At 42.9% G+C, this 513,273-nt stretch overlaps 7 protein-coding genes across 10 annotated transcripts; 3 read left to right on the forward strand and 4 right to left on the reverse strand.

The window, feature by feature from the left end:
- Positions 1-133,079: 133,079 nt before the first annotated feature.
- Positions 133,080-373,465, reverse strand: PKHD1 (PKHD1 ciliary IPT domain containing fibrocystin/polyductin). Its single transcript, XM_059469299.1, has 66 exons — positions 373,323-373,465; positions 372,639-372,745; positions 371,527-371,604; positions 370,482-370,626; positions 368,684-368,783; positions 366,543-366,600; positions 365,593-365,671; positions 363,355-363,429; positions 362,603-362,667; positions 361,939-361,978; positions 361,049-361,119; positions 359,012-359,113; positions 357,617-357,712; positions 356,389-356,524; positions 355,436-355,550; positions 354,332-354,607; positions 353,785-353,871; positions 353,056-353,149; positions 352,070-352,212; positions 351,302-351,432; positions 350,336-350,520; positions 349,690-349,828; positions 347,454-347,608; positions 346,665-346,849; positions 345,595-345,717; positions 343,951-344,056; positions 342,804-343,082; positions 339,483-339,613; positions 338,845-338,980; positions 335,367-335,562; positions 333,440-333,507; positions 329,857-331,470; positions 329,544-329,687; positions 321,444-321,627; positions 315,725-315,875; positions 292,849-292,999; positions 281,612-281,824; positions 268,185-268,392; positions 266,884-267,029; positions 264,889-265,083; positions 263,830-263,955; positions 261,106-261,239; positions 256,072-256,184; positions 255,130-255,220; positions 253,887-254,021; positions 250,613-250,748; positions 249,146-249,392; positions 239,331-239,508; positions 238,484-238,679; positions 229,959-230,024; positions 228,064-228,183; positions 220,494-220,631; positions 212,677-212,790; positions 211,970-212,057; positions 208,265-208,419; positions 206,295-206,447; positions 205,045-205,923; positions 203,577-203,739; positions 201,477-201,637; positions 161,249-162,254; positions 147,868-148,003; positions 147,249-147,336; positions 143,375-143,482; positions 139,622-139,777; positions 138,975-139,109; positions 133,080-134,036 (listed from the first exon to the last, which is right to left on the reverse strand). Exons 2-66 carry the CDS (start codon positions 372,697-372,699, stop codon positions 133,684-133,686), a joined length of 12,036 nt encoding a protein of 4,011 aa, XP_059325282.1. The 5' UTR covers positions 372,700-372,745; positions 373,323-373,465; the 3' UTR covers positions 133,080-133,683.
- A 23,477-nt stretch (positions 373,466-396,942) lies between these two features.
- Positions 396,943-410,556, forward strand: LOC132070705 (interleukin-17A-like). Its single transcript, XM_059467691.1, has 4 exons — positions 396,943-396,952; positions 398,315-398,405; positions 409,363-409,602; positions 410,319-410,556. The coding sequence occupies exons 1-4, from the start codon at positions 396,943-396,945 to the stop codon at positions 410,554-410,556; spliced, it is 579 nt and encodes a 192-aa protein (XP_059323674.1).
- An 8,761-nt stretch (positions 410,557-419,317) lies between these two features.
- Positions 419,318-423,151, reverse strand: LOC132071466 (interleukin-17F-like). The gene is made up of 3 exons (XM_059469062.1): positions 423,128-423,151; positions 422,043-422,263; positions 419,318-419,555 (listed from the first exon to the last, which is right to left on the reverse strand). Exons 1-3 carry the CDS (start codon positions 423,149-423,151, stop codon positions 419,318-419,320), a joined length of 483 nt encoding a protein of 160 aa, XP_059325045.1.
- Positions 423,152-428,251: 5,100 nt separating this feature from the next.
- On the reverse strand, positions 428,252-439,671 carry MCM3 (minichromosome maintenance complex component 3). 2 transcript variants are annotated; one of them, XM_059468326.1, is made up of 17 exons: positions 439,456-439,671; positions 438,838-438,950; positions 438,034-438,242; positions 437,350-437,480; positions 436,933-437,171; positions 436,129-436,237; positions 435,368-435,521; positions 434,147-434,278; positions 432,850-433,058; positions 431,708-431,882; positions 431,485-431,611; positions 430,636-430,786; positions 430,367-430,507; positions 430,045-430,151; positions 429,601-429,680; positions 428,992-429,067; positions 428,252-428,757 (listed from the first exon to the last, which is right to left on the reverse strand). In XM_059468326.1, the coding sequence occupies exons 1-17, from the start codon at positions 439,534-439,536 to the stop codon at positions 428,559-428,561; spliced, it is 2,433 nt and encodes an 810-aa protein (XP_059324309.1). In that variant the 5' UTR covers positions 439,537-439,671; the 3' UTR covers positions 428,252-428,558. The 2 variants fall into 2 exon arrangements, with proteins under 2 accessions (XP_059324309.1, XP_059324308.1); XM_059468325.1 differs by having other exon boundaries at positions 429,601-429,683.
- Positions 439,672-448,220: 8,549 nt separating this feature from the next.
- Positions 448,221-463,178, forward strand: PAQR8 (progestin and adipoQ receptor family member 8). Of its 2 annotated transcripts, none has more exons than XM_059468979.1 (2): positions 448,221-448,274; positions 458,344-463,178. In XM_059468979.1, exon 2 carries the CDS (start codon positions 458,380-458,382, stop codon positions 459,436-459,438), a length of 1,059 nt encoding a protein of 352 aa, XP_059324962.1. In that variant the 5' UTR covers positions 448,221-448,274; positions 458,344-458,379; the 3' UTR covers positions 459,439-463,178. The 2 variants fall into 2 exon arrangements, with proteins under 2 accessions (XP_059324962.1, XP_059324963.1); XM_059468980.1 differs by lacking the exon at positions 448,221-448,274 and adding an exon at positions 449,149-449,204.
- Positions 463,179-467,983: 4,805 nt separating this feature from the next.
- On the forward strand, positions 467,984-485,208 carry EFHC1 (EF-hand domain containing 1). Its single transcript, XM_059468951.1, has 11 exons — positions 467,984-468,106; positions 473,019-473,240; positions 474,892-475,179; positions 476,931-477,080; positions 478,143-478,335; positions 478,567-478,787; positions 479,461-479,601; positions 480,764-480,977; positions 481,313-481,460; positions 482,270-482,471; positions 484,900-485,208. The coding sequence occupies exons 1-11, from the start codon at positions 467,984-467,986 to the stop codon at positions 485,023-485,025; spliced, it is 2,028 nt and encodes a 675-aa protein (XP_059324934.1). The 3' UTR covers positions 485,026-485,208.
- Positions 485,209-486,620: 1,412 nt separating this feature from the next.
- On the reverse strand, positions 486,621-507,140 carry TRAM2 (translocation associated membrane protein 2). Of its 2 annotated transcripts, none has more exons than XM_059468891.1 (11): positions 506,931-507,140; positions 499,677-499,740; positions 496,972-497,081; positions 496,646-496,762; positions 495,046-495,104; positions 494,423-494,507; positions 494,269-494,339; positions 493,509-493,613; positions 493,224-493,382; positions 491,658-491,763; positions 486,621-491,036 (listed from the first exon to the last, which is right to left on the reverse strand). In XM_059468891.1, exons 1-11 carry the CDS (start codon positions 507,048-507,050, stop codon positions 491,013-491,015), a joined length of 1,020 nt encoding a protein of 339 aa, XP_059324874.1. In that variant the 5' UTR covers positions 507,051-507,140; the 3' UTR covers positions 486,621-491,012. The 2 variants fall into 2 exon arrangements, with proteins under 2 accessions (XP_059324874.1, XP_059324873.1); XM_059468890.1 differs by having other exon boundaries at positions 491,658-491,830.
- Positions 507,141-513,273: the final 6,133 nt, after the last annotated feature.

Here is a 513,273-nt window from a genome sequence, read left to right on the forward strand (position 1 = left end):
GAGGTGTCCCTGCCCATGGCAGGGAGTTGAAATGAGATGAGCTTCAAGGTTCCTTCCAATCCAAACCACTCTCTGATCCTCAGATTTGGTGGGATGAGATTCTGGAGCAGCCTGACCTTACCAAAAACCTGTGGACCATTCTCATAGTAGTACTGCCCAACACCAGCAGTGGATTAAAAGTGAAGAACAGCATGGACTCTTCTGACTGTGTAAGCCTATGTAAGAGCTGGTACCAATAATGTGCCTGTGGGTGAATTACAGCTGTTTATTGTGGACATTATTCCTGATATTGTGTCAAGAAGTGCTCCTTTTTGCTCCTTTTAATGTGTAAGAGCCACAAAGTAATCAAAATTTCTCCAAAGATTTTGCATCCTACAAAGTTTAAACTCTCATCTTATTTCACAGTGCGTAAGCTTTTTTTCCTTTAAAAAAACCCAACCAACTCTTTCTATAAATGAATGCAAAGCACAGTAAATATTTGAAAGAATGTCAATGCATGGAAATTATTTACCTTGCAATTCATATGTGGTAGCTGGAAGAAAATTCTCAGAATTTCTGTAAGGAATTTTCAGAGAGGTGGTAAGGCCATACCTTTTCACAACCACAACTTTTTATAGAAAGAATTCATAATTTATCCATTTACACAAATATGCAGGAGAGATCCATGAAGCTATCAAATAATTCTTCAGTGCATTCCCACTTACTAATGTGTTACCCAGGCAATGTCATAGGCAAGACATGAAAAGTACTTTTATTAAAGTCAAACACTTTATTGGAGGATCCAAATATTAAAAGTAATCAGCAATACTTTTCCTGGCTCTGAAAACAGCTTAAACTAATGTTAGTGGAAACACCTCTGTCACTGAATCACTGGACCAGATGGATCACTCAGCAACTGTCCAGGTACTAAACTTTTATGTAGAGCACTAAAACCACAGGGGATGCAGAGCAAGAGATATAAATTATGAATAATTTTATTTCCCTATACAGATAATTAAATATAAATAGCTCTGATGACTCCAGTGCTGTACCTAGATGGCTCACACCAGATGAGCATCCAGAGTCTTCTTACACCTGAGGAAAAAAATCTGAGTCAGCTCTCTCTGACTTGACTGTGAGACCTCAGGTCTAATACAGCAGGTTTAAATCCAGATTAGCTCTGTGTAAAATGGGATCCAAACTGGCTGTGGCTGAGGGATTTACCTCATGGTCCAGTTGAGTTTGATTTGCCCACAATGCCTCTGTTTCTTAAAATATTAATGGAAATGGAAAGAGAAGATTCTTGCTGTTCTTAACTGCAACCACTAATGAAAACAACAGTGGAGAGAAGTGCCAAGGCTGAGGGATAAAGCTTCTGGGATAAGACATGACAGTTATTATTAATCTACACAATATTTGTGATTTGTTCCTATTACTACAGGTTCTGTGATGTTTCCGTTTTGCTTTGTGCTGCATTTCCTTAGCAAGAACATCCTTCTCCAGAATAGAAGTTATTTAACTCACATGGATTCCACTTAATGTCCTCCATAGGTGCAACACTGGATGGAAACTCACCTGGAAGTTGACATTTTAGCTATCACTGCACTGAGGATAATATTCATAACTGAGGATTATCTGCCAATACATTTGTTTTTCTATCCACATGCTGGTTTTTTTCCTAAAGAGGGAAATTTTCCTCAACAACAGCATATGCTGCTTAGTGATGGTCAAAAGTCCAAAAGATCTTGACTTCCTGTAGTAAGATTGAAAGATATTAGCCACACTCAGATAAAGAAATTGTAAGACAAATTCTTAATATTTTTCCCTCTAAATAGAACGTGCAGTATATTAGCCATTCCATAAGATCCTACAGGGAAGGTGCAGAGAGATTAAGCTGAACATTTATACCACCCAAAAAAGAGACTTGAACAGACATGGAGGCTGGTCTCTTCTCCCAGGGTATGAGACTGATATATGACATCAAATACTTAGATTTGTCTTGGAATTTTAGTTGCAAACACTGGTTACACATAGTAATCATTATAAGGATGTTATTCTGTCTATCTCTGTGCTCTAGATAGAACTAAGTTTTGTGTATTTCTTTTACTTTCTGAGAAGCTTTTTTACAATCAATATTCATTCAACCAAGTGCTCTTATAATAAAGGGAAGGGGTGGATAAGTGTTGGATAAGTGTGGATAATACCTAAATGAGATACTTTATAACTAGAGTCACTTGAATTCTCTAATTAATTTATTTAAAACTTCCCATTTCCATTGAGGGAGTTGTATTAGATCCTCAACTTGACCTTTCTCTGCTTTACATTTTGCCCTCCTTCTGTTACCCTCACACTAATCCTGGTGGCTGATCCCCTCTTTTGTCGCACTGTCACAGGTTTATGGAATCATCAGACATGCCCAAAACTCTCCTTTCTCCCACCTCCCAATAATCTTAAACATTGATAGGATTTCACACAAGCTTTTCCAATAGATGTCTTCAAATGCTGCTGAATTTCAGCCATGCTGTGAAGGCTTTTCCCTGCCTTTCAGGGTGGAACGCACTCAATCCATCCTATTTTTTACGATGTGCTGTTGTCCCTTTCAGACCCTGCTGGAGGATCTCAATGCGTGGCACAGCTCCTCTGAATGAGCCTGTTGTCTGAGGGGGAGAGACAATGGGCCTTATTTAATGAGATTAGTTACAATAGGAAAAACAGCTAAAAGGAAGAAAAAAAAAAGGAAAAAGGAAAAAAAAAAAGAAGCAGCAGTTATAGCAATTGGAGTGACTGTTAAACCATTCTTTTATGCAAGCTTGGCACCAGCCATACCTTTTCCTGGACATTTGCCAACATCCTTCACAGTTTAGACTCAGTCGTTGATTTTTTTTTTTGTTACAATTTCCGCTCGACTTTACAGTTGCATGGCCCATGGTGTAATTCATTTCCGCTGTGAAAATGCTCCAGTATATTAACACTTCTGCCTGCTTGTAACTTGATCAAAGCCCACGTATCTGCTTTAATTTACTCTTAACGGTGGCTTTTTTCTTTTTTTTTTTTTTCTTTTAGGTAAGGTAGATTTATTTCAAGCTGTGTCACCGCTGAGAATGGGAACCTTGTTTTCAGCAGAGAACCAACAGCAAATCCACTTAGGGAATATGTTCAGATATGGAGGAACAACTGCAAATGCAGCTGTCCCACGAAAATATCCTGGTGCTCTTGTCAAGGACATGGGCACCTTTCAGAAGGTGATTTTTTCTGTACTGCTACCTCTAAGCAGCTGTCTATGTCACTGGGTGGGAAAAGCAATATTTATATATAACTTGATAATTGGCATTGGGAGTAGTTACAACTAATTTATTTCCTTTTCCTCAGTTTTCTTGGAGAAAACAGGCTGAAGCCTTTAGTGAGAAGCCCAGTAGTCAAGTGCCTCCTCTTTGAAACAGGACATGGATAGACTCAGAACTACAGGGAAAAATCAGTGGGTTCACTCCGATGGTGAGAGACACAACTTTCAGCTAATAAAAAAAAATTAAGCAAATAGAGAATCTTCCCAGAATATGAAAATTATGAAATTTAGCACTTCCAGGATGAAGGTTGCCAGCTTACAACTACTCCTTAAGAAAATTTTTTTGAAGATCTGATAGCATGGAATCACAGATTCAGAGAAAGGTTTGGGTTGGAAGATATTTTATCAGTGTATTCTCTCATTCCACTCCCTCTACCATGGGCAGGGACATCTTCCAATAGACCACATTGCTCCATGATCCATTCAATCTGGCCTTGAGCACTTACAGGGATGGGGCAGCCACAGCTTCTCTGGGAAATTTGTACCAGGGCTTCACCACCCTCACAGCCAAGAATTCCTTCCCACTATCCCATCTATCCCTGCCCTGCGGCAGTGGGAAGTCATTCCCTTGTCCTGTCCCTCCATCCCTTGTCCCCAGTCCCTCTCCAGCTCTCCTGGAGCCCCTTGAGGCCCTGGAAGGGTCACTAAAATGTCCCTTTGACCTTCTCCTTTCCAGGCAGGACACCCCCAGCTCTCAGCCTGTCTCCAGGGCAGAGGGGCTCCAGCACTCAGAGCATCTTTGTGTTCTCCCCTGCACTGGCTCCAACAGCACGTTGTAGTTTGGTTTCCATAAAAAAAACCAACAACCTGAATTATTTCTCAGTCCAGGTGATCACCTAAAGTTCAAAACCTAGAAACAACAACAAAATCAGACTCGTATTTCTACATCACATAATTTTTAATGGACTCTGCAGTTTCTTTTTCCTTCCTCTGATCTGCACTCTGGCAGCAAAAATCCACCCACAGGAATCAACCCCAGCTCCCATTGACAGAGGTATCCAGCAGCAAGAGTTGGCTGCAGCTCTCTACCACCACATCAAAACCCTCCTGCTGAACTGCTCATGAGGTTTTCCCTTGTCTCCATGTACTTTACAGTCTTCCAGTCCCAGGCTGCCCAGCCCTGAGACCAAGGAGCTGGGAAAAGCAGACAAGGATCTACAGTCTTGCAGGAGACATGAGGGGCTGAATCATGCTGAGTTCAGACTAAACCACTGGATAATTGCACTGTCTTATTACTGAGCAGTTTCCAAAAACTTACAGTTTGGCCAAATCTGGGAAGGTTTCACATGAACAACATTCCTGATCTTGTTTTAAGTGATTCCTCAAGCAGGACTAATAATATCTTCATGATTCTTTCTTCTTGTTCTTTTGAATAGTAAGGTCTTTTAGTATAAACATTTCAGAAGATTAAAAAATAAAAAAATCAGACTCTCTACCCTTCAAGAGGAAAAAGGCTAAAACCAAAATTAAAAGCAAGCAGCTGGATGTAAACTCTGGACAAATAATTTTCTAGCCAAATATTTTGACTTTGGCACAAATACAAATAAATAATTGTAGATTTTTATATTAGAGTGCAATCTAATATGATTCCCATCTACGCTTATCCTAAAAACTGAGAAATGTCTCAGATTCTTATTCACTTACATTAAAGACTACATCTCTTTCAAGTATTGGTAAGATGTGGAGAAGACAGCTAGAATTAGGTCTTAATTCCCATAGGTGGTGAATCTGTCCCTGAACAGATAAATTATCTTAAGGTACCTCCTTGGGTTGATTAAGGTGGGTTGTTGACTGTGGTTTATTAGAATCACAGAATCATGGAGTGCTTTATGTTGGAATGGATCTTAAAACACCTTGTTCTACCCCCTGCCGTGGGCAGGGACACCTTCCACTATCCCAGGTTACTCCAAGCCCTCTCCAGCCTGGCCTTGGACACTTCCAGGGATGGGGCACCCACAGCTTCTGTGGGCAATCTGTGCCAGGTCCTCATAATCCTCTGAGTAAAGAATTTCCTCCTAAAATCCTGTATAAACCTACCCTCAGTCTGAAGCCATTCTCCTCTGGCCTATTACTCCATGTTCCTGAAAACAGACTGTCTTCACCTTTCCTGTCAGCTCCTTCAGGTACTGGAAGGGCACATTCAGGTCACCCTGAAGCTTTCTCTTCTCCCAGCCAAAGAATCCCAATTCTCACAGCCTTTCCTCATAGTAGAGGTGATCCATCCTTCTGAAATTCTCAGTGGTCGTGTCAGGTCCATGTCCTTTTGTGTTGGGATCCCGGGGCTGGGGGCAGCTCTGCAGGTGGGGTCTCACCTGCCCAGGGCAGAGGAGAAGATTCCCCCCTCCCCTGGTTCCCATAGCAGGTGGGTTTCTGGGTTCCAGAGCACAGATAGGGCATGGCCAGCTCTCACCCACCAGCACCTCCAAACATCCCAAATACCCCAAGTCCTCCTTGACACTTCAGCTCTTGATTCATTCCCCATCCTGCAGAGGACTTATCCTGATATTGCCTGGTGCATTTTTAAAGTTGCATCTTGGGGAATTCGTAGGTGACACCCACAAGCTGCTCATATGACCGACAACTGTATGGCTGCAAAGAAGGAGGGACACTGGGAGAAAATAAAAATCTGTATTTCTGTGCAGTCACCATGTAAATATGAATTGGAGCGTTAATATGATGGTACCATAAGGACATTAATTCAGCATAGTAAACTTGTTCCATTGCATTGTTATTTTTATTTTATATCTCCCTTTATTGTTTTATTGCCTTTTTTTTTGTTGGCAGCATTAGAAAGCACCCACAGAGGGGTAGTTTGCATTGCAGGCAGTGCCACTCTGGTCCTTGATGCAAATAAAGGACATGAACACACAAGGAAGAAAGTTTAATCAGCGCATCATCGTGAGAAATGTGCATTTCTCAGCTTGCCCCTGAAATCTCACTCAGCTCCAGGGGTAGCAATTTTGGTTAGCTCCAGGGAAACGGGGAGACAGTTATTTTTCCCACTGCTGTTCAGCATCTGCCCGCGGTCAGGCAAAAGGGAAGAGCGTGAATTTACGCTTCCGGTTGGTTTGAACAGAAATAATGAAACTGTCAACGAGTTATGAAAAAGGGGGAAATCTGTGCAGGGCTATTTGTGCTCATCTAACCTCATCTCTTTATTCAATCAGTGAAAGAAGAACTGATGGGGAAAAAAAAAAAAGGTGGTTAGAAACACCTGGAGAGAATATGAAGGTGTAGGAAGTATTTGAGGGTGGTGAGGCCCTGGCACAGGGTGCCCAGAGAAGCTGTGGCTTCCCCTGAATCCCTGGAAGTGTCCAAGGCCAGGCTGGGTGGGGCTTGGAACAACCCGGGATAGAGGAAGATGTCCCTGCCCATGGCAGGGTATGAAATGAGATCACCTTTAAGGTCCCTTCCAACCCAAACCACTGTATCATGCTGGGCTCAGATATTTCCAGGGATGGGGCAGCCACAACTTTTCTGGGCCTCACCAGTCTCAGAAGAAAGAATTTATTCCTCAGTTACAATCCAACCCTGTGGTCTGTGGGTTTGAAGCCATTCTTCCATGTCTTGTCACTTCAGGTCCTTGTTCAAAGTCCCTCTCCAGTTCTCTTGGATCCCCTTTAGGCACTGGAAGATGCTCTAAGATCTCCCTGCAACCTTCTCTTCTCCAGGCTGAACAACCCCAAGTCTCTTTTTTTTCAATCAGATCTGACTTAAACCCTCAGTGTTTGTTTTGGTTTTTTTTTTCCCCAGAACTAAACCCTCACATTTTAATTCCAAAGCCCTACTCCTCAGCTTTACCCATGCAATTAACTGCTTAAATTAGTTCCTTAGGAAAGTATCATGTTTTCTGGGTTTCTTGAAAAAAAACCCACATTTTCAAATTTATGGTTTTTTAGAGACTAAAAAATAAAATAAGAGAAGATACTGGAAAAAACCCAAAAAACCCAACAAAACCCAAACCTCTACCCAAATGAAACCAAAATCTTCACATTGTGGAATTAGACAGTGTGAGTCAGTGCACTTTTGTCCAGTACATCTGTCTCAGTTCTAAAGAGCTAAAATACTGAATTTTCCATTTTCATGAAGAATGAAAACCATTTTGCAGCTAAGGCAGGACAGTGACTGTCATGTCAGCTGCCAGTGCTGTGAGCCTGTGCCTGAAAACCCATTATGGAAATCAGTCCCAATAAATTATTTGCTTTGACTTTTCCCATCTCATACAAAGTAACTGTTCATTGTCCAACTAATAAAAGAGAGAGAGATTTAGAAAGCCCTGAATAACCAGTAATTAGCTTTCTATTTCCTGTTATAAAAATTGAATGCAGGAAAGAACTGAGTCATTCCTACCATTTTCAAGGAAGGAATTGTAATTTCTCTTATAGATCCTCCCACAAAGTTGTAATTAATTTTAGCATCCAGACTGTAAATGATGGCCAGGATAGCCATCATCATGGAAGCCAAGAGGATGTAGGAAATGGGAGGAGGAAATGGAAATACTTCTTGGTTTTGATTGAGATTATGAGTTCTACAGACCGAAAATCCAGTGAACCAAACAACTTTTAAAAACCCCCAAAAAACCCAAAACAAACAAATAAAAAAAAATTCCTCCAAAAAATTAAGGAAAAGAAAAATCTAAGCAAATGTGGAAGCAAGATAGTTCCTCCAAGAGGCATCTATCTACCCTCAACTTTGGCAGGCAAGGAAATCATTAATAGAAACAACAAGAGAGCATTCATTGTTGTACAGCCATGTAGCTTAGTGGCTCTGTGCTGCATGGAGAGAGAGACTGATGCTGAAAAAACCACCACAAAACACTTCTAATATTTCCTTCCTCCATAGTAGAAACCATCTGAAATTAATGAGTCTTATTAATATAAATTGCACCACGCTGTCAGACATAAATATCCCAATACCAAAGGGGCCCATTACCATTAACATCAGAAATGATCAACAAATAAAACTGTTAATGCCACAATATTTACTGGACAAATTGACTACACTCCAAGATAGGCTTATGATCGTGTCTTGCTGTTCGATTTCATTTCCCTGCAAGATGCACTAATGCACGTTGTTATGTGCAGCTGTGGCCGCTTTCCATAAAAAATATCTGTTTTCTATTGAGAGGTGTAGAGCTCGACTTAATCACTGCTATTTTCTCCCCCTCGTGAAAATGGAACATTTTGGTCCCTTCAAAACTGATAGGGGAAAATCGGGGATTTTTATTAGAAAGGATAGGAACAAGATTGAAGTTCGGTTCTCAAGAGGAAAAAAATAAAAAGAAGAAGCAAAACAAAAACACCAGACTAATGACTTAAGTCAATCACAAACAGATGTTCTCCTAAAGAGCTAATAAATTTTTTTCCTGATTTTTTTTTCCATCAGAAATGCAAAACAGCAGCCTTGGAGTAAAATATCAGGTTTTTCTGCTGACATTTTCTCAAATTTGAATTTTTAAAAGACACCAGATTTTTAACAAAAAAGGTCTAGTTTATCACCAGTAAAAAAAAAAAAAAAACAGAATCAATTTTTCAAATATAGCATTAATATGAAAAAACTCACATAAATATATTTAAAAGTCTATGAAAAAAATAAAGACATCCATTTTTAACTTTTTTAGGGTTTGCATAACTTTTCCTCTGCTTTCCAAACAAATGAATTTCAACTTTTAAGATATCCTTCAAAAGTTCAAGATGTAGTTCTACTTAATCAGAATGTCACTGTGGAGTGATTCTGATTGGAAAAAAAAAAATCAGAAAAAAAATCTATATTTGTCTAGGAGAACCAGCCCTGTTCTACCCTATTTCTGGCTTTAAACACCTAATTCCCATTAACTTTCCTAGGGTTTTGGAAGTTCTAGCCTCCTTTAACAAACCTCAAGTCTGTGAATGTGACTGATTCCCTAATTTTATCATTAAAACACCAGGCATACATTCCAAGCAACTCATCTGGGCTCCCTTAATGGTTGATAGAGGAGGATGTGCACATCCAGAAGGAAATTTGTCCCATCTGGAGAGACACATCTAAGAGATGTGGGGCAAATTTTCTTCTGAAGAAGTCTGTCTCTCCTTCCACTATAGCAGCTGTTGAGTTAATGCCATTTGATTTGATGAAATCAATCTTTAATAAAACGTAAATAATAAAGCATCACTATGGGCCCAAAATTTTTGGCATTCCAATTATTTAAAAAAGAGTAAATCCAGCCAAAACAATCCTAAGATCCATACCTGTAGAGCAGCCAAGCAGAATGCCTGCATTTTGCTGGTCTTTAAGTCAATAAATAATTTTTGTCCACCATAAATTCAAGAACTTCAGTTTTCCATAGGAGATATCTGAGTATAGAGTAAACAGATAGCACAGAGCTACACTGGATTGTCTTCAGCTTCATATGTTGCATATTTCAACAGAGCCAGGGTTAATTCTGGGAGTCAGAGCACCTGGCACAGCAGTGTTTATATCCACACACACAGCCACCATCACCCTCAAATCCAAATTGCTGATGGGCAGTGCTCCAGTGCTGTTGCCCAAACCATTTGTGTGAGTTTTTCTATAAAAACACAGCTAAACACAATCCAGTGCCTGTGCTAAGGATTTAATGTGAGGAGATACACTGTGCCACTGACCTGCTGCTGCAGGTTTGCTAATTCAAACGCAGCCTCAGAGTCTAAAAAGCTGCATCAAACGACTCATCTGTAGCAGCACAATCAAGGAAGCCTTGACACAGTTATTAACACAGTGATCCACAGCCAGGGGTGAGAGGATTGCTTGACAGAGCCTTGCTGGTGGAACAGAGTGTTCCCAGGCATCATCCTACCCATGTTTGATTGCACACTACAAATATTGCCTTTCCCAGCCTATGGGCCTTACTGCAATTCATACTAATAACAATCATTGTATTCTTTCTTCTCTTTTATCCACCTCATTTTAAACAACTTAGTCTCTCCACTTTGTGTGCCTGCTGCATGGTGTAATTACTGAAGGTCACAGCAAAAGCCTGGAGCAGAAGGAAGAGATAACTCAACTGGTGGGGCCCCCAATTGACATCAGTTGACCTAATTTTCTTGAAGTCAATGAAGCTGGCAACAGTTGAGGGTTTAGCTCATTTTTCCTAATTGTTTCTGCTTTAATCACAACTGCCTCTTTCCTTAAGGACCATCACAGCTGGAAGCTCAGAAAAAAAAAAAATAACCTCATCAAACAATGATTGTAATAAAGCAGTCGGTACCTGTTCTGCTGGTTTGTAGGAAAAGTTTATGCATACACTGAGTTGACTCGAGCTGGTGGAGCTGGGCAGTAGCCAGGTGTGAAATGCTGTGTGCTGTCCTGGATTTATCCAGTGTAGGAATACAGCACCTTTCTCCAGATCATACTGCCAGACAGTCTTGACAGCCAGGAAGAATATCAGTACATGGGGCAGATTATTTAGCAATGGAAGTCCATGAAAATATGGTTATTGAGGCAAAAATTATAAGCTCTTTAATAAAGCAGCTAGCAAAAAATCATGAAAGATAAGTTAATTCAGACTTTAGAAATCATAGAAGATAGGACAGTTTGGGTGGACAGGATCTTAAAATTAATTTCATTCCATCCTCTGCTGTGGGCAGGGACACCTTCCACTAGACCAGTTTGCTCCAAGCCCTGTCCAATCTGGCCTTGGACACTTCCAAGGATGGGAATAAATAAAAAACACAAGTTGTACCTGTGTCTTATTAATTATTCTAAAACTTACATTCCCAGAAGATGGGAATATATATGCAAAGAATAAATAGAATTTAACCTTTTTCATGTTTTGCTCTCTTTACCTGAGGATCAATTGCAGATCACTCCCAATATGAGAGTGCTGTCAATGAACATTCAGGTCCAACAGAACTCAATGTAATCATTCTCAGTAAACCCCCTTAACACTCAGGTCACTGTCTGTGCTTTCTGGCTGACTTCCATATCTTCTGTTGAACAAGATTTTTCTTGGTTTTTGGGATTATTTTTTTGCTTTATATTAATTTCTTCTTTTTCTCCAGAAATATTCATATTCCCCTCATCTTTACTTTTGTTAGATCCTCTTTCCTAGTAAGATCCTAGATATGGAATGTGATGTATATGAACATAAATTTGAATGCATGCATGTATAGTTATATACATATATATGCTGTGCTTAATCCTTTGCAATTAAGCTTGGTGATAATTGTTTTTGTGCATTAGTCATAATCACTTTTTAAGCAGCAAAGCCTATTATTGCTGTAGTGTGTGTTTCAGATGCCCTGCAGATTTGAGTCATTTTGGGTAATGCAGCTGTGTGTGGTAAAAAGATTTTACAATGCCTATAAAATTTTGCCTCATGACATGTTCAGCAAGTGAATCTGTGGCACCGTGAAAGAGTTTCAGTGGTTTTATTAAATACTGGGTACCATCACATTATGAATTGTTTAAACAAGACCCATCCTAAGAGTTTAGAAAGTGTGGAGGTTGGGGTGGGAGTTCATGAGGAGCAAATGGTTTCTGTAGGGTGAGTTCACTTTGTCTTTTTTCTGGGTTTTGGATGTGTCAGGCTGGCCCATCTTTCCTTACATGTTGCTGAGTACAAAGTCCCCCTCCTTAGAGGCAAACACTCTTGTTCCTGTTGCTGAAATACCTGCTGGTTAAAACAGCAAATGAAAATCATGGTCCACACACACAATGTCTCTGAGGAAAAGAAGAAGTTTAACTACCTCAGTGCATTGCTTGAGACAATTCCTTCCATGTCTCTGAAATGCTGTAATGCAAACCACCAAGCTGTGAGTGTGCAGCACTTCATGGAACTCTGGAATGGTTTGGGTTGGAAGGGACCTCAAAGACCAACGAGTTCCAACCTTCCTTCCATGGCCAGGGACTCCATCCACCAGATCAGATTCCTCCAAGCCCTGTCCAACCTGCCCTTGAGCACTTCCAGAGACGGGGCAGCCACAACTTCTCTGGACAGCAAGTGCCAGGGCCTCACCACCCTGACAAGGAAAATTTTCTTCCTAATATCTCATCTAAATATTTCTTCTTACATTTTAAAGTCAAATTATCCTTGCTCTATCAAAGTAACTTTTCTTCTGTTCCCTCCCTATTTGCAACTCACAGTCAACACAAGAACATGGGAAAAAGGCAAAATTTTACTAGCCAGAGTTTCAAGTAATTTAGAAGTTACTGAAATGGGATGATTGTGCCATTTATTAAACACTCCAAACCTTGGTGGAGACAAGAGGTGGCTGACACAAACACTCTGTGACCATTATCAGGTGTTACAAGGACTGCGCCTTTAGAGATCATTCAACATCATGTCCTAAATAAACCCACAGGCACAATTATTGAAAAGAAATGGGTTGCCATCACTTAATTAGTTTCAGTTGAGCTGGGATAGAGACACTTTCTGTTGTAGTGCGTTTTTAAGTTTCTCATGTGTTCCCCCATTTTATGTATCATTCCCCTTGTGTCCTTGTAAAATGGTTCTTCCCTCCCCAGTTTTCCCGCCACAGCTCTCCTGACAGTTATGTTACTATGGTTACCCCTGCCCCCTTCAGTTGTCAATCGCTCAAGTTATGTAACTTCCCCTCCCTTATTTTACCATATAAGTAAGTTTTTCCTCCTCCCTGGGCTCAGTCAATCACCCCCCACTCCTCCCAGCTTTCGAGAACCTTCTTCTCTTTGGGGGATGTAATTGGCTGGGGTCCCGGGGCTCCTCTCTAACCTTGTGTTTATTGGATATGTTTGCATGTCAGTTATGTTGTGCATTTCCCTATATGTTTTCCTATTTGCTAGCGGGGTTTCCCTCCTTTCTCCGCCCCTTGCCTTTAAAACCTCGCCTCTCCCCTTGCTCGAGGCCATTTTGCTGGTCGGTGCCCTCCCTCCGTTGGTGCCTGCCACCCTTCAATAAACCGACGTTAACCCCCAGCAAGTGGTCTCTCTCTTTCCTCGTCTCGTCCAGCGCATATAATACAGTCCGCGATTCGGCCCAGCCCGAGGCCACGACGCCAAGGGGGGCTGATCTCAGATGCAGCGGAGGCGTCGGCCCTTTCCCCTCTAGCTAGCCGGATTTTGAGCCGCTTACGCGTTCGCGCAACTTTCTACAGTGAACTTTTACCTTCACCAGCCATTTCCACTTTCTTCTTCAGATCACATTCCTTTTGAATATCTTCCTCCAGCAGAAGGATTCCCTGAGCCGAAGGATTCTCTTTCCTGAAAACCGCACTCTTCCACTGTATCCCTGCAAGCATTTGGGAGGGCATAGATCACAGTATCAGAAAACTCTTAATTTTGGTCTTTCCTTAGTTCATCATGCCTTGCTGACTGCTGCAAAAGAGTGAAAACTGATCCAACACCTCCTTGTTCTCCCAAATTACGACCAAATTTTCATAAAAGAAATAACCAATTTTTAAAAGAGACAAGTCTGTAAAGAAGTTTTCATTAGATATTTGATAAAAAGTAGGCACATTTCCTTTGGAAAACTCTACTTTTATTTTTCCATTTGCATGGCTATTCTCAGTCTTTTTCTCCTCCATGGTGTACTTGACAAGTGTAGAGGAATCTCCCTGAACAGTCTACCTCCATCTGCAGTATCCTGCACAGCAATTTAATCTTCTCAAGAAGAAGAAAGCTTGCAAAAAATCCATTTTTTTAAAAATAAAAATCTAGTTTTTAATTTTCCTGCCTGATTTCATAAATAGTTGGACAGCTTGAGGTCCTTGCCTCTTACCCTGTCCCTGTTCCCTGGGAGCAGAGCCTGACCCCCCCTGGCTGTCCCCTCCTGTCAGGAGCTGTGCAGAGCCACAAGGTCCCCCCTGAGCCTCCTTTTCTCCAGGCTGAGCCCCTTTCCAGCTCCCTCAGCCCCTCCTGGTGCTCCAGCCCCTTCCCCAGCTCCATTCCCTTCCCTGGAGATGCTCCTGGGCCCTGAACTGGACACAGGACTCAAGGTGTGGCCTCACCAGTGCCCAGCACAGAAGGACAATCCTTATACTGGACCTGCTGGCCACACTGTTTTTTTCCACATGCAGACAATGCAGCTCACAAGTGAATTAAAATCAAGGCACTAGACTTTTCCATCCTTGCCAATCACAAGACCAGACTCTTGAATAATTACAAATCATTTTTTGTAACATTCACAAGTGAAAAAAGGGTTAAAAATACTTCCCCCCCCACCTTCTGATTGTTCAAGCTTTGATTAATCTACAGTCTCCAGTGAAACAGATCACATTAAAAAGTTTCCATTCACCAGCCATTTTTACTTTAGCCTATTTTAGATCCCCTGGAGTTTTATGAAATATGAAATCCACTGACTACAAGCTCTGCTTCTTCCTGCTCTCAACGTATCCTTTTCCTTTTCTGGCTCTGTGCTGGTACAAATGCTGCAATCTCTGAAATCCAAATAGGATTCATTGCAGAACTAATATCCAGATCTCATGGATCTGTCCGTTCTTCATCCCATGCCTCTTTTCTGCTGCCCATGAAGGTGGTGACACAACCTGAAGACAATTCCCATTCCTGACCTCAATCCTGGGACACCAGGACAGGTTTAAGGCTCCACCAGCCAGCAGTGCTGCTCAGCAAAGTTTGCAGACCACTGCTTTGCCGGGGAATTAAAAGAAAAAAACACCATGTGCACTGCTGTCAACACCTTGGCAATATCAGCCTTCCCTCAATTACTTTTGCTTACAAATTACTCCTAATTTTGTTCTTTAAAGCTAGTTAAGAACAAGTGCTGGTAGGATTGATGGGGAACTAACTGCATGATTAAGTAATTACATTTTTAAAGCTTGCCTTACACTACGACTAATGATTTGTCACACGGTTGCAGAAACCCAAGATAATGAATGGGAAATGTTTACAGGTAGTTTGTTTCTTCCAAGTCTTTTATCATATTGTGACTGCTGCCTTATCTGCTTATGATTCCCAAAGAAAGAAAATCTATCACATAATCTCAAAATTTCTGAGCAACTTGTTAGACCTTTGATCACATGTACCATTTATTATGTGATTTGTTCTATGATCAGAATTAATTGGTGTTAGAAAAGACTAAATTGGTTTTGGATAAAATAATTTTCTGTCAGAAAATGGGGGGTTTCACTGAATTCTAACATACTGTTGATGAATAGTAATTCAACAAAATCCAGCACATCAAGAATAATTTGACACTGTTTCAATAGTTTCAAATTTAATAATTTTGTCTGTTTTTCTTCAATATGTCATTCATCTGAAAAAAAAAAGACATTTCAGGCTGTGTATATATAGAATTTTAATAAGGTTTTATTAATTTTCTAAAAGAAAATGCTTCATCAATTCCATCTTCTAAGACTTTTCTGAATTTTTTGGCTTTTTTTTTCCTACTCAACTGGAACAAATGAAAATAAAGACAGTGCTTATAAACAAATGTTTCAGGCTTTGATCAGCTGTAACCATGATCTGATTTGATAGCCAGCTGAATTAATTTGATGAAATGTTGACTATTATTTACAATGTAGGAGCATTTGGAGGCTTCAGATGCAATTTTTCCACATCTGAACAAGGCATGGCACCATTCCTGATGGGCTGGTCCAGAGCCCTGAGATGTCAGTGGAAATACTCCTACAGATTTCTGTAGACTTGGAATTTGACTCAGAATGAAAATGGATCTCTCCATGGATCAAGCAGCTGAGATGTCAATGGAAATACTCCTACAGACTTCTGTAGACTTGGAATTTGACTCAGAAAGAAAATAGATCTCTCCATGGATCAAGCAGCTAAGATCCAGGGAGAAAAGGTGAAGGAAAAGAAAGGGACTCACCCAAGGTCAGACAAAAATATTCTGGTTACCCCCATCCATAGAATCCCAGAATCCCAGAATGGTTTGGGTTGGAAGGGACCTTAAAGCTCATCTTGTTCCACCCTCTGCCATGAGCAGGGACACCTTCTACTAGACCAGGTTGTTCCAAGACCCATCCAACCTGTCCCTGAAAGTTATTTGAATTTTGGGGATTTTTGTCTGGTTGGTTGTTTGCTTTTTAAACCACATCAAATCACTAAGGCAACAACAGCATAAGAGTTTTACCATTTGGGGCTCTCTCCAGTCTATATTTTACTCATCATCTGTAATTTGTCCTGGGCAATGTCTGCTTGCTCAGAGAAAAATAAGAATAATGGGTTTGAATCTACTTTGGGGCACTTTGGTCACAGAGGAAAGAAGGATTTTGGAATCCACTTGGCTTTCAGGCTTGGAGGAGTGTTTTTGGTGTATTCTAGCTGGAACCATGGGAGAAGTGGGAGCCTTTTTATTTTCCAGGGCCGCCCTCACACCTCACTGCCTTCATGCCAATCCTGACATCCAACCTGGCACAGGCAGAGGCAGCAGGGAGGTCATGATTCATCTCCTGCTTCTTGAACTTCAGGGTCTTTAGAGTTTGTCCAACATCAGCACTCCCAGTCAGGCTGAGTGATCCATGAAAAGATGAGAAGGTTTATATTTTTATTGTAATCTCAGCATGTTTAAACCATTTCTACTCTACAGTGAGGCTATTCCCATGAGACACAGACTAGAGATGCCTGCTCTAGGTGAGATTTTATTGCACTTAGGAAAGTGCAAGGAAGAGATTGTTCCTGGCCCAGAGAGTTGAAGAGCTACCCAAAATCATGGCAGGAGGAAGGACAAAAGGGTTTTCAATGCAATAAGTCTGAAAAACAAAAGGGACACAAACTTTAGATATCTCATGGAATGTTTTTAATTTTTATACTCAGAAAATACTGAAAATATTCACTTGCTGTGAAAAGGTAACTGATTTCATCCTTGTACATGTAGCAGTAATTAGCTGATAGCAGTGGTCACAACAGTTCTTTGTTGGTGTTGCCAGTAAAATAAAGTATCAGTCTTAAAATAGTTCATATAAACCTACTTCTAGCCAGAAAAAGGAATGTAAAAAAAAAAAATCCAACAAATAAAATTATGCTAATAATATTGTGAGAAGACACAAAAACTACTTTGGATGTTGAGCAGAAATGGATGTGCACATGGATTTTTTGCTGCTTTTTTCCTCCCTTGTACGTTTTAAAATTTTTTTCCCTTCCTAGCAGTTACTCTTCCAAACACAAAGGACAACTAAACTGACATCAAGTAAAGTTAGTATTCTGCTGTCATTTCTCTGGACATCATCTGTGACAGTTGCGCTCGCGGTGATTCGGTCCCTCACACGTCACTGTTTTCATGTCAGCTCTCTGTTTCACGTCGCAGAAATCCCTTCTGTCAGCTCCCATTCAGTTTGATAGGTCATGCTTACACCTGCAAGCTGGGGCAGTGCCTCCCTGACAGGATCTGTCACAGCACAGCAGTCACCACGCTCAGCCAAACAGCAACTTTGCTCAGCGGCAAGTTTGTTATGACGACTTTTAGGATTTGAGGTTTTTCTTTTTTTTTTTCTTTTTTAATTCTTTATCTTTTTCCCTTTTTCCTTCTCCCTCCTCTCTGCCAGTGACACACACTGGGAAGTACAGGAGAAATGACAGCTTTCATCAGTGGGAGAAAGCAGAGATTTTCCTGGCCAATTCAGGCCAAGGGGATGGTTTGCTTTTCCTGGATTCTCTGCACCAAGCCCATTACAGGATGTCACAACAGTTAAAATATTCCTTGGATGTGCAAACCTCAGGAATCATTTAAATACATCTCCTTGTATTCCTAAGCTATATAGCTCGAGGAACCATTAAACTTAGAGATGGCAAAAGCCTCTGAGGTCAATGCTCTGTCCACTGCTGACAACTCCGGATTGCTCTCTCTGTGCACTGATGGGAATGTCCTCCAGACCTCTGTCCACTCACATTTAACTGCATGGAGGATGCCACTGGATTTTCAATCACTCCTATAGATCTCACTCTTGGAAAACCTCCATCATTATTCAATCCCCATTTTCTATTTTATCCTGCAACAGGTCTTGGTAGGTTCTTGGACGAGAGGAAGCTGCACAAATTAGAGGATGAAGAGGTATGAGATCCAGGATTTTGGCCTTTTCACTTTTTCCTAAACAGAGTCATTTTATTAAAGCAAAAAATGTATCTCTTGGTACATCACTGTGATTAGTAGAGTTACTAAGTACTGCCCCTTTATGGGGTTACATCCTGTTTATTTTACCAGAAGTAAATACATATTTTGCCTTCTAGCTGTCAAAACACAACCCTCATCATGATCATAGAGGTCTCAATAAACTCAGGTGGTTGGACATTTCTTGTACAAATTATGGTCTTAGTTTGTGGGGTGGAAAAGTTCCTGCCTTTTGTGCCCAATGTACTGACAAATATCTCCAGAAAACTGAATCCCTAGAAACAATGGTGGAACTTTATTCCCACCATACTAGAAAAAATGGCTCTATATAAAGGGGTCACATGATTTAATGAGGATAATACAACTGTAATATCACAAATTTCATATATAGCATGAAGGCAACCTTAGAATATGTGAGTATTCAAGATTTCAGAGGGATTCAACATAATTCTTCCCCTTATGTCTTCAGAATTTTATAGATAATTTGACTGTACAGGCAAAGTACATTATTATACTTGGAAGGGGATATTACTTCTTATCTACCACAAACATCCAAGGTGAATACATGGTATGAAACCACACTCACCATTACTTTGCACTGAATTTTGGAAGAGGCTGTCCAGGAAAATAGTGGAGTCACTTTTCCTGAAAGTGCTCAAAAAATGTGTAGATGTGGAGCTGAGGGACATGATTTAGTGGTGGATCTGGCAATACTGGGTTAATGATTGGACTTGATGGCCTTAGAGTTTTCCAACCTTAATGATTTCGTGATTCTATGATTTTGGTTACATTACTTGCTGTCTGTGCTCTCAGGTGAGATAAAGAAAACAAAAAAAGGAAAAACATCCAGGACTGTTTTCTTTGTACACCTAGCATTAATATTTAACAACTGCTCAACTTAAATAAAATAACAGTGCTTAAATACCACAGATAAATTTGAGCTGTGAGATGGGTTTTCCTGTAGAAAACAGAATTTTTTTTTCTCTTTTCTTCCAGGACAAATTCAGGTGATCTAAAATTGGGCAAGAGAGGTGTTGAGATTTAAAAGGAAATGGAAACAGGTTGAAGATTTAGAGATGCAGCTAAACTATGAGAAACATGGGGATTGTCTCCAGAAGATGTTTAAAGAGTGTGATGTTCCTGAGGTAGAGGTTATGCTTTAAGGATCAGTAGCCTATTAAAAGTGGGAAATACTTGATCTGATAAAATAAATAGACTATCAAGACCATAGGCTGTATGACGCAGAGAAAACTGGCTTTGTACTGAGGACAGTTTCTGGATAATTTGAGGTGAACTTTCATTTCCAGTGAGGTAAATGGCTCTTTCATTAGGTTTGAGCAAATCACCAGAAATATGATCACATCACACGGAGTAGAACATCCAGGGGAATACGGAGGAGATACTAGAGTAGTCTTTTTCTAGTATCAGTGACTGTGTGGACTTGGTACTTGAAATAAGATGATTTAGATGTTGTATGCATTGGAATTGTTTCAATTTTTTTGAATCTGTCATGGAGCCACGTGCTGCTGTTGATTGCTGCATTTCTAGAGCCAAGGTTAAGAAACCTGCAAAACCATCACTGCTTCAAAGCAATGCGAATTTTGTGAATCTCTCCTCATTCCATACAACCATGTATCACAGCACCCTGATCCAGACAAGAACACTTAAAATGGAAGGATTTAGATGCTATATGACTCAGACTTTTTTTCATCAGTCCTGGGCATGTATTTGTTCCTGCCCTGGCAGAGGTAACCCATGGGTCAGTCCCCACAGAGCTGCATCTCCTCTTTCACAGGGCACCTTCCTCCAGATGTGTTTCCAATCATGTCATCTTCCACATTTCTCCTTCATTTCTCTCCATATTTCTCCAAAATCCTTCCCTCATCTATCTCTATCCATCTCACCCATACCTCCTTTGGGGCTATGAGCATCCAGATCCAGTTGAAAATATCCCTGCTTATTCCAGGGCAGTTGGGCTAGATGACCTTTAATGAAACTTTCCACAAAAAAAAAGCATTCTATGTTTCCATGATCTTATGATTACCTGCATTAATTTTGTTCTTTCTGTTAATTTTTGGATTGTGAATTTTTTGGGGCAAAAATTTTCCAATGTAGAGATAACTGAGAGAGCTGGTGTGAAGTCTGAAAACTCTTTGGCCCTGCCTGCCTATTAACAGTCAAACCTTGTCATTGCATCCTCCTGCCCCAATTGCAAAGGCTTCAGGCTCAAATACCCGTTTTCTACAAATGTGTGTGTTTGGAATTCTTCTTCCAGTGGCTTCTTGTGAATTGGTCTCTTGTTGAACACTCTTCAGCCTCCCACAGCATCCTCAGAACAAAAATTAGCAATGCAAACCTGAATGAAAATATATTTCCAATTTTATTTGACAATCTAAAAGACAAAACTTAGGTTAAAAAAAGCAAACCAAAAAACAGGGGAAATCAAATATGGAAGATAAGGTAATATTAAAAACCTGAGCTGAGTTTAATGTCTGTTAACTATTCATGATGAAGATGTAGCTTCTCTGTATATCTCAACATTTTTGGCAGACTGAAGCCAGATTTCATAGGGAATCTCAGCACTGAAGTGCTGTAAAAATACAGACACACAGAACAGAGAAACACCTCAAGAAGTGATACACAATGAGGGGGAAATAGCATTTTCCTTTCACTGGGAATGTTAGCTTCCATAAAAGAAATAATTCTCTGGACCTTTACCAAGTGATTTTTCAATTTCAGTGTATAATTTCTTTATTTACCATTACACTGATTATCCATACTTAGACTAATGATCAAATAGCTCTCAAGTCCAAGATATTTGGCTAAGGCAGCCCGCGGGATTTTTCTTTTCCTTTTCAGTTCTTTTTTTCCTCCTTTTATTCCAAATTTTTAGGGTGATTATAGGGTGTGTAAGATCGTTAAAGGATTGGCAGCAAGCACAAAACTCAAATCTTTTATCCAGAGGCTAGAGGAAATGTGGGTTGCCAACATGCAATTCCTTCATTGTCCCACCAGTGTCCTGAATTAATGGAGGAACCATGCTCTTACTCCACTGAAGGAAGAATTCAGGCTTCTCTGCTTCCCAGAGACTCAGTTTAGGATAAGAACTATTAATCATGTATTTAACTCAAAATATTTGGCTAATACTTATCAACCTTAATGCTAGAAAAGCCAAAAAGCTGCAGTAAGAAGTAGCTCTGGCATGTTTTTTTATTATTCCTTATATCCAGGATTAACTTGAAAGAAAGTTGCTACATAATCATCTGAGAAGCAGCTGAACTTTAAATCAGAAAACAAATTGGAATCCTACTTTCTGATACAGGGTATACTGGGACAGAACCACCCAGAAATTTAGGTTTTCTGATTCCTTCACCCTTAAGACCATGTTCAAATTCACAGTTCATGAGAAAAATGAGCCAGAATGACAGATATTAAATTTACTAACAGAGTTTAAATAACTACAGCTTGAGCAGCTGAAAAGCAAGTTTCCTGGAGCAACCATGGAAGTGGATCCCACCACCCCTGTCTGGAGACCAGGGAGTTATTTAGTCTCTCTATCTGCTGGCTTTTAGATGATATATCCAGATTATTAATAAGTTTTATTTTTACCATGGCCACCACCTTTACAAGGTTACAGGTCATTTTTGTTTGTATTTTTTTTACCTTATTTCAATAAAATAAATAAGGAAAAAACCAAAATTTAACTGAATGAGTAGCACACACACATAGCTTTGGTGTAACAGCAGAATTATTGCTCTCTCCTCAACATTTTGAGGTCTTCCTTCTCTCATTAATACAACCAGAAATTAATCTGAAAGTCTGAGAAAAATCACACCTTAAACTGGGGAAATCCTGAATATGAGTTTCATTTTTCTGTGGATTTTACCTGATGTTTATAATCTCATTCCCAGTGCTTGGAAGATATTTGCCAGTAGTTTAGCACTCCAGCCACCTGGACTTTTCCTTAACTGCTCTCCTGAAGAACTTTAAGTCATATTCCCAAAAAGAGAAGCCTGCATGTGTCTGTAAGCAATTGTTTCTTACAATATATAGAGTTTTGTATTTGTGATTGAAATATGAAATTTAAAACTCAAAAATATTGGGAACAGAAAGGTAATCAGTATCTTTAATGTCAGGGGGAAAATCTTTGTTCTGCTGCCCACAGGATGAGCCAGGCTGTCTCATCTGAAATAATCTACATTTGAGAGCTGACTGTGGCCCAGTTCTGCACTTTTCCCTGGCAAAGATCCATGCAGGTGTCACAGGAAATCCCACCTGCAAAGAAAGCACAGGACATACCTGATATCCAGCCAGAGAAACCAGGCACAAGCTACCAAAGGCACTTTTGTCCACTTATCTTTTTTAAAAATGTGCAACTTCCTTCTCTTTCATCTTTGGGTTTTTCTGGTTTGATCACTTAAGAATCTTTCAACTCACTTTTTTTTTTTTTTTTTTTTTTTTTCCTCCTCACTGTACACTTGTTTTCCAGGATCATGAAAGAAGGGTCACACTGTGCATAATTCTGATTTATCCATTTTCTTTTCATAACACCTTTTATGTCAACCCCATTTTCTGGTTGAGTGAGTGTTGAAAGAGAAGTTTGGACAAAAAAAAAAGGTGAAAAATTATGTAAAATTTTTTTCTTTTGGTGAACAGGTAAAGACAAAATTTTAACTTCTGTAAAGAAATCTAAAGACCATATTAAACTCACCAACAACCAGTTCTGTAATCTGTAGCCATAAAGAAATTTAAAGTGATGGACTATATTTTAAGTCTCTTTTTTTTTGAGGATTTCAGGCCACGCATCCTTTATGAAGTTCATCTGAACTTTCAGCAACTGCAGTACAAGGCACCAAATGGAGAAATATTTTAAATGCAGAATCACAGGATTATTCATGTGGAAAAGATCTCCAAGAACACCAACTCTGACCATCAACCCAGCACCACTATATTCACACTAAACAATTTTCCCAAATGTTTTTAGAACGCTTCCATGGATGGTGACTCCACTATTTCCCTGGCCAACATTGTTTCTGCTGACCCACCCTCTGGAGAGGAAAGGGAAATGCAAGGAAATCGGGAAAAAAGAAAAAGGTGGGGGTTTTGGTTGTTGTTTTTAGTGAAAACCAAATATTCCAGAGTCTTCCCTACACTCCAGGCCCTCCTGCATCACCTGTCTCAGCAGAGATGTTGGTCTCTTTTGCCTAAATGACTGAGGATGGCTCATGTGCTCCTTACCATGTGTTGCCTGCAAACGGCCCTTCCTCCAACCCAACCCTGAGCAATTTGTCTCAAATGTCTATTGTCTGTTCAAACACAGGAAAATCAGCTCCTCAGATCTCAGCTGATGCCTTACTCAGTTATTGGATGCATGTGGGGTTTTTAAAGCATCCCACATTCCTTCTGGGATGCTGCTCCAACACCAGTGGTTTTCCTGGCAGCCCCCAAGCCCTGTGCCTTCCTCCCCTGACCCACTTGGCCCCGCTGGCTTTTGGTGCCATGGTGTCAACTGGTGCATGGATGGGGAGGGAGGCAGGTGGTGCCAGTGCTGACACAGGGGAGCACCTTCCTGGAGGGCTCCTGCTGCTTCAAATCCCATCAGAGCCTGAAACCCACCCCCTCCAGCAAGGGTCTGATTCCACTTGTGAGCAGGAACCATGCCATTCTAACAGATGGGCTCCGCTGCAACAGCCAAGAAAACATGTATATTCATAAAAAAAAAAAAAAAAAACCCGAAAAAAATTTTAAAAAAAGGGTACTGAGGGCATGAAAGCCGGCCAAAAACATCAACATCTCTCCATGTCTTCTCTTGAGCGTACAAATCCATGGTTAAGGGGATGTGTGGGCGCTGAGCTGAATTCATTAAAAAAAATTAAAACAAAATGCCTGGCCACGTAGAAAGAGATTTCAGAGCATTAGGAAATGGGCACAGTGCCCTGAGAGAGAGGAAAACGGAAAGAGAAAAGCAATATTCAGGAATGAACCGAGCCAGAAAAACACATGGGGTCTGTCTGGTAGTTCCCAGAGCCTGAGACTTGTCTGGGTGCTCAGTTCATGAATTTGGTTTGTGGACAAGGAGGAGGGGGAAGTAGAGCCCTGTCTCTGGGCTTTATTTTTTTTTTCCCCCATTCAATCTATTTCTCCTTTAGTAGGCCAAAATTAAAACAAGGAAACAAATAAAACACTCAAACTCAAGACCTTTAGGCTGATCTAACATTTAGGGCTCACACAGTTCTGTCCTTCAGGTGGATTTTGGTCAGGAAACTGTGAGGTCACGAGTGAGAAGAACAAGGAGAACAGATGAGAATGAATGGAGAACTTTAAAAGGGATTGTGAACACAGGTGAGGAACCCACCTTACCTGGAATACCAGCTGGGAAGCTCTTCCTGACACCAAATAACCACAACAGGCCAGCATAAGCCAGGTCTGAGTATAAGAAAGCCAGAAAGGTGCTGAGCCTACCATCATGGAAAATATTTTATTTAAGGGACACACACTGAAAACCAGGTTCATTGAGGCTGCTGAGATGGAAAGAAGGTCTGGTCAAATGGAAACATGAATTTCTCTTGCACATCCCATCCTTGCTGGCAGCAGAAGGAGCAAACCAACCTTCTCCTCTCCTTTCTTTACCAGCAACGCATAGAATCTCAAAGTTTGGAAAAGACCTCTAACACCACAAAGAGGAGACTTTAAACTCAGCTTTACTCAGCCCTTTATCCCCACAACAGGGTCAAACCTCTCAGAAGGGTGGTACATCCTTCATAAACAGCAGAGAGAGATTAAATGTCTGTTTTGGAGCTTGGAACTGCACCCAGATTTTCTACTTCCTTGCAGATTTTGCTGTTCCTGGAACAATAGGATGGTGTGGGACAGGCCTGTGCTTTTGAAACTGTTCCAGCTCACACAAAACAGTTAAAGAAAGGCCTGCAAGCCAGCTCTCTCACTGGACTGTGCTGTGCTAATGTAAGAGCTAGGGCTTTATATTCCTTAAGTTAATTCATATTTCATTGCCTTATGAAAAGCTGAATTAATTCAGCTTTACCATGAAATGTGAGTGAAGTCTTCATTTAAAGGCACCATGGGCCTATTCAGAAAGTAGAAGGACCTGAACCTTTTCCTATATCACTTTGTGGTTTTCAAAGGAAACAAGGAGTCAACAAGAAAGTTAGAGGAACATGAGGTAATGTTCTGGGCCCAGGAGAGTGCTAAAGACAGAAATATTTGCTAAGATCTCAAATTCCTATAAACTGAAATAGAAGAGAATTAGAACCAATGTTCTCCTGGAAATGCTCCTGAATCACACAAAGATCTCTAAAAATCTCAGCCTGAACAACTTGCGTGGTCCAAGGAAGAATGAAATGTTCTTTAAGACCATTACAACCCAAACTGTTCCCTGATTCTGTGAGGTTATTCTAAAGCAAGCCAGGAATTTTGGCACATGCCCTGCAGTTGGGTAAATCACAATTCCAAAACCTGGTGTCAGAGAGTAAGGACCTGTGCACCCACAGCTGATCAGACAGGAGATTCTTTGATGCAGGGAACAGTAGCAGATGAGGCAGATGGTGGGAAAAAAGGCAGAAAAGGGACTAGAAAATGTAGGGGAAAATGTAGAAAAGTGAGAAGAAAGGCTTCAGGGAGACCTTACAGAAACCATCCATGACCTAGGGGGAGTTTTGGAGAGTGATGGAAGAGGGACTTTCCACAAGGGTATGGAATGATAGGACAAGGGGGAATGGCCTTAACCTGAAGGAGGCTACATTTAGATTAAATCTTAAGAAGAAATTGTTCCCTGTGAGGGTGGGGAGGCCTTGGCACAGGGTGTCCAAAGCAGCTGTGGCTGCTCCAGGATCCCTGGAAGTGTCCAAGGCCAGGCTGGACAGGGCTTGGAGCAACCTGGGATGGTGGAAGGTGACTCTGCCCATAGCAGGGGGTGGAAAGTAGATGATTTTTAAGGTTCCTTCCAACACAAAATATTCTGTGATTCTGTGACTCTTGGTAGTGGGGTTTTGTCAGTGCTCTGCATAGGTTCTGAGCTTCCAAAGCTCCTCTCTGTTCAGCAAAAATCTGTTGACTTCTCCTAGTCTTTGATCTTTAACCTGTGTGCAGATACACCAGTGCAAATCTTTGTTCTTTTCTTCCAATGAGCTCAAAATCCACTATTGTTCATGGTGCCAGAAGTTAATTCTCCCTCCCTGCCATGCAGCAGTTATTATAATTATTATTATTATCATCATTATTCCCACTGTTACCTCGCTTCTCCTAACAAACAACAATAATAACAAAAATAATGGTAATAATAAGACAAAAAAAAAATCAAAATTTGGATTCTGCCCTTTCTAATTACAAATCACCACCTGTGGTAAAATTATTGAAAAACAGATGAGCATTTCATTGCAGCAATAGCCTTAAAACAAGCAGCAGTTCCAACTGCCAGTGTGATGTATAGACACGGCGCAGGGCAGATGAGGGATTAATTAGGTCTGTCCCTGCACATTGCCAGGGGAGCACTTCTGTAGAGGTGATTGAAAACTAGAAAGAGTGGCATTAGTCTTCATTGTTGGTTAAAGGCAACAAAAATAAAGATGCAATTGAGTTGACAAAGCTTCCAGGTATGTGGCTGAGTCATTTGGAGGTGTCAAAATGATCAAACCATAATTAATTAGCTAAAGTGCTATATTTAATTCCTCAAATTTAATGAAGATTTCTGCAGCCAAAAACAACCAGCAGCACCATTTGTTTGTGAAGGGAAGGAGGGGAGTGCACAAAGTGGATGACGCCAAAATTTAATGGTGCCTTTATAATCAAGCCCATGTTCTTAATCTTATTGTCATTTTCTGTACAGACATAGAAACACAGTGCTGTTGTATGCATTCATATTAGAACTGCAATTAGGAAGCCAGAAGTGACAGAGAAACCAAATATGTATTATTTCCAAGCAATAAAACAGAAGACAGAAAAAAAAAAATCATTTTTTTGGTTTTTTTTTTTTTTTTTTTTTTTTAATATTGGCCTCCAGGATTGCCACTGTAAAGACACACAAGACCTCAATGGCAGGTAGTCTAAGTCTGTATCTCAGGAATTTAATGCAGCTTGTTCCAGAGGAAAGAAACTTGAGATTTATGAGTAAAGAGAACTGCAAGAGCAAAATGTGAGTTTAACTCCCAGTTCTGCCACAAATGTGAACGGCCAAAACCTTGGATTTGGGCTGAGGGAAGCTCTGCCTGAAACACTCAGGCAGCTCTCTCTGAGTATACACCTGTTCCGCACTGGGGAAGGTTTATTTCTCTTTAGCTTTGTTACCTATCACTACAACCTCTAATGCACCCTGGTCCTATCAGGTACTTAAACCTGCAGAGACACCCCAAAATGTTCTGTGTCATACTGCCCATGAAAACAGATACCAAGAGCTCTGGAAGAGACATTCTCCTAGGCCATGCTCGTTGAAACACACACACACACACACACACACACACACACACAGGCTGATGCCTCTATGTGCTTCTCAAACTGAAAGTCCCTTTTCCAGGGTACTGATTGCAGGATTTATGCAGGAATGGCTGTTCTCAGTGACAAGAGAGCCAGAATATTTAATCTTATTTTGATTAGACAGAATGAGAAGGTAGAGTAGAACTCTACTTCTACTCAAGTCTGGAGTAGAGATGCTCCAGAGAGACCTTAGAGCCTCTTCCAGCACCTAAAGGGGTTCCAAGAGAGCTGGAGAGGGGCTTGGGACAAAGGTTTGGAGGGACAGGGCTCCTCTGTGGCTGGGATAAACTGTGTGGCACAATCTGCACATTACTGTGGTGTTCAGCAACACATTCCTGCTGCTGGCATCCCCAACCTGGTAGAAGCCAGAAGGGTGGGAAGATTCCTTCTCCCACAAAGGAATTGCAGGATTAGCTGACAGCCAAGGCCTTAGCAGGAAGGCCGGTTAATGTATTGTTTCATCTACAACATAAAATGTAAGCAATGTTTCCCTCTTACCCAGCAGCTGTTACCTCAAACATAAGCTGTTAAAAATCCCTCATTATTCCATGCAGCCAGGCCAGGCCCATTTCCTGTGCAGTTGTCATCTCCTTAATATATTATGACATTACAGACTTTATTAGTATATTTGCAGTGCCTTTTTATTTTTTATTAGCTAATGGGCTGTTTGCTTACACCATATTTGCTTAGTCTTTCAGAGCTCAGCCAATAAAATGGCCAAACATGATCCCATCTGGAAGCCATTAAAGATCAATAGAGATGGAATCTGAAGAAGAAAGAATGGTGGAGGAAAAAAAAAAAGAAAAAAGAAAAATCTACTATCAAAACAATTGTGAATAAAAACCTGTCAGCTTCTGTTCTCAAATCCGGATGTGCTAAAGCTCATCACAATCCCAACGTGACAAAAAGCACCATGGTCTTGTTAACATCAGGAACAACTAATCTAGTTTAAAGGAATCATAAATATGATTAAAGCTCATGGTTTCCTTGATTCTTTGGGAAAATGGAAACCTTTCTAGCACACGTTGCTTTCTTCTGAAGTGCTGGGCTCTTTGTGGGGAAACAGCTCAGAGGACAAACTGCTTCTGTGACAGAAATCCAAGTTATGGTGACACATCTCTCTGCCACTTTCATGGTGATATCAAAACACCTGCAGGTGTCAACATGACAAGATTGTGCCCAAAATGAGGAAATTTCATTGTGAAATGCACATAATGGCAGCCAGATAGGTAAAGTGGTGTCTGACTCCAAAGAATATTAACTCTGAATCTTCGGTACTTAAATATTTTGGAAAATACACAGGTCTAGGAAGGTTTTGAAGAGTCTCTGTAGTAGATGAGGTGCTTGGCTCCAATAAGGCAGTCACCACATAGAAAGGAAGAGAGGATTTGAGGTTTTGCAGGAGCAAAGGGGAATGTGAACTCCATTCTTCCACAGGCTCATCCCTGACCCAGAACAAAAATCAGCCCTGAGCGTGGCACCCAGTGAGGGACCTGTGCTCAGGGCTGGCATTTGCCTGTGGTGTGAGCATTGAGTGTTTCAGCCACTCAAGAAGGATGTGTCTGTTCTGGCCATGCCTCAATCTCTGGTGCCAGGGCACTTGGAACAGGGAAATCAGAGGTGCCCACCCTCACCTGGGCTGTGCATGCTCCCCTCTGCCTCCCGACGCCTCCAGCAGATCCGTGTCTGCTTTCATCACTTTGCAGCCTCAGAGAGGAGCAGACATTTCCAGGGCTTGACCCACCTGACCTGCTTTAGAAACGTGCCTGGGGATGAGGCAAACTGCATCCCAGAAGGACCTTCCCCCCTCCTGCCTCTCTGGAGGCATTTGGGATGATTCAGTCCGATGCAAATCCCTGCTCTGGTGACAAGTGCCACCCAGCCAGCACCTGTGTGGGCAATGGCTGCAGCCATACCAGAAACTAAACACTGCCAGAACATGAGCTAATGGTCACCACCTTCCTCTGATCACATGATTTATTTCCCTTAACCTCTAAACAAGTGTGGCTACTTCCAGAATATCTGCTAAGGAATTCTTCAGCCAGAGAGCAGATGCCTAAATCTGTCCCTAGCTTGGAGATCTTTGAGTCTGTGTAGGAGAAAAGAAATTGGCCCAGAGTTTAGAACTCATCCTGTTGCAGAAATGTTTGCTCCAGGGAGTTTTTTCTCAGTGAGGACTGCAGAGAGGCTTGAGAAGAGGAAGGTCTGGGAGAACCTTTTCTCTGTGTACAGCTGCATAATATGGGAGAACAAATTATAAAAATCATGGAATTGCAGAATAATTTGGGTCGGAAGAGATCTCCAAGAAGAAACCTGAAATTTTATACCTAAAATTTGGTATTTAAAGGAAAAGATTTTCTGTTGGCTATCTATTGCCTGTAAAAAAAAAAAAAAATTGAAAGAGAGGACACTCCGGACAACTCTTCAAGTTTTCAGCTACTTAAAGAAAACCCTTCTTTGCACTGGATACAAGAGCTGTCTTAGCATTAAGACATTTTGAAGTGTATTGGAGACAGAGTGAAGTCTGCATTTGAAATCATTATATTCAAATAATTCAAAGGTTGGAGTTGGTCTTCTTCTTTGTCTTCTCCCACCATAATAGTTCTATGATTCTATTCTATGATCTGCCCAGGAAGACACAGGATTCAAAGGGTAATGAAAGGCAGGATTGCATTTAAAAATGGGAAAAAGTGCAGGAGATTAATGTGTCAATGCTTAGGTACCAAAGCAATGGCCACTTTAGGCAGGAAAAGCAGATAACCGCTAGATTTCACAGGAATTTCTTTGGTAGCTGAGGCCACCAAGCTGTCCAGATAAAAGGAAGCATCTGGGAACATTTGGGATTTGGCAGCACCAGGAGAAGCAACACACAGTTTAAAAATACTGCCCCTCAATGGGAGAAAATGTATTTCTATTAAGGGACCAGAATTGCTCTACGCCTGTTGGAATTTTTGCTTGTGCACAGGAATTTAGCTCCAGGTTCATGTCTGTCACTAAAATTGACAACTGCCTATGGCTCTCTACAATTGAAACGTAGATCTTAAATTTCACATCATTATCCAAATAAAATATATCTGCCAAGGGGGACTGGTATTACACAGTTAGAGAACTGTGATACCAGTTGTCTGATTAACATATTGAGAGGAATATAAGAATTTCTCACCTATTTTCCAGAGGGAGACTAACTGGGGAGCTTGTGGTAAAGAGACTAATTGAACATCCTCCCTCTGCTCACTATGGGGATGCCCAGAAATATGTGTGCTGTGTGTAAGCAGGTTTTCCCTCTGCATATTACATTTGCTTTTTAGGACAGTAAAGGAACAAAATTATTAATTTTTTTTTTTTTACCTCTTTTACTAAAAAGAGTTAGCCAGATTTTCATGTTGGAAAGTGTATGACTTTTCACAGAAAGGTTTCTCATGGCTGCATAAAAGAGCAAAGAGATTAAACAGAGAAGTTGCTTTCAGAATGAAGAAGTTCTTTTTTTAGGAGATATAAATGAAGCACAGATCAGAGAAAACCTGTCCAAGCTTCATTCAGACAATGATTTATTAACAGCAGAGACAGATGTGAATTTACACATTACAGGCAGAGTCCAGTTCAGACCTGGATCCACATTTTGTGTGTGACTAAGGTCAGGATTTTGGATCAGTTCATCAAAGCAGCTGACCAGGGAGGATGCTTCAGATCCAAACCTGCCTCTGAAGTTCTTCCAGGGCTTGTGTCTGATACATTCATGACATATCAGAGAGAGCTGCTTTCATCTCTTCTGTTTTGCCAGGACTTAAGAAATAAAAAACTGGGTCTGAGGACTCAGAAACAGAGGAGAGTGTTGCTGTGAGTCAGCTGAGCCACAGTAAGAGATTCTGTGCACATTCTTAGCCCATGACATATTTGAGCTAATGAGAATCATGTTACCTTCTGGAGAAATAAGTTAAAGCTGGCACAAATTACCTGCAGAATTGCCACAGATGAAAAATATGCCCACAGACCATTGACACCCATAGGCTGATGTATGATCCCTTGTATCTCAGCCTAGAGCCAAAAGATCCATTCCAGGTTTATTCCACCTTGGACCGTAAATATAATTTGACCCATACCAGCCCTGTGCAGGTATAGCTCTTCTACTTTCAGCCTTCTAAAAAGTACAGAATGCCACAAAAATACTGCAGCCAGTAGGTCAAAAGAAGGGATTGTTTCCCATTCTTCCTCACTCTTTGGCTCTCATGAATAGTCTGAATATTCTGCGTCCGGTCATCTGAATAGTCTGCCCAATTCTGTGCTTCTTTGTGGAAGAGAGAGATTGAAAACTGGAGGAAGTCCAAGAACTACTGCTGCTCACACAGTTACAGAGCTGGAACATGCAGATATGTATGAAAAGATGGGGAGAGAAATATGCTTATCTTGACAACAGAAAACTAAATGGGATTCTGGTTGTTGCTTTTGACTACCCAGGGTGGTTTTTTAGAAATTATTAAATCTTTTTTTCCCCCTTTGGAGGTGTTACGATTCTCCTCCTTGCTGTTTTTGAAGATAGGAGTGACATTTGCTTTCTAATAGTCCTCAGGAACCTTCCAGAGCTGCTGCCACCTTTCCAAGAAAACTCAAAGTGTTCTTGCAATGACCTTGTCCAGATACCTCAGCACTCACAGGTGCATCCCATCAGCTCCTATGGACACGAGTATGTTCAGTCTGTTTAAATGTTCCCAAACTTGATCCTCCTCCACTGAAGGTGAGTTTCCTTGCTTTGGAATTTCCCCTGCTGTCGGGGCTCTGAGATTCATGAAAGGCAGTCTGATTAGTAAATACAGATGGAGAAGGCATAGAGTACTTCATCTTTTTTAGTGTTCTTTGTCACCAGGTCCTCAACCCCATTCAAAAGCAAACCAAAATTTCCTCTGTGCATCCTTTTGCTCCATATGTGCTTGCAGAAGTTTTCCCTGCTGCACTTCACCTGTGAAATCAGCTCAAGGAGGATTTTTGCTTTACTACCCTTGTCCCTGCACTTGGACATTGTCACTTGTCCTAGATCACCCCACCCTGCTTCCAGCTCTTACATGCTTCCTTCTGAGGTTTTCTGAGCCTTCAGTTTGAGGTTTTTTTGAGAACTCCTTGTTCATCCATTTAGGCCTTCTGCCACCTTAGAGGTGGAATATTTTCAGCTGGAAGAGACTGATCATCTAGTCTACCTGGGAATCAGGGATGATCAAAACTTCAAACATGTTGTTAAGGGCACTGTCCAAATGCCACTTAAACCCTGACAGACTGGAATATCAGCAACTTCTGGAAGTCTCTTCCATGTTTGATCACCCTCTAGGTAAAGAAATGCTTCCAAATGACCAGTCTAGAATTACCCTGGTACAAATTTCAACCATTCCCAGGTGTCTTATCTCCTAGCTAGAAGACCATACATATGGATGAGAATGTCCAAAATCATGCTGAGTCAGGCAGACTCAGCAATCCTTGGGCAAGAAACTCAGGAATAAAGTGGACAGTCAATGAACAAGTCTTGCTTTTGTGTACTGCATTGCTCAGACTGATCTCAGTCCACCCTAACTCATTTACAGTCTGTATCTAAGAGGGATGCTCTAAATTGGATGTGGCTCAGAGAAAAGTCTAACAGTGGGATAATTAAGAGCTTCATTTTGTCTAATGGTCTGCAAAGAAGATTGCAGTAAGGTTTTAATTTAGAATCTGTTTCTTTTAAATAAAATATAAGGTTTTAAGTAAACCTTTATTGTAACAGAGAAATATGCTAGAGAAGTCTGGTGGGAAGATGCTGAAGTTAGACAAGGGAAAAATAAGAAGAGGGCTCCAATGCTTATCATGGCCAAGACACGACAAAAACATCAAAAGGGTTCCATGAATGCCTCCATTTTTGGTGTTTTCATATAAAGAAAGACTGGCTCACCAAGGGATATGATTTAGCCAGAAATGGATAATTAGCTCAAAACAGATGTTAATAGGTAAAACTTTATCACCTGTTTTACACAGAAAATTAGATTCAACAATCAAATGTGGGTGCTTTTTTTTCCCCTGGCTATAAAAATATGTGATTGCTTCCAGAGTCAGAACATTGCTCATATAAGGGGATTTCGTGTAGTTTGCAGAGGAAAAACATTGGAAAATGAGTAGACACATGAAAACCTGCCATTATAGAAGCTCCAATAATGAGCTACTCATGTCCTGCAGGAAGCTGTAGTTTCCCTGAGTAAAGGAATATCTCAATATATATCAAACAGAACCTATCACCATGTTTTCTGAGACCTTGCAAATGAATACTGTTCCTGATCTCTAGTGATGCCATAAGCCCTAGAAAGGCCCTTGTGCTCTTCTGACTTGGTTGCCTTGCACAGAGAGGCACATCATCCACACTCACAAGAGGATGTGAACATTGAGCAGTTTTGTGATGAAAAAAAAAAGAGTTTAATAGTGTGGTCCATTCTGCACAGTAATGCTAGAAAATGCTGCTTTGTGGTTTCTATTGGTGATTTGGGTCTCATTTTTTAAGTCCTTATTAGAATAAAAAAAGAAGTACTGGGAAAGGAAAAGAAAAAGGCAAAGAGAGAAAATGTCCTGTTATGCTGAGCCCCTTTTCATGATAATTTAGTCTCAGAAAGAGTAATTTCCCATCAGAGGCACAGCAAATCCTGAGTCACTACAAATCTTGATTCACTGCCATTTATCTTCTGCACCAGAAGGACACAACTGTGGTTGGACACTCACAGTGTCAAAATGCTTAACAAATTATTCTGATGTTTTTAATCTCTTCAACAGCTTCTTCGTCTTTCAACACTTCATTTTGTAGGGAAGAATCAGGAAATTTTCCCATCTGTTGTGAAAGTGAAATGATTTCAACCTGCAAATTATTTCAGACTTGGTGGAAGAACAGAGACTGTGACCTGCTGTTAATGTGCCAGTATTTGACATTTCCTCCTTGCTCCATGATGCTTTATAGGGTATTACCATTATTTTTGTTATTTTTTAAATGATGGAATGTATTCTTGATTATGTTTGCAAATAGAAATTAAATTATATAAGTTTATGCATCAAAATATTCATAGTATTTAGAGTGTAACAAACACTTTTAGCAGTTGAAGTTGGAACTAGATGATCTTAAATGTCCCTTCCAACCCAAAATATTCCGTGATTCTACGATACAAGTGTTCATATCTTATAAAGAAAGAAGAGACATCTTCAAAAATGTGATTTCTGTGCCACAAAATGCCCAGAGCAACAGCAGGCCAAAACCAAAATGTAAAGTTTGAGCCAAATCTTATCTAATTTAAGGTATCTCTAATGAAGGTCTGAATCTTTCACATATGAGTGAAACACCAGAGATTCTCACTGTACATAAAGGATTAATACAGACTGCAACTCTACCTCATGGGAAAATAAAAAACTAATTTTTTTTTTGTTTTATTTTTCAATATCTTGCAACTTTGCGTGATAGAATCTTCTTGAGCATCTGCAGGAATGCAGCAGAATGCTAATAATAAATTAAATAATGTGTCTAAAATATGTATCTCCTGACAAATGAAAGAACATTACAATATTTTCATCTGGGGCTAAAATGGAAACTCAAAACCACCAGAATCAGTCAGAATTAATCAGTACAGAAAAAAAAGCAGTTCCTAGATGCTGCTATGATGGCTCATTCCAGGAAAATGGGCAGCACCTCACTGTCCTTTCTGAGGACCCATTATTACTTGCAGATTCGATGGCATTAGGGCATGTTCAGGTGAAAATTATCCCTACTCTGAAGTCCTACCATTTTTAGCCTTACCATTTTTTTTCTGAGAGGTTTTCAACCTGGTCTTGGAAAGATCACTGAGGGTGGACAAAAACTCCTCAGGAATTACATGAGCAGTTGCAGCACTCATCCTACAAATGATTCACAGGAAGAAAACTATTTTGCAAATATTGAATGTTTTCTCTTCATTCTTTGGGGTTTTTCCTGGTTTTTGTTTTGTTTTGGGTTTTTTGTTTGTTTGTTTTTTTGTTCATTTGGGTTTTTGGTTTGGTTTTTTTTTTTTTTTTTTGGTTTTGGTGTTTTTGGTTTGGTTTTTTTTTTTGAGAAATCAGGAACAGTGCATGAATGACACTTTGCCCTGTTTCCATTCTGGAAGTTGGCTCCCATTTTAAATACCAAGGGAAAAGCATCCTACAACTCAGGACATTGCACTATATTGCCTTATAAAAGAAAATTAATTGGTTGTTAGGAGCCAAACTGCTTATCCCAGCTAGAGGATACTTTCTCTTAGAAGGTTTTCCTCTAAGTCAGGTCCTCAGCTGGTATAAATCTGAGAAGTCTGTTCAAATTAATATAGTTACACAGATTTACATGATCCAACTGCTTGATTTCAGCTAAACTGCTCCTGTCAGAAGGCAATTTTTGGTCTGAGGTTATAAATCCTTGACCCACACTGAGGCAAGCAGAGGAGAATCAAAACCAATCATTCTTTTTCTCTTTTTTCACTTTATGTGCAAGGCAGGAAAAGAAAAAAACAACAAAATGAGATCTACAATTAAATACATATAGTCCACGAGGAGGTTTACAAAAAGAAATGAGTGAGATGGATAGAAAGAGAAACAGAGCACACATTGAAACTGTGTGCCCTATTTGCTGAATGTAGCCTTTGTGAAGCCTGATGGATCAGAAAAGAACTGGAAGCTGCAGTGCTCTGTTTATCCAAAAATAAAATATTGCATAGGTCAAGCAAGCACAATGCAATTCCTCCTCCCTTTCACTGGAGCTCAGCCTTGACCTGAAAAGCCAACTCTCTAATGTGCTGAAAGCCTTTCAGGTTTCCACTGCGGGAAGGGACTGACAGCTTTCCTGAGCCATGCCAGGAATAGGATGGATGCACAAAAATTAATCAAGATCCAATTTAGCAAGAGCTTGGGCACACATGTAACTCCCTTTACCCTCCAAAGTAGGCACTCACTTATACAAATTACTAAATTAGTGTGAATTTAAAAAAAAAAATCCCAGACTGAGAGAAATCTTGTGGGAGAAGATTCCCAGTTACATTATGCAGAAATATACCCAAAATTAATTTGAATCAGTTTTATCCTCTCCTGTACGTTTTAAACATCTATAAAAATTGGTAAAAATACTCCTCCAGCAGAGAGGAGGAAAATTAAAATTAAGTTTAAAGCCTCTGACAATCATCAAGGTCCTCACTTTTATCAAAAATGATGCATGTGTATATGTATATTTAGTGAAAGGTCAGCCAATGCAGGAGCCAAACTGAGCCATTTTTAACTCAAAACAAATTTTGAAGTTATTTATAACCTTCTGATGGCAAGAAAAAAGTAACAATTCTCAGGAAACTTTGCTGGGACCATCTCACTCTCTTCTCTTAGATATGTTTACAGTTATCTTGCCAGAACACATGGTTGTTCATTCATTCTTGTCTGATCAAACTCAGTTTCAATCTGACCTTCAGAATGACAGGCTGATACATCCCTTTCACTGGGGACTGAAATCCCTGATCTCTCAGAAAAATGGCAAGCAGAGAGGATGCTACCAACAGGTGAATCTCAAAAGTTTCAGAATTTCCTTCAGGTAAATCTCAAAAAAATGCCTGGTTAATCTAAAAATTAGATACAAACACAGCAATGAGTACAGTAGTGCCAACATATCTACCACTGTGAATCACTATGAATCACATATCCCACTAACTGTGGGAAGAGGGAGACAGCTGAACCCCATCCCAAATATCCAAGTGGTTCCCTTGGATTTGAGAATTGATCCACTGTGATTCCTGTGAGCTGGAAACACCATCCCTGTAGGGATTTAAAGGATGTGTGCTTGTGGCACTTGGGGACATGGTTTAGTGGTGGCTTGGGCAGAGCTGGCTAAACTAAATGTGAAACTTTTTTTCTAACCTAAACAATTCCATTAGTCTATAACTCCATAAAAGGCCCTGAGGTCCTTCCTAGTTTGTTGCACTTGTGTATCTGTTTCTCTAATTTCGACAATTTCATGAGCATGAAATACATAAAGTACATAAAAAATAACAAAGACTTATTTGTTACATTTGTCTTGAAATGTATTTTATTTAGGAATATAGGGCGGGAAAAGGTATTGTTGAAGTACTTTGTATAATTCATTTGGTTTTCTTTAAAAAGTTTCAGTTCTCTTTCCACTAAGCAAATCTTGGCTATCTTCATGCAGACTGAAAAAAAGCCCTGAAACTCTAAAACTAAAATTTTAACTTAGGAAATTTAACTTAAGAAAAAAGGCTAAGAATGTATTGATATTTTTAATTTATTACATTAAAACGCATTTGTATTTGCACCTTCTTAACCTGCTGGTGTTTTACAACAGATCATTGCAGTGTAGAATCAGAGTCACAGAATGGTTTGGGTTGGAAGGCACCTTCTGCCATGTGCAGGGATATCTTGCACTAGAGCAGTGTAAGATTCTCTAGTGTAACATTTCTTACATTGATGTTCTGGGGAAGGATTTAGGAGAGTCAGCCCCAATCTGTAGTGATCCTCCATCCTTTTTCCCTCTCCATTCCTCACCTGGCATTTATTCTCTAACAGGATGTGGTGACAGTAACATTGGTGAGTAAAGACCTGCAAAAGATGTAAGCCCTTTGAAAAACTGAGAAACAGCAGTTACAAAATCCAGTGCTAGTTTTTTTTATGGGAAAATCTTCACATTATTTTGATTTTTCCTGTGTTTCTACTAAAGTCAAGGTCATCTGTTTACAATAAAGAAAAAAAAAGACAACAAAAATAGAGAAATAGTGTTAAGTGCAAATCCAATCCTTGCCAGGCACAACTCCTTGTGCAGCCACTGAAATCTTACCTGTGCCCATCTTGTGAAATGCTGATCCCTAAATCCAGAGGCAATCACTGAGACACAAAGCTCCTCCACTGGAACGCAAACAGGGACAGACAATTAGTGCAGGATGATGGAATCAGAGGGGTCACGTGTTTCCCAAGCCTGATGCTGCTTTTTCTATAAAAAGTTGGAAAACTTGCTCAGTGATTGCAATGAGTGAAGGACTTTGAGGGTGTTGGTGTTGGGCATGGGGAAGGCTGGGCTCAGGATGCACAGACAACATTTCCAAAGCCTGTGCCGAACAGTGAAGCCCCAAACGCACCCCAGGGATCAAACATCTTCTTGAGGTATGGCTGGACCTTGTGATCTTTAGAGATCTTTTCCAGTATTAGTGATTCTGTGATTCTGAAGGACACATTTCTGTAATAATTACAAAAACAAGCAAAGACAAAATTAGGGAAACTTTAAAACTAAAGAACATAAACTCCTCAGTTTATTTTCTCTACAGAACATCCCAGCAACAAATTTTCTATTTCTTTTGGTCAGGATTTTTAAAAACCATTAACAAATCCAGTGGCCAAACCACATATTCAAATCCTCAAATTAATTACCCCAAAATATCAGATTAACATCTCTATGGGTGCCTGATCTTCAGCAGATAAGATTTTTCCTCCTTGAGCTCCTGAATATGAAACTTGCACCCTGCAGCCATGGAGAGCAGCCTAGAGACAGCTCTGCAGTGGAGAAAATTGCACCGTCCTTTGTTCCACAAACACTTAAAATGGGAATAATGCACCTTTTGTTTTAATATTTTTAATTTTCGCAATATGCATGGACAGAAATTGTTAAGTGAAAAGGTAAAGCAAACAAAACTCTGTACAGGAATAAAAAGGATGTTTAAAGGGAAAAAAAGGGTTAAAACTTCACAAGCATGAAATGATGAATTCTAATATCTCTCTAACATCTTCAATCACCCCAGAAATCAAAACTCAGGGATGTGCATCCGTGCACAAAGGCTGGAAACTCTTTGGATCCGCTCCTGCTCCTGATCACAGGAGTTTCTCTCCTCTGACCGCGCAGGATGGGGCCCTTTCATTATCTTCCAACCAGCCGATAATTAGCAAGTTTCGTAACAATCCCGTCAGATGAGCAGCCTGGGGAAAGGGAAAGGAATCTATTATGTGGCCAGAGCCTTCTGTCTGCCCGATCTCTTAAGCAGATTGGAGCGGCGCTCCAGCGCCCCAGGTGAAGGCGGCGCGGGGCTCCTGGGGGTTATCGAACCTGCCAGGGCTCGGGGCTCAGCAAAGCCTTCCGCAGGGAAAGGTCCTCCCAAGTATCTCCGGGATTATCCCTCCCTGCACCCGCACATCATCTGGCTTTAAACTTCAGCCCCTCTGGCGAAGCGCTGGCTCCGAGCGCCGCTCCATCCTCTCCTTATCCTTCAGTCCCGGCTTTTCCCCGCTCATCCCCTCCCCATCCCTCTCCATCCTCTCCTTATCCTTCAGTCCCGGCTTTTCCCCGCTCATCCCCTCCCCATCCCTCTTCATCCTCTCCTTATCCTTTAGTCCCGGTTTTTCCCCGCTCACCCCCTCTCCACCCCTCCTTTTCCTTCAGTCTCTGCTTTTCCCCTCTCACCCCCTTCCCACCCCTCTTTATCCTTTAGTCCCGGTTTTTCCCCTCTCACCCCCTCCCCGTTCCTCCCCATTCCGCCCCATGCCTCCCCATCCCTCTTTATCCTTCACGTCCAGTTTTTCCCCTCTCGCCCCCTCCCCATCCCTCCCCATCCCTCCCCATCCCTCCTTATCCTTCACGCCCGGTTTTTCCCCGCTCCCGAGCAGCCACGGGCTGCGGCCGGCACCGCTGCCAAGCACCGGGCTGGATTAGCTGGGAGCCAATAGCTGGGGGTCAGGATTAAGAGGCCAGCGTGCACTTTAATACAAGCTGCCTATAATTAATGGCATTATTAATAGCTTGACTGAAAAATTCATTAAAAAATCCATTAAAAATAAATACCCTTTTACAAAAGGCATCGCCTTGGGTAAGAAAAACAGAAAAAAAGATAAAGGAAAATTGATTGGTGGTTTTCAGTTTGCAGAAAGACAGACCATAGTTCAAGCTGATTAAAATTGAACATTTTAGATTAAGCACCCTTGCCAAAATATTCTCTGTAGTTACCCAATATGAAAATATTATGAGATGTCACATTTTACATTTTTTATATGTGAAGGTTTCAGCATGAGGCACATCTACCACGTGCACACGCACTCAGATGTGCCCATGCTCATACTTAGAGGTAACTTCTTTCCTGAGATATTTTTTCTCCCTCAGGAGCATCAGGACTCCTCCTGCAACAGAGGGTAACTGTAAGAGATAAACTCTGAGACTCCACTGCAGAGAGAGTTTTCAAATGCTGCAGAGCTCCCTGCCAGCACATATCTTCACCTCTCCCTTTCTAGACCTAATAGTTGCATCTAAGGAAAAAAAAATAGAAAAAAAAAAGATCAAATATAAAATGTGTGTCCTTTTGATGCAGGTGTGTGTTTCTCTTCAGATTTCACTTCCCAGTGCTCATCATTTTGAGTATGCAGAACAGGGAGTTAAAAAAGCAGCTAAAACTGATTGTCATATATGCTAAGGCCTCCTAATGTCTCTCTACTATTGCAAAAGGCCAATAAGAGTGAGCAAAAGGATATTTTATGCAATTTTTTTACTCCTTTTTACATTGCCTGAGTGGTGTAGAGCAGACTCATGCTTGGGACTTTGAACTTTTGTGTCCAAATCTTTGTTCTCCAGAATGAATCTCACAAAGATATGGGTGAGACTACAAAGTAACTGTAGTGTTTCTCTTAACTCCAGCACTAAAACTGGAAAGCCTGTGAAGGTAGACACTGATTTATGACCCATAGGTGAAGACCATGCTAGGACACCAACATGGCCCATTTCTAAAGCATCAGTTTGTATCTTATAACCTCTAGGTTATGTCACAGAGTTACAGAATGGTTTAGGTTGGGAGGCACCTTAAAGCTCATCCCTGCCATAGCCAGGGACAGCTTCCACTGTCCCAGGTTGTTCCAAGCCCCATCCAACCTGGCCTTGAACACTTCCAGGGATGGGGCATTTACTGTATTTAAAGAAGAAGGAAAATGTTTGAAGGATTATACCAGATTTAGTGTCTAAACAGTGATTGACAGCCACTAAAAGCAGATGCAGGAGTGAAAAGGGAGCTCTGACAGGACAATCTCCTAATCCCCAAGAATCACAGCTTTGTTTAAAGCAGCCAAATCATCAACATAGAGCAGGATCCCCTTTCTCTCCCCCTAAACAGGAGCTGGTTAAGGATGTAAAACCCAATCACTGCTTCGTCTGCCAACTTGGTTGCTGCTTCCAGCACCCAAGCTCTGCAGTTGGCACAACCTCTGCCAGCCCATAACACAAAAAGTTCACTTTCCATCACTGTTATAGCGCAGACACAGAGGGTGACTCATGTGAGAGCGTCTCGCTTGCTGTTACCATCCATTGGAGATCCAGAGTGGAGTATCAGTGAACTCCCTCACACTTCAGCCCAGGAAAGCAGAAATCTCTCTCCTTGGCTCTGTGCTCCCTCTTGGCTCCTCCCGTTGCCAGCTGTTAGGTTTAATGGCCATCAAACCGTTTGTGCCTCCGAATTAAAAGTCTCCTGGAGGCGATGTCAGATCCCGCCTTTCCTCCGGAGGAACGCAGCCATTCCCTGCTCCCATGGCCCTTGTGCTGCCTAATGAATATGGGAAAGTTCTTTTTGAGGCTGCAGCACTGGGGCTTTCCTGCCCTTAACTATGTGTAACAACAAGGAAAAATTTCACTCCACGAGTAGATTTTCCTAGAAGATATTCTGAGAGATAAATGCTGTAAGATCCCATAACTGGGCTGGTGTTTGTTGGTGAGTTACTCTGGTTCTTTGATCAATGCTGTTATTTTACAATGTTACAGAAGAGCATGGAGTGGGGGCTGCCAAAAAATGTGCCTCCTCTCAATTATATTAATAATTAATTTAATTATTTTTTAATATTAGGTGTTGAAACATTTGGTGAAACATCTCAGAACTGGGTGTTCAGGAACTATGTGCACTATGGACACTATGAACTCACCCCTAAGATAAAACAATCACAAACTGGACTACATCCCATGTTTTTGTATCTGCATAATTTACAGATTTGTAATCACAAGACTATTTCAAAAACTATTTATCAAAATATCCACTGAAATCTAAAAGTTTCACAGAAAGAAATCTATTTGACCTTTTTTTAAGCGAAAAAATATCCATCATTTTAAAACCCATCAACATTAAAGTTTTCATTTTCAGTTTTCACTTCACACCTTCCAGTAAAGTAAAATAGATTCTCTGTTATTTTTTTTTAATCTAAATATTGGGAAATTATCTATAATTTAGAATTTTCATCCTTGTTTTAAGCACAAAAATCTTCAAACACTTACTCATCATCATATTCTATCTCATTTTGTTTCCTTAAACATCCTGGTCTCGGGTCATTTGGAATGTGAATTTAACCTGAGGACAAAATTTTCCTCTGCAATAAATCATCACAAATCCTGTTCATTCCCAGTAAAAGGCAACCAAGTTGATTTTGGTTTGGTATCACAATCCAAGCAAATTATTTCTGCTTTCAGTGAGGTGCAACCACCTCTAGTGGCAGAAATCAGTCACCTGCTGAAAGGCTGTGGCAAAGCCACACAGTTTTAGGGGTAAAAAAAAGAAATTATGGAAAAAGGGTATTAGGAAGGAAATCTTCCCTATGAGGGTGGAGAGGGTCTGGCCAGGCTGCCCAGAGAAGCTGTGGCTGCTCCTGGATCCCTGAAAGTGTCCAAGGCCAGGCTGGACAGGGCTTGGAGCAACCTGGGATAGTGGAAGGGAGTTGTGGTTTGAATGAGATGATTTTTAATGCCCTTCCCAACACAAATCATTCTGTGATTCTATAAGAGTGATAATTTAAAGCTAGTTCTCCATATCAGTTAAAATTTGGTAGTTTTTCTTCTATCATAAAAAGAGGTACTGGGCATTTTCTAAATTGAAGGGTTGCAGGGGTGAACATCTGCCTCAAAACCAACCTTCAAAAATCATCAGCTCCTGGTCCATTACCAGCATATAGAGAAGAGTGTTTCCACTGAAGCTTGACTATGCTGATCTGAGCTCCTCTGTCATCCCAGCATCTCTGTGCTTTCAGAATCCAGTCACATTTAGACTGGTATTTAGCTCAGGTATCTCTGCATGACGTTTCAGATCTTGGTTTCCCCCATAATTCTTTCATTTATCCTGGTTTCCTTATTTTATCAAACATTAGTGTTTGATAAACACTCCCTAAGTTATCAAACATTAGGAGTGATATTCATTTGACTGAAGGTAGATCATTACAATTTAAATTTTTGTGCCAAGATCATTCACAGAAAATCCTCTCCCTAGTCAAAATTAGAAAAAAATACTCCAGAAATGTGTATTTTCTCATTCTGAAGTGCATATCTAAAATGTGAAGATAAATTACCTTTTGAAAGTGGCTGTTCCTAACCATTAAACATAGTAAGTTTTCCGATGGATTAGTTCTGATCAGCTATATGAAATATCACATCTCAAAGTGGAATGAAATTAATTGAACTTCATCTATAAGAAATTTAAAAATCTATATTATAAAAATTAATCTTCAGTATGATTTATGGCAGATTGCATGGAGAAAAATATATTATGTAGACTACTTTGATAGAAATTTTATAAACTATAACAAATTACTGAAAGAAATTAAATGTAATTTAGATTTACCTTGTGTTGGCTTTGAATTTAGGGCTGTGTGATTTGATATTAGAGGGTAACACAGGTGCCTGAATCCAGGCCAGCAATTCTGGTAGTGGTCCAGTAGAGCATCTGCAACATCCACACAGAAACAGAAGATTTGATGAGAGAGACCTGAGCCTAAAAACCAGGTGCAACACCTTGGCACAAAGGTGTTGATGCATCTAAATATCCTATTTCAGTTAGAAGTTGAATTAAAAAAACCCTTACTTTACCTCTCTGAAAGAAGTGAATTGCAGAGGATGAGAATGAGTGGGCAGAACTCCAGGTGCGGATAACAGCTGTATCCAGCCAATTCCAGGCTGTGGGTGTCTTAAAAGTGATCATCTCACAGAAGGTACTGCTAAAATTAACCTTTTTGGCAATGAGAGCCTTCACCTACCCAACCTGAGGTGAAACATTTGCTTGGTTGCTGTTAAAGCCCCAGGGCACAGTGAAATAAGGAGTGTGTACCCGTGAAAAGCGTTGGGTACCGGAAGAGATTAGCACTGATAGTATGGAAAAGAAATAAAATGCAAGTTTTAAGAAGGGATTTGAAGAGTTTTCAGGAGGCTTCACCTGTCATGGTTAATATCTACTGCAGCCCTCTGATCATGAGGGCCAGGAAACTTCTCAGGTCCGTGTCCATAATGAGATCTTGAAATAGTGGCTTGAAATAAAATGGAGAAATGTAATCGCCTTTGTTTATCACAAAGAAAGGATTTGATAAGGATCTGTGAGATCATACCAAGGGAAATGGGCCACATTTCATCTGGACAAGGAAGAAAAGCAAAATAAAAATTATACCTGTGGAGATTCTTACCTACAAAGACTGCACGAGGTGGGGTTTAGCAAAATGAAGCCAATGGGTGGAGCACCTGCCGGGCTGAATTTTGGCTTGTTTCACACCTTTACATTTCTTTAGCAGCTTATTCCTGGTTAGTCTGTCTCCAAAATAGTTTCCCCCAAAAATGGTCGTGCTCATTTCCCTCTCTGATGCTCCAGAGGGGAAGCACAAGTGGCAGAAGGAATGGAGAAAAGGGACCTTGGTGTCAGGGGAAGGTGTCAAGTTGTGGGGCTCATCTGCTCTTTCCTGCCCTAGAGCAGCCCTTGACTCTTTCACAAAATATCTTCATACCATGATGCTGCAGACAGCACAGCCCAGAAAAAGGGATGTTCCTTGGTCTTTATGCACCAGAAATCACTGAAATGAATTCTCCAACCTGTTTATAGGACAGGCTGGTGAAGGACCTGCCATGGGCCTTGCCTCGTCTGAATAACATTTCATAAAATCCATTATTCCATCTATTGTTCTCTCTGATCAACATCCACTGCACATGAACTAAATTGAGTTCGGGAATGAATATTAGGAAAATTTTCTTCCCTGGAAGGGTGGTCAGGCATTGCAACAGGCTGCCCAGGAGAGTGGTGGAGACACCATCTGTAGAAATGTTCAAAATTGTTGATGTGTTTAGGAACATGGATTGGTGGTGGACCTGCTGTGGTGATGGTTGGACACAAAGACCTTAGAGGTCTTTTCCAGCTGCCACAATTCTGTGATCCTAAAAATCGCCACCAAAAAAAGCACCAGAATGGACTCCAGCCTGGCTGCTCTTTGAGTGACTTTTCTCAGGACTAGGGATAATCCCCTAAATAAATTCTTTCATTTTTTAAAAAAGAAACTAATCTTGTCGCTGACAGCGACATTTCATTTTAATAATTTCTTCTTGCTAGGAGATCTTTGAAAACTAAAAATATCTTTTTTCCTTTTCTTTCTTTTTCTCTTTTCTCTTTTCTCTTTTCTCTTTTCTTTTCTTTTCTTTTCTTTTCTTTTCTTTTCTTTTCTTTTCTTTTCTTTTCTTTTCTTTTCTTTTCTTTTCTTTTCTTCTCTTTTCTCTTCTCTTTTCTTTTTCTTCCAAGTGCACATCAACTCCTTCTTCTGGAGGACTCCAAACCTGGAGATTTAATCAGTAGGGTGGGGACTCTTACAACGTTACCCACTGGCTAAATAAGCCACTTTCAGTTTGTGCACACAGATTTGATACTTTTCCAGCATCAGATAACATCTCAAAAAGATTTCTTTTATCTTTATCCTTGTTCAAACAAGATGTCTGGGTGGTAATGTTTCCGTTCTCTCTCAGCCCACAGAGTCCTAACAATAACACACTTCACATGGGTTAATCAAACTGAGATAATAGTGTCATAACTGAGCCAAAATTCTGGAAATCTCATAGAGCAGCAAGAGAAACACGAATTCATTGAAATTTTCCTGTGCCAAAGCAATGAACACAACTGGAATAGTACTGTTGAGAGTATCTACACAAAAATGCAGAGACTACAGGCAGGTTTTTCTTTCAGGGAAGTGGTTCTCTATTATTTTTAAGATAATCAGCTTTATTTTCTCCAAATGAACTTATATTCCCATTTACTAACAACATGGATAACTTGATGAACCTAAACTTTTAAATTCTGGAAGATTAAAATTCCTTTGAATTGGGAATTACTGCCCATTATAGTTCCCCATTTAAATGCTATTTCACCCCTTCAGCTTCACTTGCTATCTCAGTGCATCTCAAGAAAGTTTCGTTCAGTTCCTAAATACTCACTGTTCAAGCCTTGACAATTACACTCAGAATATTTGCATGTTGTTATTATGTTTCTGTTAACCATCTATGAGCAAAGCTTTATGTATTCTACCCTTGTACTTGCCCCTAATAATACCATAATTCCCAGCTTTGATCTCCTTGTTCTTGGAATAATTCTTGCGTCTTGTCAGCACCTTTTTATTTTGATGATGTTGACAATAAAATATTTTTCCAGGTGAATTTGCTGGCACTTACCTAGAGTTCTTCCCTTCCTGAACTGGGATATAACATGCTCCTGTATGCAAACTTTAGGATTGTAGCAAGAACTCTTATCTTACTCAGTTTTACAGCCCAGTACCTCTCAGGATTGCCAAAAGGAGATCATCTGCACTGGGAAATTTAAGTGAGACAAGGCTGCTCAGAGCTAGGACTAAATCCCTGACTCCTGAGCCTCTCATCACCCAGCTGGTTTTCCTACCTGTGTAGGTAAAGGTTCTCTGACTTCTGAAAAAGTGAAGTTTTTTTCCTTTTAATACTTAGAGGCAGCTCACAAAAAATATGAAGAGCAACTTCTGACAAGAGCATGGCATGACAGGATGAGATTTAGTGGCTTAAACCTAAAAAAAAAAAAAAAAAAAAAAAAGGAGATAAGGAGATTTATGAGATATTAGGAATATTATGTCCCAGCACAGGTTGCCCAGAGAAGCCAGAGAAGCTGTGTCTTCCTCATCCTTGGAAGTGTCCAAGGCCAGGTTGAATGGAATTTGGAGCAACCTGGGATAGTGGAAGGTGTCCTGGCCGTGGCAGGAGATTGGAACTGGATGAGCTTTCAATTCCCTTCCAACACAAACAGGTCCATGATCCAATGATTACACAAAAAGGAATGCAAAGAGAAAGAAGGACAAGGCTCCTTAAGGAGGAAACAATTAATTTATGTTGGTGGTGGTTGGAAATGCCCTTTGTGTTATGATTTTAACTAAAATTAAGATATGAAAGTCATGTCAATGCCTTATTCTTCTGCTCCACAATACTGGTCACCTTTTCACTCTACAGTCAGGTTTGGATAATTGAGGAAATCCACATGGCTACGGTACATTCATGGCACGTCTAATTAGAACAATAGAAATTGAACTAAAAGCAAATTATTTCCACAAGTAGCAACAATTTTATTTTTTTGATGCATATTCCTCTCAGCTGTCTGCCCAAGCACTTTGTAGTCTGCTCTTTTCAGGCCTCCATCAGCAGCTGAGAGACATTAGTGTAGCTGCATGTGTGCTACTCTGTATGCAAAAGATATCTATGAGTATTAACTAAATTTGCAAGAGGAATTAGGATCAGTAATAAATGCTTTAGCAAAGAGGCTTTTGGGAATAAAAAATATATCTTCAGGCAAAATTCTCATAAACTAGACATCATCTTTGATTTACAGTTTATAGTATTTTCTTGCCTGCGTCCAACATTCCCAGCTTCAGTGCTCCTGTTCTGCTTGGTGTGATTGACTGTGTAGGGTGGGAGGGCAGCTCTGGAGGATGAAAAGTTAAGTCAATGCAGTCATGAACCTAGGGAAATAAAGAACATAAACTTCAGTTTGTACTAACCCAACCAGGCTGAAACCCACTGGATTCCCTCACTGATCCTAATACACAAATACTGTGCCAATGATAACCAATTCAGTGGCAGAACACAGGCTTTTGGTTGAAAGAGCAAAATAAGGCCATGTGTGCAAGGAGGAGGCAGAGATGAATGTTTCTGGGATGCTCCCGTCCCATTCTACACAAAACCAGCTCTCAGTCTCAGGCCCACTGGGAGCTTCACCTCAATTTTGAGAGCTGGGCTGTAGTTGTCCACTTCTGCTTCTGCAGATTCAGAGAGCATGAGGCCAGAAGGGGCCATTAGAATTCTCTTGCCTGATATCCTGTGTAATAAGTGGATTATTATGATCTCCCCTGTCCTTAAAGTCTTTGGATCACATTGTCTCATACCTTGGCTTTTGAAGAATTATCCCCAAAAGGATTTTTTCCTTTTTTTTCCGTTTTAATTTTAAACGAGCCTATTAATGGAGATTCCACCAGTGACAGGTTGTTTAAAAGTCACTTTAGGACTATTTTCTCCCCTTCTGGTAGTCAGCTTCTACATTCCTTTAATTAATTTAATTCCATTGCTCATGGCAATGTCCACACCCTAAATAATTCTTCACCTTCTTTGGCATTTAAACCTTTCAAATGACTGTAGGCAATTTTTCTATATCTTTTTAGTCATTTCCTAGCCAAGCTACATGGATATTAGTTTTTCAGATCTGTCCTCATAAGACAGCCCTCCCCAGCCTGTGCAGTGATGTCTCAGCCTTGTTCTTCACTACCACACAGGCAGAGCTCTGAGTTCTCTTCCTGAGTTAACCCATCCAGCCCAAACAAGGTGTGGGCAAAATTCCCAACTTGACAAGTCCATCAAAGCTGCCACTGACTTCACTCAGTGTTGGAGCAGGAGTTAAAATTTGTGTGGTTCCTTTTGGTGAATGATACAAGGAAATGAGTTACAAGCTTTGTAACGTTATCTCTGAAAGCATTTTCTTTTCTATGTCCTGACACAACCCCATGGCTATTTTTCAGATCACTTTTATTTCAAGTAATTTTGCCCTATTTTTTTTTTGCCTGAGTTTCACTTAGCACACAATCTTTTTACATGAATTGGTGGGTTTTTATTTTTTATTCAGGGTGTTTTACCTTGTGTTTTTCAAGTTGAATTTTATTTCACATCTCTTGCCAGTGTATTCCCTGTGTGCCCCTCTGTATTATTCCTCTTTCCCCTAAGGTGACCTCTCCATCCCTGCTATGTTCTCACTAAGATGAGGTTTTATTGTGCCCCTCAGTTTCTAACTGAGTGTCCTGATTTCAAAGTGGTATCAACTGATTATATTTTGCAAATGCAATTATAACCAGCTATTTACAATAACCTTCCTTCCAAGCAATAATGACTTCCAACTTTTATTTTGCTGTGTGGTATAAGCAAGAGGATCTCACTAGGACAGCTGTACCATTCTCCACATTATTCAAAGGAATTCTAGTTTTCATTAACTTCTTGCTGAGGGTTTTCATTACATTTTCAGCCCATACAATAGACTTATTAGTCAAGCCAGTGCAAACTATTGTGCTGAATTAGATTTTGAGTCTAATACTTTGCAATTACCTATTCTACAGTAATACATAAAATATTGTTAGGGTCATATCAGTATCTCTCTGTACCTTACTGTCCATTCATACTATATACACTGATATATTATATATATTTTAATATGTTCAAATCAAATATATTATTTACATCTTCATATATATAAATATATTATATATAATATATAATATATTCATAATAATATAATATATAAAATAATTAGATAATATATAATTTATTATATAATATATAAAATAATATACACTAATATAATATATATTATATATTTTTATTTATTTAATATATATTATATTATTTACATCTTCAGAAATATATAATATAATATATAATATATAATATAATATAATATATAATATATAATATAATATAATATATAATATATAATATATTATATATTATATATTATATATTATATATAATATATAATATATAATATATAATATATAATATATAAAATATTATATATTATATATTATATATTATATATTATATATTATATATTATATATTATATATTATATATTATATATTATATATATTATGTATAATATATATAATATATATAATGCATATAATATATATAAATATATACATATACATATAAATATATACACATATAAATATGTGTGTGTGATGTGTTTTGGTTTATACATACCTTAGTAAGACACTAAGTATGCCTGTAAACCACTCAGTAGCCAAGAGAAAGTGTCTGAAAAACTTCAATTTAGTCACTCAATGTGAAGAGTGAAATTCAAGTGGAAAAATCAAAACCAGTGAGAAGATGCATGATTAAGTTTATCTCCAAGAGAATTTTTCAAAATAAAACTTCAATGAATTTACAAAAGTGCAGGTAGTTACTGAATAAGATGGTGAGTATTAAAATGTAAAGTGTTGATTGTGAATAGGGTAGAAAATTCCATCAGCTGGGGCTTAAATACTGTTTCTGTGACAATGAGAATACAGGAGGGACATGTGTTTGCCATCGCCATCTCGTCATGGATGATCCAATTTAACTGCCTCAAAGTGCATAGACTCTGTCATCCTCAATTCCCTGGAGCATCCAAGGCATTCTTATGGGACTGACAGATAGATCCAGGATCAATACAAACCTTATGATTCTTCAGAGTGGCGCAGCCCTGCAACTTTAAGCTTGTATTTGATGTACAAGAGTATGCACCCAGGTGTAACCTTGGTTTCTGCTCCATCACAAGGGGAGATGGCGCTGGATGGCCCCAGATGGCTGCTCAGAGCAGATGTGGCTGCCCTGGAAGTGTTCAAGGCCAGGTTGGACAGGGTTTGCAGCAACCTGGGATAGAGGAAGTGTCCCTGTCCATAGCAGAGGATTGGAATGAGATCATCTTTAAGGTCCCTTCCACCCCAAGCCCTTCTGTGATTCTGTGATTCTAAGATATCCCCCCTCTGTTCCTTTAAATCAATTTCATGAGATAGATTTCCTTAGGAAACAAAACTCCTCTACCAATGTATGTTATAATTCAAATTTTAAGTGGGTGCCTACCTGTCAGTCTGTCCATTTCCTAACTACACCTGTAAGGAAATCTATAAAATCCATCCTGACAGTGGCTGCTCACTGCTTGTTTTTTGGTGATATGGAGGAGCTGTTGTACAGGATTAGCCAATTCATCCAAAATCAGGGAGGAAGCCTGTGCTAGAGCTTGAAACAGCTTGCAGGTCAAAACTGATTTTCTCCCCCTGTGTGGACAGAGAGAAATTAGCTTAGAAGAGGAAAAAAACCAAAACGAACAAACTATTGCAAGGCAGTAAAATTAAGCTGAAATCAAACTTTAACCCTTGATGCTTTTGAGTAGAGATCACTGCCAAGGACCATTTGCCAGGGCTGCATTTCTCTGTTTTAATGAACTTGGGCTGAGAGTTGAGAGTATTGCAGGATGCAAAGCATTCCAACATCGCAATGCATTTATGAAAGCAAATAAAGCTTCCAAAATAATTTTGGTGATTTTGGTGCTGTCTGTATTTTGGCACACTCCAGAGAGATGTTCTCTGTGCTGAGACCAGCTGTCATGAGAATTCCTGCACCAAACTCTTTAATCTTCTGGACCTCTGAAACCATGGATGACCATAACAAGAATTCTTGTGGGAAGGATCCATGACCAATTCCACCCCCTGAGCCAGGCCCAAACATTTTGGGGGACAGTTCTAGATGGCCAGAGACACCTTAAAGACTGAACTGTAGACAAAACTGAGTACTAGTGCCTGACAATGTTATGAAGTGTTAAATTCACCTGTGTAGCTTCTGGGTCAGCTCAGATATTTGCTTGATTGTTGAAAAACAATCTTATTGCTGACATGAATTTTAATTATGCATTTTCTAAGTTGAATGATAATGATTACAAATACTCATTTTGTAATAAATAAGAAATAAATAAATAGAAAGAGAGAGAATAATGTTGAAATTGAAGTGTAAAAACATGCTATTTTAACATTATTGGATTAAAATATTTATTTCCCTATTCTATGCAATTTTTCATGTTAAAGTGATCTTTATTTTATGTAAAATGTAAAGTTTGGATTTAAAAACTCCATCACACACACACAAACCCAAACACAAAAATTAGAACTACATAACTAGACAAAATATCCAGATATTACTTAAAGTGATTGGGAAATCAAGTAGAAAGATGTGAAAGTAGGATTTTCAGAAGCACCTACATGATTTGGGAGCATAAGCCTCATGTAAAGACAAATGGCTTTATCTATCAGAGAGTCTTGCCCAAAGTTATTCAACAGACCAGTGACATATCAGGAGGACCTTTGATATGAGTGCATATTTAGTTTCATAATTTCTTTATCGTTTGTCTGACCTACTGTGTCCTAATGTTCCTCTCCACCAGCTTGGTCCTTATTCAGGGAAATTCCAGTTTATTTAATGTTTCTGCATAACCCAGTGGCCATCCACCGCAAACACATCACAGGCCACAGACTCCACACACCTGACCTGGCATTTGCTGCAGCCCACAGATCCTCAGTGCAATCCATACAGGACATTTGGCACTGCTCTGCCTTGCCAAATCCACCTCAGGGTTAAGCTTCATATGTTCTCTTTTGCATCAGTTCCTTTAAAGATGGTGCTTTCTTTAATGAGCTGTCAGAGCTGAGCATTTCTCCGCAGTTAAACGGTACCAAGCTTCCCCTGGATTTATTCATGCCCATAATTAGGGAGCACAGCCCTGTCCCCAGCTGCAAGCTGGGAGTCAGTGGCAGGTGAGGTGCATGGGGAGCTGGGAGTGTCAGAGCCATCAGGTCACCCTGAATGTGGCCATTTAAAAAAAAAATCCTCCACAGAAAAGTGAGGATTTGTCACACCAGTCTGAACTGATGACCCCTCAAACGCCTCTGGCAACATTCAGTTCCTGATTTTTAGGTAAAAGGAAAGCAAAAATACAAAGGTGTCCCACATGTTGAGTTCCCAATTTAAGTCAATGTTTCTTTCATCCTTGTCCCAGGATGGGGGGAAAGAGAATTTTTCTTTTATTCTTCTATTGCAATTTTTATTATCTCACTTAGGGTGAGAGACAATTTTCATAGAATCATCACAGAATGACAGAATGGTTTGTGTTGGAAGGGACCTCAAAATTCATCCAGTTCCAATCCACTGCTATAGGTAGGACACCTTCCACTATCCCAGGTTGCTCCAAGCCCTGCCCAACCTGACCTTGGACACTTCCAAGGATGAGACATCCAAAAAATAAGCTTTAAATTGTCCATTGGAACTTTTTATTTTCAAAAAGAAAAGGTACATCAAAAAAATAAAAGAATCCCTGACAGTTGTTTTTCAATATGTAATAAAATTTTATAAAATATTCTGATAATACCTTCCATGAGGATTTAAATAGGATTGCTCCGACAAGTCAGCATTTTAAGGAGAAGGTGGCTTTTGATATCAAGGTTTGTTTATATTTCAGGAAAAAGAGAACCAGCTCTAATCATACTTTATCTGCTTCTCCTTTTTAAGCTGCTGTCTTTTGGGTAGAGAGATCATTTTTACAAAGAGTTTTTACAGCAGACCCACTAGGCATTATTAGAATCAAACTGATGATATTCCTCCTTAGGGCTAAAGAAATGGAGATAAGAGAAGTAAATACAATATTCAAGGTAATTTTTAATAAAACTGAAAAAGAAAAAAGTCTGTGCTTTCTTCAAATTTAGATGATTCTCTTGATCCTGAAAATAAATGCAACAATTTGCCAACCAAACTGATTTTCCAAAGCACTCAGGGTAGAACCAGTAATTTTATAATAGGATGAGTTTGCAGGTTTAACCACAAAGAAATAGCCATTTCCTTTTCCTGCAGAAGTTGATATGAAAAGAGGGTAGATAGCATGAATAATTATGATGGCTTGAAGAATATGTTTTGAAACTGCTTCAGAGTGAAAATTAGCTTTTTTGAGTAGATGGACATTTTCACAGTAAGTGTTCAGGGAAGGGGCTTGAATGATGCAAAGCATTTTTATTTTATTTTTTATTTTATTTTATTATATTTTGTAATAGATTTTTTTTCTTTTTTGCCCAACAGGGCACTATATACATATACAAGTATTCCAATGTATCTATCAAACTCAAAACCAGTAATAATTCAGTCTGCTCAATTGCTTTAATCCAAGGATATAGTGAAGTTCCTGATCTGTCTGGTTATTATCCAAGATGCAGGCTAAATCTTCAGAAGGCTAAAAAAATCCATAAGTCTTCGACCCCTCTAAAACTTACCGGGAAAAAACAGAAATTCTAATGGTTCCAGGAATAGCTATGGATTAGTGTGCTGAACTGTTTCATTTTAACAGATCTAAATTATTTCTTCTTTTCAATCTTTCCTTTTAATAGAAATTGCTTTAAAAGTCAAAACTGAAAATATCTGTTGACCAAAAAAAGCCCCTTTTAAAAAATTTAGTAATGTCCAAGTGGGCTATTTTTGTACTTCTTGACTTCTTGTACATACCTACAGTTCTTTCACTTTTCTTTAATATTAAACTAGCTATTTTTTTTTATTTGAGAAAACCTGTGGATTCAACAATCAGCCAGACCCTTCCAAAGATTTCGTTGAAAATTTTCAACCCCTTTCTGTTTATTCACTGCCCTGCTACACTAATGGCTTGCTGCCCTGTAATCCTGACACAGGGGCAGTTTTTCCCAGGATAGACACAAAGCCCATGGGAATCTGCACATGTTTGAGCTCCTGCAGCCTTTTAATCTGCAAGTGGCACCATTAACCCCAATAAAAGCGTTCACAGGCATGTGCCACAGTGCCCACTGCTCCTGCCCTTTGTTCCCAGTGCTCATCCTGCGAACTGAAAAGGAAAACTTGGCTAATAACCTGACTAAAATTGGAGCCAGCATCAAATGTGACCCCTTTTTCTCTCAAATTTGGGGAAACTTACATTTAAGGTGAGGGTCCTGAGCTCACAATTTCACTTCTAAAGCAGCTGTGAGAAGGAGAGCTGCCTCCCAAGGGCACTGAACCTTCTCCCTTCTGTCCCTGTGTCCCCCATGGCTGCAGAGAACAGCTTGGATCATGGAACCATGGAATGCTTTGGGTTTGAAGGGACCCTAAAGATTGACCAGAGCCAACCCCCTGCCATGGGTGGGGACACCTTCCACTATCCCAGGTTGTTCCCATCCAGCCTGGCCTTCCAGGGATGGGACAGCCACAGCTTCCCTGGGCAACCTGTGCCAGGGCCTGAACACCCTCACAGGGAAAAAATTCTTCTTAATATCTAGGAATATTTGATATATTTAACTTCTGTCTAGCTAATGCTGGAAGGATTAATCCCACATTATTTCTTTATTCTGGTTTGTATCTGAACTCAGGCTTGGAGTTCTTCCAGTGACACCCACAGGCTTTGCCTTGCATCTATCCACCACAGCCACCATTAAAACAAAAGATCAACACTTAAACCCTTTCTTTATTTCCCACTGTCACTTCAGATGCAGCTTGCCCCTTGTAAGAAGAGGAAATGCCAAAAGTGTCACAGTAAATGCAATTACCAGCGTCTGCTTAATGTTTGGGGCTCGAGCCCTTTTGTTTGTTTGTTTTCCTCTTTCAGCTCTCACATTTACTTCTCCAGAGAAAAGCCTGGCGTATTTAAAAAACCATGAGTGAGACGATCCCAGAGAAAGAGCTGCTGCCACAATGAAGCAGAAGTTAAGTGACACCAAAGTCCCCTTGTCTGGCAGGCACATGCACACCCGGAGTCCCATCTGCTGGGCCCCGATAACTCATTTGCAGGGGGCACGACGAATGGCTGGGCTCGGAGCAGACGGAATCAGCTGCAGCACACGTGCCTCTTGCTCTCTAATTCTTTATTGTTATTCCCTGAACTCTGGTGGCCCCAAGCAGCAGGAGACAGGGACACATGTAACAGCTCTCACCCTCTGGCCCAGATACCATACCAACCCTTTTTTTTTTTTTTTTTTTTTTTTTTTTGTGCGTGTGTTAGGCTACAAACACTTCCCAGGACTCTCATTCGCCGTGGCAGAGCTGTTCCGAGAATTCGGCTGACACTCACATGGAGCTCGTTTTCTGTTCCTTTCAGCAGTGCCCCTGCTCAGGAGCGGGAAGCACTCACATCCAGGCTTTCAGTGAATAAACCTTTAGCAAAACTCCACCAGGAAAAAAAAAAAGAAAAAAAAAGGGAAAAGTCCAGCAAATCCACCATTGTATCAGAGCAGCAGCAATCGGGAGCCAAGCAGGAATTTTTTCCCAAGTAACAAGGAGGTACTGCCCACACTTGGCTTATCTGGGCAGTAATTTACATACATAACTCTCTGTGAAGAAGAGGTATCCGCTCTCTTTGACCTCAGTAAATCAAAAACAGACAGGTCACAACTTTAACTTATTTCTTGGGATACCAATCCACCGACACACAGAACTGTATGAAGCACATGCATAATACATAACCCAGCTCTGGTGCCGACCATCTGACTTCTTTTAACCCCCCTGGTTTTTGTATTTTAATGGTGCTGAATTTAGACCTGTCATTCCAGGTTCTTTTCGTGTGTGTTGAATGTATTTGGCCAGAGTTTGTTCTCTGCCTTTCCAATGAGGTCAGTAAGTAACTCAGTGTTTACACAGATGTTTCACAGAATAGAATCCATTGTTAATATGTAAATTGCATACGAGTGCCTGCCACTGAGTGTATATATTTATAGCTGGATAGTTGCAGGTAAATAGAGATATATGGATCTGCATATATATAGAGACAGAGATAGGTAAAGATATAGATATATAATTTGCATATAAAGACACAGAAATTCCCAGAATTATGTATAAGATTTGAATTACTATATAGATACTACATATATTACGAATTACATAGGTATATACCTACCCTATAGGTATACAGAGATATATATACACATATATACATATATTGGAAGACATCCTTATCACATGTGGCTACTATTATTTACTGTCTGTCATCATATGGTGATAAGATATTGCTTCTGTTCAAATGGGTGTAAATATCCTTCAGCAGCTCCAGGCTTCTGATTTAGCAGGGAAGAGAGATGGTTCTGGTGTCAGCATTAGGAGCCTGCTTTCTTGTCTGCCTGAAGACAAGTGCAGCCCTGCACCAAGCAAATTTCATTGCTTCTTCAAATTATTTTTAAATAATAAGAAGTACTGTGGTTTCTATTATTATTATTATTATTATTATTATTATTACAGGCCTTCTGCAACAAGACTCCCTGGAAAATGAAGGAGCAGTGATGAGACTGACTACATCATGTCTTGACTTTACAATTTGATGGTTTAAAAAAGTCTGAAAGAAAAAAAAATGCTTTTCCTTTAACACAAATTGTTCAGACTTTGCCCCTTTAAAAAATCATAGAAAGTCCTGAACTGGAAGGAACCCACAAGGATGATTGAGTTCCACTCCTGGGCCTGCACAGGACAGCCCTAACAATACCATGTGGCTGAAAGAGTTGTGCAAATACTGTTGGAGTTCTGGCAGCCTTGAGGCTGTGACCATTCTCTGGGGAGCCTGCTCACTTTTGGGATGACCCTGGAATCTCCAGTCCCAAACTGAAGATATTTCAGAAAAATTGTGTTCAAACTATGAGAGGTAGAGTCACCACATATCCCTGTGAAATATAATTACCCTTAAACTTAATGGAATAAGAGGTTAAAATTAAATACATTATCCTCATATTTTTGCACAGGAATGTTAATCATGGAATCAAAGAATGGTTTGGGTTGGAAGGGACCCTGAAATTCATCTAGCTTCAACCCCCTGCCATGGGCAGGAATGCTTCTGAAGAGAGATACATCAGGGCTGTGTCTGTGCTTGTAGGTAAGTGAGGATCTCATTTTACCTTTCATGTCCTCCTACAAACTGCTTTTACTGCTTTCCCCTCACTCTGCTTCACTCCTCTTCCTCTAAAGACCCCACATCTTGTCTATAAAGCCCCTGGCCCTTTCAATCCCACAGTGACCTGCATCAAGAAAGTCCTTGAAGGTGCATCCCACCTCACATTCCCAAGAGAAGTTCACTGCTAACAAATCAGTTTCCAATTAAATCTTCAGCCAATATCTCAGCTGGGTTTTTATAAAGATGTGCTAAAGTGTTTCCTCCTACAAACATCACAGAAAAGCTCTGTTCTTTTTACCCTGTTAACTCAGAAGTGCAGAAGGAAGGAAAGTTTTGACACTGGGGATGACATTTTCAGCACAGAGTGGCCTTTGCTCCAGCCCTTGCTCCCAGCATTGTTTCTCTGTTACATGAAATAACTATTTAATGCAAAATAAAGAATCCTTTGAACAGGGGCAGGAGCCCACACCCAGCTCATGTGATAAACCCATGAGTCACATTGCTCCTTGCTCCTGCTCTGGCCATCCCGGGGAACAGCTCACCCTTCCCTGCACGGAAGCAGTTTGAAATTCCCAGCCTCCATCACTGCCACGAAGCTGCAACAAGCCCAGTGTGGGTGGATGATGCTGAATTGATCTCAGAGCTCAAACTGCTGCTTGCCTGGGTGCAGTGCACGTGGCCTCCTGACCTAATTCTGCTCATGGTTTGCAGGCAGGATGTGCTGCTCCTTCCTCAGACCCTGTCTGCCTGGAGGAAGACTGATTTCCCCAAGCTCAATCTAACCAGGATAAAAAAACTGCACGGGAGACACAAATGTAACCTCTCCCAGAAAAGGATGGATCTTCTGGCATCTCTGGATGTTGTTTATTATACAGGCCATGGAATTAAGCATCCTCAAAGCCACGAAATAAAGCTTGTTCAGGTGAAAATAGTAAATGAGGGTTTAAAGGCAAGGAGGGAGTAGCTTTAATATTTAAAGACCGGACACGAGGTAGAGTAAATGAGAAAACTGTTTGCAGGGAGGGGGAACAAGCAGATGGGAGACAGCCTGTATCAATACACCACCAATGGGACTAAGGGCAGTCATGATTATTTAAGATTTTCAAGGGCAAAATAAATAACCCAATCAATTTTTTGTTAATGAAAAATTGGTAAAATATGACTGCTCCTTACACAGAGGTAAGAAGGGAGCATAACCCCACATATTTGACATGATCACAGGAGTCCCCACCATTTCTTCATCCTTAGCTGAATTTCAGTTTTAATCCTTGGCTCAGGGATGACAGAGGAGAATGGAAAGGATGTAAACAGAGCTAACAAATACCACAAAAATAATAAAAGGATAAGAACTGGTGTATAAATAAGACACATATATTTGTCTTTTATTTTTGAAGAAATAGTTGAAAATGAGACTTTCTAATGGGTTTTAAAGGCAAACCTGTTTAATTTACAAAAGAAGGCATTTTACATGTAATTACTCCATGGTATTTGGTATAATTTTCCATTACTGTAGCAAAATACCTCTGCATATGTAGGGCTAATTTATGGATGAACAATCCCTGGAAGTGTCCAAGACCAGGCTGGATGGGTCTTGAAGCAACCTGGGATAGTGGAAGGTGTCCCTGCTCATGGAATGAGAGGAGCTTCAAGGTCCCTTCCAACCCAAATCATTCTGTAATTCTGTATTTCAATGATAAACTTCACTCCCATAAACACTGCTTATGTCATACTGCACTTGAAGCAATTCCAACAGTTCATAATCAGTTTCATTCACCAGTCATTAGATTATTCGCATTATTTCTTACTATTTTCCTGGATTTCACAATTCTTTTTTGTCTCTTTTTTTTAAATTTTTTTTTCCCCCATGTACTCAAAGTATTAAAATTGTGCGTGTCTTTGGCTTCAGCTTGCATGTTTCATTTAAAAAAATGTCACTTGTGTGTTGTTCAGGATGAAATAACGCTGTGTGATGGTGTTCAAACCAGACCTTCTGTGGCATCTCCTTCATTAAAGGCCTTTACAAATGGGTGAGAGGATGAGCTCTGAGAAACAACACAGGTAGAGCTGATCCTGCCCTGGGGCTGGGCCATGGAAGAGGTGACCACTTGAGGTCCCTTCCAGCCTTAGGAGTCTATGTTTCATTATTCTGATGCAGCAAATTGCTGTGCCCCATTAAAATGACATAACACACATTGCTGAAGGTCCCAAGAGAGCTCATTAGAGTGAGGTGAGATTTTGGTTTAACCCTCTTTTTATTTCAGCGTAGAAACCAACCGAAAAATAGCTTGCAACCAACAATTCAGAAGCACAGAGATAAACTTATATCCCATACCTGCTGTAGTAGATTCATCTTAAAATCATCCACTTTGCAATCTCCTTCTGGAACATCTTACACTGACTCCAGTTAGAATCTGGTCACTGGAGAAGGTGAAGCTGTGTAAGTTTCTAACTGAGATTAGGGTTTTACTTCTCTATTTCTGTAAGATCCAATTCTGAAAACCACTATGTGTTCATAGACTAAGCTACCTATTAAACTTCAGGTGGGCCAAGCCGGGTTATCAGACTCTGAGTATTCACTATTCCTAGAGTGTCTCTAGAAAATTATTTGAAGAGGTGATCTTTGAGAATCCACAGACAAGTGGGGAGGGATGGGGGTAGAAGATTAAGTGGAGGGAGTTTACGAGTCCACCAAAAATGGTGCAGACTGGAGAAGCTACCCTTAGTGAAATTCTACTATAATTGCACCCTTAGAAGGAAAAATAGAAAGGTTTTATTATATTCACTGAGTGGTTTTAGTGCTGGCCAGAGGTAGAAATGAGCCTTTACTGTAAGAGCTGACTGAATTTAGTTTGGAGTTTGGAGATGATCGTATTTTATTAACTTTATTTTTTTTTCCCTAGACACTGATAAAAAACTATAGAGAGCAGATCTCAGCACTCCTTTGTACAGCTAGTAACAAGATAAAGGCACATAGTTTAAGGAATTCTCAAAAATAGAGAAAACAATCCAGACTGCCTGGACATGCACTGAGGCTCATTGCTGCTGGCACTCTCTTCTAAGAGGTTATAGGGGACAAAATCTGAATTGATCATTCCTGAATTTGTCAGTTTGTAGCCAAATTCAAAGGGAAAGAGCAGTGACTCTGTGAGTGGGAAAGTAAAAATGTTCATGAATTCTTTGGGTGGGTTATGAAAAATTCAGGCATTGGAACAGGCTGCCCAGGGTAGAGCCACCATCTCTCAAAGTGTTCAAAAATGTGTGGATGTGGCATTTGGGGACATGGGTTAGAGGTCACTTCGGCAGTGCTGGATGAGTGGTTGAACTTGATAATTTTAGAGACCTTTTCCAACCTTAAAAATTCCATTATTCTAAATATTCAAAAGCTTCTGCCTAATTTAAACCACCATACATATATACACATACATGTAATACTTGTTTTATTTCTCAAATCAAGCTCAGGTCAACTCACTGTTACCAGGCATAGATGATGCTAAATTGAATAATTTTCCTGCAGCTAATGGGATTCTTCATGATCCTAAACTTCTTACCAGCAGCCTCAGGCATGGCTAACCAGTAAGGAGACATCTATTTCCCTCCTCTTTCTTTTATACATTTAAACAAATAAAAATTTAAATTACAGAATCCAGAGTGGCTTTCCCCTCACCTCCAGACTTCAATCTTCCTTTCCCTCCCATATTTTTTTTTCCCATTGCTCTTTAATTTACATGTGATATTATAGATGGACTTGCATCTCTTCTGTTGGTGGTATCCTGCACCTTTGGGAATCAAGGACTCCTTGTGGAAGAACTGTGGAGATAAATCAGAGGATTTCACTTCCTTCCAGTAGGTTTGCTTTCACTGTGCAAGGACACCAAGGCTACCATAGAAATTCCAGGAGCCCACCAGAAGGTGCCAAACATTCAACCCTAGAGCTCTTCTGCCCATAACCCTTTGACATCACAGGATCATTCTTGGGTATGAAACCTCAGCACATCCTGGCCTCCCACCCCTTCCTGGGATTTCTGTTCTCTGCAAAATCAGTCACTTCTTTGTTCAGCAACAGATGGGACCCTGTACCCAGTTTCAATCCTTGTGGCAGATTAGATGACACATGGAGATTAAAAGTGAAAAGTTATTCAGGCTAGAGTGGCTAAAACTTGATATTTCCAGCTAAACTCCCAAATGACTCAGAAGAACCATGATCTCCTAGGCAAGATGGAGATCTCAGACCCAAGAACCAAAATCATTTATCTATCTGGGACAGAAGAAAGACTGAGTTCATTTTCATTGTGCCTTCATTGCTTGTCCCATTGCCTGAGATATGGCTACAAACCCAAATCACAGCTGCCAGAGCCCTCTGAGCAGCTTTGACTTCACCCTTTGATTAAAATATTAAAAAATATTTAAATGTTGCTTCCCTTGTGAACAATGTACCTGGTACTTAGTGGGAAGGGAAGGGTGAGATGTTGGGGAAAACTTGGATAAAAAGTATTTGATAGATTATGAATTTCTCCATCACAAATATCTCCTATTATCTTCTACCAATTTTAATACACTGAAGAGGACAACTGTAACTGAGAAGCAATCCCCAGTGATCCCAGAAGATCTGAAATCTTCAGATATACTAATAATCCTGCATGAAGCTCATTTCTTTCTTCAGTGACTGCAAGAACAGGCCCAAATTAATGAAATTGTAAAGACAAAATGAGAAATGGAGGAGTTGAAGAACTTAAGCCAGAACAGAAGGATATTACATTTAGGAGATATCTGAAATGAAATAAGAAGGTATTTGAGAAGAAAGAGTAAGGTTCTATCACAGGTGGAGAAACTAAGGGAATGAAAAGGTCCGAGTGAGGATAGGGAGAAACTAGACAGGGAAAAAACAGAAAGTTTTTCTCTGTTTCTAAATCTACTTTATTTTATTTGGCAGAAGGACTTCTGTTTTCCATTGGTGTAAAGGTATGCAATGAAAACTGGGAGATTCATTCCACCTCATTACAAGCACAATTAGGCACCTCTTTCATATTACCTCATATTTTATATAGTCATGGGCCATTCTTGGCAGAGTTTATGCCATTCAGACCATACAATTAGAAATATGTCATTTGAATAATGGAGAGTCAAACTTACCTTCTAAGTATCTCCCATCATTTTGGAATAAGAAGTCATGAGAAAATTCTAATTTCTCTTTGTAATAATATCCAGAACCTATTTTTGTTTTCTTATCAAAGCTATTTAAAATCATGAACTTCCCTGTATGATAATTTACTTCATAACACTTCTATTTCTCCTTTAAGGTTTTTATTATTAATGAGAATGCATTTTTTATGGCACAGAATGCTGATATCTTTACTTATAAAGACAGTAGGAAAGTGTCATTTGATCATCTAATGACCTCTGGTGGATGAATCTAATTGACTCACAAACACATAATGTTTCACACCGGCTTTAACTTATATTGATTGCATTACTGCAGGGCTGTGCAGCTTCTCCAGGCTGCAGAAATACCCAGCCTTTAAAAATAATCCCATCCCAACCCAGGAAGAAATGTTGCAAGTCTCAAGTGTCTCATGAGCTAATACCATAAAAACCTCTAATATTACTCATTGGGTCTAACTTTGACCAATTTTCTTCTTGCGATCATGTGAGGAATGGCCTTAAACTGAAAAATCAGGTTGAGATTAGACATGAGGAAGAAATTCTTCCCTGTGAGGGTGGTGAGACCCTGGCACAGATTTCCCAGAGAAGCTGTGGCTGCTCCATCCCTGGAAGAATCCAAGGCCAGGCTGGACAGGGTTTGGAACAACCTGGGGTGATGGAAGGTGTCCCTGCCCATGGCAGGGAGTTGGAACTGGATGAGCTTAAACTCCCTTCAAACCCAAACCATTCCATGATTTTATGATCTTAAAGGTTCCTTCTGTGTGCATTTCACAGCAGACAGGGGAGATGCTCCTCTTTTCCTCCTATGCACACCTGTCTGGCTGTATTTTTACACCACACACTCTGTATCTGATGACAAATACTTCTATTGATGTGTACTAGTTACACTGTGGGATAATAAGGAAACCCAGGGAAGATATCCTTGCAAAATTACACTATGGAATGCATAAGCACCTATTACTACTGAGCAGGAGACAAAGTAATGAAAAGAAACATAAAGGAAGCAGAAATTCTTTCCAGTTACACTTTGTTTGCTAAACATTTGAGGAGGCCGTAGAAGCTTTTTCATCTCAGGTATTGCTAAGTATTCCTTAAAAGCGGAGACATAAAAACAAACCAGAAAAAAAGAAAAAACTGTGGACTTACTTTGCATTTATAGCAAGATTCCCTTATTTCATTCAGTCTGCCTGAGACTTCCTTTAAAAGGCTATAAAAATATATCACCTACTTTAATGTGGGTTTATTTTTAGCTGCTAAAACATATGAAGTGAGACTATGCCCAGCTCCTCCACTAGTTCTGTTTTATTAATCTTTCCTCCCTTCAGTGTTTCCACCAAGTAGGGGTTATTACCTGAACATGAGTTGTGCTCACAGAGGGAGTTGTGAGGCTGCAGATCCTGGGTGTGTTTGCTGCTGGTGGTGTGACCTAGAGGGGTGAGAGCACATATGGACCTGAGCAGCTTCTAGTACCTTCTAGGGAAGTTCTTTACATACAGCAGAGACCTTTTCGTCAAGAATTCCATAGCCAAACCCCCTGCAGATTAACCTGAAGGGTGCCTGCTATCCCAGCTCCACCATTAAAGGTCTTGAACGAGATTTCCACCTTGCTTGAATCGTCAGAGTAAAGTTTGAGTTGTCAGACTGAGCAGTAAACTTACTCTCCCTGTGCTGCACTTTCACCTTGTAATGAGATTCATCCCAGCTCTTTCTGTCCCCAAACTGAGGGACATCCTGCATGGAGCAAATCCTTCCCTCATCCAAATGACTTCTCTCCCCCTCGCCTCTGTTCCTTGTTTTTATTCCCGCACACAACCCTGGCACCAGCAAAAGACTCTCTTGGACAGAAAACAAAATCCTTTAACAATTCCACCAATGCAGAAGCCTCACTGGGGAGGAAATGGGAAACCTCTTCCCCTTCACTCTCGCTACCAGCGGCTGAATCAATGGAGGTCATTATATTCCTTGCCCAAGATGTCAAGGGGTCAGGAAAGAGCAGCTTTGTTGAGGAGTCGCTCCAGCCTGATATTATGGATTTGAACTATGAAAACAGAGCTGGATTGTGAGAACCCATGTGAGATTATTTAAGGCAAGATAAAGTCATTTTGATCATTGCTATTGCAAGTGGGCTTTGGATCAAGAAGGGCACCCCTCTAGTCAGAGCTCTGGAGAGGATTAGTGCTGAGCAGGGCAGGAGGAGGGAGCAGGAGCCGTGATAAGACAGAGCAGCCAGAGCTCTGGGTGATGAAAATTCACCTCCAGGGCTGGACATGGATTACCAGGTGATCCCATTTGGATTCCCCAAACAGTGTTTTCGCACAAAAGTTTGAGATTAATGGGACTGAGGGACTTAAAATGGAGTTTTTACAAACCCCAGGAAACTTCTGAGTTGTATTAGGGAAACAGTGATCCTTTAGGCCAGGGCAGTCACACTTTGGGCATTAGGAGAGGAAGTTGTGATTCCTCTTGTTCCTTTAACTCCCTGCCTTGGACTCCCAAGCCAATGCATCAGCTACTTCTGCAGCACAGGACTTGCTGCTCGCAGAGGGTCACCTCTGTCCTGACACCTCTCCTGGACAAATAAATCACTTGGACGGAGTTGTGCAGGACTGAGTTATTGAGTTGTCAATAGAGATTCAGTTTTTCTCTCCTTCCTTCCTTCCTTCCTTCCTTCCTTCCTTCCTTCCTTCCTTCCTTCCTTCCTTCCTTCCTTCCTTCCTTCCTTCCTTCCTTCCTTCCTTCCTTCCTTCCTTCCTTCCTTCCTTCCTTCCTTCCGACACTTCCTTCCGACACTTCCTTCCGACACTTCCTTCCGACACTTCCTTCCGACACTTCCTTCCGACACTTCCTTCCGACACTTCCTTCCGACACTTCCTTCCGACACTTCCTTCCTTCCGACACTTCCTTCCGACACTTCCTTCCGACACTTCCTTCCTTCCGACACTTCCTTCCGACACTTCCTTCCGACACTTCCTTCCTTCCTTCCTTCCTTCCTTCCTTCCTTCCTTCCTTCCGACACTTCCTTCCGACACTTCCTTCCGACACTTCCTTCCTTCCGACACTTCCTTCCTTCCTTCCTTCCTTCCTTCCTTCCTTCCTTCCTTCCTTCCTTCCTTCCTTCCTTCCTTCCTTCCTTCCTTCCAACACTTCCTTCCTTCCTTCCTTCCTTCCTTCCTTCCTTCCTTCCTTCCTTCCTTCCTTCCTTCCTTCCGACACTTCCTTCCGACACTTCCTTCCGACACTTCCTTCCGACACTTCCTTCCTTCCTTCCGACACTTCCTTCCTTCCTTCCTTCCCTCCTTCCTTCCTTCCTTCCTTCCTTCCTTCCTTCCTTCCTTCCTTCCTTCCTTCCTTCCTTCCGACACTTCCTTCCTTCCTTCCTTCCTTCCTTCCTTCCGACACTTCCTTCCGACACTTCCTTCCGACACTTCCTTCCTTCCTTCCTTCCTTCCTTCCTTCCTTCCTTCCTTCCTTCCTTCCTTCCTTCCTTCCTTCCTTCCTTCCTTCCTTCCTTCCTTCCTTCCTTCCTTCCTTCCGACACTTCCTTCCTTCCTTCCTTCCTTCCTTCCTTCCTTCCTTCCTTCCTTCCTTCCGACACTTCCTTCCGACACTTCCTTCCGACACTTCCTTCCTTCCTTCCGACACTTCCTTCCGACACTTCCTTCCGACACTTCCTTCCGACACTTCCTTCCGACACTTCCTTCCGACACTTCCTTCCTTCCGACACTTCCTTCCTTCCGACACTTCCTTCCGACACTTCCTTCCGACACTTCCTTCCGACACTTCCTTCCTTCCTTCCGACACTTCCTTCCGACACTTCCTTCCGACACTTCCTTCCTTCCTTCCTTCCTTCCTTCCTTCCTTCCTTCCTTCCTTCCGACATTTCCTTCCGACACTTCCTTCCGACACTTCCTTCCGACACTTCCTTCCGACACTTCCTTCCTTCCTTCCGACACTTCCTTCCTTCCTTCCTTCCTTCCTTCCGACACTTCCTTCCTTCCGACACCTCCTTCCGACACCCTTTTCCGACACTTCCTTCGTTCCTTCCTTCCTTCCTTCCTTCCTTCCTTCCTTCCGACACTTCCTTTCTTCCGACACTTCCTTCCGACACTTCCTTCCTTCCTTCCTTCCTTCCTTCCTTCCTTCCTTCCTTCCTTCCTTCCTTCCGACACTTCCTTCCGACACTTCCTTCCGACACTTCCTTCCTTCCGACACTTCCTTCCTTCCGACACTTCCTTCCTTCCGACACTTCCTTCCTTCCTTCCGACACTTCCTTCCTTCCTTCCAACACTTCCTTCCTTCCTTCCTTCCTTCCTTCCTTCCTTCCTTCCTTCCTTCCTTCCTTCCTTCCGACACTTCCTTCCGACACTTCCTTCCGACACTTCCTTCCGACACTTCCTTCCTTCCTTCCTTCCCTCCTTCCTTCCTTCCTTCCTTCCTTCCTTCCTTCCTTCCTTCCTTCCTTCCTTCCTTCCTTCCTTCCTTCCTTCCTTCCTTCCGACACTTCCTTCCTTCCTTCCTTCCTTCCTTCCTTCCGACACTTCCTTCCTTCCTTCCTTCCTTCCTTCCGACACTTCCTTCCGACACTTCCTTCCGACACTTCCTTCCTTCCTTCCTTCCTTCCTTCCTTCCTTCCTTCCTTCCTTCCTTCCTTCCTTCCTTCCTTCCTTCCTTCCTTCCGACACTTCCTTCCGACACTTCCTTCCGACACTTCCTTCCGACACTTCCTTCCGACACTTCCTTCCGACACTTCCTTCCGACACTTCCTTCCTTCCGACACTTCCTTCCTTCCGACACTTCCTTCCGACACTTCCTTCGTTCCTTCCTTCCTTCCTTCCTTCCTTCCTTCCTTCCGACACTTCCTTCCGACACTTCCTTCCGACACTTCCTTCCTTCCTTCCTTCCTTCCTTCCTTCCTTCCTTCCTTCCTTCCTTCCTTCCTTCCGACACTTCCTTCCGACACTTCCTTCCGACACTTCCTTCCGACACTTCCTTCCTTCCTTCCGACACTTCCTTCCTTCCTTCCTTCCTTCCGACACTTCCTTCCTTCCGACACCTCCTTCCGACACCCTTTTCCGACACTTCCTTCGTTCCTTCCTTCCTTCCTTCCTTCCTTCCTTCCTTCCGACACTTCCTTTCTTCCGACACTTCCTTCCGACACTTCCTTCCTTCCTTCCTTCCTTCCTTCCTTCCTTCCTTCCTTCCTTCCTTCCGACACTTCCTTCCGACACTTCCTTCCGACACTTCCTTCCTTCCTTCCTTCCTTCCTTCCTTCCTTCCTTCCTTCCTTCCTTCCTTCCTTCCGACACTTCCTTCCGACACTTCCTTCCGACACTTCCTTCCGACACTTCCTTCCGACACTTCCTTCCGACACTTCCTTCCGACACTTCCTTCCTTCCTTCCTTCCTTCCTTCCTTCCTTCCTTCCGACACTTCCTTTCTTCCGACACTTCCTTCCGACACTTCCTTCCTTCCTTCCGACACTTCCTTCCGACACTTCCTTCCTTCCTTCCTTCCTTCCTTCCTTCCTTCCTTCCTTCCTTCCTTCCGACACTTCCTTCCGACACTTCCTTCCTTCCTTCCTTCCTTCCTTCCTTCCTTCCTTCCTTCCTTCCTTCCTTCCTTCCGACACTTCCTTCCGACACTTCCTTCCGACACTTCCTTCCGACACTTCCTTCCGACACTTCCTTCCTTCCTTCCTTCCTTCCTTCCTTCCTTCCTTCCTTCCGACACTTCCTTTCTTCCGACACTTCCTTCCGACACTTCCTTCCTTCCTTCCGACACTTCCTTCCGACACTTCCTTCCTTCCTTCCTTCCTTCCTTCCTTCCTTCCTTCCTTCCTTCCTTCCTTCCTTCCTTCCTTCCTTCCTTCCTTCCTTCCTTCCGACACTTCCTTCCTTCCTTCCTTCCTTCCTTCCTTCCTTCCTTCCTTCCTTCCTTCCTTCCTTCCTTCCTTCCTTCCGACACTTCCTTCCGACACTTCCTTCCGACACTTCCTTCCTTCCTTCCTTCCTTCCTTCCTTCCTTCCTTCCTTCCTTCCTTCCTTCCTTCCTTCCTTCCTTCCGACACTTCCTTCCTTCCTTCCTTCCTTCCTTCCTTCCTTCCTTCCTTCCTTCCTTCCTTCCTTCCTTCCTTCCTTCCTTCCTTCCTTCCTTCCTTCCTTCCTTCCTTCCTTCCTTCCTTCCTTCCTTCCTTCCGACACCTCCTTCCGACACCCTCTTCCGACACTTCCTTCCGACACTTCCTTCCTTCCCCAATCCCTTGCTTCTCATCTTCTTTTAATTCTATCTTTGGTAAAAGTTCAAACCAACTGAAATTCCAAGCCAGAAAAATTACTTACAAAATGGAGATACTTTTTCATCCTCTTTCTTTTTAGAAGCCTCAGAGCTGGACATATCTTCCCAAGACTAGCTCCAGTTTGAGTCATCAGCATTTTACAATAATAAAAAAAAAAGAAAAACATTTCCTCAATAATTCCAGGCTTCCTCTCATTTGGATTACTTTAACTTGCCTCCAAAGTTGGTGGGAAGTTACATGATCTTATGAGAATATATTTGGGCTTACCAGTGCTTGAATTTTTCTCTTCAACTGGAAAACAGGTGAATTTGCTCTCATAACTCTCTTCTGTGGAGGATGCAGAGGAAAGCATGCCTGGATTCATCGTCTATTTCTTTCAGTACCAAACAGCAGCAAAACTTGCTGGTACCTGATCTCCTCATTTACCATCCTTTGAGTTTTTCAGTTTCCCTTTAATGTATCCCGCTAAGATACTCAAAATCTGGGGTTGATGACAACCAAAGCCAGGACAGCAGGATGGCTGCACCATCCTCTTTGGGCACAGAGCAGCAGCTTCTCCCAAGCAGAATTTGGGAGTGTGACCACAACCTGTGGCAGATGCCAGGCAAAGCGTGGAGTGACATTCTTGCTTTCAGCTCCTGCCATTTAGCTGAAAAATGGGAGTTTATTTGGCCATGGCAGACCTGATCCTGTGTTGGATCCCTGTCTCAACTTCAACCTGAATAGTTTTAGGAGAACTGAGACATTTTCTATATTGTTTAGAGAAAGTTGTTCTGATTTTATTAAAGTGCTAAACTCAGAGGGAAAGCAACAAATTGTGATGATCTTTGTTTGACGGTTGATGGTATTTTTCCATTATTTGGTTTTCTAAAAGAGGGGTTGTACAGTGGTTGCAAGTACTTAAAATTCTTTGAGAGCTCTGGATAGATTTTTTTTTTTAATCCAGCATGTCAAAGCACCCAAGCCCAGAAGTTAGGCCCTGAGGTACTTCTAAAAATGCCATTAGACCTCCAATTTATACCTTTAGGCATCTCATTGCCTTTAAAAATGTTGTCCCTGGTGCCAGTGAGAATTGGAGCTTCTGCATATCAGGCTCTGGTGCACAAAATCTGCAGAAGTTAAAGGGATTTTTACTGAAGGAATAAAACCCATAAATATCGAAAGATATCACCTGTCAATTTAATCTCAAATCACTAAAAAAAACCCAATCACAGTCACTGGTTTTCTGTTTCTTTGTTTCACTTTCCAAAATTCCTATAATTTTATGCAAGTACCTCTTAGGGTGGAGATTGGTTCTCCTAAACAAAGAATCTGATATTTTTTTCTTAACTGTACAAAATATGCAATTGAAAAAAAGTGAGCAGTTGGACTGTGGAGAAAAATGAGACTACATCTGTAGGATTTTGTTCTGTTTTTAGTATCAAATCACCAAACCCATTACATTATTTATCCTACAGGCTTGTGCTGCAAACATTGAATACAATTCATACCCTAGGAAAAGAAATGTGTGCTTTTTAATTGTCCCTGATTTGAGCAACCATTAATTTCATTAGTCCCTCATTTTATTTTATTTTTTTAACTTAATATGGGAAATCAAACCAGTTTATTTTAAAGCACAGCTATGAGCCACTGATTTTTTAAAATTCTAAAAACTGTGAATTGCACTATACATATGCCTATGCATATGCATATACCTACCCACACATAAACCAAAACTGTATAATTTATATTAAAAACGTGCATGTGCACACACAAACAGGAAAATATTTTCTTTTCTCTCACTGTAGAATCCAAACCTCAAAAAAATAGGAGTTTGTATGAATCAAGGGCTTTCAAAAAAATAAATCCAGGTGAATGAATAAATCTATTCTTCTGTCCTGTGTTTAAAATATCTTGGGTTTGTCATAGGCTATATTTCAAACTACTGAGTCGTAAAATTAATCTTTTTCTTACAGTGATTTTTATTTGGTTTGGTCCTTTATTTCACCTACTGAGAAACTCTGAGTACACTGTAGGTGAAAGGATAAGTTTCAGTGTACATTTGTGGGATGTAGAGGGGAGACTCAGGCAGACCACACAATTCATTTGCATTAACTCCAAGTTTTCTAAGGGGGAAAAACAATTCTTTGTACAATGGTATTATGCCATGTGGCATATTCTGAACCCTTAAATCTCTATTTAGGAAGAAACAGTCAAGCTAGGAAATAAATTCTTTAATTTTTGGATAGATCTCTGTATGTTATTGGTATGTAAAGCTGCTGGGCTCTTACAGTGTGGTTACATCTCCTTCATGTTACATACAAGTTAACTTTAATCTGCATATATTTTGGAAAAAGTGCATGTATGCCCAGGCAGGGACACTGAAATAACATCACTGGTGGTGACTGGGATTGATAACAACCAAATTATTTAGTTGATCTCAGCTACTTCATGGTTTGGTCCTGCACCAAGCACCTTGGTCCTTCCTGTCATCAGTGCTTAAGTGTTGTACCAAAATCTGATAATTTCATCTTTTCCCTTGGTGTTGGACCACTTCAGAATTTCCCTTCCTAGCTGAAGATTCTCCTCTTTTGAGATCCCCTGCAGCCAAAATATTAAATACCAGCAGTGCCTGTCAGAGCCAAACAATTCCTGCTGGGTTTGCAGAGTCAGAAGAAAACCAGGTGGAGTATTTTGGATGTTTTAGCCTGATTTCATCTCACTCAGATAATCTGACCCTCTCAGGATGTTTATTTTGTCTTCTCACAACAGTGCATTTGTCCAGGATTTTAGGTGACACAGAAACTCTTGGAAGGATAAAAATAGGCTGTGCAGGGATGTCAGCTTTGTCCTTTGTCCTTCCAAAGGGTTAAATCCTAGAAAAAAAATAGGGAAAAAAAAAAAAAAAAAAAGAGAGAGGGAGAGGAAGAGAAAAAAAAAAAAAAAGGTTAGTGTTTTCTGTCCATAAAAGAGAGTATTCTGCTCTGAAACCGAATTGGTCATGCATTCTTCCCCGTTTCCTGGCAGGAGGAGAGTGACTGCAGCACCTGCCCGCGCTCCGCGCTCCGTCCCGCCCGCTGGATCTGTCCCTTATTACCCTGCACTGGCCTGCAGGACCAAAGCAGCTTTGAGATGCCGATTTCCCTTAGTTAGCTCCATATGAAATTCCTCCTGGAGCATAGCTGGAAGTTGTTGGGGTTTTTTTTGGGTTTTTTTTTTTTGTTTTTTTTTTAATAATTTTTTTCTAGGACAAAACTGCTCATGCTGAGCAGAGGGTCTGGATACCAGACAATTCGGATGGGGGTGAATGGACAATGCTCTGCTTCATTTTGTTCCCTCTCACATCTCCCCTCCAGCAAATGCCATCAACATTTGTAAAAGGAAATTTTTTTGCTTTTGCTGGAGAGATACTTTCACACTTAAAAAAAGAATTCTCCTCACTAATTTCTGTATAATGTTTTGGATTAATCTGTTTTTCATGTTTCTTCCTCTTATTTACCTCTAGTCTCTATTCCCTAGCTCAGTCTTTGCATCTGGGCTGAGAAATGTTGACAAAATGATCCAATTTCTCATGCTGGAAAAGAAAACTCCAATAAAACTGATATATCTCTGATTTGGTCTCAAATTTAGGGTGGAAGATCAAATGGTTAATGCCAAAAATATCTGAAAAAAAATCCACTTTTTACCATCTAAATGACAAGAATATTTTTTAAAAAACAAATTATTTTCTACAAAACAGATATACAAAGACCTTCCACTTCTAAATGAAAGTGCTTCTTTTCCTGTGCATTTCCTTACTGAAGCTTTGTGACCTAAGAAAGATTTTTTACAAGAGCAGGTCCTAAAGGAATTTCTAAAAAGGGATCTTTTATTTATACTCCTTGAAGATTGTTTTGCTTTGTTTTTGCATGATGCAGAGTAACTTTCCTGGGACCAAAGAATTTCCCCAGTGAATGGTCCAGAGCCTGAACTCTCCCAGAGCCCAAGAGGAGAAAGATTAAAAGTTTTGGTTGGCAGTAAGGTCCCATTTTCCCTATGTCACAACTCACCCTAGGAGAGTTTTTGGGGAAGCAAGTGGTGAGATCTGCAGGTGACGTGGATTAGGTGATGTGGTTGCAGTCTACCACAAAACTAGACTGGCCTGAATATTTCTCACTTCCTACTCTTGCTTAAGTCACTCTCATCCTTCCTCCACCCCAGACTATGCTCATGGCAATAGGAGGAGATAAATCTATCTCCTGGCAGAGACAGGTGAGGTTATGAATTTTAAGGACCACTTGTGGAAAAGAAAAATTCGTGTCATTCCCTCTGAAGGATGACAACTCCACTGATCCACAGTCATATAAAACTAAAAGGAAGAGATAGTCTTTATGTTAGTATTGATGGCCCATTTTTATTTTGCTTTTTCTTAAAAAAAAAATAGATAAATAAAGGACATTTTTAGGTGTAGAAAATATGACTAATTCCCTTAAGTATATCAGAAATTCAGCTTGCTCTTTCTTCATGGCTGAAAGTAGTAGTTATGGAAAGTGCTGTAAAGTAAGACAATCTCAAGGGAAATAAATTTGTATTTCTAGAAAAAGAGTTATGAAAAGACATATTTATCACATTCTTATGATGTGTGTGACTCACCAGGGCTAAAAAAATTCTTTGGCCACTGTTGACTGAAAAGGGCTGGGGGAATATTGTGTAGTGTCTCACTAGAAGAGGACTGAAGGTTTTCAACTGCTTGTTTGCCAGGAGAAATGGGGGAGCAGAAAGCTGGCTGCAGGTGGATCCCATTAACCCTGGAATAATACATGTCAACAAGCAACAATTCTGGGAATTTTCAAATATCTACCCAGTCTCTCAGCTGCATTTCTCCATCCTGCCCTGAATTTGTGTGCTGTGCTTTTATCTCCTGGACACTGTAAGAAATTTAGGAGAGAGATTCTCTCTATATCTGGGTGCCACATCCTTGTCCACCACAATATTCCCAAGACTTTTTCAGGCTCATATTGAGTGAAACAAAATAATAAAGTTGAAATGTTAATTTAAATTTTCCTCTTGACAGATGAGTCAAGAAGAACACACGATTGCATTGTCCTCTGGAATATCCATCTTCAGGGATCACCTCTGGCCTTTTATCTGTATTTTCTTGGCTGTTTTTTTCCCAATGAGTGAGCGAGTGCACACACCCCACCAACCCCACCAATGCTATTGAATTTTTCTGTGCTTGAGGGGCACTTTCTCTGATGAGATCCAGTTGTGTCCATTTTGGTGCTGCCAAGCCCTTAGCAATCTGTTTAGATTAATGAAAGGTGCTCCTTGTAACCAAATCCCCTTTCCTGGGGGTAACCCATTCTCCACCTCCAGAACCATCCCCAGGAACACGCCAGGCTGAAAGATAGACGGTTCTTAAATAACTTCATCCTTGCTGCTCAGATTTATATCTATGAACAGATGTTAATTATAAGGAAAGCAATAGTTGAAATGCAGATGGTATAGAAAATGTCTGTGCACGTTCAATCTGTGTTGCTTTTCATAATACCAAACACTGTTCCCATTGAAATGCTGGGTCTGTAGGAAAACGTTGCGAGGTTTTAAACAGAACACCCCTACCCCCTTGTGGCATAATGGCATTTCTGGAATGGAAATAAACCTGCATGAAAATTGCTTCCCCTGGTCCTCTAAAGCACCTTAATCGGGTGAGGGAGCAACTCTGGAAAGCTGCTCCCTTCCCTGCTTACACTGAGCTCTGCAGATCTCAGCCCAAGTATTCAGTTCCCTACAGCAGGAACTGAAACTTTTGCTAAAGAAATCAAAATAAACCAAAGCTAAAGGCTGGTGTTTTTTGGCTTTTGTCTCCTTATTTATTTTCTTTTCTGTTGAGCTTTAAGTGCCAGTCCCTGCTGCTGAACCAGCTCAGCTTTTTGCCCACTCTTTTGCAGGGTGTTATGGCGCATCGTGTTTCCAGGGCATGGCATGTGGTGGAAGGTTGGTTCAGGATGAATTCAGATGGCTGATATTTTCACACGCAGCAAGGTCACAGTGAGCAGTAAAAGTCATCCCAAACAGATTTCAGCACAGATGCCCAAACTGGCCAGATTAGGCCACTCCTTCCCTGTGCAATGGCAGAGTCACTTTATCTGCCTGGAAGTGAACCATCCTTATTATTCCATAATGGTTACATTAATAGGATAAACACTGTGGAGTAGAGATTCTATTAAATATGAACATTTATCTCAAAACTTGATCAGAAATTTTCTTTCTCTTGGCTATACATATTGAATGTAGAAACTCATGGAGGGAATGCTTTTTTTTAGTTTAAAATCAGTTAGAGCCATTTTTAATTTGTCCACAACAAAGAGTTGAGCATGTCTATTGTCAAGGCAGAGCTTTCAACAGTGACAACTAATTTAGGACACCTTCATGCCTTGTTTCTGAGTTTAAAGAGGTCAATTTTGACTTTCTGAGCAGTGTAAAACCATATTTCTTCGGCTACAAGGGAACCTGTAGATGGGTCCTTTGAATTTTTGAACAACATCACCCAAAACCTTCTAACTGTGAACATTCAAATGCTTTTTTACAACATTTCCTTAACAAAGAATTTGTAACACTTGTTTATAACGATTTTTCTTTTCTCATTTTCTAAAATTTTATTTAAGCATCACATTATGCATGTGGTACTACTGAGGATCTAGGAGTAATTTCAGATGGCAATTAGACATTGGTCTTAACAGATTTTGAGTTTGGTGTCTTCCAAAAGCTTCCTGTCCAAAGCATCATGAGAGCTCAGACCTATTTCATGCAATTATCGGTTATTTGGTTTTTCCACTTGCAAATAAAAGATTTAGGGCATCATTTTTATATGGGCTACACTAAATGCTCAGAAACCAGAAGGCAAATAAAATGGACCTGGAACCTACTCCACTATTAAGGGTTGTGAAATCTGCTCCTCATTTGGGATTTAAAATGACCTCATGCTTTTTGAGGCCTGACTCCTCAGAATGCTTGAACTTTCAGATATTGCACTTTACTTGCCCTCCTGAAGGCCGTCTTTCAAGAAAGATGAGCTTTGATTTTGTATTAGGGTATATTTTTCCTTTCTTTATAAATTATCCAAAGAACATTCCATTCTTCCTTCTAAAAATCTTTCTGAAAATTGAATTAGAGAAAATCTGAAATTTTTCTGCTTATGTTGGCACTGGTGTTTAGACAAGTAAATGCTTTTTTTTTTCCCCCAAATGTGCATCCAAAAACTGATCACAGATAGTGATCTGGTGATTAAGCATATTTGTGGTTCAGTTCAGAAAGGAATTACTGCAAAAAAAGCAAACTGTGCATTTTAACTTATGGTCACATCTCCAAATTGTTTTCCCCGCGTTGTCTTACCAGCTCTGTGCTGGTTTATGGCACAGCTCGTTGCCCTCCAAAGCTGGAGTCACCCTGACCTCTGCTGTACGATTTACTGGGTGGCTTCAGGTACACAAGTCCCTACAAAAAAATCCCTTCAAAGAATGCACATTAACCCACAAGCCCTGTTTGTTAAGATGCCTGGCCTTGCCCATCTGACTCCTGAGATTTTTCAGCTTGTCACTCTTCTCAAAACATGTTTCACCCCATTCAGGTGACTTCCTCTGTCTGGTGTCCACTGCTCAGCATCTCAGCTGCCCAAAGAGGTGACACAGCCACGTGCTTGGAGCTGAGATGGACAACCTTATTTCCTAATAAAATAAATTAAAGGTTCAATGGAACAACCTAAAGTCATGATTTGCTATTCTTTAAATCCTTATGAAGCAGCAGCATGACAGACAAACCAACTCTTTATTTTCAGAAGGAGAAAAGGGTTAATTTCATGCAGTAATTTATTTGGATCTGGTTAACATGTCCCTGTTTCAAGCACTGCTCTGCAGTATTACACAGCTGCTCCAGAGGTGACTGAATTGCACTGATGGATGACTTGATACTTTTACATATTGGGTTAAATAGCTTCCCATTTCTTTTAGCATGAAATATGAGAAGGTAAAGCGGCAGATTTTTCTCTGCTGCTTTATTCAGTAAACTGGTTCGGCAGCAAGGATGTAGGTAAATCAAATATTTCTAACATTGTTTGAGAACATGTCTCCCATTGATTTCAAAAACATCTCTAGGGATAGTTTCTTAAATTAAACTTAACAATAGCATGCATCAGTTAAGATCTATTAGATCCAGGAGATGATAACACTTATTAAAATGATGAGTTTCATGCTTGCACTGTTTATAAAGTTTAAACATAATTTTTCCAATTAACCTGCCCTCCTTCTTAGCAGCACTGAAGCATTTAATAATGAAGATAATGAATGAGAAGTTCCTTTGAAGTAGTCACAGGAATGTTCCTATTAGTTATTCTGACATGTAAATAGCACCTCCTGTTCTTCTTCACTCTCTGTGTGACCCGTAGCTGGGGCTCCTGGAGTGGAGAAAAAGCCATGAGAAGAGACACAAAAAGACTTCAGACAGTGCTCCTGCCTCTTTGTTTGCTGGAAAGGCTCTACCAAGCAACAGAACAAGAAGAAATTGCCTCAATTGCCTCAAGTTTAAACCAGAGGAGGTTTAAATTGGATATTAGGAACATTTTTTTTCACCAAAAGGATGGTCAGGCATTGGAAAAGACTGCCTAGGGCAATGGTGGAGTCACTGTCCCTGGAGGGATTTAAAAGCCATGTGGACACGGTTTAATGGTGACCATGGCAGCTTTGAGAGAAGAGTTGGACTGGATGATCTTAGGGGCTTTTCCAACCTCAATAACTCCATGATGTTTGGAGACAGGGACAGGGATTCCTTGCAGAATCAGCTCTATATTCAAGCAGAGTAATAACCAAAAAGTTTCTCATCTAATTCAGATGTGGTGCTAAGGTTGGCAATGAACAAAGATGAATCTCAAGGGGAATCAAGACTGCAGGACCTAAAATCAAGTCCTTCTTCAGCTGGACTTGATGATCATTGCAGGTCACCTCTTCTCTTCTCTTCTCTTCTCTTCTCTTCTCTTCTCTTCTCTTCTCTTCTCTTCTCTTCTCTTCTCTTCTCTTCTCTTCTCTTCTCTTCTCTTTTCTCTGTGATTACATTATTAATATTATTGTGTGTTTTTCTTTACAAATAAATACATGGTTACTTTCCTTTTTAAAATATATATCAGTAAAGGGGAAAAAAATTGGCAGGATGGATGTGCCCAGAGAAGGCAAAGAAGGAGGGGCTGAGTGACGCAGAGGAAAGTGAGGGAGCAGAAATAGAACCACATTGAAAATAGGAAGAAAATGGAGGGCTTAGGAAGGTTGGATTGTCCAGCAAGACATTGAACATGTTTTAGGAAGGACAAGGCTTTGTTATTTGCCTGCACCCAGAAATGTGCTTCACACAGGTCAATCATATACTCTCAAGTTAAAAGATTGCAGATTGGAAGAGAAGGGAAAAAGGCCATTGTAGCTAACAAAGAGAAGGAAACTGACACATGGAAAGAGGCAGGAAGAGCAGGACTGCATTAGTTTTGCAGAAAAGGCTTTGAAGGAGTAATATCACAGAGGAGAGAAGAGAATAAGAAGGCCAAAAGGGAGAAAAGCTATTTAAACAAACAGACAAAGCTGGCAAAAGAACAACTGCTTACAAACAAGCAAACAATCATTTTAGGCTGAAAATTAGGTTCCCAACCACCAAGGAAATGAAACTCTGGAACAACATTTTAGTAAGATCACTAGGACACAGCTAAAATCAGGCTGAAGATGGGACCTGATAAAGATATGAAGGCACCATATGATCTGCTCAGCAAGATTATGATCCCAGCAGCCCATTCCAGCTCTGTGTTCCTTTTATTTACACTTCTTCTGTCCTGATAGACAAAACAGCAGCTTGTGAATACATATAATTTTATCAAAAGGAACCGAATTCATCAGTCAAAGGAACTAAATGCATGAGTCAAAACTGCCCTGAGGTGGTTTTAACTTGAGCAACTAACTTTTGAAGGGCCCAGCTCTTCTCTCGTGGTTGTAGAATTCTTGCTGACATCCTTAGGAGGCCCATGTGTGACCAGATTGCTGAATATGAACTGGAAATTGGCAGAATGGATCAGAGAGGAAAATTTAGCCCTCAGCGATTGCTTTGCATCTTGCTGACCTTGGCAAATGTACAGCTATTTTTCCCAAGTAAGATAAGATGTTTTTTCACCATCTTCTCCAGCAAATAAGGCACAAAGATGGGAAGATGTCGTCAGAGACTTCCTAACTCCTCATTGCTTGCACATATTTGTAGAACATTTTCATTTAAGACAAAACAGAAAGAAAAATAAAAAAAAAGATTATATTCTTGACTCTGGGTGGCTTTGGGCAAGACATTCAGTGATTTAAATACTAGAAAGGATAAGCAGGCCCAATTCTCTGCTAGCTCTGGTGGTCATCCGCTGGGAAGAACTGGTGGTGAATGTTATAGTAGCTTCTTTGGGCTAGGTCTCATAAGCTTTTGGATGTCTATAACACACTAAAGATAGCTCAGCTACCCTTGGAGGTATAAAAATTAGCAGGATGGCTTCTGCTGTAGTGTTGGAAACAAAAAGGTTTAATAAAAGGCAAAATAACAAACAGAGAAAAACTGAGCTAGGTGCTAGAAGTTCTTGTTTTTAGTAAAACACCTCACAAAAGTGATTAATTTCTTTGTTCTCTTCTTTTTCTAGTGAATTGCCTAAGTGGGACTTTTTGGCTTCTGTCAAATCCTTAAGTTTGAAGTGAAGTCCCCTAGGCTTATGAGGTGACTTTTTCACCTAATTGAGGAGAGAAACTTCTGACCTTCTTTCCTTTTTGAGAGGACAAAATATAGTTTTGTCACTCCATCAACAAGAGGCACACTCCTATAGGTGAACATGGCCAGAGATGAAAGTTGGGACAGCAGTGATTCAGTAAGGCTGCAGGATCCGGAAGAAGGCTGGGATGGGTGGTCCCAGAGTCAGAACAGTGGATTTCTGGACAACAAACTATGTCAGTAAAAAGTGCTGTACAGACTCCCCTGCAAGTAGGCAGAGAAGAGGGAGCTGCTGTGTGAAGCTGCCATACTTTAAAGAAAATTCACCAAAGAGCTCTGGAATAAATGTTCTGTGTGTGCAAGAAGAGAAAGAAATTCACCAGGACTGCTTGGCTAATCAAGGAACTCCTTGATGAGCTAAAATGCTAGAAGGGAGCACACACAAAGCAAAAATAAGGAAGAGAAAAAAAGGAGGAGCATCAAAGCTCTGTTTGTGCTCTTAGGGATGAAAGGAAAAGACCAAAGCCCAGCTGGCATTAAGACAGAGAAGAATAACAGCAGAGAGGAGGGAATCCACAGGTGTGCCAGTGGCAGAGGGAAGTTCAGGGGAAATGCAAGTCCACTGCTGGATGCAGGAGAAAATCTGATTTATTATCAGCAGAGAGGAAAAGGCTGAAGTGCAAAAGGCCTTTTCAGGATCAGTTTCAGAAGCCCAGAAGGTTCCAGACCTTTGGGTGGGTTGACACAGCTTGGCAGGGAGAGGGGCAGCCAGGAGTGAGGAAGGAATAGACAAGGCACTAGTTAGGGGAGCTCAATTAAACCCATGTGATCAGGTCAATACACTTGAGGATACTAAGAGTGTCAGCTGATGTGGCTGGGTGAGGTCTCTGTCTATCATTTATGAACTATTATGGCTCCTAAGTGGAGGTATTGATGACTGGAAAAGACTGATGGGAAAATATTTTTCCCATCCTCAAGAAAGACACTAAGGAGAAGCCAAAGAGTTACGAGCCAGTCAAGGCAGTCTGCAGGTGAATATCAGCTCTTCTCCCTGTGTCCAGTGATAAGAGGCTGGGAATGATTCATTGCTGCACCAGGGGAGGTTTAGATTGGACACTGGAGAATCTTTTCCAAGAGAGAGGTCAAACACTGGAACAGGCTTCCTGAAGAGGTGGTTGACACCCTAAGCCTGTCAACATTTGCACAAGGGCATTATCAACATGCTTCAATTTTTGGTCAGCCCTGATACTGTCAGGATGGATGAGCTGGATGATTATTGAAAAATCTTTCCAATGTAAATATTCTATTCTATTCTATTCTATTCTATTCTATTCTATTCTATTCTATTCTAGTCTAGTCTAGTCTAGTCTCTTTAATTAATCTGCTGAAGTAACTTCTGGGACATCAAGTCTAGTTTGGGACTTCTGTTCCAGTTCTACACAGAGAAATTAAATACAGGCTTTAAAGAAAATGACGAGCAAGGAGACTTTGCAGAGGCAGCTCTTATTCAGAATGGTAAAATGGAGTCTAAGAGCAACCTAAAACCAACCCATACTGACTTGGTAAGTAGCTACAAACAAAAAAGACTAAAACATTTCTCCATTGTCTTTAAACACAACAGTCAAGGCCACAGATTGCAGATTGAAAGGTTCAGACTGGGTGTCAGGAAAAGGTTTTCATTATGAGGTTTTTCAGCATTGGAAATGAGGCCTGTAGACCTCATAGAAGTTCCTTCCTCAGAAGATTTTAAGATTTGTTGGAAAAAACTCTGGCTGAACATGACCTAGTGGTTGTGATAGTTGGTCCAGGTGGGCCTCCAGACAACACTTCTGCCTTCTTCTCTGTGATTCTGGGAACCCTCTGTCCCACAGTTTCCATGTCTCTAAGATGGTAATAAAGACTTTGACCTCATTTAGAAAACATTTAAATAGATACTGAAAAAAACAAGTGGAAGACCTTAATATTAAACTAAACAACTTCATGTATCAATATCACTAAATTCAATGTTATCTTTCAATTCAATATATGTCTTCTTAATTTTTTTTAAAGTATAAATCAACATTCATGAGAATGTTTCAGGATGACTCAGACTTTGAGGATGCAGAACGTGGTATTTTGGCAATTTCAACAATTTCATTCCCAGGAAATTTTAAATAGAATTTTTTTCCCAAAATTTCAAAATGAGAACAATGTTAAGAGGTCAATCCCAGGCTTCCTTTCCAGTCAGTAAAGAAAGAGATTTTACCAGAGTGTGATTCATCTGACCTATTTTAGGCACCTTCTCTAAGCTGAGATGAATCACTTCTAGTGCCAATTGCTTTGCAATGACTCTAAAAGGAGTCAAGGGTGACCATCTCCTGTGGTGAAGCCTGCAGTTAAATGCACATATCTTGCCCAAATAGAAGCATTCTAACTGAATAATAATATGTATTTTCAGTTAGGTTAATACATTCAGCAAAATAGTGATGAGTTTTATGGGGTAAGATTCCTGATATTTGCGTTGAAATCTTCTCAATTCTGGACATTGTGATGTTTCAAAAATGTTAAAGGATGAAACCGCCAAGATTTGGAAATGTCTAAGATAATCACCACTCACACTGAATGTTACCAGCTGAAGGAAAACAGGAATTTAGGACATTCATTTTCACCTTACTTTAGCAAAGAATTGGTTTCCAGAGGTCCCTTCCAATGTAGAGTATCCATTATTTTGTGATTCTGTTATTAACCTTTCTGAATTTACTCTGCTTTGTTTGGTTTTGCTTTTATAGTCATTTAAGCCTCCACAATATCTCAATGCAATGACTCCTATGTGATTAGGTTTTATGCAAAGCAAACAAAAACTGAAAAACAAGTAAAAAAAAAAAAAAGTGAAACATTCTCTTTCTGTTAAATCTTCTCTCTGATTAATTAATTGGACATTTTCTGTCTCTGCTCACTATCGCACTCTGTCAAAAATGAGGAGAGCTATACAGAATATATCAATATTGCTGGCACTGACTGTTACCAGGAAAGTTAATTTGGAACAGTTTTTTTAACCAAACAATAAAATATGTTTTTTTTTAATTTTTTGTTGCATTTATTCACAAAAAAAAGAGACAAAATCTCAAGAAACACAAGAACAATAATAACAATAAAGTAAGAAAAACTAATTCCCCAAAACTGATTTAAATCAACCAGAAGTAGTTTATTTAAATTTCGTATTTTTACAGGATACACCATGGTTTTAATGGATATTTCCAAATGAAACATGGAACTTCGCTTTAAAGGCTTTTGAAACAGGAGGAGCTGGCAATAAGAAACAGAATCAACATTTTTTGGGAATGAAAACTTTGTCAAAAGAAAAATATTCTCATAGTAAGGAATTTTCACTGTATAATGAGGAAAAAAAGTGTCCAAAATTTGACAGTCAGCAGTAGTTGTTAGGCATTAAAAAATCCAGCACATCATTAATAACTTTCTCCCTTCCAAAGCCTTTTTCCATTTTCGAATAATTCTGTTATGCGGAAAATATATATTTTATAATATATCTTAAAAAAATATATAATAATTTTATTTTGCAATCAGAAATGGAAGAAACAAATCCCTAATGAATCTCTGATTACATCGAGCAGCATCTTCAGGAGCAGCAGAGAGCGGCTGAGCAGGGAGCTGTGCCGCAGCCAGATACTGAAAAACCAAATTAACGCTAATTATACCGGGGCTTGCTGCGGAGCGAGCAGTGTGACTTCACCCGGGGAAGGAGGCAGCGCTTTCACTAGGTGGCACAGTTCTGACACATTTACACATCATTACCCAGTGCTAATGTCACCTCGCAGGGCGCGGGGCCGCGGGAGCCAGGGGCTCTCCGAGCATCACTCAGCGATGTGTGATCTGTGAGTGGAAACTGCATCCCGGCTCCCGACGGGCACCAGATCCAAGCTGAGCTCTGTCAGCCAGCCTTGAAATTAACAGCAAGGAGTTGAGTGTTTCATAGAAATGGGGCTTCAATCTCGGCGCAGCTGGGAGGTGAAGGGGGAAAAGGGAAAAGCGTTCGCTGGCTTTGCGCGTCCGCGATCGTCATCGTGAAATCGTGGGATGGTTTGGGTTGGAAGGGAGCTTAAAGATCATCTCATTCTAAGCCTCTTCCATAGGCAGGGACATCTTCTACTAGACCAGGCTGATCAAAGCTGCATCCAGCCTGCCTTGGACACCTCTGATGGTCAGTTTGGGTGAGCTGACTGTTAGAATCAAAGAATCATTTGGGTTGGAAAAGATCTTTAAGGTCAGTGAGGGAAAACATCCCCCAACACTGCCAAGCCCGTCCCTAGCCCATGTCCCCATGTGCCACATCTACACAGCTTTTAAATCCCTCCAGGAATATTGACTCCACCACTGACCTGGCAGCCTCTTCCAACGCTTGAGCATACTTCCAGTGGAGGAATTATTTATTCCTAATGTTCAATCTTTCCTGGCAAAACTTGAGGCCATTTTCTCCTCTTCTGATGCTTGTTTCTTGGGAGAAGATTGCCATGATACTCATGCTTGACAGGAGAAACATCAGTGGGTAAAGCAGGGACATAAAGAAGCAGTTTTGGCCTAGTAAGGAAGTACAAGCTCAGAACAGAACCATGGGAATATCATAGAATCATACAATCATATCACAGAATCACAGAATCCCTGCAGCTGTTGGACCATGAAAACTTAGAAACATCAGTTTCTTTAGGTAGCAATAACCAGGCAAAGGATACACCTGTTCCATCCACCTCTGATTCTCAAACTCATTTGTCAAAGTTAACTTTTACATCTCAACCATGTCATTAAAACTAGTGAGATGTGAGCTCCTGCTACCAACCGCATTTGGCCTGATCTGTCAATCTGCTGGTCAGTCTTTATGTAAAGGGATGGCATTTTAACATTTTATCAAAGGCTGATGAATGATTAATAGCAGGAATAAGTGTGCTTTGGATGTAAGGCTTCTGAATTATAAATGGTTATAAGTGCAGTAATAGAGGATATTAGAGAGGGTGGTGTGCCCAATATTTACCCACTGGGCATAGCAAAAATGAGCTAATCTTTATTAAAGATGACCTATTAATCAGCAATGACTCTTAACAAAAGAAACTTCTTAATAAAAGTATTTCTATGTAAATTTGTAAAATTTCTAGAAACATCTTACAAAACAAAGTTCTGACAATTGTGGACAGAAATTTTCATTCCCACCAGCAAGTAAACCATTGCAGAGCTTAGGCTTTCAGTCAAGACTGCCAGCAACAACCGAAACTTTTTATTTTTTTAAAAGCTGTATTTTATTAAATAACTTTTCAGGAGATCACCAGTAGGTTGTAAGGGGCTGATGCCTCCAAGCTGCCAGCTTACATTTAAAGTTCCTCTCTAACTAATGCTCTGCCCAGGGCTGTTACCCAATTAACAGGAATTTATAGGGAAGGTTTGCTATGCAATGACTCTGCTCGAGGCCATTACATGGTATCCTACCACCTCTAGACCTAAGGGTAGGAATGGATAAAACTTTAGGTTTTGATTCCAAATGTGTATACCACCACAAGTGGCCAGTTCAGGGTTTTGTATTCCCCCATACATACAGCAGAGATGGTCAGATGCCTCCAAAAGGCAATCCAGAAGGAGCATGTGCTGGTGCCAGAGAAGTTAACAGCAGGTTAAGCTGTGTTCTGCTCTAAAGCCCAGCTCAGGAATGCGTGTTAGAAATCACTGACCTTTGTACTCAATGTAGAGACATTAATGAGCAAAGCTTGGGTTGGGATTTTGGTAAGGAGAACCCTCTGGTCAACCTGAGATTAACATTACTGCAATCACATCTCCTGTGAACATGTTGCAATCTGCAAACCCTGGAATATTTTCTCTAGAGAATAAAATTCACTTACCCCATTAAAACTGGGCCAAAATATGGCCAAAACACAGATTTAGGATTGTGGATGAAGTTCATCTGCCTACAGCTGAGGTTGTCACAGACAGAATTCTGCATATCATCTGTGGAGAGGTGTAACACTTCTTGGGTGTGGTCATCTGCAGAAGAAGGGGTCACCTGCAGGAGAAGGGATCATCTGAAGATGAAAGAGCTGAGAAGTAGCCCTTTGTTTATAAAGGTAATCATAAGTTTATAAAGGACAATGAGCTCAAAAGCAGAAGTCTTCTCTAAAAGTAGATGGGATGACATTTACAGAGAAAAACAGAGAGATGTGATAATGCTCATTCATGCTCTCTTAGATAGTCCCAAGAAAGCAAATATTTGGTGGGGCAGAACTAAAATATAGTCCCCACCAACTGAATGCTCAAACTGTGCTCTCACGTGTGAGTTGGGGCTACCAACCACAATTCACTCTGGTGGCCTCAATAACCTCCACAGGTTCATATCTCCAGTGCTGCTAATTCAGAGTTGGACCCTGAACAGGGAATATCTGGGTGTTTTTTAGCTCTGGGACATGCATAACCACTTGATCAAATCACAGCCAGGAGCTTGGAAAGAGAAATCTCCAAATTAATCCCCATCCTAAATCTCAGAAAGATTTTTTAATGAGAATTCATTATTAAGATTTAAATGTGTGCTTTGTGTACATGACACTTGTTATTAACTACATGTGAATGTGCTTGCTCACATGTGTGCAGGTATGCATCTATGTATATTAAATGCTTAAAATGAATTTATATATTTATATATATGTATATATTTGAGGTCAGAACATCTTTTTGAGCAATGCTGATGCAGCTCCAAGCACAACAGGGTTCCAGGTCATTAGTGCCTACATGTGATCACAGCAAAAACATTAAATACCAGCAGTGGCTGAGTTTTCAGAAAGATGAGCAGTGCTTAGATCACAAGCTGCTTTTATTTAAACAGTCAAAGTAATTTTTATTTTTATCTTTTATACCAGCACAAGGATTTGTTTTAATTCATCTCTCTCTTGTAGCTGCCTGCCTCTTCACGTTCTTCCCTACCTGTCTTCAAGTTGTTGTGTTTTGGGTTTTTTTCTCCTCTCTTAATCAAAATTAGAAAGAGATTGTGTGTGCCTGTTAAAAAAGAGGGGCTTGGCTAAAAATAGTTCCCCAAGACAGGATATATTACAGCAAACTGCTTTTGCCTCTGGATGTTAGTGGAGTTTCCTTTGTTGTCTTCTTTGATTGTTTCATTTATATGGCAGGTTAGACAACAGCATACTCCTATTATTGCCTTTTCTCAGCGGTGAATTTTCTTTTATTTATTTATTTTTAAGGCTTGGAGCCCCTGAGGACAGTCACTCCCTAACCACAGCTGGTGACAGGAGGAGGGTTTTTCGTGCGTTCGATACTTAGAGCTGAGAGCTGACTGGTGAGCAGATTAACAGCAAGGCTATTAAGTGGGATACAGTCTCCATTTTTAAATTGCCTAGGCCTTTAATAAAAGAAGGAGAGAGAGGGAAAGGGAGACAGAGAGAAGTCTTAATAGTATAACATCTTCTGTATGCTCGCAATCCATTTCGCCAGATGCTAAATTACTTTCTTTCCCTCCCCCCTCCGTGCATCCACCCCACTTTCCTGCGTCTGGTGTCTGATGTTCTGTCTCACTGCTGGGAAAGGAGTCCTGGAATCCAATTGCAGAGGTGCTCTGGTAAAAGGGAAGATTAGTGATCCAGGATTCTGCAGGAGAGTGTCTACGTGACTCCAAATTTCTCAGTCCCTGGGCTGTTTCAGAATAATTTTTTTTTTTATTTCCAGGAAGCTTTGCACCATTAGCTGCTTTGTGGCCTCCCAATACTCTTCTGGCTGATGCTGTCAGAGCAGGAAGTGAGGATGAGCAGATCTCTAAGAGAGAGGGAAGAATTTGAGACCAAACTTTCTCAGGGCAGTCAAATTGATTACTCAGGAATATATAGAGGAAGCTGGCTCCCCGGACTGAAGTTAGAATAATTGTCAATTAACATTTGTTTCCAATTAATCACAGAAGCACAGAATACCAGAATGAAAGGGACCTCAAGGAACATTTGGTCCCACCTTTCTTATCCCTCATCTTTTCTATGTGAATCCTTGTAAAAAAGAGCCTCCGCCTCCTTCGTAATGCCTTTTAAATACAGGAACATGGTGATAAGTTCCTCCCTAAGCCATCTTTCCTCCAGGCTGAACAAATCCAGCTCTCTCAGCCTTCCCTCATACAGAAAAATTCCCAGTTCTTTCTTTATGTCACTTCTATGGACCCTCTCCAGCCTGAACACATTGTTCTCCATGGTGGGGACCAGAACTAAACACAGTATTTTAGGTTTGGCTCGAAAAGCACTGAGAATAGTGGGATAATGACTTCTTTATCTCTATTGGTGATGTCCTTGTTGATGCTGCCCAGCATCTTCTTGGCTTTCTGTGCTTCAGCAACACCTTGTTCACCCCTTGGAACTTGCTGTCCACCAGGACTCCCAGGTCTCTTTCCACAAAACTGTTCCCCAGATGAGTGGATCCCATCCTGTGCTGTACTCCTGGATTATGTTTTCGCAGGATCTGACACTTGTTGAACTTCCTAAGGTTCTTGTGAGCCTGCACTTCCAGCCTATCCAGGTCTTCCTGCAGGGCAGCTCTTCCTTCCCAAGTGTTCATTTCCCCACTCAGTTTAGTATCATCAGGAAACCTCTGGGTACCCTCAATCCCATCATCCAGATCATTTGTGGAGACATCAAACAGTGCAGGGAGCAATAGTGTGCCCTGGAGCACTCCACCTGGATGGATTTAAGGTGCCTTCTAACCCAAGCCATTCTGTGATTCCATGATTCTGTGATTCCATGATCTCCACAGCTTCTCAAAGCTTATGGAGAGTGACCTCCCAAGGATGTCAGCCACCTCCCCAAACACCCTCAGGTGAATATTGTCAGGGCCCATCGATTTGTAAGGGTTTAGCTCCTCTAATAAGTGTTGACGTAGTCACTGTCACCGATCCTGAGCATTTATTTAACCAGCTACAGAGCAGAGACATCAAAAGAAACTTAGGAAATACTCCAAAATTGCAACTTAGTGTCAGCCCTTCCATAAAGTCTTTCTTATCTTTTCGTGCATATTCTGTAAGATTTTCAGTGATGGATATTCCACAGCCTTCCCAGACACTCCTTTCCAATGTTTCATAGTCGTTACATTCAGAAATGCTTTCAGTCCATTTTTGAGGGGAAAAAAAGGGGTCCGTTCTTAACCCAGCTCTTGAAAAAATTTAGAGCATAATTTCTTTCCAGTGGGAAATGAATAAATACAATTAATTTTTTAAATTGCTGAGCTGTTAATATTTTTTCTACATAAAATCTCTGTTTTTGACAGAAGCACATGGATTTTTCTTAGTGTTACTCCATTTCAGAATGTTTCCACACTGAAAATTTGAATGAAAAGTACATTTACTTTGCTTTCCTCATCTCTGCTGTTTTAATGAGTGTTGGGAGACGGAAAAAGAGACTCCTATACTTATTTATGTACCAACATTTGCCCACAGAAATAAATCCTGATCGTGCAGCAAGGATTTCTGAAGTGGAAATTTCAAAGGGGTGTGTTCCAACAGAAACAATTCCTCCTTTTCTGCTGGCTTTACAACAAACCAATGTGCAGTCACACCCCAGCCCTGCAAGTACTGACACATAAGCCTGATTTCAAAAAGGATGGAGATCATGTGTCTTGAAAGAAGTGACTCTCAGGCACACAATAAAGCACATTCAAAAGTCTGAACAGGATCAAAAACTCGAGCAGTTATATCCTGGCATCCCTTAGGACCAAATTTGATCATCTTCACTTCCATTTACTAAGTGCTTTGCTCAGCAAGAAATATTACAGGTATTCCAGTCAAGTCTAGTCTCATCACAGTGCATTTGAAAGCCTTCCAGTGTTCTGTAGTGCATATGAATAACATCAATCAATTTTTGTTCTCTCAAAACTCCTCTGCTGGAAGAAGCATGAGCTCAGGGTGTGTTTTGTTTTGTAATTCTTCAAAAATACTTGCACGTGCACATGCAGACACCTGCAGGTTTGTGCTGCAGAACTTAAAGCAGAGCCCCACACTGCTGATTTCAGTGGGAAAAAAAGGTGAGGTTTAGGGTGACCTTGGGTATCTTTGGGAGTTTAATCCAGATTTTGAGGACAGCACCCCTAAAGCTCAGCTTCCACTGGATTAAATGTAAAATTTAGGAAAAAAGGAAAGCTTTTATGTAACACCAGTGGCTGTGATAATGGAAAAAATATGTCTTTGGGTTCACAACTGTACTGCGCTTTTTTTATGCTGCTGGACCATCATTTTGCTCAAAGAGGGGAAAAATAAGGAGCCTCTTGTAAGATTTTGTAAATCACCACCACAATATCCAAAATTTTCCTTTGAAGTACTATCACAAATGACCTGATTTAGGGATACATTGATGACCTTAATTGCAATATTTCCTAGCTTGAGTGTCTCATTTCTCAGCCTGTGTGATTTCTTATGTCTCTTTCCTTTTTTTGTGTGAAGATGGGCTGGCATTCAGTGCTGATGCAATTGTGTCTGTGGGTCACTTTAGAAGAGAAAGAAAGAGAGCAAAACAGTATTTAACTTTTAAAAAGAAGCCTGTTTTCTCCTGCTTCTGAGCCAACATTTTAAGCAGGAAGAATCAAAATGTCTCTACTCAGATGGTGCCACTGGCAAAAGTGACCAATATGAAGCATTGCCTCTCAATATCCCATCTATCCCAGCCCTCTAGCAGTAGTAAGCCATTCCCTGTGTCCTGTCCCTCCATCCCTTGTTCCCAGTCCCTCTCCAGCTCTCCTGGAGCCCCTTTAGGCCCTGGAAGGGGCTCTGAGCTCTCCCTGGATCCTTCTCTTCCCCAGGTGAGCACCCCCAGCTCTCCCAGCCTGGCTCCAGAGCAGAGGGGCTCCAGCTCTCAGAGCATTTTCCAATAGCCTGGGACCCTGACGTCACTTTGCAGCTGGGAAGAGGAAAATCTCTGTGTGTCACAAGCTGCAGCAGAAAACAGCACGGCCACAAGCAGCCCACTCCAGCCTGGGACAGCCCTGGCAGAGTGACTTAATGAAGCAATGTGAAATATGAAAGGGGCAGGAGACCCTCTTCTTCTTGTTGGTGCATCTGACAGAGAAAGAAAGACTGGCTCAGGCTTCTGAGGAAACTTCTAGGGTATGGTGGGATTTTTTCCAGTAGACGCTGGAATATCATCTCTCAGCACCACCCTTTATTCCATGCCTAAAGTTACAATCTGAACTGAAACAGCACCACAAGTTTACATCTTTAAAGAGCTGTGCATTGTTAGTGAAAATTCAATCAACATCACAGCTCTGAAAAACAAAGGGAGGGAGGAAAAGGAGTGTCCTGACAAAGTCACTTCTCTGAGAGCTCAGTAGAAGCTGATGGAGCCCAGCCTGCTTTAAATGACAAAAGTTGGGGGAGCTATCAGCCAGAAACACACTCCTGGTACTGCCAGCCAGGTTCAAGCCTCTTCCCCCTTCCTCATCACAGAGCCTTTGTCCTCTTGCCAGAAGCCTGCCCGCAGGCAACATCCAGCTTTCTAATAAAGCAGCTCCTTTGTCAATGACAGCAATGATTATCTCCTACAGCTGCCCGTGGTGTTGCATTTTGTAACACAATTTGGCCGCCTTTGGCCCGGGTTAGTTCTATTTAACGTACTGCAGGGGGTTCACTGTTTGATCTCTAATTGATATAATTGACTGGGAATAATCAGGGCAGCTTTATAGATTTTTATTGATAGCTAATTTTCCTTCATCCATTGTTTAATTTGATAAGACTATAACCTAATTTATTGCCACTCTGATAGGGATCCATTACCCTTTTGACAAATGCTTCTGGGGCCCACTTGTCAGCAACTGATTTGAAAGAGCTGTTAAGCCTACAGAGCCCATCATTAGTTAATGGCAGTTTAGAAAGCTAATGGCATTATAAATTAAGATCAATAAGTACATGGAAATTACAGTTGTTCAGCAAGACACCACTGTATTATTAAACAAACATAATCCTGTACCTTTGGTTAACGCACACACAGGGAGCTTCCAAGTGAGTTTCAAAGCCAAATAAAGCCAGGTGATTAGCAAAGGAAGAGCCCTTCTCTGGTGCTGGAATTGCCAGATTAATTCCTAAAGGATATTTGCAAGAAAAGAAAAAGCCAGCACCGCTTTATTTTGCTGTATAAGCAACCCGAGGCTTCAAAACACCCTTGCACAAAACAATACCCCTCTCACTTCCTCGGGTTTTGATCTGCTCCAACAACACTTTCAAATGCATAATACAAAATCAGCAAAGGAGAGGCTCCTGGATTTATCCCAGGGATAAAGAAAAGCAAACACAGCATCTCTTGATACTTTTACATAGCTTCGTCTTAATACCTCAGCAGGCTTGATTGGCATTGAGTGGTGTTTGATCACTTTGGGCCAAAGCAGGATGAGGATGTTGAGATTTTTCTCAGCAAGGCACCATGATCTAATTAATACAGCAAAGAATGGGATGTCAAAAAACCTGGAGTCAGTTTTTTGGGTTCACCATTTTGTATGTGCAGGACGGTGTATAAATGACCTAATCTCCCATCCCAATTTGCAAGCTCAGTCTCTCCCAGATGCCCAGACTGAGTATTTGGAATTGAGGAGCAAGGCTGCTCCTTCTGGGTGCCTAAACTGAGTGTTTGGGGTTTAGGACCAAGGCTTCTCCTTCTGGGCTCAGATAAACTTCAGCCTCAGCCGTGTTTTTAGGCCTTGGCATCACTCAATGCTCTCATGGACTCTGGCTGCAGACCAGAAAAGGAAAACTGAGGTTGTTCCATGCTTAAATATCTCTCCTGCCCTCTGAGAGAGCCTGATGTTTTCAACACAGGGATATCTGAACCTATCTTGGAGCAGATGCTCGCTGGAATCCAATCCTGGGTGATTCTAATTTTTATCACAGTGCATTCATCTTACTTGGCACAAGCTTTGCTTTGCTTAATGTACACAGTGCAAACTGTAGAAGGGCCTAAGAGAATCCAATGTCCATTCCTTTGGAACGGGAATTCTCTGTTAAATGGGTGGGATAGACGGCTGAGGGTGGCTTGCAGCTTCTGCCATCCACTTTTAATCTTCAGCTAAAGGTTTGGCAGGGCTCTCAGGTACCTGAATTTAGTGGGATGAGTGTGATCACATTTGTGGTGTGTCCATCCACTCAGCTATAACATCTCCACATGGAGGACTGGGGATGGACCAGCAGCTATCCCAGCATTTGAGTCAGCCAAAGTTTTCCAACAGATGGGGAAAGCAGGTCAGTGCTGCTCAGCCCAGTCCAGGATTTGTCTGGATTCCACTTTGAACCCAAGGCTAGTTTGGAGACTGCTCTGATGATTAGGTGGCTGGTGAGATGGCCCTGATGCCAGCCACTCTTTGATTCACCAACAGTGGATTGGTCTGGTGAGTTCCTGTTTGTCGTCCCATTTTGCCGCTAACTGGATGCTTGGGGTCTTTTATAAGCCTGAAATCTCTTTTAATGCCATTTCAATTCTTATAAAAATCTGAAGATCTGGCTGGAAGAAGCTTCTAATTTGCTTCAGAGTAGGTGAGGACAGAATAATGTCCCTTGCTGCACCACAACCCTTGTCCTGATCACTGCCCCTTTTTTGTCATCCCAACCCCATTCAGCCTTGACAGGTAGGTAAATCTCAGTGATCTGGATAAAAACTCCCAATATATTGAGGTCCTTCTGACTGTATAATTTCATTTTTAAGAAGACTGAGATAAGACAAAGTCCTAAACTTGTCAACAGCTCATCCATATTGACAGAAAATTTGGCTGATTTACAGATAGCCAGCTTATTGGGTAGAAAGACTATTGGGAATTTTAGTTGTTTCCTTAATGAAATAATGGCCTTTCAGTCAGAAGTTATTTACAATGGCTGCACTCCTCACAATAGGAATGAAATGTTATGATTTTGTTTGTCCTGAGATTACTTTGCAAAAGTCAATATTGTGTTATGTCAAAGTGTTGACACAAAATTAAAATTTATTTCCTAAAGTGAAATTCGGCTGACATTACTCAAGAATCTCAAAATTCAGAGACAGCTTTAGACAACTTTTTGAGTCAGGAGGAAAACATGGGGAATGTCCCTGTTTGTTTATAGTCTGGGCACACAGGATTGGATGTGTAGATTGAATCAATTCAGGCTGAAGTCCTAACACTGAATGCTGTAGCCATTTCAAGGGTATTTCACTTAGGTCTGGTTTATTCCCATTCCCATTTAAAAGTAAAAAAATATCAGGAACACTCCTAGAGATTAGTTCTGGTTTGAAAATAACCTGCTTGTGCATGCAGAGGTTAAATGAACCAATGAATTTTGGTGAACTGAAGTACATTAAGTGGAGATAATCAAGACAGTCACAGCAAAAGGGAACTCCACCTTTATATATATATATATATATATATATATATATATATAATATATATATAAAAAATATATATAGTTATATAGGTAGTTATATATAGTTTTACATATATATGTATATATATATAGTTATATATTCTGATACTTATTATTATTTTAGGCACTCCCAGATAGTAATCTGCTTCAAAATTTCTCTCTTAAAAAGTTTTATTTCTTCCCACTAGCTACAGGAAAAACTCAATTAACTATATCAGGCTTAAGCAATTATTTGACACCTGTATTATAGCAGATAAATATCTGTATTTATCTGGTAGAAATGGTGAAAACAAATCCTCTTCAGGGTTTTCTTCAGCCAATGTTAAAACACCTGTAGTGAAATATAGATGTGCCCTTGATGCTAAGCATGCAAGGCAGAGACAGAATGGGTAAGAAAAGGAGAAAATTTAATTAGTCCATCACTCAAAGTGAATGAAAACATAACAAATGTGGGAATTCAGAACTGGCAGCTGCTTTTGAAACATTCTCTTCCCCATTCAATGGTATAAATTGGTACATATATTATAAATATATATATTGAAAATATATTACAGGAAATCTAAAAAGTTTGAACATGGTGATCTAGTCGCTGGTCTTGAAAGTCATTCAGTGTAAAACTGGAATTTTGATAGATTTTTACCAGGTGGATATCATGAGCACCATCAGGTGAGTTTTCACTGCTAAATCTTAGAAATACAGAATTATTTATGCTGGAAAAAACCTCTAGGATTATTAAGTCCAATCATTAACTCAGCACTGCCAAGTCCACCACTAAACAATAACCCAAGTGCAACATCTATGGAGAGCCATGCCCTTACTGTAACCTTCCAGGAACTAACAGGGGTTTATAAGAAAGAGGAGGAGAAACTTTTAGCAGGGTGTGTCGTGCAAGGACAAGGGGTGATGGTTTTAAGCTAATACAGAGTTGATTTAGTCTAGATATGAAGAAAAATGCAGTGAGGGTGCTGAAACATTGGCATGGGTTGCCCAGAGAGGTGGTGGATGCCCCATCCCTGGAAACATTAGTCAGGTTGGAAGGAGCTCTAGGTAACCTGGCCTAGTGGAAGGTATCCCTGCTGATGCCAGGGGGTTGGACTAGATGACCCTTAAATGTCCCTTCCAACCCAAACCATTTAATGATTCTACAGTATTTGCTTCTCCCAATCAGTGTCACAGCAGTAAAATGCAATGCCAGGTAACCTCCATCCTCTGATGCTTCTCCTGGACCCAAGGCAATAAACTGGCCCCAAGACAGTAAAAATATGACTGTCAATTTATCCCCTAATGAAACAGTGCCAAGGCAAGAGCCACAGGGTGTAGCAGGGAATGGTGGTGGAGGGAGGAACTAAACTGTCTGCTCACTTGAAATAAAGCAGGTGAGATTACAAGACTCATGTACAATTCTCCATGGTCCCTAAAGTCTCTTGCAAAAAGGTAGAAATGAACTAATTTATTAGTAAAATCACATCAGGGGCAGTAATTTCATGTTAGTGAATTTACATGTAATAACATTAGATTTCCAGCCCTCCATATCAGCACACTGTGGCCCTCTTGGATGATGAATGAGCTGCCTAAAGAAAGATGATAGTTTGATTGTTTTCACAGTGAACGGATCAGCATTTTAATTTCTTGCCTCTGTGTTTATTGCTTATTTGGCCCCTTGCTCATCTTGTAAAAACTTGGCTAAATGGAAATGAATAAATGTAATTACTGCGGGTGACAGTGGTAATCTGTGTGGGTTTTTCATATTGCCTTTGCCAACGTTAATCTAATCACTAGACAATATGTGTCACTGCACAAATACACTGACAGAAAGCAGAGTCCTCTGTCAGTGCCAAGGATATGGAGGCTAGAAGGAGTCCCTGCTGGTGGGGATCTGTTGCTCGGACAATTCTTTAATACTCTGACCTGCAGATTAAGCATATCATCACTTTTATATGTGCCCTACATCCTGCTCAGGAGGGACAGCAGCAGAAGAAACCAGTTCTGAAATTGAAAGCAAGCTTTTCCCAAGTGTTTTTGCTATTTGGATCTCTCCAAGAGTTTTGACAGTGTCTCTGTGTGTTATGGTCACATCTCAGGTGGTATTTGCCTCCTTCTCTGCTCAGAAGCTTGGCTGTGTATAAATCTGTCTCATCCTAGGTATGGATGGCATAGGCTTTGAAAAGCCAGGACTCAAGGATTGGGAGAGTATTTTTTTCACAAAAAGAGGTAAAAAAATGTGCATGAGAATAACAGTTCTGTTGCCTAAGGCTTTGTTGGGCAGTAGCCTGAGGAAAAACATCTGTTACCTGACAGAGTGCAAGGATGTGAATTTATGGGGATATCATCTTCATATTATTATTAGGCAACAAGGATTCATGGGGATTAACTTATTTTCCAGATATTGCGTAAGAAGTGAGATTCAGCTCTAGGTCCAAACATCTACTTTTAAATACATATACACCTGCACAGGTGTATAGATATGATCTGTGTGTTGAAGCTCCCATTCTAGTCAAAGGAAGTCACAATGGAAGTCCACAAATGGATTTCAACTGCCCTTGTTTTTATTATATAATGCCATTTTAAATATCTGAGAGATATCATCATGGGCCCAGAAGACACAACACAGGACTTAAGGGACACCTCTACCCTTCTCAGGAGACAGCTGTCATCTGTAAGGACAACCTCAACCTACATTTGGGCAACAGAGACCAGAGAGTTATCCAGTTTCTCAGTGTTTATTTTGGGATAAGCTGAACTGCTTTCTCAACTTCATATTGGTCTTTTTGGACTACAGTGAGTCAGTAAGTTTGTAATTGTCACTTACAAGGCCATTTGTGCTGTATCACACCACTCCAGCTGGCATCCAGCTGATAGTCCTGAAGGGTGAGAAAACTCCTGGGTTGAGATGAAGACAGCCAAAAGCAAAGATTTTGCTCACAAGCAAAGCAAAACAAGGAATTCATTCACATTTCCCATCCACAGAGAGATGCTCAGCCATTTCCAGGAAAGCTGGGCTCCATCACCTGTAACTGTTACTTGGAAGGACAAACACCATAATTCTGAACATTCCCCACCCTCCCTCCTTCTTCACCCAGACTTCATTGATGAGCATGGCACCAAGCTGGTCTGGAATGTTGGGTCAGTTGGGCTCAGCTGTCCCAGCTGTGTTCCTTCCCAAATTCTTTTGGACACCCTGACTACTCACTGGTGGGGCAGTCTGAGGAACAGTATTGACCTTGTTGAAGGTGCTGCTCAGCAGTAATTAAACCGTCCCTGCAGTATCAGCACTGCTTAGGTCACAAATCCAAAACTCAGCCCATTCCATATTCTATGTGGATCATTTATGACTGGTCTTAGCACTGTGCGTGTCCAGCACAGTGGATTGAAGGAAGATGGATTGCATGGGAAGCAGGAAGACCCAAACCTGTTCATGGGTGCCAACTGAAAGATTTATGGAGGTTGAACAAAAAATAAATAGTGTTAATCATGTGAGCACAACCTCAAAACATCAGGAAACATCAGGAAGTTCCATGCTGTGCACAATTCCTCTCTGTCCTATCATCATAGACACTGATGATGTCCCCAGTGTTGTCCAAAAATTGTATGAAAATTGGGCTTCCATGTAGAAAAATTATAATCAGAACACTCATGAAAAGAACTAGAGAATGCTGGCACTTACTGCAATTGTAATTCCAAACCCAAGGTGATTTGGTGAAGCAATTCTCCAAGTTAATGATACATGATCTTAATAACTTTATCTCTTGCTTATCTCAAGTGAGATGGATAGCATAACATAACAACACAACACCCTGTAAAAATTCATTCCTAGGAACAGGATCTGTGATTGGTTCTTTACTTAGTGTGAAAGAACAGGGAACCAAAATTAATGTAACAGATCTTGGACATTCTAAATATCTGCAACTGGCTCTTTCATGTCCTATTCCCCAAACTGCCACATGTACACAAAACACATGCAAGATAAGGCTCCAATCTGAATTTACAGAAGTCACAAAGGCCACACCTGTACTAGTAAATAAAACTTTTCCAGGACACTCTCTGCTCTGGAGCCATTTGGCATTGTCTGGATGGGACTCTGTGATTAAATTCTTTTAGACTTCCAGAATAATGTGATCACACCCAGACTGCCCACTGCGAATCATTTTATCTCAGAATGGCTTGGGTTGGAAGGATCCTTAAAGACCATCTGGTTCCAACCCACCTGCCATGGGTAGAGAAATGGTTCATAGCTGATGCTAGCTCCTAAAATATATCTAGAAATTGACTAAGAAGGTCTCAGTTCCTTGTCTAAGCTACATTGGCAGCAGTTCCAGCTCCACCATGGTGGTGACCACTGCAGATGCACCGAGAGAGGTGCACAATACGATTTCTTTACTGCCTGATAAGAAGAATCAGAAGCAATTCTGGGATCTGAACTTTGGCTGTCTAGGAATTGTTTTAACCATTACATTACCACCTTGTACCAAAGTTCAGCCAAAGGCTCCTGCCTTTCTTTGCCTCTTCTCTGTTACCTCTGATATCTGCAATTGTGCACTTCTTAACCACCCTCCTTAAATACAGTCACTTAACGTCTTTAAGCGGAAAGAGTGCAGAATTTCATTGGATATTAGGAGGAAATTCTTCCCTGTGAGGTGGGGAGGCCCTGGCACAGGTTGCCCAGAGAAGTTGTTGGCATCCAATCCCTGGAAGTGTTGAAGGCCAGGTTGGTCATGGCTTGGAGCAAACTGGGATAATGGAAGGTGTCCCTGTCCATGGCAGGGGGTTGGAATGAGATGATCCCTAAGGTCCTTAATTACCCAAACCATCCTGTGATTCTATGATTTTTACACTTCTATCACTATCTTTTTCTGCTTTCTGTAGGTCAGCACTGCCTGGAAGAAGCTCCACGTACATCAGCATCTTCAGTACCACCACTGTGGATGTTTCTGAGAGCGTTCCTCAGGTTTCCCAGCTCATTTCTGCACCTCCCAGCGCTTTAAGGCTGACAGCCATTGTTGGCAGAGCCAGAAGTTCACATCTTTGCCAGATTTACAGCTCTGCTCAGAATCCCTCCACACAACACCTAAAGGTTATGCTGCCACTCAACCTCTCCTTCTACTATTTCACTACAGCTCTTATCCTCGCTTGGGTTTGTTTGACTTACTTAGATTGTTTTGTACTTTCTTCTGGCTATCCACAGTTTATGCATCAATTTAACTAAATCAGTTTAGAAAACAATTTAGTTAAATCAGTGCAAACCCCTTGGGTAGAACCAGATGGAGAATACCTTTAATTGATTTAATGTGAGTCAGAATTTTTTTCGTTGATTTGCCCTATTTTCTTGTTGACATGAATCAGCAATACCCCACCATCAATGTGAACTTGGTCTCTCACTTGTATAAAGTGGGGAATTTGTCCATGAGAAAACAGATCCATCCAAATTCAAATTACCAAGGTATTTGAATATAAGTTTTCTCTTTTGCTGTCTTCTCTGATTAAAATAGTCCATATTTTTAAAATACAATGATTCATAAAAAAGAGGTGTGTAGGGGCCTGAATATATGTATTGTTATAAAGGAGTCCTTGTGAATATATATATATGTAGTGAGAGTCCTATGTATTAGATAGGTGGGTCCTGTTGCTCTGGATGAGCTACAGCTGTGGGATCCTTGGTTGGGTAGCAGCTGTAGCTCATGAAGGGCTCTGGGATAAAAGGGGGTTGGGTCGAGAGCCCAGGAGGAGCCCCTATGGAAGCCATGAGGAACTGTGCTGCAGAGAGGAGCTGCATAATAGGACCATCAAGAAGGTATGGACTTTAAGATGGGACTCCAGAAATATGAAATACAATAAGATAACAACAACAATTGGTGACCCCGACGTGATAAAGAACATGCAGCCAAGGAGAAGGTATGGAATCCCCCGGACAGCCGAGAGCTGTGGCAGCCGGAGAGCTGGGACAGTGGAAGATAGGACAGCTGAGAGCTGTGGCAGCCTGAGAGCTGGGACAGATATGGATATTGTAACTGTGTAATGGAGAAATTGTTAAAAGAAAAGGGGGGAAATGTAGGGGCCTGAATATATGTATTAGGTATGGAATCCCCCGGACAGCCGAGAGCTGTGGCAGCCTGGGAGCTGGGACAGATATGGATATTGTAACTGTGTAATTGAGAAATTGTTAAAAGAAAAGGGGGGAAATGTAGGGGCCTGAATATATGTATTGTTATAAAGGAGTCCTTGTGAATATATATATATGTAGTGAGAGTCCTATGTATTAGATAGGTGGGTCCTGTTGCTCTGGATGAGCTACAGCTGTGGGATCCTTGGTTGGGTAGCAGCTGTAGCTCATGAAGGGCTCTGGGATAAAAGGGGGTTGGGTCGAGAGCCCAGGAGGAGCCCCTATGGAAGCCATGAGGAACTGTGCTGCAGAGAGGAGCTGCATAATAGGACCAGCAAGAAGGTATGGACTTTAAGATGGGACTCCAGAAATATGAAATACAATAAGATAACAACAACAGAGGTGAGAGGAGCAAGGGGCTCTGGAGAATTGCAATGGCATAGAAGGCCAACACTGCAAATACAGTGCATGCCACAAGTGACTTGGAAGCTGTAACAATTCTTCTAATAAAAAAAGTTGGAAAATTTATTCCATTTCACACTGCCACCATTCCTAAACCCCTCCATTAACCAGGCTGTGAGGAAAACTTAGGACTAAATACACAACAGGGCTGCAAGGACCTTCCTGCAAGTTTCTCCTGAGCAGAAGTTGAGGGAAGCTGGAGTGGGAAAGGAATTCACTTCACTATTCCTGTCCCATCTGTGGACAGAGATCCTTGTATCCCATGTTCTATCTGTCATGGACACTAAATTATTCTGTATGAAGAGACAGTCAATAATTCCAAAATAATTGAATGTGGGAGTTTAAATTGCAGTCATCTGCACATCAATCTAAAGGAGCCTAAACTTTGTTGTTTCACCCAATGTTAAACTGAATGAAACAAAACTGAATTAAAGCCACTTTATTTCTGAATGAGAGAGTCCACACGGTGTTTTAATTTAGTTGAACTAATCCACTTCTAAAATTAATTCAGATTAATTTTCCTCAGTATCCCTGAGCAGATCTGCAAAGCTGCCTGAGGGAGTTGGGAGCAATTTCCCTGTACATGGAAATTGAACGAAATAGGCTTCAGTCCAATGGCAACTCCACAATAGTGCCTTGTTTCAGCACTGTTGTTCCAGAATTAAATAAAGAATCATTCCAGATTATCTGTTGCGCTCTACGCCCTCATCCTGCCTTCCCTCACAATAATTTCCTTAATCCCAACGACATGCAAATTGAACCAAATCCCCCATTAAATTCCTCTCTACAAAATTAAATGACAACATGGCAGAGCAATTTAGGTTCGAGTAATTTTTATGGGAAAAATTCCTTCCAAAATGCAAATAAACATGTCTTCACCCTGCTCAGGAGGGCTTTGAATTTCAGTGGATCTGGGGCCAATTGGAACCCTGAAATCAGCCAAAGTGAAACTCCTCAGTGTAGCTTATGTTGAGGTAAATGTAGTGAGACAAGTATGTGTTAAAAACAAAGAAACAAAAAGGAAATCAAACTGACTTTTAAGAGTTGTAATACTCTGGTTTTTATTAGTACAAGAGAGAGTTTGCATATATTCACCAAAGTAGTACATTGACAGGAACATTTTCTTTGTATATAAAATTGCAATTAAGTCCATGTTTTTATTTCAATTTAATTTCTTCCTGATTTCTTATGGTTTCTTAAATATTTCCTTTTTTTATGTTTTAGAAAAAACTAACAGCAAAATTACATTTTTGCATCTCATTTTTATAGCAAAAAATTTCTTAGCTTTTTCTTCTCTAGAAATTCTCTTTTTGAGACGATAAAGCCATTTAAACTTTTGGGGATAAACTTAGAGTACAGCCCATAAGAATCCTGAAGCGTGTGAAAAACAATGTTCAGCACTTTGTACTAACACGGTGCTGCAACTTGTGAACTCCTGATAGAATTCTCACTTTGAGGCAGCCAGTTTTGGAAAATCAATAATCAGGCAGCAGAAGGACTTGCAGGCACAAAACAGAGCTTTTTTTTTTCAACACTGGAAAACAGATTTTACTGCTGAACTTCTTCACGAAAAGCAGTGACTTTGGGTCATAGTCATCAATGATTCAGGTGAAAGTATTTATCATGTTTTCTTCACTCCTCCTTTCTCTTAACATTATTATTTTTCCTTGTTAATTTTATAAAATGGACATATTTAAAACAGGAAGGTTTCAGATGCCTCTTGCAATCTGGATGAGGAAAAGCTGCATGTTCCACTTGGATCGTCTGGAGGGACAGTTGTGAGAGAGACAGTACAGAAGGGAGCTTGTTACAGCAAATAAACGGATACTAGAATGTAAATTCCTCTAATCTAGTCATTATCTTTTTCTGAGATAGAGCTGTTAGAGCAGTGGGTGGAAAAATATCTATTTTTGTAAAATGTCCTGTTGGTGGCAGCAGTTACAGTGTGTTTAATCCAGCAGCAAAAATAAAAACCTGTTCTAGCCAGGTAACATGAGAGTTTGCAGGCAGAAAGGTGATCTCAGGTGACAATCTCAAAAAACTGATGACTTTGTTCTGGCTTCAGCAGTTCAATTTACACTAAAAAACAAGGAAAGGAGGGGGGGGGTGGGGGGACCAAAATAAAAAGCTGTCCCAGGAACACTGCAAGGCAAAATTTTGGGTAAGAGTAAGAGCTGGCAAAGTTGGGCAAATAAAAGATAATGTGAGAGCCTGGTCTGGGGGAAGTGATGGACAGTTATGATTCAGAGGGAGAAAGAGCAGGAGATAGGGCTGGAAACAAACATCACTGAGTTTAAGGAGTAAATACCATCCTATTACCTACCTTTCAATCAGAGGGGAAAAAGAACTTCCAGAGAATAAGTAAAAATTTTTCCTCTTTCCCATTTTTCTTGAGACATCAGATTTTAGAAGCAGAATTTTTCATACTTTGCTGCCGATTTCAAATGTTTCTGGGTTTAGACCCCCAGCTGGGGTCACTTTCAAAAGTGGCTGCCATCTTTAAATCTGATGAGCATACAGTTATTAAAGCTGAAGGATCCTAAAAATGATGTAGAGATTGAGAGAAATAATTAGCAGTGTCTGTAGTTATAGGACAATGGACAGCAGTTTAAAACCGAAAATCATTGGGTTTAGATTGGAGATAAAAAATAAATTATATTATGAGGGTGAAGAGTCACTGGCACAGGTTTCCAAGAGCAGTTGTTGCTGCTCCATCCCTGGAAGTGTTCAAGGCCAGGTTGGATGAGGCTTGGAGCAGGTTGGGATGGAAGATGTCCCTGGCCATGGCAGGGAGTTGGGTCTACATGATCTTTAAAGTCCCTTCTAACCCAACCCATTCTGTTATTTCATGGTCTATAATATCAGTCACTGCATGTCCTTCCTACTAATTCTGAGTCAGAAACCTCACCACTGATGGTGCTTTTGATTCACTGGCTCCCTTAATTTCAAAATATGTTGAGTAATCCAATTACAATTTTTCTTTCATCAGCACCTCCTCTCAGAGGCCTGGGATTTTCCAGTCCAAAGAGGAGACTGGAGAGTGCAAGAATAAAGGAGTTTGGAAGAACAAACAGATAATCTTGTATACTAGAGGTACAGTTATGAGGTAGTCTACACCATTTTATGGATTAGGAGCAGATCCTGATGATTTATTAGACTGCTGACACAACTTCCTGTGGGTTAGTTTTCTAATGCCAGTTTCTACCTTGTAGGGGGAATTTGTGCACTGGGGACAGTACGGGGGATCTGGAAGGGAGAGTGGAAAGATTTTGTACCTGCAAGGTGCAAATCTTTTTGCACAGCCAACACTCAGCTGTGTAATCTGACTTTTCTTAAACAAACATTCAGGAGTGCAAAGTTTTCAACATTTTCAGGGAGCTCCCAAGCTCCCCTTTGCCCAGCAAAGCTGGATTCTCTCCCTTACAGGCAGCAGCAAAGTTCCTTGGAAGAAAATGAGAAGAAAACAAAACAGACAAACCTCCAAGTCCCCAAGGGAATGAACAGAAATAAACACAGCCAATGTGGAAATCAGTGTTGATTCCTGCCATCAGATTCTCACTCTGTTTGACCTCAGGAGCAGCACTGACATGTACCAGAGGGCAGGGAGTAGGAAAAAAAATAGGTGGGACACGTGACACGTGCAGTGGGGACATCTGATGTGTTTTAAAAAGCTCTGTGAAGTTGTGGATATAAAGTACCTCCGAATAGTTATACTAAACTATTATTTAGGTAAGCAATAGAAGTGGAATATCTTCCAGTATGTCAGGCTTTAATTAACCAGGAACTTGAAGGAGCATCCCGATTTTTTCATTCAGGGATTTTAACTACCCATTGTTAAATTTCCAGATATCTAGGGCCCGAGATTATAGATATTTTTTTCCAGTTTTGATAGAACTAATAAATTAAGACTCAGATTAATGTCATCACATTTTATCTGCCTTAAACTCAGCCATCTGATCTCAGCTAATTCCCAAAGAGGACAGAGGTGTCTCCAACCGGCAAATTGTGTCATCTGTGATTCACATCTGTCCCAAGAGAGTAAAACTTGAGACCAGAAGCAACAGTAGTTGTCTTTATCTGGTGGCTACCTGGTTGCAGGGTGTTATTTTTCCTCCCCCTTCCCAGCTAATTCAGTTTGTAAAGTCTTATTAACACATGATGTCATCCCTTCCATAATCCAGGTTGCTCTCTTCTCCTTCTCTAATTCCATGCTGCATCTCCCAGATTTGATGTGATGGAACTGCCAATTGCACTTTTTGCTTTTCCAGGAGAGGAGCTTGCAGTACATTCAGAGATGCAGATATCTCTTGTAAACACTGTTGAAAGAGAGGAAAACAAATCTTAATTTTGAAAGGTGTCATGTCTGTATTTGCAAAGCAAAATACTTCAGATTTGAAGCTTAGGTTAAAAAAAATGGTGTTTCCAATGGTCAGGAAAAAATATCTGTCCATCTTGACCAAGACACATATGAAAGTTCCAAATGTCAAAGTGTGGGTCAAGGCACAGAGACATTCTTGTGTCTTAAACAAGCAGATAAATGGATGAACTGAGGAGAGGAGCATCATCTGTCCCATTAGCCGTCAGCTGCTGATCGCCCCAGGCCAAGGCAACATATTGGAGGACTTTTGTTATATTTTCTTTTTCACTTGGCTAGTTCTGTTTCAGTCAGTGGTTCAGACTAATTACTAGAAAATAAATAATAAAATATGTAAGAGCCTCAGCAGGAGTGAATATCTCTGCATACAGAAAGAACCAGTTCAGGTCTCAACAAACTCGCCACAGAGCCAGGAAATTTAGCAATAAAGTGAACAAGAACAATGAAAATGTACTTAACTTTGTTCTGCTTTTTATTCACTTGATCAGTGTCTGGACAGAGTTACCACCTTCAGTCTCAAAGAAAACAAGTGGTGTTTTTGTTGCCTTGGGCTCCATTTCTTGTTTTTTCCACAAGTGGCAGAGCAGTGCAGTGATGGTAGAAGAACAAAAGATATTCAGACGTAAATGAGTGATGGCATTAAACTTGGCTCACTTTAGTTTGTGCTAAAAATTAGGACGTCAGACCAAATTTCTTCTCCAGCACCTCTTTATGGTCAGTGGAAAGAAACAGACACTCTCAGAGCAATTTTTCTAACCCATTTTTGACACATATTTTAAAAAGGGATCAGTTGTCCTGTCCAAGAACTTTCAATTCTCATTATTGATTTTAGAAGATCTCTAGAAGTGTGTAATGAATAAACAATAGAACAAATTCAGGAAAAATGCTGATGACTGAAGTTTCTAGAAAAGTTATGATATAGAAAGTGTCAGAATTGAGAACTTTGGGAAATTTTCACTGGGACATATTTATCATTTGATATGTGGAAAATGAGCCTATATATATTTATAGGAGAGAATGGAACTTATCTGGGCCAAAATATAAATAAAAAGTTTGGTAAATTATGCATAAACTAATGCTACTTTCCTTTCACTTTATGATGATGGGTTATATTCAGTTCCTGTTAGAGTTGTTGTGATTTCCTTTTTTGATGGACATTCAATATGCTTAAATAATGCAAGTAACTCTTTGTGTCTGTGCTACAGCTCTCTCATTTGATTCTCATGCCTTGGCCCACCTAAACTGATTTCTAAACATGGAATAGGTATTGTAACTGTAGACACTTTGGTTCTAAAGAATAATTTATAAATTGAATAGTTGTGATGGCTGATTACCTGCATGATTCAAGACATAAATCCAATAAAAACAAAGCTGTTTCCAAAGCTGTGGATTTCTCACTAACATAGGTGGAACCAGGGGCTTGAGTCTACCATCATCAGCAGGACCAAGAATAGTTAAGAAGGTGGTGATTTGGGTATCTTGGCCAAGTGCCACCTGATTATGAGCCTCTGTTACACCCAAAGCTGCTCACCAGCAAGCAGCTGATGTTATTTTCAGCTGGAAAAATTGAATGAAGGAACGTTAGCAGACATTTGAGGGAATTAATCAGATCATTAAAATCTGGCATTAAATGGCATTGTACCATAACAATGAAAGTTTCCTTTCCAGAACGTGTTTGTAAAGACTTAAACATTTTTTAGTTTAATCACAGAATTGCAGAATCATTTAGGTTGGAAATGACCTCCAAGATCATTGAGTCCAGCCTGTGACCATCCCCACCTTGTCACAGAGCCAGGAGCACTGAGTGCCACCTCCAGTCATTCCTTGGACAGCTCCAGGGATAATGACTCCACCACATCCATGGGCAGCCTTTTGCAATCCCTAACAGCTCTTTCCATTAAAAATTTCTTCCTGATGTCCAACCTGAGCCTCCAGCTTGAGGCTGTTTCCTTTTCTCCTGTCTATTGTTCCTTGGAAGAAAAGTCCGACACCCACCTTGTTGCAGCTTCTTTTCATGACTCTGTTTAGCCTTCAAACATTACTGTGAACAAGCAAAATATTTTTATTTACTTCATTCATATTCAGAACAACATTCAGGAGACCAGTAGGCTAATTTATTTATTTTTCCCATGGTACTCATCCAATTAAAAGTGTATTTTTTTAAATTTTCTTTTTCCAGCACTGCTGTTTAAGTGAAAAGTTTTTAAACACTCCTGCAGATCTTAACTAATTTCAGCACATGGAAATGTGGGGACTAAAGAAAGTAAATTGAGTTTCTAGTCTTGGAAAAAATAAACACATGGCCTTATACAGTATATGTTTGTGGTCGAGAGAGCTTAAAAGACAGGAAAATAACTCTCTCTAGGATGGACACCTCATTAATGTTCCAAAACCAAGAATGTTTGGTCAGTCTTATTTGAATCAGAATTGGATTCTTACTCAAGAGTAATTGATAGAAAGAGTGATATTAAAAGCTTCTAAAAATGTTTACAGAAGTTTCATAAGACTTCAACAAATATATTTTCAGTCATCTTTTAAAGTAATTTTCATCTTGTTTCTTAACATTATTTGATGGTCTCAAAAGAAATTAGATCATATTTGGAGGACTAGAGACTAGCAAGCCTTGCTCTTGCTTGAAGCTGCCTGGTAACAGAGAGCAGAAGTTTATTATGTGATATTTTCATTAAAATAAATCTTTCTGTGAAAATTTAAAATCATCTTTAAGCTGTGTACTTATTTTATATTGGAATAAAGAAAGAGCACATGTAAAAAGGAGCACTGTGGGTGAGACATAGGTAGAAGCACAGAGAGATGAACAGAAGAGAGAGACACAGAAGCACAGAGAGATGAACTTCAATATTTAGACAATTTTTGAAAATGAGTTAAGATGTTTTTAACATCTTTTTAATCATCTCACTTGGAGTCTAATTTTCAGCCAAATCCTTCAAATCTGGATTTATATACATGAGAAGTCAAAGCAATGAAGATAAAGATGATCGTAAAAGTTACAAGCCTTTGTCATTTACCAGAACTTGATTACCTGAAGCTACAACTCATCAAAGACTTCTAAGCTGATGGAAGGTAGATTTAGGCTAGATGTTTTTCCCTGTGAGGGTGGTGAGGCCCTGGCACAGGGTGCCCAGAGAAGCTGCGGCTGCCCCTGGATCCCTGGAAGTGTCCAAGGCCAGGCTGGATGGGGCTTGGGGCCACCTGGGATGGTGGAAGTTGTCCCTGCCCATACAGGAGGTTGAAATGAGATTTAACGTCCCTTCCAAACCAAACAATTCTAAGATTTAGTGAAAAAAAAAAGCCAATAAAAATCAAAATAAACAACCAACCAAACAAAAAACAACAACAACAACAAAAAACCACAAAAATCCCCAACCAAACAAAAGCAATCAATTTGCAAAGATTTTGATCCATGTTTTCACCCATGTTTCATACCAGAGACTATCAAGTGGAGACAGAGAAGGAGCAAAGACAATGAGAGTTTTGACTGCTAGAGCTGTATTTCTACCAATAAACTAAACTTGACTTGCACCCCACGTAGTCACCATCAATTCTCATTTCAGTCACCGTGAAAAATGTTGTCAGGGAGTAATTTAGCCCAGGCCAGTGGTGCATCACTCTCTGGAGAAGCCTATCCCTTCCCATGGATTATGGAGGGAGCCCAGGACTACCTTGCATCTAAACTGGAGCTGCAGTCAAACTCCATGAATGAGGACCACAATGTGCCAGCAAGCTGCAGTCTTTGAGGGCTTAGTCCTGCCACTGTCATCAGAATCAATTATATTACTGAATAAATAAATTAAATGCTGTTTAACCCCAACAGAAAGATAGAAAAAGGTCCTTTGTGAGAAGGAGACTGGAATGAATGTTTTTTCCATAGGAAAATCATGGCTGGACTCCAAGCTGTTTTATAAGTCTGATTTGTGTTTCCTCACATGTTCTTCTGGTACATTCATCTGCTTATTTGTTTAACGAATGTGGTGCTGGTGAGAGATGCTGGATTGATGCCTTGGGGAGAACAAAGTCCTTTATTTGTCCCCAGGCATGCTAGAGCAGTGCTCCACACCCACATGGCTTCCCTCTGACCTGAAAGGACCACCTTTAAGGGGCAAAAAGTAGTTTAGTTTCCCGGGCCTTTTGAAACTTGCCCTTTCCTCTGGATCTACCAGCAAGGGATGTAGGGTCATTGGAGCTTATTTTTACAGACAAGGGCACACTGTCAAGGGTTTCGGTTCACATCCAAAGCTTGCTCGTAAATTTTGTTGGCCTTGAAACCTCAAATAGCAGGATTTAAATTTTTTTTTTAAAGGCAGCTGCTGGCTAGGCTGGCAGTACTTTTTTATCAGTCTTCTCTGATCCTATTTCAATTCAGGAAATTATAAACGTCATGAAAATAATAATAATAATGATAATAATAATGATAATAATAAAGAATTTATGGCAAGAATGTTAAAACTCACTCCACAGTTGTCTAGACCTCATTTCCTCATACAAACTTCAGTAAAAAGAAAATATTTTATGCCACACTTTGCTCTTAGCCAGGCTCCTTCTTCTTTATCTCTCGGCACAGTTCATTGTCTTGAAGGTTATTTGCTAAAGTTAGCACACACCTCTGGCTGTTCTCCTTCACTTGTGACATTGAAGACCTCATGTAATATTTCAGACCATCAACAAATCATTTTTCAGGCAAATATTTACAATTGACAACACCCCAATGCTCCCTTGAAAAAGCTTCTGCAGGAGAGAGGGAGGAGGAAGGAGAAAGAGAACAAAAGAAAGAGAGAAAGGTGGATAAACTTCCTAAACCATCTTTGACAGATTTTAGGAAAATATTTTTTTTAATTTTCTTTATCATTGGCTAAAGATTGTTGAAGCATGGAATTCTGTCTTTGACAAATTTTTGGAAAACATTATATTTTTAAATTTTCTTTATCATTGGCTAAAGATTGTTGAAACATGGGATGCTGTCAGTCTGAAGTGCCTGTGGGTGAAATCTTTTCTGAACATGGGTTCCAGGCTCTGCTTTGTAATTTGGTTCTATAAAGGGTTTTTATCTTGAGATTTGGAGAGTCCCCATTTCATCCAAAGGAAAAATTCCCAACAGAGGGAAGCAGGAACAGAGTCCTAAAAATTTTCTTTCTTGAGTGAAAACCACCTAGGCTCCACCAATGTGGATTCCCCTCCTCTGGCATCTCTTCTTCAAAGGAGGGGAGGCTGCTTTGAAAACAATATCCCGAATCTCCTGCTGGGTATGAGATAAACACACTCACTATGGGTCTTTTTCAGTACCTTGGGTTGCTGAGGAACTCCTGATTATAAGCATGTGCTGGTTCCTACTCTCTCTGTATGAACAGGTCTGAGGGCTTGGAAATCCAGAGCTCCATGGGTGAATCTGTTCCAAGTGGTATCTACAAAATCTCATTATAAAACTGCAAAATCAGAGCTGCTGTGCCTTCCCCTCTTAATGTACTTCTTTACTGAATGTGTCAGGAAACATCTTCCATTTTAATATTTGATAAATAAAAAGAGATAGGAGTGCTGCAAAATACTTGATACCACTCATTAACAAATCTAGGGCATCCTCCTCAAATTATCACCCTGTACCCTCCCATCATCTTTTCTCTTTCCACCTCACCCCCAAAAAACGATCAGGAAATTTTCCACAGGAAATTGCTGTTATTTCTGTTATCATTATTGTTATTTCTTCCCCCTCCCTCCTTCCAATCAAGAGTGAAAACCCAAAGGATGGCAAAGACTGATTTCCCAGGAAATCCAGCATTTTGGGTGTCCTGCCATTGATGCTGCATTCTTAATACCAACCCATCCAAATGTGTTATCATTAAAACTTCATGGCCACCATTTTATTTATTTATTTATTAGCAGCACCAGCACCCCCTCTGCTCAGCAGAGCTTCCTGCCTTTCCGATTTCAGCAGCGCCTGACCCCATTTCAGTCAATTTTCCATATCCTGCCTGTCTCGTATCCGCCGAGGGAACACACTGATGCTGTGTTTATGTTAATTTTATGCTCTCTGAGTTGTGTCTGTTATTCAAAGCAGTTGAAGCAGTTATTGCCAGTAATCTTATTTCTGCACGAGCCCCGGGGGCAGAGCAAGCCTCGGAGCCGGTCCTGCAGACCGTGTCAGAGCCATCACAGCCTGCTGGTAAATGGCAGCTCTTTCCTGCAGAATCTGATATCAGTTACTCGGCAAACACAGTAATAAAATGAAACAAATCAGATTTTCAAGTAAATAAACCAGACTTCAATTGCAGCAACAATGGTCAGGACAACAGGATTTTAATAAGTGATGCTATACAGGGGAAAATATCAGAGTGCTGCAGCCCTTCTTCTTCCTGCAATCCCCCTGATCCAGCCCAAAATTATCTGGCTGAACCTTTGCAGAATGAAAGCAAACAAAAAAGAATACTACCAGGGTGGAGCCTGCTTTCCCCACTGGTTAAAGGGGAACTCACTGATGGCATGTGTGGAAATTCCCCTGCCAAGGTGCTCTGAGCTGTCGTGTTGGGCAACAGAAGCAGAACATGAATTTTTATTCCTGATTTTCTGCTCCATAATATCCATGGGTTGTTGCACAAGACCAAGGGAAAGGTGTTGACCTTTTGTTTGGAAAAGCCAAGAGTAATTCATGGTTTTGCCACCATTTTATTGGGCATGAGTAGTTTAAGGATGCGTTTTGCAGGGTCTATCACATTTTCAATAAGGCTTTACAACAAACAAACTCACCCCCTTCCTTGGTGCCTTCCTATAAGACAGACAGCTAGCAGATAGAAAAGGTGTTTTATTCTAAAACAGCAGTTTGACAAAAACTTGAAATTCTGCATTTTCAGATAGCCTTGCCTTGGAAAGTATTTAAAATTTTGTCAGGAAGCCAATAGCTGGGGAAAAAAATTGAATTCTGGCCAATATTCAGTTGCCAAAAATGGAAGCCATTTTTCTCATAAGAACATTTCCTATAGAAAACGCCAATTTAAGAAGCATTTTTCAACAAGAAGACATTTCAAATGGAACATTTTCATGTTTTTCTACTGCCATCAACAGCACTCAGCTTTTATTGTGCAGCTTAAGGCCATGTTTGCAGCATACTGTGCTCTTAAGAAACTTGCCCAGTTTCATTGAGTCCTCTATAACAGCAGGAGCTCTCATATATAAATTTATATATACATATATACATAAATGAAACACAAAATTCTGGATTTAATGTCTCCATGCTGTAGTTTCTCATCTGTCAAAACTGATTATTAATACTTCTATTTCAATACTCAAATAATATTTCAACTTTTTCTGGAAGTGTCTGTCTTCTCTTCTCTACGTTACCTGAATAGCAGAAGTTTTAATCTGATATCACTTTCTCCTCATATTTTGTAAATCTGATGTAAGCTTTTGGAACTTTACTTTTTTCTTTGAAATCACACAAAACAGAAGGAAACATTCAGATCATCCCCACCCTCCTCCTGGAGTAATCCTGCTGATATGCCTGATGGTAAATTAAATATTCCCTGACTGATCACTATCCCTAAAGTGAATTCATGATGTTTAGCCACATCCATTAAAAAAGATCTTTGTCCCCCCTTTGTGGACCCTCACAAAATGCATGTTTAAAAATTTTCCTGGTCCAGGAACTGTGATCTTTAAAAGTCAGGGAAACTTTCTCTAACTATTTAATTTCATAGAACACACATAGCCCATGCTTTTTGCTCTTCCCCAGTCCATAATTTTTGAGGGTAATATTTTTGTCTTCAGCCATGTTTGGATCAATTTCTTATGGAGGTAATAGGCTTTGCACATCCAAAGAAGAACAATGGAGCTGGGGAAGGGGCTGGAGCACCAGGAGGGGATGAGGGAGCTGGGAAAGGGGCTCAGCCTGGAGAAAAGAAAACTCAGGGGGGACCTTGTGGCTCTGCACAACTCCCTGACAGGAGTGGACAGCCAGGGGGGTCAGGCTCTGCTCACAGGGAACAGGGACAGGACAAGAGGAAATGGCCTCAAGTTGTCTCAGGGGAGATTTAGATTTGATTTGGGGGAAAAAAATAAATATATATATATGTTTTCTATGTATGCCTGCATAAATCTGGACTAAAATTAATTTGATAGTCTTCATCAACGTTATTTCTTCTAAAGAAAATAAAACTCATCATGACATTGATAAGAGCAGAATTGGGCCACTTAAACTTTCTACATCAATCTTTGACATCATTCTTAAAGGAGGTGATGTCTGAAAACAAGCAAATACATCTGTGTTCCTGCCTCCCATATTACTTTTTTGGCGATTCATATAATTTATAATGAAATTTAGAAAAAAAATTCCTTCTGAATCTTCTTGTAATTTTTCCATTAATAACATTTGCATGTGTAAAAAAATATAAATACAAATACAGCTTTGAAAACATTTTCAAATATCTATTGGCAGGAAATTACTTTTTAATATTAATAGAAAATTGCTAGATTTATGGTCTCAAAAAAACCCCTGAGCTTTTTGTTTCTTTACATATTTGTTTTGATTCTTTGGAAGCATTTTAGGCTAGGAAAATGGGTATTTATTTTGTGTCCTTCTTCTCACAATTCAAGTTAAGGTGTCCTGCTGTGCAATACTGAGGATGGTGGTCACTGCTTACCTGACAGGCAGTGGCAGTTTGGACACTTGGCACCTAAACTAAAGGACAGATCTTCAAAATTCAAAGAATCCTGGGTTGTTTTGGGTTAGAAGGGACCTTAAAGGGCATCAAGTTCCAACCCAAGTGCCAAGGGTAAGGTCATTTTCCACTAGATCCTCATAGCATGGAAAGTTGCTCCAAGAAGTGGGATAGAGGATCCCAATCAACTTAACTGAGCTGAAGCCAACAGCTGTCAGGAGAGTCTTAAACCACCAGGCTATTCAGGATTTATCTTTTCTTGTTGAGACAATGTTTGGCTTTTTGACTAATGAAGCTTCACCAGAACAGAAACTTTTCTGGAACAGAAAAGGAAGGGCCAATTTGTATGTACAGGTTTGACATCCCTAAATTCCTTCTGTAGCTAAGGGAAAGAAACCAAGGTGCCAATTGATCTCCATTGTAAAATATGTGTCTAATCTTGGTGGAATTAGCAAACCCTTGCAGATGTTCTCTACAGCATCCTCATGCTTCAACCCCTACTTGGGATCTGAGAGAATGGAGTCACTCGTGTGCCTGACACTGGTACTAATCCAGATCTCCTTTTTCCTTCTGAGACAAAAAGTGAATCTCATAATTTCAAAGATAAATAGGCTAATTTTCCTATTACTTCTCAGTTACTTGTTGCATCAAAGATATCACCTTGTTTTAAACAGATGGTTTAAATTGCATATATTTTCCTTTTTCTCAGTAAGGTTCTTTTATTATATTATGAATTTCCATGGCAGAAAGGAAGTTTTTGAGTAATAGAATCACAGAATATCCTGAGTTGGAAGGGACCCACAAGGGTCATCAGGTCCAGCTCCTGGCCCTGCACAGTCACCCCAACAATATCACCCTGTGTCTGAGAGCATTGCCCATATGACAGGCCAGCCAGCTTCACTGTTTTCAAAAATTAGCCTCTTCAGAGCATTGTTTCCTTGTCCCAAAGACATTTAGGGCAGTTGTCTTCCAAGAACTTTCTCTTCTGTCCATTGTGGATGTCCCATTATACCTTAAGTTTTCACAATTGGAATAAACAGGTGAATTGCACCACCAATGTAACCATCGTCAGAGTCAAACAAAGGGGAAAAAATTCCCAATCCTGAAATTTTAACTCATCTTTTCATATGGAATCTGGATTAACATTCCTGGCTTACTCCAAAGAACCTCAATTATTTCAATTGCACAGACATCAGCGAGAGTACTGTTTATTTCCTTATGAATGAAATCAGACCAGGGCTTGGAAGAACCTGCTCTAGTGGAAAATGTCTGTGCCCAAGGCAGGGAACTGGAACTAGAAGGTCTGTAAAGTCCCTTCCAACCCAAACCATTCTATGTTTGCATGGTTCTAACATGGGAGCTTTAAAAATCAGGCGTTCACCTTTAGGTCCAAATAGCTACATGTCCTTCTCAGAAACAAGAAAATGGAAAATGAAAAAGATAAAACACCCTGCTAATGTTAAAAATGATAATAACTTAAGAAGAGACAGAGATTTTATCTTTTATTGAATCCCATAAAAATACATCATTTTGCTCACTTTCTTCCTCTCCAAAGGGTTTGTTATTTGCCATGGACTGAACATTACTAGACAGAGGATTATTAAATATTGTTTCCTTCCTGTTTCTTCTTAATTTGGCTGGAGGTGCAGAGATCCAAGTGAATTGGAGCATTAAATTCCTAAAAAGAAAGCACACCCTTATTTCCCTCTGATGAGGCAGAGGACACACATGTGCACACACAAATACACACATGCACATGTGCACACAGACGCACTATTTTAACTCCCAAATATTGTGCTGAAACCTTTCTCCCTCACATATAGGCTTGAGAAGAATTTAGTGCTAAATAAATGCTGCCTCAAACCAGGCAAGATAAAACATAAATCATTGCATTAAAAACCTCTAACAAGTCTATCTGCTTTTTGAAATGACTGGGAGATGAAAGAGAGGAGTCTCATTTAAGAAGGCCCAGCGGAACAGTTCTGCATTTATATAGCTGTTATCAAAAGCAATTCATTTGGAGATCAAATAGACTGACAGATAGGACAAGCAGGGGATCACTACTGCCTTCAGGCAGCCAAAAGCAAGGATGGTTTCCCAGTACCATCACTAATATTGGGTCTAGTCAATGCTCATGTCTATTATGGCTCGCAGTAACAGCCAGCTGAATGTTAATATTCACTCCTTACACTCCAGTTCGGTGCTGATTTGTAGCTGAGGGAGTAAATAGCCTACACCCCTTTCTCTGAGGTTTTTTTCCTTCTCTTTCTCTGGTAGGAGTAGCTCCTTTTGTAATCATTTTGTGTGTGCTGCAGATTTAGTTCTTACAAAGGCATGGCCATTGAAAATTAAAAAAACAAGATGATGGACTTTGCAGTGTCCCACTAACAGTGTGCTGTGCATGGACAGCACCTCTCTTCCTTGTGTGCTGGAGTCTTTCTGCTGTTTATTGGCAAAAAAATCCCAATTCTGTTGTCTCCTTTCAAAAGGACAAGAAAAGCACAGCATCAGCCCAAGGCTGGCTGCAGTTCCTCCAGTGCAGCAATTCAGCACATCATAAGGAAAACCTATAATTTCCTCCCCAAAATCACCATCCTTACCAGTGGGGTAGGCATGAAGACATTTTGATTTTAGCCTTCTAAAATATATTTACAATGCTAAATAAGTGAGGGTGAAGGAGTTTTACGTTTGCTACCTGGTTTTTATCTGGTTTTACCTGATTTTTACCTTTTAAGTTCTTTACCTGGTTTTAAGCTCAGGTAGCTCAGAAATGGTTTGTGGTTACACAGTTTAGCATAATTTTTTTTTTTTGTCTAGTGTAAGGTGTCTCCATCCATGGCAGGGGGTGGAATCAGATGAGCTTTAAGGTCCTTTCCAACCCAAATCATCCTATGATTCTATGAAATCTCCTTGAAATGAAACTGTCTCATCCACAGTGCATCACAGTTACAGCTTCTGAGGATCCCGAGAGATGCCTCCATGGCCCTGGAACATGAATATTATTTTCTGTTGGGTCTGTTGGTTTTTTTTAAAGGGTGGTCTGCCTTATGGCCACAGCGATGTTTTTAATTGCCTCATGCTGAGAATACGTGCTGCATGCCTTGGGGTGTAGTGGGAAAGGAATTTAGGATTCTGCAAAGTATAAATGGCCGAGGATACTGATAACAGATTCTTCCCAAAAAAATGTGGCCATCATTACACTCTAGCCTTTTATGACAGAGCTGGACAAGGGATTTGGGAACCACACAGAGAGTAAGATGCAATTGCCTTGGAAAGTGAGATTTCAGCTTTCTGACTGTGCAAAATAACAAGCCAGAATCAGCACAAATGCATAAAAATAATAATTTGGAACGTGGCATGATAATGAATAGAGCATGTGAGGATGATGATTTCCAACTTCTTTGCTATGTCTTATGATTAATCTTTTATTATTATTTTCTCCTTTTCATTTATTTTACATTGTAAGATGCAGCCATCACTCTATGGGAAGCACTGGAGACTTGTCCAAGTTGTAATTCAATGTGTTCTACAGGAGGAAAAAGCAAACAGGCAAGCTGGATAATTTTTCCAGGATAAAAGAGAGCTGGGAGTTGTGGAAGGAGAAGGAGACTAATGAATTAAGAACAAGAGAAAAAGGTGGGGAGGAAAATATGTGAAATGGAGTACAATAGGTAAGGTAGAAGATAATACACTAATTCAGGTTTTAGGGCTTAATATTAAACAATATATACAGGCACTGAACAATCTTTAAAAATTAGCTTTTAAGTCCTCCAAAACGTCCTGCTTCCAGGTCACAGTTCCCTACAAATTGAATAGACTAATGTGTCCTGGAAAGGGATGTACAGAGGGGGAAGAGGGAGCACAGTTGAAGAGGAAAGGCCATTCACTGTCTCTCAGTAAAAGGACTATGAATAAAATAAATAGCTCAAGAGACAGCTTTGAAACATTCAAAAGCACTGTTTTATCAAAGGACACTTCAGCAAACTAATGCATCCTTTGCTGTATGATATCAAGAAGACACTCAAAACTTGTATGGGTTATAAAAAAACAGCAGGATAAATAAATGGCGAGAAATCATCAAGGAATGTTAAATAGAAATGAGCTTCTTCTGCGCTGCAAGTCATAGGAGAATAGGAGAATACACCAGGGACACACCAGCCTTTACTGTCCTGCTTGGTTTATTATTCGCTTGGCACTCTGGACACTTTTAGTCACTAGGCTAAGTGGATTTTTGATGTGGACTAGCCAAGTTTTTCTTATGTCTCCATCACAAGACATCTCTTTCCTGCTCTCTGCTGGGTCTTGCTCTTTGTTCCACAGCCCAACTGCCCTGCAGATTGTTTTCCTGCAGAGCTCTTGATCTGCTGACCTGAGAGCCTATTCATAGGTTAGAAAAAATCAAAACCAACACCATCAACAAAACAAAGTCGTGGTCCCTCTAGTGCAGCCAGCTCCATGGTGAGGAAATCCAGCACAGCACTTGGATGCCAAACAAGATGGGATGAAACACTAATTATGGTAAAACTTTGCAAAAAAGGCTATCTGCCCCCGTGAGAGCCCAAGCCTCCAAGCTAGTCTCTCGTGGAACAAAAGTAAGTTGTCAGATTTGAATAATTTCCCTGCATGTAGATAAATCCTCACATTTCTGTGTCCCTCCCCCCTCCGCCTTCCTCGTCCCCCCTCTCTTCAGTTTTGCAAACAAGGAAAGAAACACTAGGAGCTATTTCACTGGATAACCATGCAAATGAAACAGGAGATTTAAATGTTTTAGCAAGGAGATCAGAGACACAGTTGGAAACAGCTGTGAGGGGCATTGGGATGATTATAAGGGAATAGGATGGGTGCATTATTTGGCTTGGTGACTTCATTAGTGATATTTGGCATCAGATGCTTGGTCAGTGTGAATCCAGAGAGCTCCTCTGTGCCTGCTTAACCCCTCTGAGGATTCACTTATTTGTCCTGAATATGGATTTCTACATTTTTCTATTTTATTTTTTCTCCACTGTGCTGGTCTCCAGGCAGTGTTTTGAGAATAGGAATTCAAGCCATGAGGAGATGGAACAAAACTCAGGGTTTATCTGTTGCCTTGAAGATTCTGAGGATTTATTAGAGACAAAACCTTGGGGTTTGCTTCAACTTGCCCACCAGTACATGAAATGTGGGGATACAGCATCTTTACACAGACTAACACCCTAAATTCCCATTCTCTTGTCATTCAAATTTATAGCTAATAATGTATCAGGTGTGTCTTTTTGACTTCACAGCAATACCTGTGCAATATTCAATGGGAATTGTCACTTATAAATTTCATGGTCTCTTTTAAATATTTCCTGAAATAAAATAAAAGTGTGCTAGGAGTTTTTCTTTGGTTTTAGCTATTTTTCCAGAGATATGGAAGTGTTGTTGTTCTCCAGAAGCTCAAGACCCACCTGTAGATTTATTCTTTTTCAAATGGAAGAATCTACAGCAAAAAGTAGAACTATGGTTCATTCTAAAAAAACACTCAGTGTTTTGGGGTTTTTTTTTTCCCTTTTTGTGGAAGATGGGGAGAAATAAGCAATTATTTTGGACATCCAGCTTGACAATATATCTCCAAAAATGCAGCCATTTCTGCCCACGAATATAAATAAATAAAAAAAAAATGTGGTCCTTTTGAAAATGGTTTAATTTTGGGCTTGGCAGTGCTGGATTAACAGCTGGACTTGATTTCAGGGGGCATTTCCAGCCTGAATGATTCTATGACCTACATGGAACAGGAAAGGAAGACAGACAAAACACTTCTTTCCATGCACCCAGTGGACACACAAAGTTCAGATGAAGAAATCAAAGCAATTACACCTGCATTCAGCAGGCACAATATGAGTGGAAATACTCCTGTCAGAAACAGCAAACTTCTTTTTCATAAAAGGATATTTCTACCTTTCTTTCCCAGTCAAACCAAGAGTGCATGTCTCAGGCATCTAGAGCAAGAAGAATTTTTGTCAGGAAAACAGACAATTTTGGTCGATGTTCCTTAAAAATGTATCAGTTTCCAGAGGATCATTAAAAGCTTAAGGCACTGCATTTTCCAAAGATAATTTTAAAACAAATGTGCTTGAGGAAGAAAACCTAAAACTTGGTTAAATATTTAATTTTTAATTTTTAATTTTAAAAAATAGGTCAAAATATTTGTCATACTATAGGGATCATTTCATCATCATTTAGAGATCTAACATGAGATGTCAGTAACTTCTATCATAATTCTGCTTGTCAGGGAAATGTCAGAAAGGAAAAATCTTACTTGCAACTCCAAGTGCCACATTTTCACAAATTTTAAATCTCTTCAAGGATGGGTACTCCACCACTGCCCTGGGCAGCAGTGCCTGGGCTGGATAAGTGTTTTGGTGAAGAAATTTTTCCTACATGCAATGCAAATCTCTCCTGGTGAAACTTGAGGCTATTTCCTCTTCTCATGTCACTCAAAGTGATTGACCCCCACCTATCTCCAACCCCCTTTCACAATCCCAGTTCCTCCTGCCTTTCCTCATAAAACTTGTTCTCCAGACCCTTCACCTGCTGTAGAGACAAATATATCACACTCAACGCCTTTCTTCTACAGAGAAATTTAAATTTGGGTGCTAAGCAGAAGTCTGAAATGCTGATTATTGCTCTCACCCCACAACTGTGGGTTTTTTCTGCCCTTCTTGCCTGTGCCTATGGGCAAACAGATGCATTTCAGCTCTACTTGCACTGCTCACACCAAACCACGGGGCTGATTTAATTTATATCTGTAAGATAACGTGAACATTATGGTTTGGAAAACACATTTAAGTTGCATTTTCAGTGCTGAAAGACTGCACAGGCCAGCATTAAAGGTGTTTTGACCTAAGCAGAGCTTAGTCCAAGCAGGCAAGGTGTGAATGGGGCAAGTCCTGAAGCTTTCAAAGGTGCCAGGTCATGGAGATGCAAGCTCAGGAAGCAGCACTGAGAGATCTGTATAATTATACATCAAATTTCACAGCCCTTTGAAGAGCAGGAATAGGCACAACATGTATAAAACATGCAATGCTCATGGCCGTGGATCTGCTGGAAGGTCTTGCTAGGGACCGTTGTTAGCCCAAAATAAATCCACTTTCGCCACTGCAAGGTACAGGAGAGTTTTTCACGAGGTGTAAAAGAGGCAGAATTTTATCTCTGTGAGTGCCTTGATCAGTGACCTCACCAGCAGCAGTAGTGAGTCCTTGTAATGCACCATTGTGTGCAAAGAAAGGGTCCACGTTCTCAGCCCTGAGTGCTTTCGTTTCACAAAACCCTGCTCACAACATAACTGCAGGCTGGAGCCATGAATTCATTTTCTCTTATTTGCATGAATTTTCCACAGAGTCCTTCAGAAGGTATCGTACTCAGCACTTCCCAGAGGAAATTATGTGTATGAAATTCATGAGAAATCCCTCTTTCTCTAGAGTATTAGTAGACATCTCTCTATTATGCAACCCAGGAATATTATAAACCAATAAATAAACCTTGAGATTAAGGATATTTGCCTCACCAAAGCAAACATCCTGAGAGGTGTGAGGAGAATATGTACAGTGGTTTTAAAGGATAGTCTTGTTGGTTTGGGATTTTTTTTTTATTTCTGAAATATCTATGGTGATTAAGATCAGAGCAGTACTGGCTTAGCCTCAGCAGCAATCTTAGCAGAGGAATATGATTCTAATCTGTAATCATCCTTGTAACACGCCTCTTATTAAGCAATATTAATGAGCTTATATGTGTCATGTCTTGGTAGAGCAGAGGAGAAATTTGGTGGCTTAGTGCAAGTGATCCTTTCCATTTTTTGTCCATTTGTACAGAGTAGAACTGGAGCTCATCTGAAAAGCAAGTTTACACCTGGACTCAAGGTTTTCAATCTGGCCTTTAAAATGATCCATACAGAACATACTATCCTCACAAGCTTTGCAAGAGTTAAAAGTTATTTGAAGCAGAATTTTTGGAGTTATTAAACTGTACTCTATGATTTAATGATTTTGTGGCTTTGAAAGAGAGTTTGTATGAATAGAAGCAGTAAATTAACCACATTTACCTTTTAGACCCTGTAAACTACGTGTCTGAACCTCATAGACTTGGATGGACTTTGGGTACTGCTGCACCCATTATTTTTCACTGGAAACTTCTCTCACATTGAGGGGAATGCTTGTAGGAGCAGATCCTGAGATTCATTAGAAAAACAAGGCTTACGTTCCTGACCATGGAGTCAGAGCTTTCAAAAATTACTTTTCCCCATCTTTGCACCATGGCACAACCCAGCAGGAAAGACTGAATTGTATGGGAATTTTATTGATATTGGAGGGTTGAAACACTCTGAATGAATAAAGAGGATGGAGGTGTCAGAGGTGTTCCCTGCTGTCCTGCTTCCTTTCCTGAGCTCTCTCCTGTCTTCCCCTTGCTGTCACAGGATGTGGCATTGCCACCTGTAACAACTGTCCCAGGATGAGGGGCGAGCTTGTACACATTCTCTCTTTCTGCTTTCTAAGTCCCGCACCATTCATGTTTTGATTTTCAGCTGGTTTAAAATTCCTTTTTTTTCTGCCAAGCAAAGTGTTTTCCTCATCTGTATTTCTTCTGTGAACCCTATACAAAATTCTAAACAATTTCTGCCACTGCAGACACCTAAACCAAAAGCAGTGACATTTCTAGAATAAAAGCAACCTCTTTTAATTTAAAGTCTTTCTGTCTGTGGAGCAGAATAACATTAGCTCCTTTGTAAGATCTTTATCTTGACAAAAATAGTTGTTAGTGATTATCTACAATGATGAGAAGCTGTTCTCAGTCACCAGCTGTCAGGACAGAAACTCTGCCTAGTAAATGCAGGCATATCCTTAAATATAATTTTATAATTTTTCTAACAAAATGTACCACATTTCATAGAATCCTGGAATGTTTGGGGTTGGAAGGGACTTTAGGGATCCCATTCCAGCTCCCTGCCATGTGCAGGGACATCTTTCACTAGACCAGGCTGTTCCAAGCCCTGTCCAACCTGGTCTTGAACAATTCCAGGGATGGGATACCCACACATGGCTGATCCTCTGGTCACACAACATAAGCAATCTGTCCTCTAACATTATTTATCATTCTCTGAGAGATGGAAAATCCATCACCAATTGTATAAACGGCAACTTTTAGTTAAATTTTTTTTATTTATAGATAACTGATCCCTCTGTGACCAGACTACAAACAGACCTGCTCAGCAGTGACTTCTGTAAACACATTTTGATCCTCTCAGCCTATTTTTAATCCACTTAAGGTGCATCATGTTAATTTTGTGCTTTTTTTCCCTAGTTCTGTAATCAAGAGGTCATAGTGTTGCAAGTCAAATTCCTCACAGATGCCTATTGCTTGAATACTGCTGTCTTTATCAACTGAACTTGTAATCTCATCAGAAAAAGAGCTCTCAATTTAGTTTGGCAGGACCTATTTTCCATAAGCCTGTGTTGACTGGCATTCCCTATATGTCCCTTCTTTATTTCTGAGGATAGGGGACTCCAGGGTATGAGGGAAGAGGCTTTACCACAGCACACACATCCACAGCTTCAAATTCAAGCACCAATTGTCAGCTTGTCTCCTGGAGACTCTGGCAGCCCGAAATGGCCCTGGAGTTATTTTATGCTTTGCTCTCTCCAAATCAAGACTGTCCTGTCTGGAAATCCAAGGAGGCCTTTCTCAGTCTCTATATAAATAATTCTTTCATACAGCCAACGTTATTAGTCATAGTGTGCAATGGGTTCTGTATGAGAATGGTGAGGAAGCCCAGTGGCAGTGTGAAATGAGTGATCTCCGTGTGGATGGAGCCGCAGCCGAGCCCCAAAGCCGCCTCCCTGCAGGCAGGAGAATTTAACTCCGTGAGGCGGAGGAGGGATTGTGATAGTGGGGAACTGACAATTTGTGTGACATGACAGCTCCTCTGCACTGACTGCACTTCTCCTTTCCTTTTTTCATTCCCTTTAACCCTCAACATCTCACAAATGAAGCTAATTTAGGTGCTCCTATTATTTCTATTTCTATTTCTGCTTTTATTTCTATTATCAGTTTTCTTATAAATCTATTTCTATCTCTATATCTATCCCTATTACTATCACTATTACCATCTTTCTCTGATGCTATCACTACTATTATTTCTATTTCCATTATTATTTCTATTTCTTTCTTTTTCCATTTCTATTTCTATTTCTGCTTTTTACTTCTATTTCTTTTTCTAAATCTATTTCTACTCTATATCTATCCTTATTACTACCACTATTACTATAATTTCTCCAACATATCACTACTATTTCAATTTCTATTTCTATTTCTATTTCTGTTTCTATTTCTATTTCTATTTCTATTTCTATTTCTATTTCTATTTCTATTCCTATTCCTATTCTTATTTAATTTCTATTTTTTATTTCTATTTTTTATTTCTATTTCTTATTTCTGTTTCTTATTTCTATTTCTACTTTTTACTTCTATCTGTTTTTCTAAATCTATCTCTATATCTATCCCTATTACTATCACTATTATTATCATTTTCTCCCCCATATCACTATTATTTCTATTTCTACTTCTATTTCTTTTTCTATTTCTATATTTCTATTTATATTTCATTTGTATTTCTTATTTCTATTTCTTATTTGTATTTCTACTTTTTACTTCGATTTCTTTTTCTAAATCTATCTCTATCCCTATTACTTCCACTATTACTATCATTTTCTCCAAAATATCACTATTATTTCTATTTCTATTTCTATTTCTATTTCTATTTCTATTTCTATTTCTATTTCTATTTCTATTTCAATTTCTTATTTCTATTTCTACTTTTACTATTTCTAAATCTAATTCTGTTCCTATCTCTATTATTATCACTATTACTACTACCACTGTTACCTTTTTGTTCAAGGATGGTTTCAATGGCAACTGGGAAGCCAGGACGGAGCTGCACTTTTGGAAAATAATTAATTAGAAAGAGCCTCAGTGCAGCCTGGAGCCTGAGTGGGCAGAGTGGGCTGAGGGAGGGGGCAAGGCTGCATTAGCATTCTCATTTTGCACGTGAGGAGCTGAGGGGCAGAGACATTAAATGAGTGGCCTAAGGTCAGAGAGGGGAATTGGTGGCAGGATGCAGACTTGAACTGAGGACAGCTGATATCCAGCCTAATTCATAAGCTGCAAGTCTTGCCCTGCATCACTTTTTCAGTGTTGCTTGTCTTCATTTTCCTCTCTGAAACAGGCTTAGATAACCAAAATGCTGTAGTGAATCTGTCTCAGGACAGATAGCCAAAGGAAATGGCTGGGTTTTTTCTGATTTCTTTTCTATTTGCTCCTAATGCAAGCTTGAGTGAGTTAACTCTTCCCTACTTCGTGTCATCTATCCCTGATTCATGAACAACAGTATGGCTTTCCTTTCTAAAGATGCTGGTAAAGGCATGAGTCTACTATTTCTCTGGGAAGGGAGAATTTGAATGTAAAATAGAATAACAGAGATGTCAAAATTTTTAAATAAAAATATTTAAAACAATTGTTTTTAAGTAATTCAGATTTGTTTAGATTTTTTTTTCCAGATTTTTGGGGACTATATATACCGTCAGCCTCCTTGAAATGAGGTGCTGTAGGCATTTTTTGGAGGATCTGCAAGATGGTGATCTGACTGACCTGGTTGGCTCCTGGGTCTATGAGAAGGCTGAAGCCCTGAATTCCTGTAAACTCTTAGGACTGCTTTAGGTGGGAAAACCAGGCAATTCCAGGACCCCCACCTCCAAGATAACCTGGTACTGGATGAGATCCCTCTAATAGAGGCAATGGAAGAGCAGACAACAGCTTTCAGTGGGTAAAATGCCCACAGGACCTCTACTTTTGCAGCACTCCTGCACTTTTTCCATCAGAAAATAACTCATGCTGAGTTTCAGACTGATCAGCGAAAGACTCCAGTGGAACTAAGAGCTGAGCTGGGTTAAGATGAAAATGAGTGCTGGACAAGGCTGGAAGTCAACCATGTCATTTAAGTTATTGCAGAGAAACAGGCACAGGGTGATTCAGCCTGAATGCATGAAAAATGAAGAGCAGCACCCTCCTGGATCCACATCTGATATTACCCACAAACAAGAGAGAGTTAAGTCAGTCTAGACACATAACTTTTAGTATTTAGGGGTAAGGAGCATAGATGAAGGGTAGGTGGGTTAGTAATCAGTAGCTTCAATAATAATATTCACAGAATCAAGGAGTCATGGAATGGATTGGGTTGGAAGGAACCCTAAAGCTCATCTCATGCCATGGGCAGGGACACCTTCCACTAGATGAGCTTGTTCAAAACCGTGTCCAACTTGGCCTTTAACACTTCCAGGGATGGGGAGTCCACAACCTCTCTGGACACATTCTCCAGTACCACTTCTTGGGAGTAAAGAAAAATTAGAGTTGTGTGCAGGGTTTATCTCCTGTATATATTGTCTCCATCCCAATGTCAAACTCTGCAGAAATAAATAGCCATCAATATCTTCACCATTATCAAAGGAAACCAATTATTTTATGCTCTGCCTGTGAATGCCAAGACCCAAATCAGCCATGATTTTGCTCATCAGAAGTTTCCTTTGCTGACAGTTTTGCTTCTCACAGTGGTGCAAAAGCCTCATCTTCAAAGAAATAGAGGTACTAAGACCCACAGCAATGAAATTGTGACGCTGCTCACTTGGGAATAGTGTTTCAGTCACCAGGACATCATATAGTCTATATAATCTACCATGCAATTGTACATTAAACAAGTGGATACTGAATCATCTCTGGACTAGAAAGCTCCTAAGCCTAGTGGTGGACATGAAGATAAAAAGTCCCACTGGGCAAGCCTTATAAGGGAGTTGTAATTTTTCTTTCAGCTAATCACCATTTGTGTGTCTGAAAACAGAAGAAAGCACAAGGCAGAACAGAACAAAACACAGTATCCCTCTCCCTGCAATGCACAGCTTTTCTCTGGGATTAAAATAGGGTTTGCATTTTAAATTTTCATTTACTAAACAGAAAAATATTTTACTAGGATGGAATGGTATTAAGGAGAAATGATTCTTTGTGTGCCCTCAGGCCTGGTGAAGACAGGATTTGATTTGCTGTGTTAGGCTGGAATCTGGATTGATACACAGAGATGAGAAGGTGTTTAATAAAATTTACATTTCATTTTCTCACTTGACACCAGTCTCCTGTCACTCACCAAATGAAGGGAATACGACAAATAACTTTTGTCAGCACCTAGACACGGAGAGACAGTCAGGGGAGGGAGAGAAAGGGTGGGATATTTTTAACATCACTCTCTTTGATGGCTGCAAGACTTGGCACCAGCTTCATCTTTAATGTACTTTGGAACAGAGAGGTGCATCAGGAGAAAAAGCACAAATTAATCCAACCCACAGGTATGGGAAATGATCCACTGGGAAATGACCCTCACCCAAAGCAGCAGGGAATTTTGGTGGTGCCCTGAGCTCAGCTTGTGTGCAGCTCCTGTCTCTGACAGACCCAGGCTGACCTGGCTGGAGTCCATCCTTCACAGAGCTTCTCCAAAGACCCTTTCTCACCCCTCTGTCTTGGCTGTGCCACTGCTTTCTGTTCCTCTTCTTTCCCAAAATTAAAATAATTGGGTTTATTATTTAGCCCTTTCATCCTTGTTTGGTTTTTTTTCCACCTGACTCTGGGTTTCTGGTTGAGGACCAAAGGTCAAGGTCCCAGTCAGCACCCACATGCCACAGGTTTAACTGTACAAATCAAGAGGGTTTTTTGCAGGAGGATTGAGTATAAATATTCTCCTTCTTTTCCTGTATTACCCTTTATCTGTTTAACTGATTTTTAAGTCAGGTGCCTGAATCCCACAGGACTCCCACAGGACTTGGAAAGTGATGAAGAATGTGTGGTACCTCTGGAAAGCAAAGTGAATAAGTATTACTCCCTATTTGTTATGAAAAAAAAAAAAACCCTGGAAAATACCAGGCAGAACATTAAAAATAAAAGCAGAATTTGCTTTTACTTTCTTTGTTTTTATATTCCCTTCTTTTTTTTTTTTCTTTTTTTTTCCCCACAGGATATAGATAATTCAGTTTAACATTCTATTGGTGCTACAATTCTATAAAATGTTCAGGGATAATAAGTCATTAGGAGCAACCAACAATCCCAGAAGTCTCTTTTTGCTAAAAATAAAATCCAGGGAGGACTAATTTAATATTTCTCTTTTTCTTATATTTGTTCCCAAGTATCCAACACTGGCAGCCCTCAGGTCTAATACAATATGGAAATTGTTCAGGGGCTGACTTTGCTTATGTGCAGCCTTCTGCCATGGCCTTACTTCAAAACTACTTTTATTTTCCTCTTTGTTCCTTCTTTCCCATCGTTTTTGTCCTCTTTGTGAAAGAGGAAAGAAAAGAAAAAGAGAGCAAAAGGAAAGCATAAATGACCCTCCTCCAACAGACATTTCAACTTCCATTCAAAAATAAAACTTTCTCTGTGTCTTTTTATTTTTCTTTCTGGAAAACTCACTAATGGCAGAGTCATTGTGGTTCGCTTTCTGTTCTATGAAAACTGAAAATTTTGAAATGCTTTGGTGAGAGAAGAGAAGGTTGTTGGCAGCTCCTTGGCAGCTCCAGCCCTGCACACAGAGGTTTGAGCCAGGGAAAAGGGGCTCTGGTACTTCTCAAAAGTTCTTCCAAGGTTGGCCTTAGACTTCTTGGAGCTTCAGTGTCCCCCACTGCAGCCCATCATGTCACCCAATATAGGAAATTTTGTACCTCAGGTAGCACCTACCTCCTGTCCCCATTACCCCAGAAACAGAGTCTTTATATACACCATGGAAATCCCAATTTGTTCGTGTGTTCCAGAATCTTGGAATTATCCTTTGGATATCTGGTTTTTGCTCTTGCAAAATAATGCTGCCCGACAAATTATCGGCATTTCTCATATTTCAGTAGGTAGAAAGCTGGAATTATTTCACATTCTGGCAAATGCATAATGATTGCAAAAATTGTATATAAAAACCTGTTTATCTGGATAATCAGTGTGTCCATAATCACTCTTGGAGTGTTGCAGCTTCCTTGATCCACTAAAGGTTTCCTCTCACAGTTCCTAGGCCAGTGAAGATATTTTTGAGTGCAATTCATTGTTAGTAAGGTTATTCTTTGCAGAGTCAGGAGCTCAGAGAAAAACCTTCTGACTGGACTCTTGCCTCCTTTATTTGCCATTTATACCTCTCATGCTATAGAAATAAATGCCATAATAAATACTATAATAAATAGGGACTGGAAGTTATACCATATAGAGATGATCAAAAGCTTTATAATCTCATTGCTGTTATTTGGTTTTTCTTTCTTTTTTTTTTAATTTTGTCTTAGGCACACAATTCCTTCAACCCAGACTGTAATTAATTTTACTACATCACCAGTTATCTCTGCTCCCTAACCAGGCTTGTCATTTTAATTTTTCACAGGCTTTCTTTTTCCTATCCATGTGCCCGTTCCTGTATCTTCGTGAAGTCTCATCAGCTCTGGCCCAAAGCCTTAGGCAAATTTGTCTGTAATGCACTCCTCTACTTCAGACATAAGAGGAAAAAACATCACCCCCACAAAATAGGGAGTAAAAAAGGAAGGAGAATAATTTTGACCATGCATTGTCTAGCAATTCAGAAATCCTGGAGAGCTTGGTTAAAAGTGAGGCATCCTTTCAGCTATATTCTTATTTATATCAATAAAGGAACTCAGAGGTACTGTAGACGGGACTACAGAAAAAGATTATCAGGCGGAAATCCCAAATCCAGCAAAATTAATGAAATTTTTGCCATTGGCTTCAGTAGAGCCAAACTTGTCAAATATCACTGACATTTAACATGACTGTCCAAGAAAACTTTGGGTCTCAGAGGATGGATCTCCACAGGAAGATCCAGAGATTTTTTTATTAACTTTTCCTGTACTTGGAAGGCTTCTTTCACATCCGGTGTGGGGAAGCTACACTTTGTTAAATCCAAGTAGATTTGCTGGAAATATTTTGTGTCCCTCACAGAGCTGGTCTGAGTCTGGGTTGTGTTGGAGCTTGAATCTCTACCACAATATCCCCATGGACTCCTTCCAAAATCCAAGCTGAAATCCTGCTTGCTGTCTATTTATGTCCTCCCAAAAGTTGGACTTTGACAGCGTCTGAATGTCCTGAGCTGAGCCAAGGACTTGGATAAGCCCAGGTCTGTGAAGGCACCACATCCCATGGGATATCATGGATAACCCACACACCACACTGTGGATTCTTCATCTGCCTCCTCCCACTGCATCCCTACCCTGGCCCCACCCTGGGTTTTGGAATGCAGAATGTCACAAGTTTATCAATAAAACACCCACACAAAGGTGGAAACAACTGTTGTGCTAATTATAGTGTAAGGATTAACAAGAACTCAAAGCAAAAGTTGAGCAGGATCACCGAAAGTATTGACCACAACACAGCAATGACAAGTGTCCCTCAGGACAAGCTGGCATTCAAAATACCAGAAAATTAGGTGTTTGGTTTGAGATTTGAGATGTTTCTTCTCCTCTTTCCTTGCCCAGGACATTCTGTAGCAGCTTTGATGGGGCTGTTCACAGAACCACAGAATGGGTTGGGTTGGAAGGGCCTTAAAGACCACCCTGTTCCACCCCCTACAATGGATGGGGACACCTTCCTCTGTCCCAGGGCGCTCCAAGCCCCATCCAGCCTGGCCTTGGACACTTCCAGGGATCCAGGGGCAGCCAAAACTCCCATCTAATCACACAGCTCCTTTAACTCAGTCTCATGGAAAACAAATAAGGAAAACATTTTAAAATAAATCTGGATCTCCCTCTGCCACAAAGCAGAAGGATCCCATTTCATCCAATTGCTGTTGCACTCAGCATAAACCAAATTATTTTAGAAAAAGGTCTTTCTCTCTGATCACTACAGAGTTGTGTTTTCCTTTTTCTTTTTTCTTTTTTCTTTTCTTTTCTTTTCTTTTCTTTTCTTTTTTTTTCTTTTCTTTTCTTTTCTTTTCTTTTCTTTTCTTTTCTTTTCTTTTCTTTTCTTTTCTTTTCTTTTCTTTTCTTTTCTTTTCTTTTCTTTTCTTTCCTTTTCTTTCCTTTTCTTTTCTTTTCCTGATACACAAGATTCCCTAAATGTGTTATTCAGGCTTTGCTGCATCTTTGCACTCATTTTTCACCATGTTTTTTTCACTTTCTGCCTACTTCTTTCCCATGTGCTACCACTCACTCTGTTGAAAATGCTGCAATTAAAGCCTTTTAGCCCTGTTAATTCTATTAGAGGTCCAGCTGTACAAGACATTACTTATTCTGCAAACAAAGTATGGATAAATTCAAGGATTATGAACTAAAGGATTAATTTAAACCCTTAACTATTTCCAGCATATCTGACTTTTTCCCCTAAAAAAATTCTTTGTATTGTATTTTCATATAACTAATTCAATGATATTTTCTGTCATTTCGACATATGTAATAATATATTGTTTTCTTTTTTACTGGTTGGATGTGATGGAGTAATTTACTAGAAGTAGGAACACTGAAGGGAAATAGAATTCATGGAATGGAGGAATTGTGTTTCTGTAGTGAGGCTCTCCTACCATGAGAAATCATCTGAAACTGGATATCAGCTGTGGAGAAAAAGAAGGGTTTGATGTCAAGAAATTTATGTCTTTGAAAGCTATAACTTTTTATTCAGACCCTGAATCATGAGCAGTAGGGATCTACCCACTAATAATATTTTGGCCTCTGCAGAAAATAATGCATTAAATGGCTTTTCTATACCATGGAAGAGGTCAGAAAAGTTGATCCACTGCACTTAATAAGATCTTCATCCACAAGTGTCTTAATCAAAAAAAACTCCTCTTCACTCAACAAGAAGCCTGACTCCGTGTGCAGTCAGTCTAATTTTGCCCCAAAATTATGATTATAAAGACAGCACAGTGCAGAAGCCAAAGATGGTGAATCTATTTTTGTGCCCGGGAAACAGAACAGCTTGATCAGAATCTGCACCTTAACTCCTTCAGCCTGAGTAGAACTGGTTTGTGGATTATTTGAGTGTTTTCCAAATGAAGGTTTCTCACCTTCTCTTCCGCTGCTGATCTGGTCAGACACCTCATCTTCCTGATTAAGTAGTTTTTTTTGCAAAGGAGTGTAAATTTTATCTGGTCCCACCAGGGCACCTTGCAACCAAGAGTTTTATGGTACAGAGAAGGCATAATAAAGTTCCTCATCTTCCAGCTCAGTAAAGCAAAGCACAGAGGAATAAACTGAAGAATATCAGCATTATTATTATTATTATTATCATCCATAAAGAGTAGTGTTCATAACAAGTCAGTGATTTAAAGGTGTCAGAAAACAATGCCATGGTGAAGATTTACTCAGTAAAACACTTTAATCTAAAAAAACAAACAAGCAAACAAACAAAAATCAGAAACAAAACAAAACAAAACAAAACAGGTTTAATTAGAGCACTATGGAAGAACTTACTCAAGCCGCAACGAAAGCTGAAAAAATGTAAAAAAGGGAAAATATTTGTGCACATTCTAGGGTTCTTTGAATGAAACTAAAAGCATGGCTGGAAGAAATGGAAAACTTATATATATTTACATATATTGATATTCACCAGCAATACTCAAGACCGTAAGACTACATCCATGCTACAACATCGCAGTGTCAGAAACCCTGTTGAGTTGTTAGGCTGATCCCTGACTGCTTTTGATGTCATAAATGCTCCCCAACACAACTCCTGAAGAGAGTTTTGGAGGAGTCAGGAGAGCTGTTCTCAAGGGGCGGTTTGGAGGCACCCAGCCCATTTTGGAAGCCAAGAAAGCTCAGCATCAATGAGCCTCACAGTTGGCTGCAGGCTCATTTGCCCACATGGTGGCCATCCCAACACCTGTAGGGTTTTCTCTGAGCACAAAAGCAAAAAGCTCATCACCAAAGTGACCACGGTGGTTCATCCCCTCCCATTCCTGCCTCACCCCTCTGCTGCCACCATGGCCACACATTCTCTGACATCATTCTGGGCTTGGGGCATCCTGTTGTGTTTCTCTCCTTCCCGGCTGTACCCAGCTGAAGGTTGGGGCATTTCCTCCTGGCTGGAGCAGCCTGGCACTGCTGGCTGCTGAAGCTCCTCAGAGGCACCCGGAGCTCTTCTTCCATGGGGCTGTTGGTGTCTGGCACTTTTCCTGGCTGAGGGAAAGGTGTGTCTGTCCCCAATCTTGGGTTGCATGGTGCTTGGCTTCCTTGCTGACTTGGCTTCACAGGGATGCAGGTTCAGCTCCTCTGCATGTCCTGTGGCAGCTCCCACTGCTCCACTTCCTTCCATCTCTGTGAAAACAAGGCTTGTTTGTTTCTCACAATAATTATGAGACACCACCTTCATGTATATTATCCTTTTATACCTTTATTGTGTGTTAAAGGCATCAATAAATTTTAAAATTTTTTCCCCCGTTTTACATGGGCAGACAATGATAGGACAAGGGGGAAGAGTTTTAAATTGAACAGGAGAGATTCAGATTAGACATTAGGAAAAAATTCTTCCCTGTGAGGGTGGTGGGCCACTGGCACAGGTTGCCCAGGGAAGCTGTGGCTGCCTCATCTCTGGAAATTTTGGATGGGGCTTGGAACAACCTGGGATAGTGGAAGGTGTGCCTGCCCAGGGTGGTAGGAAGTAGGTGATAATTAAAGTCCCTTCCAACCCAAACTATGATTAATTAAAAAGCAGTTACTGTTACAGAAATCATTTCAATGGCCATAGATTTCAGTTTGACAGAAATAAATTTTCAAAGCCAAACAACCATTAGCTATTTCCACAAACAAATAAAAAGGAACAAACTCAGCTGGTTTGTGCTTATTGACACACTAACAGCTGCTAGAGCATCTCTAACATTCAGAAAATTTTCAATAAGTGTTTAATAATCAATTTTACAGAATACATTTTTTAGTAAGCTATGTACTGCTAAGACTGATAATATTTTAATACTACACACCCGTAAAATGCATCATCCCTTTCTGAAATAGGCTGTAACTTAGGGTAGAACTTTGTATTTCTGACATTTGAGTCCTACTCAAGGCAGAGCCTGTAACCTGCAATGCTGTTTTTAAAAATTACATAGAAAAAAATGAAGGAAAAAGTAAATATACACTATACATTTTTCATGTGGAAGCATTTACATCCTTATCTATCAAATGGTTGTCAATAACAGAGGCAGGGTCGCTTGTAGTGACATAGCAGATAATTTCTGATCTGACAGAATATGCCATGATTGGCAGCATAATTTGTAGCTTCATGTGGATGCTAAAAACATTTATAATTTTCTTGCAATCCTCTCCTTCCCCCCATGAAAAAAAAATGCCATCAGCCTACACCCAAACCTTTAATACTCATTCCAAATCCAGAACTAGTCCTGTTCAATGTGTCCTGTGTGAGTGAATAAAATCAGATTTTTAGTCCATTTATCAGCACACACATTGTAGGTCCTTAGCACAAATAATGCCAGAAAATGTGTAATTACCATTTTTTATGGTTTAGGTTTGTCCTTTCAGTTTAACCCTTAACAGCCTGTGACATTCAGCCTCATGGCTGCTCAGACCTTTTGCTCAGATTTATTCTCTTCTGCATTTCCTGCAATTCATTGGTTGGAACTGTATTTTCTGAATCATAGAATATCTCAAATTGGAAGAGACCCATAAAGGATCATTGAGTACCACCCCTGCTTCTCACAAAAACACCTAAAATTAAATTATATTTCAGAAAGGTTGTGCAGACACTCCTTGACCAACCTGAACTCTGACAGCCCTGGCAATAACTTCATGCTTGGGCTCTGTTAAAGAGTATTGTTGTTTTTTTCAACTTGTACACTCATCAATTTAAATTCCAGGGTTGTACCTCTTGGAAATCCACCAGAAAGCTGTTTCCAAAATTCCAGCACTCAGACATATTATTATGTTTAGCACTTTTCCTTCTTAAGCTGGCTTTAACTTCAGGTAGTCAGCTGATTTAAGGTATAAAATACATACCTCACCAGGTTCAATTTTCCTCTTTAGACACATAAACAAGATAATAAGGTCATGATCTCTTATACCAAAGCTGCATGTTAGTTCTGGAGATTTATTGACTCTCTCATCTTCAAAGGTGCCATTATCAACAGTGGAAAAAAGGTTTCTCAGGCAAGTTTGAATCACTGGAGAAGGCTACAAGTTTACTGTGTAGAAGCAGTTTCAAGGATGAAGTACTGCCTTGAGATTCCTGATTTTTAAACATTAAATACAAACTATTCAATATCATGAAAGCATATGATTAACTGGATTAAGTACCAGCTAACAGAGCTCAGGCAGAAATTATATATGGGAAATAATTCTCAGGGATATGTGGCAGTACCAGGCTCTACCACTGAAATGGAAGGTATTCAGTGTTTCCACTGGTGATTTGGAATTTAAACTGGAATTGATTCTGATGAAATTTTCTAAAACAAAGGGATAATGGCAAACTGGTAGAAAGGAAGGAGGAGGAGCTGATCTGAGCAAGGTAGGAGCCACAAGGGAAGACCCAATTTACAGATTGGGATTACATTTTCAGGAACACACAGTGATTTCTGGCTAAAACACCCAAGGAGTTCAGAATAAGAATCAGTCAGGTGCCATTTTGAAAAGGTTCAGGGAAAGGACAGAAGATTGAAGCTGGAAATGTAAATTGTAGGAGTATACAAGCACTTGGTTGAACCACCAGAATAAACTGCAAAAAGCAAAAAGCAACAATATGTTCCTGCACCTCCAGGTGTGTTCTGTTAACAGTGCCTTAGTCCTTCAAAAGTTCTTCAATTCAAGAGAGAGATAATTACAAGAAGCTAAGGAGATATTTCATGTTAGACCAAGGTTGGGCAAGGCAATATCTTGATTCCTTCTCCCTGCTGTACTGCATAACTGTGAATATTGGTTTCTTCCTCATCTTCATCCTCAGCTGTTACTTTTGGTACAATATTCAGGACCCTTGATCCACTGGACTTTGCACTCCACAAGCACCCACCAATGAGAAAATCTCTGTTTTGCAAGTCTTACTGTGGTGATTAACAACTAAAGGCCCTGAACACAATTGTGTTAGAAAAGCAGTACTTCTTATGAGGGGAAGAGCTACAAAGCAGAAACTAAACAAAAATAGTGCAGCTTTGATTTCTTCTCTCTCTCTCCAAAACCAACAGCACTTTAAATAGGGGGGAATCAAACATTAGACTTTTCCAAGTCATATGTATTAAATTCACTTAAGATATTGTTATCCTTGTTTAGATTTGAACATATTGGGGAATCTTTTTTGTCTTGCAACTATTCCTAAAAGACTCTAAGTGGCTGGATTGCCTTTTTCTGACAAAAAAAAATTCTTCCCATGAATTATTTACACGATGGCTCCAATCAATGCTGTACCTGTCAGCCTCCCCAGCCAAAATGAAAGTTCACTATGTAAAGGTGCCAAGGGAGAGTGGCAGCCTCCCACTGCGAGTTTATAGACAGAACTAAGTCAGCACGCATTATGTGTCAGAGCCAACATCAGACAGAATCAGATCCTTTGATCTCAGACCTCCACAGGAAGCTTAGATCTCAGACAAATTAGATAAAAAATGAATTTATAGCAGATATGTGTCCTAAGGCACACAGCTGAATGCTGTGTTTTGGAAGAGTATGGCAAATATCAAAACACATAAACTGCAGAATTTCCTCTCTCCTTCTCTCTCTCCCTCTGCTTTTGTGATAGACACTAATTAAAAGGAGATAAAACTCCATCTCGCCTCTTCCTGCCTCTTATGTAATCCACAGGCTTCGGTAAAGAGGAGGAAAAAGAAATTCCCAAAACAGAGCAAATGGGGGGTTCATCAGGGTTACCCGAATGCCCTTAGATCTGTGCTGTTGGCAGGTGAGATAAAAAAAAAGCCCTCAACTAGTGTAAGAACATTTCACACTTGCAGAAAAGGGAAGCCGGTGCTTTGTGCTGCCAGCCACATGCCCCCGGGGCTGTCTGCTTTTCTGTGACCTCAGAAGGAGTCGGGTTTGATCAGAAGATGATGAAAGGACAAGACTGAGGAGGTGTTGGGGAAGGGGTTGTTGGTGGCAGGACCCTGGAGAATAAAATAGGACATAGGGTGGGGTGGGTGGGAGTGGAGCTGCTTTGGTTGGACTCACAGAACTGTGCAGATGAGCCCTGGGTGGGTTTCTCACCTCCAGTGTAACTCACAGTCCTTCACAGCCTGCAAACCTGCCCAGAGCTTTTGATCCACCTGCAGCACCTGGAGATGTGGGCAGGGAGGAGCCCTGGGGACACCAGGAGTATTGGTCCCTGCCCTACTCCAAAAACACTGGGAGAAATCATGGGCTCATTGGATCATAGAATATCCTGGATTGTGGGGAAGGAACCCAAGAGGATCACTGAAGTCCAGGCCCTGTCCCTGCACAGGACACCCCAAGGATCACAGCGTGAGCATAAGGGGGATTATGCTGCTGCCTTCAGTGCAGCTGGGAATTCACTCCATCTGTATTAGAGATGAAATGACAAACAGAAAAAAATCAGGAAGGAGAAATAGGAGGCAATAAAGAGATAGACCTTTTGAGAATGTGCCATTGATAGTGGGGCCCTGGAAAATGTTAAAGATAGACTCTGAAAATGTTAGGCTTTGTGTTTTGCCAGATCATTGCACCTGCGTAAGCAGTAGGATAAATGATATAATTGCTAGATGTGATGATTGTTTAGTAATTAAATATAATTATTGTATAATCATAAGAAGAATCATGAGAAACTATGTTAGAAATTTAAGGGGGCCATGAGGAGCCATGCTTGGCTGAAATCTATGTATACAATAGAACAATATAAGTTTAAAAATTAACATGAAAGTTATATAACGATAGAATATAAAAACGTGTTCATCCCAAATGCATGTCGGAGTCAGATTTGTGTTGGTAACCTCTGACACCCAGAGCTCTTCAATAAAAGCACCTACATATAATCATTTTCATGGTTATGTGTTTCTGAACACTAACACCATTGGTCCTATACAAACCTATAAAATCATAGAATCATTAAAAGTTGAAAAAAACTCTCTTAGATCATTGCATCCAAGGCACAATCACTTTATCAAACTTCTCCCTGGCTGCCACATCCCACACATTTTTTAAACACTTGCAGTGATGGTGACTCCATCACTTCCCAGGGAACATCTGAACATGTTAAAAGACATAAACTGACTCTTTTGGTGTCCAATAATTTATGAATTGCAGTCTCACCTCCTGCTACAGCCACTCCACTTTTACTGGGTCCTTGACTGCAGCAAGGCTTGGTGGGAGCTGCAGGAGGCTGTGCTTGTTCATTGGGTCTTTTGATCCTGTCCCGTGGGAGATGAGGCTGTTCAGTCCTCGTTTCTGCAATGAAACACACAATCACATCACCCTCAGTGCATCTCCGCTCAGCAGAAATTATTAATTTCAGCAAAAATTGAAAATTTGTTGAATATATAGTAGAAAATTGCTTGAATATATATATGGCCCTAAATGCTGGGTCCGCTCACCTTTGAACACTTGCAGGGATGGTGACTCCACCACTATCCTGAGCAACCTGTTCCAGTTCTTAACAATTCTTTCCAAGAAGAAACTTTCTGTAATATCTGCCTGGACTCAGAAACCTTTTATAGGCATAAATCTGTATAACCTTGAACTATCACAGAATTATAGAATATTTTGAGTTGGAAGGGAACCACATTGATTATTGAAGCCCAAATCTTGTCTGCATAAACTACAACCAAATCCTAATTACTGAATATCCCACAGCTTTTTCTGAGTTCTGTACTCTGAAACCCATTGTGGCCACTCTGGGGATTTGTTAAATGAAACAAGGATTCTGCAAGTATAAAGTTTTGTGGATATTTCCAACTTACTGTGGCTTTTGCTCTTCTTGAACCAGCAGAATGAAAGAACAATGGTGAATGCAGATGCTGCTGAACCGAGTATGACAACCAGGATCATGCTGGCCCTGGCTCTCATGGGCACAGGGAAGGTGGCAAATGGCTGGGACAGCACAGTGAACTTCACCCCTGAGAATTTAAAGCAGTTGGTTTATTACAAAAGCAATGACAGCAATTTCACAGCTAAAACAACACCCTATAGCTTTTTAACAGGGTAAAGATACATTCAGGGACAAACCACACATCCATCTATCTCCAGACAGATCCAACATTAATGGACAATATTTATTTAGGACTTAGTACCAGGACAACCCAAATATGCAACAATTTTTCTACAAGGTAAGTTTCAAGGTTTCAGTGCTTTCTGGAGCATAAACAGTTTCTTTGCATTCAACAGTACTTAATATTTCTCCTATGAATTTGTCTAGCTGACATAAACCTCAGAAAATACATTCACAATGCATCTGCTTTTGAGGCCAGACAGATCAGGCCCATACAGGAAACATGCACATTTTCTGCAACAGAAACTGGTTGTGATAAGACAGTTCTTAATACTGATTTTTTTTTTTCAGGCTATACCTGAATCATATCAATAGAAGTTAGAGGGAATCCAGAAATATTGACCAGCATGAAGATTAAATCCATGATGCAGAAAACTCCCAGTGAACTTGTGAATATTTTCCACCATGCTGATAATGAGCATTATAAATAAAAAATGTCAGTGTCCCTGCTGTTACAGTAAATCTTTCGTCTCTTGAAAGACAGAAGCTCTGGGTAATGCTCTGCACCCAGAAATTCTAAACTTTTCTGTAAATGGCAGAATCAAGCCAGGCACTGCTCATAACCTCTGTGTTCAAGAGTTCATTGGGTCTCAGATCTGAGCTGAAAGGACTGGAAGAGGATTAGTGCTGCCCTTTTGAAATAGAGAGAGGTTTTGATTCCCTAAATTATTTCCAAAACAAGTTCTGAATGCAGATGTGCTGGGCAAGGACAGGAGCTTAGGAAAACTGTCTCTGGTACTCTCTGTAGACCACCTTGAAGGATGTGGGTTAGCACATCAACTCCTTATGTGTCTTACTACCTGACTCATTATTGGTCCTAACCCCACAATTCTAAACATTTTGATGGATGGATGTTTCTTTTATTTGAGTTCCACTTTTAATAAAATCTAAAAGCCTTTTTTTTTTTTTCATAAATTCATTTAAAAAATCCGAAATGCTGTAAGATAGAGGCTTGGAGACCAGGGCAAGTAGCTGTAGGTACTTTTAGCAGAAACTAATTAGATTTGTGTCAGTGTTGTCCACCTGAACGAAGCTGAGCTGCATCAGAACAAGGTGGGAAGCATGTTCCAATTGGGAGAAATCTGCCTGCAGGTACAAACACATATGAACTTCAGCTGAGAGAAGAAATCTCTCAGGTATCAAGGACTCTGCACAGACAGGTGTTTAAAGGTGTTTTGCACTACTCTAATAGTCCGTGAGTAGGATGCTGTTGGTTTAAATGGAAAGTGGATGTATCAAACCCATTGGGATCCATATCAGGGAAGGGAATATTACTGTAAAACAAGGAGCAGGATGATGCAGTAGGGCTATGAATAGTCTACTCTCCCCAGGAGCTACCACTAAAACATTTGGGATTATTGCATTTGACATCAGCTGCACCTCCTGAGCTGTCTCCAAACAGTGAATTATGCCAGGCTAGGTGCACAGAGCAACTGGTTCATGGAGATGTATCACAAACATCTACTATTTGATTGTTTAATTCCTTAAAGTGAACCTCTGCAGTAAGAATCTGGAAGTGCAAAAACCTTTATGCTGTCTCCAGCATGGCTCCCAATTACAAGGAGCAAAAGGGATTGTGCCTTTGGTGTGTACTTTTGCAATGCACATTAAAAATGTAGAATAATCTGATTTACACAGGTGATACCTGCACAGGTACCTGTACACATTGGTACCTCTAAACATCCTCCATGGGGAGGAATGGCTTTAAGATGAAAGAGGGCAGATTTAAATTAGATATTAAGCACAGGCACAGGTTGCCCAGAGAAGCTGTGGCTGTTCCATACCTGGAAGTGTTGAAGGTCAGCCTGGATGGAGCTTTGAGCATCCTGGTCTACTGAAAAGTGTCCCTTCCCAACACAGGGGAGTTAAAACTCAATTATCTTGAAGATCCCTTCCAATCCAAACTATTCTGTGATTCTTTTCTTAATGCCTAGTAACTCTCTGACTGGTAAATATTTCAGAGAAGGGATCTCTGACCTTTGTTCAGAAAAAAGATTTTGGGATTCCCTTGAAACAGGTTTCTAAACACAATGCATTAAGCTGTGCTTCCAGCCTAAAGATTCAGATCTTGTGAGGTGCTGACTTTCCATCTGCTCTCGCTGATTAGAAGGTAGTGGGAGCTGCATGTGTTTGGCAGCTCAAAATACACAAAACATCCCCCCTTGGAAGGCCCACTTCTAAGTATTCCATGCACCTCAATTCTTCCTTTGCCAAGCCATGGGAAGCACTGGATTTGGATGAGCCACTTTTGGCAGCCTAAATGTTTGCAAACTTCTTTTTTGATTTCTAAGATTTTTTCAATACCCACTTCCACCTGGCCACTTCACCAGTCAGATGTACTTGTTTCCTCTGTTTTTGTCTGGATGAGGCAAGACATGAGAGATAGATAGATAGATAGATAGATAGATAGATAGATAGATAGATAGATAGATAGATAGATAGATAGATAGATAGATAGATAGATAGATAGATAGATAATATGGGTATATCTTCTACAATGGTATTTATCTGAAGAGATATCCATGCATATATATCTATACATAAAGAGAGATGGATGGATGGATGTAATACCATAATAGAGACTTTACACATGGTCTTACAACATTTATATCTTAATATGTCCTTGGACTGTGTGCCAGACCTGTTCCTGCTTCTTCATATTCTTGCCTCAGTCATCCTGAGACAAGAAACCAACACTTTGACCCCTCTATTCCTTCAGAAACAGGTTTACAGATAATGTCAGGCCCCCAAACAATTGCAGAGGTGCTTCTCTTGTGCAGACATCTTGAGGATTTTCCAAGGCAGACTTCACAGGGTGCCTTGTCCCCCTCAGCTGGCATTTCCAAGGAGGCATAAGCACACCTGCCTCCTTTTTACTAAGCTGCTCAGGGGCCTCTGAAGGTGTGAACATCATCTCCACAAGCTCTCAGGAAAGCCCTGGCAGAGCCCAGTCCTGGAGTCATGCTCTGAATGTGCATAACCACCTATAAAGGTGACCAGGTGCAGGCAGTCAGGAAAAGGCACTATGAAAATAGCCAGGAGCACAGATCGAAAAATTCTGAATATAAACAGAGAAAAAAAGAGGGAATGAGAGGTTGCAATTTATAGGAAAAAGTTTGCTCAGGCAACTTAACTGATTTTAAGTTTCTGATTTCTTGGGATACATACAAGGGAATCCAGGGAGAAAGAGGCACCTTTATCTGACAATACTTCTCTGTACTTGTTCCTTAGATTTGAGAGACCTTGCATGAATAGCAGAGGAATCATCCAGCTCTCCTGCTGCCTGGGGAATGCCAACTTGGATGTGAAACAGAACTCAGGCTATTTAGAGGTTTGGCATAGCTCCACCCATTCAAACAAAGTTTAACTCCTTTTTTATAAATTCAGGCCACCTGTAGGGCTTTGATTTTAACCCATCAAAGGATACACAGAATACAGGGTTTACCTGGAGGTGATGTCACTGTGAACACAAGTCTCCAGTTTGTTCCTGAGCTGGAGACAGCCAGATTGGAAAAACTTGCACATCCCTCTATGACCTGCACTTGGGTGAGCCCTGGAGAGTCAGAAAAAATCATATTGCAATGAACAGCAAGCAGGTAAGTGCCACTTAAGGAACTCAGGGAGTCCTCATGACTTTAAGGGACCTCAGAAAGCCTAAATTCATTATCCATCTTAATCATAAACATTGTGTCTAACTCCAGAAATTTTCACACAGTGATGCTCAGAAAACAAATTTCAGAAGGATTGGAGGGCTTCAGCTTCTAAATATTTGTTCTTTAAGCTCATTGTGAAATGGCATTTTCTGTGTGTTATGGGGGTATAATGTGAATGCAGCAGTTAAAGGGATCAAACAAAGGTAACAGGAGCTATAGAGATGCACCAGGAAGTTCCAAATGTCCATTTTTAAATTTAACTCATGTCTTGTGTGACTAAGTATTCACCAAGGTTAGGAGAGTGATAATAAGAGTGTCCCAAGGGGATGGTCTCAAGAAGTCAACCCCTGTAACTAAGGGACAAGCTGAATATTCAATTATTTTATGACTTATCTTTCAGGTATAGTCTCTCCTGTCCTATTGTTAAGTCTTTTGGAATTTTTCTCCTGCTCTGTCAGATGCTTTGAAAGGTATTTGGCCCTGGAAAATATCTGTGGTGACTGCCCTGGGACAGTACAGGAGACACTGTCAGCTGGAAATCTGGCAGGGAAAAACTCCATGGGGAGCATTAAAATGAAACCCAGAAAACAGTATTTCTCCTTGACATTACCTCTTGTTGTGATCTATCAGGGAATCCATTCTGACTCAACATTTGCCCTTGCCATGATTGTTATTTCTGTAGGCTCTTTTAAAAAGTTGTAATTTACTTTGCAACTGGATCCCCATTTTACTGTGTGTATCTTTGAGCAGCAGCCAAGGCCTGGCCTTTGAGTGATGCTGGCCAGGTCTGGTCTGCATTCAGACTCTTGGGGTGAAAGGGGTGGAATCCTAAAGGCTGACAAATTTCCAAATGTTGGTTCAGGTGGGGGTGAGATGCCAGAACTTCCTCAGGATGCTGGACTGGCTCCAGTGATCACAAACACAGACTTTTGCCTGCTGAAAGACAACATGTCATAACTATTTGCTTTATGAAGCAGGTGGCTTTGGCATTTTATTGCAGTTAAGCAGCACAGGTGAAGGTACATAAAGCTGAATGTGGGCAGGACATTTATACTCTGCCATTCTCATGTCCAGGATATTGAACAATGTGGTGAATTAGCAAATGCTGAACTATTGCCAGAAATTGCCCAAGACAAGGTCTTAGGCAAAACCATGACACATATTAATTATTCAGCAACATAAATGATAAAATTTCTCCTCTCTGTTAATCTGGTACAATTTAATTTGTTCATATCCCAATTAGTTTTGACTACATATATGGGGATTTTTCAATTTCTGTACAATATCTAGCACATCAAACCACCAATTTCATTACAAGTCTCCAGGTTCAGCAGTGAAAGATAAATAATCAGTGATTTATACTGTGAATAGATTTGATGGAGATATGGGAATGTAGATTTCGTTTATTGCTCCAGCCGTATCCTGGTTCATCCATCTACCACTCATATGATCCTCCTTATGATCCATCCTTATATTATGTTGCCAGGCATGATCACACAACATTTGTTCATTTTATTGACAGATCATTCATATCTGGACTGATGGATTCATGGCTGTCACTGCAACAGCAGTGCAGTATTATTAAAGGTTGCAAAGTGCTTTAATGTCAGATAATCAGAAAATTCCTAGATCTCTGCATATGGACTTGAAAAAGTTTTTCTGCAGGAAGACAAATCCTGAAATGCTTCTTAGTGACCCGAGGAGGAAATACTGTGCTGAGATTTGTGTCAAGGATTTGAACTTTGACTACCTGCCCTGATTGTCTCACAGGCTGTTAAAGCATTTCTCATTGATATGAAGGTTTCTCAGGAAAAAAACTGATTTTCACCTCAGTGCTGATTATTGTCCAACTTTGCTCAAGACAGTGTCTGCACAGTCTACCAAGATTTCTTGGCTCTCTTACTGTCTGTAATGCAGATTTTAACAGAGAGTCTTGTCCAAATACTTTATAATTGCCATTTCTAGTGTGTGAAGAAGCCTGGAGTTCTGTACTGTACTTCTCAACAGAGACTAGCTCAGCTTTCAGGCACATATGCTTCAAAACTCAGAATGCTACAGATATATATGGGAGTCTTCCCAAAGATCTCTCAGGCAAGCTGGTATTTAACGTAGAAGCAGAGCTAATTTGGAGCTAAACTGCCTTCCACGAGGCACTTTGGCTGCTGTCAGCTGCAGCAGCCTCAGTGTGCTAGACGGGACCCATTTCCATTAAATGCTGCTTTCATGTGCTTCAAAAGACGAGTGCAATAAGGATGTTTGTCAAAGGGAAAACTGCAGCAAACTATTACATGCAGAACATCTGTACTGTGCTGCTCTTCCGTTGCTGCAGTTTATTGACAATAAATTTGATGCATGTATCTTTTAGAGAATGTGAAGTGTCTTTCTTTTCAGTGACTTTTTCTTTTTCTTTTTCTTTTTCTTTTTCTTTTTCTTTTTCTTTTTCTTTTTCTTTTTCTTTTTCTTTTTCTTTTTCTTTTTCTTTTTCTTTTTCTTTCTTTTTCTTTTTTTTCTCTCTTTCTTTCTCTCTTTCTCTCTTTCTCTCTTTCTCTCTCTCCTCTCTCTCTCTCTCTCTCTTTTTTTCTTTCTCCCCATGTCCCTTCCTTCCTTCCTTCCTTCCTTCCGCCGCTTCCTTCCTCCCACTGTCATTCCTCATCCAATAATCTGTGGCTAATATAAACCTAAGAAGTTTTGGAACGTGGCGTGAAAAGCAGTAGAAAACACCAAAGGATTTCTCTAACCTGTAATCCTGGAACTATCTTGTGGTAGGAAGGATTTATAATTAACAGAAACAGGGACTGAAAGGGTGAGAAACTGATCTACAGCATAAATGCTACTTATCTTCTCTCAATATGAACTTTTCAACTCAAAAATAGCACACAAATGGCTTTAAGGTGAACAAAATACTTTCTCTGCAATAGGGAACCTAACTTTTCATTGTGTGTGCTTCTTTCTTATATTTAAATATTTTAGAAATTAAACTAATATGTCTATAATCATTATAATTTCCAACTTCTAATTTAGCAGCATATGACCATCCACAGGTGTTTGGTTCAGCACTCTACTTAAAAAAGGTTCTATGTCTAAGCATATTCCCACAACCTAGAGGGAAATCCTCACATGTTTAGAGTTTTCATGAGTCTTCCATGAGTTCATGTGTTCTGATAAATGAGGAACAGAAGGGAAACATTTAGATCCCCCATGAAAAAAAAAAAAAACAAAACAACAATTTCAGATTATATTATGTTAGTGATAATCTATAGGCAGTTGTTTCTGTCTGAACTTGGCCAGATCCTTTGGGATAAAAAAGGTGTTGTGGACTCTTAAGAAAACATTCCAGTTAACATAAATTGAAAATCAGTGTTAGGATTTCTAATTCTTCATTCTTTCTTTTCTTGACCCCAGGTATGTCTTTTCAGGACAAACTATAGGATATGCTTCCTTTAAGCTACCAGACCACAAAATACTTTTAAAAAAGTAAAAGCTTTTTTTTTTTCCCCTGTAGCACATGACTGGGCAGTTCACCAAACTCCTACTGCAACCTTCTATTTTCAGCCCAAAGACTGGTTTTCAACTGCAGTGTTTCTCAGGGACAGCTCCTAAAGTTTTCACCAGCATTTTGCATAGCTGCTTTGCCATAACCCTTGCTACAGGAAAACACATCCAAACCTTTCAGCACAGCCTCAGAGGAGTCCTTGAGATGAGCTGATACAACCCAGGGCTCTGCAGGAGGCCCCAGTTTGTCAATTCTTTCACCCTGGGAGGAAGAACAGAAGAGAAGAATTAAGATCTTGTCTGCTCAGCAAGACCAAAGAAAGCTTTGATGGTTTTAACAATGGTAGTATTTTTATATATATATATATATGCCCCCTGTCTGAGGGTGGATTGCACTTATGTGTCACATGCTACAAGTGCCACAAAGGTCACCATAACTTTTCAAGGTGAGGCCACATCACAGAATGGGTCGGGTTGGAAGGGATCACAGTGGCTCATCTGGTCCAGCCTCCCTGCTCCAGCAGGGTCATCCCAGAGCACAGGGCATGTCTCCAGACATTTATGGAATATCCCCAGTGAGGAGACTCCACAGCCTCTCTGGAAAATCTGTTCAATGCTTGGTCACTGCCTAGGAAAGAAATTCTGCCTCATGTCCAGGGGCGACTTGCTGGGATCATTTCCTGCCCGTTCCTCTGGTGCCATTGCTGGAGAACCTGCTCCATGCCAAATATCTCAAATGTCAAAATAGTACTGAATTAAATAGAGTCTCCATACACAGGGAGGCAAATTCTACCTTTCTGTCCAGGAAAATGATTTTTGGCTGTACAGGAAGCTGCTTCTCAATTTCTCCATCTGAAGGCTGCACCTGAACAGAGATGCTGTAGGGTCTCCTGTATAAGCATGTTTCTGAATGTTGTCTGCTTCCATTTCTTTCACATGAAAAGGAATGGGAAAGGAAAAAAAAAAAAAAGGAAAAAAAAAGGAAAATCAGAAATAAAGTTCTAGATATTATTTCTGTTCCGATTTTCTACCTACCTACTATGTTTACCGTATCATAACCCTTTGATTCCTTGGGTGAGAGCAACATGTATGGAAACAGGAGAGTTCTCACTTCCAAGCAGAAAACAGCACCAAAGTATGAAAAAATCCTTTTGTTTAAATCCCCAGTTTACAGATGGAAAAGTGGGAAGTTAACAAAGTCATTTATGTCCCAGGTATCATGTTGGAAGTATGTGGCAAAGACAGGGATTTCATGGATTCATGAACCCAATGCCTTAGCCCTAAAGTCAACACTGAAGTGCACTGAGAGCAGTGGAGCCTGCAAATGTTCCCTGTCCAGCAGAAGATTTTCACTGACAACCTTTGAGCTCCACTAAGAACAAAGTCTTGGTTCCTCTACACAAACACACCAATTACAGGGCTTTGCTGCATTTGCTTTTGCTGCCATCACCTTCCCATTCTGCAAAGTCTGCAGACTGAAATAAAGCAGTTACACACACTCCCTTGAAAGACATTGGTTTTTCCAAGCCTGAAATTTAAATTAGAACATCCCAGGAGAGTGCTTTTGCATTTGAATAAAGAATCAACACTTCATTCTGAGCCTGGATCATTTCATTCCCTTTCCCAGTGCTTTGTGCCATTTAGTATCTCATATATATATATATAATTTTTATATATATATATATATATATATAAAGCTTTAATCTGCAATTGCAATGAAGTGGCTGGGGGGTTGGTATTGTCTTGAAATGAAAGAAGAAAAGATATTCATTGATCTCTTGTGTTTGCTTAAAGGTGTTTACAAACACAAGATATATGGAGCTTAAGTTTCCTTTGCTTTTAACTCTTTTTTTCTAGTTTTGATGGTTGTGGATGTTTCTTCAGAGTATTACTCTGTATTACAAATGAGAAACTGTTCATACTGAGCTGATGGAAAATACTGGTCTGAACTACAGCTGCTGGAAAGACCAACTAAGGTTTTAAGGATATGTGCAGACTCAAAAGGTAGCTCAAGGATTGAAGCTTTAGTTCTTATCTTGCTTCTTTATCTTGTATTTTTGTTGGTGGGAAAGCCTCAAAGACAAAGTTAGGTTTGAAATTCATGTCAGGGGCATCAATAAGGGGCTGTTATCCACCTTCTTCCAAAAATGTGCATTTAACTGTGTGACCAAACACCAAGTCATATACAGCACACCAAGTCATTCCTGTTTTCAAGCTAAAGAGCTGCAGTTTTCTGTGAGCTCCCTGGCTCCAGCTGAGCACAGAGAGGTTTAGGTAAGTCTTGGCATTGTTTCTGTAAGGCCCAAATCTTTTTTTTCTCACCTCAGCTTCTTTAACAAATAAGAAAATGCCCTGAATTCACACCTCAGTTTCTACATGCTAAAACTGTGTGTAGAGGAAGGCTGCTGCAAAATGTGGATCTAGGAAGTACTTCTCACTCTCTAGGGTGAGTAGAGTAATAAAATTATAAAATCACAGAGTCATAGAATCATAGAAAATTTGAATTAGAAGGGACCTTAAAGATTATCCAGTTCAACCCCCTGCCATGGACAGGGACACCTTCCACTAGTGGAGGTTGTTCCAAGTCCCATCCAGTCTGACCTGAGACACTTCCAGGGATGGGGCAACCACAGCTTCTCTGGGCAACCTGTACAACCCTCACAGTAAAAAATTTCTTCTCAACATCTAATCAAATCTCTCCTCTTTTAATTTAGAACCATTCCTCCTTGTTCTTTCACTCTCTGGTAAAATAACAGAGAAGAAAACAGAACGAAGCAAAACTAGACATGGATACTTAAAATGGAAGTGTAAAAATGAATGTCTGTTTGTGGGTAATTTGAACTTGGTTAACTCAGCATGGAATGTGGTGTTTATATCCCACATGGTTCAACCTGACTCGTGCTGTGAGGGAGCCCCAGCCTTAGGGCACAGCCCTGGACACAGCAAGCTATATTCCTTAAAATTATGTCAGCGTGGAGGAGGAGAAAGGAGCATCCTGCTGATTCATGCTGGAAGGAAAATAGGCCTTTCCTCGCACAGTTTTGTCCTAGGGAGGTGGAGGTAGATGAGTGCTCATAGCCCAGCAAGGACCAGAGCAAGACCTGCCTTTGCCTCATCCTGTGGCCATGAAGGATGTGCTGTTTGCCACTGTCCTGGAGTCTCTTGCTGGGCAGGAGCAGGCTGATTGGTAATTCCCTGCTGACCGGGAGCAGCTCTGATGCTCAGTGCCCTGCAGCTCTTCTAGATGTGGGCACAGCAGGCTGGGGATGCCTCAGTCAACAGGGACACCAGGCACCCCTGATCCTGTCACCATCAGAGTCTGCTGAACAGGCTGAGGCTCCACAGAAGAGCAAATGCCTGTCCTTTAGCAGCAGGGAAGTTTGAGAGCAGAAACTGGAGGATCTGCTGCAGGTATCATGGATTAATTGAGAACCTTGGTGGAGAGGTTTGGGCCAGAGGAAATGAAGTATCCCTGAAATCAAGGAGAATTTGTCATTATATTTACAATTTTAATAATAACTGTAATCATAAAATATAAAATCATAGAATGATTTTGGCTGGAAGGGACCTTGAGAATAACCTTGTTCCAACCCCCTGCGATGGGCAGGGACACCTTCCACTATCCCAGGTTACTCCAAGCCCTGTTCAACCTGACCTTGAACACCTCCAGGGATGGGGCAGCCACAGCTTCTCTGGGCAATCTGTGCCAGGGTCTCACACCCTCACAGGGAGGAATTTCTTCCTGATATTTAATCTAATGTATATAGTAATATCATTATTAGTATAGTTATTTTGTCATAAATATGTCTACAACAATAATAGTAATGGGAAGAAGAAGAAGAAGAAGAACAAGAAGAAGAAGAAGAAGAAGAAGAAGAAGAAGAAGAAAAAGAAGAAAAAGAAGAAGTAGTAGTACTATTATCAATTGACTTCAAGGGGAAGGAGATCAGGATGAGAGCCTGGATCAAGGGTCCACTAAAGTCAATGGAAAAACTAGAAAACTAAATTATGCCAAAAAGCAAGACTTGGCACTGACACCTGATCACCTCTACAATTAAACTGTCAGTCTCTCTTAAGCCGTAGTTCAGGTCCAATGGCAAAGTCAAGAACAACTCCCAAATGGTGTGGGAGCTAGTACAGTCAGAAAATATTTTCACTTGGAAGTTTGGATGAGGCCATGCTGAAATATGTCAGCTGGCCTTGGTGCCAAAAACCAGCCCCTGGCATATTTAATTTCCTAATAGACACTGAAATTAATTGAACAGTTGTCTGGTATGTCTGCAATGCGCCGTAAAATCAATGTATCCTTGGAAGAGGAAGGAAATTGGGAAGAATTTAGGGAATAATATGACTAAATGAATCATGATCCAGCTGAAAAGACATTTCTTTGTTGTTGAAAAGGTGGGGATGGCTGGTGACTGCAAGCAATTCAAGAAAGGGAGGTTCAGCAAGGACAGGGCATAGACAAGCTGAGGACTTGTGGCAGACAAAGTAGGTACATATTCCCTGGAAATATTGTGAGGAACTCAGAGTTTTTGGATGAGAATGGGTTCTGATGTCATGGGATGATGAAATAAGCCAGACCTCTGCCCTCTCAGGCGCACTGTTGGAGCTTTGTCACCCCCTGCAGATCTTGTCACTAATTAATACAGATGGGGAAGAGCAATATGAGCATCAGAAGACAATGAGGAGTCTGAGGTCATTCCTATTTTAAGCAAAAAAAGGTATTTGAAGGATGACTTTTATTTCCACCAATTCCCATATTTTCCCATATTATGGACAGAAATCAAAGAGAATCATGGAGCCCATCTCCTGGCTCTGCACAGGACAGACCCAACAATCCCATCCTGTGCCTGAGAGAATTGTCCAAGCACTTCTTGAACTCTGCCAGGTTTGGTGCTGTTGCCACTGCCCTGGGGAGTCTGTTCAGTGCCCAGCCACCCTCTGGATGAAGAAACTTTTCCTCGCATCGAACCTAGACATCCCGTGGCACATTTTCATGTCATTCCCTCAGGTCCTGTCACTGGTCACCACAGAGCAGAGACCAGTGCAGGCCTTCTTCTTCCCCTCCTAAGGAAATTGTAACTGCAATGAGGTCCCCTCCCAGTCTCCTCTTCTCCAGGCTGAGCAAACCTAGTGACCTCAGCCTCTCCTCTTAAGACTTCCCCTCCTGGCCCTTCTTTCATTAGAAGAATGAATCTGATGAAGGGTTTAGATGTGGGATCACCAGAGGCCTTTAGAAGGAGAGGGACAGAGCAGATGCATCAGATAGGAGAGAAACATACTCCAGATTCATTAGTGACTTCCATTAATAGCTGTAGATCAGTGTAAATACCCCTGATTACAAAGCCAGTGGCAAGGAGCTAAGCCAGGCCTCCTCCATAACACAGTCCCCAAGTTTACTGTCAGAGAAATGTCTTTTATTAAAAGTAAACAGCACCACGCCGGAGGTCAGAGCTTTGCCGTGCTGCGTATCCCAAGGTAATACCACTTTAAGCTCCACATAAACTCTTAAACAGTTTCTATCCTAAAACCAGACCGTAGGTGGTACAGTTTTTTACGATATGTTATAATAGTGCAATAAATCTGTTAGCTTAAAATCGAATCTCCGTGGCCTTTTAGAGAAATCATCATTAAATGCAAGGCCCTGTTAATGATGCCATCCCAGTGAAATTGTTTAATCTGCTAGGGGGGTGGAAGGTCACCAAATGAATTTTTTATAATACATCAACTTGACACGCAATAGGGAAAACTGTAATAGATAAAAGCAAAGGAAAAGGGCACTGTCTTCTTCTGATAGGTCAATAGCAGCCAAGAGAGTCACTCATCCACTTTTCCTTCACTACCGTGCTCCTTTTCCATTTAATATGGACACCCAATTAATACCTCAGCACCATAGACAACCTCATTTTAGGTGAATTATAGCAATTTCTTCCCCCTTCTCCGAAATGAAAGTGATCACAATACATCATAGCATTGTGCGAATTAACGTTAATTGATTCGAGTTACCAAGCATTGATGGGCCACTTCTATAATCTGGTCCTTATTGGGAGCTGGAAGGGATGGAGGGAAGATTAGATTGCATCCCCCGTTGCTTTGACGACGGCGGTCACCTGATGGCTTGTTAGACAGTTGTACGCTTCTATTGCCGGCCCCAGTGGGGTCGTCAGTAAACTGGAGTGATGTCCAAACATCATTACACGCTGCTCCGATATTAAAGCAAAGGGATTAGCACCTTATTGCAGGCAACCTGGATTTGTCATTGTGCTGTCGTTATCCAATTTCCAGATGATAATGTGACTGTGGCCTGCGGGCACGAGGTCCTACAGCCAAACCAAGGTGCCTGTGTATGTACACACATATATATATCTATATCTATATTTTTTTTTTTTTTAATACATATACACACACACACTCATATATACCCACTCACACTACCCCACAAACACCCAGCACCCCAAGCCATTTAACCCTTTGCTCACCAGATTCCTGCTAACAAAGCATGTGGAAGAATTTTTCCCCCCTTTCCCATCAGACGCGCAGTGGACGCCAAGAGCGCGATGCGACAGCAGAATGAGCTGGCCTGGGAGATGACACGGCCGTCACTCACTCGAGTGTCACAGCAGACAAGCTCTGCTGATAGAGGTGACACCACTCACATGTTAAAAAGGTGAAGTGGGGACAGGATTGGTCCCTTGGAGACGTGGCCAGCAGCTCCTCTCTGCTGGCGCCTGTGTCGTGTAAATCATCGCTTATGTTGCAGATCCTGTTCGTTGTTAGGAGAGGAAATAAATTCATATGTGACACAAGCAAGACAGGTTTTGTTTGACAGCCCTGAGGTACCAGTGCTGGGATCAGATCTCTTTACAGTGCTTGAGAAGAATGACAGGGACACTGCTGGATCTCCTGCATGTATCAGGACAATGTTAATTTCTGAGGGAGCACTGGAATAGGGAATAACTTCCCTTGAACCGATCCTCTTCATTTTTAACTGAGATGTATTAACACAAACCCTTCAGTTTCAAAGATCAAGACTGGTGTGCGGGATATGTGGCAATTTATTTCTCCTTCTTCCCTTAGATGCAAAGTCCTGTGCTCCTTTTCCCAAATCTCTCCTGCCCTCTCCACCTTCCCCTTCCTCTGCTTTCTCCTGCTATCACTGCACCTTTCCTACCTCCTGCTCCTTTCCTGCAGAGGAGCCAGCTGAGTTTTGGAAAGCCATTGTCAGAGCAAGCAACCAGAGCTATATGGAGGGTAGGACTCCTAATTGCCTGAATCTTGTAATTCACAGCTGTCACCTTTGAGTGGGAATGACAAATTCTTGGATACGTTCACCAGGTACACTAGATACTAACAGAAATTTAGTTTAAAATTTAAGGCTTAGGGGTGAAATGTGTCTTGGTGATTGACCCTCTTAACCCTACACTGTCAGAATGGTTCCTGCCCAGGAAAGCAGTGGTGGAAAACTGTAATTTTATTTATCTACTATTATTAGAGGGCCAATGTGAAGATCCATGGATGGTAGTTTGGAGATTTGTTGGAAAACTTGCAAGGGAAGTGCTGGCTTCACACAAGGCTCATACACGAAGGGCTGCTTTTGGTATTTTCCCCTTCAAAACCAAACAGTCTTATGGACAGACATCATATTTTGTGCTTGTTTGGAACAGTCTGAATGAAAAACATTTACATTTAAGCAGCAATTCAGTTACTCTATTGACCATGGACTTAGGTCAAAACATACCTCCTTAGTTTTCCTTCCTTGTTTTAAATATGAAGGAAAAAAAAAGTTAAAACAGTAGATCTGGGGCCTAATCTCTACATAATTAAAGACATTTTGTGGCACCATCATCCCTGGTATGGCTGGGTCTTCTTTACATTGACAATTAAGTTTTGATGCCAAATTTCAATTCTACCAGAAGCAAAAAATTAGAAACAGACTAAAATTTCACTATTGATAAGACGGATAAATATTCTATTGACACCGAATCCCTTCACATAAACTCTTTTTACATCCATTGTCGCCACTTTCACTGTGGGAAGATGTGTCTGAGTCTCGAAGTTCCCAATGACCATCTACTTCTTCCAGCCCATCCCATAACTAAGTTTTCCACTAAGAAAAGAATTACGAATTGACAATAAAAAATTCATATTGATTCCAAAAGTACTTTTGGTCAGGCAGTTTTATTTGACATGACACTTTTCGTTCAAGTTTTAACCCCCACTTCATACTCATGATATTTCTTATCCCATCACACCCATAAAGAACCCATTACAGAACCAGAATTTTCTCTGATGGAAAACCCTCTAGGTTTTTCATGTGGACTTTCCAACCTTTTTACTAGACTGTAAAAGAGATGTTGGCCACCTCAACTAACCCCAAACTATTAAGTAAATAAATAAATAAATAAAATTCATGATATAATTTTGGCCGTGTGTGGAAAAAATATAGAAAATAGTCTTGAATGGAAATGTGAAATGTTCTCTTTCCAGTTCTATTGCAAGGCTCTTCCAGTTCATTATCTGAGAAGGAACCTGCTTCTATTTTTAAGTGCAAATTTACCTCTCAATGCCTTATATGCTTTTGTTCCTGTGCTGTCATTGTCCATTACTATCAAGATATTCCTGACTGGTATTTACTTTTGCAACATATTTTCACAGATAGAAAGATATCTTCCTGATTTGCTTTGCCAAATTAAACAAACTCTTTACTAAATGGTTTTATGATGCTCTTCCTTATTTCTTAAAATAAACTCCGTTTCCATCATAAATGATCATCATAAATCTCCTTCCTTTTACTTGAACTGATTTTGTCCTTTTTTGTACATCAGCTGTGAGTGACTGGCATATTTTACACAAGAATATGCTCTCTACACTGAATATTTAACCTAAGTCTAATTCTGTGAATATCTAACCTAAAATTAAATAAGTTTAAATTAAAGGAGATTTTAAGCTTACTTTAAGCTCCTGAGTATCATCGCTTCCACACCTTCACACACTTGAGGAGTGCAGCAAATAAAACTTTGAAATAACCTCAGGTGTTACAATATCTGCACTTCTTGACATGGAGATTTTTACCATCCTGCCTTTGCCTGCTCACTGGAGGAAAAGAGGAAATGCAGGAAAAGAGCTGTCAAGTCTTTCTTTTTTATAAAACCCTGTGCAATTCCACAGAGCAGCCTGCCTAAAATCTTCACAAAAGTTACCAAATCCAAGAACTTTGGGGTTAGGAGGGGTCAGAATTCATCTAGTTTGAGCTCCATTCCTGCTGCCTGCATATGTGCCACGTGACACAGGGAATTAGTTGTAATATCTCATTTAGTGCTCTGCATGGGAATTGCCATTGGAATGAGCCATTCTTTGATAATTTGCTTCCCTTTTATTCCTTGCTGTGAGCCTCAAATTTCCTGCAAAAGCACCATTTTTCATACGCTACCTCAAACATAACTCTCAACAAAAACCAAATTCAGTTTGTGTCCAGTTAGAGGTCAATTAAGAAGGAGCAAAGCACCCTGAAGTAGAGTGAGAATAGGGACTAAATGGATTCTGGACAACTGCCCAGAATTATATTCCTGATTTTGTATAAAGGCACCTGCACAAAGATACACAATATATTTATCATTGTGCTTCCTATTCTGTCTTATTTATATTGATATTAGGAAGATTTTGCAAACCAGGGATTTCTATCTGTAAATATATCACAGTATCTATTATACACAGGCATTTTACTGGAAGATAAACTGTGTGATAGGCATCTCTGACTCTCCAGCTGTGCAAGACTATAGCAGTCACAGCAATCACCTCTGTCTTCTCTTGACAAATTAATGAGCCGTGCTTGAAGTGACCCTAACAAAGGAGTTAAATTAAAATCATGTATATAAGCACTTCAAATCATAACAGACAAGCCATATTTTTTAAAGGCTTGGCAGTGTGATATACAGACCTACTGACTAATACCTTACCACAGCCGGGCTTCCAAGGCTCCCCTTCAGCCTCACTGTCCTGGGCTGCAAATAAGCCTCCAGACTGTGCTGATTAAAGATCTTTTTGTAGTTGTGGTTGTGTTACAAAACCATAAAATTATTATGGTTGGGAAATACTTCTAATACTATTTATGCAGCCATTAACTCAGCACCACTGTGTTGACCTCCCAACCATGTCCCCAAATGTCCCATTCATTCACCTCTTGAGCACTTCCAGGGGTGGTGACTCCACTCCTGCCCTGGCAAGCCTGTCCCAATGCCTGACCACTCTTTCAGTGAATGATTTTTTCCCCTAATATCCAACATAAACCTCCCCTGATGGGAGTTTTTTGCAACTTGAGGCTGTTCTCTCTTTTCCTGTTGCTTGTTACCTGGGAGAAGAGATCAACCTTCCCCTGGCTCCAACCTCCTTTCTGAGAGAAAAGGTCTCTCTGAAATTGAGAGTTGTTGAGAATGATAATGATGCAGGACAATTCACTGCTCTGAAAGCCCAAGGAGATGGGCCTGGCAGGAGTGCAGGTTCTGTGTATTTCTGATGGTCCAACTGGGTTTCGCATGACTCAGGTATGAAAATATTCCCTTTTTCCTTCCACAGAAAAATACACTGGAATTCTTTGTCTGACTTGTAATTCCAGCCCAATTATCTGTGCCTGTGCCAGCATGTGCTGCTTAAATGGAGACAGATAGACACTGGGGACAGTACATGTCCCAACAGGAAAACCCTGATTTCATTTCACAGGTTATCTGTGGCTTTATTGCATCGGAAATGTCAGCCATGAGTAATTCCAGAAAAGCTATGACTGATGGGGAGCAATAAATAACAGTGCAGAGGAGCCCGAGCAGCTGAGGGTGGGTGAGTTCTGAGCCAGTCCTGTGATCTGGTGATGTGAATGTTCTCTTCAATAAAGATCCCAGGTCTTCCCATAACTGGGACAGGGAATCCAAGGCTTTTAGCACTGCTCTTGCGTCTGTAGTAAAACATCCTCCATCCTAGGCAACTCTCCTGGTCCATGCTGCTTGGAATCTTTTCACAGAGTGTGCACAGACAGGAAGACAAAACACAGCTGGGACAGCAGTCCCAGCGTGGAGATGTCATTTCTGCCTGAAAAAAAGGCAGCCTTGAGGTTTCCTTGCTGGCACACAGAAGATGGTGCTTCCCTCCTTCAGAGGGTCTCTTGGGATCATGTCTTGGGATCATGTAAATAATGGAATGCTTTGAGCAGGAAGGGATCTTAAAGATGATCCAGTTCCACCCCTTCCACTAGTTCAGGTTGCTCCAAGACCCATCCAGCCTGGCCTTGGACATTTCCAGGGATCCAGAGGCAGCTCAGCTTCTCTGGGCAACCTGTACCAGGGCCTCACAGCCGCTGTAACATTTCCCACATCATTTTCCTGCTGTCCCATTTTGCAGTGTCCTTCAGCGTAATACGAACAGCCCCACTCACAACAGTGATGTTGGTTCAGCTGATCCAAAATGCAGTATATCTTCAGAATTGGCCCTGATTTAAGATCTGATCTTGCACTTAAGAATTCCTCATTGAGCTTAATGCAACACCACAAAAAAAACCAACAAAACCCCAAAACCAAAAGCACAAGAGCAAAGCAAAACAAAACAAAACAAAACAAAACAAAACAACCCACCCAACCCAAAAGAAAACAAAAATAATATCCTGCCCCCTAAAAAAAACAAACTCGCAAACAAACAAGCAAACAAAAACCACCTACAGCTGAAACCAACAAACCAAAATGAAAACAACAAAACAAGGATTCCTACAGTCACAGACCATTGTCCTCCTTCTGGCTGCTTTTCCACCATGAACCACACAAGGTCTACTAGAAAAGTTAAGCATGTGAACAGTTTGTATCACTGGCAGACATCAGGATGGTCCATGGGTCAGCAGTAAATGGGAAAGGATGTGGTATTAATTTCAGAGGGTAATTCTTAGACAAATCCAATTTCTTTCTTGCATAGATGGAATATATGGAATATACTTATACTTGGATAAGCCTCAGTAGTGCACAACATCAAAAAATAACATTATGCAATATCAAGAGAGTACACAATAAGATGGCCAAACATCAAATCCTCCGTCCCCTATTAAAAACAGATGGGATATTACCTTTTTCATATTACCCATATGCTTTTAATACAGTTTCAGGATCTGATGCTGAAATACACTGCTGTCTGCTCCCATCCCAGCCCCACTCTTCACAGCCTCCTCTGCAGATAAGGGCTGACATCTGGGCTGTGCAAATAGCGGCTGTAAGAGGCTAAAAAGAGCAAGATGGGGACAGAGGAAGGAGGGAGAGAAAGGGCTCCTTGTTGCTGTAGAGGAGAAGGAAAAAAGACCTTTAAAAAGTGAGTCTTGGTATTGAATATCAATAAAATTTAGTATGTACAAAACTGACCAAAAACTCTGCGACTGGCAGGACTCAAAAGGGAGATCCAGGGGGAAATTATTGTAAAGCAAAAGAGTATCCTGTGTTCTTTTGTCAAAATGAGATGCAGATCTGTTGCTGTATCTGCATGGAGATACAAATATAAAGTCACTACTGATAAAATGCATGGGAGTTTTTGTGGCTGATAAATTACCAGCAGAAAAGTCAAGCATACGGGCCCACATCATGTGGGATGTAGGACCTGGGCAAACAAAGAGAACTGGGTCTGGAGAGTCAGAACTGAAAAGTTTGCTCACTACAGTGAGCAAGCAGAAGACCAGGAAGCTCTCCTGTTTCTGTGGGAGAATGGGCTAATGGAATCATTGAATTGTGCCAGTAGAAAAGAGGATTTAATACCATTTAATACCATTTAATACTTTTGCATTTGGCATCAATTCTATACAACCATAGAATACTGGGTTGGAAGAGACCTCAATGATCCTGTGGTCCAACCTTTCTTGGAAAAATCATGGTTTTGTCAAGGTGGCTCAGCACCCTGTGCAGTTGAATCTTAAAAATGTCCAAAGTTGGGGAATCCGCCAAGAAGGAAACCTTGACTTTCAGTCATACCCACTTCCAAACAGATTCAGAAAACAGAGAGAAAGAAAGAAAGAAAGAAAGAAAGAAAGAAAGAAAGAAAGAAAGAAAGAAAGAAAGAAAGAAAGAAAGAAAGAAAGAAAGAAAGAAAGAAAGAAAGAAAGAAAGAAAGAAAGAAAGAAAGAAAGAAAGAAAGAAAGAAAGAAAGAAAGAAAAAGAAAGACTTGCCAGAACCCAAATATTTTGATTTTTTTTCCGAAGCAGACAGTGAGGTGATTTGATTACTTTGAAGGTATATGGAGGAGGAGGAGGAAAAGTCAATGCCCAGAAAGCTACTGATGTAAAAGTGGAGGAAAGAAACCAGGTTCTCTCATGGGAATCTGGAGGTAGAGGCTGACAGGAGGAAATTAGCAAGTATTTGTGACAGAAAGAAAAAGAATAGGATCCAACACCTGGGCACATGTTCAGGTAGTATTGGATGTGTCCAGCTACTGAATCATTGAGACCAGATGGATTTCTAGAATTTTAGGTAAAAATAATCAATACTTAGAGTCGACACTAAGGCATCAATGTGAAGAGTAGTGGCTTCTATCCTGCAGGCCTTAAATTTTAAAAGTATATGAATAAATGTTTAGATCTTCAAGATAGTTAAGGCAACAACCCACCTTTAATAATGCACCCCTGCTGCCACATCAATTTATAAACATTCATAGATTTAATTATTTAGAATTTAAGAGCTATGATGGCCTGAATTAACCCAATTCTCCATAGTTTCAAGGCAGACTTCCAGGAACTCTGTTCCTCATTTAAGGCACCACTGACATCTCTGCATTCGAGAGGCACATGAGCACCAACAGAAAAACAAGGTAATTGATGCTTGGGAATCCAGCTAGAACTTGGGCATAGCTCTGACATCACAGAATCATGGAATGGTCTGGGTTGGAAGGGATCTTAAAGGTGATTTTTTTCTACCCCATGCCATGGGTAGGGATACCTTCCAAAAGAGCAGGTTACACCAAGCCTTGTCCAACTTGGCCTTGGACACTTTCAGGAATGGGGCAGCCACAGTTTCTCTGGACAAGTAATGAAAATTTTATAACATGTTTCAGCATGGTTAGTCATATTTCAGTCAATGGAGAAATTAATAAGTACATCAAGTGGACAAAGTACCTCACTACAGTTTAATCAGTATCTGGTGGTGATTCGTCTGCTACTTACCTACTGTTACCTTCTCTTGGGGACAGCAAAACAGACTGAGTCACCATTAAGGTGTCAACTGGCAAGCCAAGGCCACTCTGAAGTTCTCCGGTCTGATGAGTGTTGATAATTGTTCTGGCCAAACTCTTTAGGCTGTCACTTGTCAGCTCATTTCTTGGATGACCTGGAAGATCACCAAGCTCAATGATCAGCACTCTGGATGGACCAGCCCCGTCAGGTGGATGCAGAGCCCGGGTGCTCCCTGGTTGTGTCCCCTCTTCCTGTGGGCTGTATCTGCTCTGAAATGCTGTGCAAAATGCCATGTTAGGGCAGTGATATCTCTTTTTGCTGGCATTGGCTGAGATTACCTGCAAAGTGCTTTCACTTCCCAGCACATTATAGACCACTCTGACTTGGTCATGACCAATCTTCAAGAAATCAGCCAATCGATGTGCTATGGTTGCCTCACCCTCCTCCCCAGCAGCCTCAGTTACCGTGAAAGCCACAAGAAGGGAAAGGCCAGCAACTATTTCCACAGGTTTCTTCTCGTGGAGGAGAACATAGAGAAGGTTGTCCTCAAAGCTGAAGTAATTGGCCCCTGCCCCTGAGTTCAGTGAAAAAGAAGATGGGGTCGGAGAGACATAATTCCCTTGGATGAAAACACGAAGGCTGAGTGGTTCAGAGAAGAACATGGCAAGGGGCAGCCTGGTTGTGTTTTGGCCACTGAGGAGGTAGAGTCTGAAAGCCAGAGGTGCCAGGTCTGGGAAGCAAACTGTGGTGATTTTGGTGGAGGGCAGAACAGAGAAGAAAGCAGAACAATGCTCTGCAGGGTGGCACAAAGAATGCGAGGTCTCATCAGTGAAGGTGTCCATAAAGCTGCCAGTCATTGTAACCACTGGGAACAGTCTCTGGCTGTCCACACTGGAATCCAAGTTTTCTAAGATGACAAGTGCATGATCTGTCTGTTTGCAGAAGTAGCCTTGTACTGAGGGCTTGAAGAGACACTTGCTGTCATCTCTGTAAATTCCTGGAAGAGAATAAAGGGAGATGGGGGAAAAAAAAATTAATTGTTTCAAACATCATCTCAATTTTTTAATAGGTCCTTATTTTCCCATTCCAAATTAAAAGTCACTTTGCCTGTGTTAAAATTTTACACAGTTTTAAGAGAAGCCTGGACACTGAGAGGTATTAAATAGGTAGAAACTGCATCTACCTCTAGATGCCTTGGAATTGAAGATTGCTGAGGACTGAAAACAAATGACAGAGAAGCAACACATGTACCTACCTTGTTTTTTCAACATATAAAACTACAGCATCCATTGAAAGAGCACACATGCAAGACAGACTTTTTGTCTGACCCAGCACTTTGTCCCTATGTCCTTGTGCCTTCTACATTTTTCCTGGTCCCAAGCCTGTAGCAGAGTAATGAATCAGGGCATGACTGCAAGTCTTTGCAAAGATAATTTAACCCTACAAAATGCTGTCTCATCCCACTCACAGAGACTGCACTTCAAACAGAAAACACTAGAAAGGACCAGAACATCATTAATCTACTCCAGTGGTGAACCACCTCATCAAGTGAGAAGCTGGAAGAAACCATCAGATTCAGATACCTACAAATATAGGAGACTCTCACACATGTTACAAATGTCCAAACTCCCACTGCAGTCAGTTGAGATCTGGAATTTCAACCATTTGCTCACAGGCAGGTGTCTAGATTTGTTTGAGATGTCTTGAGGTACCAGAGATATGTGACACAGGGTCTATAGAAGACATATGCCTTGCAAGGACACCCCACAGCACCAGAAATCACACTAAACACACATTTGTGTAACTGAAACACACTGAATTTCCCAGCCATCTCTTCAAAGCAGTTTAAAACAATGGAATTCACCCTAAAATACTTCTATTTAGTCATCTGGATTGCATTTTACAATCCTATAATTTTATTAACCATAGGTGGGATCCTGTCACTTAAACACAAGTGCAGAATGTCACCTGGACTTCTTTTGGTAGCTGCAACATCTGTAGGTGTAACACACAATGAATGGAAGTGCAAAAGCCACTTCTGGTAACACTTTGTTCTTTCACTTAATGTAAAAGAACCATAGGCTCACAGAATGGTTTGGGTTGTAAGGTTGGACCTTAATTATCATCTAGTTCCAACCCTCCTGCAAAGGGCCACCTTCCACTAGACCAGGTTGCTCAGGCCCCCATCCTACCTATCCCTGAACACTTCCAGGGATGGGGAATTCACAGCTTCTCTGGGCATCCAATGTCTCAACATCCTCACAGTAAAGAATTTCGTTGCAATATCAAATTTAACCCTACCCCTGTTAGTTTTGTGCCATTCCCCCTTGTGCTGCCACTCCATACCTTTGTCAAAATCCTGAATGGTGCTATAAGTTTATAGTGTGCTCCATCTAACTAAATACAGTCTCTGCTTTAAGATGAGAGAAATTGTGCCTCAAGCTGTAATGATGAGATCACCACTGATTATAAAGAGAGAATAAAAGTAAATGAGTTCAGATACAGGCACCAAAAACATAAACATTTCTGCCTGGAGCATCTTAGAAAAAATATGTAGGTTTCTGTTTTTCCTTCCTCTCTTCATAATAAAATCAAAGGAGGAACTTGCTGCTGTAGTCAGCTAGAATTCTCCTTCCCTCACCTAGCCTGCTCCTTCCTTAGTCAGCTGTGCTCACAAATGTGTTGGGCAAAGCGTGGCCAGTGTCCAAACCAGCTCTGTGCTCCTCATTCAGCACATGGGCACATGCATTCAGTTCACATAAAAAATAAGGGACAGCAACATCCTTAAGAGTCACAAACTTCTGGATGAATAAGAGGATATTAGGGCTAAAAGACATCACTTATCAAGGACACATTATGTGAAAATTTCTGCTAGATAAAAGTAGCAGACTTCTAAAAAATAAATTAACTATGAGAAGTGTTAGATGGGCTCTGAGCAACGTGGTGCAGTGGAAGGTGTCCCTGTCTACCTGGGGATGATCTTTAAGGTTACTTCCAACTCAAGCCATTCTGTGATTCCATTAAATAATTCTGGGCTCTGCCTTTAGTTGCATCTCAAAGCCAGGATCCTGTGCATTATGTATTTCCAGGGGAATCATCATGTGCAGCCTGTGGCTTGTGAACATTACCCAGAATGAGCTCTCCCTCTGCACGTCCCTGAGGGAAGCAACGGAATTACATAAATGTTGAGCTCTGCTCAGGGAGGATGTCCAAATGAGATGGGATCTGTACAATCCCCCCTATTTTTAGACACCAGCTTACAAATTTGCTTCCCTTTTCTTACTTTTCCCTGTTTTTTGGTGGTTTTTTTTTTTTTTTTTTTTTTTTTTTGCTTTTCAGTGTATTCTGCTGTCAGTTTGTGCTGGAGGCAAAAAAGAGAGTGAGGGACAGCTCTGTTCAGAACAGAAGTGGAAATGCTGTGCTCAGAGACACTGGAATTGTCCCGGAGCGCTGGGAGAACGCACTGTGCCGCCAGCAGCCTGCCCACAAAGGCTGACACATCTCATCCACGGCTCTCCTGGAAACACCCCATCTCCCCCTGGTGACATTTCTCATGTCTACAAATGGGATTTGATGATACTTCATGATTTCTCAGAACTTTCCTTGGCCCCGCCTGCCTTGCAAAGGGGGCTGGCTTGGTTTCCTGCACACACACACACCCGTGCACACACACACGCATCACTGCTTGTCTTCTTCCAAATGGCCTTATCTGCCAGTCACAATTTCTGCAGCCTGCAATTTCGATCACTTTTAAATGAAACCCATGCTGGCCTTAGTAATCATAATGTCATTTACAATTTACCACAAAACACGTTTATTCGGTTAGTAGCACATTGGAGAAAGAGAACTCCATATGAACTCGCCGCTGAAGCCCTAATCTGATTATTTCCTCATGAAAATCCAAGCAGGGGTGCTTGTAAGAGGGGGTCGGAGAGGAGAAGAAAAAAGTGAGTCCTGGCCACAGCTGACTCTGATAATCAATGAGAACAGATAAGTGACGCGGCGTGTCACGGCCAGCAGCTAATCTGCCTCAGGGCTTTCCTCTAAAAAAGGCCAGAGTGGACAGGACTTAATAAATACTGAGTGACCACTGAATATTGAGCTGACATGTGCTATTTACATCGGTGATGAACAATAGCAGTGATAAATTCCAGAAGCATCCCCCTGCCATGGGTGAAATTGGATTACACAGGTTCTATTTGTATGTGTTTGCACACACACACACACACACACACACACGTGTGTGTGAGAGAGGGAGAAAAAAAATTGGGAAAAAAGAGTCAGCTATAGTCCTTAGACATGTGTGGGAAATTTGAAGATACTCATATAATGTTGAATTTCATGCTGCGATCTTGTGTACCCAGGCAGAGGAAGGGGACATGTGTGCTTTGGGCTCATGAATTCGCCTGTTTTTCCTGCTCCACACAAGAAGAGAGAGAACTGATACATGGAATGTGCATGTGTTTGTTCACCCTCTGCAGATAATTCCTCCACCTCAGCGAGCAGACTTTGCTTTCTGCAGGTTCCACCCATCATCAAGGCAAATTTATTATTTATTTATATACATAAACACACCAGCACATATATCTAGATGAGATTTTAGCAACTCAGGTTGCTTCTAGGGCTCCTGACAAATATTAACTTTGTGTCAATATTTGTCCTTCCTGTCGTGAAATGAGGATTTTCCACCTCATTTCACATTTGAAAAGAATAATGCGCCGAGGGGGCCCTCTTTGCTTAGGGAAAAAACCTCCACCGCTGCCACCATCACCACATCATATCCTTTATTTAGAAAAATGGAGAGAGGTGGAAGGAGAGAAAAGCATTTTTTAAAATAGATGTTCTGACTTAAAGGCACATAGAGTCCTATACAAGTCTCCTGGCTTTTCCCTTGTTCCCCAATGCCAAATAAATAAAATAAAATAAATTCTACATTTAAAATTGAATGAAATACATCAACATTAATGATTTTCCCCTTCAGGTTAACACCACCATTTGCTTCAATAATTTTTACCCATTTCGTGATAGATTCCACAATTCATGGTACAGGGGAAAATAGAGACTCTTTCTGACAAAAACAAAAGGCAATGTCAGTTTTTTATCAAAATAAAATAAATCTCCCACAATTTTCTTTCCATCTGACTGCATTTGCCCGTCAGTTATTTCTAATTTAACTACAATTATAGCTACAAAAATACAAAAGCAAGGAGGGGAGGAAGGGGGAGAGGAGAGATAAATGGGACACTGTTTAGAAATTGCAATGCATTGGCCTTGGGCTGGCCAGCACATATCTTTGCTGAGAGGGAAATATTCATCAGCATTAACTGTTCCTTTTGACCTGCTGACATTCAAATGGGAAATAAAGGGGGAAAAAAAGGGCCCAGGAACAGCACCTTGGAAATCCAGAAAAGGTAAATTATTCTGAGTTCAGTTGCAGAGGAAGGCACAGTGGTACAAATGTTTCTTATGTGTTTGTTTACAAATGTGCTGGGTTTGGTTCAGGCAGAGTTAATTTTCTTTGCAGTAGCTGTTTTGGGCTGTGTTTTGGATTTGTGCTGAAAATGGTGTTAACAGCACAGAGATGTTTTCATTATTGCTGAGAGGGGCTTGCACAGAGTTGAAGCCTTTTCTGCTCCTCACCCCACCAGTGAATGGGCTGGGGGTGCACTAGGATTTGGGAGGGGACACAGCCAGAACAGCTGACCCACAGAATATCCCAGACCATGTGGGTTCATGCTTAGCCTATAAAGCTGGGGTAAGAAGAAGGAAGGGGAGGACATTTGGAGTGATGGCATTTATTTTCCCAAGTCACTGCAACCTGTGGTGGAGTCCCACTGGAGTGGCTGAACACCTCCCTGCCCATGGGAAGTGGTGAATGGATTATTTGTTTTGCTTTGCTTGCTTACACAACTTTTACTTCCCTTGTTTAAAGGTCTTTATCTCAACCCCCAGGTTCTCTCCCTTTTATCCTTCCAGTTCTCTCTCCCATCCCACCAGGGCTGAGTGATTGAGGGGCTCTGTGAGGCTGAGTTGCCAGCTGGGGTTAAACCATGGGAACACACACACAAATAAATATGTACTCATAGCAGGGACCATGTAAATAAAAATAGAATGACTGCTTTAGGCTGTTAATTCTTTCTTTTAAAGAAAATTATCTTGGAAGGAAATGAGTCTCATAACATCAGTCTGTGTGGGGGTTTTATACTCTCCTGTTTACCGTTCTTCTATAAAAAACTTTGACCCCCCCAAGCCAATTTTAGCCACATTTGTGAACTCAAAAATACTGTGTTCCTTCAAGGTTTGTAAAACTAGGTGCCCAAGAAGAGAAAAGCCAGTTATTTGTGCTTCCTTTGAATGAAGCTCTGTCATAAAACTCTCTTCTTACACATCCTGAGATCTGCATTCACCCTTCCCTTTCACATGCAAATCCAAAGAAAAACAGGTGTAATACATGAAATATTTGTTCTTGCATTCATTGTGTGCTTTGCTATGGCCACACATATTGAAACTAATTATTCTCTTAAAATCAAGTGTTATTTGCCACTTTCATATAGTTACACATATTTAGGTTTGCATCAACACTTGAGAGCTCCCCACGCCTGAGAGGGAAGGCACACATTACAGATGACAATATATCTGTCCCAGTCATGAACAAAAAATTACAGTTTTACAGTTCCCAGAGACTATAATAATAATAATAATAATAATAATTCATTCTTGACCTCAAAGCATCAGTTTTAAAAAGAGAGACCAGCAAATCTCTGAGGTCAGAATGCTCTCCAACAGGGATCAAAAAGAGTATGGGAACCATTTGTATAGCAATGTTCACTCAAAATGCTCCTCAAGCTTTCACTGATTTACAGGTCAGGAACCTCTTGAGTCAGAGAGATCTTTGTTGGTCTTTGTATTTGAGAGAAAACACCAAACCTGTCTTAGAAACCCATGAAAAGTTGGGGGGAGAATAATAACCCAGCCAGGAGAAAATATCTTGATCCCTCTCAAAGGAGGTGGGTGAGTAAATCTGGAAGGGCCCTTTAGAGATTGTGCCCAGACCAGGCTGGATAACGGGATTTTCCTTTTAATTCCACAAATCTTCTGGATTACAAGGTGCCACACTTGGAAATACTTGTGTCCAGAAGAATCAGCAGGAACTGAGCTTCTAGAGCATTTTATCCATCAAAACTTATAAAATAACCAGTGCCAAGTCAGGTTCTAGTCCCTGAGGCCATCTGACACAGCCCTGCCATAGAATTAAAGCAATGGACCCTCCAGAAGACAGTGATCACCTCCAAACTGAATTTTTGAACTGGCTCCTGACTCGTGATAATTTTTGGAAAGCACCCAGGAGTTATTTTGGGCACTTCTGTGTTGGCTGGGACAAAAGTGGGTTTGGAGCTGTACTCTTGGTGCAATAAGAAGCTCCAGTGTCCATACCCCAGTGCTGCTGGACTGGGCAGAGACCCATTCCTGCTACTGTCAGCACTGGCCCAGAGCCGCTTGTGCATAATTTTACTAAATCAGAAAGACAGAATTTGGAACTATTTTTTTCTGTATTATGATTAATGACTTGGGAACTTTGGTCATTTTAGTGATCCTGACAACACAAAGGTCCCCATAATGCTTATTTCAGGAGCAAATGCAATGCTGTGACAAAAGTGTTACCAGATATTTTATTGTGCATGGAGGCAAAATTGGTTAAACAGTGTGGACTGGAACTTTTAGATGATCTCATGAAGCAGGTAAGACAAACAAACTATTCTCACAAACCTCTTGAAGTGATTAACCACCATCCAAAAAGCCATCTCTATGTAAGATGAGTCCTGTCTCCCAGAAAAGACAAATAAAAATACAAAGAGAGTAATTTTTTCATCCCTATTATTTCACCTTTGAAAAACATAATGTTCCACAAGTATCAGTTCTTTTCTTGTGTCACTAGCAAAGCTTTTCCCATTTTCCTCCCCTTGAAGATAATCCTGATTTCCTTTAGGTATTTTTAAGAGGAGTTTACTCTTCTCTTGATCAGCAACCTCACTGACTGAAGCTTTAGTCACACCCATACGTGTGGCTCAAAATAAAGATGAGGAGCAGCAAACAGCAGAGCTGTTGCTGACACAGTTCCAGTCACCATCTCTCTGGTCTAGGAATGATAAAATTACCACCACCACCACCACCACCACCACCTGAAAGCAGAACAGCAGTTTTGTCAGATGCCAGACCTAAAAATGAATGTGGCTGTGCCACGCACTGCTCTGAGCTGTGGATATAATGAGTTTTGAATGGGAAGTCCCGGACACAATAAATCTGTGCCATATGTGACCATTTCCTGTGTCAGTTCCTTTCTCATAACCAGTGGAGGCTTCTCCCTCCCCCTCACTTTCCCTTTCATGACCCCACACCAGGGCTCTGAAATCTTTCAGGGTTGCTTTTGGGCCCCAGGCCTTTCCACAGCAGTTGCATAAATAAATGAGTTTGACAGCAAACATCATAATGGTTACGGTAATTTGTGCTCCACACAAGTGCTTGTGCTACTCGCAGGAGAAACGGGAGAGGAAAGAGCTTTTTTTGTTACCACAAACAAAAGTATGTTCTCTGACAAGTGATGAAAGAATTAGTCAAATAAACTTGAACTCTATTCAGACCATCGTGTTATGGATGGGGAGGTTCTCAGCTTCGCTCTCCTTCCTTGGCCTGCAGTCACTGCAAAGACAAATCATCCTTTTCTTCTGCAAAAATAAAGTTAGGGCATAAAATGAACTGCCTCAAAATAAAATTTTCAGGGAACTCCACTTTACTGCTATTATTATTATCATTTCTTCCCAATTAGAACAGTTCTTTGGTCCTGGGAACATGCTCACAAAGAGACTGAGTGATTTTCCACTAGAAGCTGGCTAGAAGGAAAATGCCAAATATCTGCAGTTTCTGGAAGTATTTGGGTTAGAAATAAGCTTTAAAATGACAATAATTTCTGTAAGAAATAGGTTGAGAGGGCAGAAAAGAAGCTTCCATTTGTTCTATTTTCTCCCTTTTTCATTGACAAACAACATTTTGACTAAATACCAAACTTTTACTAAGTTTTTAACTTTCCCTGAGAAATTAAAATTTATTTGGTCTGTGTAGATTTTTTTTTTTGTCTGTAAACCCTATTATTAAAAGCCATTTTTCCCCAGCAATGCCATTTAATAAAACATATTTCATATATCCCGATTTCAGCCCAGACATTTCAGTTAGCATAGTAAAAGGCATAATTAGTTTATAGAATTTTTATAACAATTGTTAGGAAGGAAGGCTGGTTTCCCATATCCAATACAGAGATAACAAAATAAAAGTATTAGTATTTTAACAAGGGAGGCTTAGGTTGGAAATCTGAAGATCATCTTTCTGGTAAAAAAAAAATATGTAAGTAGCAAGAGCTTGAAACCAATTGTTTAGGAATCTGGGAGGACTAATATAAGTGAAGGATTTTTTCAGCAGGTTATATTAATTTCTTTTTTGGAACATTGCAATTACAGATTTATAGTAATTACTTTAGAGTGCTTCTTTTCTTTTCTTTTCTTTTCTTTTCTTTTCTTTTCTTTTCTTTTCTTTTCTTTTCTTTTCTTTTCTTTTCTTTTCTTTTATTTTCTTTTCTTTTCTTTTCTTTTCTTTTCTTTTCTTTTCTTTTCTTTTCTTTTCTTTTCTTTTCTTTTCTTTTCTTTTCTTTTCTTTTCTTTTCTTCTTTCTTTCCCCATCTAAGTTATAAAAATATGTTAAAATCTTACTTGCACCTGCCTTGGCTGGAGGTTCAGCCCAAGAGCCTGTGCTCATAACAGAAAGGTTCACAAGCACAAGAGTCCCTGTGACATTATTAGGATGATTTTCAGCAATATTAGTCCTGTATGGGCTGCGGACTTGAATCTTAAAGCAGAAGGATTTCATTATGGGTACAGACAGCTATATTATGCCATGACATATTTATGACAATGAACAGTAATGGGAGGCAAGCATTTTAAGCCTTGGGAGTCGAAATTAATCTGAGAGCACGGTGCAGAATCTGAACACCTATGAAAACATATTGCAGAGCTAAAATTTGAGACACAAAGGCTACAGTCATTATCTGAGCACATAGAAGGGATTCATCACATTAATTCTAGCTGCCTAAATGTTAAGCATCTAGTCTAAGCTAATTGTCTGGTCTAAGCTGTTCATCTAGACAATAATCATTAGAAAGGGGGAGAAGAGAGGCTTTTAGAGGGTCATTCATTCCTGCTTTTCTTTGGATGGATTGCATCACTTCTGGAGGTATCTGTCTCTGCTGGCTATGTGTGGGACCTAGACACATATTTTGGGCTGGAGGCCTGTCTTTAGAATCGGAGAATCACCAAATCATTAAGTTTAGAAAAGATCTCTGAGATCATCAAGTCCAACCTTTGGCCAATCACCACCTTGCCATTAAACCACAGCACTAAGTGCCAGGGCCATTGGGTAAAATGAGCCCAAGCACTAATGATGATGCTAATGAGGCTTGTGGAACAGCCAGGCCAATCCATGTTCATGTTCTGAAATAAGAGGGAAATGATAGCTCTGTACACACTTCTAAATAACCATCTTCTTCAGTTTTGAATGACAGGAAAGAGAGAAAGGAGGGAGATGAAGTAACTACCATCAAATTAAAAATTAGAAAGAAACTCCCCTATCCCTGACAGAGACATAAACAAGCTACAAACACAGTTTGAGGAAGACCCTGAAAAAGACCAAACTCTGCATTTGGCTTTTGTAGTTCTGGTGACCAAGCCATGGCATCCTCCCACATGTGCCAGGTGCAGTCACCCTGAAAACCAAGGATCTCTCTGCTCCTGAACAGTGCACCCAACAAAGGAAACAGAGGGGGCCCTCAGCAAAATACCTTGGAATGCCCAAAATTAGAGAACTTATCCAAAAAGAGTTGAGCAAATAGAACAACTCCCTAAAAAAATATTTCTAACCTCTAGAACAAACATGGATGCAGGAACAGAACCACACTGGTTTCAAACACCACTTCCAAAAAATCAAATGTCTGTCAGCATAACCCTAAAATACCATGCTTAGAATGAATCTTGGGAGAAAAAAAGTAGGTTGGAAGGGATTTCCAGATGTCATATATTTCAAACTTCTACTCAGAGCAAGGCTAACTATAAAGTTACATCAGACTTTTGAGGGCTTTATCACAAATCATACCATATATACATTTTAGGTTTTAGCTTTCATAGGACAAAACTCCCAGGTTAGAGTATGTCCAGAGGAGCTGCCAGGGTTGAAAATTACTTGGAGAATATCTGTGACCCAATGACATGTTCATTCAGAACTTCAGATACTTTCAAGATGGTTTGAAGAAGCTTTGAGGGTTGATTTTGCAAAGAATTTTTATACTCATGTAGTCCAAATCCTGGTCCTTGTCCCATCCCAAGCCTTCTGGACTGCTCCAACAGGAAGGGAGTACATTTGGAGCTGGAACATCTCTTGTGCTTTACCAGACAGTGTTCTTCAAGTTCATATAAAGGTGAATGGACAGAGTCACACTCATCCTCGTTGTGTGGGATGGTGCCCATGGAGAAAAATAATAAATGTATTGGTTAAGCACTGAAATCACCCACAGTCCTGATTGCTCTGCTCTAAGTAGTAAGGATCACTTCCTTTCTATTTTATTCCAGACTTACTAGAGAGCTGTTTGAAATTTCAGACAGCCCTTGGAGTTATTTTGGCCAGGGAGTATATTTAAAACTCATTGTGCCTAATGTTGTCTTTCTACAATTGAGAAGTAATCAGGAAAGACGTGAAAATAAATAGACAAGTGAGAGGCAAAATGAAATATGAAGTGGCTAGAAAAGAGTCTGCTCTCTAATGTATTTTTTCAGCTTATTATTGTAAAAGCCCAGAGCAAAAGAGTAGCTTTGAAGAGTCTTTTGTTAATAGTGGAGACGTTGTCTTTATATTTTTCTTAACTTTTTTATTTATTAACCATGCTGCACAGGGCACTTCCATAAGTGATGGCCAAGTTTCAGGTTTCAGGGACTTGTTTAGTCTGAAAACATCCCCAGCTGCAATGGGAAGCAGAAAAGAGATGTAACAACCCATTGCATGGTGTTAGAAGGAAGCAAAACCGAAGCCCATTTGTTCTCTGCTTTTCCTTGTAATTTCTGGTGGTTGAGCTTGCAGAGGTTTGGATGTCCCTGTTTGGATGGTTAAAATGCATTCCCAGCACGCCACTTCCTCAGGTGGTCGAGCTGATGACAGCATGAGGCCAATGTAAAACAGCTGATGTCTTGACCCTATCTGAAAATAAAATTACAGAGCTTCATTCCTGCACTGGGCAGTCCTCCAGATCATTGTGGAAAATAGAAAATAAATGTTATTGAGGGCACTTACCCTATGCTCAAGCCCTAAATGATGACAGTTGATAACATTTTTGAGACTCTTGGTGTTAGGGCACTATGTGTTTGTTTATCATTGCTGTCATTATGGGGCTAAGTATAAAAGTATTCAATTTCTTCAAAACCTCATCAAGGCTGTCAGGTCAGAAAATATTATCTGTGCACAGGAAACCAGAGACGTGCATTGGGCAGATTTTCTTCTTTGAGAGTTTTTAGAGTTTTAGTTTACCAGGAAAAAAAATTTAAAAAGCACTGATACTGTGTTAGATAGGCAGAACAATTCAGCATTCTCCAAGGCTTCTTAGTTCAGGCACCCTGCTGGAATTTAAAGGATGCCCTTCATGTATAATAGTTTACGTTATCTAACTTTTATGAAGAGAATTGTCAGCATGGACAATTTTGGTCTGGCTTTTTTTTGGTATAACACCTGCATTGCCAGATACACCCATCAGACAAGCCCAAGTACAGTTTTTACTTGTTTGTTCCATGTCATCAGAAATATCAGAACACATTTAATTTTCTTGACACACCAGTTGCAAAGCTCAGTTGAAAAGCTGTCAGCAAGAATCTCCACAAGAATTTCTGCTGGTTTGGGCCATCAGGGAGTGTCTTTCAGTGCCATGAAGAGTCAAGATGCTTTGGAGAGCCTTCAAAGAGCCCATCTGGCACGGTTTGTTCAATTTTCCCAAGTCTCATGTGGCAGTCACAGGGCACAGCAGGCTGAAGACTTGTAGGTTGTGTTTGTGTCCCACTAGGATGGAAAGGCTCATTCCACAGTCAGAGTACACAAAGTGCTCAGAGCTAAGTACCGAGGCTAATCCAGCAGGTAGAAAACTGGAGCAATCTACTTCCAAAGCTGTATTGCCTTATCAAGGCAATCTGGGCTACAACCACTCTCCATGAAAGCCACAGAAATTCTCTTTACATGTAATTCCCCTTTCCAACTCAAATCCTTCCCAAAAGGGTGGTACTTTATGTCAAGCACGTGTTGTCAGTTGTCAAAAATAGATTCACATTTTCTTGCATGGTTTGTTTCCCTGGAGTCACAAAATGGTAAATAATTCTGGCAACACTACATACAGTAACCTGAACATCCAGCCAGAAGGATGTGCTGTGGGAAGCAACCCTGTGCTGCCAAGAACATTGAGGAGGGGAGGAATATAAGGGAATCTTGACATTTTTTCCATTTCACTCTCCATGTCTTACAGGGAGCAGGAGCTCAGACAGAGAGGCCTCAGAAGTAGAGGTCTGAATTTAATAAAGCTGTCTGGGGGGAGGAGGCAGGGGAGAGAAGATCATGGAGATAAGAGAGAAAGGAAGGCAGGAAAAGAAAGGACGTTACAGCTGGCTGGTGATGGCTGTGCCCTTTCAGACTCAAGTGGGGGGAAGTGAAATATTTGTGTAAGAGGCAGGACACCAGGTCATTATGGAAAGAATGGGAAATTATTAAAAAAAAAAAAGAATATTTTGTGGTTTGGACATATATTTCCATGCCACTGTAATGAGGATAGGCCAAAGGCAAGGGAAGGCAAGGATAATGGCAAGATGCTGCAAGGTAATTAATAGGACTGCTGATTTCATCACAGTTTTGGGGATTATTGAAATGACCCTTTAAATTCAGTGCAGCTACACTTACAGTATGCAAGACAGACTCCTCTTTAGGAGAAAAAATTCTTTCAAATTAACAATTCCACAGATTAGCAAATTCACAGGGTCTATTTGCTTCCCCACTTCTGCAACCTTTCTCCTGTTTCACCTGGAAGAATAAAAGTTAATTGAGGGGAGCAGGGAGGAGGAAGCTCATCTCATCCCCACTGGCACAGCCTTCTCCATCAAGGTACCAAGTTGACTTCCTTAAAGAAAAAAAATAGCAAATACACTGCCAAAGCTCCCATCTAGGGATGTTTTCTTTTCTTTTCCATAAGATTCTGTTTGTTAGAATCTTACACAAAAAAAAAGACACCAGAGGGAAAATAAATGCAAATACATTTTTAATGCATGCATTTAATTTTCAGAACATGGTGGGCACTTCAGTGCCGGGTGCTGGAACTGCAAGGGAGAATTTATCTAATCAGTCCTCCGTGTCCCTGCTTCATTGACATAATATGGTCCTGCCGATTAAAGCACTCAAATCTCTGCCTTTTCCTTCTCTTTCATACTAAAATTATTGATGTGCTTTGTACAATGTGTAATTGCCATTATTGTATATGTGCCTGGAGCATGTGCAGAGCTGAAATTGAAATAAATAAGCAAACAAAAATCACACGATAGCGAGTCTCTGATGGTATGGTGGGGGTTGGTGCCGTGGTTTCACAAGCTGAAAATAGGATTTCATACTGCTGTGACTGGTTTTGATAAAGTGAGATTTGATAAGACTGGAAGAAAGGCTGCTGTGATCCTCCAGCCTGACCTCTTCTTTTCTTACAGCACAGACCCCCAGTAAACACCCAAATCAAAGTGCCTCTTTTAGCATTCTGGGTCTGAGCCTCACCATCCAGGGATTTCACCAGAGCAGCCCTGATTTGCATCACCTGAGGATCTTGCCCAGTATCACACACTCACTTTTGCTCCATCTCTTTCTCTCCCTCTCATGGACACGCAGTAGATTTGTTCTTTACATTTAATTTATGCAAGCAAGGCACAGAATACATTTCAGTAATGCCAATTAGATACGCACTAATTTCTTCTCTGTGAAATAGCAGTAAGTAATTAATCAGAATTTTGATCACAACTCAGTTGGCAATTCTAATTGCACTTGTCATTTCCACAGCAAATACAGAATCATTATCTTTTTCGCCAAGTCCTCTCTTCCTAATCGTCCAGGGGTGCTAGAAGCAAAACATTTCCAAGAACTAGATATTGTATCTATCAACCAGCAGCCTTAATACCTTTGGACTGAGGGTTAGAGGGTTCAGTCCATGGCTGTGTTTTATTTCAAGCTTCATCATAATTTTAAAGGGAATAGCTGGTGGCAGGCTGGCTGCTTGCCTGGGGCAGGTGGGGGGATTCTGCCTCATGAAATTATGAGGAAGGATAAAAGCTAGCAGCTCACTCCATTAAAAACCTTCTGGGAGGGCTCTAGAGATGCCTGACCTTTGCAGGAGCATCCAGCAGGCATCCCAGGGACATGTGGACGCTGATCAGGTCTGTGCCACCACAGCCCATGCGACATCTCGGAGGCACCACATCCATGTCCCACCTCCAGGCACTTCCAGCCACCCCAGGAGCAAACAGGATGATCAGGGGAGATCAATGCCCCGTGTTTCACCAAAGCAGTGCTTCCATGGCTGTTTAGAGATCATCCTGGTGGTTTGTGCAAGCTGACAGTGCTAGTCTGGAGTGAGAATGGGTTGGGATTGTCTGCCTGGATGGTGTTGTGGCTGGGGGGGCAGTGGAGGTAGGACTCTCCTTTGCTATGCTGCAAAAAGCTGTCAGTGAGATCCTCCTCAGATGGCTTAGATGAAAGAAGAGAGCAGGAAGAGAAAGGGAGATTTACCTTTTAGGAGCTGAGCCCTACAGAGACCTACACCAGATCCAACTTCCAATTCCAGCATGGCAATTCACCTCCTCCTCCTGCTGGAAATAAGGGTTTCCAAGGACCTGCACCTACAGACCAGTTTAATATTCAGATTCTTCATATAATTCAAGCCCAGGTAGTTAATATTTTCCCAGGTAATGCCAAATTTTATACAGTAAATTTGGGAACAACCACTAAAACTGAGATCTCAATTCTGTCAACTTAATAACAAGTGAAAAAATGTTTAAGAGAAGTATAAAGGCACTTAATGAAAAAAGGCTCTGCATGGAGTATATTGTGAACCAGGATAGTTCTGGCTCTACCCTTACATACAATTTGAGCAAGCAGCACCAATGAAAATTGGCAATTTGAACGCTGCCCAAGCATCTCCTGTACTCTCCACATTTTTCTCCTTCCTGCTCTAAGCAGCACAAATCACTGAAAGAACTGGAAGGCATCACTCAGCCCTGTCCTTTGCTTCCTCAGGGTTTATTTTGCCTATGCTCTTGTTTTTATTACATATTTGAGAGATCAATAAGAAGGATTTGAGGGGAACAGTAACCTGACAGTCCTTCTACTCGCAGAGACCAAACGTCTCTCATAGAAGGGGGAATAACTCTCAACATCAGTGATGCCAGTGTGGAATGAAGAGGGTCAGAACACCTCAGAGCTTAGCTATGAATATGGAAGCCAGGAACAATGTCTGAGATCTTGATGGGCTGAATTTCTTTCATAGCAGACAGAAAAAACCCAGCATAAACATCTGAACTGCCACAGAGACTTTTCTTGGTCTGGGATTGGGGCAGGGATGGCATGTTAAACATACTGTCCATGATGAAAAGTGTCAAAAGCTTGAATCATATATTTTCCACTTTCTGGGCCACAGTGGACCACAGACATTTTCCATTAGTCTTTAAAAGAGGTACACTGAGGCTATGTCCACACTTATGAAGGTTTATGCCTTAGATCTAGTACTCAATCACAAATATTTCACATTCTTAGAACATTTGGCATGTTTTTTTGTCTAGATCAGCTAGCACTGACCAAAACTGTGTCTAGGAACTGTCTGAGGCTTCATGTGATTTGTGACCATCCCAGTTTGAGTGCAATCAATCTGGTCTGGAGCAAAAGGGATTTTAATGATTTTGTAAATGGCCATACTAAGAGTTGGCCATGGGCAGAGATACCTTCCACTAGACCAGGTTGTCTAAAACCCCATCCAACCTGACCTGGAACACTTCCAGGGATGAGGATATGTTCAATTTCAAGCCACTCAGGAGCATGGGAGGCATTGATAGAGCTAAAAATGAGGTTGCCATCGTCAGATTTTTCTTTGCCAGCTCTCCATACTCAGAGTCAGCAATGACTTTGCTGACTATCTAAATAGTGATGAGATACCCTAAAAAGGCAAAAAATAACAAAAACTTTTCAAAAAAACCTAACACATAAACTGCACAAGAGAAAAGATGACTTTTAATTCACTATAGTCAAAGTTGCTTAATCACCTCAGAATTGGAAAATGAAAAAGAAACAGCAGCTCTTGGAACTTGAGCATCTTTGAAGACTGAGTGAACCCACACAGCACAGATTTATGAAGACAACAGATCATGTCCCAGATTAGTTACAGCAGCCAAAAGGGAAAAATAAGATCTTTAAAACCAGAGGCAGTGGGATACAATCAGACTAGTGCAAAAAAAAAAAAAAAAATCGGCTTCAACACAGATATTTAAGTAATGGATGGTCCTGAAGAGACATTCTGGCTACATCTTCACCAGTAAATTAAATGTGCCCAGGAGGATTCCCAGACACCGAGGCCAGCTGACATGATCTGGTTGCATTCATCTTCTAAACCAGCTCAGCTTCAAAAATAGGATGAATTCATCCACTAGACCAGCTGGGAATGTTCCTTGGCACACACAAACTCCCAAACTGCACCTAAGAACACCAGAATTACTTGGGAGAGTATTACTTGGCTAGGACTAAAGCATGCAAGGGGCTGTGGTAAACATATTGCAGGGCAGTGGATTGCACCTCTGTGTTATTTTATTTATGTTAACATGGACATCACCCCTGTCCATCTGAACTTCTTCCCCTGGAGAGTGCTCCTGTGTGCACAATTTCACCTGCAAAATTCAACAGAGGGCAGAGATCACACCAGGCAGGTGTATCCCAAACCAGGCATCCCAAGCTTATGGAAATGGACAGAGAAACCTGCCCAGATTACTTCTGGGCCTGTTTGAGAGAAGAGTTCACACCCAGCAGAAAAGACCAAGCAGATGTTGTGTGAAATATTTGGCCTTCTTTTGGCATTGTTGAAGGTTTCTGAACATCATCACGCCTTGGAAATTCAGAGTCGCACAATGGTTTGGGTTGAAGGGACCTCTAAATATTGTTTAGTTCCAGCCCCCTGCTATGGGCATGCACACCTTCCACTAGAACACTGACATTTGTACCAGAAAAATATTTAAAAGGAAAAAAACCCAAACATTTATGGTTATTATTAAAATCACTACTAATGGGGCAGCAAATCAAGTTGTTGGTGTGTGCCTTCTGTTTATTACCAGGACAGGCTTTGAACTCGAGAGGAAGTGAAGGAAGGGACAACTAAGTCACCTCCTGGCTGTTATTTCCCTGCTGGAAATAGGCAATAGATTGACAACAGCTGAGGAGAAACCTACCTACCCACTGCAACCTTAATTAATACAAGGAGGATGGGCTTGGGAAGACTGGAGTCACCCCAGGAGCAAATGGGAATGATTTCCTGTCTCTACTCAGCTTGTGTCTCTGTAGGTTGATGCAGCTGGACTGAACTCTGGTCTTCAACAGCCAGTCCTAATCTATTATTTCAGTGAGGTTCTGGCCACATTTAAGTGTGGGAAATAGTCTGATATTTGGTGGTGCCACCAAATCAGCTCACCACTCATGGGCATCTCCCTAATCTAGACGCTCTGGCAAACAGTGGATGAAAAATGTGTCCATGAAAAATGTGTCCCTAAAAAATGTGTCACAATCACAAAAAAGCTGTGTAAATCCTCTCACAGACACACTGAGCAAACACAAAAGAAAGAGTGGGAATAGGTTAGGAGTGGCTACACCACCAGAACTCTACCACCAGTGCTTTTTGGAGACAACTCTCTGTAGTGTGCCCTTGCCTTGGAAGAGCACTTACGAATCTTAGTTAAACCTCTTGTTGCACATTTAACCATATGACACAGTGTGCAAAGAAACCTTTGCTCTGAGCACAGGTTCAGAGACACACAGGGCTGACCCACAGCAGACTCCATCAGTGCTGGGATGAGTCAGAATCACACAGAGTAAACGTAAATGTGCCCATACAGAGTAGGATAACAGGAACGTGAGGTCAGACTCTTCAGGAGGAACCTCAGTCCAATGTCATGGACACTACCTCAGCCAGCAACACACAGGGAAAAGGGCACAAACACATCACAGACTCCTAGAATGATGGAATCATAGAACTGGTCAGGTTGGAAAAGACCTCCAGGATCATCAAGTCCAACCTTCAACCAAACACCACCATGCCCAGTAAACCATATCATGAACCACTTCCCTGCCAAGGTGGTGGCAAAGATGAGGAAAGAGGCAGACACTGCTGCTCAGTCAGAGACCTGCCCTCAGCAAGGACCAGGAAGGTATTTTGCCTATTTGTTGAATCTCCCTTCCTATTTGGAGGTGATTTTTTTCTTTTGTGAACAGGAATCCTTTGCACATTCACAACAGAGAAGGCTGAAATTATTGGGGCTTCTCATTTGAGAGTTTCTTTGCATCTCCCATGCATAGTGCTCATGCCAGTGTTTGGATTTTCAGTGACAAGTCACCTAGATCAGGCTCGATATTACCCTTTATCAGGTGACTTGGGAGCAATACACACACCTGAAAAGTGAGTGGAATGTTGATCTGATGCCTCCTGGCCTAAGGATGTGGGGACATGCAGGGGCACAGCCAGAGCCAGGCTGGGTGACTCCAGAGCACGGTGCCATTACAAATAGCGCTTTGCCTGGAGGCCCATCCAGCTGAATTAGAAAAAAAAAGAACCATTAATTAACTTGACTTAAGAGAAGGCTGATGCAGGGCAATGTGACCTTTTCTCTATGTCACATGCCACACGGATTTTAGCTTCCCTATGATGCTTTGTCACTGCCAGTCCTTGTTTTTTAGATCACTGGATTGCAGGCGGGTGACGGTGACCAAAAGGATTGTGGCAGCAGGAAGAAAGGAAGACACAGCTCCACTATTCCATGATCTGTACTCCAAAGGGGCAGAATCCTGTTATGCATCTGCCATTATTATCTTACAATCTAATAAATATAAATATAAATATAAGTATATGCATATGTATATGTATATGTATATGTATATGTATACACACATTTTATTTCAGGTATTACAAATGCATAACATGCCATGTGTATATTCATTTAAAATACACATTTAAGGGGTGTATCAAAGGTTAAGGTTAAAGTTTTTTTTTACAGAAAAACTAAGAGAGATATTGGTTTTACAAAAATGCAGAATACAATTGTTTAATATTGCTTAATTTTTGCATAAATGTGTTTGCAGCAGAAGGGGCTTTATGTAGTTTTTACCAATCAGTTCAATGCATTGCTAAAATAGCCCAAACTACCTAAAATTTGATACTGAATTAGTCCAGTGGTTGTGGGGGAAGCTATAGCAGTAAAGTCATGGAGTTACAGCCTAGTTTGGGTGGAGAGGGACCTTAAAGAAGATTTCATTCTGATCCCCTGCCATGGGCAGGGACATCTTCCACTGTCCCAGGTTGCTCCAAGCCCCATCCAACCTGGCCTTGGACATTTCCAGGGATCCAGGGGCAGCCACAGTTTCTCTGGACAACCTGTGCCAGGCCTCCCCACCCTCTCAAAGAATTTTGTCCTAATATCTAATCTAAACCTCCCCACTTTCAGTCAGAAAGAAGTGAGTGTCTCTCTTCCAGATCTCACCAGAAAATCCAACCCCAATGCCTTGTGCCATCCTCAGAAAGACACGGTTTTGCAGTACTACATTTTCACCAGCAAGATTATGAAGGAGTCTTACAAAACCAATTCAGAGAACATCCTCATGGGATATATTCTCCATGCAATGCTTTCCCCTAGCTCTGGCTTTTTATCTAGCTCATACATTTATGTGTTTTGACATGAGGGTCTGAGCCTGAGCATGGCTCCTTCAGCTGAGCGAAATCAAAACCTTGCACAGGAAATTTATGCATCTTAGACATCAGTTTTCGGGAGAGAGAGATTGTTTCAGATAGACAAGATGAATCTTTTGAGTTTACCCTGAATGTCTCTTTGGAAAAGCAAGCTATTGCAACCCTATGCAATAGCATATTCAGAATACATCTACACCTTCTCCTTGGCACAGTGCAAGACCCACAGCCCACAGCAGCAATAAACCAGGAATCACAGGTCCTAGAAAAAAGGCAAAACCTGTTTTCAGAGCACATATGATTCTCTGAGCTTCAGTTTGCTTGAAATCTTTGCAGACCATGAAGGACCCATGGATCTGTTGGCAGTGGGTGACCTCAGGTATTTCTACTCTGCCATCATGTACCTGTGTGGTCTCTGTGGAGTGAAAGTTGGATGGATCTGGGAGCTCACTGCATCCTGAGTTTCTCCACAGAACCTTCTTTGAGAGCTGTGTCAACACAGACATTAAGATCAGTGGTGCAGGGTTTCATCCTCTGACTGAGATTTTTTTGACTGCACTGTAGAAAAAGAAAATACAAGGGAAAATACTTCTCAGATTCTGTTGGATAACATTGGCAAGGAAAGGAATGTCAATGTTATACCCACATATAGCTCATGTAGAGCACAAAACCTCAGAACGGCTTAAAAAATGCTTTTCCATGTCCCATTAAATCAATGTGGCTTAAAGTATTGAAGGTTGGTTTTGAAACTCCTCTCAAAGAAATATAAGCTTTTATCACAGTGAAAACACTCCCATCTTACTAAACAAACATGATGTGATCAGCAGTGGACCTCAGAAAATCCTCTCACATCTCATTATCCCACAGTTTAGATTAGGGCTTTTATAGCTTGACTTCCTAATTCAACCACAGGATCAGCTCTGCTCCCCTCTGCCACAGTGCTGAAATATTATTTCTGTAACATGAAGAACAGTGCAAAGGAATAGAACATGTTCTCATGGCTGCAAGTTAATTTTGGTTTAACCTTCAGTGCTTGCCATTGCACTCTGGTTGGTTAAATAGCAACACCAAGTAAACCAGAAATAAACTTTTACTCAAGCAAAAAAGCCTCCTGAAGGTGCTGGCTGCATCATTTCCTGCAACACAAAGGGTTTTCTTATCATTCTTGTTGGCAAGATGTCATTTCCATGCAAAGATGGACTCTGTTGAACCTATTTACCAAGGAATACCTGTGAAATTTGAAACTGAATTATGAGGACTTTCACCCTGAGCGCACAGGAAGATGGAGAGCAAAGCTCTGTGTTGGTTTGGAATTTTTATCTTTTTATTCCTTTCCTCTCCAAACTCGAGCCTCAGCCTCTCAAAGAAAGACACCTGAAAAAGACACTTGGCTTTTGAAAAGACTTCAGCACATCTGAATCCCACTGCAGCAATATAATTTCCTTAAGCAGCTCCCAAACTGTGAACATAAAAGGATACAAATTCAACACCCTCAAAATAAGAAGAATAAGATAATAACCCTGAACAATGAGAAAATTGCACAAGTTCACTTTCCATGTCAGTATGCATTTCCCTTTAAGAATTTCCATTTCCCTTTGAGCAATTCTATTATTCACACATAGCATTTCTAATCATTCTTTCAAGTGTTTCTATGTAACTTATCAGGGTTTAATGAATGCCAGAATAAGCACTAGAGGGAAAATCCACATAACTGGACACTAACCCAAAGGTTTTAACAAGACCTCTACATTTTTCTCTTTTTAATATAATCTTTATTCAAGCACTTGCTGCTTTGATCAGAAATATGGCTTTTTTATTGGTATTATTATTGACTTTTTCCCACCCACCCTCTTGCTTAAATCACCATCCCATAACCTGTGAGCCTTCCAGGGTTGCAGTGAAGAGTTATTGGTTACAAAGGGCTTCTTTGAAAACAACATCTACATAAAATCAGTAAAAGCTAACAAACAAACTTCTGTACTGATTTCTACTGAATGGGGACCCACACTCATTTTACAGAGAACAAAAAAAAAACAACCAGAAAATATCCAAAATTGGAAAATGTTAGAGAACACAAGTGACTTGTTCAGTCTGCAATAATTTATGGAGGTACTTGCTATCAATCAGAATTCCTAGGGATCACTTTGTGCCCAGAAGTGGTCACTCACACAAATTCTGGGACATTTTGCCACTGGAGGTTTGAATGGCTAAAAAGATTGGGTGAGACAGGATACATAAACCAATAGTACAGGAATTTCCTTTACCTTCAGGTCAAACTAACCTGAATTAATGGCTGCTTTGGGAAACGGGGTATAAGAAAAGACGTCAGTCTATAAATGCTGATTATTCTTCCCAAAGCAACCACTGCCTCCAACATTACACTAAAAACACAATAAAATTTGAATCTGATTTTTTAAGCCATTCCTGGAGTTCTGCAGGATTCCTGTCTGCAGGCAGGAATCTTCCTGCTGTTGTAGGCAGCCCTGCACTTGTATTTCATCTCTGACTGGTCTGGGGTTCTTTTCTTTGGGGTGCTCTTCAGGCATACATGGAGTCAGAGCTTTTCCAGGGGGACTTAGCCTTTCCAAGAGCAAGGGATGTTTTTTGTTACGTGTTGTCACTGACTTCGTTAGGGATTTCTTCTTCCTTCAGACACAAATTTGAATGGCTGAGGAAATTTGTACCCTTGGGGTCTGGGGAGGGAAAGGAGAAATCAGATTTCCCTCCATGCACAAGGATCCAAAGCAACCACTTGAAGCTGGGCAGAATAGTTTCTCTGAAGCTGATTTAGATGTCTTACTCAGTGGTTTCAAAGAGTAAGGGGGACATCATATCATTTTCCTGCAATGAAAAAATTATTTCAACTGATTCTACTTACAGCTCTAATAACTTGCAATAACTTTCAGGGAAACTTAATAACAGCTTTCCAGTATCAAAAAGGGGATTAGGAGAAGTACTTTTTAAAAGGGCATACAGAGATAGGAAGTAGATTTAGATTAGATATTAGAAAGAAATTATTTAGAGGGTGGTGAGGCCCTGGCACAGGGTGCCCAGAGAAGCTGTGGTTGCTCCATCCCTGGAAGTGTCCAAGGATGGACAGGGCTTGGCAGCCTGGGCTGGTGGAAGATGTCCCTGTCCATGGCAGGTGCTGGAGCTGGGTGATTTTTAAGGTCCCTTCTAATCCATTACTCCAAGAACTAGAAAAGTCCTCAACAAGTGGCACAGCCTATTCCTCCACCACAGCAAGGACAGGTCAGCCTGCCTTCATTCCTGACACATCCTGCTGGGACTTTATCTCAAAGCTCCCTCTCCAGAAAAGAAAGCAGTGGTGTCCATCTCCTAAGGCACAGAGACCAGGGACAGCCCAGCCCTGCTCCAATGTGAGCTGTGCTTTTAATTGTGGTCAATCCTCAGAGTGAGACATGGACAGAAAATTTAATTAATTTATCACGAGTTGGATCAGGAGATACAAGAAGAGCCAAGGACTCTCACAGCTATTAGGGGAAATTTTGTCAAGTATTCTCTCCAACTATTTATCCAATAGAACTGTTTCTCCTATTTCTTTCATATTTATTTTTTGGTGCAACCTTGAACCTACTTGGTGCTTTTGATCAGCTAATTCTATAATCTGTCTGAGGAATAATTTCTGCACTGAAAAGGTGGTCAGGCATTGGAAAAGATGAGCCAGGGAGTGGTGGAATCACCATCCTTGAAAGTGTTCAGTGTTTGGGACATGGTTCAGTGGTGGACTTGGCAGTGCTGGTTGGACTTGATGATCTCAGAGGACTTTTCCAACCTAAAGGACTCTGTGATTCTGCAAATCCCACAGAGGAGAATAAAATATTATTCTTGCAATATGGATCCCATAGGGATGTGACTTCATTTTCAATCCAGTAACTGAGCATGGGAAGCAGACAATAAGAAGGGCTTACCCTGGTTTTGCAATGTGCTTATTAATTTCAGAAAAACCACCGCAGGAACAAAGTTTATTAGTGAGTAGGAGGATGTTTCAGGAACAGAGCCTGACTGAAAATAATCGGCTCCCTTTAATTAATTACATACAGTTTTATTGCATAACTGATGGTTTTAAACCTTGGCCAATTAACTTGTCAAACACAGAAGTTAAATTCTATATTGGTCTCTTAAGAAAGATCTATGCCAAAGTTTTAATTCAAGTTGCCTTATCCAAGAATGAGAAAATAGGGCCTTTTGAAACAAGAATTATTGAGTAGTTACCCAGATTTGAAAAAAAGAATAGGAAAGACAAAGGCAAAAAAAAAAAAAAGCAAGGACACAGAAGTCCAATATATTGCACAGATGCATGACTTCTATTGTGGGACAAATTGAAGTGTCTAGGTTACCCTGTCTTGACAACTTATTTTCTAAGACAAGATGAGGTGCTGTTGTTAATTTAGCATGCCTACAAGAAAGAAAAAAAAAAAAGAAAAAACCTCACACCTTTTCATTGAAAAGTTCTTGAAAAGCACCTTATGATGCTGTGGTAGCTCTCACTGATTGTGTGTGTCTTATCCCAGCAACTGGAGAATGTGGAATGATTTTATAATTGCATATATTCATAAATATATTTCCATTTATCATAACATAGTTATATATTTGTATATTGAAAGGAATATAAATTTTTACATGTTAAGTTAATAAACATGTTCTTGGCATGATCTAAAACTGAGTGTTCAACATAACTACCCCAGATGAAAATATTTATTTTGCAGTTTCTTACACATAATGTCAGTTAATAAATTTTCTTTTTTCCAAAGCACTGAGCTGTTTCTCCAAAAATTCACTCAGAAATTAATATGTTCTTTTCAACTAATTATTTTAACTAAGCATTATACTCATGCTACATATCCTGAGAACCCAGTGGTGCACATAGTGTCAACCACATGTGCTTTGAACTCTGGTAAAGTGATGACATCTATATCAAAGCTATGCTTTATAAATGAAGAAATTGCATGTTTTGTCTCAGTAATTATTTTGTGAAATGAAGCTTTTGCGTGTAGCAACCTCTTGGCCCGAGCTTTCAACACTTTAACTTTATTAAGATGAAATGTTCTATTAAGTTGTGTCCTGAGAGCAATATGCTCAAAACTGGGATGGATAGTTGTGCACTTCCTGCTGATTTTTGGTGTGCATGTCAGAATCCTAGAATGCTGGAATGCTTGGGATTAGAGGGGACATTGAAGATCATCCAGTTCCACCCCCTGCCATGGGCAGGGATGCCTTCCACTAGCCCAGGTTGCTCCAATTCTCATCCAGACTGGCCTTGCATGCAGACTGGATCCTTCCAGGGATCCAGGGGCATCCACAGCTTCTCTGGACAACCTTGGCCAGGGCCTCACTACCACCATGGCTGAAGAACATCACCCAGAGACCACCTACACCAGAGCCCTGTCCAACCTGACCTTTTCTAGGATTGAAGCATTCACCATCTCTCTGGACAATGTGTTGCCAGTGTTTCACCACCCTCATTGCAAAAACTTCTCCCTTATATCTAATCTGGGTTGACCACCTTCTAATTTAAAACCATCAACCCTTGTCCTCTTGCAGCAGGACCTGATAAATTATCTGCCCCCATTTTTCTTAAAAGCTCCCTTCAATACAGAAAGGCCAAAATAAGGTCTCCCCACAGCCTTCTCTATTGTTCAAATGTGTGTTAGAACACAGCCCTAAGTCATGTCCAGAGCAACTTCATTTTGGGCCAAATGAGTCAAAATTGCTTGTTTCTTAGTGTGATCATGAAAACTGTCAAAGCAAAGACTGTCAAAATTTAAAAGCACGAAGAGGAGAGCAAGGCAAGCTAAGGTCACAGAGGCAACATCTAAGTGCTTGCCTGACTTAGTAATGCCATAGGAACACTGATAATTAACAGTTTGTAATTTTTCCCAGTGGTTCACAGGGGACTCAAACTAGTTTGGAATCACACCATACCAGATGCCACATAGACATTTCTGTAGTTCCTGACTCTGAAATGTCAGGAGTCATTACAAACTAACGAGTGGAAGGAAAAAATAAGAATTATCCTAATTTCACAGGGTAATCAAGTGATTTTTTTACTGTGAGGGTTCTGAGGCCCTGGGACAGGGTGCCCAGAGAAGCTGTGGCTGCCCCATCCCTGGAAGTGTCCAAGGCCAGGCTGGACAGGGCTTGGAACAGCCTGGGATAGTGGAAGGTGTCCCTGCCCATGGCAGGAGGTGGAAAGAGCTGATCTTAAAAGTACCTTCCAACACAAACAATTCTGTGGTTCCATTCACTCTCTGGGACGTCTCCTCAAAATTCAGACACCTTTAGCAGTGCTGCTCTTGTGTGTCAATGACAGTGACAATGACAAAGCTCCTGGTTCGGAGCTGCCTCCTGTCCTGCCAGCCCAGAACATGGACAGACAAACAAGAGTTTGCTTGGAAGAAGCCACGCCAACATGGCCAACGTGTGATGGTCCCCACAAGAACCTGTCTTTCAGTTGTACTTTTACATCCCTGACATCAAAGAACAGGGAGAAAATTCCCCTGCTTTTCCTGTAGCTCTTTTGCAGCACCGATTCAGCATGGAAAAATTAAAGATGCTTTATCTGAAACATCCACAAAGGAAATCCTGTGTTTCTGATGAACCTGACTTCCTCAATTTCCTGTTTGCTGCACAGCTGTCTGCATTGGATGGGTCTCAGGGACATTTTTTTGGACATATTTGTGTACCTCAGTTGGAAGCCAGGTTCCTAGAGCTGGAACATAAGAGTCTATAATCTTTTAAAAAAAAAAAATTAAAAATCACAGTGAAAACAGAAAGAATGAAAAGAAAACAAACCAATAAAGAATCTATCCTGTCATAACATTTGAGGTCCTGGTATTTGCTGGCCTTGGAGTAGGTTCAAGATAAATGAAGGAAATGTGTATTTCATTAAATGCTAATATTTGGAAGATAAGAGGAAAAAATGATGAAATGCTCCCAAGAACAGTTGTGAGGGCAGTGCCTGTGTGAGTATAAACACAAATGTTTGCATACACACAAACAAGACCATCGTGATTCACTCTGAACCAGAGCAGGGCTATGTAGGAAGAATTACAGGGAAAGGAAAAAAGATATCTATTTTCCCAGGTTATTGCTCCTCATACTCATGGCAAGAGATTTTGCACTTCTTATTCTCCATCTCTTTTCAGAACTGTAATTAAAACCTTCCACAAAATGGGGGTTTTTGGGTTTTGGGGTTTTTTTGCAAGTGTAACTTGATCTTATAAATAATCATTGAGTCCCACACAGGCACACACACAAAAATCTCCATCCTACACAAGCTAAACTGTGCTAGGTGCTTTAATAATAAGGCTGGTGAACCAACACCCAGCCAGCTTTTTCCCAGTGTATGTCATACTTGTTGCTGGTAAAACTTTGAGGTCTCTTCTCCATTCCACCCCAGAGGACTCTGTAATCCCTTGGCTCCTGCCCAGCCCAGTCTGTAAAGTCAGGACACAACACATGTTTGCCTCCTGGGGACACAGCCTTGGGCAGCAACCAGGGTCACCAAGTGCCCAGAATTCTTTTGTTAATCAGCAGATGCAATGAAAGAGAGCTAGAATGTGGGATTTGAGGCTCCAAATACTCAGGAGAGCATTTGATGTCTGTGCTTCAAACAGTGCAGAAGAGCAGGAGCTGAAATTTTCACAAGTGATAGACAAGGCTTAAATCTTTCAAAGAACATGAGAAAATAATGAATCTAAGCAATATATTTTCATAAATAGTTCTGGACACAGTTTTTCACAAGTACTGTAAATAGAAAATAACTTACTGACCACAGAATAGTTTCCCTGATAACCCTCAACCGCTACTGTAAGGCCATAAGTTCTAAAGTTTAGAGATTTGTTTTTAACACACACCAAAAGAAAGCTTCATTTTGTTCATTGCAGCTGAACCATTTCTGAGCAAACTTTCAGACAAAATCTTTCCCCAGGCATAAATCTATCAGGGAAAAAGAAAGGCATCTAGTGTAGCAAATAACATTAAAGTGTAGAGTATAAAATAAAATATAAAAGTAGAAGCAAGTAAAAAGAAAGAACAAGTAATATGATGGAATGTTACGGTATAGGCTGTCAAACTGTGATTGCATGGAATCAGTGGAACTCTTGGATCAAAGCCATTGATCCATGGCAGCCTCCTTGCAGGTGGACAACACCTGCCAAAGAACTGATTAAATGCCTTGGTCTAGGTTTCAGGTAAGGCCAAACAGCAGCAAGAAGACAATTTGGTTACTGGTTGGGAAGGCTGTGGAGGTTTGGCTTTGGAAAAGACCTCTGAGATAAGTGCAACTGTAAATGTAATGCCACAAAATGTAATGCCACAAAATGAACACCTTTCAATGCCACAGCAGGGGAGAACCAGGAGGTAAAGAACAGCTCCATGCCAAGTGGAACCAGTGCTGCACTACACAGCTGGGGCTGGATCCCCAGCTCTGAACCAGTGTGGAAAAGTTTTTTTCCTTTAGTTGAGACACAAACGTGGAGTTTCACTCCAGAGAACATTTCTTGGTAGCCAAAGGACTCCAAATGGATAACCCACTTTGGGGGACAGAAACGTTCACCAGAGAGTTTTTCTTCACAGATCCAACCTTTTTAACGCCTGTAGGAATCTATTACCTTGAGGACTTATCACTCTATTACTTTTATTCAAAATTGAAAATGCATTTAAAAGGACTGGGAGGGAAATAACGCACAGATATATCTGCACATACACTGCATGATTACATAAATCTCCTGCTTGAAGAAACCCAAATTAAAAAAAAGAGACAGAAACATGATGCATACACACCAATGAAGTTACTGTTAGCCAGATTTCCTAATATGTTCTGCAAAACTCAGGAATGTGATCCACTGGGTGTGAATCCAGTAGATCTCTGCAGTGTTCATTCAAAAATGTGAACCTCAGTCTGCCCAACACCCTCTAAAATGGGTGAGAAAGCTGCTTTTCCATCCACAGGCCTTGATCAGTCCGACAAAGAGAGGAAAAGAGAGCTATCCCTTGGTACTTGTGCCTGCTTCTCTTTCAAATGGAATTAATGGTGGTTTAATGGGGTATGAAAGGATGTTTTACTGGAAACAATGAGGAACAATTGTCTAGCTCACGTTTCATTTCACAGGTCATTATTGCATTAAGAAGTAAATCGACCAAGTCCGGTAAATAACAGTCTGTGTTTTGCCCAAAGCTTCAAACCAACAATCTTAGCAGTCACCAACTAATATCTTTGTCATTTTTAACCCTTGCAGGGATCTGCTGGGGGCTAAACAATTATAGTCTTCACCCACCCCTAGCAGGTAAGCATTATTCATTTTATTTCTCATCCCTTCTTCCTGCAAACCCCATGAGGCTGGGTTGGATTTTTTTTTTTTTTTGCATTGTTGTTTTGTTTATTAGCCAACCTAGCCAACTGTGTGTCTGGTGGCCTTGAAAAACAACACATATTTTAGTGACTGCCACAGGCATCTTTAAACAGGCTGCTTCCTCTGCAAAATTAATTGTTGCAAAATGCGGTGCTTCCCCTGTAAACCTCTGCAAACTCCCACTCAGCAGTTTGGTTGTATTATAAATATGTCTCTAAGATCTAAAGGAAATAATATAGTTATGCTTGCAGGATGAAATACACATTTCTTTTTTTCTGTTTTTCTTTTTTTTTTTTTTTTAATTGCTTAACCACAACCATCTTGCCTCCTTAAAGGCAGCAAGCCTGGAGAGGGTGTTCCATGTAGATGCTGTCCTTGGTTCCATCGTAGCTCTGGAGCAACTCACTTCTCCACTTCCTCTGTTTCTCCTGACACATTCTGGCTTGACTGTTAATACCAGCAGCTTCTGCAGCAGCTGCACCAAAGGCAGCATGGGCAGCAGATCAAGGGAGGTGACTTTGCCCCACTCAGGCAAGACCTCACCTGCAGAGTTGCTTCCAGCCCTGGATTTCCAGCACAGGAAGGACATAGAGGTGTTGGAGCAAGTCCAGAGAGGGCACCAGGATGATCAGAGTGATAGAACGTCTCTTCTATGAGGAAAGGCTGAGGGAATTAGGATTGTTCAGCCTGGAGAACAAAAAGCTTTGGGATTATCTAATTGGGGCCTTCCAGTACTTGTAGTGAGTCAACAAGAAAGAATGAGAAAGAATATTTACAAGAGCATGTATTGACAAGACAAGGCGGGGATGGGGGGGATAGAGTCAAATTGAAATACAGTAAGTTTAGATTGGATATTAGGAAGAAATTCTTCCTTGTGAGGGTGGTGAGGCCCTGGCACAGGTTGCCCAGAGAAGCTGCAGCTGCCTCTGGATCTCTGGAAATGTCCAAGGCCAGGTTGGATGGGGCTTGGAGCAACCTGGGATAGTGGAAGACGTTCCTGCCCATGGCAGGGGGTGGAACGAGGTGATCTTTAAGGTCCCTTCCAACCCAAATTGTTCTGTGATTCTTCCAGAAGATGCTGGAAATTTCTGGGTGGTAAATTGTAGGAATAAAACCCAAAGACTGACTCAGATTTGTGTGCATCACCAAAGCAGGAATGATAAATAAGAATGGAACAGTTCCTTGAGAGAATACGAAGGATGTCTGAGCTTTGAGGAGAGGTCCCAGATAAGGAATAGATTCACAGAATGGTTTGGGTTGGAATGAACTTTCAAGATCAGCTTGTTCCAACCACCTGCCAAGAACAGGAACACCATTCCTTATTCCAGGTTGCTCACAGCCTTATCCAGCCTGGCCTTGAACACTTCCAGGGATGGGGCAGCCACAGCTTCTCTGGGCAACCTGTGCCAGTTTTAGTTCACTGGTGCTGTAAACTCTTCTCACATCCTGGACACCATTTTCTACGGGTCTCTACACTTACATATTGCACAGAATTTCAGGCTTATTGGTATTCCACAAGAACAGGCAGACTGAATGTCGAGGACTAAGCATATGGGTTGAGAGACAATCCCTTTCCTCCTCAGTGATCATTCTGTCTTCATCAGAAGCATTTAGAGAGTCCTAATTACCCAGACCTCCTACAGTGCTCTGGCCTTTGGACCCATGTATCACTGTCAGACCTCAAAGATTCCTGCAGACTACAAATATCCTCTCAGAATTTTTTAAATAGGTGCTGAGAGATTTATTTGAAGTTATTTGACCCATCCTCCACCTGCTCAGGAAAAGGTCATCTGTATCTGATTATCTAAGAATGCTACCATTGATGAGGACTCTGCAACTCACTCAGGCAAGCTATGCCCATGTTTCTCTGTCTTTATCCCAACATTTCCTCCCAACACATAAATTTATCCTGATGATACTTCAGACCATTATTTCTGATTCCACAGACTTTGAGAGCAGTTTATTTCTCTCCAATCCCCAGCAGTCTCATGTTTTTGAAGGCTGTTCCTAAACCTCTCTTCCACCTTTTCTCAAGAGCAAGCCACCCAGCTTTTCCAGCCTTTCCTTGTATCTCCTGTTTTCCACATGCCTAATAATTCTTTTGACATTTAACTCTCAGGTTCCTAAATAAATCCATCAGTAGTGAGTCCATCAGTTATTCAGGTTTCATGGACCACCAATGCTTCATGAATCGCAGTTTAAGAAACACTACACTGAAAGAGAAGCCTCATTGTGTCAATGATAAAAAACCTTTTGTTTGTGTTGCAGACAACATTTATATTTTATTATACATTTATATTTATTTATATTATACATTTATATTATATTATAGAAAGGGAGAGAAGTGGACTTCAAATCCATAACTAGAATCCTAAATAAATGTGATGTGGTGTTTTGGGGGTACTGAGCCTCCAGGAAAGCAAACAGGCTCTCCAAGATCTCACAAACTCTAAAAATGGTGGCATTTTTAAAAATAGCTCCTTAAATACAGGAGTTGAGTATGTAAAATGGAAAACCTGCTCTTTTATCCTCAGGGATTAAGGCTAAAAGGGGAAGCCAAGAATTTCTGATAGCAAGAGTAGGCACAAACTATTTGTTGGCACATCTTCAAAAAGGATTGCTATCCTAAGGGGCAAGGTTATCTCCCATTGTCAGGGACCTGACTTCATAATCAGTTTTTCTAAAATTCATTTGGATAATCATTCCTAATAGATATGTATACATATTTTACATTTTATGCAGCTGAGCATCAGTGCATGACTGTTTGAAAGAACCTGAGGAATTTAGAAAAGAGGCAGAAAGGGTGGCACAAAAAGCTAAACTCCATTTACAGCAATAAATGTGCAAAATGGTTGGGTTTGCCCAAGGTTTTTTTGGCTTCATCAGGAGAAAAGAATTTGATACCATTGTTTGATGGGGACAAGGAAATAGGGTTTGATAGGCTTATACAATTACATATATACAGATATATAATCTGTGTGTGTACATACATTGCTCTATGCTGATCTGTGGAAAATGAACAGTGCCATTCATCCCACACATCCTGCATTCAGAACTAAAGAAAAAGAAAACCCTGAAAAAGGAAAATAGCCTTTTATTAGAATCTGAAATGCAGCTGACTGTGAGAGAAAGTAATTTAGAGTATTTCAAAATGGACATGAGGCATGGCCACCTCAGCCCCACTGCTGACCTGGTTGCTACATCCCCAACAGTGCCCAGTTCCTCCCTGATTTAACAAAAGAAATCATGTAGAGGAGTGGTTTTTCCTTGGCAGAGCTGTGTCCTACGGAAATCTCATGGTGGCATCCAGATCACAGAATCACAGACTGGCTTGTGCTGTAAGACACCAAGAAGTTCATCTTGTTCCACCCCCTGCCATGGGCAGGGACACCTTCCACTATCCCAGGTTGCTCCAAGCCCTGTCCTATCTGGCTTTGGACACTTCCAGAGGGATGGGGAAGCCAGAACTTCTCTGGGTAACCTGTGCCAGGGCCTCAGCACCTTCATAGAGAAGAATTTCTTCCATACCTCTAATTTAAACATTCCCTCTGTCAGTTTAAAGCCATTCCTTGCTCTGTCTTCTATCCCAACTGGTGTATTCTCCACCCATAGAATTGTTCCTCACTCTGCTGTACTGAAGTTGGCACAGCTGATTCTTTAATTCCGTGTGTTCCACCATCTCACTGCAATGAGCCACCACACAGACATCAAAGATATAAAAATAACTTAATTTCCCTTTGGATTACTTTAAACTTTGTTCTCCCATGAGCATTATGAAAATCCTCCCAACTTTATTCTCTGCTTTGGTCTCAACTTAATTAAAGTCTGCTGAAATCTTTACCAGAGATGTGTTTTCAGGAAAATTAAGGATTACAAGCATTTTCTGATCATATTAGGTTTGGTTTTTATGAAAGAATAGCTTGTAAGAGCTCTTTTAATGTCCTCCATTCCTACTTCCAACCCATTTTGCATGGGCCATTTATTGCAGAAAAAGCAAATTTCTATTTGTGAACACCAACAGCAAAAAGCTCCAGAGAAAAATAATGCTGATATTGCATTGTTTCATTCCTTGCAGATCTACCAAACCTGCATTTTCTTCTCACACATCTTTAATTACTGACTACAATTATGCATAGCTAGTGTGGCTAATCATATTCCTTGGAATATTAAATATTTATGGTGCAACATTTTCACCCAGCTTTAGCCCTAACTTTTACTGCCAGCCTGTGTCTCAAAATTCTATGCCTTCTCAACTATTATTTGAGTTTTTTATTCAATAATTAAAAGTACCAGAAGAAGGAAAATAGTACAAAAATCTTCAACCCATAATCTAAGTTATTGTTTCTTACCTACATCTGACATTTTATCATATTTCTGATGAAATTAGCAAAGTTCTGTATATCTATCTATTACTTTTAACTTCAATATTACAATTCAAAGAGTTTTTTACAATAGTTTTTTATAAAATTGAGTGTTGAATGTCTCCATAACTTGCTTCAGAACAGCATTTACAAATTAAACACTTTCCTCTTTATGATTTAGAAAATGTACTGATTATCTCTAGAGAGTAAGCAAGAGTACTGAGCAATTTCACACCTTTAGATTTGTCCAGATTGAAAATGACACAGGAAAATATAATCTCAGTGATTTGCTGGTCAGATAAAAAGTTTTGTTGTCCACAACACATTGATCCTCTCACCAACAGATTAACATGAAAGCTGAGTCAATAAAAAAAATTCTCTGGGTTTTTTTAAGAATAATTGAAAAAAAAAAATACCCAAACCAACTGCAAATTTTTGTTTGTTTCTTTATAACTGTAGTCAGTATTTAAATGTTTAGTGATGTCCCAAAATATAGTCCAGGAATATTTTTTTTTAGTAAAAAGTGCTATGTAAAATACACTTTGGGTTTATTCTAGTCCATGCAACCATAAATTTCCACTTGCCTTAACAAGGTGGTATGGTTTTAGATTCAGAGTTTGGCTGTCAGGGTTCTGGAAGGAAAATTTTTAATTCAATGACTGACCTTGGGCAAGTTACAAATACTCTCCTCTTCCTGGAAAACTTGTGTCAAAATAAATGCCCATCTCACAGAGGTATTACAGACCTAAATTTCACTGATTCTTCTACTGTATCCAAAGAACTTACAAGGAGTTGTCACGTTGTAAAGGAGAGAATAAATCCAATTATTCACACAAAATGCAAGGTGCATATGTTTACAAAAGAAAAAAAAGTTGCATGAATACACATCAAATAGGCCGGGGCTTCATCATCTCCCAGTAAATCAGAATCAGAGAGGACTGAAGGAAGGACACAAAGTTGGTGAAAAGGCTGGGGAACCTCTCCTATGGCTGAAGGATTAGGTGTGTTCTCCCTGGAGGAGACAAGGCTCAGGAGAGAATTCTATCACAATATTCCAGTACTTACAGGGAAGCTACAAAAAGGATAAAGCTCTTTCTTCACAAGGAGACACATGGGCAAGACAATGGGCTGCAGGTACTGCTTGCACCAGGAAAGGTCTCATCTCACTATAAGAAATAATTTTATTTCACAGTGATAGCAATCACTGGGTGTTGTAGTTGTCCCATCCCTGGAAGCCTCCAAGTACAGGTTGGACAGGGCTTGGAGCAAGCTGGGATGGTGGAAGATGTACCTGCCCATGGCAGGGGTATGGAACAAGGTGATCTTGAAGGTCCCCTCCAAGCCAAACCATTCTGTGATTCTATGATTTATTGGAACAACCTACCCAGGGACATGGTGGAGTTTCCATCACATCCTCATTTTGAGGTTTCCAAAATGCAGTTGGACAGGGTGACAGATAATGTTCCTTTCTCACAAAAGGGTGGACCAGATGAGCTTTTGAGTCCACTTCCAACCTGATCTCTTTCATGATTTTATGATTATTCAGTCCAAATTGCCTTAAATTATGCCTAGAATGTATCTGTCAGCAGGAAGAAAACATCAGTCTGCAGGCTCAAGACTAAAGCTGGAAAGCCTTGGTTTCATCTCTCCATTTCTGTGTATTCTCCATGTAATGAGTCAATCTCTCCTTGCTCAGTTGAGGGGACATTATTAAACTCTGGCAGAAGTTGTCCCTGCCCATGACAAGAGATGGAATCAGATGACCTTTGATGTCCTTTCCAACCGAAACCATTCCAAAATTCTATCACAATGCTGGAGACAACAGAAGTGGGGACAACTGGATCTTCTGCCAGTTTCAGGTCCTCAGCTACGTTTCCACCAAGGGAAGACAATGAACTTTGATGGCTCTGAGAGTCATCCCAGATAACAGATTTAGGAACTGTGATAAGAGAGTCCTATGAACACTGCAAAAAGCCAGCAACTGGCTGATCCTTTAACTACACAAGGATGGTTGTATCAGCTGCCCTTCATGGAGCTAGGGGTTTAACCTGGGCATAAGAATCAGTTGAATACACAAACTGTTCACTTATCCTAAATTCCCCAACAAGACACTCCTGTTTATAGCTAATTCTGCTGTTTATAGCTTATGATTCTGGTATTTCCTCTATCATGGAACCATTTAGTGCTCCAGGCCTGGCCCCAAGCTCTTTTGCAAGAGGCTTGCTCTAGACATGAGTTTTAGGAGAAAAACATTTTGTCATCCAAAAATGGCAGCTCAAAGAGATTTAAATAATTACAAATTCATGTTAAACTCATTAAATTGTTTTGGATAATTCAAAAAATGGTACTTTGAAAGTTCCTCATAAATTATTTAGGGAGGAGGGTGTTGGAAAACATTTAATTTTAAACTTTCGCAGCATTATATTTAAAAGACAAAAAAATGACTAAAAAGGACTCTCGCATTAAAAAGTAATTATGCTTTGTTGGACTCAAACCCACTTTTGTTGTTACTCCTTTTTTCTTGCAGTAGAAATAATAATGGAAACAAAAATGTTGGCTCTGTTCCCTCCTGTTTTGTTCTTTTTTTCTAAATTTCTGCGGTTTATCCAGAAAACTAAAATTTCATTTTGAAGTGAACAATTCTGCTTCTTCAGAGAGCCACAATAAAAAGCTTGGTCTATAAACAAAGAGCAAACTCAGTGGGTAAAAGTTTGAGAAAACAAAGGAGGGAAAAAAGTGGGTATAGAAATAATAAATTTCATAAATTCTATATCAATTACATCTTCAATAAAAGATATCATGTGAATCCAGGAACATCAATATAATTCTGAATGATCCCTTGAGCCTCAGTTATGGCTCTCACAACCTCTTCCCTGTGATATTCCTTATTTTGATAAAACATCTCCATGGCTTTTTTGTCCCTGAAGTCTACTGAATGTTTTGGTTTGCTCCCCACAGAGTCATCAGAGTATCTGAAAATGGCTGAGGGACAGAAATTTCAATCTGATTGGCCAAACTGGAAGCTTGAAGTGAACATAAATATTTATATTTATCATAGAATCATACAATCACAGACTGGTTTGGGTTGGAAGGGATCTGAAAGATCATCCCATTCCAATGCCCCTTCCAAGCCATTCCATGATTCTATAATTCTGTGACAACACCACCTTCTTCACAGGCCTTGAAGCATTGTCAAAGCAAAGGGGAATCTGTCCCTACAGAATCATTAAAGCTGGAAAAGACCTCCAAGGTCATCAAGCCCATAAAGAATGAGTGAATGCCACCACGCTCACTAAACCATATCACAAAGGGCCACATCTTGGTTTTCTTTCTTCTTCCTTTCATAATTTCATTTTAATAATTCGAGGGATGGTGGCCTCAACCCTGTCCTGGGAAGCCTGTTTTAATGTCTGACCACCCTTTCTGGAAAGAAATTTTTCATAATATCCAACCTGAATTTTCCCTTGTGCTACTTGAGAGTATTTCCCCCCGACCTATCACTAATTTCCTGGGAGAAAAGGCCAATCCTTCTTTTCAGGGAGTTGTAGAGAGTCCCCCTGAGCCTTCTTTTCTCCAGATTAAGGAACCTCAGCTCCCACAGCTGTTCCTCATGGGATTTATATTCCAGACCCTTCCCCAGCTCCTTTCCCTTCTGTGGACACACTCCAGCCCCTCAATGTCTTTTTCTTGCAGTGATGAGCTCAAAACTGAACATGAGACTCAAGGTTTGGCCTTATCAATGCCCAGCACAGGGGGGATGATAATTGCTCTGGTCCTGCTGGCAGGAGATGAGTGGGAACAGGAAAGTTGAGCTTTTTCTCCAATTTGTCTATTCTGGGAGCCTGCATTGCACTGTGAAAAATATTCAGTGCTACAACTTGCCAGAAAGAGAAGGAGAGAAGGGAAGAAGACGACCACGAATTTACCTTATCATCAAGTTGTGCCTTTCCAAATGTCAGCCTCAAGACAAAAGGAACCATAGGTCAGAATGAGAAATGCAGAGGAATTTAACACACATTTGTGAAGGGAAGGGGAAAAAAAATCCCTATTCAGATTTGGGCAGGAAAAAGAAAACACAGCAATTTTGTCATAGCTTCAGAGGAAGGCAACATTTATTATATGCTGTTACCTCAGTTTCACAAGGAGATGAACCCTATGGAGTACCCTCAGTGCACTTTAGATGGTGGGGATTCCTCTTATGCCTATGACTGTGTGTTAGGATGTGCTAAAAATGGTAGGAATCTGAATAAAATCCAGGTTTTGTATGCAAATTTATTCATTAATATGCAGGTGCTAAGTGGTAATAGTACTAGAGCATTAGTGCTTGGATGTGATTCATAATTAGGGTGGAAAAGGTACAATAAAAATCAGTGTTTGCATCTACACAACACATAAATCAACCCTGTAAGCAGCCAGCTAGAGCGGGATCCTTAGAGGAAAAGCCTTGCACATTTTGTTTAAAGATTAAAGTTCTTCTTGTGTTTAATCAGTTTTAGAGTGTGAAGGAAAACAGGATTAATTACAGTCCCTCCCATCAGTCTCCCATACCAGCAGAGTTACAAACGAGGCATCTCTACAGCAAAATGGCCACCATCAGCAGCAGGCACAGGGAATGCTAATTGTAATTAAAGAGTTTATTTGGAATCAGAGAGCTGAGTTTTAATCAGGATGAGAATGGAGCCTTGCTGTGGGAGCCTTCAGAAAGTGGTTACTGAGCAGAATGGGCCTTTTTTAAACAGAGAGGGGTCGTCAAACTTCTGGAGTGGGTTTTCAGCTTGATTATCTCCTCAGTGGGATGCAGATGAAAATCCTTGAAGGGCCAATTATTGGTATTGTTTTGCAGTTTTGAGGTGTTTTTATGGCATGTGCCCCTCAATGCTCTCAGAGGACTTTGCAAGGGGCAGGTAGAATCACCAGTCATGGAATGGTTTGGGTTGGAAGGGATCTCAAAGATCATGTCATTTCACCCCTTGCCATGAACAGGGACACCTTCCACTGTCCCAGGCTGCTCCAAGCACTCTCCAACTTGGCCTTAGACAATTCCAGGGATCCAAGGGCAGACACAACTTCTCTAGGCAACCTGTGCCAGGGTCTCAGCACCCTCACAGGGAAAAAAAAATTTTTACTATCCAATCTAGTGAGTCAGACACTAAAGAGGCTAAGGATGTGGGGTGAAATGACACTGCAAGGAGGCAGAGTGGCACTGGTGGGCACAGACCTGTACACTGAGTAACCCCAGCCTTCTACAGCACAATTCACTACATCCTGCCTGGAGAGGAATCACACACATTGGGACTACCATGACCTCAGCCTCAGCTGCAGGTCTCAGTGAAAGTCACATCTCATGGCTCAAGTTTCTGCATGACTTTGCAAACACTCCCTCCAGCATAGGCACTTACCAGCTTCTGAGTAGAACTGTGTCCATTCAAACTCTGACTTGGGGAAGACAGAGACAGGTGGCTCCAGGTGCAGGACACCTCCATCCAAATCCTTGAAAAGGGCTTTCCTTGAGCCTTTGCATCTCTTTTCAGGCAGCGTGGTGTCTTTAGAGGTTTGTACACTGGTAAGTAGGAAAGGTAACATTATTATTAGTGGCTTGGAACAGCCAGAAAAGCCTATAAATTTCTATGTAAGCCATTAACTACTGGCTGCCAGAGGAAGGTACCCATAACAGGACAGGGGTGTTGAGAGAAACTCATCTCACTGAGACAAATATGAGTTGAGATTAATAATTTCCTAAACAAGGCTCTATATTGACAATAGAAGGAGGTCAGTGTGTTTAAATAACATGTCTAATTTTTGAAACACTAACATGTAGTGAGCTGAATTGCAGATTGACAAAAGGTTCAACACAGCTTAAAGGAACTGGTGAACTGAGCATCTCACACCCATGGCAGAATTCAATACAATAAAAAGACTTGTACTCCAGCAAAGTCCTTGGAGATATTTTCAGATTACTACACATTAAACCTTGAAGAAAATGCAGAATTATTTGGTCTCAGGCTGAGAAAAACCAATTTCTGGTACCTTGAATGGGGCAAACAGGTATAGGCAGAGATTTGCAGTAAGGGCAGAGGAACAAAAATGCCAATTCCCCCAGACAGCCAAGCTCAAAAGAGGCAGAGAACAAAGACTCCTCTGATCCTGACAGTTCAGCTCTTGACCATCTCTCAGCACATCCAGCATTTCTGCTGGTTAGGTCTACCAGTAGGACAAGCAAAGTTCTTCATGGATTTGCTATATTCTCTGATGTTTCTATTTCCTTTCTTGCTCCAAGGCAATGCTCATCTTCTCTTTGACAGGACAAATCCATCAAGATTTCCCTTCAGGATGCTGAAGCAGAACCATGCAGCCACATCCTGGATCAAGCTCAGCAGCTGCAAAGGTGGATTAAATAAACGCATGCAGATCTTGCATGAGGAGCACTGGGGGATGTAACCACTCTCAGAGGCTCAGCATCCCAAGGAAGCATTCAGTGACCCACGTGCATTCCTCACATTTGAAAACCACCAGCTCTTGCAGTAGACTGGGCATTCAGCAGCTCACTACCAGCAGAATATTGTGGGATGAACAGAAAAGTGAAACATAATGAGAGCTGACAAGCTGGACAGGGCTCAGAAATCTACACGCAAACTAACGCCCAGAGCAAAAAGCAAAAATATAGAATAAAATAAGAAATTCTGGCAGAAGGCTGGAGGGGCTCTAAACATAGCAGTGCGGGACACCTCCAATTATTTTTGACTGGCAAGTGGAGTCCATGCTGGAATTATTTTTTTTTGCTACTTCAAGGCTTTCCTGACATAGCCTCTGCATCATGTTCAGTGACTGCAATAAATAAATAGGCATGTGGTTTCCATTGGATGTGCTATGTCTAAACCACTGCAACCAGCAGTGACTTAAGGTTACAGATGAAGTTCTCCCCTCCCTCCTCAACACTCACAGATGATATTCTCCCTGGGCAGGAGCAGTTCTGGAAATCATTTGACATCTCACAGCCTGCCTGGTACTGATCAACATTTCTGATGTGATCTCGCAGGCACAAATCAAGCCACGCTTCCCCAACCAAAAGGACATTCCCTGTCTCAGGGTTTTTTTTCCTGGAGGTCCTGACATTTTCTGAAGCCTGAGGCTGAGAAGTCAGAGATGCTCAGGATGGGGGTTTAGGAAATGGGATATGTGAGGCTTGTTTTGCTACACAAATGTCAGGAAAAGAAGAAATCCAAAAGGATTTATCCAGAGATGCACCTTGATGGAATTCAAAACTCAAATTGTAAAAGATTGCCCTAAACTAAATTTGGTGGTGTTTTTCAATTTCCTTTTTTTTTTCCCTGTATTTGAGTTTTTCTGTGCACATTTATTTGATGTCAGAGCTTGCTCATTTTTGTCAGACAGGTGCAGTACAAAAGCAGACATGAGGGGAGGATAGTTCCAAAGCTGTAGGTGTTTGGGGTTTTGGTTTTTTTTTTTGAAAAAAGATAGTTCAGAATGAAGCATTTTACCTCTTTGGATGAAAGTAGAACATGTCCCTCTCACTGACATGTAACATCCTTGATGTCTCTGCTGTGATGAGAGGCATGATGCCTAAATGATCAGAATTTGACATGATACAGACATCCCTGTCTTCACTGTAGCAGCTCTGTGTAAAACCAGTAAAGGTGACTTCTGCCAGGGATTAAGAGAAGATCAAACAGGAAAAATGGTTAAAAGAGTGCCATAACTAGAGATAAAAAAGTTGGGTTTTTTTCATGTGATATTTTCCATATTAACATGCCCCCCATATATATCTGTGCAAATTATTTTTAAATCAGACTAATATCATTGTTCATAGATCTTCATGTGGCTTTAGAATACTCTGTAGCTAAGTTATATCCTGAGTTGATACAAAGTAAGTCATGCCATAGGAAATGAAATCAAAGAAATAGTAACTGAAAGAGAAAACATAAAGCAAGAGTATGTAATATGTTTTCATTTGAATAAGAACCAGTTAAATAACAACCTGCCTTGGATGATTTTTCTACTTGCCAGAGATTAATATAAAACAAGCAGGCTGTGATGACACATACTTGGCTCTGTCACTCAACTCTTATGCAGCTCCAAAATCTATATTGTGCCATGATTTTTTTGTAGGATTCTGTGCAAGTCTGTTTGTCTTTCTCTACCTCTCTTACTCCTCAGTAAAAAGGGGATAATGAATTTTCTTGCAAAAGTAAGTAGCAGTGAGGAATAAAGACATGAATATAGTGAGGTATTTAGATACCACCTTTGCAACCAGTTATCAGGATTCTTCTAAATTCAAATGTTGCTCTGGGGACTGAAAAAATTAATTTGAAACAAAGATCCAGGATATATAACAGACTTCTATCCTCTTGTGCAAGCTCTTATACCAATAAAGGTCATAAGTGCTTCTGTGAGTTGTAGTTCTTATGTTCTGTGACAATTCTATCCAAAGTATGATATTCATTTCTCACATTTGGTATCTTTATTTATGTAGAGGCAGCTGTGGGTCAGAGAGATGAATCAATTGGAAAAGTAACAGAGACGGAAGGTATGTGTGAAATGGAATCTATACATTAGCACGAGACATAATTATCAAATGGTTTGGGTTGGAAGGGACCTTAAATATCATCTCATTTCACCCCTCTACTATGGGCAGGGACATATTCTACTATCCCAGGTTGCTTCAAGCCCCATCCAACCCAACCCTGAATACCTCCAGGGATGGGGCAGCCACAACTTCTAGGGGCAACAATTATCCTGCAGTAGATTCAGGAAGTGAAAATTATCAAATAATATTTTTTCTCAATTAAACTGTATCAAGTTGTAGAAGAATTGTGCTATCAATTTCACTGAGACTCTGATTTCTCTAATAGTCCATCTGTGGAAGGCTAAAACTTCAATTGGAAATAATGAAATGAGTAAAGAAAAGCAATGACACAACAGTCTGGCCAGTGGAGGCAGAAGACCAACCTTTCAGCTTCATGATTCCCAGGGCTTTTGGACAATTCCCAGCTTTGTGCCAGGGATGCTCTGGCCTTTGGCTGGGAGTGGTGCTGAATGTGGGCCATAAAATCCCAACACGGCCTCTTAGAGGGTAATGTGGGGGTCGGTCCTGGGCTGTTGGATCAGCTGAGTGAGGCTGGATCCTGTCTCTGAGGCAGTCAAAAGTCGAGCTTGTTGCAACAATGATGGAGTTTTTAAGTTTTATGAATGTTTTCCCAGTGTAGCATTGCTGTGTGTTGGCACAGTGCACCATGGCCAGGAGTCCCACGGTGTTGTCCACCAGCACCACATTTTCCACAATAATGCTGCCTCCAAGGTGGAGCATAACACCATAGTCGTAATTCTTATAGGATAGAAAGCCTGTGATTCTAGTGCAGGTCTGAAATCCATCTTCCTGGTACAGGTGAACGCCATGGAGACTCGAATGGGCCACGTTTTCACTGTAATATTCTCCAGCTAGTGAACACTCCTGGCCCCTGACACGGAAACCAATCCTCTCGGATCCTGCCACAGCATTGCCACGAAGGGAGACACTGGTGGCCAGGTTCACCTTGACGCCAGCAACCCAGCTTAATGAACCTGCTGGCTGCCTGCTCAGAATAACAAGAGTCCTGATGAGGGAGTGATTTTTCCCTTCCAAATCAATGCCAGGTCCAGTGGTGTTGAACACCACGTTATTGTGCAACAAGATCCCACTGCTCTCGACTGCTTTAATGCCAGCACCACAGCTGCCACTAATGCTGGATGACACCACTGAGGATCCCTGGGATATATTCCTGAATTCAATGGCAGAAAGCTGAGGAGGCCCAAAATTCAAAAATTGAACATTTAAGAGTTGAAGAGCACCTGTAATGAGATAAATGAAGTGAAATAAATATTACATAAGAACAGGTAAGGACAACCACATTAACAACAGTCAGACATATAACATCAGGTACTTTGTCAGTGTATTGTTGTGATGGGTGTTTGTTAATAAATATCTACAAACACATCGTAAAACCTTACAAAGCACACAGCAGCCCTTCCTAAAATATCTTCCATATGATTTATGGATTTATGGATCCATTTATGAATTTTTAGTGGTGCTCATGTTTCATACTTGCCGACAATCATTTTGTTCTGACTTTAATAGCAAATGTGAATGGATTCGCATGTTGCTGCACCTCTTTCTTGGGCAAAACCAGTGTGCTTGATGAGGACAGGTGAATCTCAACTACCTTCAAACTCCATCCCACTGGAGTCTGTGAAGTGTCCCACCAGCATCCTCCCAGCACAAGCCACATCCGACTGGATCTGCACGTTCCGTGTGAGGAGCCCAACCTCTGCGGCCAAAGGGATGCTTCTGCCATCTTCTGTCTCATGGGGACGCCCTGGGGAGTTGCAAGAAAGCAAATGTGATAAGTGTCTATCATACCTATTAGCCAGTGCTTTGAGGGACATAAATCCTGACAGCTCCTCTGCAGAATCTGCGCTGACATTCAGGTGTGTTTCACCCCCAGCACAATCTGCGTGCGTCGACACAACACCAGAAAGGCCACCTGCCCATCAAATATTCACTGTGTGCTTACATTTTACCAAGATATCTTGTTTTTAGAACAAGGAGGTGCTAAACCTTTCCCCTGAGGTGTGCAGGTGCCAAAGCAATGAACAGGTTCACACTTCATTTTTTCCAAGCTCTGCGTGCTGGAGTTACTCTTCAGCACACTGCAGAGTTGATCTCCTTGAATTTTCCTCAGGATCAGACTAATGTCAATGCCAAAACCCTCTTTGCTACAGAGTCTGGCTTGTGTGTGCTTTCTAAAAGGATTTTAAAACATTTATTTCAATGCCTCTCTAAAGGAGACTTTTTCTCAAGTTTATGCAGCTGTCTAGTTTGGATAATCTCAGGTGATTTTAGACCCATGCAGATGTAATTTAGTTATCCAGACTGGCTTTATGCATGGTGGAGAGCAGTAGGCAAATCTCAAGTGCAATTTCTTGTGTATTTTATATACCTGCTTTAGGGGCAGATAAAATACAAGTGAGAAGCCTGTATTGTATGTATTTTTCTGCTTTAATTTTCCAGGGAGCTAAGAGAGACTGGCTCATGTGTGAACATTTCCTGCAAGTATCTACATTTGCCAAGGTGAAACTCAGTATTTACCCATTAATTTTTCCATCAGTACTTTTTTTTTTTTCAGCTGTATCTAACAACTGCTGCATTACTCAAATTCCCCTCATGATACATTTATTATATCTACATCAGCTAAAAGGAAAGCCCTAAAATGCATAAACTACTGGAAATAAAGTCTAGATGTTCTATGCTTTGAACTGCACATTTTGTTTGAAAAATGCAATTGTCATAAAAAGCTGTGCCATGCAGGCTACTGTTGATTAACACTGTGGATAATTGCAGAACAGAGCTCAGTTCCAAGTGAAGCTTTGATTACTGGCTCAGGCATTTAAATATTCACCATTTAAAACATGATGTTTCTGGATCTTTTTATCCATTACACTAATTTCTGGGCCTACTGGTTGGAATAAAGATCAAATTTAAAAAAACATTGATGTGCACAAGAAAAGTCCTTGGTTTGAAGGTTCAGAATTGTTAATAAAATTATTTTTCTTTTGTTAAATAGATGGTAATAAATTTACTTTATAGGTTGAAATAAAAGTAAGTGTGTATTAGCACTGCATCCCCTTTTCCACAAAAATATAGATCCATGCAGTCTACACATAAAATAGATATATGCAGATTTTATGTTTATTTAGATATTAGTTTATAAATACATTGGTTTTTTTTTGCCATGGAATTGATAAAATTTTGTATTTTAAACTTTATGAATAGGATTATTTTGAAATTTGAAAAAATGGTGGGGTTTAATTCTTTTCCAGGTTTTTGACATACCATAGAAATTGTGCAAAGGGCCTAAAATCCTACATTTCTTTTTTCCTTTAGGAGAGGAAAAATTGCTTTCTCTGTCTGTGAACCAGCTCAACTTGAAACACCAGAAAGTTTTCCCAAACAATTCAGCAGTGAATTGATTGTATTCACAGAAATTCATGTTAGAATCAGCAAGCTAAAAAAGTACATGGAGAAAGAAATGAAGATACCACAAGGACGTAGAATTGATCCTGTTGAGATATGAAATGGAAAGTCAATATTTCAGAAGAAAACTCTCAAAAAGAGGAAAGAAACCTTCCTTACCAATGTGCCTGTGCAGAAGATGTTGATGAATTCTTATATTATGACCATGGACTTCTTTAAGTGTAACTACTTCAGCTTGGTGGGCTTCATAGGAGGAAGAGCTGATCACAATATCCCCACCTTGATCCCAATCTACTTCATCCTCCACAAAAATCCTGTAACACCATGATATAAACTTAATGTCATTACACTTACAATTTCATAAATTTCATTAAAAATGAACAGCTCTGCTCAGGGAGATCTGAAAAGAAAAAAAAAAAAGAAAAAAAAAAAGTCTACAGGCTATGCTGTAGGAAAAGCCCCTTTAGGGCTTTCTGCAAAAACAGATGTCTGAAATATGTGGGAGGAAATTAATCCTGAAGCATCTACTTCACACCATTGATTAACAACATATACAGTTCCAGTACAGCATTTCAGAGCTTAAGCTGCCTCCAAAAGACATTTCAGACCATTTTTGGTGCCAGAAATATTCTGCAGAGCTGAAAGTCAGCTTTGGATTTAGACAACAACCATGTGCAGGGTCGTGTGGCTGTCTGCACTTGGAATCTGAGCTTCCACCAGAGCTTCTTGGTGCTCTATTAGTGGGTGAAAAGCAACTCAGTTATCTGAATTGGGCACTTTGAGCAGGATTTGATTCCCTAAACAAGAACACCTCTTGCTATCTGAGATATCCCAGGGTATCTAAAACATCAGTCAGCAGATGTGACAGGAGACAGGACTGGTTCCTGAGGCGTTCATGGCGACAAATGTGCAGCCATGGAAGGACCCCAAAAACATCTCAAAAGAGCCCAAAGACACTCAAATGGGCCCAAACCATCTGTTTAGGAACCTGAATCCTGCCCTTGGTAGCTGAACACCCTCTAGGCAATAGCACTTAAAACTTTATTGAACATTGCACAGAGTCCTGCATTTATTTGTTTTAATCTTGAACTGAAGATTCCCTTTTACAGTCAAAGTTGTATTAGTAGTTCAGGGGATTTTTAGCTTCACATAAGGAAAATAAAAGTGCTTAAAGACAGCAAAATGCATAATGAGCAGTGTACATCTCTATTTGATAAACATCTTGTCCTGTTACAGGGTGAGTGCTGCTGGCCAGGTGATGATCCAAACTCCTCAGGGAATTATTGAGGAAAAAGGGCACTGAGTGAATTCAGACAATTCCTCACATGCAGGCTAGAGAGACAGAAGGGCAGAGAGAAAGGTCCTAAACTAAAAGGGATGTTGTCAAGTTTTTCCAGAGTCTCTTTCTCCAATATTTTTCAAAGATGAGTAGGTTCCAGATGAGCTCTTAGTACACAATACCAGTGAATATTCAGTAGAGAAATCCACCAAAAAACTTATTAATTTATTAATTCTTTTCTTTTTTTTTTTTTTTGTAGAATCACTGCATATCTTTTGAAATGGCAGGAAAGTCCTTTCTGAACTGATTAGCTGATTCATACTGGAAAATTATATAGAGCAGCTCCTCTCCTTCAATAAAATCCACTTCCTTCAGCTTTCATTTTCCTTCAGTTTTCATATTCCAGCACTACTTTACCTATTTCCTGTATCCAACCACATGAACTCTTAGCTGGCTATTGGTAGATTTTTAATGAAAAATAAGGCATTGTTTTTGGTTGGCTTTTTTTTTCCTTTCTTTTAACAACTAAAACAACTCTTTGTGCTATATTTAATGCGCATACATTAACTCCAAACACTTGTATCTTAGCACCTCATGATATTTCACATAAAATATCTGGGCAGCAACCCAGATCTAGCCTGGATCCATTTCATCCAAGTGTTTAACTGGCATGCTTCAGTCAGAATCTGCTTACTCTGATCTCCCATCTCAGTCAGGGAAGGAGAAGAATTTCCAGAGGGTGATTCTGAAGTTGCAGGGTTTGGATCAGGATCAGCTACACAGCAATTCCTAAACAATTAATCTGCACTGAATGCACAGCTCTGAGAGAGCTCACAACAGATGAGCACTGCTGGTGAGGTCTTTGTGCTCCCACTGCTCATCTTCACAATCATTTCTCTAAATGCTGACATGACACCTCTACCCTGGTGGGAACTCTTCCAATAAGGCTTTGTTAGGCCTGGCTGAAAGGCAGAAACAAGGAAGGAGACAAGGAAACAAGGAAGAAAGGAAACAAAGAAACAAGGAAGGAAAGGAAACAAGGAAACAAGGAAACAAGGAAGGAAAGGAAACAAGGAAACAAGGAAACAAGGAAACAAGGAAACAAGGAAACAAGGAAGGAAGGAAACAAGGAAACAAGGAAGGAAGGAAACAAGGAAGGAAGGAAACAAGGAAGGAAGGAAACAAGGAAACAAGGAAACAAGGAAACAAGGAAACAAGGAAACAAGGAAGGAAGGAAGGAAGGAAGGAAACAAGGAAACAAGGAAACAAGGAAGGAAACAAGGAAACAAGGAAACAAGGAAACAAGGAAACAAGGAAGGAAGGAAACAAGGAAACAAGGAAACAAGGAAGGAAACAAGGAAGGAAACAAGGAAGGAAGGAAACAAGGAAACAAGGAAGGAAACAAGGAAGGAAGGAAACAAGGAAACAAGGAAGGAAGGAAACAAGGAAGGAAGGAAACAAGGAAACAAGGAAGGAAGGAAACAAGGAAGGAAACAAGGAAGGAAACAAGGAAACAAGGAAACAAGGAAGGAAACAAGGAAGGAAGGAAGGAAACAAGGAAACAAGGAAGGAAACAAGGAAGGAAACAAGGAAACAAGGAAACAAGGAAGGAAACAAGGAAGGAAGGAAGGAAACAAGGAAACAAGGAAGGAAGGAAACAAGGAAACAAGGAAGGAAGGAAACAAGGAAGGAAACAAGGAAGGAAACAAGGAAGGAAACAAGGAAGGAAGGAAACAAGGAAGGAAACAAGGAAACAAGGAAACAAGGAAACAAGGAAGGAAACAAGGAAGGAAACAAGGAAACAAGGAAACAAGGAAACAAGGAAACAAGGAAGGAAGGAAACAAGGAAGGAAACAAGGAAGGAAGGAAGGAAGGAAACAAGGAAACAAGGAAACAAGGAAGGAAGGAAGGAAGGAAGGAAGGAAGGAAACAAGGAAACAAGGAAGGAAACAAGGAAGGAAGGAAGGAAGGAAGGAAGGAAGGAAGGAAGGAAGGAAGGAAGGAAGGAAGGAAGGAAGGAAGGAAGGAAGGAAGGAAGGAAGGAAGGAAGGAAGGAAGGAAGGAAGGAAGGAAGGAAGGAAGGAAGGAAGGAAGGAAGGAAGGAAGGAAGGAAGGAAGGAAGGAAGGAAGGAAGGAAGGAAGGAAGGAAGGAAGGAAGGAAGGAAGGAAGGAAGGAAGGAAGGAAGGAAGGAAGGAAGGAAGGAAGGAAGGAAGGAAGGAAGGAAGGAAGGAAGGAAGGAAGGAAGGAAGGAAGGAAGGAAGGAAGGAAGGAAGGAAGGAAGGAAGGAAGGAAGGAAGGAAGGAAGGAAGGAAGGAAGGAAGGAAGGAAGGAATTCTCAGCTTGATTCATCCTTGGAATTTAGATTTCTTTAGAATTAGTGTTGGAAGGGACCTTAAAAATCATCAGCTTTTCCATCATAATGCAATTTTCTGTAACTTAGGTTTTTTTATTCTATCTATACAGAATTCAAACAGACCCCATCACAAAGAGAAAGAATAATGCAACTCACAGGAATATTAAATACAAACCATAGCAACAGCAGCCAAAATTTAATATTTGAAAGCATATTTAGCCAAAATACCACCTTTCATTGCCAGGAGCAACATTAGTTCCCAGATGTGTCCAAGGCATCTTAGGATAAGCACTATAAATTTGCACCTGTCCATAAACTCCTGGGGGAAAAAAAAAAAAAAGAAAGAACAGAAGGAGGATTTCAAAGGTTAAAGAAAAAGAGACTTGAGAAAAACTGAAGCAATAACTAAGTATATGAAATCTATGTATTTATTAAAGTATGTTTTTATATTTTCTGAGAAGTGTAAGAACACTCAAAATACAAAGTGAAGGAGCAATAAGTCCTCAATAAAGTAAAATGATCATTGCATGTACAGGCAAGAGAGGGGATTTTACCACAGAAGTCTCATTGACACAAATTAGATTTAAAGGAGTTGCAGACAATGATATCTACCATTAAAAAAAATTCTAAGTAAAGAAATTAGGTAAAAAACTTGAGGAATGAAAGGTACAAAAATTATGTGGCTATTATTAATCTTTCTGGACAATGAACATTTTCCCCCCCACCTCTGGAAAAGGGATCCAAAATCAGAGGACAAACCCAAAATACAGAAACTTTTCATAGAGATGATATATCCCAGAAGATTTAATGTTAGCTGTAAAATTTGTGTACCTTTGTTTGAAGTTTATCTGTACCAAAGAGTAACAGTCTCAACAGTGGTAGATTTGGATATTACCAAAAATTAGTTTCCTATGAAATGTGGACTTCATGTTTCATACCAATACTCCCTGGGTGCACATTTATATCCTCCAGACGATCACAGAAAATCCCTTCAGAAGCCCGAAGAAGGAACAGCAGCTTTAAATCCCTTTCTAGGGGATATTGCAAAGAACCTGCAATAAAGACAAAACAGCATCAAACCCACGACAAAAGTATCCATGGCTTCTGTGATTCTAAAAACAAAGGGAAACTAGGGGGGGGAATATGTGTGAATCTGATTTTAAAGAAATACCTAAATGGCTGAATTAGTATTTCCTTTCTCAAGCAGTTTTTGCTTTTTTGCTCCTTCACCAGTTGAAAGGTAATCATGCAGCAAGGATGGGAAAAATTGAAAGATTGAGGAAAAAAATTAGAGAAAAATAAAGTGCCCAAGAAGTTTTGGGGATAACTGCACAGTAAACTGTATTCCAACTTTGCCTTCATTTCTTTCACCAAGGGTAGTTTACAGTTTCAGAGGAAAATGGCCCAGCACTACACAGATACTAAGGAGGAAAAAGTAGGACAGTTTTTGCCCTGGAGAAATGTATGCGGAGTCCAGTAAAGGAGTTCAGCGTTCCTTTAAAATTAGAGATTAAATCAATTATGCAACAGAAAACTGCAGCAGATGTAGAACTAAAATATATATATATGTATCTGTACAAAATTAGCTGGCCTGTCATGTTCTTTTAATATTTAAAAATTACTAGTTTGGAAAAGAGAGCTGATTTTGTATCCTAAAGAAACACTTTGCTTTAAGAGCCTTTTTTTTTTACTTAAGTGAAATCAATAAAACAATAAATTGTTTCCCACCAGCATCTGACTGATAACTGAGGATATTTAAATTCTCTGTACAACTCTTTAAAAGGCAAACAGTACAAGACTTGCATGTTCCCCATCTAATATCTCACACCAGTGAACATGTATATTCTCTGGGGACATGGATGGAAGTATTTTCCAGTGTCCATCGTCCACCCAATCCAGGTTTGATTTCCTTGTTTAAACTCACAAAACTGTGTTTTGAACAGAGGAAAAGAAGGAATTAGGTTGTTTCCAAATATGCTTTCATAATTTCTCATGTTTTTTACACCTGGTTACAAAGCATTTACTATTATAGTTAAGTCAGTTAAAACCATCTCATATACCCAATTTTCAGCTCAGTTTTAAAACAATTTTTAAGTAGGCTTCCAGACTTAACAATCATGTACAAAGGATTGGAAGTGGGGATTCTAAAGGATGAATTGGAAGTTCTCCTTCCATTAAAAGATTTACATCTACATTTAGCTAAAAATCATAACTTTTAGTCCAAAAAAGCACAACATTAAAAAATGATACCCTTGTTAAAAAAAGAAAGCCAAAACCACACAAAGAAAGGATATGGTCAGAGTGAAAAACAAAGATCATAATAAAACTATTTATAATGGAAAATAAAATAAAATTCAAAAGGGAAGATAATATTCACAGAAATTCTTCAGTGTCTGGAAACTGTAATTAGAAAATGACACAAAAGAACACAGTAGTCACCAATTAGTAGAAAAAAATCTGCTTCTTTTAAGAATATTTAGAAGAAAAATAGGCTTAATACTTACTTATTGCCATCAATAGTTCCATGGGTTTAAATTAATAGATTTTAGTAACTTGATGCAAGTGCTAACAGAGAGTTTTACAGGAAACCCATTGGACTATTAAGGTGGACTCTTCAATAATTTTGGGATCACTCATGATGTCTGAGAGTCCTTGAAAAAAGCTAATATTGTGCCAATATTTCAAACAAAGATAAAAGTAAGAGCCCCAGGTAATTACAGGCCTGTCAACTTGACACTGATTCTGGGGGAAAAATAAATAAAAATGGAATGTCCAACTCTGAACACAATTAATAAATCATTAAAGGTGGATGATATAATTAATGCCAATCAACCTGCTTTTATAGAAAAAAAGGTCTTGTGAAACTTCCTTGTTATCATCTCCTAATGAGATTACAGGTCTAGTTGATAAAGATAATAGCTTTGTTATAATATAATTGGCTTCTCCAAGGCACTTGGCTTAGTAGCACAAAACTTTGTGATTAACAAATTACACAAGTGCAGCAGGAACATGGCACACACTAATTTACAGCCTGAGTGACTGGAATGGGGACATGGACTCAACCAGGCTGGTCCTGCAAACCCTGTGGCATTCCATGTTTTATTAGGGACCCAAATTTGTGTGAGGATACTGAAAGTAAGCAGATAAACTGACACAACTGGAGAGAACAATTACAAGGATGCTCTAGGAAAGTCAGCAGGAATTTAGAAGTGAAGAATTAGGAAAAAAATTAAGAATTCTCTAGGGGACCCTGATTGAGCAAAGGTGGTTGGATTCGATGATCTTCAGTGATCCATTCCAACTTTATCCATTCTGTGATTCTCTAATATTGAACATAATAAAGCAAGAGGTCTTGAAAAGGTAAGAATCTCTCTGGGAATGAATGGGGAAGAATGAAAAATAAAGGGAAAAGCTGAGTAAGGTCTCAGATACACACTTTGGCTAAGTCTAAATAGATTCCAGCAGAATGGAAATGAAGATGTGGAAGCAGCAGCTACTTCAGCTTACTCATAAGGGGACTCCAACATAGTTGATTCACACAAGTCACAGAGCTGGGTAAGTTTCAGAACCTTATGAAGTAACCAGCAATGAAATCACAGATCTTGTAATAATTTTGTTGGATACAGCAAACTTGCCACAAACAACAGGAATCATGATTTCTGCAACACATAAGGGAACAATCTGGGCTTTAAGTGTCCATCTTTGGACTTCGGTTGTGAAAACTTCAGATTTCTTGTCCCACTTTTCTGTGGTGAGAAAAGCCTACATAAGACCACACCAAGCTGCCCAATTCCCCATCCTGCATGAGATGAGTGGAAATAGATTCCCTTTCATGCTTCTGCTCCAGCTGGAAGCCCTGGCAATTTGATGAGCAACCTCATTGATCATAAAGTGAAATATTAATATGCTGCTGGCAGAGAACCAGGAAAAAGGATGCTTGCAACCTGGAAATTATCAAAAGATGGAAATGTCTGGTGAGACGTGCAGAAAAGGTCAGGAGGCACTAAAGACAGAGGCAGGACTCCCACAAACACGTTCTTCCAACTGCACTACACAGTGCAAGAAAACCCAATCATTTATGATAATCCTGTGTTAATAAACAACCTGATGTGTTAATAAATTCACCACTGACACATGCTGTCCTGAAGAAGTGTGAGATGCAAATGCTGAGATTGTAACACAGATCTGTTAGCACAATGGTTTCAGCTGGTTCAGAATCCTTCACCATCCAGGTCCAACCCCTGGAGAGGAGAAAACCTACTACGAGAAAAAAGGAGGGAATAAACAGGAGAACAGATATAGAGATGTGGTTTTTTTCTACTCAGATTTTCATTTATCCTGAACTGTGGTCTGGATCTAGTTTGTTGAGTTTTAAAAGCATTTTCCATTGTTTTCATATTTTAGTTCTGTTCCAGATGTTCCTCCTGACAGATTTTTGCTGTATTGTTTGGGGTTTTGTGCCATAGCAAAACCCATTCAATTCTTTCCTAGAATAGTGGGTGTTTCCTCCCTTCTAGCCTTCTCTTTTTTTCACAACATAACACTCTGAAACAGCTGTTGCATATAAGAGCAACGAAATCTCTGAGACAGATCTCCTCCCTTCACCTGGCAAACAGACTTTGCCATCTTGTCTTGCTGGGACCATCTCCTCTATCTCTGTTTCCTGAATCCAAAACTTCTTGGACTCTAACTACCCAGCTATTTTAAAAACTGTGTCATATTTTCACCAGAAAGTCTGAGGAGCTTTTATTCATGATCAATACCCAGCAGGACAGCACCTACTGTTGGTTCTCTTCTGGAGCTTCCTTCAGGTGTTCACTCTGGAAAGCAGCCTGGAATAGCAGCCAAACAAGGAGACCTCACTTTGTGGCCTCTTTCTGCCAAAAATACAGAAGATTTCAGAAGTCCTCAGCTCCACATCTCCACAGCTGTGGAGTAGGAACCAATAGCCAGAAGTGGGGGGTGAATGGGGAATAAGTGGTGAGACAAGTAGGATGGGATCTGACAGTCCCTGCACCCTCCAAATCCTCTCTGGAAGATGGCAGATATAAGACAGGGATAAATGACTGAAGAGTGGAATTTTTAAGCAGAAGTTGCAGGCAGGAGGAGACAGCTGAGGGTGCCCAGAAAGATAGGAAATCCTTATAATTAGGCAACTGAACATATTTCTGGGGAGAATCATATACCTACATTCAGGTTTTTTAATGTATATTTTAATGGGTTTTTTAAAATTTTTTAAAATGTAGATTTTTTCTAGATACCTTTATCAACCAGTCCCACTGACTGCAGGGGCTCCACTGGTTATATTGGATAGACCTCTACTGGAACAGCAGCAGCTCATGTGCTGATATCCAGATTACACCTAAATTTGGGTGTCTAGAACATGTGAACCAAATCCCTTCCCTACATGGAGCAATCAGTTAAAAGAAACTGAAGGTCCTGGAAGGGGTCAAAGCCAAACAGAGGCTGAGGGGTTCAGGAAGAGAATACAGTCATTGAAGGGAATACAAACACTCCAATGAACTTTTCAAACCAATTTTTTTTCTGTGATCTGGAATGAAAACGCATCTCGTTACACCAACAGAATCCCTTCTTCATACAAGTTGGACAGCTGTGCAGGGATGGTGTGTGCAGGGTGGGACTCAGCCCAGAGCCAAATATGGGACCCACACAACAGAAGTGCTGGAGAAGTTGGAAAAGACAGTAAATTGGTGAAACTCACTGGTGCTCTAATTACTGCTCTTTATTTACTGCTAACACATGGCCATTTAATGAAATACACTGATTTATCCTTTGACAAAGCAGTATGGGGGTTCTTTCTGGAAAAGAGGGGGAATAAATGCATTAGAGTTCTCACCACAAGCAAGATAAGGGCATTAGAATTGTCTGGGGTTCTCTCTCTAGACAATCAAGCCATGAGCTAATGATGACCTTAGGCTTCTTGCCTCCAATGAGTGACATGACTGACAAGCAGCCATCAGGAGATATGTGAAGGAGAGAATGTGACAAGTTGAAATAAAAAGAGAAATCCTATCTGGATAATTACTTGGCGAGCTCTACTATAAAAAGCAAAATCGGCCTGCCAGCAAAGAGCAGCTGAGTGCAGTTTAGTTCAGGATGAGTCCAACAGATCAATGTGTGCCAAGTGAACTTCAACATTTCCTTCAGCTTTATTGGGAGCTGGGGGCTTTGCTCAGCAGTGGAACAGGGCACTTTCTGCACATATCATCTGAGTTTTAATGCTTGTGGGTTAAAATGGACAGAATCATCCTGGCTGAGAATGGAAAAACAACTGTGAGATGTTGAACTCATCATTTCTTACCTTGTTTTGACACAGATGTGCTAAAGATATTTAGCACTTCACTTTCTCTCTGAACCTCAAACTTCCTTTTATAAGCTGGAAAAATAGCCAATTTTTACAATATCATAGTAGAGAGAAATAGAAATAAATGGTGTTACTAAAATTCTACTGCAAACATCACCATAAAATAAAAGACTTTGAAGGATAAAGTGAAAGAGAGAAACTCCTTATCTTAGGGGTAGGACTATGAAAGTAGAAATAATCAGAAAGTTTCCCTGAATCCAACAACATTAAAGGTCTAGGAGCACCCAGAGAAATTCCTGTGAGGGTAGATCCACACATTTTCCTTTGGGTTTTCTGAGAGTTCTGACAGAGTTCTTTGTGGATCTTAAATCATCTCACATCTTCCAGGGATCATCATTCACATGGATTGTGATCATATATTAAAGAGAAAAGTAATTATTGACCCTGCATAGTCAATGGTGTTCCAAAAAATCTGATTTCCCAACCATCACTACTTTCTCATCCCAGTTTGCCTGTAAATCACTGTTTCAATAAAATTAATTAGATTCTTGTTATGGTTGATAAACTCCAATTTTACACTGTTTTTTTTCCCTTTGTTACATATTTTCCATCATCATTTAGTTGCTATACACTTATGGTCATGACTTTAACTTCTGACTTTGTTTTCTCTCTGCAGAGAAGAAGTCAAGTGCTCTGGAGGACACCAAAACCAGATAAGATGAATTTCTAAACTGGTCTTTGTTCTCTAAAAGTTCAAGGGAACTAAATACTCTAGCTTTACCAGAAAGTCTTTGTCCCAGGCCACAGAATTAGAAGGAACAGCATGTGGCTATAGATTGCTACACTGAAAACAGGGCATGGAGAAATTACGCAGCAGGCAGGACCTGGGGATTTGGCTCACGTGATGCCGACCTGAGATCCTGCTCAGGCAATGCTGAATGCTGATGTCCACATCTATTAAATCTGTTTACTAAACTGTCTCATTATCTATTTTGTGTCAGGATTTCTTTAGGGTGTGGTGGAATTGGACAGATGGGCTTCAAAACCCTTCCTTCAGGCGTGGAACAGGCAGGGTTGGACAGATGGGCTCCAAGACGTTTCCGTAAGGCCTCGAACACATGGGAAGGGAAAGGGGAAGGCAGGAAGAAACAGGCACTCCCAGCTCTACATGCAGGCAGAGAAATGAGATTTGGGAAACCTGCAGAGCCTCTATCCATCATCTCACAGCTGAAACAAGGACAGCTCTCCAGGAGACGCTGGACTGCGACTCAGCAGCTGCAAATACCTGTTTGGCTTTTAATATCATTACTACTCACAGATGTGCTGGAGGGGAGTTTGTGCAGCAAAGTGCCTCAATGTTTTTTTAATAAGTGTTTTTAGCAATGAACACATGCTTTTTCTTAAAACCAATATGAAACCATATTTAAAGTGCAAAGGAGTCTGAGTAAGAAATGACTGACAGGTTTTAAGTATATATATTTTTTAACCTCCCAGATTATGCTTTCCAACCTCTTTTTCCAAAGAAAAACACAAGACAGCAAAATAACTTTTTTGGCCGGTACTATATTAACTAAACAGTCCCTTGAGATTAACAACAAACAAATACTGAAGCAGACTTCCTCAGGAGGTGATTACACAAACAAATTCTCTTTTTAAAGTTCATGAAACCAATCTTGAGAAAGGTCAAACAATGATCAACAATGTGATCCCAGCGTCCTAAGGATTCCTGTAAGTATTTATAATGCCTGGCTTTAGAAACCTTGATATTTAAAAGGAATTATGTGCGTAATTACTTCAGAGAGGAAAAACACCAATCCTGATTGTTGTAAATAATGTGGAACAGCCCTGGTGACTTTGGGGACTGTGAAACAGCTGGAGGTAGAGGCAAGGTGGTACCTTCCTGTGGTCCTGGTGCTCATCTGTACAGAGGGATGAGAGGAACAAATGTGCTGAATCCAGCTGTTTCACACCACAGCAGGATTTCCAGGCATTCAGGGAATTCTTCATTACTCTGTTTATGTTGGCTTTAAATATTTCTGTGTCACAAAAAGTGTCCTATCAATGCCCATAGGCACCAGGCATTGCCTGAACACTGGGGCAGATCCTGCCCTGAGGAATTACTGTCTCATAAAGCAACCCCCACAGGGAGCAGGGAGGGCTTTTACACATATCAGATAAAATCTCTGCCCCGGTGAAACCAGGAGTGGGGTGCAGTTGCCATTAAAGGAATAGGTAATTAGCTCCAGTGGATAATCATCCTGCTTCCCATGGATCCTGGGTGTCCAAACTGCAGATATCCAGATAGCCATGGGGCATTAGGTTGGACAGCATGTTTATGGTGACACTTTAAGTCATTCTCCACAGTTTTTTTTTTCCCTATCAAGAGCAGAAATAACCCCCAGGCATCCCAAAGATCAGCTGTTCACTCACCCACTCTCAGCACACCCCCCAGCACCACGACACAGGCTGTGCTCAGGACATTGCTGGAGTTGCTGGGGAACTCGAGGGTCCCCAGGATGTAGAGTCCTCTCAGAGGGGGAAGAGCCACATCCACCAGGATGGTCCTGTCTGGGAAATAAAGCAGAAGGTTGTTTAGGTCAATGGCAGCCTGACAACACCACTTGCCAAAAAGGATATCAACTTGGCTTGAGTTTTGTTAGTCAGATTGGTTTTCATAGAATCGTGGAACAGCCTGGGTTGAAAGGGACCTTAAACATCTTGTTCCAACCTCCTGCCATAGGCAGGGACCCTTCCACTATCCCATGTTTCTCCAAACCCTGCCCAACCTGGCCTTGGACATTTCCAGGGATACAGCCACAGTTTCTCTGGGTAACCTGTGCCAGGACCTCACCATCCCCTCAGGGAAGAATTTAATCTTAATATCTAATGTAAACCTACTCTTTTTCAGTTTGAAGGTGTTAGCCCTTGTCCTGTCACTCCAGCCCCTTGTAAAGAGTCTCTCTCCATCTTTCCCATTGTTGCCTTATGGAACTGAAAAAGGCAAGAGAGTTCTTTTGAAGACAACAAGAATGACAAAATGCCTCATCCCTGGAAGCATTCAAGGCCAGGCTGGACAGGGCTTGGAGCAACCTGGGATAGTGGAAGGCATGCCTGCCCATGGCAGGAGGTTGGAACAAATGAGCTTTAAGGTCCTTTCAAATACAAACCCTTCTGGGTTCTAGGATTGATGGAAATGGAAAAACATCCTTCAGTATCACTGAGGTGTGTCATGGTACAAAGGGCCTGCAAGTCCCCACCTTGTCAAGAGCAGTGATCAGGTTGACAAACTGCAGCCACACACCATGAACTACCTCCACTGACTCTCTATTAGCACTTTTCCCTCTTTTAATCTTGGCTTTGCTCTCAGTTAGGTTTATGTATGAAAACTCACCTCTTCCTCACCATTCAAGAGCAAAACTTTGCTTACCCAAACGCAACCTGCAGGAAGCCAGAGCTCATGGAACCCCAGAATCGTTAAGGTTGGAAAAGAGCTCTGAGATCACTGCCAGGTCCACCATGAGTTCCATTCTGCATTCATATTCCCCTCTAAAAATCAGTTAGCAATGACCAGGGCAAATCACCATTCCCTCAGATCCATAAGGAGAAAGCAAGGGGAATATTTTTATATTTCAGAACAGAGTGGAAACTTTTGTGGCTTGAGCACAATGACAACATCACTGTTGCTTCCTAAAGCTGTAATTCTGTAAGGAAACTTTAAAATGTCTCTTAAGTGTTCCAAGTAGGACATGAGCAAGGATGTAAATGGTGGATCATTTAGAGGCAGCCCTCTGCACAGAGGTGAATTCCACCCTCAGGGCCCATCTAATGCTCCTGGATGTCACTAAGAGCTTCTCAGTTGATTGCACTGGAAAACAGCTCAGGCCCTGAAACTGTGGTTTCCATCCCCTTTCATTATTGACAAGAGTAACAGTATGGTGCCTCTCTCAGTCAGTGGGTGCTCCTGGAAGAAGGAAAAGCAAGGTGTTTCCCTAAAAAGGGGCTCAATAATATGATCTAATAATGGCTTTCAGAGAAATAGATTGCATGAAAAAACAATCTTCAACATAAAGACAGCCCTACCCTACACAGAGATCTTGTGTGACTCTCATTGTTTTCATAAGCATTCATTGCAAGGCATTGATGCAAAAAAAGGGGGAGATTAAAGAACACACATATTTTTCTGGTGTATTTTGACAGAGTGGTGAGAATGGGACACTTGAAACCGATTTTGTGTGGAATATAAGAACCATGAATTGTCTTGGGAAATGGTTCAGCTACTTAACAGTTTCACTTCTGCCTGTGGACATTGGCAACTGCTGTGGATGGGAACACAAATGACCACAAAATGGGTAGCACAGAGAAAGTCCTTGCCAAAAATCTTGTAATCAGGGGCTGGCTCCAACTATTTAGCACACACATTTAAGAAAATTTCCAAGCTCTGCTTGCAGAAAACATAATCAATATGATTCTGTGAAAATCTGCATGAAGTACACTCAGAATCGGACTGAAAGAAAATATTAGTAGCATTTTCTAGTTTTTTACTCCCTGGTTTTGTAACCCTGTAGTTTCAAAACCTCCAGGGAAAGGAAAAATTTATTTCAGGTTCTATTTTCAGGTTTGGAGTTCTGGCTCTGCTTACAGACTTGTTTGTCTCCTACCTACATATTCCTGCCCTTATCCCTGTGAATCAATTATCCCACCTCTTCCTTTTCCCCTCTGCATTTTCGTCCTTTCTCTCTGGCCACAAGCACCCTGAAAGCCCAGGACATCTGTTCTAAAGGACTATACCAAGTACAGCAGCAAGCCATGGTAAACCTGAACCCCTCATCCCAAAACAAATTCCCTGTATCCTTGGGCTGAAACATCTTTCAAGCATGCAAAATTTTGACAGCATTCAGATGAAGTAAGTCTCTAGGGAGCAAGTGCATTTTTTGCCCCTCTAAATCTTATGGTTTTAGTACTTAATATATTTTTACAGGCATGAGGAGATTCCTGTCTATAATCTCTTTACAGGACAGGTACAGTCCCATGCCCTGCAGAGTTGTGAAGGGAAGGCTCAGGATGTGAGGGTATGAAACCGAGAGGAGAAAAAAGAAGGAAATGTTGTTAAAATGGTATCTCTCAGACAGAAGGGGAATACAGTTTGTGAAATCACAGCTCAAGAATGTGGCAAAAAATCTGCAGTTGACAAAGGCCATAGGTATATTCATCAAACACAGGCTGAAACATTTTTACAAGGAAGAGCAGCAGTGCTCCCAGGCATGCCATTTATATGTCACATTTCAGTCTAGAACAGAGATTTTTTGCTGAGTTGCACATCTTTCTGAAAAATGTTTTATAAAAGAAATGCTGACTGCTCTGTATCTGTGGCATCATGTGTGTAAGCCTCGAAACAGAGGAGTGAGAAATTCCCCTGCTCAGAGATATCTCTGCAAAACTTGAATTTCCTCAGTTTAAAAGGACAACACTCTGGGGTGTGATGCTTGAGGTGTGAAGTTCTCAGAGGGTGAAATGCTGCTCTGCAGATACAACAGAACACTCCTTTGAGGGGGGGGGAAATGTTTCCACACTTGAGGAGGAAAACAAACACATTCAAAGGCAACTTCCTTACAGAATACACTCATTTACCTCGTAGAGGGAGATATGACTTAGCAGTTAAAATAATAGACTTTAGGTCACTGAGCTCAAAGGATTTACCTCCAGAAAAAGACAAACTGGAGCTGTTTTCCCACCATGAAAATATTCATATAACTGCAAGAAACCACTTTCAGCAAACCATAGTTTGAGCTTGAGAACAGGGCAATATTTCATTGTACATACACTTTCTTCAGACAAAAAGCTCAGGTATGCCAGAGTCTTAATGTTCATACGTACAATACTGAGAAGGCATTAATGACTACAGCAATGACACAAAATGCCTTTGATCAGCCACATTGCTGTATAAAACACCATAGCATGCCATTGAATGGAAATCAGGCACAACAGAGGAGCTATTATATGGGATACAGTACTCCAGCATTCATCTCTTCAAACAGAAAAACTTCAAAGAAAATCAAAATCAGAAAATGAAGAACAGAGTGAATTTCACCACTGGAGAGAAAAAAAAAAAAAGGCAGATAGAAATTGCCAGAGGCTACATGATATCATATCAATACCCTTCAAAACAGCATTCCTTTGCTTGGAACTATAACACACTCTCCTCCCACCCAGAGCATACTGCATCAGGAGTGTGCCACCCTAAAACCATAAACCAAAGCCCTGAAAATCCCATGGCTTTGGGAAGCTGATGCCACTGCTGGAATGGCATGACTGAACTCCTCTGGCTTGTTTTCCAAGGTGGTGTGGCTGCTGCAGCCTGATGCATGTGACAGGTCCTCGTGGGATGGCTGTGGCTCTGGAGGATGAACCTCCAGGGATAAAAGCACAAGCTGTGGCAGCCTGAGCTGAAGATTTCCAGATCAGGCTGGAAGAGACTCATATCCACTGGGGAGACAGACACTGAGGGGAATTATAGCAATACATCAACACTAAAAGTCCCTTTTACATGAGGAACCCAGCTTTGTTGCAAGTGAAAGTCATCCTTGTACTAAGTATGTGAAGTCAAACAGGGCAAATAAAGAAAGAACTTGGTACACAACTGTAGTGCTGTTTGCAGGGGTCTTAGGATGAGGGAAAATAATGTTGACTCCATGTTTCAGAAGGCTTGATTTATTATTTTATGGTATATATCATACTAAAACTACATTAAAAGAATAGAAGAAGGGATTTAATCAGAAGGCTGGCCAAGAATAGAAAAACAATCATAACAAAGGCTTGTGACTGACCAAGACAGTCTGGACAACTGACTGGGATTGGCCATTAATGAAAAACAACCACATGAGACTAATTACAGATCTACTTGTTGCATTCCACAGCAGCAGATAATAATTGTTTACATTTTGTTCCTGAGGCCTCTCAACTTCTCAGGAGAAAAAATCCTAAGGAAAGGATTTTTCATAAAACATGTCTGTGACACACAACACTAATTTCCAAGCTTGACCAAATCTCTAGATGCGTCAAGCAGACACCAAGCAAGAACAGAAAAACCTGGTTTCTAATATGTATATTTTGCTAATAGAGGCATTTTCTACCTTTTCAAGCCTTCCTGAGACCAGCCCATGAGGTAGCCTTAATGTTGCAGTTCTGCTTATTTTGTTAAATAAGCAAATTGAAGCCTTCAATAGCTAGATTTAGACAGTGCCCCAGCTCTCCAGTGAACTCTGGCAATCCACATTCAGTCAAAGATTTCAACTGTGTCTGACCAAAGTCTTTCCCTGTGCTTCTTCACACTAGAAATGAACACTAAGCATCTATTATTTGCTTTTATGATCCGAAAACTGATCTATTATTTGGTTTTATGACTCTAAAACTGTTCTTTGGGGGCTGAAAGGATTGAGCCAGTCATACACAGCATACCAGAAGCAAGCTCATGTCTTGGCTTTCAACCAGAAAATCATTGTAGATGGCTCCCAGAAGAGAATTTTAAGTAACCAGAAGACAGCAAAGAGTAAGACACAGCTGCATCTCGCCAGGAGTGAATCACAAAAACTTATTTTGGTGTGCATAGCAGCACAAAGTTTGAGTGGTTTCTAGAATATTTGTTCTCATGAGAACAAATTCTCACCTTTTTGAAGCCATCTGGAGTCATTCTGAGTTTAGCAGGGTCTGCACAAACCAGAGGAAAAGGGAAGGGAAACATCCATAAAATGCTACAATTAAACATTCATTTGAAAGTTGTTGATTTCATTTTAGATTTTGGATCCAAGCAAGGGGCTGGCTTTCTTTGAACTGGAGACTGAACACTTGTGGCAGCAAAGCAAAGCATGCAAAATGGACAGAAAATTTATCTTGCCTAACCTCATTTTAGTGCATTTAGAGCAACAAAACCAGTTCCTTTATCACCTGGTGAGGATCATGACTCTAATTTTAGACCCTGTACTCTGTTGACTCCAATGCCAGTGTGTCTCAACACCTCCAAACCAGCAGGACTGAAGAGGGAGAGCAGAAATAAAATAGAGAAAGGGTGACCAGAAAAGGCAGAGATTAAACAAAATTGGTGGTATGACAGACAGCTTGTGTTTGTGTTCATGTTTTTGTTCTCAGGATAAAATCAAAGGAGGATTCCAGAAAGGTACTGGGGAGGAGAATAGTTTCTGCACATCAACCAACAGGCACATTTACCCTGGCAATGGGAGAGATGTTTTTAATAGGATCATAGAATCATGGAATAACCTGGGTTGGAAGGGACTCACAAGGATCACTGATTTCAGCTCTGGTCTTGCACAGAACAGCCCCAAGAACCCCACTGTGTGTTTCAGAGTGTGATCCAGACCCTTCCCCAGCATCATTGCCTTTCTCTGGACATGCTTCAGCTCCTCATCTTTGCAGGAAACACAGAAGAGTTTTATTCATCGTGCATCACAAACTCATCCTTCATCTTCTACTCTCTTGATCTGATCTAAGCAACAGAACTCCAAACCCTCAGCCAAACCTATTTATTTATTATTTTTTTATTCTCTGCTTCTGTGCAAATTGTGATTTGCCTCTGCGCCTCTTCATATCTGCATCTGACACATGATAGTGAAAACTGGAATGTTCTGATGTTATGGCAGTAATGGACTGATGGTGGTGGACCACTTATCACAGAATCACAAACTCATTAAGGCTGGAAAAGACCTCCAAGACCATCGAGTCCAACCTGAGACAAATCCCCACCTTGTCACCAGCCCAGAGCACTGAGTGCCACCTCCAGACCTTCCTTGGACACCTCCAGGGATGGGGACTCCATCACCTCCCTGGGCAGCCCCTTCCAATGCCTGACCACCCATTCCATGAAGAAATTCTTCCTGAACTCCAACTTTATCTCATCTTCAGCTCAATGTAAGTTCCTCCCAAAAGTGAAGAAAAGTAATATTTTTAGAAGTACAGGCTCTAGGCTTTTTTTCATATTTATTAGAAAATTGAAGATTAAATATATATTGAAGGCTGATGATAATTCGTAATGTAACCTTCAAATATATATATATATATATATATATATATGCGTGCGTGCGTGCGTGTGTGTGTGTGTGTGTGTGTATAGATATATATATGTGGGACGAGATGTTGGTATTGGTATTTGGGCATGGAATTTCAGTCATTTCATTCACATTCCACATTTCCAGAAGTAGAGCTGTGGTAGGCAGAGAGATGTAACTGGTTTCAAACAAATGAGAAGGAGACAGCACCATGTTCTAGAATATTTCAGAATATTTCAGGTACATATCAATCAATATTAATTGGAAATTCAATAATTATATCTGGAAAGGAACTCAGGACCTCATGTAGTCCAACTTCCTGATTAAAGGAGGGTCTCTTATGTAAAATGGTTATCACAAGCTTTTCTCCAGATTTTATTGCAAATTCTCTAATAAATTTACTAAAATCCATTTTTCATACATTAATGTTGTATGATGAGTGGGGATTTAAATGTAACTCAAGTTGAAATATGGGTCTAAGCTAAAATATCTAGGAGGTATCCATGGCAAATGGTTTGAGAAATTACCATTGATAAGTAGGAATTACAACAGAAAAATAAAATGGAAGATGATGCAGAAATGTAAAATATGATCCTTGCACAAAACACAGAGAGAGATGGGTGAAGAGATGAGCTCTTTGTGAGGTGTGGTTGTGGGTCTTACAAGTTCTCTTCTGAATTAAGGTCCCTGTACATACTCCAGCTTGAAAGTCAGCATAAGTGCTTGTTTTTGTGTGTATGTGAAAATGGAAAATAATTATCATTCTCTTCCAAAAACTACATTTTTGTACTGCAGTCTGAGTGACAAGGAACAAATGTGGGGTCCTGCACACACTGGAATGGCCACCAGGGCCAAGGAGCCCATATTGAAGCACAAATATAAATCCAAATGTAGGCAGAGCCCAGCATCTCCAAGAAATTAAACACCTTTCCTTCCTCACGCACTTGGCAAGATGATGACATCTTCCCCAGGGCCTGGGATGCTGCCACTGGATCCTCCCCAGCCTTTTCCCACACCATTCCACGTCTCTGGGAGTGACCATTTCAAGACAGCATCAGAAGGAGCTACAAAACAGAACACATAAAGACAGAATTATCATTTTCTGTAGCTGGAAGAATTACCATTTCTTTGATAGTCAAGCATCTGTGACATTAACATCCTCCTTTTGTCACTGCTAATTGTTCTTTGTTATTTTCCACGTTTAAACAAAACTGTTTGATTGAATTCCCAGGGCATGGGAATTTCCATACTTTCCCAAAGTATGAAAAATTTTAAATAATTGTTGATCAACTCTTACAAGCTTGCTAACACCCAGAAAAGCAATTTTCCCATTCCAAGAGGTGACCAAGACTTGGCGTGGAAAAGCAGCTTAACCAAAACATACGGAAACTCCTGCTCCTTCTCCAAAATTTTCTTTTTCAGGTCAATCCAAAAGAAAAATCCTGAGATTAAGGAAAATATTGGAAGAAACTGAGCTCACCAAATGCGGCTGCTTGACTTGCACTTGTATTTTAGAGAGCCAACTAGCCAGGCTCCATAAATTAATTGCCCCTAAATTTGTTATCCCTAAGAGAGGAAAGGAAGCCTTCAAGGGAAAATCCTGCACACCAAGTTTAGTAAATCCTAGACTAATGCAGGCAGGGCCTCCCTCTGGAGGCCTCTGCAAGCACCTACTTCTCTCCTTCCTCTATAAAGGGAATTCTGGTTTTTTTTTTCCTGAGGAGAGCTTCTTTGGGGATTAAAAGGAATTGAAAATAAGCGAGCAAGCACATGCCCAGGTTTTGGGGGCTACACCCAGCTCAGTAATGTTGTAGTGTACAAAAAAACCTCTGTTGTCAGCACAGGAAAACACAGAAATGAAACCCATGTTGAGTTCCTTAAGTTTGGGTCTCCCTCCCCAATCACTTGCTTGTTCTGAGAGAAAAACCCTGCCAAAATGTCTCTAAACCCTTTTTCCATGTAAGTGATTATTGTTAATATACAACATAGCAAGGCAGCTGATATAGTGCCTTAAGTTTTAGCTTCCACATTTTTCAGATTCTGTTCTGCCTTAGTGTGTAACTCTGAACTTCATGTAAAGTGTCAGCTAGTTCTCCTCACAGCTCAGTCAGAAAACAATCCTTTTCCACCCTGAGAACCAAGGACACCGTTGCAACTTTCAGGCCCAAATCGTGTAAACAACAGCAAATTGAGAGCAATCTGCGAGGATGGGACTTCATAACCTGGACCTGTAATTGGACAATTAACCCCAATATGTAATTGGGCCAAGATGTATAAAAGAGGGAAAACTCATGACCAGTCATCCATTTTGGCTCCATCTTGGGTCCATCTTGGATAGAGCCATGGCTGGGCTCTTGTGCTGCCCAAGGTGTATCCTTTGATGACCTTTCAATAAATCCCTACTTTATTCCTTTGACACTATCTAGCCCCTGTTCCAGGTAGCCTCTCTAGGCAAAAATACCCAAAAATATAAAAATTTGGAGGTGTCCCTTGTCTTTGGTATATTTTTCTGTCTGATTCAACATGAAACTGAGCAGTAATATCAGACTGTGGAGCACTAAAATAATCTGTAGTCTTACATTCTCCATGACCTTTCTGATCTGCTGTGTTATTTCCCAGGGTAAGTTTATAGTGTTTTATACTGTGGAATCACACATTTATCTTGAGCAATGGTAGATAGGGCTCAATGAAACACCTAAATGAATACCAAGACCCTCTGTTGGATTGATAGATGTACAAAACATTGAAGTGAAAAATAGCAATTTACTCCTGAAAAAGCCATAAAAAAGAAATGGTTTGACTCCCAGACCAATGTTTTCTGACACTGACTATCACATACCTGGGGTAGGTAAATCCACTCTTTCCTTCTCTTTCAGTGTGACCTGAATTAAGTCAGCTCCTGTGACTGAACACAGAGAATTTTAGGGAGTTACAGCAAAGCCTTTCAAATTAACACCAAAAAACATTATTAGATCAATTTCCACACATTAATTCCTGACAACATTATACACTTCTTACAAAAAACATTTTCTTTAAGAGAAACTATACATGTTTTCTAAGCATTTTTTGTCCTTTTTTTTTATGCATTGAGAAAGGATTAAACAAACACATTTTAATTTACAGATACGGAAGGTCTCAAGACAACTCATTAGAAACAGCTAAAAAGAAAACATTCAACAATCAGAAATTCTAGGCTGGAACTCGAATCTCATTTATCCCACTATAAATCCACAGCAGTTCCACTCACATAAGTGATATCACACCATTGAATGCATAATGTATTAACTGGCTCAAACAGCGAAATACAGCTTTTGTTTTGTAGTTTGGTTTTGATTTTTTTTTTTTTTTTTTTTTTTGCCCCCAAAATCTGGTATCTGAAAGAGATGCTTTAATTAGCCAGACTTTATAGACTGGAGACAGGGACCCTGTGTTCTCTGCTGTGAAAAGGGGTCAGCAGCAATTATCACAGTGGTAACCTTTGTGCCCGTGTATTGTCAGCAGGAGAAGGGCCAGAATAATGCAAATCAAAGAGGAGCAGAGGAAAGCTGTTTCAGACCCAGCTAAAATCCCACCTCCTCTTCATCTCCAGTGGCATATAAAGGCACTTCCTTTCAGTCACCAGACTGGAACAACTGTAGGTTAAAAAAGAAACACTCTGACAAGCAAATAAATCTCCTGTCTTCTGCCCAGCCCCTTACGGTGACCCTAAAGTGTTGTTGGAAGATTTTTTGGGGGGGTAGAAGAATTGTATCAATGAAGCCATTGTCAGAATTTTCCTCAGTTTCAGAACATGCCTAGAACTTTCCTCTGTGTGCATCAACCCACAGATGGGATTTCATGCCATATTGTAATTTACTTATTTTATCTTTAAACAAGTCTCTGTACTTTTAAATTGTGAAACCCGTGGTTCCCTACCTCCCTCCTTTTCTCCCAGTGCAACTGAGCAAATTTAAAATAACTGAGGTTCATTAATTTTAAGTGTTCAATAAATTAGTATGAATAATCAAAAAACTTGATTCTTTCTGATAATTACTATTTGATGTCAGTTGAAAGCACTTGATTGAGTTAGCAGCATATGCTCCTATGCCAAATGAGGCTTCCATAATTAAATAGAAACTGATTCCATGAGGTTTTTCTCATGTCTGATTAATTAGTAATCAGGTGCCTCAGCCCTGTTCTTCAGTGACACCTTCTCTCCCAATGGTGGCTGGGATCTGATCCACATATCAGTCAAATCAATCTGCCCCAAACCATCACACAGAGCTCACACTGAACTGCAGCATGCCTTGAGTGGCCACAAGGTGAACATTTGAGGGGAAAAACATGACATGAAACTGCTAATTTAAAGCCTCTGACACAGCTCTTGTGGCTTCCAGACAATACATCTGTGTGTACTTTTATGGTTATGGTGTTTTTCCTTCTCACACAGGGCAAAACAGTTGCCAAAGCTGACAAAACAGGCTTAGGAAAAACAAGACAAACCCTGACAATATCCTTTTTCACCTCAATATATTTTGTGAGGTTTGTTGTTTTTTTGTTTTTTGCTTACTTTTGCAGGAACTAGAGTGAAATCATCTAATTAAGGATGTTTGTATTTTTCAGACAAAAGCTGTTCTAATTAAATCCTGAGGGGACATAAAACTTGATCAATATGGTGCATAGACCTCATAACGGGGTTCAATCCCCTTATATGGTGAAGAAAGAAACCATTAAGACTTAATTCAGTACAGAGTTTTATCACTGCCATGTCCAGAGTCAGGGCAATAATAAAAGTTTCTCATATTTGAAGTGTCATCCCACCAGAGCATGACAATTCAAACTATTATAAATTATTTATATTCTTGATCATGAGCATAAGAATAAGGGACAGAATTCTCCCCAGAACTCTCCACATCCTTGTAACATGTACAATTATTTACATCGATGGGGTGTAAAGTGCACCAGTTGTGAATCAGCAGTGTTTTGTTGCCTTTTCCCCAAATACTGCTAAAAACTGATCAAGAAATGTAGAGGCCTTGGGATTAATCAAGGCTACAGTGACACAGTCCTTCTGGTGGTTTTGTTTTGCTGCTGAGTAGGTTATCACCGGGTTTTGCAGGACAGGAAGGGATACAGGCACTACAGATGAAGGACATCATTAGTAAACATTGAATTAAGGTGACTCTTGGCAAAATGTAGTTATAAGGCTCCAGGGTTTAGTTGTATAAAACCTTTATAAGGCTCATCAATTTCCTGCCTTATTACAGCTCCTCCTGGATGTTTGGGCTGTGGATCATAAATATAGGCCTTCTGGATGATACTGCTGGAAACTTTTCCTGGTTCAGGGCTCCTTGAGTGAACATGAAGGAGGAGCAACTCAGTCTTTTATCAGCTTTGCAGTGACTCGGAATTTTGCCTGTGGATATTAGGAAGGGCTGAAACTAGGATAAATGGCTCCAATAGCCTGACTTACAAATAACAAGCGGCTCCATGCTATTTAACATCAATTGGGCTAACATCCATCACCAGGAAATCAAAACTTTTTAGACAGCACAATCAACAACACAGTGAGACACACCTCTGGAAACTGGAGGACCTAGGAGAGGGTGTTTTGTCATCCCCTGTGAGGATCTTCTGCAGGAGACACCCAGAAGTGTGATATAACAAGGACAATGTGTTAGGGATAAGAGTTATATGTATATTTTATATACATATAACTGGATAGATAATTTTTATATATATATACACAGAAAAATATATATAAAAGATATAGATATATGGATATAGATATAGATATAGATAGATACATACACACATATATATGTATGTAAATCTTGGGTAGATGGACAAAGATTCTTGCTTACAGGAGATTGGCATTTGTGTAAAATTCCTCCTGCGGATACCACATAATCAAAAAATCAACCTTGACAGGATTATAAGGGCATTTCATCACCTTATTTCTGTAGCTGCTGCACTCTCTGGTTTCTCTGCTCCCATGCCAGAAGGACAGGAGCTCACCCACCAGGAGAATGTTGTTTTTTCTCTTTGTGTCTATAACAAAAATTGAGCAGCTGAGGGAATGGGGCAGGGGGGTCTCAGCCTGGAGAAAAAAGAGTCCCAGGGAGGATCCTATTTCTCTCTTCAACTCATAGGTTGCAGAGTGAGGTTGAGTGAGGTCATAGCCAGGTGGATGTTGGTGTCTTCTCCTAAGTAATGAGCAAGAGAACAAGAGGAAATGGCCTCAAACTGTAATTAGGGGAGGTTCAGGTTGGGCATCAGGAAGAATTTATTTTTTGAAAGGGTGGTTAAGCATTGCTACAGACTGCCCAGGAAGTTGGTAGAGTCACCACACCTGGAACTGTTAAAAAAATTCCTGGATGTGGCACTCAGTGCTCTGGTCTGGGTGACAAGGTGGGGATGGGTCACAGGCTGGACCTGGTGGCCTTGAAGGCCTTTTCCAGCATAAATCATTTTATGATTCTATGATTACAAGGGGCAACTCTTTGCAAAGATCTGACTTTCATTTCATGGAGGTCACTGAGCAGCCCACATCTGGTCAACTGGCCCCCTGAAACCACTGATATGGGTGAGTTTTATCTGCCTGGAAGAAAAGATTCATCCCTGTACAATCAACCCTCTGTAAAGAATTAACTCCATTCTTCAACTCTTTCGCCTAGGATTCTCCTTTACCCCCAAGCGATAGGGCTGTAGAAAATATCTGTGTTTATTTATTTTCTGTATTTTCATATTAGAAACAAACATTCTTTAGAGTGTTTTTTCCTCCTATACAAAGCAATTACAGAAACCCATAGAGCCTAATGGAAGTGAGATCATTCTTTAGGAATCTAGAAAAGACAATAAGTATAATCAAATTATTTTTTTAGGAACTATGGAAATTGTAAACTGCTTCTGACACAGCAGTAATGTGAGGTTCAGCCTTAGGCCCTCTTAACAACTCACACATGAGCAGCCTGAGCAAAGTCAGCAGGATGACCCATCTGCATAAAAGTTGTGTCTACTGAAAAATGTATTTGGGATAAATAAAAAGTTTGATAATCCTTTCAGTGATGTTTTCAATAATGTTTCTGTCCAGCACTTCAAATTTTAGGGAAAAAAAAAAAACAAGAAAAATCTGGAGGTGAAGGAAGCCAACACTTTGTTTTATTCCAAAAGAAAATGGTTTAAAGATTACAAAAGTGAACTAAAAGGAAACAACATCTCTCTGGTTTTTAGCCAGTTCCAGTATTGCCCAGAGACCTTAACCAAGGAGCAGTACCACGCTGTGGCACCATATGCTGAAATTTGTAACAGACTTAAAAAGCTCATGATGTTATTATTGCAATTTACAAAGGCTATTTCTCCTAAAAAATATCCCAGATGTCCCAGTGGGATGTTTCTTTCCACCACCCTTGTTATAATAAGTGGTATTTTGGGGTTTTTTTTTGCTTCAGCATGGTCATATCATGTTTCACTCCCCTGAAATGTGGTTGAGCCACAGCCCATGAGTGTTTCACAGTCACACCACAATTGCAGGCCCATAGAGACCTTTGAGGATCACTTCTCTTAGCACATAGGGTGCCCCAGAGAAAATCAGGGCAATGCTATGAACCATGTCAAAGCAAAGCTGGTGATGTAGAAATGACTGGCACGGGATGCTTCAAGCTCCCTAAGCCTCCCCTTCACCCAGAACCCAGAAGGGACATGGGGTTACCTGTCCTCCGATGCAGATTCGTTTAAAATAGTCTGAAAAGGGGATTTTTAAAGTGGCTTGGAGGCTGGTTAACAGAGTTTCATGTATGTAGGTAACTATCTTTGTTAATAGGATCATTGCCCATACAACAGATACATTCTCCATTGCAATTATTTCTCCCCATTCAGCACCCCCTGCATTCTCCTCCAAGCCTAATTTACAAGACCCCAACCATCAGTGCAACTTAACTCCTTTAATCCCCTCCATAAGGTCTATTTTCTTGCCTTTTGTGCTAGACAGACCTTTTTTTTTATCCTCACAAATATAAACAAACACTTGCATGATGCCAGGCAGGACTGAAGAGGGGATGGGGAAAGCCTGAGCCCAACGCAGACTTCTGGCCAAGGTGGCTTCATTCGGCTGCCTGCTTTGTTTGAATAACAATATCTTCTCAGTCACGGCGTTTTCCTTCCCCTTCTCCCCATTTTCTCCCCCATGAAGGCCCGAGTAAAAGGGCTGTGTGAATCCAGGAGCCTGCCCATTAATGAGCTGGCATCTGATCTGTATTTACCGGCATTAATTTCTGGATGTAACGCACCCCTGCCACTTCCCCACAGTTTGCCCTAAAAGGCTTTCTGAGGGGCACAAAAGCAGAGGGTCAAAAGTGAGTTGACCCCGGCCAGAATGTACAATTATTGCAAAGAGGTGGTACACCAGCAGCTGTCGAAACCCCACCAAAGCGCTCCCAAAAGCCGAAGGATGACTAATACGCCGGCCGACTTTGGGCAGGAAGAATTATGGCCCTCCCGAGCAGCTGCAATAATTGTCTTGCCATTGTCCCCCTGCCACCCCCTACAAGTGCCCATTGTGGCCGTGGAGTAAAGTGATTTTATGCTCGGGCTGATGCTGTTTGTGCCCAGCTGCCCGAGCGCTGACACACGAGCCTGCAGAGGGGGGACCCGCGTCTGCTAGACGGGGCTGCGACATACCAGACCTTTTACATAAGTCAAACAGAAACAAATGACTCTTTATCAGCCCCTTCTCCCTTTGAAGTGGCGGCTGCTTATAGGCCCTTACAGCTTTTCCTCCTTAGCCCGAGCAAACATCCTCCTTTTGATATGCTACATGCTCATTATCTCTGCCCCATTTAATGATTTTTGATTGAAGGGTGGGAGCGCAGTTGCCAAGAGGGTAGTTAGAGAGGCTCCACGCAGTCAGGACAACAAGAAAGGCTTTCCTTGTGCAGCAGCCTAAATTTGGAGTTTCTTAACAGTGTGTTCTTGTTCTTAGCAGCAGATAAGGGCTGAGCGTGAAATTCTTAATTAAGCAGTAAATAGAGAGTGGGGTGTCAGCAGATGCAGCCTGTAGCCATGGAGACCAAGTCTGATGGAGGAGGGAGCTGAGGCTCAACGCCGGCCCCGGGCTCGGGCATGACTGACAGCTGAAGAATCCCACAAAGCTTGTAAACGGGATTAATTAGTTGGCTAATTATATCATATAGTTAAATGTAAATAAAATATTAAAAAAGAAAAATTTCTAAAAGGGCCAACTTGCAGATTTAGGCAAGAAGACGGCAGGAAGGCCAGACCTTCTAGCCTTGTCCTCTCTGAGTGGATTGGTGGGGTTTTAAGGCCAGAAGGGACCATTGTGGCAGCTTTCTCTGACCTCCTATGGAGCATGAATCTCGCCTCATGAGGTTTCTAATAGCTTCTCGCAGAGCCGGAGCATATTTCCCTGAAAAGACAGCCAAGCATCTTCTAAGGACCCTGAGTGATGGAAAGTCTACCACATGCCATGGATCTGCTCTGCTGGCTAATTATCCTCACCCTCTCAGCGTGCACAGCGGAGAGAAGGAGAGAAATCTCACACCAGGGCCAGGAATCTGCTTTGTTTCAAACTTTTACCCTACATCCACAGCATAGATATTAGGTACCCGACACTGAATTATTGATCTCACTCCTATAACAGTCCTCACAGAAAATGTTCACAGCATGAATTATGCATGTCAGGTGTTTTCATAAATTTCCCCTCGTGTATTTTGGATTATTGTTTCTCTCTCTATTAAAATGAGGAACCACAACAAGCTCTTTGTGTGATAAAAATCAAGATGAAAGTAATGCAAGAGAAGGGCAAGAAAGTGTGTGTGATGCAAGAGTGGCATATGCCAGCCAGACCACTTTTGTCCCGGTCTTCCCAAGACTCATCTCCTCTATTTTTAACAGCAGAGGCCAAGCTACAGATGCCATCCTCTGAGCTTTCCCATGCTGCTCTGACAGTGCAAATCAGGATATGCAAACTGAAAAACAGTCACCTTTTATATTTGAAGGAACAAATTTACACTGTTAGTACGCAGAAATAATAAAACATTTTTCTTTTTTCAGTAAATACTTGACTTGATCTCTGGTAAGGTTTAGACCCAACAGCTAAATTTACAGTAGCAAATTTACACTTGAACTGTGTCTAAATAGGGCCAGGACACAGACCCAAGACCAGGACCCCAATAATCTACGTGGTTATAATGCTGGTCAAATTCCTGCCACAGCTTTGGCCTAGAGCAGGCAGACTCCCAGGTGGTGACCAGTGCACCAGTACAGTTTGGGATTAAGCAAGCACAGGGATCTTTTATAGTTTGAAGCCTGGGTACATCCAGCCCATTTTTAGAGCTAAAATGTTAAACACAAGCTGTGCTGTGGCAGTTGCTGAAGAATCAGAGGTGAACACAGCAACTGAGATCCTCAGACTGAGGTTAAGTTTTGGGTTTCCCCAGTTCTCCACAAATGTGATTTTCCACACTAGTTGATTTTCACTGTTGCCAGACCAAGCTCAGTGGATTGCCTGCCCTCATTCCAGGCATGTTTTTCTCTCCATTGTCACAATGATTGTTCTAAAGGTATCCTACATGAGAAAGCCATTTGCATGCCATCTCAGTAATGCAAAATCAAAGGGAATTTCATTACATTTAATGGAACAGAAGAGAAAAAATATCTGTTATAAAGAAAATCATCATCTTTACTTTCCTGGTATGAGTCATGAAGGAGAAGCTAATCTTCTCAAAGACACCAAAATATATTTGTGATTTCTAGTTCTGCTGCTATTAATAAAGGCAACAATCATTACCTTGATTTTGACATATAGAGCTTAGATATTTATAAAATTATTTACTTGAGAATGGGTATTACAGAAAATGCCCATTTCTTCAAAAAGAAAATTTTCACCACACTCCATGATCTCATGTACGAAGTCACATAGGTAAAGATTTAGCTGTCTTTGGAAGTTTCCAACCCTAGAAAAAGCTCTCTCCCAGTAATCTTACTGCCTTCAGTGGGCTCAGCCTGGCAAGATAAGCATGTTTTATTAATGATACCTGTGATGTAGGACCAGTTGACAGCAGAGGTCATTGGTGGAATTTAATGTCTTTACCACTCAAAAAAAACAAACTCAAATACAACTGATGTCACATCACCCTCTATTTATGGCACATTCCTTCTGTTGCTAGGTCAGGCATCAGATAGATCAGTTAGGGATGCACCTGAGGTGCACTTAGCTATTTGACCAACATTTTGAAGGACCTCTCACTTATTGAAAGGCCATTGAAAGCTGGCCTTGAGCAGATTTTGGGTCTAAATTAAAGAAGCATCAGCTCTGACACCATTCCTGATCACAGATGTAGATTGCAACCCCCACACTGCACTTACCCAGGTAGGTGAACTTCCCCAGCTTGCTGTCGAGATGCCAATCACAGCTCCTGTGCTGGCCATAGGAAGGTACCAGCTGGAGTGGCTGTCCCCTCCTTGTCCCACAGGACACCACAGCCTCCAGATGGGCAGGAAGATCCTTGTGTTCCACCAGCAGGTAATTCCCAGCCTTGAAGTTGCTAAATGTCACTGAATACTGGAGAAGAGGGAACCAAAAGGAAACATGTCTGAGTCTGTGATTAGAGCGCCACGGAGTGCAGCATAAAGGGGTAAAGAGGGTGGTGCTCCTCACAGGTAAAATGTGTTGAAAACAGGAAAAGAGATGCAAAATTAAGCAGGAGGTGATGGTAAATGCAGAAAAAATCAACTGCCCTCATCACCTTTGAAGGATGAGGAGAACCAATGTCTTCTGAAAACTGTGCTTCAACATGTCTTAAGGCAGTAAAAATCCTGTTGGTTCCTAAACACCACACTGAAATTTCACCTAAGATATCCAAAATCATCAAGTGTCCATGGCCAGGCGGGATGGGGCTTGGAGCAACCTGGTCTAGTGGAAGGTGTCCCTGCCTATGGCAGGGGTTGGAACGGGATGAGCTTTAAGGTCCTTTCCAACACAAACCATTCCATGATTCCATGACCTTCCTGCTCCAGGTGATTACAGAGAACTTATCTCTGAACTTATCTGAGAGATAAGAGAGAGCTTATCAGTCATCTTATCTAAGCCTATAAATACAGAGAGACTTTCTCAGTGCACTTTATTTTATTTCTCTCTGTTCTTCCAAAGAGATGAAAACATGATTATCTCTTCCAGATACAATTTTGAAATTATAAAACCTTCCCATGTTACCTGGAGCTGTTTGCTGACCAAAGGGTTGTCAAATGTCAACGTGTAAGTCTCTTTATCCAGGAGAAGAACCATCCAGCCATACAGGTTTGATAAAGTATCAGGGACATAATTGACTGTGCTTGACTTATTCCTACTGTCAGTCACAGTTAAATTATAGGGAGTGTCAGGAGCCTCTTTCCTGCAGGAAAAGAAAAAAAATTATATTTTTACATTGAACTCTGTTATTTTGCAACCTGTACAGTTCTGTTTTTATTTGAATTACAGAAGCTGTGCTGGATCTCCCTTAGAATGTGTCTCCATTTTATGTAATTCTTTATAAATGCCATAAGAAACAATATTTTGCCTGAATTGCTGTAAAAGGAGAGAGAAAAAGAGAGACACAGCATGTAGGAGTAAAGGAAGAGGAAGAGAACAGAGCAGATGTAACAGCCAGGGTACCAACTTCTACATTGCCAGAGTATTTTCCTTCTGCCAGACTCATGGACCTCAAGTTCAAATTTTAGGATCTTTATGAAATTTGATGGAGTCTTCTTATTAGCATCAGTCCAGGCTGGGTGGTGTTTGGAGTAACCAGGTCTAGTGGAAGGTGTTCCTGCCCATGGCAGGGGGTTGGAATGAGGTGATATTTAGGGTTCCTTCCAACCCAAACCATTCTGTGATTCTGTTATAATTCACTCCCATTTGAGTGATCAAAAGTTTCAATAAAAGTCCTGTGTAATTCAAAGAGTTGTTCTCTGTCTGCAGTAAAAGCTGGGGCTGCTGAGGATTGATTAAATCCTTCAGAAAATGGGTGAACTTTTAGTGCAGCAGTTCTTATAAGCATCCAAATGAGAACTCAACCCCCTTTTTCACTAGAACTTGGCACTCCTAATTTCTGACCAGTCTACTCAGGAGAAAAAACCCTTACTGAAGAGATCAACATTAGCACTGATACCATGAGGGGTCATAAACCCTTTAGATTTAAGGTTGCAGTAGACTCCTCTCAGTCTGGCATTTGAGCTGACAATAAGCTTAAAAAATCCCCTCTTTTAACCATCCCTTCAATATTTTTTTCTCAATATTTGAAGCATTATTTTACAACTACACATCTCAGCATATTATCTAACCTCTCAGGCTGGATATGGCTTACTAACCCAAGACAGTGCTAAAATTTATGTAATCCTGCAATTTGCCTGTATATGCAATTTTTGGTTGCTTTTTTTTTCCCCCCAAGTGCTTTGGAGATGATGCAAAATCACCAGAGCAGTCATCCCAGATGTATTTTTCTTTTCTCTCTTAAAATCAGTTCACTGATTTTTTTTTTCTTTTTTTGTTGTTGTTATTCTAGTGTCTGGCACTTTGTCAAATCACTTTCTGGTTACCCAGAAACATTCAGCTGAGAAACAGCAGTGGCAAAGCGAAGTGTGAATCAGCAAAGAATCACTCAACCAGAAGATATTGGCAGACCAATGAAACTGGAAGGAGTTAATAAGGCTTAAACAGCTTTTGTACCACTAATAAACCTCCTGTTATGGGCATTAACTGGACCAGGATATTAGGCTGCTAATTAAGCAAGTAAATGACAACAAGCACATTATTGCCACAGCTATCAGCACCTGCACAGGTATTCTAGCAGCAGAAGAACACCAACCACAATGCAAAACTCTCCTGCACATCAGAGGGAGCCTTATGGAGTTGCAAAGATGTCCAATGTCACAGCAAGTGACAGAGACTCAGACCTAGGATCTCTGCAGCATAAATTCACATGGTTTTACTCTTTATTTATTTTAATTTTCATCATCAGAGAGTTCTGAAGAGAACAGCTTGAATCACTTTTATGGGGAGACTGTCCCCAGTACTTCCAGGAGAAGTAAAGACAGAAGTCCTGGAAGGGACAATCCTACTGGGATACAAGTCTGACCTGTTAGAAAGTTAGGTGGCAATTCCACACTAGCCATGTAAATCCAATAGCTAGGGAATGGGAATGTGAATTCACAAGTCAGCTGTGAATCCATTTATGTTGGAAACCAATATTTAGAAGACCCCAAATAAATATCTTAAACTGCATAGTGAACTTCCAGATGGCTACAGTTAAGTGAAATACATCTTTTCCTGTGTGTCGAATTATAACAGACAAGTTATAGAATCATAGAATCATTTAAGTTTGAAAAGACCTCTGAGATCATCGAGTCCAACCATTAACCCAACACTGCCGAGGCCACCTCTACACCATGTCCCAAAATGCCACATTTACATGTGTTTTAAATCCCTCCAGGCATGGAGACTTAACTATTTTTAGAGAGTTATGAGCACCACTGCCCCACAAAGCTCATTTCAATGCCTGACCTCCTTTTCCATGGGGAAATTCTTTTTAATATTTAATCTAAACCTCTCTTGGTGCACCTTAGGGCCATGTACTCTTGTCCTTGTTCCCTAGGAGCAAAGCCTGACCACACCCCCACACTGCCCACCCCCTGGCTGTCCCCTCCTGTCAGGGGTTGTGCAGAGCCACAAGGTCCCCCCTGAGCCTCCTTTTCTCCAGGCTGAGCCCCTTTCCAGCTCCCTCAGCCCCTCCTGGTGCTCCAGCCCCTTACCCAGCTCTGTTCCCTTCCCTGGACACCCTCCAGCCCCTCAGTGTCCCTCTTGTCCCAGAGCTGTCCCCAGCACTGGAGGTGCCCCAGCAGTGCCAGCACAGGGGACAGCACTGCCCTGCTCCTGCTGTCACCCCAGAGCTGGCACAGCCCAGGTGCCTTTGGCCTCTTGCCCACCTGAGCACACCTGGCTCATGTTCATGACCCAGGAAGGAAAAGGAGCAGGAGATGCCTTATGGCCTGGAATCTCTAGGGTTTTCTTGACCTGTAATGTTGTGTCCTTGTCTTTTACATGAGTTGCTTGAGGTTTTGCCACCCATAAATTCATTTCCAACTCCTGACAGGGTGCCCACCAGCAAACCAAAAATTTGGGGAACCTAGAAAACTTCTCAGCCCAGTGTACAAGTTAACTGGTACAAGGACACAATAAGCCTGAGATGCACCCCCTTGAAAGGATGTCAGTGTGTTGTTTCTTCACCTCCATGCCAAAAAGGCACCAAAATGGAAGTACCCTACTAATGGAATTACCAGCCACAATTAGCACCATTTCCATTTGCCCTAAATAGCCAGTGATTTCACTGTGCCCTAAATAGCCACCAATCTACCTCTCTTTAATGCTAATGAAGTAGAAGAGCACTGGCACACACGAGTATTTCTAATTCAGAGGATCCGAGGGAGCCTGCACGCATCATTAACATGGAGAGCTTCATTATCAGAGGAGAGCCTTCCCCTGAACTTCTCCTGGCTTTATTTGAAAGAAACTAGGAGGCAATGGTCTTAATGCAAAATTAACCCTCCCTTTAAACTGCTGGAAGCCTTTGCAAACTGTAAGGGGGAAAAAAAGGATGACTCATTGTGAAGGCTGTATTTTTTATATCGAAGCAGGTTTCAATTAAGGAGCAATTTGCTTTAGAAATATGGCAGGATTACAGGATAGGGCTTTACAGTCTGAGCCACAATTCACCAATTGTGACTGTATAAACTGTTATATAATTCAGCTCAAATGCATTGTGCAGAACTGCTCGACAGATATGGGCCACAAAGGATTTGTTAAGCCAATCAACAACATGGAGGAGAACAAATATTAACTCTCTTGTTTATGTTTACCATTAACTTATTTATCCTAAGGGTCCATATCTGTTTGTATGAAGGCAGGCGCTCTGTTTAGCTCTAAATGCTTTCTGTTTGTGTAATAATCCATTATGATTATCCCTCTTCAAAAACAGGAAACAATTTAGCATTGAACTTCAAATGGGACACGAAATGTTTATATCAAGAGTCCATGTTTATTGTTGGCCAAAGGGAGGCTAATTCAGAATTATAACCATATCAAACACTTTACAGGTTTAATCTTGGGCCCCAGACCAGTTCACTTTATTTTAATTGCCAAGAACTAAGAATTTTCAGCTGTTTTCAGTAAATGTGAGTATCTTTGTTGAGATACCAAGCTCATTATTCAAATCTGTCTTTTATTATGAATCCTTAGTAGCAGTGATTTTTTTTTTCATGCATGAGTGTTTTAGGAAATAACCAGATCTTTGACCCTGATCTTGAGTCACCACCATGGGCTGAATTCTAAATAAAAGAAGAATTGAAATGGTTTCCCAGGAATAGAAAGGATTGTGACTGACAAGATGGATTCCTTCAGAGTAGAATTTCAGTTTGCTACCCCTGCCTTCCAAAATCCCCCATGTCCTTAAAACATTTCCCCAGATCCTACAGTTTACAAGCTGATATTTTCAGGAAAATTAAAATCAGACAGAAATCCTGAGCTGGAAAGTGGTTGGTAAACAAACAGGTAAAATGTCTGCAGTGTGAGCATGGCAAACACCAGAGGAGGACTGCTTGTTCACTCTGCTTTTCCCACATCAGGCAGAGCTCTGAAGAGTCCCTGGAAGTGTCCAAGGCCAAGTTGGACAGGGCTTGGAACAGCCTGGGGTAGTGGAGGGTGTCCTTGCCCATGGAAGGAGGTGGAATTAAATGATCTTTAAGGTCCCTTCTAACCCAAACCATACTGTGATTTTAGGATTAATATGTTGGTTATTACAGGGAGTCCCAGCTGATGCACCTGGCTCTGATCTATCCAGGCCATAAGAAACATCCAACAGACTTGCCAGATTTCTCCTTGCCAGGATAGAAAGCTTAGGGCCAGCAAACGTTGGCTCAATGTTAAATTTATCTCCCTGCACTAAGAAATACCTCAGATGATGGTCAAGCTGAGAGAGAAGGCTTTAAGAAATATCTTATCCTGCATACTCATAACACTGTGCAGGATCTGTCTTTGCTGCCCATACCCCTGACTGCAGGGTGAATGGAAAAGGGTCTTCCACTGGGAAACAAATTTCTCTAGGTGGGATGTCTGAAATGCCAGAAACGCAGCAGAGTAAAAGCTGACTCTCTAAAGCTGAGCTGATGAGTTGGTAACTGAACAGTCAATAATTTAATATTTGCCTTCCATATTACATCACAGGAGCCCTCGGAGGGTGGGTTGTGGGGACAAGTGACCATGTAAGCTGCCCCCTGTGTGAGGGCACACATGGCCAGAGAGTGACTGAGGACATTGAGAGAAGAATTGTGGTGGTCAGGGTGTTTCACAGCAGGGAGATGTTCAGCTGAAGGCACCACAGAGAGTAAATATCAAAGGAAAGCAAATCTAGAGTAACCATCTGAAATTTCTTCACAATTCAAAGACACAGAGGTAGGGAAACACCAACCCATCAGCAGTGGCTGGGTTTGCAGCAGAAATGCTGTCAGAACCCAGGACATCCCTCTGGCTGTCCTGAGCAGCCAAGACCCCTGCCAGAGGTCTCAGAGACCCTGGCACAGAGCCCAAAATGCCCCTGTGGTTTTGATTATGACCCATGGGGCAAGTTACCAACCTTGTATGAAGATCAGCAGGTCACAACAGTTTAAATAGAATATTAGCGAAGTTATCACAGGGTGAAAAAGTAGATTTTAGGGTTTTTGGTATGGGAGTTCAGGAGGCAAGATGGAGGGAACTGGGTGTGTCCAGCCTTTCTGCTTCTTCTACTTGGCCTCCATCTTCTGCTGTGATGTTGGCATTTCCAGATTGGTTTATCGTCTATGTCTAACATAGGTGATAGGTATTGGAAAGTAATTGTAAATATTGTACACGTAGTTTTTAGTATAAAGACATAACACTGCCCTGAGGGCAGGCAGAGTGCCTCTCACTGTCTTGCTGAGTGGACCTTGTCAGGCCAGGAGAAATTTTTTTACAGATAAGATAAAATAAACAACCTTGAGACCAGGAAATGAAGAGCTCTGACTCTTTCTTCAAGCACCAGGCTTGGAAAAGAGACTTTCTAACTTTTCTCAGGTCACTCTCACCAGCTAGAGACCCCGACAAAGTGCATCACACAGAGAGAATGTTAGAGCTGATATAGGAATGAAACCTAAAAAGTTAATCTTTTGCTTTGCAGCAGAAGAGGGAGACAATAAAAGGCTTGAACTACAGGACTGGTTCTGAGCAAGTCCAAGTAAAGCAAAGAAAAATCCACTGCTTCCCCAGTGAGAGAAGGAAAGCAAATTAGAGGGACCAAGAGGGAAACTCCCTTTTGGCAGGCGCAGCCACCACGTGTTTGGAGTACCCTTCGCTGCAAGGGGCTGCCAGGCTGCAGATTATTCTAATGCTCTCCTCTTGTAAAAATTATGCATAATGTGAAGAAACTTTGAAAGTACTTAATCATGTTATGACAATTTTTTAATGAAAATTTGTTTTAATATTAATAGAGATTCATAGTTCCATGATAATATGGGTAGCGGTGGCATTTGGAGCAGCCGTTTCTAGCCTGCAGCCATGCTGTGCTGTGCCATAGCATAAGCTGTTCTTCAGACTACTCAATAACTTTCTCACATATAAATTTATAAAGACTTTTATAAGCTCCAATTACATTTTTAAAAGACATAAAACCCCTCTTTAAAGTGTGCTTACGTGACACATTAGTTTAACTTTCAACTGGACTTTGTGAAGAAGGGTTTTGTTACAACAGTGCTAGCTTGGAAATGGATCCTTATTTCCTTGGAAATTGTTGAGTGAAGTAGCTCAGGACAGAGAGTCACAAAATGTTCAAGATAGTAGTTCTCCTTCTCAGAAAAGAGCTTCCATAGTTTTTCTCTAACAAAACACTCATTTTCTCCCATACACATCATTTATTTTGGGGAAAAGTGTCAATACAACACGAGCATCCTGGTAAATTAAACAGCACAAAGATAAGCAGTCAATTGCTCACATTGTATGATAAATAATTGAAATTGTTCCAGACATTGTTTTAGCTGACACAAAACATCCCTATCCCTGACAGCTCCCAGGCAGGGGATCTTTCCTAAAGGTTAGTGCTAATGCAACAACCCTCATGTTTTGGAGACTGAAATGGTTAAAAATATGGCCATGTCCAATCCTTGCCAGTTGCTCTCAGGGTCAGGGTATGATCCTGAGGTTGCTGAGATAGAGGTTGCCATACTAGGTCTCCCCTCTTAAAATCCATTATTTGCCTCAACCTTCAAGATTTTTGGAGCTGGAATCCCATTCCTGAAATTCAGGATAAGTGAAAAAAAAAACATTATCTCAAGCGTCTCATGCTTTTTTTTTTTTGAGGAGCACAGAAAATTCTTGTGGCAGACCTGACAGGTCTCATATACCATAGCCTGGTAGAGGATGATACAAAGATTTCTTCCAGAGAGATTTTTAACCCTTTTCTTGTCTGAAACTAAAGATAGCCAAGCAACAGTTCTTTTGTCTTTTCATTGAGGTGAGACAGATCCAAGAGGAACTTGTTAGGAATTTTTTTCCTTCACTCACCTATCTTTATTCTCTTTACTCAACCTCTCCCAATTGCTCCTAGTCATGTCTTGCTGTATTAATCCTAAACTATTCCTTTTTTATTGCAAACACTCTCCAAACACATCTGGATAAAATTCACCCATTCTCCTTCTCCCACCCCCTTCATCCTCTGGTCATGTTTATTGACTTTTACTCTTCATCCCCTCCAGCTCCTTTTATTCCCCATCCTGGTCCTCTCCCAGGTTCCTTTTGGAGCTCTATCTATCTGAACAAAGCCTCCCTGACTCACCACCCTCATTTGGCTGGTTCTGACAGTATTTCAACCTCACATGACAGTGATTTGGCTGCTAGGAGCTGCTGAGGAGAGAGGATCTGGAAGCAGCACAGAGAGGATGCTCACGGTCCCTGAGGTTACTCGGCTGAGTACACAGGAGGCCAGGCTAACAGCTGGCTTCTTCTTCTCAGACTGCCAAGGGTCTTTGACATAAATTTACTCCCAGATCATGCAGAGGAATAATAAAGAAGCTAAACAAATACTTGCTTGAAATAAAACCTTAATTGAGACGTCATTGATATGGCTAATCATTGAATCCTGGAATTATTTAGATTGGAAGGGACCTTAAAGCTCATTTAGTGCCAACCCCCTGCCATGGGGAGAGACACCTTCTACTAGATCATGTTGCACCAACCCCTGTCTAACTTAGTCTTGAGCACTTCCAGGGAAATTCTCATGCAGTTTAGGTCTGGTTATTTAGGTCTGGTTAAGTCTTCCAGAGTTAAGAGCAATGGTGCAGATGAACTGTTTGTGCTTGTTCCTTACCTACCTTTTGATGCCAGGAGAAACAAGGCGTATTAAATATCTTAACTGACATGAATTATTAACAATTACATCCTGGCAGTACCTAAAAGGATCCAAATCACTCTACAGACAACATTTAGAGAAGCTCCATCCACCCACACAGCATCAGCCCAAAGATCTTGCAGTCCATTTCATCAAGGTAAACAGAGACAAGAAAGGGAATTCATTTCCCCAAGACCTCATGGTTAACTGCTTAGGAAAGATACCAAGCACAGTTTTATTTTGCCTTCTACCCAGTACTCTTTTAGTTACATATAAATGACTCCAAGCTCTTAAATTTTTGCAGACTTTTGGTTTCATTACGAAACACAGTAATCACATGCAAAGCCTCCAGGTAACTCAAAGTCTTAGTTTTCTCCTTCAATGGAAAAGCTGATTAGTTTTTTTCCTGTTTGGGAAGGGGTTGAGGTTTTCCCCCTTCTACTTCTAAAACATTAATTATGAGCTAAACATGAATAATTAACAGCCCTCTGACAGAGCACTTCAGGATTTCTGCCTGTGTACTACTAACCTGAGACAGCAAAAAATGGATAATTGTTCAGATTTTTACTTCAAAAGGAGAGTGAAATACTGAGCAGGAGACTGGGAAGGGAAGATGAGCATGGGAAGAAAAGCAGGAGTGATGTTTAGATATCTAAAATTCTTTTTCACCCTTTTTCTTACGTCAGAAATTTGGAAGTGTCCTCCCTGGGTGATAGAAGTGTTGGCAGTTCTTGGACAGCATTCCTTCACCGGATCCCCTCAGCTGCCAGCTGGTTAAAGGGAGGGAAAATTCCAGCTTGGGGAGACAAGTGAACTGGGATAGAACTGGGAGGTGTACAGCCACCAAAGCTGATGGGAACAACCTGGCTGTACCCCAGGACTGGATTATTATTAGAGCTCTTTTTAGTTTCCCAACCTATCAAATACTTCAGTGTGAATGGCAGATCTGACACAGCATCTCCAGGACACCCTTGTCCTTCTGCCATGTGTGGTATTTTCTGGGGTCCCCGTGGCAGGAAGGAAATTATGAATCTGACTCCATGTTCTTAGAAGGCTAATTTATTATTTTATGTTACTATATAATATTAAAGAATGCTATACTAAAACTATACTAAAGACTAGAGAAAGGATATTTACAGAAGGTTTAACAAGATAATAATGAAAAACCCATTACTGTCTCCAAAGCCCTGACACAGCTGGACCATGATTGGTCATTAAGTCAAAATAATTCACATGAAACCAATCAAATGACCACCTGTTAGATAAACAATCTCCAAACTGCATTCCAAAGCAGCAAAGCAGAGGAGAAGCAAATGAGATAATATTGTTTTCCTTTTTCTCTGAGGCTTCTCAGGTTCCCAGGAGAAGAATCCTGGGCAAGGGGATTTTTCCAGAAAATATGACAGTGACAGCCATGGTGTGACAGGCCATGGGAGACAGCAGAGCAGATTAAGAGAGATGCCACTGCTCAGGCTTTAGACCTAATTTAGGACCAAGCAGAGAGGCAGCAGTCCTGGCACTGAGTTCAGACCAGCAGCAATCTCAGAATAGCACATAGAAGCAAAACCCACGCTGTATTTTGGGAGGTGGAGCAATTACTTACAAATGAAGATCCATACGGTGGAAAACAAGGTCACTGTCACAGACACTGCCACCAGAAGCTTGGCTGAAGTTGGCACTGGCTGTGCAAGATGCTGCCAGGATATCTGTGGAAGGCAGGATGTGACTTCCCTTCTGTCCCGTGGTGGAGCCATCAAGATCCTCAAGGATGGCAGAGTGAGGAAAGGGGAAGGACACTTGGAAAGGGGAATTGGTGAAGGTCAGATGTTCAGCTGTCACTGTAAACCCACCTGTGGGTGACAAGCAGCACGTCAAAAAAACAAAATGGTCACCTCATGTGATGGGCCTGAAGACAGCTCTCTGGAGGAAAAGAGACCAACCTCATTCCACCTTGCCTTTGGAAAAATGTCTGATGGGTCAACAAAAATGGGGAGATCCAAGAAAATAAATGGAGATGGTTGTAGGAATAGCTATTGCTGTGCCAGACCAAACCTGCCCAGTACACTGCTGTGACTGTGGCACAGACTGGCCAGGTGCTGCTCCTGGCTCTACCAGCATCTCCTCAGTGACTCCAAACATTTATTCACAGGCCCCACAGCCAAAAATTACAGTGACTCTTATAGATCCTGTCTGCCTTTGTTTTAGAGGTGAGTACATGGTGTAAATGCACTTGACTCTTTTGCGTATGTGCAGCACCTAGCAGAATAAAGCCTAGGCTGAAAAGTGAGTCTGGAGAATTTTTTCACTAGTGAAACAAAGATAGCTACAAAAAATATGAATATTCATGCAGGCTAAAATTTATGAGCACATTAATTTTTACAGAAATGTCAGAAAATCATTGCCCCATGGACTGTAACAAGTGAGCTTTGGCAGGAATGCCATACAATGCACGGGTTACTATATGACTGTCATATTCCCAGTTTTAGCCTGACTAAGCCAGATTTGACTATTCCCCCTGTCCTTTGATCTCATCTCCTGAAATCCTCTTCTATGTTATTGTAGGACAGTCTTCATTTATATATAAATACATTTTATTACAATACAAAAGGCAATTGCAGTTGGAGCATTCTTCAAAGAGCCTTTGAGTACCTCTTCAAAGCTCAGAAGGATGCTTAGTTTACACATTGTCTTAAGCAAATTCACCTCAGGTTTGGGCTGGTAAGCAGTTTGGTGGAATTCTGTGAGGTGGTGTCACAACTTTTAAAGAAATCATCACTCTTGAAATTTTACCTCTCAGAATGAAGATGCAGAAACAAGGCAGTGTATAAAACCCATTTCCACTGAGAAAACTGTATCAGTGCAAAAATCAGGCCAGGTTTGTCTTAAAATAAATGCAATATGTGGCTTCAACTGAGTGATGAAGCCATATCCAGAAAGACTGGGGAGAACCTGAAATCTCAGCCTGTGCAGAGGAATTATCAATAGTCATCTGTGGAAAATATGAACTTGTAATTGCAGGGGGAAGCTAGGGATTTGGGAATCCTGAGAAACAAATATAAATCAGACTCACCCTGCCCTTGGTAACAGCCAGAACAAGTCCTGATCGCTGTGCAAGTGTTCACATCAAAGTTCCTGAAAGCTGTATTGGAGATGAGGAGCTGGTATCTTTTGGGAGCCCTTAGTCCTGCAGACATACAGATCCTGTCCTGAAATGAAGAAATGAAGGAAACATCATCATGTGAGTCATGGAGTCCTGGAATAGTCTGGATTGGAAAGGACCATAAAAGTCACCTCATTCCAACTCCCTGACATGGCAGGGACATCTTCCAAAAGACCAGGTTGCTTCAAGTCCTGTCTAACCTGGCCATGAGCATTTCCAGAAATGGAGTATCCAAGATGCAGCAGCTGGGAACGCAAGAATGTGACTACCCATAATTGTGGAGTTTAAAGGACAGATGTAAACCATTGTTTGGCAAATTCTGACAACACCCATCCAATTCCCCACGTGAAGCAGGTGGTAGCATCATTCTTAAGGGCAGCTTATTGGCTTTTGTTTGAGTTGTTTCATGGTAGTTATGGTTGGACATTCCCTAGGGAGAAACAACCCACCTAAAAGCCACAGTGAGTGGATTTTTACATCTCCATTTCACTTTGCCTTTTTTGTTCAGCAAGTGGGAGTTTTTCCTACTCTGCAAAGATGGCCATTCTTATTTCTGTTCTAAGAAAAATCTGAGCACTGAAATTCAAAGGGATTTTGTGTGAATTGGCATGGGGACACACTTAAGCCAGGCTCTCTGAAAAGCTCTAGAGGACTTCAGGGTCTATTAGAACTTAAAAAGACAGAAAGGAAGAACAAAAGCCATGGGAGATGAAAAACACAATCAACAAACTGGACTTTGGGGTGATTGTAGTCCACAGCAGAGTGGAAGTGTACAACCCTCTGCCCAACTCTCTTGGAAACAGGCTGGAAATAAAGATATACTTAGAGTTAGTGAGCAGCCTGGAGGAAGAAGGGCTGGCAGGAGTCTGTGATCCTGTTTCTGAGGCCAATGAATACTTGTAGAATATATCTCAGAAGCCATAGTAAAGAATCAATCAAGAAATCCACCCTATGGGAAAGCACCTGCAATTGAAAAGAAAGAATGTAATGGCTGTTATAAGTACATTATTACTTCAATAAGAAGGTGCTATCTTTAATCTTTGTAAGACACAGTGGTTCCATCAGCTGTTTTATTCTGAGGTCAAAACGTCAGGAGTGATAGTCCTGGCCCTTGGGCCCTCCTATTCCAAGTCACTGCTAAGCAGAAATCCCTGGTTTCTGGTTAACAAATTGCTCAGAAAGTCTCTATTGGCTTTTTTCTTACACTTCTGGTTCTTCCATCCCACCCAATTTTCTATACTTTTAAAATTAATTAATTTTATTTAAATAAATAGCAAATAGACCAGTGTGAGACAATAATTCCTCCCTTGTGTGTCTCAGAACTTCTGCTTTTTCCAGGAAGAAATGCTTCTCCTTAAATGGTCCCACAAAGACAGAGCTGCTTAATGAGAACATGGAGGGGGCTTTCTGAATATCTTGGAAGTTAAAAAAAATCTTTCACTTGGCTTTTGCCAGTCCTGGATTTATCCCTGTCACTAATATTTCAATGAGTCAAAGCCCCAACTTTTCAATGCCCTGATATTTCAAGAAAACAACCTTGTTTTAAAAACACTTTTTTCCAAAAAGTGGAAGGGCTAACAGAGAGGAATATCCAAGGTTCCCATTAAATTAATGTAATAAAGTTTTAATTTATATTAAATAGACATCATTATTAAAGGGAGAATTACATACATTAAGATGTAAATTATGACAAGGAGGCTCTTATCATGAGATAATCAAAGATAATCCCCCCCTGAGGTACTGACAGAAACAAGGCACAGTGTGACTGTCTCTAAATCTCTCAGCAAGTACAACACTGGAGTCCTTCCATGGATCCTGCAAAGCAAAAACAAAAACATCCACCCCTTGGTGTCAGAGAAATTCACTGGGACATCACTGGGACACTGAAAGGCTGGACAGGTGAAGCCAGAATTTTATCTGAACCATCTACTTAAAGTAGACCTGCTAAGGAGGTTCCTTTCTGTGAGCTTCTAAAGAAAAATCATTTAAAATACTTTTTTTTATTTTTCTGACAGTCAGAGAGAAAATTAATTTAATGAACAACAATAGAAAACTGAGCAGGGGAAAAAAAAAAGACCTCAAAATCATGAACAAGCATCTGCGGCCAGTTGTAACTAAAATTCCATTGTTATCCATGTTATTAATCTGTTAACAACCTGGTAGCACCCAAAGGACTTCATCCAGCTGCCTAAAGAAATAGTGGAAGAAGAACATATTTACTGCATAAATAAAATTACATTTTGTCAGCATTTTTCATTCTCAAGTAAAAAAGTAACACTCTGCGTTCCAGGTGGACCAATGATGCTGGAAGAGAGCAGAGGAAACCAAAGTGTTAACAAGGATAGAAGCCAAAGCTGGTGTTCCCCCTCAGAATTCTGAAATCACTAAACTAAACCCACTTGTGCCTATTTAAATGGTGCTAAATGCAAGAGGTGTATAGGAATTTGTGTTAGAAAAGCTTGATTAAAGAAAAATTATGATGCCTCTCAAAAAGTCCGATCTGGTGAAATTCCATGATTTTTCTGAGACCATATCAATACTGGAAAAAAATATGAGTAGGAAAAAAATTTGAACTTGTCCTGCTAAGATCCTTCAGCTTTTTTTGTTTGTGATTTTATTTTCACTTTTGAATGTGGTTTTAGAAAGAATATATAGGATTATGCCTTACAGTGTGAAATTTTATAGTAGTTTCTAATGAAAACAGAAAAAACAGAGTCCTTGTTTCAAATTTGCTAAAAAAAATTCTTAAAAGCTTCCATGCTGAAAGGAAAAGATGTTGGGAAAAAACCCCAAAAACCTGTAGAACTGTTTTGGTTGGAAAAGCCCTCTAAGACCATGGAGTCCAACCATCAACCCAACACTGCCAAGGCCAACGCTAAAAAATGTACTGAAGTGCCAACATTTACATGGTTTTTAAAACCCTCCAAGTAATTCCATTACTGCCCTAGGCTGTCTGTCCCAACACTTGAAAACCTTTCAGTGAAGATATTTTTCCCAAAATCCAGTCTAAACCTTTACTGATGCAACTTGAGGGCATTCCCTTATAATCTGTTTAAAATCCAAGCTTTTCCCAATCTGCCATGGAACAGGGGCTGTTCTCCAGGTTGCTTCCTAATTTCTCCAAATTCCTATTCAAACGTTGCTGTGAGACCTAAGATACATTGAAATTTCTTGCAGTTCTTACCTTTTGCCCAAGGTGTCCATTTAAAATGCTTTCAGACACAGAGGTGTTTCCCAGGCTTTGCACAATGTCAATGCCAAAATCTTTGCAAGCAGAAATCCAGAAATGCTGGAGCTCAAGGTTCCTGCTACTGAAAATCTATATTAAAGGAAAATAAAATAATAATAATAGACATCATCATCAAATAATAGAATGGTTTAGCTTAGAAGGAGCCTTAAGGAATATTTCATTCCAACTCCTGCCATGGGCACTGACACCTTCCACTATCCCAGGTTGCTCCAAGCCCCATCCAACCCAGCCTTGAACACTTCTGGAATGGGGCACCTAAAAGAAAGGAGATTGTTTCTAAAGGGAGCCCATGGAAAGAAGCAGAATAAGCTTAGTTATTTGTGTATTCTAGGTCAGTCACATACAAAGAAATCACAGGTTATGCAGAGAACACAAACAACAATAACAAACCTGAAAATCACCCTTTTTCTGCTCTTCATACAAATAGGTTTTCCAGAAAGGGAACACATCAGCCTGAAAAATCATGCTGATAAATTGGATACCTTCAGAGGAAGAGTCATAGAGATGGGTAAAGCTATAAAACCTTATAGAGAAACACATACAAACTGTTCATGTCATCAGACAGAAATTAACAGGATCCCAAGCTCCAAATTGTGAGTATGGGGAAAAATATGACATAATAAAGGATGTTTGGCTTTTAAAAAATCAGATTAATTAATAGTGAGTCATATTAGCTGGAGAACAAAGCTAGACAAATTCAAATAAATAAAAAGTGCAAAATTTTAAGAAGAATAAAAAATAATCCCATGGAAACCATCAGTTCTATAAAGGTAATATATCTACCTATTGCAATCTTCATGAACAGCTCAGATATACTTGGAGATTTTTTTATTTGGCAACATGATCTAATGGAAGGTATCCCTGCTCATGGGATGAGATGGATTTTAAGGTCCCTTCCAACCCAAAACATTCTAAAATTCCATGATTGCAGTGGCAGACAGATGCTAGATGATTACAGAGAACACCAGCCGGTGAAAGTAGCACTGATTCTGCAGCAAAAAGAATTCACACAAATCAAATTTCTGCATTTTTCATTAAAATAGGAGCTTCCTGGTGAGAGACATGGACGTAGAAGCACAAGAGTTTTTAGTCAATCAAGCTTTTTGACAATCAGGTGTGGAGGTGAGATACTTGGAAAGATCCTGAGCATCACAGCAGGCAGTGGGGACAAACCTACCTGTGCTCCCCCTTGGCAGCTCCAGGCTGTGAAATTGTTGAACTGAACATGACTGTCTGGCAAATACCCTGGGTATACCAGCAATCCTTGCCTGTTTGGGAGAGAAAGCCATGGACACTGTTCCTTTACATGGCATGGACTGGTGAGCAGATTTTTCTATTCATCATTTTGATATCTAAAACCTTAAATTTGTAATAGTTGTCTGCATGAGACTTTATTTCTTAAAAGTCAAAAGTTATCAGTGTTAGATCTATCAGAGCTGAAAAGGAGTGTGCAGTGCTACTGAGAGGTTCTCACTACAAAACACCCCCCCATGCTCATTAGTTTTCAGCCAGCATCACCTTCAGGTAAGCCTGACATGAATCTGGACAGGTAAGGCTCTTCTTTATCTTGGATTCAGCTAACTTGGATTACAGCCCAAATGAATGCATTCCTGAATGCAGCACTACGTTTGACCTTCTCAGAGATTTAAAATCCAGATTAATATCCATTGAGATTATTATTATCCATCGAGATTTTGAGATTCACTCAAAATTCAGGTCACCTTCACCACTGATTTTCAGTACAATCTCATTTTTTAATATTCTTTCTCCAATACATTTTCTGTTTTAGGGAAGCACTGGTTAAAACTTTTTCAATAGCTCTTCCTGGACACTAAAGGAATGATTGCTCTATGAAATGTCACAGAACCTTGGAACCAGGGAGTGTTGGAAGGGACTTTAGAGATCATCTCATTCCACCACCCTGCCATGGACAGGGACACTTCCCACAAAGATCCTCGAGACAACTTTGCTTGCAAGAGACAAAGACCTGAAAGGGTTCAAAACTGGGGGAAAAGCCCTGAAAAGAGGGGCAAGGCCTTTTCTGCCCACCACTGCAATTATAGAAGAAGGCACAACCATTCCCTGAAGGAAAATCTCCTTCACCAAACTCCCCAAGTACCTTGTGCAGGAGTGAGCTGTGTTCTCACTGAAGGACAGGAGAGGCACTTTGGATGGTCCCTCAGGGGAGAGATGAAAGAAATAGCCATACCCAGCACCACACACTGTGTTGCCCTGTAGAGAGGAACATGTGACTATGAAAATAATAGCACAGATTTCTGGAAATTAAAATTAATTTAAGAAACACACAAATTAAAATCCCAGTTGATGTCCATTCAAATTCTGGTAAACTGGCTGGTGGAGACTTGTACCTCATTTCTGTGTCCCTAGTCTTGTTCTGTTTTCACTTTGACCTTGGACCAGTTGTAAACATACTTGTTTTCACACCAGACAAGGAGGATTGACCAAGCAATAGAGACAAATGACAGAAAAATGCTGTTGTGACAAATTGTCAAGAAGTAGGTAAGAAAAAAATGTGTTGAAAACTTATGTCTATAAACTCCTTTCAATATATGAAATTGTCAGAGAGAAAAAGTAAATCACAAATTAATCACAAATGTAAATCACAAACTAATCAAGTTTATTGGTTTCTTTCTCAGTCTTGATATTTCTCTTATCTCCCAAAGCAAACACGGGATAAGGAAGAAAGGAAATATTTGCATTGAAAGAGTGAGACTCCTAAAAGTCAAGAGAAAGCAAAGAACAACATCTTCAGGATATGTGGATATGTCAGTGACTGAACAATTAAACTTCTTTACACCTGTGGTAAATTATGTGATTTGGATAATTTTTTACAGGGTAAGTGAATACTCATAGGAAGATGTGTTGTAAGTTATTGTCATTTAATATATCTTAAAGAAATTGCATCCTAAATTCTGCACTTGAGTTACTTTATTTGTGTTGCAAATAATAAAATAATAAAAATAAGTGGACATAAGGTCTGACTGGCCTTAAAATTAGGAGTTTGGCAGAATATGCATCAAGTAGGTTATATGAGTTGTATTCGGTATGTTCTGAACTTTTCTACTCTAGGACAAAAAACCTGCTCTTGCCAGCTTAATTTGGAGAGCAGCCAAGCCTAGTTGGGTGTGAGTTGTGTCATATAGCAATGTCTTCATGTGTGCACCTGTGCATGATCCCTCTCACCTGCCTTAGGTGTGTGAAAATTTGAAGTCCAGGCTGGTAGATTTTAGCTTCCTTTTTAGGAAAAAAAAAATAAGACATAGGCATGTGCAGAAGGCAATACTTTTAGTCTAATCTTAGACAAAATTAATTGCTCTCTAGAGGTATGTGGCTCTCTGAGGGGGGGGTCTAAGATGGCCTTTCTTGCAGCTCTAAGGAGGGCTTGTTCTCTAAGATCAGGTCTGACGCCACCACTCCCATTCATAGGTCACTGGACAGTGTTAAAATACTAATGACTTTTTGGTCCCTGATGGTCCAAATCAAAGCTGAGCCTGGTGACCTCGAGGTGAAACCCTCCATACACCAATTACTTTCTTCTGACCCATCCAAGTGTGCTCCCTGCAGTCCTGATCCCTGACATCTGTCAAGGAATAAAGTGCTGAGACCCAGAGCTCTGCTTTCTCTATCCCCTGGCAAAACTGCTGCTTTTTCTGAAAGTGCAGCCACAGACCCTTTTTCTTTAACAAAACACTTCTGCAGTCCAGTCACATCATTTCCAGGATATTTTACTTGCGACTCCAACCGTGCGTTCTACAGATGATTCATAAGGAAAAGAAAAAAAAACCTGCATATTTATTCAGCCAGCTCGTGGCTGCAGGGCAGGGGTTTTAGGCAAGCAAGGAATTTTGTGTGGAAATCAATTCTTTGTGGAAGTCAGTATATTATGAATGTCCGTGCAACCAAAATTCCAGAGAGAAATTACCTCCCTGAGCATGCCAAAAACCTGGAGGTATGCACTGCAAGTCACTAAAATCAAGTGCCTGACGGTTTAAGTGTCTCTTAACTGTTACAACTCTGCTGGTGTAAATATTTCATGAATTTCTTTCAGATAGCTGGGACTCAAACTGTTGACCTTAAAGATGACATTAAAGCCTGGACACTGTTCCCAGCACCACTCCCACAGTTTGAGAGTTGGGCAGGATGTGAGCAGAACTCACAATGTGCCTGCTTTGGTGTGGGCCCACTTTGCAGGAAAGGGTTTTGAAAAGATCTCAGCAGGGATGGAACAGTGGGAAAACAGTGCCAGAGAGATGCAGCTTCACCTCTTTGGCGCTGTGGAGAATGGCAGGATTGGGTGACATGAAGAAACAAATGCATTTACCAGCAGTGTGACAATCAGTCACTCCTCTGACACAGAGACACCAGCTGAGCTCCACCCCGTTCATTCATCTGAGCTGTTTCCCACTCCTCAACACCAAGGCAAGAAAGGAAAGGGAGGTTCTTGCTGGATTTCCTAAACCCAATCCATATGTTGTTATGCATGAGCACTGCATGCTGGCTCTGGCGTTTCAGGGCATTGAATGTTTATGGGTTGGAACAACAAAAAGGCCAAAACTCACCAGGGTCAAGAAAGACAACATAAAAAGATAAAAACCTACTTTTTGAATTATTTTTCCTGCGCACAAAAAGAAAACCAAGGACATAGGGTGGATGTTTCAGTGAGAAAAAAGCCAACATCACAGAGGAGCATCTTCAGTTTCTTGCACTGATAGCATGTAAAAAAACCCAAAAAACAGCCTGCAAATGATATTGTCCATGACTCTAAAAAGTGATAACCTGGGCTTACACATTGTGTTTAAAAAAATTATGCTAACCTTGTAATAATCATTTTGCACTCATACTGTCTGAGTATAAAATTTAGTCTAACAGCCTGATTCACCAGTGCACTTAAGAGCTTAAGTCAAATGGAAACCAGTGGGAATTGGGTCTCCAAATGTCTTTGTAGGCTCAGGTTTGAGTGACTGCTCTGTCCCAATTTCCACACCGTTTAGGCCACCACTGAATTTCAAGGAAATTTAAGCTCTTCAGCCACCGATGCAAATTTAAGCTCCCAAGTAAATTGCCTAGTTATGAAAACATTACTGCAGGTCTCACTGTGGAAAGGCTTAACCCATCATGCACAGAAGATGTTACATAGCTTAGACCTAGAGCTCTCTACAGTCCCTGCCTTAAAGATTGCAGCCAAGTTAAAACCAGTAACCAAAATATGGAAATCTGAAAATAAACAAAAAGCAAACACAAAACCAATAAACAAAAAGACTGACAAACGCATAAAATTAAATTCTAAACTGGGAAAGCTTCTATTGCATGTTCTGGCCTGACAACCAGGCAGGTGGAAGATGAGTCTTTCTCATTACATTCTTCAGATTTCCCCAACGAACTAAGAATATAAATACCTAAAAAGCTTGAGTCATTTGATCTGAGAATTTTCATGAGAGAAAAGGTGTTGAGACTACAGCATTGTAATGCTGGTGCTGCACCAGCACCCCTGGAATTTAGTGATTATTATTGCACTAAGGAAAAGTCACCTGTTCTTTTACCAGGGAGAAATATGACCTTTTTCTCTTAATATCCCTGTGCTTTGCTGCCTGCCTGAGCACTGCATGGTCCTGTTGTACAGTAGGAGCAGTTAATAACAATTTTAAGCTGGGCAACTTCTTTGAGTTTTCTTTTTGCTGCTGTGACTCCTCAAATATTCCACTCCTCAGGATGATGAAGGTCATCAGCAACCATCTGAGGGCCATCTGTTACCCTGCCTGGAGCAGAACACCTCTGGAGAGCAGAAGGGACCCCCTGATATTGGGGTACCCAGCCACAGATGTAGCTCTTTATATCTGCAAATTCACGTGAGCAGAGGGGGATAAATAAATGTGCTGAAAACCCAGCACAGGCAGCTCCCAGGAACCCGTGGAGGTAATTGCAGCAAACCTTTTCAAAAGCTGAGCCACTGGCAATGGAGGGAACAGCTCCAGGGTAAGTCAGTGCATGACAGTACAAAACTCTGTGCTTAGTGGAGCTGAAATTCTCATGATTCTGCCTGGTTGTTGTATTTTAAAACCATATTTGATGGCCTTAAAAATGATAAATATGGCCTCGAGGGAATTGCAGAAAAGTTCTCTCCTCCTTTCTCAGTGCTCCTTTCTTCATAAAAGCACAGGAAATGTGTTGGTCTCTTTTTCACCTTCAAATTTAGGTGTAAATCTTTCCCCATGAAGCAGAAACCCTAGAGGTGATTAGGTCTTCACAAACAGTAATTGGTTTGGTTACTGGGGGTTAACAATAGAACAGGTTAGGATTATTTTTTAAATGAAAATATGCATTTTTCACTACTGAAAGTGTGGTAAGAAAGGTCAGTTTCAATGTAATTTCTTAAAATAGTTGGGAAGGAAAAGTGGTTTGAAGTGGATGAAAATAATGTTTTTCCACGAAACACATAAAAGTGATTCTTTATTCTGAAATGTAAGACTGAAAAAGAGTATGAACTAAGAGAAAGCATCAGAGAATTAGTGAATAAAAGTATTTTTTCTGAGCTCAACTTTTTGATGTGTGGCTGTTCTCTTTAAAAACCTGGTGCTTTATAACCATTTAAAATTTAGAACCTTCCTTTCTTTCAAAATCAATGTCATTTTCACAGGACAGGGAACATATTCTCTTTCTCATCCTGGAATGCAAATCTTCAGCTGTATGGGAAATGTGATTTTTAATCCAGACAGAGGTGTAATTGATGCTGCTGAATTTTAGTGTTTTTGTAGTCAGTCCATTAAAATTGAAAGGTTTTTTTTAATAATGGCAGAAATTCTAGAGAAACTGAGACTAAACTTTTTCCAAGTTTTCTGAATCTGTGAGCATTATAAAATAAAACAACATTTTAAAGTACCTCAGGATGAATTCTCTCACTGTAATATTCCATTCCACTCAAACACAGCAAAACTCTCAGTAATAAATTTACCCAGGAACATAATTTATTTTGTAATATGCACTTGTTTCAATATCCCATCACAAGCACAAGTTCTGACAGCTCAGCCAAGAAACAAATATTGTGTATGTGATCTCCCAGATAAATGAAGCTCTGTGTCTTTCTGATACCTTTGATTAGAAAAGAAATGTTATGTCTTATACCAGAACTTCTTACCCTGATGTGGCTGGCAGGAGCCCTGACATAGATCCCTGCTGGTGACAGTGACTCAATATTGGATAAACCATCAGTTACAGAAAGGCCAATCACTATGTTGTTACTGATTTTGTTGTCCTCTTCCGGTCCCTCACCTTTAAAAGAAAAAGATATGAAGAGAAAAAAAAAAAAAGATAAAAAAGTAAAAAATAAGAGGAAGAAAAAATAAAAATAAACATAAATGTACATATAGCTGGAAACCCTCTATTATCATGATTCTCATTTCAATATACACAACTCCAGGTGTTATATTCACATCTATTTCCCTGTACGAGGTATTATATGTGACTATACCACAAGTCATATATTCTGGACTGCAAGTTTATGATAAAAATAAATAAAATATGTATTATAAAGCAGATTTACAGTTGAGAAAAGAGACTCAGAGTGGTTCAGAACGGGAAAGAGGCTCACCTATGCACACACAGGCATGCTCCTGGCAGTACTAGAATTCAAAGTCTTCTTTATCTCCTGTCTCCATTCACTGCCCTACTTACATGTAAGAAAATTTCTAAACAGGCTGAAAAACACCTGGTGCGCCTCTGCACAAAACTGGGGGTTTGCCCCCCTAAGCAATGGAGTAGGAGAAGAGAAAGGGAAAAATCAATCAAGCAATTGATTAGACAACACAGACCTCTTGGGGAGCCCCAGATCTAGTTGCAGTATAGAAAATGGAAGAAGAAAATAAATTTTTTTTTATACTACATGTTAAAAACAATGGGCCACCCAATGGCAAGGAGTGGACAGTCCCATACAAGCCAAGTCCAGACAAGGACACATGGATAGGATAAGGGGAAACGGCCTCAGATTGCTCTGTGAGAGGTTTAGGATGTCAGGAAAGATTCTTCACCTAAAGGGTGGTCAGGCATTGGAACAGGCTGTTCCAGGAAAGTGGTGGAGTCACCATCCCTGGGAGTGTTTGCAGCCATGGAGATATGGAACTTGGGACATTGGCAGGGTTAGTTTAATGGTTCAACTTCCAGAACCAGGAAGATCTTGAAGGTCTTTTCCAACCTTAATGACTCCATGATTCTATGATCAGCACTGCTGCTCTTTTGGAAGCAGAACAAAAAGTGGAATCCTGTGTTGGAATTCCTGTGCAATCTATGCATAGACCATTCTCTCTGGCCTACATTAACAGCAAATAACATCCATCTAGTTTTCTTTAACCAAATCACACCATTCTAGTTGTTTTTATCCAAAAGAAGTAATTATCTTCAAATATACCTGCTCAAATTTCTATTAATAATACAGATCCCTTTCCCAAATCATTACTACTCCAAATATAAGCCACTTCACAAGAAAACCTGTGCCCTTTGGTTTTTGGGATAGCAATAAATACTTTTAGCCTTCCCTTAGTATTTTGAGGGAATCAGCTCTCTCAATTTTTTCCAGTCTCTATGTACTACAATGCTTCTACCAGAGCATGAAAAAGATCCTAAAGAAGTCCTTTTGACAGCCATAGAGGATTTTGAGGTTTTGACTTTCAAGCTCAGACCTTGTGTGTCAATAATTTTAAGCAGAGTGACATTTTGTGATGGCCTTGCAAACCCTCTGAAAATAAGGATTTTAGGTGAAATCACTGAGAGAATCCAATTCCAGAGCTGCAAAGAGCCGGCTGTAATAAATATTCCTTCATGGGCAACAAAATTATATATAAATTAATCCATCAGACCCTCTAGAGCTGCTGACAGTGAAGCCATTAAAAACATCTTGAGGACAAGGTGTATTCAGGCTGAAACTTCAGCTCAGCTCAGAGTCCTTTAACTCAGACACAGATCCCAACACGAATGAGCCAAGGGATGCCAGCAGCTTGGAGGTCCTGTTCTGCTTCCCCATGGCTGCAAGGGCTCTGTAAATCAGCTTGGGCAAGTCCTTGCATCTCTGTGAGCCAGCTCTCTTCATCTGCAAGATGTGTATAACCACATTTGGTTTATAATCTTCCCTGTTTAAATCATTATATATCACTCCTCATTATGTTTATACACAGCACCCAGCAGAGGGATTTGCTGTGGGTGGGGAACTGCAGGAACAGAACTGAAGGCTTTCTTTTTTCCCCTCTTTTTATGTCATAATTGGTCATTTTTATCCCATCTCTTATGGAAAACAAAAATCGAGCTATATCTTTAGGTATTCAGGAAACGTGAGATCCCAGCAGAAGATGCTTGAAGTCAGTCTCCTGATGGTTAGTTAGGAGAAATATTTTGTTGTTTAACATTTTTGTTGCTCCAAGCTCCAATTTATTTAAGTGCTAAATCCTCTGGTTAACTTTTAACATATGCTTTCATTCCATTATCTTCGACATCAAATGACTGAAGTGAAAGGTAATATTCTCTTAAATGCTTCATCGAGTTGTGGTCTTAAATGTGGCATAATGACACTTTTCCAAAGACAGATTATTCAATCACCTAAAAAAAAATCTAGTATTTTTTCACTGAAAAATAGTTGATCCCGATCAAGTGAAGACTGATCTGAAGAAAAAGAGCTGGCCAAATGGAAAGAGCTGCTAGGAGTTGTGTGTGGAATTGTGGGAGCTTTATTCCAAATTCACTGACACCAGAAATTGCAGAAGATGTGATTAAAGTTCTCAGAGTTCAGTTAAGGGTCTGAAAGCATTTCCAAGCAAATGGGAATCAGCAGAAGCTGCTGTTGTATGTAGTGTGGATATTTGCCTGCTTCACTTACCCAGGAGGACCCCATGGCCTGAAATGTTGTAGAAGACATTGCTGTCCACAGTGAGGTTGGAGATCCCTCTCAGTTGGAGGCCTTGGCCAAAGGAGTCCAGAACACAACAACCACGGATGTAGGAGTCTGGGAGGAAGGGAGTGGTGTGAGCACAAATCACGCTGCAGATTGAGGGGAGGTGTTTTACAGCCCTTCTCTAGCCAGGCATGCTGACCTTCCCATCATCCAGATCCTGGCCAGGGCTGCCTTCTGCCACCAGGGAGCCCTGAGCCTCCTTTAGTGATGAAGATGGCACAGGTCCCTTCCAAACCAAACCAAACCAAACCAAACCAAACCAAACCAAACCAAACCAAACCAAACCAAACCCATCCCAACCAAACCAAACCAAACCAAACCAAACCAAACCAAACCAAACCAAACCAAACCTAACCAAACCAAACCAAACCAAACCAAACCAAACCAAACCAAATAATTTTATTATTCTGTGAGAGGTGCAAATGTACCTTAGGAAGGGAAAATCCATTCAGCATCCTTAAAACATTCTTTGAGCCCACCTAACTTGCCCCTACCACCATCAGTCTTCAGAGCTCTCACTGCCACTTCCACAGAGGTGGATTTGGCATTTAACAGTGACAAAGGCAAAAGAACTTAATTTGTTCCTTAACCTCTGGGTGATAAAATTAAATGTTGGCCCCTGCAACTAGCCAGCCCTGAGTCATTGGGCTGGCTAGTTGAAGGGGCTCCTTCATGGTGTCTTGGGCTCCCTCATAGTGTCTTGGTGCATTTTTAGGCTCCCTCATAGTGTCTTGGTGCATTCATTTCCAGAGCTACTCTCTTCTACATGAAAAGGGCAGTGTAGCATTAAAAAAATATTATTTTAGGGAGAAGCAGAGATACAAAGGAAATTAAGCAGGTGAAACCACTCTGTCACTTGATCTTAGACTAGAGATGAGGGGATTTTTTCACATTTAACAATCCAATTTGCCAATTGATTGAAGAGCCAAGCAGGTTTTGAGGGTGGGCAGGAGAAGGTGGGTATGTCCAGTGCAGGGAGCTCACCTGCCATCCAGGTGTTGCCAGTGACAGTCAGGGCACTGCAGTGATGCTGGAATGCTTGTCCCACGTGGCGGAATTGGATCCCCTGCAGCTGGAGCCGGCTCGCCTGGCCCTGGAAGGCCTCCACCAACACCACGGCCCCCAGGTCCCGAGAGCCCAGCTGCCTCTCACTTCTCTTGTACAAACACCCGGGGTGACCTAGGGCACAACCCAGGGACAGCTGTGAGTGGCACCTTCTCTGTGGGGTGGGATGTCCAGGGGGAGATCATCCCCCTGACCCAGTGAGACTCCAGCTCCAGCAGGGATCTGAAACATGGGCCCAAAGGCAACACAGGCAAACATTTTTGATGTTCCTCAAAATACGTCTGGTTCTTTCCCTAAAAGTCTGGACATTTTGGAGGGAAATATATCAAAACAACCAGGAATCTGTAGTTTTATTATTTGGACACCTCCTTGGAGTTAATTTTAGATAATTGTATGCATGAGCAAGAGGGATTTGACACTGATTTCCCTTAAATGAGGTTCTTGAAAAGGAGATTGGGCATGGATGTATAGAACTAAACTGAAATGAGGCATTCTGGTTTTGTTTTTGTTTTTTTAAACTCTGCTCTCCTGATGTTCCCTGCAGATGGATGGGGAACTGTTGCTACCCAGTTTCAAGACAAGAATAGAGATTAGGAAGAAATTCTTCCTTGTGAAATTCTTCATTGTGAGGGTGGTGAGACTCTGGCCCAGCGTGCCCAGAGAAGCTGTGGATACCTCTGGATCACTGGAAGTGTCCAAGTCCGGGCTGGACAGAGATTGGAACAACTTGGGATAGTGGAAAATATCCCTGCCCATGGCAGAAGGGTGGAATGTGATGATCTTTAATTTCCCTTCCAACTCAACCATTCTTGAATCCCATGATATGACAAAAAATTAAATCACAGGGCTGGGTAAAATTCCTGAAAGGCCCTTCCATGGGTGTGAGATATTTTGCTATGAGATTCAGACTATGAATGTGTTACTTGGGTTTGTTCAGTGGAAGGGCAGAGGGGATCTCAAATTCCAGCATTGCCTGCTGATGCCCAGTAATGCTCATTTTTCTTTTAAAGAAGGTAAATTAACCACAAAAAACACTGTTCACTCCTCTTCTGGTGACTCCTCTGAGAAATCCTCCTATCCTTTAACTCAAATAAAAACCTCAAACAGTTAGTGCATTTCAGAGCCTATATTTATGAGTTCCACATGAAATGGACCATAAATCCATGAGTAATATAAGCAGCTGGCTGCTGGATATCAAATGAAGTCTTGTGTCACAGTCTGAAAGCCCAAGGCAGTTTTTTTTAAAGGAAACCTTACACCTGGGTTGCCAGATAACCTAACTCTCCTCACATTATAATCACTGTGTCTGATTCTGCTTCTTGAATAGATGGTGTAAATCAGGAATCCACCTGTCAAACTCCATGGCATTTCATACAGGTAAAACTAAAAGAGAACTGAGATATTTAACATTTTTTCACCATTGATACTTTATGCATCACCTGTTATTTTTTCCTTGGCAACCCTAAACACTAAACAACGTCTCAATATTTTACGCTAAAGAGTACAAACAGCATTGGGCTGTTTTGTTTTTCCTCCTTCTTAAAGTGACTAAATAGTAAACACAATTAAAAATTTAATATTTTATGTACACTGAAACATGTTTTCAGAAGATACTCTCTTTTCTACACCCTTAGGCTCAGGCAAAACTAAAGGGTCTTTCCCAAGATGGCTTGAAACAACAATGTGAAAATAATACATCTGAGATATTACAATGAAGTGCAGTTCAACTCCCAAGACTTCACACTTCAATGTCAAACAATGTTTGGAAAGACAAACTCTCTTTTCTGGCATTGGAATTATCTCAAAGTTATCCTAGGAAGAAAGAGTTCTAATACACAGCGAGGCTGCCACAATGGGATTTTAATGGAGCAGTTTTCCTTCCCAGTACATTTCTGTGAGCAAAGACTTCCTCACCTGCATTTGCACACTGCCTGAGGTGGGACATCCTCTCCAGTGTGACATTTCCTTGAACAACCACCCTTCTGCTGATCAGTGCCACCACAGCACTGGAAGGCAGACCTTGGCCATTGCCCCATTCCTCTCCAGCACTGTGGGGGCACCTAACAAAAGACAAAAAATATCATCTGCACCTGCCAGATGGAGAGAATTACATTATTATTTCTTGATTTTTATGTTCATTAACATAGCCTCCCAAATTCTGAGCTGGTTTCAGTCCTTTTCTCAGCAGGGACAGTGGCACAATCAGTGCTAGATAGGCTTTTCCTTGTCTGATATTTGCTTTCATCTTTTTGTTTCACAAGCTCTCAACCCTTCCTTAGATTATGTATATAATATTATATTGTGTTGTGTTATTAAGAAAAGGCTTTTCACCCAGAGCGTGGTTGGGCGCTGTAACAGGCCACTCAGGGAAGTGATTACAGCCCCAAGTCTGCCAGAGCTCAAAAACACATTTGGATGACATTTCTAGGCACATGGTGGAGATTTTGGAATTTCCCTATGCAGGACCGAGAACTGGATTCAATGATTCTTGTGGGTCTCTTCCAATTGAGGATGTTCTGTGATTCTATAAGATTTACAACAATATATTTCAGCCTTTGAATTCTCTTCCCAAAACAGGCTTGGGTGAAAACCATCAGAACTTTTTTCCTCAAGTCCAAATTATTTCTAAAAATAATACCCTTAATCTTCCTGGGCATTGGAGTTAGGTTGCCTCTAGATAGATAATGTGAGAAGTGCAGTTTTCAGTCTGTCCAAGACATGCATGCACAGTAGATGAAGAAAGTGTAGGGCAGTGAAATTAACACTCATTGGAAATATAGAAGCAAATTTCCATAATGAAAAAATTCACTTTGAGTGTATTACTTAAGAAAATCAGTCAAGAAGAGAGGATTTTTTTTTACAAAAGTCATACATTTCTTCTGAAAAATATGCACTTTCTTAAGGAATTGAATATACAGGAAATTTCTTTGTCATTCCTATACGGACACCACTGGACTTTACTGGCCATAAGTGTTTTCTGCTTCAAAGGTTTTCTGAGTTCCAAGGGGATGATACAGAATTTAAACATAGAATTTAAACATTCAGGATTGAATATCCACTACCTTTAGGGGGAGTGAGGAACTGAAATATCACTGGCCACCTTTATTAAAGGGATTTATATAGTTATTATGTCCCACAGGGAACGGCAAATCCTGACTTTGATCAAATTTTCTACTTGTTTAGCTCTCTGCTATAAAAATCTCCTGGAAGGATACCTGAGTGGTGATCTGAGGTGCAGCTCTGTGTTGTTCACAGACTGGATTACAGCCATTTCCTCCTGCTGCTGTGCATCTCCAAGGCCTGAACTTCCCACCAGGATTTCATCACCAGGTTGCCAATCAACAGGTTCCTGGAGCACCAACCGTGTGTCGCTGGCATTAACTGATGATTTCAAGTGTGTGAAAACTACTTTGGGCATCCAGCCTGAAAAAAACAAGGGGGAAAAAAAAGTTTAAAAGTAAGCCGTTCAACTTAAAAAAAAAACCAAAGAGGAGTAGCATTGTCCTGGTTCAAGGCTGGGTTGGACAGGGCTCAGAAAAACCTGGTCTAATGAGAGGTGTCCCTGCTGATCACAGAGGACTGCAATTAGATGATCTTTAAGGATCCTTCCAACCAAAATAATTCAATGATTCTATGAAATCTGTGTGTAACAAGCCCTAGCAATGAAAAATCTTGCCCTATAACCCTCCTTTCTTCACATAATGAAGTTTGCTTTAACTTTTGACATTTTTCTGTCAGGCTTTGGAAAAGATTGGTCCGGTGAGGTCCAACACACTGAACATCATCAGGGGAGAGCGTGTGCCTCACACATCTACCTTTGGAATACTTTTATTCCCTCCCTTGCAGTAGATCATCATTTACCTTTAGCCCACAGCAAGGTACTGAACTCCTTGGTCATACTGCAGGAAAGTAATAATAGCAGAAATCTCTGAGTGTAGAGGTTGCATCCAATAAATCATTTTCAAATTATTTTAAGCAAACTTCTCTGTCCATATCCTGTTTCACTTTCTTGTTCCTTATACTCCAGTGTCTTAATTACTTATATAATAGTGTCTCAACTATTTCCTTAATGAAGATGGAAATAAGAAATAGCACCTTCAAGACAACAAATTCACAACAGAATCACAGAAGAATAAAATCTTTATACTCTTTTATCTTGCAGTTTACGTGAGCACCTGCTCTGTGTGTCAATGACGTACTCTAAACCTGAGATAATTCTGTATCATTACATTTTCTTAAATCAAACTTGAAATTTCTCAACTTCCAGCTAAGAAAATCTCCCAGACATTTCAAACTCTTTTGGAAGGCATCAAACATCTCCTGCTGTTCAGCTCAGCCCTGTGAGGTGCATCTGGCTTTCTATGGCCTATTCTGGGCTCCTCAGGTCAAGGGAAATATGGAGATCTTGGAGTCCAGTGCAGGGTGATGAAGATGATGAAAATGATGAAGGGGCTGGAGCGTCTCCCTGAGGAGGAGAGGCTGAGGGAGCTGGGGCTGCTCAGCCTGGAGAGGAGGCACAGCTGAGAGGGACCCTCAGCCCTGGGTGTCCCTGTGTGCAGGGAGGGGCAGAGCAGGGCCCAGGCTCTGCTCCAGGGCCCAGCAATGGCACCAGAGCCACGGGCAGGGACTGAGCCCAGCAAGTTCCACCTGGACAGGAGGAAGAACTTCTTTCCTGTGCAGTGACCGAGCACTGAACAGATTGTCCAGAGAGGCTGTGGAGTCTCCCTCACTTGGAGATATTCCAGAACTGCCTGTATACAATCCTATGCCCTGTGCTCTGGGATGGCCCTGCTGGACCAGGCGAGCCAATGTGGTCCCCTCCAACCTGACCCATCCTGGGATTCTGGGAAACCAATTCAGAAGCTGAAATGCAGTAGGACACATAGGGCACTGGAGGTGCCAATGGAACCAGACTGGAATGACTCTGTAGCAGCCCCCAGACCATGTGGACCCTGCATCCTCAGCACCTACATCATTCACCCTACAGCTCTGCTTCTATAGGGCCACGCTGCTTTTTAATGCAGACCTAGACAAAAACCCACCTTTCACCATTCACAGACATCAAAAACCTCATCCTCAATACAGCTCAAAAAACCCTCTTAATACCCTCCTATGTGCATTCTTTTACCAGCAGCACTCTTCATTTTTATTCATTTACCTTCCTTCTTTCACTGAGTGATTCTTGTGAATTTTTAGGGCTGGCATAAAAGCCCAGGACTGGCAGCAGCCATCTGCATGTGGAGCACTGCACAATTTCTCTCCAGCTCTGGACATTTTGTTTCTGGTGTTGATTTGTGTGCCTATGTTAATGTGTGTTCTCATGCATCTGTGCCCAGACACACAACTGACCCCTGTGGAGTTCATCTGTCACCCATACTCCACAGCAGCACTGCTGGGCAACAGCTCTTGTCACTGAGGAGTGGGAAACACCATTCTGCATTCAAAGCATGCTCCAATGGAAAAGGCTTTTTTCAGGTTTTTTTCCACTTTCGAGCTATGACTCAAAAATTTTTACCAAAAATATTCTCAATTACTTAGGGTTTTTTCTTCTAAAAGAATATTCAAGGCATCCAACATTCCCCCATTTCCTTTATTTCCTTGTTCTTGTTTTTCACCTCTTACTGTGTTCAGCTACCTGTCTCCCATTCCACAGTTTGCTGTATTCTTTTCCCTGATCTAGGCAGGGTGGGATATTTCTCTGCATGTTCAAAATCTACTCCCATTTTCCAGTAAATTCGGTATATTTTTGTTAGGGAAAACCAAACCAAACAAACCAACAGATCTAGTAGATCCCACTTTCACAGAATCATAAATTCATTAAGATTAAAAAAAGACCTGTGAGGCCATCAAGTCCAATCATTAACTCAGCTCTTTCCTGTCTACCATCAACCATGTCCCTAAGCACCACATTTATCCATTTTCTTGCTTCCATTTACATTCCCATTTACATTCCCATTTACATTCCCACATACAACACCTCCAGGTCAGAATCTCCTCTGCTTCCAGCAGCACAAGTGACACCCAGGATTTGGTCAGTGACACCTTTCTGGTGTCAATGAGGGACCATAACTGAGGCTTCTTTGCCTTAATTATAATATGTTCCTACTGAAAACACCTCAATTTTGATTAAAACATGCAAAATTCATAAAATAACCTACAGTGCCAGGGTTTGGGCTGTGCAACAGGTAAATAAATTACCTGTTTGAGGGGAAAACATTTAAAACACCAACAGCTGTGGTATATTTAAATTATTTCTTCCCCCAAAATGTACTGAGCAGAAACACTCCAAATGCTGAAAAATAGATGAATCTGTATAACTCCTTAATTATTGAACTCATTTTTAATAATTAACTAAGTATGAGCTGGAAAAGAAACCCCCATCTTGAGATCTAAAGCAGAAGTGACTTCATGTTAAAGGTACAGGACAGAGCCTTCAGACACAAAAAGCTGTTGCAGGCAATACAAAAATTGAGCACTTTAGTAAATGAATTAACAGAACACCCTTAAATATGGAGCAGAGAAGAATGGTGTAGCCTAGGAATACAATGGATTTGAAAATTAATTCCAAATTAATTAATCACAGATCTTAAGACTGGGAATATCTTGGCATCAGGACTCTGGTTATGCTTCCTGTTAGAAGCATAATGTGAAGTTGCAGTCTTGTATGGACCTGGTAAAATTATTAAGAATGGAACAATTCTGATGTGTACAATGCCACTCTTGTTGAAAAACAGTATAAATTTAATTTCTTATGGCCTCTAACACAAAACATTTCATAAATCAGTGTGGGATGATATGTCACTTACCTAGGTGGTTTCACCCAGTCCTAAGTAGCGATAGGAGACCAAAAGCTACTGATAGAACAAGGAGAAAGAGCTTTAAACTATGAGAGGAGACATTTAAATCAGATATTAGGAAGAAATTCCCAAGTCAGAGGGAGGTCAGGCCCTGGCACAGGTTGACCAGAGAAGCTGTAGCTGCCCCTGGATCCCTGGAAGTGTCCAAGGCCAGGTTGGATGAGGCTTGGAGCAACCTGGGATAGTGGAAAGTGTCCCTGCCCATGGCAGAGGGTTGGAATTAAATGAGGTTTGAGCTCCTTTCCAACTCAAACCACTCCATGATTCTAGGTAGCTCAACAGGAGATGTGAATTTGACATTTACAGAAATATCTCCAAGTCACATCAAAACTGAGCAAACCAGCAAATTGTGTCAGGGCGCACACCTCCAGGGTCACAGGAAAATCTGTCCACAGAATGTAAAACATGCACTGGACTCAGTGGTGTAGGTTTAAACAAATTAGGCCATTATTTACAATCCTTTGATTACGAAAGACATGAGCATCATTTCGTCTTCCAGCTGCACAGTGGGTTGCTGAAGGGGCACTGAAAACTTCATTTGGGTGTTTGAAATCCATCTCTGGTCACCCAGCTTTGAAAGCAGCAGCTACTACAGTTGGAAACACTGAAATAAAGCAGTTTGAAAGAAATTACTACAGAGTAAGGAGAGGGGGTCTGAGAATTTACATGACAGGATGACAAGGTGCTTTCAGCGAAAACAGATGTCCTTGACCTGAAAACAAGACTTTTTGTAGTACATGTTGTTACCTAACTTTAGACACCCTGGGAACCTCCTAACCAAAACTGACACCAGGCAGTGTGAGCCCCATCCAGAGTCAGGCAGAGCTGGAAAATAGGGTTTACACATGGGAGTGTTGGTACAAACTGGAATCTTTTAATGGTTTTAAGAGAACTGGTTCCAGTCCTAAGCCTGCCATGGATCTGTTGGTATTTCTCCCAAAAGTTGTTTAAATGTTTTTTAAAAATTTCCCCTTTTTGTCATAGGGCAGCAAGGTTTGAACCCTTCTCCTCTGACACCCAGGACCATGCTGCATCTCATTTTTGCTTCTTTTTACATCAAATTAATTAACTCAGTTGTGAACACACAGTTGTTTAGGGTGTTGACAAACTATAAAGCTCTTTTACACCTTCTGACTGTTTATTAGCATTTTAAAGTTGAGGTAATGAGATCCCTTTATTCCACAAAAGGAATTTACGAGAACTGCAGGGCTCAGACACAAAATCTACTTACTGGGAATGTACAAATTACAGTGCAGATAATTTGTCAATCTGTTGTAGCTATACTGTAAATCTTAGTGTAAATGGGAATAGGAGCTTTCAGTTTCCAGGAACAAAGTGAAAAGAAAACTGTTTTCCTTCCCCACAAAAAAAAAAAAAAGAAGAAAAAAAAGCAAAACAAAATAAACAAAAAAAAAAAAGGAATTTTTCAAGAGAATCAAGAGAAGGTAATAATGTAATTCAATGGACTACAATTGTTTTTATTTTTTTTTAAAGAATATAAAACCCCTCACCTATGGCAGGGAGTTGAAACTAGAAAACTTTTAAGGTCTCTTCCAGCCCAAACCAATCGGTGACTCTGTGATTGTCTCTGGTAATAAAATACAACACACTTTCCCACAGCATTTCTGGTTTCAGACTATCATAGAAATATAGCTTCCTCTCCATTGTCATAATCCCTTATTATCATTCCCTTTTCCTGACCCAAAATGCACTTCCTAATCAAACTTAACTTGACTATTCCTAAAATTTTCAAATGCCAAAGTGATGACTGGCAGTACTGCCATTGGAAACTGGTGCTTCAGGAAAAAGATGAGTTTTTTGAAATGTATTTTTGATCCACGGCAAAGACATTTTGCTGCTCTTGCTTCAGTTAATAAAACAAACCATAAAAATAATAATGGATTAAATTCTTCAAGTTAAAAGGAATAGAAAATCTTTTCTGGGAAGCCTTTTTAGTCAGGATAGGACACAGGTATGCTGCTACAACTCTCTGTGGCCAAATAGATCTTCAAGTGGCAGATCCTTTATTGAGGACTAGGAAAAAATATTTTATGAACCCGGAATTTATACTTTTTTTCTTAAAAATGTCACAGCTACATCAGCTCTTGCAGTGACTACTCCAGTCACTGGCCATAAGGGGTTTGTTTTAAAAAGGGAATCAAAAAAGAATGAAAGCTGCTTTCCTATCTTTTCAAATGTGTTAAAAAACATTTGCTTGAACTGTGAGCTGTCAACTCTGTCAGCCACTGCACTGAGCTTTTCATCCCCATCCCCAGGTGAAATGGAACATCCTTTCTGATTTATAACTGCTTTTTAACCCTTAGGATTTATAATTGTTAACCCTTGGGACACCCAAGAGTTTATCAGCTCTTTGACAAGAAGCTGCGGCAGGACCACACTGGGTATTTTACTTGGGCTCAAAATCATAGTTTGGAATCAGAGTCAGAGGATGGTTTGGGGTGGAGGAGACCTTTAGAAGTCATCTAGTCCAGCTCCTTTCCTCCTGCTGAAGGAGCAGGAGTACCAGTTGGATCAGGTTGCTCAGAGCTCCATCCAAACTGATCTTGAATCTTCCCTCAGTGAGCAAAAATGAAAATTCTGACATCATCCAGACAAGAGGACAAACGCAATAACTTTTATGTTCTCCACTGGGAGATATCCTTGAAAACGACCTAGTCCTCCTGAATGTTTCCTGTTCATGAAACTGCACTTTTAACTTAAAGCATTTCCACCTGAATATCTTTCAACAGCACCTGGAGAAAGCAAGGATTATCATGTTCTTTTCCTGGAAGTGCTCAAGGTGAGGTTGGATTGAGCTTGGAGAACCTGGTCTAGTGGAAAATGGATTTGCAATGATATGAGTTTAAGGACCCTTCCAACACAAACCATTCCATGATAATAGGATCTCACTGAGGATTGTTGCCCTTTTCTAACAATTTACATTGCAAAAAATGTACCTTCCCTGCATGCTGTCCCATAAATGCACAAATTTCCAAACATTTCCTTTAATCAGAGATTCCCCAGTCACTTTGCTAAGTCACATCAGTCCTGAAAACAAGGGGAAAGATGTAATATAATGTCATTGCATAAACCAAAATCTATGTTCCACATCTAGAATGAGCTCACAACCAAAGATGCTGTGGAGGAAAAGGTCCTTAGACAGATCCAGGAACAAAGAGCTCCAGCTGTGGCAGCCAAGGACAGGGAATCCTGCAGGGAGCTGCAGACATGATCTAGAGACACTTTGTGTGATTGCCAGATCATTTCCTGTGCTGCTGTGGAGTGAGACACGGCATCTCTCCCTGCAGGAGTGGCAATGTGGGGCAGCACAACCATTGCCAGGCTAAGATCAGCTCCCTGTGTCCCCAAAATGTGGAGGAGGAGAATTCAGCCCCAGGAAAAGTGAGGGTGAGCCCAAAGGGAGGGTCCCTGCCTGGCTCAGCCTGCAGCTCTGGGCAAAGCCAGGGCTGAATCCAGGCCCCTCAATTTGCCAAACTTCTCAGAACCACAGAATCACTCAGGTTTGAAAAGACCTCCAAGATTGAGTCCAACCTGTGACCAAGCCCTGCCTTGTCAACTAAACAGGAGCACTGAGTGCCACGTCCAGTTTTTTCTTGAACACTTCCACCACCTAACTGGGAAGCCCAAACTTCTTAGCTTTTCTCCTATCCAGGGTGGAAATTAACCCTGAATTTGCTGCTGGGTGTTCTCTTCCTTCAGCCAATAACCTGGGTTTTGTTGGCACCAGAATTGGAAGCAGTATTTTGATGTTGTATTCACAAGTTTGAAGGAGGAAATTATTTAATAATAATTTATTAAATAATTTAATAAATAATTAAACAATTAAATATATAATATGCCTCCATATTTGTAACAACCCATAGACCTGCACTTGATCAGGAATCACAAGGAAATTACATATATGTATATTAGCTATGGTCTATATATGTATTCTAGTCTATCCTATTTTATTGTATTCTCTTCCTGTATGTAGTGTGTATTGTATTATATTGTACTAATATCTTTACTACCTATATATATATACATATACATATATATATTTATTATATAATTCTATATATTATATTATATTATATTATATTATATTATATTATATTATATCATTATATTAAATTCTATTTATATATATATAATATATTCTATATTCTTCTATATATCTTTATGATATAATATATATTAGTGTCCATCTCTTTGTCCCCTTTGCATCCTGTTTTTCCCAGTAAAATCAGCACCAAAACACAAATCAGCTGATTTAAGCTTAAATCATAGATAATAGATGCATTTCTGCTAGAAAGAAGGGCAAACTGTGAAAGACACAGCAGCTTGCCCCGAACCCAACTCTTTTTTTTTTCTCCCCCCATCTGCTAGGTCTTTAAAATCTAATGGTCATCTTATATTTGTTAATAAGAAAGTGAAGGCACAAGTCATTCTACATTAGTTACTCCATGGGAAGTGCCTAAGTGCAGTTTCTTACCCCTGGTGAACACAAGGGGATTCAAGGCAGCTCAGCCTTCTGTTCCAGAGCCATCTGCTTTAATGCATCATGTTAAAGTCAAGGTCTTAGAGGGGAAAAACACTGTCACAGGAGGAAAAAATACTCCTGAGCCCCCACACAGAATAACTGGCACCTAAGGAAAACCAACCTATGGAAGCAAGCTCAGAAATCAGGAAGTTCAGGTAGTGAAAAATAACATTTACTGAATAGATGCATTTCAGTAGTGTAAAAAAAATTTTTTCTCTAACAGATCTCTGCACCCTATCTTGAATCCCCCTGCTACATATTTTTTTCCTCTTATTTTTTTCCCCTGGGAAGGTTTTCTTTTTAATATGTGAGTAAAGCAGAACAAATTCTCTCATGTTGTCTATGATCTCTTAATCTCAAACTCAGCACAGATACATAACACTGCCTAATGGAGGCAAAGCAAGAGGCATTTGATTAAATGTTTGATCTCTGGAGGAATGCACAGGCTTTGTAGAGCACAGTGAACAGCTCACAAATATTTTGTGTTTTATTATTGATTAAAAGCAATTAAAATTAATAATTGGTTCAACTGATAAAAAAATACTTTTTTTTTCCTGAGCTAACCCTGAAAAAGTATCAGATTGCTGTGGCTGCAGAGAAATCTGGGATAGAAGGCATGCAGATTTATCTCTAAAATATCATTTTCTCCATTGCAAATGCAGGGACATTCCTGTCAGTAGGATTGGCCATGATTTCAGAGCACTCTAGTGACTATTGACACCTCTGTTTAAATTATCCTGATTTCAAATAAGTTATTAAACCAAAACTGTCAGGACATTGTTTTTTTCTTTACCACACACCTTTTATAGTTTGGACAAGGTGAATGCAAATGTTTTTAATCTGAAGTGTAACATTTTTCATCCAAGTGAGGGGAATACATATTTTTAGTCAAAATTCAGGGAAGAGGCTCATGGAATCACAGAATCTCAGGCGGTTTTGTATTGGAAGAGACCTTAAAGATCACCTAGTTCCAACCTCTGCCATGGGAGGAACACCTTCCAGTAGAATAGGTTGTTCATAGCTCATATTCTTTCCCACCAGAGTGCTAACACAAAGTTTTAGATAAATGCCTAAAAAAGAAGGCTGGTCTATTTTGGAAAGAGTGACAATCTGTTTCAGGGGGATGCAATGGAATAATGACATAGCTCCACAGGACTGCTGAAGATAAAAATATAAATTTAAAATATTTCAGTTTGTGGCAACATCTCTGCTCTGGAGCCAGGCTGGGAGAGCTGGGGGTGTTCAGCCTTGAGAAGAGAAGGCTCCAGGGAGAGCTCAGAGCCCCTTCCAGGGCCTAAAGAGGCTCCAGGAGAGCTGGAGAGGGACCTGGGACAAGGTTGTGGAAGGACAGGACAAGAATAAATGGTCTTAAGCTGAAGAAGGGTAGGTTTAGATGGGATATTGGGGAGGAATTCTTCCCTATGAGGGTGGTGAGGCCCTGGCACAGGGTGCCCAGAGAAGCTGTGGCTGCCCCTGGATCCCTGGAAGTGTCCAAGGCCAGGGTGGATGGAGCTTGGAGCAACCTGGGATGGTGGAAAGTGTCCCTGCCCATGGCTGGGGGTGGAACTGGATGGTCATTAAGGCCTCTTCCAACCCAAACCATTCCAGGATTCCATTATAAGAGTGTTAGGACCACAAGATCAGGCTGTCACAAGGACAGTTTGGGTGCTTTTTGTTCTGATGCAGCATCTCCACTCTGCACTCAGTTCCTGCCCCTCATTCAGCATCCACTGGTGCCTCCAGCTTCCCTGGGAAGGACAAAGGCACAAGAACAGCCAAGGCCACCAGGCTGAACTCCTCTCCCGGAGCTTGTCAGGAGAGTTTCTCAGGGAATAGAGCGCGAACGGAGCTGGAGACAGTGATAAATTTCCCTTCTGAACAATCAATAAAACTCTCTCAGCCCTGCTCAGGCCCCTACTGCCATAATTACATTGTCAAAAAGTGGAGTTGCCCTGGCTGGCTGAAGCCCCCTCTCCAAGTGACAGGTGACTGACAGGCAGTTTATGGGTGGCACGCTCTGACTGGCAGGGGAGTTGGCCAAAGCCAAAGGCAACAGTGAAATTTCCCAGTCTGCTACAAGCACAGGAGCAGAGGACTGCCACTCATGAGGGAATTGTGGGAAACCCTTAGTCATATTAACATATCAAAGTGAGGAGCTGACAGCGCTTACTAAACAATCTGAACTCAACCAGAGCTGCAGAGCATCCCCCAGCACTCCCAGCCTGAAAGAGAAAAGGAATTAAAATATGCTCGGCCCTGTCTTTGCCAAGACAGCCAGGAATTTGGAAACCTGCTTATTTAATGATTTTGATCTGAGATAACATATATATTTGTGTGTATAAATGTATCTCACAAATGGGTATTGCAAAGCATGTCAGCCTCTTTCACATATATATATTTATATGAAAGGGGCTGTCATGCTCTACAATTTGTTCTGTACCACAGACCAGACTGATGCTAAATTGAAGACAGAACAGCAGATTTTTTTTTCCATGTAAGCAATATGAACCCAGTAAAAGACCCCACTACTTTCTGTCATGCTCAGAAGCAGGCTTCTACTGCTTCTATGTTAAATTGCAAATTACATGGTTTGAATGAGCAATAATTGCAGCCATGCACTGGGGCTGCGTGTTGAGCAGAGCTTAAAAGTGACTTCATAGCTACTCTGGATATATTGAATAAGAAATTGATATGATTTCTTGAATAAGAATTGATTTTGAGTAATAATGATAAAATAAGAGTTGGCATTGTTCAGCCTGAAGAAGAGAAGGATCAGGGAGGACTTAAAGCCCCTTCCAGTGCCTAAAAGGGCTCCAGGAGAGAAGGAGAGGGACTGGGGACAAAGGCCTGGAGGGACAGGACCAGGGAAATGGCTTCAAACTGACAGAGGGCAGAGTTAGATGGGATATTGGGAAGAATTTCTTCCCTGTGAGGGTGGGGAGGCCCTGGCACAGGGTGCCCAGAGAAGCTGTGGCTGCCCCTGGATCCCTGGAAGCGTCCAAGGCCAGGCTGGATGGGATCCTGAGCAACCTGAGATAGAGGAAAGCATCCTTGCCCATGGAATGGGGGTGGACTAGATGGCTTTAACATCCCTTCCCACAAAAGCCTTTCAATAATCCAACAATTTATTTAAAAAATTGAAACCAAGAGTTTTTTCCACTAAGGGCCAAGCCCCATTTGACTCTGTATATCTCCATCCAGGTAATACTTGGATTGCAGACCTCATCCTCTTGTTTTCCTGGGAATTGAAGACTCACTGAAAATTATGGCACTGAGTAAAATGGATAAATTATCATTGAGAAAAGGCTCGAGGTACTGATGTGGATGCCTGGGTTTGCCGCCCTCCATCACATTGTCCAGGTAAGACTGCAAAATGTGCTCTGCCCTGTTTGTCTTCAATTTTGTGGGTGATGGAGTCACCAAGACAGAGTTGATACAGGCTTGGAATGGAAAGCAGCAGCAGCACAGGAGGCACAGCTGCCAAGAGTTGCTACTGGTTTTCCTACATTGCTAGAAACAAAAAGCATGGAAAAGTGAAGGCTCATGCTGTAAAGGGCTGACAATCTAAGGACAAAATCCTGGCTTACAGGGGTCAAACCAAGAAGAGAAGGACACTTTAAAGTGGCAGAAGACGCAAAAAGTGAAGCAGCAATAGCTGCTATGAGGCAAATTCAAATCTCAATACTTTTCTTTAAAAAGGGGGGGGGGGGAAATGGATGATTAACCAAATTAATCCCCTGGAAAAAGCCTCTAAGGAAGAAGCTGGTTTCTGTCTCCTTTAACATCCTCAAAGACCAAGACTTTCTGGAAGGCAAGCTTTAATCTAAGGGGAATTTCTGAGCTCAGGGCTGGGATAACTGTGTGAAACTCAATGGCCAGTAACAGACAGTCAATTCAGCCAAGATGCTCTAATAGCCCTCCTTCACAGAGACCCTTCAGGAAATGGGGTAGAAATGCTCTGCAAAGCCACTTCACTGAAATTATTGAAGCCTTTTACAGGCAGTAAATAATTGAGCCTTGCTGTGTCTCAATGAAGGGATCAAGAGCACCTGACATGGTGCTGAGGTGCAGCCCCACCTCTCCTGCCCTGCCAGGAGCTCCTTCCTCAGCCCTTGCTCATCTCTCCTGATTCACAAAACCATCTTCTCACTGACTCCCCTCCTAACCTGACCTCTCCCAGCCTTGCTCAGTCCCTGTAAGCTGGCAGGATGATAGAACAGAGGCACAACTCCCTCCCTGCCTGTGCTCTGATGGTATCCTTGGTGCCTGACATCACTTTTGTCCCAAAGCCACATGTCTCTGTGCTCAGACAGCAACATTTCCTCCTGGAGGGCACAGGGTGGAAGTTCAAGACCTGCTGGAGGGTGTGAACATCACCAACAGGAAGGTTGACACACAAGAACAGGAGGAAGGGAGATGAGACATTCAGATGGTTTTTCTTTTTCTTTTTTTTCTTCCTCCTCCTCTATGAGATGTAGAGCTTTTAAAAATAGCCCAGTAGAGAAGAACTTGAGAAATGTGCACCAATGTTCTGAATCATGCTGAGTTTGGACTTGAATTCCATGTCCAAACTCCTGCACCAAGAAATGGCCATTCTATACCCATATTTCATAGTCTTCAAGAAAAGCTCCATATCTAAATTTTTTCATGCCACAATATAAGAATGGTGTGGAGTTGTTGGGATGGGTCCAGATGGGGCCATGAAGATGTTCTGAGGGCTGGAGCCCCTCTGCTCTGGAGCAAGGCTGGGAGAGCTGGGAATTTTCACCCGGAGAAGAGAAGGCTCCAGGGAGAGCTCAGAGCCCCTTCCAGGGCCTAAAGGGGCTCCAGGAGAGCTGGAGAGGGACTGGGGACAAGGGATGGAGGGACAGGACACAGGGAATGGCTCCCACTGCCAGAGGGCAGGGATGGATGGGATATTGGGAAGGAATTGTTCCCTGTGAGGGTGGTGAGGCCCTGGAAGAGGTTTCCCAGAGAAGCTGTGGCTGCCCCTGGATCCCTGGAAGTGTTCAAGGCCAGGTTGGACAGAGCTTGGAACAATCTGGGGTAATGGAAGGTGTCCCTGCCCATGGCATAGCTGTTGGAACTAGGTAGGTCTCTTCCAACCCAACCCATTCCATGATTCCACGAGAATCATGACCAAAGTTTTGTCAATTTATTTTTCTTCCAAAAACCGGGGTTTTTTTTGTGTGTTTTCTTTGTTTCTTGTTTTTCATTTTTACAAGAAAAGAAATGAACTCACCATGAATGGAAAGGGTCCCATTCCTCACTGCCAGGAATTTAACTCCATATGGAAGTAATGGTGGAGAGTGGAGGCTTCCATAGAGATAGATGTGTGCTTTGTGATGGAAAGGGGCCTCAGGGGATCCCACCTGGAGCTCTCCTCCATCAGATACCAGGATGTAATGAGCATGCAGTTCTACAGGTCCTGGTCCAATAAACAGGAGTTTGCCACCTGAAGACAAGACAAAGAGAAAATACAATCATATATTCAGTCAGTCATTCTCACAGCCAAAGGAACTGGAAGAGGTAAGTAAACAAAGGGGTTTGCATTAAAATTAAAAAGTAAATGCTAAAATGTTATTGAATTCTGTAAATTTTCCACCTTGCTCTTTATTTCTCTCCATGGATTTATCAACACTTTAAAGACCCAGTTAATCCAGTCCATTTTTTGACTCTACAATGGTCTGCATTTCTACACTTGAGCAAGGCCAGTCAGCCTGGGCAGACTCTCCAACCACAGCTAAAGGAAGCTGGGTTTGGAAAAACCCAATTTTAACCAACTCAGTCACTTAATGTTGAAAATGGATATTTCTATTTAATTTGTATTATGTTACTTTTTAGGTTACAAACTACTTGTAACTGGGAGAGGGGAGAGGAAAACTGCTTTGGAACATAAGAACTGGCAACTTGTTTAGATCAGTGGTTGATTTAATCCTGCAAACTCTTCCAGCTGCTGTTCAAAACCAGATGCTTCCAAATACAGTGTGAGACATGTCTCCCTCTTAGCTGGCTGTGGGTTGATCTCCCCATCCCATAAAAATCTCATTTTAATCCCTAATTAGAGGTTAGCTTCACCTCAAAGTATAAGGTTTCAACTGCTTGCCAACATTTTCCTCCTACTGACTATTAGTATAACTGGATAAGATTTGCCAGTAATAAAGAACTGGTCTTTGGAATTTTTTGTGATATTTGGTGTCAACGACTCCTTGTAGCAATGAATTCTGTGGGTTAAATGCATAGTGCATGAAAAACCATTTCCATCCCTTTTTTTTTACTCAAAGCTCTTCAGTTCTGTCAAATGCCTCCCTTGTTCTTGGCCCTCATGAGCTGAAAATCCCAGTCAGTCACCTCAGGATGGTTTATTTCATGATCTCCTTCCATATTTCCTCTCCTGTGAAGGATGCTGCCACTTTCTGTACAATGGATGAGGACACAGTGGACTCTCATTCATTTTGTCACACTGCACATGGGATGTGCCTTTCTAAGTCAAGCCAAGTTTCCATAAGCGAATAGAGAAATTCCCAAAGTCTGGAAGCTCCACACCTCTTACAAAGGGTCTCCCCTGCTCCCTTTGTATGAAGTAGCTGATAATTGTACTAGCTCATCCCATTTGCTACTGGTGGGAGCAGTTTTTGATGGTGATCCCTCTACCCATCACCCACTTGTCTCTCCTGCCTCACAAATTCTTCCCTGTGAGGGTGGGGAGGCCCTGGCATAGGGTGCCCAGAGAAGCTGTGGCTGCCCAACTCTGGAAGTGCCAAAGGCCAGGCTGGATGGGGCTTGGAGCAACCTGGGATAGTGGAAAGTGTCCCTGCCCATGGCAGGAGGTGCAACCAGATCATCAGGTGATCTTTAAGGTCCCTTCCAACCCAAAACATTCCATGATTCCATGATTACACTGCGAATTCTTAGCAAGAAGAAGGGAGACCAGATATCTGGGTTAATTGCAGTATTTAGACAAAAAAAAAAAAAAAAAAAGGAGAGAAGTTCTAATATAAAAAACAGATTAAGAACTCTCTTGATCATTGCTTGCCATTGCTCAAATTCTGCTTATCCTGATTTCCTTTTTTATTCTCACATGGAGGGGTTTTCTTTGTTTCATTGATTTCTTGAGCCTATAACAAAGTCTTATAACTTAGTCCTCATTTCTTAGGCATATAAAAAATAGTATTTGAATAGGGACTATTCATTAAGTATTTTCTTTCCAAATTTCATTGCTTTACACAATTTTTTACATAATTTTTTACAGAACGTGCTTAAGGAAGGAAGAGATAAATCTCACATTTTCTTGCTTATAACCACTGGGAACCACAGGTTTGCTCTCAAAAACATCAACTCTCCTATGTGTAACTTGTCTCTTTCCCTAGACATACTTTTCTAACAACAAATATATTAGTGTTGAACCTTTTTACAGAGAGTCTTTGCAAATTATACTGCATGGATTGTGAAGAAGCAGTAGAAATTACAGCTTGCTTCATGTAAAATGACACAAGATATCTGATTCCAGCAGAAGTTTTAAAGCTGGAATGAGACTGGACCTGTTGATTTTAAGAATGTGTATTCTGAAAGAATATTTAAGGTTTTCATTCTATTAACATTATTTGGCAAAAAATGGACTGCTGGTCCATCTTCATCTTGTGATATAATTTACCATCCTGTTTCTTCCCATACTGAGAACAGATATATTTATTAAATACTTTTGCTTTATAGCAACAGTGTTAATAATTTTATCACCACAATCTATAAATGGAACTGTAAATCACTGTGATTTATTTCACTCCTAACATAAAAAAGACATCTTCCCTAAGGTCTTTATTGACTTTCTATGCTCTATTCTCAGTGAAATACAGTAATTTCTGTTTCCACTTCTCTTCATACAATTTTTAATAAGTATTTTAATTGCTGCCATGCTGTACCATTGAACCAGGAGGGCTGGAAGACAGTTGTCCTATCCTTTGATTGCAAAATCACAATGCTGTCTCAAACAAGATTTCCCAAGCTTCAGTCACATATTGCCTATTCAAAATTTTCAAGCTGTTGATTGAAGATTTTCTGCATCTTTTGTGGATTTCTGAGTGTCTGAGAAGCTTGGATGCTGCTGACTGCTCTGGGTGCAAGTAGGAGCAATAGCCCCACCTCATCCCAGGAGCAGCAGGAATTCCAGCAGGATCTGTGCATGCCTGGCCTGCAAGTTTGACCCTTCCAGAGGGAAATCAGAGTCACTGGGATTGACAAAAGCCTTTAAGATCACAGAGTCCAACCATTAACTCAGTACTGCCAAGTCCACCACTAAACCATGTCTCCAAGCATTTTTTGAACACTTCCAGGGATGGTGAATCAGCCACCGCCCTGAGAAGTCTGTTAAACTCTCGGTCCTCCCTTTTGGTTAATAATTTCTTCGTAACATCCAATTTAAACCTCCTCTGGTGCAGCTTGAACACCAGAAGCCCTCATTTTAGGAAGAAATTCTTCCCTGTGAGAGTGGTGAGGAATTAGAACAGGTTTCCCAGAGAAGCTGTGCCTGCCCCATCCCTGGAGATGCTCAAGGCCAGCTTGGATGGGGCTTTAAGCAACCTGGTCTAGCTTAAGGTGTCCTGTCCACAGCAGGGGGGTTGGAACAAGATGGTTTTTAAGGTTCCTTACAATCAAACCATCCTATGATTGTGGAATTTGCTGTATGTGACTTTTTTACTTTCCCTTAAAAACAGCAGTCAGACACAAAATTTAACCCTGAAAAGCAGCAGATCAGCTTCACTCATGGTCGTTCCACAATGCTGTTGTGCCCTGGATCTTTGCAAAGCTTCTGAAAACTTACCAGGACAAATCTAAATGGTGCTCAGTCTTTGGGAAAAAATACAGTGAAAAAGTAAAGTTCAGCTGCTGAGGATGATAGAAGAGCAGCACCAGAGAACAGAAAAGAAAGCATTAGGAGGGACTCATTTAACCATTTATCAAGCCTATGTGTAAAAAAATCTCTGGCTAAACTTACAAATTCTTCTGCCCAAAAATTGCATATTGTCTCTCTACACCTCTGTGGTTTTTCTTGGGTCAGAATAAATATACAGCTGCTGCTTTACAAGGTTGTCTTCTCCTTTTTTTAAAAAGAAAATAAAAGTTATGCTTCCTTCTTTTATTGCACTTGACCCCTTCCCTGAAAGCAGAAAGCAGGAATATTGCTCAACGGAGCCTTTGGCTGTGACCCTCAAATTGTTTGTTATGGCTGCACAGGAAAGCAAAGTCCTACACATGACCTTGAGGGTGATTTTATAAAAATCAATCAACCACTCTTATGATGGCCTCCCCACCAAGCAAAATAAATACAATTAAGCCCGTAATCACTTCTGTACAGTAATGTGCAAATTCAATGGGTCTCTTTAGGTGGAGTGAGGGAGAGAGGGGAGAAATATGTTGAGGCTATTTGATACTTTGTGAGAACATCAGAAGCACCATTCTTCTCAATTAACCCAGCAATTAGCCTCCACCTCTGCACAAACAGAAAAGAAATCTTTCTTTATCTGTCTTTACCAAAGGGGGGAAAAAGAGGAGGAAAAGAAAGAATAAAAACAAGGCAATTCCATACGTCCCACAGGAGGGGAGAAGCAGCCAGACCAAATAATTTTAAAAAATTTAAAGTAAACAAACTTAATAATAAGGTGGGAGGTTTAATCTGCTGAAAGAATAATTAATTACAGCTCCACTGGTTTTGTGAAAAGAGATTTACCTCCTGAAGTCCCTGGGAAATGGTGGAGGACATGGTCAAAAATAAAGGATTTGGAAAGGGAACGTATTAACAATTCTCTCTGTCAGGTGTCCTGGACTCACTCATGCAATGCCACAGGCCAGGTATCCAAAATATTAACTACGAAAAGAGCCTGCAACATGCACGTGTGAAAAGAAAAGGAAAAAAAAAAAGAAGGAAAAAACCCAACAAAAACAAAAATAAAAAAAAATTAACTAGAAGATTGGGAAGACTGGTGCAGGGAGTTTCTCCTTGCCTCTGTGAAGAAGATTCACACTTGCAGACATAGCAGTTTATATCCCTCCTCAAAAACTTCATTTTAAATAAAAAAATAATTCTGAAACAGATATTCTCATAATAAATAAAAGCAATGTTACTAACTTTCATTTAGGTTGTGATATAGACTGTTTTAGAGATTTCCTGAAATTGGAGGGAAGCAAAGTCCCCATTCCAAAGGACACCTTTTGCATGGAGGCATTTTTGAGGCCACACTTTGCATTCACTGTCAATATAAGATATTTTTTCCTAAAGAACAGCTCATTAGGGAGCTGGAGCAAAAGTAACATATTTATATTTAGTTCAACTTCAGCTATTCACTTCCACTTCAAATTTGATTTCATTCTACTTCTTTATGTAAAGCTGAATAACAGTGTTAAAGCCAGCAAATTACGAGAAGAGTGCTGGATAATCTTAAGATAATTTTTTTTATATAAAAGTAGCAGAAGAGTATCAACAAAATGGTCTTACATATCACCACTGTGTCATAACCTTCAACTTCAAACTTCCTCTACATGGAAGAAGATTTGAAGATTGAAATCTCATCTCTTCACCTGGACTACCTCTTCCCATCACGGTGCAGGGGAGATCTGCTCTGGTTGCTCCATGACCAGGAATAATTCATCCCCACAGCCTCCAGCTTGCTCTTGTGTTTCACATGACAAAGCCACAGAATTCCCCATGAGAATTCCCCAGGCTCAGGATCAGAAATTCTCTTTCTGGCCAGCATCCCTGAGTGGCAAACAGCAGGATGCCACTGCCAGAGCTGGAATAGCTTTGCTTGATCCTGTATAACCACAAGGCTTTAATGTGCTGGCAGCCCCCTTACTGCTCATTATTCTGCTCCAAGGATGTCCCTGGTAGCACCTCCAAGCAGGAAAAAATAAACCCAAATCAACTAAAATCTTGTTGATCTTGTTGCATACAGAAATAAAAATACAAAGTTCATGATCTTTAGAAAAGACAATTCATTATTTCATGGATCTGTCACCTGCACCCTGTTGACATGCTCACAGGACATTCCAATGAACCATGAAAGTTGTTTGCAGCTTGGACCATGGATGAACAAGATGCAAAGGGGAATTTTGTTATATTGGCCCCATCCAAAAGGCTGCTCAAACCAAGAGTCCAAAATTCATCCTGCACCCCCCTCAAAATGTTCCTCCATGTTCATAGCACACAGGTACAGATCCCAGATAAGTTCTGAATTCAAATGCCTGTGTATTTCCACCAGGACACCACTAACACACTCAAAAGTTAAGCTTGTATTCCAGCACTTTGTTGGATGGACGCCTTAATCCATCCCTGGGAGAGGAATCAGCAGCTGCTTCAGTAGACTCAGACAGAATTCATTTCCCCAGCCTGACAAGCCTTTGATTTTTGGCTTGCTGCGCTCACAGCCATCTGTTCAGATGGCACGTACTCCCTTGGAAACTGATCAGGCTCTTCCCTTAGAGCTCAGGAGACGAGTAAAAGGCAATTCCAACCAGCATCCCAGAAGGTGCTGCCATAGATGTATCTCCTTCAAAGAAAACTTTCTACTTCTTCAGCTCTTAAGGGGCCTCCGAGATACTTAACAACACCTGGATGGATTTGGAAGAGGAGAGGTGACTTGGTGGGGAAGAGGTGCAGACACTCCAGGGTGTCTTCAGGCACATCTCACATCATCTGGGATATAATTGGGGAACTTCCAAGTGAGCCTTGTGAAGGCATCAGGTAACACCACCCACGGGGATGTGATGAAAACAGAGGTCCCTGGGCTGTCATTTCAAGTCCCCAAGTGACAGACATTCATTAGGTGCACATTTGGAAGTTCTTCCCTCTGAGGATGGTCAGGCCCTGGCACAGGGTGCCCAGAGAAGCTGTGGCTGCCCCTGAATCCCTGGAAGCGTCCAGGGCCAGGCTGGATTTGGCTTGGAGCAGCCTGGGACAGTGGAAGATGTCCTTCCCCATGGCAGGGGATAGAACGAGGTGAGATTTAGGGTCCATTCCAACCCAAACCATTCTGTGATTCTGTGATTCCCTGTTTCCATGACAGTGATTATGGTGCTGCCCCAGTGCTGCCCAGGGTTTCTGCTCAGTCTCTGCCAAAGCTGTGTTCAGTTCCTTGGCCAGGATTAACTTCCACACATCTGCTCACTGTGAAACATCCCACAGGAGTCTTAAGAGCTGAAGTTGCAGCAAATGAATTTAATTTTCAAGTGGGAGTCCTGGGAGTCCAACCTGCATCCCATAAGCCCATATGGAACATGATGGCAAAAGAAACCTTCAGTCCACACCCAAACATGAACCATGGTTTGCAGCAGGGAGAGGATCTGAAAAGACCCAGACCTTAAATTGCTACAGATTCAGGGCCTTAAAACCCTTCCTCTAGGAATGCCCACTTCTGTGAGTTGCACTCTACTAGATAACACTGAATCCCTGCAGAAAAATATTCTGAAAAATAAACAACTGTTGCCTTCCACAGTTTTTCACAAAACAGAGAGGATTCTAAAGCTCTGAGACTAATTATCGAAGGCTCAGCATAACAATGTAGGAAAATATCACACAGTGGCAGAGAGAAATAGAGCTGACTTTTCTTCCTTTTAAATCTCAATTAAAAAATACATTGGATGAAATTTCCCATTAGCTGGTACTATTTGTACATCCCATGTTCTTTCTTTAATTAAAAAACATGCTTATTGCAATACTGCCAGAATCACTTTTATGGTATTTTAATTGTAATGTCTCTGCCTGATTAAAAAAAGAAAATATGAACTGGAAACTGCCTGCAAAAAAAAAAAAAAAAAAAAAGAAAGAAAAAAAGAAAAGAAAAGAAAAGAAAAGAAAAGAAAAGAAAAGAAAAGAAAAGAAAAGAAAAGAAAAGAAAAGAAAAGAAAAGAAAAGAAAAGAAAAGAAAAGAAAAGAAAAGAAAAGAAAAGAAAAGAAAAGAAAAGAAAAGAAAATCACAATGCTTATCTCAAATGGATTGATAAAAAGGGCACAGAAAACTCCATGACAGGAATAGGTTCCAAATATGCCTACTGACAAAGGATTTAAAAATTAGTTTAAGCACCAGCTGATGCCATAGAGAAGAAAACAGAGGGAAATATTTTTTCCTTCTTTCAGTGAATTAAAACCCAATCTTTCTCAGCAGTGACTGAAGCACAGTTTATTTGACAACTACTGAAGTCAGTGTATCAGTGAATATTTGATGCTTGTTGCTAATAGCATCAAAGAGGAGGAAAAGACACGCAAAATCAATATTTGTGTTTTCCTCACTCCCTGATTTACTCACAGGATCCATTCTGGCCAAAGTCTGATCAAAACATGGATTACAAGAAATTCAAAAATATTCACAGAATCAGAGAATCAGAGAAAAACTGCACAGGGCACTCAGTGCTCTGGTCTAGTTGACATGTTGGTATTTGGTCAAAGGTTGGACTCCATGACCTTGGAGATCTTTTCCAACCTAAATGATTCTTTAAGTGAAAATGGATCAAAGCAATCCTCTCCCTTATTCCTGCAAGAGTGGCTATCCCAAAATTGCCTTTGCAAAGAGTAACTGCCCAGGTGGGGATCTTCAATTCCACTGGAGTGTAACTGGGAGTGCCAAAATTCATCTCCAAGGGACTCCTGAATGACCAGACAGCTTCATTTTTTTTGTCTCCAGACCTCCCTAGACCACTATAATTTCAGACAAAGGCAACAACACATGTCTGAGGTATCAGCCCATCAAACACAATGTTCCTCCAGTGTAAGCCCCATGCAAAGGAAATTTCCATCTGTCCTGGGTTATCATAAATATTTCCATGCTTGTGATGCTGGGATTACAGAAATAACTCCAATCTGCTAAACATACAGAATTATCTACAGTCTGTCTATCTGGTATCTCTTCCCCAATCAGTCTTGTCTGAGCTGTTTCACAGCCTGACTATTAAACTTTCCACTCTCAATATCCACATGTTCATGCTCTGCTTGTTGAGGAGGAGGGAGAAACTGCTGAGCTCTTGTGGCAGTGAGCAGAACCCAGCAGCCTAATCCTATTTTTCTATTGTTTTGACCTCCAGATCTTCTGCCCAGACAGTCTGGTCATTCCCAGAACCTCTATATGTTTGGGGCTATATGTTAATGTGGCCAAAGAAGGGTCAGTTTAAGGCTGCACATGAAATTCTTGTTCTAACACTCTTTAAGTAATTCCTGCAATGTTGAAATCATCAAAATGGGACAACACAGGGCCAGTATGCAAAATCCTCATGGTGTCTTAAAGAAAGGAGAATTTCAAGAAATGGGCATGTAAACATGTGTTGGGTTTGCTGGACGTAACCCCAGAAAATGGGCAGTGTAGCAGCAGTGTATTCAGTAGTGTTACATCATTTTTCCATCCACAAAACCTTGTATTTTCAGCTTAAGAGTGCACAGCCAGCCTGATGCTGAGTCATGAAAGCCAAAGGGAGCAGAGCTACAATTTAATCCCATTCTCCAGCTCCAGCTAAGAAAAGCTCTCCAGGTAAAACAGGAATGGGATGTTTCAATCAAAGCACATATCGACACCTACCTTAGGGGTTAGGGGTGTACTGCCATGCCCATCTGGCACCTGGGGGAAGTGCTTAATTATTTGATGTGCTCATGGGGTTGGTAGTTGTGCTCTGAGGGATCACCTGTGGTTCAGTTTGAGATGGGTGTCTATAATTCCTAAGATGAACAGGTCTTTGTTGATGTGTGTTTCTATCAATACAGGAGCATAAAAAACTCCCCTGAGCTGGACAGTTTTAAAAAAAGGGAAGATAAGGAAAGATAAATCTCAGCCTCATTTCAGAATAGATCTCAGCATGTCTTGATTCCAAATCTAACCAAGGCTACACAGCCAGAAAACCTGTGGTGGCAGTGGATGCAACAGGCAACTTCACAAAGCTCAGACAAAAAATTCCTGCAGGTTATAATTCTAAAATGTTTTATCCCTCTGTTTGGCATGTAACAGTGGAGAAAATAATGACATCTAGAATATTCTAATGCTGCTTTTCTAACTGAATTGACTTTATAAACCAGGCTTCTTGGAAAACACGATAAAGAAGAGGAATGATTTGAATGTCAGATGAGCCAGAGCCATAAAGATACTACTCCAGACTTCATTAAATTCAATCAGACCTCCAGTAGCTTCATGAGGGCTGACTCATAGATCAAATGAGCCTTTGAATAGGTACAAAGCTCAGAGAGTTTCTTCTCCAATATTTTTCCCCAATTCTTCAAAAAGTCTGTGACTGAGCCCCAAAATCTTCCTCCAGATTTGCAGCCAAAAGAAATCTGGTGTTCTGACCTGTCTCATTTAAAGTATGGTATAATCACAATGAGGTTAAGAATAATATTGAATCACAGATTTAGAATTTTCACTGGGGGAAAGGATTGTACCAAAGTGTTTCACCTTTTTTTTAATCTTAAAATCTCAGCTGATTTTTAATTTTGCTTTTAAATGGGAGTGATGTCTGATGCAGCAATTTTTGAAAATCTCTGAGCCTGGCCTGAGCAAGTTCAATGAGTTTTGAAAATGTTCTCATGATAGGGATAAACTTGCAAACTTTTTTCAAATTATCATTCAAATTTAAAATATAATTGTCAAATGCATGACTTTCACCATGATCCCAATGAAAAACTAGTACCTTTGGTATCATTTTAGTAAAAAAGCAATTTTACCAGCAATAATCCTGGTCTTTAAACATGTAAAAACTCCTGCTTTCATTTTTTAATCTCTCTTTCAGCAGAGGCTTAAATTTGTGCCAGCAATTTCACCAGCACAACTCATTCCCATAATACCAGCATGTGTACAGCAGTTTCCACAACCAGGATCTAACTTTCAGGGGGGAAGATTTCTGACATGGAATTACAAGTCCTTTAAATTCTTACTTTGACACCCACACAGAGATATGCCTGTCTCATTTTTATTCTGAGTCTAGGTACAGGTAAATAAACCCAGCAAATCCAGGGTTTCCCATCAAAACTGTGCTCAGTTATTTACATTCTGCCCACCAGCTGGGCTCTAGGATTTGGGATTATTTACTGCATTTGCTTGTTTTTACCTATGATTCTATAATGTCAATAATTTTGTGAAGATGTTTGTGACACACCTGCCTCAAAGATGCCAAACAGAACAGAGTAGATTTTTGTTATCAGCAGTGCCATTATCACTGAACACTGCTCAGGACAGCAGCAATTTTGGTATCCTGGGTAAAGAAAAAAGGGGAAAAAAGGCTTTTTTGCTTATTTATATTGTCATTAGGCCTCAAGCAGCATAAACAATTCCTTCTGCACGCAGAATATTTTAATTCTTGCCCTGTCCCCCATCACTGCCCCCATCTACCGAGAGCAGGCTCAGCCTGCACAATCATCTCCTCTAATGCTGGAGCTGGGGAATGAAAGGAGAGACCAGAGCCATGAAAAACCCCATCCCTGGAGGAAGAAGAGCACCGAACCCCCCTCATGCCGACCTTTGAGCTGCAGCAGGTTGAGGACACTGGTGCTGGTCCCCAGGAGCAGGGTCCGGCCGCCTTCTATCGTGACATTATCGCCATCTCGCGGCTGGTGGCCAGCAGGCCAGCTGGAGTCCTCCTCCCACCGGCCACACAACTGCAGGGCAAGCTGCAAAGAGAAACATCCAGAGAAGTTTCAAAGCTCGCCCCTTGCCATCTTTCAAGAAGCGGGTTTGCTCAGAGAGCAGCGGAGGAGATTCCAAAGCCGCATCCAGCGGTTTGTACAAGATGACTTCCAGAGGGACCCTGTAAAAGGCAAAGGAATAGATGGATGTTGGCACTGGAGAGGTGCTTGACCTTCAGGAATGCTTGTCACAATTTGGGGGTCGCCCCTTGTCTCGTTCTAATCTGGGGAATGAGGGATTTGCACCAGGACCCTCCACAGGTTTCTTGGTGTGTGTCTCTCTCTGCCTCCCGAGAAGCAGAACTGCACTGTTGTTTCCTGGCAATGCCATAAAATAGCCTGAAGAGCTTGGAATTAAAACATCCTCCTGGATGGGCAGTATTTTGCTTTACAGGTTGTTTTTTGGTTTGGTTTTTTTTTTTTCCTAAAGGCTCTCCTGCCACTCATCCTCATTTGGACAGACATTCCTCCTCTCAAGTACCTTTTTAGCTTTCTCTGCTTATCTGGCATTATTATTGCCTCTGCTTTGAGGGTAAGCACAGCAGTTCCAAATAAAGCCCTGAATAACTTGAAAACTGCTAACAGACTGACTCATGATGTGCCATGGTAAAGTGATTCCTAAATTTAAAGGTTTCTCCTCATGTCTATACTTCAGACATGTCCTTTGCAGTGAAGGTTTTACAGAATCACAGAATTGTTTGGGTTGGAAAGACCTGAAAGGTCATTTCCTTCCAGTCCCCCTGCCATGGGCAGTGACACCTCCCACTAGACCAGGTTGTTTAGGGCCCTGATGGTGAATTTCTGGAGGAAGGTGTGAATTTTTTTGCCTGGACATCTGTGCACAAGTGTGGACATAGGTATCCAAAACATATTATTTGGTCTCATATGTGGAACAACAAGAACATCCTCAACTCATCTGAGGCAGTGGTGGGGGGGAAACCAGACATGGAAATATTTGTGGTCCTCAGTGGGCTGTGCAACAGAACAGCAGTGGAAAGAATAACCAAAACAGCAGTGGAAAGAATAACCTCAAGACAAAAGCAAAGCAGAGTTACTCCATTTTCAAATGGAGCCCATCGAGTGCATTAAAGCTTTTGCTCGGGAGCTGCAGTGGAGGTGAATCAATAATGGGGGTGTTATGATCGTTATTCTCTTTTACTGCGCTGTTTTCAGGTTTAGTTTCATGTGCCTGATGTTTTATAGAATATTTCCCATAGTGCTGTCCCTGAGCAACCTGGCCCAGTGGAAGGTGTCCCTGCCCATGGACCTTCAGATGAGCTTTAAGGTCTTTTTAACCAAAACCACTCTAATTATTTAAACGATTATAGACTATTTTAATTATTTTCACCAGGGAATGAGTGATGGTTCCCAGGCTAAATGATACAACTGGTTGATATCCACCCTGGCTGGATGCTGGGATTTCCTACAATCCATTCTATGATTTCTCTACAAAGGGAATTGATTCAGCTCAGAGTGAAGCCTGGGACTGCATTAACACACAAGGCAGTAAAAAATTCTTGGCAGTTAAAACTCTGGTGTCAGAGGGAGTGAACCACTTCATCATTACCAAAGTAAAATTATTGCATAGTTGCTAAGAGTAGTAGGACAAGTTAAATTTTCAATAGTTGATATAGTTCAGAGATTTAGGACAAATTTCCAGCTGAAAGGATAGATGCCTTTACCCATTATCTTTCCAGAGAGGCTGTGAATTACTCTTCATTGACAATGCTGTGAAACAGATTGCATAAAATATAAAACAGATCCACTGAAAACCAGCTAATTAAACTTGTTTTTATCTCAGAGGAGGGGACAGTTCTTAGAAAGGTGTGTACACTGCTTATCAAGACAGTTGTAGCATAAAATTACAAATTCCATAAATTCTTTTGTGGTACAAATGCTGCCAATGCTATCAGCATAACACTGGAGGAGGCAGCTGGGAAATGGTGAGATCCACAGGAATGTTTGGTTGAGAAGGTTTCCTGAGTGCCTTTAAGTCACTTTGACATCACTCTGACCCTCTGAAATCACTCAGAACCTTCCAACTAACTCTCATGGGCAAGCAAGGCTGCAAGGAGTGTGCCAGACCTTCTTGCTAGCACCACTTGCTAGCACCTAGTCAGCTGCTGATAGAAGCCCTGCAAGAGTTAAGAATAAACTCCTCTTCTGAACATTTGGACTTTTGTTTTCTTTTAAGATGGCAACTATGGATTTCTAACTAGAAGACACTCTTGCTCTTCATCTAACCTTCTCTCTACCTAACATCAGTGTTTGAGCTTACTCAGTTCCTGCTGTCTCCTCTTAGAGGACTCAATATCTGTTCAGTTCTCCCAACACCATCTGGCACAAAAATCTCACTGTTCATGCCCGACAGTGGAATCACAGAATAGTTTGGGTTGGAAAGGACTTAAAAGATCACCTTGTTCCACCCTCCCTGTCATGGACAGGGACACCTTTCACTATCCCAGGTTGCTCCAAGCCCCATCTAACCTGGCCTTGGACACTTCCAGGAGTGAGACAACCACAGCTTCTCTTTGCAACCTGTCCCAGGGCCTCTCCATCCTCATAGAGGGAGAAAATGGGTTAATCAAGGTCATAAAATTCTCTATTTTTCCACCCAGTCCATACCTAAAAGTTTCCAGTGAGAAAATGCCTGGCTTAGGCCGCGGTCATGTGCCCCTGAGTGTCTTTCAAGTGATTTCTCACTTGCAAAATCAATATTTTTAAAATATTGTAAAATCACTTTTTCTTCTTTATGAATAAAATTAAACAGATGAACATTAGCTAAATAACACAAGACCAGGAGCTGTTTATAATCACTTGTACTATCCTTGCATTACCACAGAGAGAATAAATCCAAAGAATCTGTTTTAGGAGGAGAAAAGTAGGTTTATTTAAGGAACACACTTTAAATTACCAGAGCACAGAGTGGGGTTAGAGGGAAGGCAACTCTGTAGGGATTGAGGAAAGACATCAAACAATTTTGTTTGTTAACTTTTCTCTTGCAGTCCTGCACCCTTCCCTAAGATGAAAGAGCACCTCCTTAAGATCTTTGAGAGAAGAGGGTGTGGTCTAATACAAGTTTAGTGAAACAGACACCTGCCCTGAACCACCAGTACCTTTTCCTCAACTTTGTGAATAATCCCATGTGATTATCCTCCCTGATTTCTGGGAGAAAAGCACAGTGCAATCTCCAGCTGCAACAGAATTCTTAAAATCCTTTACAGAAGGGTGGTGGTGTTTATCTCCAGCTCCACTTAAGCAGCCCATGGTAAAATAATATCAACTAATACACAAATTAATTGCACATCTCTCATTGAGCAGGGCTGGTGACAGAGTCACAACATCCCTCTCACTATTTTTTTTTTTTTCAGACAAGCAAAACTCTTTCTTTTTCTATTTTTTCCCCTGCCTGACACCCTGTATTTGACCTCTGGTGTTTAATTGAAATACTTCTCAGCCAGCCTGAAGAGCAGCAGCAGCTGCAGGTGCCAGGGCTGTGGCTGAGTGCCCACCCCACGTGGGCTTGGTGAATGAACCAGAAGGAACCTGCAGAGCCAGGGAAAGCTGTGTGTCAGCCACTGGTGCTGGGCATTTCCCTCCTGTGCTTTTCCCAGCTTCAGGAAAAATGGCAGGGAGCTGGAAAAACCAGGATGGGAGAAAGAGGAGCTGGCATAAAGCAAACCCTGAGCTGTGAAGCTGGAGCTGGCTGGCAGCAGCTGCTGCAGTGGGGTGGCAGCTCCACACTCTGGCTTCAGTGCGCACCAGAGCTGGAAGGATGATTTGGAGGGAACAGAGCTTATGAGACCACGACATCTCTGCAGCCATCTGTGTCGCTGTCAGAGCTCACATCTGAACGTGGCCAATTTCAACGGGGTTTAACAGGAGAAGCAAGACAACAAAGATGCTGCAGTCCTGCAGGGCTTGTGACAATCAGTGGATAAATTGGGGCATGAGTCTCTTCTGGCTGTATGCTTTATACTATGTAATGAGTTAAATAAATAATTATAACCTGAACTGAACAGGTAAAATCATCCCCCCAACTGTTGGAGGATGTGCCCTCACATCACACACCCATAGGAAACGCACTCTGGCAACATTTCACATTTTGAATCCAGCACAGCAGATGGCATTAACCCAGCAGGGAGCCAAACCTGCAAAATATGGACAGAAACCTCCTGTGGGTGGGAAATCACCACCAGAATTGGGAATCCCTAAGAAACCCCAGTTGTTCTTCCTGGGGCACCAAAGAGCAGAAGGAGCTGGGAAGGGATCTGACCTGAAAATTCAATTAATAGAGTCCTGCAAGTGCTTTCCAGCTCTGACATCCATTTGAAATGTGTCATGCACACAGGAAATTTTATTTTCTACGGAAAGTTTTACCCAGAGGTAATTTGGGCACTGGAACCGGTCCCTCAGATCAGAGCACCAAGCTGGATGGAGCTCAGAAGCATTGGGAGAAACCTCTCAGGCACATGATGGGATTTTTGGGGTGTCCTGTGAGGGCCAGGGGTTGTACTCAATGACCTCTGCTGGTCCTTTCCAAGTCAGAATATTCTGGGATTCTATGCACAACTCATATCCAGCCCAAACCTTGTGTACCCGGCCCATAGCTTGTTATAACACAGGTCAATTTTCCCTTCCCAATCATATCTTCAAAATAACTAATGAATTATATAAAAGTAAAATTACATTTTTGTAGCATACAATAAAATACACACAATCTCTTTGCAATTCAGCACCTTAACCCCCTTTCCTGCCTATTGCACCTTCTTTTTTCATTTTCCAGGCAGATTTCTTTCCATTTTATGTTTTTAGCTGCTGCTGTTGTCAGCCAGGCTGGGGTTGCCGTTCTGTCAGCCTTTGGGGATGCATCTCAGGATCAGTTTGTCAGCTTGTGACTGCCAGGGCTCGGAAACAGCAGCAGTGACTGCAACAACTGAACAAATAACAGTGAAAAACTTAAATTCTCACCCAGGTTGGTAAAAAATTCACAAATAGGAAGGATATAAAAATGCAAGGTTTGGGCTTTTAAAGGGTTGAGAAAGTCCTGTTTAGATACAGAATAGATCATTTGATCATACTTTGGGATGACTTTATAACTTTTTTAGTTAAGTGGGGTTTGTTTAGAGTAGACTCCCAAAAAAAGACTACAATAACAATTACAGGCACAAAGATAAGAGCTTTCATCCTCTCATCAGAAAATAAATTTTAAAACAAAACCAAAAAGCAGTGATTTACCTAAACACAGACCCTGCTTCCTACTGTGCTCACTAGTCTCCCTTCTTCCCTAGATTTTAAGGAGAAATTCTGTGAGGCCCTGGCACAGGTTATCCAGAGGAACTGTGGCTGTCCCATCCCTGGAAGTGTCCAAGGCCAGGCTAGACAGGGCTTGGAGCAATCAGAGACAGTGGAAAGTGTCCCTGCCCATGGCAGGGGTTTTGAAAGAATGTTCTTTGATGTCGCATTCCATGATTCCAGGCTGTGGGTTCCACCTGGGGCATGCCAGAGGGAGAATCCTGAAAGCAGGAGGGTTTTCCCACCATGTCCAGCCCCAGCAGGCAGTTTTATCCTTTTCCCCAGCCCCAGCTGATGGCACAGAAAGCACACTATTGTCCCTGCAATCTTTAGCAGGAGGAAGTTCTCCTGTCCGAGTGAGCGCATCCACAAATGAACAAAAGTTTGGAATGCTGCCCACACATCAGAGATTGACACCCAGGAGAGCAGCCTGGTGCTGACAGATTGCCATTTAACCAGCAAGTACAGAGAGCAAGTGTTCCTGTCCTCAGCCAGCACAGAGAGACAAGGTTAACATTCCCAGTGATGGAGTGCAGCGTGCATTTCCCCACGCCACACGCCCAGGACTCCACACCACATTTGAAAACACTTTAATTTCAGTGATGGATGCAGGGGAGCTCACTTTCCAGGCTGTGAACTCTTAACAGCTCCTCAGTTTAATAAATCAGGAAAAGATTTACACCCCCTCACCCAACTCCCATCCACCTGAAGGAAAGAAAAACGTATATTTGGAGGAGACAAAAGAGAAAGGGGAGGTATTTTTTTATACTGGATGTCTTTTACAAGGGAAGTATTTTCAGCCATCTGCTCTAATTATTCCTCCTGTATTGGCCACCATCTTCATGCAACAATAGAAATAATTATCTCCTCAAGGGCAGAAAAAAAATATTTACAGAAACAAACAAAAGTTGATTATCTTTAGCTCCTAGGGAAAAAAAGAAACAAGCTACTTCTTAATGAAGGAGCAATTAGGAAGGTGGGTAGAACATCTATAATTAAACCAGACAAATTGGTGCAGGCTCCTCCCTCCTACACACACTTGAAAGGGATGCAAATGCAAGTTATTTGCTACAGTCAGTAGAATTAACAAGCAAAATGCTGCCCAGTGCCCAAAGAAGCTGAACCTGTCTCTTGGCATCATTCCCTGCCTCTCCTGCCTGTCACACCTCTAACCCTTTGCCAAATTAACTGGAAAATACTCACCACAACTGTAAAGCTGTGGAATTTCAATTGGCATGGGGAGGTCTTCCTCTGTATAACAGCATCCCCAAGACAATTTCAGAATTCTCGTTCATCCTGTTCTTTAAGAACAGCCTCCTGCCTGCACTTCACCACTCAGTGTAAAAGAAAGTGTTTTTTCTATAGAAACCAAAACCAGAGGATTTTTGCAATCATCTTTTCATTCTCTGTAGTGTATAAAAATTTTGCTCTCTAAGAGAATGAAGGCATATACACAGTTTTGTGGGAAAAATGGAATGGGGCCATCCCAAAGGGAGAAATAAGAATATATATATATTAGATATATATTAGAATATATGTATAAGAATATATATATAATAATAAGAAAATATCTTATACTGTGCAAAAACAAGTATAAAGCTAAAAAAAATATTCTCTGTACTCATTTTATGGACAAATATATGGATTTTGACTTCCAAAAAATTAGTAGAATTTAAGTGTTTGTGCTATGAAATCAATAAATGGCCAGACTGAAGATGGTCAAGGAACAGGCTGATCAGGGAAGTGGTAGGACCATAATTTCTGGAAGTTCAGAATTTTTGTTCAGAAAACACATAGATGTGGCACTTGGGGACACAGCATGGTGGTGGCCCTGGCAGTGCAGGGGGAATGGTTGGACCCAATGATTTTGGAGACCTTTCCCAATGTAATTTATTCTATTCCAATGTAAATTATTATATGATTTTTAAGGCTAAATTTCCCAAGGCTTCTCCAAGAAGTCTCAGGACAGAAGGTACCACCTAATGATCATTACAGGTGCAAACACCAGCCAGGAAAGAGCTGCATGCAAACCAGCACACTGGGAACACTTCTTTAGGTAAAACCCGCCCTGCACATTCCAAAAGCGAATTTTCACAAAAAAAAAAAAAAAAAAAAAAAAAAAAAAAAAAAAAAAAAAAAAAAAAGAGAGACAAGCCAGAGATTAAGAATTACCATTATTATGTAGTGTTTCTCTTGCACATCCATCCAGCAATTCCAGAGAAGCTGCCTTCAAATCTTTAAGTTACGTGGACTGAGTTCTTAGGAAATCAGAATGCCAAAGGAGTCTAGTGGATCCTAAAATGTGCTCAGCAGCACCATAAGGGACTTTTATCGATGTGCACATCACTACAGTGTTCCAAGTTTGCCATTGAGACATTTTTAAGCTGGATGTGAGGGAGAAGAAAGTAAGAGAGAAAGGAGAACCCCTGGAAAAGTTTGAAATGGAAAGTCTACTTCCATCTTCCCTGTGAAAGCACCACATTCACCTTTATCACTTTCATTTCATAGGATCATGGAATATCCAGAGTTGGAAGGGTCCCACAAGGATCATTGAGTCCAACTCCTGGCCCTGCTAAGGACACCCCAAAAATCCCATCCATGGATAACCTTAGCAGACACTGGTAACCAAACTGGGCAACAAAGGGAGAGAGATAATGGGACCTTCTTCTTCTGGTTTCTGAAATAAATGTTTCCAAAAGTGGCAGAAATTGTTGTGCTCAAATCATGAATCACTAAGGACATAGCCTTAGACACATTCAAAAAACAAATTAATAAAAACAAACAAAAACCAAAGGAAAAAAAAAAAGAAAAAACAGAGAAAGCAAAATATCTAGAGAACTATATGCTGTGAAAAAATTAATCATTTATGCCAAAAGACAATATTATTCCCAAGAAGCCTGGAAGGAACTGTAGCTATGAATAAACCAAGCATGGAAATGAGCAGAGTGCTTCTGAATATACCTGCATGGAGAGGCTAAAACAGAGAAACCTCAGTTTTCCCTTATGAATTGGCATTCTTGACATGACTGCCTGGGAGAGGCAAGCCTGGAACACAACCCAATAAACCATTTCCAAAGCCACAAGCTGATATTTTTATCACTGTCTGCATCATCTGCTGCTGTGTAACTTCACTTTACCCACCACTCCAGCTTTAAAATGCAGGTGGGATTATCCCACCAGGTCCCTCTTTAATTACTCCCAAAGCATTGATACAGCAAGGATCAGGGCTGGGCTCATGGCTGGATTTGTGATGCACTTTCCAATTTCTTTCTTTTTAACTGAGACTGCTTGTACCCTGAGTTAAAAAGAAAGGATTATTTTTCCCTTTTTCTCATTTCTTTTAATTTTAGCTGTCCTGCAGAAATCTCTCTGACTTCTGCTGAGTTGCACAGGCACAAGAAGGGAAAAATCTGGCTGGGCATGTTCTCTATGGGACTGATGAATGACTCTAGTCTCTCCCAAACTATTAGAGGATAAATCTGTTTACACACAAAAAATTGACCTGGGCTGGTGAGGTGGGACTAGAACCAGGAAACTGGCACGTCCCAGAGGTAAAAATGCATTTGCAGCCAAGAGCATTAGTAACTCAAGACCATAAACAAGCCACAGCATCATTAATTACTCAGACAGGGGCAGCCGCAGAAGCAGTGAGAAGACCCAAAAGCCAACTGTAAATAGTTCATCGAGCTGATTAGCTCAGGAAAAAAAATGAGTGGGCAGTTTTGGAGGTCAGAGGCCATGGCACAAGTCAGTCTCAAGCCAGTTTGCAACTGGACAATGGCATGAGAAACAGCTTAATTCCTGTTAAAAAAAAAAAAAAAATCCCAAACAAAACCAGCAATGCCACTAAAAAAAAAAAAAAAGGTTTATTCAGCAGGGGAGTAATCACTGCAATTTTGAAGCACAGAAGGTAAGGCTCCTTGCTCCAGAAGTATTTAATTAAGGGCACAGAGGATTAGTTAAATCTAATGGTGCTTTTATGGAGAGGATCCTGAAAAGACATCATCACTGTTGTTAGGGGGCATATCCCAGGTATAGATGAGCCATCTTTGTACACACATGCAATGAAACTCAACCAAATTCAATGTAAAATACCAAATAATGCAGGGATATGACCACTATTAACTCTATTATTAAACTCCACTCCATAATTAAACAAATCATGAGAACTCTGGGAAGGTCCCTGTCTCTTTACCACACATGAAAACAAAGTGCTGTTCTTAGGTCTCTCAGGGTCATGGTGGGAGTGTGAGCCTAAAATCAGAAATGTCAATTTCAGATATTAAAGAAAACACCCTGGAAAGCAGAGGAACTTTTGTGGAGCACATGAAGAGCCTTGTTTCACAGAATGTGTATTTTCTTGTATCTCCTTGTTAATTCACAAGACTCTTTACAATGTTCATTTACAGCATAGTTATCAGAGACTGATTATTTACTATAGTGGAAACTATGCTAGTGCAGAGTTTTAAGCCCAACTTGCTGAAAATCCTCAGTGTAAACACATAGAAGAATTTAGTGCAACCTTCCAGTTTAGGTACAATAGGACTGGGTTTTCCTTTCCAGAGCACTGTTAAAGGGCACATATAATTTACACATCTCTCTAAACCAGCCATTTCTCAAACTGTGGAGACTTCTGAGATGAATTAAAAACAGCAATTTAATGGTAAGGAGAAAATTACTGCACCAAGTTGTTTACACAAGCAGGATAACCAAGCCTGGTCACTGTGCCAGCCTTTGCACTGTGCAAATATTGTCTCCCAATTGAATGAGCTTGAGTTACACTTACTAATCTCAGAGCAAATATTGCAAATGCAAAGATTAGCTCAACAATTTGCCCACCACCTGCAGGAAAAGTAACCAAATTATGTCCTTATGTGTCAGCAAGCAGGATTCCTGAATGGGTGCTGCAGTAAATGGGGTGGGAGGAGTGAGGCTCATCCACCCAACAGTGCCAGGGAGAGCTGATGATGGCTTTTTTTGGATCAGGCAGGAAGATAAACAGAATAACAGAGATGTTTGGGATGGAAGAGACCTCTGGAGATCATCTAGTCCTACCCCTTGCATAGAGCAGGTGACACAGGAACACCTCCAGGTGGGTTTGGGATGTCTCCAGAGAGGGAACTCCACACCCTCCCTGAGCAGCTGTTCCAGTGCTCTGATACCCTCAGTGTAAAGAAGCTCTTCCTCAATTTGAGGTGGAACTCCTTGTGTTTTAGAGTCAGCTGTGAAGGTCAGAGCACTGGCGTGGGGTCCAGCCTTGGAGTTTCCCACAGCTCCCATGGAAGTATTGGGAATACAGGTGAGTTTATACACAAACCATCTCCATTGGTTTGCTTACAGGGGGTTCAGAGTGATTTACCAGGCATAGACTGAAAAGTGTTTGGAAGAGAGCTGTGTTTAGGCTACAGCTTGGTCTGTCCTATGCAGAAAATACAGCAACCAGACAGCAAAACCACAAAATCCAAGGACAAATGTAGATTCTGCCTTAACTGCATCCACATCTCGTCAGCCCAAGAGTCAGGGCCATTGATTATTACTGGGCATGACCATCTACCCAGGCTAGGATCCAATGCAGAGCAGCAGCATTCATAATTATCTTATATTATATATTATTATAATTCACTGCATCACAGTGATGACAGCAGGTGCAATGAGGTGCAAAGGGCTTGGCCAGCAGCAGAGACACGGTTACTTCTCAAAGGTTCATCATAAAACTGGAAAGGTTTGAATTGGAAGGGTCCTTAAAGCTCATCCTGTTCCACCCCTTGCCATGGGCAGGGACACCTTCCACCTCCCAGGTTGCTCCAAACCCTGTCCAGCCTGGCCTTGGACACTGCCAGGGATTGAGCAGCAACAGATACTCTGGGAAACCTGTGCCAGGGCCTCCCCACCCTTTAGCAAAGAATTTTTTCACAATATTTAATCTAAAAGACTTTCAGCTTAAGGCAATTACCCCTTGTCCTATTACTCCATGTCCTTGTGAAAAGTTCATCTCCAGCCTTCCTCTAAGCTTCCTTTAAATCTCGAAATAATCATTTCCTCTCACACAATGCTACAGGGATGCAAGATTTGGGACTCTCAGCAGCCACCAAGGCTTTCCTGCTCCTGCAAAAGTTGTGGCAGCGACCAACTGTTGCCCTGATTTTTTAAGATTTTCTAAGCCTTCTGACGTTTACATTCTTGTAGCAAACTTTCTCACACACTTTCTGTAAATAACTCATTGTTTTGCATTCTTTTATAAAAGAAGAGAAATTCGATAAACTGTTAGTTTGTCCAGTATCATTGGAGAGGTGGCACTTTCACCCTCCAATCCACTCTCACTTTTAAAAAACTATAAATGTTAGAGTCAGAAAACAAATTTCCCTTCTCTTCACCCTGAGAGCAGTGCTGTGTGTGCACGCCGCGTTGTTTCGTGTCCTATAGTGACAACCAACAGTGCTGGTGTCTGACTTTGAAACGGAAATAACCCCACACCTGCCCCTCAGGTGAAGAATCTCACCCTGCACAGCTGCTATTTCAGCAATGTGAGCTTTTGGAGCAGCTCCTCCCCAGGCTGCAAGCTTTCAGAGCCCTCTTTCAAACTTGGTGTCCTGCTTAGCTTTAGCACATCAACAACATGCTGCCCTCAGCCTATCTGTGTGCATTATCTGCTGCCCTAATGTATCGTGTACTGAGCCACAGCATCATTACAGGTAAGTGCTCAGGTTTAAATGCAAACATAATTGCATAATGTGGTACAGCCAGGAAGAGTAATGCAGGAAATAGAGCCAGCTCCATCTGATAGCACAATCTGACTGGAACGCCGGCCCTTCGGATCAAACGCGCAGCCCCAGATGGGGCAACCAAGAATAAAAGTGCTTCGTGGTATCTTTATTGTCATCATCAAAAACACTTAGCTGCCACAAAGGTAAAAAGGTGAAGATGGGACTGGTACAGAAAAGGTCACAGAAGTAGCAGGGTATCACCAGGTTATGGGGGCAAGGACAATGTCACACCCCAGCAAAGGCCACCTTTGCCCTGTCACTCCAAGCTCAATTTGCCAGTTACTAATGGGAATCTGAGCACTGAGTGGCATTTAGAACACTGGCAACACCCATGCCATTTTCCTGAAGTCAGGGGTATCTCTTTAACTCTGATAAATCCAGATAAAGCCCCCCTCCCTACTGCACAAGGAGCTGCACAAACAGGGGAGAACATTCCCACCACAAAACGTTTTCGAAATGAGAACATGTCTGCAGCAGATATGTTCACTTTAATACATTTATTTTTTGTAGCTAAAATTAGAACTTATTCTTGATGGAACAGTACTTCCATCTCTTTAATTTTTTTCAGTAGTTTGAGCTTACAGTGGCATGTGAAAGACAATTTCAGGGGTGCAGACAGCCTCACAACAGAATCCAGAAGGCAGCTGAAGTTAATTCAGTGCACTTTGAACCAGTTGGCCTGAATGAGAACTCCTCCACTGAAGAGAGCATCACACACGTCATGGGACAGTAACTGCTCTTGTCATTTCAGGAGGTTTTAGCCCAAACTTCATTCAAATCAGACAAGATAAGAGCCTATCATGAGAGAGAACCTCCCTACCAACACATTGCCCTCTGAACTGCGCAGCCTTTGAGTTGAAAGCACAAACTGCTGCTGTTTGAGCTGTAAAAACATCCCTCTGTCTGTAACAGGGCTGTAACAGCTCATCTTTGTTGGGAATACAGATGCCCTGCAATAATACACTCCATGGCCTTCACTCTCTGCCTCCCACACACACCCTTGTCTGCCTGTGAATCATTTGGCAGGATATGAAACCCAGGGTCCTTCCACCCAAGGATCCCTGCTGGCTCATCCTTACTCCAGTATCTGAATTCATACAAATGCTAAAGGATGCAGATGTGTGCTGAGTAATATTCCAAGGGTGAATTTTGTTTTGGGGAGTTGGATGCCATCCCAGTGTACACACACAAGAGAGGATGTACGTAAAAGTGGAAATGCTAGTTATCACCATCTGGAGAAACCCACCCAGAATTGTTACCCATGGTATCTGTATTTAAATCCTCATGTACCTGACAACCCAGAAACTCCCTCCTCCAGATCTAAAATTGAGCACTGGCTTGGGTCCAGCATCTACAGTCCTTTCAGCATGGAAAAAAAATCAATTTCTGCAGCACTGTCTGGCCATTTCAGCCTTGAAGCCACACTTTTAGCTCAGTGGCTCCATGCCCTGACTCACAGGGCTCCCAAAAAGTCACTGCAGAACAACACTGACTGCTCAATTTCTTCTGAACCAATTCCTTCCAGAGAATCATGCAATCACAGACTGGTTTGGGCAAGAAAGGGCCTTAAAGACCATTTAGATCTAACTCTCTGCCAGAGGAAAGGACACCTTTGACTAGACTAGGTTGCTCCAAGCCCCATTCAATCTGGTGTTGAACATTTCCAGGGATGGGGTAGCCAAAGCTTCCCTAAGAACCTGTGCCACGGTCTCCTCACCCTCACAGAGAAGGATTTCTCCCAAATATCTTACCTAAATCTGCTGCCTTCCTGGGTTTACTGGTGATCTCAGGGAAAAGCTCCCTTCAACACTGAAAGCAAAAAATGCATCTTCTACTCACCAAACACAGGTGAAGGAAGGAGGAAAAACTGCAAATAAAGATGAATTTGAGAATGAAAGAGCAACAGAGTGTGTGTGAAAGAGAGAGCACAGTGACCCCTGAGGGGGTGAAGCTGAGCCTGACCCTTGATCAGAATCCCAGACCCAGAGAAGATGTGTGAAAGCAGGAAAATAAACCAATAAGCAAAACAGCAATCTCTTTCCTCAATTTTATTCGAGGAAGTTCAAATTTACCCAGCTCCTCACAAACTGTCTTTGGCTAAAATCACCACTAACGAGCTCTGACATTTGAAATTTAACTGAATATGAGCTAACAGCTCCCAGCCCTCCACCACCCAGGGAGCTGACCAGGAATATTTTGTTTAAGTCATAGACAGGGGCTAAACTGAGCTTTATTGAGAAGACCCAGCATAAGTGTTTATAGCACCCACTTCACCTGATGCTCCCCTGCCCTGGCAGTCTGCTTTTCTTCACGGGGACCACAGAGCTCCCAGTCCCCTCCTCTCCTCCCCAGCGTAATTATTTGCTGATTTTTAGGAGGTGCCCTCGCAATCCCTTAATGAAATCCTTTGCTCTGCAGCAATTCACCAGGACAGATTGGACACGAGGGGCTTCCACTTAGGGAGCTGCTAATCAGGGGGTGGTACCCAGCATTTAGAGAGCAGTTGTTAAGCCAGTCTATCACCCGGCTATTAGAGGCTCATCACGCAAACAGCTTGCTTTTACTGGCAACCACAGCAAATTAACCCTTTCCTTAGAGAGGGTTAAGAGGGGGAAGCCTCTAGTAGATTCATCATGGCAAAGAGCTCTGTTTTTCCCTCCTGCTACAGCAATTTTTTTAAGTTATTAATAAATGCTCTCTGAACTGAAATCTCCCTACTTTATATTTGTTTTTTCCTCTAGATGTACACCTAGTTCATATTTTAGTCTATGCTAAATGTTATGATAGCACCAACAGTAACAAAACCATTAAAAAAAATCTTTTAAAAAATCCCTGAACAACAAATACTATTTGTCCTTTCTCTATTCCTCACTCTAAACTCTGTGCACAGAAGAAATCATGATGCAAGATGATTTTATCTCCATCACTACCAACGGTTTGCTAAAAGATCAAATGTTCAGGCTTTGTTATTCTCAGGATTGATTTTTTTTTCAAAGTAAATAATAACTGTGTTCCCTTCCCACACACTTTATCCAAGGCTTCTTCTCACTTCTTGTGGATGGGGTGGGACCCCTGATCTGGCCCTCATGGGCAGAGGACAGGCCAGGCACCAGACTCAGAACTTTAGAGCTACATCCAAGGCCCAACCACAGCAAGAACCCATTCAATGATCCCACTCTGGCCAAGACTATGCCACTGAAATCTCCCAAAATTCAGTAGAGGTTCCCCCAGTCCTTGTTGGGTGCTGAGCCAGACTCCGGGAATATTTGGGAAAGGGCTGTAGGTCAGCCAATGGCTCTGGTACACAGAAAACACCGTGTGGAGCATCCAGGCCACAGTGCCACTCTGGGTGGGACTGGGGGGAGGGCACAGTCAGAGGGTGACAGAGTCCTCTGTTAGTGACACAAAAGCCTGAAAGGCCTCATCTTTATCCCACATCACACCACATGAGGGACAAGACTGTGGAAGAGGTTTTACAGTGACTTCTGTGAGCCAGAAAGAAGTTTGATAAGAGAATCCATGTTTACCCCTGAAAATTTTCTATCAAGGTTGTTGACATAGAAACCAAGAAAGAAAGAAGGATAAAGAAGAGAAACCTGCAACTGCCTATTCCAATGAGCACTTTGTCTTTCATGATCAATGAGTAAAGTGAAAACTTATGAGTTTTGTAAGAATGTATGAAAAGCATGCATGCTATAATAAAATCAGTTTGAAGCCTTCTGAAAATGGAGTGTGTTGCTTTGTATTGTCTCCTTCTCAACTACAACACAAGACCTTGAGGTCTGTTAAGCCATGCTCCAATGCAGAACAAGACTGGGCTAGGCGTGTTTCTAGGTTGCTCATCCCTTTTCCCATTAAATTCAGGATGGGCAGCTGGAGAAAGCACGAGGCTTCCTCCAGTTTCACCCAGAGCCCAAGCACAGTCCCAGGCATCCAAAATCCCCACTCCCTTCCCCCAAGGAGACAAAGCCAGCTTGAACAGGGCTTTGAGACACCCAGTCTGGTGGAAGGATCTACATCTTTAAGGACCTTTCCAACCCAAACCATTCTGTGAGACCAAATCCAAGACCAAGACATGGTTCCAAACACAGACAATCCTTCCCCCTCCAAAATGCTGAATTGCCAAAGGAGTCAATTAGAGTTTTTTGTCATAATTAAAGAGAAAAGTGGCAGCAACACTCTGTGCAAGCAGCTGGGAGCAAGAGGAGAGGACACACGGCCACAGTCACTCAGGAGATTCCCCACACCCTCCTGACATGTATTGGAGCCTTCCTTTTGCACAGGAAGGGAAAGATTTGCTTTCTGTTCCCTGCAGCACTACTTCCAAAATCGTGCTTTTCACTCCAAATCTGTTTCTATTAAAGCTTGGGAGCAGGGAGAAATGGAAGCAGGAAAAGGAAAACAGCTCTCATTAAACTATGAGGTGTTCAATTCTGATTTCACACAGATTTGTTTAAATGCATATGAAAAAGCTTTGAGGTGCTTGGGATTCCAGAGACTGGTGTCCAATCCTGGGCATTATGGAATTCCACACTAGGATATCCTGGGGATAGGTTCCAATGCACCTCTCAGTGCAGCTCTGTGAGTGGTGGGGAGAAGAGTGTTCCCTGGAAAGCCACTTACCATCCAGGAAGTAATCTCCTCAGAGACATTAGAAAGATGGTGGGATTGAAAATAAAAAGAAGAGGCTTTTCACAATGTGGGGGACAAAAAAAAAGAAATCTCATTTTTCATCTGACAGCAGGAGAGGAAACAGTTAAACCTCAAATCGGGAAGCAAAAAGTTAAAGGAAAATAAAACCACACCACAAGCCCAACTCCTAAATTTCCCATTGCAGCCCAAGGCTGAACCCATAAAAAAAAAAAAAAAAAAGAAACTAAGAAAGAATTAAAAAAAAAAAAAAAAAAAACCACAAAAAAACAAACAAACAAAAAAAAAAAAAAACAAAAAAAAAAACAAAGAGAAGCAATTTTGCTTATCCTTTCCTAGGAGCCCCTTTTTCCTATTATTTATTTATTTATTTACCTCCCCTTCCAGAGCAAGGCCCTTATTTTCTCATTTAGTCCAACAGAGATTGTCCTCCTGGAATGACCTTTTTTTTTTCCCTTTCTCTCTCTCTCTCCTCCTTTCCTTCTTCCTCCCCCCTCCTCCCTGCTGCCTCCAGGCCATTGCCCTCATGCCAGTAACTAGATAACACAGTCTATCAGAGATTTTTTAAAAAATCATTGCAAAGTCACTGGGGCTGATAGTGGCATCAATCCTTGCCTGACACGGGCTCTGGTCAACCATTTATCTCTTCACATTGCCTGTGGTTACTGGGGAGCCCATCTTGGTTCCCTACAACTTAACAACCTTGCAGATGGTACCTCTCTGCTCCAGCAGCCTCCACACCCCAAGACTGGTTTTGTGGCTTGATTTTTATTAGTTTTTTGGGTTTTTTATTGTTGGTTTTTTTGGGGGTTTTTTTGTTTTTTTTTTTTTAATGCACTGTTCCACTTCTTTTCTGTAAGGGTCTGGTGGGTTTTATTGCACTACTCACCTCCACCTGAAAATAATACTGTGACCAAGATATCAAGTTAAGAAAACAGGGAATTTGGAGATGCAAGAGTGGGCTTGCTAGGCTGTTAAAAGTGGATATTTATGAAAAAATACACAAAATATTGTAAAAGAGTTTAAACTAGTCCTACTTCTGATATCCCATCCTGTGTGACATGGCTATTTTTGGCTGGTTGCAAAGGACCCAAGAACTCTACTCACAGCCCGAGACAACATAAAGTCAGGTTCTATCAGGATACTTGCTAATAAATCCAATGAAACTATTCCCAAACCTCAGCAAGTTGTGATCCCCATGGCAAGATAAAGTGTTCTGGGTTTGTACTCTCTAAATGGATACACAGGAATTAAATATCCATTGCATCGCAGTTCTTCTTCAAGGGGAGAAGAGAATAAAACAGAACAGCTGTTTTATTAGCCCACTCCAAATAAATTCCATATCAAACTGGAATCTGCTCTTTTCCTTCCCCATTCCTGGCAGCGTTCAAGGCCAGGCTGGATGGGGCTTGGAGCAATCTGGTTTAGTGGAAGATGTCTCTGTCCATGGGGAACTGGGACTAGATGATGTTTTTAAGATCCTTTCCAACCCAAACCTTTCTGTGACTCTAAGATCCCTGCCCTGCCTAACTACCCTCAGCCTGCTGTGGTGGTTTTCCTCATGGACTGCCAAGTATGAGCCCTTCACCCCCAAAAATTCACCCATCAGACATCCACACAACACGAGGACAGCTCAAAAATGAGAGGAAAAAAGAAGAGTCACTTCCCATCACTTGTAACCCTCATAGATGGAGAACACGCCCAAGAACTGTCCCTGTCCATGGCAGGGGGTTGGAATGAATTGATTTTTAAATGTCCCTTTCAACCCAAACCAATCTGTGACCTTGCATCAGTCCTGCTGTGAGTAACAATCCTTTATGCCCTGAGTGCCCTGGGCTGCAGAGATCCTTCCATGGCCCCTGAAATCTGCCTGGGTTTTGCCACCTTTGTAAATCACCAAATATCTCCACCAGTTGAAACCATTCCATTGCTTCCTTCACCTCCAAATACTTGGGCACCAAGAGAGATGGTAAGTAGGGGAAAAAAGGCTAAAAAAGAAGGAAAGGAATGATTCTAAGACCTGCAGAGGAATACAAAGGATTTGAAGATCTAGTCCTGATTATATTAAGTGGAAGTTGAACGGAAGGATATTTGAGGTGGCTGTACATAACTGAGACACAGCCATTGTGGGGGTTTATATTTTTCTTTCATTAGAAGTGAACAAAACAATTACCCCTGTATCAGTCACCAGGCTAAGAATTCACAGATCCTCAATACTCTAAGCCACCCCTTAAGTCTCAAGACCTGTTAAAAACAAACTCAAGGCAGCACAGCACACCCAGGCAGAGCCGTAATCCAGGATGGCATTTTTATCTGGCAAATTATTTTTTATTAACCCCCTACCCACCAACAGGGATCCCTTGAGGGCTGGGTTGCAGGGAATTCACTGGGATACCAGCTCAGCTTCCCTAGGGCTGACTAAATACACGGAATCATCGGCCCTCTGCCAAATATTCCATCAGCCATGTGGGCCAGCAGAGGAGGGAGAGTGGGAGCAGGGAAGAGCTGCTCCAGCAGCATGTTTGCATCATGATTAGGTCTGGTCCAGCGATCTGGAATAATAATGGGAAGGCTCACTAAGCATAATGGGTTCAGAGCCATCCCAGCCTGGTCAAACCCTCCCATGAGCATCCTCTCCTTGTGTTTTTTGGGGTGTTTTGCGCATCTCATCAGTGTCACCAGAGCTGACGTCTCATTATGCAGCCAAGGTGGAAGTGGACAGGTACTGAGTGAGCATTAGAACTTTTCTTTTCCCTTTTATTATTTAATTCATGTCTTCCCATTATCCAGTGCATTCTTGAAGCTGTGAACTAATTAAGTCCTGTGGGATATACAATCAGTGCTGGGGCTCTTTTTTTTGCCCTCCCTCTCTTTTCAGTAGGCTAAATTGCATTATATACTGAAATAAAAATAATTGTGCAACTCTTCTTAGATAATAACAGAGCAAGTTGCAAACACTAATGATGCTGAATGCAACAGTGGGGCAGAGGCCTGCTGCTTATTTCTTGTGACCTAATTAAATCATACAGGGCAAAACACTTCAAACACAAAGTGAGGCAAGAGCTTAAATCAGTTTCTAATGAAAATCATAAAAATTATTCTCGGGGGGTGGTGGGACACAGACCAGACATCAGGAAAAATCCAAATTGAACTGAAATTTCATGAAGTCTGCAGCAAAAATCACAGATCTCCAGGTAGCACCTTGAAACCCCATGAAATTCTGGGTGTCCTCTAGATTCAGATCTGAGCACATCCTTGGCTGTAACCATGCACCTGATGTTTCTGGTGGTTTTTTCCTGGTTTGAGGATTCTATGATTCATGCAAGCAACAGCTCAGAGACCAGAGTTTAAAGTACAACAATTGAGTGATGGATTTTGCAGCGCCTACCAGAAAATGCAGCTGTTTAAATAATAGAACTGATGAAAAAATTCCCTAAAAACTGTGTCATAGAATAGTAAGCATATCACAGAATATCCTGAATTTCAAGAAACCCACAAAGATCATCAAGGCCAGCTCCTGGTTCTGCAGAGAGCAGCCCTAAGACCCCTAACCGGTGCCTAACAATGTTGTCTAAATGTTGCTTGAACTCTGGCAGGTTTGGTGATGTTACTATTTGTACCTCTCAGGCTCAAGTTCCCAGAACCAATATTTTACATTTTTATTTATTTGTTTGTTTATTTATTTATCTATTTATTATTTTGTGCTCTCAACCAAGGCTGTTCTCTCTTGTTGCCAGTACCCATGTCATCAGCCTCTGTCAGCCTTTCTACATTTTCACTTCCAATGCCATCCTGAAGCTAATCCTGCTCTACCATCATCATCAAATCACCTCTGAACAACCCTCCCACAGCACCCAAGAACTGGGCTTGGTTCTTGGCCTGCCTGGGCATCCTTCAACTGGCAGCAGAGGAGTCAGAAAACAAACCACTGAGCAGTGCAGCTGTGCTGAGAACAGGATCAGGCCCCTTTTTTATGGAATGTTTTGAGATCCTTGCATGAGCATGCAAGAGAAGTGCCAGATGTTATTATAAAGAGATGCAGCCCCATTACTTGTACACAGAGTTGTGCTGCCTGCTAATAGCACCATTATCCTAAGGCACGTGGTGCTATTAATGCATTTCACTGCTTAGTGCTGAACCTGGGGACCATTTTTTCCACTGGAAAGGTAAGGCCAGTTCACATGACATGATTTAAACCTCCACAGTGAAGCATGCATGCGCTGCACCAGCTCGTAAATCTTCACGGGATGCTGTCAGCCAGGAAGGGACCAAAATTGAAGCCATTTATCTGAACTCCCCACCCATCCACCTCTGCTCACCCAAGCCAGTTTTGGGAAGAGGGATAAAATGATTCTGAATGCCCACTGGGTTCATTAAGCAGCAGCAAATCCCAGATCTAAAGTGCTGCTGTTTTCATCCTGTTCTGAATGAATTTGTTCATTCTGGACACTTAGGACTTCTTTGGTTTTCCCTACTCTGAGCAGAAAAACCACAGCAGGAGCAAACCTCACAGCTTCTTCCTCTTCTTGCTCCCACCTGAGTCACAGGACAAGCTGTCATCCTGCTATTAGTGAGGCTGCAGGAGCTGTGACACTGCCCAGATCACAGACAGCAGAGGAGAACATCCCTCTGTGCTGCAGCCCAGGCTCTGGGGCTCTAGGGATGCCCTTATCCCATTTGGGAAGGAAAACAGGAATGTAAGGAGGAGTTACCACTTGATCTTTTACTTGCCTGGGCACTTCCCTTCAATCCTGCAGTCACCAACCAGCAATTTTTGAGGGCTGTATTTCTCCTTAGCCAACATAACTATCTATAACTAACAAGGCTGATGAGCAAATGAACCTTAATAGATAACATTCTACATCTGACATTCCTTCACAAACCACGGAGAGGCTTAACAGAAACAAGGAATTGTAATTTAGGATACTCCACTCCAATAGCAATATTCATGTTAAGTATATTTCCAAGTATTCAGAGACTCCCAAATAGATCAGATATACAAAACTAAATACAGAATTCAACACTAGAAATGCACGAAAATTACTCTGCCAGGACAATGCAGCTACTTTTTGAGATGGCAAGTTAAATTTAAAGTCCTTAAACACAGGAAATCCCTTTGCAGATAGAGTTTAAAATTACTGTGGTAGCTTTAACATTGATGCTAAGCAAATGAACTTCATTTTCCTAAACTGTGCTAAGAGACTGTTTGAAAAGTTTATTTAATTTTATTTTTTTACTAAGTCAGGTGTATAACTATCCCCACCCACATGTTCCTGTATTCAGGAGATCACCACCACATCTCAGGAGCTTCTCCTTTAGGAAAGGAGAATGAAGAAGGGATAATTAGTGTTCAACAAATATCCAACCCCTCTAAATTTCCTCTTACAGGTGGCTAAATACCCTCTCTGCAAAACTGTGAGGACTCTAACAGGACATTTCAGATTAGCAATGACATTTTTACCTATCAAGTCTTAAAATTTATGCTGGTCCAGGATTATAGTTTTTGGTCATGAACTCATGTACCTTCTTTTCTTGCAATACCCACAGATAGCACTGGGAACACTGTCCCATTTTCCTTCAGCTACTGAAAAGCAGCAAAAATCAAATATAACCAAGGCTGCACTGAATGCTAAGTCTCTGCCAGAGAGCTGGAACTGTACCTCATGGCTAAAATTTCTGCTCAACAGAAAATAACACTTTTATAAGAAAATTTAATTTATATTAAAAAAAAAAGAAGAGAGTGTTAAAAAATACATAGATTGCTCAGAAAATAAGGTAAAGCTCATTTATGTCTCATAAAATACATGATTAGCCATAGTTAATCATTAATTCAGCTGTGCTGCATTAGAACTGCTATTCAAAGTTGGAAAGCATTTAATATTATATATTGCTGCTGCTCAGCCTAAATTGTTTTTTTTCTTGCCCCCCTTTAAATGTACACAATATTACAAATTTAATTTTAAGCTGTTTGAATCAGTCTGTAAAAAAGATTTGATTATACCTGAGTGTTCTGGCCCCAGTTTTTCCATATCTCAGTAATCTTGGCAGTAATTGGCTGATTAGCTCCCTCACACTCCATCTCTGCCTCAGTTTCCATGGTAATGTTACAGGAGCTATTATAGATGAGAACTTCATCTCTTTCCACTTTAGGGCTGAAACGAGAAGGGAGGTTAAATGGGGTGTCATCAATCTTAATGAAATGCAATTATTTTTACTCTTATTAATCATTGAAAGCCATTAGCTTGTGGCAACTCCTGGCCACCATTTGTCAAACTTTGCAAATTTCGGTAATTTTGTTTCCATTCTTTTATTGTTTATTTGTTTTTCCCCCTTTATCTGCACACACTCAGGATGAAAACACACGCAGTAAATATCTCTCAGTGATGCTTTTCTCCTTCCCCAAACCATCACAAACGGGAACAAATGCCAGTCTAGGACCAAGGCAGGCAGATAAGTGCAGACAACAGGGAGGGAATCAGCAGTGTTGGGAGCAAAGATGGACTCCTACAAGGAGTAGGGTTGGTTTGTGTCTCCCCCTCCCCATCTTACTCACACTTAGCAATGGGGAATGAATAACTTGCAACTCCCCTAGGGCAAGGGGAGAAATTGGAAAAACCACACAACTGGCTAACTGGTCCCTAATTCCAACTGTGAAAAAATGAGCTCATTTAGGGGTTCCAATTCCTGCTACCCAGCTGATTGCAATGATGCTTTGTTGCTAACATTGGAACATTAACTTAGTAAATTAATTAAACTTACTTAACAGCCCAGACTAAGGAGATTCGATATATGTGCCAGTTATACCAGCAGACATTTGCTCTAAAGCCTCCCCTTGCACGGGGGGAAGAAGAAATAGAAAACATGGTGGGAGAGAAACATTTTTTCCCTTGGTTTTGCTGCTGACAGTTGCTGATTTTGGTAGTGTTTCATTGTGGGGAGATATAGGATTCAACATATGGTTTAATGGTGAGCAAAGTGTGGCACAGGGTTAATGGTTGGACTTGATGATCCCAGAGGTCTTTTCCAACCTAATTCTGTGACTCTTGGCCATTGCTACTTGTTCCTCTCCTCCCCAGCCCACCATCAGATTCACACAGGCAAGATGTAGGAAGGTGAGGAGAAAGAAGAGGAGTTACAGCAACACAACAACTAGCAAAACAGAAATTACACAGCTTTTCTGAACAGATAAAGGGCAGAGTTCACAGAGTGATTTACTCAACAAAACAGAGGATCAGATAGGCAGGATCAGGATTTTAAGAGGCCTTCAGATTCCTGAAAATCCCATATAACAGGATTTTAACAGGTAAAGTGTCTCAGGGATCAGAACCCCATAATGGTTTAAACTGGAAGGATTTTAAAGACCATCCAATTCCATCCCCCTACCATGGGCAGAGACACCTTCCACCTCCCACCTCCCACCCAGCCTGGCCTTGGACACTTCCAGGGATCCAGGGGCAGCCACAGCTTCTCTGGGCACTCTGTGCTAGGGCCTGACCACCCTCACACAGAACAATTCCTTCCTAATAACTCTCAAAAATCTTCCTTCTGTCAGTCTGAAACCATTCCCCTGTCGCTCCAAGCCCTTGTCCAAAGTCCCTCTCCAAATCTCATGGAGACCCTTTAGGCATTGAAAGGTGTTCTAAGTTCGTCCTACAGCCTCATCTTCTCCAGGCTGAGCAATCCAAATTTTCCCAGCCTTTCCTCACAGCAGAGCTGCTCCATCCCTCTCATCATCATCATCATCATCATCATCATCATCATCATCATCATCATCATCATCACCCTGCTTCCTCGGGACTCACCCCAACCTCTCCATGTCCTTCCTGCGCTGGGAAGCCCAAAGCTGGACCCTGTTCCAGGTGGGGTCTCATGAGAGAGGAGTAGAGGGAGTGCAGCACCTCCTTGGCCCAAAGCTCTCCCAAAACTGACCCATTTTGAAAGCCAGGACTCAGAGCTTTGTTGGAAGGGTGATGATCAGAGTGGTTTGATGAGCCTGAAGATTTAAAACTCCCCTGCTGGATGCAGCAGCTCACTCTGCAAACAAAGCCTTGCTCTGGCCTGCATTTAGAAGAAACCTGTTTGTTTTGGTGCCCTTGTTTGGGGTTACAGTGGTAAAGGAATCAACCACATTAGAAACAACAATACTAAAAAATAGGGGGAGAAAAGCCTTTGCAAGTTGCTGAACCCTTTTAAAAGCAAATTTTTATTTTTTATATTTAAATAAACTTTTTCCTCTGCTGTATCAATAATCAAAAGCCAGCCTTGGGGATCTGTGCTTGCTTTTGATAGCAATACTTTGAGAATTGATCTTGTCCTGTACAATAATTCAGTGGACTGGGCTGAAAAGTACTGCAAAGTACTTTTTAAAGCTGCAAGAAAAAACTGCATCTTTGAAATAACCAACAGTTTTAAAGGCAGAAGGGGGTGGTGGTCAGCTGGATGCAGGGCATGGACACAATTTCCCAAACATTCAAGTCAATACAAGGACATTTGAGTGATTTTCACAGGTTTTTGGGGTTTTTTTTTTGCAAAAAGTAAATACATTTTGCTTGCAAGAAGAACAGAAGAACCAGTTCCTTTCTATCCCTATGCAAGCACATTCTGAAACTCTCTTAACCAAATTGCAATGTTTAAAGAAAATGCAAGAAAAGGAGTGAATTATTAAATGGAATTCAGGAATGTAGCTTGACACAAGAATTGTTAATGGCAAAACTTACAACTCTTTTAAGGAATATACTTTTGCCATTATAAGCAGATAAAGGATAGGCTGTAGTACAAACTACATGAAGAAAATATTATTTAAACCACTGAAAAACATTGTCCAGGTGGCTGCCCCAACCCTGGAAGTGTCCAAGGCGAGGTTGAGTGGGACTTGGAGCAACCTGGGATGGTGGAAGGTGCCCTTGTCTGTGGCAGGGGGTGGAATGAGATGAGACTTAAAGTCCTTTCAAACCCAAACTATTCTGTGATTCTATAAAATTAGTAAGAAAAATAGGAGAGAGTCAATGTGCACTTAAACCAGGAATTACTTCAGTAGTTTTGTCCCCATCCTGGGACAAATGTCTTAACCTTGAGCATTTGCACATAGCTAAAATTTATATATACTTTTATTATTAATAATTGTAATGATCAATATGTATTATTTCAGGAATCCTCAAAATAGTCCTTTTCTGGTGGAAACATTTAAATTTTCTGAGACTTTCTTGCAAATTCCATTAATACTTTAAAATTAAATATTTTTCTGAACTGAAATGCGGAAAAAAGTTTGCAGAAGTTCTGACATAAGTTAATTTATATTATTCAAACCTCACATTTTTTTCCTTCTATTTTTTCTAAGATTTCTCAAATCAGGAAACTTTTTTGAAAACAAAAAAAACTACTTGCCCCTACTTCCCTTTAGCAAGAAATAAACTTCCCTTTAATTTAGAAATGAACTCAATAGAAAAAAAATATCCAGACAAGTTTTAATTTTCAACTAAAATATAAGCATGAGCACAATGGGGTGAAAAGTTAAGACAATAAGAAAGATGCTGAAGAAGTGGGGGAAATGGAAAAATAGTAGGTAAACAAAGTTGATTGATTTGATTCAGAAATCTCACCCTGATAGGATTCCCAGAAGGAATAATAAACCCTGTCTCTGGAGCATTCACAGTGAAATTGGACTAAAAACCACAGTGAAAACAATAAGCCAACAGACAGTAAAAGGACTTTGTGACTTTCTGCACAGTAGCAGCCCAAACCAAGAAAAGGAGAAAGAAAATAATAGTAATAATAATAGTAATAATAATAAATAGTAGTAGTAGTAGTAGTAGTAGTAGTAGTAGTAGTAGTAGTATATAATTGAAGATGCATTTTTTTAATCAGTGAAGAGCAGAGCACAATTTTGATATCCAGGAAAAAATAAGCAAAAAAGAAACACATGGAGTTGTCCTGTCCCTCTCAAGTTTGTTGGTTTTTTGAATTGGGCTTACACTGATGTGAGGAAAAGCAAAGCAAAATTCAACCAGACAAGGGAAGGCTCCTGGAGTTTCTTGATTTGAAATAAGTCATTCTGGGAGAAGTAGAACTGATTAAATTAATTCAATTTCACTTTTTTTCCCTTATAAGTCTCCTTACTTTTGTCTTCTTCAAAAGATCTGTCCTCTCCATTTCCTGGGATGTTACAGGATATTACCAATGCACAGTGTGGCTTTTTCCAGTTGTATAGAATTCTTCTCTCTGTCTCCTCTGCAGGAAAATAATTTCTTTCTGCCTAACACTGGTTTTCTCAAAACTTGGAAGAATTTTCTTAAAAAGCCCAGGTTAGATCAAATTTAAAAAACTGGTGAGGAAGAAGTGACGGACCCACAGAGAGGCGTCGCAACTGTGTAAACTTTTTTTTTAAATTAATTTTAGTTGGAAACTTCTATTTTTATATTTTTTAACAAGTTTAAAAATCTGTGAAATTCATGTCTTGCTGTCTTTGTACAGTAAATGCCAGTTGGGTTTTTTTTTTTCCCCTCAATTCAGGTTATCCAAAGCTCCTTCTGGTGAATCAACACCAAGTATGATGCAAGGACCAGGTCAGGATGAGGATCAAATCTCTGCAACTTCACTGAATTACCTGGACTGTGGCCAGATGCAGCAGCCAGAAGTTTGTTCACCACGAACAGCAAATCATGGGCAGTGCATTACAATGCTGTTCTAATTATCTGTTTACTAAATAACTTCTGCAAAGTTTTGTTCAGCTTGTTCCAGTATCTAAAGGGGAGTTACAAGAAGCCTGGAGAGGAACTTTTCACAAGGACATGGAGTGATAGGACAAGGAGAAGTGGCTCCAAATTGAAGGAGGGGAGATTTAGATTAGAGATTAGGAAGAAATTCCACCCTGTGAGGGAGGTGAGGCCCTGGCACAGGGGGCCCAGAGAAGCTGTGGCTGCTCCTGGATCCCTGGAAGTGTCCAAAGCCAGGTTGGATGGGGCTTGGAGCAACCTGGGGTAGTGGGAGGTGTCCCTGTCCATGGGGCTGGAACAAGAAAACCTTTGACGTCCCTTCCAAACCAAATCTTTAATCATTCACCTGTTTATTCCTTAACTCAGACATCCCACTTATCCTTAGAAGTGCTCAGCAGGAATAAATCCTCACTGCTCCATCAAAGACAACAGTTCCAAGTTATACTCCTGGACAGCTCAGCCTTGAATTTGCAAAGCATAACCACCCTTGCACGCCCTGCTGAATTTACTCCTTGACTTTTTACTCATGAAAATGCTTGGAGAAAGGCAGAGGGGGGAAAAAAAAAGAAGAAAAAAAATAGAAGGAAAAAAAAAGAGAAAACAACAGAAAAAAAGAAGACTTCTGCTTTTCATAATGCCTAATCATTTTTCCCATTGGCATCCACCAGATGTTGCTTTGGATCAGAAGATAAATATTAAAACCTAAGAAGGAACAAAGCAGGCTGTTTACGAGATAGATTTTCTGATGTCTCTCAAACACTTTAAAAAGGCAGAAGGGAAGGAGGGGGGGCTGGAGATGCTTTGATAGGCACAGGGAATGAATTCCACTACCCAGCAGAGCTCTCTAGTGGTCTCAAGGCTAAACAGCTCTATTGGCATCAATGTGAGAACTGAGATTTTGTTCCTTCAGTCCATCATTTGGAACAACTCTACAAAAGGGTGGAAAGCCATGGGGGGATGTATTTTGTGGATGGATCCACTGGGCTGATGGAGAGACACAGCACTAACCTGGCAAGGAGTCCAGCAAAATGTCCCTGGGGCGGGGTGTCCCCACAGATGTAGAAGTAGGACACAGATCCTCTCTGCTGGGAGGTGCCCACCAGGACTTGGATGTCACACTCAATGAAGGTGGCTCTGTCCTCTTGGCACCTGGCAGAAGAATGTGTCAGACCACAGAGAATGGCCAGAGAGGCTGCAAGACAGGAGAGAAAACATAACCCAAAGCAGCCCAAACACCACTGACACTGAGCGCATTTTAACTGCTGAGAGATGTCATTGCAGGAGGTGTGCCTGCCCATGGAACTAAAGTTACTTTAATGTCCTTTCCAACCCAAACCATTCCATGATCCTTGGGCTCCTGATGTGCACCCATTCCAACCAAACCATTCCATGATCCTTTGGCTCCTGATATGCACCAAGCCTCTCTTTAGCTGCATCCTTTTTGAGGATTATTAGGTCTCCACCCAGCTCGTTCAGCCCCCTTTGCTTTGTGTGAGCAAAATGTGCCCTGAGCATCCTTTGTGCCCTGAGCACCAGGATGGTCTTTGGGATCAAAGCGCTCTGTCCAGAAGGAGATGACATAGGAGATGACAAGGATTAAATACAGGCATAGACTTTTCTTCTGGGAGAGCTAGAACATGGTTTACAGTTCAGAATGTGGCACAAAACTTTTACCAAGAAGATATATGTTAAGACAACTTAATACCTATCATGAGTTTGAAACCCAGAAACAGTTTTTGAGGAAACTTGGACACAGCTTGGAGGGCTCCTGGGGAACAGGTGGGAACTGGGATCTCCCACCTTGCTTTATGTAGCTGAGTATGACTTGAGATGTGGTCCAAGTCTGCCTCCATGGATGAGGTAAAAATTGTAATGGGAGCAGCTGTTTTGAGGTTTATTTAAAGAACAAGTGGTGTGAACATCTGGAAGAATTTTTTTTTTCATGGAAAGGGCTGTTAATGCAATGCCCTGGGATGTGGTGGAGTCCCCATCCTTGGGAGGTGTCCAGGGAAGGTCTGGATGTGGCACTCAGAGCTCTAGTCTGAGTTACAAGGTGGGGATCAGTCACAGGTTGGACTCAATGATCCTGGAGGTTTTTTCCCAACCTAAGTGATTCAGTGTGATAAAAATTAGATTTTCTTATTCTAAACCCAGGCAAAAAATGATAAGAAAAGTATTATGGACTGTCACTTAAGTCCAGAGTCAGTTGAAATATTTGGGTTTAGCAATTTTAGACAGGAGTCCTTTAAGCATTAAAACCATGACAGACATTAAATCTGTTTCTCTCAAAACCCTGACTTTTGGAGAATATTCATTAATCCTGAACTAACCAAATGGTTGTAATGAACTCCTGAAAAGGTCTGTGGACAGTATAACAGACTGCACTGAAGCATCCAAGAGTATTCCTTAAGCATCAGAAATCCAATCAATGGGGATTTATCAAGAAAGGTTTTTTTCCTATTTGCTTTTGTAAGTTCCAATTTGTTCAAAAGGTGCCTTGTTTGCTGGGGAAGTGTTGTTGTTAATGCATGTCTTGTCTCCTAAGCAATCCTAAAAAATGGGGGTTGAAATTGTAAAAATATGAAAGCATTCTATTTCCTGTATTAAAATATTTAGCACATTTTGCTAAAGCTTACTATTTCATATGGGGTATTTCTGAAGAGTTTATAACTCTTTAATGTTTCAGGTATTTTTGAAATATTAAAACCTATCAGTTCATTTGCTCTGAACTTCAGAGAGAGAGAGTTTACAATGCTTTTCTATTTTTCTTCTCTGGATTTAGAATAAGAAAAATAAATTTTGCAATATACTTAATACTTTTCCTTCCCAAAATCCAGGGGCAATTTTCTTGCTTGGCATCCAAACAGACCCAAACACAATCCCTGCCTTTAAGACCTACATCTAAGACAAGTAACAGGCAGAGAAGCCTAAAAGAATGACAGCAAGATTTTGCTTTTCTTGTCCAAAAACTCTACCTAGTGCTACTTCAGGTATTCCATGACTACAACAAAAGCCATATGTCTTTCCTGATGTTTCAAGGGGATCTTAAGCAGCATTAAATATCTGTGTTTTGACAAATAAATAGCATCCAAGGGGACTAAATTCTGCAAAGATCTTGCATTTGCAACAACCTGGAGTGGAACCAATTCATTACAGGAGGGTTTTGTTTTCTTTTGTAGTCTTGAAAAGAACATGGCAGAGTTTTCCTTTGTGGAAAACCACTTGAACTCTATTTTGGGATGAATGTTGGAAATTACTCACAAAATGTCAGGACTGTTTTCCTCAAGATTTTGCTGCTGTCAAAGATCTTACCTGGCTCCTGAAGGTCACCAGAAGGTGTTTCCTGCACAGCCCTGAGAGCTCAGCACAAGAACAGTCTGGCACTTCTGAAACAACCCCAAAATGTGGAAATTGGGTGTTTCTGCTGAGCTCCAGTGCCCTCATCCCAAAGTTATCATGCCTGTAGGAACAGGAGGCCTTGTATCCTACCAATGGCTGAAATAATTTTTAACTCAAACCAGTCAAACAAAGATATTATTTTATAAAACCTAAGTTTTAGAATATGGCTACAAAGGATTGCAAAGAGATCAGAGGAAGCAAATTCCAAGTAAACCCTACTTCATCTGTACCCCGCAGAATCAAACTTAGAATTGTTTTCTCTCTCTCAGGTGAAAGGAGGGGAAAATCTCACCTCCCCACCCCACATCTCCTGTTCATCAAATGGAGATATCACTTTTAGAGGTGATGTTCTTTTCCCATTCCTTCTTTCCTTGGGGCTCTCCAAGATCCTCCTGTTTCCCTCCTCTCAGAGGTTTTAATGTCTTTATTCATTTAGGAGGAAGTCTTGGCCTTTCCCTTCCTATTCCTCCAACCATGAAACACAAATAGCCCTTGGTATTGTTCGTGCCATTATCTCCTACCAACCAGTAGCAAAAAATACCAGCTAAAGATTTTAACACACTTTTGGCACATCCTAAAAGGATATTCTGCCTGTTCTGGGACACAATTTTTCTCCCTGCTTAATTGGTTAGTGTTCAAACCCCAGAATGAAGCTGCTTTAGGCTTTATACTCCCTATAAAGATCAAACCTGCAATCCCATTGCTGGGATGAATGCCCTCAGCTCATTACAGCTTCTCTTTTGAGATCAGACACTACGGCAGCCAAATCTCCGTGTGGTGGTGATGGCTTAGGGACTGGCTACCCCCAGCCCTGGCTTTGAGGGATACTCTGGCTTAATCCAGCATCCTGGGATGCTCAGCACAAGGGCTTTGTTCTGGGTTGCTGTTTAATAACAACTGCTGGACTTGTGATGAGGCTCAAACCTACAGGAGGCTCCAAGGGCAGCTGGGGATTGATTGAAGAACTGCCCAAGAAGTCCCAGTGCCAAAACTCACATCCCTGGTTATCCACCCCTCACAAAATGGACTGTGGAGCAGCAACATGGGCTTAGCAGGAAAGACAAAGAATTAAAAAAAAAAAAAAAAGTTAATAAAAGAGAAAGGAGAAAGAGACCTGTTAAGGTCATCGAATCCAACCTTTGCCTGTGAAGAATTGCTCCCTGTGAGACATTCATTTCACAGAGACAGGTTTCAGAAGTCCCAAGAGGTGGCTTTTAAGCATCTACTCCACTGTCTGATAGATCTCACTGTCAGAACATTCCTGCCATGTAATTAATATGCTTTATTTCCTCCTCTTAACTTCATGTCTGGATTTGAAAGGTAGAAGGGACCATTTCGATCCTTTGGTTTGATCTCCACAACAACGACCAAAGGCCCTGGTTCCTCCTGAGGTCCCAACTGCCAAAATACCACAACAGAGCCTCTTCATATCTTCTGCATCTGCTCATACAAATCCCCAAATTTCCCTGGCTCTAGTCCCCACTGTCCTAGCTCAGTGCATCTCCTTGTTAGAACCAAAACTCATTTCTCTCTCTCTTCTTGCCCCATTTAAAGAGCTCCACCAAACCACATCCTTTTAAACCAGTCTCATTTCTAGCCTCTAATCTAAATCCTCCTCCCTAAACATGCTCTTTTACCAGTGGAGTCTGGTTAATGGCAGGTCCAGAACCCTTAAACAAAGATCCCAAAACTGTTACATCAAAACCCAAAAGTCAGACCTGTTATTCCAAGCATGCTGATGCAACCAGGAAAATCAGGCTCAGCTTTTACCCTCATGCATCCTCTTATCAGTTTACCTCCTTTGAAAGATGCCTTCCTTACTTTTGCTTTAATGTAAAACATAAAATCTCAGGGATTGGCTCACTGGAATAATTTTATATGGTATTTACCCTAATATCACCTTAGAGGAATAATCAGATATTTTCTCACCTGTCTCAAGCTTCATGCCAGTTTTCTCATCTTTCACAGGAGCACAACTCAGTCCCACAAATACTACCCACATGTCCTGTAAATTTAACCTGAGCTGAACAGAATCTACAACTGCATTTTCACTCATGCAGTGGCAAAGAAGCAAGAACCAGAGAGGGGGACAGCTTTCATGAGCATAGAATAATTTTGTTTGGAAAAGCCCTCTAATATTGAGCCCAAACATTCTTCCAGCACTGCCAAACCCACCACTAAATCATGTCCCAAAGTGCCACATCTACATGGCTTTTGAGCCCTTCCAGGCATGGTGATGAAGCCAGCTATATCTTTACCTTTAAAGACTCATGGGTTAATTTGGGCATTTTTCTTTTGGTTTTGTTTTTGCTTGAAGGCAGTGAGGTTTTCTTAATTTTATTTCATTTTGTTAATTTTTTTTAAGCTTTAAGGCTGAAAATCAAATTTTAGCTCTATTCTGAATTGATTTTTCTGCACCTTGCAAAAGACAACAGTTTTCATAAAATAGCCTGGTCCTGCATTCCCATTCCTTGTGGTCTGGGTTGGGAATATCTCTGTAACATTCCCAGCCCTTGCCAATGATCAAACTAAAACCTTGCTGCGACCCTGCTCAGAACCCATTCCTAAGGAAAGACCCATGAGGAAGGCTTATGGATGGATCCTGCTGAGCCTGGCAATCCCTCATCTCTTAGAAAACTTCCTGCTCAAAGGGAAAGAAGGAAAGAAGTCACATTTCCTACCTGCAGAGCCTTGCCCTGCGGATTGGATCACATGAGAGAGCCACTCGGACCAGCTGGGGATGCCCACGTGGACATCTCTAATCTGGAGCAAGCCAGACACAACATGACCCAAGTCTGAGAGCCAGGACAGCCATTGCCACCTGACATCCCACAGTGCCAGAGGAGAGAGAGGGTTCTGCTTCACAGCCCTCGGTAACAGAAGAAATGCAGCTTAAACTCTTCACATCAGCCAGTTCAGCAAGCAGAGCAGGGAAAGGTCAGACAACTATCCAGCTGGGACACAACACTGAGGGGCTCTGGAGCACCACAGACCTCCCTTTCCCATTCCTTCACAGTCCTGGAGTCTCTTTGCCACCTTTCCCATGTGGATGAGGCAGTGCAAGAAAGGTCTGAGCACTGGATGTGCCAGCACCAAGTGGCAAAATTCCCCAGGCAAAGAGCATGATGTAAACCATGAGGTGAGACTGGAGTTACTGCACTTAAACCACCCTAAATGTGGTGAGGGGCAGGGTTAAAACCTTAAATATATTTTTTTTAAAAGTGCTTAAATATTAAGCATTACGTGGAAGAATATCTGGAAAGTGTCTTGCTCTGTTGCTCTGTATACAGATTCACCTATGCCAGATGTAGATATGCACAAGCTGAATACAAGTGTCTCAAAGAGCACAAAGAGCCTGACAAACACAGATTTGATAAGCCTGCAAAAGTTTTTTTTTTTTTTTTAAGAAAAGAAAATATATATTTGTAAATATTTAATTAACAAATATTTTGCAACTCGACTGGTGAAACTGGCACGGCTGCAAAACCCGGGGCAGGAGAGAGAAGGTGAGGCAATGCTTCCTTTGCATTTCCTCTCCAGACACACAGCCAGCAATCAGCATTCCCTTGCTGACATCTAGTGACAGGAACAAGCATCGTGGTCCTGGCTGTGAAATTGCTTTTCTCAGGATCCCTCTGCCACCAACCACGCAGGGAGTTCTGAGCACAGTTTGGATCAATGTGATTAAATTTTAGTAAGCTATTCTCCCTGCAATAACCAGGTTGCCTTGTTTCGTGCTTTATTTTTTTTCCAATGCTCTAGCACTGTCTTTTTCTATTTAAAATAACAAGCAGTTTTGTGGAGTGTGCCTGGGCCTTGTTTAAAACAAAGAAAACTGAGCTCTTTATGCCCTCTTGGTGTCTCTTTTTGAGTGCTTGTGGTTGAGTTTTAAAGCCCTTATTCTTTCTCCCTTCCATCTTTTTTTAGTATTCCTCATAGCACTTGAGTTGGAACTGGATGACCTTTAAGGTTCCTTCAGCCAAAATCTTTCTGGGATTCTATGACAGGAACTGTTCCAAATGACAGGAGTAAATTTAGAATTTGAGAATAAGTGAGGCTGAAGAGAACACCTGGAGGCCTCTTGTCCCAACCATTGCTCAAAAGTTAAATTTCACATTGAGGTGGCTTCTTGACAAATAATTTATTCAACTTCTATTTCAGAAGATGGATATTCCACACACCTTTGAACAAACCCCTGTGAATTTACCCTGATGGACACTAACTTGTCACCTTTCTTTCACATCCACAAAGAATAAGAGGTCCTGGATCTCTGGTCACTGAGGCTGATGTCTGGGCAGCCTCAGAGCAGCAAATATTTCTGCAGACCTCCAGATGTTCCCTAACTTCAGAGCTGTGAAGGGGCTGAAATGTTCAGTTTCTGAGTGTTGAAATCCCTGAATCACAGCACCATTTAGGCTGGATAAGATCTCCAAGATTGCAGAGTCCAAGCTTTGACTGCTCCTCACCTTGTCACCCAGCCCAGAGCACTGAGTGCCACATCCAGCCATTCCTTGGACACCTCCAAGGATGGGGACTCCACCAAGGAGTCAAGCACCAAGGTGAATACTTCATGCTTAGAATTTGGGGAATTCTACATGGCTCAGAGCTGAGACTTAAAAGCCTTAAATTCTGCCTTTTGCTGGTGTGAGAAGCCTAATTCTGAGCCTTCAGTAGGAAAAGGAGGGAACATATCTTGTCCCCAGAAATGCTCATTTTGAAGAGCTAGGTCCAAAATTTAGGCAGGGTTATTTCTCTCAAAGAGAGATGTGGAGGTCATCATGTCTCTCTCCAGTTAAGGAAGATGCTGTGGTCATGATGGATGATCCCATCCTCCTCTCAAGGAAGTCAAATCCTCATCTCCAGCTTCCCAAAGGTATGAACTGGCCATGGTCTGTCATTTGTTCACCCTTCCAGTCATTCAACCTTTTTCCTTCTACACCTTTACCCTACTGAGGCCACCCCACCATGTAACCAAAACACAAAATGTGTGTGGCCACAGAATTAAAGAATTGTTACAGTTGGAAAAGACCTTTAAGATAATCATGTCCAACCATCATCTCACCAACACTATGTTCACCACTAAACCATGTCCTCAAGTGCCACATTCATACATTTTTTAAACACTTTCAAGAATGATGGCTCCACCACTTCCTTGGGTACTGTCTTCCAAAGCTTGAAAACACTTAATGTGAAAAAAAAATATAATATCTAAACTGAAACTTTCCTGGTGCAACTTGAGACTATTCCCTCAGAAGAAGAGGCATTTAAGGGAGTTAATTCATTAAGATGGTCATGATGGCTAAGAGGTTCTTGGGTACCCAATTCTGCTGTCCAAATGGATGTTTTACATGGGGAGCTTTCCCAAGGAATAACTGCTGAGAGGAAATGTTGATGTTGTGCAAGTGTGGCCACAGGCACATGCTGGATCTAATCCAACATCCATGGCCATGGACACAAAAACTCACCCTGACTCCATCTGTCCTCAGACTGAGTGCAAAAAACAGAAGTCACAGATTCATGGAATCATTATGGTTGGAAAAGACCTCCAAGATCCCCAAGTCCAAACTTTGTCAGTGCTATGTTAATTTCTCTCCTCTCTCCTGGGCTGCTCCTTGTTCTCCTGGGATGAGATACACCAGGACTCCCCATTTTGGGTCAAATTTTAGGGGATATTTTTATCACAATGACAGTTTCTGGGTTTTAACTGACCTGGTAGGCGTGGGACAAGGCAGCTCAGCTCAGTCACTGTCATGTTGCCAAAGAGTTCACAGCTGGTGCCACATACTGTGACCAAAGTCTTTCCTGGGGAAAACCCAGTTCCGTGCAGGTGAACTTGTCCTCCATTCAAGCCACCTTAGAAAAGAACAGAAAATGGGATTTAAGACAGAGCCTGACAGCTAAGTCTCAACAATTATTTTTTTTTTTAATTCATAATTTTTGCTTTCATGACAAAAAGCCCCCATCACTGCAGTGCCTCACACAAAACCCTGTGGAGGAACTGCAGCAACCCTCCATGACTTACCCCAGTTGTGATGTGCAGCTGTCACTGCCAGATGAGAAGTGAACGTCAGGTTGGAGGAAGCCCATCCCCTGGGAATGTCCTGGCCCAGCACAGGGTACTCGCCCACAGGGAGCAGAGGAGCTGTGCACTGCAACGTGGAGCGACTGATGGTGATGTTGCTGCAAGGAAAATCTCCAATAAACACCTGGATAATGTCCATCTCTGTGACCTGTGATACTGTCAAAGTTAAAAGGAGACCCGAGGAAACAAGTGAAAGGAAAGCTGGGGTAAATTCCTCACTGTAACTTATTGTTCCAAGGTAGTAGGAGTGTCCATCTACTCTCAGACTCAGAGCCCTTGTGCCTTTCCCTGAAGGCACTGTGCACTGGATGAGCACACAGGTGATGTTGAGAATGAGGCAAGGGTGATGGTCTATGAGGACTGAAGTCATCCTCTTTCCCTTCAGAGCCAACCCAGCCAAGCTGAGCAGGCCTCCCCCATTGGTGCTGAAATCCCGTGGGTAAAACTGGTACACCCAAGGCAGGATGGTGAGAAGGCTGGATGTCCCTCTGAAACAAGCACGGCCGCTTTTCCTGCTGGCTATGGAAATGCTGTGCTCCCCTGGGGCCAGGCAGGCTGTCTGGCACGTGATGATGGTCTCGTTCCAAAAAGTCACCTTGCAGGCAGTGCTGTTGTCCATGTGTACCACAGGGCTGTCACCCTGCCATGCCAGCCTCTGTCCTTTGATTGTCACGTGGCTGGATGTCCCATTGGTCCTCCAGGTCACCAGATGTACCAGGGGTGTCCAGTGCTCCTGCAGGTGGAGTGTGCAGCCCCCAAGGCACACACCGTGGATCCCATTGACAATCACAGTGACACTGAGAGCCCGAGATGCCTCAGGTAGCCACTGAAGGTGCAAAGGGTGAGGCCCTGGAAGGACAACACAGCTGATGGAGTCATCATCAGACTTCTGGATCTCACAGGAGTAATTATCCTCCAGGCTGACCTGTACCAAATTCCTCCTGGATTTCAAAGCAACCCCAGATATAGTGAGCAACATCCCACCACAGATGGATCCTTGTGATGGGAATATGGAGGTTATCTGTGGAGTTATGGTGAGGGCCTGCTGCCTTGCTGTCACCTGAGCATATCCCAGCTGCCTCTGGATGACCTGGATGGGGAAAGTCCCAGGTTCCAGGCTGTTGAGTGGAAAAGAGCACTGATAAGACATTGCAGACTGGTTGCCCCGTAGAAACTGAAGTTGACATTCAGTGTGTCCAAGCTTAGCCACACATCCAGTGATGTTTATTCCCTCAATGCTCAAGAGCAGGCTGCCATCTCTGATTTCTGTTTCAACAGCAGTAACAAGGGGAGTCAAAGCTCTTTGGTAGTGGAAGGTGATGGTCCTATTTGCAAAGAGAGCTTGTTGAAATGACCCACTGCTGATGGTTACGTCTACTCTGACAGAGATGTCATGTGAATCTTCATTAGACAAATTAACAGCTGGAGGAGTCAGGCACCAAAGTGTCTCTTCTTCCAGGTGAGTAACTGTACAGGTTTGATTGTCCATTGACACACAAACCAGGGCAGGATTTTGGCTAAAACCCACCCCAGAGATTGTGAGCAGTGTTCCACCTAGGAGAAAAGCAAAATATGGAAGAGTATTACATGCAGAAGAGGAATTCATGATTATCTCTGAACCATCATTTTTAAGGTCCCTTCCAACACAAATCTTTTATGATAAAGCTGATAAGCATGACAGGCTGAAGGAAAGAAATAAAACCTTTTTTTTTTTGGACAAGACAGTTGGAGAAAATAGCAGCCATATATCAGGATAATCCTACATGGACAAGAGGCTAAGGTAACAAGTAGTCAGAGATCTTTGTGGCAGTAAGTGACTGTAGAAAGCCCCCACAGAAATGGAGAAAGCTGCTGTGAAAAACCTCTGAGAGTAAACAGAGGCTGAATTCTTCATGGAACGGGACCGTCCCTACAGGTAGGTGGGGAGGTAGTTTGTTCCCAATGCCCACAGGGAAGAAGAATGCGACTGGGAATATTCTCAAACTCAGGCAGTGCCAGATTTCATAGAATCTTCAAATGGATTGGGTTGTAAGGGGCCTTAAAGAGCACTTCCTTCCAACCCCCTACCATGGGCAGTGACAACTCCCACTATCCCAGGTTGTTCCAAATCCCATCCAACCTGGCCCTGGACACTTCCAGGGATCCAGGGGCAGCCACAGCTTCTCTGGGCCCCCTGTGCCAGGGCTGCACCAGCCACACTGGGAAGAGCCCTCCCAAAGGCTCTGTCCATGTTCCTTTTGTTTGTAGTACTGGAACTCCCGGTGTCCTGACTTGCTTCAACCTCTTTATCCATTAAGCCTATTCTCTTCCTTTTCCCATGATCTAGCTGAAAAAATAAGTTGGTTTATAATGAGTCTTATGATGAGGTTTCTTTTTACGTGGCCCCAAATCCTTAACCTAGATGTACACACAAGTGTTAGAGACAACAGAAGATTACAGGTAAGGGGGAAGGGACTGGTGCTTTTTGCAGGAAAGAGGTTTTAATTCAGCTTAAGCCATTCATAAAACCACAACCAAAGAGTTAATCAGTTCTTATTTAATTTTCAATTTGCCCTGAAATATAAAAAAGGCAAAACTTGTATTATTTTTTTTAGCATGGCTTAATCTTCAAAACTGATAGGATTTGCTCTCCAAGCTCTATCCACTCTCTCATCTTTCAAGGCTCGAGCACTACACAAACTATTGAACTAATCACATACCACAAAGCCTCTGAAATTGTGTCCTTAAATGTGTTGTGAGCCTGGGAGAGCAATCTGTGGAGGATCTGAGGTTGTAGCACAATAATTTCTCTGTCTTCTATAAAAGTATTTCTAAGGGCTCATATAAAATTCACTACAGGGATTCAACTCTCCTCCACCACCAGCCAAATGACAAAATAAATCAGCCACCCCAAATCTGCTTTTGAAGATTTAAAGTAAAACTTTTCTTTTTAATTCAGCAATGTTCTGCTCAGAAACACACTTAAATTATTTCCAATGTCTAAAAGCTTAGAACAGGATTAATAAATATTTCCCTTTTGATTAAAATTAACATTGAAAAAGGGCTTTTTTATTTTGTCTTTTCAACATAACAAAAATGAACATCCCTTTTGGGATCACTTCAAATTATTGTTTGCTTCAAACCACAATTGTACTCTGCTTTCCACCTAACTTTCACATGCAAAACCTTGAAAGATGGGGGCAAAACGACTGACAGAAACAGCACAGATGAGCCAGGTGTGGGCGTGCTGTGCTTTCCCAATGGGAACATGCAAGGATACAGGAGCAGACACTTGGGGAAATCAAATTCAAAGCACAGGGAGCCCTGAGCCAGCCAACCAGATGGAGGGATGCTCACTACAATCCCACATTTCCACACAGCTGCTGTCTGCCAATGGATGCCTGCACAATAAAGGGTCACAGATCCAAAACCCCCTCATTTAAACGGACGTGAAATGGGATGCACTTTCCATTCCTGCAGGAAAACTGTGCCCTTGATCCCTTTAACCTCCATAAGTGGCTGCAGATGTGCCAATGCTGTTTACCCAGAATGGAGCCACAACACGGCTGGATGCTGGAGATCTCAGAGAGGTACTGGATTAATGGCTCAACCCTGCAAAACACAACCAACACAGAAAGGGTTTGGGGCAGTTAGGGCTATTCTTTTAATTCTCTTTCCTGTTGTAGTGCTTTTCTTTCTTACAACTCCCAGAAAGCCAAGCACCCACCTGGCACATCTATTACCGCGACCTGTGTGGGTCGCAGTTGGTGAGAGAGAGACGGTGAATCTTGTATCTTGATCAGAAGGCTGAATTTATTAATATATGATATAATACATTATAGTTATACTAAAAAGAATATAGAGAGAGGTTTGCAGAGCAGCTAGCTAAGCTAAGAAGAGATAGAAAAGAACCCACAACAAAGTTGTGTCCAGGGACTCAGTCCCCTGGCTTGCACTGATGATTGGCCCTTAATTATAAACATAGAAAATGAGCCAATCAAGGTGAATCCTATTGCATTCCACAGCAGCTGATAATAATTGTTTACCTTCTCTTCGGGGGCCTCTGGCTCCCGAAGACACAGAAATATGAAAGAAAAGGATTTCTGTGGAGAAATGTCTGCGACACACATCCACTTTGTTTGATGTCACAGTGACAAGACCACTCAACACCCCAAATTTTTCTATGTGGTTTAGAATCACAGAATGGTTTGGGTTGGAAGGGACCTTAAAGATCAGCTCATTCCAGCCCTCCCCATCCCTGGGCAGGGACACATTTGAGCTACATCTATCACAAACACTCTCTTATCTATTGGCAACTGGTGGGCCAAATTCAGTCCAACTGAATTGCCCATCAAAGGAAGCAAAAATAAGGATTTTTTTTGGCAAGCAGATCCCACTGCAGCTATGCCCAACAGAAGTACATTGAAAAGGCATCACAGCTGCCATCTCTCCTCACACCATCCCACCAAAGAGTGGAGCAAACTGAACAAGAGGAAACCCAGACATGAGCTCCTGAAGCCCACCCAAATAAAGTTATAGCTCTATTTCTGTCCCATCTACATCTATTTTTCTTCATCACTCTGCTTTCAAAAACATCCCCTTCCCTAAAAAGACATGTGAGATAAGGGATCTTCCCAATCCTGCAATCCAGCCCACCAGAGCTCAGAGTCCTCTCCTGGGATGACCCATCCCCTTCCAATCTATCCCTGGAGATGAAGTGATGGTGCTGCTAACAGCATCCAGTACCAGGTGGGATGAATCCCTGTGTGCCATCCCACCAACCACAATTTTTCTCCTTCTGAGGTTCATTAACATTGCAAGCAGCTTAGGTTGGTTTGTGAGCAATAAAAACACTCATTTCTCCCCAATATTGTAATTTCAGGATCACTCCTGCCAGCTGCCATGGCTGAAGAACAAAACTGTGTTGTTTTTGAATATATTCCTATATCCCAATTTCAGGCCAGCTTTCCCCCACATTTTAATTCGTTTATATTACATTTATCTAGGCATGAACTTGAAGTGTCACCTTAGGAAATGGAAATATCATAATTTAAAAATTCTCCAAACAAAGCATTTTTGTATTGTTCAAACTACCTTTTGTTTTTCTCATGAAAAGTGTTTCTTTTCTTCTGCTGTTTTCCTACAGCAGGATTTATCTGCATTTGACCTGAATCTGCGAATACCTTTGATTGCCTGAATATGCATTTTTCATCAAATCAACTGTTTTTTGCTAAAATGTTTCTCTCCTGCCTCCTACTGATCCGAGGCAAGTTAATTGACTAGCATTAGCAGTTTGCTGACTCGGGCTCCACAGATAAATAAATGCCTTGATAATTATTCATAATTTCATACCACACTGCAGAATTCACCTTTAAGGTACAGAATTAGTGAAAAACTCAAACCTTCAGTTTCAGATTAACCCTAAAACACCAAATAAGGTGGAGAATGAAGCTTCTGAGCAAGATACACACCTGTTTGAAGTGACAGCAATGCCATTGATGAGGACAGAAATATTGTACCACCCTGCAGGCAGGGCTGGAAGTGTCACATTAACCCCATGCTCTGTCTGTGCCTGGATCTGTGGCCATAATTCACCAATTTGGACCTTGACATCTGAGCCCTGGTAGCTGGCAAACTGGGATATTCCAATGTGGAGCTCCTCACCTCCTGCAGAGAAAGGAAGGGAACTTTTTCAGTTTTTCTGGGAGTGGTTATTTCAGCACTTGTGGCCATTGCCTGAGGAAGAGCAGAGTCCCATCATGCCAGAGTAGGTCCAGCCATGCCCATCAGCCCAAACCCAAAATGTTGAAGACTACAGGGGTTCTGTATCCTACTGAATCTCTCCTGCATAAGGTCACCAGCTATAAGGGTTGTCTTGAGCCATCAGCACAGTGAACTTGGTTATGACCACCAATAACCACTCTCAACAACACTCAGGATATCATTCATGTCCCCCTACCATAAATATCTGTCCTATAAATATCTGAACCTGATAAAAACCAAATACAAGGTTTTTTGTAAAGCTCTGCAGCTCAGAGGTTCTGGGATTTATTTCGTTTTATCCCTGATAAACTATCTAGAGCCTCTTTATCAGAATTATGGAGCCATGTAATAGTAATAGCAGCCGTCCACAATAAAAAAAATTTCCTTGTGTACCTAAAATCAGATGTGCTTGTCATGGTTTAACCCCAGATGGCATCTCAGCCCCACACATCTGCTAACTCCCTCCCCTGCAGTGGGATGGGGGAGAGAATTGGAAGCATAAACGGGAGAAAACTTGTGGGTGGAGATAAAAACAGTTTGATACAAAGTTATAAAGTTATGTGTGCAAAGCAAAAGGAGGACTTCATTCTCTGCTTCCCATGGGCAGGCAGGGGTTCAGCCATCCCATCAGGGCTCCATCACATGGAATGGTCACTTGGGAAGACAAAACACCACTCTGTCTCCCTCTTCCTCCCTTGCTGGACATGAGCAACATGGTCTGGATAATCCCTTGGGTCTGTTGGGGTCAGCTGTCCTGGCTGTGCCCCTTCCCAAATCCATGTCCACTCCCAGCTCTTCACTGGTGGGGTGAGGAACAGAAAAATCCCTGACTCTGTGTAAGCCCTGCTCAACAATGACAACACATCTCTGTGTTATCCATACCATTTTCAGCATGAACCCAAAACACAGCCCCACACGAAAAAAAATTAACTCAATTCCAGGGAAAACCAGCTCTGCTCCAAAGCATCTTATTTTTAGTAATCATGACTCCCTCTCCAATTTAGCTGCTGTGTGTCAAACTGTGTTCAAATGATAGAGGATATTTTTCTTTATCAGTGCACAGTGCACTAACAGGAAAGGACAAAGCCAAGAGACAAGGGATTTTCATAACTTAAATTTCTTCTGAAATAGTTTAAAAAAATGAGGTGGTATCCATCAGTCCAAATAAAGGCATTTTCACTGATAGCTCTATCTGTGGTCAGTGAAAAGAGACTTTATGCCATGATTCATCCTATTGCAAGACGCAGAGAAGAGCTGTGGCAAATCCCACCACAGAACCATCTATTTATCTTCAATGACCATGCAAAACATCTAAGCACAGGGATGTGTTTAGGAGGTGAATCTCATCCTCCTCTCTCCTCTGAAAGGATGAAGGAGGGAGGAAGGAACAGAAGAGCCTGTACAAAAGATTCTTTCAACTACTTGCTCCTCTAAGCAGGTCTTGGAACTGGTACTTTTCAATTCTGCATTCACAAAGACTCAAATAAAGTTTGAAAGCCTGAGAAGTTGAATATGTTAATAACATGAACTCTTTGGACTCTTGGTCAATTGTCAGCTTAATCCCAGATGCCTGGAAGGCATCAGTGTAATTTATTTATTCTTTTTATTATATAGAAGGAAAATTATATTAAAAGAGGAAGCTGTGGAGGTTCTGAATAGCAGATTGAACTCAGCCCCACCACAGCTCATGAGACACTGTAACATTAAGGAATTCTTTGCACCTGAGATGCCCGCGGCTACAAAAACCTCCCCTTGGTGCTGTGGTATCTGAATAATATTCAGATGATAAAGGACGTTTTCTCTTATTTATGCATTCTGGAGTAATAGAAAATGACAAGGGCATTTGGGGAAAAATGAACAGAAATGCTGGGAGTGCACAAGGAATTTTGGCACTGGCAGTCACCTAACCCTGTAAATCCCCAACAAGTCGAACTGAATTTGGGAGCTATGGGTAGCTTTAAGGTGTTCACTGGAGAGGTTGCAAAAATAGAGAAAAAAGTCAGGTTATTATATTCTTGGATGAATAGGAATGAGATAGGTAAGAAAAAAGGAATATTTCCGTCTTACTCCCATCTCCTTCCCCACTGTCTCAGATACCAAATAACTGTTGTCAGTTTGCCATGCAGAAATGTGCTAAACTTTCCTAAAAGGCTTGTTTGTAAGTGGACATCATTCACTGTTTATGCTTTCTATCCCCTATACACAGCCAAAATCCTGGGGGGAAAAATGAGGGAAATGTGAAAAAAAAAAAAAAAAAAAAAAAAAAAAAAAAAAACCAAACAACTCCAAATAGAAACTTTCAAAAGACAGGAAATGGCAAACACTCTATGAGCTCTAATTAGGATTTTGTCCCCATGAATTCTGTGAGGTCTATGTTCATATTCTAAAGTAACACATCCCAAGGTCAAAAAGGAACAGTTTGGCTTGGAAATGGGAACTAAGATAAAGAAATGTTGCCTATTCCCTGCTTTCAATAACCCAAAATGCACATGATGCTCTTCATGGTCAACCCGTGGGGATTCTGGAGAAGGACACTCTCCACAGTTCATTTCTCCTGTCATGGATGAATCTGTTACTAAGAAATACAGAATCATGGAATACCCTGAGTTGGAAGGGGCCCACAAGGATCATCAAAGTTCAGCTGCCAACCTGCAAAGGACAGTCCTGAGAATCCCACCCTGTATCTGAGAGACTTGTACAAACATTGTTTGAGCTCTGGCAGCCTTGGGGCTGTGACCATTCCCTGGGGAGCTTGTTTAGTGCCCAGGCACCCTCTGGGTGAAAAACCATTTCCTCATACCCAGCCTAAACCTTTCCTGACACAGCTTCATGCCATTCCATTGGTTCCCTTCACTGCATGAATAGATGGGATTGTTTCAGAGCAGAGTTAGAGAAACCTGACCCAAAAGCAGGACTACACTGAACCTGACATCCTATGGACATCATCCATACCATGGGGCAAGCAACTCATTACTTCATGTATACTAGTGAAAAACCAATAAAAAACCAACCACAACTGACCAGGACTAGCAAGAAATACAGGAACTAAAATTTAAAAGAAAACAAACAAGATTAGATCAAATTGTTGAATCAAACTGTACAGATTTATAAATTCCCTCTGCCCCACCACCATCAGCACTAACAACCCTTCTCCAGAAGATGCCCCACACACATCTGCATTTTCACCTGCTATGCCACTTCTGTTCCTGCTCAGGGATACAAGTGCAGGGTTTAAGGAAGGATCATACTGGAACAAGTTGGCTACTGTCATTGACTTGTACCCAAAAATCAGTGTCACATGGACAGCAGCATCCTCTGCCCCCTAGGAAGAGAGAGAAAGAAAATGTCATAGATAAGAATGAACCAATTTTTTTTAAAAAATGTTATTTCCTATGTTTCTGATTCTCCCATATGTAAGTCAGGCACATGGCACTGATGAAACTTTCACATACACCAGATTCTGCTTAAATATTTACAGTTAAGTTGACTTTAAAGAGCATCTATGGAGATTTAGAAACCTTAAAACAATCCCAGACTGTGCAGATTTGGATTTGCTATATCCATACAAATACATTAAACTAGTAAATAAAATCCCAGACTAACTATGCCGTTTTTAATTTGCAATATTCTTATTAAATTGAGGAGCTTGCAGTTTTCATAAATCTCCTATTAATCTGCTTTTAACTAAGCTGTCTAATCTGTAGAGTCCACAGACAAGACTTGGCTGAAGGGTTACTCTTTGCCCTTTCCTAGTGTAGCTCAGGCCAGGAAAACAGAGAAAGTCACATTGGCCTCTGACTGTTCCCCAAAGTGTGGTTTCTTACCCGAGAAGGAACTTTACATTGAATTCTTGTTGAATTTCTGCCCTCCTCCAAAATTGGGCAAGGCTGGGACCCAAACAAAACAGCATTTACCCCTTCCAGATTGGTCCCCCTGAGAGTCACTCTGAGTCCTCCTAAAACAAACAATTATTCCATGATATTCAATACGTAGGATATTTTAATATACAAAGAATTCTTTGTTTTTAGATGACTACAAAAGTCTCTCAGCTGAGCTGATGATGATCTGTTCCACCTTGCTGTGCCTGGCTCCCTCTCTTGCACCAGAGATCCTTCTTGCCATACTTGAATTCTTTGAATTTGAATTATTTGAATCCTCCACAACACAGGATGACTGAGTTGTTTTTTTTTTTCTGGGTTTATTTTTTAATGACATACTTATTTAAACCAGCAAGCCCTGGCCTGTGATCTCCCCCTTAGCCAGATCCCCAGCCCAAGAACGAAATAAGGAAGGAAGGAAGGAAGAAGCACTAAGAATGGAAAATGAGCTTAACGCAGCAGGTGCTCTCGCAGTTCAAACAGCTGCCAAGCTCCCCGCTGTCAGAAAAGCCTGTAGCATGTGTCTAGGAAACTTGGGATAGAAAGGGGACTTGGCAGGGCTGGAGACTCGGATTTGTGAGGGGAGTCACGGAGGGATTCGTTCCGAGGAGCACCGAGCAAGCTCAGCTCTCCTCCGTGCCAGACCGAGCCGCTCCAATCCCAGGCAGGATCGCGCCCAACACAAGTCAGCCTTGTGCTTGATCTTTCTTCAGCATCCATTTCCAAAGAGCCAAGGCGCCTCTTTGCTTTTCCAAGTGACTAGAGGGCTCAGGGATGTTTCAAAGAGAAGCAGGAAAGAGAACAGGAGTGGGCATTAATGGCAATTCTAAGCTGGAGTTTGTGCTTTGATGCGATTCAGAGAAACTTTAAAAAAAAAAAGGAAATGTTGCTTGAAACTTAGAGCTTTTTCTCGAGTTGTCAGCACTGCAGAGTTTTTAAGATTGTGGCTGAACAGACTGCTCAGACAGGCACTAATTAATGCAGCGTTTATTTGTATTTATTAGCATGGCTATATCGTAAACCTACTGAGCTTTTATCCCTCTTTTCACATGTGATGTAAGCAATCCTCTACATTAAAGTAATTATATATTAATGACAAATTCCCTTGCACACTTTCCTGAAATTACCTATGCCTGCTAATTCTTTAAACCACCAGAGAATTATAGAAGTTTAGTCTTGATTTCCTGTGGCTGGCAGCAAATCCAGGCCAACGAGAGCAATCAGATACATTAACAGCAAGCTCCTGCTATTCAGTGGAATGTGAGAGTATCTTTAGAAAGGCATTCCATGCTTCTGGAGTTAGGTCATGGGGATCTCCCAGCATGGCACCACTGAGACCAGGGATATTTTGACCAGAGGGAGCTGAAGCAGCAAAATACAAGGTGTTTCCCATCCTGTAATATTAAATTTGCAGAGTCAGAAAGAGCAAGAAGTGAAAACTGAAGCCACTTGCAAATGCAAGGGTTGTCAGATAAGGAGCTTCAGATTTAGAGTTCAGAATCCACCAGTGTTGTGTAAAGACTGATGCAGTTAAGTTTTGATATCTACATTATATCTATATGCAGTGAAATACTGCCTGCGTGCACTTTACAATGAGATTGAAGAGAGGTATTTGAAATGGGAGAAATTAAAAACACAGATGGAAGCTGTAATTCTTTCCAATTATAAGCATTCCAGGCACATGTAATGTAAGATAGCATTATTCTTGCTTTCTTTTTAATGAGTGACAGATCACTGTAATTGGGAGTGGATTTGCCAGCAAAGGAAAGGAGAAGCAAGGCTCAAGCACTTAAATTTGCCATTGCTGGGTTGTTTGGAGGTGTTTGGGTTTTCTATGAATTAAAAGTGATTCTTAGTGTGTCATGACCCCCTCAATAAGGAAAAAAAACCGCAATAAAAGAGTTAGAGCAGTTTTCTTCCCATGCAACCAAAAAAAAAAAAAAGAAAAAACCAAACAACCCAAAAAAATCAACAGCTGAAAAAATAATACAAACAACCCCCTCCTTCCCCCCCCCAAAAAAAACCCTCAAATCAAAAGCACAGTAAAAGGTGGCCATAACTTCTAGTTCAGGAATTCTGTGTTATCCCAAGTCCATCCCATGCTTGTCCATGGATATTTTTACAGACCACCATTTCTTTTGTCTGGCTGCTCCAATGTGGGCAGGCATGGCCCAGTCAGATCATGATTACTGAAAATAAGCCACGTGTCTGAGCTGCACTGAGGCCAGTGCTGCTCTCAGTAGTGATTGCCACCATGATCCCAAAAATAAAATGAGATTTACACAGAAATGACTGGGTAATTTTACTGTCAGAGTAGACTTGGTTCATGCTGTTTCTGCTGCATTCCTTGCTGCTTGAAAACAAAGGATAATCTGAGACTGTCCTTCACTGCACAGCCCAGGTGTATCAAGAGTGTTTGCCACATATCTCATTGGTTGAGGAGACTCTTTCCTCTCAAAAAAAAAAAAAAATTCCAGCTCTTCTCTTTAGGTATGGAATTAATCACCCTATTTCCTGTTCTATTTCAAGGAGAGGAGGTATAATGGGAAGGGAAGGAGATTCACTTTAGCTTTAGCTCCTCTTAAGTTTCTTAGCTTTGTACCTAAGTACCTAAACCTTTGTACCTAACTCACCTAAACACAGGTGAGTTTTCCATTTTATTCCTCAGAACATGAATTTGCTTCAATGGGGCAGGGATTAACCAGAGTTCAGCCATTCCAAGGTTATAGAATCAGAGGATAATTTAGTTTGAAAAAACACTCTAAAATCAATAAGTCCAGTCAGTAACCCAGCACTGCCAGGCCCACCAGTAACCCATGTCCCCAAGTGCCAGATCCACACATCTTCCAAATCCCTCTAGGGATGGTGACTCCACCAATGCCCTGGGCAACCTGTTCCAGGGGTTGGAAACCATTTCTGTGAAGATGTTTTCCCTAATACCCACTTAATATTAGGCCAGATTAATTAAAATACTACATAGCTACATGTCAAATGGATATGGGAAGATGAGTGTGAAGCACTAATGATTTGCTGAAATGAATATATGTGCACTTGAAGATATAATTCCCAAACAAAACTACTCAGGAAACTGGTTACCTGCACAAAGAGAATCTGTCAGTCTTTAGGTAATTTTTTACTGTACTTTGGGTACACACAGCCATAAAACTTCTTCATCAGGTGAAAATCTTGGCAGTGAAGGTAAAGAACCAAAAGATGCCGTGCCAAGGAAGAAGCAGGAAGCAGCTCCCTTGAGGGGTTCATACCTACCAATCTCTGAAGTTGAAGGAGGCTCAACAGCTCCCAGTGTTGGCTGCACTGTGAGGAAGATCCCTTGTCCTGTGGTGGCACCAAGAGCAAAGCCATGAGGTGCCACCAGCAGTGTCACAGGGTAGGTCCCGACCGGCAGCCTTGGCACCTTGCAAACCACGTGGGTTTGATTCAGAGATGAGATGTGGCAGCTCCTCCTGTCCACCTCCACCTGCAGGGCCAGCTGCTCCTCACCAAAACCAGCTCCCCTGAGAACCACTGTGGCCTGGGACCCCTCACCTGAAGGAATATAATTATCAAGGTGACTCATGAATTTTGGGCTACCAATGCCCAGAATTCAAATTCAAATTCAGCCAACAGTTAAAAGTTTCTAACAGCTTCAACAGGATATCCTAAAAGCTACACCATTGGTGGTATCTCACTGTTCCACATAACAGCAATTCATGCCCGTCCCTGTCCAGCTGTTATATTTTTCCTTAAATTTTTGTTAAAAATAACTTGAGCCAAGAGCTGGTTTTGCTTGAGGCATCAAATCTGCCATTGTTTCTCTCCCTTTATGCCTCTACCATAGAATCACAGAGTAGTTAAGGTTGAAAAAGACCTCTGAGATCCCCTCTGTGTTTGCCACTAAACTGTGCCTCCAAATGCCACAACCACAAACCCTCTGAACTTTTCCAGGGGTGGTGATTCTACCCTTGCCCTGAGCAGCCTGTTCCAGAGCCTGACAACCCATTCAATGAGGAAATTTTTCCTGATAACTATTCTAAACTTCTCCTGACGCACATTAAGGCCATTTCCTATCATCCTATTTCTTCATCCCTGGAAGAAGAGACCAAGCCCTACCTGGCTGCACCCTCCTATCAGGGAGTTGTGGAGAGTGAGAAGATCACCCTGAATTTCCTTTTTTCCAGACTGAGCCCCTCCAGACCTGTGCCCCAGACCCTTCCCAGCTCCACTGCCCTTCTCAGTTCAAACTAGTACACTCAGCATGTCTGGAACTGGAGCTGATCAAAAGTGACCCATAAAGTGCAGTTTCCATAAAATCAAAAATTTACAAAAGGATACAAGTGTACATGAATTCACCAGCACCTGGCAGATGTTTTTCACTGAATTTTGGCCACTGTGTTCAGGCACCAGGCCCCGTTACCTGATGAATATTCCACATCTCTGACTATGGGTGTCAATTCCTGGCTGAACTGGAAAGAACACGAGCCAGAACAGTTTGCAAGGACATCATTCACCATCACCACCACCTGCAGACAGAGCAGAGAGTTACCTTAAAGTTGGTAAGGGAACAGAGGTGTTTTCTAGAGCCACAACTGACTGATAGATGCTGGTAGCCACCCTGAGGTACCAAGAAAACTCAGTGCCAGAACAAGGTACAAACAGAGAGATCTTCAACCTGCTGCAGTCTCACTGCAAATTTAATTGCAAATTTAAATAGCAGATTGCTAGGGCTCATCCAGGGCACAGCTTTGGATGCTGCATCTCCAGCCTACCTCCCACCATCCTGGGACCCACACCTCTTCAAACTCCTGTTCTTCCAGTCACCCATTGAAGACTGTTCTTCCCCCAGTTCTTCTCACTTTGCCTTGGGAATAAATTTATTATGTCTAAAGCACCATGGAAGACTAATTAAAGTAAAACCTACAATGTGTCTTCTCAACATGCTGCCCTCATTTTTTTTTTTTTTGCCCCTTGTTGTTAAAGCCGAAGGAAAAATACTGTGCTGTGACCTTGACTATCTAAAAGAGATATCAAGAAATATCCCTCCTGAGATCTTGATATTTTTGAAGAGTCAACTGGCAAAAGATAGGGCATAAAAGAGCCCTTCTTTATCCCTCTCCAGGTGTTAAGGGTGTGCCTGCAAAAAGCAAAGCACCTGTCCCAAAGAAATGCAAGGAGCACAGATTTGCAAAGTAGTCTGCCTAGACAGAGAGATGATAATTAGAGGGACATTTTTACACTGCCAGGATAAAGCTTCAAAAATATCAGAAAATCTGTTTGTTGCTGCTGGTGTTGTTTCACTTGGGCTGTTTGAGGGTTTGTGCAGCACAGAAGGAAAAGATGCCATAGGTGGCTGAGTCACTGGAAGAAGAGCAATTCTCATGGCTAGGAACCAGGCTCATGAAAAAGGCAGGGTGACTTGGCCCCAGATGTTGCACAGCTGGGCTTGTAGCACATCCAGCATCACCCTGTTATGGCCACAGTGCCTGTGAGTCTGCTGGAAACAAAGGCAGCCACAGCCACTGTTCTGCAACATCTGAGAGCAGACTTGGGAACACATTTGTCCATCCAGCAGACTGGAATGATTCCTCATTCTGCCTGAAGATCTCCTGTTTCTCTCTTCCCTCCTAGGGAATTGAGATCCAGAGAGGTTCAGGACTTGCCAAACTCACAGATGAGTATCCCAGCCACCAACTCATTTACTTTGCCCATCAGTGTCACAGAGTGTTGCAGGTCAATTTTGTAATTCCCAATTTGGTATCCAGCACCACAGGACCCACCAAGGGTGAGAGTTCAGAGATTTTCATTCCTTGGTCACTGCTTCCAAACAAAAAAAGATATTGTCTTCCATGACCCATAATCTCCATTCTACCTACCTGCAACAGCTCTTGGAGGAAAGTCCTGCTCCACACACCAGGCAGCAGAGTATGAGAAATTTGTGGCAAAGAACATCAAATTCCTGAAAGGATTTATTGGCAGAACAAGGTACCCAAATACCTGTGAGACTCCTGGAGCTACACAACCCTGCTGAATCAGTGACTAGTGAGAGAGCACATCAACTCACCTGTGTTTGGTTATGGGGGGTGGCAAGCATGTCCCCAAATATTGGTCCAATAAACACACCCCCATCATAAACCACACGAGTAGAAACAGTTGGCTTCAGGCCAGTAAGGTTTTCAGCAGAGACCTGGAAAAGATCAAGGAATTTTAGTTTCTCATCCTTTTCTGTCCTGTGATTTTAAATTAAAACAGAATCCTTACAAGCAATAACTCCTGGAAACTTCTCACCCTTCTTCCATTAATCATATCTGTACCTCTAAATGTTCATTACTCAAGGTTTCACAACACCTCCCTGTTCCCACCTTCATCTTGCAGTCAAAGAGATGGCAAAGGAGTGCAAGAATCAGGGTGGTAAATAAACTTCTAATTCCCACTCATATAATTTGGATTTAGGCTGTGAAAGATCTTCTCAAAGACATGACTTTAGATGAAACAAGGGCCTGTGCAAGAGCTGAAGATGCAGCTCAAACTTTTTTCACTCTCCAGGCCAACATCTTGGGCTCTAGAATTTGTTGAAAATGACATCACACTTTTAGGAGCTGAATATCCAAGAAATAGTGTTTCCTTTTGAGGTAGGAATCATCTCAGTCGGAGTCCCTACTCAAAAAGACCCTTCTGCTTGAAGCAAAACTAACATGACAAATCTTGGGATGGGAGAGTGTAAAGTGAAATTCCAACCTGAGACCTATGAGAACCAGATACAAAACCAGACAAAACAGTTTTCAGAAAAATACCTTCTTGGCAAATAAATGATGCCACAAATCTGTGATGACCTCCAGTTACTGTACTGAAACATTAATGTAGATATAATTAGGAAAGATTTCATTTCAATATACCAGCCCCTTTGCTGTGCAAAAATTACACTCAGATCTCCTGGTTTTAAATCACAGACTCCATATAATGTCTTCTCCTAAAACTGGGGGAGTTTAATAATTTAATTTGCTTAAGGTGCTGCTCCAAATAGGAAGATTGCCTAAATTTCCATGGTGTCTTCATAAAGACAACCCCTGTAAGAGAGAATCAGCCAAGACCAAAGACATCAAATGGGGAGATTAGTAAAAGAAATTACTGTACACTGATAACATTGGGCAAGTCCCCAGCTGTTTTTTCCCAAGTCAGTGTCCAGACACTTTCATAGCACGAGCTGGAGTCTCTGGTCACGGTGAAGTCACTGGTGTTGAAGAAGGGAGCTGTAAAATTGTCCACATTGTCCTGCAAAAGCCTGTGGAGCTGGTGGGCAGAGATGTGCACTGAAACACCTGCAAAAGATGTAAGGGAGCAGTGGATGTCTCCATTTCCAGGAGAGCAGATCTGCCTGCTTATAGGAAAGGAAGGGGTTTCATTATGAGTGTGAGGCTGTCATGCTTCAAACCTCTGCTGCCAAAAGAGTGACATTTATTGGACCCTAAACACAAAAAAAACATAGAATTATAGAATAGAATCATAGAAGGATTTGGGCTGGAAAGGACTTTAAAGGTCATCTAATCCCAGCAATGAACCCTAGACCAGGTTGCTCAAAGCCCCATCCAACCTGACTTCAAATGGTTCCAGGGTTGGGGCATCCACCACCTCTCTGGGCAACCCCTGCCACTGTTTCCCCAACATAAAATATTTCTTCCCTATGTCCAATCTAAAGATCATCCACACTATTTAATAACACTCAGTGCCATGGTTTAGTTGAGGTGTCAGGGAACAGGTTGGACTCGATCTTGAAGGTCTCTTCCAACATTTTGTGATTCTGTGAACAATCAACCTGGCCTTGAGCATACCCAGGTATGGGGCAGCCAAAATTTCTCTGGCAATTAATTCTTCCCTTGGCTTCCTGCTCAGGAAATCCAGGCCCTGACCTGTATCTTCCCTTACCTGGTATCACGGTGTTGGCCAAGTGGATGTGGAAGGTTCCTCCAAGAGGTGGGGATGACTTCTGCAGCCTCTGGATGGTGAGGCTGACTCTCACGTCCTCCGTGGACACGTTCAGGTGTCCATATTCCTTAGAGCCCTCCCCAAGCACTGCACCTCTGTGGGACAGAGAGGGGGTCACAGGAAGGCATCAGCAGTGGAGACCCTCACTACTGACACCCCCAAGTCAACCAACACCTCAGGGACACCTATGGGAACAACACTCCTGAAGGATTGAAGGGGAAGATGCCCAGACCTCAAAAAAACCCTGGATATTCCCAACTTCTTATCACTCTCTAAAACTTCCTCAAAAGTGGTTGCAGTCAGGTGGGGTTGATCACTTTGTCCGGATCGCAGCTGACAGAACTAGAGGACACAGCCTTCAGCTGTGCCAAGGGAAATATAGGTTGGATATTAGGGAAAAGATTTTAAGGAAAGGGTGATAAAGTACTGGAATGGCCTGCCCAGGGAGGTGGGGGAGTCCCCATCCCTGGATGTGTTTAAGAAAAGACTGGATATAGCACTCAGTGCCATGGTTTAGTTGAGGTGTGGGGCTGGGTTGAATATGATGATCCTGAAGGTCTCCTCCAACCCAGTGATTTTGTGAATTATGCAGGCAATGCATACAGCAAAAAAATATGGAAAATAACCTTTTTAAATTTATGATAGAAGAAATAATTTATACACCATCAAGCACCAGGTGCATACCAGTGGTGTTTAGAAACACCACTACTGGCATTTCTAAAGGACCAGCTCAGTGCAGCCTGGACAGCACCTGCCACAGCAAAGCAAAAAATATTTCCTGCTTCACACTGTGATCTCCTCAAGTCCATGAAAATCTCAAGTCCCCTGAATTATAGTGAGGTTTCATATTGTACAATCATTTAGGTTGGAAAAGACCCCTAAGATTGAGCCCAATCCTTAACCCAGCATTACCAGGTCCCTCATTAAACCATGCCCCCAAACACCACCACATCTGTATTGGAGTCCTTCAAGTTCACAAAAGTCCATTTCTAAAAGTTAAAATGCTGTTCTCCTTTGCCACTAGAATTCTCGTGTTTCAAAGGAAAAGGAGCCTCTCTGTGGTACAACAATGCCACCGTGTGTTAAATGTCTGGATAACAAGTGGCTTCTGCAGAGAAAATTTCCACAAAACAAAACCAATAGGATCGCCGAGCCCTTTGTACAGCTGGTATAAGATTTTAGCCAATATTTCTGCTCTGACAGGAGTAGGAATTGTTTTGGATTAAACCACAGCCCGTGTTCAGCGAAGAGAAAGAGACAGGTTTATTTTGAAAATGTCCAAGGACAATGCTCAGCTCACCCATTTTTAAAGCTTGTACTGATTCCTGCTTTTCTCTGATACTTCCTCAGTGGGATGGAAAAGTCCACCTGTGCCTAATACCTTTTGTATCCTGGTGAGAGGTATTGTGATTAAACTGCCTCTTAATCCTTTTTGGTTTTTTAGCTAAACAGGCGGAGCTTCTTAAATCCTCCTCTTCTAGGTATTTTCCTCAACTCTATAGTGATATTTATGGCTTTTTCCCCATTTTTTTCTAAATTTATTTAAAAAATACAGCCATCAGTGTTATTTGCAGCATTCCAGTGTCAATCTTCAGGCTCCACACAGGAGTAAAAATTTTCCCGCTTCCTATAAGTTACACCTCTAGTTATTCATCTCAACCACCACAAACATCCCCCTGTAGTCTCATTCCTGCCCTTACCCTTGGTGGTTTATGTTAAGATACTAGATCTGACTCAGCTGGATACAATCCAACTTTTACAGGACTTATTTTCTGCCAGTACAAACCTTTAATGTTAAAGTCTCTGATCTGGTTATAGCCCATGGCTCCAATTCCTGTCATTGCTGGGAGAAACAGAAACCTCATCTCAGCAAACAAGGACACCCAAAGTGGACTTCCAGTGCCTAATGTGGTGCCATTAACAGTGGTGTTGCACCTAACTGGTGTCATTAACAGTGTTTTGGAGACACCTCTGGATGATCTTCATCCACTGTTCCAGAAGGGCTTCCTTCCAATTCCACACCACACTTTGGTGACCCACAGATATCTGACACCCCAAGTTATCTCAAATTTCTTCAGCCCCTCTTGTTTCCAGCAGCTGAACCCAGCTCCAGGTACATTGGGGGAACTGTAAGAGGAGCTACATGGTATTGAGATGAGCTGCTCACTGTCCCTACCTTGGAGAGAGAAGGGGCAGACTGGAACCACAGCCAGACACCTCCCAGGACACGTTGTAGGAGGGAGGAGACCCCACCACAGACACTGCTTCAATGATCCTCCCCTCTGGCCACTGGGGTTTGGGGCCTCTCTGAGAAACTGAAAGAAAAAACATAAACATCCATTAGAGCAAGGAGAGCAGAGGGGGCTGTGCCCAGGGTATTGTCATTTCATAGCTGGAAACACCTGCTTGGGTTTGTTTTGTGTTTTTTTGTTTTAATTTATATTTAATAGAATCATTAAGGTTGGAAAAGGCCTCTAAGTTCACAGAGTTTAAGTATTGTGCAGCACTGCCCAGTCCACCACTAACCCATGTCTCCAAGTGCCACATCTACACATTTTTGAACCTTTCAAAGGATGGTGATTTCACCACAGCCTGTTCCATTTGTAGAACCACATTTTCAAATAAACCAAGAATATTGATATTTTAGCAATTCCTTCTCCAAAAAAAAAAATATATATATACATATATATATTTTTTTTTTTTTTTTTTTGTTCCTGTGGTGTAATTTCCCATTGAAAAAGCTTCATCCATCTTTATTACTATAGATTTAACAGAATATCCTGGGGGGAAAAAAAAAACAAAAACAAAAGAGATGCCTTTACCAATCACAGCTCTGTCAGCAATGATGAGCTCATCAAGATAAAATGATCCAGGTGTTTCTTTTTGCAGCACGGGGCTCTGCAAGTCTATCTGATGCACAAATACTGGGGAATTGGCTGGGAGGTCCTGGAGAAGCACAGAGAGATTCCCACAGCTCTTCCAGAGGTTGGTGCAGGTAAATGTCCAGCTGGAAGACAACAAGGTTGGGACAATAAACAAATTTGAGGTGATTGTGAAGATTCCAGGTAATATCAGGCACTGGTTTTGTTACTACTGATATTTAGCACAAGCCACATCCTCAGTGGTTTGTGATTACTCACCATGTCCTTGTTGGGTTCCTCAGAGTGAGAAATGAGGATTTAGATCTCTGCTTATATTTTCCCCTCTGAATCACTAGAGTGGGATATGGGAATGACTACATTTGCCTTATTTTTGGCAAAATACCACAACAGCATCAGTGACGTCAATGGAGGTCAATCCAAAATTCAAACCCTCAGCTCTCTTCATGTTTTTACACTCCTGATCTTTTTAAGTCTGCCTGCCTTAAGCTTTATGTCTGCTACCAAATGTTTTCTACTCATGGAATTTTAAGTGACTAAAGAAATCAAAGTCTACACCAATTTTCAAAGCTTTCAAAGGGTGGAGTAAATAAACAAGCAATTCTCTCTCTTACTGCAGGAAATCGACCAGGAAAGAAACTGGGGAATTTATGTTCTCAATAATCTTCAAGTACAGCTATGTGTCACTGAGGTGAGATAGTGCATGTAGCAAGAAACATGGAAATTTACTCATTAAATCCTCCAAAAAAGGATGGAAACACTTTCCAGCAATGCCTCTGTAGGAGCAGAGCTTTTGTCAGAATACTCCAAGTGACAAATTGTTCTATATAAATAAGAGCTTGCCTCATTTTTCGCACTGCACCTTCTCATGAAAAATGAAATCTCTGATAACTGTAATTGTCTGGATACCTTTTAGAGTCAGTTTCATTGAAGTCCCACTGGCAGGTGAGGTTTCTCCTCACTGGGCATGAAGAGACATTGGTGTAGGACACTGAGAGGTAGAGGATGTTGCTCATATGTCCTTTATGTGCAAAACACCCCTGCAAAGATGGGGGAAGGATTTTCACAAATCAAAACACAGGTAATTTATATATAATGTACATGGAAGATAAAGGAAGATATTCTATTTCGATTCTGGTTTAACACTGGGTTGTTTGGCCTCAAGAGGAAAAGATTCTGGGGAGACCTTAAAGCCTCTCCCAGTGCCTAAAGGGGCTCCAAGAGAGCTGGAGAGGGAATAAAAGGTGTAAAAGACAATTTTGGCACCCAGGTGTGCCACAACATGGCATCAAACTGACCCCTGGGGCTTCCCTGAAGTTTTGGGTTTATTTCATTTCAAAAGTAGGAGAAGATGAGCAGAAAAGCGAGCAATGGATCACCAAACAATAAAGGATTTTCTCCTTTTGTCAGGAAATGATTGTCCTTGTCCCTTCCACCTTTCTCCAACACCATCCCACTTCTTCCTTTCCCACAGCAGGCAGCTGTGTTAAACAATATTTACATCTCAGAGATCCAAAACCACTCTCAAACAAAATAAAAGATGCTCTGCTCTGCGCCAAGACATGATGCTTGATATATTTAGGGGAGTTGTAAGCTGACCAGAGGACTTTATCTTGTTTATTAGGCTCTGAACATTCAGTGTCCGGTGCAAGCTGCTCATGAAGAGCAGCCACTCACATGTGGGTATTTAGTAAGGTCATATCTTGGCAGTGTTGATGGGGAAGTTTTCACCAGCTGGCTTGGTCTGTGGATGCTGAACCTCCCACAGAAAGGCTCTGTCCCACTGACAATGTGTCCTGTGGTGATGATGTTCTTCATATCTGACAAATAAAAAAGAAAAGAAAATGAGACATTTCAAAGTGATTCACAAGGCACCAGTGCAGTCAGGATTCATGAAAATGCAACTGGGTATCCAGAAATTGTCAAACAGTCCTACTTTGATAATTCTCCTGCCAGAGTTCAAGTGTCTGTACAACATTCTAAGGCACAGATTCCTGGGGCCGTCCTGTACAGGCCCAGGAGTAGGATTTGAGGATTCTTGTGGGTCCCTTCCAACTCTGATATCCTATGATTATTATATTGATGACAATGATTATTATATTGATCATATTGTTTTTAATGCATACACACAACGAATAGATGATAAACATGAATATGTACTTATACCCATTAAAAGTGTAAATTTCCTACCAGTAAAAGTTTAAAGCACACTTATGTCACAGACATCTTTTGTGACAAATCCTTTCTTTAGGATTTTTCCTCCTTCTGAGAAGCTGTGGCCTCAGCAACAAAATGTAAACAATGGTTATCTGCTGCTGTGGAATGTAACAGGTGGATCCGTGATTGGTCTCGGGTAGATGTTTAGATTTACTGACCACTCACGGCAGATCTGGGTCTCACTCTCTGTTGAGACACAGCCCTTTGTTATTCATTCTTTTCTATTCTTAGCTTAGGTAGCCTTCTGAGAACTTTCTATTCTTTTAGCATAGTCATAATGTAATATATATCATAAAATAATAAATCAAGCCTTCTGAACATGAAGTCAACATTCTCGTCTCTCTCTTCACCCTGAAAATCCTTGTGACCACTGTGACACACTTATGTCATAAAAGCTGATCCATCCTCACAATAAATACTGTTTATTTACCACAGAAGTTCTCTACCTTCTTTCTCAAAGCCACAGTGAAAGAGGATTTTAGCAGAAGTTGGCTCAGTTTCACATCCTACTGAAAGGAGTTCTTCTATTGCTTCTTGCACCTTTAGAATAAATTAAGAAAGTGGGAAGCAGTCAGTTACAATCATTTCAGCAGAGACTTCAACACACACTTCATTTTTCATCAGCCAGGGATCAGTGGCACAGCAGCTCTGAACAAGCAGGCAGCCAAATATTAAGAGAATAAAAAGGTTAAATAATAATATAACAAAATTTATCTCAACATAGTGTAAATTTTTATGTTTACATAAAAGTTTTCAGGGGTGTGAGACATCCTCAGTCAAATGAGTGTCATGGAGACATCACTCAGGGTCACTTTAATGTTGACAAATTCCCAATCAAGACATCAAGAGCCTCAGGGCTGCTGAAGAAGCCAGAGCCATACAACACCCATCTGGCCTTAGAGAAGAAACCCAAGGATCTGGATCAATGAAAGTCCAAGATATCTGGATGTTGTGATAAGCTTAGAATAAACCTGGGAGTCAATGCTCAAGAAAAAAAAATCCCACACTAAGACATTCTCAGTAAAGAAAAAAAAAATCTAAAAAAATTTTTAAAAATCACCTGTACATCACATAAATTTTATCTCAGCTTCTGGGCCAAATCTTAACTTCTATCAAGCACCAGAGCTCCACCAATTCCCAGCAGAGGACCCTTGCCTGTGTTTAATGATACCTACCTGTTGAGCTGTAGCATTTGTGGGGATCATTTTCAGTGTGTTGTTCCAGGAGATACTGAAATAACCTGTACCAGACACAGTCAACGTCTGGGAGAAAAAAGAGAAGCAAATCAAGAAATGAAAACAAATGCAAACTGCATGAGATACACACACTTCAAACCTGGAATCTTCTACTGAGCAGGATTTTACAGCCAGCACTTTGCCTTTTATAGTCTCTGTGAACCAGGGATCCCTTCCAAGAGTCAGGGATCCCTGCCCTTGTCCTACAAGGAACAGGGTTCTTACACTAACAGGAGAACAAGGGATACATGACCTGTGCAGCTGCAAATGGTCCTTAAAGCTCCTGTCCTTCAGAAGTTTAACCTTTAGGGAAAAATTCCCTCATTCCTAAGTGCTTACACACACCCACTCATGTATGTAAAAACCACAGACAACTTCAGCTCACGATGCTCTTCTCATCAGCTGTCTCAGGAGGTTGTAAACAAGATGGAAGCACACATTTTTTTTCACATCTGGCACCACCAAGGCAGCTGCAGGCAGCACTGACCTGCAGTTCTGGGAGGTGCAAGGCTCGAGCCCGAATTTCGTGCCGCTCAGTGTAGTAGCTGTTCACCACATGGGGGTCCAGCCACGTGTTGTGAATCTGGACTCCAACTCTCATCCCCTTGCTGGGTGTCTTGGCATGATGCAGTGCTTCCAGGTAGTACCTTGAGCCAGCAGTTAGCTCAAATTTCTGGGATTTTGGCTGCCAAAGTTCACTCCAGTTCTTCGCCCAGTTCTCAGACCACTCTGAATTGCCAGCAGGGAGAGAGGCAATTCTCACCTGTGTGCAGAGCAACCAAATCACTCAATCACAGAATGGTTGGGGATGGAAGGAACATCAAAAACAATCTCATTCCACCCCCTGCTATGGGCAGAGACACCTTCCACCACCCCAGGTTGCTCCAAGCCCTGTCCAGCCTGGCCTTGGACAATTCCAGGGATTCAGGGGCAGCCACAGCTTCACTGGGCACCCTGTGCCAGGGCCTCCTCACACTCACAGGGAAGAATTTCTTCCTCATATCCAATATAAACCAAATCTCTTTCAGTTTGAAGCCATTAAACCGGTTTGTAACATTTCTCCATTCCCAAATAACATTACTCCAATGCCACAGCTGCAAAATTAAAAAAACAAACAGCATGTTTGTGTTTATAACTGATAGCCATGGGTTGATGGCTCACAAAATTCCTTCCTATTATACAGGGAAAAGCCACAATCTCAAAAAATTTTGGTTTAAGGTTCAATACCTTAAAGAAGATAATTCCTCTGGCTTGTTCTAGCACTGATAACAGTTCCCCAAATAACTTTTCATGGATGGCTTCAGTTCAGACAGAAATGTGCTGAACTAAAAACAAAAAAAAATATCTTCTGGAAAAGACAATCAGTTACTCAGGTTGAAAGAGTGATTTCTTTTTTATGAGCTAAATAATGGACAGGGCCAATGTAAAATATAAAAAATAATCACACAGCTTTGACTCTGCAATAGATTCATAAAAGACAATAAACCAATCCACACTGGGGAAATTCCCACTTATTATCACCCTAATTAAAACCCCTTCCATACCTATTTTTAATTTTCATTTCTCTCATTTTTTCTACCAATAGCAATACCTTTTGGTTTGGATCCTGGGACAAACTTAAGTAGAGAGATGCCTGACCATCTGCCTGAATCCAGAATGTGTAATTGTTGGTCTGAGGAGCCACAAAAAACCCACGGAGTCTGGAGCTGAGCAAAAACAGAATATCCATAACATACAAAAGAGTTACAGCAAAAAAAATCCCAAAACAACAAATCATCCCCACACCCCACCTTTACATGTACACTGAGTAACAAGAAAAGGTCTTTAAACCATTTTAACAAAACAAACCTTGTTATTTTAAAGCTGAAGTAACCTCAAAGTGACCCAATTTCACATTAAATGTCAATTATGCTTTACAAAAGTTTCAAAAAGGAAAGAAAAAAACAGCTCCATGAAACTAAGTATGATTTTGTTGGTGGCTACTTCTGTGCATTTCTTCTCAAACCAGATCTTAAGCCTGAACATGCAGAAAAAGCCAAAACCAGAATGCTCTGAATCAAACAACAAAAACAGAGAATTGGTAGAAAAATGTAAGAATTCATGCACATTGCACAGTTTTTCAAGGTCATATCAGAAGTTGCAATGGGAACCAACACAGTTGAGCAATTTATTTATTTGTATTAGCTCCACCTTGGCTGCCAATGTCGGCTGAGAATCTGCCCCTCCACATCTGGCCAGAGCTCCAGCCCAAAACAGCCTCAAACTGGAGCTCCTTCTACTTCCAGAGCAAAATTTTTGGTGGTATTTCAGCATATCTAGGCCAGGTAGAGCAGAAACACTGAAGGAAAGCAAAAGGAGGAAAAAATAAAGCACTTCACTGCATATTTTAAGCTTCAAAAGGACCTTGGAGCAAAGGGTTTGCTTTGATTTATAGGAGCTATGCAGTGAGGCTGTGCTATAAAGAGCTGTCAGGTGTTTTTGCTCCACCTTACACTGCTAAAGGTGATTGCCATGGCTTCTTCTCTTTTTAAGATCACTGAGTACCTGAAGGACTCCTTTGCCCCAGACAGAAACCTTACTGGGGAGCTGGCATTAGGTACAAACTGCCATCTGTATCCAGGACCTGCTTCTGTCAGATCAGAGGCATCATCCCAGACTTCAAAGAGAAGCCCTCTGTTTCCTAGAAAGTTAAAACAAAAGTATGCTCAGCAGCAGCCAGCAGAAATCCCAGAGCACATGCTGGAATCAGTGCTGTAGGAGGCAGGCCAGAGAGAAAATTTTAATAATAAATTGGTTCTGTTTGTGGGGTGGTTTGCAGTCTAAGGCAGAACACAGATCTCGCCATGGGGAATTTGTTTTACCTTGAAACCCTCCAACAGAAATAACAAAACTCTGCAGAGAGAACAACAACCAACCTGCTCATGTGTCTGCTCTTGCAGGAAAAGGCACTGAGACAACCCACAGTCAAAGTTAAGCCTCATTTTATGCATTAAAATCTCCCACTCAAGGAGTGCTCAGCTCAGGGAGTGTCTCCAGAAGCCTCTGCAGTAACTCCAGTTCAGCCATCTTCCTCTAAATATTTTCCATGCCTTTTTTCCCTAATTTTCCACAGCCATACATACCAGTCTGACCTTCCTCCCACCATCTCCTGTCTGCTCCTGGTGGGCTGAGCTCCCCACCTTGGTTTTCCTGGCTACAGAATCACAGAATGGTTTGGAAGGGACCATTCGAGTTGATCCAGCCCAACCTTCTGCCATGAGCAGGGACATCTCCAACAAGAGCACGTTGCTCAGAGCTGCACCCAAAGTGGCCTTGAATGTTTCCAGGGATGGAACATCCACCACATTTCTGGGCAAACTGTGCCATGGCCTTCCTCACCTCATTGTAAAAAATACCTTCCTTAGAAACAATTTAAATAGACCCCCTTCTAATTTTAAAACATCACCCCCTGTCCTGTTACTAATAAAAGTCTATTCCCATGTTCTTTACATCCCTGTGTTTCTGAAATCCCCCTCTAGACACTGGATGGGGCTCTCAGGTCTCCCTGAAGCCTTCTTTTCACCAGGCTGGATAACCCCAGCTCTCTCTCAGTCTTTCCTCATAGCAGAGATGCTCCAGCCCTTGGATTATTCGTAGCCCCCTTCCCTACCACCCAAAATTGATGTTGAAGTGCTTTGGAAAGCCTCGTTTCATTATTGCATTCATCACCAAAGCGTTTCTGCCCTGCGTTTCTGTGTGTGTTTGCTTATCTGGAGCTCCAGGAACAGCTCACCTGGCTGGGGAGCTCCAAATCTCCTGCCCTCACCAACAGCCTCAGTGGTGCATCTGATTTCCCGGGGAGAGACGTGCTTGACTTTACAGGGAACACCTGCCAGCAGGGAAAGGAGACAAAAGTGCTGTGAGAGGCTTGGAGACACAGCTGAGCTGCAGCACAAACACATCTCAGAGTCATGGAGTGGTTTGGGTAGGAGGGGACCTTACAAGTATGCAGTTACATGTACCTTTCTATGGGCAGGGACACCTTCCACTAGACCAGGCTGCTCTGTTGGAGCTCCTTTAGGAACTGCAAAGTGCTCCAAGGTCTCCTCAGAGCTTTATTTTCTCCAGTTTGAACAGCCCCATCTCTCTCAGCCTTTCCTTATAGCAGAGGTGTTCTATCCCTCTAATCAGTTTTGTGTCCCTCCTCTCGATTCAGTCCAACAGGTCCATGATTTTCCTGTACTGAGGACCCTGCATGTGATACTCTGGGTGGGATCTCACCAGAGCAGAGAGGCAGAATCCCCTCCCATCCACCTTATTCCTAATTTCTTACGAACCTTTAGCTTGTTCCTAAAAGGCATTCAACATTTTGCCACAAGCCTGGGCTGGTACTACCAACAAGCAGAAGAGTTCATGCCCACAGTCAGAATAACTGGAGCTTCCTGGAGGTGTGCAGTGGTTTTGGTTTGCTAATTTGAGAAATTTCTTTTGGTTAATGTATTAATGAGTGCGGTGGGTTTAGTGTTGGTTAATTACTAGTGTGTTTATTCGGATGCATTTACTCATTTCCTGCTGTGAGGCAGGACTAGGAGAAAGATGAAGTAGTTTTAAAACTTTAAAAGAGTATAAAAAGAATTTTATCAATAGTAACTAAAAGAAAAAGTATTAAGAATTAAAACAAGACCTTTAGGATATTTCTCCTCCCCTACAACCTCTTTCTTCTTAATGACAATGTAAAGAAAAAACTCTAAAATTTTAGTTAGTTTGCTACTTATGGAATAGTTTTTCTTTAGTTTATTTAATAAGAGAAATCTCTCTTGTTAATGTTACAGAGACTTTTCTACAAGAAAATGGTTTTCTTGTGTCTCTCTTTACAAATAGCAGCTCACCAGGGAAGTATGTAATCATGAACTTCTTTCTCATTTTTCTATAAGCTTTTCTCACAACTGTGTTTATGGGCTGTATTAACTTATGGGGTATTGTTTTAAAGATGAATTGTTTAAGGGTAAAGGTTCTTATTATCTATTTGTATCACTTCTGTAAATGCCTCCTATGCAAAACAAGCATGAGGACAAGGTGAGTCCTACAATTCCCACATTGGCATCCCTGAACACCTCTTGGGTTTTGCAGTCAGGGCCAAACTGTATTTAAAAAAAAATAAAATTCACATTATTTGCTCTGCTCCTACCTGCAACAGTGACCTGCACGGGCTCCTCAAAGAAATCCCCAGTGATAATGAGCTCAGGGCCTCCTGCCAGGCTCCCTCTGACTGGGAACACAGAGAAAATCTCTGCAGGGGAAGGAAAGAGGGATCTGAGCACAAGCCTTGCAGAGATTAATCCCAGCCCTGTTTCTGGGAAAGCCTGAAGTGCACTTGCACTGCTTCTAGCCAGAGCAGGCTCCTGTGAATGAAACCAGTGTGAAAAATGCATGTATTTTATGATTGGCTTTTCACAATTATTCAAATGAATATAATATGTGTTGTGTTAGAAAGTTATGCTGTATTAATTCTCTTAAGTAGTGTGTTAAATATAGTTTTAGGTTATAAAAATGTTAAAATAGAAACTATGCTATGTAGGATACTTTTTTTAAAGAAAGAACTCACAGTGAGATAGCAGCCACAGGACACCTGAATCTTTCAGAGAAAAAAAATTTATTGCTCCATTATCAGAAGAAACGAACTTCTTCCTGCCTTGAGGCACTGTTAGGATTCAGAGGAAGAAGCTGAGGATGACCAGACAGAATCCTGTGTTTGAATGGAATTTATGCATCATGTATGAAGTGTATGAATATGCAACAGGCTGTTGTATTTAAAGGTTAATCCTTTGTTGATGGGTGTCCTTTTTCAGGCTTGTGCTACCCAGAAAAGGTACCCAGATGTCCTTAACTCTTTGTGTCTCTTGTCTCATATTGTCCTAATTCAAAATGTCCAAATTATTATTACTCTAATTGTATTAATATTTTTATAACCATTTTATTACTATTAAACTCTTGAAATTTTAAAAACAAGTGACTGGCATTTTTCAAACTAGTTTCTCACCGATCCCCTTTTTTGGCAGCCTCTGGGATGACACCAGGAATGAGCAGCATGGATCATTTGGCCACATGGCAAGGGGGACACTGCAATGCTTGGGCTGTTATTTAGTAGGGGCTGCCTCTGTCATGCTCAGATTGCAAACTGCTCTGTTCTGTGCTATTGAGGTTCTCTGGGAGAAAAAGGGGGAAAAGAAAGGCAGAATTAAAACTGTTTTAATCCTCTTGATCTTCTCCGACTCACATCTCAACTTAGTCCTTAGGTCTAAATGTTACCACTCTTTCCAATAATCCCTCAGACTTCAGGGAAAAATGGAGGGAGCAGAAAATCTGAGTGTCCACTTCACAGCCATGGGATCCTTTCAGGACTTTATCTATTCCAAGTGTTCCCATTCCACAGGAAAACTATTTTTCTTTTCATGACAATTACCCACTTTGACTCATATTGGAGTTTAACCACCCAGTCCTATTTGTATTGCTCTGAAAAAAAGAAGTCTAATAATAAGAAGATAGGGGGTTTTGGTCTATACTTGCATCTTTTTTGTTATTTCATCTGGTATTTAAACAATAATTTTACAATATTGGCTACTGACTAGCACAGGACAGATCTGGATAGATCTGGCAGATCTTTCTGCTATGCTCTGCCCACAGCCAACTTCATGCATGGTTATTTCATTTTACTCTGCTTTAACTTGTAAATAAAGACATAAAATTAGCCTTTTTAACAAAGAATTGTATACAATACAGCTTGAAACATCTCATGCAGGTTATTTTTAATGTACCTTTAATAATGTTTTATAACTAATGGTGCAGTACCCTGCCATTCAGCACTTATCCAGAACTCAATTCTTGGAGTAGCTGAACATCACATCCTCCCTGTATCTAGTGTGGGAGTTCTCATCCTGAGGTCTGCATTTCTAAAATTTCAACCTCAAAAATACAGAGTGATTTAAGGGGGAAAAGTTTCCCTATGAGCAACACCTCAACTCTGCAACTGATCTGACAGGACAAGGAACAGCATACACATAAATCTGGTTGGTTTTTGCTTATAAAGCCCATGCCAGGGAAGTGGAACAGCAAAATGAGGACAAAACAGGATTATATCCCTGGGAAAAGCAACAGTGAGAGGTGTTTTCCTAGATCACACTGGGACTGAGGGAGGACAGTGCCAGTGAGGTGGATCAGGGAATACCTGGGTGAGTCTGGTACAGGAAAAGCTCCTGTTTGGCACTGATGAGCCAAGCACCTTTGTGCACTGCTGACCTGCAAGAGAGAAAATGCCTGAGAGATCCTGGGCCATGTAAATAAAAGCAAACCTTCATTTGGCAGGGCTGGACACTCACTCTCCAGAGGAACAGTGGAACATTTCTGCAAGTTCCAACAGCTCCTTTCACCAGCACATTGATTCATGAGACCCCATTAAAAGGTTTAAACACTTTATTAGAAGTACTAGCACATTGTAAAGTATGTTCTGACACAGTCAGAACCTGTTTTCACCTCCTTTTATGGTTAAATTCCTTCCCATGTGGATGAATAGTTAAAAGCAAGGTGAAAGGTTTTAGTTCAGCTGGATTTAACAGATCACAGAATGGTTTGGGTGGGAAAGGATGTTAAAGAACATCCAGTTCCACCCCCTGCCATTGGCAGGGACACCTCCCACTGTCCCAGGTTGCTCCAAGCCCCATCCACCCTGGCCTTGGACACTTGCAGGGATCCAGGGGCAGCCACAGCTTCTCTGGGCACCTGTGCCAGGGCCTCCCCACCCTCACAGGGAAGGATTTCTCTCTAATATCCAATCTGAATCCATCCTCCTTCAGCCATTCCCCCTTGTCCAAGATAAGGTATCTCATGTTTTGGTCATTGAAGGTAAAGTATAAAACACAAAAGTGGAAATACTTTGGGGACAAACATTCTCCCATGTCATTCCAAATCTGACAACCATATCCTCAAGATAACAAACCTCATTTCTGAGCAATGAAACACATGATAAGGTAAAAGCATAATTCACTCATCCTGGACTCAAATGCAGCTCTATTCCCATGCAAAACCAGAGGAAAAGAGAGAAAAGTTTCTTTTACTCACTTTCCTTTGTTAAACACTGAGAAGCTGACATTGTGGGACCCTGGGGGAGAGAAAAGTGACAATGCTTTCAGGCAGAAGTGTGAAGTAAATCCTACCAAACCTTGTCCAGGTTCTCTATGCCCAATTCTCCCTTCCTTGTACTTTCCTTACAACAGTAAGGAAAACCTATTTTACATATTTAACTCACAATATCTTTCCCAAATAGGAAGGCTGGGGCTCAAAGCCTCCACAAGATATTAGAAGCTTCTTCAGGGTGCTTGGATTGAGGAAAAATGAAAGGGATCCCACCTGCTACTGGAGACTGTGACTAGAACAGAACACCTGATTTATTCCTCTAATAAAGCACTAAAGGGAAGGGACATCACAGACAAGAAGGATTAAAGCAGGGAACTCAGCAAGGACCCCCAAATCCCACTGCTGGCTGTCAGCAATGCCCACATCACATCCTGGTTTCCCTTCATGTCCTCCCAGGCTGTGCAGGGGACACAAACAGGGCAGGGGCTGTGCTGCAAGCCTTGATCTGAAGCTGCTTTTATGGACTCAGCCCTGAGCCACATTCCAGTCTGGAGACAGAGCAAACACTCATGAGAGACACCCTCCTCCCTGCATCCTCTGGAGCTACAGGAATGACAGAAACCCATGGTTTTTAGCCATTTTCACCAACCTATGTGATTCCCTTCCACCCGGCACTGCAGGGTCCCCAGTCCATCCTTCACCTGAACAGGGTAACTGTGGGGAGAGCAAGGACTTCACTGAGCCTTGGGAGCAAAAAATAAGCAAAATATAGTAGAATCAACTACTCAATAGGAGATATGGGTTTATACACCCAAATAGGTTTGCTGTCTTTAGAAACATGACAGTGAAGCAGGTGAGATGGGAGAGGAACAACCCATCTTCCCACTAAAGATCAAGAGTTCAGCAGCTTAGGAGGATGTCTTCCAGCAGCAGTGCTCCAGCATGGCTCCTTTACATCTGTTTCTAGAAGCTGATGCTGTTGGTGGCCTTCAGAACTCTCCCTTGAAATAAAAAACTGAGCAGGGACAAATGCAGGCATAAGGGGAGGGTGAATAGAAGGACAAAAATGTTTCTCCTTTACTTGCTCCTTTGCAGGTTCCTAAAGTGTGAGAATTAGAAATTAAATTAAAACAGATATGCTGGCACTACATCAACCCTCTGGAGCCATGGAATGACAAAATTTGACACAATTCCCACCACTAAATCACATTTATGTTTAAGCATTTGAAGCTGCAGAAAGCCAGCAGCCCTCACCCACCCCATTACAGACCATAACCCCCCAGGCTCTGTCTCCACTTTAAGCCAAAAGAGAAAAGTTTCTCCAAAAGCCACAAATATTTTTGTGCACAAGCTGTGCTGAACCCTTGCACCAACACAAACCCAAAGTAAGCCAGGACTGACGTGGTTCCAGCTCTCCTGTCAGCAAAAGAGCAGATACTGGTCCATCCATCTCCTTCTGAGGTAAGAACAGCTGGCCTGGGCAAAAAATAAACAGGAAAGATATAATGCGATGCAGATGGAAACCTGATCCTGTTAAAATCAGCAGTCTATATTTTCCCAAGGGACAGGAATTTCCCCCTACTTGTATCTAACACTTATTAACCTAGAAAATGGGACATGCCCTAATCTCTCATCTCTACACCTGCAAAGTGCATTCCCCAAATACTGTGGGGGCTGCAGCTCTGTGAGAGTGCAGCAGGGCCCTCTTGGAGACACCTCTGAATGATCCAATCCCTCCTCCCTGAGAGCAAGGCTGAACTCCAGGAGGGCAATACCCACCCACACCTTCCAAACCAGCAGGCAGCACCACCTACAGCAAGTACAATAAAAATATACCTCAGACATTTCTTTATTTCATTGAGGAAAAACACTACAAACAGCTTCCAGCAGAAATCACCCAAACTCCTAATAAAAAATGTAAATATCTGTTCCTTAAAGAATCTGTATGGGACAACTTCCATTGGAGAGGAGGAAGAAGGTGGGAGGAATAAATTCAGAGTAATTGGCAGAGCAAACAAAGGCTGGCAATGATTCTTTGAGAATTAACAGCCAATTAAAGGAAAAAAGGTAACTGAAACCTGTAATGCAAACACTTGGTGATGACCCATCCCTCACTCTGCAGTTTTCTATGGCCCATGTTTCAGAATGCAGTTTTATGAGGTTTTTCCTAAAAGAGTTGGCTTTTATTAGTACAGGTGGCTGATACTGAGAACCTTTCCTTTTAAGGAAGACTGAAAAAAATATCAGTGCTGCCAAATGTTTGTTCAGCATCACTGGACCAGAGCATCCCATACAAAGCATGGAAAAAGGTGCAGAACACACTTGGAAGCACAAAAACCATTCCCTTTTTTTGCTCCAAATCCTGAATCAGCGTGACTGAGTGGCAGACTGCTCTGGTCAAATCCAAGTCCCCACCTGGTACCTATTTCCTAACACACCAAAAATGGGCAAACTATTCATGTGAAGTTACAAAGGGAACCTGTCTGGTATGCTGGGATTTTGAGGCCATTTCCTTTTGGTGAGGCTGAGCTGTAAATGAGTAATCTGGCAGCAGAGCACTGCAGGCACATCCAGCCTGTGCTCAGACAGAGCAGCCTTTCTTCCCTCTCATCAAAGCTTCCAGGGCTCCACCAGAGGCAGGTAAAGCAATAATTGATCCCAAACAAAGGCTGCTGATGTGCACAGTGTAGGGATGGCATGGCAGGAATCTGCGCTGGACTTTCCTTCATGCCAGCAGGGAATTTATTCACTTAGCAAGGGACATTTCCAATCAGCTTGAGAGGTAATTTAAAAAGTGTATCAGTGTTAAATATCTGATGCTTCAATTAAAATCTCTAACTACTGAGAATACACACCTGAAATGATCCTTCAACTGCCAGCAGAGTAACTGTGGATTAATAGTTTATCTTTAAAATACTTACCTGGGCTTAATTCTTCATTGACACAGAAATCATAAATTAACAATTGGTAACATATCCCTGCATATGGAAATACATATGACACACAGCAGGACAAAGTTGATGCTCATTTTGGATTCACTCTGTTTAAAGGGGCTGCTGTCCTAAAATAAGGGTTTTTTTAAACCTAGCTGCTTTTCTCTATTGCATATAACCACAGAAGCAACATTTAGAAAAGTATCAAACCTCTGAGAACAAGAAAACAACTACAGAGTGTTTAAAGCAGTGAACAACAAAGCTTTTTGTCTCAAAATACTTCTCTTTAGTCTTCTGGCTCACCAGAGCATCTGCTTCAAACTAATCCGGTTTTTTTCTTTTTAAAAAAATGCAAATGGAAAGGGGAAAATTTATTTAACTTTTCAACTCTGACATTATTTTAATTAGTTAAATTTTAATTTGCTAGCCAAAAGAAAATCTACAGCAGCCAGCTGCAATTACAGTACAATTCACACTGAGCTGTGATTGACTGTGCTGCCAGTAAACAAACCAACCAGCTTAATGGACCAGTTGCAATTAGATTAACAAAGTTTGCTGGAGCCCAACTCATGAGCTGCAATAAACCACAAAGGAAGTAAATGGCAATTCTGGGCCAACTGGTTGCAATTTATTGCTGTTGAGGAGGCTGATGGAAGAAATGCCAATTTACAGGGACTGCAGCAGATAGCTGAGTGTTCATAATTACCCATCAATATAATCCACATTGAAGTCCAGGGTCTCATATCTGCCAGCAATTGTCTTCCCATGAATCTGAATTAAATTTCCTGTTTAAGAGGAAATGGAAATTGAAGAGAGACTTTTAAAAGCAGAGAACTTATTTGCAGATTTTCTGAGCAAAAGGAAATTAATGGTACAAAAGGAATTAATGGTCTTTATAGATTTTGCAGAGGTTCCTGCACTGAATGTACTCTCAGCTTTTACCATGGCTCAAGATGATTTTGCACTTAAAATTCACTTTTCTCAAAGCACATATCTTTGTTTCCCACCAAAAAACCCCCCAATTCATTCCAGAAAAATGAAATTTTTTTTGCAGATCTGATTTTGCACAGAGTTCACAATTTTTCCTCAACTCTTTTGTTAGCTAAACCCCACTTTCTAAAATGATTCCACAGTAGAACCTCATGAGACAACCAAAATTACATCATTTGTTACACCAGACAGGGTGAAGGTCTAAAGAAGGATCTTGGCATATCTGTGACCAGATTATTCTTCTGCTCTCACTCACACTGGGAGGTGAAACATCCATCCAGCTAACACACAGAAACCTCCATACTGACATCCTAAAGCAAGGCATGAGAATCTAGACCTGAACTACACCTGAACACAATTAGAAATTAGGCATTGATTTAGATTGAGGCACATCTGTGTGACACAATCATCCATGTGACTGTCAGAACTCTTGAGAGACCAAAATCTTTTGTTTAATCTTGACTTTGAGGATCAAACTTTCAATTTTCTCTAAAGAAACCTGGAAATACAGAAATAATAGAAATAGGGGGGAAAAATCTGCCACATTCCAGTTAATTTTTCAGACCAAAATCAGTGAATGACTTCTTGTGTAACTTTAAAGCCTGATCTAAAACCCCAATAAGCAAAAGGTCTATATGGCAGTACAGATTAAAGAAAGTCCCATACCTGGGGTGCCAGATGATGGATGAATTTGGTAAACCACAGGTGTCTGCTCAGTTAAGAACTGCAAAAAGAAATTTGCAGTGACATTTCAGCTATTTCTGCAGCAGTCCAACCCCACCTGATGGTGCACTGCTCACAGCCCAGCCAGCAGCTGCATTTCAGAAATTTATACTCCACATCTGATCTTTGTAGCAGATTCCTGCTCTGGGAAAGGAGTAGGGAGAATTGTTCCCTTCTTACCCCCTCTCCATTCACAGTCTGGATTAGTGATATTTTTACATCATCTTTTGTGCCCAAATTGCCCATCCTGGCTTGATCCAATGTCAGAAGGCACAGTTTAATACAATATCAACTTTCTAAATCATGCTTTAGCTGAAGTTAAAAATTGCATTTTATCTTGGATGGTGACACCATTTATCTTCCCCATAACATATACTTTAGAATAATTCCATCATCACAGATGTGAAATACTTCAGCCACTCTTTGGCAATTTTGTTTGGTACCTTAAAGCAGTGGAGCAAAGACTTTGTCTTGACCCATCTTACAGCAAAACAACAGAGATTTTTTGGGGAAAGGACCAACTTCACCTCTGAGGAAAAAAACCTTGGAAATCATCAAGTCCAACCATTAATCCAACACTGCTAAACCCAGTAAAACATATCCCAAATTTCCACATCTGCATGGTTTTTCAATCCCTCCAAGGCTGGTGACTCCACCACTTCCCTGGTGTTTGACAATCTTTTGAGGAAGAAATTTTCCCCTAATATCCAATCTGAACCTTCCCTGGTGCAACTTAAGGCAATTTTCTCATCCTGTATCTTGTAACCTGGGAGAAGAGGCCAATCACACCTGGCTGCATCCTCCTGTCAGAGTTGTGGAGAGGGAGAAATTCCTCCCTGAGCCCCCTTTACTCCAGGCTGAGCCCCCTGAGCTGCTTCTCATCAGATTTGTGCTCCAGACCCTTCCCCACCCTTTTTGGACATGCTCATCTTCTCCACCCCCTTTATCATCCCCCTCAAGACCTCATTGGCACTTACAGATGCTGCTCACAGCCAAATAAATATCATAAAAATTTAATTTGTTGCATTAATTCAAAGGTACCATTGCATATATCAGTTTTTTTCCTAAGCTTTCCTTGAAGCCCATTCCCTTTCAGAACTCAGCCTTTCCCTTCCCTCCTGGTCATGTTAAAAATGAATGAGCAGCCACAAACTTCCACCAGCAATGGCCACTTCTGGAGAGCAAAGGCACCATCACACCATACTCCAGGCTGCAGAAGATGTGGAGAAAGAAGCCAAAAGCAGCATGAAATTGGGGTTACTGGCTGACAGAGTCTTGTGAGCTGCTCAGACTTGTTGGTGCCTGCAGCAGCTTTTCCAATCTAATGCAGAGGCAAAATTAATTTTAATACATGTAGCTCCCAGGGCCCAGCCCCAAAACAAAGAGACACATCGAGGTTTATTTAGCTTGGAATGTGCCTCATTAACAGCATCCCCTGGTGATTTTTCATCAGCTCTCCAAGCTAGCTGAACCGCCCAATGACTCTTCAGTTTTAATGTGCAATTTACTGAAAGTGCTGGGTTTTTTGCTCAAACGTAGCACAGAGGTGGGATGTGACTGTCAAAAACACCAGGCCTCATCCCAAAGCACACAGTCATGGTTAAGGATTCTGCTCTGTAAGAGATCACAGAATCCCAGAATGGTTTGGGTTGGAAGGGACCTTAAAGATGTTCTCGTTCCACATCCCTGCCATGGGCAGGGACACCTTCCACTGTCCCAGGGTGGCCCAAGCCCCACACAACCTGGCCTGGAGCACTTCCAGGGATGGAGCAGCCACAGTTTCCCTGGGCAACCTTTGCCAGTGCCTCACATTAAAGAGGTTTTTCCAAACTTCCAATCTAAACCCAGTGTCTTTCAGCTTAAAGCCATCCCTCCTGGTTCTGTCTCTAATATGCCCTTGCAAAAAGTCTCTCCCCATCTTTCTTTAGCTTAGGGTGGGAATTGAATGGTCTTAGAGGTCCCTTCCAACCCAAACCATTCCATGATTCCATCCATTTCAATGTATTTCCTGTGACACAATGTTCAAGCTTCACTCCCTTCAATACCTTGAATTCTTTATCCTCATTTCTGCACTTGGTGATTACCTTGAAAGAATAGTTCTCTTTCTCCACCTCAGTCAGGTTGTTAATCACATGTCCTTGAAAGATCACCTCCACGTGGTACAAACCCTCCTGGGGTGAAGACCTCGGTGGAAGAAAATGTGTATTATATTATTTTTATACAAACTGTGTTTAGAAAATGCCAAGTCCTTTACAGAGTCTCCATTCACAGCAAGTCCACTGAGACATCCATAGAGCAAAGGAGCTTTACACTGTCAGCCCAAACTTCACACATATAAAGCCAAACTTTAAAATAACAATTTTAAATAAATGTGGAAGCACAGCAAGAAATCACAGTTAAGAGCAGAAGGTGACAGGACTGCATTGAAACTCCACCTAAATTATTGTAATGCAAAACACAAGCATTCTCATTAGGCATGCACAGAAAATAATTGTTATTCATTGTAATAAAATTAATCCCTGGGTCTGCAGGGCATCTTGATCCTGGTCCATAAATTAATGCTGCATCCTTGTTCCACACAGTTTCCCAGCACAGCACCCACCAGAATTAACTCCCAGGCAAATCATAGCAGAAAAATATGGAAGAGTCCCATTAGGTCGCTCTCCAGACACCCCAGTCTTCCAGGCCAACCACCTGTGTTAAAGCTATGACAGGATAGAAAACAGGCAGCTCAAACTGCCCAGCTGGTGCTTGGAACCATATTTATTTCATAACCTCTCTCTATCACCTCGGACAGGTCAAGGACACCAAAATCTGGTAGAGTCTCCTCCAAGATTTCCTTGGGAGTTTTGCATCTGAGAGCTGGATGTCTACAAACCTCTGAAGGTCTGAGCCTGGACTGCCCAAGAAGCCTCACTGTGACCCTCAAGGTCTCCTTGTGCTTCATGAATTTAAAACAAAAATCAATCAACCCAGGTTAGCAGGTACTCAGTGAGGCCACAGCATGAGGATTTGTGAAGGAATTTTGAATTTGAGGATTTCTGAGTTGTTTTAAATAATGTGATTTATTTTCCTTATCTTCCACATAAGCAACTAAGGTAAGTTCAACTCACATCTTCACCACATGGCTCAGAAGGTCACAAGACCTCTAGTAGCAAATATTTATTAACGAATAAAACACTATCAACAAGGATATTTATACTTTTAAACCAATCCTTAAATATTTTGTCTTATAAACTTATAATACAGTGTTTTATTAGTCAATCATGTTATAACACAAAAATATACTATATATATTACTATATACTATACTATATATAGTACTACAGTACTACACTATATAGTATATGCAATATATTTACAGTATATATATACACTATACAGTATATACGGTATAGTATATATATAAACACTTTATAGTATATATACAGTATATATACACATTCTACATATATATAATATATAGTGTATATATAGTATATATAAACTATACATACTATATATACTATATAGTGTATATATAGATATATATATGTACTGTATATTCTGTATGTAGTAATATATAGTATATAGTACTATACTCTAAAACTCTAAATTTTCCTTTGCTTTAACTTAACCAACCTCTGTTTTAAACTATAAATCCACATTCTCACTTCTAATAACTAAATTTGGAAGCCTTATCCAAAGCCCCAGATCAAATCCTAATTCTAAACTTTGCCTTACAGGCCCAAAGTTCTGAGAATTCCCTACATTTCAGATTCCAACACCATAGGAATTCTTTCAACTCCCAAACTTCCTGTGCAGACACCGAAGGAAAATGAGGATCCTGTCTGACAAAGGGCAAGGTCTCACCCACAGTGTAACTATGGATCATAATCATACCTTGTTCTGCACCTTATGGAGGGCAAGTCCAAATACAGAGGAGAGACATCACACGGCAGCCTGGGCAGGTCTGGGTGCACCAGGGACACCTCCAGCTGGGATGCACTGGCTGGAGAGATAGATTCTACCTGGTGGGATGCTGAGCCTAAGCAATAAAATCAAACAGAAGAGCTCTGTGAGGACAGAATCACTCCCAGTCACACAACGAGCATTTTTGGAGATACAACTCAGATTCTCCAGGAATAGTGCTTGGAGTTCTTGATCAGGCTTTTTAAAACCATGTTTCAGCCCCACACAGCCACTCACTCATTTTCCCCCCAAGGGCATGGGGAGAGGATTGGAAGGGTAAAAACCACATCCCCAAGTGCATTTCCACGCATTTTTAAATCCCCCTGGTGACTCTACCCTTGCACTGGGCAGCCTGTGCCAGCTAATGACCATGCACAGCTGATCTAGAAACCAACTCTCTTCACAATGAATAAATATTCATCACTGTGCAAAATCAGACCCAGCTTTGTACAGTTGGTTTGGGGCCAGAATGGACATGACATACAATTTTCTGAAATTTTTACTCAGATCTCATGTTCATCATAAGAGTTTTAAAATGCTCCAGCATTACAGGACATATGAAGAGGGCAGATTTTTAGCTTTTCTTCAATAAAAGGGCAGCAGCAGGGAAGAAATTTCTAGCCCTACGTCTGAAAAAAAATAAAGTAAATATTTTGATTTCTGTTGCTTAGAAATAAACCTTCAGGAATAGTTTATAAAGTCATCATCTCAAGCTGATTTCATGCTATGAGTGTTATAGCCTCTGTTGGGTAGGGTTTGTCACTCCAACCACAAACCTCAGAAGGGAGCTGATTATCTGTTATTTTGGCATCCCTGGAAGTGTTCAAGATCAGGTTGGACAGGGCTTGGAGCAACTTAGGTTGATGGAAGGTGTCCCTGCCCATGGCACTGGGGTGGAATAAGATTATTTTAAAGATCCCTTTCAATACTTTATGTGATTCTATTTCAACGCATAATTCCTCAGTTTAAAGCTCACCATCCAGGGTGATGGTAATCCATGTTCCCCCAGCAATGCTCCCCTCCTGGGGCTTGACAAGGGATCCTGAGGCTGTCCCTGCAAAACAAACCAGCTCCATCAGGCTGAAGGGAAATGCAAATATCTAAAAAACCTTATTCAGGATGAGACACAGTCACCTGAGAGCTGCCTTCCTGTGATCCCACCCTTCATCCCATTCTTCTTTCTCAACCATCCAAATTAATCATGTTTCCCATCCTTTTCCCCCCACCACTGTCCCCTATTTACAGCTCCCCTCAGGGAGGTGTTGATGCCTTTAGGGCTTGGTGAACCAAGGTACAGCCTGAGCCTCCTGCCATCCCCAAGAATTAAAGATGGTAAACATCATTTTTATTCCTTCATCTCTCAAAGATTATTTATTTAGGCACCCAAAAATTAAGGGTGCCTACAGAATATATCCTATTCTGGCTCCCAGACAGCCTGTCCAGCTGTTTCCTTCTGAAGTCCTTAGGAGACTCATTCATGCCTGGAAAAGAACTCCTGCTTCATGATGTTAATCACCTATAACCTGCTATGCCATGCTTTTCATAAAGACACCAAATTCTTTAGATAATTTAGGATTTATTTTGGGTACCCTCATTCTCTGAAGCTGAGAGATGAATCAGGTTTTCTTTTATGCAGCCACTGACCAGAATTTTCCAGAAGTGATTTCATGGTGATATTCACTTTCCTTATTAACATTTTACGAGATTTCCAACTTCTTAGCTATATTTGGATGCCATCTGATCAAACATCAGTATGGATCACCAGAGCCAAATATTGGACACTTTTTCATCATGAACCCTTAATATCAACATGCAGAGAGTGACATATTTATCATCAAGTAAACAAAAAAATAGGTATTATATGAACACAGAGAATTAAAATTAATCCAGAAATCTCCTCTATGGCAATGGAAACAATGCCATGGAAAAACAATAATAATGGTGGACAATGTCCAATGTGCTACAGTCAATATCCCATAGTTTTCAACAACTTTTAGACATTCTTCTCCACTACTCACAGGCAGTCTGTGTCTAATTCCCATTGGATTTTGCAGGTGTGGTTGGAGACAACACCTCTCCATCACCCACCTGCCAAGAATATCAGCCCAGCACTCAGCAGGAAAGTTCTCCAAAGGTTCATCTTGAACATTGGATGAGGAATTCACAAGAGTCTGGCTCCAGGACCTTCCCTGTAACTTAAAAAAAAAAAAAAAAAAATCTGTATTCTTTCTTTTCACTGCAAACCTGTGGGAGCAATAGCTGTGAACTCTTCTAATAATTTAAGAATTTAAACATTTGAGTTCTTGCAGACCAGGTCTTACTTGCTGTCCTAGCCAGAGATATCACACATTTCCTTTATAAAGTCCATGTCAGGTGCTGGTCTAACATTTAAGGACAGACTGACAACTTCTCCTGCCCTCACCCGCGGTATGGAAAAATCATGGGTGCATTAATTTGGCCTCATTTCTAAATCACAAAATGGTTTTAGTGGGAACAGACCTTAAAGATGACCCAGTTCCAACCTCCTGCCATGGGCATGGACACCTTCCATCAGACCAGGCTATTCCAAGCCCCATCCAACCTGGTTTCTACTGCTTATGGACCACAGGACCCACCGTAACCACTTTCTATTTCTTGCTCATTTTAACACACTGCAAAGTGTACGGGGCAGAGTCCAGCACAAGTGAATGCTGCATTTCAATGCAAGTGCAGAAAATATAATTTGGATTTAATTTTGTTATTATTTTTAGGAGTCATTCTGGCTTTACTTACCTTATTCAATTTGTTCTTCCTCCATTGCTCTGATGTGAAGTGCATGGGCTCTGATAGCAGCACAAGAGCTCCAACCCTTTGGCACCAGCTCTGTCACAGGTTTCAGGCTGGGGTTGTGTCAGTCACTCTGCCCAGTGCTGAAACCCACCAGACAAGCTTCCCAAAAGGCTCAAATCCTGTCACAGACAGGTCAGAGCTGTCCACTGAGGGTGCTTAATCATTAACCTAAGCTACTTGTTGCTATTAACTCTTTTGTTCCAAGACTTTAATGACAATAACAAAAATAAACTGGGATCATTCTTCCATTGGCATATGGTTAGGTCCTCCAACAGGAGGACAATTAATCCATTTTATCCTCTTTTTTTCTCTCCTACAACATGACAACTGCTTCTTGATATGTTGATATTCAATCTGAGACTGACTTTCACAGCAAATGGACTTCAAGGTTCCCTTACATATTATTAATTTAATTTTTCCATGGTATTCCAAACAGCATCATCTGCTGGGAATTCTGCTCAAAGGACGTTTAGATCCCTTATCACTTCTCAAGTAGCTTTAACCCTGCAGGTCTTTTTGCCTGTGGAAAAGAGGGCAGTGTACTTTCTCAGTGTTATCATTCACACCCTGGAGAGCCTTGGCTCCTGGGAAGATGCAATCCAGCCTCCCCCAGACACTGAATAACATCTCTACTCCCACCTCTGCCCTCCTCTCTCTGAAGCCCAGATGGATTTTGATGGAATCCCTCAAAGGTTGCTGAGCCCCTGCCCTGGTATGAAAACCTTCATGGAAGTTTCCACTGAAATGTGCAGGAAGTTCCCAGACCCCTGCAGCATAACTGAGGTTTAATGAGTTACCACACACCAAACAGCAGCAGAATGTGCTCGTGCTCTCACCTCAGCCCCACAGGGAGGTGGAACAGGCTTGCTCAGCCTCAATTCAGACACTCAGTGGCACAAAGTCACGGGCAATCAACCCTCAGGGGAGCTCTGGAGCTCTGCCCAGCAGTGGAACCAGTCCTGCTTGGTTTATTCTTAGGCCAAGACCCAGTGTCTCAGCCAATGGTTACAGGAACCTCATGTAAGTTAACCCCACCAGTGATCTACACTCAGTTTACTCATTAGCAGAATTACACTGGAAATGTGGTCAGAAGGAAGAGTAAACTCGAGGGAATTCTCAAACAAAAAACTATTGCTTCAAGTAGAGGCTGTTCAAGGATAACAACTTGAACCCAGGAAACAAAAGAGATGCTGATAACAGGGTCCACTCACAACCCCAAATAAAGGGATGGACCAGGTACAAGGTCCCTTCAGGAAACCCCTTCAGAAAAAAGAGGAGACAGGACAGGGTGCTCAGCTACAACACAAGCCCATGATCCTGATAAAATACAGGACCAGAGGAGGATTACAGAGCAGTATTTCCACAGCACAGCTCAGGGAGGGAGCACAGGGCCACAGATGAGGTTAAATCATGCTCTGGAACCACAGCCAGGCTGGGGAGTGTGGTCCCAGGTGAGGCTGATCAGGGCCATTATGGTTTATTGCTGCTCCCAACACACTCTGCCACTCAAACTCTCTAGGTTGTAGTCAGCAGAAACTATTAGTATTAGTATTAGCATCCACAGCACTTTGTGATCCAATGCTAAGAAAATGTTTCATCCAGGAAAAACTCAACCAAATGTCCAAGGTTTGCAGATCAGAAGGATTTTGATGAGGTCTCTGGTTCGAGGTGACCTCGAGGTGTTAGAAAGTCTCTTTTTCCCAGCCCCAAAACCAAAGAAGAAGACAATTCCTCAGCTCTCGTTGTCAAGATTGTTTATTTGCTCTTATCTAATACATTGTCTTTCTCTGACCCAGTGAGGTCTGTCCAGCAGGTTGGGTTGAGGCACACTGACTGCCCTCAGGGCAGTATTATCTTTTTCTACTAAAAACTATGCGTACTTTATTTATAATAATTTTTCAATACTTATCACCTATGTTAGTTTGTCTCTAAACCAATCTAAAAGTGCCACCATCACAGCAGAAGATGGAGGCCAAGAAGGAGAAAGACTGGACATGCCCAGATCCCTCCATCTTACCTCCTGAACCCCCATTCTAAAAACCCCAAAATTATACATTTTCACCATGTGATAAATTCACTAACATTCTATTCAAACTGTTGTGGCTTGTAACTCCTCACACAAAGCTGGTAATTGTTTCCATGGGTTAAAATCGAAGGCACAGGTGTCTTTGACTCTGTGCCAAGGTCTCTGAGCCCCCTATCAAGGTCTCGAGTCCTTCACAGCAGCCAGAGGAATATCCTGGGTTCCGACAGGATTTGGCTCGGATGAGGAGTTTATTCTTTGCAGAAAGCCACAGATTAAGAAAAACAATGCACAGAGAGCCCTACCCATAAAGGAGATGGAACTTGAAAAGAGGGAAAGGGCAAGTCTGGAGGAAGCCACAAAGATGATTGAAGGGATGGAGCAACTCTCCTGCTAGAAAAGGCTGAGATAATTGGGAGAATTCAACTTCAAAAATAGAAGGTTTTGGGGTGACCTAATTGCATCTATCCAGTACCTGCAGGGAGCCTACAAAAAAGATGGACAGACACCATTTACAAGGGCCTTGAGGGACAGGACAAGGGGGAAGGATTTAAAATGACAGAGGGCAGGGTTAGATGGGATATTAGAAAGAAGATTTCTCTGTGGGGGTGGTGAGGCCCTGGCACAGGGTGCCCAGAGAAGCTGCCCCTGGATCCCTGGAAGTGTCCAAGGCCAGGTTGGACAGGGCTGGGAGAACCAGGGATAATGGAAGGCGTCCCTGCCCATGGCAGGGGGTGGAACTGGATGAGCTTTAAAGTCCCTTCCAACCTAAACCATTCTTTGATTCTATGATTCTATGAAAAACATTTTTCTTAATAACCAGATCAGGAGAGGAATGACCAAGTCACAGAGGAGCCTTGCTATAGGATAGAAAATACTTGCTATAGGATATGTAAATACTTTGTCACCACAGGCTGATGCCTGTTTTTAGGGACATTACCCACTAAAAAAGAAACCAGCACATTTTGATGAGCAAGTGCATGTTTGTATGGTATGTGCAAGCCACATTTTTCCTGCCAAAGGACAGTTCTGCTCAAAAACCTCACCCCTGGTTTTCTTTGGAGTTACTCATTTAAGGGTTTAGACTTTAAGTAAATAAATGGAAATAGCCCTATGGACAGGCCCAGCATCCAGAATGTGAGAAATACTCCTGCAGTGACCCAGAAAGGAGGCAGAGCCAAGCAGGAAGTGTGAGCAGTGGCTTTTTGTCACTAGATGGAAGCATGGAGCCATCACAGACCTGTCTGACACTTGAAATACAACCCAGGAGAGGCCGGGCTGCCACTGCTCTGCCTGACACAGGTCCAGGAGTGTTTTGTGTTAGTTCCTTGTGCTTGAGGAAAAGCCCAGGTTCAAGCAGGCAGCACAGGAAGAGGAGATGTGGGATTTTTTCCCAGCTCTTGTGCTTACCAGAGCGTGATTTGGGCTAAACAGTGTCACTGGTGTGTAAGGCAGGGATGACACTGCCCATGGGGCCTTTTTCAGAGGCAGCAGCACGGAAAGACTCTGTTTCTTCAGGACTTGGAGCATTTCTGGGATGGAGAAGCCTTGAAGGATCCAGATGAGGGGGTCCCTTCATGCTCCCCCCTTCGTCTCACAGCAGCCACCTCGCGACAGGAGCATGGCAATTGTTGGACACCACATGGCACCTCCCAGAGGGACAGCTGAGGGGGGGATAATGTGGGATAAGGAGAGGTTTAGCAATTCTGTCTGCAACCACTGCAATCCCCTCCTCCCTCCCAGCCCTGCTGATGTATCCGCCACCCCACAGCAAGGGCAGCGGCCTTCCCGGCCTCCTGCTTGCCAAAGTCAGGCCTTGGCACGAGGAAATGAGGTGGAAATGCACAGTTCCTGCATTTACCCTTGTAAAGAGAGAAAAATGCATCCCAGGGGAAAGCCAGACTGATAGAGCTCATTGTTGGAGCGTAAAATGATAGAATCATAAAATCACAGAATGGTTTGGGTTGGGAGGGACCAAAAAGTTCATCTATATCAGCCTCCTGTCCTGGGCAGGGCTGTCACTCCCTAGATCAGGTTTCTAGGGAACTGATGCCACTTGGGGGCCAGCAGCATTGTGTTTCTCTGGATTTATCTTTGGATAAGCAGCTTCCCCTGCAATGCAAGGTGTGCCATGCTGGACACACAGTAAAGAAAAAGAGCTTAAAACTGCTTGAGCTTAGTGACAGTTCTGCCCCAGGGCTGTGATCCCTGCTTTCCAGACACAGGGAGAGATCTCTGCTTTCCAGCTTGGCATTACCATAGGATCACAGAATGGTTCAGGTTGGAGGGGACTTTAAAGCTCATCTCATTCCACCGCTTGCCAAGGGCAGGGACACCTTCCACTATCCCAGGTTGCTCCAAGCCCTGTCCAGCCTGGCCTTGGACACTTCCAGGGATCCAGGGGCAGCCACAGCTTCTCTGGGCACCCTGTGCCAGGGCCTCACCACCCTCACAAGGAAGAATTCCCTCCTCATAATTAATTTAAATCTGCTATCTTTCAGTGTGAAATCACTACCCCTCTCCTAGAAGACTGGGTTACCAGCAGCCTGGAAGACTTCCACTGGCCATGCTGCTCTGTGCTGAGGTCTTACAGCTGCTCTTTCTTTCTATTAATACTTCACTTTTCCTGTATTGACACCAACTTCCTAGCAACCAAGGTCACAGAGAAGGTGTTAAGAAGCTGGGCTGATTAATAATAAATCCTGGGGTTTGATGTCTTTTTTTCCTGGGAGGCTCGTTAGACACCGGCAGGCAGGGTGCTGAGCTGGGATTTCCAAAGGAACCTAGGGGGTTTGGAAAACTTTCTCTGATCAAATTTCCCTTTGAATCCCAGTCTTCCTCCTGCTGACCCTCAGAATCCAGTTGGGTGAGGCTACTGTCCATGGGGAGGTGAGCTGAGGCAGGGCAGTAGTGCTAAACAGGGATCTGAGTAGGAGAAAGCCAATACAGCTTGTTCATGATCAATCCCAAATCAGAAGAAAGAGCCCCTGGCCAAGAATCCTAGAGTCACAGAATGATTTGGGATGAAAGGGATCCTAAAGATAACCTAGATCCAGCCCCCTACCATGGGCAGGGACATCTTCCATTACCTCTCAGCTCTATCCAGCCTGACCCTGAACACTTCCAGGGATGGGAAATTGAAAATGTCTCCTAGTAGGAACAGCGTTCAGGCTTTTTCTCCCCTTTTTATTGTTCCTTTAAAATCTTAATGTGAATATTTTTAATATTCACATTATTAGGATTTTGAGATTTTAAAACCTTTTATTACCACTACTTCTACTTATATTTGCAGCCTGTAAATGAACTGCCTGACTTACCCAGCTCACTTTTCTACCTGATTTTTAAGAGATTCAACTCTTTCCTGTGAGAGGAAAAATGCTGGTGCTTCCAGGAGTCTTCCACATCTTTACGAGGTCACTTTTCAGCAAGATAAAAACTCTGTTGAGCTTGTTCCCATAGCTACTTTTGCTGCATTTAAACAGGCACTGAACTTCTTTAAATTCTAAATTTATTGCTGGTGCAGCTGCTTTAATGACAGGTTTGAGGCTTCTTTGGTTTCAAGGTTGGGTGTGTTTGTGCTCACATCTCCTGTGGGACACAGAGGGGATGTGGGGTCCCCTCAGCCTCCTGCCCCTGGCAGATGCTGGACCCTGGGGATGTGTGGTGGTGTTTGCAGGGGTCCCAGGGTGAGGGGAGAGATGAGAATCTTGACTCTATGTTTCAGAAGGCTGATTTATTATTTTATATTTAATATTATTGTATATTTGTATATTATATAGTATAAAATATACTAAATAATTTAATATTATATACCTATTATGTATATAATATAATATAATATAATATAATATAATATAATATAATATAATATAATATAATATAATATAATATAATTAATATAATATAATTAATATAATATAATAGTAGAGTAGAGTAGAGTATAGTGCATATATTATATATTAGATATTAGATATATGATATGATATGATATGATATGATATGATATTATATGATATGATATGTATTATAATATATATTATATATTATTATATATTTTCTATTATTTAATTTTTAAGATATTATTTTACAATATATGTTATATTAAAAGAAAATTATATACTAAAACTTTTTGAATGCTTCCAGGGATGGTGACTCCACCACTTCTCTGGGTAGCCACTTTTTCAGTGAAGAAATTTTCCCTGATATCCAATCAGGCACCACTTAAGATCATTTCTCCTTGTCTTAACACTTGATACCTGGGAGAAAAGACCAAACCCAAACTGGCTACCCCCTCCTTTCAGGTGTAGGGAGCAATAAGGTCCCCCTGAGCCACCTTTTCTCCAGACTAAACACCCCCAGCACCTGCCAGGTACAAAAATCCTCCTAAAAGAAAAAAAAGAAACAGTCACAAAGGAGAAAAAAAAGCAATTTCAAGTAAAGCACAAGCTGCTTCTGCACTGTGAAAAACTTCTTGTGTTGAGTTCTTCCCAGAGATTTTCCTCTGCTGGGCTGCTCACAGATGCATCCACACTTCCCATAGGTGTGATGGACCATCACTCCTTCAGTCTCAGTGTTACGGGGCTTTTTGTCACCCAAAAAAGGCTCCAGCTCTGCTGTGCTGGGCACTCTGGAGCCACACCGCACCAGGGAGTGTCCAACCCTAAAGCAGCTTTCACTTTAAACAGGAGGAAAGGGACAAAATCCCAAGTGCCTGTGGGAAAAAATGCCTGCTGCATGTTTTGCAAGATAGGTGATAACATCCCAAAGGAAACCTGCACAGATTGGATCCTGGAGAGAAGGACAAAACCAAGAGGTGTCATTTGGGCAGAAGAAATCTCTTGGGGAAGCCTGGGCAGGCGCTGCTGTGGAGTGAACCTCAGCATTTGCTTAAACAAACAGCTGGTGGAGGATTGGGTTTCGGGATCAAACTGCAACCCAGCACCTACTGAGCTTCATCCATCATTAGTCTTTCATTAGGGAACTTGTTCTTGGCCTGCTCCCCAGTTCTCAGAGAAGTGATTCAGGCAAATGCCAGCCCTGCTGTGCCCTGCAGCCTCTCTCCTTCCACCTCTGTAGCAAATTCCCACTTTCTTCTCATTTAAAAACTGAATTCCTTCCCTTTGAGGAGTTTTCACCGTGAGTGCTGCCACTGCCCCATCCCCTCCATCCATCCCTGCTCCCCATGCCTAAGCAGGAGGAACAGGTGGGACAGCTGACCCTGGTGAATGAAAGGAGAGCACAGTTTGGCTGCCCTCACCCCTTTCTCACAGCCTGTCCCTGCTGTCAGTGATCCCCCAGCCCCCAGGGAGGGGGGATTTGTGTGTATTAGTCACATGAAAGGAAAGAACCCTGCAGCAGGCTGCTCCTGGGCTTTGCTTCACCTCCAGCAGAGGGGATGGCTTGCCACTGTATTCCTCAGGGCTGCACTCAAATGACACTTTTTTCTTTTTTCTTTTTTCTTTTTTCTTTTTTCTTTTTTCTTTTTTCTTTTTTCTTTTTTCTTTTTTCTTTTTTCTTTTTTCTTTTTTCTTTTTTCTTCTTTTCTTAACCAATTTACTTCTATGTAAGAAGAAGCCAATTGGTTAAAAAAGTGCCACAGTCCTGATTTAAAAAAGAAAAAAAAAAGGAAAGAAAAAAGTGCAAAAGAACAACTTACAATGATCCCAGCTGTGCAAAGCCAGACACTGGATATGAGATCTTTTACAATTGTCAAATCCCTGGGGTGGGATTTGGTCTCGTTGGCCTGGTGTGCAGCTCCACAGCCTGCCATCACACAGAGGGCTCAAGCAGAGCATTAATGGCTTCTCTCTGCCCAAACTTTGTTAATCTGGTGTCACACGCAGCAAACTCCCAGGTGGACCCTGTCAAGGTGGACTCACTGCTCAGGGAGTCACATCCCAGAGATATTATCCCCTCAGGAGTAAAAACCAAAAATTCATGGAAGTCAGGCGGATGAACACCAAACCTGTCACTCCAGGAGAAAGCAATCAGAGAATCACAGAATGGTTTGGGTTGGAAGGGACCTGAAAAATCACCTAGTTCCAAACCCCTTGCCACAGGCAGCACCAGTTTGAGATAAATGTGGTGAGTTTCTATCACTTTTCTCCTCAGTGAAAGTGTAAGGGATGTTTCAGGGTTGTTGGGAGCCCCAGACAGGTTGATCACTGCCCAGCACATCTTCTATTCATTATTAGTGCTCTGAGTATTAATTTATTTTCTCACTCAAAACAACTTCTTTCCCACTACCCTATCTTTTCCTGATACCTTCTTTACCTGAATCCAGCAAGAAGTCACTTCCCACCCAGTCTTAAAAAACCACTTGAGTTGAACCACAGCAGAATTTTTTCACCCCAGCTTTTCAGTACTGACAGTGATCTGAATAATTGGTAATTATTACACCTCTAATTGACATATCCTTCTGCCTGATGCTGCACAGACCCATCAACCCAGCAATGAAGAGAAAAACAGAAGTAGAGAGAAAAAGAGCCCATGGGTGGGATGAGGAAGGAAGCCTTGATCAGAACCTGCTCCATACATTTTAAGTCTAAATTAATGCTTTAATTCAGAACGGGTTTGCATGCATTAAAATGTGAGTTGAATGACTATTCAACCCCCAAACCCAAGATTATTCCCTTATCTAAGGGCAGGATGCCTGTTCAGCCCAGCCAGATGCATTTCATAGTCATTTCCAGCACCGTGTGTGCAGGGGGGGAGGGAGGGCCATTAAAAATAAAAGTGCCAGTGTTCCAAATGCCAGCCCTGTGCCCACCTGTTCCTCTGTGAGCCCAAACGTGGCAACCTCTGACCCTGCTGTGGCTCTGAGGCTCTGGGGAGGCTGCACCCCCATTCCCCACGGCAGCTGTGTAAACCTCAAGGGCAACAGCTGGGCACAAGAGAGGATGCTTGCAGCTCCTGCGTGGAGGGACAGCAAAGGGCATCTGAAAGGGCTCCAAATCACTGACCTGGCAGTGGGGACTCAATTTATTTAAGGCACACAAAGTTTGGCACTGCCCTCATTTGAACTCCCCCTGTCCATAAATCCAGCTCAATTAGCGCTCAAGGGTTCTCACTGCAAGGTGTTAATTGGGTGATTGCCTGCCCAGGGGGATTGCAGGGTGGGATTTTGGGTTCAGGGTCTGCTCAGCTCTGCTGTGATCCCAAGAGCATCCTGAGGAACTCTTGCTGTTTTGTAGCTGTAAGGATGGGGAGGAAGGAGAGGAAAATAGTGAAGAAACTTCTCATCAGTGCTGGAAAAAGCCTTGATGTTACCTGGAAACTGCAGGAAGGATTTTTCCATCCTCTGGCAGCCAGGGACAATAAGTTTCACATCCCAACTTCAGAAAGACAAATCTGCACCTGGTGATGCATGCAGTGTGTGAATATCTGCAGGCTGTTTTCCAAAAGCCTGACATGGACTTGGACCTTGAGGAGATCTTCCTTAAGCTGCTTAATTGTGAAAACACCAGTGGGATGAGATTGAAACTCTACCCTAAGGCATCCCTTTTTTTTATCCTGTCTAAATACATGTCAGAACTCACCAATCATTCTTCAGGATCTTTTTTTCTGCCTTGAAGGCAGATGGAGCTGTCAAAGGATCACAGAATGGTTGAAGTTGGAAGTGACCTTAAAGTTCATCTACTTCCAATCCCCCTGCCATGGAAATACACCCCTGTACAGAGGAAAAGGCAGGAATTCTGTTCCTATTCTAACACGAATAAATTAGGATAGCCACAAGCTGGAACTCCATATTTGAGACTGAGTGTCCTTAAAAGATGGAATACCTGGAAGAGAGGTTCGCTTCCCAGCTCTGTTCCATGCTTAGTGGGCTCTGGGAAATTCACTTCTTATCTATCAGTAATGATAACAGCAGGAGTAACGTGAGATCAGTGACATGCTGGACCCTCAGACAATGAATTTGCAAAGGTAATAAATAAATAAATTCAATATATAAATAAACAAATTCAATATATAAATAAACTCAACAATGGCCATTTCAGAAAATGCAAAGGTTCAGGGGACATTTTAAGATTTGTTGAATATTGGGTGCAAACCAGGCTAATTCTCACTTTTTTTCTTGAGATGGTTGTGTCCTACCACCCTTGCTGTGCCCCAGTTATGGCTGGAATGGAACTCCAAGGGATTGGACTGATGGTAGCTGTTGGCTTTCTCTGTATCAGCCCAAGGCTGAAGAGTTTGACAACCCGACCTTCCCATCACCCAACCCAGAAAATACACCCAAAATCCAGCACCGACTTCAAGACTGGGTGTCTCCCAAGGGAAGAGCAATCAATTTCCACTTTCAGGACATAAATATTCCAGGTTCAAACAACCTTTTCATTACAGAGTCTACACCAACTTTCTGCCTCCCTTCCCCATCACCAGCTCTGCCAGGCCATGAGCAGGCACCAAAACCCCCTCCCAGCCCCATCCAAAGCCCCTCCAGCTCAGTCAGCTGTCACAGGCCCCACATTCCTGCAGGACTCCCAGAAGTGGCAGCTCTGGACATCTGCTCTTTTCCACCCCCACAAATATGCAAGCAGGTGTGAGGCACCACCACTTGCCTTGTTCCTGGCCACTTTTACCCAGGCACTGGGGATGAAGGCACAGCCAGAGGGGCAGAGGGATCTGTTCCCCTCCATCCTCTTTGTGAGCCTCTGGGGAATGTATAGAAACAAAAATCAATCTTCTTACTTGAATTGAATAATCTGGAAAAGATGAAATTGAAGTGTCTGAATATAATTCCTCTCTGCCTCACTCTAACAGGGACTTTATACCAATGGTGACAAAACCCAACTCATTCCACCCCTGCTATGGGCAGGGACAAATTCCACTATCCCAGCTTGCTCCAAGCCCTGTCCAGCCTGGCCTTGGACACTTCCAGGGATCCAGGGGCACCCACAGCTTCTCTGGGCAATGAAATACCCAAAGTAGAGAAAGTACAGAAATTCCTTCCTATAGTAAGTTTATAGTTAAGCAGCCTATCCACAATTTTATGGATGACAATCAGCATGGAGCTCTGTACAGGGCTGGGTTTATCTACATCCCAATGAAATTGAAAGTAATGAATAAAAATAAACTAAAAATGAAGCAAATGTAGATTGTGTAATTTATGCAGTTTATGCCCAGGTAATTAACTGGGATTAAAAGAAAATATTAATTCAGCACATTCAACTTTTTTTGTTGTTGCTATTTTTCAGACAAGTAGAAAATATAATATAATATAATATAATATCATTTATAAAATAAAATAAGGACTATCTATTCTGTACTGAAATTTTCACAAATGTGTTCCATGGGCCAAGGTCATGGTTTTTGAGGCACAGCCTCCTTTCTTTCCTTAAGGAATGGGGCAATACCTTATAGGAAATACAGAGTTCATCTCATGCCTGCATGGGATCATGTGAGGTCCCTGAGCCAAACTGCTGCTCTCAATATCCTTACAAGGTGTATCAGTGGCTCCAAACAGAAAAGGTCCATTTTTTACAGCTTCCACATGCCCAGTTTGTTCCCAGCTGCCATCCCCACATCCCTGTGAAACCTGGCACTGCCTGCAAGCACCAGCACATTCCAGTGACACCAAACCCCTCTGTCAGCCTCAGTTTGCCTGGGACACTTGCAGGGATGGAGCAGCCACAGACTCTCTGGGAAAGCTGTACCAGGACCTCACCAGCCTCACAGCCCAGAATTAATGGGATAACTGAGTGCCCCAGAGGGTCTCTTGGGTCTTCATCCCACCCTGGGAGAGGGCAACACTCTCTAAATGTTGTTTATGATTGGGAAACTGAGGCAGGGGATGATGTGCCCAAGATCTTGGAAGAAGTTTATGGCACAGCAATTTTTTTTTTAAATCACACTTTGCCCTGCATCTGAAATAGTAAATTCAATATGACTGGCACAGCTGGCAGTGAGGCCAGATGGCCCACACTGGAATTATTGAAGCCTTTCAACCTCCAAAACAGGATTGCTGCATGCAGCTGCCTGTTGGGATGAGTCTTATCCAATGTAAACTCCTGAACTGTGCTTAGAAAAGGATGGGAGAGAGAAATCATCTCAGCCAAAACCATGCTGAGGGTGTTCCTGCAGTGAGGATGGTGGAGTTCCTGCACCCAGCAGCATTGCCTGGGCCTGTTTCCTTAACTTTTGTTCATTGCTCTCTCAAATAATCCCATTACAGCCCAACTTTCACCACAGATCCTGCTCCCTGCCTTTTGACCCCATCTTAATGATTCATTTTAGGTGAGCATTCAAACTTCTCTGAGTGATTGCAGGGTTGTACGGTCACTCTGATCTTAACACAAAAATTCAAAATTTTCCCTTCCAAAAAAATGCTGAGAATGTTTCAAAAGTATTTCTCCCTTAGGAAGCAAGATTACACTTAGCACTGAGATTTTGACAGAAGATGGGGGGGAAATGGTGAATAATTTTAGAGGGCATTTTGGTTCATGTGTCATAGGAAACTGGTAATGAGCAGAATGACAGGTTTGCTTGCAATTTCCTTCTTCAACTCTGAGAAAGCTGAAGATGTTTTCAAATTTCAACATAAGGGAAAAAAAGGGTAAGTGTTCAAGGCCAGATTGGATAAGGTTTTGATTAATATGATCTAGTGGAAGGTGGGTGGAATAAGATGATCTTTAAGGTTCATTTCAACTCAAACTATTCTAGCAGTCTGTGATTCTGTGATTAATATTATTTACCAACCAAAAATTCTCTGCAAACTTTTACCCACACCAATTGATTCATTTCCAGTCTCCCAGGGGACACTATTTTTTTAAAATATCTGATGGAGAAGAGGCAAAAAGGCACACTTTTAACAACACCAGGGTTGGGAGGATCCTTACTTCAGGCTGTACTGGTTGTGGCTCATGGAACTGCTTGGGCTCAGCCCCTGCTGTCTGACCCCAGCACTCACCAAAGAGCAGCTCTGACCACTTCTAAGCAAAGAACCCACCAGGATTTTGGACCAGCTCCAAACCCAGCTCCCTCCTCCTCCTCTGGCCATCAAAAGATAACACTGCTTGTGAAAAACGCCAATTACTTGTTTTTAAAATTTTAAAAATTTGATAGTAATAAAATGGTTATAAAAATAACAATATAATCAGAGTAATAATAATTTGGACCATTTGGATTAGGACAATATAAGACAATAAAAACAAAGAGTTATGGACGTCCGGGTACCTTTTCTGGGCAAAATAAGCCCAAAAAGGACCCACGTTAACAGAGGATTAATCCTTAAAAACAACAGCCTGTTGCATATTCATACACCTCATACATAATGCATAAATTCCATTCAAACACAGGATTCTGTCTGGTCAGTGTCAGCTTCTTCCTCTTAATCCTGATGGCATCTTCAGAGCTGAGCAAGGCAGGAAGAAGTTTGTTTCTTCTGATAATGGAGCAATAAATTCTCTTTCTCTGAAAGATTCAGGTGTCCTGTGGCTGCTATCTCACTGCGAGTCCTTTCTTTAAAAAAAAGTATCTTACATAGCATAGTTTCTATTTTAACATTATGTTATAACCTAAAACTATATTTAACACACTACTTAAGAGAATAAATACAGCATTACTTTCTAACACAACACATATAATATTCATTTTAATATTTGTGAAAAGCCAATCATCAAATACACATTTTTCACACTGTTCTACCTGCAGTAAGTGGCTTTATTCTGGAAATCTTTGGTGGGATTTTTTATTTTATTTTTTTTTTCCCCTGGCAGGACTGAGTTACAGCATCGGTAAAAGGGATAAAGGCAGGCGGGCCCGGGACAGCTGGGGCGGTGGCGCTGTCAGAGGGTGATTGAGGGGGACAGCAGGGACACTGGGGGCTCTAAAGGACACGGGCAGGTGCCGGGACGGGGCCATGGGGCGGGCTGGCCCGGGGATGGGCGATACAAAAGGGCCGGGGACAGCCGGGCAGGGCAGGGACGGGCGGGGATGGCAGCAGCATCCTGGGGACAGCGGCAGGGACCGGCCAGGGGGGATGGAGGATGCTGTGCCCCGAGCAGGATGGGACAGGAAAACCTTGATAAGGGAGCTGAGAGGATGCTGAAGTGAGGTAGGAAGAAATGAGCTCAGCTGGTAGAAAACTGAGGGAAGGAGGGGAATTTAATATGGTTATTACTAGGGAAAAGGGGGGAAAAGGAGGCAGTGGTGTAGAGGAGTGTGGGAGAGGGGGAATGCCCAAATTCCCAAACACACTCACACACACACACAGAACAGTAGGATCAGCTGCTTGAAGAGATTTTTGGGCAGCCCTATGCATAGGCTGCTTGCTGGAGAGCATTTCTGACCAGCCCAGCTCCTGTTTCCCTGGAGAAACCTTGACAAGGATGAACCCCACTCCTTGCTGGAGATGCCAGCCCAGATAACAGCCCTAGGGTGCGACAAAGGACCCAGGAAAGGAGGATGAAGGGACCAACTGCTCCTTTGCTAAAGGTAAAGTCTGTAATTTCCTTTTTTTTCTCATGTGATACCTCCTGTGTGTGAGATTTATGGAATGAACAGGCAGCAGACAGTGCCTCCCATCCAGGGCTGTGGAAAATATCCTGAGGAGCTCTGGACAGGGCAAGAGGTGCCATGGATAGAAAAGGGAAAGGAGGTGATATGGTGTCCTCATGGTTCAAACAGGGCCCCGTGCTCATTAGCAAATTCCCAGGGATCTGACCCCTCTGATGGATGTCGCCTCTGGCTGTGGCACCAGAGCATCCTCTCAGAGTGGGTGTGTTCAGGCTCATAGCAGTGGACAGACCACTCCCAGGGATGTGCTTGGTTTTCAGCAGCATCTTCAGATCTGGGGTTTTGTTCTCAAGGACAGCAGGGTTGGTGTTTGGTGCCCTCTTGGCCAGGTCTCTCCTCTCAAAGTGAGCCCTTCATGGACTCAGGGGGTACAGGGACTGCTGGGGAGGGGCTCTGGGATGGGGGAGACAATTTAATCCCTGGGAAGCTCTGCAATGTCAGATGGCTCCCTAGCAAAGAAGAATTTGCTGTCCTTTGACAGCAAAGGGTGCCCAGGTGATGAACACCTTCCAGGGGAAGTGACCTGATTTTAATTCTCACCTTGAAATAAGTGGTGACCAACAGGTTCCTACTAGTGTCTCCCTGTCACGATGTCCAGCTGTTAAATTAAGTTATCCCCACACTATTTTTTTTATTTATTTAATGCTCCAGAATCATTACTGGGCAATGAGGTGGTTTCCCCTTTTCACCAAAGAAAACCAGTACAGGCATCCATAGGTCCAAATCCATCCCTGTTACCCTCAGACCCTTCAGTGAGGAGTTTAAATGATGAGCACAGTCACTCCTGGCTCCCTCTGAGCCAACAGAGAGAGGCAGCCCCCTCTGGACACACTCCTGGGTCCTTGCTCTCCATGGATGGCTGCTCCCAGTCTTTCCAGCCTATTAAAATTACTGCTTAATTTAACTGGGAACAAATGAGTGAAGCTGTCATAGCCCAATGTGGGTTTATCCTCCTCTTGTCTCAGCTCACTCCCTCATTTCCTTGTGCTTGGATCACAAGTAGCGGAACAAACAAACAAACAAACAAACAAAACCAACCAAAAAACAACAAAACAAAAAAAAAGACAAAAAAAAAAACACAAAAAAGCCAAAACAAAAAGTAAAATAAAAAAAAAAAAAAAAATAGAGGAAAAGGGCACTGTGCTCTTTCCCAAGGCTGTAAAAGAGGCCTCTTGCCCGCCAGGAACTCCAGCCTGGAGAAGGCTTTGTGACATAAGGAATACCAAAAATCCCCAGATGAACAGTCTTAGGTGCAGTAAAAAGTTTCCCCTCTTTTTCAAACCAGTGGCAAAAATCCTGCTAGGTTTCTTGAAGGACAGTTACTTTAAATTGCATTAAATTAATTTGCATTCAAGATATGGGGCAAAAGGAAAAACCAAGGAGCAAGGGAGACCATGCTGAATATGTATGGGCATTTCTACAGGCACTCCAGTTTGTTCCAGGCAAATTATTGCACCTCTGTGCCTCAGTTTCCCCACCCGAAGTCTGGGGATGTTGATGGGCTTAGCTCAAGGGCAGTTACTCTTCTCTGGTGCAAAGAATCAGACTGCTTAAATAAAACATAAAATCAGCCTGAAGATCTCAATTTAAAATCACCAGATACAACAGAAAATATAACTTAGAGAACTACAATATGAATATCTTTTTATAGTGAAATAAAAATGTTAACAAGGAGATGAGCAGGATATACAGGCACCTTACAACGACTGTTGGTGATCCTGGCACAGCCTTTCTAAATAGCCTTCGGCAAATCACTTATTTTCTCCTTTTTGCCTCCTTTTTTCCAGGAATTTCATGTCAGCACATTGGGACCTGGGTGATGTCTCAGAGGTGCTCACTGAGGCAGAGAGCAGAGCACCCCAGTTTATGGAGCAAACTCAATAAACTTTGAGACATTCCCATTAAACCCCAACAAAGTTCAAAAAGCAAAAAAAAAAAAGGCTCTTGAAACTTCTCCAAAACCCAAGGGTCTAAATAAAGTCTCTGGTTAGATATAGGCAATATTTTGCAGACAGAAGCAAACTTGATTTTTTTGAGTTTTGAGCTTCCTGGAGGCTGTGGTTAAGATCAGGTTAAGATGAAACTCTGCTTCAAAAATCTCCCCTGAGATAACTAATCTGCCTCACAAGGCTTAAATGTTGACCTGACTGGCTTGCCCACAGAAAAATTGCAAAAGAGCCAAGAAAAGGCTCTACATGAGTTTTTCCCTCATGTGAGGTGCCTTTTGGTGCAGACAGGGGGAAAATGAGGTGGTTAATTCAAAAAATGCAAAGGTTTGGGCTCAAATATTTCCTTTGGAGAAGGTCAGAGAGTTAGAAATTGACTTTAAATCAATGGGATCGCTCTCATTTATCCTTATTTATCTTATTCTTTGCACTGCTGTCACATCCATGTGCCTCTCTGTGCATGTGGGTGTAGACAGGAAAACCCAAGGCTGAGCAGGCTCCCTCCTCCCAGTAACAACTGCTCCCTGGAAAGCATTCATCCTGCAATCCAGGCTGGAAAAAGAGACTTGACAGAGAGCCCAGACTGCCCACATGCCAGGGGTATCAGAGAGCCCATTTTGGGAGTATCAGCTCCCCTCTCACCCTGGTGACAAGCCCTGCCAGCCACAGGGACCCTGGGAGGACAGCTGCCCCATTCTTTCCTCTCCTTTTCCTCACACCAGGCAGGGACAGATGTGGCTCTGGATCTGCCTCAGATGATTGGCTTACTCCAAGTGGCTCCAAAGGGCATGGACTGTTGGCTCTTAGTTTGGATATCTGCTGCTCACAAGGAATATAATATTCCAGGGTGGGCAAAAAGAGAGATGCTGGCTGTAAATGGATGCATTTATATTCTATTGACTTCCTTCTTTTCCTTTCTGGCTTTTATGGCCATTACTGCCAATCCTTTGTACTCAAGTATCTATCCCAGTCAGCTCTTTAATTTCTAACTATTTAGCTGTAATTTCCTAATCCACATTTCTTCATTCTGCCTGGTTTGGGTTTCATAAATCTTGGAATAGTGTGGTCTGGAAATCCAACTTAGTGAGTCTTTACTGCAACAGTCCCAGTTGATTCCAACCAATGTATTTAATACAAATCTTGCTCCAATTAGGTTTTAACATTATCAATAAATTCCCATTTATACCAACATAAGATTTTAAAATCCCAGTCTACAAATTGGATTAGAATAGCATACATAAATGAGGAATATTTACCTACCTACATGGCTGGGGTTAAGGATCTTCCCAGTAAGTCTGTTTCCTCATTAATCACTCTGAACCCATTATCTGATCCCGAGATTTCCATGGTTCTTTGATACAGGCCTATGAGAAATTTACAAAAATGCTATCAGTAGGAAGCACTAATGGTTTTGAACTGAGGGCTAATAAGGCTAAGAAGAAATATCTCTTCATTCATTTTTTGTTGACAGCTGATGTAAACAGATTTATGCACTCAAAGGTCTGGGAACCCACAGCCTGTGCCATGGCTCTGCTGAAATCTCCTGAAGTTTTACCCTGATGTCAGCAGGGCTCATCTTCCTCCCCTCCTCTGAGTCAAAGGCCTTCATCTAACTGGGAAGTAAAAGTTAAACTGAGTTCTCAATCTCAAAATGCAGTTGAATGTTCCTATAACATTGATCTGACTTACATTTAAGAAAAAAAAAAAAAAAAGGGAATATTTTGCTTTCCCAAAAATAATTGGAATATTATTAACACCTCTGTTGTGCTTGGTGTAAAAATCTCTAAATAATGGAAATTCAGACACCACTCCTGAGTCTGGGAACTTTTAAACAATATAATTCCCTTTGTCACTGACTGACTCAGCTCTTTCTGTAGAATTTGCATTCATTTGTTGGTTCAGGTACTGAGGTTATTGAAATAATGACTGTGTGATATTCCCTGCCATTAATTTCTCTAGAAATCACCAAAAAAAGTCTTCATCTGGCTTTAAGACAAACAAACAACTTCCCCCAAAAGCCATTCATCCCTGCACTGAAGTCAATAGGGATTTTTGTAGAAGCAAAATTACTTGGAGCAGCATGTACAATATAAAAATCATGAAGTTTTTAAGTGGAAATAAATTTGAGCCATTTTTACACTCTTCACTCAGTAAATCCATTGCCCCAGCTGAGTATTAACATGAACAATGCCATGGGATGGATTTCCACCCTAAAACCTTTTGCAGACATCATTACATCAGATACTGACCCAGGTTTGAACAGCTGACAGGGGGAAATAATAGAGACAGAGAAACTGAGGTGGTTGTGTGTGAAATGTGAAAAATCAGCAATGTCAGACACTGAAAAATTGATGTTTCCTGAAGTAGCAACATTCAAGGGAACACCTCTGCCACAGGGAAGGAAGGAGAGCCCTGCAGGCATGGAGAGAGCTCTGACCCAACTTCTCCACCACAATAAAATGCCTGGGGAGCGACAGCAAAGTTGGGGAGGGAGAGGCATGCTCTGGGGAGAGCTGGAGCCTCTGAGGAGGGTGTGCAGGGCTGCTCTGTGCTCTGGAGTGTGTGCTGGGCCTCGCTTCAAAGAGGATTTATGTTTCCTTCAAAGCTTAGGGTTATTCCCACCCATATTTTAGTGCTTCTCATCACCTGAGATCATTCCTTGGTCTTTTGGCTCTTTAGGAAGAGAAAACATGAGAGAAATGCTTATTTTCTTTTCCTGTCCTATATACTTGTGTGGACTGGTTGTGTATTGGAAACTTGGGTATTCCCTCCCCTTTTCCATCCTCAGAGAAGCTTCCACTTAGAAATAAATCATATTTGTGAATCTGCTCCATGAACAAATTGATTCCAACCAGTTGTTTCCCAAAACTCCCTTTGAGCATCCCTGAGGATGCCAGCCCTGCTGAGGATGAGAGTGTGCAACAACCCCAAATCAAGGATTAGCATAGGAGGCGACACCAGGATACTTTGCTTTTCACTTCTGAAGACCATTTCTATTGTTAAATGCAGAAATCCATCCATCCATCCATCCATCCATCCATCCATCCATCCATCCATCCATCCATCCATCCCTATGTCCTGCCCTCTGTGCCATGACAGGCTCCTCTCAAAGGAGCATCAGGGCACTGCACAAGTTGGAACACAGGAAATTCCAATTAGATATCACCAAACTGGTTTTTCACCATCACCTTGGCCAAACTCCAGGAAACAGACCCCAAAAACCTGAGGGAACTCCATCCTTGGGGGGATTCAAGCTCGACTAGACATTGTACTGAGCAACCTGATCTAAGCTGCTCCTGCTTTGAGCTCTCCAGGTCCTTCTGACCCAAACCACTCTGCGTGTGACCCTTGGGGTTAAACTTGTTTTTGATCAGCCAGGGCAGGTTCTGGTGAGCTGCTGTCTGGTTCTGAAGGCACTGCCTGCTTGGCCAGGCAGCTCTCCAGGGCAGGGACCACATCCCTGTGTGTGTATGAGCAACTCCTCTGCTCAGGCAGGTCCTCCAGGTCTTACCTCAATACTTATAATAATGATAAAATGAAAGGAAAGAACATAGTCTATCACCTCTCACTCATTTTTTTACAGCACACTTTATATTTTGAGGATTTTAGGGCTGTCCAAAAAATTCCAGGACCTTCTCCAACATGTATTTCCACGAGATTCCAGCCTTCAGCACTGTGCAGAGGCACACACAGGAATGTTTGCTGACCCACAGACACTGGAAAAAATCAGAACCATCTGAAAACATCCCTCCAAAACATCCCAAAGTGCTCCAGGGCACCAGGGGAGTTACAAGGGTTGTGCTGTCACTGCTTTTCCAAGGAGGAAGCAGACTGCTGTCTCTGAAACACATCTGAGGAGCAGCATCACCCCTTCAGAAGTGGAGGATGGAGAGCTCTCCTGCTGGCCAGAAGGCACAAGCCAGGCTTCTCTTTTGAGATGACATGCTTCTTTATATGCCCATATGGATTAGGCTGCTATGGAATGTAAGGAAGTGTGTGGTTTCAGGGAGACATCGCCATGCCCTCTGCTCCCAGCTGCTGCAAGGAGTCCAAAGATTTCCTGTAACTGCATTTCATTTGAATTTGACTTTGTCAAACAGAGCCAGGCACTTTATGTTCACTCTACAGCACCCACTGAGGGCACAGAGGGATCTGACCGTCTAAAAAGGCTGAAAATTCCTGAATCCATGCAGATTTGAAAACTAGGATATATTCTGTACATCTTTCACTGGAAAAAGCATGGAGTAAGCAGACTGTGGGTTTCACCTAATCCAAATAATATTCACACTGTACTGAAAATGCTTTTCAAGGACTTTCTGAAAATCACTACATCCCAGAGAGCATCAATAATTCATAGAATCATAGAATGGTTTGGGGACCTTGAAGTTCATCTACTTCCAACACCTTCCTCTATCCCAGGTTGGCCTTGGACATTTCCAGGGATCCAGGGCCAGCCACAGCTTCTCTGGGCAACCTGTGGCAGGGCCTCACCACCCTCACAGCAAAGAATTTCTTCCCAGTATCTAATCTAAATCTACCCTATTTCATGCTGCCACCCATTCCTAGATGGTGGAAAACGCTTTGGGTTAAGTGACACAGGAAGAATTAAAAAGCACTGAGTAGGATTGACTTGTGAGGGGCAGAACTGAGTATGATCCAGATGTCACAAAATTCTCCTCTCTACTCCCAGTCATTCATAACAAGATCTTCTTTAAAGGGCTTGAAATGATTGCCATAGGCACAGGAATTGCTGTAGTCTCATCCTAATTAATACAACACTGTGGAGTTAAGCAGGTACACAGATTTGTCAAAAACAGTGGGATTTTTTCCCCAAATCTGTATTGTCATGACTCAAGAGAGTCCTGCCATGTCACAAATGTCCCTTCCTCCTCTGAGCACAGTTTGATATTTTATTCTAATAACATTGTCTAGCAACGAGCTCAGTGTATTTTTTTTCAAACAGTGGACCAGTTGCCTTTAACCCCTTTAGGACAGCCTGGAGATATCCTGGATGTCCCCAGGATATCCTCAGGATCCTGTGACATGGAGCTGAAGAGTCCAAACCATTTCTCACACATTACTTTCTTCCACTATAGGCCAAATATTCAAAACTCAAGGGAGTTTTCAGTCAGTCTTAATTTACTTTATGCAAGAATTTAGGAAAATTTTTGAGGCAACTGTTCTTATCATTAAGGCCTAGGTCTGAAAGGTTTTCAGACCTTCACATCCCCTGGGAAATTTTAGGAATTCCACCCCAAAGTATCCTTAACAAACCTGATCTAGTTAAGAAGCTTAAAAACCATATGTATGTTTCAGTGATTAATCTTCACAACTTAATCATCTTCAAACTCCTGACTGGCCAAGGAATGTCTCTTGACCAGTTCTAATAGCAAAGCTGAGCTTGGGGGCTGTCAGGGTCAGTCCCAGTTGATACAGGTCAAAACTGTGCCAGCAACTGTGCAAAACACAGCAGAAACCACTGAGTTCCTGTGCCTGCACCTCGGGCCTGTAAAATGTACCAATATAGACCCTGAAACCAGTGACATTTATGTTCCTCAGACACCAGAATGCTTGTCAAAATTTCAGTCTGAATCAGGCCTGCTGCTTCTGACCCAGGCCCTGTGGTCTCCTAGATGTAATTCAGGAAAGCACTTGTCAAACCATTATTTCATCCTGTCCTTCTTGTACAGAACCAGCTCCTAAGTTGTGATAATTTAGAAGAGAAATTTAGCAGAGAAAAATTATCTTTTTTTTTTTTCCTTCTGAGCTGCACATAAGGAAGAATGGCCAGCAGGCCAAGGGAGGGGATTCTGCCCCTCTGCCCTGCTCAGGTGAGACCCCACCTGAAGAGCTGCCTCCAGCCCTGGAGTTCAGCATCAGGAGGACATGGAGCTGCTGGAGAGAGCCCAGAGGAGACCACAGAGATGCTCCAAGGGCTGGAGCCCCTCTGCTCTGGGGCCAGGCTGGAGAGCTGGGGGTGCTCACCTGGAGAGGAGAAGGATCCAGGGAGAGCTCAGAGCCCCTTCCAGGGCCTAAAGGGGCTCCAGGAGAGCTGGAGAGGGACTGGGGATAAAGGATGGGGGGACACGACACAGGCAATGGTTTCCCACTGGCAGAGGGCAGGGATGGATGGGATATTGGGAATGAATTCCTGGCTGTGAGGGTGGGGAGGCCCTGGCACAGGGTGCCCAGAGAAGCTGTGGCTGCCCCTGGATCCCTGGAAGTGTCACAGGCCAGGCTGGATGGGGCTTGGAGCAGCCTGGGATAGTGGAAAATGTCCCTGTCCATGACAGGGGATTGGAATTGAATGGTCTTTAATGTCCCTTCTAACCCAAACCATACCGTGGTTCCAATCATGAAAACTAGGCAAGAGTAAATGGCTCCTGATGGAATGAGCATGCAGGAGTGTAATCCTGGCAGAGGTGTGAATCCTGGCAGGGGTGTGAATTCTGGCCTGTGCTCCCTCCCTGACTTTGCTGACCAACCCATTGTCCATGTCTCCATCCCAACTCTTCCTTTCTTCACCTCTGTGGTGATGAAAACCTGCTGCAGTCTGTGGTGCTGTAGACTTTATTTAGTTGCCAAAAAGTTGTCTCCCAGTGCCCTTGGAGACAGCCTAAGAATGGCTTCCAGTGGCTTTCTTCAGCTCCGTGCTGTGCCCCACCTGCACATCCCACGTGGCTGTCCCAGACAACCTGTGGCTCCTTGGATGGTGCCAGGTGCTCACGTGCTGGCAAACAAAGCCAAACTTCTGTCTGGCCAGCTGAGCCTGTCCCAGGCCTGACTGACTGCATAAATGTGGGGTTTAACCCTGCAGTGGAATCCCATCCCTTATTTACTTTCTGCAGCTGTTCCCAGCCTGTTGTGCCAGAGCCTGGGAGCAGCAGTGGCTCTTCCTGCACAGCACGGGCCAGGATTGAGTTACAGGCACACACACACTGGCAAGGACACAGGAGAAGAAATAACCCAGACACAGGGCTAAGGTTTGGGAAAACTTACAGCCTGTCTGGGAGGTCAAGGCCACTGGTTTAACTCTGTTCTTTCCTCCCTCCTCTATTTGTGTAACCACACCCAGACCATGACAGAAGGTAAAAATTCTCGTTCTTCCCAAATTTTGTCCAGTTTGCAACATTCTAGTGCTGACAGAGCAGAGTATGAAGTGAATTTTGTAACTGGAAGCTTGCAGGAGGTGTTTCCTTGGCAGTAAGGTAGATGTTTCCATAGGGAATATTGAATTTAAGTTTCTGATGCTTCACTTGCTAATACCCCAACAAGCAAAGAAAAAGTATGAAGCAAGCACAAGAATCCAGAGGTTACTCAAATTAATATTCCCCCCAACACTCAGCAGTGAGATGACAAAAGAGAATAATAAAAGAAAAAACAAAAGAAAAAACAAAAGAAAAAAGAAAATAAATTAAAAGAAACGAGTGGAGAAGAGAAGAGAAGAGAAGAGAAGAGAAGAGAAGAGAAGAGAAGAGAAGAGAAGAGAAGAGAAGAGAAGAGAAGAGAAGAGAAGAGAAGAGAAGAGAAGAGAAGAGAAGAGAAAAAGGGAAGGGAAAAGGGAAGGGAAAGGGAAAGGAAAAGGAAAAGGAAAAGGAAAAGGAAAAGGAAAAGGAAAAGGAGAAGGAGAAGGAGAAGGAGAAGGAGAAGGAGAAGGAGAAGGAGAAGGAGAAGGAGAAGGAGAAGGAGAAGGAGAAGGAGAAGGAGAAGGAGAAGGAGAAGGAGAAGGAGAAGGAGAAGGAGAAGGAAAAGGAAAAGGAAAAGGAAAAGGAAAAGGAAAAGGAAAAGGAAAAGGAAAAGGAAAAGGAAAGGAAAACCTCCTCCTAATCAAAATGTTTTTCAGACAAAAATGTGTCAAGTCACTTGGACTGGATGATCTTAGAAGCCTTTTCTGACCTTAATGATCCAACAACTCTAAGTCCCTGGAAAACCACATGCTCATGGAAAGGGGCCTATGCACAGGGCAGGAAAAATGTTGCTTTTGTCCTGTTTGGAAGCTGCCCCACACCCTGCTGCTCGTGGTTTCTGGCAGCTGTCTCCTTGCTGAGGCTCCAGGTACAGCTGGAGGGCTCAGGGTGGCTCAGGAAAGTGATGCCTGACTGACAACTGGCAGGTGACTCCCCTTCAATGGACAAAGGAAGGGTCTTTCCTCCCTCCCACTTTGCCTTTCTTTCATTATTTAAAAAACTAAAAAGCAGAAAAAGAAAGAGAGGGAGAATACGAAAAGAGAAAGAAGCTGGAAGGAAAGCGTAGTACGAAGGTGCCACCATGCAGGGGGGGGTGGAATGAGACGATCTTTAAGGTCCCTCCCAACACAAAGCATTCCATGGTTCTGTGGAGAGTGGTGAGGTCTCCAAGGTGGTGCCATAAGTGCTGCAGCATCCTGCTGTCCCTGTGAGCAGAGGTCAGTCCCTGTGTCCCTGGTCTCACGTGTCCCATTCCCGTTGCAGGCTGGGAGCAGCGGAGCCGAGCACGTGCCGTGGTCCGGAGCTATGCTCTGCTCTGGCTGGTCAAACGGAACCAAGCCCGTCTTCCTCGGAGGTTTGGTCCCCTTCAACCAGCTATAGCAGTGTGGAAAACACCAAGCCAGCAAAGGTTTGCCTGCTCTGCCTCAGCTCAGCCCTACCAGCCCTTCCTGCCGGATGGATCTGCTGCTGCTCCGAGCGTCTCCAGAGGTGCACCAGGGGATGGGCATCTGGAAAGGTTTGGGATAGGTTTTTGGTTTCATAAGCATCACTACAAACAGGGGTACTCCAGCATTTCCTTTATCCCTGGAAATGTTCCAGGCCAAGTTGGATGGGGTTTGGAGTAGCCTGGTCTATTGGAAGGTGTCCCTGCCCACAGCAGGAGGGTTGGAATGGGATGAGCTTTAAGGTCCCTTCCAACCCAAACCATTCCATGATTACCAGAGGCTCAAAATACCACATACAAAGCTGTTGGCTCTGAAACAGTCAGCAGATTTCAAAATTAGCATGGATCTGCAGAGTCACAACCATCTTTATTCTCTTTCCCTATCAAACCTGCATCCACACCCTACCTTTTGCTTGGACTGACAGTCCAAGTAATCCATTAAAATAATCATAAAGAACATTGGTAAAATATTCTTGAAAATCCTCTGTGTCTAAGTGTCTTTTTTACTTATTTAATGCAAGAAGAACCTATAATAAATAACCATTATCTGCACAGCAAAGGTTTGTGACATCAGTTATCCCATATCCACTCAACCACAACACGCACCAGATCACACATCTCCATGAGAGGTATCTTCTTAATCTTCCCACCCACACCACACTGCAGCTACTGAAGAAAAACAGCCAAGCAACTTGAAAATGGCTTTGCTGACCTGTTCTCTGAGCCAGGGAATGAATTCTGGTCTAACTTCAGACATGCAGCTCAGCTGGTTGTTCCCCATCTTCACCCCATCAAAAAAAATTCAAAGCAGTTAATAAATAAATGAACAAATATGTACCAAAATAAGTTCTTTATATGCATCATCCATTAAACCATTATTTTTTGCTGGTTGGATAGGGAGGAAAGAGAATGGATGCAGCAAGATGAGGAGTAGCATCACTCTGTTCCAAAGCATTTTGGATCTCTGTTAAGGTCAGGAAATCCACATCATCCCAAATGCAATGGAGCACAACTTCATTTTTTTTCAGCAATGTCATTTGGAAAACCCAGACACACAAAAGGCTCATGAGTCTAGAAGGTTTAGTAAATTCAGGTCAAAAGACAAAGTGTTCCAAGGGTGCTGAGGCCCTGGCACAGGGTGCCCAGAGAAGCTGTGGCTGCCCCTGGGTCCCTGGGAGTGTCCAAGGCCAGGCTGGATGGGACTTGGAGCAGCCTGGGATAGTGGAAGATGTCCCTGCCCAAGGCAGGGGGTTGGAATGAGATGGGCTTTAAAGTCCCTTCCAATCCAAACCAGTCAATTATTCTATTCCCTTTCACTCCAGATACACAATTAATTCATCCTGGGCAAGGACTCTGTGGTCCCTGACAGTCCATGCATCTTAACCACTGAGATCCCCCATTTCAGTCCTAGATCCCTAGGGGTTCCTAAGCATTTGGTGTCAACCGATCTCAGTTTTACCTGGGAATGAGTCAAAGAGGGATTTTTAACACCTCATATCTCACTGCATGTCCTCTCCACACAAGCTGGGTTTGCTCAGCAAAGGACACCTGCGAGCACAGTACTGAGCTGTGGATCCCCAGAGCCTCCCAACAGTGGACAGAGAAAGCCCCAAATAAAAAGAAAACCCTGAAGAACCAGGATATAAGTGGAAATAGTCCCACAATTTGAAAAGTAAAAGAGATTTCAGCCAACTATCTTGCCAAGTACCCCAGAGACATCTTGTCAAAAACATGAGTGGGGGAAAAAGTACCTGTGTCTATTTGCTCAATAACATGAGGAAAATAAAATATGCAAGACAAGACAGAAATTAAAATTTAGCTTCTTTACATGATGCTCCCTCTTTATGAGCATCCTTTACATTAGGGTAGTTTGGCAAAGGAAATCCTCCCCATCCTCTGTTCCTCCTGCCTTTCAGCACTCATTAAACCCAGATATTCTAGCCAGATATTGCTTAAACTGCCATAAATGAGGAACAATAGAAAACACCAACAACTATTAAAAGGAAAGGTCTTCTTAATACTCAAAGCTCAAAATTGTGTTTGATGATGATATGGAATTAACCACCTTGCATCAAGAAGGACCAAAAATCCAGTTTCTTGCCTTGTTAAATTATGCTGTAAAAACAACAAAAAATGTTTTGTTTTCTGGTGAATTTATGAACCATTTTGTCCCACCAAAAATGTTTTGGAAAGCAAGAAATAGCACAGAGTGTTGAAATTACCACGGTTCAGCTTTCTCTGCCATGCCATGAGCACAGCAGGACAATCTCACTCCTTCCTCTGCCAAGCTCTGTAAGACAAGAGCATCCCTAGGATTTAGTCCTGGCACTAGGAGGAATTCCTAGCAGGAATTAAGGGGAGGGTAGACAGCAGCACTTTCATATGTCACACTCAGTGATTGTCATGTTATTCATTTCCCTTCATCACTGATAACATGATTTTTTACACTGATTAATTGAAAAAAAAACACATTCTTTCTTTGAATTTTATCAGCCAAACAACTATGAGATAACCAGGTTCAAAAATTACTAAATTCAGGAAAAAAATAATTCTTAGAAATTACCAATGTTCCCACATCTTCAGAAGTACAAAAATTGATCTAATTTCTGTCTACTTGAGACCTAAAGTCCAAACCCCTTTGGAAACAGCCTTCAGCAGTTCTGCATTGAGCAAAGCCCCTGCTCACTGTAAATAAAATAAGGGTGCAAATCAAATTCACCTGCAGAATATGTGAATTAAAGTGCAATTTTATTGGGCATTAATTGTCAGTTTTCAGGAAGCACTGCATTCATCCCAGAAGCCAGCTTTCCCCATATGAAATAAACATATATATGCCTGTATATTTACATTGAAACAATTCAAAATAGAAGACTTCTGTAAACTTGACATAATCCACTTCATTATTCCAGTCTTTCAAAAACAGACACTGACCACACAAAATCCTTTGGGCATCATTATCAAGGAGGATCTCTGGTGATTACTGAGCACCCTAAGAGCAACACTGTTCTCTCCTCTTTCTTTATAATTATTTCCTGAGAGGACCAAGACCCACCTCTTGACCCATTACCATTTATCTGCTCTTCTACCAGCTATATCCAACTCTCTCAGGGTGTGAGACCATTTAATCCAGTTTAAAACCTCATCTATTCTCCCCTGAAGGAGCAAAGGTCTCCTGCAAACATGCAGAAAACCTCTGCCAATCTTCCCTTTGCTTCAAAGGAAGAAAATAGGACAGATAAGCAATCACCCTAATTAACATTCTGATTAGCATTCACCCCATCACCTGATTAACTCTGCCTGATGCAACTTTATATGGTAAAGCCTTGCTTGAATCCTTTGCAAAACCAGCTTCAGGCTGGGATGATGAGACATTTGGGTACTTTGCCTTCTGTGTGTCTTACAAAAGCTGCTTATCAGCCATCAGATGTTGTGCACCACAGAAGCCCTGTGATATCAGGCATCTCTTTCGCTGCTGCTGTGCCCAGGGCACCACCTGGGCAGGCGGCAGAGCTGAGTCTCTGAAGGGATGGCAGGAAGGTTTCTACAGGCTTTGGAAGCCTTGGGTGCAGGCAGCAGCAAGAGGATTTCTCTGTGGTGGAAGTGTAGGCACATTTCAGTTTAGCAGTTCAGTCTTCACAGAAAAAAAAAAAAAAAAAAAAAATATATATATATACACATATATATATATTTGTACAGGAAAACGTGAAAAAAGAGAGAGGAAATTCAGCTACCATAATGGAAGAGCTTTTAGCAATTTCTTAACTGATTAAAGGGAAAACAGTTTGCTTGTAGTTGCACATGTCAGTCTTGTATATTTATACTACCTCCCACTGCTCAGAACAGAGTGGCTTTCACAGGTAATGTGAAGAGCAATCAGAATATCAACCTCTCATCAGCTGTAACTTTTATTTTCTATCCTCCAGAAGTTTATTGCTCTGACCCCATTTGTCTTGTTCCCACTAATCACAGTCACAGTCTGGTTTGAGTTGGAGAAGATCTTTAAAGATCATCCAGTTCCACCCCCTGCCATGGACAGGGACACCTTCCACTTATCCCAGGCTGCTCCAAGCCCCATCCAACCTGGCTTTGGACACTTCCAGGGATCCAGGGACAGCAACAGCTTCTATGGGCACACCAGGACCTCACAACCCTCACAGAGAACAATTTCTTCTTCATATCCCATCTAAACCTGCCCTCTGCCAGTTTAAAATCATTTACCCTTTTCCCATCACTATCTGCTGTCTGTTTTCTAAAAGACCCCCTAAGCCCTCAAAGGCCACAGTCATTCAGAATTGTACATTGGGTGAAACAAAAGACCACAATTCCTTTTCTAGCCCAGCTGGGCTCAGCACAGCCAGTGCAGCCAGAAGAAAAAGAGTCAGGGATGATCCATTCTGCCTGGCACACACCTATTCACTTTGCCTTTGTATCCATCAGCACAGAAGGATCAGGTCTGGTTTTAGGCATTTTAGAGGTTAAAATGGGACACAGGGTTTTTGTCACCCACCCATGGTCCCCCTCCCATCTTCACAAGGTCACATCTCTGAGGAGGAAACCTTCAGCAGTGCTTATTCTCTGAAATCCCTCCCTGGGACAGATCTGGAAACTTCATTGGACTGTGGTCAGAACTTGCATATGATTGGAAAAGTGGTGAATTTCCATTACTTATTTAAAAAATGAAAAAACACCAAACAAGTCAGATTGAACCACAGTGAGGGGAAAGGGCTCAAAAATCAGGATCCTACAGGTGCTTTTACAACTCTCACCAAAACTGCTCTGAGTCACTTATTCTGTAAAAATTTGGATTCTGACACATTCTTGCACACAAAATGTTGTGGCCAGGAGTGAGTGCTCTGCAAGAAAAAACAGAAAAATAGGAACTTCCCTTCTTAAAAAGAAATGGTTCTGGAAACATTCAAGGTTGGGTGGGGCTGTGAACAATTTGATGCTGTGGAAGATGCTGCTCTTTGCAGGGTGTTGGACGTGACATTTAAAGGTTCTTTCCCACCCAAACTCCTCTGTGATTCTATGATTTTTTTGATTCCACAATGAATGACCAAGATTTTCAGATTTTACCTGGGAGCAGGAAAATAGCTATGAGAATAGAACTCACAATAGAAATGAGTTTATTTCTGCAGGCTGCCCTATCAGACCTGCCTGGCAACTCTGAGTTTAAGCTCTGAGAGATACAGGGAGATACTGGGGAGAAAACAAGTTTTCTGAATTCAGTTTGGTTAGAAAGTGGTGAGTGATGGAACACAAAGTAAGGGTTGGATTTTGGGCAAATAGAACTGACTTCTCAATGCTCCACAAATGTCCCTTTCTTAAAATGTCACTTTGCAGCTCATTTTCTTAAAGTTGGCTTCCCACCTACTGAGAATCCATTAGATATTAGTCATGCAAAGGACATTTCAGCCACTGGCAGCAAGCACAGTTGATGTGAGACTGTGATCTCCATTAGATCCATTAGATTAGATTAGATGGAAAATTTAGGCATGAAGTAAGAGATGATAATTTCTATTGCAGTGCAGGGGCTGGAAAGGACAAATACAGGTATTAAATAGAGGAAAAACATGACTTGAGCTCTTCTGCTGTGTCTCCTGTGTAAGAATCAAGGGGTGGGAGATTGGTGCAGTGACTTCATAGAATCCTGGAATGGTTTGGGTTAGAGGGGACCTTTAGAGATCATCCAGTTCCACCCCCCTGCAAAGGGCAGGGACAAATTCCACTATCCCAGGTTGCTCCAAGCCCTGTCCAGCCTGGCCTTGGACACTCCCAGGGATCCAGGGGCAGCCACAGCTTCTCTGGGCACCTTGTGCCAGGGCCTCCCCACCCTCATAGCCAAGAATTCCTTCCCAATATCCCATCCATCCCTGCCCTCTGGCAGTGGGAGCCATTCCTCCATGTCCTGTCCCTCCATCCCTTGTCCCCAGTCCCTCTCCAGCTCTCCTGGAGCCCCTTTAGAATCTGGAAGGAGCTCTGAGGTCTCTCCAGAACCTTCTCTTCTCCAGACTTGTAGTAGAAAACTCTTTATCCACTCTATAACTCCCCCTTCCCAGCTGGACAAGGGAGAGAAAATAAGATGGAAAACAACTCCTGGGTTGAGATAAGACAGTTTACAGTAACAGAAGTAAATGTTTGTACACCAGCAAAGAGAAAATACGATAATTTTATTCTCTACTTCTCATCAGTGAGTGATGTCTGGCCACTTCTTTGGAAGCAGGGCCTTAGCACACAGAGCAGTTGCTCTGGAAGGCAAATATTGTAAATAACAAATGCACCCCCTTCTTCCTTTTCTTAGCTTTTATCTGAGCTGCCATCCTATGGTGTGGAATATCCCTTTGGATAACTTGGGGCAGCTGTCCTAGTTGTGTCCCCTTCCAGCATCTTTCTCAAATTCTGAGTTTCTCACAGACCACCACTGAACTCAGGCTTAGTCTAACCCTAGAAATTACCCCCACAATGCAGAGTGGGTCATGCAATACTTGTATGTATTGCATTGTATTACCTGTACGAAGGGTGAGTGCTGCTGTATTTATAGGGATTTATAACATGTGCTCAAAAGGAAGAAAATACATTCTCTCCAGGAAGAAAAAAATAAGTAAATGTGTTCCTACTTGTAAATAAAAAGCAATCTTATTTTACAAAAGTATCATAAACTTAACTGATGGTAATTTAAAAAGTGTGTAAGGTTTTCTTTTAATTTACATCAAGTTCAGTCAGGACTCCAGAGCTCCAGAACTTGGATGGTTGGTGTGGCTGCCCCTGGATCCCTGGAAGTGTCCAAGGCCAGGCTGGACAGGGCTGGGAGCAGCCTGGGATAGGGGAAGGTGTCCCTGCCCATGGCAAGGGATAAACACCAAAAGAAACTGATTTACCCATGAGCTTTCCCATCTGTTCTTGCCACCCGAAAGCATCCCAAGGTCAGATTTATACCTGTGTCCTTCTCTGCTCCCAAAGGACTCACCTGGACAGCTCAGCTACCCAGGGTTTAGATGTTGCTGCTCTCAGGGCTGTTTTTTGGGGTGCTCTGTATTTCCTTGGTAAACGGCAGGGTTTGTGAGGCTGGCACAAACAGCTGGACTGGATGATACTGGTGTTAAATGGGTGTCTTCCAGCTCAGGGTATTCTGTGATTCTATGAATAAGGAGCAAAACAGCCAAGGACTGCTGGGAGAAAGGTCAGAGGAGTGATCTGGGATCCTGAATTCATAGAAACACCAGGTTGGAAGAGACCTTCAAGATCTTTGAGTCCAACCCAGCCCCAACACCTCAACTAAACCATAGCACCAAGTGCCACATCCAGGCTTTTTTAAACACATCCAGGGATGGTGACTCCACCACCTCCCTGGGCAGCCCATTCCAGAACTTTATCATTACTTCAGTAAAAAACTTTTTCCTAATATCCAGCTTATATTTCCCTTGGTGCAGCTTGAGACCGTGTCCTCTGGTTCTGTCAGTGCTGCCTGGAGAGAGAGACCAACCCTACCTGACTACAGCCACCTTTCAGGGAGTTGTAGAGAGTGATAAGGTCACCCCTGAGTCTCCTTTTCTCCAGGCTAAACACCCCCAGCTCCCTCAGTCATTCCTCATAGGGTTTGTGTTCCAAGATGAAGATGAAAAGAAACAGCCAACCAAAGTTTGGGACTGGTAAGGGTCTCTTTCATCACTGAGATGACAGAGTTTGTCTGAATGAAAATCAGTGCCTCTATTTCAGCATGAAATCTGAATGCAGAGTGGAAAAGTCCCAGGGCTGTAAAAGCAAAAGCTGTCTCTAGAAATGTATTTGTAGGGAGTTCACCAAAGATGGGGATGGGTACTGATATAACAGGATGGTAACAGGATGATCCTTAAGGTCTCTTCCAACCCAAACCCTTGGGTGACCCCTCCTTCCCCCTCCCAGAAGGAAGAAAGCATGCATGGAAGGTGAGGAGGGCTCCTATTAGATTAATGAATGAATTGATTAATTAATTAATTAATTTTTAATTTAATGAATCTTGTACAACTTCACTGATGCTGAGGAGGAGATGCCACAGGGTGAGTCCCTGGGTTTGGTGACACCTGGCTCCTCCTGAGGGTGCTGCTGGGTCTGCAGAGCCACTCTGTGATTCTGAGATAGTCTTTGAGGGAACAAAGTGTCGTCAAATGCCAACACACTCAGATTTGGGTGCCTGAGGAATCTCAGCCAGGTAAAGTACTTACATTGAGAGTACTTAAATAAAGTACTCTCAAGAAAGCTTTCACCAGAGCCAAGAGAAGGGATAGGTTTCATTTCAAAAGTCTTTTGATAACCTTTTTTGTTGTTGTTGTTGTTGTTGTTTCAGGAAGCCTTTTTTAGTGCCCCAGTTTCCTGATCTCTAGCTAAGAGAAAGCTACGTGTCAGAATAAGACAAATCCTTTGGGGTAACTTCTAATCTCATGGGGAAAATATTTTTCTTTTTTTTCTTTTTTTTTTTTTTCACTTCAGAGCATTAAGAATTACAAAATAATTATTTGGAGCTTGGAAAAATCTTGAAATCAGAAATTTCAAGAGGTACATTTTCTCCTCAGACCTTCGCATTTTGCCTATGACAACTTCCAACAAATGCGTTCATGCTCCGATACAAACCATGGAAATTTTTTTTTTTTTGCCATTGTAATGTTGGGGTGCCACAGCCATGTTCAAATGCTAAACTATTCACCTTTCAGCTGCTTAGGTAACCCAAACCACTGACGCATTTAAGGTAGACAATTTAGGGTCAGGCTGGTTGAACCTGACCTTCCGTTGCCTTGTCAGCTTTCAAAAACGTATTTTGCTTCTAAAATTGGCAATTTAACTGACCCACTTTGAAGGGATATTTCAGTAAATTGCAATAGAGAAAACCCCTTCTGAGGGGACCATTTCCTTTAACCTGCACATCTCTAACTTGAAGAGGGAAACTGAAATATACATTTTATTTCTGAAACATCAGCATCTTTAAAACAGGCGGATGTAGGTCACGGGTATCCCAGAACCCGCAAACTAAATTCTACCCTTATTTGCATCCTCCTTTGGATGGCACATGGTGAGTAAAATTTGGACTTAGATATAAATATTAAGCAACTATTAAAAAAATCTGTACCTTCTCCACATCATTTTTATTGAAAAACCCACTAAAATTATACCTGGGAAATGTTCTGACCAGCAGCTCAAGGATGTTACACTGAGAGTCACTTCGTGGGGCACATCTGAGGTTCTTGAAACCCACTGTCAGAGCAAAATGATGAGAGTGTTTCCAGAAAACAGAAATATCAGAGAATAAACTTGATGTTATAGAATCCTAGAATCATAGAATGGTTTGGGTTGGAAAGGACCTTCAATATAATCCCGTTCCACTCCCTGCCATGGGCAGGGACACCTTCCACTATCCCAGGTTTTCCTAGCCCTGTCCAGCCTGGCTTTGGATGCTCCCAGGGATCCAGGGGCAGCCACAGCTCCTCTGGGTTACCTGTGTCTTGTGTCATTTTGCATCTCTCAGCCTTCACAAAGTTTCCCTGGAACCCGCCCTGTCCTATCCCTAACTTAGGAACTGGAAGTTTAACTACATCCACCACATTTCCCAAACTCCTTTCCTTAGGAATAAAACACTGCCTCATAGCACGAGAGAAGGAAAATGAAAGCAAAATGAAAAGGTGGCAAGCTCAAAACAAAGTTCACTCTTTTTTTTTTTTCCTGTGTGGAGAGTGACTGACTTTTGGGAACTCACTATCACCAAGCACTCCGATCAACACTGAGGTATCACACCTGAGGTTTAATCATTAACAAAAGTAGTTCAGTTCAGAGAAGAGCTGAGCTTGAGCAGGGACATTGCTCCTCAGACATCAAGAAAAATTACAGCCCATGAGTAGAATATGGGAGCAATTTGATGGTGGCCAGCTGTCCAACCTCTGCCAAATTCAGGGTGAAAAGACATCAGACTGACCAAGGAGTGAACAGATCCAAATCTCTGCCAGTGACTTTTGGGTTTGATACCTAGGGCATCCCAATTTAAAATCAAACACTTTGCACTTACAAACTTGCAACATTTGTGGTTTTGTCACTATTTGAGTGACATGGCTGAAGGAATGACATCATCTACAGATCTAAGATATATCCTGTATTCCACCTGTGTTAATGGAACTTATATACATACACTTCTTAATTTAGGTTATGGTCAGAAACCACACCTCAGGTTGGGGGAAAAAAACACCTACTCCAAATTATTTAGCACAGCCCAGAAACCCTTATAAAAGGTCCAGCAGCAGATGTGCCCAGACACCTTCAGCTCAGCAGAGCCCAGGACAAGGATCAGAAGCAATAAGAGAAGGAAGGAAGATGGCTCCAACTTTTTGCGCTTCTCTGGTAAGAACTTGAATTCTGAGTTTATTTTCCCCCAGCTTGACAGAGATATATTTAAACCATAATAGATGGAATAGGGATCTGCACCCACCTTTAAAATGCTTGTTTAAATCATTAATAATTAAAAAACTAAAATGTGAGAATGCTCATGGGGCAGCAATGAGACTGCACATCAGTGACATGGAGCTCCCACAGCATTTTCTGAGGCAAGATATACATTGAAAACTCAACCTTAGAGTGTCTTTCTTTTTGTTACACCCTTTCTGCTATCTTCTGTGTTATATTATTTTCTATAATTTAACATTACAACCAGATTACAGCAACTGAGTGTAAATATAACTGTCAGCACTCTGAGAATCAGTTAATGAGATGAAAAGTGGATGTGACATAAGGCACATTTCTCCATAATTACTCCAACCTGCAGAAGGGGCTTTAGCTACCAGTTAGGCTGACTGTGCAGGAATTTCACACCTGTCTTGTGTCCTAAATGTACCAATTCTCTCCAGCTCAGACCCCTGCTCCTCGTGCTGCTGGCCGTGCTGTCAGCCGGCAGTCCTGCCCAGGGGAAGGTGATCAAGCCTGGGCTCAAGCCAGAGAATCTCTTCAAGAAACCATCTGCTGGATGCCTGACCCCAAAAGACTCAAAATTCCCCCAAACTGTGAGAGTCAACCTCAGCATCAGCAGCACGAACCAGGACACCAGCACCAGTCCAGATATCAGCAGCCGCTCTCTGGCTCCGTGGGATTACAGGTATGATCCCTGTCCCTATGGCCTGGAAAAACACTGGATGCCCTGGCCAAGAAAAATACTTTAATCTCTATTGTCAGTGCTTCACAGTTGAGAGATTTTTGGAAATATGAGGGTATCCATGGCTGTATAATCCTCTTTGAAATAGAACCAGCACAGAAAGCAGCACAAAAAAAACCACATGGGATACACAATATACAGAAGGCAAAGCAAACAACTTTCATAATTTAATAATTAATTTGTACACTGGGGCAAGCTTTATCTTCTAAAGCGTTTTTATATAAAATATCATTTAAAAACACCTCAGATGGTTAAAAATGCAGCAAATTCAACAGTGGTGTAACACCAACGTTTCACATCTTGGGGAGGAACTGAAGGATTTGATGGGGGTGAGTTGGAGTAACTTGTAACTTGTTAGTTGGAGTAACACTTTGGAAAGCTCAAATAATTTCTGATAAGTCTTTTGAAGTCAGTGCCAGCTCGAAGAGAGTCCTTTGCAAAGGCAGTTGCATGCAGGGATACATTTAAAACTATCCAATATCTAGTTACTCGCATTTTATTTCGGAAAAACCTGCAGTCATGGAGAATTTTGGAGAACCTGCTGTCCCCCTTTAGGCAATACCCCCCAGGATGCACAGGTTCCCGAGCAGGGAGCCCAGAGTCATCGAGACTAGTCTGCCTTTGGGTTCAAACACTCCCTTTGCTGCCACCCCCCCCAGGATCGACGAGGACCACGACCGCTTCCCGCGGCTGATCGCGGACGCCGAGTGCCGCCACCGCCGCTGCGTCACTCCCGAGGGGGAGCTGGACCATGGCCTCAACTCCGTGCCCATCACGCAGGAGATCCTGGTCCTGCGCAGGGAGCAGAGGGGCTGCCAGCACTCCTACAGGCTGGAGAAGAAAAAAATCACCGTGGGCTGCACCTGTGTCACCCCCTTGGTGCAGCACCAGGCCTGAAGGGAGCTGGAGGTGAAGAGCAAGGAGCCACGGGGAGCTTCTTGCATGGAAGGGGCCTGATCCAGCGTCCAAAAAGCTGAATCAAGCCATAAAATTTGTTAAGGATACATCAGAATATATTGAAAATTAGGCATCTTGGGCAAAAAATAATGTTTTCCCCCAAAATCTTGAACTCCATAAATTCAGAATCCAGACTTGTCGCTGTCGAGGCGGTCATGACGCAAAGCAGAGACCACAAGCAGTCTCAGCTGGCAACTCTTTATTATTGAACATGGCTGACTTTTATACACTTTCTAACTGTTTATGCTTCTTCTACTCTAACTATTGACTACAATAAGTCAACATAATACTATTAGTGAAAAGTTATAGTGACTTCAACTAACTTTCTGAAAATACTTCATCTAGCTGCAAAGTTCTCTTATCTTTCTTCTCTCAATCTCCTTAGTTACAGCCTTAGAAAAAACTCCTTATCAACTTCTTCTTACTTCTCAGCTTCTTCTTGCTCCTTTAGCTAACAAGCCTGCTGTTAGCCCCTTCTACGCAGACTCCTTCATGTGTCAGGTTGAAAAGTAATGGGAACTCTCCCCATTTTTAGTTTAGACTTTTAAATGTCTATTTATGTAAGTCTATTTATGCTGGTGGAAAACACGTCTATTTATGTAACTCTATTTATGCTGGTGGAAAACATGGTAATAATGTATTATCCTAATATATATTTTCTTAAATTATTAAGGTAATTTTTATTTATCTTTATGTAATAAAACGAAATCAATGAAAATCTCTTTGGTATTCTCCTTTCTTTCTAAAGAAGTATTCCTGATAAAGAAGGAAGGATTTCTTCCTGAGTGCAAGAAAGCACTCTATCACGACCATAAAAGAGATTTATATGATGTTATATCCTCCAATTCTCTTGATAACATCTACCTCTGCAGCAGTAGAATGTAAAGCCCATGAGGAAAAAAAAATTAGGGAAAACACCATTTCACCAATAGAGAAGCTAAGATACCTGGAGGAAAATTATTTATAAAGTGGCATCAAAGAGATTTACATTAAAGACTGGCAAGCAAAAAAAAAGAAATTTCTGCTGGGTAATTACCCAGTAATCTACCTAATTATCCAGCTGGAAAAGGATTTGTAAAGATGAGTTCAACACAACACTTTGAATGCTTCTTTGGGGGGAAAGAAACTCCCTCCCCTAAAACAGCGAGTGCATTTCCCCTGCTGAGCTTTAATTTCACCCCAAAATCACCTGAATCTCAGCCCAGCCCATTTTCCATGGAGCAGAGACACCACCTGAGTACACTGGGAGAAGCTCATGAGAGTCAGGTGGGTGACTGAAGCAATTAACCACATCTGGCAGATTGCAATCATGATTTTTCTCTGTGTTCATGTCTGTCCAACATGTTTTCAGCACTTCAAAAGTGGAGCACCCTGACACAGCACTTGAGCCGCGGTCGGATGGCGCTTGCATGGGTGGGTGTCTGGCACAGCAGGCGGGTTTATTTAAGGCACACTTGGGTTAAAAGTGCCCCAGTGAACATGTTCTGTGGTTCAGAGGGCAAGGCTGGCTGGTGAAGATGTGGATGTTTTGTTTCCTGCTGTCTCTGGGAGGTGTGGCCCTGCTGAGGCACCAGCAAATGCAACAGAAAATAAAGAACTTGTAGAGGCACAGAGCTCAGGGCTGAGAGTCTCCAACCAGAGGGAAGCTCCTCTCAGGTGAAAGCATCTTCGCCCGATCCAGCTGTGATCATCCCAACTTTTGCTGCTGGGAATTACTCTCTCCAGCTGTTCCAGTGAGCCCAAACCCTCCCTAACCTTCTCCAGGTGGGTCAGCCCCTGTAAAGCAATCCCACAGCACAGCCACACCATTCCCTGACCTGGCAGATAAACAATGGGCCCAGGAAACATTGATTAACTCAGGCTGACCACAGTATCTGCAATCACAGCAATGAACTCCTGTCCTCACCTTCAGTTACCTTCAAATATTGATATAACTTTGCCTAAACGTAGGAATCTAGGAGTGTGTGTGATCCTAACTTAGCTAGTTTCTGACCTTATCTCCAGTTATTCTTCCTTAAGCTCTCCTGCAGGTCCTGAAGTTTATTTAACCCAGCTGACAGTCCCACAAGTATTAAGCAAGAATGGCCTTCAAAAAAAAAAAACCAAAAAGCCTAAAACAAAAAGCATCAAGGAACACTCATCCTTCAAAGTTTTCAAAGATTGATATAAATATTAGTCCAGGAAGATGGAAACAGAGCTGATTCCTTGTCGTTTAGATAACCTCTTAATGTCCTATCACTCCTAGAAGGAGTTTTGTCAAATGATCTGCAATTAGCCCAAGTAACTTCCAACAGTTAAAATCACAGAAAGTCCAATCCTTTCTTCCCTGGAAGTCATGTGCCACTAGCTGGAGTTGGCACATGTGTAGTGGGGACTGGAAAATGCTGAGCAAGCTATGCTGAGGTGGAAAACCTCAAACCAGGTCAGAAAGAGCTGACACAGCTGGAGCATGGAAAAGCCAGCAGCTTTTTGCTGACAAACTTCACAGATCAGTGTCATCATCATGGAGTGGTTTGGGCTGGAAGGACCTTAAAGGTCATTTAGTTCCAACCCCCCTGCCATGGGCAGGGACACCTTTCACTACCCCAGGTTGCTCCAAGCCCCATCCAACCTGGCCTTAGAGGAGATGCACTCCCTTGCAAAAATCCAGCATGGTTTTTGTTAAACCATTTACCAACACAGCTAAATCTGAGCCTTAGGACAGAACCACTTTTATTTATTTGGACAACTTTGTGCTCACACTTACAGGCTGATTGGGTGTTCTACATGCTCCTGCAGAAGCATGTAATAGGTTTATTAATAAACTGGATATATAGGGCCAAAGGACTGCTTTCTTTCCTACTGCAAGGAACTCCTGGCACCATGAGCCAAGAGATTTTCCTTCCTGATTTCCTTCCTTGCTGTGTTCAGTTAGAAAGGTGCAGAATAATCCCAAACCATTGCATCCTGACTAAGGTGACCTCATCAGTGTACTTATCCTTCTACAATCAAAAATGACACAATGAGACACCAAAGGAAGTAGAGCTCCTTTTTCACCCATGCACAGCTCTCTTATCAGTTTGAGGTTCAACAGGTAAAGATTGTTCCTCCTTGTTTTCAAGAGTTTCAGCGCAAATTTCTGCTAATTTGATGCTCTTAAGTGATATTGTCATTGGAGGGAGCGGGGCGGAATTGCTGCAAAACCCTCTCCAACATAAAAGTTTCCTCCAGCACTGCTCCCCATCTCAGTTTCATGTCAGTTTGCAAAACCTGAGCAGCAGTGTCTTGGCAATCTGTGAGTAAAACACAGCAGAAAGGGAAGTTTGAAATTGGATTTTTTGCAGATAATCACGCTCATCATTGCCACCTATCAAAGCAATCTGGATGGAAACCAGATTCTTCTGAAAGGGGCTGCAAATTCAGCTGTAATGAGGGCCAAGAACACAAGTTTCAGAAGTCTGAAATAAAAAGCAACCCTGAAAAATCACAGGGTCAAGTTAGAGAGGAGATAAACCATCTTTATTCATTTACCATAACTGGAAATCTTGATCATGATACAAATATACTGTGCTTACTAAGAATGTAGATAAACAGAAACATGATGGTTTGTACTGATTTTACTCACTCATAGAAAGCTGTGCCCAGAAAACAGCATTTTGTCAGTCTATGAGCCCCAAAGTGCGTCAAACATATTTTTAATATTTTGTTGAAGTCAGAAAAAAGGTAGAAAAGCTGAGCCACTTTTCTGAAGGAAGAATAAACAATTACACCAAAAGCAACAAGAGATTTCTCTGAAGAGCTGAGGACCTGAACCTGCTGCCCCTCTCTAGCCCTGGAAGTATGGGGAATAATTAGAAAATATTAAAAATGGTTTTTATCCTAGAATATCCTGAGTTGGAAGGGACACAGAAGGATCATTGAAGTCCAGCTCCTGGAACTCCTCTTTTTGAGCAGCAAAGGCAGAAAGTGTAGTTTGTGTCTGGTGCTGAGCCTGGCTGGCATCTCCTCAGCTCCTGACAGCCAGCACCAGCCCATCCCATCCCCACCAACAGCTCTGGCTCTGCTGAGTGGTGCCAGACAATCACAGACATTTTAAGCAGGTTTGGGATGTTTTTGTCACTGCCTTGCAACAGCGCTGTAGGAAATGCAGAATCAGCCCACTCATTCTTCTCGAGCACAAGGTTAAAAATAATATCAAAGCAGGAAAAGGGAGAAGGAGATGGAAACAAAAGGAGATTGTGGTATTATAGAATGGTTTGGGTTGGAAAAGACATTAAAGATCATTTCATTCCATCTTCCTGCCATGGGCAGGGACACCTTCCACTATCCCAGGTTGCTCCAAGCCCATCCAAACTGGCCTGCACACTTCCAGGGATGGAACAGCCACAGATTCTCTCTGCCACTGCCTCACCACCCTCACAGAGAAGGTCAAAGAAAGTCTCCTGTTTTGGAGGTGATGGTGGCACAGGAGCCACCGGGTTTCTGGTCTGGTCTCTTGGGCCATCTCCAGAACTTGCAGCTGATACAGAAACTCATCCTACCATCTGTACCCATCATGCTGGCACCAACCCACAGATCCCCACAGGACTGACCAGAAAGTTGCTCTTCCAGAGAATTTCTGAACTGATCAGAAAATTGCTCATCACCCTAAAATTTTGCCTGTAATGTCAAACTCCCAATAAACCATGTCAGCTTTCCAGCCATTAACCCTCTGCCTTATCAAACAGATAATTCTTGTTTTTTTTCCAACCTTTTTCACTTGCAACCTTTGCATTCTTTACATATTTAATTTTGTAACACTTTTCAAAGCAGCGATTCTTATGGAAAAGTTTGCCATGATGTCCAGTCCCTTTGAACACTCCCAGGAGCACCTGCCTGTGGTCAGGAGTCCAAAAGGGCCTGAGATACTTCCTGGTCAACATGTCCACAGGTCACAGCACAGGTCTGGGAGGAGGCATCTGCCTCTGCTGGGTCACTGCCGTGCCCCCCAGCCCATGGTAATGCAGGGGTCTCTGCACTGTGCTCCATCCAACATCCCACAGGAGCTACCACACCAGGATCAGCCACCAGAACACACAGCCAAGGGGAGCAGTGAGCCAAAAACAAGGGCAGGAGGTTAGGGAGAGGAAATCAGAAGAGAAAAGGAATGGGAAAGGCCACGAGGCTCAGACACCAACCTGTGACTGGAGGCTGCTTAGCCCAGCAGGTTACAAGAACACCTTGTGGCACTGCTGCTACAGCTCCAGCTGCGTCTTCTCCTCCTCCTGGTAAGACATCCCAGCCCCTGGAGGATGCTCCAAGCCCCATTGCAGAGCCAGAGATGCCCAGCTGGGTACCCAGGGGCCGCTGCTGCAAAGGGAACAAACCAAGCAAAGCCTTTAGCAAAAGCTGTGAATTGCACTCACTCTCGGTGCTGATATGACTGTGCTGTTTACAAGAAGCTAAAATTTGTTTGCTGTGTTCTCTGATTCATAAAATCACAGGGTGGTTTATGTTGGAAAGGACCTTAAAGATCATCTAGTTCCAACCCCCAAATTAATAGATTGTTGGCAGCAAAAACCAGCACCCAAAAAATAACCAGGCTTGTATTTACAAGCTGCTGCACTCTAAGAATGATGCCATTAGGAGGAAACAAACCCCACGTACAAGCAATGCCTCCCTGAGTGGTGTGTGGTTTGCAGTTGAGAGCTCTGCCTGCAAAACCTCATGACCCATGGGTGAAACTTCTTTAATTAGCCATCTATTTTGTATTTTCCTAATTAGGCACTTCATTATCCATCCAGTTAGGACCACTCAGGGCAAGCTGGTGGGTGTTTAGGAGCACCAGCACAGGATGATGCCACGAACCCAGTGTCAAAATAATTACAATTGAGAGGAGAGATGTAGAGTAGTGTTCTCCCTGAAAAGCAAGCGAGGCCAGCCCGAGGAGGCAGGTTTGTGGAGAGAAGTAGGTCAGGAGTAAGAAGCAGGTTGCGATTTCCTGGTCAGTGGTTACTGAGGGAGGAGAGCAGGAGCCGCCTCCCTGGGCTGCCTCTGCACCACAAGAAGAGCTCAGTGGTCATAATGAAACAGCTGCTGCCACAAATGGGGGCAGATGCTCCTGACTGAGTGAGAAGGGCACCCACAGATGGTTGGAGAGGCTCCCAGTGACCCACGGGGCACAAAACACACCTGACTCAACAAAGAGCGCCAGAGGATGTGAGAGCCTGGATGAGAGATGCAGGAATTCAAAATGCAGTTTATTCCATCCAAGGTGTCACAGCAGTCCAGGGTGGTGGGTGACAGAGCTGTGCCTACAGCTGTCAGCTCCAGCTGCAGGCAGGCCTGAAGACTCTTTGGTTTTGGTTACATTGCATTATATACTTTTCTTTGCTGAGCATCTTAATACAGAAGAATCAATCTATACCTTAACTATTATCTATAGCCTATCATAACTACAGTAATTACCATATTCATGTCACTATTCTCCAATCACAAAAAGTTAGTATGTTACAGTTTAAGATAAAAGTTGTTTTTCATTTTTCTTGTAGTGGAAAATTCTGAGACCTTTTTTCTACTTGCAACATTGGTAGTCTTGTTTGCCTGTGCTCTCTTTCTGTTTGGTAAAAACATCTGTTTGTGGTGGGTTTATCCTTTGCTCTAAGCCATAAAAATCCCTTCTAACTAACACACCCTTTGCCTTCTTAATTATCCACTAAGACTCAGCAATTCTTTTCTTCTATATCAAAACTTGCTTTAATTTCTATTCCTTCTTCAGATTCTACATTCAAAAAAATCTTTCTGCCAAGCATGCATATCTGTTAAACTTTCTTGTCAAACTTTCATCCATCCCAACAAGAGGAGACATCAGAGAATTGTAGAATCACAGAATTGTGGAATGTTTTGGGTTGGAAGAGAACTCAAAGACCATCTCATTCCATCCCCTGCCACCTTCTGTTATCCCAGGTGGTCCAAAGCCCTGCCCAACCTGGCCTGACTGATTTAGACCCAACAACTCGCCTGGCCCACCCTGGGGAGGAAACCCAGGGTCCACCTGCACCAGGTGGATCTGATTTAAAGTGGTTTATGTGCAGTCAAAATGAAATACTAGAATGCTTGCATGGGTTTGTCCTGATTTAAATGTAAAAGGAAATGCAGGCTTAAAAACTCCTGCAGCAGCAGAAACCAAAGCAGAGGTCTGAGAGCCTGACTCAGCTCTGGATGAAAGAGGAGCAATGTCAAAAAAAGCAATATTGCTGTAATTTGATAAAATAGTAGATAGTTATAGGATCATGGAACATCCTGAGGGACACACAAGGATCACCCAGTCCAGCTCCTGAGCAGTGAGCTGTGCCAGGCTGTGCTCCTTGTGCAGCTCAGGGAGGGAAAGGGCAATTCCTCCTTTCCTAAGGCAGGACACCTCAGCCCAGCAGCAAACCAAGCTCTGCAGGTCCAGCTCCTGGTTCCTGGATGTGAGGGATCCTCATCCACCCCTTTAATTCCATCCAGCGCCTGTGAATCACCTGGCTGGGGAGCAGTGAGGTGAAGCCATCTGGCATCTCCCTGCATTCCTGCTCAGCCAAACGTTCAGCTGCGGGAGGAGAGGGTTATTATAGGGGAGAAAGCTTGCCTGGAGGGGGACAGGACAGACCTTTCCCATCCCAAATTCTCGCTGCAGCCCTGGAATGTGACGTCTCCCATCTCTTTTCCCACCATCCCTAGAGACCATCTCAGAGGTCTAAAAAGCCTCATTCCATTGCCACCACTGGCTGCAGAACCTCCCTTCACTGCTTTCAGCCTCTTCTTTGTGTCTTTTCATCTATTTAGGCTGCAAGTTCTCTTCTGCTCCCTCTTACTCATCTCACTGCACAGGAAAATACTCGACCTGTACAAAATCTCTCAGTGCTACTGCAGCACAAACCCCTTCTCTGTGTCTATTGTCAGTCTGAACCACCATGAAAAAACATTTTTAATATAAAATATTATTTTTATTCAGCACATAAGTTATTGAATAAATACAGATTAAATTTATCAATATTTTTATACTCTAAGCACACAGAGAATCATAAATACAGCCATAAATAGAAGACATAAATAGAAAAATAGATATCTGTTGGTTCTTTACCATTTTAGCACTCAACAAGTGGAATCAATTGCCTCCCAAAATGTTTTGCAATAAATCGATTGCAGCAGTGACATAAACCCAGACTGTGGTGACAACCAGGCCTGGTGGCACCAATGTCTGACTGACACCAGTGAGCAGGGATGGCCAGAGAAGGGAAATGGAATAGGGATGAAGAAGGGAGGGAGGAAGGTGCAGGATGAGGAATTTTTTGTGGCAGTGCTAGTGGACAGGTATTCAATTAGAGCAATTTACTGCCAAGGACAATTTCAGAAACTCCAATTAGTTTGATTCACCAAAATGATATAAACCACAATGAAAAATAAGTTTAAAAAAAAATCACTGCTTTCCCCTCTCACTGCCTAGGGCCACAAAAGAAACTCTTCCTCCCTTCCACCACCAGCTACCAACGATCCCCATCCTGAAACCCATAAATGAACAATATTTCATTATGAAACCCATAAATGAACAGCAAGAATCATGACTTTCAGGAGACAATTTGAAAGGGGAATGACGAGTTAAATTCCTGGAATGTGAGGCGGGCAGCTGTGGGATTCCACCAGAGGGATTTTTATGGGATTTACTCCCTCTTCCCCACACTGCCTGTCCTGATGGCTGATGCTAGGACTGGTGCTGGATGACGGGGGTGACACAGGTGCAGCCCACGGTGATGATTCTCTTCTCCAGGCGGTAGGAGGGGACGCAGCCGCGCTGCTCCCGCCGCAGCACCAGGATCTGCTGCTGGATGGGCACCGAGTTGAGGCCGTGGTCCTCCTGCCCCTGGGGGGTCACACAGCCCGACAGGCGGCACTGGGCATCGGCAATCACCCGCGGGAAGCGGTCGGGATCCTCGTCCAGCCTGGGAACATGGACACAAAACTGACTTAAGCACTTGTGTTACACTGCTATATTTTTCTGGAAAAGTCTCCTCGCTGGGATTTTTTCTCCTGGGAAGCTGAGAAGCCTCAGAGAAAAAGGAAAACAATATTGTCCTGGATTGTCAAGCAAATTGTATTCTATTTACCATCTGTACTGTGACCGTGTTCACAGGGGTCCGAGGATGAGGGAAGAGATGAGGATCTGACTCCATGTTTCAGAAGGCTGATTTATTATTTTATGATATATATTATATTAAAACTATACTAAAAGAATAGAAGAAAGGATTTCATCAGAAGGCTAGCTAAGAATAGAAAAAGAAGGAATGATAACAAAGGCTTGTGTCTCAGACAGAGAGTCCGAGCCAGCTGGGCCATGATTGGCCATTAATTAGAAACAACCAACACGGGCCAATCACAGATCCACCTGTTGCATTCCACAGCAGCAAATAATCATTGTTTACATTTTGTTCTTGAAGCCTCTCAGCTTCTCAAGAGGAAAAACCCTAAAGAAAGAATTTTTGATAAAAGATGTCTGTGACACTGTATGGCAGCTGTCTTCTGTTAAGTGGGCAGTTTTCCTTATCTCTTCCATAACTGTGGAGACATCTGATAACAGGCTATTGAATGTCACTGCATGACTGATAAGAGCTACAGTATCCCATTGTGAAATGTTCCGCCCAGAGGGAGGAGCTACCTGGATATAATCTGGAGATTCTGGAACACCAGCAGTGCTTTCCTCTCTTGGATTTCACAGAGGAACACCTGCTCTTTTCCCCTGGATTTTCAGAGGAAGATTACACCCCTTTTCTACAGTATCCCTGTTCCAGCAGAACCACATCTGACACTGCAGGAGGGCTGCAGCCACATTTCCAATTGGACTGCTACCAACACCCTGACCCACAGAGTGTCAGGTTGTGTTCTAACTCTGTCAGTGTTGCTCTAGTGTACTGCATTGTTTATCTTTTTTTTTTTCCCTATTAAAGAATTGTTATTCCCTGCTCCCATATTTTTTGCCTAAGAGCCCCTTAATTTAAAATTTATGGCAATTTGGAAAAGAAGGGGGGAAGGGTTTACATTTTCCATTTCAGGGGAGGTTCCTGCCCTTCTTAGCAAATACCTGTCTTTTGAAACCAAGACAAATATTATCTCATTTGCTTCTCCTATGTTTTGCTGCTTTGGAATGTGGCTGGGGATTGTTTATCCAACATGTGAATTGTTTTGACTTAATAGCCAATCATGGTTCAGCTGTGTCGAGGCTCTTGAGAGTCTCAAGTTTTTCATTAGCATCTTGTTAAGCCTTCTGTAAGTATCCTTTGTCTATTCTTTAGTATTAATATAATATAATATAGTATAATATAATATAATATATAATACCATAAAATAATAAATTAGCCTTCTAAAAACATAAAGTCAAATTCATCGTTCCTCCCCACAACGGGGAACTCCAATAATACCACACACCTTGATGTTGTGGTTTGGTAGGATCTTCAAGTTTATATCTCTATCATACTATTTAACCTGTGCTTTCTCACTGTGAGGCACAAAGGATTTCCTTATCCTCAGTGGTTTTACAATGATTTCCCAGAAATGGATTCAGCACTGGTAGGGTAATATTGCTGTACCATTCTTTAGGAGCTGATGAATGGAGTGGGGCTGGGTTAAATAATACAGAACTCACAACTGGCCTATTCATTTTTGTTTGGGTTTAATTTCAGTATTTGGATGTTTCTTTCTATTAGGAAAATGTGAAATGTCAATGTACTCACATCTTCTTTTCCTAGAGGCATAATTAATTTCATTATTATTTCAACCCCATGCAACACTACAAGCTTGGGGCAGAGGAGTTAGAAAGGTACTCAGAGGAGCTGGGGAAGGGTCTGGAGCACAAAAAGTAGCTGAAGGAGCTGGGAAAGGCACTCAGCCTGGAGAAAAGGAGGCTCAGGGGGGACCTTGTGGCTCTGCACAACTCCTGACAGGAGGGGACAGCCAGGGGAGTCGGGCTCTGCTCCCAGGGAACAAGAGGAAACAGCCTCAAGTTGCTCCAGGGGAGGTTTAGATTGGATATTAAGAAAAATTTCTTCCCTGAAAGGGTTGTTAAGGCCTGGCACAACTGCCCAGGTGGAATCACCATCCCTGGAGGGCTTTAAAAGCCATGTGCATGTGACACCTGGGGACACGGGTCAGTGGTGGCCTTGGCAGTGCTGGGGGAATGGTTGGACTCAAAGACCTCAGAGGGCTTTTTCAGCCTCAATGATTCTGTGATTGATAAAGACTGAAAAGATGATTAGGAACCATTCCAATGACAGCCCCTTGCACTGCAAACAGTTTTTCTTGAAGAAATCTCAGCCAACGTGAGAACCATATTCATGGGACTCTGGGCATACACTGAGAATGAACCACAGTCACCACAAAACACCATTTGTGGTGTGGCACTGCCCTCACAGTTTAGAGAACACCAGAACAGTTACCTGTAATCCCAAGGAGCGAGAGACCGGTTCCTGACATCGTGGATCATCCCAAAGGCTTGGTCTGAGTTGCTGATCCGGATGTCAACGTTCACTGTTGTGGGGAATTTGGGATCCTTTTGGTTCAGGCAACCTTCCCTCAGCCTGGCAGAGGCACCAGCCTTTCTGTGGGGTGAGCTCCTCACAGTGAGGGCTAAAAGCAGCACCAAAACCAGTGATCTGAACTGGGAGAGAGAAAGGTGTTGTTAATCCTGCCCAGTCAGGAATGAGAGAGCACAAAGAGCCAGGTCTTGGTTAGACTGGACCATCTTCATACTTATGTTTGTGTGAAATGGGACAAGATGAGCAAATAGCGAAATTATGTTAATGAAACTCATCATAACTGATGCTAAACTCTGATTTAAATTCTGATTCACTGTTGATTCTGCACCAAGAAGAGCATCTGTCCAACAAGCTATGAGGATCCTACTCTGTGGTCACACAGCACCATCTTTTCATCTAAAAACTGGCGTATGGACTCAGGTGACCCCTAAGCTAAAAACCTTGCCCAGGCACAGCTTTTTCAGGACAGTAAAAACTGGCCACCCACAGCCATCTGCTGGAAATAGCCCTTTTCCCAAGAAAATCTGTGATTCTTGGGCCATTTCCAGTAGACAGAGTTTTAGTAAATAATAGAATCATAGAATATCCTAAACTGAAAGGGAACCACAAGGATCATTAAGTCCAGTTCCTAAAAAGAAGACAAAATAAATGCAGGGCTTTTAAGAAAATCACAGGAGCTGACAGTGCTGCGAATGCTACCCAGGTTGAAATTCAAATTGCATCCACAGTGAAATTTCAGCAGTTTTGATGACATGTTGTCTGCAAAAAGGACTGTGCCAATCCCAATCAACAGTGCTGATGAGTGATAAATAAATAAATAAGTCCATCACACCCTTGTCGCTCAAACACCAAGCAGCTGCATCAGACACACCCAGCATCCCATTCAGCTCCCAGCAACTAAAAGGGTTTTCTGCACAAATCTGCATCCTGCTTTTCTCTCTTGCAGCAAATAAATCTTATCCTTTGATTTAGATATAAGTACTTACCCCAGCAGAGCTGCTGAAAGCCATGGTAACCTCCCTGCTGCTCTGGGTGGATGGTAGGGTGACAGGACAAGAGAATCCTCCTTCTCTGAGACCCTTTCAACCCTGCTTGTGTCTGAAAGGCAGTTGTTCTCTCCATTTTATAGCAAAGCTGAGGCACTGCCACCCTTTCCATTGCAGCACAGCTGGCTTACCTGACCCGAGTTTAGGAGCTGATATTGCAATTTTTAGCCCACTTCCTCCCATCTACCTCCAAAAAAGGGAAGGGCAAATACTACTACCAGCATCCCAAATCAGCCAATAGCATTTATTTAGACAGATCAAGAGATAAGGAAAGAAAAAAAAATTTTTTGGCAGGTGTTTTTTTTTTTTTTTTTCACTCCTTTCCACCCCCTTCATTCTAATAATATAATTCTTTCACCACAAACTCATGTGGATGCACTTCCACGTGCCTCAAACAAGCCCAACAGCAGAGATCAGTGAGCTGCAAAGTCAGGCACCCAGCAGGGGTCTCAAAATGAGAGCAGGACATGAAACTTCACCATTTAACCTCCCTTCAACTGCACAATCCACACCCACCCCGTGTTAGGGATCCCTGTGTGCTGCAGGGACTGGGCAGGGGAAGAATCAGTGCCATGGGGAATTCCTGCTGGGAGGATGGGCTGGGATGCCTTCCCTGCTGTGGTGACACTTTGTGGAGAATTCTGAACACTCATACACGCCCTGTGAGGGCCCTGACCACCTTTTCTAGCCTTGACCACCACCAGGAGCCCCATTCTGGCTCAGCTGTGACTCCCAGTCCCTGCCTGAGCTGTGCTGTTGGAATATTGGTCTTCCATCATTTCTCTGGCCCTGTAAACTGGGTGCAGCTTGGAGCAGCATTTCTGCGGGTTTGGCTCCTTGGACTTACATGGTGGGGAATGGAGCTGGAGCACAAGGAGGGGCCCAGATTTATGGAATAATCTGGAGCTAGTCCACCTTGATATCTTTAGTGTCAGAACCCAGGACATTCCTCTGGCTGCCCTGGAGGACTTGAGGCCCGGCAGGAGGCTCAGAGACCTTGGCATGGAGTGAAAAAACACCTCTGCCTTTGATTTTAGTCCATGGAAAAAATTACCAACTTTGTGTGAAGATTTACGAGCCACAAGAGTTTGAACAGAATGTTAGTGGATTAATCATAAAGGGGTTTTTAGAATGGGGGTTCAGGAGGCAAGATAGACTGGACATGCCCAGATTCCTCTTTCTCCTTCTTCTTAGCCTCCATCTTCTGGGTGATGCTGACATGTTTAGATTGGTTTAGAGTAGAAATTCACTGCCTAACATAGGTGATAGGTACTGGGAAATTATTGTAAATATTGTACAGCTAGTTTTTAGTATAAAAAGATAACACCGCCACGAGGGCAGCCAGTGTGCCACGAACCATCCTGCCAGACAGACCTCAGCAGGCCAGAGAAAGAACGTTAGAGATAAGAAACAGTAAACAACCTTGAGAATGAGAAAAGAAGAATCCTGACTCCTTCTTCAGCTGCTGGGCTGGGAAAAGAGACTCTCTAACACATCTTGGGGTCATCATGACCACAGAGACCCCCGAGGCTTTAGCACTCCCACACACAGAGTGAGTTACTGATCACCTTTATCCTTTCCTTTGCACACTTTGCTCCTGCTCCTGTGCATCCCACAAGTCTTGCACAATCCCAAAACACTCTAATAAGTCCCATGACCCTGTAGCCAGCAGGGTGGTGTGAGGAAAGCATCTCCTGACTTGTCTGGTGGGACTCATGTGGGATATGGTGGGACTTGGATTGGCCATCATCCTTGAACAGCCCTGAAAGAGCTGGGTCAGAAGTTTCATTTGAATCCCTCCACCTGGTCCTGTTCCTTTGTATTCATGGAAGATTTAATCCCTCTCAATCACACAATCCCCAATTAATAATTTATAGGAGAGGCAGGCCTGGAAATGGAAGTGGAAACAGAATTCTGCAGCCTGTGAGCCAGAAAGGAGCACCCACCAACTGGAAAGTTGGTGCATGTGGTGTTTCCCTGGAGCATCAACAGGTATCTTTGGGAGTAAAAGCTATTGTTATGGCAGGAAAAAAAAAAAAAAAACAAAAAAAAACCACATAACAACTTGATGAAGCTTATTTGTGGAGAAAAGCCCTGAGAGAAACCTTTCCCAAAGCTATGTAGCCAAGCTGGAAGGAAAGGACTAAAGTGTAGGACTCTCCGCACAAATTCATCTTCAGTCATCCAGGAAATCAACAGATTCATGACATTTTCAGTCCTACCCAAAAAAAACCAAAAATCAGAAACCTCTTACAAATTCACAGAACTTTCCAAGAAGGGATTGATGGTCCCTGCTGTCACGTCCCTTGAATCACAGCAGCAGAAATCTCCAGTGACTGATGCTTTACATCACTGCAGGATGTTGTCATGACTTTGTGGTCTGGTTTAACTGACAGCTCAGAGCCCAGCCACTCTCCTCCTGTACGTTTATCACATTTCAGGTTACCCAATCCACCTGAGGCAACACCAGTGCTGTGACACATCCTGTTCCTATTCTGACTGTCCCAAATATTCACCAGCGCATCTACTGAGATGCGACATGGAGCGTGGAGGAGCAAGAGAGGGTAGAATTACCAGAAATCCACTTTTTTTAGCCCAGAAGATGACCTCCTTTTTTTCCCCCTGAGCGTTCACCGTGAAAGGAAAGGGCACTGCCATGAAAATGGGTTGGATTGTGCAGGAATGAGGTTGAGTGGAAACGGTTACGGGTGACGAAGCGATGACGTTGTCACACCAAACACCAGGTTGTGAACCCCCACCACCACTTTCCACTCACTTCTTGTGTCTTCAGCAGCTTCTAACTTCAGCAGGGATTCCCTCTTTGACCCACAATTTCCTACAACTGAACTTGTCTTGACAAGTTGAAGTTCACTAAAAAAATTTCATCAAAAAGAGGCCACCCAACATGAATCATCACAAGGAAGGAAAAATACTTTTATTCCTAGAATCCCAGAATGACTCTGGTGGGAAGGGACATTAAAGATCACGCAGTTCCAATCCCCTGACATGGGCAGGGACACCTTCCACTATCCCAGGCTGCTCTAAACCCTGTCCTTGGACACTTCCGGGGATGGGACAGCCACAGCTTCTCTGGGCACTCTGTGCCAGGGCCTCCCCACCCTCACAGGAAAGATTATTTTCCATATATATAGGAATATAAAGTTATCTCAAAAAGCTTTTCCCTCTCACACATCCAGGGCTTGGAGCAGGGATGGGGACTTGGAGATAAAAGAATATTTTAAATCATCTTACAAGAACTCTTCTACTCTTGAGTTCCTATAAAGAAACAGCACTGCAGGATATGTTAAACACTTAGGTTCAGGTTTTCATGGATGATTAAATCACAGAATAATATGGGTTGGAAAGAACCTTACAGACCATCCAGTCCCACCCCCTGCCATGGGCAGGGACACTTTCCACAAGCCCAGGTGCTCAGAGGAGCTTCCACAACCTGCAGCAGCTAAAGGCTGAAATCACAGCCTCCAAAATCTCCAGATGACAAATAAAAATGTCATCTCCAAAATCTCCAGGGTCAAATAAAAATTTCAGCTGCAGCACAGGACACAACTTGTACTTCCAGCACATTGCTCCTGCCTCTCCAGCCACCTTTGGCAGCTTTTCCCTTGTCAACAAAGACCTCTGTTCCAATTGCAAAGGATGTACTGAAGTGGCCACCATCACATGGGGGATGGGAGTCACCCACAGCCTACAGCCAGCCCTGGGCTACAGGATGCAGAAATAACCAGCTTTCTCTACCCTGGAGCTCCTCCTGGTGTCCTCTCATGGGAAATTCAGTATTAGCGGTTCCCCAGCTGTAAGGACAGGGAAAACACAAAATCATGAAATTATGGAATGGGCAGGGACACCTTCCACTAGCCCAGGTTGCACCAAGGCAAATCCAACTTGGCCTTGGACACTTCCAGGGATTCAGGGGCCTCCCCACCCTCAATGGAAAAAAAATCTATCCCATTGATCCCTACCCTCTGGCAGTGGGAAGCCATTCCCTGTGTCCTGTCCCTCCATCCCTTGTCCCAATCCCCTCTCCAGCTGTCTTGGAGGCCCTTTAGACCCTGGAAGGGGCTCTTCAGTCTCTCCAGGCTGAACAATCCCAGCTCTCCCATCCCATCTCCAGAGAAGAGGATCTGTGTTTAACTTTCACCAGTTTTTGCTGTTTTGAACCAGACCTTGCCTGAACATCCAAGGTTGATCTGTACAGCACAATATACCCACCCAGAGATCCTTAGGCTGCAAACATGCAAAATCCCCTCCAACCCTGCTGTCATGGCTGTGTTGGATGAGAGGAGCTCCAAAATTTGGCATTTAGAGCTCACCCTGCAGCTGAAGTCCCTCCACAGCAGCACAAATCCCACCTGTGTAAGGGCAGCTGTGTCCCCACAAGTGGGAATCCTACATCCCCCCAAAGAGCCAGTCATGGGGTGAACAATAGAGACAGTTTTATAACTCAAATAAAGATTTATGGCACCCAGAAAGAAGGGAGCTGTGCAAGTGTCTGGAGACAGGCAGTGACAACAGCAAACCTGTTCAGGGGTTTCTCCAAAGCTCAAACTCACAAAGGCAAAAGAAACTAAAGAAAAACGCAAACCTTCAGCAGCTCTGGACTACAAGCAGTCAGAACTGATCGGATTGCGTGTTCAGCTTTTCTTGGAAGTTCGCCGTGCCCAGGACATGACCCCAGGCTAAAGGCAGGAGCAGGAGGAGATGGAATCCATCTGCGCCAGGGACACATTCCCTGGGCAGCTCTGAAACCTTCCAGGTTCCTTCCCTGGGGGCAAAACCCCCATCAGGGGTGTGAAATCTGGAAATTCGAACTGAGCCATGGGCAGTGGAACAGATCAGACTACATCTGGCCCTCTATTACCAGGAATCATCCTCCACAAGATGGGTGGAAGGGCAGAACCAACAGGACAGGCTTTAGGCACCTTTCCCTGTGAGACAAGCAGAGCTAGGCTATATAATAGGGGCAAAATGGAAAAAAAAGGGGGAAATAAAAGCTTCACTAACAGTGGAGTTCTCATATTGCTTCTCATCACCACTACTGCATGCTGGATTCCTTAATCCAGATTTTTTATTTAAAAGCTGGAAGTCTTAATACCAAAGCTAAAAACAATACATTAAAAACACTGACAATTTGCTCCTAGGTTTTTCCTTTTGTCCCCTTGCATAAACCTCTTCCCAAATACTCCACTCTGAAGACAGCAAGAACTTCCAGAGCTCCTGGCCAGAAATGCACAGCAAGGAAGTGCACAGACTTGAGCTTCCCAAAATCCAGCTCAGCCACATGAAGCATTCAAACACAAAGAGTCTCCAGGCTGAGAGTCCACGAAAAACTTGGGCTCCTGCACCCAGAGGCTCAGATTAAGAAGATAATGTCATCAGACACCATGATCTGGTTGTCATCCTGCATGTGGGCCAGGGCCAGCTTCACCTCGGCGGCCGAGAAGGGCTCGGGGTTGTCGCGGTTGATGGATTCCATCACGCTCTTCAGGCCCACAGACTGGGCATGGGAGGCTTTGAACACCTCCAGGAGAGCAGCCTTGAACACCTTCAACCTGGTCAGAAGAGAAGGAATCACCCGTGGAGATTGGAGAATAGGCACAAATCCTTCCACAAATCCTTCCACTTGTTCCCAGCCCAGGATGCCTTAGCCCTTCCCCATTCCAGCAGCAGCATTCAGTAGGAAAGGCAAAAGCTGGAGCTGGGAGCGTCACAGATCCATCTCCAGCATGGGACAACAGCCTGGAGCCACTGGGGGAGGTGGACACACAGGGACAGCCTCCACTCACCTTGGCTCAGACAATTCCACCTTCTTCCCTTCACCATCTCCTGAGGATTCAGGTGTTTTCGGAGGGTGTGCCTGAACTGGAGCAGAAGGAAGAGTTACCTTCACCCTGAGCCTGGTGACCAAGTACACAGAGAGCAAAAGTACTGAGCTCAGGATGGGGGGGTGATGCCAAACTGCCTCCCAATACTGTTATTTATGTTGTGGTTTGGAGGTGGATGGAAAAAAATTAATCAACAATAGAATGACAAAATGGTTTGGGTGGGAAGGGACTTTAAAGATCATCCAGGCCCAACTCCTGTCATGGAGGGCAGGGACACCTCCCACTATCCAAGGTTGCTCCAAGGCCCATCCAACCTGGCCTTGGACTCTTCCATGGATTCAGGGGCAGCCACAGCTTCTTTGGGAACTTGTGCCAGGGCCTCACCACCCTCACAGCCAAGAATTCCTTCCTAAAATCCCATCTAACCCTGTCCCATATGGATCTGTGGCTCTGAATGGCACTGTACCACACCAGGGACCACAGGTGACAGCAACATTGCTGCTCCCCAGGCTGTGCAGACCCAACAGCACCCTCAGGAGGAGCCAGGTGTCACCAAACCCAGGGACTCACCCTGTGGCATCTCCTCCTCAGCATCACTGAAGTCGTATGGGTCGTAGGAGCCATCGTCACCTTCCGTGCGCGCCTTCTTCCTTCTGGGAGGGAAAAGAGAGCTCAGCCAAGGGTTTGGGTTGGAAGGGACCTTAAGGATCATCCTGTTCCACCTTCTGCCATAGGCAGGAACACTTTTCTCTATCCTATGTTGCTCTAACTCCTGTTCAGCCTGGCCATGGACACTGCCAGGGATCCAGGGGCAGCCACAGCTTCTCTGGGAACCCTGTGCCAGTGCTATCCAGCCAGATCTTTATCCATTAAATTATGATGTCCCTCTACTACAAATGGGGTGGGACAAATCACCTGGGTGAGCAAAACATGGAGTATTTCCCCATGGCAACCTCAGAAGAGGCTGGTGCCCTTTGCACCATGTCCCTCCTACTCCCTTGCTGTGGCTCCTACCTCCTTGTCCTGCGCTCCTCCTTGTCCTGCGACTCCTGATCTTCCTCCTTCTCAGTCTCTGAGTCATCCTCCGCCGGCTTCCTGCGCTTTTTCTCCTTCTCCAGCACCTGTGTGGCAAAGGCAGGATGGACTGAGACATCACTTTCACTCAAGCTGCTTTTAGGAACCAACCCCAAGTACCCAAAATCCCAAAGTGATGGCCTGATCCCACACTGTGTCCAGGGAAGCTCACACCAGCAGCCCAGGGTGCTCAACTTGCACCAAGCCCAACCTTTTCCAATCTCAGGATCCCCTGGGAAGAGAGGGACACTTTTCCCCTCACCTTTTTGAAGTAGGCAAACTGCACCAGCTCCAAAGCTGCCTCAGCATCCTGCATATCCACAGTCTTGTTCATCCTGGCCTTGGCGTGGGCTGTGGAGAGGCGGATCAGGGTCTCCAGGGTCCGGGCTGTAATGGGGGAGGTCTGAGGGGACAGAGAGAGGTGTTTGTGTGACCCTCACAAGGCCAAGGTGGAAAACACCCATAAGAAGAGAGGCCTGTGCCTCAGTTTCCCTCCTCCTGGCCCAAGAAGGAGCTGCTCTCAGGGCTCACCCTGGCCACATCTGAGTTCATCTGGCTCTGGCTGCGCAGGCGGGAATACTCCTCAGCAATGTAGCTCGCCGCCTCCTCGGTCAGCACGGGCTTGATCATCTTTGCTACATGGATGTACTTCCTCATGAACTCCATGCTGACAACCTTCTCCCTGCAGGAATGCATGTACATCCGTATTATCCACAGTGGGGATGGGCTTCCCATCCATTTATACCCCTCCAGGGGCATCTAGGTGTGTAGGGAATTCAGCTCCAGATGTTCCCCACCTGCCTGGCACAAGAGATCAAGCAAGGCTCCCTTACCATCTGTGAGAGTCTGTCACTCATCTACAACAGCCGTGACAGACAGAGATGTAAGAAGCCTCTCCATCAAGGACTGAGACATGAAACCCCCATGTGAAAAGGCCCTTCTGCTCCTTCCAAGAACTGGGACTGAAACCCCCAACCTGGGGGAGGTGTGTGGGGGGAGGCAAGCTGACCAAACTGAGATGTTTGCCTCTATGTTTGGTAGCTATATCTCCCTCTTTCTCTCTCTCTCTCTCTTCTCTCTCTTTCTCTATCTTTTTCTCCCCCTTAATCCCTCTATTGCATTTTGCTGTGGTCACTCAATAAAGGTGCAGTTGTTTTGATCATCACTGCAAACCCTCCTTGTACCGTGTGGGTTCTTTTTGCATGCTGAGATCAATCCATGAACCATCACAAAACCCGTTCGTAAGGACGGATTGTGACAGCATCCTACCCATGGATCAGCTGGAGCATTGCTGGCTGGCACTGTCTGGATACTCAGGCCAAACCCATGAGCCCACAGTGCTGGACACCCCCAGGGAGCTCCAGGGTATGAAGGACTCACTTGCGGCGGTTGGGCCCGTGCAGGAGGTCATCGTGTTTCTCATAGACCTGCAGCTCCTGTTCCTCCTCCTGCATGAAGTCAGGGTCATCTGTAGCCAGCATCTCCACAGCACTGCCCAGGGGCATGGCTGGAAAGGGGAATGTACAGAGAACAGGATTTTACCCTCTGAAGCAAGAGCTGCCACCAAGGGGCTCACCCTCGGCTGAGGAGGGATGGGACTCACCATCCCCGTCCTGCTCGTTGGGGTTGCGGTAGCGGTGCATCCGCAGGACGTGGTCCGAGATCTCCTTGTCCTGCTCAGGGTCCATCTGGTCCAGCACAATGAAGAGCAGGTCAAAACGGGAGAGCAGGGAGTCCTGCAGGCCAATGTTCTCCATGGGGGTCTTGTACTGGTCATACTGGGGAAGGACAGCATGAAGGGTTACAGGAGAACCTCACGGTGAACCCTGGCTGCCAGGGAGGCTGGGAGGACCTCCTTGGGCCAGGCCTAAAAGGATGGATGGATGGATGGATGGATGGATGGATGGATGGATGGATGGATGGATACCACAACAAACCCAGCCTGCTGCAGCAGTACAACCACTTCTGCCCATCCTGCAAGGCTCTTATTTCCAAGGGAAACAAGTATTTTTTGTGATCCCTGATCAGACACCAAGATTGAGGCTCATTACCAGCATGAGGGTCCACTGGGCTGCCCAAACACCCAAAACATGGTGAGAAACCCCAGGAGCTTCTCTCTCCTCCAGCAAAGCCATGACCACAACAGACACCAAACCAACAAGGTCTTTGCTGTGCCATGCATCCAAGTCACTTGTCTGGGGGTGTAGGAATGTGCTCCCTGTTGACAGAGTGACAAAACTATCCTTTGTCCCCTCAGAAAGGAAAGAAGCCCAGAAGTTTCTCTCCTCGATTAGGTAAAAAAAGACATTTCATAGGACCTTAGGAATTTCACCTCAAACTGAAGGAGAGCTAAGTGGACAGAAGCCAAATAGTCTCACCTGGGCAATTAACTAAAAAAAGGAGTGAACAAAGAAACTAATCGCTTTTGTAAGGTGTTTTACCAGGAACAAAGACCTCCAGCACCTGGCTCGGTTTTTCTCTGTTTGTTATTTTGCTTTTTAATAAATCTTTTTTTTTCCAATACTGCAACAGTATTGGAAATACTGTTTTTTTCCAATACTGCAACAGAAGCCATCCGGCTGATTTTTATGCCTCCAAGGGTAGCTGAGCTATCTTGGGTGTGTTATGGACCTCTCCAAGAGCTTATGAGACCTGGCTCAAGGAGGCGATTATAACATGGGGAATCTTTTGGAATTGACCAGCTGCCTCCTCCCTTCTCCAGGGAAGGGCACCAGCAGCACTCACCCGGCCGTAGACGGGGTTGGCAGCAGCCAGGACGCTGCAGCGGGAGTTGAGGCGGGCCTGGATGCCAGCCTTGGCGATGGTGACCCGTCCCTGCTCCATCACCTCGTGGATGGCCGTGCGGTCGATGTCGGACATCTTGTCGAACTCGTCAATGCACACCACGCCCCGGTCAGCCAACACCATGGCTCCTGCTTCCAGCCGCCGCTCCCCTGGGATGGGAGGGGGGAAAACAGGGTCAGACAGCCCCCACTGGCCCCACACATCTCCTGCCCTGCCATACCCATCACCCCTGGGATGAGGGTGAACCTCAAGGAGCAGCAGAATCCTTCGTGGTTGCTCTGTGACCCAACTCTACAGCAGAGAATGCTTAGGGTAAGGATCAGGGTTAGGAATGTGTTCCCATGAGGAAGGCTGCTGCTAGCCTGTGGGGTACCACAGGTTTTTCGTTGGTTTTCGTTGGTTTTTCTGGGTCTGGACTGAAGGCACTTGAGACACTAATTTGTATTCAAGTATTTAGTATTTCTTATCAGTAAAACAGTCTCACTACTGTGAGTTCGGCAGCTTTTCATTAGAAGGCACAAAATGGCCAACAATCTCTTGTTCCAAGGTCTTTTAAGACTAAACTATCCAATTAAGAACTGATACCTAGATTATTTTCCCTTTTAACCCAATAACTGATCCCACAGAGCCTGCAATGAGGACTTTTCTGCCCAATTACAAAATGCCACCCAAGCCCATGAAGAAGAAGGAAGAAGCAGCATGAAGAAGAAACCCAGGAGGACACCCTGTGCCCTCCATCTTGCTTCCATCCACAACATACTAAAAATCCCAAAACCTAGATTTCTCACCAAGTGATACACCTACACTACTCTCTATAATCTATTTCACACTTTTGCAGATTCTGGTCTATCTTGAAGTCTAGGAAACTTTCTCCATGAATGAGGGTGAAAGTCAGTGCTCCCCTTGGGGTCAGGGCACCTCAGAGCAGACAGAGAAATATTTCCCATGCCCTGGATTTCCACACTAGCCCTCAGATGTGGCACCAAGTGGAAGAAGAGTAAAGAAAACCACCACCTAAGAGAGGTGGAAAAAATATCCCAAAACACAGGATCCCATGATCGTGAATGATTACCAACATAAAGCTTCTGGTGGAGCACGTCCTGCAAATGTCACTGCAGAGCCAACACCATAAAATCACTAAGGCTGGAAATGACCTCCCAGATCATTGAGATGAGCAGCCTTGGATGTCACAGAGCCCCTCCCAGGAGCTGACAGCCACCACCCCAGAGCTCCTCACCTGTCTCCTGGTCCGTGGTGACAGCAGCAGTGAGGCCGACGCCGGAGGAGCCGCGGCCAGTGGTGGGGATGGCCCGGGGTGCTGTGCTCAGCACGTACCTCAGCAGCTGGGACTTGGCCACAGAAGGGTCTCCTGGGATGGAGAATGGCAGGTTTAGGAATAACTCATCCCCTGGATACAACTGCATCATCTCCCTGTGTCTGGTTTGGGGGTGTTCAGAGCGGGGGGAAGTGGAGGGGAGAGGGAATAGAAGGGTTTTGTTCAGACTTCATAAAACAAGGTAAGCAGATGATCTTCCCACTAGCATCAATAAACCCATGGGAGGAAATAGGGAAGATGGAGATAAGAGACTTGAGGTGATAGGGATGGGACAAGAAGCAATGGGGACAATTCAGAAAATAGGAAACTCCAATGGGAGATCAGAAACAAAAAAAAAAGTCTCCTTGACTATGGGCAAACACTGGGATAATGGCTCACAGATGTCATGGAACGGTTTGGGTTGGAAAGGGCATTAAAGGTCCCCTAGAACTATGGGTTTGGGTTGGGTTGGAAAGGACATTAAAGGTCACTTCATTCCACCCTCTCCCATGGGCAGGGACACCTTCCACTATCCCAGGTAACTCCAAGCCCTGTCCAACCTGGCATTGGACACTTCCAGACATCCAGGAGCAGCCACAGCTTCTGAGGGCACCCTGTGCCAGGGCCTCACCACCCTCAGAGCCAAGAATTCCTTCCCAATATTCCATCTATCCCTGCACTCTGGCAGTGGGAAGCCATTGCCTCTTCTCCTGTCCTTGTTCCAAGTCCCTCCTCTCCAGCTCTCCCTTTAGGCCCTGGAAGGGGCTCCAAGGTGTCCCTGGAGATTTCTCCAGGCTGAACAACCCCAGCTCTTCCAGCCTGGCTCCAGAGCAGGGGAAGTCCATTCCTTGCAGTCCTGTCCAAGGTTTCCTCTGCACTCCTTCTAACAGGTCCATACCTTTCTTGTGCTGATGACTCCTCATCTGGACACCTCTCCATCCCTGGACATGTTCAAAACCAACTGGACATATCCCAAAACAACCTGACCTACCAGTGACACTGGCTCAGCCCTGCACACATCCCTGGACCAGGAACCTCCAGATGTCCTTCTAATCTCAGCCACTCCACAAAACTAAATCCAGAACCTTCCCTCACCCCCACCAAGACCAGCCAAGGGTGCCTCTCTGCCCTGCCCTCCCAGACCTATCAGCAAGATGTTGATGTCTCCTCGGATGCGGCTCCCGTTGTCCAGGATCTTCTCCACCCCTCCCAGCAGCATGCAGAGGATGGCCTTCTTGATGTACTCGTGCCCATGGATGCTGGGAGCCAGGGATCTGGCCAGCTGGTCAAAGATATCCTAGGCAGAAAAGGCAGAGCATGGCCTGTCACGTGGGCTGGAGCCAGCAAGAACAAGCAATACTTCAAAATACTTCATTTCAGCCCAAATTTCAGCTTATTTCTATCACAGAGCCACATGGATGAAAATTATTTGGAAAGGAGAAGATTGTTGGCCAGAGTTTTCTTTCACAGTGGGATTTATCTGAAGTCCAGGACCATCTTGTCACTGTCACCCAAACAAGCATTGGAAGCAGTGAGAGCAAGGCTTGCTACTCTCTGTGCTACAAAGGAAAGCTCTGAGCATGAGAGGCTGGGGCAGAACCCCATTACCTCAGTCAGGGGTGAGAAAAGAAGTGTTTCTCCTGCAGAGCAAATTCTCTGGAAACCTGCTGGTAGGGTCAAGACACAGCAGAGCTGCCAGCAGGAAGGATGCTCAGCAAGAAGTACAGAAGCAGCAAGAAAAACAACAAAACAAAATCATAGTCTAAGCAGAAAATTCAAATAAAATTAGTTAGATAGTCCAACAACCTGTTAAGAGACTTGAAGAGCTACTTGCAAGCCAACAAGAACCTCCTTAGCCCTCATGCCAAGCTGAACCTTCATGCCTGGACACAAGATTTAGATACCTTGGAGCGGCTCTTGCTGAATCTCTTGATCTTGGCGACGTCTGAAGCAGAGTAGAGAGGCCGGAGGTCTTTGCTCATCTGCTTCACGTGGCAGGCAATGAGGATGGTCCTGGAGAAGGGACACAGCTGTGGTCAGCTCTGCAAGCCCCACAGAGACACAGCAGAAGCTTCCACAGGGCCATCACTTGTTCTAGGAAACCCTGAAAGGGAGTGGGAAGCTTTGACAGCTGTAGCACCCTTGATCTGACTGCTGGACCATCAGTGGAGCATCTTTAAAGCATCCAAACCCTTCTGGGCACAGCTGGAAGTCACAGCTGCATATTGTGAGGGGAGACCTCACCACAATTTAGAGCTTCCTCACAAGGGGAAGTGGAGAAGTGGCACCAATTGGGTGCTCTGGTGACCAGTGACAGGACCCAAGGGAATGGCTGGAGCTAGGTCAGGGCAAGTTTGTTTTGGATATCAGGTTCTTCCACCAGAGGGTGGTCAGGCACTGACCAGGCTTCCCAAGGAATGGGCATGGCCCCAAGGCTGCCAGAGCTCCAGGAGAGTTTGGACAACACTCTCAGAGCTGCACAGGGTGGCATTGCTGGGATGTCCTGTGCAGGGCCAGGAATTGGACTCAGTGATCCTTGTAGGTCCTTTCCAATTCAGCATATCTCATAAACAGGATCAAGGTGCAAACCACTTCCAAGTGATTTAAGCCACTGTTTGACCCAACTCTCTGATGGCCACCTGCCAGATCTCACCTTCCAGAGACCCAGCCAAACAGGGTGAGAGGGCTGAAGCCCCAGGAAGACCCACCTGAAAGTGCCAGAAGTGTAGCCCCCTTTCTTCCCGGGCAGGCAGCGGTACGTCCCCACCACCTGGATGCGGTCCCCAGGCTTCACCTTGTCCACCAGGTCATCATCCAAAACCACATCCACCGAGCGTGGCAGCTGCCCTGCCGGGGCCTTCTCAGGCATCTCCTGGATGGTGATGGTCTGGTGGTCCTTGTAGACTGAGAGGCCAAACTCTGTCTCCAGTGGGTTGTTCTCTTCATCCTAAAGCAGGAGCCCAAATTAAAAGATGAGCACAATTTTTCAGGAGAGCAGGGAGGACACAGGGTGCATCACCCACCCTGCACAAGGCTGTTCAGCAGGACTGGAGGCTGGAGCTCAGCAGCTCCATACTGGAGCTGGCACATTCTCCCTAGAGGAAACTGCTGCTGGTTCACCTCACCTTTGTGGGGTAGATGGAGCTGGATGGGAAAGCATCCAGGGAGGTCATGTCTGTGTATCGGCGCTCAATTGTTTTCTTGGTAGCTGGGCAATAATGGACACTCCGGACGACTTTGGGACGCACCAGAGAGCCTGGGGTTGGAAAAGGGAGGAGTTAGGGGCTGGGATGTCCTACCCCTCTGCCCCCAAAAGGGTCTCCAACATTAAAATTATTTGGGTCACAACTCACTGTCAAACATGGGCAGGACTGGCTGATTTTAAAGACCATCCCAACACTCAAGACCTTCAGCCAAGCTCCCTGGCCCAGGTTTCCAGGGAAGGAACATTTGAATTGGAAGGAACATTCTAGATCATGTTTCACTCCCTGCCATGGTCAGGGACACCTTCCACTATCCCAGATTGCTTCAAGCCCCATCCAACTTGGCCTTGGACACTTCCAGGGATTCAGGGGCAGCCACAGCTTCTCTGGGAAACCTGTGCCAGGATGTCCCCACTCTCACAGTCAAGAATTCCTCCCCAGTATCCCATCTAATCCTACCCTCTGTCAGTGTAAAACCATTCCCACTTATCCTCTTGTCCTGTTCCTCCAGACCCTTGTCCCACGTCCCTCTCCACACCACAGCTCCTGGAGGGCTCCAGTTCCTTCACACCAAACCCCCAGCCCCTCCATGTTGCCCAGTCTCACACTTTGTCACAATGCCCTCCACACAGACGATGCAGCTGAGGAAACAGGCTGTCAGTGTCCGTGGGGACACGTGCTTGGAGCCAAAGCTGCCCTCCAGCCCGATGTAGAAGTCCTCGTACTGCTTGGCATAGGTGGCATCAACGGAGGCGACGAAATCCTTCAGGGCACGCTGGAAGGCAATCAGCTCCTCGAAGGCATTGCTCAGGAGCCTGCAGCACAGGGAGGTCACAAAAAAGGGTCAACTCTTTCCTCATCAACGCTTTTTCCCATACCCCTGCTTGCTCCACAAATTTATCAGGAGGTGAAAAAAAATTGAAGTCTATCACAGCTCTGTGTGAGGTGCACTGGCTGTGAGGTGCACTGGCACCAACAGCTAACAGGAGAACAATTCCAAGTATATCTAAAAAGCCTCATGTGACCCTGGCCAGACTGGCAAGGCTGGTCCAAAATATCCCTGAGCATTCTCAAAAAGGCTGAGAGAAGTGGGTCTGCTCAGCCTGGAGAAAAGAAGACCTTAGAATCTCTTCCAGTGCCTAAAGGGACTCCAAAACAGCTGGACAGGGCATGGAACAAGGGCATGGAAGAAGAGGACAAGGGGAAATGGCTTCATGCTTCCAGAGGGAAGGGTTAGATGGGATATTGGGAAGGGATTGTTCCCTGTGGGGGGGGCGGAGGCCCTGGCTTTCACCAGACGACAAGGGTTTGGTGCTTTCTTGTGACAAGTGACCTGCAGAACATGGGCTGGACCTTTGAAACTCCTTTGAAGCCCAGTGCCCCAGGTGTCCCCAGGGGTCCCACACCCACCTGCTGGCTCTCTTCTCGTTCTTGCGCCGCAGGTCGTTGATGTTGACGATGAGCCGATACTGGTTCTCACTGATCATGTCCCGGACCTTGCTCTGGTAAATCCCTTGGTCTTCCTGCAAGTGGGAGTGGGGGGAAAGACACCCAAAAAACAACTCACTTTGCATGTCAGCTTATGTGAAAAAGCCCCCAGGGGCCCATTCCTGCAGAGCTGGATCCCCTTTATCCCACTGGCTAAGCAGGAAGGGGCAACAGAGGGACCAGGTGCTCCCTAAACCCCGGTAGGAATGGGGGGTACACAGGGACCAGGTGCTCCCTAAAGCCTGGTAGGAATGGGGGGGACACAGGGACCAGGGGCTCCCAGACATCTGGGGTACATGGCAGGGAGGATCAGGGAGCTCCCAATCCCCGGAGGTATGGATTAGGGGGGACGGATGGACACAGGGACCAAGTGTTCCCGAACTTCGGGAGTAGACATGGGGCAAGGGCGCACAGGTATGAGATGCTCCCCAGTCCCCCAGGATACAGTGGGGAGGGGGACATGGGGACACAGATCAGTTATCCCCCAACCCCGGGGGACACGCAGAAGACGCAGCACCCGCGCATCCCAGCTCGTCTCACCTCATCGTCCAGGAAATCGAGATAATCGCGCTGCGCCTCTCGCAGCTCCGCATCCTCCAGCCCGCCCGCCGGCGCCGCCATTCTGCCGGCCGCCCTGGGACGGATCCCTCTGCGGCTGCTGCTGCTGCCGGGGAAGGCGGTGAGAGCCGAGGGAAGCCGGACTGGCCCCGCGATCAGATCAGGCCCCGCGATTTACTCAGACCCCGCGATCCGCTCAGGCCCCGCGATCTGCCCCCGCCACGCTCCCGTTTCGCGCCAAACGCGGCTCCTTTCCCGCCACAGCGCGGGAAACCCGCCCCTGGCCCGCCCCTTAGCGCTGCTGATTGGTCAGCAGCTCCCAGCGCCAGCCAATGGAACGGCGAAATAGTGATGGACATGACGTTCAGTCAATCAAAGAGCGGAGGCGGTTTAGGGGCGGGGCCAAGGCGGGGTACCGGGGATTGGATTTGATCCCAGTTCCGGCTCTTGGAAGTCACCGAGGGGCTGAAAATGCCGCTTAAGGGAAAAAAAAGAATATTTTAAAAATCAAACAGGAAACAACAAAAACAACCCAGATAGAATCCCAAACCAATAAGAACCCAACAAAATCTAATGAAAAACTAATTAAAAACTAAGGTATTGGTTTTTATATTGTATTTGGGGAGCCCCGTTTCCGGGTGTTTTTACCCCATATAGGGTGGGTGGGCGTTGTTTTTCCTCCCGGTGTGATTCCAGCAGTTTGGGGGTGACCGCACAAAATCGACAGGTCCTGTGGAATTTGGGATGGAAAAGGCGATTTTGGATGTGTTTTGAATCCCAGAATAAAGGTTTGGGTTGGAAGGGACCCTAAAGCCCATCCCATTCCACCCCCTGCCATGGGCAGGGACACCTCCCACTATCCCAGGTTGCTCCAAGCCCCATCCAGCTTGGCCTGGGACACTTCCAGGGATCCAGGGGCAGCCACAGCTTCTCTGGGAAACCTGTGCCAGGATCTCCCATCCTCACGGGGAAGAATTTTTTTCCCTAATATTCCACCTAACCCCACCTTCTGGCAAATTAAAAACCAGTCCCCTTTGTCCTGTCACTATCTGCTTGTGTAAAAACTCCCTCTTTTCTCCAAACCTCCCTTAAGTTTCCTAAGAGGAGGAAGGAATTCCTGTTGGAGGCAAGAATCAACAGGTGCTGCTGCCTACAGTGAAACCTGCTGCTCCCCCTTAAAAAACCATCACAGTATGCCTTAAAAATATTTATCTAAACTCTGTTTAAAAATAGAAAAAGAATAAAAAGCATGACAGAACTATTTTGTTCAGCAGGGCATACCGTGCACATAAACTTGGCCGTGTCCCCTGGATACTGTAGCTCACAGCAGTTTTTCCAGGGTAATCCTGGTAATAAATCTTCACCCCGGGATCTGCTGGGCTGTGCAAACCCCGAGGCACAGAATTCCCACTGCCAGATCTCTCCAGAGGGAGCAGCTGCCATTGGAGCTTCGGAAGAGGAGCAGGAAACAACCTTTGCCCCATTTCCCATTTTCTGCTTGTGTGCCTGGATCAGATCCCTCCCTGGAAATGCCTGGCAACTCTGTGGCTTGGGATACGTACGGACCAAGTCCTGGATACTTGTCCTGCTCCTGAGAGATTTTTTTCACATTGCTCAGTGTCAAAGTGAAAGTTCAGAGTTTCATTTTTAGGCCTTTTAGCCCTCTTGTGGAATAATTTGATACAGTATTCAGATTGGCACGTTGGCATAAATAAATGATCTTCTGCTTTATTGCTGTTTTCTTACTTTTTCTCTTCTATTCCTTTACCTTTTCATTTCTTGTCTTTTTCCTTTCCATTTTTCTTATTTTTCCCCTTTAATCTTCCAGGTTGCCCTGCTAGCTCTAGAGATGCTCCCTGCAGCTGGAATAGCTCCCCTGCTTCTGCACACTCAGCAGGACTCATTTCCCTCCAGCTGCTCCTCAAATCCACCCTTCCCTCTGATTTGTTCGACATTTCTTGTTTTCATGAGTGGAGAAAGCACAAAGAATGAACAGCGACAACCTTTGGTGTGCCCTTGGCATTCTATTTCTATTTCTATTTCTATTTCTATTTCTATTTCTATTTCTATTTCTATTTCTATTTCTATTTCTATTTCTATTTCTATTTCCATTTCTATTTCTATTTCTAATTTCTATTCACATTTCTAATTTATATTTATGTTTATGTTTATGTTTATGTTTATGTTTATGTTTATGTTTATGTTTATATTTATATTTATATTTATATTTATATTTATATTTATATTTATAGTATTTAATGGTTATTGTTTGTATTTATAATATTTGGTATTTAAATTTATATTTATAATGTTTTGTGTTTATGTTTATAATATTTAATGTTTGTATTTTGTTTTTGTTGTTGGGTTTTTTTTAATGGGCATGTTATCCACTGAGGATCTAAACTGGCTGAAGGAATCCATGTACGTCCCTAAGGGAAATATGATTTATCCTATATAAATTGCCAGAACCCGTTTCAAGATTTCACTTCTGTGATATTTTTTCTCTGTCTGCAGCAGGCAGAATATTAAATCCAGCAATGGACACTCTGTGTGCTCCACTGCAGGTAAAATATAGGTGGGAAAAATAAATTATGGGTGCAAAGCTCCCTGTGAATACAACACAGAGCAGGTACCAGGGTGGAAATCAGGCACATTTATGCAGATTGCACAAGATCTCACCCATTTTTGGGTGGTCAGAACGAATCCCAGCCATGTGGACGGCTGCAGTTTTCCTCCTGAGGGAGCAGGCAGGGCCCCACCCTCTCCTGGCTGAAAGGTAACAGGAGTGAGGGATAAAAATAGCGCTGTTGTTATTCATGACAGCGCCTATAGCAACTGCTGCCTGAATAATTCATGGAGCAGGCGGGACAGAGGGATGGAGAGAGGTGAAGGCTGGGAAGAAGGCAGAAGCCTTCCCTGGCTTTTGGGACTCCCCAGGATTGTGCCCAAGGTCTCCTGGTTTCACCTCCCTGCTGCATTCTGGAGGTTACGGGGTGAAGAGGCAGCACAAGCTCACGGGGACATTGAGCACTTCCTATCCACTGGAAAAAAAGAGGAATTAAGCACTTAGCACAGGGCTGGGGTCTGGAGGGCTTGCAGAGAAACAGAAGGATCAAGGGTGGATGCAGGAGAATCCATGGGTGAATTGCACATGGAGCTCTTTAACAGCACTCAACGTGGATTTTCTCATCCCTTCCTCACACCTCTGTGTGTCAGCATCCACCTGTACTTGGGGTTTCTGAGGTTTAAGGGTACTCTGTGATCCTTCTGAGATTCTGGGATGTTGTGGGGTTTTATTGTTGTTGCTGTTGTTTTTGTTGTTTCCTTTTTTGGGGTTTTTTTGGGGGGTTTTTTTGTTTGGTTGGTTAGTTGGTGGGTTTTTCTTGTTGGATTTTTTTTTCCTCTTAGTTCATCTAAATGTCAATTTTCAAGCCACAGTGCCATTATGAAGTTGCCATCTATTCACTTTCCTGGCTGCTGAGTAGCCTTGCCTCACCCATGAAGGGCAGGGGAGAGGCTTGTGGCTCATTCACAGCTCCAAAAAATGGATGGAGAGGATCCCAAATTCGATGGGGTGTCACCTGATCATCAAGCAACAGAGTGGAGTGGAGGTTTCAAATCTATTTGTAATAAAAAAGAAGGATAATAACATGGAATGCAATGTTTGGAATGGAAAAAAGGTCACTTTTTAGAACGGAAATTATGTGGTCAAATGAGACCACCTATGAGAAGTTTTTATCAGGGTAAATCTACGTTTTCCAGGGGATTAAAGGGATTTCTATTTCCTGGGCTCTCCTGAAGCTGCAGGAGCTGAACTCTAACCAGGGAGTGAATTCACTCTCACAAGTGGAGTGTTGTCCTGACTCTCACCACAAATAATTTAATGCTGAAGAAACCCTTCTTAATCCTCCCTCCTGACGTTTTCCCTAACATAGGCTGGAGAATTTCACCCCACTGCATCTTCACCCAGCTCAGGCATTTCTGACATCATTTTCTTGAAGTATTTGCTATTCCCACACACTCTGGTAAATCTTTAAACAGTTCTAGCTCTTGTGGGTTTTTTCCTAATTGTGGAGAAGAATAACATGGAAAACTACTGTCAGGAGTATAAATGGAATTTCTTTACTGAAAGACACAGGCAGCTGCTGGTATCTCACCAGGAGAGCACAGGAAAGTGGGTAAGGAGTTAAAGGTCTGACCTTCAGTGTGTTTGGATGGGCTGTAACCACCTCCTTTCTTCCCAGAGTAGCAGCCTAGAGCATATGGATTTGTTTTTCCTCCCAGATGCCTCTAGCATGGCCCTAGCACAGTGATGGGAACATAAAATCTTGTTGTGGTCCTGCTCCTGAGATGCACAGCTTCTCCAGATCCCACAGGGATTCATCCTGTTTTCCTGCTGTGCAGGAGGAAAATTCAGCAATTAATAGAAAACCAAAACAAACCCACACAGGCCCTGCCTGCGGGCAGAAGGAAAACTGAATTCCAAATGAAACCAGAGGAGTGGCTGAATCAACAACAAAGCTCTGGAATGGAGCAACCCAACCACACTTGCAGGGAAATCCAAAGGGCCCAGACACAGAGCTGAGGTTTTGATGTTGCTATTTTGGTCTCCTCATCTGCTCTCATGACTTCTGGCTGTTACTAAAGACAGTGACAGCTGGTTCCTTTTTTTTTTTTTTTTTCCCTATTCTCTCATTTTCTCCACCCTCAAGCCTGGAAATCATCCATTTGTATGCAAAACATCTCTGCCTCTTCCTGGGGATCTCTGGGAGCTGCTTGCAGCCCTGGGGCAGGATCCACTGGTCACATCAGCAAGTTATGTTCAGCTTTAGAATCACAGAATCACAGAACTTTGTGGGCTGGAAGGGACCTAAAAGAACATTCAGTTCCACCCTCTGCCATGGGCAGGGACACCTTCCACTATCCCAGGCTGCTCCAAGTCCTGTCCACTTCCAGAAAAGTGTACATCACCCTAATTATAAGGAATTTTTTCCAAGTATCTAATCTAACCCTGCCCTTTTTCACCCATTCCCCCTTGTCTGTCCCTCCATCCCTTGTCCCCAGTCCCTCTCCAGCTCTCCTGGAGCCCCTTTAGGCCCTGGAAGGGGCTCTGAGCTCTCCCTGGATCCTTCTCCTCTCCAGGTGAGCACCCCCAGTTCTCCCAGCCTGGCTCCAGAGCAGAGGGGCTCCAGCCCTTGGAGCATCTCTGTGGCCTCCTCTGGTCTCTCCAGCAGCTCCACATCCTTCTGCTGTTGGGAGTCCCAGATCTGGAGGCAGCTCTGCAGCTCACCTGAGTGGGACAGAGGGGCAGAATCCCCCCTCCCCTGCTGCCCCAAAGCATAGGGGGTTTCAGGGATGGGTCAGGTCCAGCTCTCACCCGCCAGCACCCCCAAATCCTTTTCCCCAGTGCCGCTCTGGATCCATTCCCCGCCCTCATGGGGAGCTGGGAAGTTGTAGCACTCCGTGTAAGGCACATTAGTAACCCCCATCAGACTGTCACAATGTCACTGCTGCGGGCAAACCACGAGGAGGCAGGAAAGTCCTGACCCCAAATTGCTACACAATCCTTGTGCAGCACGTGGGGAACAGCTGATGGTGCCCAAATTAACTGTATCAAGTGCTTCATTCTGACTGCAGAGGGTGAACCCAAGTTAGCCTTGGTAACCCAAGGCTTTTATGGATTTTTTTCCCCCCTGAATTATTAGTTAAAGAAAGCCTTAGTGTTCCTATGTCTTCTTAGTGTTCTAATTCTGCATCTGCAGAATTTTTATGCAAAACTTGCCAAATGTATGATGAGCATCAATTCTTGCCCCATGGGAAGGAGTTCCATATGGGCACAGACAGGGCAAAAAAATTTCTCTTTTACCCCACTACAATAACAACAAGTCATTATTCTTTATTACAGGAAAAGGTAACTCCTACTTCCTGGATTACCTTTGGTGCTTGTAATAACTCAGCTATCTTTGGTGCAAAGCTGCTACATTGGTCCTCAGCAGCACAGTGTGGACATGGTGTGTGTGGAGGCTTCTTGGTGGAGGGAGACCCTGATCCACAAAAGAAAATCCTTTTTTTGAGTTATAACTCTAAACAGCTAAAAATAACAGGACAACATTTTGCAGGTCCCTTCCAAGGTCCCTTCCAACCCAAACCATTCTATGATGCACATTTGGGTGGGGAATTAAGGCATTCAGGACATGTTTGAGGGCACAAAGTGTGTTTGAATCATCAGATGACTGTAGAGGGTAGGGAGAGCTCAGCCTGGTACAACCCAGTCCTGACTCTGGGACTAATCTCCTGGGCAAACACAACCACACCTGGGCTTTGACTTGGAGGGAGCTGGGTGATTCATTTCAGGGTTTAAAATGTCAATGCTAGGGAGTAACAGCAGGGTGAGTTTGAGCACAGCAGGGTAAGTTTGAGATGAACTACAGAGCATGGCTTGGTACCACTCACCTGAGAGGCAGGGATCAAAGAGCTCTCGCTGTGCAGCCCCCACCAGGCTTGGGGTGCAGAACAGGCTGTCAGCACCCTCCAGGAGAGCAGTTATCCCACACAGAGCTGCCGTTTGTCCTTCCCATGGCTGCCCTGGGGCATCCCTTGAGGGTAAATGAGGTAAAAACCTTTCACTGGGGTAAAACAGTGGTGCAGGTGGCCTGGCAGCATTGCAGTGCCTGTGTTGCAGCAGGGATGTCACACCCCACCATCCCCATCTGCCTGGGTTGTATTTTATGTCCCACCTCCTACATTGCCCCTTGTCCTGTCCCTCCATGCCTTGTCCCCAGTCCCTCTCCAGCTCTCCTGGAGCCCCTTTAGGCCCTGGAAGGGGCTCTGAGCTCTCCCTGGATCCTTCTCCAGGTGAGCACCCCCAGCTCTCCCAGCCTGGCTCTAGAGCAGAGGGGCTCCAGCCCTTGGAGCATCTCCATGGCCTCCTTTGGTCTCTCTCCAGCAGCTCCACATCCTCCTGATGGTGGGGTTCCCAGATCTGGAGGCATCTCTGCAGGTGGGGTCTCACCAGAATGAAGCAGAGGGGCAGAATCCCCTCCCAGTTTCAGGAATGGAGGAGGAGGATGGTGAAGTATTATGGGTCTTTCAGGAGATGTCTTAGAGGGACATAAAACGAGTGCAAGATGTCACAGGGGAGGTTGGTAGCTGCCAGTTGCATCTCATTGACATCCCTGAATGGAATGACAGGGAGAAATTGAGGTTCCTTCCCACCTTCTTCACCCTGGATGTTTTCCCTCCTCATTTTGGGGTCATTGGCTCTCCCATGTGGTGTGAGATTTGTGCTGGGATGTGCTGAACCTTCACCCAGGCTGCAGAGATCTTATCAGAGCCACAAAATCACATTCCTGGGCTGCCTCTCTGTGGATGCTCGCCCTGCAGAACAAGCAGTCCTTCTGTTTTCCTCATAAACCCATCAGAAACCAGCGGTTCTGACAGGCTGGAGCAGCAGAACGTGCATGAACCAGCTGAGGCAGAGCCTGGAGAGGGCAAACTCTGTAACTCATAAATTAACCTGCTCCTGGGGTCACGGTGACCCTACAGCTGAACCCACCACTGTGCCTTTGGCACAGCTCCATCCAGGATCCATCAGCTTCTCCCACACATTTCCCAGGCATTGCTCAGGAGCCCTGAGCTGCTCCTGAAAGGCCATTTGGGTGAAAATGCCTGGTTTTTGGAGCCCAAAGATTTTGGTGCTGGCAGCTGGCTTGGGCCATACTGCCTTTAGCTTGGAAATCTTGTGGAAAATCATCTGCTCCTCCACACTTGCATGTCCACAGCACTGAAATCAGGGGTTCCCCCCCACTCCATGGAAGTCATCTGGTCCAGCCCCCTTGTTCATTTAGGGCCACACAGACAGGTTGCCCAGGTCCATGTCCAGATGGATTTTAAATATCTCAAAGGATGGAGGTACCTCTTGCTGGGCAACCTGTGCCAGTTCTTGGCCTCACAGTGAAGAAGTGTTTCCTGGTGTTCAGAGGAATCTCCTGTGCTTCAGTGGGTGCCCATAGCCCGTGGTCCTGTGATTTTTACTTTAAATGTAGAATCTCCATCTTTGAGGGTGATCTCTGGGGCTGAACCAGGTGACCTCCAAAGGTCCCTTCCCATCCCAAATCACCTTGCAGTGACTTGTAAATCCTGTAAGGAGCATCTGAGGGAGCTGGAGGGCTCAGCCTGGAGAAAAGGAGGCTCAGGGGGGACCTTGTGGCTCTGCACAACTCCCTGACAAGAGAGGACAGCCAGGGGAGGGTGGGCTCTGCTTCCAAGGAACAGGGACAGGACGAGGGACAGAACCTCAAGCTGTGGCCAGAGGAGGTTCTGGCTGGACATGAGGCAGAACTTCTTCATGGAAGGAGTGGTCAGGCATTGGAAGGGCTGCCCAGGAGGCGCTGGAATCTCCATCCCTGGAGGTGCCAAGGAAAAGCAGGACGGGGCACTCAGCTCTGCGTTCGGTCACAGGTTGGACTCGATGACCTCGGAGGAACGACTCTGATTCTGTGACTTTGCACCCCTCTCACGGATGTGTCACTGAGCTCTGTCCTGCACCTACCCCTGGTAGGTGATCAGGGTGGTGCCGCGGGGTTGAGCCGCGCTTTGTCCGGCCTGGGCCGGGCCGGGCCGGGCTGGGCTCGGCCCGCGGGGCCACCCCGGGGCGGGGCGGGGCGCGCATGCGCGGGGCGGCCGCGGGGGCTCCCGGAGGCGGCAGCGCCGGGACTCGGCGGCGGCAGCGGGACAGGGGAGGGGACAGCGGACACCGAGGGGACACCGAGAGCGAGCACTGAGAGCGGGCACTGAGAGCGGTGAGTGCGGGACGGGAGAGCCCACACTGAGAGCAGGGGGTGAGTGCGGCCACTGAGTGCAGGGGGTGAGTGTGGACATGGAGTGCGGGAGATGGAGAGCAGGCACTGAGTGCGGGCACTGAGAGCGGACACTGAGGGCGATCCCCTCCCTGCGGTCCCCTCCTCTTCCGCCGGGATACCCGAGGGTCCCCGGGGAGTTCCCGGTGCGCTCCTGCATCCCCGCGGCGCCGGGAGCATCGTTCCCTGCGGGAGAAGCGGGATGCGGGATGGGTGCGGGGGTGGGCGGTGGGCGGTGCCTGGTGCTTGCAGACACCCCTGGGATGCGGGGGGATGCGGGATCTTCCCTCTGTGCCACGCACAGTTGTGGTTCATCCAGCCAGGGTTGGTTCAGGTGAGTGCTGGGGAAGAGCTTAAGGAGGGCAGGGATGAGCAGGGAGACGCGGGTTTTGCCTTAAATTCCCCCGTTACCGGCATCTCAAGGGCTTCCTGAAGGAGAGAGGTGGGCAGTGGTTTTCCTGCGTGTTTGTTTGAAATGGCTGTGGGCGGATTTTCCTTTAACGACTTTGACACCCGGGGAGCTCTGGAGGCCACGGGAAGGAGATGCATAGTTCAGCCGTGAGCTGGGAGAAGAACCAGCTCCCGGTGTTTGCCTTGGAGCTGCCGCCCGCTCCTTGCGCGGACACGAGCTGGGGCGCGTCTCCAAAGGGTCACCGAGGGATTGTTCCCTGCTGATCTTCTCCATAACACTTCGGGGTCATGTCCCCCCTGTATCTCATATCTCATCTGGATGTTTTCCTGGCTGAAAACTCCACAAGCATCTCACTTTTTTTTTCTTTTTTTTTTTCCCTAGGGGCAGGGAGGAAAATATTGTGGACAGTCTTAAAGTGTTCTGGTTTTCTTGAACACAAATATAGAGATATATAACTTCAGGTAAACATTTAACAATTGTTTGTTTGGTGCCAAACCAGTTCCTCCCTGGCATGAGCAGGGTTGGGTATGGAGCATCCCAGTAGCTGTGCCAAGGTGACACAAGGGGCACACAGGTTTTTACTGGGATGGGGAGGTGCAATTGTGGGATTGTAGCTTCAGAGCTGGGAAATTATTTAAATATTGCTACTTGGAGGATTTTTGAGTGGGATGAGGCTTGGAGCAACCTATTCTAGTGAAAGGTGGCCTGCCCATGGCAGGGGGGTTGGAATGAGATGAGCTTTAAGGTCCTTTCCAACCCACAATGTTTTGGGATTCTAGGATGGCTTGCTGCAGATTAGGATGAGGAGTGTAATGCTTCTCTGGCAACAGTCATTGAAAAAAAGCAAAGTTACAGAAAGGTCATGAAAAAGGATGAATCCAGCAGGTCTGAAGTCTGATTTTGCCCTCTGCCAGGGGACAGGCAGCCATGAATTCTGAATTCTAGCAGCAGACTGTGCCCCAGCCTTGGGGTGCTGTGGTGATATGTGCTGCAAACAGTTCCTAGAAACCCACTCAGGACTCATCAGGCCAAACCACACAGTTGCACATTCCCTCCCACGCAGCTGGGGAAGGTGTGGGTTAACAGCCCTGCACCCTGCAGGATTTTCTGTTTCCTGGATATTAATTGTTTTTATTTGTTTACGCTGAAGCTGCAGCCGCAGCCTGTGGCTGAGCCAAGGGCTGTGTCCCTGTGGATGCAGGGAGGGATGGCAGGGAGGGATGGCCACAAGGGAGGTGCCACCACCAGGTCACATGCATGAGCTTGCAGCTGCTTGCACATCTTGTGTCAGGCACCAGCTTAATTTTTTATCTGTCAGTTTACAGGGTACCCCTTGCTCACGGGGTCAGACCAGTGGCCCTCAAAGTGCATAAACAATTAATCATTAGTAAATTTCAGAAGAATAAATGCCCAGGGAGGCTGCTGGAGGCTGCAGCTGTGCAGATGCCATAAATTATAAGCTTCATCCTTCACAGCATCATGGAATGGTTTGGATTGGAAGGGACATTAAAGATGGTCCAGTTCCAGCTCCCTGCCATGGACAGGGACACCTTCTACTAGACCAGGTTCCTCCACGCCCTGTCCACTTCCAGGTAGTAAGGGGCAGATTGCTCCCATCTCCTTCCCACCCTCCAAATCCTTGGGATTGGGTAGGTTCTAAGCAAGTGAATGCAGCACAGCCTGCATGCCTTTTGTGGAGGGAATCTGCCATCTGCTCCTTCCTTGGAGCTTTGTAGACTCTGGGAAGGGCATCACTTCTGTCACTGCAAACCCAGAACCTGGCTGGGAGAGCCCATGGGGTTAAATGGGACGAGGTCCAGGATGGGGACAAAGACTTTTATTTCAGGGGAGAAGAGAGCTCCCAGCTCCACGTGGTTGGCACAGGGCTGTAGTCTCTCCCTGGCAGTGCCTCCTCTCTGCCCGCAGCAGCCGCAGGGCTCTGCATGATTTATGTACATTTTTTTCGAGTGACCAAAGCTCTAAAATCTGCAGTCTTAAAAAAAATCAAAAGCAAGAGGCTTTTGTGGATGACAGCAAAGCTGAGCAGCCTCAGCCCTGAGGTTTTTTGGGGATGATTTGAACCCACAAACAGCACATGGCCAGTTTGGTTTGGTCGCTCTGGCCACAGGCAGATGGTTCCAGGGTTGTCCCATCAGCAGATGGATCTGAGCAGGGAGGGATTGGATGCCTTGTCGAGGTTTCCCTGTGCTAGCAGGAGTTCCCAGCTCTAGATCTGCACTGAAGGAAAATTAGTGCTAAAGGAAGCTTAGGAGGTGAAAGTGGGATGCCACTGTGACAAATCCAGGCTCCTTTTTCAGTCAGTGCAGGGGGAAAACCCCCAGGCACTTTCCTGGCACAATTCCAGTTTCTGGAAAGGGTCAGTCTCAGCCCATCAGTGATCCCTGCATGGCTGAGTACAGCAGGCAGGGACTGGTGGGGCTGGCAGGACCAAAACCATGCCCAGGGGTGTGTTGACACTTCAGCAGCCTGATGGTTACAGTTTGGGACTGTGTCCCAGTCTGGTTTGATTCCTGGTGTACTCATCCAGGGATTTCACCTGAAATTCAATCCCAAAGCATCGGGTGCTGTGTTGGTTTTGTGTGGGAAAAGAAAGTGGTGAAGGGATCAGGAAAGCACAAACAGCAAAGGATTAGTGAGATCAGGGAGAAAAGCTGCAGAATATTACCTCACTCTTGAGCAAATTTTGATACAGAGAGAGTGGATTTGCCAGAGGAGGGAATCCTCAGCCAGAAGAATTATTTTTTCTTTTCAGGAATTATTGACTGTGTTATCAGCAGCATCACCAAGCTCTAACCTGGGTTAGGCATGAGGAAACTGCAGCTGTGCTATCACAGCAAACCAGAACTGTGCCATTCCCTAACGTGGTTTGGGAGATAGCAGAGTGCAGGAGTTGTTCCTGGCTGACAGTTTGTGTGTGGCCCCCCCCCCCCCCCCATTTGAGGGGTGCAGCAGCACAGGAATTGCCAAGCCAGCTCAGCTGACCTCTGAGAACCTGATGTTGTGAAAATCAACCCCCTCCTTGCACGTGAGGCTTGGATTCTCACAGCAAAGCCACCAGCCTCATCCAACCTTTGGTTTCCTATCTTTGGGGTTCCATTCTCCTGCTTTGCTCCCCCAAACACCACAGGGCCTCAGGGGTGCCCCCCTTGCTGGGATGCACTTGCCAGCAGCTTTGTTTTTGCTCTGTGCCCTCTGAGCACAGCGTTCCCTGTGCTGGCTCCACTGCTCTCATCCCCTGGCCCCATCCCAAAGCTCAGGCAATGCTTAGCCCATGTCAAGAGGCACTTGGTGCCCAGCAGGGCTGAGCTGGCTGCTGGCCCAGCTGGCTGCCAGGCCAGGAATTGCAGGGGAGCTGACACTGCTGTGGCTTCCGTGGGGATCCTGCCACCTCCCACTGGCTTTCATGGCTCGTCTCCCAGCATCACGGGACACTCGTTTCCTGAGGGACACAAGCTTGGACAAGCCCTGCTTGGGCTGCACACTGTGTGTGTGTGTAAAGGGGAGAATTTGAGCTGTCTTCTTTTATTTGAAATTCATCATGAGATTATTTGGACCTTTTTTTCTGAAGAGATCAGGTTGTTTTAAGTCGTGCCCTTCAGTAAATCACATGGCATCACCTTTTACCTTCCAGAGCATGCCAACCTGTGCAGGTCCCTGTTGGAGGAGTAACTGGGCTGATGTAGATCTAACAGGGTACCTAAGTGCCTTGAGGGAAATAAAATCTTCTGTGCAATTCACTGTTAAGTAGTCCCAGCACTGCCCAGTGCATTAGGAGCATATCTCATTCCATCAGGCAGATGAGGACTGATATCTCCATTTCCTACATGGGGAAGTGTAAGCCCAGTTTAGAAAAACCCCAAGCACCTTGCCCCTCTCTGGTTGTGGGGATTTCCACTTCTTTGATGCTGGAGAGTAGATAAGTTCTTCACATCCTGCTGCCTGCCCTGGCAGGGCTGGTCCCTGGCACAAACCATCAAATCATGGAATCAACAGAGTGGTTTGGGTTGGGAGGGGCACTAAGGCTTATCCAGTTCAACCCCCCTGCCATGGGCAGGGACACCTTCCCATATCCCACTTTGCTCCAAGCCCTGTCCAACCTGGCCTTGGACCCTTCCCAGAGATCCAGGAGCAGCCACAGCTCCTTTAGGGAACCTGTGCTGGTTGTAAATCTCATATAAATCCCAGCAACTCCCCACAGAAGGAATCTGAGCTCTGAGTGTTCCTGCTGCAGTCTGGAGCAATGTTGGCACCTAAATCTGTGGCAGGAGAAGGAAGCAGGTAATACTAAAACTGCACAGGAACTGCTTCTTGAGTTCTCTTATTTTCTCAGCTCTGGAGGGGCCTTTCCAAAACACGTGGCAAGAATAGGATGAAGGAGCTGGCACTGTGCTCCCAGGATGGTCTTTCAAAGTTTTCTCCAGCCCTTCAGAATGGTTTAATTACAGGAGGAGATGTTTGTGCTCAGGGAGGACCAGCCTTCAGACAACAGGGTTTGGGATGGGGCTTATCCAGTGCCTCTGAGCTGGGTGCAGCCCTGGTGCAGCCTCTCCCAGAGCTGGACTGCTCCCTGCCATCCTGGTGCACTGGGAGCTGTGACACCAAAGTAAACCCATGCAGGAATGGGTCACAATAAAACCCATTCCTAAAACCCATTTCAAACCCATTTGAAAGCTTCAAAATGACCTGGAGTCCCCCCTGGGACTTTTAGGAGAGAGGAATTCAGGCATTAATCACATGCAGCTCTCCAAACCACTCTGTTGGCCACTGCTGTTATTTTCATGCTGTCCACAACCACTACTTCTTTTTTTTTTTTTCTGTTTTAAATGCCATGCATTTATCAAAGACTTACCCAAAGCTGAGTACCCCCAGTCCTCCCTGCTTTGTTTACCAGGAATTACTGCCTTTTTGGAAGCCTGTGTAAAATTCTGGTGCCTGAATACCAGCCTGCAAGCAAATCTATCACATTGGTCCAGCCTCAATCCCAGACAGTGAACTCGGGGGCCTGACTGGTGGGAAAATCGACTGTACTCTGTAGGAAATTTTCTCATTCAAACCCTTCCATCAGACTGTGACCAAAAAGCAAAAGAGCTGGGAAAAAGCTCGGGTTTCCAATTACCCTCTTCAAAAGGGAGAGAAAAATTGGAACAGGATCGTTCTCCTCCTGTGCCGGGAGTTTTTATTGTGGATGTCATGATCCAGCCTGGCCATCATCCACGCCCTCCTTCTCGCCTTGCAGCTCCCTCCCTGAACAAACGATACTTGGTTGCTGTTAATTGGGAGCAGCCAAAATAACTGAATCCCCCGGAGATGGGAGTGAGGACGGAATCTCAACGAGACACCCCGCCGATGAATGTGGCTTTCAGCTGCTCCTACGCTCCCGTGAAGGGAAAAGAATAGGGGCTCTGTGAAAGTGAAACAGCCAGTGCTGACCTTGGGTTTCTGGGTTGGTGTTTTTTGTTGTGTTTTTTTTTCTCTTTCTCTTTTCTAACGTTAATTGCTCGTCACTTTGTCCCATCACATGATCGCTGGAAGCTGCCAACTCGTTCTCACTCACTCATATCACAAGGTTTGAAATAAGCAGGGTACCAGGTTTCTGATTTAGCATTGTTCAGCCCAGTATCAGATGTGTTTCTTGTGATTTCGGACTATTATTTTGAAAATCTCTGCCCCTCACAGCCTGTTTAAAACTGGCAATTTCCAGCTCTGAAAGCCTGCCTGGAATAATCTGTGCTGTCAGGGAGATGTGCAGTGCCCAGGCTCTCTGGGGCAATGCTCACTGCATGCACTGAGCTCTGGGGATGAGAGACCTTGGCAAAATCCTGGCATGAGTACGAGCGGTGCAAGGCGGAGCCAGGCTGTGCCTGGGACAGAAGCTGCCTGTGTCTCTCACATCCTTGTCAGAATGCAAAGCAGGCAGGCCATGGACAGCATTCCCATGCATTCCCATTCCCAGGCTCAATTGCCACTCTCCCATGTGTTGCCGTTGCTCTTTATGTGCAGTTTTCAGCAGGTTTCTCCACAGGAGATGAGCATCTCTGCAGGTCTTTGCCCTCTTGCCCTGTCCTTGCAGTTGTGCCCTCTTGGAGGTTTTCAGTTCCTGCTCTGCTGAGATTCACTCTGGCATTACTCTGTTCTCTCCAAGATATAAGGAACTTCAGCATGTCCTTTCTTCCTCTGCCTCACCATCATGATCATTGAATCATAGAATCCCAGAATGGTCTGGGTTGGAAAGATCATTTTGCTCCAACTCTTCTGCCACAGGCAGGAAGAAATTCTTCCCTGTGAGGGTGGTGGGGCCCTGGCACAGGTTACCCAGAGAAGCTGTGGTTGCTCCATCCCTGGAAGTGTCCAAGGTTGGATGGGGCTTGGAGCAAGCTGGGATAGTGGAAGGTATCCCTGGCTGTGGCAGGAGGTTGGAATGAGGTGATCTTTAACATCACTTCCATCCTGAAGCACTCCACAATTCCATGATTTATGAATGAACTCCACTAGCTACAGAAACCAGAAGAGACTGTCTGTGCATTAGAACAGGGCAGAGTGAGTGTTGCCTCCTGTTCACACTTTGCCTTCACAGGACTGCCCCAAAGTCAACATTTGCCTTGCCTGCCTAGATTTTGGCATGTAACTCCATAGGGATGCACAACCTGCTGAATGAACTGCATGTCCCATCATGGATTAGGACCCTGCAGACCCTTAGGAGAGAAAAAAAGTCTTTATGAGTGAGAACAACATTAACTGCCCAGCAAGTGTGCTATCTTCAGCATTGCACATCTGTGAAACTAAAAGAGCATTTCCAGGGACCATTTTGACTTCTGTGGCCAAGGCAGCTCCATGAAACACAGCAGACCAAGTCCCCTGTGGCAAACAGAGAAACAAACCTCCAGCCTTGAGAGATGCTAAGGGAGAAAGCCTAGGCAGTATAGGGCAGAAAGAATTTTCTGGAAAATGAAACCTAGTTATGACAGCTCCCCTCTGCTAGAATACAGAAGCAACATGAAAATATTTTGTTTCTTATCAGATGCTTTGGCTTTCTACAGGAAGTGAGACTTGCTGCCTGCTTGAGAGTCTGCCCTGACTTTGCTCTTCATACTGTCTCACCCTGAGACTGCCGGTTCCCACCTCCTTGCTTTCAGAAACTCTCTCATGGTGTTTAACACTGTCCTGTTCTCTGTATCACAGCCTAGCAGGGGTCTCCCATCATGGAATCACAGATTGGTTTAGGTTGGAAGGGATCTTAAAGCTCTTCTAGTTCCAGCCCCCTGCCATGGGCAGGGACACCTTTTCTAGACCAGGTACCCACACAAACTGTTGGTGTCTCACCTCTGGACACAGCTAGTAGGAGAAAAATTGAAACAGGAGAAAAATTGGCTGTTTTCCACAGTCAGGCAAAATACTTATTTGTATTTCTTTCTTTTTTTTTTCCTACCTCCATCCTCTGCAGCTCCAGTTGTGTGCATATAAGCTTAGGAGACAGATTCTGCTCCTGCAAATCTGTGTGTGTTGATTTCACAGGAGTAACCACAGCCCTGCACAGTCTGGTGGGGCCCCATCAGCACCAATTTCAGTTTAACATGGGCATTTGTGATGAATTCTCCTCTATTTTGTATGACACAAACACCAGCAGGGAACAGAGGTATCTAGGTTATTGGGAAACAGGGGGTATTGGGAATTAATTTAATGCCAGGAGTTGTTCTCCACATATCAGGATCCTGCTGTGCCCTGAATCTGAATCTTGCCAGCCAGAGCTTAGCAAGTCTGGAGGTTACCAAGGAACAGAGCAGCAGAGGAGTGCCCAGCACAGGGTTTGGCTGCTCTGAGCATCCAGGGACTTCTCTGGCAGTCCCTCAGCTTTGGCTCCATGGATGCTGCCAAAGCTCTGATGCTGTACCCAAACTGCAGCCAGCTTGGATGTGAAGCCTCTCATTTCTTCAGTCCTTCTCAGTCCTGATGCTTCTTACTTGTGGAGGGATGAGGGCTGCAGGTTTGGGACTGTGGATTCCTCCACTTCTCCTTCTGCCATACTCTCTACAGTAATCCATGGGCAAGTTGTGTGACAGGGGAGGTTGAATTTCTTTGCAATTGCCATGATTTGTTTGGGACCCTCTTAACTCATGTGCAGACATGCTGTTTATCCCTTAGATGAGTGATTTACATCCCAGTTTTGTCCCTGAGCATTTTGTTCTGGGGTAAGGGGTGAAAAATCACCTTCATAAATCATCAGATGCTTCCTTGCCAACTAACTGCTTCCTGCAGCCCCTTGTTGGCAGCTTGTGGCTCCTGAACACACTCCAAGCTGAGTGCGTGAGGAAGTGGGGAGGAAGGGCAGGCTTGTGACATTGCTGTGCCCATCTGATGCAGGCTGACCTGCAGGGACAGGGCTCTGCCATCCCCCTCTGTGCTGAATTAGGTCAGGGAACAGATATCCCTGGGAATCTGGTGTCAGGACCCAGGACATCCCTCTGGCTGTCCTGAGCAGCCAAGACCCCTGCCAGGGGGCTCAGAGACCCTGGCACAGAGCCCAAAATGCCCCTGTGGTTTTGATTATGACCTGTGGAGCAAGTTACCAACCTTAGATGAAGATCTGCTAGCCACGACAAATTAAGTAGAATGACCATGAATTTATCACAAGGTGAAAAAGTAGATTTTGGGGTTTTTAGAATGGGGATTCAGGGGGCAAGGTGAAGGAATCTGGGCATGTCCAGCCTTTCTCCTTCTTCTTCTTGGGCTCCATCTTCTGCTGCGATGTTGGCACTTTTGGATTGGTTTAGAGTAGAAGCTCACTGTCTAACATAGGTGATAGGTATTGGAAAGTGATTGTAAACATTGTACACGTAGTTTTTAGTATAAAGACATAACACCACCCTGGGGGCAGGCAGAGTGCCTCTGACTGTGTTGCTGAGTGGACCTTGTCAGGCCAGGAAAATGAATTTTATAGATAAGATACAATAAACAACCTTGAGACCGAGAAATGAAGAGCCATGACTCCTTCTTCAAGCAGTGGGCTGGGAAAAGAGACTTTCGAACTCTTCTTGGGGTCACTCTGACCAGCTAGAGACCCCGACAATCTGGTACTCCCTCAGACCCTTCTCTAACTCCCCAGGATATCTGGTACCCCTAAACTTGACAATATTCATAGAATCATGGAATGGTTTGGGATAGAAGGGACCTGAAAGACCATCTTGACCCAACACCCTGCCATGGGCAAGGACACCTCCCACTATCCCAGCTTGCTCCAAGCCCTGTCCATCCTATCCTTGGACACTTCCAGGGATTCAGGAGCAGCCACAGCTTCTCTGGGTACCCTGTGCCAGGGCTCCACCACCCTCACAACCAGAAATTCCTTCCCAATATCCCATCTATCCTCACCCTATGGTAGTGGGCAGGCATTGCCCCTTGTCCTGTCCTTCCAGGCCCTTGTCCCAAGTCCCTCTCCAGTTTTCCTGGAATCCCTTTAGGCACTGGTAGGTGCTCTATGGGCAGTGTCTCCATGGTGCCATGGTTAATCCCACTGGGAATGGCAGCATGCTCTTCTCCCCGGTGCACCACCATTAACATTTCCTCTTTCTCCCATCCCCTCAGGGCAGGAAGAGACATTCCCTGGAGCGGGGCTGAAGGATGACAGCCATCCTGGAGCGGCTCAGCACGCTCTCCCTCAGTGGGCAGCACCTCAGCCGGCTGCCCCGGCTGCTGGAGGACGGCCTGCCCAAGATGCCGTGCACGGTGAAGGAGTGCGAGGTGCCGCAGCTCTTCCGCGAGCCCTACATCCACAGCGGCTACCGCCCCACCGGCCAGGACTGGCGCTACTACTTCCTCAGCCTCTTCCAGAAGCACAACGAGGTGGTCAACGTGTGGACTCATCTCCTGGCGGCCTTGGCCGTGCTGCTGAGGTTCAAGACGTTCGTGGAGGCCGAGCAGTTGCTTGTGGATGCGTGGTCCTTGCCGTTGCTCATCTTTGTCCTCTCCTCTGTCACCTACCTGACCTGCAGCCTCTTGGCCCACCTGCTGCAGTCCAAGTCGGAGCTGTACCACTACACCTTCTACTTTGTGGACTATGTTGGAGTCAGCATCTACCAGTATGGCAGTGCCCTGGCTCATTTCTACTACAGCTCTGACCAAGCCTGGTATGACAAGTTCTGGCTTTTCTTCCTGCCAGCAGCAGCTTTCTGTGGCTGGCTGTCCTGTGCTGGCTGCTGCTACGCCAAATACCGGTACCGACGGCCTTACCCCATCATGAGGAAGATGTGCCAGGTGATCCCAGCAGGGCTGGCTTTCATCCTGGATATCAGTCCCGTGGCTCACCGGGTGGTTGTGTGTCACCTGGGGGGCTGTGAGGAGGATGCTGCTTGGTACCACACGTACCAGATACTGTTTTTCCTTATCAGTGCTTATTTCTTTTCCTGCCCTGTCCCTGAGAAATACTTCCCTGGCTCCTGTGATATTGTTGGCCATGCCCACCAGATCTTCCACACCTTCCTGGCCATCTGCACCCTGTCACAGCTGGAGGCCATTCTTTTGGATTACAAGAACAGGCAGGAGATTTTCCTGAAGAGACACGGGCCTTTCACTGTTTATCTCTCCTGCATCTCTTTCTTTGGCTTGGTGGCCTGCAGTGCCATCACAGCTTACATCCTGCGATGCAGGATCAAGGCCAGCCTGGCTAAAAAGGACTCCTGAGAGTCACGGACGTGACAGGCATGACATCACCAGACAAAATCAAGGAAAAGGGCATAACATACTAGAGACATGACTGTCTTACTTGCCTAACACGCCGTGACTAACCAGGACCCTGGATTCAGATGGAGGGCTGGACACTTCATGCTGGATGCATTTTCACAGCAGGGATTGCCTTTTGCCATCCAGGGGGGGCCATGGAGTGTTTTAAGCCAGAACAAGTCACTGAACCAAAGATGCTGAAATAGGCAGAGGTTCCTTGTTCATTCTGGTAGAGCTGTGGGTGAGACCTTGCTGAAGGGCAGGGAGGGCAGCCTGGAGGCTGTGGGACTGCAGAAGGGTGTGCCAGGGCTCACAACACCATGAGGAGCACAGCTGGATGTGATGACCTCTCTGAGTTTGGCCATATCTGTGTGAGAACTGTTCCTGTCAAAGGCAGTAGGAAGGTTTTGGGAAGTTTGTGTTTCTAGGATTGCGGTGTGAGGGCACATGTGGCACTGTGGCTGCTAGAATCCTTTTCCTGTTCCAGCCAGGTTCTCTCTGAGCTCCCCTTTTCAAGGGTGTCAATGCCAGGGCACTTAGATGGCTTTGGGAAAACATCTTTGGAGATCCTGGCTTGACCTGGGCAGTTTGTCCTCTGGGACAAACTGGGTTGGTGTCATCTGTCTAGGGAGCCTGACCAACCTCTAGCAACGTCCATGAAATGTGGACTAACTTGGATGGGATCTGTTTGATACAGGAAAGGCTCTGCTCCTCCAACAACACTACTGTGGTCATGGCCAACAGGGTGTAAAGGTGAAGGAGTCTTTATTCCCCTCTTAATGGTGCTTTGTGTCCTTGGTCAGCATTATGGGAAAGCTGACCTTGAAGCTGCAGGGTTGCTGTTCTGTGATGAGTGGGGCTGTGGCTCTGGCATGTTTTTATCAGTATTAGATGAAGGTGGAAGAGCAAAAGGAAAAGCAGGGTGACAACATTAGGGTCCTGCACAACCTTGGGATGGCTTGGCCTTGGGACTTGGTGATTCCTGTGTGGAGTAGCAAAGATAGTGGTCAGGGTCACTTAATGTCCATGGGTCACTCCTGTCCAAGGTAACAAAAGCTGGATTACTGTGTCTCCCACTAGAAGAATCTATTCTGTGCTTGCCTTGGGGGAATACTGAACATGAAGCCACCAAGGAGGATTAAATCCTTGCTAAAACCAAGGAATCCATGGGATCTATCCCAGCCACAGATTTGTCTCATTGAGCCCAAGGGCAGGCAAATGAATTGTGATTGCTGGTTCTGAGCAGGCAGAGTGTAGGGTTGGGGATATGGTTGGTGATGACAAGCACTGATTTCTGCATTTCATCTGTGTTTCAGCTCTTGAGGTGTGTGTGTGTTCATGTCCCATGCATGTGCATGGGATTTGTTATCCAGAAAGGCTTTGCCTTGGGATTTTATATCTGCAGAGCCTCCTAGCTGGGTTAAGATTAACCTGAAGGAAACAGTGCTGTCCTGCTGGAGGAGCAAGGTGGGCTGGACAACAGATTTGTTAATAGATGGTGGAAAACAGACCTGGAGATTGGCACTTTGCTGGTCCTGTGTTTGGTAGGTAAATTTGGGACTCATGGCCCTATAGAGAATTAAATACAAAGGGAGAGGGAAGTAAGTTTGGAATATAGGAGAAGAAGTCATAGGAAAGCCTTCAGGAGGTCATCAACTCTACCCTTTCTCATCAGTCCTGGTCTCAGCTTAGAAATTAATTACTTGATTTTTGTAGGGTGTTTTTGATGGTACAGATGGTACAGCCATGCTGACCTAGAAGAAAATCTGCCTCAGGGGAGATGCCAAGCAGGGGTGGTCCCACTTGCACCTCGTTCAACCTCTTCCCATGCACAGAAGTTCATCTCACCACAGAGTGAGCCAGTGCCAGGAGAGGGACCTTTGGGAAACCAATCCTACTGAAAAAATGTCAGTAATTTTCGGCTGGTTTTAATTCTGAGCCAACTCACTTGGACAATGCAGCTGCTGGCAGGGAAGGGCTGGAGTGGAGGCCAGCAGCAGCTCCTCCTTGCATGGCAGCTGGCTGCTCAGCTCACTCAGCTGCACTGCTCCCTCCATGGCCTCTGGCTTTGTTTGTGGGTCTCCTCCCAGTTTGAGAAAAGGCTTCCAGTGCAAGCAGCTTTTTCTTGCAGGCTAATTTGCCTTGGTTTTGTGGTGGGTAAGGCAGAACAAGGCTCTGGGTGTGGAACTGGCTGGATGGTATCAGTGGGTTCCTGTGCAGAAACAAAGGTAAATCAGGCTGGTCCAGAGCTCATTTTTGAGATAAAATTAAGAAGGATTGGGCATGGCTGGTAATAGCAAACCTGCTCTGCTGCTACCTGGAGTTATACTGGTACCAAAGGAAGGGATCACCCAGGTGTCCCCTTCTCTGAGGGTTTGAAAGCAGATGACATGCCCTGCCCTTGTTGAAGGAGGGTGACTACAGTAATCTTGTTCAGGGACAGGGAGAGGAGCCCACATGGCTCTTCCAAGGTACTTCTGATCATATCTGGTACTTCTGATCATATCTTCTCCTCTCTGGCTGAGCAGAAGTGGGCAGTGGAGCAGCGGTGTGACAGTGGAGGTGGTTTTGCACACTCCCACGTTTCCCCTCAGGTGAAGCTATGCCCATCACCGTGTGGCCCTGCACTCCCACCTGGAGCTGACTCCTGGTTACGATGATGGGTGGAGTGAGCTGGGATCTACAACACAGATCTGTGCTGCTGTGAGGATGCGCCCTTGTGTCACAAGGGGCTCACCAACACTGGAGCTTCCTTTATCCCTGTCTCCATCCTCCTATTCCTCCAACCAGCTTCTTTCTTTCCTTCATTCTTGTGCCTTGTGCACCTGGCTGCCTTCCTGGGCAGACTCCACATGCTGCAGTCTCAGCTGGGAAGTGGCTGTGGAGGCTTTGCCAGTGATCCAGAGGTCACCAGGGCTGGATCTGGAAAAATCCTAAGTGCCTCTGTGATAAATGCTCAGCTTGTCTGAGCCCCCCAGGAGCTTCTCCTTGGGCTCACTGCTTGGAGCAGGTCTCCTCCATCCTGGTGTTCCTAAGGAGGCATGGCTGGGAAGAACGTACCAGTGGCCAGGCTTGGTGAAGAGCTGACCACCAAGGGTTGAGCACACCTGAGATCCCTCAGGGATCCCTGAGGTCACAGTCCTCTCCCTCAGGAATCTGGTACTGAGGTAGTGTTCCTTCAGATCTTGCAAACCAGAACAGCTCCTGAGAATTCATCCCAATGTGCCTTGTGCTATTTCTTTTGGGGATTAATCCTGAAGAAACCTGAGGATCAAGGGCAGCCTCTTTGCTGTCTGCTCCATGGTCCATGGTTGCTGTTAACAGCCAATTCCCACTGACAGGATTTGCTCCATGTACAGAGCAGGAGGGGAGGATGGAGACAGGTGCCTTCAATTTGTATTTATGCCTAATTTGTGTAACAAGGCAAGGACAGGTTCCTCATGTGCCTTGCATTTACATCTTTTACTGACAAGATTATTTTTAAGCACTGTTTGTTACTAAACAGAAGTACAAAAGAGTTTGTATTTTTTTCCTTTGGGAAACAGGGAAGGATATGAGTGCTCCTTATTAACCATCCCCTTCCCAACTCCCACCTGCTGACTTTGTATGGTTGAAAACATTGACAATATTTTAAGCTTTGTACTGTACTGATCTTTATTTAAAAACTTTAATGGAAAAAAAAATCTGTGAAAGCAAAACAATTGGTGTGGTGTGAAATTCCCAAATGCACAACTGTACAACTACAGAAGGTTATGAGTCATTAGAAAAAAAATAGGGATAATAATTACAGAGAGGATATATTAGAGAGATATTAATTACAATAATGAACAATAAGGTGTGGTTTTATCTGTGCATCTCAAAGCACTTCCAAGGTTTCATGATACCTTTTGAATTTCATTCCCTTTCCACAAGGGAAGTGCAGAACAACTGCCCTGACACTGATTAGAGAAATTTTAGTTCATCATCCACAGTCACAGAAGAGTTGATTTTGGAAAAGATCTCTGGGAGCCACTTGGTCCAACCCTGAGCTCAATCAGGGCCACTCAGAGCTGGTTGCTCAGGTCCATGTCCAGATGGATTTTGAATATCTCCAAGGATGGCAACTCCGTCACCTCTCAGGACAACCTGTGCCAGTGCTCAGCTACCCTCACGGTAAAAAAGTGTTTTCCTGATGTTCAGAGGAACTTCCTGTGTTCCAGTGTGTGCCTGTGCCCTCTGGTCATGGCCCTGGGATCCAGCACAGAGCCTCACCCTGTCCACTTTGCACCCTCCCTTCAGGGATTTATATACACCTGTAAAATCCTTTAAATATTACCTGACCTGATCCTCATCCACCAAAGTACATGTTCCCTGCTCCAGCCCTTCCTCCTGCTCTCAGGGATCAGGGGTTCCTGAAGGCTGATCCCTCTGGTAAAGACTGAGGTGAAGAAGGCTTTTCCATGTTCTCTGTAGCCAGCTCCCATATCCTAGTGAGCAATGTGCCCACAACATTTTCCCTACTCTCCCTTTTGTCACCCTATAGAAACCCTTCTAGTTGTGTTTGACATTCCCAAACAGATTCCAGTTGGACTTTGCCTTTCCTCATCCCCACACACTCAGATAATCTCTCTATTCCTTTCTATCCACGTCCTTGCTTTCACCTTCTCTCTGCTGCTTCTGTGTTTGAGTTTTTCCAGGAGCTCCCTGTTTATTCATGCAGGCCTGCTGGCATTTTTTCCCAGCTTCCTGCTCATTGGAATGGACTGTTCTTGAGCTTGGAGATGACTCCTCCCAGGCCTCCTTATCCCAGGGGACTCTACCAAGCAGACAGAGGCCTTTGAAGAGGCCAAAATCTGAAGGCCAGTGTTTGATGTTTGCCTTCCTCCCTTCCTTCAGGATCCTGAACTCCACCAGCCAGCTCTGCTTTTGACCCCCACATTTTCACTGAACCATGGCTGGTGAGTTTGATGTCCAGCAAAGCACCTCTCCTTGTCAGCTCCTCCATCACTTGGAGGAGGGAGTTACCAGCACTGCATTCCAGAAACCTCCTGGGCTGGGAATTACAGAATCATAGAAGGGTTTGGGTTGGAAGAGACCTTAAAGATCATCTCATTTCAGCCCCCTGCCATGGCCAGGGCCACCTTCCATTAGATCATGTTTCTCAGGGCTCCATCCAACTGGACCTTGAATGTTTCCACAGATAAAGCGTTCACATCTTCTCTGTCCAACCAGTGCCAAGGCCTCACCAACCCCACACTAAATAATTTCTTCCTAATACCCAATCTAAATCTACTCTCTGGCTTCACTTTGAAGCCATTCCCCTTTGTCCTGTCACTACATGTTTTTGTAAATAGTCCCTCTCCATCTTTCCTGTAGGCTCTGGAAAACTGCAATTAGGTTACCCCAAAGACTTCTCCAGGATGAACAATCCTAATTCTCTTGGCATTTCCTCTTAGGAGAGATGCTCCATCCCTCTTTACTTGTCCTTCCTACAGGTACCAGGGTGGCTGAAGTCCCCCATGAGGAGCAGGGCCTGCAGAGAGGCAACTGGCCCAGTACAACATCACCCAAACTGGTTATCCCTTGAATCCTTCCCCTGTAAGCTGTTGGCTCATCATCCACTCAAAATTCCAGCACTCCAGCTGTTCTCTCACTGCAGGGCAGCTCCCTCTCCTCACCTTTTTGGCTTGTCTGTATCCCTCCATTGCAACACTCGGGTCATGGGAGCCATCCCACCACACCTTCCTGATCCCAACAAGATCATGGCCCTGCAGATGCACCCAGATCTCTGCCTTGTCATGCCCAATCCCCACATTGCTGGTGTTCTCTACACACACTCCAGAGACACCCCAGCACACTGACTTCCCATATTTAGGGATCCCAGTTTTAGAGATTTCTCCATCATGGTGTTTTGTTGATTTTCTGATTCCTTTCTGTCATATTGCTCCAGATCCTCAACTCCTCAACCTTATCTGGGAGGGTTGTGTGTGATCACATACATAATTAATCAATTTTTTTTCTGAATTTCAGAACTTAAAACCACTAGAATATCTTTTATTTTTTCTTCCAATAACCAGTAATTTTAATTATTATTTCTTAATATACCACGCAGACCAAGGCTTCTGCAGGTTGTGTCTTCACCCACCAGAGGGCGAGATGTCTCCACCACTGCCACGAAAGCAGAGCCCGATAAAGAATTCCTTCTGCCTTTCATGAGTAGATAGCAGAGATGTGGGAAGCTAAAAAGGCTCATCTTAACCTTAAAAAGGGTCATCTTAACCTTGGCAAGTCAGACTTGTCTGTACAGAAGTTGTCAAGGATGAAGCTTATCTATATCTTCACTTTAATTCCTCATTTCTCCTTTCTCCTGCTTTACAGTCACTATTACTAAAGACCTTCTGCTATGGCTTTTCTTTGACTTGCTCCAGTGGAATCCCAGAATGGTTTGGGTTGGAAGGGACATTAAAGATCATCTCATTCCAAACTCCTGCCATGAGCAGGGACACCTTCCATTAAACCAGGTTGCTCAGCCTGACCTTGGACACTGGCAGGGATGGTGCAGTCACAGCTTTTCTGGGCAACCTGTGCCAGGGCCTCCCCACCCTCACAGGGATGAATTCCTTCCCAATATCTCATCCAGCCCTGCCCTCTGGCAGTTTAAAACCACTGCCCCTTGTCCTGTCACTGCATACCCTTGCAAATAATCCCTTTTTTGCTCTCTCAGAGTCCCTTTAGAGGCACTGGAAAGGACTTCCCAGAACCTTCTTTTCTCCACGCTGAACATGCCTAACCTGTCATCTTTACAGGCTGTGCCACACAGCCTTGTCACAAATTTGCAGTTACTGTCCTTGTGGATGATCCTTGGCACACAGAGCTGGGTTTCCTTCTCTGAGACAGGCCCCATTCCCTGTTAAATGCTGCCTGGATATTGCAGCTTGGAAAATCAGAGCAAGGGCTTGATCAGGGTCCTGCTCCTAAGTCCAGTCAGCCATCACACCAGCAGCTTTGCCATCTTCCAGATTCAGCTCTTCTAGCCCTTCTAGCTTGGCCTTCAGTTCATTATTTTCCTTTCTAAGCTCATCAGCCTCATTCTTTATCTCCCACCGTCTGGCTTCTTTTTCTCTCCCACACCGTGCTCAGACAGACAGTCTGGCTGCAATTCTCCCCGCTTAACTTCTGCTTACAAAGCCCTCGGATCTGCCACCTGCCCTTGAATCGCAGCCTGGCTTGCCTGGTGTAGTGGTGATAAAGAGAACAAAGCAAAAATGCACAAAAAACTTCTTTTTCATGGAATGCTAGAAGGTTTGGGTTGGAAGGGACATTCAGGATCATCTCGTTCCAACCTTCTTGCCATGAGCAGGGACACTTTCCACTAGACCAGGTTTTTCCGAAATCCTGTCTAACCTGGCCCTGAATGCTTCCAGGGATGAGGAATCAACGTTTTTTGGAGAATCCACAACTTCTATAGGCCACAAATAACTTCTGTTTTCCAAGGTGATGGATTTAGCTGTTTTCTCTCTTGCATTTGGGAGTGACTTTTGCACAGCAGTCCAGATACCGCCACCCGTTTGGGAGGCCAAGATGTTTTAATGTGAGGGAGTTATGAGGGGCCACGAGGGAGCCATGAGGGGGCTCTGAGGGGCTGTGAGGGGTGTGAAAAACGCCAATCACTTGTTTTGAAAATTTTAAAAATTTAATAGTAATAAAATGGTTATAAAAATAGTAATACAATTAGAGTAATAATAATTTGGACAATTTGAATTAGGACAATATGAGACAATAGAGACAAAGAGTTACAGTACCTTTTTCTGGGCAGCACGAGCCCAGAAAAGGACACAGGTTAACAAAGGATTAACCCTTAAAAACAACAGCCTGTTGCATATTCATACACTTCATACATGATGCATAAATTCCATTCAAACACAGGTTTCTGTCTGGTCATCCTCAGCTTCTTCCTCTGAATCCTGACAGCGCCTTCGAGGCGGGAAGAAGTTCATTTCTTCTGATAAGAGGGCAATAAATTATTTTTCTCTGAAAGATTTAGGTGTCTTGTGGCTGCTATCTTGCTGCAAGTCTTTTCTTTAAAAAAAAGTATCCTACATAAAATAGTTTATATTTTAACATTTTTTATAACCTAAAACTATATTTAACACACTACTTAAGAGAATTAATACAGCACTACTTTCTAACACAACACATATAATATTCATTTTAATATTTGCGAAAAGGCAATCATAAAATACGCATTTTTCACAGGGGAAAATCCCAAATAAAACAGGATTAACACTTTTCACGTATGTTTTTCCATGCTGTGGGGCCGCACTCCCCTCACGGGGGTGGGGGGGGCGGTTCGGCCCCTCAGAGCCCTCCCCGTTGCCACGGTAACCGCGCGCCCTGCGGCGCTCAGTGCGCATGCGCATAGAAAGCCAGCGAGAGGCTCGAAGGGCCCCGCGCACGCGCACTGAGCGTGCGGGAGGTTGCCGTGGAGACGCGTCGGGCAGGCCGGACCCGCAGCGCCGCCGCCGCCATGAGCTCGGGGCCGGAGCCGGGGCCGGGGCCGGGGATGCGGCCGGGTATGGGCACAGGGCCCCCTATCGTGCCCGAGCCGGGGCTGCCCTTCCTCCCCGGCTGCGCCATCAAGGACCCCACGGTGAGCGCGCTTGCCCACTGTACCCCCTTCCCACGGGAGGCCCCCCCGGGGCAAGGTGGGCCGGCCTGGAGGGTGCCCCCTGAGGGGTGACCTCAGAACGGATCCCTCACCCGCTTCAGGTGGTACCTGGTGTCCCCTGGAGACACTCTCTGGGAATCTGGTACTCCCTCCAGGGGAGTCTTGGGACCTCTAAACTCAACAGTATTCATGGAAGTGTGGAATGGTTTGGGTTAAAAGACCTTAAAGCTCATCCCATTCCACTCCCTGCCATGGGCAGGGACACCTCCCACTATCCCACATTGTTCTAAGTCCCATCCAGCCTGGCCTTGAGCACTTCCAGGGATGCAGGAGCAGCTACAGCTTCTCTAGGCACCCTGTGGTGCCCAGACTTGCCATCCTCACAGGGAACAACTCCTTTTCAATATCCCACCCAACCCTGCCCTCTGGCAGTGGGAAGCCACTGCCCCTTGTCCTGTCTCTCCATCCCTTGTCCCAAGTCCCTCTCCAGCTCTCCTGGAGTTCCTTTAGGCACCAAAAGAGGTTCTAAGGTGTCCCTGGATCCTTCTCCATGTGAACACCCCCAGCTCTCCCAGCCTGGCTCCAGCCCTTGGAGCATCTCCATTATTTCCTCTGGACTCCCTCCAACAGGGCCCTGCATTTGTTGTGTTTTGGGCTCCCAAGCTGAATGCAGCACTGCAGGTGGGGTTTCACAAGAGCAGAGTATAGGGGGAGACAGTTTCTTCAGGGAACATGAACCAAGGGAACCTGCTGTTTCCTCAGATCAGATGTAATTCTCTGCCAGACCAGGGGCCTGGTACATCCTGTATTCACCAAATATTCCCCAGACAACTTGGTGTCCTTTGAACCCATGTCCTGGGAACCTCAAACTCACCAGAACCTGGACATGACCCTCAGAGTATCCCCAAAGAACCTGGTGCTCTGTGAACTCATTTGATGCTCCCCAGAAGATTTAATATTCACTAAACTCTCCCCCAGGGACTTGGTGTTTCCCAAACACCTGCTGGACTCACTTCTGCGGATCTGAACCCTCTGTACCCACCTGGTATCTCCTGATCCCACCCACAGCAGACCTGGTTCTCCCACAATTCTTCCACTGCTATTGAACATTGCAATCTGTTCCCAAGGACCAAGTATCCCTGAACTAACCTTCAAGGGGACTTGGTACTTTTAATCTTCTCCCCAAGGAATCCATTGCATCATGTACCCATCTTATAACCCTGAATTTGTCCTGATAGCTTTGGAGAGTGACACACACACCCCTTCTCCCCCTCATTTGTGAGCCTCATTTGAAATTCCAAAAGCTGTTTCCATAACTGCAGAACTCCTGTCTGCAAACTCACCCCTTTGGATATTCAGTTCCCCTGAATCTATCCAATAATTCCTCCACAGTTCATAAAATATGCCACGGGAAATCCCCAAATCACTTTACAGTCCTGAAACCCAATTCCCTCAGGAAAGCTGCTGTTTCTCTGAACCATCTGAGTTTTCCCAAAGCAAAGTCCTCTGAACTGATACTGATACTGTCCTGAACCAAGTTCCTTAAATTCACCTGATACCTCCTCAGCTGATGTACCCAGGAGAACCAGTATTGATCAAACCTTGAGCATTCCTCCACATAAATTAATCCCCCAATCATTGATTTTTTTTTCCTGGACATAATTTATCTATTACATATCTATTTTCCTGGACATAATTTATCATAGGTACATCTTGAAGTCACCAATCTCATTGGCAATCAACACCTTCATGATACCTCTTCCTCCAAAGCTCTGTTACTTCCAAAACTTCTCTCTTGGTGTTGCTTGGAGAGCTGAATCCTTGACAGTGCAGGTCTGGAACCTTATAACCTGATGAGAGAGCTGGTATCCCACCACAGAACTGGTGTCATCACAGCTTCCAGGACCATCCCCAGGAAGTGACACATTCTCAGCTGTTCCCAGGTTCCCTGGAAGAAGCAATCTCATCCCCATCCTCCTCCTCATCCTCTGCATCTGATACCTAAATGAGGAACAACTTCTGCTTTTCCCCATCCAATGGTCCAGGCCCTAAGGACCTGATATCCCCAAATCCTCCCAACATCCTCTTGAAGAAGTGGTTCTACAGAGAAATGATGCTTCCATTTATTTCTCTGATTTACTAAACAATTTCCCCAAAAAAGTCAAAAGGGGGGTTGTTTCATGCCTGGTTTGGGCTCACCAGGAATTTACAGCCTTCCTGGAGAGCATCTTTAACAGAAAACATTCCTGGCTGCATTCAGCTTTTTATATGAAAATTCATTGTCACAAAATCATGGAATGGTTTGAGTTGGAAGGGATCTTAAATGTCATCTTGTTCCAACCCTCTGCCATGGGCAGGGACACCTTCCACAAACCAGATTGCTCCAAGCCCATCCAGCCTGGCCTAAAATCAGTGAAAACTGAGTCCTCCAATAGTAAATAAATTGCTCATAACAAATCCAACATTAAAGGTTAGCTCAGAATCATCATCAGATAATAATATTTCCTTGAAATAATTTATATCATCTTGGAAATCTGCAGTTTTCCAGTCCATAAGACTGGCATCACAATATTTGGTTTCCAAGTGAATGCTGACAAGTTCTGCAGAAAACCTCTGTGCTCAAGTGAAGTGTTGTTACTGCCTAGTGCTCACAGGACAGGGAAACAGACACTGGGAGAGGGAATGGTGTTTGTGTGAAGTGTTACAGACTTGGCAAAAAGAAAGACTTAATTCAGTGGAATTTCTTCAGATAAACACTGCCAGCAACTGAGATTAGGAGTTTACATTCTGGGTTTTCCCTTTTAAATTTTCATTAGTCACCTAATCCTGGAAGATGTTATCTGGCATACAGGCTCACTTTGGGAGAGCTTATCCACTCAGGAGCCATAGGAACCAATGAGGTGCTTTCTGTAGGCAAATGTGGGCTCTTAAAAGCCTGCACACTTCTGACAAACGCTGATATTGCTCAAATTAAAGACAAACTTCCTGGTTTTCCCTGAATATTTTTCCCCCACAGCATTCCCTTGGTGTTTATTTAACAGAAGGAAGTGGCAGTTCTGTGGATGTTGTGCTAAAATGTCTTCAGACAAATCTTGTTTTTACCTGTTTTCCTCACTGCTCTCTCCATTGCAAGATCTATAGTAGCATTTTAAAGGGAAAACAGGGAATTATGTGGAATTCAAGTGGGGCCTTGAAGGTATAAATAAGATTAGAGGCTTAACCATGAGGAGCAAGAGAGGGAGTGCAGTTTGCATGCCTGAGGTTGGACTGACTGCGAGCCTGGGGCTGGAAAAGGAGCTGGAGCTTGTTCTCTCAACACTAGAAATGCTTACAACTCTGTTTTACTTGGCAAAAGTCAAGAGATTTTATTATCAGGGACTCATAATTTCCCCTGCTTTATTTGGAGCTGTAAGTGCTGAAAGCCCAGTGGGACCAGGCAGGTTCCTGCAGTGCAGGTGAGGTGCCACGTGTGCTGGAGTGTGCAGCAAGTGGGACAGTTTGGTGTCTCTCCAGTGTGACCCTGCTCTTCAGTGGTGAATAACAAGAGTGGCTGGCAGAGCTCTGGTTGAATTCAGCCTTGGGAGAAGGACTTGGAGCTGCTGATGGATCAGAGGCTGGGAGCCAGAAACCCAACCCCCACAATGTGCTGGGGTGATCCCCCTGTGGGAAGCAGGGGATGGGGGTTTCTGCCCCTCTCAGGTGAGACCCCACCTGCAGAGCTGCCTCCAGATCTGGGGTCCTCAGCATAAACAGGACATGGAGCTGCTGGAGCAAATCCAGAGGAGGCCACAGAGATGTTCCAAGGGCTGGAGCCCCTCTGCCCTCAAGCCAGGATGGGAGAGCTGGGGGTGTTCTCCCGGAGAAAGATCCAAGGAGACCTCAGAGCCCCTCTACTCTGGAGCCAGGATAGGAGAACTGGGGGTGCTCATCTGGAGAAGAGAAGGATCCAGGGAGAGCTCAGAGCCCCTTCCAGGACCTAAAGGGTCTTCATGAAAGATGGGACAAACTTTTTAGCAGGGCCTGTAGCAGCAGGACAAGGAATGATGGTTTTAAACTCCAAGAGGCTTAATTGAGATTAGATACAAGGAGGAAGTTTTTTACAAAGAGGGTGGTGAGATATTGGCACGGGTTGCCCAGAGAAACTGTGGCTGTTTCATCACTGCAAGTGTCCAAGTCCAGGTTGGATGGGGCTTGGAGCAACCAGGGATAGTGGAAGGTGTCCCTGCCCAAGGACACCTCCCACTGGATAATCTTTAATGTCCCTTCCAACCCAGGCTGTTCTATCAGTCTACAACTATGTAGAGAGGTGATAAAACAACTAATGTGCAATTGCATAATTGCAGTTCTGTGAGCATGACATGCCTTGATTTAACCCACCAAAGAAAATCCTGTATTATGCCCAGGGGAGGGTTAAGAAAATAAATAACAATGAAATACAGAGAGGGTGCACAAGAGTGAAGGGAGCACCATAAGGCAGTAACTGAGGTCCCATGGTGCTCTGTACTGCTGACAAATAGGGTAGGGAACAAAGAGCTGGTGAGATAAATGCCAGGGCAGATAAAGTGCTGACACACAGTTCTAGGCACTGACTATGGTGGCAGTCAGGAAATTCAGTGATTTAAGTTCTTCCAGAGCCTGTGGCAATGCAAGAATCTGAGTTCACTCTTGTGCCTTGTACATCCACCACTCCCTGATTTTTTCCACTGTTTTTTTCCCTAAGTACAAAATCTGATTTTAAATAACTGCTGCAGTAGTTTATAATAAAATGCTGGGGATGTTTGTGGGGTGAGACATTCTTGATAATGCACTCTCTTACTGGGGTTTTTTTGTGCTTCCAGTAGCTATATCTGCTAAAATCATGCAGTATTTTGATAGCTGGATTTCCTTCCAACAGAAAACATCTTTTCATCGGTGCCAGACAATGGACTTCAAAAATGGATATGCCTTTTTCCGGCTGCCAAGAGAGGGGGTTGGTGGGGAAACACTCTTTGCAAATCAGCTCTCTCAAGATGAATTAGATGATTTATGCACCAAGGGAGCCACACTGACCTATGGGCAAGTCAAGAGGCCTGCACCTTCCCGCTTCACTCCAGCATTCGTGGCTTATGACAAAAAGGTATAAAGAAGCTGATTCCAGGAATATCACTGGCCAAATTCGGAGACATAAACAGTCAGCTCCAGGGTTCACGGGACTGCATGCAGCAGTTTTCAGATGCCAGAGCCCTTAGTCAGAGACAGCTGAATCCCAGACTGAAAGAGGCTTTCTTTGCTTGGGAGGAGGATTATAATACATAAACGATGTAAGACATTCCCTGCAAGTTACACTTGAGCATTTCCAGCAGATGTTGGAAAAGAGGTTTGATTAGCTCTGGAAAGCTCCAGCTTAAAAGTATTGCTCTGTAAGCCACAGCCTGGAGTTCTGTGTTTCCACAGCTATATTGAGGTTGTAACTGAGCTTTAACTGGAAAAGTCAGTCTGCAGTGGGAGCCCTGGTAGCCAGTTTGACTGTGGTCTGTCTATTTGTGCTTGTGTTGTCAGCACAGTGTGTCACAACCTGAACTGCTCTATTAGTGCTTCCCATGTTTCATCTTGGTCATCCTATCAGACTGGGTGCTGGCTCTGTGTCTGCTGGAGCAGCCCTGAGCTCCCCTTGGTTTTCAGTGTGCCAATGGCCCAAGCTGCAACCCGCAGCTGTGCATGGAGCAGCTGCTGCAGTGGGAGCTGCAGGGCTCGGGAGCTCAGCACGTGCAGGCTCCACACGCTGCCAGCCCTGCCAGAGCAGTGTGCAGCCAGCCAGCCCTCAGCCTGGCTGTGGCACAGGCTGGGGAACAGATGTGCTCTGTTAATTGCTGAGGCTGTTCCTTCAGAGCAATGTAAATGTTGCTGGTTAATCTGTCAGATCCTTCTCTGCCCCTTCCTTCAAACCACAGGAGCAGCAGGGGCCCCAGTGCTGCTGGGGATGTCACAATCCCTTGTGGGACACTTTGCTGACTGAGAGGAACTTGCTGGCTTTATCATCTCTTAATTATCCAGGCCTCTGGGCTGGTGTAGGCTGGGTATGCAAGGCATGATTGGCCACCTGCACCTTCTTAAGGGCATTGAATAGTCTTGGAGGGAATATTCCTCCTACTTCTGCCAAGCAGAGAGACTGGCTCATTAGTTTCCTTGTTTCCCCAGCACAAATCAGTTTTTGCTGTCAGTGCTGAATAAATGTGACTTCAGATCATGGAAAGGGACCTTAAAGATCATCTTGTTCCAGCCTCCCTGCCATGGGTAGGGACACCTTCTACTATCCCAGGTTGCTCAGAGCCCCTCCAGCCTGGCCTTAAAATGATGAGTCCTTTCAGATTTTAAAATTCTCAGATGTGGTTGAACTCTTTACTAAAATCTGTGGATAACTTCCCTAAATCAGAGTTGTAAAGCTGACAAATAAACAGTTGTGTGTCAGTAAAGTAGATTGCTGTCAGCAGCCAAGCACCTGGCAGTAGGTGAAACAGCAGGTTATCAAGAAGTAGGGAAAAGGCTGTATTTTTATACTTGTCTCAGACACACCGAATTTGCAAAAGACACATCTTAATAAAAGCTCTCCTGGTGCCTCTGCTGTCACTCACAGATTAGGCCACAGTTGTCTCTGAAGACTTTTAGAATCCAATCCAGTAATTTCACACCACCAAAGCAAATTACAAATAAATTATTTGCCTTAATAGACTAATCATGGTGTTCAAATTATTTTTCTCTCTCTCTTTGCTGTGTTGTGCCTTGGGCAGGTTTTGAAGTTCGATGCCTACTTCATGGAGGAAGTTGCTATCTCTGCAGAGGAGAATTACCGGATCCGCCAGGTGTGCATCTACTACTACCTGGAGGATGACAGCATGTGCATCATCGAGCCCAAGGTGAAGAACTCAGGGCTGGTCCAAGGCAAACTCATGAGGCGCCACCGAGTGCCCAAGAACGTGCATGGGGATTATTACCACTGGAAGGATCTGAACGTGGGCATCGACCTCACCATCTACGGCCGGACCTACCGCCTGGTCAACTGCGACTCCTTCACCAAGGTGTGTGCTGGGGAGAGCAGTGACAGAAACACTCCCAGATCCTGGGAATGCATGGGTTTCATCACCTCTTAGAGTCCAGCAGTTTGCAGCTGTAGCTTTTGTCATATGGGTGCTCGCAGTCTTTCATTTTGCTTTTTGTGTAGCTTTTGTCATATGGGTGCTCGCAGTCTTTCATTTTGCTTTTTGTGGAGATTTCTTTTTTCAGGCCAAAGGGGACTTCAGGGTATGACATCTACTGAGGGCAAGTAAGGTGCTCAAGATTTTTGCCCCAGGACTGCTGGGAGTCCATCTTTTGTCCTCAGGACTTCTCTTTACAATACAAATTCTAAGTACCTGTCTGGGCAGTTTAACTGCTTGGAGTCCAGGTGAAACATTGTGCATACATGAGAGGGAAATTAGTGATCCTGTCTCTTTTCTGATTTAATATTCCTCTGTTAGGAACAGTGGAAAGGAATACAGGCAGTAACTCTGCACACATTAACACCCAATTCATGATCCATGGGTTGAGAATCATGGTATGAACTGACCTTTCTAAGAAAGCTTACTCATTGTCTGTTTTTCTATTTCTGGCTGTTTCTGTACCAGTAAATGAGATAATAATGATCCAATAACAAGAAATAAAAATTACCAGTATGCTGGTATCCTGCTAGATTGTCCCCAGTAAAATCTCAGCCCTGGTCAGCTACTATTCTTCCAGGCCAGGAGTTAGACTGCTCCAGGGGCCATTCCCAATTGGTGAGTTACATGCAGTCAACCTGTCCTGGAGGCTGGAAGAGTTTAGATCCAGGCTTTTCCTTGTCAGTTGGCCTCAGTGGCCAGGAATGTTCCCAACATGTATAATATATTGGTATAAATGTGGCTGTGGGGCCAGCTCTGCTGGAACTGGTGACTGTTCAAGTCAGTCCACACCAAATAAAGAGCTGGTCCTCATTAAATATTGATGGAAAACATGGAATGAGCTACATGGGTCTACATCTCAAGGCCAATAGTGTATGTGTCATTTACTGACATCTTCCAGACCAGGAAATAATGAGTCTGAAAGTGAACTTGCCTTGTGACTCTCCAGGGAGATCTCATATTCCTGTGGGAGATGTTTGCATAGGTGCTTCCTGGGCTGAATGTTTTCATGGACCACTTCCCAAAGTGGGAAAAGTCCCTTGACTTCAGAGATTGTTTTGGGTGACTGATGCAAGTCCACAAGTAACACCCTGGATTTTGTTCATGGTCCAAGGTAAGAAAAAATGCCTTTATAAGCAAGCACATTGCACTCTCTCTGTGGGAGAAGTACTGCTGAAAGATGGAATGAAGCTGCCACTGACACATCTCCTCATGCCTGAAGGGTCTTGATGTGCCTAGTGTGGGTCACACTAGCTTCTTCTAACTATCTGACACAGCCCTAAATTATTACAAACTCAGGCTGACTACATCTGTGTTTATAAAGCAATTTAATCTTTTCCATTTACATAAAAGAGACCAACTGACAGCTATCTTCCATTTAAAGCCCTAAGGCCAAGGAAAACTGTGCTCAAGTGAAATCTGAGTTAGGATGTTCAGGACAGAACTACTCTGATTAATTAAAGGGTAAGCAAAGATAAAAAGCAGCTTAAACAAATGTATATGTCATCTGTTGTATTTTGCTGTTGCTGTAGAATTTTCTGTGAGGAGTGAACTTGCAGAATTCTGACCTCACTCTAGTCACCTCTTACCTTCAGAACTCCTGGCAGCACTAACACCTCAGATGACCTTCCTAGGTGTTCCTGGAGAGCCAAGGGATTGTAGTGAACCCTCCAGAGGAGCTGGTTTCGGATCCTTACACGGAGCAGCGTCAGATGCCTGTGCAAAAACGCATCATGCCCACGAGTCCCGACCCCTTCAGGCAGTTCCTGGCCTATGATACAAAGGTGAGAGAGCTGGGGATTGCCCTAATTAGTGTATAATTACCCACACCACACTGGTGAGGGACCTCCAGTCCTGGTTCTGGGTCTGAAGGTCTGGGCCCTTCACTTTAGGAAAGATATTGAGAATCTGGAGTATCCAGGGAAGGGGCTGCAGCACCAGGAGTGGCTGAGGGAACTGGGAAAGGGGCTCAGCCTGGAGAAAAGGAGGCTCAGGGGGGTCCTCCAGGCTCTGCACAACTCCCTGACAGGAGGGGACAGTCAGGTGAGGGTCAGTATCTTCTCCCAGGCAACCAGAGAGAGAACTGGAAATGGCCTCAAGTTGTGCAAGGGGAGGTTTGGGTTGAATTAAGAAGAATTTCTTCACAGAAAGGGTGATTAGACATTGAAACAGGCTGCCCAGGGAGGTGGTGGAATCCACATCCCTGGAAGTGTCCAAGGAATGACTGAAAATGTCACTCAGTGCTCTGGGAAGGATGACAGGGTGGTGGTCAGTCAGAGGTTGGGCTCAATGATCTTCCAACCTAGAAGATGCTGTTATTACAGTGAATATGCGCTACTGAAACCCAGGTCTTGTGAGAGTCTGCAACCTCACTTATTCTAAATTGTCTCAGTCTGCTGAACAGACTCCAGATTTGCTCCTTTCTTGGCTTTAGTGAGAAACAAAACCTTTTATGCTTTTTTCTGGGCTTTGTGCCTTGTAAACAGCTCTTCTTTGGATTGCAGAGCCTGTGCTCAATATCATCCATTACTCTCTTGCTTTCTGTTGAGATGAGATAAGCCACCTGCCTCTGGAATTTAGCAATCAGATGCAGTTCTATTAGGAATGGTCTTGCTGCATCCACTCCTCTGCTCCCCCAAAATATTGATGCCAGCTGTCAGAGCAGACAATTTAAGACAAACACAAATGCCCCTTGCTCTGATTAAATTCTCCCTGTGTCTCTCTACTGTCTTCAGGAGGTGAACTTTGGGGAATTCTTGAGCATCTCAGTGTGATGAGTTTGATTTCTGCAGCACCAAAAGATGATTCTGATCTATGTTTGTCTGCTTTCTTTTCCTCCACCCCAGGTGCTTCGCTTCTATGCCATATGGGATGACACCAACTGTGCCTTTGGTGATCACCATCCCTGCATCATCCATTACTTCTTAGCAGATGACACAGTGGAGGTTCGGGAAGTGCACAAGAGAAATGATGGGAGAGACCCATTCCCAGTACTGATGAGACGCCAGCGCTTGCCCAAAATTTTTGTGGACAAGAACAGTAAGTTTAGATTGTCACACCCATCTGTGCTCCAGTGTCATTATTTCTTGGTCAAAAAAAAGTTCTTCAAATGGTCACTAAATTCTTTGTCTTTTGGGAAACAGTGGCAGGACAGCAGTGCCTGCATCTCCCTGTAGCTATTTGTACACCTTGCTTTTATATCCATTTTCACTAGGAAACGTTAGCATCTCCCTGATTGATTTATTTTTCCTTCTGCTCCCTTGTCCTTAGAGAACTTCCCAAGCTGTGTGCTGGAGATCACTGACCATGAGGTACAAGAGTGGTTCTCACCCAAAGATTTTGCTATTGGCAAAACTGTCACCCTCCTTGGACGCACCTTCTTCATCTATGATTGTGACAAGTTCACCCAGGACTTCTATCGTGAAAAATATGGCATCACAGACTTTCAGCCAGTGGATGTAAATAAGAAACCACTTGAAAAGGTTCCACAGGTACTACAATTTCTCAAAAGAAGGGAGTTGGTGTAAGCTCTTATAGTAAAGTAGAGGTTCAGCTTAGTAAGTACCTGTAGAAAACATGTTCAGCTTAAAGAAAAAAATCAATTTGAAAAAGACAAGCAAGAACGGTCATAATGAATATAAAAATGAAAGTCTGGCTGCACTTATACTACTGAACTCTCCCTCATTCTTCAGAACAGTGTTGCCAAGTCCAAACTGACTACTGAGGATGGTCACAGCCCTTGTTACCTCCCAAACTGAGCTCAGAAATTGTTTGGAGTTGTGGTTTAGACCACAGGCATAATGGGGATTAGGTTACCAGTGTAACCATTTGATAGCTGAGTTCCTGTGCATGGGAAGGATTAAGTGGTACTAGATGATTTTAAGGTCCTTTTCAACCCAAACCATTCTATGGTTCTTTAATACATACGTCTTAAATTGGCTGTGGCTTTCTGAGTTTCAGAATTGCTTAATCCTTTTATATTTTCATTAAATACAACACATGGCCAGGCTGGTATCAACCATCTCTACTGGGTAGAATGTCACAGCTCTTCCTACCTGGTGGCAGAATATTCCCTTCCAAATCTGATGGGCTTTGCTAAGTCTTATAAACTTTGTGTTGTTCTTAGTTGCAGCTGTTTATGATTGATGTCTCCTCTGCATGCAGGTAATTCCTCCCTACAATGGTTTTGGCATCCCTGAAGACTCTCTCCAGAACTGCCTTAGTCTGTTTCCAAAGCCTCCACGGAAAGATGTCATTAAGATGCTGGAGAATAATCTCAAGGTCCTGCGGTACCAGGTGGCCCTGGTAAGTGTTTTCCTTGGTGGAATAGTGCCAGAAGGATGGGAGGAGCAGCCTGCCCAGACAAGGCTGTTGGCAAACTCTCCTTTGTGCCAGTGGGAAAAGAGAGCTCTCCAAGCCAACAGGAGTGTCCTTGAGGGGATGCCATGGGGTTATTGTGTGCTTGCTGTGACAATTGACAGCTCAAAAAACTAGAAAAAAAATAAAAATAAAGCCAAAAAGTACAAACCAAACCTGCTACAAACCCACAGCCATTTATGGAAAAACTCCCTCTGCCAGTGCTGCATGACAGATGGCCCTGGCTGAAGCAGCCTGCGCTGGGCACTGTGCCTCTGCCTGCCTGCCACCACTGCCACCAGCCAGTTCTTGATGTCTCTGCTGCTGGCCCAGCCCCTGTCCTTCTCCAGGCTAGTCCTGGATGCAGCAGCCAGCAAGGAGCTGTCCTAGCAGAGCAGCCAATGCTGTGTAGAAGCTGGAAAATCCATGAGAATGGTGTTTTCCACCCACTACAGCACCCAGGCCCTGGCCTTTGTGCCAGCTTTGCAGCTGGTTTATGCAAGGAGCCTCTGGCACATCCAACCAGCGATGGCATTTCCTGTGCTGCCTTGTGCCTGCCCTCTCCAAACACTCTGGTTTCTTTTCCCTATTGTGCAGGAGTTCCCTAAAGGTCACAGCTGAGGAGTTAAGATCCACTTAGCTTTAAGCTAAGCAAGCAAATCCACTGGTGTGTCAGGGGAGTGACTTCCTGTGACTAAGGGCTGAAACAGCACCAGACTCTCTCAGGCACTCAGCATAATGAAAAAATGTAATTTAAAACTGAATTTTACAGCCTCTCTGGGATGAATCATTCCATATAGGATAGAGAAAGGATTTCTCTCAGATTACTCAGGCTGTGGAAACACTGAATATATTTGGTAACTTCAACCCAGATTCTGCTTCAGTGGCTTGAGTAAAGCAAGTAACCTTTGAAATTCAGATCCTGAGTGCTGTCTAGTGCTTTGTTATGCTACGTCAGCACAAGTGCTTTGTTTAGTCAGCTGTGAAAAAAGTTCTGGGTGTTTATGAGTGAGTTACTAGGTACTCCTAAGCACCCCAGGCAAGGAAAACCTGGTTCAAATGTTCAGACGTGTTCAAATGCTGTGTTCCAAACCTGCTACCTTTCCTGTAGGAATCACCAGTGCCTGAGGACAAAAATCGTCGTTTCATCCTCTCTTATTTCCTTGCCGATGACACAATCAGCATCTATGAACCCCCAGTCAGAAACTCTGGCATCACTGGGGGCAAATACTTAAGAAGGACCAAAGTTACCAAGCCAGGATCTACTCCAGAGAATCCCATATACTATGAGGCCTCTGACTTCACCATTGGTTCTACAATTGAAGGTAAAATCCAGCCTGGATTTATAATACTCTGCTCTGAAATTTCATTTATTGCATATCTCTTCCTTCACTTGAAAGATCTGCTGCTTCTGGGTCTCCTCACATTTGAGTTTCCAGATTAGCAGCTGGTGTACATTGATATAACTTTGTTACTGTCAATGTTTGAACCTTTCAATCAGTGAAATTATTCTTGCTTCAAGAAGTGAAACAAGTAGCAGAGCTGGCTCAAAGCTGAGCCCAGCCACAGGAGAGGAATCTTGCTCCCTCCTGGATGATGAAATTACTTTAACCCATGCTAAACCACAAGTAACACTACTTCTTCAATGTTCCTCCCCTAGTGTTTGGCCACAGGTTTATTATCACTGATGCTGATGAATATGTGCTTAATTATTTGGAGAGAAATGCACAGAGTTTCCCTGCAGCCACAGTGCAATCCATAAGGGATCATTTCCTCCCACGGAAGGTGGTGGTGGAGACTACCAGCAGGTAGGCTACAAAGAATGGGGTTGTGGGGCTAAATAAGGCTGAGGGCATTCTCAGCAGCCTCCCTGGGCCCCAGCCTCCTCCTCTGCTGGTGGTTCTGATGCTCCAAGGGGCTGTTTGGGCACATCCAGAGGGTATGAGGTGTGTACAGTAAAATGCTGTGGCTGCTGCCAGCCCCAAAACCTCCTGGGACAGCTCTGGCTCAGCAGCACAGACAGACAAGTGGTCACAGCACCAAGGCTGAGTTCAAGAAGTGTTTGGACTTCCAGCCAAAATCACGGAAGCACAAAATGGCTTGGGTTGGAAGGACCTTAAAGATCAGCTCAGTCCAACCCCTGCCATGGCAGGGACATCTTCCACTATACCAGTGTTGCTCCAAGCAACACTTCAACACTTTCAGTTTGTGAGGGGACATAATTTTCAGATGGTGGACACATATTTTCCAAAAAAAGCATCACTTCACTGTAACAGATGCTGCCAACTTGAGCTGCTTGATGGTTGAAGGCTCCACAGGTGGTGGGGAGAGGCTTTTTTGGGGCATTTATTCCTTCTTTGCTTATCAGCCCATCCGAGCCTAGACCACATCCTCCTTTTAGCTGTCTGGACCCAGTTTTTGTGACCCAGAAATACTCTGTTATCTCAGAACATGGTTTGGAGGCAGTTATATCATGGCTCTGGTTGAAACTCAAGTTTCCCACAGTTTCTGACACTGTGGAGCACGCAGGGAAATGATCTGTTTTTTACTGAAATGTCATAGTAAGGCTGCCAAAATGAGTTTTTACATGAAATCCTATTATTCTTTTCTTCTGCAGTGGCTTCCCCAAAAAGGAGCTGGATGATTTAATTGTGGAAGTTCAGAAAGAACTGAAACTCCAAGAGCCTTTCGACACCAGGCAGTTTCATGAGGCATTTTATCATTGTGACACAGAGGGCTCTGGCTTCCTGGATAAAACAAGATTTTTAACTCTTTGTGACAGGTTCAACGTGCCAACCAGCACCATTCTTCTTAAAAAGGTCAGATGGAAGGGGTGCTGTGCATGTGGAATTCCCCATCTATGCTTCTTCCAAAAGATCTCTTCTAAAAACCAACCCTAACCAGCTGCTCTAGCCTTCAAAGGGGAACAAATTCAAGAAAAAGGCAAGAGAGTCCCAGTTTAAAAAAACTCCTGAGCTGTTGGACTGAGCATGTGTGTTAGAGGAGATAATAATTGCTGTCCTCTAAGGAAAAGGGAAAAAATGTTATCCAGGTTGCCCCCCATGTTGGGCTGTACTGTAATGTGTGAAAATTCCAGTTGGTTCAGGTCTTGGATGAGTAAAGGATCATGATAGAGATCAGGAATCATGACAGGGATCAGGGATAGGCTCCTGCAGAGCTTGGAGTGTCTGTGATGGCTTAAGCACAGCTGGGATTGAGTAGACACTGAGGTGTTCAAGGAATGTGCCTTAGGAAAGCTTAGAGACATTCTGGATTCAACAGCAACTGAACTGAAGGTCTAAGAACTAAGTACTTTCCGAAACAATATTAATAACTATAATATACAAAATTAATATATATTAATAAAGTATATAATATATAATAAATATACAATATAATATAGAATTATAATATAATGTATAATAATATAATGATGAGTTGTTATTATTATTATTTTTGTTATTAAATGTATTTTATAATTATAATTGTTATTAATTCATAATTATAGTTATTAAAATGGCAATAAATAATAATGATATTATTAGAATACATTACAATATATAATATATAATAATGTAATGTAATAATTTTAATATAATAATAGTAATAATAATTCATCATTATATTATATATGTAATACATAATGTATAGTAAATATATAATATATAATATAGCAACGAAGAATTATTATTATTATTATTATTATTATTATTATTATTATTATTATTATTAATAATAATAATAATAATGGTAACAACAACAACAACAACAACACCCTGGTTAACACTTGCTGGGCACTATGAGCAACAAGCAGCACATGGAGATCGCAGTCTTTGCACAGTCTGCAAAGCAATAAAATGTGAGGGAAACTGAGGGAAAATTCCTGCAGTGAGGATGGAGGAGGAATCTGACTGGCAAGGATGTTTCCTCAGCATCATGTGATAGGCAGTAGATTAGTGGCCAAAAAAGGGGGATCAGACTTTAGAGAAATCTGGAAACCAGAGGGAGTTATTTCTCCTGCTAAAATAAAAACTTTTCTAAAGCAGTTCACTGTGAGCATCACAGGCATGGTTAGAAAGGTGCATGGGCAGGGGATTTGTGTCTCTGAATGTAGGATGAATAAAGGCCCTGACAAACACCCAGGGCTTTGCTGTATCAGAGTTCCTCAGAGCTCACTCTGCCCTGAGGAGTTTACAGTGGGGTGAAAATTCCTGCTCCACTCTGAGAGTGGGAGAGAACATTCTCAAAATTATGTGGAGAACCTGTGACAATTGAAGCTAAACTCCCATGTTTGAGCCCCACTCTAGGACCTATGCACTAAAAACATCCATCTCCTCTCCTGAAATCTTGATCCCAGTGTTCCCAGAGCCCAGGGCAGTGTGGCAGGGCTATAAATTAAACATAGACAGAGTTCAGTGCCTGGAGAGGAGCACAGCTGTCAGTCACAGAAGCAAAGCCCAGAGAATCTGTCTCCAGGCGACAAGGGAAGAGGAATCCTTTCAAGGAATTGTGATATTAGACCTTTTCCATCTTGCTGGGTGTCAGAAGGAGATTAGTTATGCAATTAAAGAAACAAAAACCTTCTTTCTTCCCCTGGAGCACACAAAGGCTGTGGCTCTGTAACACAATGCAGGGTCAGGCACGGACACCAGAACTGGCTCATTAGTGGGGCTGTCACCAAGCTCAGTTATCCATGTCTCCCCTTTATGCCATGTGCACACACCGAAGTGACACCAGGGAACAGTGACTGTTCACATACACTGCCTTCACCCCACTTTTGGGAGGGATTTCTGCAAGATTTCCTGTGGCCCATCTCAGTCTGTGGCTATGCTTTGTATTTTTGTGGCTTTCTTTCCACTCTGGTGAGGCCCAGAAGGAAATCAGGATTAAACTCCAACACTTTAACTTTTTCTCCTTGCATAGATTAGTGTCATCTATAGGCATTCAAAGTTGGACTTGAACTTTTAGATCATCAAGTCCAACTTTTAGATCAGCAAGTTCAATCCTTAAATGGTTGGACTTGATGATCTAAAGGTTGGGCTGAATGATCTTGTAGGTCTTTTCAATCCTCAATGGTTCTATGATTCCAAGTTTACCTGTGATTCAGGATTACCAGGATGGGGAAATCCACATGGGGGAATGACATCTCCTGCTCAAGAACTCTGGGCAGTTTCCCTTAAAAACAACCCCAATTTTGCAGCTTTTTCCAACTCTTTATGGTGTTTGCTGTGTGTTTTGTCCCCACAGCTGATTGACTACTGTTCCTGTGATGAAGACAAGGTAAACTACCGTGACTTCCTTCGAGCCTTCCCTAGTGATCTCTTCCCAGAAGCCGAAGGACAGGGTCAGCAGTTGAATTCTCAGCTGACTTGAATATATTGTACTTCAAAAAGGATGTTCTGGTTTTTCCCGCTTGCTTCACTCTCCACCTCTCCCTTTTACAGACCCAGCTGATTCCCACCTTCATGTTAACTTTTTTTCCTTCCTAACCTCTCCCTGTCCTTTTAGCTACTCCTAAACTCAAAGCCCACAACTGCTGGATGTTGAAATGAAACTTATAGGAGAGAAAAAAATAATTCTGAGAACCAAAGTCAGGTTCTGTTGTTTCCTCAACCTTTTAGTGCAGTACTTTAGAGAGCTAAAGCTCTCTGAAACCTGGAGTGAAAACCCCTCCAGGTTTCTCTCAAATGGACCTTTTACCTCCAAGTAGTGAAGACTGCCAGTTTGTTATTAAAATTGCAATAAAACTGCAGTTGCTATAAATGTGTCCAAAAGTCTGTTTTAAATAGAATGGCTGGAATAGCAAAGGGTTAAAATAGAAGTGAGGGGGGAAACTCACAAATTGTCATTCTGGGTCTACTCAAAGTAGGGTAGTGATGGTGAGTTTAGTTATATGGAGGTAACAAGGGTATGGACACAAATCTGCCGACAGCAGCTCTGCATTTTTCAACAAGAAGTTGGGAGAATGGTTTTAGGACTGAGATCCCATCTAAACCCACCTAATCCACCTGTCATCTCACCAGACAGGTCTCCAAGGAGAAGGGAACATGGGCAGTTGGCATGGCAATAGTTATGACACCCATGCTCTGTTACTCATCTCCCCGTGAAGGTAACGAGGCAGGAACCTTCTCACCCCAAGTGACACCTGCCAGGTGTTGCCATGGAGCACCCAGAAAAGGCAGCTGTCACACACACAGAGAACAAAGCTCTCTGGAACAAAATGCTGCTTTAAATCAGCTTTTGTGCCATGGATTCCCACTTCCCCTCAGACAGCTAAGAGTCTCCATATGACAGCTCCCTCCTGTCTCCCTTGTTTGGAAAGGTCACTGCTCTTCCCTTCTGGGCCTGTTTTGTGCTGCTGCTCACCAGACCAAGCATCATTCCAGGGATCTCTGGTCCACCTCAGATTTCAAGAGACCAAAAACTTACAGATGAAATTACTTGAGCTGTAGAAAGTCAGAAACTATTTTCTGCACAGGCTATGAAACCACAACCTAAACCTCAGCCAAGTGATGTTGTGTGCCTGGGGCCAGCTGCACAAAATATACAATATAGCTCACCAAAAATATGTGCCTAAACCACATCAGATAAATCATCTCCTACAAATTCCCTTATCCTCCACTGCCTCTGATGAAAGCAGCCACGAATAATGAACTCTGGAGCAGTTGCCTGTGCTGTGGACATGGGAAATGTGGGAAGATGAATCCCAGCTGCAAGGGCTTAGGGTGACAGGGTAAGGGGGCATGGCTTTTAACTGAAAGTGGATTTAGATTGAGTATTGGGGAAAAAATTGTTCCCTGTGAGGGTGGTGAGGCCCTGGCACAGGGTGCCCAGAGAAGCTGTGGCTGCTCCATCCCTGGAAGTGTCCAAGGCCAGGCTGGACGGGGCTTGGAGCAACCTGGGATGGTGGAAGGTGTCCCTGCCATATGCATAGCTTGGCAATAATAAAGCATCAGTGGAAACAGCACTGGAAGAATCTATGCCTTTTATTTATTTATTTCAGAAAAATACTTCTGCTGAGTTTATCACAAAAGTCATTGAACAACAAACAACAACAAATAAAATCCGTACAAAAACTGAGGTGACAGAAGAATGAAACAAATGGGATAAAATACCAGAGACTGTTAATTCCCCCCACCCCCTCCAAAATCAGGAAATTTGCACTAAAGCATAAATATGGAAGAACAGAATTTTTCCTCAAGTTCCTTTGCTGAAGTTTGATTGGTTGAGTTCAACATTTTCGAGGAAAAACTACACACCTCTGCCTGGCTTTTCCAACAGCCATTCTTCCCAGAAAAACCCCACACATAGCTCCAAGGAGGAGGAATCTACCTTACTGCTGGCATAAAACCTTCTAAACCAACCTTTCATCCCCCATTAAGTTTCCTGGAAGGCTGTAAATCAAACCCCAACATCTCCACCCACTGCTGACACAACCTGGGCTCCATCTACCCAAGGCAAGAGCCTGAGGCTGCTGTAAAGCCCCAGGAGCAAAGGCAGGATGGCTCCAAGCTCCCAGAGTCACTTGGAGGCAAGGAGGAGACATCCCAGAGTGACCACACTTCCCTCCAACCAGGAAGCCTACCAAAAATACCTTTTTGTTAAGGTAAAACACTGAGTTGAAGATAAGGGGACCTACAGGGGAACTGGAACTTGGCTACTACTAACCCAAACATGATGAGTAAGAAGAAAGAATCCTAAATAACAACAACATAAAACGCAACTGTAATGCCCCATAATGTAAGAGTCACTCAAAAACTGTATGTGAAATGCTACATCTGTTTTTACTCCACCCCTTTCTCTTCCCGAGCCCATTCTCCAACTACCTAAGACAAGAAAAGAGAACTAGTGCTGGTATTTCACACCTCTTCTAGGCTAGGACACGAAAACACTACACTTCACCCCAAAAATCACAGGCTACTCAATTCCTGACCTCCACAGCTTGGATAATGGACACAGACTACTAAAGCAGCCTCAAGCCCATGGGAAGAGTGCAATGAATCACATCCCACTGGAAGTTTTGGATAATCTCCATCACCTTCTACACTGTGGTGGACAAGAGCTCCTGTTCGGGGTTGGATCTTGGTGTTGGAGTAAAGGTTGGACTTTGACGAGTTTGGAGGCATTTTCCAACCTCACCCAACAATTCCATGATGTTTTCTAGAGATGACACAGATGGGGCATGAGAAGAGCATCCAGTAAAGGGAAGTGAGCTCGTGGCATTTCATAGGCAGAGAGGCCAAGGACAGACTGACCATTAAGGGCTTGCAATGACAATGCTCCAAGAAAAAGCTCTTTGGGCTGAAAGGAAGGCTGGATCTGCTGAGAAATGACACGGACACAGGAACAACAGCAGCAGTTACTGCAGGCTTGCAGCCCAGGGATTGTGCTTGCACTACAACACAGGGATGGGGAGCCCAAGGCAGCCCTTCTGATGGAGATGGGATTGCAAACCTCCAGGATGACAGTGGATATTGCCTCACAACAAAGGCTCAGCTCAAAAAAAAAAAAAAAAACCTGCCAGAAGGATGGGGATTTCTGAGGACTAAATATAGGGGAGGGCTAGGAAAAAAAAAAAAAAGCGCCCCATCATCTATAGATTTAAAAAACTAAAATAATAAAAAGAACACATGGAAATGCTTCAAAAACAAATGTCCCTTTTCCTGGTAGCTCTATCAAAAAGGAAACAGAAAACACATAAATGTAGCATATGTTGTACATACGTAGTAACAAAGGAGGGTGTTCAGCTACTGCTATAGTGCACAGAGAGGCTACAACATAAGGCACTTGGGATACAAAGCATCACCAGCTACTGTACAGAGATAGGATTGTGCAAGTGGAAGAGCTGCCTGAAGCCAAGCAGGCAGGAGGAGGAATCATTCAGCAGCCGTGTTTTTGGGGGGCTCTATGTGTCACCTGCTAACAGAGTCAGCAGTTTGGCTGCTGCAAGGCACTGGTGCTGCAGAAAGGCCTGGCAGAGGCTCTGGGAGGTGCCAGCCAGCAGTCACTCCTGGAGGGCACTGGCAGGGGATGGGAAGAGGCAGGAGAAAGGAAAAACCTCTCACACTCGACCTTTTCCATGTCCTCCCCAACATAAAGCTCTTTTCCCCCCAGTCACGCACTGTGGGTCCTGTTGCTGCCTCTGAGCCAAAAAGTGTCTTATCCTCCCAGCACAGGCTACAAGGAGCAATGGAAAGGAGCCACCAGGGGCTCTGCTCCAGCCTCCTTCCCCAGCTCCCCTGAAAACAGGGAGAACCCTCTCCTGCCAAAATCTCTCACTTGACACTCAAATGTTGTGGGGATTGAGGAACAAGTGGAATTTGACCAACTGTCCTCATGTCCCTGCATGTCTTGTCCCTCCAGTGTCTCCTCAACAAGGACAGGAGGAGGAAAGGACAAAAGACACCCAGATAAATGGGGAAAAAACCCCAACTCAGCTCCAAGAGGGGCAGAGAATCAACTGTCACCCATTTCTCAAAACATGACTGGTGTGAAGAACAACAGCACCGGCCTCAGGCTGGAATTGCACTCGAAAAAGAGTTCAGGTGCCCCCAGGGGCTGAGCCAGGGGCACACCAAGGATCAGTCCTGGACTGCACATGGACAGCAGCCCAGCTCTGTCCTGTGTCCCTCTCCTCACCCAGCCAAGGGGACACACCACGAGTCCCCTGCTCCTGCTGTGTCAAGCAGAACTAAAGCTACGGCCGACTTCACTGCACAAGAGGCACCAACAGCAAAGCCCAGCTCAGGAACTGCCCCAGAGGACAGTATGGGGACAGTGGTGCCACTACTGCTCACCTGCCAAACCTAGCTTGGCGTGGCACCCCAAAAAAGAAGCCCAGAGAGATGGCACTGACCCATGAAACCCCAAGCAGATGCTGCTCCCCAGCAGACTCAGCAAGGGATGAAGCTGGTGGGATCTGGCTTTCCACAAAACCTCTTGCCAGCACGTGGAGGTGGCAGTGGGCAGAAGCAAGAGGAGAAAGTGGTCTGCAGCAACAGATGGCCTCTGAGGTAGATTTGAGACAACTCCATCTGCTAACAGCTATGTGTCACAAGCCAGGCTTTTCCTAAAATGCAAGCTGCTCCTTGCAGCCCCGGCCTCCTTCGCCTTCCTTCCCTGTCATCTCATTCACAGCTCAGAAAGGGATGAAGGGGCTAGGATTTTTGGAAGAAACCCTGGATTTGATAGCACCTTGGGTGGATACAAGCACTGTATCCTTTGGAAACAGAGTGAAGCTGGTGGCTGCCGATGGCATGGCTGGACTGGTACGGTAGGGACGAGGAAGGTTGAGGTGACAGCATGAGGGGCACAGTCCCACTGATGCAAAAACCCTTTGCAGCAACCCATCTGTCACCTGGACGTGGTCACAAGCAACAAGAACACCAGGTTCATGAGGCACAGAGAAGCTGGCAAAAGGCTGGGCTGACAAAAGCCAGGCCAACACTCAGAGCAGGGCAGGCCTCAAGGATTCATGTGGAACTTAGGATGCTGCTGCCCCGTAACAAAACACTGAGAGCTGCAGAGGCCTGGGCTCAGAACAACCATGGGACAGCCAAGAGAAACCCAGCTGGGGCAAGCAGAGGCTGGGAGATGGACCTTCCATATGAAGAGGGAAGTTCTCTCCCTTCTCTGCTGGCCAGCTCTCAAAAATTCTCAAAAGCAGGGTTCAGAAAACCCCAGTTAATCAGAGGTCCACCAGGAGACAAGACAGGGTTGAGCTTCTTCCATCGGACCCTTGTCTCTCTTTGCAGCATCACCATCCTGCTGAGTGCAGGCCAGTTGTGCCCCATCTCACCTGAGAGCACCCCTGAGCCTCAGATCTCCCAGCCCCAGCACATTCCCCCAGGAATCTGATCCCATAACACACATTTGGTGCCTTCAAGCTGTCGTGGCCCTGTCCCAGGGGCTCAGGGAAGCACCATGAAGAGAGGGGAGGAACATGCTGTAGGAGAAAAAAGGATTGTTTGGAACGATCTATGATACATTTGTAACCATTTAACCAAAATAACCGAACACTAAAATAGAAAAGGAAAAAAAAAATAAAAATTGCACGCTGGTTTATGATCAGAGGCAAAACCAGGAGGGCTGGAGAAGGTTCCTATGAGGGGGATGGGAGAAGGGGAATGGGGCCTTTTTGGTTTTATTGCAAACGGTTCATGAGAGCAAGAAAGGAAGGGAGGAGAGCGAGAGACACCTTGGGAAGATGATCCCGAGCCTTTTGGGACGCCGCTCGCTCGTGAGGAGCAGGAGGAGGGGCAGCTCAGTCCTGGTATCTCACCCTCCTCCCCAGGAGACAACCCTTGGCTTCTATGGAGACTTGAGCTTCTTGGTGCGGGGTGAGGTTCCGTTCTCTGCTTTCACCACTCCGTTTTCATGGTAACCTGGGAGTGGCAACAAAGGGACACGGAGCTGGTGAAGGGTCTGGAGTGTGATCTGAGGGAGCTGGGGGTATTTAACCTGGAGAAAAGGAAGCTCAGCAGGGACCTTCTCGCTTGCCACAAGTGCCTGACAGGAGGGTGCAGCCAGGTGGGGCTTCGCTCCCAGGGAACAAGGGACAGGACAAGATGAAATGGCTTCAGGCTGCCACAAGGGAGGCTCAGGTTGGACATTAGAAGGAATTTCCTCACAGAAAGGGTGATTAAACATTGGAATGGGCTGCTCAGAGAGATTTGGAGTCACCACCCCTGGAGGTATCCAAGGAATTACTTAACATGGCACTCAGTGCTCTAGTCTGGTTGACACCCAGGTGATTGGTCAAAGGTTGGACTCCATGACCTCAGAGGTCTTTTCCAATCTAAACCATTCTGTGATTCTACAGAGAAAGCAACTTTGTCCCTTGCACAAGCCAAACCCTTTAATCTCTCACAACTGTCCCCCAGACATGGGGAAACCCCCATGACATCAGGACACAGCTGGGGACACCCTGCACAGTCAGCACCATGCTGGGGGGATGCTGAACCCCAGGGCTGCCCCCTCCACGGTGCCACCCTTGCAGCACTCACCCGAGTCCCTCTTGAGCAGCTTGGTTTGCTGCCTGGTGCCAGCAGCAGTGACGGTCGCTCGCTTCCGACTGCTCTGCTCGTTCCAGTACTCCCTCCAGCGCCGCAGCTGGAAGTGGATGAAGCGCCACATCACCGAGGCCTGGAAGAGGCACACCAACAGCAGCACACTCATTCTGCCAGGGGCGGAGAAGAGGCAGGCTGAGAACACAGCAGCGAGGCCACCCCCAGCCCGGCCGTCCCCCCACGCTGGGGCTGGTGGCCGAGGTCCCCCCCGTGGCAGATGCCATCCCTCCAGCCACCATCTCTCCTTTCTGCCACCCCTGAGCCCAGAGCAGCCACCTTCCTTTCCCTCCATGTCATAAAGCTCTCAGGTTTTGATTCATTGATTCTTTCAACTTTAGGGCAGGAATGGATGTATCTCTGGTCAGGGGTCTGTACAAATTACAAATGGGATGGGACTGCTGGGAACATGCCTTGAGCTGTTTTATTTTTCAGCGTCAGTCTCATTACATGGTTATGACAATGGGAAGATGCCATCAGCTCACGTCTCAGGCGGCAGACAAAGAACTTAATGTTACAACTTACTTTTTAAGTTTTTTGACCAATCACACAAAGCAAAAGCACATTGACAGTAGTTCTATCCAACCACTATAAGCACACGTACCTTTGGTCAAAACAATGCTCGCCCACTTCAAACACAATACCTACTTGTAAGCCTGCTAGCTTAGCTCTAATCACAATTCTACTGTCTCTGAAGCCTGCCTTTTGCACCTTTCCCAAAACCCTCTGATTTTGTAGATTGCCACAGGATGAACAAGATCATCTCAACCAGCATTGCCCAAAACACAAAGTGGCACAGACAAGATACGACGTCCCTGCATGATCTAAAGGATCATCCATCATTACCACCTGGAAGGGAGGTAAGAAAGACCCTCAAATCCTCAGCTGTGCCAGCAGTCCTTGGCTTCAAAAATCTTGAGAATGACCATGGCTGGCAAATTCTGAACTCAACCCACAGCTGCTGCAAGGGTGAGAAAGGCTCCCAGACTTGACAGACTGCAAGGCAAGAGGAGGCCATTCCACTTTCTGCTTCTCACATCAACAAGCAGGAAAACATGGCCAAGCAGAAGGGAAGATGCCTTTTCCTTGACCACATCCATGGAAATGCACTTACAGGTACAACAGGGAAAGCCTGCAAGCATTTCTCCAATATAGGCTTGCACTTTATAACTTCACTTGATTAACACATAATTTCCTGACTTTTCCCCTCTGTTTTGGCTCTCTGTAGCCTTTAAACCCCTCCTTGCTTCCTTCACACCCCCTTCAGCTCACTAAGACCTTTCCTAAATGGAATCAGGATCAGATAATCACTGTCTGGATCCCATTTGGATGGAGCTTGGAGCAACCTGGTCCAGTGATGGTATCCATGTCCATAGCAGGGGTTGGAACAAGATGATCTTTAAGGTCCCCTCCAACCCACACCTTTCTGGGATTTCATCATTTCCAAACTCAGAAAAACCCATGCTGAGATAACACAGCCAAGGAAGACACAGAGGACATTCCTACCTGAAGAGAATATTGTTGAAGAGGAAGCTGAAGAAGTTCCCTCTCTCAGGGTCCAGGGCCTGGCTCTCCACGCGCGGCAGCCCGAAGCCGATGACCAGGATGTACAAGGTGAGGGTGAAGAGCCTGGTGACCACAAACACCACGGCCCAGACATTAAACCTGCAGGAGGGAAAGCAGAGGTGTGGGCAGGAGCAGCCCCAGTGCTGACCCAGGAGCTGAGAGCAAGATCCAGGCTCTCCTGGGCTCCAGAGGAGGATGGGAGGCACAGGCAGCTCCCCTGCTTACAGCTTCTCGTTGTTCTCGTCCGTGAAGTAAACCAGCCGTGCCATGTGGAAGAAGAACTCAGCCAAGTACTGCAACAGCAAGAGGATCAGCCCCAGGCGGGTTAAACTGGCAGAGAAGAGGCAAAAAAAGCATCACTGGGCTGGTCAGACTTCATCCTTCTACCTTCATCCTTCATCCTTCAAACCCAGCTGCACACTCAGCCCTGCTGTCCATGAGCTGCAGCACCAGCCCAAAGCCAGACCTCTGTGAGGGCAGAACTGCAATAGGGGAAATCCCTGTCTACAAACCATCAACATCCAAAACACTAGCAGAGCTGGGATATATCCAACACAAAACCCTATGGCTGGCAAGGCCGCTCTGCTTTTCATTAGAGAATGGTTTGGGTGAGAAGGGACCTTAAAGACCATCTCACTCCAACTCCCTGCCCGGGACACCTTTCACTGTCTCAGGTTGCTCCAGTGCCCGTACAACCTGGCCTTGAGCACTTCCAGGGATGAGGAACCCTTTGTACAACCTGTGCCAAGTGCCTCATGACCCTCACAGAGAAGAATTTCTTCCCAATATCCAAATATCTTCTAGGTTAAAACCATTCCCCTTGTCCTATATACCTGCTTAGGTAAAAAGTCACTCTTCACTGAAACAATCCCATTTTTTCCTTCTAAGCCCCTCACCCCTGAGGATTCCCAGGAGCTCCCCAGGGCAGAAGCAGCTGCCCAGCCCCATCCCTGGTGTGGGAGGGGATGCTGGGGCAGGGACTCACTTGAGCAGGTAGGCGCCGGCGATGTGCAGCAGGTAGAGCGCGATGCAGCGCAGCTGCCGGGGGATCTCCTCCTGGCAGGGGCAGAAAAGCCAAATGAACCTCTCAGCCCTCTCCAGCCACCCTCCCTCTCCCAAAACCTCCACCTGGCTCTCACCTTGCGGACTTTTTGGAAGTAGAGCTCGGGCAGGGCATGCAGCCAGTAGGCCAGCTGGCACAGGTAGAAAAACTTCACCTGGTACCTGAAATGCAGGGAGGAGCCACGTGAGCCAGCTCAGGCCAAGGCAGGATCCCAAGAACTCGAGTGCCAGGGCAGCATTAGGCAATCCCTCCATTGTTTTGGAGCCATTGGATTTAGGAGAAATCATTTCAGGGCTGAAATTATTTGTTGAGCCGAGAGAGCCACGCATGGAGTTTATCCAGATGCTTGTGCTGTGGTCTCTGTGCTTTCAGCAAGCCTCACTTTTGTAAAAAACCAAGAAAGAAGGGTCATCTCCCACTACATTTCTGCTGTGAAAAATGCACAGCAAAGAGACTTCACCTTGGGAAAGGCAGGATGAGTAACCAAGCCCACAGGGTCCTCCTCATGAAACCCTCTGGAACACCCTTCCCCAGGCTCACAAACGAGATATCCCCACTGCCCACAGTCTCACTGCAGCATCCTTGCTGCACGGTGCATGCAGAGGGTGCTGTGCTGTCAGCACCCCACTCCCAGCAGGCAAAATCATGGAGAGGAAGAAGTGGCCAGCCCCAGAACAAAATGCCCTCTCAAGTGCTTACGGCAGATAAACATGCGGGTAGTTTTCCCACAGACTCCGGGGGTTTGAAATGTATCCTTCCTGAAAAAGACAAGAGAGGCAAGGCTTCAGCAAAACAAAACAGGTTATGAGAGGGGGTGCTAATGGTACAGTGAAAGGAGGAACTGGGAATGACACCCAAGTCTCATCACAGCCTGCAGGAAAAACCACATTCCCTGTGAGGGCCAGGGCTGAGCTCTGCATCTGTGGGTCTCTAGCACCCCTCTAAAATTTCACCAGGCCCCTTGCTTGGGGGCAGAAAGCTGCTTGCTCAGTTGCACAGAGGGTCCCAAGTTCAGGAGAGGATATTTTGGGGTTTGGAATGCTCTGGAAGTGTAGGGGTGAGATTCCTGTGTGCATGGTCCAGAGGCTTCTTGCCCACTGGCATTTCCAACCCCAGCAGCACTTCAGCAACAAGAAGTGCTTCTGAAGAGAAAGAGGAACAGAAAACACCAACAAAAATAACTGATATGAATTGGATAGTTTCATTTTCCACCTCTTGACTTACAGGATGGGACTCCCTTCTCAGTCCTGCCACACAGATGCTGCCCTGGACTTTGCAAGGAGATGCTGGCATGGGAAATTTATCTTGCCCAGTCACCATCATCCATTCCCTGTCTGTCCCAAGACCTTTTTTCAGCTGGAGAAGGCCAGGGAAATACAAGAGTGACCTGCTCTACGTGTGTTGGGTGTTTGGGGAGCACATCACAGCAATGTGGGCTGTATAGGATGCTCGAGCCCCACAGCTGCTGAGGGATCAGTCTGGCACTGGGTAAGGGGAGCCCAAAGCCAGCAGCATCAACTGTTTTGCCAATGTTTCCTTCCTCAGAGCCTTATGAGGCAGAGGCAGTGTCAGCAGATCTCTAGAGATGCTGGCCTTGAAGGTAAAAGTAGTTCTCTAAGAAGGGTTGGCAGGATCCTCTGAGCAGTGGGGAGGGAATCTGTCCCCGAGGATCCATCCCCAGAGCCACTGCAGACCAAAGCTGAATCCCAATGGCTGCAGGCAGCAAAGCATCATCATTTCACACTGCCAAAAGAGTCAGATCTCTCCCACACCACCTGTTCTTCCCTCCCCTTTCCTTCCCAAAATGACACTTTTCCCTCTGAATTCTTTGGGTTGACACCCATAGGAACAGCAAGGTTTCCTTGTTTTCAAAGATTCCCTCACCATCAGCTTGCCAAGGAAGGAACAACAAAGAGGAATCCCAAAATTCTGCCCATTAGTCCCATGACCCCACAAAAGGCACCCAGAAACCTCGAGGCACTGAATGTACATAAGAAGGAAAATAAGCTGAGGAAGGCATCAGGTCCTGGAGCAGAGGATGGAGATGATGGGGCCAGGCAGGATTTCTGGGGCCCAAAAATATTTCACAGCCCATTTACCTGTGCCTTGTACAACACAGGAGAAAGATCTCCCAAAATTGCCTTAAGGAAAGATCCACCACAGCTGAAAACTAAACTGACTGAAATGTGCCTGTTTTGGCCCAGAAGCTGGCTGGGGACTCTGCTGCCAGTGGGATTTTGTGCTCCAGAAGCCATAGCTCCCTCTGGAAACCCGAATTCCAGGCAGCCCCATGCCTTACCGTCACCACGACGTACAAGCACCAGATGACAGAGGTGAGGTGGAAGGCAACCAGCTGCCCTGACTCATTGAACTTGCTGTGCTTGACCTTGGAGAGGTGCAGACGCCTGTTGATTTTCTGGGAAGGAGCAGAGGGAGAGACCAACAACAAGAAAACATCAGCCACCATCAACTCTGTCTCTCCTCCTCATCCCAAGCAGCCTCCACAGATGAAGGTTCACTCATCATCACCTCAGCCCCCAGACCACCCCCAGAAGAGCATTTTAGTGCCGAACCCCCATGGGATTTGAGGTATTTTGAGGACACAGGACAGGGAATGGTGCTCACGTCCAGGACGTATTCCTGCACCACCGCGTGCAGGATGATGGCGATGAAGATGTAGAAGAGGATGGTGACCAGGTCCTTCAGCCCATAGTGATACTGGACCAGCTCCCCATCTGCAAAGACATCAGAGTGTGGGTCAGACCCCCGTGGCCCAAAGGATTTCCAGGGGAGGGCTTAGTGGGGAGCAGCTTGGATGGGGACACCAGAGAGAGGTCATGACTATGGCAGTGGCCAAAGGGTTCTCTCCAGGGTTAGCTCGTGGCAGACATGGGTAGTTTCCCCTCTGACAGGTACACACCTCAAGGGAGGGGACACTGGGGACACTAAAATCATCCCCCTGCCACTGGGGACAGCTCAACTGTGGAGATGGGAATTTATCACCTGGAGGGATGAAAACATGGGAAGCAGAAGCAAGTGATGGGATCAGGGATGCCCCACTAGGAACATCAGGGCTTGGGATAGGATTTCCACCTCCTCAGTTATGATTTAACATTTCCTTATGATCTTCCCTGAAAACTGCTGGAGCAGGATTCAGCTGCCTACATGCAGATGCCTTCTGCTATTCAGAGATCTGAATAGCAGCAGCACAGGGCTGGTGGATTAGAAATAGGACTTGAGGAGAGGGCTGCTGGTCTGGGAATCGAGCAATACGGTGCGGCTGTGTCTACATGATGTGCGGCTGGGGCCTGGCCAATGAAGCAGCAGCACAGGGCTGGTGGATTAGAAATAGGACCCCACAGGAGGCTGTGCTCTTCTGGAGCAACAGGAGACCCAGCAGCACCCAAAAATACCCTGGACATCTGCATTTAGGTGACTATTTTCAGCCCTGAAGCTTATGGGAAGCAGCAGAGTTGGGAAGGCAGCAGGAAGTATCACCACACAAAGCTCAGCCCACTCCTGGCTGCTGCTCTCCCTGACCCTGATCCAGCCTCTCCTCTCCTGGTACCAGTGCTGGGAAGGGACTGCTCTGTCACCAGCCCGGCCTACCCTAAACAAAGCTTCATTCCAGGTTTCTAAGAACAGGATTTATGAACACACCTGGCTCAAGGATATGAAAACATCCTTAGGAGCCCCTAGTGCTGTGCAGACCCAGAGGTAAAAATGGTGCCTGCATCCCAGTGCAAGGCAAAAGACAGTACTGCAAGACCAAAAAAAAAAAATATAATGTACATGTGCTGTGCCTTCTCTCTCCAGGGCATCTCTAGCAGGAGCTGTGGGGGATGTGGGAAAGCCTTGGAAAAATTTAGATTCCTCCCAAGAAGCTGCTGCACTAAGATCTCTCTCCCCAATAGCTCATGCCCTATATTGATACCCCAATACCTGGTCCTGGGGAGGTGCTTCTGTGCCCCCTGGGACTTCTCACTTTAAGGGCAGAGCTTTTATCTTCCACATGTCTGCCTCTGCAGCTCCCCTAATCCCAACCCTGCTCTTTCTCTGGATGATTACTCAAACATTCCCAATTAACTGCAGTTTTCTGCCACCAGGCCAAGCTTTGTGCCCCGGGCATTTGGCTCATCCCAAGCCCAGGCCTTTACCCAAAGCACCTCCTGCTGCCTCCAGGCCAGTGCCCAGATCCCTGCCAGATCCAGAGGGGCTCTGAGCCAGGAAGGCAGCAACCAGCAGCCAAAATAGGAATAACAGAGGCTGAGCCTCCTGGCTGGGAGCTGGGACACCTCCTCTGGTCCATTTGGTTCTGAGCTGCACCAGCTCAGAGCCTCCTGGAATTTACTCCCTGTGAATCAGGGATGCTGTGCACTGTCACAGACATCTTTTATGAAAAATCCTTTCCTTAGGATTTTTCCTCCTGAGAAGCTGAGAGGCCTCAGGAACAAAATGTAAACATTGATTATCTGCTGCTGTGGAATGCAACAGGTGGATTTTTGATTGGCCCATGTTGGATGTTTCTAATTAATGGCCAATCACAGCCCAGCTGGCTTGGACACAGAGTCTGAGACAGAGACTTTGTTATCATTCTTGCTTATTCTATTCTATTCTATTCTATTCTATTCTATTCTATTCTATTCTATTCTATTCTATTCTTAGCCAGCCTTCTGATGAAATCCTTTCTTCTACTCTTTTAGTATAGTTTTAATGTAATACATATCATAAAATAATAAATCAAGCCTTCTGAAACATGGAGTCAGATCCTTGTCTCTTCCCTCAACCTGAGACCCCTGTGAACGCTGTCACAGTGCACCATGTCCATCTCCACACCTTCTTCTCCAGGTGCCATCCCCAAAAATCAGCAGGACAGGGATGACATGAACAGCCCCTGCTGCTTGGCAGAGAGGTAAATCCCTCCTGCTCCCCAGAGGGACAAGGAGCTGCTCCAGGTAGGCAATCACACAGCTGGATCCTGCCTGGCCAGGCTTGGAGCAGCACCCTCATCCTGCAGGGAGCACAGAGTGGCCTGGCCTTGGCAGAAAGAGAGAGGAAGCCCCCAGACTCCCTGGAAAGATTTCTTCCCAACCCTGACTGCATGAGACATGATCAGAGTGGTCTGAGCCACTCAAACTTTGTTTTCTTCACAAAATGTCTTATTTCTAACATCTCTGCCAGACTGCATTTACTGCTAGACAAGGCCCTGAGCAGCTGATCAGTACAGGGTGAGCCCAAGGCAGCTGGAAGTGAGGATGTGGGGCAAACCAGACTCCTTCCTCTTCTTGGGAGGAATCCAAACTTCTTTGTGGAGCAGAGGCATCTCTCACCTGCTGTAGGCACACTAACATTGTACTGAGGTAAGATGAACAGGAAGGCAGTCTTGGCTGTGACCTGTCAAAGACACAGAGGGGAGAAGAAGCAAATCAGTTGTTAAATCCATTCCTCTGGACCAGTTTTTTTCCCATCACAATGGAAAAGGCAAATCACCCAGGGAGATGTGCCAGCACCAACTTCACTTGCAGGAACACTGAAACTCTCACTGGTCACCCACAAGATCCCAGGTGCATGGCCAAAGAGAGAAAAAAAAGCCTGGGATGAGATATCAAGACATCCAAAACCCAGGGCTGTGCTGCTCACCTTTTATTTATTGAATCATAGAATCAAATCATGGAATATCCTGAGCTGGAAGGGACCAAAAAGATCATTGAAATTCCACTCCTGTCCCTGCACAGGACACCCCAAGAATCCCATCCTGTGCCTGAGAGCATTGTCAAAACCCCTCCTGAACTCTGTCAGGCTTGGGGCTGTGATCATTCCCTGGGGAGCCTGTTCAGTACCCAGCCACCCTCTGGGGTGGAAAGAACCTTTTCCTAATATTCAACCTGAACCTTTCCTGACACAGCCCCAGCCATTCCCTCTGATCCCATCACTGATCACCAGAGAGGTGGCCATTGATTAAACTGCTTTTAATTCAAAGGAATTTAATTTTGCTGATCCTCCCCAGCAGTAAAGCAGGAGGCTTTGTGGGGATGGGGCAGAGCATCCACCCCACAGGACACCCCAAAACTGCATCTTTGAGACCAAAGCACCCTCAAACTGGGGCCACAGCAAAATCCAGTGCACAGACATCCAACACCAAACATGCCTTCATCCCATCCAACCCCACAATGGCAGCAGGTCACCAGATTTTCCCTTTCCAGTGGCTCCAACACTTCACAAGCACCCACCCTCAAACAAAACCATTCCCAAAAAATCCTGTGTCCGTCAAACACTGATGGAGATGAGCTGCATTTCACACAGACATGGCTGCCACTGCTTCAGAGCTGCAGGATATTAAAATCCCAGCTGGAAATTGCTCCACAGCTTGTGGGGGAGACTTTGCCAAGAGTTCCCATCCTGCCACCACCAGCGTTGAGCAACCGGGGCAGGCAGCCCCAGCTCAGGGACAGCAAACTCCATGGTGTGTTTTTGTGATGTTTGGGGTTTTTATTGCTTTTTCCACTGAGAAAAAAAAAAAAAAAAAAAAAAAAAAAGGAAGTCCCACATGTTGTGCTCTGTTTGTGGAGGAGTAGATGCAGGAGATGGAGACCATGGGCAGAGTTTGGGGTGGGAATGGAAAAAGTGCATCGTCTGGCCTCAAGCTGGCTGAGGGAGACACTTCTGGCTCCTGCAGACCTTGCTGGCTGGGAAAGCCAAATTGCTTCATCCCAGAGCTGTAAAGCACATCCAGGACTGGAGTTTACATCCAAACCTTGCCACAGACTGGCACAGGGCATGAAACAAAGGCATGGAGCCAGTGGTGGCTGTGGTGCTGCAGGGATGGGCGGCCGTGTCACGGACGTGCTAAAGTCAGCAGGCACTGATGGATTTACAGCTCCCCGAGTACCTGGCTGACATCCATTGCTATAAACAGCTGGAAACAAGACATCATCTCCAGGTGAAGCCTTCTAACCTGCTGGAGAGGACACAGGCCAGAGCTGTGAGTCCAGGAAAATGGCCCCAGAGTATCTCCAGGGTGGGAAGCAATGCCCAGACAGAGCTCAGCCCCAGCACATTTTCCAATCCTGATCTTCCTTTTCTTTTTCCTGATCTTCTTTCCCAGAGCACCTGGTAGCAAGGTTCCTCCATCAAGGAATGCTTTGTCCCATCTCCACACCTGCCTTTGCTTCCTGTGGGCTGCAGAACCACCAGCAGCTTTGGAGCCATCCCAGCACCCCCCACCTTTCCTTACAGAGGGGTAGCAGGTTGCTTCCTAAAGCCTCAGTGAAATATTTTAACAACCAAAGACAAATTGGTTGTTAAAATATGGTAACCTCCTAGATGCAGGAACCTGCAAGGCAAAAACCAGGTTTCCTTGGCTTGGGAAATAGGGATGAGCACCAGGGATGGCAAAACCCTTCAGAGCCTGCCTTGAGCATTTCACAGGCAGCCAAGGAAAGCAGAAGTTTGGAGTGGGAAGAGCAATGTGAGGATTATTCAGAGGCACAAGACTTGCTGTCTGTTTGTTCTGAAACAAGATGCTGAAATGGGAAAGGAAGGGCTGGGCACACTTCTGCCCTACAGGGCAGAGAGCAGAGCCAGAGCTGCCACTTAACTGCTACTGGCAGGGGCACAATTCATGGAATCACAGAATAATTTAGGTTGGAAAAGTCCTCTAAGATTATGGAACCCAACTGTTCCGCCAGCACTGCCAAGCCCACCACAAAACCATGGTCAGGGTGCCACATCTGCAGAAGTTCTGAACAATTCCAGGGATGGCGATTCCACGACTTCCAGCCTGTTCCAACCACTGGCTGCCTTTTTAGTGAAGAAATTTTCCTCATATCCAACCTAATCCTTCCTGGCACAACTTTTTAGAGGGTGGGAGAGGGATTTGTCTCCATGGGACACACAGAGCAGGGACCATGTAGCAAACACCGTATATTTATTTCTCATCCATTCCCTGACCTGCATTAAGGGCACCTCTATTGCAGAGGGAGATGCTCCTCATCCTGCCTTATGAGGGATGTGGCACTTGGGGACAGGGATTAGGGGTGGCCTTGGCAGTGCTGGGGCAGTGGTTGGACTCAATGACCTTAGAGGGCTTTCCCTATTAATGATTTCATGGTTCTGTATGTCTGAACCAGGAAAATTTGGGAAGCAGCTGTCCTGGGAGCTCTCTACAACCATGAAGAAGGGACTGCATCTTCAGCTTTCTGCTGGTTAATGCCACTAACTCAAGGACCAAAGTGCAGATGGATGATAAAAAGGTAAAACTCAATGTGTTCAACATGACCAGAGTTTCCTGAGATGCCTGATCAGCCAGGACAGGGATAAGGCTGTTTCTCATGGCCAGAAACCAAATCAGCACATCCACCTTGCAGCCCTGGGTGGCAGAGCAAAAGATAAAGCCAAGCAATCCCAGCACCACCACACATTCACTGTCTACCATCAGGCATTTAATCCCTGATAATGTGGTGACTGGAAAAATCCACATTCCAACCCCTAGCCTGGAGATTGCTGCCTAACACAGAGCAGCAAAGCTCTCCCCATCCTTTTTTAGATCCCAGAATGGTTTGGGTTGATAGGGACCTCAAAGATCATGTTCCAACCCCCTGCCATGGGAAGGGAGACCTTTCACAGAGCAGGGTGCTCAGAGCCCCACCCAGCAATTTAGAAGATGCTGTCTTTACCCCTGCCATGAAAAGCTCCACATCAAAATCCCAACTCCACTTGTGTCTAAGCACATGCATGCAGGCAGTTTAGCACCTCTCTCAGAAATTACCCACTGCAACTCTCAAACACTAATATTTTCAGGAATTAGGGATAGTTTTGGAGCATCCTTCCCCAGCACACTCTACAAACTTCTGGAACAGCTTGCCCAGATTGGTTGTGGACTCCCCAACCCTGGAAGTGTTCAAGGCACAGGGTGGGAATGAGTGTTAAGGTCCCTTCCAACTCAAACAATTCCAGGATTCTATGAAACACATTTCCCTTCTCCAAAGCCTCATCCCAGTGGGATTTGTTTTCACCACAGCCAGGAACCCCCAGGCATGCCACCATGCCCATGGTCCTGCTTGAGTTAAAGCCATTCTAGAAGAAAGCAGCAGCTCCAAACCTCTGGCGGGGGAGGCTGGGGGAGTTTTCTGCAGTCTGAGCTGGGAAAATATTTCCAGGGCTTGAAAAACAACTCAAACTAATTACAGACAAAATGCTGTCCAAAGGCTTTTCTCACAACTTTGGGTTTCTTTTTCCCAGTTTATTGAAAGACAAACTTGCTGATGCACAGTATGGATTGACACAGGCCCTATATGTAAACTGAAGCCCAAACTTTGGACCAAGGCCTCTCAAAGTAAACATCTGGCTTTGACAAAAAGCCCTTCCCAAGGGCGGTGCAGCCCCTCTGCCCCCACAGACAAACTCATCCCCAGCATGACACTATTTCCACTGCCTCACCCTCCCTCCTGTTTATTCCCTTTTTAAAAGTAAACCTAAATACTGCACTTTTTTACCTTTTTTCCACTCTTCCCAGCACTCAACCCTTACATCCCCCACATGCCTCGGTTCCCACATCTGGCAAAGACCCGGGGAGGCAGGAATGCATTTTGTTTTCCCTCATTAACAATAGAAAGGCCTCAATTTTTAGAGTACTACGGAGGGGACTGGGAAGGGGAAAGTATATTTAGCAGGAAGCCTGGAAATAGCAGCTCATTCGTCAGCTGCCTTCTCCTGAGTGTCACAACTCTGAGCCTGGGAGCCCGTGACTCACATCCCACGATCTGCACAGGGGGAAAGCCCTGCAAGGGCATGGAACCACTGCTAAAACAATGGTTTATAGCTTTATTTCATCACCCCAGGCATAAGACTGAGCCTCAGCTTCCCCACATTAGAGATTACAATAGCAGATCTCATCTAATACAGAAACTTCTCCAAAATCTGCAAAGTTTTCCCCAAACCTGACTAAACACCACTCACAGGAGCCAGCCCTGGTGGGACACATTAAACCCAGCCTGGCCTTTGCTTCATTTTTCTGTAAAGTAGGGTGGAAAAAGATATGCAAAGTAATTTCTGCATGAGGATGGGAAGCACCTGCTTTGTGTTTCTGTACAGACTCACTAAAAATAGTTTTACACCAAAAAAAACAAGAGGGAGGTTTTTCTTTCTGGGCTCCAGCAGCCACACACACGTGGCAAAATCCCTCTCTGGCATTAGGCAGCTGCACAACCAAGTGTGCTTTCACACCCTGAAGGCTTAGGGTTGACTGGGAAATAAAAACCTTTTGTAGTGCCCAGCTCAGGACAGCTCTTTTTGGGGAAACTCCCTCCAAGCTTGGGGATTCCCTCCCTGAGTAATGCAATGATCCCCAAAAACAAACACAACACTGGAATAATCACCTGGAACACCAATGAGCAGCCTCATGCCACCAAATCCCGTCATGACCAGCACCTGCTCCTTGCCACAGAGGAATTACCAGCTTGGTGAATCCATGTGGATGGGGAAAGGTTGTGCACCCAAAAAGATGCTCAAGGTGCAGCTTATGCTGTGCTTGAGCAGTGGGAGACCCGTGGCAGCCCCACAGCATCACCCCAAGCAGGGTGCTGGAGCAAGGAAGCGGTCAGCTCCTGAGGGACGCCTGGGAAAAGGTTAAAAACCTTATTTGTGTCTTCCCAAAAAAACCTTCCCTGCAGGAAACGGCCTATTGTGAGCAGGATTCAGCCTTTTCCGCTGGGCCTGAGCTTGGGGAAGGTGCAAGCCTGCCTGCAGGGTGGGAAGCAGGGATGACAGGAGAAGGAGGGGAAGGGACAGTGACAGGTCCTCCTCATTATGGCAAGGGATCAGAGCTGCCACCAAAACTCACCACAGAGGTGGCACAAACAGGCACGGATGGTTTGGAGGGCTGGGCAAGAGCAGAGGCTGATCTCCCCTCCAGTGGAAAAGAAAGCAGAAGGAATAAATGTAATAATAAAATAAAAGTAAACTGAAATACCCACAAGGACCAAGAGCTGTCCCAAAGCCCATGCCCAGGGATGATGCTGCCAGCCACAGGGAGCACTGGAAGCCACCCTGGCATGGCAAGCTGTCACCCTGAGGTCTGCTGGAGAGTAGCAAACTGCTGCCTTCAGCATCTGAGGGAGATTTCATTAAAATACATTAAAAAAACCACAGATACACCACAAATCCCTCCCTGCTGCCACCACCATGGGGGAAGGTTCATCATATTTTAGAACAGCCCTCACAGCACCATATCAACCAAAACCACCACAGCAGGAAGCCCAGGTTCAACCTCAACAGGACAGGGCTCCCAATATGCAACAAACCCATCTGCAGGAAGAAACCCTGAGACAGAGACACAACTTCAGTGGCATTTTCTTTTTAAAGTACGAGTACGAAACTTGCAGCCCAACTTTGCAGCATTTGCATGTGGCTTTGGAATACAGCTGGCCCTCCTGGGTCGGTTTTGAAACCCTTAAATAAATATACATACATGCACAAGGACGTCGAAAAGGGTTCGAGTGCTGTAAGAGGCTCGTTCATTCAATGAGTTCGCAGTAAAAAAAAAAAAAAAAAAAAGAGGGGGATAGAAAAGCAAGGGGGTGCCAGCGGGGAGGAATTAAGGAAATGGATTTCCTCCTCCTGCGATTTGCTACAGAAGGAGCCTTTCCTCCCTCGCCAGGCCCCCCGGCCACCCCTTTCCCATCCGGATTTGCTTTGAAACGTGGCAGTGCCGAAGGGGAGGGTTCAGCGGGGGAGGCGGGGGGGTCCCGGCCGGCGGTGCCGCTGACCGGGCCCGCTGCTCGGGGCGGGATGCCCGGAGCCACGCAGGGGCAAGGAAAGCAGGCGGACAGGGAAGGAGCCGGAGCAGCGGCAGGGACAGAGCGGCGTTCCCGGCATGGCGGGGGTGGGACAGCGGCCTTGAGGGGGTCTGCGGCGCCCAAGCAGGGCGAGGAATGCCGGCGATGCCTTCCCGTGCCTCAGCGGGATGGGAAAGGCCCGGGAGCCGCTGCCCCAGGCCCGGGAGCCTCCGGTGCTCGTCCCACGGGCTGCGGAGAAAACACCTGGAAAAGGGCTACTGTTAAAGAAAAAAAGGCGAAAAAAAAGGCAAAAAAAATTTCTTCCATTTCCAAGAGCTGGGAATAGCAGACAAGGCTTGGCTTCTCGCTGGATGTGCCCCTCAGCGCTCGGGACGTCCCGGCAGCTGCGGTGGGTTTGGGGCAGGGGTTTTGACACCGCCTGTGCTCCCCCTCCGCAGGCAGGGACCCCCGGTAGAGCTGGAGCGGGGGCAGAAGGATGTGAAGGATGTGCCACCCCTAAAGCCAGCAGCAGGCTGGGTCTCCGTGGCAATGTGGGGACCCGCTCCGGTGCTGGGTGAGCGATGGGGAATGAATGGGGCGGCACTCTGAGCCCACACCGAGGGGTCCCGCACCCCACAGCCCCCTCCCCGGACGGGATGGGGGCACCTGGGCCGGCTGGGGACCGTCCCGAGCTGGAACAGCCCCAGGAGGGGACACCCCATGCAGACCAAGGAGGGTCACCTCGCCCACGGGGTGGGGACACTCGGAGAGCCGGTCCCGGGGGGGGGGGCGATGGCGGGGGCGTCTCACCTCGAACATGAGGGCGATGAGGACGCTGAGCACCAGGCAGAAGCCGATGTCGGCGTGGTTGTGGATGAGGAACTCCTGGCTGAAGAGCGGGTGGCTCTTGGCCCGCCGGCGGAAGGCCATGGCCGGGGCCGAGCCGAGCCCAAACTTCCCCGGGCCCCGCGGAACTTCGCGGAGCGCCGCGATGGCCCCGCGCAGGCGCCGCCGCCTGAGCCCTCCCCGCGCCCGCCCGGCTCCGCTCGGCCCCGGCGGCGACCCCGCCCCGGCCCGCACCGGGACCGGGACCGGCACCGCCCCGGCCCGCACCGGGACCGGATCCGGCAACGCCCCGGCCCGCACCGGGAACGGACCCGGCACCACCCCGGCCCGCACCGGGAACGGGACCGGCACCGGCACCGCCCCGGCCCGCACCGGGACCGACACCGGCATCGCCCCGGCCCGCACCGGGAACGAGACCGGTACCGCCTCGGCCCGCACCGGGAACAGCATTGGGACCGGCACCGCCCCGGCCCGCACCGAGAACGGCACCGGCACCGCCCCGGCCTGCACCGAGAACAGCACCGGGACCGGCACCGTCCCGGCCCACACAGGGACCGGACCCAGCACCGGCACTGCACCGGGGCCGGCAACGGGAACCGGCACCGCCCCGGCCCTCACTGGGACCGGGACCGGCACCGCCACGGCCCGCACCGGCACCGCTCCGACCAGCACCGGGAATGACATCGGCACCGGCACCGCTCCGACCAGCACCAGGACCGGGGCTGGCATTGGCACCGAGCAGCACCGGGACCAGGTCACAGAGCCGGACCCGCACCCAGCCACGGGCCCGCACCCAAACCGAGACCCAGCACCCGAGCCCGCCCCCGAGCCGGACCGGACCTGGGCACGGACACGGACCTGGACCCAGCCCCAGTACCGGCACGGGACCTCAGCCCAGCCCTGGACACGGACCCAGCACCAGGCCCGCCCCGGGACCTGGACCCAGCACACGATGGAAAGCTCGGATGTGGATCCAGACCGAGAGCCAAGACGGGCACCGGCTATGGACACAGACATGGACCCTTCCCGGGACCAAGCCCCGGACCTGGATCCAGCCCTGCCACAGCTCAGCACAGCCCTGGACCTAGCACCGAACCATGACCTATCCCGGCACCAGAGAGAGAACCCAGCTCTGGTCACGGCTCCCACTTGCCCCACACACACCCTAGCACTCCAAAGTGGGTGGAGGCACACGCTGGTTTTGGCACCCACCTCACATCTGTGTCCTGGTGCTGTGCACATCTGGACAGCCACCCACGCTTGAACCCACTGTTGTGTATGTGGGGATGCACACCTGCATCTGCACCCACCGATTGTGTGCAGGCAACCTCCCACATCTGCACCCACAGCTGCACCCCCCTACCCTGCACATCTGGGCTCCCATGCGCCCAGCACCCACCTGTGTCCCAGCACCCACCCACCTGTGCACACCCTGCAACCCCCTGACACCCTGCTCTGCATCCCAAAGTCCCCGTGCTGAACCCCAAATCTCCCTCATTAACCAGGGAAAGGCCTGAGGTGCCTTCCCTGTCCCACCCCCTTCCCAAAACCACACCCCAGCTCAATCTGGGGCTGTAGCAGTGGGGACAGAGACAATCTGAACAGGTCTCCATGGCAAAACAGTGGAACATTTGGTGTTACTTATTGAAGTCAATCCCTAAAATCCCCCCAAAGCTCCTCAGGGAGCTCCAAGGACATGAGGGGAGCAGACAGGGCCCTTTGGTGGCTTTGCTTAGGAAAATCAAGGTATAAACAGTGTTTTGATTTGAAATATCTCCCTTCAAGCAAAACATGGATCCTTCTGCTTCCAGGGTCTTGTTCAGCTCCTCCAGCATCCCTGAATCCTCACAGATCTGTCTTGTGTCCAAAGAGGATGGATTTACAAGAGGGAGAAAACACTGCTCCAGCACATCTGAGAGAGTTGAGCCGTCTCAAACCTGGTGTTGAGAGCACAAAGCATTTTCCTCCAGCCAAATCCAGCTGGGGAAGCAGAGTCCCTGGGTTCTCATTAAGCACTCAGTCCTATTAGGCAAGTCCTGATTAGCTGGGCTTACCCTCTGCTCCCCCCCTCTGTGGTATTGTTTAGCCTTGGAGCCATGGGCACAGAGCTGCAGCCTGGGCCCTGCCTTTTACAGGAACACTGAAGGCACCAGAAAGGGATTTGCAGCAAACCAAATGTAATTAAAGGGGGGAAAAAATAACCAAAGTTTCAGCTTGGGAAAAAAAACCCAGACAAATAACAACAGCCCCAGGGCAAATAATTCTATTTTCTGTAAGGTCCAAGTATTGTGGTTCAATGTTGTTTCAAGTGAAAAGATGGTTTTTCTGGGGAAATCTTTTCTGATGAGGGGGTGGGGAGTGGGGTGGTGTTACATCATTTTGGAGCTGGAGGGAATGTTTTTCACAAAACCAGGCACCCATGGACAATGCTTAGGGATTGGGCTGCTGGAAGGTGAGATCCCAGCAGGGCTGGGGCAAGGCTGCTGCCCCACACTGTTGGTACAACTCCATCCTGCTTTATTTTATTTCACCTTGAAAGAGGGACCAGAGTGACAAGCCAAGGGGACAGTGCCAGCAGTCAGGACAGCCACGTTCCCAAGCCCAGGCACTTGCCTGGCTATTGTTTAATTTCTTAGGGACGTAGCCTCTGTTCCTGCCTGATTGCTCCTTTTTCCACATCACCAGAGTGGCACAGCCAGTTCTCCTGGGGAGCCCTTGGGTCACTCCCTGCATTGTCAAAATTCATGCTTGGTTCCTGCTCCCATGTTGCCCTTGAGAGCTCCTCTCACCTGTGGCATTGAGCTCTCCTGGGCTGGGACATGACCCTCCACCTCTCTAAAGAAGAAACAAAATGGAAAAGAAAAGGTTCACAGGAGGCAAATTAGCAGAAATTTTCTATTCCAGAGCAGGCAAAAGCACTGGACAATCTGTCCAAGTGCAGTGGATGGAGATATCCTCTTGCTCCAGCCCTTCAGTGAGTGGCTGAAGCCCAAACTTTGGTGATGAGCACCTCCAAAAGCTGAGCAGATCCTGGCCTAGCTCAGGATCACTCCCCATCCAAAAACAGCTTCATGGGAGATGCTGCAGAAGGAGAAGAGGATCTGCCCAGATCTCCTCAAGCATTTGGGATATTTGGAAGATGAACATCAGTAGGTTGCCAGGAGCAGTTGGTCCATTGCCCCTCTGCCATCTTTTCCATCCTGGGTTTGGACTGGCCCAGGTCTCCATGTTGCTCCACACAGAGTAGTGACAGGGAATTTGTGGGATTTGTGCACCCCAAGGGTTGATCTGAGGACAAACCAGAGTGTGGAGTGACCAGGTCACCCACCTGGACACAGCTCCAAGGATATAGCACCAAAATCAGGACTCAGCACCATGGTGGTGACAGCTGGAGCCACTTCCACCAAACCCCCAGGTCCCCTTGTGCATCCAGTGTGATCTGGGACATTTTCCCTCCCACACATACCTTTGGACATGAAGGCACCACGGGATATTTACAGGTCAGTGACTCTTCTGAAGAGGGCAAGACCTTGACAGTGATTTTCAAACATTCCCCATGGCCCAGTGATGCCTGGGAAGGAAAAGGAGATGCCCACAGCCATGGTCTCATTCCTCCAGGAGCTCACTGTGCACTCCACCACCAGTATCCCAGAGCTCCCCACTTCATTCCCACTGGCTCCCAGTGCAATGCCACAGCAGCATCAGTCCTGTACCTCCCTCACCTCTCCAGTCATCATCCCTGGAGGGACTCAAAAGTCATGTGGATGTCGCACATGGGGACATGGGTTAGTGGTGGCCTTGGCAGCACTGGGGAATGGTTGGACTGGATGAGCTCAGAGCTTTTCCAACCTGAATGATTCCATAACACAGGCACTGGAGGGTATCTAGAGCTTGAGCAGCATCTCCCTCTGGTGGCAAAGGGACAAGAAGTTTTGGGGAGAAACTCCTCCCCAGTGTGATTTTCCCAGTCTGGCAGCATTGGGAAAAATCTGGAGGTGCACCAGATCTTTGGGCCACAGAAAATGGAAAGGGTGGGGAATCTGAAGCTGTGATTTGCTGCTGGAGTCCTCCTACTTCAAACAGGGCTTTAGAATTCCCTAAAGAATAGGCTTAGATGGGATATAGGGAAGAGATCCTTCCCTGTGAGGGTGGGAAGGCCCTGGCACAGGGTGCCCAGAGAAGCTGTGGCTGTCCCATCTCTGGAGATGTCCCAGGCCAGGCTGGATGGGGCTTGGAGCAACCCGGAATGGTGGAAGGTGTCCCTGCCCATGGCAGGGGATTAGAATGAGATGATCTTTATGGTCCCTTCCAACCCAACCCATTCTGGGATTCTGTGATTGAATACAGGTTATTTCTACAGGCAGAGACCTGTGGCTCAGTGCTGGGACTGTACCAGCACACAGGACTTGGACCCTGGGTGCAACAGGGCTCTCACACAGGCTGGAAACCTTTAAGGACAGACAATCCACATTATCCCACCTGATTTCACATTGCTCCCAAGGAGAAAGTGGAGCATGGCTCACCAATGACCAACTCTCATCATCAGGGAGCAAAGCTGTGGGAACAGATCCCTCACACAAACACCCTCATCCCTACCCAGTCCTCATGCACTCTCTGTCCCCAGATTCCCCCTTCTCTTTTGCCACTCCTTGATCTATCCAGGATTTCCTCATCTGAGGTCAGAGGTATCAGCTCATGGTGCACCCCTGCACTGTGGATGTGCTCTGAGAAATCAAATGACATTTAATTGCATTTATTCCTGACTCTCATGCTCAAAAGTATTCTTTACTTTCTCAAAATTGTCTGTTACCTTTCTGACTGGCCTGTAGGACAGTTTCATGCTGGCTGAATCTTTTTCTAACACCTAGCCTTAACGTTCCCTGACACATTTCATTCCCCAGATCCTGTTGCCCATGTCCCTTCTCTACCCTCCCACTGGAAATCCCAACAAACAACTCATCCTGGGGCTGCAAGAGCCAAGAGTTGGAAGAGAGACTCCTCCACACTTATTTTCACCCCCAACACAAGACACAGACACAGCAAAGGCTGGTTTGGGGTGTTTTCAAGCATAATTATATATTATCAAAAGTAGAAAACCAAGCTAGATAAAAATTCCTGCAATGGCCTGGCAGCACTGCTGCCTTCTCTGTGATCCACACAATGAGAAGGGCTCTGGAAAAGCCACTGGAACTGCTCTTGCCTGCAGAGCACAGGCACAGCACAGGGGGCTGGGGTCCAGATGGAGACAGGGAGCCTTCATCCCCTTGGAATGTGGCTTCACTCCATACTCAGCACCAACTGGGTTTTCTGTGCCCCAAGGGAACATCTGGCTGGGTCAGCCCTGAGCAGTGAATGCATCATGGAAGCTTTTTTTAAATAATCCATCACATGCCTGTGCCCTCCCTGCTGCCTTTCCTACCCTGTGGCAGCAGCAGAGTCCTGCCCACAGCAGGACAACATCTGGAGAGCACAGACAGATGTGCTCCAGCTGGCTCTCAGGAGCCTGGTGGTGAATCCAGCTGATCACACCTCAATTAACATGTTAAGCCATGTCCTGGGCAAAAACCTGTGCCCTGGGCACAAATCCATGCCCAGCCAGCCTGGGGGGAAGCACTGGCTATTTCTGAGACCATGGTATTGATGGTTTTAGCTCCTGACACAAATAAACCCTGCTTGCACTGTGGGTTTTATGGTGGGGGTAGAACTGGTTTGAGATTTGGCCTAAATTTAGATGAAAGCATCCAGTCAAATGTGGATTATAACCTGGTAACCTGGTCTAGTGGAAGGTGTCCCTGCATGTGGCAGGGGGTTGCAACTGGATGAGCTTTAAGGTCCCTTCCAACCCAAATAATTCTGGGGTCCTGTGATCTTCAGCTGGAAGGAGGCTGGAGAGAAAAAAACACTTGAGGAGGCAAGACAGTGGGCAAGCAGCAGGACATGGCTTTGGTTGTAATTCCAGGTTCTGAGGTTCTGGTCTGCAGCAGAAAGAGAATCTGCAATCCTATGTGATCCCAAAAATGGAGTTGGCAAAGGCCTCAAGATAAACCTGGTGGGGAAAAACAATCAAGCAATGCTGAGCCTTACTTGAGGCCTTACTCTGCCCAGAAAGGACATCCAAGAGTAAAACCCAGAATCATTTTTCTGATTTAGGCACTTATTTGTCCTGAGAAAACTGCTTTGGCCAGCACTGCAGCCCTTGGAGACAGCAACCAGATCTCCACACTGGGTCAGGCCAGCAGCTTGTGCAGGCACTGGTTTAAGGACACACCTCAAGTCATTGTCACAAATACACCAAAGACAGGAGGCT

The sequence above is a fragment of the Ammospiza nelsoni genome, chromosome 3 (assembly GCF_027579445.1).
Source record: "Ammospiza nelsoni isolate bAmmNel1 chromosome 3, bAmmNel1.pri, whole genome shotgun sequence".
Lineage (NCBI taxonomy): Eukaryota > Metazoa > Chordata > Aves > Passeriformes > Passerellidae > Ammospiza > Ammospiza nelsoni.

Coding starts and splice junctions, on each gene's coding strand:
- PKHD1 (XM_059469299.1), bottom strand. CDS start 372,699: ATGTTCAAGATGAACCTTTGGAGAACTTTCCTGCTGAGTGCTGGGCTG. Junction 359,114..361,048: donor CCTGTACCAGACTCACCCAG/GTATTCCCTGAT, acceptor CTTCCCCTGCAG/AGATTTTCTCTGTGTTCCCA. Junction 343,083..343,950: donor AGATGTGGAATATTCATCAG/GTAACGGGGCCT, acceptor ATATTCCTTCAG/GTGAGGGGTCCCAGGCCACA.
- LOC132070705 (XM_059467691.1), top strand. Junction 398,406..409,362: donor CAAGCCCGTCTTCCTCGGAG/GTTTGGTCCCCT, acceptor TCTCCAGCTCAG/ACCCCTGCTCCTCGTGCTGC. Junction 409,603..410,318: donor CTGGCTCCGTGGGATTACAG/GTATGATCCCTG, acceptor CACCCCCCCCAG/GATCGACGAGGACCACGACC.
- LOC132071466 (XM_059469062.1), bottom strand. CDS start 423,151: ATGGCTTTCAGCAGCTCTGCTGGG. Junction 422,264..423,127: donor CTTTCAGCAGCTCTGCTGGG/GTAAGTACTTAT, acceptor TCTCTCTCCCAG/TTCAGATCACTGGTTTTGGT. Junction 419,556..422,042: donor CTCGCTCCTTGGGATTACAG/GTAACTGTTCTG, acceptor CCATGTTCCCAG/GCTGGACGAGGATCCCGACC.
- MCM3 (XM_059468325.1), bottom strand. CDS start 439,536: ATGGCGGCGCCGGCGGGCGGGCTGGAGGATGCGGAGCTGCGAGAGGCG. Junction 438,951..439,455: donor TCGATTTCCTGGACGATGAG/GTGAGACGAGCT, acceptor TCCCACTTGCAG/GAAGACCAAGGGATTTACCA. Junction 436,238..436,932: donor TACACTTCTGGCACTTTCAG/GTGGGTCTTCCT, acceptor TCCCTTCTCCAG/GACCATCCTCATTGCCTGCC.
- PAQR8 (XM_059468979.1), top strand. CDS start 458,380: ATGACAGCCATCCTGGAGCGGCTCAGCACGCTCTCCCTCAGTGGGCAG.
- EFHC1 (XM_059468951.1), top strand. CDS start 467,984: ATGAGCTCGGGGCCGGAGCCGGGGCCGGGGCCGGGGATGCGGCCGGGT. Junction 468,107..473,018: donor GCGCCATCAAGGACCCCACG/GTGAGCGCGCTT, acceptor TCCTTCCAACAG/AAAACATCTTTTCATCGGTG. Junction 478,336..478,566: donor AATTTTTGTGGACAAGAACA/GTAAGTTTAGAT, acceptor CCTTGTCCTTAG/AGAACTTCCCAAGCTGTGTG.
- TRAM2 (XM_059468890.1), bottom strand. CDS start 507,050: ATGGCCTTCCGCCGGCGGGCCAAGAGCCACCCGCTCTTCAGCCAGGAG. Junction 499,741..506,930: donor TCATCGCCCTCATGTTCGAG/GTGAGACGCCCC, acceptor TGTCTTTGACAG/GTCACAGCCAAGACTGCCTT. Junction 491,831..493,223: donor TTCAACAATATTCTCTTCAG/GTAGGAATGTCC, acceptor CGCCCCTGGCAG/AATGAGTGTGCTGCTGTTGG.